Genomic DNA, 415,312 nt, shown 5'->3' with positions numbered 1-415,312 from the left:
GCATCGAATACCTGCTTTGATTTCTACAAAAGAAACACTGTTAGTATATTCTGTTCACCTTCATCCTAATCCCAACAACTAAAGGTGTTATAAGTAGTGAGGAAGAAGCTTAACTAAGGTACGTCAAGTGCAGCCTCCAGCATAAATCACCAGCACCTTCCAATTTCTTGAGTTAAGCCCTTCCATCGGGCGCAGGTGATGGTTGGGAGACAAGCTTTTTAAAGCTTCAGAGGTATGAAAAGAGCTAAACACCAGGAAACATCTATCAAAACACAAAGGAAGTGACAAATTACTTTATAATATGCAGAAAAATGTGCATTTGAATGATTATCTTTGAAGGCATTTTGTGGGGGGGGGGGGGAAATAACACATTTATAGATGTTCTACAGGAGGATGGGTGACTGCTTTATTCATCTATTAAATTTTCCCAGAAAAGGAAACTTTAGGGACTCTAAAGATGCTTGCAAATCACACTTATAACTCCTCTCTTCATCCTACTGGCTTCCTTTGGATTTTTGCTCTCAATAAAGCATAATTCTTATGGTTACATCCATCACCTGTGTTGAGTCTCTACTGTGAATTTTTGTTGTTGTTTTGTTTTTAAAGCATTCTTCTTTATGGGCTCTTCTTTTACACCCCACAGAGAGAGTTAAGTGTTTTCTAGCTGTCTGTGTTCTTATATCCCTTGCATTCAATCCAGTTTTGTAAATCCAAATTACAGCTCTTCCCTACCTCTTACAGAAGGAGATGTGCCTCTCAGGAGTCCTTGTTGGAGGGCCTACAAGGCCATTTAACACTATGTGTCAGTGCTAGTTGCCAGCAAAGGATTAGACCAAAGGTCTCTAAAGGGGGATGGAGAGAGCACCTAGAATATTTATTTATGGATTGACAATGCCACCCTCACTCGGTCCATTCAGCCAGTTGTCATCAGTGATATGCCAAGGGTCTTGGGAAGAGTGGAGATTCCACAATCAAGCTGTAGTGTCTTTTATAGCCTAACCCTGGGAGTAACATACCATGTGCTATAATTTATTGGTTACACAAACCAACTCTGGGACAATGTGGGAGAAGAATAAACATTGGATGTGAATACCAGCGGGGTTATCTTGGAGGCTGGCTGGCGCAGGCAGAAATACAATGATATGCTACTCTGCATTTCTTCCCTACTCCACATTCAGTGACATCACCTGGATTGCTTGAAATTGAGACTGACAATGACCCTCATTCTCATTCACTCTATTTCATAGAATTGTGAAATATTGCCATTTGTATGTTTACAGTAACACAGTTTTACAGATTATGTGGTTTAGCTTTAATCCACCAAATGAAGAAGTATTAATAGCTTTAAAATATTCCTGCAGAGAGACCATGAATTCAATTGAACACTGACAATGCAAGCACAAAGAAAGAGCAAGAAATTGATAAAGCTGACACTTTTCCTTCTCACGGCTTGAGCTCTAGTTCAACCACATTACAGGTGAAATCAGTGATAATCTAATAGCGCTGACACATTTCTCTTGCTTAAAAAATTTGTTTCCATGAAAAGAAAAAGTTTTATAACACAAATAAATGAACTAAAATCTATTTTTAAGTCCTGTGTATTTTTCCCTTAATAATTTAATGGCCATATTAATAAAGCAGTATATGTATATAATGTAAAACTGTCAACATTTTGTGATTGTAAACTCAAAGAATTTTTGCTGACAGCTATATGCAACAAAAAAAAATTTTAGCAACCACTGGGTAAAAGTCAATGTGCTGGAATTGCCTCACATAGGCCAATGAGAGCTGATTGTTAAATTTTCAGGGTTCTTTTTTTATGCTATCTATTAAATACAATTATTAAAATTTTGATTATATAAAATTTACAGAGACATGAATTATGTTAAAAACAAAAGTTAATAAATATCAAAACTTAACACTTCCTAATTATCTTACTACTATTATTTTACCATCATCTATGCTCTTGAAGTTATATACATCTATTTCATCTGTATAGTGGTGTATTAATTATCTACTATTAGCTTACCAGGATTCTAAGTTAGGAATCTGAGAGCAGCTTAGATGGGCATTTCTGGCTCAGGGTTTTTCACGAGACTATAGGCAAGATGACCTTTGGGGCTGCAGCCATCTCCTGGCCTAACTAGAGCTGGAGGATTTGCTTCTAAGAATGTTAACTCACATGACTTTTGGCTGGAGGCCTCAGTTCCTGCTACATGAGCTTCTTAATCAGGCTGCTTACAACAGGACAGCTAGCCTCAAAGTGAGTGATGAGACAGCAAGAAGGAGGAAAAGGGGGGCAGTAAGAGGAAGAGAGAGAGAGAATGAGAAGCTGTAGTGTCTTTTATAGCCTAACCCTGGGAGTAACATACCATGTGCTATAATTTATTGGTTACACAAACCAACTCTGGGACAATGTGGGAGAAGAATAAACATTGGATGTGAATACCAGCGGGGTTATCTTGGAGGCTGGCTGGCGCAGGCAGAAATACAATGATATGCTACTCTGCATTTCTTCCCTACTCCACATTCAGTGACATCACCTGGATTGCTTGAAATTGGCCATGGTAGTGGTATTTTACTGCAGAAATCAGCAAATGGTACAAAGATCAAGTGGTTGCTGTTTCTTTGCATGTTATTTTGTTTTGCCTGGAGAACCACTGTTGAACACTTCCCAACACCTCCCAGATCAGAGTACACCACCACATTGCACTATCCATGCTGTGTTTACAAGGTAATGGGGGTGGGTACCCATTGGTTTGAGCATGTGGTAGGGAGGATTAGCTGTCAATTGGTTGGGATGAGATGGGAGTTAAAGAGGGCTTTCCTAGTAGCTCAGACGGTAAAGCATCTGCCTGCAATGCAAGAGACCTGGGTTCGATCCCTGGGTTGGGAAGATCCTCTGGAGAAGGAAATGGCAATCCACTCCAGTATTCTTGCCTGGAGAATTTCATGGGCAGAGGAACCTGGCAGGCCACAGTCCATGGGGTTGCAAAGAGTCGGACACAACTGAGTGACTAATGCACACAGGAGTTAAAGAACCAAGGCAGAAGCGACAAACCAAGGTGGAGGTGGTAGGAGGTGGGATCAAGTGAGGGGCTGGTACCTCAGTGGTTCTGACGGACAGCATGGCAGCCTTCAGATTGCACATGCTTATTCTAAATTTTACCGTAAAGAGAGAAAAGACTAGACACCAAGTCTGACATGGTGAGGACCCAAGGCTCTTACTTCACAGGGAGTTGACAGACTGTATCTGAATTTTGACCTTGAGCTCATTTCAGTGCCCTATTCTGAGACTGACAGGAGTGATTTAAGATTGGGCAGTCGGGCTTCGCTGATGGCTCAAAGGTTAAAGCGTCTGCCTGCAATGCAGGAGACCTGGGTTTGATCCCTAGGTCAGCAAGATCCCCTGGAGAAGGAAATGGTAACCCACTCCAGTATTTTTGCCTGGAGAATCCCATGGATGGAGGAGCCTGGTGGGCTATAGTCCACGGGGTCGCAAAGTGTCAGACACGACTGAGTGACTTCACTCACTCACTAACTCACTCACTCACTCACTCACTCAAGAATCTAAACAAGTGGTTAAAGAAACAAGGAGAGAAGCATGGCAGAGGGGCATTGAACGATGGGAATGGTCTCCTGGATAATGAAAGGTTCTTGTACAAAAGAGTGGCAGGACAAGGACTTTGGAACCTAACAGTTGTGGGTGGTTTTATTTTTACTATGTTAAAATATACACAACACAAAATTGACCACTTTAGCCATTTTCATTTGTACAATTAAACAGCACTAAGTATTTCCGCAATGTTGAGCAAGCATTACCATTATCCATTTTCAGAAAGTTTTCATCATCCCAAACAGAAATTTGTACCCTCTAGACAATAACTTTTGTCTAACAGATGTTCAATCTTTTTATGCTTTTTATATTGCTTTTATTTTTTTCCCTTAATTCTTTCAATGCCTGGACATTAAGCATTAAATATGGTGTTATCAAATTATTAGCCAGTGTTACTGAGCCCAATGTGGATTAAAATGTTTTAAGCTCAAATAAAACAAGGCATTAACCTACTTTGTATAACTGCTGATAAGTTGAAATTTTACAGATCAGTGAAAGAGTGAGTTAATCAATTTAACTGCAAAAGTGGAGGACAACTGGATGTAACCAGCCCAACAATAAAGACCAATTAGTTCAAATGTCCTCTGAACACAGAGATCAGATGGGCTGAAACGATAGTCAGAGTTGTGTCTTTTAGAACTGGGCCATCTAGCCGTGTAAGAACCCGGATGCTTTACCCTCATTTGTATAACCCAGGTTTGATGGCTAGACCTATTTCATTTTCAATCTTAGGAATCATACTAAAGTACTATGCGAGGAGGGATGGGAGGGCAGGTGGGCAGGAGAATGAGATATAATATCCCTCTCAGTTCAGTATTATCCTTGGTACTTCCTCACTTTTGAATTTTACCGTAAGAAGTCCCTTAGACAAGTATTCAAGAGCAGTTAATTTATTCTGGAGAAGCAGACTCCTTAAGGGAGCAGGGAGCTGAGACAGGGACAGGAAAGCAGCCAATGAAGGGGCATTACTAGGGAGACTCCCACTTGAGATACTGCAGAGTAATCCCATAAGAAGCTCTGGTAAATTGCATAGACCAGAGGTCCCTAACCTGCGGGATCTAATGCCGGATGATCTGAGATGGAACTTCTGTAATAATAATAGAAATAAATTGCACAATAAATGTAATGTGCTTGAATCATCCTTAAACTACTGCCCTCCCCATCCGTGGAAAAATTGTCTTCCACGAAATCAGTCCCTGATGCCAAAAGAGGTTGGGGACTGCTGGCCCAGAGCACAAATCTGCATCATCCAAGCCCGGGGTTGAAGGAGATGGGAAATTGAATGGGAGAAAAAATATTCTTTCCCTCTACCATGTTGAGTTCTTAGCTGAGACCTCACTAATACAAGACAGATGAGCAAGAGAAAAACAAACAGAAATTCATTCACCTTACACCTCCTACATACACAAGAGACACTGGGGAAAAAATGATTACCTCTCCAAGTGTCTTAGAATTGGGCTTGAATACCATCTTAATTGGGCAAGAGGAGGGTAAATGATTTTTAGGAAAGGTAAGAGGATCCTTAGAAGACTATGTGTGATAGTTTATGACACATTTGTCTGCAGTTGGTGTTGACTTCTAGCTTCATCTCCTGAGATGAGTCAGTCTTCCCCAGTTGATAAGATGCTTGGGGAAGGAATTCATGACACTTGAGTTTCTTTTGGAGGATCTGTCTTTAGGCAGATAAGTGACATTTTCTTTAGGCAGATAAGCAAAGTTTGGAGACACCTCTCCTTGCATTTGCTATTTTTCAAGTACCTACAACTAAAAAAAAAATCAATATACCAGTGCAGTATATTTTGCTGTGGCCTGTCCTGAAATCACACAGTCATGTCCTGGACTGGGTAGTCTGCTTTTCTCCAGTATTTAGGCACCAGTTCCCTACAGTCACCCAATACTTTGGCCACCTGATGCGAAGAACTGACTCACTGGAAAAGACCCTGATGCTGGGAAAGATTGAAGGTGGAAGGAGAAGGGGATGACAGAGGATGAAATAGCTGGATGGCATCACTGACTTGATGGACATGAGCTTGAGCAAGCTCTGGCTGTTGATGATGGACAGGGAAGCCTGGCGTGCTGCAGTCCACAGGGTTGCAAACAGTCGGACACAATTGAGCAACTGAACTGAACTCCCAACGGTCACTGTTTGAGGGCTGTTCTCAGGGGTCAATTACAAAAATAGCGTGAAGTGTAAGTCCGCATTTGAATGAACATAAGAATTTGGAGAGGCAGACCAAAGCCTGTAAAACATGATCAACAGTTATAATTTCATTCTTGAAATCAAGAATTTTACTCAAGAGTTACTCTTAAGTTACTGGAAAGCATTTTCACCGTGGGATTGTTATCTAGCTTTATGTTTTCAGTTAAAATTTCTCTGGCTGCTGTGTGAAGGATAAATCATAGAACAATAGTTATACAGGGAAACCAACTAGAAGCTATTTAAAATAACTGGGGGACTTCCCTAGTGGTCCAATGGTTGAGACTCCATGCTTCCAATGCAGGAGGGGGTGTGGGTTTGATCCCTGCATGGGGGAAGCTAAGGTCCCACATGCCGTGCAGTGTGGTCCCCCCAAAAAAGGGGGGCATTAAATGAGTAACTGGGGCAGTAGATGATGGGGGCCCAGGTTAGGGGGAGGGCAGCAGATATTGAGAGAAGCGGTGTGATTCAAGATGTTTTGAATCAAAAGTATTGTAAGTAAAGAGTGAGAAGAAGAGAAAAGTCAATGGTAGCTCAGGTTTTTGACATGAACAATTAGGAGACTGGCAGTGCTAATTCGAGAAAGACTGGAGAGGCCCACATCTGGAGGTGAAAATCAGGAATTCTGTTTCTAACATGTTATGTTTGAGATGTCAGTCAGTTAGACATACAAGTGAAGTTGTTAAATAGGCAGCTGGAGCTAGATTTTAAAGTCTGACATTTGAGATACAAATTTAGGCCATGTAACATCAATTTAGGGGTCAAAAAACAAAGATAACCTTTAAAGCCAAGAGATCAAACTTGCAAAGTTTTAAAATAGTTGCAGAAGGCATTCTTACCCCTGTGCCAAATGACTTGTTTGCCCCTCCAGGCCCTCTCCTCCTCTCTCTACCCCCCTTTCTGCCTCAAGGCGCTTGATATGCACGTACGCAGCCATCAGTGTGGACTCACTGACCCCTGGCTCCTGGCTGAGCTCCACCCGAGGGGAGCGCCCTTCCTCCACGCCCAGGAGATGAGAGGGAGGAAAGATGAACAAGGGCCTTTGCTTGCCTGTTTATGCAGTGACCTCAGCCAAAGGCCACTGCTTCGTCTCTTAGGGTGGCTTCCTCTGTAACTGAGCGAGACCCTATGGGGCCTTCCCAGGGCAGGCCCTTCCCTCATACTTTGCTTTAGCTCCTCTCTAAAGTGCCTGGATAACAGTAACTAATGGGCATTTCCTGAGTTGTTTCACAGATGTGAAAACCCTGCAGCAAATGGAAGATATTAACTACTTGGTGACCATGAGCACACAGCCTCCAGACCTCCTGGAGTGTGCGTTAATCGCTTCAGTCATGTCCGACTCTTGTAACCCTATGGACTGTAGCCCACCAGGCTCCTTTGCCCATGGAATTCTCCAGGCAAGAACACTGGAGTGGGTTGCCATGCCCTCCTCCAGGGGATTTTCCTGACTCAGGAATCAAACCCTAAGGACTGATAATATTAACTCTTGTGACACCACCCTGTTACTTCACCATCAACCAATCAAAGAATTGTGCAGGAACCGGTCACATACCTTGCAACCTGCTTCCCTCACCTGGGAAATCCTTGGGGGAGTGTGAGGTTTGAGGGGTAGGTACATGAACCACCTGTCTTCTTGGTTGGCCCCACGATAAAAATTTCTCTGCTCCAAATTCTGCCATTTACATTTGTTTGGCCTTATGTGCATCAGGCACATGAAATTGTCTTCACTAGCCTTTGTTTTTCTTTTAGGTTGTCCTAGGAGCCTGGTAGGCTGCAGTCCATGGGGTCCCGAAGAGTCAGACACGACTCAACGACTTCACTTTCACACATTGGAGAAGGAAATGGCAACCCACTCCAGTGTTCTTGCCTGGAGAATCCCTGGGATGGAGGAGCCTGGTGGGCTGCTGTCTATGGGGTCTCACAGAGTCAGACACGACTGAAGCGACTTGGCGGCAGCAGCAGGTCTTTGTTACTCTAGTTGCAGTAAGCGGGGGCTACTCCCTAGAGCAGGCTTCTCACTGTGGTGGCTTCTCTTGTGATGGAGGACAGGCTTTAGGGCACACAGGCTCAGTAGTGGGGCTCCAGAGCATGGCCTCACTAGTTGCAGCCCTTGGACTCAGTTGCCCCTGCTGCATGTGGGATCTTCGCGGACCAGGGATCCAAGTGTCTCTTGCATGGCAAGGCAGATTCTTAACTACTGGACCACCCAGGAAATCCACACTAGCATGTTTAACTTTCCGTTCTGGATCCTAGCTACTTTCCCTATATTCCCTCTTAGGCCGGGAGCTGGAGTGATAACAGCTCTGCTATAGCCTCTGGCATCTTGAATACCCCATGGTTCACACATCTAATTCATACCTTGGTAAATAGCCTATATATCTACACCAAATGTTCTCCAAACTATAATGTTTAGTATGCCATGTTTCGTCTTGGGGCCTTAAATAAATATACCTCCTTTCTCCTCTCCAAAATCACCCCCAAAACAAGAATGAGACCTGTGAACAGAAGCATAAATTCCCTCTTGTCCTGTATAACCTCACATCATACCCCATCAAGATGGAAAATTGCATGAGGAATGAGAAATGATTTTGTAAAGCATAGGAAACTCAAGAATTAGAAGCACCAGGCTCTTTGGAAGCAGGGGTGAGGCAAAGGGATTAACACAGAGAAGATGGTGTTGCAGGCTGTCTAGGAACACACATCTTCTTCACTTCTGTCCCCACTTCTACTTCAAATCTACTTCTACTCTCACCCACTCCTGCAGGAGATAAGAAATTTATTATCTGGAGAAATTAAGCCAGAGAGGGTCCCAATCGGAGCAGGAGGGAAGTGGTACCAAGAAGAATATTTCCAGGAAATAAAAATTAGAATGGATCAATTTCCTGACAAGTTTGACTCTGAAGAAAATTCTTTGCAGTGGCATTTTCCATTTCTCTGTTAGTGTACAGGAAAGCTTAACTCTACCTTCAAAGAATATTAAGCAAATGAAAAACGAGTGTATTTTTAACTCTAGGTAAAGCAAAAATTTGCCCAAGAAAATAAATTTAATTTTGGCACAACTGTTGGCTCAGCAGAGAACAATATTTATATACACATTATACTGAAAACAGATTTTATATGTAACTATTGGGAAGAAAAGGAGGTTTCTAGCAACTTAAAATGCACAGAGCTCATGACCCAGAAATTCTACTTAAAATAACTTATATTGTATATTTGCACATATTCAAGGATACTTGTAATAATGTTGCTTGAAACAGCAAAAGGTTGATGACAACCTAAAGGGTATTAGTGTTAAATTGATAGTATTCCAAACAACCATATACTATTCAACCACCAACACTGTTTGTATTGTAATAAATGCTGGAGACTTCCCTTGTGGCTCAGCTGGTAAAGAATCCACCTGCAATGCAGGAGACCTGGGTTCGATCCCTGGGTTGGGAAGATCCCCTGGAGAAGGGAAAGGCTACCCACTCTAGTATTCTGGCCTAGAAAATTCCATGGACTGTATAGTCCATGGATTGGCAAAGAGTCGGACATGGCTGAGCTACTTTCACTTTCCCTTTCAAATGCTGGAGAGGACGTGGAGAAAAAGGAACACTCCTACATTGTTGGTAGAAATGTAAATTGGTGCAGCCACTATGGAAAACAGGATAGAGGTTCCTTAAAAAACTAAAAATACAGTTGCCATATACTCCAGCAATCCCACACCTCGGTACATATCTGGACAAAACTATAATTCAAAAAGATACATGCATGCCATGTTTGGCCAAGACATGAAACAACTTAAATGTCCATCCACAGATGAATGGATAAAGAAGATGTGGTGTATATATACAATGGAATGCTACTCAGTCATGAAAAGTGAAAGTGAAATCGCTCAGTCTCTCAGCCTTGTCCAACTATTTGCAACTCCAAGGACTGTAGCCCACCAGGCTCCTCCATCCATGGAATTTTCCAGGCAAGAGTACTGGAGTGGGTTGCCACTTCCTTCTCCAGGGGATCTTCCTGACTCAGGGTCTCCTGCATTGCAGGCAGACGCTTTTACCATCTGAGCCACCAGGGAAACTCAGTCATAAAAAAGAATGAAATAATGCCATTTGCAGCAATATGGGTGAAACCAGAGATGATCATAAGTGAAGTCAGTCAGAAAAAGAAAGATAAATATCATATGATATCACTTATACGTGGAATAAAAAATGTGTTACAAATGAACTTATCTGTGAAACAGAAACAGACTCATAGACATACAGAAGGGTGAGAGAAGGGTGGATTGGGAGTTTGTGATTAGTAGATGCAACTATTATAAAGAGAATGAATAAACATCTAGGCCTTACTCCATAGCACAAGGACCTATGGAGTTCCTGTGATAAACCATAATGGAAAAGGATATGAAAAAGAAGGTATATGTATTTATGTATAACTGAATCACGTTGCTGTACAGCAGAAATGAACACAACAATGTAAATCAACTATACTTCAATAAAATAAATTTTAAAAAACAGTTATCTTTCTTCAAAGTTTGGTAGAACTTGTCTCTAAATTGTCTGGAACTGAGCCTTTTAAAGGATAGATCTTTGATTACTTATTCACTTACTTTTATAGTTACTGAATTGTTCAGTTCTCTGTCTCTTATTTCTCCTTAAACTAATATATAAATTTATTTTTTTCTAGAAAACCATCCATTTCACCTATATTTTCAAACATAATGTCATGAAATTTACATAATATTTTATAATTAAAAAACTACTGCCAGACGTTTAGTGTATTTGCATTCTTTTTTCTAAGGTTTATTATTTTTATTCTTTCTCATTTATCTTTGTAAGAATTGCCAAAGATGTTTATTTTACTGTTCTTTAAAAAACAATCCATTTTTGTTTATGTTGATCAAACCCACCATATTTATATTGTTTCATCAATTTCTGCTTTAATTTTTATAATACTTACCCTTTACTTCTGTGGTTTTTTGAATCGTTCTTGTGATGAATTACTAGTTCATTTATTTTTAGTCTTTTTTATTTTTTAATAAGTGTATTCAAGGCTATAAAGTTTCTTTGGTGATACTTCACAGGTTTTGATATATAGGGCTGCTGTGCCCATTCATTTGTCAATCTTTCGTAATTTTGGCATTGATTTCCTTCTTAAGCCAAGAATTATTATAAGGGTCTTCTAAATATCCAAGTTGTATTTTAGGGTAATTGAATTTCCTTTTTTAACACAGGGAGAGGCTCAACAATGTGAATATACTTAACACTAATGAATTAGACACTTAAAAATAGTTAAGATGGTATATTTTATGTTATGTGTATTTTATAATAATTAAACATTGTAATGCAAAAAGAAAAACATAAGTAGATTTCTGGGTGTGCTGACTGTAATCATCAGACTTGTAATCACAAGTCTTAAAAATAGAAGAGAAGGCAAAAGACCAAGAGAAATGGCACTGTTGAAGTATTTGACCCATCCTTGCTGACTTTGAAGATGGAACAAGGGGTCATGAGCTGAGAGATACAGTAGCCTGTAGAAGCTGGAACAGGCCAGGAAATAGATTTTCTCTTAGAGCCTCCAAGAAAGGAATGCAGCCCTGTTGACACTTGAATTTTTTTTAGCCCAGACCCATTTTGGATTTCTAATCTCCAGAATTGAATTATAATAAATTTGTATTGCTTTCAGCCTCCCAAAATCATGTAAAAGAATATTAAAAAAAAATTCAACTGAACAGATTTTAAGAGAGGCTATAATTATGCTAATTCCAATGAACTTTTATTAGCAACTGTTAAATAAGCCCTCAAGTTAATATGAGATACTACATTAGTATTAGCCTCTTTTTATATTTGACATAAAAGTAATCCTAATCTTTTCTATTGATATAAAAGTAATCTAAGCATAGAGAGATGAATGGCCAGGCATATAAGCCATAGGGAAATTCTTCCCGTAAAATGCTCAATAATTTGTTATCCCCTGGCTACCCCTTTGCACAACCATAGTGCTGACAGCACCAACTAAGGCAGAAAGAAGGTAAATTCCAAGACCTCAGGATCTCAGTGGTGGACAAGGGGGTCAGTCAGTCAGTATGTGTGCTAAGTCATGTCCAACTCTTAGTGACCTCATGGACTACAGTCCACCAGGCTCCTGTCCATGGGATCTTTCAGGCAAGAATACTGGAGTGGGTTGCCATTTCCTTCTCCAGGGGATCTTCCTGACCCAGGGATCAAACCCACATCTCCTGTGTCTCCTGTATTGCAGGCAGATTCTTTACCCGCTGAGCCATCAGGGAAGCCAAGGATAAGGGAGTAGGACCTCCTAGGTCAGGGCCACTTCCACCATCCTGATGAACTCTCTCCAGAAGCCACTCTACACAGCTAGAATTGGAACACCAACCGCACCTCCCACCACCACCCCCCACCAGCACCCAGGCCCAAAGAGTAGAGCCTAGGAAATATTAACCTGAAACACTACCAAAACCTTCTTCTGCAACATTTAGAGCAGTAGTAAGAGAGGAAGCCCAGCAGTGGGAGAGAAAGGCCATACCTCACCAGGCTCTTGGCCCTCTCCAGGGCTTAAGGGACTTTCATTCCAAGAAATGTGTACAGAGCATTTGCCACCGAGTCCCAGATGTGTTCCACCTGCTTATCCTCTGAACTTTAGATTGCATTAGAAGAGCTAACATTTGCTTGTTTGGAAGGGGGCTGAGCCTCTTCTCCACCCTTCTCCCTGGCCATTTGAGAAAGGTCTGAGAGTCAGAATGATTTTAATAAATGGAGACAGAACCCCATTTGGCCAATACTATTTTCATCAGTCTTTCATTTCTTTATATTTTAAAGACAGAATTCAAAGTGATTTTCAGATTTGGTGCAATTCCTCTATCTTTGATTCTCAAGTTTGTAAATTAATGAAGGATATTCTGGCTTGCAAGGTGGGAAAACTGAGTCAGGGAGTTGGGGAATGATGCAGTCCAAGTTACCCAAGATTAGAAAAAGAAATTTTTTTGGCGGGGAGAGGTAAATTGGGAATTTGGGATATACACTGCTATATATAAAACAGATAACAAGGACCTGTTGTAGAGTATAGGGACCTATATTCAATACCTTGTAATAACTAATAGGGGAAGAGAATCTGAAAAAGAATATAAATCTGTAACTGGATCAGTTTGCTGAATACCCAAAGCATTGTAAATCAACTATGTTTTGTGTTTGCTCATGCTCAGTCATGTCTGACTCTTTGTGACCCCATGGACTGTAGCCCAGCAGCCTCCTTCATCCAAGGGATTCTCCAGGCAAGAATACTGGAGTGGGTTACCATTTCCTCCTCCAGGGAATCATCCTGACCCAGGGATCAAACCTGCGTCTCCTGCATTGCAGGCAGATTCTTTACCACTGAGCCACCTGAGAAGCTATGTATTTCAATTAAAAAAAAAAAGAAAAAAAAAGAAAAAGGGGAATTTGAGAATCTGACCACACAATGAGTTGATGAAACTCATCTAGAAGCTTTCCACTTTTCTCCCTTTTGCCCTCAATGATCTCTTGGCATCTCAGAATGATTATTCCCTAGACGTAGTCTATAGCTGTCTTTCCACAAGGCAGAAAATGAAGGTGAAGATGGACTCCATATGTTTCGAGTTGAAGTAATAATTTCTTTGCCACCCTGCCCCTCATCAAATCATGCAAATAATTTTTGCAGTCCTTGAGTCATGAAGAAAGTTTAAAATCCCATTTAAGCCATTTGCATTTTTTGATGTTAAAATGCTCTTCCACATGTGAATTCTAAAGGCAAAAATATTTGCACACAATCATTTTTATTAGGACTTTTACAACATATAATCTTTACAAACTACTTTCTTATGCAATCTTCCTCAGAAAGCAGTTCACTTAAGAAGGCAGTTTCTGAAAGTTGTCAGTTGCTAAGAAGTTACTAAGGAAAATCATTTATGTGCAAAATAAAATATCAATCACACAGTTATAACATGGAGTGAGGTCTCAAATAAAAGAAAATAAAGTGCAAAGATGTAAAGGCACTCAAGCAAAGAGAGATCTAGAAATAGAATTAATTACTAAAAGTTTTTTTTCTGAAGTGCTAAAATGCCTTATCTGGTTGCAATCACCTCCTTTCCCTGCTCCATGAAAAGAATTGATGTGAAGAGCTGAAACTTATAAGGAACTGCTTCAACAAAAGCTGTGAGAAAGGAGTCATTGAAACAATTCTTTTAACAAACAGTCAGTAGTTGACAGAAGCTACAAAAGAACTATTTGCTCTAAGTCAATAAAATTATGGATCTGATCCCTCTGACATATTATATGACTTTAAACAAGAATTAAAGAGAAATTACCAAGATATTAAAAAATCAAGTCTTGGGAAAACACACTATGCTATGAATGATCACGGTTAGAATTCCTAAGAAATGAACTGAGTTTTGCCACCTAGCTGGGTTTTTCCCGACTATTACCCAGAGAATAGTGCATCTGAAGCAAAGGGAACCAGAGATAGAATGCTAGTGCTTACTAATATCCATGCCCTTCCTTTTCTACATAAACATACTAGGAGACCACATTCACATTCTCAATGCACATTTAGGGGAGACCTCTGGATTGAATTTAGCCCTGGACTTATATGGTCACTGCTATGACAGCCTGTAAAAACTCTCAAACCTCTCATGTACTATATACACCACATTCTCCATCTTCCTTCATTTCTTTGCTGGATACAGGGTTTTCCACAGAGTGGAAGGTGACAGAACCACAAAATGTATGTAGTCTGGATTCCTGAAACTCTGTGTGGAAATCTGCTATCCATTTGGATTTGGGATATGAACAAGAAACAAATCTTTTATCGAGCTAACCATCTGAGGTTTGGAGGTTATTTGTTATGGCAGATAGGCTACATTGATTAATACAATACTTATTAAAATTATAGGATCCTTACAAGACAAGGGTGTCCATTTTTGCCACTATTATTCAACATAGTTCTGGAAGTCCTAGCTACAGCAATAAGAGAAGAAAAAGAAATAAAAAGAATCCAGATCAGAAAAGAAGAAGTAAAACTCTTACTGTTTGCAGATGACATGATACTGTACATAGAAAACCCTAAAGATAGTATCAGAAAATTACTAGAGCTAAACAGTGAATTTTGCAAAGTTGCAGGATACAAAATCAGTACACAGAAATCACTTGCATTTCTGTACACTAACAATGAAAACTCAGAAAGAACAATTAAGGAAGCAATCCCATTCACCCTTGCAACAAAAAGAATTAAATATCTAGGAATAAACTTACCTAAGGAGACAAAAGAACTGTACACAGAAAATTATAAGATGCTAATGAAAGAAATCAAAGATGACATAAACAGATGGAGAGATATTCCATGTTCCTGAGTAGGAAGAATCAATATTGTGAAAATGACTATATTATTAGATGCAATCTACAGATTCAATGCCATCCCTATCAAATTACCAATGGCATTTTTCATAGAACTAGAACAAAAAAATTTCACAATTCATATGGAAACACAAAAGACCCTGAATAGCCAAAGCAGTCTTGAGAAAGAAGAATGGAGCTGGAGGAATCAAGCTTCCTGACTTCAGATTATACTACAAAGCTACAGTCAACAAGACAGTATGGCACTGGCACAAAAACAGAAATACAGACCAATGGAACAGATAGAAAGCCCAGAAATAAATCCATGCACCTATGGGTACCTTAGTTTTGACAAAGGAGGCAAGAAAATACAATGGGGCAAAGATAGCCTCTTCAATAAATGGTGCTGGGAAAACTGGACACCTACATGTAAAAGAATGAAATTAGAACACTTCCTAACACCATACACAAAGATAAATGCAAAATGGATTAAAGACCTACATGCAAGACAAGAAACTATAAAACTCTTAGAGGAAAACATAGGCAGAACACTCTATGACATAAATTAAAGCAAGATCCTCTGTGACCCACCTGCTAGAGTAATGGAAATAAAAACAAAAATAAACAAGTGGGCCTGATTAAACTCAAAAGCTTTTGCACAGCAAAGGAAACTATAAGTAAGGTGAAAAGAAAACCTTCAGCATGGGAGAAAATAAAAGCAAATGAGACAACTGACAAAGGATTAATTTCCAAAATATATAAGCAGCTCATACAACTCAATGCCAGAAAAACAAACAACCCAGTCAAAAAGTGGGGGAAAGACCTAATCAGACATTTCTCCAAAGAAGACATACAGATGGCTAACAAACACATGAAAAGATGCTCAACATTGCTCATTATTAGAGAAATGCAAATTAAAACCACAATGAGATATCACCTCACACTGGTCAGAATGGCCCTTATCAAAAAGTCTACAAACAATAAATGCTGGAAAGGGTGTGGAGAAAAGGGAACACTCTTGCACTGTTGGTGGGAAAATAAATTGATATTGTCACTATGGAAAATTGTATGGCGATTCCTTGAAAAACCAGGAATAAAAGCACCATATGACCCAGCAATCCCACTCCTAGGCATATACGCTGAGGAAACCAAAATTGAAAGAGACACACATGTATCCCATTGTTCACTGCAGCACTATTTACAATAGCTAGAACATGGAAGCAACCTAGATGTCTAGCAACAGATGAATGGATAAAGAAGTTGTGGTATATATACACAATGGAATATTACTCAGCCATAAAAAGGAATGCATTTGAGTCAGTTCTAATGAGGTGGATGAAACTAGAACCTATCATACAGAGTGAAGTGAGTCAGAAAGAGAAAGATAAATACTGTTTTCTAACACATATATATGGAATCTAGAAAAATGGTACTGAAGAATTTATTTACAGGGCAACAATGGAGAAACATAGAGAACAGACTTATGGACATGGGGAGAGGGGAGGAGAGAATGAGATGTATGGAAAGAGTAACTTGGAAACTTACATTACCATATGTGAAATAGATAACCAACAGGAATTTGCTGTGTGGCTCAGGAAACTCAAACAGGGGCTCTGTATCAACCTAGAGGGGTGGGATGTGGAGGGAGGTGGGAGGGAGTTTCAAAAGGGAGGGGATATATGTATACCTATGGCTGACTCCGGGAGTTGTTGATGGACAGGGAGGCCTTGCGTGCTGCAGTTCATGGGCTCGCAGAGTTGGACACGACTGAGCGACTGAACTGAACTGAACTGATGGCTGATTCATGTAGAGATTTGACAGAAAACAGCAAAATTCTGTAAAGCAATTATCCTTCAATAAAAAATAAATTAATTAAAAAAAATTTACAGTAACCTTGTTCCATTTCAAGTTATATTGAACTGGAAACTCTCGGAATAGGATTCAGGAACCTGAAACTTCTAACAAATTCTCCAAATGATTCCATGCACACTAAGTTTAAGAAGCAATGATTTAGACTTTGAGTTCTTTGAAAGTCATCCATATATATCAAAATGAAACCTTTCTTGAAGGTAATAAGTTTGACTGTTCAAAAGAGTTTTAAATTTGTTAGTATGGAACAATGCATTTGAAACAAGGTTAATCTTGTTTTCAACATCACTCAAGTTTAAATTATGTAGGTCAGGGTGTGCAACATTTATTCAACAAGTATTTATCAAGCACCCACTTTGTGCCAGGTACTATACTAGATTCTGGGAATACATGATCAACAAAATAGTCACATTCCCTGTTTTCACAGAGCCTCCTGTGGTATGGATATGGGTATGGATAACTATGGCATGTAGTGATAAGTGGAAATACCTGGTGCTCTGGGAGCAAATAGGAAAAGAATTGAACCCATGTGGGCTGGAATCAGGGATAACATCACAACTTAAGTATGAAAGACGACCAGGAAGTAGCCTGATAGAAGGGAAGAAGAAAGACGAGGCTAAAACATTGTGCCAAGTAGGCAAACAGCACGCACTAAGATCAAAAGGTGAGACAGAGCATACAACATAACGTTAGGGATGCGTCTGAGGAGAGTTGGGGCCAGAGAACCAAGTATGACCAGGGAGGGAGGTGGGAATCAAGTTAAGGAACCTGGAAATGATATTGATGGAAATGAGGGGCCATTGAAGAGGTCTACAAGGAAATGAACTTTATCACAGTTGCTTAAAATGCTTAAAATTCTCCACCAGCAAATGGTGGAGAATGGATTATTTGGGCCAAGACTAGAGGAAACCCATTAAAAGATGGTTTGTATGTGTTGAAGAATCTAGGTGATAAGTTAACTAATTAATCTGTTCATTGAATTTATGTTTATTGAGCCCTATGCAAGGGAATTAGGATATAATGGTGACAAAGTAGATATGATTTCTGTCTTTATGAACTTTAAAATTTGGAGAAAGAGAGAAACAGACACATTCACAGAAAGACTGAGTTTGAATATTTAATGAAAAGATGATAGTGGCTGAGAATAGCCACAGGAGAGGTGGAAAGAAGTGCTGGTAATTGACAAAATGCAGGAGTGGAGGAAGAAGTCTAATAGGATGCTCTGGCATGAATGGATGCCACCATTCATTGAGATAAAGAATAAAAGTATAAGAGTAAGTTAAAAGAGAGAATGTGTTCAATTTTGGACTAACACTACCTGATCTCAAGACTTACTATAAAGATACTGTGATCAAGACAGTGAGATATTTGCATAAAGCTAGATCAGTACAGCAATGGAACAAATTAGAGAAGTCAGATACAGATGCACACATATATGGCCAACTAATTTTCAACAAAGACACAAAAGCAATTCAGTGGAGTTAAAGATAGTCTTTTCAACAAATGATTCTGTAACAACTGGACAACTATGTGCAAAAAAAGTTTGATTCATACCTTATGCCAAATTAAAAAAAAAAACTCTGAATGGATTTTAGATGTAACTATAAAGCTAAAAACTGTAAAACTTCCAGAAGAAAATATTTGTGACTTTAGACAGAGATTTATTAATACAATACCAAAAATATAAACCATAAAAGGAAAAAAAGGATATTAAGAAACAGTTGTATCAAAATATTCAAATGGGCAAAAGATTTGAGAAGTCACTTCAGCAAAGAAGATATACAGATGACAATTAATCACATGAAAAAGTGCTCAATGTCACTAGCCATTAAAAGATACAAATTAAAATTACAAGTGAGATACCACAACATACCCATTAGAATGACTAGAATTATAGACTGATCATACGAAGTGTTGGAGAGAATGTGGAGTAACTGGCGTTCTCACTCACTACATACACTGCTGGTGGGAATGTAGAATGGAACATCTACTCTAAGAAATAGTTGGTGGTCCCTTAAAAATTAAGCACACACCTACATAGTTAGGGAGTTTGGGATTGACACAGCTATATTTAAAATGGATAACCAATAGAGGCCTACTGTATAGCACAGGGAACTCTGCTCAATGTTATGTTGCAGCCTGGATAGGAGGAGAATTTGGGGGAGAATGGAAATATATATATATGTATGGCTGAGTCCCCTTTGCTGTTCATTTGAAACTATCACAACACTGTTAACTGGCTATACTCCAATACGAAATTAAAAGGTTAAAAAAGAAGCATACACCTACCATATGACCCAGCCATTGATTTCTGGGTACTTACTGAAGAAAAATGAAAACATGTGTCTGTACAAAGACATACACAAATGTAATATATAGCAGATTTATTTGTAATAACCCCAAATTGCAAACCTGAATGTTCATTAGGTGACCGACCAAACAAATGGTAGTGTATCTACACAATGGAATACAACTCAGCAACAAAAAGGAATTCACTGTTGATACATGAAATGACGGTGATGAATCATAATTATTATGATAATTGAAAAAAAGCCAAGAAAAAAGGAGTATGCTATATGGTTTTATTTATTCACAATTCTACAAAATCCAAACGAATCTACAGTGACACAAGGCAGATTACTAGTTGCATGGCAGTTGACAGGGAGTGGAGGAAGGGGCTAGAAGGAGAGATTACAAAGGAGTACAGTGAAATCTTAGGAGGCGACAGATGTGTTTATTATTTTGATTGTGGCAACAGTTTCATGAGTGTAGACATATGTAAAAGTTTTTCAAACTGTATACTTAAAATATGTCTAGTTTATTGTATACCAATTATAACTCAATAAAATTATCAAAACACTTTAACAAATAAAACTATATGGGTGGGCCTCATCCAATTCATTGAAGGCCTGAATAGAATAAAAGGATTAGTAAGAAAGAGTTCTCTCTCTGCTTGACTGTCTTTAAGCTGGAATATCAGTTTTCTCTTGCCTTTAAATTTGAACTCAGACTGAAGCTTGAACCATTGACTCTCCTGATCTCTCTGGCTTGGGACTACAGATCTTGGACCTTTCAGCCTCCATAATTACAAGAGGCTAATTCCTTAAGTGAATCTCAATCTCTCTCTGTCTCTGTCTCTCTCTCTCTATATATATATAAAGTATATGAGATACATAATTCTATGTAATATAGATGTCTCTCTATATAATCATATATAATTCTTTAGACATAGAGGATATATATATTTAGAGAGAATTGTATATAATTAATTATATATATAATTCTACATAGAATACAGCACATAGAATACACACCTATATTCTCTAGAGGACTCAGACAGAAACAGAGAAGGTGGGCAGCTCGATCAGTCAAGGAATGCTGTCTGGCCAGGTGGTTGAAAGGGAAAACAATGGGACAAGAGAGTTGAAGAAAGATAAATCAGGGGAACAGAGGTGAAGAGTGTGGGGAAAATTAAAGGGTCAGGGAAGTAGACAGGTCACAGTTGTAAATGAACAGATAAAGGGGAATAATGGATAGATAAAGTAGTTGCCAGGAGGAGAACTTTAAAATGAAAGCTTTCAGACAAAAACTATGTGATATCACTTATATGTGGAATCTAAAAAATACAATACACTACTGAATATAACAAAAAAGTAGCAGACCCACAGATATAGAGAATAAACTAGTGGTTACTAGTGGGGGCTTCTCATGTGGCTCAGATGGTAAAGAACCTGCCTGCCAATGCAGGAGAGCCAGGTTCAATCCCTGAGTCAGGAAGATTCCCTGGAAAAGGGAATGGCTAGCCACTCCAGGATTCTTGCCTGGAGAACTCCATGGACAGAGGAACCTGCCGGGCTACAGTCCATGCGGTTGTAAAGAGTCAGACATGACTGAACAACTAACATTAACACTTACCAGTGGGGAGGGGGGAGGAAGGACAATATGGGAGTTGCAGGGAGGGAGGTACAAACCATTGGGTATAAGATAAGCTCAAGGGTATAGTGTACAACATGAGGAATATAGACAATATTTTGTAGTAACTACAAAAGAGCAATGTTTAAAAATTATATAAAATTTTTAAAGATCATAAAATAAAACAAAAGCTTTCAGAAACAGAGACATGCTTGACGATGACAAGATGGAGCGATGCTACCTTGGAAATAAATGGCTGAGAAAGTGTTGTGCATGCTAAGTCACTTCAGTTGTGTTTGACTTATTGGTGGTGCTAGTGGTAAAGTGCTAGTAGTTATGTATGGATGTGCGAGTTGGACGGTAAGAAAGCTGAGCACCAAAAAATTGATGCTTTTGAACTGTGGTGTTGGAGAAGACTCTTGAGAGTCCCCTGGACTGCAAGGAGATCCAACCAGTCCATCCTAAAGGAGATCAGTCCTGGGTGTTCACTGGAAGGATTGATGTTGAAGCTGAAATTCCAATACTTTGGCCACCTCATGCGAAGAGTTGACTCATTGGAAAAGACCCTAATGCTGGGAAGGACTTGGGGCAGGAGGAGAGGGGACAACAGAGGATAAGATGGTTGGATGGCATCACCGACTCAATGGACATGGATTTGGGTAGACTCCAGGAGTTGGTGATGGACAGGGAGGCCTGGCGTGCTGCAATTCATGGGGTCGCAAAGAGTTGGACACGACTGAGTGACTGAACTGAACTGAGTGGTAAAGAATCCAGCTGCCAATGCAGGAGACCTAAGAGATGAGAGTTCAGTCCCTGGGTTGGGAAGATCCCCTGGAGGAGGATATAACAACCCACCCCAGTATTCTTCCCTGGAGAATCCCATGGACAGAGGAGCCTGGCAGGCTGTGGTCCATAGGAGTGCAAAGAGAAAACGCGAAGGTGATTTTTATTGGTCTTGAGTGAACCCAGGAATTGACTGATCAGGGTTTTGAGTCACCTGTGTATTCTTGGTGAGAGGAAGATTCACAAGAGTTCAGGCATGTGTTGCTAACTGATGTCAGCACCTCCTACGTGCAGGTTCTGCTATTGTAAGTGATGCAATTATCTCTGGAGAAATTGTACTCCTGAACATAGAAAATGATCGTGGAAAATATCATACCTGAAATATTCAGAACAGAAAAACAGTGTCTTTACTGTTCTAGATGTTGCAGCCCCTCTTTGGTCCTTTTCCAGTATTTTTAGCCGTGCAAGCTAAAGGATTTAGAAAGTCTCATTAGGAAACCTCCTTTCCTGTGATCGATTTCTCCTAATCCCTCACCTGGCAACTCTGCTTTAGCACAGCAACTTGACGAGTTGTGATTGGATGTGTTCAATGAAATGAGGGCATTGGATTAGATCAGTGAGAGCTTCTGAACCTTTTCTTTGATTGTTGACCTCTTTGGAAGTTTGATGGAAATATAACTCCTTTCTCCAGAAAAACAAATGTTTACACACATCTATACAATTCTGCATTAAATGTAAAGGCAGTTCACAGACTGTCACTTAATACACACCCTGACTTTGCTTATTGTGGCTATCTTTTCAGTTCTACAATATTATGATTATAATTATACTACAAAATCAGTTGGCTCATTGCCCACCACCCCCCACCCAGAAAAAAATATTAACCTTATTGCCATCCTTTCGCCTAGCTATCTTTGTGTAATTGGTGATGTCTAGAGCTACCAATACACATTTCTCTCTGATTGTGGCCTGATATTTCTTTGCTAGTATGACCCTTCCCTGTCAGAGCACCTGAAAGTCCTGTTATTCACTCCAACAGATTTTATTTAAAAAGGATCAATCTCTTTGGTTGAAACAGCTGAGACTGATACCTTGTTTGTTGACTGGCAACAGCCCAACCCCACAGCTGAAGTGGTGGAAGGACACAAGAGACACTCACCATCCAGCCAGTTCTTTCTGAACTGGGAATTACAAGCCTGAGAGGAGGGGGGGTTGGCACAGAGGATGGGACAGAGGACTGATGGGCTGATGACAGGGGCTCTGCTGAACACATTTGTGCTGGTGGTCTCAAGAGGGCTTAGACATGACAAAACTAGGAATAGTCCATGGAGCGAAATGAAGCAAGAGAAAAGAAAAAAAAAATCCTCCTAAACAAGCAAGGAAGCAACAGACATACACCATTATAAATAATCATGTCTAGAGATCTCCATAATTTTTCATTATTCTTATATTAAAATCAATCACTGAGATGGTATCTTTCTCTTTCAGTTAACAGGTTATTAACTGTTTGTCCAAAGCAGTAGTAGGAGATCTCAGTAACTAGAGTGGATGCAAATTCAAATCCATTTTAGAAAATAAGTGTGCTCTATAGATTAGATTATTTCATCCTGCTCTACCTTTTGGGCAGAAAGTTACCTTTATTCTGTTTCTACCTATGCCTTCTTTTTTCCTGTGGCAATTCATTCTCTCTCTAACTATAAGCTATCAAATTTCTAGAGTAGTGGTGATATGCTGATAAAAATTATGTACAATTTATCTACATATTACTTTGATTTTATCTACTGCCCAAAAGATTTCAAGTGATTTATAAAAAAGACTAAGATACTAGAATACCACTAAACCATGGCAAGGGAATAAAAGCCAAGCAACATGTGGATTACAGCTGTGTCATAAAAATTTAGGCTAAGAAAAACTACCGCAAGATTCCTAAACAGTTCTGAGCTCCCTGGAAGTTAAGGTAAGAAATATAATGACAGGAAGTCTTTGCTACATATTAAATTAAATATGCCGACCTAAAAAGGATTTCCTATAATCAAAATACATGGGACTCTGCTCAATGTTAGGTGCCAGCCTGGATGGGGTGGGGGGGGTTTGGGGGAGAATGGTTATATGTATATGTATGGCTGAGTCCCTTCACTGATCCCCTGAACTATCACAACATTATTCATTGGCAATCTCTTGCTGTCTCTCAGTTGCTCAGTCATGTCTAACTCTTTATGGCCCTATGGATTGTAGCCCACCAGGCTCCTCTGTCCATGGGATTTACCAGGCAAGAATAATTGCCTCTACCCCAATATAAAATGTTTTTGGTGTAAAACAAGCTACCCAACAGAGTAAGAAAAAAAAAAGAAATACAATGACAGGAAGTCTTCACTATATATTAAATATACCAACATAAAAAAGATTTCCTATAATCAAATTCCAAAATGAATTTATCTGTCATGGAGATATTCAACTAATATGATAAATTTAAATATCTTCAATTTTATTTGTGATATAGGAACATTTTTATATGGTAAGTTCTCAGTATATCCTTGATATGTACCAGATGTTAAATCATAGATTTGTTAAGGTTTCCTCAGAAGTAGTTTAAAGAAGTTTATCATAGGAGTGTACTAGTTTTTAACCTGGCTTGAGAATAAAACTTAGGCCAGAGGAGAATTTAGGCTAGAGGAATACTTCTTTTTAGGTATGCTCCTTAGAAAACTCTTTTTAATTATCGGTTGTCTCAGGTGGGTAATTAACAATGAATGGCAGGTAACTTTAGACCTAAAGCATAGATCTTCTAAATTTTTTTTTTAATACTTATTTATTTCAGTTGCACTGTCTTAGTTGCAGCACGTGGGATCTTTAGTTGTGGCCTGTGGGATCTAGTGGACTGACCAGAGCTAGAACCTGGGCCCCCTGCACTAGGAGAGCAGATTCTTAGCCACTGGACAAACAAGGAAGTCCCTCCACGTTGTTAATATAAGATTCAGGAGCTACATGTATCTGATGTGCTGATGACAAGGCTGAAGTTTTACTATGAAAACTAAGAAGCTTGACTGATATTCTTGCCTAGATAGAAGGTCTTTCCATTTGTAGCCTGGGTAGGGTTCAGGTGTATATGCAAACAGCGCCAAAATTTTTCTCAGGTAACAGCTTTGGATAGCTAAAATATCTTCTGGTAACTAAATGTTCTTTAGTCTGGAGCATGTATAACTATGGTGGCTATTTTGAAATTGGCACAATTAATTTAAGGCTTTTCTTTTTGATAAGAGTCAATGAGATTGTTTGCCTGAGGATAATTGCTAAAGAGACACCACCCTTATGGCAGAAATTGAAGAGGAACTAAAAAGCCTCTTGATGAAAGTGAGAGAGGAGAGTGAAAAAGTTGGCTTAAAGCTCAACATTCAGAAAACTAAGATCATGGCATCTGGTCCCATCATCTCATACGAAATAGATGGGGAGACAGTGGAAACAGTGTCAGACTTTATTTTTGGGGGCTCCAAAATCACTGCAGATGGTGATTGCAGCCATGAAATTAAAAGATGCTTACTCCTTGGAAGGAAAGTTATAACCAACCTACACAGCATATTAAAAAGCAGAGACATTACTTTGCTAACAACGGTCCATCTAGTCAAGGCTATGGTTTTTCCAGTGGTCATGTATGGATGTGAGAGTTGGACTGTGAAGAAAGCTGAGCACCAAAGAATTGATGCTTTTGAATTGTGGTGTTGGAGGAGACTCTTGAGAGTCCCTTGGACTGCAAGGAGATCCAACCAGTCCATCCTAAAGGACATCAGTCCTGGGTGTTCATTGGAAGGACTGATGTTGAAGCTGAAACTCCAATACTTTGGCCACCTCATGCAAAGAGTTGACTCATTGGAAAAGACCCTGATGCTGGGAGGGATTGGGGGCAGGAGGAGAAGGGGACAACAGAGGATGAGATGGCTGGATGGCATCACCGGCTCGATGGACATGAGTTTGGGTAAACTCCGGGAGTTGGTGATGGTCAGGGAGGCCTGGCGTATTGTGATTCATGGGGTCACAAACAGTTGGACACGACTGAGCAACTGAACTGAACTGAACTGAAGATTATGCCAACACCAAAGAAAAGGATGCTTATATTCCTGTTTGCTATGGGAAGAGAGAATGCAACCAGCTTATCTAAAAGGTATGTAAGGAATGAGTTAAAAGGTATATATTGGTATGAGTTCCAAGGAATGGGAAGGAGTAATATAGTTGCTACTAAAAAGGAATGAGATCTCCCATTTCTGCTCCTCAAAACTCACTTAAGGGTGCTGTTGAAGTGAGATAGAGTAGAATCAGATTTATATTATTTGTTTCAGTTCACAAGCTATCAGAAGCAAAAGATGTCAACCTGGTTGTTAGAGCAAGAAGAAATTTGCATTATAGTTTTCCATTTTATACCACACAAATAAAAATATTTCCTTTAGAGTCAAAGTTCACTCAAGTATCTTATCCTATGATTTAGTATTTGAGAATAAAGAATTCTTTTGTTCTATATCGAGTATTTGCTCTCTGTGAATGTGATTATCTTACGAGTCAGTGAATAGTCAGGGAGGGTGGAGGTTCTAAAAAGAATACAGTGATGAAAGACACTTCTTTGAGTTCCAGGATTTGAAAAACAAATCTAACCAATGTTGACAGTGTGCAAGGAACAGAGGAGTATAATCAATATAACCATCTGAACCTGAGGTTCAAATAAACAAAAAAACAGCAACACAAAATATCTGGGTCTTAAAATAGACTATAAGTCAAAATTGGCTACAAGAGAGATATAAGGTCATTTCATGATGATAAAGGGGTCAATTCATCAAGAGGATATAACAATTATAAATATATTTAATACATTCACCCTACACTGGAGCACCTTAACATATTAAGCAAATACTAACAGATCTGAAGGGAGAAATAGACAACAAATCAATAACAGAGGGGGCTTTAATACCCCATTTTCAACAATGGATAGATCATCCAGATAGGAAATCAATAAAGAAACATTGGACTGAAACTATACATTAGACCAAATGGACCTAACAGTATGCATTTTACCCTTATTGTATATTTCAATTTGGACTGGCCACATTTCAAGGGCTCAATAGCCATATGTAGCTAATAGCTACCATATTGGACACTTCAGCTTCAGCCTGTATAATTACCTCTTTTGTAAAATAGAAATAATAACCTGCCTCTGAAGGTTGTCTTAAGCATTACATGAGATAATTTATCTAAAAATATTCCTGAAAAAACAGAATGAGTATGGCAGCGTGAATAATGGATAGCCCAAAAAATTGTCCTAATTCCTGGAAGCTGTGAATATGTGACCTTGTATAGCAAAGGGACCACTGAAGAAGTGATTAAGTCGAGGATCTTGAGAAGGGGAGATTATCTTGTATGATCTGGATGGGCCTGATATAGTCTCAAGTGTTCTTTGTAAGAGCTCTGGAGGCAGGAGATCAGAGTGAGCAGTGGGAGATGTGATGACAGAAGCAAGAAATTGGAGTGATTTGAGGAAGGCACCTTGAGCCAAGCAGAGTAGGCGGCCTCTACAGGCTTAAAACGACAAGGAAATGATCCTCCACTCAGAGCTTCTTGGGCAACCAACCCTGCAAACCCCTTGACTCTGGCTCAACAAAACTGATTTTGGACTTCTGACCTCCAAAACTTTAAGATAATAGGTTGATATTGTTCTAGGCCACCAAATCCGGAGTAATTTTGTTACAGCAGCAATATGAAACAAATACAATGGACAGTGTAAGTAAAGTGTATTGCTGTCACTACGTGTTAAACATGTCATCATGTAAAAGACCATTTTAGACTTGGCAACAAATGGAGCTTAACCGTGGGTAGTGAAGGGGGGTGGATTCAGTTGGTTGTTGGCCACTGCCAGATGGAGCGGTAATTCCCCACCCTTATCCTCATCTATTTGCGTTCAGAAACAAGAGGAAATAGTGCCACTTCTTTGGGGGAAACATATTAGACCCTCTCTCCTTCCCTCTGAGTATGAAAGACATAAAGTACTTGTGGTATATGGTCCTCCAGCCTAGGGCCAGACTGCAGAACATTTGGGTCACTGAGAGAAGGCACCACAAAAAAGGAGGAGATCTGGGCTGGTGGCTGACTTAGCATGAGTGGTTTGGCTGTCCAAAGACAGTGCTGGTTTGGAGCAGAACTTGTGGGCTCACCCAGCCTTCCCAGCACCTGAGACCTCCAAGGTGAAACAGCTTTAAACTCAAAGAGCTGTACCCCTCTGACACCCAGGGAGTCATGTGGCTGGCTGCCTCTCCTGGAATTCCAGGAGCCTGATGTCAGGGTACAGAGATGAGACTCAAGGCCAGCAGGAGACCCAGCAGGTCCCACTGCTGCTGACTCTCTAGTTGGCCTCCAGGGTGAATGAATTCCCCCTCTCCTGGATGCTACCACAGTCAAGCTCCCAGGGGGCCTCCTGGGAGAAACCATGGGGGGCTTAGGTCTGGCAAGTGGCATTCAGCAGTATTGTAATCTCGGGTCTTAACAAAAAAGGAAGCGTCTTACTTTTTGCCATAAGATTGTGGATTTTGGATATGTGGGTTAGTTGGGGAGCTTATACAGTGACAATGGTACCTAAAATGACAACATTTCCAGGGGAGACTGTTTTTTTGTCTTACCAAGGAAGATTCATTTGGGACTTCCCTGGTGGTCCAGTGGTTAAGACTTTGCCCTCCAGTGTAGGGGTTGTGGTTTCAGTCCCTTGTTGGGGAGATAAGATCTTACATGGCTCCTGGCCAAAAATCCAAAGCATAAAATTCAATAAAGACTTTAAAAATGGTCCACATAAAAAAGTCTTTAAAGGGAAAAGAAAGGGGAGGACTTCTCTGGTGGTCCAGTGGTTAAAGAATCTGCCTGCCAATGCAGGGGACACTGGTTTGATCCCTCGTTGGGGAAGATCCCACATACCTTGAGGCAAATAAACCCATGCGCCACAATTACTGAGCCCATACTCTAGAGTTCACGAGCTGCAACTACTGAGCCCACATACTCCAGAGTCTGTGCTCTGCAACAAGAGAAGCCGCTGCAATGAAAAGCCTTTGTGCCCTAACTAGAGAAAGCCCACGCACAGCAATGAAGACCCAATGCAGCCAAAATAATGTCTTTAAAAATTAAATGAAAAATTAAAAAAGAGAAATTCACTTGAGCAGACCACCTCAAGTATATTTAGGGGAGAGGGGCTGCAGCGTGAGAAAGGTGGCAAGGCTGCTTACGGACAGTACTACTTAGGATAAGGGCTTGTCTCTGAGAAGGAAGGGGCAGCGGCGAAGTGGACAGAGAAGCAAGACAACTCCAGAAGGGAAACACAGACAGGGAAGAGGTGTCTTTGCTCAAGGATTGTAGCGCAGGATGGTAAACTGGCCTCTTATCGTGGGCTGTCACCACCATCCCAACGTCTTCTCCCTGGCGCTTAAGTTTTTGGTGTTCATTGATTATTTAAAGTATCAGGTGAACTTCAAGAGTGAAATCCTGGGGCTTTCTGCCAGTAAGCCTAGGGGAACATTTTGCGGTAGGGCAAATCATAATAGAGAAAGCAAAAGGACTGTGAACATCTTTGCACCATAAATTTGTGGAGCAGTGACACAATTGATGCAAATAATACTTCTCGAAGCATTCGGCTCACAGTGGGATAGTCAGTGATACCATTTCACTCTCGCTCAGACATTGCTCTGTCTTGCTGTCTAAGACCACAAACAGGGTCATCTTAGGAGAAAAGGCTAGGAAATGCGCATAGAAGAACCCTTTTACTGCCATTTCGCGCAAACAGGACTCCACACAAAAATCACTGGCTTCGTCTGATATTTGCCAAATTTCTACATAAATAACCATTACCTGAATCCCTAGCAGCTGGGAAAGAAATCAGGTTTAACAGGTTCAGACTGATAAGGTGGTCAACCCAGCTGACTTTGTTTTGAAACAAGATTAGATCCCCTTCCAGGAGCTGTGAGACTGTAAATATGTGCTAAACGTGGCACGGAGAGCCTGTTAGACACAGCTCCGGGCGTCACAAAGGTGTGAGCAGAAAGAAATTTCCTCAGCACACAACTATAGAACATTTTAACACCCTCTGTCTCTGTGGATGAAATGCTGTCATCCTGTTTGGTCTAAAACCTCTCTGTGTTCTTCTTTAATATTCAGTTTTATTCAGAGAAAATGATACACAGTCAGAGGAAGCTCTCGCCAGAAGAGGTCAGGATGGAAAAATTAAGTGCTCCAGGCTGCTGACGCTCTTATTAAGGAGACAAAATGTATGCAGATGAAGACAAAGACAAGCTTTAAGACAAGGGAGAATGCTTACAGCAGGTTGGTAAAGAGACTCGAAAATCTTTTCTGATAGGAAAATGACCGTGGTGGAGCTTCCATGTCGCCAACCTGGGGTTATAAATCTTTCTGTGCAGCAGCTCTGAGTTTAGTCCAGGACTCCTGGTGCAGTTAGGGAAGCTCTGAATATATCCATTTGTGTAAAATGAAGCGAAAGAAGATTAAGTAACTGGAGGAAGAATGTGAGGGAAGGAGAAGGGAATTGGTCACAGACAAGGCCTAAAGGAGGGTTTCCATCTCTGACATGATGTGATGTGATGTAAGTCACTCAGTGGTGTCTGACTCTTTGTGACCCCATGGACTATAGCCTGCCAGTCTCCTCTGTCCATGGGATTTTCCAGGCAAGAATACTAATGTGGTAAAGTGTCCTCCAGCTCTTCGCTGATATTCAGGGTTAACAATCCAAAGCAGCCACAGATTAACCAAGTTAGGGAAGGAGCTCTGCCACCTGGTTCTTGTGACCTAGCTGGTGGGTGCTTTCCACCCCTGTGCCCTGGCTTGGAGCAAAACAACTTGGCTGGTGTTGTGATCCAGGAGTGGAGGTAGAGGCTGCGACATTGAGCATACACCATCAGGGCCACTTGTAATTCAGGTGGTCAAGTCACAAGTTTCAGGGACAAAGCTGAAGATGTCTGTTAGCAATGGAACAGTCAGGAAAGACGTAAGGCTCAAAGAGTATATTGTGTAGAGAATACGGCCAAGTGTGTCTTGGTGCTAGTGACAAGTGTGGGACATGGAAATAATTCTTTGTTCAAGTGTGACATGATGCAACCCATCCTCAGACAACTTAGGTTTCAGGTTCCTTAAAACTTTCGGCACAGTCTCTCAGTAAGAGCTAGATGCTATATTAGGTTGGTTGATGGGCTGAGACCCATCAATTTCAATATCCCCTGATTAGAGCAAAATCGTTGAGAGTCTCCTCTGACTGATGGGCCATTTTTTCTCTCTTCCATCATCACAGCATGTTGACTATGTGCTTGCCATAATTAACTAACTTAATGTTAATAGAAAACTTCAATGATGTATATCAGTCCTCAAACTCACTGAGATCTTAGGAGGAAAAATGAGAGAGACTAATTTTTTTTTCTTGCTTAACACAATCCCCGGGGGAAATCAGAAGCTGAGGAAATTTCCAGCGACGAAATTAAAAACTATTCCCTCAGTGGATTAAGTCAAATAATAGGGAACAATAATGGCTGTAATTTAACTGAAGGGACATTTTAGTGTCATTTCAGAGTAGACAATGCTGGAACACAATTGGCCTTCAATAAGAAGGAAAAAAGAAACAGAGGGATTGAGAAATGAGGGATGAATGTCATGGGGTGGTAGAAATGGGACATGGGAAAAAGGATTACTAACTCGAGTGTAGCTCTGATTTTTTAGGAACCTAATGCAAAGACTAAAATGTATATATATGGGTATGTTGGAAAAGTACCTACTAGCTTATAAAAACTTTGCCATGTCAATAGTTACACTGATATAGAACTAAAAATCAAGTCAGTCAGTCAGTTCAGTCACTCAGTCATGTCCAACTCTTGTGACCCCATGGACTGCAGCACACCAGGCTTCCCTGTCCATCACCAACTCCCAGGGTTTGCTCACTCATGTCTATCAAGTTGTGATGCCATCCAACCATCTCATCCTCTGTCATCTCCTTCTCCTCTTGCCTTCAATCCTCCCCAGCATCCAGGTCTTTTCTAAAGAGTCAGTTCTTCACATCAGGTGTCCAAAGTATTGGAGTTTCAGCTTCAGCATCAGTCCTCCCAATGAATATTCAGGACTGATTTCCTTTAGTGTGGACTGCTTGGATCTCCTTGCAATCCAAGGGACTCTCAAGAGTCTTCTCCAACACCACAATTCAAAAGCATCAATTCTTCGGCTCTCAGCTTTCTTTATAGGCCAACTCTCACATCCACACATGACTACTGGAAAAACCATAGCTTTGACTAAGTGGACCTTTATTTGCAAAGTAATATCTCTGCTTTGTAATACGCTGTCTAGGTTGGTCACAGCTTTTCTTTCAAGGAGCAAGTGTCTTTTAATTTCATGACTGCAGTCACCATCTGCAGTGATTTTGGAGCCCAAAAATATAAAGTCTCTCACTGTTTCCATTGTTTTCCCATCTATTTGCCATGAAGTAATGGGACCGGATGCCATGATCTTAGTTTCTTGAATGTTGAGTTTTAAGCCAGCTTTTAAGCTTTCCTCTTTCGCTTTCATCAAGAGGCTCTGTAGTTCTAGGATCATATAAATATTTTATTACAGTGGGAGGAGTCTTCCAATATTGCTTTCAACTTCCCAAATGGCACTAGTGGTAAAGAACTCGCCTGCCAACACAGGAGACATAAGAGACACGGGTTCGATCCCTGGGTAGGAAGACACCTGGAGGAGAGCATGGCAACCCACTCCAGTATTCTTGCCTGGAAAATCCCATTGACAGAGGAGCCTGAAGAGCTACAGTCCATGGGATCGCAAAGAGCTGGGCACGACGGAATCAACTTAACATGTGCACGCATGATACTAATACTTAGGTCCATCTGCAATGGGAATAAGTAAGGCTTATTTTAGTCAGGTAAAGATAAAACCTACAAGGAAAAGTGTTCTTCTGAAACTCTTTGATCAAAAACAAGAAAACTATGGTATCCCATATTCTCCACCGTTAAAAAACACAAATACAGTTTTTTTTTTTTCATTTATTTTTATTAGTTGGAGGCTAATTACTTTACAATATTGTAGTCGGTTTTGTCATACATTGACATGACTCAGCCATGGATTTACATGTATTCCCCATCCCGATCCCCCCTCCAAATACAGTTTTAAATTAGAAAATTCAGTTGTGGAAATCAGGGCTCACCTAAGACCCTTTCTGCTGATTAAAGATGACTACAACACTTAAGAAACTTATCCTTCCAATTTGCGTTTGTATATGTTGAATAATGTTGACAGCTGATTGGTCCCAGTCCATAGTATTTTAGTTTGGGGCTCAGGGTTAGGATTAGGTACACCTTCATCACTCTGCCAGAAATTCTAAGTGAAGGATGTGACCTTATTCCATAGGTATTAATCAAAACCCAATTATATATAAAATAATGATTGATGGCAATCTCAACTACCTCTCTTGAACTTGAGGAAGAGTAGTGAAGATAATGTAAAAATGGAATATAAAGAATATTGGCCCAAAGGAAAGGGAAAGTAGGAAGAAGGAAAAAAATGGGAAGAAAGAGGTGATCACAGCTAACAGAAGTCAATTTAAAAAACGATATTGAAATCACAAATAAATGAACTTTGAAAGTATTGAAAAAACTAAAAGAAATTCCAAGAAAAATCATTGATTAAATGGCCAGAGTAGGAGATGGCTAGTGTGACACCAACAGAAACATATCCCCCAGAGAGGCAAAGTTCTTGCTTCTCAAACACCAAGTCTTATGTCCAAAACTATTTATCATTCCTCCCTCCAGGGCTGTCAGCCACATCTTCTGTATAATACAGGCTCTGCCCTCCAGAGTGTAGGGACCTGAACACTCAAACTGGGAAAGGAGTGACTCCCAGGGCTCATTCAGCCCAACATGCTTCCACAAACCCATGAGGTTCAGAAGGAGCTTCCGGTTTTCTTTCCCAGCAGCACCTTTCTCTTGCCAGTTCTGTGGTATATATCCTTAGACACAATCTCTCTCTCCTTTTATGAACCACATCTCTTTCTCTTGCTTCCTCTTTCTCTTAATTTTTAAAAAACATATATTATTAATATATTTAGCTGCACTGGGTCTTAGTTGCAGCTTGTGGGATCTAATTCCCTGACCAGGGGTCGAACCCAGACCCCTGCATTGGGAGCTAGGAGTCTTAGCCACTGGACCACCACAGAAGCCCCTCTCGCTTAATTTTTAAGGGTTTATATTTTATCATGTCTTAGGTGATTAGCTGTGGATTATAATTTGAGTATAAAGAAAGAAGTCAAGCTATTTTGGTAGTTGTTGCAAGTGACAGACATCTAACTCAAACTGACCTTAGCACAAAAAGAACTTGGTTCTCCTGATGCAAAGTACAGACCTTCAGGTATGGCTGGATCCAGGGGCTTAAAAGACATCAAATACTTAGAACTCAGTTTTCTTCTTCTTTCTCGTCTACATTAACATCATTTTCCAGAAGCTGTTCCCCATATGGGAGCTAGAAGTATATGCAAGAGTTTATCTTTCTCAATAATCCCAGTAAAAATCCCAGTATTAAATTGCATACCCATCACTGAACTAGCCAGTATCATCAGCAAATGGAAAATGACTGGCCATGCTTAGGTCACATGCAAATTTCTGGACCTGTTGTAGGGGGTCAGTTCCACAGAACGACACAGGCTGGAAGTGGTGAAGGAAAAGGGGAAGGAGTTTGAGGAAGGCACAAGCAGTCAATGTCCACTATCTATTCTTTCTCTTTCTGTTTCTCTCCATTCCTAGAAATGTCACAAGGTCTTTTTCTGCCCTTTTTAGGAACCTCTTCTCCTTCCAATCAGAAAATGAATTTCTTAGCTATGTATCAAATTAAGCAGTGTTTTCCTCATCCTCTGTCCCCCTTTTCCTTCTCCCAGAGCTTTCAAACTGAGTGGAAATATCTGAGCACCAACCCCCACCTGCCGCCCCCCCGACCCCCAAGCCTTTGCTGTCTGTTTTCAAGTCTCTGTAAATGACTTGCCTCTGCTCAGATAATTTTCTCTTTTCTGAAACCTCTGCTTTCCTTCAAATCATCTCACACCATTCTGTTGCCTGGTCCCAGGCCCCACAATGCTTCCTTTTGCCCAACTCTGTCAGCATCTTTGAACTCCCAGGCCTAAAGGGCTTTTAGCCTGCCAAATCACGTTGACCTTAACATATCATAACACAACTATTTGTTAAACTATTGACCAAAAAGAAATAGTGTTTTTAAAATCCACAGGAAATGAGGGTTGGTGGGTAATTGACTATAACAAATGGTGGTTAAAAACTGAAAAATTAATACATGTGGGTAAATGTTTGGAATTATTTTGTGCTGAATTGATGCTTTTGAACTGTGATGTTGAAGAAGACTCTTGAGCGTCCCTTGGACAACCAGGAGATCTAGCCAGTCAATCCTAAAGGAAATCAGTCCTGAATATTCATCGGAGGGACTGATGCTGAATCTGAAACTCCAATACTTTGGCCACCTGATGCGAAGAGCTGACTCATTTGAAAATACCCTGATGCTGGGAAAGATTGAAGGTGGGAGGAGAAGGGGATGACAGAGGATGAGATGGTTGGATGAGATGACCGACCCAATGGACATGAGTTTGAGTAGACTCTGGGAGTTGGTGATGGACAGGGAAGCCTGGCGTGCTGCGGTCCATGGGGCTGCAAAGAGTCGGACACAACTGAGTGATGGAACTGAACTGATTTTGCTTTGAGATCCAGGAGTTAGTAATTTGGTGGTGTGATAAGTATCCAGGGTGTTTATAGAGAAAATGCTGAATTTAGAGGCTGGGCTTTCCCTCACAACATATATAATGCTAAGGTTGCAAATTCAAATGTCTACAGAAGCCTGACAGGTTGACATAAATGAGAACAGAATGGATCTCAGATAGAGAGTGATGGGGATAATTAGGTGAAGTGAAACATCCACTCTTCTAACAGTGGTGTGTAGTGGTTCAGAGCATAGATTCGAGGACCAGATAATCTGAGTTCAAATCCAGGCTCCACCATTTCTCACCTATGTGATCATGTTCTGAATATCTGACTTATCCTCTCCATGCCTCAGTTTCCTAATCTGTAAGATGGACATTTTGGTTGTTTCCATCATTTGTGTATTGTAAATAAGGTTGCAGTGAACATTGATGCATAAGATGCATAAGTAGTCTGCATCCCTGTTTCCAATTCTTCTGGGTACAGACCTAGGAGCAGAACTGCCAGATCATACGGCAATTCTATGATTAACTTTTGGAAGAACCGCCAAACCATTTTCCACAGCTGCTGCACCATTTTACATTCTCATCGGTAATGGGAGTGGGTTACAATTTCTCTAAGCATATGTTCTTTAACTGAATTTCTGCCATTAATGGGCACACTCCACATCTGTGCGCCCTTACTTCTTCACATCTCACATTTCTGGGACAGCGGATGCAACCGAGGCAGCTTAGCTCAGGTCAGGGCACCCATGTATCAGCAGACCATGGAGGGAGGGGGTGGGATCATGTGACATAGATGTACTCACACGGGGGAGGTATTGTATGAACTAAACAGTCAACCCAGGATGTCTGTACAATACTCAGTTTCCTCTCTTCTGAAACGGGGATAATAATACTTAATACTGCGTACCTGTGAGGATTAAATAAGATAATACACATCAGGTTTTTAGTTATCACCTAGCACTCAATGACAGAAGGATAGCAGCAGTGTCTGAGAGTGGGGACAAGGGTGCTTTGTGGGCAAGCTCAGCTATTCTCTGTCAAGTGTCAAGTACACCCAGCTTTCCTCTTACAGAGGAAAAACCCTCTGTTGCAGATTTATAAGTCTTGAATTTATCCAAAGCAATTTTCAAACCTATTTCTATTTTCAACCTATATCGCCTTCAGGGGCGGCATGCTTCAATTCTTTACTACCTGCTTTATCAAGTAGTAGTTTTGTTGTTTTTGTCTGAAAATCACCCCTTCCAAGCTCTTGAGACAGCTTCTTGGTTCTGCCTTAGTGGCCCCCAAGACCTTCCCCACAAGGGCCTGTTCACATGTCTGAATCCAAGTGAACGGGAACATTTGCCCAGGCCCTTGGCTTTCTTCCAAGATGCCTTCCAAATCACCTGCACAGATAAGCTGATAGCTTTTTTTGCCTTATGAAAGTGTCAGAGTAACATCATTTCCTCACAGCGTTCGAGTAAGCTGCTGCGTACAAGAAGGACAGAGCTGAGACGCTGAATGGCTGCTCAGCGGGTGGGTGCCACCACCGGCTGTCTGCCCTTTCCCGTTACTTGTCACCCAGCACAGGTGATGCAAACTCATGCCTCAGTGACATAACGAATCACCTTCCCTGCCTGTGGAGTTACTGTGATCACAACCAAAATTCAGGAATGCAAGAATCTACTGATTTAGAATTTAGTGAATATATGCACTTTTTACCCACTGTGATTAACTTTTATGATTAAAGGTACAAGTAGGGACATCTGAGAAGAGATTTTTCTCTTTATAAAACTGCAGAGAGGGCCTTCTTTGGTCGCTCAGAGGTAAAGGATCCCCCTGCCAATGCAGGAGACCTAGGTTTGAGCCCTGGTCCGGGAAGATCCCACATGCCTTGGACCAGCTAAGCCCCTGCACCACAACTACTGAGCTTGTGCCTTAGAGCTCATGAGCCGTAACTACTGAAGCCCGCATGCCCTAGGGCCTGGGCTCCTCAACAAGAGAAGCCACGGCAATGTGAAGCTTGCTCACCACAACTGGAGAGTAGCCTCCGCTCACCACAACTGAAGATGAGCCCGTGCAGCAATGAAGACCCAGCACAGCCAAAGATAAATAAATAAATAAAATTACATACATATCTACATAAACTACAGAGATCCGACTCATGTTCTCCCTTGGGCTTCACCAACTGAGTTAATCACGTTAACCCAAACTGAGAATTACTACTGTGGTGTGATCCATGTGTGACAACTGTGTATCTTCCCCACATACAGTCCCCTCCCAATTATCTGCACAAATGCCGGGGTGCGGTGGTGCAGATAATTCAAAACAGGGAACAGTCCAAATGCCATTTCTGCTTGGCTTGAGAATACATTATGCAAATTTGTACAGCAAATTTACTTTCCTTATTACATTTTGCTTGGATTCATATTAAAAAATTGTTTGCATTCTCTATGAGGTGTGTGTGTGTGTGTGTGTGTGTGTGTGTGTGTGTTGTGTAGGGGGAAGTAGTAGGAATGGGAACCCTGGAGTTCAAGAGAATCATAAAACCTTGGCACTCAAAGAAGCCGTACACATCATAATGCAACTTCCTCCTTCGTTTATTTCAAAGAGGCAACCAAGGCCCAGAGACGTTATGTGACTTATGTGAGACCCCAAAGTAACCTGGTGGCAAACCAGGAACTGGACTTAGCTTTCTGACTTATTCCCTTACTCCAAGGGAAGCCTGACTGAGTATTCTGGTCTTGTCCAGACAAGCCCAAACACTCACATGATCCTAGCTCTTCCAAAGGGCAAAACCATCTGCATTCTCATTTCTGGACAGAGTCGTTATTTCCGACTCTTTGCAATCCCATGGACTGTAGCCCACCAGGCTCCTCTGTCCATGGGATTCTCCAGGCAAGAATACTAGACTGGGTTGCCATTCTCTTGTCCAGGAGATCTTCCCGACCCAGGGATCAAACCTTCATGTCCTAAACTGGCAGGCAGATTCTTTACCACTGAGCCACTAGGGAAGCCCTTCTGGAAACAAAACTTTCTAAAGAAGTCTGGATCAGGAGGCTCCACTTCCATGCAGACTAGATAAACACCTGTTCTCCCAAGGCAGTTAATAGCCCTGGTGGCCACTGAGCCTTCTTAGTTCCTGCTGTTGAGATGTGAACAGCGTGGCATCAGCCAAAAGCTCTCAAGGAAGACCACCTGTCTCCTGTGCCACTTGGGAATTGCTGGGAGGCCACAGACACTGAAATTAGCAGATCTCTACCTCGGGGAGTGTGGTGAGGGAGAACAAACCAAGCACTGTGCTTTGAATCATGACTCCAGCGGCGTACACCAGCCTGATGGGTAACTTGGGGCTTGGCTGCCAGTGAGTTAAGCTGACCTTGAAATAACAGCTACAGAGAAAACACGAAGCAGAGAGGCAGCGTTTCACCTCTGGCTAACCTCCCCAAGAAGTACAGCAGTGAGGTTGGAGGAGAGACATTCTATAAGATCAGCCAGCAAGCATCGGTTCAGGTGCCTCTGGGGAGGTGGGCGGCTGCAGGGGATGGTGATGAGCTGTGCTGGATTGCACACGGCAGTGAATCGATGTCCAGAGACTGGTGTCTGTTCCAAGGGTTATTATCAGCTAGTGGCTCTTTGTGGTTTGGAGTGGACAGACTGGCAGTGGTTCCTTGAGCTTTCTCCTATGTGGGCAGCTGTTTTTACTGCTTTGGGTTCTCTTGGAGCAATTGAGCAGGAGGCACTGGAGGTGCTCAGAGGCCAGCATGGCCATGGAGGCTGGCTTCCAGTGGGAATAGAACCCAAAGATGGAGGAGAGGCTCTGGTAGGGACACAGGCAAGGTCAGCTTGGGCTTCCAATCTGGCAAGTCAGATCTCTCAGTACCACTTGTCAGTCCTGTACGCTTTTATTTTCTGCCAAAAATGGAGACAAATACCTACCTTTGAATGCAGAATAATGTCTGAAGCTACTTACTGGGTGTTTCTTCCTTTTAATTAAAAGAAGTTCTTCCTTTTAATCAAAGATGGATTCCATTAATGTTTTCTTAATTCTTTCTGGGCAAAGCCTTTTTCTCTATTCATTAGCAACATCTGCTTTGAATTGCTAGAGTTATCAATAACAGCAATGTTATTAACACAATAGATTACTAACAATAATATACAATAATATTATAACTTTAATTTATGAAATGTTAACATTGATGGAATCGCTTGTGTAGAATTTCCCATTTTCTCACAATGGCCATGTGAAGTCATTAAGAGCATTTGATTACTCCAGGGCTTCAGCGAGGTACCCTGGCTTATCCAAGGCACAGGAGAGTGGAACCCAGGTCTTATTCTTTTCCAGGTTCTATGGTTTTTTCCTTTGACCCAATAAGTAGCTTCTGCATTCAAAGGTAATACCAAATACCTGGAGGGAAGATTAAATGACTTATGATAAGATGACATGAAAGCTACAACCTCAGCCCCATTGGTGGGCAGAATGCTCAGGGCATAGTGGGCAGAGCAATGCCACAATACATGCACTGCCCAGAATTACACCCGCCACTTTGACTGAGGACCTGCCAGTACCAGCTCAGAGAGGACACAGAATAGGTAGTCGCCTATGTAGGGTATTTGAGGATCATTAGAAAGAGTTGGAAATGCAAATTTGTAGGCCTTATCCAGACCCACTGAATCAGAAATTTGGGTGGACAAAGCAATCTATTTTAATAGATCCGTCAGGTAAGTTTGAGGCACACTCAAGTTCAACAGCGAGTGGCTTAGGCCAGAAATCAGCAATTTTTTTCCAAAAAGGACCAGATAATAAATATTTTAGGCTTTGGAAACCACACACAATCTCTGTCCAGATTATTCAAGTCTGCCATTGTAGAGCAGCCACAGGGAATATGTAAATGAATGGATAAGGCTATGCTCTAGTAAAACTTTATTTAGACTAATAAGGGCTCACTTGGTGAATGGCATTAATGCACACCATTGTGAGGATACGTAGAGAATAAATTCCTGTAAGGAGCAAGGGTTTTTAAGGTGTAAAGTGCTATTTTATACAACTTTAAGAAGCCTAATTTATTTCTATTCTCTAATGACTCATTTCTAATATCAGGTACCTAGCTTTTTCAGTACTACAAGGATATCTAAATGTGGTATTATCCTTTTAAAAACAAACATATATATATATATTAATATTTTATATATAATTAATATAAATTAAATATAAATTATTATAAATTAATATGTTATATATTTATAACATATAATAATATATAATAAATATATATTAATATTATATATTTAATTAATATATATATATATATATATATGTAATGTATGTCAGTCCATGGGGTCAGCAGTCCACAGGGTCTCAAAGAGTCAGACACAACCAGGTGATGGACCAACAATGTGTATGTAATAATTCTCACCTTTTTTAGTGTCCATGTCTATGAGTTTCATATGTCTATGAAAACAAATGCATAGTTTTTCAACACCCAGAACAGTCAAAATATAGACTTATTCCACCACCTCAAAAAAAAATTCTCTCTGAGGATTTTCCTGGTGGTCCACTGGTTAAGAATCCAGCTACCAATGCAGGGCACATGGGTTCGATCCCTGCTTCGGGAAGATCCCACATGCTGTGGAGCAACTGAGCCTGTGTGCCACAAGTTCTGAGCCCGAGAGCTGCAACTACTAAGCCCACATGCTGTAGAGTCTGCTCTGCAACAAATGAAGCCACCACAGTGAGAAGCCTGTGTACCGCAGCAGAGTGGCTCCCCACTCACTGCAGCTAGAGAAACTCCGTGCAGTAATGAAGACCCACTGCAGCCAAAAGTTAATTAACTAATTTAAAAAAATATCCCTGAGCACCTTTAGTCAACCCCACACTCTACCTCCAGCTCCTGGCCACCATGGACCTGTTTACTGTCCCTGTAGTTTTTACCTTTTTCAGAATGACACATAAAACAGAATCATACCTGATCTAATCTTGTGGTTCTGGCTACTTTCCCTTAGCATAAAGATTTATCCATGTTGTAGCACATATCAGAAGTTAGTTCTCTCTTATTACTGAGCAGTATTCTTTAAGAAATTAACTTAGGCCAAGCTCAGAGGTGAGCTTCCCTGGAGGCTCAGTGGTAAAGAATTCGCCTACCAATGCTTGAGATGTGGATTCAATTCTGGGTCAGGAAGATCCCCTGGAGAAGGAAATGGCAACCTACTCCAGTATTCTTGCCTGGGAAATCCCATGGACAGAGGAGTCTGGCCGGCTACAGTCCACGGGGTCACAAAACAGTTGGACATGACTTAGCGACAAAACAACAAAAGCTCAGAGGTAGGTTCTAAACATACAAAGATGTTTCTTTTCTGCTCCAAAGCCAATGGAGTTAGTGTAAGAGGAGAAATAAACTTGTGCAGAAAGTTTCTGTCTTGTCCTTTAGCATGCCGATTGCATGGTTTTCTCCTCCAAGTAGCTTGTTTCCTTTGAAGTTTTTAATAAGCGCCTTTTAAGACTAGGTGTCATTTTCAAGATCACCTAATATGATCTAGTTATTATTTTTAAACAAATGTTTACTTTTTATTTAATTATCACAGGTGGATAATTTTTAAAAATCAATTAGTGCTAAAAGACGTAACCAAAAACCACAATCTTCTGCCCCACCATTTCCTGACACCCCACAGGCCAAGTCCTCCACTTTCAATCCTTTTGTTTCTTCTGGTTTTAATCTTCATGTTTCTTTGTATTTCTAAATCATTTGCTTACACTAATTCACCACTATTTGTATCTCTAGGTAATTTTTTGGGGATATTCAGTAATCCCAGAGAAGAATACTACAATTTATTTTCTTTGGGTAGACAGTAGTGAAGGAAGGAGGAGGCCAAGGCAATAAGGCTGGTTCCCAGTGCCCCAGCAGCTGAACGTGGAGTAGGAGATGGGTTTCACTGTCTGTTTAGCTTCTTTTTTAGCCTAGTGCCTATTCCAGGCCTTCCACTAGGCTGGTGTCCCTGAGTTTGAAGGCGCACGCCATGTGCTCAATCGCTTCAGTCATGTCTGACTCTTTGCAACCCCACGGACTATATAGCCTGCCAGGCTCCTCTGTCCACGTGATTTCCCAGGCTAGAATACTGGAGTGGGTTGCCATGCCCTCCTCCAGGGGATCCTCCCTACCCAGCGATCAAACACGTCTGTGTGTTCTGCATTGCAGGCAGATTGTTTACTGTTGAGCCCCTGGGGTCCAGGTAAAGTGAGAAACAGCTCACCTGGCTCTTCTGGATGGGATGCGGTTTTGAGGGGTTCTCTCTGCTCCTTAGAAAGATTTTTAATCAATTGCTCTTGTTTAGCCCCTCCCTGACTCCTATTTTCTGTGATATTGTCTTAAAAATCCTATCAGTAACCAACTACCCAGGCTTTGTCCACTCTGCTGCACCATTTAAACTCCTTCATTCATTTTCATATATTATTGTTTGTAGTTATAAATACTTCCTAATTTCATGGACTGCGGAGTTTATGTTTTGTTTCTCATCATCCTCGTTGGTTGTGGCTGAGGAGAGAGGCAGAAAAACTTTATTCTGCTACCTTAAAATTGGAAATCTCTGATAGCACATTTTCATTTTGATGGATATTCTCAAATCGTCCTCCATAGAGTTTGCACCAATTTATATAAAACTATGTAAAAGTGTCCCTTCCCTATCTTTACCATCTTAATAAGTTAACTTTTTAATCTCAGTCAATCTTAGTGAAAAATGGAGGTGGCACAATTTTAACAATATATTTTGCAAAGGGCACTGAGACCTCATTCATCCTAAATATAGTTATTCAGTAAATCCATGCCCTTGCATATGGATGTTTGTAGATAAATTACTATAAATACCTCTTTGGAAAATATCTCAAAGTTTCACTTTTCTGACAGGGGAGTGCCAGTAGGGTGTCTACTATCAGTGCCAGGAGAGTTGTATTTATTTATGAGAATTTGCACATGAGTGGGCTGGATTATATATAATAAAGGGCTCAGGATGTGGAATCTTAAGAGTCTGTGCCATCATTCTCTAGTTTGTCTTCTCGGAATTTCCTCCAGGGAGGCAAGTAAAGGTGATGGAGAGGTGATGGGAAAATTATCCTATATTATGTTTTCTCCTCAGGCTCCTGCCTTCTTAGCTCTTAGTTTTACACAGAATGTGTCCTCTAAGCTGTTCAAGGTGGTACAGAGTCTCTTTGACAGTGAACATCTCCCAAAGAGCACAAGAGCCCAGCTGTTAGACACCAGGCTAAAGGGAGAAATTTGACACAGAAGCTAATACAAATCTCTGGACTACCATCCCCTCCGGGTGGTGGAAAGCGCTGCTCAGAAGAGAAAGACCTCACTAAGAAGTTATCTATCTTCACGTCTGAGAAATGAGAGGGGATGGGATTTTCCTTTTAATGGCCAATGAGGGTCCTTGTCTATCTAGAAGTATAGAGATAAAATCACAAAGACACAAGTAGAAGGTATACAGGAAAGATTTGCCACGGTGCAGCAGAAAGAGTACGCAAGACTGTGGAAGCACTTCTCCAGTATACGGAAGCCCTGCTTCTTTTTCCTTTGTGGACATTTTATGGCAACTTTTATACCTAATGCCCAAGCTTGTATCCATGGCTACACTGGGGATGTCATCTGGGACCAGGGATGGGGTTAAGGGGGTTAAAGAGGGTTCCCTTTGAGCGTGGCAGATACCTACACAAACATCATGACATTGTCTCTTACTTTTTGCGTGTTACTTTTGTTTTGTTTGAGCCTTATGACCATATCTTACCTTCTAAAGGTTACTCTCCTCAAAGATTTAAATGGGTCTTTAATGTTCTGAAAAATTAAAAGAACAAACACACAATAAGGCTGGCCTCTTTTAAAGGTGATTTATGGTTCTGAATCTACTTCACTGAATTTCATCACCCTCATAAAAAGGCAAAATGGAAATAAACTTCTATCTTCCTTGGCATTAGATACAAGAACACATTTTCTGGCAAACTGTTCTAGGCAGGCTAAAGACAGGAATGTCTGCCTTATATTTCAGTGAAGTTTCTAAGCATGACTTTTAGTTTTCTAGTGAATGCCTAACACTTGTGGGTCTCCAATGCCGTACTGTATTTCTACCTTATTTAAGAGACACCCAGCAATTTCATCAGTAAGGTTTTTTTTGTTGTTGTTGTCACTTGACGAAGGAACAATACGCTGACAGACTAAGCCCACAATAGCTTCCATCAATCAAGCACTTTGGGAAATCAGAAATGACAATGAAACCCACTGCATTAAATAACCCATGGTGCTGGGAATTAATCAGAAATCTGGTGTTGTTGAAAATAAATGAGTTTTTAATAAATTAGATTTGAGAATTACTGACAAGCTATGGACTATGAGTATGTGAAGAGGCGGCTTCAGATTCATTGGGAAATCCATACGGGGTAATGGTTGCTAAAGGAGACGTTAAAATATGCTCTTTCCCCTGGGAACAAGGGAGAGGAGGTTACCCAGATATGTGCCAACTGTCTTCTCCATTCTTACCTTGGCCAGGCCGGGACCTCACTTGAGGCTCTTAGCTTCTCTGAGTTGACTTTGATAACCAACCATTAAAAAAAAATTGCCCTACTTATGCTCTCACTCTCTCCATCTGCTTTTCATCTTAGATTTAAATTACCTGAAGTTTTAAATTATTTAAAATATGGTGACAGTCAATTTCATAATTAAATTCATCCATTTAGTTAGTTTGGAAGACATTCAATTAACAGTCTACAATAGCCAGCAAGACCTGCTCTGCTAAACCCTAACATCAATTAGATTTCATTTAAGACAACGTACCAATGAGTTATGGAGCACCTACTATGTGCAAGATGCTGGGCTATGCATTAGGAATACAAAATTGCCAAAGCTTTCTCAAGGATCTTAGAAACTTATGGACAAACTAGATCTGAATACAAAGCAAGATGTCCTGAGTGCTCAGATAAAGTTACAAATTGCTATAGAATAGCAGAAGAGGTGGAGAAGGCAATGGCACCCCACTCCAGTACTCTTGCCTGGAAAATCCCATGGACAGAGGAGCCTGGTGGGCTGCAGTCCATGGGGTCGCTAGGAGTCGGACACGACTGAGCGACTTCACCTTCCCTTTTCACTTTCATGCATTGGAGAAGGAAATGGCAACCCACTCCAGTGTTCTTGCCTGGAGAATACCAGGGACGGGAGCCTGGTGGGCTGCTGTCTATGGGGCCACACAGAGTTGGACACGACTGAAGCGACTTAGCAGCAGCAGCAGAAGAGGGGCAGGAAATTCTACCTTGAGGTGTTTGGGGAAGACTTCACAGATAAGGAAGCATTTGAAGTGGATGGTGGAGGACTAATCTAATCACAGTAGATGAAGGAAGGGTTAATAGCATTCTGAGCGGATGGAACATTATGAAGAAGCACTATGGTGGTGTCTTGGCAGTAGAGGATAAATATAGCTAACAACACTGCATTATGTACTTGAAATTTGCTAAGAGGGTAGATCTTAAGTGTTTCTGTGCTGTGCTCAATTGTGTCTTGGAGAAGGAAATGGCAACCCGCTCCAGTGTTCTTGCCTGGAGAATCCCTGGGACGGAGGAGCCTGGTGGGCTGCCGTCTATGGGGCCGCACAGAGTTGGACACGACTGAAGTGACTTCGCAGCAGCAGCAGCAGTCGTGTCTGACTCTTTGCAACCCTTTGGACTGTAGCCCACCAGGCTCCTCTGTCCATGGGATTTTCCAGGCGAGAATACTGAGGTGGTTTGCTATTTCTCCCTCCAGTGTATCTTCCCAGTCCAGAGACTGAACCCATGTCTTCTGCATCTCCTGCACTGCAGGTGGATTCTTTACCAGTGAGCTATTGGGAAAGTCCCTAAGTGTTTTTACCATCCACAGAAATAAAGAAAAGCAAAAGTGAAATATGTGAAGTGATGGATATGTTAATTAGCTTAGTCATAACTATTATTTCAGAATGTATGGGCATATCCAAACATCAAGCTGTATATATTAAATAGATACAATTTTTATTTGTCAATTATATGTAAATAAGGACTTCCCTGGTGGCTCAGAGGGTAAGGAGTCTGCCTGCAATGCAGGAGACCTGGGTTCAATCCCTGGGTCAGGAAGATCCCCTGGAGAAGGAAATGGCAACCCACTCCAGTATTCTTGCCTGGGAGAACCTATGGACAGGGAAGCCTGGCAGGCTACAGTCCACGGGGTTGCAAAGAATTGGAAGTGACTGAGCGACTTCACTTCACTTCATATGTAAGTAAAGAAGGTGTAGGACACTTTTGAAAATTGTAATTCATTCATTCATTTGTCCAACAAGCATTGAATGCCTAGTCTAGCATAACTACTGTATAAGGTAGTTGAAGTGTAAATTTAAGGCAGGAATGTAGTAGTGATGAGGTAAAGGAAAAGTTTGGGACACAGTTTGAAGGACCAAGAGTCCATATGAAATGTCTAGTTTTATTTTGTTTAATATTGTCTTCATAAGCAGGGTTATACTGAGTTAATTTTTCTGTCACTTTATTTTTTTACACTTGCTGTGTCTTGAAGTTACTTCCATGTCCATATCTGCAAGACTGTCTTTATTTTTTTTCTATTTCTGTATCATATGTAGACATGAACTATAATTTATTCAACCGTTTTCCTCATTGATGAATAATACTTAGGTTGGGGAAAAATATCTTAAAGTATTTTCTTTCCTGAAGAGAAATCAGCCCAAATACCATTACTATGTTATAGAAATTTTTAAAGGAAGATATATTAGAACCAAGACTGGATAATACAGTCAACCAATCAATATATGCAAAGGACTCTATCAGAGTCCTGGAGAAGGGAACGGTGACCCACTCTAGAATTCTTGCCTGGAAAATCCCATGGACAGAGGAGCCTGGTGGGATACAGTCCATGGGGTCACAAAGGAGTTGGGCACAACTTAGTGACTAAACAACAACTATCAGAGTCATGTCAGGAAGTAGTGCATTCAAACCAGGTAAATGAGAAGAGTTTTCCAAAGTCTGATAAAGTTAATGACACTTAATAATGGTACTATTTACAAAAGTGTAGGCATGATTTAAGGACGCTAACAAAGGATGGTGTTATACCCCACAGGCTAACATCACTAAACTGTCACCACCTCAAGACCAGACTGGTAAGGAGGGGGCATGGTTAGTAGAACCAAAGGCAAGTAACTGCAGAGAGAGATAGCCAGCTCCTCATTGCCAGGCGAAGAGTGATCCCTGACATAAGACACCTTGATCTTACTTTGCTGCTAATCTTATCTTATGCCTGGGTCTCCCATTGGCCAAACTCTTATGCAACCAGAGGGCAAGACAATGCAGTCCAGCAAGGTCAGCCTCTGGGTCACAAAGCAGGATGAAAAAGGATAGGGTGAGAATCTGAACGTGCATTGAGAAAAATCTCTAGTACACAGACCAATTAGGAGTTATCAAAAATTTGGTACTAGGGCTTCCCTGGTGGTTCAGCAGCTAAGAATACGCTTGCCAATGCAGGTTCAATCTCTGGATCCGGGAAGATCCCACATGCCGCCGAGCAACCAAGCCCCTGTGCCACAACTACTGAGCCTATACCCTAGAGCCTGGGAGCCACAAGAAGAGAAGCCACAGCAATGAGAAGCCCGTCACTGCAACAAAGAGTAGTCCCTGCTCACCGCAACCTAAGAAAAGCCTGCATGGAGCAACAAAGACCCAGCATGCCGTAAAGAAAGAAATCTTTTTTTAAAATTTTGTATTAAAAGAGTTAGAAAAGGGTTACAGTGGTTAAAACTATGTGCTTCCACTGAAGGAGGCACAGGGGTTGCCAGTTCAATCCCTGGTCAGGGGACTAAGATCCCTGATGCCTCGAGGTGCAGCCAAAAATTAAAAAAAAATAAAAGTTAAAATATAAGATTGTTGGGCTGCACTCAGCAAGCCGGCACTTGCCCAGCTTTAAGACCAAAGAAAGCCCAAAGTCAGCAATGGAAACATTAACGGTTTAATAGCTAGGGAGAACATACACATCTGAAGCAAGGTCCTGAAGAGACACCCCACATGTTGCTACGGTGGGCAGAACTGCACGTGGCAGCTGTCTTCACTCTTGGATTGGGGGGGTGGGTGGTTTCTAGCATAGATTGATATCAGGTGGGCTCATTAGTTACCAGGGAAACCAGCAGAGGGGGCACCACCCTCTTGATTAGAACAATGGACAGCTGGGGCCTGGGGCAAGTATGTAGGAAGGCCAGTCACGTGAGTAGGGTGTTGGTGAGGCAGGCGCTGGTCTGGCAGGGGATATAGAGAGCGCAGGAGAGCAGCCATCTTGACTGGCCAGACCATACAAAGATGGAGAGTTTTCAATGGGAGTTCTAGGATAAGTACTTGTCGGGGAAGAAATTAAATACTTTTGAGGGTTGAAAGCAGGACTTCTCGGGAATTCCCTGGTAGTCCAGTGGTTAGGACTCCATGCTTCCGGTCCAGGTTTGATCTCTGATCAGAGAACTAAGATTCTGCAAGCTGTGCGGCCAAACAAACAAAATAGGACTTCTAGGACATTCTATAGTCTACCTGAGTAGTATCCCACAAAACAGGACTTCTGAACCTATCATCTTTGTTCTTGACTTTTCTCCTGAGTTCCAGACTGATTTTGGGTGATTGCTGGGCAGGATTTTTGTGTCAAACTGAGTATGTCTCATTCACTCCTCTCCAAACCTGTCCCTGAACTCAGCCCTCTTTAACTCCTCTCTCTGTCCCCTGATCGTGCACTTAGATCTATTTATCTCACCATATTATATGACCTATCACTTTAAGTTTCTTCCTCAGCTAGATCACTGGGTCACTGAACTCAAAACGTGTATGTGGCTCCGTCTTACCCTCCATAACGTCCTGTGTGGAGCTTGTCAACCTCCATCTTGGGGAGAACTAGGAACTTTCTCTCCTAAAGCAGGTCTCTTCCATGGGACTCACCCTAGTTTGTATGATCTTGAAAGGGTTAGCCACTCCGTCTTGTCTGACCCCATGGACTGTAGCCCACCAGGCTCCTCTGTCCATGGGATTCTCCAGGCAAGAATACTGGAGTCGGTAGCCCTTCTCCAGGGAATCTTCCCAACCCAGGGATCAAACATGGGTCTCCTGCCCTGCAAGCAGACTTGTTACCATCTGAGCCACCAAGGAAGCCCAAATGGAATTCTAGTATGATCTTAGTTATTCCTTAGTTATTCCCAAACCATTAGCCATTTCCTCATGATATTATTTGAGGGCAGGGGCCATGCTTAATTGTGTTGATCTGTCTCCTGGTGTTCTGTTTTCTGAGGAAAGAACACTCAATAGGAGATGAGTGGCAGCTATTTCTGTTTTTGCTCTCATTGTTAATTTTGTCTGGAGTGAACTGTGGCCCAGCTTGGGCACCATCTAAGCCTACTAGACAAACATCAATGAAAGAACTAAGTTTGGAAGAGTTATATTAAAGATAGATGCCTGTTGTGTCAGGGCTCCCAACTGGGAAAATTGCTTCAGCCATCGTTTAACTGCTTTGGAGCCTTACATGAATATGCAAGGAGGAAAAAAAAAAACCAGATCACAGGCTGGCTTGGTGATTAGGCATTAACAATCAAAGTTTGGATAGAAGAAGTCTTCAAGTTCTGCAGGCATCAAGAAAAATTTCAAAATTGTTATCATCTCATTGAAATGGCTATTACATGAGACTGAAAAATTTATGATTGTAACTATCCCTTCGTGGGGCTTTTTTACACTCATTTGAAAAGAGGAATGAGAGCTGATAAAGAATTGCAACTTCCTCACAAGCCAGAAGGTTTAATGCAGAATTAAGGATATTGCAACCTTGTAGCTGAAATAATAGAAAATTGAATTATTCTTTCCACATTAAATGCATATATTCCTGAGTGTTCCTGCCAAAATACACTTTGTTTTCACATGGGGGCGTTAAACAAAGCTGTGGGCTCGACTAAAACTGCTTAGAAGGGAATTAAAAAACATCAGAATGAAGAAGCGCTTTCGATGTATGGTTATATCAGCCCTAAATTGTATCACAGCTGCTTCTGGCACCATTAGATGGAACACTGGGTAATTTATAGAAGTCATTTTTAACAATTTGATTGTTGGTATATATCTGCTGAATTGATTGGTTGCGGAGACAGATCTTTATTTTTACAATAGCAATAACATCCTTTGCAGATTACTGCTCAATTTATTCCTGATGCTAACATTACCAAGCAGCGCCTATCAATTTATATTGGAAAAATATGTTCTTATTTCTTAATTATCTGTTTAATTGTAGGGAGACTAGAGTCCCGTGACGCCCTGGTTTGCCAGCACTGGGGAGCTTGCCAGAGTCTCTGAGCCTTGCTGTTTGGCTTCTAGAGAGCTCTTGCCACCTCGTGATATTAACCACCTTTACCCCTGTGTATAAGGAGGCGCTTGTGCCCTGAATCACAGCCGGCAAGCAGCCCTGCTCTTCTGCTCCCCAGACGAAGTCTCCAGAAGCTGGCAAATGGCTTCTCCATTGACCTACTTTCCTGTTGCTCTGCTCTCACCAGCTGTCGCTGTCAGGGGTCCTGGTGATGACCCCCTCCATCAGGCCACCCTTGGGCACCGTGGGCTTCTCTGGAGAGAAGTTGATGGGAGGGCAGGACTGCCCACATTTTGTGACAGCTCTCTGGAAAAAATTATAGGCCTCATTTCTGACCAGTAGATTCAGAATGGCAAAACCTGGAAATTATACACATTTAACCAGTCTCCTCTTCACCCCAGCTGCCACCATCACTACATAGAAAAATAAGTCTGTATAATAGATGTGTATTAGAAAGTAACTGCTGTAATTAAGTCATAGCATTCATGTTTGCACACTCTTTGTGAAATTTCTTTTATTTTTCAATTATTTTTATTATGGTAAAATACATGTAACATAAAAGTTACCATTTTAATCATTTTTAACTGTTCAGTGATGTAAAGTACATTCACATTGTTCTACAGTCATCGCCACCATCCACTGCCAGAACTTTTCTTCACGAACTGAAGCTCAACACCCATTAAACAGTGTTCAGGCTAACCCCAGTAATTCTTCATTTCCCCTCCCCTCAGCCCCTGACAGGGCTTCCCAGGTGTTGCAAGGGTTAAGAATCTGCCTGCCAATGCAGGACACACAAGAGGTGCAGGTTCGATCCCTGGATCAGGAAGATCCCCTGGTAGAGGAAATGGAAACCCACTCCAGAATTCTTGCCTGGGAAATCCCATGGACAGAGGAGTCTGGTGGGCTACAGTCCATGGGGTTGCAAAGAGTCAGATGCGACTGAGCACGCAGCCCCTGACAACCAGCAGCCTACTTTGGTTAGATTCTATGAATCTGATCACTCTAGGGACCTTGTGTAAGTGGAATCATACAATACCTACCCTTTTGTGTCTGGCTGTTTTCGTTTAACACAATATCTTCGAGTTTCAGCCACGTTGTAGCACATATCAAAATTTTGTTCCTTTTTAAGGCTGTATAATATTCCAGTGTGAAATAGCACATAAAACACTGACCAGCTTACACTGGTTTTGCCTCCTTAAATAGTCTGTTGATTCAATCAAAACTTGAGTTATTTGATAGACAGCACTGTGCATGTGCAAGACATGTGCGGCCTGTCTCCAGGCCAACCCTGGAACTCAGAATCTTCAGTCAATGAAATGAAGAAAATAGAAATGCTGCCACCAGAGCCCTTTACAAAGTAAGAAGTCCTTTGATGAGGAAGAGCTGACTTATAGGACCCTGTGTAGACTTCAGTCACTGATTCAAGACTAGTCAATCAGCTTCCAAGTTTGAAATTCCCCAAACCTCTTAAATTTCGCTCAAAACTCTGGATTCAGGAAACAGATTTGAGTTCTGCATCCTTGCCAGTGGACCTCACAATAAAGCTCTTTCTTTTCTCAAAAGACAGTGCTGTAATATTGAGTTCTATGCATGTTGGGCAGCAAATATTTGATCAGTAACAATTGTTTGGATGGGCCATATTTTGTTTACCTGTTCATTTATTATCAGTGGACATGTGGATTGTTTCCCACCTTTTGGCTGTTGTAATTTTGTGTAGTGGTATGCTTCAGTTCCTTTCTCTTCATATTTTCTGTATCTACTAGAGGTTTTTTTTCTTTGTGCTTGCCATGAGATTTACATAAAACATCTTATAACATTCCAAATTGGCTATTGTGAATAATGCTACTGTGACTGTGGGTGCACAAATATCTGAGTCCCTGCTTTCATTTCGTTTGGTTTTTGCCTACTGTTTAGTTGCACTGCTCATCTCCTTCACCATGTGACTCTACCCCAACTTCCATCTCCCTGTGATTAAGAGTTCCTGCCTATTGCTTTTACTGTGACTACTTGGATTCCACCCTTTCTCATCATCTGCCCTCCCTGAGTCCGTTTTCAGCTCATAGACTCCAGTTTCTTTCCCAAGTCCCCCTTTCACCATCAGCCTTCAATGTAAGAGGCAGAAGCCTAGGGCTGGACTCCAAGAGGAGGGATACTGCCATCTTTTCTCACTGATGCCCAATAGTCCTAAGCCTCCCATAGCTACAAGGAATACTTTCTGACTTCTAACCAGCAGCCATCATGAATATGTGGGAAGATCACCCCTGATGTGGGGATTCTGGCAGAAGATAAAAACTGAGCACAAGCCCCACAGTCAAAAGAACCTGATGATGATCTCAGCAGCTTTGGACTCTAACATCAGTGTGGCAGGAGGAAACAGTCTTGGTCCCAACTGGGATCCCAAGCTCAGGTAAAGAGAGTCCTCTCTCTGGCAAGGGGGATAGTTTACTTGGCTGGCTAGCAGCTTTTTCACCTTTTAACCACACCTTTTCTAAATCACTTTGATTTTTATTCATGTCTTGCTTCTCACACTGTTCGTTGAACCCAGGGTAGACAAGGCGCGATTGGGGAAGATGGAAAAACACTCGAGGAGCCATAGGAACTGCAGACATTTTCTCTGGGCAACAGCAACCCAGGGTCCTCAGGTAGGACTTATACACTTGTACAGAACAAAAGTAACTTGGGGCCAAGTGGGTACAATGGGATGTGCATGCTCAGTGCTACAAGTGAACTCAACTGTTATATAACCATGCAAGTTCAGCAAAATCGTTGTTTACAGAACACAGGGTGAGAGGGCGAGGAGTTGAGTGGGAGAGCCTGGCTAATGCCATTTTGTTAATTTCTCCACATTCTTTGTTAGTTTCCCCACAATTCTTTTCATCACTATGGTCATCATTATTTCAGATCACTACCATTTGTTGTATGCTTACTTACTAGATACAGGCACATAATAAGAAATTTACTTGAACTTTTTCTCTTTCTATAATATATTTTTAACAAACTCCCTAATACTCTGGAGTCAGACTGCCAAGTTTAAATCCCCCTTACTAATGGCTTGAACCTCATTCAGTTTCCTCATGCAAGAGAAGATGATGGTATGCACCTTAAAGAGCTGTGAGAATTAAATGAGACTAATTAATGGAAATCATATACAATCATATGTAGCACATAGTTAAGGTTAGTATTTCTTCCTCTTAAAGATCAAGAAACCAAGGCAGAGCAGGTTAAGAAATTTGCCCAGGTCCACACATTCTAGGTCTGTTGATTCTGAGGTGGTATGTTCATAATATTCATCAGGTTTATAGATGCTTATTCTGTTCCTCATGGAAGGGGAAATAGAAAAAGCTGTATATATATAAAGCCTTTTATATGTAAATCACAAATATGTACCCACTTGAAGATATCATGTTAACTAGCCTACCTCTCCTTCAAGTTGCAAAGAATAGATAACAGAGTTAAATAAAATTTCTGCCTCTAATTTTTACTGACCTAAGGCAAATATCTAAAAGGCTGATATATTGATAATATCTTTCATGTACAAACACACATAAAGCATGGATTCCTTATCTCACCCTCTGTTAAATATCTATTCTCAACATTCCCAGTCTTTAGAAAGCAGACTATTAATCCTTTCTCCTATCTTGTCACCCTCATCACTCTCCACAAATTGGTACACAAGAGATAGTGAATGTAGATAGCAGTTCAGAGCTGGAAATATCTCTACAGGTATTCCTTATGCTGAAAGCTGCCCATTCTCTAAGAGGAAGGAGCAGGTGGGTCTCGCTCAAGTGCATTTCCAAGTCATTAGAGTAATGCCCTTTAAAAATCTGAACCATTTCAAAATTACTTCAATAGACTTATTCTATGTTGGGGAGCTGTGGTTAATATCAATTTGTTATTTACAAGTGGGTATGACCCATGTGATCCTATGAAGGTTAATATGGCAAATTCTGAATGTAGATAGTTTTAAAATGAAGCATCTTTCTGCTTCAATTATGGATGCATCTCTGGACATAGATATCAATTCATCTTTGAAAGATAATACCGTATAATTAGGAAATTACAGAATGGAGGTGAACTTCTCTTCTTTGGAGGTACATGTCTAGATTTTATGGAAACTTTTCTTGCAGAAAACAAGGTGTTAGACTAGAAAATGATATGTAAAATTTCTTTCAACGGCCACATTTTCTGATTCTATAGGAGAGAGACTGAGTCAGGGAAAAGATTATGTCAAGGTCAAGAATTGGTAAATATTTTTCTGTAAAGGGTAAGTAGTAAATATGTTTGGTTTGCAGACCATAAGGTCTCTATCACAACTACTCAGGTCTGCCATCATAGCAGGAAAGCAACCATAGACACAAGTGAATGGTCCTGGTTGTGTTCCAATAAATCATTTACAAAAATAGTTGTAGGTTAGTTTGGTCTATGGGCCGTCATTGGTCAGGCCCTGGGACTATTTAGATTCTTTTCTGGGCATATCATATACAGTATCTCAATCACTCAGACTACTGACTATCAAGGCAGAGTCTAGTTATATGCTAGGTTGGCCAAAAAGGTCATCTGGGTTTTTGTAAGATGGTATTAAAAAAAAAAAACCTGAATGAACTTTTTGGCCAACCCAATATATGAACACAGATAAGGAAAATTTTCCATGCATCCAGTGTGTGCACTAAGTCGCTTTAGTTGTGTCCAGCTGTTTGTGACACTATGGACTATAGCCCACCAGGCTCCTCTGTCCATGGGATTCTCCAGGCAAGAATGCCAGAGTGGGTTGCCATGACCTCTTCCAGGGGATCTTCCTGACCCAGGGATCGAACCCAGATCCCCTGTGGCTCCTGCAATGCAGGCAGATTCTTTACCCCTGAGCCACCAGGGAAGCCCCATACATCCAGTATGGAACAATAAAAAAAAGGCTGACCTCAGATTTTTCTACACGAGTATTAAATGTTGGAAGAAAAGTAAAGGAGGAACATCATCAGAGTTCTAAGAGAAAGAGTGACCTGTGAACTTGACATTATTCAAGAAGACTTCAAGTAAAAACTACACATGAAATAAAGAATACAGAGACATGGGCACTTGTGAAAAAACTGTAGATTACAAAATTTCACATAGAGGTAAATAAAGAAGTCAAGAATGGGCTTTCTATGATAAAAATGTTGTGAGCATTAAATACATTTGAATATAGTCAAATTTTGAACCAAAGTGAATTTCAAACAACTGTGGGAATTATGCACAGAAATTAGAGTGAAAGTTTCAAGTGTGGATAAAGGAACAACACAGCTAACACAAATCAGAAAGTGGGCAGAGAGTTGAAAGAAATTACGGGTGCTGATGTCTAAAACAGAAAAATGTAATGACTTTAGCCTCCTAATATGTTTCACATTCTCTTTTTAGCTTTGGAGGGATCTTTTAGAAAATTGTTTCTATTGTACTAAAGGAAATATTTATTTGAAGTTCAACAGTTCTGTTTTACATCTACTAAATTAAAGTAAAATTAAGTTTAATTCTTAAAGTAGCATCTATAGCATGAACTCATTTTTTAAAATGCATTTCTATTTTTCTAGTTTCTGGTTTCATATTTGCAATTTTTCCTTTATTATTTTTAATTGGAGGATAATTGTTTTGCAAAGTTGTGTTGTATGGTTTCTGCCATACAACAGCATGAATTAGCCTCCAGTCAGTTCAGTTGCTCAGTCGTGTCCGACTCTGTGACCCCATGGACTGCAGCCCACGAGGCCTCCCTGTCCATCCCCAACAACCCAGAGCTTCCTCAAGCTCATGTCCATTGAGTCCGTGATGCCAGCCAGCCATCTCATCCTCTGTTGTCATTTTAGCCTTAAGTATACATGTATCCCCTCCCCTTTGAACCTCCCTGCCATCCTAGTTTCATATTGCATTTTTAAAAGGTGCTGTGGATAACAAACTATTTGGTTGTGTCACCCTAAGTAAAAATAGAATTTCAGGGTAAAGGGATTTGAGTACTTTGTAAGTTTCTAATACTTATCAAATATTCATATTAATTTCATTTATATCATGTGCAAGTAAGATTTTACAAAAGGGAGTGATTTTCTTAAAGAAAAAATAACAGAAAAGAGGAACATGTTAATAGTAATTAATATGTGGTTTTGATAGAAAATATTGATTTCTCTTTGTTCATTTACAAATATTAAAACAATTTTAAAGAAACCAGTATGGATTTGTAAGACATAGGATATATTGTTATAGAAGCCATAAAGAGAACATTTTTTAAAAGGAGAGAATGGTCAACAGTGTCAATTCCAAAAAAAAAAAAAAGAGTAACATTAGGACAAACATTCGCAACAGGAAAGTTATAGTTGACCTTAATGAAAAACAATTTCAAGGGAGAGGTAGAAGCAGAAACCAGAAATAAATGTGTGTAGAATGAATGAAAAATGAAAAAGTGAAGACTTCAAGGTTAGGCAACTCTTTCCAAAATAATTCATTATTTCAGTGTCCTCTTGGGATAGATGCAATTTCCTCTCTGGAGAAATGGAAGTTCATGCTCTTTACATATGGCTGGTAATTATAGACCCAGTATTTGAACCCAAGTCTACCTGACTCCCAAGCCTATTAGCTCTGGGTATGCCATGATTGGTTTGAAGTTCAAGTTAGAAGATGGAAGGTGTGATTAGAAAACAAGTGACAAGGATTCCTTTTGAGGTGCATGTCCAGCCCCCAGTTCCCACTCCTGAGAACTACCTATACACCTAGGAATGGATGATGGCAGCTATGGACTTACTGCCTGGCCACACAGAGTGGACTAAGTGGACAATCAGTGAACAATACTTATTGGACAGGAGTAGACCAAACACGAGCCTAAATCTTCTGGGAATTTTTATTGGCACTACAAGATACTAGTACTTTATTCAGACAGTCAGCTGAACTTTTTTCAGACAGTCATTTTCATTCTTGAGGAGAATTAGAATGGGCTGAGGTGGCCATATTTGTCCATGTGCACATGCAAAGGCAAAGAAAGCTGAGTAAGAGAGACAGACCAAACAGGACAGAGGTCCAGGGAGGGACTGGGGGGCAGGGGAGGGGAGTCATTCTGTGAGGAAAGTGAAGGTGAGAGGCCAGTTGGCAAGAGAGAGGGACTGAGTGAGGTAGAAGAGGAGCTGCTTTGGTTCAGATGACTTTCCAGTTCTCGTTCTGGAAAGTTCTAGCTGCACTTTTTGTGGGGGCAAGTGGGGTGTGCCACACAACTTGCTAGATCTTAATTCCCCAACCAGGGACTGAACCCGGGCCAAGTTCAGACTGAACCTGTGAAAATGCTGAGCCCTAATGCTGGTCTGCCAGTGAATTCCCTGAACTTCCTTTAATTGAGCGGGTTTTGAGTGAGTTCATTATTGCCAATGAAATAGTCTTGAAGAAGGCTGGAAGGTAAGAATTTGTTTACATCAAGGGAAGAGCACAAAGAATTGATGCTTTTGAACTGTGGTGTTGCAGAAGACTCTGGAGAGTCCCTTGGATTGTAAGGAGATCCACTCAGTCCATCCTGAAGGACATCTGTCCAGAATATTCATTGGAAGGACTGATACTGAAGCTGAAGCTCCAATACTTTGGCCACCTAATGCAAAGAAATGACTTATTGGAAAAGACCCTGATGCTGGGAAAGATTGAAGGCAGGAGAAGGGGACGACAGAGGATGAGATGGTTGGATGGCATCACCGACTCGATGGACATGAGTTTGGGTAAACTCCAGGAGTTGGAGATGGACAGAGAAGCCTTGCGTGCTGCAGTCCATGGGGTCACAAAGAGTTGGACATGACTGAGCAACTGAACTGAACTTAACTGAAGGGAAGACTGACAGAGGTATGCAAACTAAAGCATTACCTGATATCACCCTGCCCCTAGGCCGGCTACTTATCAGCAAGTCATTGGGTGTCTCCTTATCCACTGGCAGTTTCCGATTCTACTTAATAAAGGAGTGTCCTAAGTAATACAGCTTTGACCCCTCTTCCCAGGTGCTTTCCTCCCCCTCTGACTGGGTCAAGGAAACCTCAGAGTATGAATGTTTTAAAAAGGGTATACTAGGAAGCATCTGTAATCTAAAGGCATCTGTGGGCTCTTGAAGCCCTCCTGAAATGGCAGAGACTCCTCCTTTCAACAGGGAACCTGTGAGGATTCCCATCCTGCTGTGACAAATGACAGCCTGAGTCTTACTCCAGTGCATCTGGGTCTTTGAGGGCTGTACCCTCCCAAGCTCCCTTACTGCTCCTTGGGTTGGGTTTGGAGAACATAGGGTTTCCATGACTACCAGATCTCAGTCTCTCAGGCAGCAAGCATCTGGAAGAAGAGACCATAGGATTCTGGTGTCAAATCTTTATAGTGAAGAACTGGCTTTACGGACCCAGGTCATTCATTCAGTCATCACCCACCCTCACAGTGCTCCTGAACAGTCACATGTAACTAATGGATGGGTTAGAAGAATAATGAAAACAAGATCCTAAGTTTAAACTGTAAGAAAGTCATTTAGTATTATTCCAGTTTGAGGTGACAGCTCTTTATTTTTAATTAATTTATTTTTTAATTGAAGGATAATTGCTTTCCAGAATTGTGTTGGTTTCTGCCAAACATCAACATGGATCAGCCATAGGTATACATACGTCCCCTCCCTTTTGAACCTCTCTCCCGCCTCCCTCCCCATCCCACCCCTTTATGTTGTTACAGAGCCCTGGTTTGAGTTCCCTGAGCTATACAGCAAATTCCCATTGGCTGTCTATGTTACATATGGTGATGTAAGTTTCCATATTGCTCTCTTCGTACATCCCACCCTCTGCTTCCTCCCTCACTCCCTGTGTCCATAAGTCTGTTCTCTAGAGGTGACAGCTGTTAATCCAGTTATGTTGTTGTTGTTTGGTTGCTCAGGCGTGTCCGACTCTTGCAACCCCATGGGCTGTAGCCTGCCAGGATCCTCTGTCCGTGGGATTTCCCCGGCAAGAATACTGGAGTGGGTTGCCATTTCCCTCTCCAGGGGCAATCTTCCCAACCCAGGAATCGAACCCACATCACCTGCATTGGCAGGTGGATTTTTTACCACTGAGCCACCTGGAAGCCCAATCCAGTCGTATGCTTCCTAGACATCCTGACGCTAATACATCAGCATTCAATTATTCAGCAGCATACATATTTGAAGATCTCCTTACAGGGCATGACCCACCCCACAGTAGATGGGAAGCACCATCCTCTTCTCAAGAGCTTGGAAGACTCTCATTTGTCTGATCTTCTCTCATAAGGACCCAGCGGTGTGGAGTCTTCCAGCGGAGAATTGTTAATTCAGCGTCGTAAATGAACTCCAGCTCTCAGATGGAGGGCAACACAGATGCTCTCCCCTGATGCATTTTATACTCTCGCTGCATGAGATCTCATCCTCTGAGTAACGAGCATCTAGTGTCCAAACCGATGTGTGCAACTTGACCGATGTAGATGTAAGTGCTACGATGCATTACAAAGTGCTGCCTGTCACTCTAGGTTGTGTTCGCCTCCATCACGGCTTAGGCTTACGGGCTGCTGCCTAACGGGATGTGGCAAGCTGGGTGATGTATGACGCGATGGTACGTGTCCAGCCTGCAGAGCAGTGTGTTCTCAGTGGGAGCAGCCCGTCACAACAAAAAGCCCTGCTCGCCCCTGATCCTACATCTGTTGGTGGGCTGAGGGAGCTGGCTCGTGAGGGTAATGGACTCTCTCAACACCTCACACACTGGCGTGAAGTTGCATTTTTACCCAGTTGGATCAGTAAATGCTTTCAGAAAGTGAAGTCCATCAGCCTCACTCTAAAGCCACCTCGGGGAAGGGATGAGCCTGGGATTACATGTCTGTGGTTAGAAACCAGGCAGGCTCGATATTTTGGCCTTTGCTTTGATGCGTGAGGGCAGATTCCCCGGTAAGTCTCCTAGGTTGTTGCCAGGAATGTGCGTTTGGCTCTGAATACGATCAAGCAAATCACTGATATCAAAGTGTCGATACAAGGCTCCTGTTTGCCTAGAGGTCTCTGTTTTGTAAATTGGAAAAAGGCATCGCTTTTTCTACCAGGTGCCTGAATAATACCCTGCACCTTCTGACAATAGCCATGAGATCAGCCCTCAATCAGCTCTAGGTCACTGGAGAGGATCTCTAGCCAGCATCATCCCTGAAGACTTCCTGAGTTAGGCTGCCCTGGTGTCTTACTCATCATCATTGCTTCTTGGATATGACTGTCTCCAGGCAGGGCTACTTTAGAGAAAACTTACACGGAAAGAAAAGATGGTTAAAATCACAAGCTGTTCAGAACACTTGCTCCCTGAGGGCAGAATCAAAGCCTGACAATACAATTCACCATAGTGAAGAGAAATTTGTGGGCTCTCACCAAATGCAAATCACAATTCATAAACCAGGTGTTGGTGTGTATAAATAACTGGCTTTCCTAATTATGAAAGTAACATCTATTGAAGAAAAATAGGAAAGTTTTAATACAAAAAGTATGAAGTAGAAAATGAAAATCATTCATAATCTTACCACTCAGAGATAATAGCTATTAATGTTTTGGTATATTTTCCCCCAACTTTTGTAGTAGACTTGCAGGTACATTTAAAAAATTCTTGAGAGGGCTTCCCTGGTGACTCAATGGTAAAGAATCCACCTGCCAATGCAGGAGACATGGATTTGGTTCCTGATCTGGGGTACACATGCTGCAGAGCAACTAAGCCTATGCCACAACTTCTGAGCCCATGCGCTAGAGCCTGAGAGCTACAACTACTGAGGCCCTTGCTCTGCAACAAGAGAAGCCACTGAAATGAGAAGCCCTCACACCCTAACTAGAGAAAAGCCCACACAGCAACGAAGACCCAGCACAGCCAAAAAATAAATTAAAAATAAAATTTTAAAAAGTTCTTGAGGATTATATATAAAATACATATTGGTATATATAATTATATAATGATTATATTATGTATTCTAATTATATAATATATAACATATTATTGTATACAAATATACAATATAATTTGTGCACTTCTTTTTTCCACTTAATTATAACACTATCAACATTTCCCTATGATTTACTTTTGTACATTACTAGCACAGGAATTATTAGATCACAGGGACATTTCTAGGTCATGTGATACATGGTGTCAAATTCAAGACTATTGTCTGGCTTTGAAATCTTAACAACCTGGCGGGCCAGTGTAGAGCAGTCCACCGCCTTCCCCTGGGAAGGTCCCAGATTCATTACTGGGAGCAGCCCACGGTGGCTGGAGGCTGAAAGTGCTGTTTCCATCACATTCACCGAGTCGCTGGAACAATAAATATGTCTACCCCCAAGGCTCAGTTTCCACTTTGATGAGATGAACTTAAAAGTGACTCATCTAAGATTCCACAGACCTCGCTGAGCAGAGAGCCAGACACCCAGGATGGGCCCCCAGACTTCCTCATATACTCGCTACCATTCCTGAACTTTCCCCAGAAGCAGGTTTTTTTCCCATACTCAGTTGTACAGACTGGGGAAGGAGGTCTCGGTGAGTGGAGAGTCTTTTTTTTTTTTTTTTTTTTAGTTTATTTATGTATTTTAGTTTTGGCTGCTCTGGGTCTTCGTTGCTAGGCACAGGCTTTCTCTAGGTGTGGAGAGTGGGGGCCACTCTCTAGCTGCAGTGCTCAGGCTTCTCGTGGTGGTGGCTTCTCTTGTTGCTGAGCACGGCTCTAGGGTGCATGGGACTCAGTAATTTGGTGCATGGACTGTAGGGCACAGGCTCAATAGTTGTGGGGAAGGGGTTTAGTTGCTCCATGGCATGTGGAATCTTCCTGGACCAGGGGTCAAGCCTGTGTCCCCTACACCAACAGGTAAATCCACTGTACTGCTAGGGAAGTCCGAGGGGAGAGTCTTGAAGAGGAGCGAGGGAGCTGAGTGACTGAGGGAAAATGTTCCAGAAGCCTCATGCTCTGCTCCATTTCCTAAAGTCTTCCTCAATTCCCGAAACTTTTCACAAGAGAAGTTGGGAATAAAACATAAACTTTTTCATGAAACTTGTCCAAGGCAGTCGCAACTAGGCAAATGCAGTTAAATTGTTGTTTTTGTTCGGTCGCCAAGTTGTGTGACTCCACGGACTGCAGCAAGCCAGGCTCCCCTGTCCTTCACTGTCTCCTGGAGTTTGCTCAAACTCATGTCCGTTGAGTCAGTGACGCTTTCTAACCATCTCATCCTCTGCTGCCTCCTCCTCCTCCTGCCTTCAATCTTTCCCAGCGTTAGGGTCTTTTCTAAGGAGTTGGTTCTTCGTACCAGGTGGCCAAAGTACAGGAGCTTCAGCTTTAGCATCCGTCGTTAAATTAATTAAACAAATTAAGATGGAATACAAGAAAATATTCAGTCTCACTAGTCACATTTCAAGTGCTCAATCGCACAAGTGTCTGTATAGAGCCTTTCTATGGCTCTAGAAAGTTTTATGGATGGTGCTGCTCTAAACAGTCCTCAGACAGAGTAGGCTAAATGCATATCCCTGGGGTTCTAGAGCCTCTGCCAGGACTTCATCAGGGGAGACATTTCTTTAAAGACTCTCATTTTCTTTTCAAAGCTCATGTGAATCTTTCATTCTATAATATAAAGCACACACATTTGCTTTAATATGAAAAATGAGTTTAAACACTGAACATTGAATACGACTGATAAACCACGAAGGCATTTAATTTATGCTGTGGTTTTGCATATTGCAGCTGGGGGAACGCAGGTTTTTTTTTTTTTTTTTTTTCCTGATGGTGATGGTTTAAGAATTAAAATTAGAAAAAAATTTTTAAAATTATGCTTAAAAATACAATGCTTAAAAGTTACTTTCCATCTATAGTTATTAAAACATATTGGCCTGTGTTGTACAATACAATATTGAGTCTATCTTACACTCAATAGTTTGTACCTCTGACTCCCTAAATGCTCTATTGCCTCCCCCATCCCTCACAAGTAACCCCTGTGTTCTGTATATTTGTGAGTCTGCTTCTCTTTTGTTCATTCACTAGTTTGTTGTACTTATTTTGATTCCACATGTAAGTGATATCATCCAGTATTTGTTTTTCTCTGTCTGACTTATTTCACTCAGCATAATGCCTGGAGGAACAGAACTTTGGGGGCACTTAGGATGTGGCGGTCTTCGGCCTGCCACCAGTGAGCCTGCAGAAGACAGGGGGCCATCGCAATAAAGTGATTTGTAATTAAACTCTGAGAGTGACACCTGTGCCGATCTCTCCCAGAACCTCCCTTCACGCCCAGTAAGATACCATGACACACAGCGAACAAGCAGGCTCATCTCAGAAGGTCTCTTGCATTTTTTAACTATGCTGTGACAACCTGGCTGGATGAGTAGATAACAGATTGAACTGGTTGACCAGATAACAGTCTCCTTGCCTGATCACTAGCATTCCGTCCTAGGATGCTGTTTGCAGAGAGAACCATAAGCTCAGTGTCAAAGTTTGGTTGTCTTAGGCCAGGGGTTTTCAAAATCACTTGGCGGGGGGTGGAATTCCCTGGTGGTCCAGTGGTTAGGACTCACCACTTTCACTGTCAAAGACCTGGGTTCCATTCCCAGTCAGGGATTTAAGATCCTGAAAGCCATGTGGTGCAGTCAAAACAGAACAGTACAAAAATCACTTGGAGGGCTTCCCTCAGGGCTCAGTGGTAAAGAATCTGCCTGCTAATGCATGAGACACAGGTTCCATCCTTCATTCAGGAAGATCCCACATGCTGTGGAGCAACTAAACCCATACACCACAACTATTGAGCCTGTTCTCTAGAGCCCGGAAGTTGCAATTGCTGAGCCCATGTGCCCCAACTACTGAAGCCCACAAGCCCTAGAGCCCATGCTCTGCAACAAGAGAGGCCACCACAGTGATAAGCCTGCGCACTGCAACTACAGAGTGTCCCCTGCTCATCAGAACTAGAGAAAAGGAGCAACGAAGACCCAGCACAGCCAAAAATAAAAATTATAAATAAATAACTGATGTTATTTTGAAAAATCACTTGGAGAGGTTATTAAACTTGTAAGTTCCCTGTTATAAAGGGCCTTGAGTAATTATATTGCATGTTGTCCCTTAATAACAATATTTATTGAGCACATACTATGTTTTTGGCCTGGTAGCAGGCAATGGAAATACAAGGCAAATGATCATCAATTTCTAGCATCCTAAGATTAGTAGATTCTAATCCTAAGATTAGAATCCTCTAAAGGATATATTGTCCACACCGAAGCCTTAAGTGTCTTCAGTTATAAACAACAGACTGACCTCACTTCTGAAGCTTAAGTTCAGTTCCTTTGTCAAAGCTTTGGTCTGTATTTTTTCCAAGGTAATTCTTTCATCTAACAAAGGCTGTATAATGATTTCCAACAAAGAAGATGTTCAGAATAATATGAAGAAAAATAAAAATTGGTACAGAGCATGGAGGCGACCTGTGTTGGGAATTCATGGCCTCTCTGCAGTTCTAAAGGCTTTGAGGGAATTAGATCAAATATCTGTGTAGCTTTCTGTTTTAGAATCTAAAACATCAAAATTTGTACATTGTTCAAATTCTTCATTCTGTGGTTGAGGCTTACTTTTTCTTTGTGCTCAGAAGAAATGGAGATGGTGAATATTCATCCTTGAAAAAAATTGCTTCTCAGAGTTTCAAAGGTCTTTATTCATATATTATGCAGATTTACCACCCAGTCTACTAAATCATCTTTTTTCCTCACCTTCCCCTCAGGTGCCATTTTCCAACTCGAATCATTATTTGTTTCTGGAACTCTTCCAATTTACCCAGGCCCACTTCAGGGTAAATACGCTGCACAAAATAAGGTGCCAACCCGCATTACAGAGTTGGATTCAACCAAAACTACCCCAAGGCCATTCAATTTCAGCTGGCCCATTGGTTTTTCTCTATCCTGGAGCCTAACACCTGTTTTTCTGTTATTGTCCCCTTTGATCCAACCCCTCTATCAAGATTCTCAGAATTCAACTGTTGCAAATATATCATACATAGGAATTGTTATTGCAAATATTTGTTTCAATTAATTAGCAATGGTCCTATGATGAAGCCTGCTTGCATTTTTCTTTTGTAACCATGTGGTAGCTCTAGCCCCAGGGTGATGCACAGCCCAGCAACACTCCTTAACGATCTTCTTAATTACACAGTTGGGGTAACCATTCTGTCTAAAAAATCTGCTTCATAATTACAAAATCACCAGCCCAGCCAGCCGTGTTGACCCATCAATCCCTCGCATTCCACTGTGTCCTTAAATTGTGCTCTGTCTTCTCTCCAAATGACAGGGGAACTTTGGGTACTGGTGCCTGTGGGGTGCAGCTGCTCCCGTAATAAATGTCTCTGCCTCTCTCTGCCCAGGGCTGCTCCACCGCTGGGCTTCTTCCGCTACCTCCTGCCACGTTTTCCTCGGCAATAGCCTCAAAAATACAAAGGAATTCATCCCCTCTTTTGAATCCATCTACAAAAATCTAGTTGCAATAATTTAGCATAAGCCTGAAAAAGGAATGATGGCCCCTCGGGTGGCCTGGCTTGGTTTCATGGATGCAGAAGCTCTTGTCAAAATTGCTACTTCACTTGTTCCTGTTTACTAACCAGGATTGTGTCGTCAGGTCCAAAATCATCATGTGTCCCTCTGTTGTGCTGTGTGTTGTGTTGAGCTCTGATGCTGTGGATGTGTTGGTCTCCTCCATTGTTCTAGGAGTTCTGGCATGTAGTACCTTGTGCAATCACTGGCCCATAGACAGGCTCCATGCATCTCTGTGGTTAAGGATTGGCAAATGAAAAACTTGGCAAGTTCTTAATTTCTCTATGTCACATCTTTTCACTTTGAAGACGCCTACAGGTAAACTTGTCCTGACTGTAGTGTATATGGGAAAACCTTTGGACCCAAGGTAACACATGTGCATCTTGAGAGTCTGGTTAGTGGAACTCCTTTTGGATATCCCAGAACTACTCTTTGGCTTTATAATGGGAATTCCTAGCATCTTTGGTATCCTCAACATGCTATTCTCTTATTTCATCCAAGGAATTATTACCTTCCTATACTGCAAAAATATTGCTTGTCTAGGGGCCCTTTGGGAATTGGTGGCCCCAAGAGCCATGGCATGGTGGATTCTGAGATCTTGTGCCCCAGACACCACTACTTCTTATGGAAACCCTGCCTTTTAGATCAGTGGAGGTTGGCTAGGAGTTTTACTTCACGTTGTGTGTGACATGGTTTGAATTCAAAGGGAAGGTTTAGAGCAACAGGACCCCTCATTCGTTGCTGGTGGGAATTCAAAGTAATACAGTCACTTTGAAAGACAATTTGGCACTTTCTTGCAAACCTACACAGAGTCTTTCCATACAATCCAGGAATCGTGTTCCTGGGTGTTTACCCAGTTGATTTGAAAAGGTGTGTTCACACGAAAACTTGCATGTGAATGTTTAGAGCAGCTGTATTCCTAATAGTCAAAAACTGGAAGGAATTAAGATGTCCTTCTCGAGGTAAATGGATAAACTGTGGTTCTTCCATATTGCAGAGTATCAGTCAGGAATTTTTAAAAAATGAGCTATCGAGCTGCCAAAACGCGTGATGGACCTTGAAACTCCTAAGTGAAAGAAGCCAGTCAAGAAGGCCACACATTGTTTGATTTCAATTTCATACCTTCCTGGAAAAGGCTAAACTATATAGCCAGTAAAACGATCAGTGGTTTCCAGGGGCTCAGGTGAAAGAGGGGTGGGGGGGATGAATAGATGAGACACAGGGGGTTTTTAAGGCAGTGAAATTATTCTGTCTGATTCTATTGATATAATAGATACATGACATTATGCGTTTGTCAAAACCTGTAGAACTTTGTATAGCACAAAGATTGAAGCTTAATGTTTGTAAATTTTAAAAACTGTTTAGAGGGTTGAAGGGTTGTAGGAGGAAATGCAGTTTATGACAAGGAACCTAAATGGGAAATGGTGCTGACCTAAGTATTAATAACATTGGAGATTTGTGAGTCTGTAAGATTGAAGTTGAAAAGCAGTACCTGTGAGCACAGTTTTCCCCTACATGATAAGAAATATGTATTTGGCCGCCATTCCAATTTCTGACAGAGAACTCAGAAAACTCTTAGAATTTTGTGAGTGGTAGAGTGGGGAGGACGTCTTCTCTAATTCATGATATGCCCCGTTTGCCCATGCCTGAGTTTATGCTCACAAGGTGATTTCTTGGAGGATGGGAGCTGGTTGCCAGAGAAACCAACTATGTAATTAGAGATTTGGAATTTTCAGCCCTACCTGCCCTCTGCCCTCCAGGTCTCCCACACTGCAGGTGGATTCTCTACCAGCTGAGCTGAATCCTCCAGAGAAGAAAGAGAGGCTAAAGATGGAGTTAATCATCAATGGCCAATGATTTAATCAATCATGCATACATCATGAAACCTCCATAAAACCCCTAAACTATGGAGTTTGGACAGCTTCCAGGTTGGCGAACACATGGAGGTGCTGGGAGACTGACAGCCAGAGGGCGCATTAAAGCTCCATGGTTCTTCCCTTCACCTTACCCTGTGTGTCTCTTCCCTTTGGTTCCTCCTGAGTTGTATCCTTTATAGCAATCTAATAAAGTAAGTTCAGGGTTTCTCTGAGTTCTGAAGCCATTAAAGCAAATTATAGAACCAAGGAGAGAGAACCTCCTATTTGTAGCCAAGTCAGACAGGAGCGCCGATGACCTGTGGACCCACTGCTTGTGAATGGCATCTGAAATGGGGGTGGGTGCAGTCTTGTGGGACTAGGCCGTTAACCTCATAGGATCTTAGCTAACTCCAGGTGGTTAGTGTCAGAATTGCTTAATACGATGAAACCCCCAGATATTTGGCATCAGAAATGTTCTGTGGATAGAGGAAATTGTTATTCTTTCAGCAAGAAAAGCCTGGAGAGTCTTATAGTGCCAGAAAGTAAGACTATGCATGCGCGCATGCACACACACACACACACACACACACACACATGCATACACACAAATCAAAACCCATTGATGAAGATAGGTCAAAGGGGCACAAAAACCAATTGGGAAGCTCCCTATGGCCAAAGCTGAGACAGTGTGAGCAACAGAATAGATAAAACTGTATTGGATTATAACCCAAAGTAGAAAATAAGTATCCATGATTCATACTGATACAATAAGTGATTGAATAAAATAAATGGGGGAGAAACCGGATAGCTCCCATGCAAAAGAATTCCAAATCATTTATGTAGATACTTCACCTTCAACGAAAGGGAGCAGAATTCCCCTATTTTGGGGTATCACACATAGTAATTTCCTTCCAAAGAGAAGAGGACCGAAAGGAAAGAAAAATACAGCGTAGAAAACTAACAAAGACACTGCCTCAGCCAGTGATCAAGGTCAACATAATAGTCATAAATCATGTTGATAGTATGTATTGTTGATATGATAAAAATGGTGCTTACTTCTGCAGATTTCTTTCCCATAGCCTATAACCCCAGTTGTATCATGAGAAAAACATCCAATTCCAATAGAGTGACATCCTACAAAATACCTGATCAGAAATCCTCAAAAATGTCAAGGTCATCAAAAACAAAGACAGTGTGAGAAACTGTCACAGCCAAAATGAGCCTAAGGAAACATGACTGAATGTAATGTGATATGCTGGATGGGAAACTGGGTCAGAAAAAGGCATTAGAGAAAAACTAAGGAAATCTGAGAAAACTATGGACTTTAATTAATAGTATTTGTGTATCAATATTGGTTCATTAATCATAACAGTTGTATCACAATAATTTGAGGTGTTAACACTGGGGAAACTGGATGCAGGGTGTATGGAAACTTCGTATTACCTTTTCCATTGTTCTCTAACTCCAGTGCAGGGGACGCAGGTTCAATCCCACATGCCTCGGAGCAACTAAGTCCTCCCACCGCATCTAATGAACCCACATGCTCTGGAGCTGGTGCTCCACAACCAGAGAAGCTCACACACCACAATGAAGACTCAGCGCAGCTAAAATAGATACATAAATTAAGTAGTCACTAAAAACATAATAAAAATAAAAAGGTGGGACAGGCTCTGTGGTCATCAGGGCTACCATCCTGGCCCCTTTCTCTTTTGCTTCCACTTTCTGGGAAGTTTACAGCCCCCCTGCTTTGCCCTCCTTTACTTTGAAAAGAATGGCAGGGTGAGGGTGGCTATACTGTTTGCCCCTCCTATCCACTCATCACGCTTTCTCTGTATCTCCAGAAGTTGCCCATATGAATTGTACCAACTGGGCTCCCTTGCCCTCTGCCTTCTGTTGGGTTCTGCGGGTGCAAATTACAGGCAGGAGGTGATAAAGTGGAAGGAGAGGGAAGCTGGGCCATTTTTTCCCCTGGTGGCCCTACTCCTTGGCTGTGGGTTGGTGGTGACCGTGCTGCGCTATCTAAAGCCAGATCTCTGTCTGGGTGCCCCTCTCAAAACCTCTATCTAAGTTTCCCTAACCAGTCCCTCTTCTTGCTCCTTTATCCCTGGGCTGGTAACTGATGCTATTGATATCCACATATTCTACTATCACCTATTGGTTCATTTTAACCCAGCTCATACCTTTGTAAAAAGACCCATTCATTAAACTCATCCCAATTTCCCCACTTGAATGGGCCGCCTATCCTGCCCTGATCCTAGTGATATTCAGAACTCTGGGCCCTGATTCCCACCAATGCTCCCTTACATGCTGGGTCCACTCTCTGATGCCCTGCAATTCCACCAGCGTATAGCCTATACGTTCCTGTCGACTGAAAAAAAAAAGCACAGGATGAGAGTTGTGAGTTGTTTTATTTGGGGGCCAAATGAGGACCATAGGCCAGGAAACAGCATTTCAGATAGCTCTAAAAACTGCTCCAAACAGGTAAAGGGGAAGGTCAGTGATATATACAATTTTAGTGAAGGAGTGGGTACGTACAGTTGAGCATACATTTTGGCAGAGTCTTGCTACTAGTCAGGAGGAGCAGATGTCACTGTTAATGATTTTAGTGTTTTCCTAGATACACGGAGATATAAGAATCATGAAATCTTCTCCTGAAAATTTCTATCTGAAGACATTTTCTGCCAGTTTTTCCCAGAGCACAGAGTGCCTCATTCCTGATCTTCATCCTGAACTCTTTTCAGGGGTTGTTGAAGGTCAGCAGCTGCAGTAGCTCATGATTTAATCCTTACAGAGGTAGATGGCAAGTGCCAATTTGTAGTTGGCACTTCTCTAGGAGAATATGAGAAACTTGCATCTTTTGGTGCTCTGAAGCCCACCTAACTGCCCAAGGCATGCCAGCCAAGTAGATACAGGAGGATAAGAGATGTACTTAATCTCTCAACATAAACTAATGGTGAGTAACCATCTCCCTACTTACCAGGGTCTCCATTTGAAAAATGGAAGCATTGCCACAGGCCTACCTCATTTCTCTCTGTAAGAATTGCTAGTGATAACAAAAGTGAAGTCATTAGTAAACCCAAAGAAACATACAGTAACATTTTGGTAATCTTTTCTGCTCATTATAAAAGTAATATATCTTCTACAGTGTTAAATTTCTTACAGTAAGCATGTCTTCCTGCATTACTAATGTAATTAAGAGACTATAAAAAGATAAAAATAAAAATAATATATGTTTATTTTCAAAAATGTGAAAACTGTTCTTAAAATTTAAAGGAGAAAATAAAAATGACCCACAATGCTGGCATGTTGAAAGAACATGAGAATTCTCAGTTCAAATACTGGATCCATCATTTTGTCTGCAACCTTGAATAAGTCACTGAGCTCCTCTGAGTCTCATTTGTCACAACTATGAAAGAGAGACACTAAGACCTCCCTGGCAGGATTGTGGCAAGAATTAGGGGTGATATAAGCATTGTCTGTAGCATTGTGCCTCATGAAGAGTATTCATGAATAAGGACAGCCCTGGGTTTGAATATCTGGCCTTGATAGTTACAAACACTTTGACCTTGGGAAAGTTAGCTAACCTGTAAGTCTGTGAAACAGGGGATAAAATGATAACTATATCCATGGGGTCGCAAAGAGTCGGACATGACTGAGTGACTGAACTGAACTGACTGATTGCCAACAAAGGTCTGTCTAGGCAAAGCTATGGTTTTTCCAGTGGTCATGTGTGGATGTGAGAGTTGGACTATAAAGAAAGCTGAGCGCTGAAGAATTGATGTTTTTGAACTACTGTGTTGGAGAAAACTCTTGAGAGTCCCTTGGACTGCAAGGAGATCCAACCAGTCCATCCTAAAGGAAATCAGTCCTGAATATTCATTGGAAGGACTGATACTGAAGCTGAAACTCCAATCCTTTGGCCACCTGATGCGAACAACTGACTCACTGGAAAAGACCCTGATGCTGGGAAAGATTGAAGGCAGGAGGAGATAGGGGACGACAGAGGATGAGATGGTTGGATGGTGTCACCGACTTAATGGACTTGAGTTTGAGCAAGCTCCGGGAATTGGTGATGTATAGGGAAGCCTGGCATGCTACTGTCCATGGGGTTGCAGAGTCGGACACGACTGAGCAACTGAACTGACTGTCTGACTGAGGATGAAACAAGATAATTCACAAAAAACTTGTGAGTAGTCCATGGCCAGTGAATGCATTTCAGGTCAGTCTTCATCTTCATTATTATTATCTTTATATCTTTATCATCAACAACAACGGTCACCAGCTTAGAAAATGAAACTAAATCTGAAGAGACACCTTCCTCCAAGGTCTGGTCTTTCAAATGGGGTTTTTACATATTGAAATAAGACCTGGAAGTGGGAGGGGAAGGGAGCAGTTGGGCCCATTCCTTATCCCCAAAGTTTCACCTTCAGAGATGTATTTCTTTAGTCCAGGGATAATGCAACAGGGATTATATAGGTGCACATGGGTCACTGAGCTTTTAAAAGGACTGCTCCCTAAGGGAAAGATACCTGGGACACTTCCCATTCCTACGTTCTCAGACCTATGGAACCTGGCAAGAATAAACAGTAGCAGTAACCTTACATGGAAGGGGCAACAAGGAATTTCATGTAAAAGCAAGGAGAGAAATGGGGGTGAAAGGTGGAAAAGAAGGGTGATAGAGGGGAGATGTTAGGTGAGACTATCTTTTCTAATTTGTCTCAGTGATGGGGATAGGTTTGCCAGCTTTTTGTTTATTTACACTTGTTTGCTAAAGAATCCTATATATTGTTTCCTATGAGCCAGGCAATTTTCTAAGCTCTTTACAGTCATTAAATTGATAGAAAAATACCAATTTACAAGTATAATCACTTGATTATATGTAGGCCTAGGAGTCTCTGACCCTTTTGAAAGCAGAAAGCAGACCCTGTTTTCTTTCAAGCCCCTCTTTTTTCTTGGGGTCAGTGAGACAGCAGTTGTGCAGCCAACTACACACCATGTGTTCATTAATTCTTTCAAGAAAGATTTGCTAAGTACCTGTTCAAGTCAGGGAAATAGCTCACACTGACCTCTTGGAGCTTATATTCCAGTGGAAAGAGACAGACAACAAACAATTGGTTATAAATAATTATTCTAGGGAGCCCAGAATTGCAGAATGAAAAAGTGATCCTTCTGAGAGCAGCTTTTGATAGATGTGTGTGTTAGTCGCTCAGTCATGTCCGACTCTTCGCGATCTCATGAACTTTAGCCCACCAGGTTCCTCTGTCCGTGAAATTCTCCAGGCAAGACTACTAGAGTGGGTTGCCATTCCCTTCTCCAGGAGATCTTCCCAATCCAGGAATTGAACCTGGGTCTCCTGGATTGCAGGCAGATTCTTTAGCATCTGAGCCACTAAAAATCAGAGGACCTGGCTTTGGAGAAGAGGATTATGTGGGGACATGTCAATTAAAGGAAGACTCAGCTGGGGTGATGAGAGTTTGGGGCTGTTGGTCACATCCCATCTTCGCCTGGGGTCAGCCCAAGAGCACCAGCTAAAGACTGCAGGGCTTTGTCATCTTCAGGAAAACAGGCTCTTTCTGACCTCACCATGTTTCTCTGGGAGTTCTTGGGATGCGGCTTGTGTGTCTGCACAGTCTACAAGAATCAGGATAGTGTTGAGTCCAAAGGCTGGATGGTTTGGGGACTTCCTTATCTCTTTATCTCCTGGGGGGACAGTTTCAACAAACTGGAGGGGGACTGAGGATAATAAATTTTCTTAGGAAAATTATCTTAAAGTTCAGTTTGCTAAATCAGCCTCCTGATCTTATCGATGGTGGGTGCTTGTTCTGGCCACAGAACCAGAAGGTGATAAATCCCTCAGGCTGAGTCCGCAGGTGGTTATCCTGACTGAGGATAGAATCCATGCGGGAAGTCATCTTACGGATGGGCTTCTATGATACCGAGCTGGTAATGCTGCTTGATCAGATCACGAACATTATTCTACCCTGGTCTATGTGTCATTCCCATCACAATGATTTCACGTGGTTGAAATTTTCCTCTTCTCCTGGTGAGAGTTGCAGAAACACCTGTTACCTATGTTCCTCAGTGCTTTCAACATCCAAATTCCCTGGCTTACTGGGTCCAAGTGTTGCTGGGAAATTGGGGGAACAAGGCTGGGGATGGAGGTTTTGTGATGCAGCCAATTAATACAAACCCATGTAATGTAAGTGCTTCTCAGAGAGCCTTTTGTGCTGAGGAGAGGGGCATAAAACTGGGGGAGTTTCTTGCCTTTGGGGAGACTTCACAGCAGGTGGGACATGAGGTTAAGTAAGTGAATTTTTTTAGGAAGCAGTGTAAGGGCTGGCATTGGCCTCGTTTATTGATTGATGTACCCAGTAAGTGCTGAGCACATTCTGTGAGCCGGGAACTGTGTAAAACACAGAGAAACGGCTGTGTGGCCAGTCATTCCCTCTCTCGAGGATCTAGGGCAGTGCTGGCCAAATCTGCCACTGCTTGATTTTGTCCAGGCCAAGGGCTAAGATTATCTTTACAGTTTTTTAAATTGAACTATAGTTGATTTACAAGACTGTTTTAGTTTCAGGTGTATAGCAAAGTGATTCAGTTTTTAATGTACAGCTGGTAAAGAATCTGCCTGCAATGCGGGAGACCTGGGTTCGAACCCTGGGTTGGGAAGATCCCCTGGAGAAGGGAACGGCTATCCACTCCAGTATTCTGGCCTGGAGAATTCCATGGACTGTATAGTTTATGGGGTTGCAAAGAGTCGGACATGACAGAGCAACTTTCACTTTCACTTTAATATATGTGTAATATTATGTATAACACATACTTATAATAACATATAACACATGTGTATTAATATATACTGTATATTAATATATTATATAACATATATTCATTCTTCTTTAGGCCCACAGTAGGTTGGGGAGGGCAAACTGTTTTACTGAGTGCTTTACTTGAGTGCACTGATTCAAAGGCTCTTTTTATCCAGAAATACCTTAGCAGACACACCCAGAAATGATGTTCAGCCATTTCTCGGCCCTCTGTGACCAGTCAGGTTGACACAGACAATTAACCATCAGTTTCTGACTGATCCTGGTAAGCTGATTATCTCTGGAGACTAGAAAATGCCTTTTCTAATTCATACATTTGTGATGAGGACGAAATATGTTTCAAACTTTGCCATATAAATCTGACATTATTACTGGTGGCTCAGCGGTCATGAATCTGCCTGCAATACAGGAGATTTGGGTTCGATTCCTGGGTTGGGAAGGTCACCTGGAAAAGGAAATGGCAACCCACTCCAGTCTTCTTTCCTGGTAAATCCCATGGAAAAAGGAGACTGGCAAGCTACAGTCCATGGGGTCGTAAAAGAGTTGAACACGACTTAGTGACTAAGCAACAATTATTGTTATTATTTCCTATTTGTCAGAGGCCCCTTCTCATTTCTTCTGTAACACAGGTGACTTTTCAGAGATTGTTAGTTGCCTACTGATAGCTTCCAAATATCTGATCTGTGCGCATTTAGTGCTTCCCAGCGGGGGAAGTCTGCCAGAACAGGGGGGTTCTTTTGGCCCCAGGGTGTGTCTTATTACCCACTGGGTACACTGACATTTTCTAACCTCTTTGTTGATCAAAGCTTCCACTTCCAAGCACTAAGGAACTGTAAGCAACTGTGAAAACCTGTAGAAAGGTTCCTGTCTCTGACAAACAGACCAAACTTTGACCAGGACTTTTCTTTGAAATTTTAAAAAAATAATAAAGAAGCAGTGGGACCTTCCTGAGCCCCGGCTCACCTTGTCTCCTGGAAAAAAAAAAAAAGACTACGTTTAGGTGACAGATGATAAACCTCTTCATGTTATAGGTATCTTGCCTTCCTGGGGCCATTGGAAAAGCACTTTTCATATTTCCAAGCAGTTGATCTTTGATTGTGTTTGCTGCTTGTGCAATATCTGGGGAGGAAAAAAAATATCCTGTTGCTTTTAAATCTATGCAAAGTATTTCACCTTGGTAGAAGACAGTTTTCGTAAAAAGGAGAAATGAGCAGGGAGAGTGAGAGGGGAGAAGAGGAGAGTGGGGAGAGATGGAGCGCGAAGTGAGGCATCTTAGGATGCCATCCGTACCCTGTGCTGTCAAAGAAGAGGCAGGCACAGAGAGAAATGATAGCAGGAGGGGATCATCAACATCTGGAATTCACTGCTTATCACGTCTTGGTTCAGTCTAGGTGAAACTGTTATGAAAAGATCTATTCCGCTTAAATCCATTCATTTTCACAACAGTGGATAGAAGCACCAAGTATAACCAATTCCATTTTGCGGATACGGGAAGTGAGTACCTAGTGTTCTATGACAGAGGGGCTGGAGAGGGAATCTAGAAACATCCATTCCCTGGGCCAGCTCTGGCTTGCCACAGCCTGGTTCCCAGGGGTCCTTTGCTGTCCTTCCTTTGCCACTTCATCCTTTACTTATAACAGCATTTCCTTCTCTAAAGTAATTAGAAGCTCTAGTTCTAAGGTTCTGCCATTTGGAGAAAGAATGATTTTTTAAAGCTGAAACTCTCAAATTCTGGAGTCAATCTCTCGAGCTTTCCCTCTGGTTTTTAACACAAAAGGGCAGAAATGCTCACTGTTCTTAAAGACAAGATAAATCAAAAGCAAGAGTTAAGCCCACAATTACCCATCTGTCATAGAAAAGATTTTCCCACCACTGCTGTATTTGGAATTTGCAGTCAGCAACATGTGTCATGTCAGTTGCTTCCCATTGTTTTCAAGCTCCCTATTTTTGAGAATTTGACAACCTAACAAATATGTTTTCCCCCAATCACAAAAGTCGGTTTGATATCCTTGTTTTCCCTTAATAGATAAAGGTCCTAAGACAAAAATGGCAAATGGCTTTCCTTGTGGTCTTATCAAAGTCAGTGGAGGAGTCAGCATCTGGAATTATAACTCTGGAACTCCTTCTAGGAAGGCTGACTAGCTAACATGCACAGTCCAATCCTGGACCGACTAGACTGTAGCAAGACAAAGAAGGGGGACTTTCCTGGTGGTCCAGTGGCTAAGACTCTGAGCTCCCAGTTCAGAGGACCTGGGTTTGAATCCTTGTCAGGGAACTAGATCCCACATGCCACATCTAAGAGTTCTCATGCTGCAACTAAAGATCCTACATGCCGCAATGAAGATCGAAGGTTTGGCACACTGCAACTAAGACCCGATGCAGTCAAATAAATAAATATAAATATTTTAAAAATACAGTGAATAATGAACTAGAGAAACTCATTCACTGGGATATATGAGTATTATATCACAGCATTTATCCATAGCCACATGCTTTCCAACAATGAATAGATATTACACAAGGAAGAAGAACCCAGCCCTCTCAGAACCTCTAGTTCCTCCAGCACCTCTAGACGGTCCTTGGATAAGAAGCACGTTACATTCATTCAACAGGTTCTGGAAGGTAGAAGACGGAAACTGAGAGATGGAAGTGCAAATCTTGCTGCTGGCAGCTGTACAGTGCCTAAGCCTGAAACAGAAGAGACATTCATTAGTCCTGGCTATCCCAGACACAGCTTCAACTGTTGCTTCCACAAGGAAAGGACTTGATTCAGAGTAAGGTGTTGTCCCCATCGTCTCTAAAGAACCTGTGCTTACAGAATTCAGATTGGTTGAATTCAAAGCTGCCTTGGTAATCTAGTAAGAAGCAAAGGCAATGTCAACAAGATTTCAATTATGTTATGAGATTGAGCTGTGCTGGGCCACCGTACTCCTCTAACTCTATCGAAGTCTGGGCTACTTGAGGTTTCTGAGCTGGCTGCTCTGGCTGCCTTCTACTCAGAGTGACTGGAGCCTGGATTCCAGTAGCAATGTTACAGATGCTCATGAAATGGGATGACCAACTCCACAGAGAGACAGTCTTACCACCCTCAGCCTGTGGCTATCTTTTCCCAGTTCTGCTCTCTGGCACTTACAGCTTTATCTATGTGAGGACACCTGGGAGTGGAAGGAAGTTCCTGTCTCAGAAAGCTCAAGTAAGATGGTTATGGTTGAAGAAGATCCAAATTAAACCCAGTCTGGAGAGCTGACCTGCTGTTTTCCATGATGACCTTTCAAGTCATGAGTAACTAGAGTCAAGTCCGTCATTGAAACTGAACCCAGCAACAGGCCTGATCTACTTGGATTATCTTAGCTTCAAAAGGTAAGTTCCTGTATTGTATCCCTGGACAGAACCTTCCCATTCATCCTTTCAACAGACATCTTTGTGGACCCATTCTAGATCACACATTGCATTAGAAACTGCAGATACAAAAAGACTAATAAATGGACCTTTCTCTTGAGGACATTTTGGTGGGTTTTACAGTACTATTTCCAGGAACCACTGTCAACCAGAGTATTGGAAGGGGCAAAACCAGGGTACAGTAGAAAGGATAATTGGGGACCAATCTCAAGGCCAAATGACCTTGACTACCTGATATAAACTCTAGTGTTTCTGCTGGGACAAAAGCCATGCTCTGAACCTTATAATTTTTCTTTTTTAATTGGAGGATAATTGTTTTATAATGTGTTGGTTTCTTCCATACAACAACACGAGTCACCTGTAAGTATAACACATATCCCCTCCTTCTTGAGCCTCCCTGCCACCCTGCTGCCCTCATCCCACCCCTCTAGGTTGTCACAGAGCACCAGGTTGAGCTCCCTGTTACACAACTTTGCTGTGTGGGAAGTTACACAGCGACTTCCCACTGGCTACCTGTGTTACACGTGGTAATGTGTATGTTTCAATGCTACTCTCTTAGTTTGTCCCACCCTCTCCTTCCCCAGTTGTGTCCACAAGTCTGTTCTCTATGTAAACCTTAGGCTTTTTTGACTGAGGCTTTGATGTGCTATCTCGCACTTAGGAAACTCCCACCTAGTGTGGGGCTCTGATAAGGTTGGACTTCTTAAACCTTGATAATGCCATTTTTTCTACCATTAAGCATCTCAACATCTTAGTAACTTCTGCTGATATGGCTCATCCAGTGGGCTAGGCATGCTTAGTCACTCAGTTGTGTCCAACTCTTGGACACACACACACAACACACACACAACTCCAACTCCAACTCTTGGTTGGTCCAGTTGCAGACCAACCCCAGGCTCCTCTGTCCATGGGGATTCTCCAGGCAAGAATACTGGAGTGGGTTGCCATGTCCTCCTCCAGGGCATCGTCCCAACCCAGGGATTGAACCCAGATCTCCTGCATTGCAGGTGGATTCTTTACCATTTGAGCCACCAGGGAAGTCCAGACTCCCACTTATTTATGCCATCTCAGACTAAATCTGAATTTGCTATTACCCTTTGGTCTTGTGAATTTGCTTCCTTCCTTCCTTCCTTCCTTTCTCCCTCCTCACTGGGCTACCATCCCATGAGGACCACCCAGACAGTAAAGTGAACATGTCAACCCCAGCCCTACCTATTTGTGGCTTTTTCCCTCTCACCTTGTCCTGCAGCGGAGAACCCAGCATGGCTTTCGGACAAAATCCAGTTGCTAGGATGCTGTCTTGATGAAACCTTTACCAAGGAAGACCTCATTCTTAGAGTCATCCTCACCATGCCCCCTCCCTTTTTCTCCTACCACAGAGTCCTATGTGTGTCTGGGGGAGGACAGCAGTCTGAAATATGCCACCACTTTTGGCCCCTAGATGTGAGGATGTTTCCAGACCCAAGTGGAAGGTAGAGTTGACCCCAATGATCAGTCTTGAGAACTTCCTTTGACCATCTCCTCCAGATCATTGTTTAGATCACCTTCAACATAAGAGTTAAACCAGCACTTGGGGAGTGACAGACCTGGGTTCTAATGCCAACTCTGCCTTCCACTGTAACATTTTCTTTTTTTGCCAGATGGCACGTGGAATCTTAGTTCCCTGACCAGGGATTGAACCTGCACCCCTTTGCACAGGGAGCATGGAGTCTTAACCACTGGACTATCAGGGAAGTCTCTCTTCTGTGAGATTTAATGCTTTATTTAACTCTCTAAGCCTCAGCTTCTCTGCCTGGAAAACAGGCTAATCCTCTCTCAAAGGATTGTCAGAATATTTAAATGAGATGGTGTATTCACAGGCACAGTGCTCAGTAAGAGTTCAAAACATGGCAACTATTATTCTTTTCTACCATGACGGTTATTGTTTCTAAGGCTTTGCCCTAACTAGAATCTGAAAAGAGATTCATCCCCATACTTCCCCACAAATCCAGGAATTAGCCATGTCACACTGCCTTTTCCCTCCCAACTCCTGTCAAATTATGCAATACAAAACAATTTGCGATTAAAGTGATGAATTGACTGTTAACAGCTAAATATTTAATGTCAAGATAAGGCCATTTAAAACCCATAAAAATCAGGCAATAAATCTAAAGAGTGTGGTGGAGAAATGTTATATTAACTTAGATTTTGCAGTACCTTCATATTGTCTTATATCAGACGTTTGCCAATCGGAAATCACACAGCACATTTACTGCATAAATTTATGAACATGTTTCCAGTATCCTCATCCATTTTCTCTGTATTATTTTCTCTTGGCATTTATAGCAACTTCAGTTTGCCACCACACAAGGATACATGATTTTTAAAAATTTCCTTCCAGGTTTGGCCCTTGTTTAGTGGAGTGCATTTATGACCAGCTCACTTTTCTTCCATCACTCTTAAAAAAATCAGGGTTTTGTTTTTTTTTTTCCCCTAAGTATAAGTGATCAAATCTAAGACAGGACTGGAAAGGAGCTAGACCCCAGGGATGAGATGCTCTCGCTTCCCATCTCTGCCAATAATTCACTCTCAGAACCCAGGTTGCTAATTTTAATGTATTCTACTGAAGTTGCTGTGAGTGTAATAATACTTGCCACAAAGCAATCCCCCAGAGATACAGAGGGAGTTAATGAAGTAATAACAAGTGATGCATTCGCTGAGTGTGTGTTACTGTGCTCAGTTGTGTCTGACTCTTTGCAACTCCTTGGACTGTAACCCACCAGGCTTCTCTGTCCATGGAATTGGTGTGGGTAGCCATTCCCTTCTCCAGGAGATCTTCCCAACCCAGGGATCAAACCCAGGTCTCCTTCATTGCAGGAGGATTCTTTACCATCTGAGCCACCAGGGAAGCTAAAATGGTTATAAGTGAATGTGAATCAACTGAGAGTTTCTGGGTCTTTCCCTGTGTTGTCTTCACTTTCAGGAATGCTTAATTCTCTTCTTCTCTTCCTATCCACAGGGATGCCTTATACAGCTACAAAGGTTGTGTACTGCACACTTCTGGGAACCCCATTCACACAGACCACCATGTAATCAGCTGTTCATATCCTCATGGCTCACCGCTGGGAGGCCTTTCCTGATCCCTTCAGGCCTCATGGCTCTCTTTCTCAGTGGACACTCAACGATGCAACAAGAGGTGCCTCAGAGAGGTGCCACTGACCCCAATATAATCAGAGGACCATATTCCATCAGAGCACCTAAGAAGAGCTCCCAAGAGAGATCCAAGAAGGGCGCTTTAACCCCTCAGTGAAGCTGGCTGCCACAGAAAGCCACAGCAAGAGGTCCTGGGGCAAGGAGGACTCAGCCTTTGCCATAAGGAAACCAAAATGGGTGTTCAGATACAATCAGCTCTTTCATCTGAAGTGAGATCAGCTGATGGGCCAGTCTGAGGTCTCACTAAGCATCTCAGGATACTACTGCCACAAGCCCCTAAGAGCTAGAATAGAGCAGGCACGTGCACTTCTTTCAGCCTCTACTTCGATCCCTGAGAGCCATCAGAACTGGGTAGTTGAGCTGCAACTAAATCTCACCTGGCTTCAAAGAGGAGCCCAGAACCCCTCTATTAATATCATTCAGGCCCCCAGTCCAGCTCCTGCTGCAGACCATGACCTGACCAGTTGGCCAAGTCTTGAAGCCTGGCTGGTACCCCTCCCCATCACTTCTGTGTCTACTCTCCAGGGCCACGAGGCAGCTCAGGAGCAGGCAGCTGTACTGAGTTTGACAGCTGTCACATGGTCCCTCGGACATGTGTTGAACATGGTACCTGACCACTTCAGCGTGGAGGATGCTGGCCGAGTTGCACTGATCTTTCTATCCCCAGGGACCAGCACAGTGATAAATACACAGTGAGTATTCAAAAAAGCATTTGTTAATACTGCCTTGCATGTAAAATGAGCAGTTTTAAATTTCCTAAAGTAATAAAAAGAGCATAGCTCTAGTGTCATCTATTTTTTATTATCTCGTGTTTACATGTCTCTGGTTAGTAACCCAAACACGTTTCCATGGTGAATGTGGCAGGACTATGTGATTACGGGCTGGAAACTTTCTCTTTGTTTTGAAAAAGCTATGTGATTACCAGAACTATAACTTTATCTCCCTTTGTAAATTATTTCTATTATTTTGTTGCTCACTTGTCACTGCCAGCAGCCTCCTAGAATTGGCTTCCCCTGCCATGTAGTTGACTGTTTACTGAAACATTCTTAGAAATGTTTAAAGAGAACTAGGACAGGAAGTTCCTAAAGGACAGAATCAGAAAAAGAGGGATAACATTTCTGTGGGACTATATGACTTCATTTAATTCTTACAATCCCATTCTATATGAGAAAAACTAAGTCTCAGAGTGGTAAGTCACTATGTGAGATAGGGCAAGTCTTTCAAAGGTGAATTTGATTTAAATCCAGATATATCCTCCTCTAGGACTCGTGCATGCTTTTTTCACATGTGGTACTTCAGAAGAAGTTGGGTCAGAGGATAACTTCACCATGAAAATATCAAACATCAAGGAAGTAGGTGAGAAAATGTATATTCTACACAGATCGCTTGTTTGATGATGAAGGAAGGCAAAAATTGATAACATTCCTGCAGTATCTGGGCTTGATTGAATCCAAGAGAAGGGCAAGGATCATATCACTCTCATTTACCATTGTCTCCCCACTGGTTAACACAATGCTTGCCTCCAAATTTGTGCTGAATGTGTCAAGTAAATTTCTTACATCTGACATGAGGATTTCTTACAATTAGATCTCAGTAAGAATAGTCAAATACACCTTTATTGGTTTTAGCTACTATGCTTTCAGACTGTTTTATGAACATAAAATCAGTGGTGCCTCATAGCTTACCCTTAAAACTTTCCTAGGTGTCAACTGAGAAAAGTGATTTGGAGATGTTTGGTTTGGAATCAGGGATCATCCAATGTGACAGTCACAAGCTACATGTGACTAATTTTAAATAACCTTGAATAAAATTAAAAATTCAGTTCCTGAATTGACCCAAGTACCTTTCACACCTCAAAGCCATGTATGGGTAGTGGCTACCACATTGGATAGGGCAATTAGAGAACATTTTCATGGTTACAGAAAATTCTATTGTCAGTAATGGCAGAGAGCACAACCTTTGGCATCAGGCAGACTGAGGCTGAATCCTAGTCACACTATTCAGTAGTTGTGTAACCATGGACAAGTAATTCACTGACATCAGTAAAAGGGAAATAACAGTAGTATCTGCTTCAGCCTAGGTCTCCAGAAAATACAGCCTAAAACAGAGGCCTGTTGCACAAATATTTTACTGGGGAGTGTCACGCAGAGAACAGGAGGAAAGGATGGGATAAGGGGGCGAGTGAAGAAGGAACAGAGAGTGAGCCAGTTGCCGATGTATGTTTGAATGGGTCCCAGCTATAAGCAAACAGCAACTTGATTTTTGCAAGACTTCTGGAAAAGACATATAATGTGCAACTCAGATTCACTTGTCTGGGGAATGGAGAGGGTGGGAAACATTTACCTGTTGGCTCTCACCCTCTTTGCTTCCCTCATTGGAGGTGATACAGATATTCATCTCAGAACAGTCTAAGCTTCTGTTGCCTTGTCCTTGCCAGGCAGTGATCACTGAAATCCTCACCATCACTAAGATGCCCCCACTGAATCCCTGGGTTGCGGTCTTGGTCCTCCTTACTTGAGCTGTATAGCAGTAGCTCCCTTGGCAATCTGAGTCAATCCCCCTTGCCAGTATAAAGGCTCCTTTCTTAGTCTCCTTGTCCTTCAGCATGTGGATCCCAGTGCCATCAGGTGTAAGTTCGATGACTGAGTCCACTGGTGCCAGCCTCCTCCCCACGGCTGTGTAGTCTAGCTATGGGGGAAATAGCACCGTGTAACTTCCTTTGGCTCAATGCACAAACTATAACCGGGAGCAAAATGTCACAACTCAGCAGGGTGTTAGTCCTGAGATGGAGCCTTATTGGGCCTGACACTCCTCAATAGAGTATTCTCTTAGAAGGGTTGCTTCTGAATAAGGGGACACGTGGTCACACCAGAGAATCCAGTGGTGCTGTAGCCATCATTGCACCTGTTTTCCATAACAAAGGACCTTTTCTACTAAGGCAATGTAGTACTTTATTCTATGTTAATACATCAAGCATTCTGTAGATCAATAACAGTGACTCTGGTGGAGACACTGTGGGCTGAAAGGCAAACACCTATGTGGAGGAAGTGTCAATTCTGTGAAGGGCAAATTTCTGCTCCCTCTGGGTTAGTAGGATGTGATATAATCAACCTGACACCAAATGTCTGGGTGGTGACCTTGAGGAATGGTGCCATATCAAGGACACAAACAATGGTCATTGTTTGCAGATGGGAAGTTTAACGTTCAGACTTGGTGAAGGCAGACCCATGCACAGTCTCCATTCCTGCCACCAAGGTTATTCTGTTTCTAGACTCATTGTCTGCCTGGCTGGAGTGGCTTAGCAGGAGACTGGCTGACAACGTAGGATGAGTGAACCTATCTATTCACCTGACTGTTGAAAGCCTCTTCTGCAAGGAATGTTCTCTGTTGGACATCAGTGAGAAACACAAAGATCTATACACTTTCTCTTTATCCCTAGGGGTCCATCCACATGTCTTTTCCCCAGACTTCTCTTCCAGTTTCATTCCTTTCAAGTCCCTGACCAATCGTCCTGAGCATTCACCACTCCCTAGGAATCTGTGTTTAACGATACCTCAGGCCACCTCTCCTCCCATAGAACATGGAACAATTAAGTATACTATTGATCACTGCTCTGGCTACTAAGAAAATTTCCCTTTACCACTGGACTTATAAAATCCACTTTTGGAAGAAATCCAGCACTAATATATAATGCCAATCCATCTGTGAAGTAAATTCTTCCTTCATCTATCATTTAGGTATAAGGACACCCTCCTCCCACTCCATAAAGGCATTAGTACGACCTGAGGGGCAAATGCTATGCAACATGGGTAGAATGGGAGCCGGGCCAACTAATCACAAAATTTGCTTGTGCATTGTGGACCTGCTCTGATAGGATTTTGAATGTATGCATTATATGAACTGACTCTATGACTTGGAAGTTTTGGTAAAAGTGAGCTCAGAACGCTCAGTTTGGATTTCAGAGCCATTTGGCAGCCCAGGTATTAATCTCTGCTAGAGCCCAGTAGAACACCACAAACTATTGCTGAAAAGGAGAACAATTCTCTGATTCAGAAGGAGGGTCTTGCTCCAGAAGCCTGCTTTCAGCCTCATGCAGGGTTTGCCAGAATCTTCGCCTGGCATTCTTACCCACCAGGGATCTCCCTGGCACTACTCAATCTGCTGGGTCATTTGGCCCAAGCGACAGGGCAGTTTGTCACAGTGTCCAGACTTATTTCTGCATTGTTTTTGTGTTCCAGATCCTATTTGAAAATGGAAGCCTTTCTGACCACCTGAGAAATTGGTCAGAATAGTATTTTCAAGTGCAGGTCATGCTGGGGCCAAAATCCAAAAAGGTTCATCAAACACTGTTCCTCCTTCCTAATGATAGGATGTGTAAGATACAAAAACTTGTCCTCTACCTTAGACCAAATATCCATGGTCATCCCAGATTTGACGGACTTCTAAAAATTCTTATCACTAAGTACGTATTACAGGAAACATATAGAGGAACATGCCAAAAGATGCTACATGGATGACATTAACCAAATCAAACATGTAGGGAAAATGACCCAGTTTCTTTAGCAAATCAATTGCAAAGGAAAAAACCAGAAAGATAGAAGAGGAACTGATAGTTAGAGGAGACTTTAAAAACATATTAACTATTTGCAATGTGTAGGGTTTTTTCTATATTTAGTCAAACAACCAACTTAAAACATTTTTGTGACATGTGAAATGTGTCTGATTGTGAAAAATGTGAAAAATGACTGATAATTTGATGGTATTAAGGAATTATTAAGTATTTTTAGATGCAAACATGTTATTGTAATTATGTTGAAAAGAAGTCTTTTAGAAGTACTGTATATATGGAAGGTTTATGAATGAAAGGATATAATATCTGGGATTTGTTTCAAAATAATATGAAAAAAAAATAATATGGAAGGGGAAAAATGAATGAAGTTACAGTTGAAACAAAATTATCTAAGAGTTGATAATTATTGAAGCTAAATGAGGATACATGGTGGTTTGTTGTATTATTCTGTCTAATACTGTACATTGGCCAAAATATTCATTTGGGTGTTTCTGTAACAGCTTATGGAAAACACAAAAGACCTTTTTGGCCAACCCAATACATGTGTGCAATTTTCTATGACAAAATTTTAAAAATATTTTTAATTTACAATTTTAAGAATCATTAGTAAGTAATTATATTGCCAGTGCCTGCAACCTAAGTCTTTGTAAAATTTGTCTCCATGCACTGGTTCACTTATAAGAGTGTCTGGGATGTTTGCCATCCCATTCTCATCAGATCCCCTTAGCATGATGGTATTGATGTCCTGGTGGAATCTCAGAACAATCAAGTCCCTGCAGACTCTACTAGGGCAGAGGCTAGAAAAGTCAGCATAGCCCTCAGGCAAGACACTGAATGCACTTCTGTCCTTCTCGTGTAAAATTAAACTGATTCTGATCCTTCCTTTACAGCTCTGGATGGGGAAAAAGGCGTCTGCCAGATCAGTGGGCAAATATCAAGAGTTAGGGGCTGGGATGATCTGTTTGGGGCTTCCTAGGTGGCACAGTGGGAAAGAATCCATCTGCCAATGCAAAAGACGCAAGAGACACAGGTTTGATTCCTGGGTTGGAAAAATGCTCTTGAGTAGGAAATGGCAACCTGCTCCAATATTCTTATCTGGAAAATTCCATGGACAGACAAGCCTGGCAGGTTATAGGGGCTTCCCTAGTGGCTCAGATGGTAAAAAATTTGCCTGCAATGCAGGAGACCCAGGTTCAATCCTGGGAGTGGGTAGATCCCCTAGAGAAGGGGATCTACCCACTCCAGTATTCTTGCCTGGAAAATTCCATGGACAGAAGAGCCTGGCAGGCTATAATATAGTCCATGGGGTCGCAAAGAGTCAGACATTCTAAGTGCACACACACACACACACTCACACACAAACATACACATACATACGATCTGTTTAGTGAGGCAACCACAGATGGCACAGCAGCTAGTTTGAGGCTACCACCTGGTTAACGCTGACGATCGTCATCCACCATGTTCTATCCTGGATTTTCTCTTTTTGTTTTACAGCATTCAGATAGGTGAAGTGAATGGGAACATTATAGGAACCACTACTCCTGCCTCTTTTAAGTCTGTGATGGTAGCACTAATCTCACAATTTCCTCTGAGATCTATTGATGCTTTACTGTCCTGGCCAGAAAGGTGGGGCAGGAGGGCAGTGACAAGAATTGCCACCCTGTGTTTCGTATCACTAGTGGCTTATATTATAGAGGTCAGAGAATTAACAAGAGGATTCTGCCAACTTCTGAATACATCCATTCCAAGGACATATTCAGGGTCTTTCTCATAGCAACCCATGCTGAGTGTAAGCAGAGAGGCCCCAGGGCAGAAAGCATGAGATTGAGGGCAGGTATCACCAGGTTTTGTCTTTATGAAGCTGGTTGGACTTTGTGAAGCACTGGTCACCAAGCACTGGCTAGATTAACCGATAAGTGAGGCTCAGAGGATTTGAAGAGGTGTACGGGGAAAGCCCTCCCTGGAGGAGGAAAGGGCAGCCCACTCCAGTATCCTTGCCTGGAGAGAATCCCATGGACAGAGGAGCCTGGAGGGCTACAGACCACAGGGTCGCAGAGAGTCAGACATGACTGAAGTGACTGGGCATGCGCAGGGAGAGTCCTATACAGTCAAATCCGTGTCAAAGTATTATTGGGAGGATTAAATGAGAAAACCATGTAGCGCTGCATTGCACATCACATACTTAAGTACTCAAAAACTGTTAGCTACTCTGTCATTACTGTCATTATAATTATTATTATTTCTCTGAGGAATAGACCTTTTATTTAGGGAAAGAGCAAGGTGCAGAAAGCTTAGATTATTATACTACTACCTCCTATCATCTCTGGGATGCTTTTCTTAAGAATTCATTTGCTTACTTGGCGCCATAAGGCATGCAAGCGTAATTAAAACTAGAGTAGCAATTGCCATTTTACCTCTTCCACCAGAATCTTTCTGGTAATAACAAGTTATTTTTTTCAGCTATCTTCCCTCCCATTATTAATTAGTTTTTTACTCAGTAGTATGCTACTGAGTACTCCTCATTCTTTAAATTCTCTTTTTGGAGGCCTGTTGTGATTTCATTATGGCACCTGGATTCTGAGCTATCCTCATTCTGAGTTTTACTGACTATATTATCAGGTTCATAAAACTTGCTTCCATGAAGTGGAAAATCCTAGAAATTTTCAAACTAGTCCAGAGGGGAAACATGAGGCAAATAAAAAGTTATCTATTTAAAAGACAGCAAGAACTTCCCTGGTGGCTCAGTGGTAGAGAATCCCCCTGCCGGTGCAGGAGACACGGGTTCGATCCCTGATCTGGGAGGATACCACATGCTGTGGAACACCTTAATTCCACGAGCCACAGCTCCTGAGCCCATACTCTAGAGCCTGGGAGCCATAAGTATTGAGCCCATGTGCCACAACTACTGAAGGCTTCGTGCACCAGAGCACATGATCCACAAGAAGAGAAGCCACTGCAATGAGGGGCCTGCACACCACAACTAGAGTGTCGCCCCTGCTTGCCCAAGGAGCAATGAAGACCTAGCACAGCCAAAAATAGATAAATAAGTAAATAAAATTATAAAAGAACCCAAAATGGCAAATAAGGAAAAAATAAGTATGAGTAGAGAAGAATGGATGTAGGAAATATGATGTAGGAAATATGGATGTGATGTAGGAAATATGATGTAGGAAATATGGATGTGATGGTAGATATAAACCTGAAAGTCAGTAATTGCTTAATAAAAATGGACTAATGCTTTAGTTGAAACACAACAATTTTCAGGCTAGATTTAAAAGATCCAAGTACCTGCTATTTACATCTAAAATATGAAGCCATAGAATGATATAGATAAGATATGGGAAAATATAAGATGTGTAAAGATACATAAAGTATAGAAAGTTAATGGATATAACATATGCTTCCAGCCAAGATGGAATGACAGGAATCAAATTTAATTTCCTACCTGAAACAAGAAAGTATCACAATAAAGTGAGTCACATGAACTTTTAGTTTCCCAGTGCATATAAAATTATGCTTACACTATACTGTAGTCTGTTAAGTGTGCAATAGCATTGTCTAAAAAATAATGTATATATTTTAATTTAAAAATATTTGATTGTGGGGTACTCTTTTGCCCCCTTCTGATGCCTATGTCAGAAGCTTTCTCTATCTCCTTTGTACTTTAATAAAACTTTATTACACAAAAGCTCTGAGCGATCCAGCCTCGTCTCTGGCCCCAGATTGAATTCGTCTCCTCCAGAGGCCAAGAATCCCGGCGTCGTATCGTTCAGCAACAACCTTTCACCTTGGGGGCTCATCCAGGATCCTTAAGGACAAGATGGGCCTGATAATCTATGTGAGCCTACTTCTGCTCACTCAGAAATCCTGAGTCTACCGTTTGATCCTCGAGACAATGCCTTCCTGTCCTGGGCTCACTCCTATGCTGCATTCCACAGTTGGTCTAACTGCTGTGACTGCGGAGCACTCCCCTCTTCATCAGTGGAAGGCTTCCCGTGGTGGACATCTCCACTTCAAGGAAAAGACTTTCTCCGAGTCTGCGAATACCTTCGAACAAGATGATTGGGGCCATGGATACTCCTGAAGCCTCAATTGCCTCACTTTGGGAGACGTTAACTAGTTCCCCATGCTGGAAAACTATCTTAATTAAAATAATTCTGACTGAAAATAAATAAATAAATAAAAATATTTGATTGTTAAATAATTTCAACCATCAGAGTTGTACTCTTTTAGCAATATTGACATAAAAGATCACTTATCACAGATCACCATAACAAATATAGTAATACTGAAAAAGCCTGAAGTATTGTAAGCATTACCAAAATGTGACACAGAGACCAAAGTGAGCAAATGCTATTGGGAATAGGGTGCCAATACACTTGTTTGACATAGGGTTGCCACACACTTTCAATTTGCAAAATTGAATGCACTATATACAAAGTGCAATAAAGTGAAATGCAGTAAAACAAGGTATGCCTGTATATAAAATTCTAGAAAAAGCCAACTATAGTGACAGGAAAAAGGCCAGTGACTGCCTGGAAACTGGTTGGGGAGATCTTAAGGAATATCAGGGGGAAGAGGAGGGAGTACAAGGAAACTTTTGAGGGTGAGTCATTATTTTAATGTGCAAAATTAGACCAGGTAAATACTAACTGACATAAATATAGTTTAGCCATATGAATAATGGGTAAAATAGTAAAAAATAGTATTGTTAGTGATTATATAATCACTTTAAATTAAAATATCTTGCTAATATTGTCTCAAAATATGTAAAGCAAAAATGGACAAACCTAAAAAGACAAATAGATAAATCCACAATCTTAGCAAGAGATTGTAACCACCTCTCAGACAAAAATCACAGTAAGAAGATGGAAGACTAGAAAAATGAACATTTTAACTGATAAACTTTGCCTAAAGCACCCAACAACACAGTAAAGAACATCTTTAGATGATTATGCTTTTTAAGGACCTAGAGAAGATGTGTGAAACTGACCACGTGCTAGGAAAAAAAGAAGTCACCACTCACTTCCAAGTACTGAGATCATATAAAATAGTGCGGCAGATTGGGGTCTCCAGAAGCATACCCCACCCTAAGGACAAGGGACCTGGGAAATTTATACACCAACTCCTAGCAGTCATTGGCTGAAGGCTGCTTACTGTGTTCGAGGGTGGAGAGGTATTGATTACCAGCACTTCTTGTCTGGGTTGTAAGAGCCAGAGAAAGCTTCAAGCAAAGAAAGGCAGGACAGGCCGGAGGAGGTGGGATTAATGCCCACTAAAGTGGGAAAGCAAGAGGGTAGGGCAGAGCACGGATTATATTTGGTAAAGGGGTGGGTTGGGGACAGTGGATAAGCAACACATGAAGGCCCTTTCCAAAGATATCCCAACTCTTGACTTCTATTCTCCTTAATAAATTTGCCTTCTCTTATATTGCCTGAGGATGGGTGATATACCAATACTGGCCAAAATGTTTTCTCTTTCCCCTTTTTGTTCTATGTCAATGGCCTCTCACCACAATTTAGAAGGTAAGGTGTTTTGCACCTATAGTCATAAATTGGGCTACTTCCCTGGTGGAGCAGTGAATAAAAATCTGCCTGCTAATGCAGGGGGCATGGGTTCAATCCCTGGATCCGGGAAGATCCCACACACTGCGGAGCAGCTAAGCCTGTAAGCCACAACTACTGAAGCCCACATTCCTAGAACCTGTGTTCCACGACAAGAGAAGCCACCGAAATGAGAAGCCTGCGCGCCAAAAGGAAGAGTAGTCCCTGCTCAACGCAACTAGAGAAAGCTCATGCAAAAGCAACGAAGACCCAGCGAAGCCAAAAATAAATTAATAAAAAAAATCATAAGTTGGGGAGCCTAATCCAAGATTCTGACATAGGAAGAGTCCCATGTTTGGGTCCCATTACAAATCTTTACAGTTCTTCACTCTGCCCTGTATTCTTTGGAGGTTAACTCGGGCAAATCTCTTTGGAGCTCAGAATCCCATTAAAACCTATATATGCTGACAGGTAGGTGTTAATTATAAAAGAGGGAATAGGAGTTTAAACATTTTTGGAAAGTCCTGGAGCAATTAGTGATATTTGAAGCATATGGCACAAGTTCTTTTGTTATTTCTCAAAGGGTGAAACAAATTTTAGTGAGAAAGGAAATCTCCTAAATGCTGGAGTTGATCATAGCTCTGTGTTCTGTAAGACAACCATCTGTGCAGCTGCTCTCTTGCCCCCGGAAGCTCAAGTCCTACACGTCATCCTCCCACTTACCCACATAAGTAGTACAGAGAAACTTTTCATCACAAGTCCAGCACCCGAAAGTTGGAGCGATCATTTTCACAATCTGTTCAGACATCAACAGACCAGAGCAACCCCATCCTCCAGAACTTCTGGGCAAAAATAAAACTGCCACCTCTGACAGAGAGCTCAAGCAACTCACATCCAAAGTCTCCCAGCTGTAGCTCTTGACGTTGGGCAGTTGAATTTCTGCAGTGTCTTTAGATACACCCTTTCTATTCCCATTTCCTTCTTAGATGAGGATTCCATCTGGTTTATCTAAACTACAGTTTTCTGGAAGATTTTCTTGCCTCCCACCGCTGTCTACCCTGTGTGATCTATAGCCAGGATAAGCCACTTAAAATATCACTTTCTATCATTTTATTCTCTTCTGCAGTATCTACTCTGGCTCTCATTTTTCTCCAAGGCCACATCCTGACTTTAAAAGTTCAATCCTTCTTTTCTTTTTTTTTTTTAAATTAAATCAATCATTATTTACTTTTTAGACACACCATGCAGCATGCAGGGTCTTAGTTCCCCAGCCAGGGACTGAATCCATGCCCCCTGCAGTGGAAGTGCAGAGACTTAACCACTGAACCACCAGGTAAGTCCTTGATCCTTCTTTATCAGTCTGAAGTACCTTTTCCCTAACTCCCAGTGTATATGCTTGCCCTCCCTTATCTGATCTGTTGCCCAAACTCAGGATGCATTTCTTTCTCTCACACTACATACACTCTTCCTACTTCATTCCTCTCTACAGCTAACATATCCAAATATCCCTAAATGAGATTGTATGAGTAGAAGAATCTCATGTTCCACTTGACACAGTCAATCTTTACACGTGAGTCCCTACAAACTTTATCCATTAAAATTTTGGGTCCCTTGGTCATGTGAAGCTCTCCATTTCAGAGGAATGGACAGAAAGGGAAACTGATTTCCAACTTTGATCAACAAGATCTTCCAAACAAATCAATCTATTAATAAGAGGCCCCCTTCTGTCACTCTTTCATTCCATTTATTTTTTTCATAGCATTTAGCATAATGTGAAATTACCTTATTTGTGTACTTATTGTGTACCTTCCCTACTAGATGTGAGCTCCACTAGATCAGTGCTGGTCTTGTTCAACACTTTATCCCCAGCACCCATGCTTGGCATAGAGCAGGGGCTTAAGAAAAAGTAGTTGAATGAATGAATGAATCTGTTTCATGACTACTATTATGTGCATGCTCAGTCATGTCTGACTCTTTTGAGACCCCATTGCCTGCCAGGCAAGAATATTGGAGTGGTTTGCCATTTCCTTCTCCAGGGGACCTTCCAGACCCAGGGATCAAACTCAAGTCTCTTGCATCTCCTGCACTGACAGGTGGATTCTTTATCGCTATGCCACTTGGGAAGTGGGAAGGCTCCTATTTCATGAAGCCCTCTCTTAGGAGGTTAGTTAGTATTGATTTCTCACTTTCCTGATTGCTAACTCAGTACTTTGCATTCGCCCTTTTAGTTATATCTAGTGTGGCAGCTTACTAAACTTTCCAGAACTTGTTTTACACATGTATCTCTTATTTCTCCACCTAGATATATTGCTTCTTGGTAAGAATTTAGTTTGGTAAAAGAAAAAAAATGAAGAAAGAATTTAAGCTTGGTGATTGAGATCACTGGTTTTGGAATATTCAGAACTAAATTTTGATTCCATTAATTAGCTGGGTGACTTTGGATAAGTTACTCAATCTTTCTGAACTGGGACAAGGTAAAAACAGTACTTTCCTCCAAGGACTGGTGGAAGGAATCAATGAGAAATCCTATGCTAAAGGGCTTGTTACAGTGCCTTGGAGATAGTAAATCCTCATTAAATATCAGATACTTTTAATTAACAAAATACATACAGAAAATATAATCTATACTTAAATACATTATATTTTAAAAATATAATATATGGTTTAATATATATTATAAAGTACATTATTAAAAACATAGTGTATTTTTTCAAAAAGAAAATAATATAACAACCATGTGCTCATCACGTGAATTAAAAATTGTTAACGTTTCATCATCTTTTCAGATATTTTTAAATAAAAGAAATAATACATTATAAATAAACATAAATATGTCTCCAGTGCAAAGTGTCACTATAACTATGATTATGATGTCTACCCGGAAGTGCTCCTTGAGTGTAACAGTCATGTCATATATTTTTTCTGTTCCTACCTTCTTCTTTTCCAGCCCTTCTGGAACAGATGATAGGTATAGATGCTCCAGGAATATTTGCTGAATTAAATTAAATAAATAAATTATTCACTCTGTAGAGATCTGATTTAAACAGGATAAGAGGCTTTTTGATTCTCAGAGCCAGGAAACATCTGCAGTGTTTCTAGATCATGTGTAAAAGATTTTATTATGTTTATCAACCTTGTGACAAAGCTGGATTTATTGTCCCTCCCTGTAACATCTCAGAGAAAGGATACAACTTAAAAAGGAACCAAAGAGGAGGATGGGCCTCACATTCCACTCTTTACAAGCAGCATCCAGCCAGCTAATAGGAGTTAGAAGGGCTTCTAACATGGAAGAGATGATTAAGAAGACACTAGTGCATTCAAGGAAGTCTCCTTTTGTGAGCCAAATCAGAGATCACAGGATTTTGGGTTGCTGGGTATAGCCAAGCTAAGCAGCCACACTGAACGAACCAGCATCAGAGCAGGAATTAGAAGACACAGGCCAGCTGTCCCCAATTCGCCTCCTAACAAGTCCCTTGGCCTCCTTACAGCTCAGGCTTCTTATCTTCCTAGTGAATTGGTCCAAATGGTTGAGCTCTCAGGTCCTCCCTGTAAATTCTAAATAGCGTGATATTCTGAGTCCAGGGTGCTTCTGAGCAGCCTGGCTCCCTCGGACTTTCAAGTTGTATCGTTATCTATTTCCAAGTAACAGGATATCCCAAAACCTAGTGGCTGGAAAGCAAACACGTGTTGCCTCGTGGTTTGTGTGTTGGGTATCCCAGCATGTCTTAGCTCAGGCTCTCTCACAAAGTGACAGGAAAGGTGCCATCAGAGGCTGCAGTTAGTTCGGGGATGGACAGAGGGAGATTCTGAGTCCAAGTCCAATCTGCTGCCTGCTGGCTGGTCTTAGACCCTCGCTGGCTGGCAGTGGAGACAGGGATTCCTTGCCGTGTAGGCTTCTCCACGGGGCTGCTGGAAACCAGGCAGCTGGTTTCATTGGTGGTGGAGGGGAGTCAGGGGAGGGGCGGGGGGAGGCAAAGGAGGAGGAGAAAAGAGGGGGAGGGAGTACCTAAGACAGAAGCTATCATCTTTTTTCTAAATTAGTCTCAGAATTGTTGCAGGAAGGGGAACTCTTCCAGTGCACGGAAGCAGGCTCTTGTTTAACACTCAGAAATGAATTGTCCAAGGAGACACACATGCTGATAAAGTAAGAGACTTTATTGGGAAGGGGCACCTGAGTGGAGAGCAGGAGGGTAAAACCCAGGAGGACTGCTCTGCCACATGGCTCCCAGTCTGGAGTTTTATGGTGATGGGCTTAGGTTTTGGGTTGTCTCTAGCCAGTAACTCTGACTTAGGGTCCTTCCTGGTGGTGCACACGTTGCTCAGCCAAGATGGATGCCAGTGAAAAGGATTCTGGGAGGTGGTAGGACATGTGGTGTCTCCTTTTGACCTTTCCTGGACACTTTTGGTTGGTGGTGGTTTGTTAGTTCCATGTTCCTTACCAGGACCTTCTGTTGTAAAATAACTCATGCAAATGGTTACTATGGTGGCCACGGTGGGTGATTTCAGTCAGTGTGTTTCTCCTAACAGAATGACATTCTTTCATTTCTGTCCTCTTCTCATTAGAAGGGAGCAAATAAATCCAACTCATGCTCGATGGATTTTGTTATTACAAAAGTATAATTACAAAATGTAATTACAAAAGTCGTGAGAAGCAGAAGGTGGAGATCACTGGAGCCATCTCAGAGGATGCATACCATAACATGAAAATGGAAACAAGATCAGATGGAGACCCAGAGAGGACCAGGAGGAATTTACCTGGTAGGGCCAGTAGGGCCGGACACAGATAGGGTGACCAACTCATGCTGGTTTGTTTGAGACTTTCTTATTTTTATCACACAAGTCCTGCATCCCAGGAAACCCTCCGTCCCTGGTGCATCAGTTGGTCACCATATGGCTGTTCTGACAATGGCTAGTTTTCCATGCCCTGTTGGTATAGAGGAGTTGCTATCACAGTTGTTATTCAGTTGCTCAGTTGTGTCCAGCTCTTTGTGACCCTATGGACTGCAACATGCCAGGCTTCCCTGTCCTTCACTCTCTCCTGGAGCTTGCTCAGACTCATGTCCATTGAGTCGGTGATGCCATCCAACCATCTCATCCTCTGTCGTCCCCTTCTCCTCCTGCCCTCAGTCTCTCCCAGCATCAGGGTCTTTTCCAATGAGTTGGCTCTTCTAATCATGTGGCCAAAGTATTGGAACTTCAGCTTTGCCATCAGTCCTTCCAACAAATATTCAGGGTTGATTTCCTTTAGGATTGACTGGTTTGATCTCTTTGCTGTCCAAGGGATTCTCAAGAGTCTTCTCCAACAACACAGCTCAAAAGCATCAATTCTTTGGCACTCAGCCTTCTTTATGGTCCAACTCTTACATCCATACATGACTACTGGAAAAACCATAGCTTTGACTAGATGAACCAGTATCTCCATGCAGACAGAGCCAATAGCATCCAGGGGAGAGGGTCTACACTGAAATGGGCCATGTGTGACTCTCCATAATGAGAGACGTGTTCCTCATTTGGCAGCTTGTGCCTTCCCTGGGAAGACCTCCTTGCTGAATGGTATACAGTTTATTGTGTCACTCAGGGCATTGTTGCTAATGCCACTTTGGCTGGCACTGGGGCTGGTGAATATTGGCATGTCATGCTGAAGCAAGGGCACCATGCCATCATGACAGATGGATTCGTGTGCTGGCATGTTGTGGAATCAACAGGTCCATCAGGTATGAAAGAGACAGACAAGAAGGGAGTTTCAGAAAGTCAGAGCAGAGACAGAAGCCCAGGAGACTCAGGGATATTGTCAAGGCAGTGCTAAGAGCTTTGAAATTTTTTGAAAATGAAATGAAGTCGACCAATGTCCTTTGAAAGACTTTGCAAAAGATTTTGGCATCAAAGAAAAGTTCCACCCACTCTTGTTTTTCAGTTTTTTCTCTCTCTTAGTGGCAACAAATGCCCAGATGGAAGATCATATCCTTCCCACCACAATTTATGATCACAATAGATTGGAGCAAAACAGAGAAAGAGAAAGAGGAAGAGAAAATCCTGGATCTAATTAGACTTTCAATCCCGCCTCTGCTTTGCCTATTTATTTGTGCCTGTGTGGCTAAATCGGATGTCAAGTTAATAGAAAAATTATTTGGTGAAATATCTTTTAAGAAATGCTTTTGCTAAAAATTATAAAAGATGTCTCATACATTATTACCATTTTTTAAACCTGAGAATCATCCGCATTCTACTAGGATGTAATTCAACTTACCATTGTGACTATAATTCCCTGCATTTTCCTTAGAAAGCTTGGAAAATACACTCTCAGTGAAGAGAAATAATACCAGGAATAGAAAAGGAATGATGGTTCATTTCAATGCAGTGTATCTCTTAGTAGTAAGAAAGGCAGGGAGAAAGGGCTAATAAGGGAAGCACTGCACTAGATGGATGTGGATGTCCTAATGGTTCTAGCAGCTCAGCTGTTTGGAGGTTGTATCTGGCTTTCTTTGGGCCACTATGGGGAAACGAGACAAACGTACAGACAGAAACCCCTAGAAGTTGTGAGACTGGGAAGGAAATCACAGATCTTAGCCAGGATATTGCCATTTCACGGGGTCTGTTCATTATTCTTTCTCCCACTTTCTCATCTAGAATCTCACCTTACAGAGGAGGCAGGAGAGGTGTTTTTCACTTCACTTCATCTAGGAGGAAAGGGGTGAAGGGATTTCCTCCACACACCTGAACTCCCAACCAGTATCTTACCCTTGGACCCGGGAGTCTCACTAGACGTGATCCCTGTGTGTGTATGCTCAGTCATATCCAACTCTTTATGACCCCATGGACTGTAGCCTGCCAGGCTCCTCTGTCCATGGAATTTTCCAGGCAGGAATACTGGAGTGGACTGCCATTCCCTTCTCCAGGGGATCTTCCCGACTCAGGGATGGAACACATGTCTGTTATGAGCTGAATCACGTATCAATTGGTGCTTAAGGAACCCATGTCTCAGTACTTAACAACCATTAAATAACCCCCTTCACATAATGTTACAAAGGTAAAAATGTTATTTTCTTTTTTATCCTCAATAGATTTTAATGTAATTTTTGACAAAATGCACAATTCAATAGAAATAACATTGATTTAGAGTCAGAAAACTAAGGTATAAGTCTAATACCACTATCCAATCATTATTGGGCTATTTTTCTTATTGAGGTACAATAGATGTATAACATTATATTTGTTTCAAAAAAATAAACAAAAAAAACAGTATATTTGTTTCAGATGAACAACATAATGATTTGATATCTGTATATATTGCAAAATAATCACCAAAAAACATCTAGTATCATACAAAGATGCAAAACTTTTATTTTCTTGTGATGAGAATTTTCAAGACCTACTCTCTTAGCAACTTTCAGATATCTGGTCCAGTATTAACAACTATGGGCTTCCCAAGTGGCTCCGTGGTAAAGGATCTGCCTGCCAATGCAGGAGACACAGGTTTTGATCCCCAAGTCAGGAAGATCCCCTGGAAAAGGAAATGGCCTCCCACTCCAGTATTCTTGCCTGAGAAATCCTGTAGACAGAGGAGCCTGGTGGGCTTCAGTCCATGGGGTCTCAAAGAGTTGGACATGACTGAATACACATGCAATGTGACGCATTATTAACTGTAGTCACCATGTTGTAAATCACATCCCCATGACTGTTTTCTTTCAAACTAAAAGTTTGTATCTTTTGACTCCCCCAAATGTCATTTTCCAATCTCCCTCTTTTCTAAGAAAGATGAATGCCAAGGAAGTTCTTTTGTGAGGATGCAAAGAGAAGCTCTAAACGATTCTAAGGGGAAAGGGAGCTGCAGAGATGAGGATGCTGAACTCAAAGTAGCTGAAAATGAAAGTTGCTCAGTCGAGTCTGACTCTTTGTGACCCCATGTACTATACAGTCCATGGACTTCTCCAGGAAAGAATACTGGAATGGATAGCCTTTCCCTTCTCCATGGGAACTTCCCAACCCAGGGATCGAATCCAGGTCTCCCACATTGCAGGAGGGTTCTTTACCAGCTCAGCCAGAAGCCCAAGGATACTGGAGTGGGTAGCCTATCCCTTCTCCAGTGGATTTTCCCAACCCAGGAATCGAACTGGGGTCTTCTGCATTGCAGGCAGATTCTTTACCAACTGAGCTATCGGGGAATGGGAAAAGCAGGCCCCTGGGTCCTGAAACGAAATTAGGAGGATCTTGATAAAAATGTTGCTGAGTAACTGTAATATAGCTCTCCCTCTGTCTTATTACAAAATCTATTAAAATGTGTGCAACTTTCCAGTGCTTTTGGAATTTGAGTTCTTATACATGGACTTGTTTGCGCTATTTGGGAGATGGGGAGGATACAGAAAAGTGCTGAGATGACCCCAGCAGAGCACTGAGAGTGCGTGCAGACACTGCCCACACAGAGGAGGTCACCCTCGGTCACCCTGGCTAGAACTAGAGCAGCTCAGTGGCTTGACACTTAGGGTCAGAAAAGATGCCACAGAGTTACAGACAAGCTCAGGAAATAAGGGTGTTTATTTATTTATTTATTTATTTTTAAAATATTTATTTACTTGGCTGCACCAGGTCTTGGTTACAGCGTGCAGGATCTAGTTCCCTGACCAGGGATCAAACCTGGGCCTTCTACATTGGAATCAAGGAGTCTTGGCCACTGGACCATTATGGAAATCCCCATTTATTTATTTCAGAGAGTCACTGAGAGTGAAGAACACCCTTGGATACTCTAGCTGAGGAGTAGAAATAAACAGCACAGCATTCTGGAAGTTTGTTATTGGGTTGTCTTCTCCTGATGGACCCTAGATGGAGAACAGCATATCAGGAACAAAACAGCTTGGGGCTTCCTGGGTGGTCCAGTGGCTAAGACCTGGAAAATAAATAAGTAAAAAATAGTAACATATTATTAAATATTAATATATTTAATGTTGATTAACATCATAATAAATATTTAATATTATTAAATATTAAAATAAATATTAAACAAAGAACAGAATAGCTTATCAAGAGCCCCTCCAATCCAGGCTGTGCTGTGCTATGCTTAGTCACTCAGTCGTGTCCAACTCTTCGCGACCCCATGGACTGTAGCCTGCCAAGCTGCTCTATCCATGGGGATTTTCCAGGCAAGAATACTGGAGTGGGTTGCTATGCCCTCCTCCAGGGGATCTTCCTAACCCAGGGATCGAACCCGGGTCTCCCGCGTTGCAGGCAGATTCTTTACCATCTGAGCCACCAGGGAAGCCCCCAGTCTAGCCTAACTTTCCCTGTATCTTCTATTCCTCTTCCTGATGACACATTAGTTGCATGAAAGGGTATGATGAAAACTTGCCTCTACCCATTCAATTATTTATTTGGCCACCCCTGGCCCAGAATCCTATTGAACTCACACTTTGATCACTAAAGCTTAAAAACACCAGATGGTATCAACCTGTACTTTAAAATCAAGCAACTCAAACATATTAGCAGCAGAAGCTTGCAATAAGTCTTTGCAACAATTTCTTACTGAGAAAATAACCTTTCGTGGTGGCTGGCAATTAATCAATTTGCTATTCCGTGTGTGATTCCAAGGTGCCTATGCATTCCATAGGCTGGTAGCACTCTATGTTTTTTCAGAGTAAGAGTTCTCTGCCAGTCCTAAGCCGCATGTGAACCAGCACAGAAGGGGTGATGCTCAAGACAGAGGATGGTGCTCAGCATTGGGACGGGACTCATCCTACCACCCCTCCCGCCATGGCCTGAGTAGCAGAGGAAAGATGGGCTTCCACATGCCAATGAAACATCTGTGTCTACTGCAGTAAAACTCTGCACTCATTCTCTCTGCTTTTGGACTCATTGCAGGAATCTCATTATGAACTCATTTTGTCTCTCCGGGGAGCAAGCTGATGGAAGACACTGTTAAAATTGTATTTCAGTGTCTTGAACCCATTTAAAGCAGACTGCTGGGAGGTTATTATCATTGGAAGTGGAAACAATGCTAACCATAATAATATTTTAACTGAGCACTCAAATCACAAATATTTATGGGATAAGTATGATATCTACCTAGCACTATTGGAGCTTCAAAGCAGCTTGGTACCTTGCCCCTATCTCAAGAAATTTACATCATAGATGGAAGACCTGATGTACTTTAAAATATTTCTAGTTAGAGTTGGGCTGTGTACTGGAGAGATTCAGCCCAGAGTCACTGAAGACCTGGATTTTAGCTTCGGCCTCACCCTTTATGGGGGCTTCCCAAGTAGCTCAAATGGCAAAGAAACTGCCTGCAATGCCAGAGACCTCGGTTCAATCCCTGAGTCAGGAAGATCCCCTGGAGAAGGGCGTGGCAACCCACTGCAGGATTCTTGCCTGGAGAACCCCATGGACAGAGAAGCCTGCTGGGCTACAGTCCATGGGGTTTCAAAGAGTCAGACATGACTAAGTGACTAACACGCATACCACCATTTATTCCCTTTATAACATAGAGCAAGCCCTGTGGGCCTCAGTAGCCTAATAAGTTTATCCTGTATTATAGATTAACTAAACAGTTATTGAGCATGTATGTATCAGGCATCAAACTGGGCTTATAGAAATAAAATAATCCACACTTGAATGGGAGCAGCAGAAAATTCAATTGAAAATTACAGTATTCTATTCAAGGTAATACAATAGAGATTCATTTTTTCAATCTTTCATGTATTCACTTAGCACCTAACATGTGCTATATCTTTTTTAGGTGTTTGAGACACAACAGTGAACAAAATGGACAATTTTGTTTCCTACTTTCAGGGAGCTTAGTAGGGAGGAGACAGAAAATAAGTAATCACAAGGAAAAATAAAAGATAAATTGTATGTCAGAAGCTATTGTTTGAGGAAGATAAGATAAAAGGAGAGTAAACGGGATTATAAGTGGAGAGAGGATGACGTGAGGAGAGCAGAGAAGGTGATTTCTAAGCAAAATTCTGAAGAAGATGAAGGAGTTAATCACATCAAGAGCTGGGGAAAGAGTATGCTAGATAGAAGGTCCAGCCAATGCAAGGTCTTATGATAAGGAGACTGGGGTACTGAGGGATGGTGGGGAGGCCAGCATGGCTGGGGCAGGTGAGGAGGTGAGGACTGAGAGGTGTGTGTTTGGTAAGGCAGACTTATCAATACTTGTGGGACCCTGGAAAGATGGATACTGGCTCTTAACTGTGAAGTGGGGAGCATTGGGAGGGTTCAGAGTAGAGGAGGTTAAGCTCTCATTAATGGAGCGAATGGCAGACATCTCCACAACCCCAGGGAGTTTGAACCATAACCTAAAGGTAGTGAAGTATCATAAGGACTGGACTGACATTTGCTATTTAAATTTTACCTTTTTTTTTTAATTAAAAAAAAAACATTTTTTGGCTGCACCGCATGGCGTGTGAGATCTTAGTTCCACAACCAGGGAATGAACTCTCCCTCCCTGGATTGGAAGCACAGAACCTTAACCACTGGACCGCTGGGGAAGTCCTGCTATTTGAATTTTTGAGGTTACTTCTGACAACTGTGGGGAGAATGGGTTGGAGCATGAAGACTGGAGGGATAAAGAGAAACATTTTCCCCAGGTTTGTTGAATATAATTGACACGTAACATTGTGTAAGTTTAAAATGTACAGGGTGTTGATTCAGTTCAGTTCAGTTCAGTCGCTCAATCATGTCCAACTCTTTGCGACCCCATGGACTGAAGCATGCCATGCCTCCCTGTCCATCACCAACTCCCAGAGTTTACTCAAACTCGTGTCCATTGAGTTGGTGATGCCATCCAACCATCTCATCTTCTGTCATCCCCTTCTCCTCCTGCCCTAAATCTTTCCCAGCATCAAGGTCTTTTCAAAGGAGTCAGTTCTTCGAATCAGGTGGCCAAATTGGAGTTTCAGCTTCAGCATCAGTCCTTCCAATGAATATTCAGGACTGATTTCCTTTAGGATCTGATTTCCTTTAGGTTGGATCTCGTTTCAGTCCAAGGGACTCTCAAGAGTCTTCTCCAACACCACAGTTCAAAAGCGTCAATTCTTCAGTGCTCAGCCTTCTTTATGGTCCAACTCTCAGGGTGTTGATTGGATGCACTTATATATTGCAAAATGATGACAACTATAGATTAGCTAACACCTCCATCACATCTCATAATAACCAATGTTTTGTTTTTTCTTTTCCTGTGGTAAGAACATTTAAGATCTATTCTCTTACCACGGGGTTGCGAAGAGTTGGACATGACTTAGTGGCTGAACAACAACAACTCTTAGCAACTTGGTTTTCCCAGGTGACACTAGTGGTAAAGAATCCGCCTGCCAATGTAGGAGATACAAGAGGTGCGGGTTTGATCTCTGGGTCGGAAAAATCTCCTAGAGTAGGAAGTGGCAACATACTCCGGTGTTCTTGCCTGGAAAATTCTATGGACAGAGGAGACTGGCAGGCAGAAGGGCCCAGAGAGATACTGTCCATGGGCCCACAGAGTGAGACATGACTGAGCACTCTTAGCAACTTTCAAGTACATAATACAGTGTTATTATTAACTACAATCACAGTGTTGTACAATAGGTCTAGCGAACTTCATCTTAGAACTGGAAACTTGTTGCCTTTGACCATCATCTCCCCATTTTCCTCGCACCCTACCCCCCTGCCCCTGGTAACCACTCCTCTACCCTCTGTTTAAAAGGAGCCTCTTTTAAAAAGCAAGAGATGTTGAAATTAAGATGATATTAGAGATAGAGAGGGAAAACCAAATCAAAATGTCTTAATGAATCAAGAAGACTTTATGACTAATCGTATTTAGAGAGAAAGGGACAGGGTGGTGATTGGGTTTCAGGCTTAGGCAAACTGGATGGGTGGTGGTATGGATCTATAAGAGCAAGAATACACAGTTTAGGCCCAGGTAGGGTGGATGGGATAAGAGAAGACGTATTCCATTTCAGACTTGTTGAGCGTGAGGTGACTGTGGGCCGTTGCAAGGGAGATATTCAGAAGGTGGTCATGATGGACATCATAGGGCTTGTCAATATCTGCCTCTAATCTCCTTTCAGGCTCCCGGAAGCCTGAACTTCCAGTCCCCTTGCCTTTGGGCAGAGCTGTGTGATTTGTTCTGACTGCTGAGTTGTGCAGGCAAGTGGTGTGTGCCATTTTGGCATTATTTATATATCCATCCAGCACTTCTTGGACCTCCACGGCATGCCAGGTACTGTGCTCGCAGAAGTGAGTAAAACAGAATGAGTGTTTGCTTTTATGGATCTGATTGTCTAGTTTGGGGACATAGACTGACAAAACATTTTTTTCACCCCACGTTATTTCTGAAACCGCACCACATAACTGATGGTATGTCATGCTAAATTTGCCATATATTTTCTTCTGAGTAGCATGTGAAATAATAGTAGGTCTTATAATTGACGATATCTTAAATATGATGAAATATGGGTATAGGTCATATTAATCACTATAATGTAAAAAAAATGACTATTGATTTAACCAAAAGTTCTGACACATGATGATGGTGTGTCATGGGGTGAATGATAGCAGAAGCGGTGTAAATGAGCTAAATTCTCCTTTGTTATTGTGGGTCATCAACAGATAATGTGTAAAATATAAATAACAGGATATACATGTTATTTAAAACATTAAGATAAACACTCAAGGAATTAGAAGAATCAAGGAAAACTGGAGTGGACAAGGATTCGGACAGGGGGCTACTGTTACCAGCAAAAGCCTACCTTTTTGCTTTCAGCCATGTGGTATATTTCTTTGATTAAAATACAGAGTTTTTTTTTTACTGTGCTACAAGGGTTTACAGGATCTTAGTTCCCCAACCAGGGCTTGAGCCCAGGCCACAACAGTGAAAGCCCTGAGTCCTAACCACTAGTATCATGCATGCACGTGTGCTAAGTTGCTTTCAGTCGTGTCCTACTCTTTGTGACCCTATGGACCATAGCCCACCAGGCTCCACAGCCCCTGGGCTTCTCCAGGCATGAATACTGGAGTGGATTGCCAATGCCTTCCTTCAGGGGATCTTCCCAACCCAAGGATTGAACCTGCATCTGTTATGCCTCCTGCTTTGGCAGGAGAGTTCTTTACCACTAGCGCTAGCTGGGAAGCCCCTTCTGAACCTTAGCGGCCCTCTTTAAGAAGCCCAGGGATGGATGTGAAGTAGTTTTTGTGACTCCACTTTGCTCCTCTCATTTCTGCTTTATTTCAGGAGGTCTGGGAGAATATAGGGCTTGTGGAAGGTCACACTAGAAATTAAAACTGACTCAGTGGTAAGACAATAAATTCCATAGCTATGAGGTCTTGAATTATGATGTTAAGACTTTTGGCCTTCAAGGCGCATGCTCTGCTAGCATGGTTATTCACCCTAGTCGAGTGAAGCCAGGGCTGGAGTGGGGATTTCAGAGGAAATGTCCTATGTGATTCTTTCAGCAATGACTGTTTAGTTAAACAGGACTTGTGCCTCTTTTACTTCAACATTACAAACATGCTTTAATAAAACAGAGGATGATGTTTCAGAAAAAAACATATTAATTCACCTCTTCCATGATGAATTTTATATTTCCTGTTCACATATTTCAAAGCTCAGGATCCTTAAGCCGCTTTTAGTGAATGAACATTACGTGTTCCATGTAATTAGATTCTGATTTAGATTCTACATACCAACTGGCCTAACATCTTGCATTCTTAAACTTATTCTTACCTCCAGACTGGACCTTGTGGAAATTTAGGAAAAAGGAAAATTGAGTGTTCATAAAGTCATTGCATAGGGCTTCCCTGGTGGCTCAGCAGTAAAGAATTTGCCTGCTAAGGCAGGAGATGCAGGTTTGATCCTTGGGTCAGGAAGATCACCTGAAGAAGGAAATGACAACCCACCCCAGGATTCTTGCTTGGGAAATTCCATGGACAGAGGAGCCTGGAGGGCTACAGTCCAAGGGGTCTCAAAGAGTGGGACACAACTTAGCGAGTGAACAACAATAACGACAAAGTCATTATGTACATTAGGGAAATGGTACTGAAAAGCAAAGTGGTGGGGGAATACCAAATTCTAGACAGTTTCTATCAGTGGAAGGCAGGAAGCCCACCATGGTGATATTAACATTAGAACAGCAGTGAGGCCTTAGATCTTTGCATCAGAATTGCTGGGGATACCTATAAAAAAGGCAGATGCCTGAGGCCCCACCCCAAACCTAATGTGAATGACTGTCTCTTGGGGTGGAGCCAAGGTATTTATACTTTTAAGAAGTATCCAGGTGATTCCCCATGCTTTAGTGCTTAGAATTTCCACCTGAATTGGAAAGCCATCAGACTAAGTAGAACTCTCTCTTTGGCACCCAACAGAACTCTCTCTAACCTGGCACTTCATAGGCACTTCAGTTTCGAGGCTGCTTTGGAGAACTCAACTTTTGTAGGGGCAGATAAAGAAATTAGCAATGCAATTGTGATGTATTCTTCATAACACAGCCCCTTTGTAGAAAGAGGGCAAGAAATGCTTTGCATGAAGATAACATTTTTCAAGAGAATGTACTATTTGATCACGAAATCCCCACCTCAAGTTTCAAAGGATACAATAAATGAATGGACTGAGAGGACTTAAAAGCGTCTTTCTTTGAAAAGTGTATTGAAAGTATTGCTTGAGTGTTCAGACTTACTGCTAGCCAGCATCACAAGATTTTGTGTATAAAAAGGTATTACAGAATAGCTCCGGCTCAGAGCAGTGCCAAGTCAAAGAAACATTCATGATGAAAATACTGTCTGTTTGCTGAGGTTACCCCGCTGATTTCCTGCTGAGGTGAGCTCCCAGCTGTCAAGGTCAGAACCCAGGGCCAGAAGGAGGAAAACAGGAGTGAGCAACTCTCTCTCTCCCTTATCTCCAATGTGAGCTACTACTGGTTGTTCTAGAGGAAAGTTTCTTTTGTTTGCCTGTTGTGGGGTGTTATAATTTCTAGCTCAGACTGAGCACACTTTCAGCAGTCCAAATTCTCTTTGGATAAATTCCAGCTAGCAGGAAAAGAAAGCTTCCGGTTAACTTTTCTTTCTTAAGAAGTTAACACTTTTTTACAGTCTTGAGTGAGTTTTTACAATATTGTTTCTGTTTTATGTTTTGGGTTTTTGGCCAAGACACATGGGATCTTAGTTCCTTGACCAGGGATTGAACATGTCCCCCCTGCATTGGAAGGCGAAGTCTTAGCCACTAGACTGCCAGGGAAGTCCCTGGCTAACTTTATTTGATTCTGTCACTTCTGGCCCACTCTAGGAACTTGGTTTCTGCATACGGTACAATTTTCACTCACTGGCAGTAACTTTAGTTACATATGGAGTGGGCAAGGCTCTCCCAGGTCAAAGAACACTTTCATGTTCATAGATCTCTCTTTCACACTGGAGTCAAGTTGTTTTACTGAGAAGACTTTCTGGTCTGAGAGGGAGCTCAATGTCATGGGAATGAATAAAGAAGAAAAAATCAATTGCTTTGCCTTTGTTTATTTAGCAAATTCAATTTATAATTACAATGTATTATTTTCTAGTGCCACATTTCATCCATGAGGTTAGCAGTACCCATTTTATTTTATTTTTTATTAAACTTTTAATTTTGTATTGAGTTATAGCTGATTAATGGGCTTCCCTGGTGGCTTAGACAGTAAAGAATCTGCCTGCAATGTGGGAGACCCGGATTCAATCCCTGTGTTGGGAAGATCCCCTGGAGAGGGGAATGGCAACCCACTCCAGTATTCTTGCCTAAAGAATTCCAAGGACAGAGGAGCCTGGCAAGCTACAGTCCACGGGGTCGCAAAGAGTTGGACATGACTGAGCAACTAACACACACACACACACACACAGAGCCAGTTAACAATGTTATGATAGTTTCAGGTGAACAACGAAGGGACTCAGCCATTTGTATACATGTACCCACACTCCCCAAACTTCACTTCCAGCCAGGCTGCCACATACCATTGAGCTGAGTTCCCTATGCTATATAATAGGTCCTGGTTAAGTATCCACTTTAAAATTTCCAACTTCTACTGTTCCTGGGTCCGGATCACAGCTTCAATCTTTATTTTCCTCCAACATCTCCAGCTACTCCTGACCTTGTCCAGCTATCTCCCAAAATCAAGCCAGTGGCTGCAGGGAAAACTGACCAGTGCTTGTCAGTCATTCTATGGAAAATTATCCCCATCTTGGGATCAAAAGCTGAGAGTACATACGTACTGAGGATGGTATGAAGTTTAATTCTGTAAGATAACTCCATATCCATGTTCAAATGTAAGAAACATTATGTGTGCTTAGGTTTGACATTTGTTAATAATCCCAGGATCCCCATGGCCCACAGGAGTCCTGAAGATTGACAGCCAGAATTGCCCCTGTGTGGAAAAGGGGAAGAAGCCTATGGGAATGTCCTGTCACTGTCCCTTTCTCCACAAAGAGGCCAAGCACCCCGGAAACAGGGCAGGGGCATGGCAGGATATGTCCTTTCATCTTCTCACCTTGGAGTCCAAAAGCAAGTCATTTCCTTAGTTACTGGTTGGTGGGTTAGTTTCAGACTTTTAGAAATTATAAAAAAATGTTTATAATCTTTTCAAATAATATCAAAGTATGTGCACCAAAAAGCTAACCTCCCGTTCACCACCTCACATCCCATACTCTTTCTCAAAAGTAACCAACCCAGTAAGTTTGTTGGTGGACATCAATTTGTGGTTTTCTGTACACTGATAGCCTACATATCGAGCATTATATTTGTATCAGTACTTTTTACAAAGCTTCCTGAGTTGAGGAAGACACTGATATTTTCCAATTCTTTTCATACTTCCAATAACAGAGATGAACAACTATTCAAACATTTCTTTATAACACTAATAACTCTAAGTGAAAATTCCATCAAACTTTCTATAGCAGTTGCTGGGCTGTCAGTGACCAAAATTTGAGATGTGACACGTGGAAACATTTACATCATCATCCAGAAACAATCCTTTTCAGGACAAAGAGGTGGATACTTTTAGGGTTCTTCACAAGCCACAAGTGTTTCCACTATTCCTGGTAAAGAGAAACAAATACCTGGAAATATATTATTATTAACATTATATTGTTAGTTGGGAAAAGAGGTGACAAGAGAATATATTCTTATGTCATTTTGGGGGAGGAAAGTTTTTGTTATCTCTAAGACATAAACCAAAATATGATTTTTCACTTTGCTTCTTATATTCTGTGAACTGTCTAGATAGCTTACAGGGACCATGTACTAACTTTTCATTGTGTGGTGGGGAAAGGATGAAAGTAGAAGGTGCCCTCAGGTGCCTGAAATCCTTCTGGAACCCGGAGGTTAGCTGGATCCTGTGCAGTCCTAGAGGCCTGAGCAGGATGGCTTTGAATTCCGAATCCATCACCTCAAGGGGTCCCTGGGCTCCTGCTCTAACTCCTCCCTCCAGCGCTGTGTCCCCAGGTTGGCTTTATCTGCCCCATGGCAGATAAAGTGGGCCTTTATCTGCCCACTCAAGCAGCCCCCAGCCTCCACACTACTTTCTAAGCACCTGTGCTTACAACGATGTTTAGTAGGCTTGGGTGGACTTTTCTGAAAGCTTCAAAGTTCACCGAGAGGGTCACATAACAGAACGTCGGGGTTTTGACATCAGTCCTCCATCTCTGACTACGGTCTTTCTTCCCTCAGTCCTAACCCCTGTCTATTCCCTTTCCCTTCCTTCCCCCTGCCCGGCGCCACCTTCCTCCATTTGGGAGCAAAAAGGTCTGTTCTTGTCTTACACAATGTATGGTTTCAGCCTTCTCTGAAATCTTGACTTTAGCCAACCTGAATGTCTGTGGAATTTGTCTACATCAAGGGGTGAAATTTTTTTCCAACCAAAGTATTTTTCTTCCTGTGGGAATAAGTTTTCTACCAGCAGTTAAAAAAAAAAAAAAATATATATATATATATATATGTATATATATATATATATATTTCATTTTGTTAACTATTCTTAGGTATCCAAATCCTACTTTAGAATTGAAAGATTAGGTAATAATTTCAACTTTCTGTTCGGTTTTGATCAGAACTCCTAGTGGAATATGAACTAATCTACTCATATTTCCCCTAAATCACTCTCTAGTTATATACTAGCAGTTATTAAAGGGTGATCTACTTGAGACAGCTGGGGGGTGGATAGGAGGAGTCCTTGGGGACCTGGTAATAGAATGACCCCATGACCGGGGGGCTGGCCCATCTGCAAAGACCATTTCTGAGGTATTGCCAGCTGGCAAGAGACATTCTTGGGCATGGTATGCCCAGTCCTGCTCGGGTCACTGTTGTCTCAAGGGCTTCTGAGAAGGTCAGACTCACCAGGCTCAGTCAGTGGTCAGGTACCAGGGCTGGAAACACGCAATGGGATGAGGTGGGTGATATGCAGGGGTGGAGTGCACAGAGGCAAGTCTCCATCCCAAAGTAAACGGGTAGGAATAAAGCAGGGAAGTTCAGTTCCTGGGTACCAGGCAGAGTCCAGGGACAAGCTCCAGTCCTGAGGGAGACTGAGTCACTTGGCGGGGTAAGCGGTTAAGTATGATGAGGATGGAGGTGTGCAGGAGCCCAGCTGTTCAGAAACAAGGCCAGTGTGGGGAGGTGGTCATAGTCACAGGGAGCATCCTTAGGGGAACCAAGATTTAGATGGGCCTGGAAGAGACTGACTTGGTGACAAAGGAGTCTCATAGCCTTTTCAGGCCCCTGGATTCCAGATCTAGGGAAGTAACCATTCCAGTTACTGTGACTCTTACAACAAAATTACCCTCTAACTGTATGGCCTAAAGCTATACAATGTTCATTTTATTCACTAATCTGTCATTTGGGCAAGGCTCAGCAGTGGTGATTTGCCATGGTGACTCAGACGGTAAAGCATCTGCCTGCAATGCGGGAGGCCCAGTTTCAATCCCTCGGTCAGGAAGATCCCCTGGAGAATGGAGTGGCTACCCACTCCAGTGTTCTTGCCTGGAGAATTCCATGGACAGAGGAGCCTGCTGGGCTACAGTTCATGGGGTCGCAAAGAGTCAGACACGACCGAGCGACTAATACTTTCAGCAGTGGAAATTCATCTCTGCTCTATTCAGCATAAGCTGGGAACATCGGAAGTCTCATTCACTCCCATGTCTGGCGGGTGATGCTATTAACAGCTGGAAGCTTGGAACTTAGTTGGGACAGTCAGCGGGAACAACCTCACCTGGACTCTCCACGTAACCTGTGCTTCTACACAGGATGGGGGCTGTGTTCCAGGGACTGGCATCTCAGGAAAGAGACAGTCAAGGAGAAATGATGTGGCTTTCGATGACCAATGCTCAGAAATCCCTCTAGCATCTCTTCTGCTGTAATTCACTAAGGCTGAGCGAAGTCCCATCCAGGTTCAAGGGGAGAGGGAACAGACCCTCCTTCTTTGTAGGGAGTATCTAAGTGCTGGGGCGGGGGAAAGGCACATGGGAATATAAATACTGGAAACAATGCCGTGGCCATCTTTGGAAAATTTGATTGGTGACAGTCACAATATAAAATCAGTGCTGTTGGCACTTGGCACACTTCCTGTCCCAGCCAGCGGGGCTCTGGTACCAGAGTCCATTTTAACCTGGGAGGAGAGAGAGACTGGGGGTGGCAGAGGGCGAGAACTGGGTGTCAGCACCCCATCCCAGCTCTGACAGGCAGGACAAGGCAGCGTGGAAGAAATGAAGTAAAAGAAGGGGGATGTTGGCAAGTATTCTTCTTTCTCTTGTTCATGGCTACAGTGACCGAACTATTGTGATAGGAGAAAGCTGGCTTCGCTGGCAGCGATTTTGTTTCTAATTGAATCCTTCTCCGGAAACACACAGGCAGCACCATCTCGAAGATGGTACCAGTACAAAACTGATAAGGTTCATCACACGGCTCGAGATTAACTATAAATTCCTAATGGATTGAGGTAAGACGCGTCTCCACTCCACAGCAGACAAAGAGGCAAACACAATGATCCATGAAAGAAACAGAGACGCTGCCTGAGGGAAATGAGCCTTTCTATGTCCCCTTCCTCACCGTGTGTTTTTGTAGCTGTACCTTCAGACTTGCAGATGGCTGCTGGAGGTTTACTGATGGTTTCTTTCAGGGATCATTAAAAGTGATTTGTGCGATGGCCAGGCTTGTGTTTTCCATGCTCAGTTTACAGCATGTAACTTGGGAAGCGGTGTCTGGAGGACTGCTTCCCCATCCAGGAAGGATTCTACTGCAGGAAGACAAACAGGGCTTCAACAGTCCTTTGTGGTTGATGACGCGGGGCTTGAGCGGGAGGAAGTGGCTCCTGGGGACTCAGGGTGAGGGTGGGGTGAGGGGCAGGCACTTGCTGCCTCTCTTCCCTCCCTTCAGGCTTTCCTGTGAAGGGGGCCGTGGAAACAGAGCCTACACTCTGGCCCCAGAGAGCGAAATTAATGCTGCATGCAGAAGAGATGACCAGGCTGCACCAGAAGCCTGCTGCATACGTCCCTTCATTCCATTGCTCCAATAAGCTTGCTTCCCCATGTCCCTCCTGGCCCCCTCTTCCTTCTTAGGAGATGTTTCTGTTTACAAATGGACAGCACCTTTGGACTTGGAGACACATGTATACCGACTCACTTACCTTGGATGCAGATCAGCACATCAAGCATCAAGCTTGAGTATATTGACCGTCATGAAATTTCTTCCTGGCTTACTTCTGCTCTTCCTATTTCTCCTCCTGTTAGTTTTATAATCATATAAAAGATAATTAAAAACAGAGAAGATGATTTTCAAGAGATATAAGGAGAGGATAAAAGAAGGATTATAAGAGGCAATAAAATGGTTGGAACAAAGTATTAGAAAGACTCAGATAACAGCAATTATAAAAAATTGAGAACAAATTTGAAAGATTAATAACTAAAAATAGATATAAAATGACTCAAAGTAAAAATTTTAATTAGCAATATAAGCCAAAATTACAATTAGTGTTATAAAGTAAAATTATAATTAACTATGCTTTTTAAAGAATGATAATGAAAAAGCAGAGATAAACAGTATCAAATTAAAAACTATAATTAATTAATACGTTAGAAATGATGAGTATACCAGTAGAAAAATAGGCAAAGAACATGGATTCACATGTGAAGAAATGCAGATATTAACATGTTTGTGTGAAAATGTTCAATCTTACTAGCAATAAGATATATGCAAAGTAAAATTATGAGCTATTGATTTTTACAAACTGTTGGTAACAGTTTGAAAAATGATGATGTTCAGTGTAGTAAAAGATACAGGAAAAAACCAGTTCACATACTACAAGTAGAACTATAAATTGTTTAAGCCTATAGGGGTTGGTAAGACATGTGAGAACCTTGAAAACATACATCTTTTTTCTTTCAATTTTTTAAAAATTGTGGTGAAAATAGAACTACCATATGACCTAGTTATTCCACTCCGGGGTATACATCTGAAAAAACCAAAAACGTGATTTTGAAAAGACATATGCATCCCAATATTAGTAGCAGTGGCGTTATTGACAATTGACAGGAAGTGGAAGCAACTTAAGTGTCCATCAACAGCTGCATGGATAAAGAAGATCTGGTATACATATATATATACATGTATATACACAATGGAATACTACTGAGCCCTAAAAAGGATAAAACTGTGCCATTTTCAGCAACATGGATGGATTTGGAGGGTAATATGTTAAGTGAATAAGTCAGACAGAGAAAGACAAATACAGTATGATATCAATTATATGTGGAATCTACAAAATACAAGACTAGTGAATATAACAAAAAAGAAGCAGAATCACAGCTGTAGAGAACAAGCTAGAGAAAGGAAGAGGGTCTATACAGGGGTGGGGACTAAGAGGTACAAGCTATTAGGCAGAAAATAAGCTACAAGGATATATTGTACAATACAGAGAATATAGCCAATATTTTATAACAGTTATAAATGAAATATGGGCTCCCCAGGTGGCGCTAGTGGTAAAGAATCTGCCTGCCAATGCAGGAGATGCAGGTTCGATCCCTGGGTTGGGAAGATCCCCTGGAGAAGGAAATGGCAACCCAGTCTAGTATTTTTGCCTAGGAAACCCCATGGACAGAGGAGTCTGGCGGGGTCCTTCAGTCCATGGGGTCTCCAAGAGGTCACAAAAAGAGCTGGACATGACTTAGTGACTAAACAACAAGATATGTATAACATACAGTTTAGCCATTTTTAAGTATATGGTTCAGTGGTCTTAATTGAGTCCATTCATATCACTGTGCAGTCGTCATCACCATCCATCTCCAGAATTCATTTCATCTTGAAAAACTAAATTTTAAACCCACGAATCACTAGTTCCCATTTTACCTTCCCCCAGCCCCTGGTAACCACAATTCTACCTTCTGACTCTATGAATTTCACCAATCTACGTACCTCATAAAAGTGGAATCCTATAATATTTTCTTTTTATAATTACTTAATTATTTGGCCATGCCATGTGGCATGTGGGATCTTAGTTCCCTGATCAGGGTGCATGCTCTTGCCCACTAATTTCATTGCTAGGATTTTAAGGACTTTAAGGATTAAGGAAAATAAGGGTTTAAAATTAAGAATTCCAAAATAAAATCAATCTAAGTAATTTATCTAAAACTTGCAAGCAAAATATAATATTTAGGACTTGGAAATATAGTTAATAAGATATTTTAAATCAAGCAAAATAAATTTGACACTAACAGAATAATACAAAAATCACCATTTATTGAGGCCCCAGTCAATGCCAGATGCTGTCTGTGATAGACATTTTACATACATTAACTAAAGGAACATAATAAGGCAAAAGATTTTCTTTTTTAAAGGAATCAGTGGATAATGAGAGGAAAAAGGCAGAGACTGAGAATATTCCAGATTTCTAGTCATTCAGTCTAGTACTTTGCCACCAGCTTTTGCTCTCCCTCATGAGAAATTGCCCTCAAGGGCATAAAGTGCCAAGTTCTGATGCCCAATACGAGATATTGCAGTGGCTGCTGGAACTGGGGCAACCATGATTAAATGGTTGTTGAGGTCACTTCCGCTTGAAAATCCTGTGATTCCCAATGAAAGAATCACATTGTCTATACTCTTGTTCCAGACTGAGGGGTGAGATACACTGTTCTTTGGAAGATGTGAGTAGAACAGAGTTTCCATGAAGTTAAGATGCTCACGAAGTACCCTCCTTGGGCTTCTGTCTGAGCTGGGGCAAAGGTGGAAGGAAACAGGACCACACTCGCAGGTGAGGACCACTTTGTGGAATATTTACTTAGAGGCCTTTCTACACCATCAGCATCAATAAACAGGCCTGTCTCTGCCTACCCAACATCACAGCAGAAGTGCTCATGTAACCTTGATGTGCTTCGAGCATTTGTTATTCGGAAGTAAAGAGGCTAACAGCCTGCATTTCAGAAATCTCTCAAGATCCATGACAGGCAGATAGTGTTAAAGGGTTAGGAGAATGTCCCTGGGCTCTCAAATAAAAATGGTTTGAGAATTCATCAAGGCCAGAGGAGCCATTCAGGAGAGATGACAGATGGTATGTTTGTACCTGTTTAAGGATTAGAGATGAGAAATGAGCCTCTTCTGACTTGGGCTGTGTTTGTCAGAGATGATCACTCTAAATCCGGCACAAAGGAAATCGAAGGGACCTGGGATCCTTGCTGGGCTTGAGAGTAGACAAGACAGGAGCTAGGGTGGGCTGGTCGCTCATTCCCTGGGCCAACCTTTCCCCACTCACTAGCATCCCTCTTTCAAGCCCAGATACCAGTCCTCATTATTTCAGCCAGTATATTCTGATGAATGTAGGATGAAGAGAAAAAACACAAAAAAGAAAAAAAAAAAAAAGGTATGTGTGTCAGAGAATTGTCCTTTAGAAACCAGCTATAAATTTGTTGAGACTCTACTCTAAAATAATCTCTATGCCAGAGATACCAGGAAATCTTGGCGCACTTTGCCAAGTTATAGCCCATGTGTAGAATTTATTTTAACTATATGTATGTCTGTTAAGCAGATTGCTCACTGGAGTCTATGACACAGTGTAGCACAGCATATCTAATATTGCAAACAAGAAATTAATAGCAAAAGGTACTATTAAGACTCATGATTTTACTAGATGCATGGGTAGTGTAAGAATCAGTTTTTCTTCAACAGTGATGGGGTACTAAATGGAGAACAGGTGATCTGAGTCCTTACTTCTGATACCTTCAAAGATACAGAGAAATGTTGTTATGCTGTATTTGTGAATGCCTTGTCATTATTGCTGACTTGTTTCCTGCTATTTCAGGAAAACTTCAAGTGTGCTGCCCCAAATTCTTGTGTTCAGTATATATCACATAAGCACATTCAAGCCCCCCTCTCCCCACATACATACCGAAAACTACTATTTTAGGGTTTCACTGTTTTTAGGTGATTCTACATTCAGCGTTTGGTGGTGAAAGCTTAAGGCTGATGTCTTGTTATGTCTTGTTGGATAAGTTGGTCCATATTTTCAGAATGTCCTTATATTGATTGTGCTACATAAGAAGCCCTTTTCAGGGATTTTAATTAGTTTGCTATAACAATGGGAACTCTATGTCCCAGATTTTCTAGGATGATCCTGATATCAAGGACTGATTTAATTGTCTCTATAAGTGTACAAATATTAGAGCATGTGTGTCAATTTTTAGCTCAGAAAACATGATGGTTATATCTATATTCTATTTCAGCACAGGTCATAGAATCTGAGTGCTCTTCTGTGTAGCTCAAATGCTATTCAGAAGAGCTGGTCAAAGGTTATGATGAACAACGCATGGACTATTTTTTCTAGCTGGGGAACAGGACAGGTCTTTTCTTCCTGATAGTTCATCATGTCAGTTCATGTTCTTTCTGTTTTTACTCTTCCTTTTCATTCATCTCTTTCTCTATATTTCATCTCATCTCTATACTCCCAACCAGTATATTAGGACAGTAAAGTGATGTGCAAAGTCAAGTGGTAGAAGAGGGACAGCCTGGATTTCACCTTCTGCAACTTTTTCTTTAAAGTTGGGTTGGAAAAAAACAAAGTATATAATGCAAACTTCCTTCCTTCTGGAATTTTGTTTGTTAGAGTAATTTGGAAGTCTAGGTGGATTTTTTTTTTGCCACTTTATTTAATTTTTAATTGAAGGATAATTGCTTTACAGAATCTTGTGATTTTCTGTCAAACATCAACAAGAATCAGCCATAGGTAGACACATGTCACCCCCCTCCCAAGGCTCCCTCGTGTCTCCCTTCTCGATAGTCAGAGAGCCTGTTTATGTTCCCCGAGTCATATAGCAATTTCACATCGGCTCTCTATTTTACATATGGTATTGTAAGTTACTCTGTCTTGAATTAAGTTACTCCATGTTACTCTCTTAAGTTACACCATGTTACTCTCTCCATACATCTCACCCTCTCCCTCTAGGTGGATTTTTTTCAGGGGACAGGGGACATTAGGGATGACTGAAATTTTGACAGCAGACCTATTTACTGGTTTGTTTATTTGCAACATTAATTCTAAAGGTTCAACATTGTGGGAGAATAAGAAATCACTCAGGATGAAGGCAATATGGCTTCACCAAGCTAAGGTTGGTGAAGAATCACATTTCTGCTCACTTCTCCACTCAGCATCCAAATAACCTGTGTATATCCAATGTTTTTACTTAGAGTGCTGGTTTCATGGCCTGAGACTGAAGGAAATATTATGTTATGTTATTGTAGATATTCGAGTAGGTCTCATGTGATTAGGGATGTTCCTTGGTAAAATGTCCCAGAACCTAGGAAACTAGGAATAGTTGGGCCTGAAGAAGACTGGGAGCTTTGATTGATCCAGTCATTACAAAACCTGCAGTTGGAAGGCTTTTCTGAATCCCAGGTAATCCTAGAAGCTTCTGGACTTGTGGGTCTTTAATACAGTACTCTGTTACTAAGCTAAGTATTTTTTTTGTTTCTTTCTGGCAGTGCATGCAACCTGCAGGATCTTAGTTCCTCAGCCAGGACTTGAACCCATGCCCTCTGCAGTGGAAGGGAGTAGTCTTAACCACTGGATCACTAGGGAAGTCCCTTCTATCACATTTGAGTAGCTTATATTCTTTAACAGCTTTATTGATATATAATTCACATATTATAATGATCATCCACTTTAAGTGTGCAGTTCAATGAATGTTAAGTATATTTATGAATTTGTACAAGGATCACTAAAATCTGATTAAAGAATATTTTTATTACTTCCAAAAAAGAAATTTTGCACCAACCAGAAGTCACACCTTTGACAGGTATAATCTATTTCATTTTTAATAGATTTGCCTATTCTATACATTTCATTTAAATACAATCATACAACCTCAGATATGCAGATGACACCACCCTTATGGCAGAAAGTGAAGAACTAAAGAGCCTCTTGATGAAAGTGAAAGAGAAGAGTGAGAAAGTTGGCTTAAAGCTCAACAGTCAGAAAACTAAGATTATGGCATCCAGTCCCATCACTTCATGGCAAATAGATGGAGAAACAGTGGAAACAGTGGCAGACTTTGTTTTTTTGGGCTCCAAAATCACTGCAGATGGTGACTACAGCCAAGAAATTAAAAGACACTTACTCCTTGGAAGAAAAGTTGTGACCAACCTAGACAGCATATTAAAAAGCAGAGACATTACTTTGCCAACAAAGGTCCACCTAGTCAAAGCTATGGTTTATCCAGTGGTCATGTGTGGATGTGAGAGTTGGACTATAAGGAAAGCTGAGTACCAAAGAATTGATGCTTTTGAACTGTGGTGTTGGAGAAGACTCTTGAGAGTCCCTTGGACTGCAAGGAGATCTAATCAGTCCATCCTAAAGGAAATCAGTCCTGAATATTCATTGGAAGGACTGATGTTGAAGCTGAAACTCCAATACTTTGGTCACCTGATGTGAAGAACTGACTCATTGGAAAAGACCCTGATCCTGGGAAAGATTGAAGGCAGAAGAAGGGGACAACAGAGGATGAGATGGCTGGATGGTATCACTGACTCAATGGGCATGAGTTTGAGTAGACTCCAGGAGTTGGTGATGGACAGGGAGGCCTGGCATACTACAGTCCATGGGATAGCAAAGAGTTGGACATGACTGAGTGACTGAACTGAACTGAACTGAACTGAGAATCATACAGTATGTATGTTAGGGGCTTCCCTGGTAAAGGTGATAAAGAATCTGCCTGCAATGCGGGACACCTGGGTTCAATCCCTGGGTTGGGAAGATCGCCTGGGCGAAGGAAATGGCGATCCACTCCAGTATTCTTGCCTGGAGAATTCCACGGACAGAGGAGCTTGGTGGGCTACAGTCCAAGGGGTTGCAAAGAACTGGACACAACTGAGTGACTAACACACATAAAGTATGTGGTCTTTTGTGTTTATCTTTCACTTGGCATAATGTTTTTGAGGCTCTTGCATACCGTAGCATATGCCACTACTTCGTTCCTTTTTGTTGCTGTATAATATTCCATTGTCTGTGTGTACAACATTTTATTTACCCAGTCATTAGTTAATGAACATTTGATTTGTTTTTTATGCTATTATAAATGAAATTGTTTTCTTAATTTGACTGTTAATTGCTGGTGTATAGAAATATAATTGATTCTTGTATGTTGACCCTCTTTCCTATAAGCTTGCTGAACTTTTAAAAAATGTTTCAGTGGATTTTTTTAATTTTTCTGTTTATCATTATCTATAAATACAGTTGTACTTATTTTCCAGTAAGGATGCCTTTTATTCTCCCTATAATTTTTGCTTCCACCTATCTTAGTTAGCCTCATGGTTCTAACTCAGTATCACACCTTCTTTCTTTGCTATCTTTCTCTTTGCTCTGAATTTTCACGTTTAAATAGAGGGGAAAAAGGAAAAAAAGATACAGAGAATCTGCTTATCTCAAATGTTAGCTATCATTTTTTTCTTGGGCAAAGTTTTCCATTGTATCTCATAACTCTCTGGCTAATAAATGCTGCCTTTGGGTCAGATGATCACTAATAAGGTATAGCCAGAGAGAAAGGCAGAACACAGCTTCTGCATAGCTGGAGACATTTTCTTTAAGGGACTGTGTGTGTGGCCTGACTTTGAAATTGATACAGACAGAATACTATTGCTACAGTAGGTATTGTTCCAAGATAAGATGCATATAAAGAAAGTGAAAAGTGAAGTTGCTCAGTCATGTCTGACTCTTGTGACCCTTGTAGCCTGACAGGCTCCTCTGTCCATGGGATTTTCCAGGCAAGAATACTGGAGTGAGTTGCCATTTCCTTCTCCAGGGAATCTTCCCGACGCAGGGATTGAACCCAGGTCTCCTGCATTGCAGGTAGACTCTTCACTGTCTGAGCCACCAGGGAAGCCCCAAAATGCATATATATATTTTTAATTCAGAGGATTTCTTTGTGATGTTGATTGGAATGGATTATTAATTCTAGTATTTTAATTAATTAACGTTGAGTTATAACTGACATACAACATTATATTATTTTCGGGGATATAATGTAATGCTTCAGTACTTGTCTGTATTGTGAAATGATCAGCACAGGGAAGTCTAGCTAAGGCTTTTTCCTTGTGATGAAGACTTTCAAAATACACCAAAATTTAATATGCTGTGTTGTTTATCTGAAGTGTTTTTAGATTGCATTATAAGACTACTTATTTAAAAATTTATTTTCTTCTTTTTGGTCACGCCCTGAGGCTTGCAGGATCTTAATTCTCTGACCAGGGATCTAACCTGGGCCCTGACAGTGAAAGTGCTGCATTCTAACCACTGGACCACCAGAGAATTCCCCTTATTTAACATTTTAAAGAGATAAATATATTCAAGATAACTAGTTTTCCTTGGTCTCTTTACTACCTCCAAGAAACCCTTTCTTTGTAATTAGTGAAGAAAGCTGAGCACCGAAAAATTGATGCTTTTGAACTGTGGTGTTGGAGAAGACTCTTGAGAGTCCCTTGGACTGCAAGGAGACCCAACCAGTCCATCCTGAAGGAGATCAGTCCTGGATGCTCATTGGAAGGGCTGATGCTGAGGCTGAAACTCCAGTACTTTGGCCACCTCATGCGAAGAGTTGACTCGTTGGAAAAGACCCTGATGCTGGGAGGGATTGGGGGCAGGGGCAGAAGGGGGCGACAGAGGATGAGATGGCTGGATGGCATTACCGACTCGATGGGCATGAGTTTGAGTAAACTCCGGGAGTTTGTGATGGACAGAGAGGCCTGGTGTGCTGTGATTCATGGGGTTGCAAAGAGTTGGACACGACTGAGCGACTGAACTGAAATGAACTGTTGAATAAAATGATGACACGTCATAAATTCAATACTCTGCTGCTGACCAGGGATACAGGGATGAAAAAGATACAGTCTTTACCCTAAGACTTTATTGTAATAAATCAGCACATAATTGAAACTCAAAAATAGTATTGCATTTTTATGTGTACCTTTGAAACAAGCTTGGATTTTTCCAGTAGTCATGTATGAATGTGGGAGTTGGACCATAAAGAAAGCTGAGCGCTGAAGAATTGATGCTTTTGAACTGTGGTGCTGGAGCAGACCCTTGGACTGCAAGGAGATCAAACCAGTCAATCCTAAAGGAGATCAGTCCTGAATATTTATTGGGAGGACTGATGCTGAAGCTGAAACTCCAATACTTTGGCCACCTGATGCAAAAGACCCTGATGCTGGGAAAGGTTGAAGGTGGGAGGAGAAGGGGACGACAGAGGGTGAGATGGTTGGATGGCATTACCAACTCAATGGACATGAGTTTTAGTCTGCCTACAATGCAGGAGACCTGGGTTCAATCCCTGGGTCAGAAAGATCCCCTGGAGAAGGCAATGGCAGCCCACCCCAGTACTCTTGCCTGGAAAATCCCATGGATGGAGAAGCCTGGTAGGCTACAGTCCATGGGGTCACAAAGAGTCAGACACGACTGAGCGACTTCCCTTTCCTTGAGTAAACTCAGGGAGATCATGATGGACAGAGATGCCTGGTGTGCTGCAGTCCATGGGGTCGCAAAGAGTCTGACGTGACTGAGTGACTGAACTGAACTGAACTTGAAAGAAGAGGATGTCATGCTGTGTTGTGACTGGCTGCCTTTAATGTTGAAAGAGACTACCTGAATCACTAATCTAATTTCTAAAGAGAAGATATGCACTTCTGTAAGACTAAGGTCATATGGGTAAACTTAAACATGTCATAGAATATTTTCAAAAAATAAATTTTAAATATGTATTTAGGTAACATAAACATTATTTATGTGTCCTGTAGAGGTGAAATACTGATCTAGAAACTTTCCAAAGGAAAACGCCTCAACTTTGTCAGATATAGTTTTAATTACTCCACTAATTTATATTAATACTGTCTTTGACAATCACTTTTTTCTGCCTGATCCTATTATGGTATAACTAGCTTATCTAATTGAAGTGGAGGGAGACAAAAGTGAACTCTGCAAGCTTGATGCAAATAGTTTTCTCTGTTTTCTTGTATGCAGATTTGGAAACCATAATATTTAAAAGTTTACTTTTCATAAAAAAGAAATAACTAGTTTACAAAATAAAGCCGTAGGTCAAATGCGGTGGTGTACTTTGTTTTGTTTTGTTTTGCCTGGTTAAGACTAAAATAAAGAACATTTTGCCTCATGTATTTGTGTATAGGAAAATAGGAAAGGCTCTATTAGGAGAGTGCAGATCCCTCATTAAACCGTGAGTTCCCTCCCGAAAGAGATTGTATCTTTTAACTTGGTAGCCTAAACTTTAAGGATATCTTTAAGGATAGAATACTACCCTTAGAGCGTGCTTTCAAAGTTCCTCCAGTTACACGCCTTTTCTGCAGCCAAGACTACAACTCCCAGAAGGCCATACTCCTCTGGAACTCAAAATATGAAGGCGAGAAAAGTCCCAGAACCCATCGCACCAGATCGAGAATACAATTCCCACTATACCCAGGGGCTCCGGAAACCTTGTCAAATACCACCTGTTGTCATAGCATCCGGGTCTGCGCTAACCAATCCGAGAGCTCTTGCCTTAGAGAGGCGGGCCATTCGTATCTTTGACCAATTGGAGCCAAGTGTTGTTGTGTCACGTGACCGGAGGAGGCGGGAGCTCAGGACCGGCGCCTTCTCCTTGCCTTTTGGGGTCGTGGCCTTGCTCCCGCTGTGCAAGGCAGGAGCCTGGCCCCGTCCACGCACGTGTGTGCCCGTGGGACCTGTGGTGTCTGTGCGTCCGTGCTAGGTCTCTGCCGGGTCAGAAGCAGAAGCCATGGGCGGGACGGCCAGCACTCGCCGGGTCACCTTCGAGGCGGACGAGAATGAGAACATCACCGTGGTGAAGGGCATCCGGGTGAGTGACAGTGGGCGGGCGGAGGGCCAGCATTCAGACTCGAACCCCGTATCTCTGGCCTTTCCAGGTTCTGCTCGGCCTGCTTTTCCCCACTTCTTCCGCCAAAGTGTTGTTCGGCCCAAAGCTGAGTTCCTTGCAAAGAAGGTTGAAGTTTCTCAAGACTTGGGACATCTGTTCAGAGATATTTCCTGCTGTGTGCCAAATGCTGAGCGCTGTGCTTGGGGACTGGGGGATGACAGGTTTAGTTAGACCTTCTAAGGGCTCAAAGACCAGTTTAGACTGTACTGCTTAGTAGTCCTGGGGCCTTATTTGAAAGCCTTGCCTCACTGTACCCACCTATGAAATGGGTTTGTCTTCTCCTGGATTCAGAATTCAAACCCTGCTTTTGCCCTGCCCACGTGACCTCTCTCAGGATGAACTTGGCGTTTTAAGGAACACTTTATGTACTGTCTGTCGTTGAGTACTCTTCCACTGACAAGCCCCCATTCCCCCAACACCCACCCACCCACACCTTAGACTTTCCTGCCCTGCTTCAGGTGACTTTTGGCTTCTCCACTTTCACTTGACATCTGTCTTTCCCAGACTCCTCCTCTTGTGGCCTGTTTGGACTAGGCCCAGTGGCTTCTATACTAACGTCTGCCGCCCTCACAGGACTTGAGATAGGTTTCCAAGTTTTCAAATCATGAGGAGTAGTACAGTTTATTCTGACTGAGACGTTGGAGAAAAATTTTAAATGCCCCCAGCGCATGCTTCATGCATAAACTGAAATCTTGATTTTTCTCTAGGGTGTCGGTATACCAGCACTCACTTCATCAACACGCCCTCCACCGCACCTGAATTAGCAGCCTCACGTTTTTGGAAGTATAATGACTGAACCTAGTAGATAAAGCATTTTGACCCCAGAAAGTTTTATACTGTTTTCCTTCCTCTGTACTACACAACCAGCATAAGCAAATGTGTAAATTCTTTTTAGCATTGATTATGAGGAATTAAAACTTCTTAAATATTTGAAATGTTGAAAAACATTTACTTTGCAACTGTTACCTTGAAGAATTTGTTAAAGTTTTCTTTATGAAAACAGACTGTTGAGCTCAACTTTCGGTCTGTGGCCAGCATTTCCTTGCATTAATGAATGGTGGTACCGCATTTTGTAATAAGATGTCTGAGGCAGCATTCTTTGCATTGTTGAGGTTTAGTTGGTACTCTTTAAAATAAAAATTTCTGTAGGCTCTGAGTTTTATGTGGAAACTTGATTAATTTTGCCTTCAGAGGCTTTGAGTGTTATACACCAGAGGGTGAAAAAGAAAAGTAAGAAGAAAAATAAGTTTGGTTGAGAAGGCAATTGGCTAGAAAAAATGTATAAATCCATGTTCTCATGCTTTAGTACAGGCACAGAGATGGCAGCAAACAAAATTAAAAGAGAATTGGGTTACAGCACAGAGATTCATGTCAAGTATTAGACAAGGTTAAATATGTTAAGTGTGAAGAAAGTTTGAGGTTAGATTAAATGGAGAGATTGTCTTAAAGCCCCTTTTAAAAAAAATGTTATAGGAAAAGAAGCTATGTCCTTTGACCATTCAATTTGGTGGAAATATTCTTTTATTATACGGTTATAATTCAAGCACATACCATGCTTCCTGTGACCTCTGTGCTTTGATTTTTCTTCAGTTTATACCCTTCACCTGGATTGCCCTTGCAGCGTTCTCCCTGTTGCTTCAGATTCTTTTTCAAGGGCAGTTTTCTATCTCTGAGCTTCAGTTTTCTCACTTGCAAAGTGATGGGGCTTGAGTACACCTGTAACCTCTGATCTGTTCTAATTCTGAAATTTTGTGCGTCTAGCAGCACTATGAGTTTCTTATAGCCATACTCAGCCTCCTGCACTTTCTTCTAAAAATAGCGTGCTGTTGAATTGTTGAGTACTTAGGTATCATTCTGATTTCTTTGAGGTCATGGTCAAAAGAACATCAGTTAGTTGTTAAACAGACCTCAGTTAAGTTAATTAGGCATTTTCTAGTCTGCATTCTTGGACAGGTCACTTCCCTGATTATATTGCCTTATCCCTAAAGGGGAGTATCATCTCTTGACTGTGGTAAGAAGATGAAGTATTTAAAGCACATTGTAGATTTTTAATAAAAGGTAGCTGTTATTACAATGATAGGGTTCCTTCTACATCTCATGTTCTGAGACTCTTTGAAAGTCTGCAGTGGTAAGAGCATGTGCTTTGGAACCAGGCGAACCTTAGCGTGGTGCCGGCTGTGCTTTTCATTAGCTGTGTGCAGCGTGCTTGTAATACTTACGTATCCAGACACTGCTTTTGAGAATTTGACGTGATGTATGTAAGCGTCACTGGTGGCTCAGACAGGAGACCCAGGTTCAACCCCTGGGTTGTAAGATCCTTTGGAGAAGAGGATGGTAACCCACTCTAGTATTCTTGGCTGGAGAATCCCATGGACAGAGGAACCTGGTGGGCTACAGTCCATGGGGTCACAAAGAGTCGGACACGACTGAAGGGCTAAGCATGCATGTAAGCATCTGGCAGGGTCTGGTACTTTGAGGGTGTTCACTACTCACATGAGTAGTAACTGTTTTTAGAGCTGGTCAAGGAGATGGATGTGTAACCTTACATGAACTGAATAATAATCAATAGATAAAAATAAGAGCATATTGTGTTCCCACAGGTGTAGCTAAAGGGATATGGACTGGGGAATGAACTCCTGGGTTCTACAACTGATTGCCTGTATGATTTTTCATCTATGTGTTTTCTAGATGTTTTTAAGCTGATCTTTATATATATATATATATATATATTTTTTTTTTTTTTAGCTTGCAGCACTTCTTATTTCCCATGAGAGAGCCTTTGTTTTAGCTCAGTTGATTGAAACATGGTGCTTATGAGGCCCAGACTTCAGTATTGAATTGCAGATAGGGTTAGTTCAGCTTGGCTGCAGAAAGCGTTCCAGATTTTCCCAATTGACCAACATGCTTTTACTCATAAGAATAAGAGTTTGCCACGTATACACACTACTGTATGTAAAATAAATAATAAGAACCTATTGTATAACACAGGAAACTATACTCAATATTCTGTAATGGCCTGTGCGGGCAAAGAATCTAAGAGAGAAACAAGAGTGGATCTGTGTCTCTGATTCACTGTGCTGTACGGCAGAAACTAACACGACATAAATCAGCTGCACTCCAGTAGGAATTTTTAACAGAATGTGTTCCCCTAAACACTGTAATTACTACATGTGTTTCTCTCCAGTGGTGTTGGGCTTTACCAAATCTTCTCCACTTTAGACACCTTTTGTTAGTTTCTCACTAAGAGAATAACTTCTGTTTCCTTGATACTTTTCCCTTACTTCTGTGCACACCACTTTTCCACATTTTCTTTTGGACCACTGTGACCATATCACCTGTAGTCACCCTTTTTCATAACAATAAAACTTTAATTTTTTAAATAAAGAGTGTGCCGACAGTGCAGCAGACTTAGTCGCTGCTGGAAAACCAATTTTGTGCTGCACTGATAAGGATAGTAATTTCATCTTCATTTATCTTAATATACGAGGAGTCATATTGAGTAAGCAGACATAAGGCTTTTAGTAACTAGGCTGCATTTATTAATAGGTCATGTTTTTCCAGATTTTCCTTGCTGAGGTCCTCATCAGCTGGTGATTAAAGGACCTACCTAAAATGTTAAGTTTGCAGTGTCTTCTCACCCATCATGTGTTATTTTCACTGGATTTGTAGGGTCCTGGTTTTTTCTTTCCCTTAATTCGCAGCCGTCAACAACTCCCCGTCCCCCTCTTTCATAAAATAACCTGTATTCTTACACCTGACTCCAGCTTTGAATCTGAACTCATGGATTGGATGAAAGGCCACCCTTTTGCCTTGCCCTTCTTTCCAAGTCTAAAATAAATTTCTTGTGATCGCAAGACCAATCATTTTGATTACTCATATTGCATGTGCTTAATAGGATTTTTCTGAGCACCTGCTGAGCCTGCTTGGAAAATGTGCCTTCCACTCAATCTTGCACAAGTTTATCTCAAACATCAAAGCTGTGAGTGAACTCTTCCAGAGCAAATGTCAATTTCAATAAGTATCATTTTCAGAGTAATATTTATCATGCTTCCCAGGCATAAACTAATCTCTGCTACTTGCCTTGAAGTTGCAAGCTGAAATTCACAGGAGCCAGTTACAGTAGCAGGGATGCTTATGTGGAACACAGCTCGTGCTTTGGGAGGTCTTAGCAGTTAAGAGCCCCTACATGAAGAGATTAGTTCATATGGGATGTGGTTAAGGATCCTGGAGAGGGTCCATTAACAGAGCCTGCAAGTCCTGTCCATCACTGGGAATGTTGAGGAATGTTATCGGGTAAATGAATGGCCCCTTTCCGTGTTAGGTTCCGTGAATCTCTTGGGTATATATTACCATGCTAAGCTTTCTAGGATTTTATACAAAGAGGAGAAGTTCATGATTTCCACTGATAACAAAGGCAAAGAATATGAGTGATGAACTACAGACATGAGCTGGAAGTTACATTTTATATATATGTGTTTGTAGTATGGAATATATTCCCCCTTAAGTAAGTATTTAGGAGTCATTTCTTTCAAATACTAGTGGCAGTTTTTGAAGTCTTTTTACCATTACACGATGGAACCTAATTTTTTATTTTTTTGGCATGTGGGATCTTAGTTCCCTGACCAGGGATTGAACCTGTGCCCTCGGCGTTGGGAGCACCGAGTTCTAACCACCTGACTACCAGGGACTAGGTTCCGTGAATCTCTTGGGTATATATTACCATGCTAAGCTTTCTAGGATTTTATACAAAGAGGAGAAGTTCATGATTTCCACTGATAACAAAGGCAAAGAATATGAGTGATGAACTACAGACATGAGCTGGAAGTTACATTTTATATATATGTGTTTGTAGTATGGAATATATTCCCCCTTAAGTAAGTATTTAGGAGTCATTTCTTTCAAATACTAGTGGCAGTTTTTGAAGTCTTAAAATGGTAGTTGAAAAGAAAATGATCTATGCTGCATGGAAAGAGGACGAAGTGAGAAAAATGAGTCTGAGTCTTTTAATCAGTTTGATAAGAAGCACCTGGAAGAAGTTGAGAAAAACTATTATGGAGCTGTGGGTCAGATTCATTTGTCTCATGTGGTACCTATCTTGACGTCTTAGGGGCAACTGAAAGGGAGTTCTCCCCCTTTTCTCTGTTCCTTGGAAATAGAAATACTTGATCTTTGTCTCAGTCTCTTGTTTCTGAGAAAATACTAGATTCTGGGTTGATGAGTGGTGTGTTCTGATTTTAGATAAGACCAATGAAGGTGGGTGGAAAGAGATCAGTGGGAAGACTATAGAAGATGACCTACATCTTTTCCTCTCCTGTGGGGCACATGTTGGTGTGGGGAGTAGTATGGACCATGACTTGGCAAGCCTTGTTTACTTAACTACGTCTTCAGAAGCAGACGAATAGGGCAGATAAGTCAGTGAACTGAATTCAACTCTGTTGGCAGGCCCCATTCTTTTGGTTCTCACTAATCGTAGAACCCGGGTCTCCAGCCCTGCAGGCAGATTCTTTACCATCTGAGCCACCAGGGAAGCCCCCGGAGTAGAACAGGGATTCTTAACTTCCAGTTCTCAGACTACTGTAAATCTCTAGGCTATGGACTCTGCCCATAATAATGCAATAAGCAGAAAACTAATCCATAGACTTCTGAATCCATGGACCTCGGGGCATAATTATAGCATTAATGTGGGTGGGTGGGTGAGGGGTTTATGTCACTCTTCTTTGCCACAAATAATTTCTGTAAATTGCACTTGGTATTTGCCTTGATGGAGAGTCCAGCAATGTCTGGAATAGTATAGCAGGTATGGATAGCAAGTATAGCAGGTATGGATATTTAAACAGGAAAAAGCTTTTCTAAAAGAGGTACCCTATCTAAGGAAAGATGCTTCCTGAAGAAGTTGCTGCTTATACAGAGGCAGCTTGTCCAGCTCTTGCGGAAGTTTACGTTTTACCTTTGACCCCTTTTGGGGTCAGTTTTGCATCACAGAGAAGAGTTGTTTTCTAGCTGCAGATTGTATAACAGGCTGGGATCTCTAAACCTTGTCAGCTGCTTCGCAAGTGAGTCCCCCAGTTAACAGAGATCAGGTGAGTTCGAGGCCTGAACTCATTACTGAAGCTGGGGTGTCAGCTCAGCGGGTGTCAATTTCAAATACAAAGGGTAGCCTGGCTATTGCCTTCTATCAGCATAGTTGTGACCAGACTGGGGAGACTGTAGATCAGGCTTGGAGAAAGCAGAGATGCAACCGTAGGCTGCCATGGGTGCGCCTTTGGAAAGACCTGAGAAGACATGTATGAGTCAGTCTAAGAACACACACACAAAAAGAGTTGACTCTCAAGGCAACCTTACAACATGTTTATCAACTTAAAAAACGAATTGTGTACCCTTGAATGACATAAATTTACTGAAGTATGACCAAAGACCTTATTGGGAAATGCTTTGAATTGATTGAATTTGACATTAAGTAGCAAGTTTTGAGGCATCAGATAAACCACATAAATAAAAAGTTAACAATGAAATAAGAAGTAATGTTTAGGTTGAAAGAGACATTGTACTTTTAATGCAAAGAGCATAGATAGGGATAAGTGGGCACCTTATTCTCAGACCAGGACTCATGCGGGTCTTGTCTTCACGCCCCACATAGAGAACGGTCTCCGTATGAACTCGGTGCCGCTGATGAGAGTGAACCGGGAAAAACAGGCTGTTGAGGTCCCGGTGGCCGGAGCTGTGTTAGTAATAACTCTGTCAGATCTTTGCGTTGCATCTTGGAATCCTTCCTCCTCCGTAACTCTGGGGGTAGGTGTTACTTTCCCAGTTTCCAGATGAGGAAAGGGAGGCCCATAGAGGGGTTATATAGCTAGTAGGTGACCAGTGCGTCTTCCTTGTATTCTGGGCCAGCGTTTTGTAAGGTATAAAATCATATGTCAAATTAGCTTATGTATATTAGCTTTCAACACATAAAATATATTACATATGTAACATAGTAGATGTATTATAGGATTATATATAGTAATATGATATATAAAACATACATAATACATTACAGCATACTCTGTTAATATGGTATGTTATATATTATGTATTAGTACATTATCTTATATATTGAGTAAACTTTAAATTATATATCAGTAAAAACAGCTTTAAGATTCCAAAACTTAATAAGCCTCGTTTTATTTCCTCATGAGGAGGTGATACATGTTGTGTGGGATAAGGAGTGTATTGTTTAGTGGCAGGGAAAGCACTGGAGAGAGAGTGGGTTGACTGGTTGCCGTCCTGATGCTGCCAGTAGCTGGATATCACTTAGAGTCTCTCTTTTTCTCACCTGTGAATTGAGGGGACTGGGGACAGTCTTAAGGAGTTCTTCCTATTATGTGGCTCAGCTTTGCAGATGAGTTGTGGCAGCAGTCTCCGTGGCTGTCAGTTGATAGAGAAGCTGAGTCCGCTGGCGCTCTGCTTCCTAACTTCTGCTTCTCTCCCGAGAAAGGAGTCATGGTTTCTCCTTCAAAGGTCACAGCTTTTGAGCTGTCGACTTTCCCTTTGCTGTCTCACCTCCATTCTGCTTTGGGTCCTGAGATATAAGTAACTGTTCAGCTACAAACCCATTTCGTTCTTTGATGTTTCCCAAGGGCCTCAGTTAGTGCTCGGCCTGGTCAGCCTTGTGGGGTAACTCAGTAACACATAGGAGCGCACAGTTTTGCAGAAAGGCAAATGCTTGTTCTGTCACTGGAGCATTGGACATTTGTGCAAGGTACCCGTGGGGCACAAGAAGGGTCCTGTTGGATAGGCAGAGTTGAAATGGAATGACTTTAGGATGTTTTGAGCTGATGTTTGAAAGGCAGCTCTCTCCCGAGGTGTGAAGGCATTGTAGGCAAAAATAAAGGCAAGGAGATGGCAGCGAGTGGCCAGTGTGGGTAGGGAACAGGTTATGAAGTGTTGAGGGAAAAGCCTTGGAAGTTGCGGTTGGAGAAATGAGGCCATAACCAAAAGAAGAGGAAGTCTTGAATGCTATGCAAAAGAATTTGGCCTTTCTTATCAACAGAGGTAGCTGTTGAAGGACTTGAGGTGAGAATTACCATAATCATTTGTATTTTAGGAGGAATATTGATGATGCCATGAATTAGGGCAGGGGAAATGGGATGGGAGGAGGGACGACAAATTGAGGAGGTCACAGCTGAGAGACTGAGGCAGAGAGAAGGGTCGAGAACTCCTGAGTTTTGATTAAGGAAGCGGGGTGAAGGTGGGGTCATGAATGAGATAAGGAAAGCAAGAGGACACAGAGGTTTTTTTGGCAAATGTGAATTCAGCTTGGGACATGTTGGGTTTGCGGTGCTTGTGGTCTGTCCCAGGAGAGGTGTCCATTAGGCAACTCAATGTTTAGGTCTGCCTTTTGGGATACAGGTCTTGGACTGGAGATAATTGGGTTTAGAATTCATTAATTAATCAAGAGCAGTTATTAATAAAACATCAGGGGAGTGAATGAGAGTACCACCAAGAGCACATGGAGTGAGAAGAAATCAAGGCAAAGAACAGAATGTGGAGCCCTCTAGCATATAAGGGTGGGCAGGGGAGGACTTCCCAGGTGGCTCAGTGGTAAGAATCCACCTGCTAAGCAGGAGATGTGGGTTCCATCCCTGCGTCGGGAAAATTCCCCTGGAGAAGGAAATTACAACCCACTCCAGTATCCTTGCTTGGGAGATACCATGGATAGAGGAGCCTGGTGGGCTGCAGTCCGTGGGGTCGCAAAGAATCAGACATGACTTAGCGACTAAACACCACCACCAGGGAGGGGGAAGCCTGCAAAAGAGGTGAGACTCACCAGAGTCCTAGGACCAGCAGGGAGGGGGTGGGGGTGGAGGATGGGTTTCTGGAAGACGGGAGTGATGCTAAAGGGAAATCATATAAATTAGGTGCTTTGTAAATAGAAAAGATATTTATATAAATATCTAGCTCAGTTGTGGTCGACTCTTTGCTACCCCATAGACTGTAGTCCACCAGGCTCCTCTGTCCATGGGATTCTCCAGGCAAGAATAGGAGAGTAGGTTACCATGCCCCCACCTTCAGGGCATCTTCCCAACCCAGGGATTGAGCCCACTTGTGTCTCCTGCATTGGCAGGTGGATTCTTTACCACTGGTGCCACCTGGGAAGCCTGTATAAATATAGGAGGTTATTTATTTGGTCAGTGGTGACTTTTGCCTGAACACTTTCTCTGCTGTATTGGGTTACAAGTCAGTCAGTGGAGTGTTAAGGAAGTCGAAACTGGAAGTAGGTCCCTGAGGATGTAGTGGGGCGGGGAGGGGGTTGTTTCTCCCCGTTACTTGACCTGTAAACCTTTTTGGTGATTTCTGCTTCACCCTCATCTAGTCAGACACTGAGTCTGGCAGTGAAGGGGATGTCTGAGTGTGACCTTGTTTCTCAGACTTCCTGGATTAGAATCCTGGCTTCGTTATTGACAACCTGTAAGATCCAGCACAAGTTACTTCATCTGGCTTTGCTCCAGTCTCCTCACATATATACTGTGGACATAATAACAGTGTCTCACAGGATTGTGAAGGGTTACATGAGTCAAATACTTATTTTACCATCAGTGCCTGGCACCTAATAAGCACTCAGTGAAGGTTAACTTTTTTTTTTTAAAACAACTTTATTGTGGTATAATTTACATATAATAAAGCTCACCTGTTTTCTGTGTATAGCACTTTCTGATAAATTTACAGAATTGTGCAACCATCACTACTTTCCAGGTTTGGAACATTCTCATCACCCCAATAAAATCTCTCATGCCCATTTCCAGTTAATCTCCATTCTCATTCCAGCCTTAGGCAACCGTGTACCTAAGATATTTTCCATCTGTATAGAGTCCCCTTTTCTGAGCATTTCAGGTAAATAGAATTATACAGTATGTGGCCTTTTGTGCCTGGTTTCCTTAATTGTTTTTTAGGTCTGTCCTCATTGTAGCTTATTTTAGAACGTCACTTCTTTTTATTGATGAATTCTACTCTATTGTATGGACGTGTAATGTTTTGTTTACCCATTCACCAGGAGATGGATGTTGTTTCCACTTTTGCTGTTATGAATAGTGCTGCTCTGCACATTCCTGGGCGAGCCTTTGTGTGGACATATGCTTAATAGCTTCTTAATTGGTCCTTTAGCCTCCTTCAGGGGTCCTCCTGCTCCTGTTCTCATCCCCCTCCAATCTGTTCTTCACACTGTAGCTAGAGTGATCTTTCTAAAATGTAAGTCTTATTGTGTCATTACCCTGCTTAAAATCCTTCAGTAGTGCCTCGCTGCCCTCAGAATCAAGTTCAACCCCCTGACTTGAAGGATTTATTTACTAAGAGTCTTCAACATCCAGAATCTTATTTCCCTTTCCACCTTCTGTTTCACTGAGACCCCTCCTCAACTTCCTGCTTCAGCCATTCTTTTCTTCATCCCTGTTGTTTCATTTGTTTAACCGTTCACTGATGAACCAGGCTTACTGAGGCTCTGGGGTATAACACTGGACAGGACAGCCAAATCCATGCTTTCCTGGGGCTTTGTTTCTCGTGAGCAAGACAGGCAATAAACAGGAAAGGATCAGATAGTGGTAAGTGCTGTGAAACGAGTGAAAATCCCTCTGTCCTGTCCGACTCTTTGCGACCCCATGGACTATACAGTCCATGGAATTCTCCAGGCCAGAATACTAGAGTGGGTAGTCTTTCCCTTCTCCAGGGGATCTTCCCAACCCATGGATCGAACCCAGGTCTCCCACATTGCAGGCAGATTCTTTATTAGCTGAGCCACAAGGGAAACCTGATAAGAAAATAATAAAAGGATGATATGATACCTAGGGGTTAGAGGTGCTGATGACTCAAATCTCGTGGCCTGAGTATTCCTCGTTGCCTCCGTCCTATTGCCAGCTGCCTGTTTCGTATTGCCACTTGCTGTTAAGCCCTGTTGTTTAGTGGTAGCTTCCTGTGGTACCCTCTTCTTTCTTTTTAAAGCATTTATTTTTGGCTGCGCTGAGTCTTTGTTGGTGCGCACAGGCTTTCTCTAGTTGCAGTGCTCGGACTTCTCGTTGCGGTGGCTTCTCCTGTAGATGAGCACAGGCTCTAGGGCATGCGGGCTTCATTGGTTCTGGCTTCTGGGCTCTGGAGCATGGGCTTAGTAGTTGTTACCAGTTGTGGCACATGGGCTTAGTTGCCCTGTGGCTTGTGGAATCTTCCCAGACCAGGGATCGAACCCATGTCCCCTGCATTGGCAGGTGGATCTTAACCACTGGACCACCAGGGAAATCCTAATACCCTCTGCTTATAGTACTCTTATGTCCTACTCCTTCTGTTCCTAAGTACTATTCATCCTTCTTAACCTCCTGCCCAGCCGCACTCCCAAAGCCTGGCTAGATGCCCTGCCCATCTTGCCCATGGTGCTGTCTGTCCTTCCGTTACAGGCCAACTGACTTAAGTAACATCCTTCACATTTTATTTAAATGCATGGTGGTCATCTGTTTCTTCTTCTCTTTAAGCAACTTGATGACTTAGAATGCCTGAAGTCTAGCCTGGTTCCCGGCACAGAGTTGGTGCATAAAGAAATCTACTGAAAGAGGGATTGTTTGTGGTTAGCCGGGAGGGAGGGAGGGAGGGACACTGTTTCTTTTGGGACTGGAGGGAAGGAAGGCACTAAGGCCTGCTGCAAGTGTAAATTAATTTGGAGGATGAGGGAGGAAAGTTGGAGGAGTTCTGATGGCTTACGTTTTCTCAGAGATTACAATTTAGTGCACAGTATAGAATGAGGGAAAGTGTTATTTTTAATGAGCAATGAGCAATGCATTAGAAGAAATAAAGAAGTAGTGCTGTGGGGTGCATCTTAACATCTTAAAACTCTTCTTGGTTTTAGTTTCACAGCGATCAGATTTAGTCTTAATTTCTTCAGGCCATTCGTTACACATATTGCCATGGATGACTGGCTTACTTGGATGCTATTGTACTGTTTTCTTTCTTGTTCTCTTATAATTGATTTTATTTTGATGTTGCTCTTTTCAGCTTTCGGAAAATGTGATTGATCGTATGAAGGAAACCTCTCCATCTGGCCCGAAGTCTCAGCGGTATTCTGGTACTTACGGTGCCTCAGGTATTTCAGAGTTTGAATTTCTGAGTTCTTAGTAGAAAAACTTTAAGTGGTGAAAGTTCACTTGATAGTCAAGTTCTCCCGCACTTCTGTCCTTTGTTACTTAGATGCTTTTTACAGGAGAATCGTCTTCCTTTGGTATTCATGGGGAACTGGTTCTGGGACCCTCTTGAATACCGTAGTCCACGGATGCTCAAGTCCCTTCCATACGACGGGTAGTATTTGCCTATGATCTATGTACATCCTCCCATAATATTGATTGTTTAAATCTTGTCTAGATTATTTATGATACCTAATACACTGTAAATGCCATAGAAATAATTGCCTGCTTGACAAATTCAGGTTTTGGGTTTTTGGGTTTTCTGGAATTGCTTTTTTCCTTCTCCCTGAATAATTTCAGTCTGTGGTTGGTGGAATCTGTGGATGCGGAACTTGGAGTTATGGAAGGCCAACTGTGTTACTAGTTAGTATTGGGGTTTCTTTTAAAATGCTTTGATGTAAGGTAGAATGAATCTACTTTCAAATAGTGTTTGGAAATTTTTTTTTTCTCTTCCAGCTCCTGGATCCTCTATTAGGCTTTGGAAGGTTATTTCCTAGCTTTTTGTGTAAAATGAATGATGTATAAAGGGTATTAGAGGTTTGGGAGTAAATATTTATTAAAAAAATTGAACTTAGAAAATACTGATTTATTGTTTCCAGATGGTGAAGTTATCTCTAATGATTTTACTTTGTAATGGATTTCTTCATGTTTATAAGCAGTTTATTCCTTCAGAGTCTTAATTATTGATGAAAATATGTTAAATGAAATCCATAGAGGATTATTGTCTCATTTTATCTGTGGATCCTGGAGGATAAGAGATTGTTTTTCTTTCCTCTCTCCTACCCGCATCCATTGATTTATCCACCTAATACTTACTGAGCACCTGCTATGTGTCTGGCACTGTTCTTGTTGCTACCAAATTTGATGGATGGACATGCTGTGTTTTGGTGAAATGACAGTGAGAAAGTAGTTGAGATGATTCATTGTGAACTAAATGAGAATTTTCATTATTTATTAGAAAGGACTATTGGGTGGTAAATCTAGCTGCAGACTGAAATACCTTGAGAAAGATGAGCTCCTGCACAAATGCCTCACTTGGCAGCATTTATGACCCTCCTACTAATCATTAAATTGATAACCACAAGAACTTCTGGTGTGTTTAGAGCAGAAAGTGCCAAAATGAATAAGAAATAGTTCTTGTCCTTTTGAAACTTCTTGTTTGGTAGGAACATTAAGAAGGGTTCATAGTTCATGAAGGTTAAATAGTAAGTGGCCACTCCCTCTGCCAGAAACCCTTTCTTTGACTTCTGGGCCACACTCTTGGTTTTCCTTCTACCTTACTTGGATTCTCTAAAAGTTGGCTTAAAACTCAACATTCAGAAAACTAAGATCATGGCATCTGGTCCCATCATTTCATGGGAAATTGATGGGGAAACAGTGGATACAGTGACAGACTTAATTTTTTTGGGCTCCAAAATCATTGCAGATGGTGACTGCAGCCATGAAATTAAAAGACGCTTACTCCTTGGAAGAAAAGTTATGACTAACCTAGATAGCATATTAAAAAGCAGAGATATTACTTTGCCAACAAAGGTCCTTCTTGTCAAAGGTATGGTTTTTTCAGTAGTCATGTATGGATGTAAGAGTTGGACTATAAAAAAAAGCTGTGCGCTGGAGAGTTGATGCTTTTGATCTGTGGTGTTGGAGAAGGTTCTTGAGAGTCCCGTGGACTGCAAGGAGATCCAATCAGTCCATCCTAAAGGAAATCAGTCCTGAGTATTCATTGGAAGGACTGATGCTAAAGCTGAAACTCCAATACTTTGGTCACCTGATGTGAAGAACTGACTCATTGGAAAAGACCCTGATGCTGGGAAAGATTGAAGTGGATGACAGAGGATGAGATGGTTGGATGGCATCACCTACTTAATGGACATGAGTTTGAGTAGACTCCTGGGGTTGGTGATGGACAGGGAGGCCTGGTGTGCTGGTCCACGGGGTCGCAAAGTGTTGGACACGACTGAGCGACTTAACTGAACTACTTACCTTCTCATTCTAGTCTTTGCCGATTTCCACTAACGTCATCAAATTGCATACCTTTTGAATCATTATGTACTTGCCTCTCAAAATTCTGTCTCCAGCCCTGACCTCTCCCTGAAACTGCTGTCTCAGATAACTGCCTTCTTCAGATTGCCCCTTAGATTTCTCCAACTTAACACATCCAAAACAGACCTTTCTGTTCTTCAGAGTTGCTTCTCCTCTTTATCTTTTCCGGGTAAAGGGCACTGGGATTGACCCTTGTTTCCTCTTTTTTTTTTTTGTTCTTGTATTAGACCATTAGCTGGTCTTATCAGCTCCATCTCCAAAATTGGTTTGGAGATGGTCTTCACACATGCATCTTCACTGCTGCATCTCCAGTTGAAATAACCACCATCTCTTGTCTTTCGATGAAGCCTCTTAGCTGGATCCCCACTTCCACTGTTGTCCTCCCTCTGTGCTGTACCATGCACAAGACGCCTCAGCAACCTTTAAAAAAATAAATCAGCTCATGTCACATCCCAGTGGTGAATCTCCACTTACTTACAATATAATTTGAATTGCTTTTGGCTTCTGAGGTAGACCATGACTGATCCCTTTCTGCTTTTCCAAAATCATCTTTTGATGCATGGGGATTTTTAAAAATTGGAATTTGATCTAAAATATGCTTTGTTCTTGGTTGATTTCTTTTTTACCTACTGTGTTAAGGAAATAGGATGATGATACACGCTAATAATGAAGTAGTGAAAGAGAACATTTAAGTAATGTTTACTGTGTGCCAGGTACTGTGTTAAATCCTTTGTGTCTTTCTTATGTAATCTGTATAACCCTATGCTGCTGCCGCTGCCGCCAAGTCGCTTCAGTTGTGTCCGACTCTGTGCGACCCCACACGGCAGCCCACCAGGCTCCCCCGTCCCTGGGGTTCTCCAGGCGAGAATACAAGGAAAATGGTTGGTTGCCATTTCTGTTTGACTCCAGAGCAAATGCTGTAAAGCACTGTTTTATTGTTAATTTGAATGAAGCCTTGCTTCATATGTAAAAAGGATGTGAGAGAAACCAGGGAAAGAGGTGCTTTTTAGTGATGTTCTGCTAGAGTTTAAGAGTTAAGTTCTTTTTCTAATGGATGGTTTTTCTGGCTTTTCCCTATGTTGGCTCTCTTCACAGTGAGTTGAATGAGAAGGAAGTGTTTTCCTTCTTGGCTTGGTTTCTTAAACTGGTACTTTGAGAGAATGGGTGAAGGTGGAAAGACTGTCCATCAGTGCTCATGGCGTGGCCTTGCGGAGCATCACACTGACTTTGTGATGAGTTCTGGCTGTGCTGAGGGATCCATCCCATCCCATTTCTCTGTTTGATGTGCCTGATGAACTCGTTGGTCCATGACCAGCCTGGGCACTGAAAGCTCTTTGAATGATACCTTGTGTTTTGTTGGTTGGGCTAGAACTACACTCTCTCAGTGGTAGCCATTTGTCACATGTGGTTATTCATATTTAAAGTAAAGCCAATTAAAATGAAGTAAAATAAAGATTTCATCTCTTCTCTCTCACTAGTGACCTTTCGGTTCTCGGTGGCTAGTGGCGCCATGTTGGACAGTGCAGGCATAGGACATTTTCATCATTGCAGAAAGTTCTCTTGCACAGCTTTAGAATTTTCACGCTTCATTAGATGATTTTAATGATGCGGTGACTGAGATGTGGAGCTAGATGGCTCTTTGTGTTTGTGAATCTAGTTTCCTGCATTTTCTACATCCCAGCTTCCCCAGGACTGCAGGCAAACAGATGCTTTAGGAAATATATCAGGGAATACTGCCTTCACCTCAGTCTTTAGCACAGCTTCCTAACTTGTGCGTTGTGAGTGTATTGGAGGAATTGATTTCTTAGACTCAGAGAGGTTGGTGAACATGTGCGTACCCTCGTATTGTCACACACTTGAAGCTTTTTCTGTCTGCACCTTGATGTCTGCACCTTGATGTGAAAAAAGCTCAGCAAGGCTAATAGTGTCAACTCTTTGAGACTATTTCCCTTACCCATGCCAACCTAACCCAAGAAAAGAACTAAGATTTGACATAGTTTTAAAAAAATATTGCCTTTAGGTTCAGAATGCAATTAGACTATGATTGTGCAAATTAGTAAAGATATATTCTTCTTAAAATTTAAAGAATATGTTTATAAAAGTAAGTAGCCTCAAAGTTTATATTCTCTTTCTCATTTGGGGTTTTAGTTCATACCCAATAATAGATTTCTTAAGATTTATAATTTAGATGTGTTATGAAATAATTTTTCAAGTCTACAAAAATAATATTGATAAAAATGTCACCAGCTTTTTCTGCATTTTTCAGTGTCAAGTAAATTATATACTAAATGTGAGTTGAATTTTTAATGTTTGTTAAAATGCTTTCTTCCTTGCAGGACTATTAATTTATACCAGCCCTCTAGGCTATTCATATGTGTGAATATAGGACAGAGTTGATGGTCTGAGAACGCTAGGATTTCTGTGTATAGGAACTAAAATTGGTTGTGAACATAGTTTTGAGAGTATAATTTATGCTGTTAAGAAAGTGATTTCCTCTAAAGACTTTACTGAAACTATTTTTTGCCCAACCTTGAACCAGATCAATGACTCGTTGCAGTAAATATTTGCATGTAAAGCTGTTCAGGCAAAATAATATACTGTGTGACACACAGCAGATTGTAATGCCACTTTAATAAATGAACATGCTCTAAAGAACTTAACTGTGTCCTTGCTGCCTCAAATTCTCTGCTGTGTTATGTGCTATCTCAACTACATTGGCTTTTTTTCATACCAGGGGAAATTATTTTTTTCAGACTGACGTAAAGGGATTGTTGTTCGGTTGCTAAGTCATGTCTGACTTAAAGGGTTACCTTTTCATGAACATGTTGCATTTTTTGGTTTTAAAGATCAATGTTGGATATTGATCTTTTTTCCTTTCCTCCTTGATCCTTTAGTTTTTCTGGCTTATAGGGAGGTCAGACCTCTCATGTTTGATCCCACCTAATACTGAGGAAGCTCTGTCCCCAAGTCAGTATGGAAAAAAAACAGGCAGGAATGATACTAGGAGGCTCTTTGTTGGTTTCCTAAGCTGCTAGCAACCAGATGAAAAGGATGAATCTGGGCACAAAGACAAAGGAGCTCACTTTTATTATTATCCTCATTGTGCAAGGTTCTCTGTACCTTTCTTGTCATTGGGAAGAATAAGAAAGATTTGCTGATTTGCTTTAAGTGTATAACTGAGATCACTAAGTATTTGGCAGCCATAACAAATCACAGGAAACCAATTTAAGCAGGAAATAGCACAGCCCAAACGAAACAGCCAATTTAGGGAAACAGATTTGTCTATACGTTCTATGTATTTTTCTCCCAGCATCTGGCCCTCCTAGTTCTTTTTAAACAGCCCTTTAAGGCTCATTTAGACCTAGTATTGTAGGGAGAGTTCACAGTAACAAGCTGCACTTACTCCTTTGACTTGAGCTACAAGAACTGGAGGGGATTGCAATGTCTCGGTTTCCAGCTTTTAGCATGTGAAAGTTTGTTGATGCCAGTGTCTTGACACTCTACTGTTTTGTTGTTGTTTTTTAACATATCCAATAACACTTCATAAAAGGAAGAGATGTATACACTATTGATTTAAAGCTATGATTTAAGTCAAGCTCTTTAGTCAATATATTCTGCTCTTAAAAAGAAATCCATAAACATCTACATATAATGGATGGTTGAATTCCATTAGTCAACAGGTATTAGCAGGGAGGTGATCTTTGACTTTGAGGAACTGTTAGTTTCGTCAAATAATAAGTACTAATGTAGTACCCTTCACCTGCTCAGTTAAGATTTTGGAGTAGGTGAATGAATATGTAAGTGAGATAGAATAGATAAAAGGTCTAGGAAGTGCTTTAGGACTTCAGAGAAATAAGATCAGGAGCTAGGGTGGCAGACCATCCAGGGAAGTGGACTTGAGTCAGACTCTGAGGGTAAGAGGGGTCGGGATATTGGTGCTGAAGGTGCAGATCAAGAGTTCAGACCAGATAAGAGCTTCCAGTGGGGGTTCTCATGGGTGGGAAGGTTGGGGGAACTTAAGGAGTTTAATCTTATCCTATAGGGTCTAGTGGCTACCGAGCTGCTTCATTTAATTTTAAGATGCAAGTTTAGGAAATTGCATTAATTTCTACTTTTCAAGTATACTCAGTCATTAATAACATTTTTATGCCTAAAAGTGCAGTGCTGATTTTCTCCTTGATATTTTTATATTCAACAAAGAAATCTAAATGGTAAGAACGTGTTTTCTACCATAGCACTAAATGAACCCAGTTTCATTTTCTTGAAAAAATAAGCAGCCTCATAAGCATTTTTCTTTGTCCTTAGCTGACCTTATAGCAAAAAAAATAAATAAATAAAATAAATAAATAAAGACTGTTCAGCTACTTGAGGCTGTGGGAGGTAAAACAGAAACCATGTGAGCTGGGAACATGAAATGGTACAAGTGGAAAATGTAGAACGTGAGTTGGAAATCGGAGACAGGGAAGACAGCAGCTGTGTGGTCGAGGTGGAAGTGACGAAGGCAGAGGAGGGTTTGGGTGGAGTTGGTGACTGAGACCAGGTGGCTGTCTAGTGGCAGACTCACACTTCTGTCCTTTCTCCCCTGGTCCAGGGTGCTTTCCCCCGTGCCACTGGATTCATCACCGTGTTGTATGTATTTTAAGAAACCAGCACAAATATAAGCACTCTATTTTGAAATTGAGACATGAGCATTGTTATTGTTGAGTTGCTCAGTCGTGCCCAACTCTTTGTGACCCCATGAACTGCAGCACACCAGGCTTCCCTGTCAGTCACCATCTTCTGGAGTTTGCCCAAACTCATGTCCATTGAGTCGGTGATGCCATCCAACCTTCTTGCCCTCTGTCGTCCCCTTCTCTTCCTGCTCTCAGTCTTTCCTGGCATCAGGGTCTTTTCCCATGAGTTGGCTTTTCACATCAGGTGGACCAAGTATTGAAGCTTCAGCTTCAGCATCAGTCCTTCCAATGAATATTCAAGGTTGATTTCCTTTAGGATTGACTGGTTTGACCTCTTTGCAGTCCAAAGGGTTCTCAAGAGTCCTCTCCAAGATGCGAGTATAGAAAACTTTAAAAAAGGTATAACAGATCACTGACAGTGTAGTGTATATTCCATGGTATTTTGGGGTGGTTGAAAGGGGAGTTGGACAGAAAAGCCAAAGCTGTAGCAGAAGAAAGAAATTTTAGAGAGAAGCTTAGTAGGTCCTGAAATATCAGTGAGTCACACCTTCCCGTGGTTCTTCTGTGACTTGGAACTTCTGCCCTTTGATTTCTTAGTTAACCAACTGACCATTGACTGCTTTTATTAAATCCTCAGAGGCCCCTACTATATTTTTACTGTGGCATAATTTACTTTGCACTAGTTCTTCTAAATGGCTTGAAATCGAGTGGGCCAGAAATTCCTTATCTGTTCCTGCATGACTAGAAATAAGCAGCTCTTTTGTTAACGTGTGTTGCATTCTGTAGATTAGAGATGTAGTTATGACATGCAGTCACAGAACTCAGGAGCTGGAAGGACGTAACCTTAGTGACCTGGGGAAAAAGACACTGTTTTTGAACCTCTTTTTTTTTTTTCTGCAGTGGGTTTTGGACACTAAAGGGATAGTTTGTTGCATTTTTTGATAGAACAAGTGTTGTTATTGGGTATAACAGTCAAGTGAATCATTAATATCACTCATAATAGTAAATAATAATCATAAACCACAAGAGAAAACAACTGTAAACTGTTTTATAATTATACCTCAGGGTTTATGAAAGAAAATATCAGACCTTTGTTGTATAAGCAGCTTGAAGGAATTTTAAAGTATAGGGCATATAATATGTAAAATCACTTTTTAATTTAAATTTAATATGCCAGGGGTAAAATAAACACTAGGTTAATAGTATTTTTGCCTTTCTTGGAATTTGATAGACTTTGAGGGTGTCATTTAGATGGCTCAGATTTCTTCAGACAAATTGCCCGAGAGAATTTGAAATCATACTGCAAGCAGAGGTGTTCAGAATTAATTCACAACCCTTCCTTGTGTCAACTGAATTAGTAGACTGTTGTTGATGACAATGTTTTTCCTCATAAGAAAACATTTTAGAAAAGTAAGCTCTGACCCGGCATTTCATTTCTTCCTTTTCCCCTTTCCTGTCTCCCTGGTTTGTTCAGAATTGCCTGGCCAGTGCTGTGTATTAGGCCCGGTTCGTGCTAGCAGGGAACAGTAAGTGCTTTTAAGTCCTCTTTTTAGACCTGATCTGCCCCCCAGAGCTACTTGACACTTTGGGTTGACAGCTGTCACTGTACTTGAGTGTTTCTTGAAAAGTGTTGGGAACCCACGTGAATCATTATGGTGAGGCTCTTCAGAATTTTTCACAGAATTGCTCTGGGATGCTTAAAACAATATTCTGGTTGTGCGTGTCCTGGTTCCCTTGACTGAGTGGTTAATCGAAATACGGGTTTTAATTAGCCAGTGTCAAATAATTGGAGTTTGAAATTACAGGGTGGTAACGATAACTGTCTCCTTACTTAAAGGCTGGATGTGGTTAGAACATCTTGCAGATTGTATCATTGGTAGCTGAATAGTTGCTGAAAGCCCCTGTGCATCGACATTGTTGGCGGGACTTAACTTATTTACCTTTATGTTTTTGCTGGTTCACCCCCATTGTTGCTCTTGTCCTGCAGGGGACACCACAGGCCTTGCTCTGCATGTGGTGAGTAGCAGTAGAACCTTGCTCTGCATTTTCTTTTCATGCTTTCAGTTTCTCCCATCCCTGGTTTCATTGCCCTAGCCTGGCCACCAGTCCCTCTTCTCCTCCCATGTTCTTTTTTTTTTTTTTTTTAAAAAAGTTCAGTTTTATTGATCTTACTCTTCCTGCACAGATGGGCACTAGAAACTACTTTTTTTTAAAAATTATTTTTATTAGTTGGAGGCTAATTACTTTACAATATTGTAGTGGTTTTTGCCATACATTGACATGAATCAGCCATGGATTTACATGTGTTCCCCATCCTGAACCCCCCTCCCACCTCCCTCCCCATCCCATCCCTCTGGGTCATCCCAGTGCACCAGCCCTGAGCACTTGTCTCATGCATCCAACCTGGATGGCGATCTGTTTCACACTTGATAATATATATGTTTCAATGCTATTCTCTCAGATCATCCCACCCTCGCCTTCTCCCATAGAGTCCAAAAGTCTGTTCTATACATCTGTGTCTCTTTTTCTGTCTTGCATATAGGGTTATCGTTACCATCTTTTTAAATCCCATATATATGCGTTAGTATACTGTATTGGTTTTTATCTTTCTGGCTTACTTCACTCCGTATAATGGGCTCCAGTTTCATCCATCTCATTAGAACTGATTCAAATGTATTCTTTTTAATGACTGAGTAATATTCCATTGTATATATGTACCATAGCTTCCTTATCCATTCATCTGCTGATGGGCATCTAGGTTGCTTCCATGTCCTGGCTATTATAAACAGTGCTGTGATGAACATTGGGGTACATGTGTCTCTTTCAGTTCTGGTTTCCTTGGTGTGTATGCCCAGGAGTGGGATTGCTGGATCATATGGCAGTTCTATTTCCAGATTTTTAAGGAATCTCCACACTCTTCTCCATAGTGGCTGTACTAGTTTGCATTCCCACTAACAGTGTAAGAGGGTTCCCTTTTCTCCGCACCCTCTCCAGCATTTATTGCTTGTAGACTTTTGGATAGCAGCCATTCTGACTGGCGTGTAATGGTACTTCATTGTGGTTTTGATTTGTGTTTCTCTGATAATGAGTGATGTTGAGCATCTTTTCATGTGTTTGTTAGCCATCTGTATGTCTTCTTTGGAGAAATGTCTGTTTAGTTCTTTGGCCCATTTTTTGATTGGGTCATTTATTTTTCTGGAATTGAGCTTCAGGAGTTGCTTGTATATTTTTGAGATTAATCCTTTGTTGCTTCGTTTGCTATTATTTTCTCCCATTCTGAAGGCTGTCTTTTCACTTTGCTTATAGTTTCCTTTGTTGTGCAAAAGCTTTTAAGTTTAATTAGGTCCCATTTGTTTATTTTTGCTTTTATTTCCAGTATTCTGGGAGGTGGGTCATAGAGGATCCTGCTGTGATTCATGTAAGAGAGTGTTTTGCCTATGTTCTCCTCTAGGAGTTTTATAGTTTTCTGGTCTTACATTTAGATCTTTAATCCATTTTGAGTTTATTTTTGTGTATGGTGTCAGAAAGTGTTCTAGTTTGATTGTTTTACAAGTGGTTGACCAGTTTTCCCAGCACCACTTGTTAAAGAGGTTGTCTTTTTTCCATTGTATAGTCTTGCCTCCGTTGTCAAAGATAAGGTGTCCATAGGTATGTGGATTTATCTCTGGCCTTTCTATTCTGTTCTGTTGATTTGTATTTCTGCCTTTGTGCCAGTACCATACTGTCTTGATGACTGTGGCTTTGTAGTAGAGCCTGAAATCAGGCAGGTTGATTCCTCCAGTTCCATTCTTCTTTCTCAAGGTTGCTTTGGCTGTTTGAGGTTTTTTGTATTTCCATACAAATTGTGAAATTATTTGTTCTAGTTCTGTGAAGAATACCGTTGGTAGCTTGATAGGGATTGCATTGAATCTATAGATTGCTTTGGGTAGTATACTCATTTTCACAATGTTGATTCTTCCAATGTATGAACATGGTATATTTCTCTATCTATTTGTGTCCTCTTTGATTTCTTTCATCAGTGTTTTATAGTTTTCTATATATAAGTCTTTTGTTTCTTTAGGTAGATATACTCCTAAGTATTTTATTCTTTTTGTTGCAATGGTGAATGCTAAGCATCTCTTGCTTGGGATCCTGCCCTTCAGTCTCACATTCCCCAGTCTGTTCCCACTGCAACCCTAGGAATCTTTCCAAAATATAAAACCAATCATGTCATTCCTCTGTTTAAAACAGTAGAAATTCCCCCTTCCTCTTAGGTGAAGTCTAGGTCTCTTTTATGTAACCAACAAGGTTCTGCACAATCCTTCTCCACTTTGATGTCCTGCATCATCTCCCAGACTTGCCCATGTCTCTCTCTAGCCATAGGGCAGTTGTTGAGTCCTTGAACTTGTCCTTTTTGGTCTTTCTCTGTGTTGTCTTTTCTGTCTCACTGCTGTTCCTTCAACTGTCTACCCTAGCCCACCGTGTCTGCTCCCTGTCTTATCTGCTCACTCTTTCTCATTGTTCAGGTCCCTGCCTAGAAATCACTTCGAAAGTTTTTCTGACTCCAGGTCTGGCTTCCCGTGGCGTCGCCCAGCATCCTGGGTGTACTGTTCTGTCGCAGCCCTTGGCACATGGTGCTGCGATCCACTAACCTCTCTCCCTCGGATCCACAGCTCTTATTTACTCATTTGTCCTCTTGGGACCTCCTTTTATGATATTTTTTTTCTGCACTCTGACTTATTTGATGTTGATCTCTCCTTGCTAAGGTGAAAAGCAGTTAAAGGCCAGTCTCTGCTGTAGGTAAACATTGCGTTTTGAGGAAGTGTGGGACAAAAGAAAATCTCAGAGAGTTCAGGGGGTTTCTTTTCCTTCAAAAGCTCCTCTTCACCATCTCTTCTTCCATTTGGCTGTATCTCCATTATCAATTATCATAACTCTCTTCTTTTGAAAGGATGAACTCTCTGCCCTCATTCACTTCCTCAAGGCCCTGGGACAAGCTTTTTGATAGCTGGGTTTTGGTGTCTGAAAATTCAGGTATGTTGAGGATTAGTTTGGCTTCTGGTTGAGGATTGGTCTTCCCTGGTGGCTCAGATGGTAAAGAATCTGCCTGCGATGCAGGAGACTTGGGTTCATTCCCTGAGTTGGAAAGGTCCCCTGGAGAAGGAAATGACAGCCCACTCCAGTATTCTTGCGTGGGAAATCCCATTGACAGAGGACCCTGGTGGGCTGTAGTCCACGGGATTGCAGAGTCAAACTCGACTGAGCGACTAACGCTTCTTTGAGGATTGAAAAGAAGACCCACTGCTTGGATCCCATTAGGCCAGCAGAGGAGGACCAGGGATCTGGCTCCCCTGTATGTCCAAGCACATAAATAGTTAAGCTCTAAGGACAAAAGAAAAACTAAGAATGTCTTAGCTCATATGGGCATTTACCTGGTGCATCCTATTTTCTCCTTATCACCCTGTGCTACAGTGACAATAATTCATAGAACTCTTATCAGATTTGCTTCACATCTTAAATCCTTCAGATGTAATTAGTTCTGCTGTTGACATAATGGTCATCTCATGACTTTAAAAAAATAAGATAAAATATTGATTGCTGTCTGTCATTTTCGAAGATGAACCAGAGGAATGATATGAAAATAAATTGCTATAATCAGGATAGACTGTTTTAAATAAAAATTATTAAAACAGTATTTGAGATTGACAGTTTTACCAAAAACATTTCTATTGTTCTACTAATGCAACCAGCTCAGTTATGGATTCTGACTATTGTCCTATAATTATTCAAAGAAATTAATTTAACAAAATATAATTATTTTGACAAAACACCTCTAACAGTCCTCAATTAATTTTCTTTCTTATAACTTTCTGCTTTCACTTTTAGCAAGAAGAGATGACTTTGACTCTTGTGTACCATGTGCACTCTTATAGACTTATAAGGCCAGTTAAATCTGTTCTCTGGTATGGCCAAGCAGCTTTTGTTTAATTTTATGGATCAACATAGATACCTACTGGGCATAGTGTGTTTTTAAATAACATGTTGATTTCTTTGGGAATTTTGTGAGATTGAGCTCATAGACTACTTTGGTGACATCTTTATACAACTTTTCTAAAAAGATTGCTTTCATTTTTTTTTTTCCAGAAACCTTTTAGAGTGACTATTTCAAGATTATGGGATGTTGTAACCCTCTTCTCATGATTATTCTTTGACCTTTGACATATTTTATTAGTTTTTTAATAAAAAAATCTTTAAGAAAAACATGGATTGTATAATGAAGAAATAATATTTTATCAGGCTTGGTAAACATACAAACGATAAATTACTTCCTCTAGTTCTTTTTTTCTTGTCTTGTTAAACATTATACCTTTGCTGACTTGACCATTGTTTCATTATTTCAGGTTCATCTTTTTGCAGAAATGATGTTTGCAAAAACAACAAAGTGAAACTTTAAAAAACAGTACTTTTTTAAGTTGCTCGTTTTTTTTTCCCCTTATTGTTGCTTATAGGACTTTGATCTGTAACATTTAAAGGTCACATTATATTTTGATTGAGAACTACCTTCTCTTCAGCCAGGTAAAGTTCTTTCCTTTGAACAGTGCTGAGGCCTCTGTAGTACTCAGGCCTGCAGTGTTTCTTCTAATGTACCTCAGGAGGCATGTTTGTACTGGACAAGCCAGACCTGGGATGGAGGCTGCAAAGGGTGACTGAAGTCACCACCTCTGCTTAGCTTGGCTGGCAGTGATGTCATGTGACCGTGTGCTTTCATCAATGGGGCTCTGAAGGAGATGGACCCCAGTTTCTTCAAGTAAGGCTGTAGCTGAGTTACCTCTGAATAGAAGCATGTGCGCACACACACGTACACGCATAGTGTGTGTTTAGTGTTTGAAGAGCTTTTGGCACTTAATAGTTGTGTCATCTTGTGTTAAGTTATTTTAGATTCCTGCTGGATAAGCTAGAGAGACTAATTTCATATGGTTGTCATGGAGACTAAATGAGATAATGTACCAGTGCTGAAATATATTAGCAGATAATCAATAAATGTCCCCTTCTTTTTCTTATACTTTAACAAAGCATCCAGGGCTCTTACTTCACTGCCCGCTATCACTTACTGCCAACCTTTCTGTCTACTTCTGTGCCCTTATTCCAGCAAACAGTTAGTGCTGGCTGTGTGCCTGACACCTTACTCAGTGCTAAGATTTCAGAGATGAACAGAACAGAGCCATGTAGATGAGTTGTAATAGAGATACACTTGTATCATAAAGAATGGCTTAAGGACTAGCTATCTGGGGAGGTCCCGGTAGACTTCATGGAAGAGGTGATGATATTTGAGCTGAATAGTGAAGGATGAGGAGGAGTTCACCAATCAGACATGATGGGATTGATGGTGGGGGATGATGGAAAGGAGGAAGGCCATTTCTTGGAGAAGAAATGGTGGGTGGAGCAGTTAGGATCATAAAGGGCTTAGTGATTTCTAGGAATTATAACTAGTTATATTTATTTGGAATGCAGGTACCGAGTGGGAGATCAGAGTAAATATAAATGGAATAACAGAGCTAAGGGCTGTGGGTTTGCTTCTGTACAAAGTGCCTCCATCCCTGTGTTGTCATACTTGATTTAACTATTTGTGTGTGTGTATGATCAACTCAAAGGTTGCTTATCAGAACTTTTCTTGATCTCATTTATGTTGTCTTCCTCTGAACTCACATGGCAGTCAGTATTTTCTACATTTAAAAAAAAGTTGTTTATAGCTATGTTAGCATCTTTATTTTGCGGTAAGCTTTGTGAGGGCAGAATTCATACTGAAAATCTGCCAGGCCTCATTGTGACCCGTGTAGTGTCTGTCTCACCTGTAGAAGGTGTTCAAGAAACACCTGAAGATGGAATGAGTGAGTGGAAGGAGCCATGAGCATCAGCATGTCAGCTTCTTCAAAACACTTTTGACCTCAAGACACTGTGTTCAGTGAAAGAAGCTGGTCTCAAAAGACCCTGTAGTATCTGATCCTGTTTTTATGAAGTGTCCAATATAAGCAAATCTATGGAGGCAGAAAGTATTGGGTTAGTGGTTGCCTAGGGCTGAGGGTGTTGAGGTGCGGTTGGGGAATACAGATGACTGCTTCTGGTGGCTCAACTCTGCAAGTCTATTAAGGCGCACTGAACTGTACACCCTATATGGGTGAATTTTATGGTATGTAAGTTTTCTTTGAGTAAGGCTGTTAAAAGGCACTTAAAATCTTGTCATGTTTGTAAGAAGCATCTTCGAATGCATATTTTCTCTGTTCCTGTGTTTGCGGCACTCACTTAGGGACTTGCATGATGATATTTATTCTGTTTTAAAATTTTGACGTGGCTCAGTAGAATGGAGGTGAAGAAGAGCTTTGGAAATTCATACCCCTTTCTGAGACACTGGGGAGTGTGAGCCTGGACCTCTGCTGAGCCTGTGCTGGGTGATCTCGTTCCCTGGTCAGAGGAGCACGGCAGTCACTCAGTTTAGTATCAGCAGAGTGGCATTGTTGGATGTATTTGAACAGTGGATTTTTATTTTCAAGTTTCTGAAGAAGTCTGTCTTTAGGGAATTACACACCACGTTGTCTTAATAACAAGAAACGCAACATTTGCTGAAGAAGAAGAGATAGTGCTGTTTTTCTGTTGCCTTTGGAATAAGAGAAGGAGATACAGTTAGTTTTTCAGCCAATTGATCTTGTTTTTCTCTTTAACAGGTACTTCATTTTAAAAAGCTGTTTTATACTAATGCATTTAGGAAGCTATACATATTAATATAACATGTTCCCTTAGATAAATTGTATCATGTGGTTTTCTTTTTTCTCCCACATTGTAGGAACTAGTAGTTTCTGTGTTGATGAAACAGCAGGGAGCACCTATCTGGTGTGCCCATTCATGCAAAATTTAGCCCTCTTGAAAATGAACAAAGATCATAACCAGAAGGTATTCATCATGCAATCTATCCAAAAGAAATCATGAATGAAATCATCATCAAATAACTTAAAGTTATTTCCTGACACTGTATCACCAAGTGTAATTTAGGACATTTGCCATTATTATGTGTGCATTTTTCTTTTTTGTATGATTGCCAACTGTCTTTAAAAATGGGGTGCTTCAGATTATTGTTTTGGGGAGGCTGATCTGATCTACTTGACCTTGATTTCACTTGAGTAGTGGCCGTGGGTGGTTCTTCATCATAGATCTGATTGTTACTTGGGTTTCTTCAGCGCCTCTATGAAGCAAAAGCACTGCATTTGATGTCTCTTCACTTAGCTTTGCAACTAGCAGAATGTTACCAGGTGCTTTGGCCCGAGGCTGGATCATACATCTTAAATGGGAGGGCTTAGTAGGGCTGAGAGAGCAGAGTCAGAATTTGGTGGGAGATTTTTCAGTAGGCCCCCTGCCCCTCCTGTGTGTCACTCAAGAGGTAGCTCAGACACCTACCTATTTAGTAAACGCTCAGGCTGTGTTTTGGTGGAAGGAGCAAGTATGTTGATAGATCTCGAAGACTGGCTAGGCACCGGTCTCAGCCCTGCCCCTTACTGTGTATATCACTTGAGGGCAATGTGTTGAACCTCAGCTTTCCTCAATTCTTGGCAATGCCCAAAAGTGATAGGGCTTTACATGTTATAGCCACTGCTCTTTCTTGGGCCATTCCCGGTTATTGAGCAAAGAAACTCAAAATGCGTTTTCTCGAAGAAAGAATGAGTGCAGCTGAAAATAATGTTTTTATAAAATAATTCTTCAGGCTTGTAATGGAGTCTTGGGTTAACTTGGAAACCCAAATACCATTTCACTTTTAATGATGAATTTACAATGAGCTTTGCCACCACAAAGTTGTCGGCACCTTCACATAGCTCGAAATCAAGGTTTCTTTATGCCTTGTGAATGGGCTGAAATGGCTCACTTTCGTTTCCAATATTTGAGTTCATATATGGTCTGTATGTTGTTCTCATTGAAACAGGCAGCAAACAAATATTTGTCTATACATATACACGCAGATTGTGTGTATGCAAATAACGTGTTAACCACAGAGACGTTAGTATAGACATGTTAACAGTTTAATTAGTAGTCACTGAAGATTCCTTGTAGTACACGTAAACTTATATCAGAGAGAAACTGTTCCCTCTGCTGTTGTGCCCAAGGCTGGTGTGGCTGGACAGTGAAATGAAGGGATTGTCACAAATTTACTTTTTTAATAGCCTATATAATTTTGGTTGGCTTTTGTTTATCTGACTTTTCAAGTTGATAGTGGTGGCTTTTTTTTTGTTTTTCTCTATTTCAGAGTAATTGCTCTTGCATTTCTCCCCATTAAACTCTTAAGTAGGAGGGAGAATTTAGCACAGGGACACAGCACTAATTTCATGCTGTGTCAGGCCATTTTTCAGGGAGGGTCAGAGCCTGCAAAAGTCCGTTGTTGCCGCGTCAGGTAGAGGCAGTGTGGTCCAGGAGGGGAGCTCATGCTTTGGGACCCATCCCAGTCCTGAATCACCGCAGGCCAGTAAGAGCATTTCCTCGTCTCTACGATTGGGTACTGATTGTTGTTGTTCAGTCGTTAAGTCGTGTCCGACTGTTTGTGACACCATGGACTGCAGCTTGCCAGGGTTCGCTGTCCTTCACTGTCTCCTGGGGTTTGCTGAGACTCATGTCCATTGAGTCGATGATGCTGTCTAACCATCTCATCCTCTGCCTCCTCCTTCTGCTTTTGCCTTCAGTCTTTCGCTGTATCAGGGTCTTTTCCAATGAGTTGGCTCTTTGCATGAGATTGGCCAAAGTGTTGCAGCTTCGGCTTAAGCATCAGTCCTTCCAATGAATATGCAGGGTTGATTTCCTTTAGGATTGAGTACTAATTACCAGAGGGGTAACCTGAAGCTTAGAACATTGCTTAATAAATAGAGACTGCTTAAATTCATGTGTTATTGACTTGCTGGTTGGAAATAACTTCTATCTCAGCCTTATTGGCAACTAGCCATATTACCTTGTACAAATTTATCTCTCTGAGCCTTAATGTTCTTATCTGTCAAATGGTGGAATGGACTCTTATCTCCTATATTCCTTGGATAGCTTGTGAGCTTTTTTGATAAGAACCATTTCATTCATCTTTGTATACCAGCACTATAAGGTGGGCAAAACATTTTGTGATTAGTGATTAAGTTTGATATTTTCCCACTGAAGTCATAGTTATATAGTTATAATATGTAATTACAATTATGGTTTTATTTGTGTATGCCTATGAACATTTATAAGTAGAAATTATATCATTTTTTGAAGTTTGTCTCCAAACAATCTGAAATATACTTTTATCTCTAAAAGTATATAACATATATAAATGTATGTGTGTGTATGTTTACCATACATGTTTACACAGTTCTGGTGTACCAAAATTTAAAATTAGGTAAAAATACGTTAACGTGAACAACGTATAAGGAAATGCATTCTTAAAGGTCTCTTGCTTTAAAATAGTTTATTTATGTTTCATTATTTGGATATGATACTCAGAATTACTTGGCCAATAACAAAACAATGTTGTTGGCAGTGTCTGGGTTTAAAAAAAAAAAAACACTCTAGAGAATTAGGGAATAATAGTAATTAAAAGGGTACCATCAAGATTAGTAGGTCTAAATTTAGCATCCCAGCTGTGTTTTGGTTTGTAGGGGGTATGAATGCTATGCTGTCTCCCCCAGTGGTTTGCCTTCTGTGTTAGGAGCTAGGAGCATGCTGCAGCGCAGGTAGAGATACTGCCTTCTAAAGTGCGGCCTCAAGAAGTGGCTGCCTGATTGTTGCAGGGCCCAGCTGGCTGGCCTGCAAGAACCTTGTCAGTGTCTGGAGCAGTTGAAAGCTGGCCAGTGTAATGTCATTGGGCTTTCTGGCTTGGCTGTGGTATTTTTTGGCACAAGTTCGTAACCACTGGCCCACCAGAGAATTCCCTTGTGGTCGTTTTCTGAAGGAGCTTTCTGAGCACAGAGCACATCTCTGTCCTCTGTGCTGGGAATTCTGTGTTCTCTTGAACTGACGTGCTGTGTGCTCAGTCACTTAGTCGTGTCTGACTCTTTGTGACCCCGTGGACTGCAGCCCGCCAGGCTCCTCTGTCTGTGGGATTCTCCAGGCAAGAAGACTGGGGTGGGTTGCCCTACCCTTCTCCAGAGGATCTTCTGACCCAGGGATTGAACCTGTGTCTCTTGAACCTAAGATGCCAGTAATTATAAGATATACCATTGTTTTATGTTTCACTGATAAATAACCTTGACAGTTAAGCTGTGATAAAATGCTTTCTTATTCTTTGGGAACATTCATTTTGCATTTATTGGAAGAACGTAGATTAGAAAGGAAAATTGAGGGAAAATGACTTGGTTATGATATTCTTCAATTTTATTCATGTTCAGAGTCTTAGTTTTTGAATTACTTTCCAACTCCCAGTCATGTTGGTGTATTTCCACAAAGTGTGGAAGTACAAACTCTATGTCTTTAAAAGTGCTAGTGATGGGGCATTTCTCACAAGAGGGTTTTACTCTCTGCTCTGGAGTTTTCTCCCAAGCTGCTGACATTCTTGCTCCATGTTTTGATGCAATTGCTTTCTTGATCATACATAGATAATGTCATGAACTATGTGATGACTGCTGCTTGGCCCACCAGCAACAGTAAGATGCCATTGATAGCAGAGCTGTTGGAATGTGAATAATTGTGCTTCTTAGAGTCAGTGGACTACGTTGATGGGCTCCTACAGCATCGGTAGTAGTGGTGGGGAAGGGACTTGCACTGAGGAGTCAGTATTAGTAGTGGAGGGGTGGAAGATGGGGTGTTTTGCTTTATTCTAAGTGATTAGCGGGTGAAGATACTTATTCTCCAATCATTTTTATGTACAGTTTTCTTTTCTCTCTCATGGAGAATCCTAATAGAGTTTAATCTTAACCTGAAAAGATAGACCTGTTTCTTCTGCCTGTCCTACTGAAGTGTTTTGCAAAAATCAAACTTTGATGATTCAAACATCATAGCAATGTGTTAACTATAAGGGATACAAAGACAAGAGAGGCTTGTTGCTCTTGAGGTATTGACAATTAAATGGGAATAAACTCAAAGCAGAGTCTTGTGGATCTCATGTTGGGTGACAGTGCATTTACTGTGCTTCATATACTGAAGTAAGCGTAAGTAGGCTTCTAGTTGTTTTTTTCTTTTGCTTTGTTTCCCTCTAAAAACATGGAAGACTACTGTAATAGAGCATATAAATCGAATGGAAAAAAATAAAGTAGGATAAAATTGCCAGGCACTCCTCTCCCTGGATTTATTAAGTTTAAATCTGCCTTCAGTTGAGTTCAGTCGCTCAGCTGTGTCCGACTCTTTGCGACCCCATGAACCGCAGCACGCCAGGCCTTCCTGTCCATCACCAACTTCCAGAGTCTACCGAAACCCATGTCCATTGACTCAGTGATGCCATCCAACCATCTCATCCTCTGTCGTCCCATTCTCCTCCTGCCCTCAATTTTTCCCAGCATCGGGGTCTTTTCAAATGAGTCAGCTCTTCGCATCAGGTGGGCAAAGTATTGGAGTTTCAGCTTCAACATCAGTCCCTCCAATGAACACCCAGGATTGATCTCCTTTAGGATGGATTGGTTGGATCTCCTTGCAGTCCAAGGGACTCTCAAGAGTCTTCTCCAACACCACAGTTGAAAAGCATCAATTCTTTGGTACTCAGCTTTCTTTATAGTCCAATTCTCACATCCATACATGACTACTGGAAAAAGTATAGCCTTGACTAGATGGACTTTTGTTGACAAAGTAATGTCTCTGCTTTTTAATATGCTGTCTAGGTTGGTCATAACTTTGCTTGTAAGGAGCAAACGTCTTTTAATTTCATGGCTGCAGTCACCATCTCCAGTGATTTTGGAGCCAAAAATATAAAGTCAACCACTGTTTCCACTGTTTCCCCATCTATTTGCCATGAAGTGATGGGACCAGATGCCATGATCTTAGTTTTCTGAATGTTGAGCTTTAAGCCAACTTTTTCAGTCTCCTCTTTCACTTTCATCAAGAGACTCTTTAGTTCTTCACTTTCTGCCATAAGGGTGGTATCATCTGCATATCTGAGGTTATTGATATTTCTCCCAGCAATCTTGATTCCAGCTTGTGCTTCCTCCAGCCCAGCATTTCTCATGATGTATTCTGCATATAAGTTAAATAAGCAGGGTGACAATATACAACCTTGACATACTCTTTTTCCTATTTGGAACCAGTCTGTTGATCCATGTCCAGTTCTAACTGTGGCTTTCTGACTTGCATGTGGGTTTCTCAGGAGGCATGTCAGGTGGTCTGGTATTCCCATCTGTTGAAGAATTTTCCACAGTTTGCTGTGATCCACACAGTCAAAGGCTTTGGCATATTTCTGGCAATAAAGCAGAAATAGATATTTTTCTGGAACTCTCTTGCTTTTTTGATGATCCAGCAGATGTTGGCAATTTGATCTCTGGTTCCTCTGCCTTTCCTAAAACCAGCTTGAACATCTGGAAGTTCACGGTTCACGTATTGCTGAGGTCTGGCTTGGAGAATTTCGAGCATTACTTTGCTAGCATGTGAGATGAGTGCAATTCTGCGGCAGTTTGAGCGTTCTTTGGTATTGCCTTTCTTTGGGATTGGAATGAAAACTGACCTTTTGTAGTCCTGTGGCCACTGCCAAGTTTTCCAAATTTGCTGGCATATTGAGTGCAGCACTTTCACAGCATCATCTTTTAGGATTTGAAATAGCTCAACTGGAATTCTATCACCTTTCGTAAATTAAAGAAATACTGTCACTGAATGTATATCCTCCTGGGTTGGATCTGAATCACGTGTTTTGTTTTTTGTTTTCTTTAAAAGATGTATGGACGATTGGAGAATAGTATAAGACGTATAGATTGTAGTATTGTATGTATATGACTGTTATTTCCTAATTTTGATCTTCATACAGTAGTTATAGAACAGATTGTTCTCTTGTTTTAGAAAGCTCCCTGAAATATTTAGGGATAAAAGTTATCATGTCTGCAATGTACTATCACATTTTTCAGAAGAAACTATCATGCGTGTGTGTCTGTGGAGAAAGGAGGAGACAGTGATCAAATATATCTGATAACATGTCAGTTGTGAAATGTGGGTGAAGGGTACATGTGGATTTTTTGTAGTGTCCTTGCAACTCTTTTGTAAGTTTGAAGTGATTACAAAAAATAAGAAGATTGAGAAGCTATTGCTAAAATATTAGATGTATAGTAGTTTATTTCAGCACATTTATTTTATGTGACTTTAGAGAAGGTATAGGCATATTTCCAAAAAAACTCCACTCCTGGCAGTCACTTGCAAAATGTCCTCACTCTGGTCCCTGCTTTCAGACATCCTGAGTTGCTCTGTCACTCTGTGGGGGAAAATATATATATACACACACACACACATGCACACACACGTGTATATATATATATATATATATATATATATATATTTTGAGGCCAGTTTGGGAACATTTACGCATAGGCTTTTGTATTGTTGTTGTTGTCTAACTACTTTGTCATTGCAGTGTCTGAGAGGTTTTAAATGATTTTAGGTGGAACAGTTTCCTACACTTATTTTTTGATAGTAAGTTCCTGATGATACATGAATATAGATTTTGATGATTTAATTAAGGAGGGAGATTTCCTATTTTTAACTTTCTAAACTAACCCCTTGTGATTCTAGCTGTCCTCTTGCGTCTCTCCCTTGCCCTATTTATCACAAACCCTCCCCCCTAAAAAGAATTGGGTCAGATTTGTCTTTAAAATCAGTACAATCCTGCCTCTTCAAGAAGTCTCCCCTGATAATTCCCACTGAACTCTAATCACTTTTTAACCAGCCTTTACTCCACTCAGTTATTTTATTGTTTTGTGTTGTCTTAATGATGAATTGACCAATGATATCTTAAGTCATGTCCGACTCTTGCAATCCCATAGACTGTAGCCTGCCAGGCTCCTCTGTCCATGGGATTCTCCAGGCAGGAATGCTGGAGTGGGTTGCCATTGCCTTCTCCAGGGGATCTTCCTGACCCAGGGATCGAATTCAGGTCTTCTGCATTACAGGCAGATTCTTTACCCACTGAGCTATGAGACTATTGCTTTGTAGTCAGAAATGGTAACCCACTCCAGTATTCTTGCCTGGAGAATCCCATGGATGGAGGAGCCTGGTAGGCTACAGTTCACAGGGTCGCAAAGAGTTGGACACGACTGAGCGACTTCACTTTCACTTTCGAAGGTGTGTGTACAGACTCTTTTCACTGCCCAGTGTTGGAATACTGGCAGGTACTAATTACTTTCTGTTTTCCCTCTGAATTTATCCCCACAGCTCATGGCTGCTATCCTGATAAGGTGGTTATTCACTAACTGATTCTATCCAAGTGGATGCCTCTTACTAGATCCAAAATAAAGCTTTGATGTTTGACCTTTGGGATTATCTGTGTCTCTCCTCTCTTCCTTTTAACTTCCAGAATCTAAGGGTTAAAGGTTTTCTTGTTTGCATGCATTAGTTGAGATAGTATTTTCACAATTTATCCATTTCATTTGCTATTTTAAATTCAGACATCAGAAATAAACTGATTTAAAACAAAAAAACCCTGTGATTAGATCTGTGATTGTTAAAATGTGTAAAACATATTTGAACAAAAAGGCATTTCAGCATAATTTATAAGTGTGCTATACTCTGGTAAAGATAAAATGATGAGAATAATTTTTGGTTGAGGATAAACCATATTTGCATCTTAAATATAACTGGTAACATTTCTCTTAATTCAACTCAGGTAAAGTAACTCTTTTAAAGTAACTTTCTCAAGTGACAAAAATTTAGATGATCATGTGAAATAATGAGCTGTGGCTGTCTGTTTGGTTCTTGTCTTAATTGTTGCTTGCCTTTTCTGGTTTGTCTTTCAGATACTACCCGAGGACAAGGTGTTTTAATAGGGTTTGGATTAAAAACTGTCACATGTCCCCTTTGACCTTTGTTTTTTCTCTGAAAATTTTAAAATCCTTTACAGACATTGTACTGGCCTAGATATGCTGCTAACTCTGGCATCTTTATTGTGATCTGGCATCATGTAAAATTTGATTTATGGTTTTTCACACATTCTCACGTCCCAGCTGCCCTCAAAAGTAAGCGCAAGTGAGAAAACAGCCTCTGAGAGTTTACTGACTTACTTTAGGCCACAGACAGCAACACTGGGGTTTAGGTTTCTGTCTTCGCTGCAAATCTGTGTACTCTACTGCCTCAGAAGCCCTTAACCTTTTTTGTGCTAGATTTGACATTTTGGTGAAGCCTGTGGGTTCATCCTCAGAGTAATTTTTTTTTTTTTTGAATGCACAAAATATATACCATTACAAAGGAAATCAATTATAACAACATTTTCAAAAAAAACCCCAAGTTTGTAACATGGTAATATGCTTACTTATTTGCACATTAAATAAAAAGATCTGACGTTGGGTATATTGTATTTTGAGGTTCTGAAACGATTGTAATCTTACAAAAATACATACTATCTTTTGATGACAAGGTCACACGTACTGAGGCTAATACTACCTGATTTTAGGCCATCATTCATAATCGGAGGAAATGCTTGTGTTCATTTGTGTGCTATGTGCAGTCTCTCTGTCATGTCCAGCTCTTTGCGATCCCATGGGCTGTAGCCCATTAGGCTCCTCTGTCTATGGAATTTTCCAGGCAAGAATACTGGAGTGGGTTGCCATTTCCTCCTCCAGGGGATCTTCCTGACCCAGGGATTGAACCTGTCTCTGTGTTTCCGTGTTTCCTGTGTTTCTCTGTGTTTTCTCTGTGTTTCCTGCATTGGCAGGCAGATTCTTTACCATTAGTAAAAATGAAGATGCTTTTTTTCCCTTATCCGAGTTTACAAACTTGTTGCATTCTGAAGGTAAGAATTGCTTTAGACCACACTGTCTTTCATGCCAGGGTACATTTTGTTACCTGCTGGTCTTGGCACTTACTAGGCATTAATAAAGGTTGAAAAAACTTTGCAAAACCCAAAATATATGCTAATGATATAAGGCCTTTTAAAAAAGGGAAGAATGATTAAGACATATGTTGAGAGCCTCTTGAGGGTAAGAATTAAAGTTCACTTTAATTTGAGATGGTTCAGTTCAGTACAGTTCAGTCGCTCAGTCGTGTCCGACTCTTTGTGACACCATGAATCGTAGCACGTCAGGCCTCCCTGTCCATCACAAACTCCCAGAGTTTACTCAAACTCATCTCCATTGAGTTGGTGATGCCATCCAGCCATCTCATCCTCTGTCGTCCCCTTCTCCTCCTGCCCCCAATCCCTCCCAGCATCAGGGTCTTTTCCAATGAGTCAGCTCTTCACATGAGGTGGCCAAAGTGCTGGAGTTTCAGCTTCAGCATCAGTCCTTCCAGTGAACACCCAGGACTGGTCTCCTTTAGGATGGACTGGTTGGATCTCAAGAGTCTTCTCCAGCACCACAGTTGAAAAGCATCAATTTTTCGGCGTTCAGCTTTCTTCACAGTCCAACTCTCACATCCATACATGACTACTGGAAAAACTATAGCCTTGACTAGACGGACCTTTGTTGGCAAAGTAATGTCTCTGCTTTTTAATATGCTATCTAGGTTGGCCATAACTTTCCTTCCAAGGAGTAAGCGTCTTTTAATTTCATGGCTGCAGTCACCATCTCCAGTGATTTTGGAGCCCCCAAAAATAAAGTCTGACACTGTCTCCACTGTCTCCCCATCTATTTGCCATGAAGTGATGGGACCAGATGCCATGATCTTAGTTTTCTGAATGTAGAGCTTCAAGCCAACTTTTTCAGTCTCCTCTTTGACTTTCATCAAGAGGCTTTTTAGTTCCTCTTCACTTTCTGCCATAAGGGTGGTGTCTTCTGCATATCTGAGATTATTGATATTTCTCCTGGCAATCTTGATTCCAGCTTGTGCTTCCTCCAGCCCAGCGTTTCTCATGATGTACTCTGCATATAAGTTAAATGAGCAGGGTGACAATATACAGCCTTGATGTACTCCTTTTCCTATTTGGAACCAGTCTGTTGTTCCATGTCCATTTCTAACTGTCGCTTCCTGACCTGCATACAGGTGTCTCAAGAGGCAGGTCAGATGGTCTGGTATGCCAATCTCTGAGAATTTTCCACAGTTGATTGTGATCCACACAGTCAAAGTGTGTGGATCACAATCAACTGTGGAAAAATGAGATGGTTAGAACTTACTTATTTAAATATAATTGTTAATATTTTGTTCCTTAGGATTCTAGTCAGTTCTCTGCCTCTCTTTCCCCTAAAGGTAAAAAGAAAAGAAAGGGATTATGGTATTTTGTTCATTAAAAAGCTTTATCCTTCTGTATCTCAGCTCCTTTTGGGCAGTTTGTTTTAATGAGGGTGACTGACTGTCATGGAGAGTATAGGTGAGCTCTCCAACCGTGAGGACTGGTATGCAGGGCACAGACGGAGCCTGAAATAGGATGTTTAAGAGCGCTGAAATGGCATGGCTCTCCTGCGTGTTATGTAAGCCTGAAAAGGTTTATTTTGTGGCTTTTTACCTGGGTGAATCTGCACCTCTTTATCAGTTGTCAGACGCGACAGCTTAAGTGTACTGTAGTTGCTTCTGTCCTTACCTGAAATATAACTCCACTAGTTCTTTTGTTAGTTAAATAGGAGATAACCACTTAAAAACATTTTATTTCCTCCCTTAGGTGAGGAATAGGCAGGCTGTTTTTTCTTAACTGTTCAAGGCCCCTCTGTCTGACTCCGTGTGTAGCTCCAGAGACCCTGAGTAACTTGGATGGTGTTGACAGGGAAGGCTTCAGGTGCTAGGGAGAAACCCTTTAGCACTTTTACCATCAGTGGAGTTGTAGCCCCCAGTATACACGAAGTCCATGGCTGAGCTCTCCCCAGTCCAGCCTTGTGGTCAGAGCTGTGAACTCGGGGCACTGTCTGACGCAGCCCAGCTCCTGGGTCCCATCTCCTCTCAAGGAGGATGCTGTCAAACAAGTATGCACTTCTCTCAGCTTTCTTGGTTCTGTCTCCCAACTCAGCCCTGCAAGAACACCTACTGAACTTCTCTTCTGCCATATGCATTTTTTCCCTCCACTCTTCCTGACCTCTAGTTTGTTATTTTTCTAATCATTACCAACCCTTAGAATCAAAAACGTTTTGTACTTGATGCAGGTAGTTTGCAAAAGCTTTTAGCCTGAAATTTTATAAGATTTTTGCTTACAGTAGGGTTGGAGCATACTGTTATCTCCTGATTATCTGAGAACAAATCATTTAAAATTTGGCATGTTAGTTGAATGGTACGTTTTTTTTGTTTTAGTAGCTCCTCTTTTTTAATGACATTTTTTGGTAGAACTGTCCTTCTTCCCCCATTAATTTTTGTTTTGCTGCATCCCATTAGGAAACTTTCTGAAATCCACAACATAGGTGTTTATCCAGTTACTAGGAAAGTTTGAAAGAATCCATGTTTGCTTAGGTTTTTATTTGGTACCATTTTAAAAGTGTTTCCCAAGTGGGGACTTGAATAACAGTGTTTGGAAGAGCATGTTGCTGCTAAAAGCTCTAATGGAGGCTATTTTAAATTCTCTTAATAAATCCAGCAATTAAACAATTATTAAATTTTTTTTTTGCATGTCTAATGAATTTTGTGATAGTCAGTGGAGATAAAGCAAAAGGGCTTCAGTTCCTGAATTGCTTTATCACACAGTTGGGTTACAACATACGTATATTCCTACCTGCCATGGTGATTAGACGTTTATGTAGTTTAAAATTTTTATTCATACTCATGTAGTATTTAATTTATGGTCTATAGTGGATTATTGGCTAAAGTCTAGAAACATCCAGGACTCTATTGATGAAAAGCAGGTTAATGAACATAAAAATGATGATGGTTCTGAAAATTAGCTTCAGGATGCTTTCCACTACATTAGTAAGCTGTGTTCATTTGATATAAATCCTCATATAGCACATTGAGGTGCACCTATATTTTAGTACTTAATGGTAAAAAGAGAAAAACATGGTGATTATCCAGTTTTGTTTTTAATTTATTGGGAATAAAAACTGTTCCCTCACCACCCACCCCCTCCACAAGGTATTCACCTTTACAGATAGCACTCTGAACTCCTCTGTCTTGTCTTGTTATTTAGAAGTAAAACACAGAAAGTCTAAAATTAAACCACTTAGTTCACTTAAGTATAACATGCAAGAGTTCTGAACATTAGATCATGAAAACAGTCTTTGTTTATTTTTGATATTATATTTAAAAATACTTTATGTGCTAAGTTAATTCAGTCATGTCCAACTCTTTGTGACCCTGTGGACTGTAGCCTGCCAGGCTGCTCTGTCCATAGGATTCTCCAGGCAAGAGTACTAGAGTGGGTTGCTATTCCCCCCTCCAGGGGATCTTCCCGACCCAGGGATCGAACCTGCATCTCTTACGTCTCCTGCATTAGCCGGCCGGTTCTTTACCACTAGTGCCATCTGAGGAACCCCTAAAAATACTGGTGATCCTCAAACCAAACATAATATAGTATCATTTTTGAAAATATTTTTGTATAACAGAAGATTGAGATAAGTTGAATTTTACTTTGATATATTGTAAATGTTATAAAAATATTAACAGTCAACCTTATCATGATCTTAATAATGTTAGTGATTTATGAGCACATGTTTTAAACTTAAATCTCTTTATCATGTGACATGCACATTATGTCTTTAAAAAAAATTTCCGTGGGTTTCTTAAGATTGTGTTGGATTGGCCAAAAAGTTCATTTGGGTTTTTTTGTAAGATGTTAAAAACAGGAATGACCTTTTTGGTCAACCCAATACTATTGTGAGAGGATCTGCCCTTCCTAAAGTGTTGAGAAATGCAATTTGTCCATTGGAATGTGCAGTAGGGAGAAACGCTTTGGGAAAAGAAAGGAAACATCTTGCCAGTGAGGAGAATGTATGAAAACGTGTACATGCTGGCATAGACTGAGTTCAGCTTTGAACGGTTTCAGTAGTATATTGGCCCTAGTTATAATAGGGCTTGTTCCCTGTATTACTGCATTTTTGATGATAACGAGTATCACCTGACAGGGATGCCAAGATCCCTGCTTCTTGCTGGGTTAAGGATGATTTTAGTAAAAGCGGTTTCGCTACTAGGAGACTCCTTCAAGGGTGTTCCCTTGTTGTTGAGCCCTTGAAGTTCTGTCCTGAACTGCAGGAATGTTTAGAGTAATTGTGGATACTAAAAGGGAAACCCAAGATTGAGAGAATCTTAGGAAAATAGAGAAATACTACTGCAGTGTGAATAAGAGAAGCATTTTTAAGATGATAAAAGTACAAGTATTGCTCATTAAAAACAAAAAAAAGATGTGTTTCAACCAAGCTTGCTGTTAAGTGAATATGTTTAAGTGGATTATAGTTCTCATTTATTTTAATACATCTTTTATAAAATTGGACATGCTATATTGAAAAAAATGGGCCCCTGGATATAATTTGCATTTCTTAAGAATGTAGCAAATCTGTCATAGCATGCTTTAAAATAATTATTTTCTTACAGAATTTTAACACTAATGCTAAGAACATTACCAGCAGCTTTGATGTATTAATATTTCACCTAACTTATGCCCAAGCAGACTGTTTTAGACCTAAACTAATGTTTACTTTTCAACTGTTAGTTGAAATTCTCTTAGGGATTGTTAGCATATCAAAGTGAGTATCGAAGTAGTGTAGTTGTTTGTTCTGGGACTTAGGAATTTCTGAAGTTTAATAGCAGAGTGTAGAGTAGTGGAAGTGAAGTTCCTAAGTGGGACACCCAGGACAGGATGCTCACATTGAGTTTTGTACTAATGTGGAAGAGGCGGAGGTGGGATGAATGAACTCGTGACTTAATCCTTTCATTTCAGGTTTAAATTCTGATTTTAGTGAATTTGCAATAAAAGAGAATCTAAGGGAAAAAAGGGGGATTAAGTAGGATTTATGTTGTATGCCACCATCCATTGGATCATCGAAAAAGCAAGAGAGTTCCAGAAAAGCATCTGTTTCTGCTTTATTGACAATGCCAAAGCCTTTGTGTGGATCATAGAAAGCTGTGGAAAATTCTTCAAGAGACAGGAATACCAGACCACCTGACCTGCCTCCTGAGAAATCTGTATGCAGGTCAGGAAGCCACAGTTAGAACTGGACATGGAGCAACAGACTGGTTCCAAACAGGAAAAAGAGTATGTCAAGGTTGTATATTGTCACCCTGATTATTTAACTTATATGCAGAATACATCATGAGAAACGCTGGGCTGGAGGAAGCACAAGCTGGAATCAAGATTGCCAGGAGAAATATCAATAATCTCAGATATGCAGATGACACCACCCTTATGGCAGAAAGTGAAGAACTAGAGTCTCTTGATGAAAGTGAAAGAGGAGACTGAAAAAGTTGGCTTAAAGCTCAACATTCAGAAAACTAAGATCATGGCATCTGGTCCCATCACTTCATGGCAAGTTGATGGGGAAACAGTGGAAAGAGTGACAAACTTTATTTTTTGGGGGCTCCAAAATCACTGCAGATTGTGACTGCAGCCATGAAATTAAAAGACACTTGCTCCTTACAAGCAAAGTTATGACCAACCTAGACAGCATATTAAAAAGCAGAGACATTACTTTGCCAACAAAGGTCCATCTAGTCAAGCCTATGGTTTTTCCAGTAGTCATGTATGGATGTGAGAGTTGGACTATAGAGAAAGCTGAACGCTGAAGAATTCATGTTTTTGATCTGTAGTGTTGGAGAAGAGTCTTGAGAGTCCCTTGGACTGCAAGGAGATCCAACCAGTCAATCCTAAAGATCAGTCCTGGGTGTTCATTGGAGGGACTGATGTTGAAGCTGAAACTCCAATACTTTGGCCACCTGATGCGAAGAGCTGACTCATATGAAAAGACCCTGATGCTGGGAATAATTGAAGGCGGGAGGAGAATGGGACGACACAGGATGAGATGGTTGGATGGCATCACCGACTCAATGGAGATGAGTTTGAGTAAACCCTGGGAGTTGGTGATGGACAGGCAGGCCTGGCGTGCTATAGTCCATGGGGTCATGAGTGAGCGACTGAACTGAACTGATGTTTCCTTACTGCTGTCGTGTAGAATGCTGTATGAGAAGAGAGAAGGAAAAAATTTGAGAGTGTTGTTTCAAGTAGTCAGATTCTCAACAAACTTTGAGATAGCTGCAACATTTTCTCATGAAGGTTTAGCTTGCTGGAAAGGTGGTGGAAAGTTTGTGAATTAGTAGGTTGTATGATTTTGTTAGATGGATTGAACAGGCAGTAGATGGAAGGATGGAACCTCAACGAATTCCTGGGGTAGAAAATGAGTAATCTATCAGTTGCAGGCTATTTAAAATTTGAGGATTATTTGTATGATGTTCTGGGTGAAGTAGGTTTATGGGAGTGAAAGAGTAATCTGATGAGGTAGTGGTGTATGTCTGAAGGTAATATGATGCTCACAACATGTTTTTTACGAGGTTACTTTTATTATACCCGCTTTGTAGGTGGGGAGACTGAGTCACAGGAAGGCTTATGACTAAGGATGCAAAATAACAGATGGCAGAGAAGGGTTTTAGATCGAGGCAGTGTGATTCCAGAGCTGACATTCTTTTCTAAAGCGATTAAATAACTTGTTTAACTGACTTGCCCCGATTTGAACAAAGCACCTCATTGATTTTCCAGTTTTCTCTTACTACACATATTTTGGATGAGGAGACTTTCCTGGGGCAAGTATAGACTTCTGCCTTCAAGGTTCTTCCACCTCTTTCAAGTATGCTCAGTATAGCTAATTTTTTAGCTTCTTAAGTGTTCATGTTTTTAAGGCTATCTTTGATTCTTCTAGGTGTGAGAAAAGTTAAATTAGAACTTTGAGGTTTTTTTTTTTTTTTTTTCTTTTTAAATTCTGAAAGTATGCTAAGACATTTACAGAAGACTTGGAAAATGCAGAATAAAGTTACATAGAGTTCCACTAAATATATTACAATTTTTCTTATGTAGATAGAGAGTTTTAGCTGGAGTTTCAATACCAAACTAACTCTCAAAAATTAATAGAATGGATAGAAAAGTTGAAGGATATAGTAGATCTGAAAAGCACCATGAACCAATTCAGTATAATTAAGGTTTATATAGTTTTCACACACAACAGCAGGCTACAAATTCTATTCAAGTTCCCATAGAGAGCTTTGAATTTTTGCCATTTTTTATCAGAATATTTGGGTAGAAGAGAGGTTCTGCTGTCTAACGGAGACTCCAAGTAACAGTGGCTTAAAAAGTTAGAATTGTACTTTTCCCTTGTATAACATTTCGGATAATTTCATGACTCCTTAAGTTGGGGACCCAGGCCCCTTCTGTCGTATTGCTCTGCATCCCTAAGCTGTTTCCCTTGACCATATGGTCCACGAAGGCTCCCAGCTGTCCTCTAGCCCGGGCCATGGGGAATAACTTCAAAGCCATACACACCGCATCCAGTCACGTATTATTAGCCAGGACATAGTCATGAGACTACGTGACTGCAAGCCAGGCTGGACAATGTTGTCTTTATTCTGATCAGCCATGTGCCCAACCACGCATTGCCTGTATGGCAGTCTGTGCTGGGTTAAGTCTTTCATCATTTTCTTTGTATTCCCAGGTGAGAGTGGAAAAGGGTAGTTTGTGTTGAAAATGTTGGTAACCTTGAGATGGACGTTCTTGCCAAAATAAAATTGAGTTATGTTGGAATATTTTGTTTCACTTTCTCACGTTTGAATTCCTGTTTGGATTTTAGTTACCCATTTATCAGCAGGATGAAAAACTGAAAAGACATAATATTTTCAGTTGATACCCAGATTGCATAAACAGCATCTGAGGATTTCTTTACTACTACAAGGATTGAATAATTTAGTCTAATTTTCTTTTAGACCCAAATAAAGAAGATGAAAGTCAAGATAAAGCTATACTATCTGTTATAGAGTGCTGTCATTTGTCTTTGCTACCCTGTCTTGAAAGCTTTGTGAAAAGAGATAGTTTTGATATTTGTTATTGAGATACAATTCCCACAAAGAGGTGTTTAAAACCTGTTCATCTTAGCCAGTGATTACAGTGTGTGCACGTACTAAAGCAACTTTAAAAAAATGAAAATTTGGTACATTGAGTAATAGCTTCTACCAGAGATGCTTCAGGCGTGGAACCCCAATGAGAAGTTGTCAGATTCCATTTTAAGGAAACAGGGCTATATTTTGATATGTATTTCCTACTAAGTATAAATCAGATCAGCAAGCAAAGAACATTAAATGCTTTAATTTGCTGGTGGCAACAAAGGGTGTAATGATAGATACAATATAGTTAAAATTTATAGTTGATGTTTTTTTTTTTCTTTTGGCCTATGCCTATGTGGAATAAAGTAAATAGATCTCTATGTCTGTTTCACAGCCCAAATGGACAATTTCTAGAGTGATTTTCTAGAACATCCCCAAATAGAGTGACATTTTGTAGCAGTGACTGCTTACCTGTGGGAAGTGTATCTCCATGAAGCTTCACCCTCATTATGTTGTGGGATATTTGTTGCTGATGTAGAAAATCCTATCAGTGGTTCTTTCATTCCTTTTATCTGACTTAACCTCAGCTGATTGCTTAAGTCACTGACTAAGGATTTTTCATCAGCTGCCTTTGGTAACATACATCGTTCATCGTACTAGGGGCACCGGTATTATCAATTGAAAAGTCTGAATGGAAGGCAAAAAATTAAATGCTACATTAAAAACTGAAGTGAAAAGAGAATATTTTGGCTAAGATTTCCTCCATATTCTCCATACATTTAATATGGCCACCGAGTCTTTTTTCCTGACACTTTGAATCGTCATTTTCAACCCGGAAGAATTCTTCGTCAAGCAGCCCTTGCCATGTGGTGTGCTTCCAGACAGTGTAATAAGAAAAACTGTGTTAGAAATAAGACTTTATTATCATAGTGGTGTGTGACTGTATTTTCTTTGAGTAATTTGCCTTTTAAGAATGGGGTGTAGGCAGGATGGCTGTGAGGTAAAAGGAGAAAATGAAAATCAATTTTGCTATCTTGAATCTTGGGGTGTTGTTTTTGGACACTTTAATCCCAGTCAGCTCTCCTTTGGTGTATAGAAAGTGGTTTGAACTTCTGTTAGCTGAGCTGATATAATTTGTACAGTGGATGTTCATGATTGAAATAATAGTTTTTGTAAAAACTGGAATTTTTTCCCTTGTTTATTCATGCCTCATTTAAAATGGTTATGAATATAAAAATGTGCTTTTGGTAAAAAATACTATTAAGTATAAAGAGAGAAAAATGATCCATTCTCCACAAATTCAAAGATAACCATCATCATTTTGTATATATCATTCCAGGCCGTATATGTGTATATATTTCTTATGCTTTTTTCAGAGCTGGACATATACAAAACAAAATGAAGAGCAACAGTATTTTCAGTTTAGTATCTTGTCCTTTTCAGTCACTTGTGAGACTGTTTTCCTGGGATTAATATTCTTTATTACTTGCTTTTTAATATTAGCTTAGTATTTTGTTATATGGCTGTTCTGTTTTAACTGTTTTACCATTTTCCTATTTTTGCATGTGTAATTTGGTTCCTTTTTTCATTATTTTATGTGTAAAAGATATATTACTCTTCCTTGTTGTTTAAGTCTTTCTCATTGCCATCAGCCTTCATGCTTCTAAGAGGAAGATTTAATAGTCATTTAAACTGGCCATGAAAATGAATTTTTAGACAATCCTTGATCAGCATCAATTTTACCTTACCCTTTAGTCTCCTCTTCATTCATCATAATCTGTGACTTTAGTAATGTTCAAAGACAATGAAAGAGATTCAAATTCATTCTTGTTACTGTCAGATCAAATTAATTTACAATAAATATGTGAACCTTGGAGATCAGAAGCTAAAATACTTATGTAATTGGACCTGGACATCAAGCTAGATCCTAAATCCTCTTGAAAGATACACCACAAATTCTTCTGTTACATACTCTTTTGCTGTGGGTTTTAAAAATTGTAAATCCTAGCATGTTGACATTCTGAAGGATATATGGCTTAAAATAGCCTCTCACAAAATATAGTATTGGCTCAATGAAATGTTATATAGCGTCAGTCAGGATTTTTAAAATGAAATGCCGGTGGTTCTTCAGTTGAGGGGAGTTTCATTCTGTTTTCATAATGAGTTCATTTTGGACTTAAAATACCTCCTCAGTCCATTTCATCTTCAAGAGAAACTTCGTTGGTAGTTTTACAGATAAGAATTTAAGTCACAGAGAATAGAGTCAGGAATAGAACACAGGTCTCTTTAAACCTGATTCTTTAATTAAAATTGTTTTGTTTTGAAATCTGCTTTTATGTCCTTTAAGAGAAATCAAATATAACATGCTTTTGTATTTCACAGTCCTACGGTGTATGCACAGATACACATAAGCACACCTTCGGCCCATGGTTATAATTATAAAATGAAAGCCTTTCATTTTCATGTGTGGCAGGTTGTACCATTATGATCATTTTATGGCCGTGTTTCAGATGCATATCAACTTAAATCTGAACATTTTATACTATCTTGTAAAAGATATTTTTATATTATATGTGAATAATGTCATAAAATTCCTTACCGTAAAATTCTCTATAAATTATATAACTGAGATCAAATACGTTAAAGTCATTTATAAGTGATGAAACACACAGCAAAGTCTTATTAATTTGGGTTCATTTAGTTTACAGTTTGTTGTGAAATTAGAGAAGATTTATGTTTACTCATATGAAACGAGGTCAGGGTAAGTGATGGCGTAGATAGTGAGGGAGGGTTTGGTAAGAAAATTCCAAGGGGAAATCTCAGATTACTTAGCACATTATTTTATGTAGTCATTGTGAACCTTGGACGTTACTATTTACAGAGGATAAGTTGCTATTCTAATTATTAGTTTCATTAAAATAGTTCCTAGGGACCTCTGCCTGGTAACAGTTAAAATAGTTAAAAATAACATGAATGTGTATCTTTTAAAGTATCATATGTTTAGATTGTACCCTTTCTGCTTTCCTACCATTTATTCTATATAATTTCGTATTATATGCTGTAGTAAAAGCTAATTTATTTTTGGTGTTTATAGAGAAATTATTCCTTATTAAATCCTTCAGTTCCTTAATTTCAAAATGGAATCTCTGTGAATTATTAGAAGTTAATTTAGAGTGAATAACTTTAAATCCTTTTCTCATTTTCTTTGACTATAAAATTATAGCCTTATTGAACTGTTTGTTCAATATTAATTCTGATATTGTCACCTATGAAAGATATAATTTTAATTGGCCAAGAGCTATCTGATGTAGATAGTTTTGATGGGAAGTGTGTCAGCTTGAAATAAATCTATGCTTGAGAAATTTACTCTTAAAGACATTAATCTGAAAATGTCTGTGAATGCCTAATGCATCTGAATAGTTTGGGTAGGTGGATATCACCTTGTATCTGTGTGCGTTCTTAAGATACCATAACAGTGAGCTGGGGTCTTGAGGCTGTAATTTGTAGTCACTTTTCATTTCCATTGGATTCTTTTTTTTTTTTTTTTTTTCCCCCACGACCCAAAGGGCTGACTTTATTTCACCAACAACATCTTGTTTCTCTTCTGGCTCCGGGAAAAGCGGAACTGTTTGAGCAGACACCCCAGCAGAGTCAAGACCGTGCCCACGAGCATCATCACGCTCAGCCCCTTAAGGACAGAGTTGGCTTTTTCTTTCTGGGTCTCCTTTGCCTCTGGTTGTTGTTCAGACTTTCCTGGGCTTAGAAACTTCAGTGGATCCACATTGCTCTGGGAGTTGAATTGAGCAGTTGAGCTCTTGCTGCACGAAGCACCTGTAAGTGGCCGGCTGGAAGACGCGCAGCCAGCTGCCACCGTTGGAGGTGTCCATGATGGTGCTGACGCTCTTGCCGGAGAGCTGGTCCTTCCAGGTCAGGGAGAGGTTGTTCGCTTCCCAGAATACGGGCCCAGGATGATGAGCTCTGCGTAGGCCTCGTTGTTCCCCTGGAGGTCCTGGGCCGAGACCTCGGAGCAGTAGTACACGCCGCTGTCCCCCCAGGCAGTCTGGTCAAAGGTCAGGTCAACATTTCCTGTGATGGTGATCCTTCGGCCCTGATAGTAGTCTCCCAGGGTCACAGCATTGCCCTGCTTGATGGCCACAACCCTGATGGTGCGTGCGCTGTCCTGGCACTCCACGTAGGGGTTGTAGCCTGGGTTACCAGCCGCCAGCTGGGCGTTGAGCTGGTTATCAACACTGGCTGGAGAGAAGGCATCAGCAATGCGGTCCCGGCAGAAAGACTTGTACTTCCAGATCACGATGGGCACTGTGGTGGTCGCGGTCGACTGGTAGGTGCAAGGCAGGGTCACGGGTTGGAATAGGCTCACTACGTGGTAGGGGTCTGACACAGTCACCTGGATGGCGCTGGTGGGGGCTGTGCAGAAGGTGCTCATAAAAGCCACCCGAAGACGACCGCACCCCAGCTCAGGGCACGCGGGCAGGACTCCAGTCCCCCGGAGAACTGGCGGGCCAAAGGTGCCATCGCTGCCGTCTGGGCGCGTCGCGCCCGCCTTCCATTGGATTCTTAATGAAGTCCTTGTCCTTATTACATGACATATTTTGAGGCACCAAGAGAGGGGAAAAAAAAGACAGTTGGATGATTTCGCATAACGTGGTTTTGGATACCCTAGGGAACAGCAGGAGCCTGACGGGTTACAGTTCATGAAGTCACAACGAGTTGACGCGACTAAGTGAACCACACCCGCACACCCACACACCAACTGCCCCCTCCCGATCAAGGTGAGTGGGACTGGGCAGATGTGGCTTTGGTGAGTATGGAGAGAGAGGAAGCTGGTAGTATTTGGGCACCTCAAAGGCAGAGGTCACGTGGGAGGAAGGCGCTTTGCTGTCATCACCAGATTTTCATCTGTGTTTGAAAAGTCCGTGTTACTGGAAGTGCTTTTTTTGTCATTATCACTGGTCATACAGACTGTAAAGTAGCTAGTTTCCCATGTTTATCTTTTATCAGGGTGAACATTTTGGCCCAATCTATGACAGTGTTTTTCAGCGGTGGGGCAGTGCTGCATCCAGAGAGGCATTTTAGAGATCTGTGGGGGAGCCACTGGTGTTTCATGGGGAGATGGGGACAGGGGTCTAGACAGCTTGCAGTGCCTCAGGGAGCTCCGTCCCTTGAAAAACTGTCCTGTGTCCTCGATTTCAGAATGTCCCATCAGGAATTCTTGCAGCTGAAAACCTGCCCACCCAGCCCAGAACGAACAGAAGGCGTGTGGTTTTGTATAGTGTTAAGATACTCTGAATTTTCTGGGGATGCAACTGCTCTTGTCACAGTAACCATAGCTATTGCATATGTGGTGGTTTAACAGAAGCTCAAGAGTCAGCCTGTTTTATTGTATCTAGTGTAGACATGAGGGCCGATTCCCTGGTGGTTCAGTGGTGAAGAACCTGCCTGCCAATGCAGGAGATGCAGGTTCGATCCCTGAGTTTGGAAGATCCCCTGGAGAAGGAACTGGCTGCCCATCCCTCTAGTATTCTTGCCTGGGAAATCCCATGGACAGAGGAGCCTGGCAGGCTACAGTTTGTGTCCGACTCTGATTAAACAGCAGCAGCAAGTGCAGGCTTGAGCATTTACATACTGAAATGCTGTTATTCTTTATAAATTAATTTCTCTCTCTTTTTTTAATGTTACACTTAGGGTATTATATTGATTAAAAACCTTGTGTTTGTATTATCTGTTCATTTTCAGCATAGTAGAGGGAGTGTTACAAAATATTTTATTTTGTATTTCATTCTATCAGGGTGAAATCCACTGGTCTGAGCAAGGACCTTTTATGTCATCCCAGGTGTTCTAAACCACTTACATCCTAAGCCTTAAGCACATGATATAACTACTTCTGAAAGACAAAAGTGTTCAACAGCCTTTCTCTGTGTAACACTAGTATGAAGGAAATTTGTGGATCTTTAGGAATATAATCATAATAAATGTCATGAAGGAAATTTGTGGATCTTTAGGAATATAATCATAATAAATGTTTGTACTATTCTGTTGAGTTGAACTTGACTGTAGATGATTTTACTTTTAGGAAAAAGATTAAGTACATTCTTGTGTTTAAAAGCTAGGATAGTGCCTTTGTTCTTGAAATTCTTGTGCACAGTCTTGTCTCTTAAAGACGGTGAAGTCATTGGTGATCAGTGATTTCACAGAGCTTCCACAGTGCTTCACAGAGAATTATATTTGGTTTATTAGACATTGCAGCCACCTATGACTGCGTTGAAATAGGGTTTTCTGAACAACTAGGTGGATATTCATTGGATGAAGGAAAAAAAATAACAGGGCTATAGATAAAAGTGGGGCTGACCTAATTTTCACAGTGTGAATTAAATAAAAAAATACGAAGCTCAGGGTATTGCACTATAGTTTAATGAAAAATATTATACCAATATGTATTATGCTGCCTCACAGTTTTAATATATTTGAACTACCATAAATAAAATATGAATCAGGTATGGGCGTAAAATCTCAATTGCTTTATTTAAAACTTCCCAGGAGAGGCTGTTGTTCTGCAGTGGTTAGCTCATGGGTTAAGTAGGTCCTTTTTGGCATCTCACCCTTAATGGACTATAAATGAAGCCACTGAAGCCCAGAGGTCTGACTCTGATCTGCCTACTGTTTTTGCTGCCTAGTGGTGGGCCAATATCTAGAAATAGGACTCTAGGTTTTTTTTTTTTTTTTTCCCCCTTCTTATAGAAAGGGCTGTCATTGGGTCAGAACTTTTATTTTCATTCAGAAGAAGAAAAGTCTTGAGGTTGGAGTTAGTTGACATTTCCCAGGGCTGTAGGTGGATTAGAAGATTCTGTTTTTAGACTTTTGCTTTCCTTGGGCTTTGATTACATGCAGAGATACATTTAAAGTCTTCCTTGGAAAATAGTGCTGGCCAGAGTTTGAAGTACTAAATATTTTAGTTGAGTTTAGGAATTTTAGTAGTAGTAATGGATTTTTGGCTAAAATACCATTTTTATCACTAGTAGGAAGAAGGAAGAATGATTTATGACTTGATATTTTGACTTTCTATTTACCAAAGCAAATTACTTAGGTTAGGACATTAGTCTTGGGTAAAGCCCTTTAGCACATGAAAGTAGGCTTGTCCACTGTTTCAGTGTTCTAAACTGTATGCTTAGAGAAATGTGCTGTGAGCCTTGCTTGCATCAGCATGGTAATTAGGAAGGAGGACTGGAATATGATATATCAGTGTGAACTGGTCCATGCTACTGTACAACCAGATCTTTGTGAGTAATGTATACATTATAGTCTCTAAATTACTTTTGAGCAGCGACCACTAGCATTCATCAGTCTTTTATAATTTAGTTGCAGATTATTGATTATGACTGCCCTTCAAACACGCACAGGTCTCCACCAATTGCAAAAATCATCTTTTATTTATAATTTTTCCACCTCGTTCCTTTTTGTTTCATTTCTAAACTTGGTGAAGAGAGGCCTGTAATTGCTGCCTCCTCCCACTGGTTCCTGATGCCCGGACCACCTGATTTCCATGCACTCCATGGGACGGTGGGTCATTGCAACCCGCGCTGCCAAGTCTTCCTCCTGTGCCCGGGATAGACATGAAATCACTGAGGCTGGACTAGGCCGTGGAGTCCTGCACACCGCGCCCCCGGCCGCTGCTGCCAGCTGATCGGAATTGGCACGAGTCGAAATCTGTTTCACTCTTTCTGCACAGGGTACTTTGGTTCATATCTTGCTTTTCCCATTCCATTTCTTCTTGGTCCCTAGTGATGTTCTTTCACGCCTCTTCTTCATCTGATGAATTTTTAACGCCTATTCTTTAGCCTTCTACTCTTTTTATACATTTTCTTTTTTTTTCCAGGAAAATGCACTGATCTCAGATCTGTAACAGTCATTCCCAAATCAGCATTTCCAGCCAAGTCTCAAATCAAATCTGAATTTCAGGTTCAAATGTCTAATTACCTGCCATTCCATGTGGTGATTCTACCATTACTTTCAATTGAGTATGTCTGACACGAAACTCATTATCTGTCTTCATTTAATTGACCATCATGAGTGTTGGTTTTCTGGCATCTGGGTGCACCTTTGACTTTCTTTGTTGTTCATCTCTCAGTCACAGATGATCGGTTTTTCGCATCGAAGTCCTTATATCTTAGAATCCATGCTTATGGCCAGTGTCCGAGTTCAGGTCCTCATCAGCTTACGCCAGCACTACGCAGGCTGTAGTGAGCACCTCAGATCTGGTGGGCTTGTTAGCACACAGATTGCTGGGTCCCACCTCCACGGCTTCTGATGTATAGTTCTGGGGTGCATCTGAATTTGCGTCTCTTAACAGGTTCCCGGTGATGCTGCCGGGGGACGGGGGCAGAGAGAATGAAGCTGCGTTTTGAGACCCACTCATTGCTTTACATTTTCCCCATCCAGTTTATCTGCAAATCTCTGTGAGATTAGACTTCCTATAACACCCCATTTCATTGCATTGTTTTCATTTTTAAACATGTTTATGATACCCTCCTTCTTAACATTTCTTATCCAAGCTCCTGCCTAGTTTCCAAGACTCCTCACAAATGAGCATAAATTACCCTTCATTTTTTTTTTTTCTTACAAACAAGCTTTAATGGTTTCCTTTCCATTTGTCTAGTCTTATGTCCTTGCTTTGGTCCCGCTTCCTTCGTGAACCACTCCATGACTACACCCCCACCTTTGTAAGTTTCATTAATACTAAACCCCCACAGCACAATTTTACTCATTCAGACTCGTATCTCCTTAATGGTAGGAACCATATATCTTCATCTCCTACAAAGCCTAGCATAGGATTAAATCATTGTGGATTTACTACCTAGTGAATTGATTGATTTCTCTAGTTTGTATATTCCTTGAGGCTGCTTGATTTGGGAGAAAACAATTAAGCAAAAATAACTTCATATACTTAAGCATTAAACCTTACAGATAGTACAACAAGCTTATGATGAATATCCATCCGTCTCTCCTTTGTAAATAATACACTGTTGGTAGTGGTGGCCCAGGAGTGATGAGTGTTATCACTGGTGATGGTGTTAGTGGCAGAGTTGGAGAGTTGGGGAGAAGCCACTTGTTTTTGAATGTCTTTTGGCAGTCCACACTTTTTCCTTAGATAACATGTGATTTCGCAGAGTGTGTTCTTAGTTTTTTCTGAATCATCCCTAAGTTACCTGAAAAGTTGGGGGCTTGCTTCCCCTAATGACTGATGCTGACTCCACAGGTCAAGCAGTTAACATGTTTATTGAGCAGCTGCTGTGTGCCTAGCAGAGTCTGCACAATATTGCTGTCTCTCTCCCTGCCCTTCCTTCCCTCCTCTGTGTTTCTCGTTTGTCTGTAAAGCACAGAGGATGTTTTTGCTAGTTTTCAGGGTGAGTATTTGCTAGACAGTTGTCCCAAATGGAGTGGAATGTCACTTCAGAGGAACAGTGGGCAGTATATGTTGTCATTGATAGACCTCTTGTTCTTTCACCTTCCAGTTATTGGGCTTTTCGGGGAAATGGAGGCTCAAGCACGAATTTGGTCCTGTCAGGCTGTCATTTAACACAGCTGTGTTAAGGGGAAGGCTCTTGGAGAGTTTCTAGTTTGGGTTCTCATTTTAAGAGGAGACAGCGTTGGCCTAAAGCAATGACGCGTTTTTGAACAAAGTCACAAAAACGCATTATGACAAAGCCAGGCTAGATGGGAACCGCCTTTACATCCAGCTTGGTCCTCTCTGTGTGTTATGGATCTTTATGGAGAAGCCTTTGAAAATGGTCACACTCAGGACTGTTGGAGAGAAACAGAAAAAGGTTTGGGTGGTTTTAGTACTTCATTTGGGGTTGGAGATTTAATGCTGCTGAATTTATAGTTTTATCCCCAGTGAACAAAATACATCCATTTGTGAAACAAAAAAATTAAGCTATGCATCAAAAAGCAATATCCAGAGGTAATTATTATTTTTTAATTTAAATTATAGATCTTATTTTCCTAGAGGCTGTGTGAGATTTTGCAACTATTATTCAGGATATTAAGACATGAAATACTAAGTGTATCTGATTCTCAGTACTGGTTTATGAATTGTCTCCTTAAAAATGTGGAGACTGTAGAATATGAGTGATGAGCCCGTCTGCTGCTATGCAGCGTCCGCAGCCCGTATTGAGGTTTGTTCTCACATAGAACGGAACATGGAGCTGGTTTCCAGGAGTGCTTGTTGTAAGGCAGACAATAAAAGGAACATTATTTGCATATCATGCCATTCAAATTAGAAATTTACGGAAGCATATAAATCCTCATGGAGCAATAATACTGCAAAATAAGCCATTAACTTGATGCGGTTGATGTTTAGGTTGCCAAACTCTTTGTAACACTGTACCTTCTGATTCGATATTTATGGTTATGAAAGTGCAGTTAAGGATTTTCCTTCCAACATCGTCATTAGCTTTGATCTATCAGTGGCCTCAGTTACCCTGTCAGGTATCTAGACAAATGGCATTTTTTGAAGTCAGTCCTAGGTTACATTACCCTTAAGGTGATGGTGAATGTTACTGTCAGCTGAGTATCATCATACTTAACAGTCCGTGTGTGTGTGTGTGTTTAAATCAGGTTTGTCTGCTAACTAGATGTGCCACAAATGGATAATGGCACACTGTTACATGTTTCTTTCTAACCCCGGAGATTTATTGTAGCCATCTTTTGACTCTTCTAATCAAACCCTGTACCTTTTATAAGATAAGGAGCATGACAAGATTTATCCTGCAACCCATGCTGTGACTCATTTACTCCTGATACACTCTGTGTTGTATTTCATTGATTGCATGGATGCTTCCATTATTATTTTTTTAAACAATCAGTGCTCTTTTTGTATTAATGAATTTATTGAAGTAATAAGATTAATGGATATTTCTGTGGAGCTGAAAATTTAATTTGGCTGTACTTTATGGTGTTAGCTTTGGCTCAGCTATCTCAATCCTGGCAGAGTCAGTGTTTATCTAAAATCTGCTGCTTGTGTTATGCAATTACATACATTTATTTCCTTCTGAGAGTAGATCACCATAGTTCTCTTTGGTGTTTTTAAACTAGCACATGAAAATAATAGGCTTTATAAAATTGGATATGATACATATCAGTAAATAGTAAGACCAGAAATAGAAATGGAATAAAGGAAAAATCCCAAAGGACCTGACATTTCTCTAAGAGGCAAGCCATAATTTTTATTAAATAACTTATGGAGATTGTTTCAGAAATACTGTAATTGGGGAGGGAATTACAATGTAAGGATTATGTTAAGAAAATGAAGAAAAGGGAAAGTCATAGTGGAAAAAGTTGCAAAAGGAAATTGGTATGTCCCTTGAGATCCGGGGAATCTGTGTAAGTCAAATCATGGTTGTATTTTCAGTCTTTTGTTTTCATGACATAAGCCATTGTGTCATGGCTTGATGAGCCATTCATAATGGGCTTTGTCTTTTGGAGTCATTTCTGTTCATCATTCAGGGAACTATCTTAAATATATTTATAGTGTTCCATCTCCTCTACCCCATCCCTCTCTATCCTACATTTAACCAGTTTCTGAAAACAGAGAATTAGGACATTGTCATGCAACATAAAAGACAGGTGAAGTGTAGGAAATTAATGCTACTCTTTCTCTCAGAATTAAGACCATGGTATTCACAGTTCCAGAGAATACTAAGAATCAAGTAGTATAAGATTAGGAGTTTGTTATTTGATCCCCAAGTTAGAAATTCTTAGAATTTCCTAAGAGTTTAATTTAGTAATTTAGAATGTGGCTAAGAGGGACAAAAATTTGCTAGGTGGTCAGTAAAGAAGAATCATTGGAGTAACCAAAACATTTTCTTCTTTAGAATGCTGTTTACCTAAAGCAAGCATACATTTGAGTTGTTTTTAATTCAGATACTTCTTACTTTCAATAGTAGTTTCAAATAAAGGGTTTAGGGCAGACTTGCTGTCACCAAGCAGTTTGAATGCTTGACTTTTCCTCACGTATTTTGTGGTCATTGTCATATCATGTATAACTAATTGACCAAATGCCAGTCTTTGTGTTTATTAAGATACATTTGCCATTGAGAAAAAAATTAAAGTGGTTTCTGAGAACATTTTATCAAGTCCATGGGTTACAAGTATGTGAAGAAAACATCCTTTTGTCTTAATACATTTAAAAAGGAAAGTGAGAAATGCATGTGAAAGCTTTGGAACCCTACTTATTGAGTCTGAACTAGTTTTGCAGATTTGCCTGGCAAATCTGATGTATATGGTTTGAAAATTTCTCATTTTTACTTTTTCTCATTTCACAAACTTTGCCAGTCCCCAAAGATCTGCTTGGAAACTCACTGTGCTAATAGGCAAAGTTGGCCTTTCCTGTGCTTCTGTTAAAGTAGTCCATCCTGAAACACTGACCTTTTGGTTTAATAACAGTTTTATTTGAGAAAATGTTTAGATCCTGAAGCTGAAAAGAGTGTTTTTAGAAAGGCCATTTTAAATAGTGGTCTCCAAATGGTATATCTGTTTTCCCTCATGCACTTTGGACCTATCTACCTAGAAGAAATGTATTGTTGCTTTCTGTATTCTATTGATTTAAAAACAAATAACATGAAACTTAGATTTGCTCAAAACCCATTACCACACCAGTTTATTTTCCTGCCTGGGCTTTGAATTGCTATTTTAGATTTTAAACTTTATGCTTGGTCATGTTTTATCTTTTGTTATTTTAAATTCTCCATTGTAGCTAAAGTAATTACTTTTTCAGCTGTGACCTTGGACTTGGGACCCAAAAGGTGTGTGTGTGTGTTTCTTTTCCAGGAATAGCTATGGCATTAAAGAGACAGCTGTGCTTTGACTGACCAGAAGTGATGGGAACTAGCGGGTCCCTTGGGCGTGTCTTCTTCAGTGGCTTCGAGAGCAGAGAGCATCCCTGTCCTTTGCATCTCTGATACTTCGTCCTCTCACCTTTTTTCCTCCACTTGTGGCCTACCTAGGTGATTGCACCACTTTCTCCGTCTATTTACCACCTCATCCCATGGCAGGTGACTTGGCAGGCATGAGAGGCAGGAGAGTGTAGAAAAGGAAGACAAGCCTTCTGCACTTCCTTTTCTGCAGTCTCTCTTGGCATGGCTGGCTTCCCAGCCCCCCACCTGGCCACCATTTGGAAATGGAGTCCTCATCGTTCTCTTTGAGGTTTATCACAGCATCGTGAAAAACTCACTGCTGATCTTGGCTTTTCCCCTGGTAGGAAGCCCCTATGTGAGAGGCATTCATGGTTGTTGTTCACCTGCTAAGTCATGTCTGACTCTTTGTGACCCCACGAACTGCAGCCTGCTAGGCTCCTCTGTCCTCCACTATCTCCCAGACTTAGCTCGAGTTCATGTCCGTTGAATCGGTGATGCTATTTCACCGTCTCAGGCTCTGCTACTCCCTTGTCATTTTGCTTTCAATCTTTCCCAGCATCAGGGTCTTTTCTAGTGAGTCAGTTCTTCACGTCAGGTAGCCACAGTATTGGAGCTTCAGCATCAGTCCTTCCAGTGAATATTCAGGGTTGATTTCCTTTAGGATTGACTGGTTTGATCTCCTTGCAGTCCAAGGGACTCTCTCAAGAGTCTTCTCCAGCACCGCAAGTCAAAACCATCACTTCTTTGGCGCTTAGCCTTCTTAAGATCGAACTCTCACACCCATCCATGACTACTGTGAGCACCATAGCTTTGACTGTACAGACATACAGTACACTGTGAGGACATGTTGGATCAGCTCCCTTAGAAGATTGATCTCACTGCTTCATGCTTAGACCTGGTATACCAAGGTCTTACCAAAGCCTCATTCTGTTGAGTGAAATTCAAATGAATTGTGATCAAGAATTTGATTGAATTTTGCCTGAGAAAAATTTTGCTGTGATAATTTGATTATCCTGGCAGATCTGTGTGATTTTGCACATAGTCTGACTGTGCATTGACCCAAACTGATATACTACACTTTAGAGTATAGTTTCATCGGGTAGTACTAACTGGGTTAAATATGTGTCTCAATTTTTGCTACTAATAGAGCTACCAGCTGTGAACAACTGGAAAAACTGTGTCACATTGTTTTGCTTGGTGACAAGAAGGCAAGGAAGCCGTGAAAACCATCACCTTGTGGCGGGCATAGCCTGGAACTTCACAGCCAGCTGATACCTGTGTAACCTACCTGGTCTTATTTTTGGATGAGGAAATCAAAACTCAGCTAGGTTAGCTGATTGACCTAAAAGCCTAACTGATAAAAAGACAAAGTCTATCCAGACTCCTTGAGGAGCCATTACTGTCTGTAATTTCTCTGCTGGGTTTTGTATTGTTTAAACTTTTAGTGCTGGAAAAGAAAAAAAAAAATCTTAACGATTTGCCTGAATCAAACAATTCCTTTTTTAGTTTTTTAAAAGGTTTTTGTTTAGGGTGACTTTTTCAAAGCAGAGACTTGTCTCACGCTTTAGACTACCAAGAAGAAGAATGGCAAACAGCAGAATAGTGTGTGTGTATATATACATGTCTATATATATACGTATATATATTCAGTTCTAATGGAGAATATCTGTTTGAGAGCAACTTCTTGAGAAAACTGTCCAGAGAGGCTAGTAACTTTCCCAGGGTCCCCCAGGTTGCTGATGGGCAAACTGGGATCAAACCTTAGCTAGTCCTTACATCTTTCTCTGGTTCCTTGGCCATCATTCTTTTTATATTGTATTCTTTTTTCAGCTTTATTGAGAGACATTTAACATATTTTACTATTCAGTCACTAAAGTGTATAGTTCAGTAATTTTTAGTATTTTCAGATTGTGCAACCATCTTACAGTCTAGTTTAGAACATGTTCAATACCCCCAAAGAAATCCTATACCCTTAGCTGTCACTCTCCATTTCCCCACTTCCCTGCCCCAGACCTACTTCCTGCGTCTGCAGGTTTGCCTTTTCTAGACATTTCATATCAATGGACATGTGCAATATGTGACCTTTTGTGTCTGACTTCTTTCACTTAGCATTTTTTCAAGATTTATTCATGTAGCATGTATTAGTACTTCATAACTATTTATGATTGAATAATATCACACTGAATGGATATACTACATTTGTTTATCCATCAGTTGATGAGCATTTAGATTGTCTTCACTTTTGAGATATTATGAATAATGCTGCCATAAATATTCATCTACAAGTTTTTGTGTAGACATGTTTTCAGTTCTCTTGGTTATATATGGTATCTAACAGTGGAATTGCTGGGTAATATGGTAACTGTGTAGCTTTTTGAGAAGCTGCCAAACTTTTTGTACTGACTGCATCATTTTACATTCCCACTAGCAGTGTATTAATGTGCAGGTTTCAATTTCTTCACATTCTCACTAACCCTTGTTGATTGTCTTTTTGATTATGTTTGAATTGGTAAATCATTGTGGCTTTGGTTTGCATTTCCCTAATGATGAATACTGTTGAGTGATTTTTCATGCAATTATTGGCCATTTGTGTATCTTCTTTAGAGAAATACCTGTTTATGTCCTTTGCCCATTTTTAATTATGTTGCCATTTTATTGTTCAATTCTGTTGTAAGTGTTTTTATATTCTGGATACAAGCACCTCAACAGCTATATGATTTGCCAGTATTTTTCCTCATTCTGTGGGTTGTTTTTTCACCTTCTTGATGATGTCCTTTGATGTTGCTATTTTCTGATAGTCTACAATTAAGAGAAAACATCCTTAAAACCTTTCATATATCTTCTTTTCTTGCTGTTACCCAGTGTCAGCTAAATTTTTTGCATATTTCCTGAGGCAAGGTTGTTATAATGTCAAGATTATCAAATAAAATGTCTCAAAGAGCAGAGACAGTACTGTCTAGTTTCCCCTCTAATAGGCTCAACAAGTTGAAATGCTGGGTAAGGTCCTGTGTGTACTGCTAGAGTTTAAATGTTTCTGGTGCTTTCTTGCTCATAATTTTGGGTAGTGGGTTTTGGGTAGTGAAGAGGAAATAGTCCTTGCTTATTTCTTAGGGAGGGCTCTTAAAGAGCATATAAAATTTGTCAATTTATTTGCTGTCATAGTTGTAAGACTCATAAAACATATTATACAAAATCTTCTAATTGGAAAGACCAGCTGTTTCAAGTCAAGTCACCAGGTACTTAGAGAGCTCCAGCTGTGATCTCAGCATTGTTCTGTGTCTCTCTCTCTTCAGTTGTTGGAACTTGAATTTGAAGGACATGTTTTCCAAAAATATGGTTTTAACATTTTCATGAGTCAGTAAATTCCCTTTTATAAATCATGAAAAAATGAATGTAACCACAAATGTCTTTATTTCTCTAATAAGTGATTTTAAAAAATGTTCAGTTATCAAAGTGGGAATGTTTTGATGTCATTTTCCTCTCTGAATCCCTTCCTTACAACCTCTCCTCCTCCTCTATGCAGTTGTCAGACTTCAGTGGTAGGACATCATTTTAAAGAATTTGCACTTAATGGCTCAGTCCCCACTGGGCAGTAAGCAGCTCCTTGAGTTTATTATAACTTTTGGCAGGTGTGGAGATTTCTAGGTCACCAGAGAACTCTTGATTAAATTACTCCTGAAGTGCACTAATTGGTCTTTTCCACAGTGCTTAGGTGGTTCCAAGGAGATACTGACCAGCTGGCAGAACTTTGCCTATTAAGATCTAGTCTCAATTTTGTCTTCCTGAGTATTCTCATGCTTTTGTTTAAAGAAGTCACTTATTTTATCTTTTTCCCCTCTTTGTTGATTTTAGTTTCTGATGAAGAATTGAAAAGAAGAGTGGCTGAGGAACTGGCTTTGGAACAGGCCAAGAAAGACTCTGAAAATCAGAAACGGTGAGTTTCATGGTGTTTGAGACAGATTTTGGTGGACCTGTCATAATTATGAAATGCTTTTGGAGAGGAGTGATTATAATGAGACTCATCATTGATGTCTAGCTCAACTTTAGAATGTGCTGAACATAAATGGATGTGGCTCTTTTTGGTTTTGGATTGTGCTTGTAAAAGCCCTAGGTTATCCCTTTTCCAGACTCAGTTGTAAGTCACCATTTTATCTCTTGTATTGTTCTCAGTTGCTTGAATAAGTGAGCCCTGGTTTTTCAGTATGTGAGAAATAGTTCTTAAGGATTCTTCTGGCATTTCTCAAGCTAGATTCTTTTAATGAATGTGTTTTTGATAGAAAATTACATTATCTACTGCGTATTGCCAGTATCTGATGGATCATTGAAAAAGCACGAGAGTTCCAGAAAAACCTACTTCTGCTTTATTGACTACTCCAAAGCCTTTGACTGTGTGGATCACAACAAACTGTGGGAAATTATTCAAGAGATGGGGGTACCAGACCTCCTTCCTTGCCTCCTGAGAAATCTGTGTGCAGGTCAAGAAACAACATTTAGGACCAGACATGGAACAACAGACTGGTTCCAAATCGGGGAAGGAGTACATCAGAGCCATATATTGTCACCCTGTTTGTTTAACTTATATGCAGAGCATATCATGCGAAATGCTAGACTGGATGAAGGACAAACTGGAATCAAGATTGCTGGGAGAAATATCAATAACCTCAGATATGCAGATGACACCACCCTTGTGGCAGAAAGCAAAGAACTAAAGAGCCTCTTAATGAAAGTGAAAGAGGAGAGTGAAAAAGCTGGCTGAAAACTCAGCATTCAACAAACGAAGATCATGGCATTCAGTCCCATCACTTCATGGAAAATAGATGGGGAAACAATGGAAACAGTGTCAGACTTTATTTTTTTGGGCTCCAAAATCACTGGAGATGGTGACTGCAGCCGTGAAATTAAAAGACACTTGCTTCTTGGAAGAAAAGCTATGACCAATCTAGACAGCATATTAAAAAGCAGAGACATTACTTTGTCAACAAAGGTTTGTCTAGTCAAAGCTATGGTTTTTCCAGTAATCATGTATGCATGTGAGAGTTGGACCATAAAGAAAGCTGAGTGCAGAAGAACTGATGCTTTTGAACTGTGGTGTTGGAGAAGACTCTTGAGAGTCCCTTGGACTGCAAGGAAATCCAACCAGTCCATCCTAAAGGAAATCAGTCCTGAATATTCATTGAAAGGACTGATGTTGAAGCTGAAACTCCAATACTTGGGTCACCTGATGCAAAGAGCTGACTCATTTGAAAAGACTCTGATGCTGGGAAGGATAGAAGACGAGAGGAGAAGGAGATGACAGAGGATGAGTTGGTTGAATGGTCACCCACTTGATGGACATGAGTTTCAGCAAGCTCCAGGAGTTGGTGATGGACAGGGAGACCTGGTGTGCTGCAGTCCATGGGGTCTCGAAGAGTCAGACACAACTAAATGACTGAACTGAACTATGGGTATTAAGGTTAACAGTATTGTAGTTAATAATGAATGTCATAGATAGTACCCATGTTAATAAATAGTATTAATTAGTAATCAGTTCAGTTCAACATACTCACTTATAAATTCAAAGACTTTACAGATGTGTGAGGTTGAAAAAACAAAATCCTCCATAATTTCATTCTGTTGAAATAACCACATTTCATTCCTCTAGACTTTCTTCTGTGTACATACTTCTATGTTATTGTCGTCTTTAGTACTACTTCTACTAGCGGTAGCAGCTAAAAGAGTTCTTTAAAGTTTTTATAATAAAGAACTGGAAGCAATCCAAGTGCCCATCATGGGAGACTAGATGAATGAATTATGGCACATACCCACAATGGAATATTAGATACTCAAGTAGATCTTGCATTCTGAGCCAAAAAGGTGTTGAAAAGCTATAAACTGAACACAATATTTGAAGCAACGTAGATAGTTTTCTGTGGGTAAAGCAGCGCCATGGACTGTAGCCAGACTCCTCTGTCCATAGGATTTCTCCAGGCAGGAATACTGGAGTGGGTTGCCATTTCCTTTCTCCAGGGGATCTTCGCAACCCAGGGATAAATCTGCATCTCTTGCATTGGCTGTGGATTCTTTACCTCTGAGCCACCAGGGAAGCCCTGGGGTAAAAGTTGTACTTTTTAAAGAGTTAAAGTATAGTTGCTTATTCATAAAAATATGTGATTACATTTTAATACACAGTAGTCAATTGCTTCCCTTCTGTGCTATTTCTGAAATTTGCATGTGGCACAAAGCATTATTATTATATGATCATGTGAATATCTTCCACATGCACAATGACTACCACCAGTAGATGGTTTGTGAGATTTTGTGTGTGTGTGTGTGTGTGTGTGTGTGTATGTGTGTGTGTGTTTTAGACTGTTTCACTAGTTTGCTTGAAGAGAGCTAAATGTAAAGAATCTTTGAATTGGTAAATCTAGTCTTCATTGGCTATAGGGGGTGGTGGTTTAGTCACTAAGTTGTGTCTGATTCTTGCGACCTCATGGACTGTAGCCTGCCAGGCTCCTCTGTCCATGGGATTCTCTAGGCAAGAATACTGGAGTGGGTTGCCATTGCCTTCTCCAGGGAATCTTCCCAACCCAGGAATCACACCGGGTCTCCTGCATTGGAGGCAGATTCTTTACTGACTGAGCTACAAGGGAAGCCCTATAAGACCTTCAGCATATAATTTAACCTCATTGGCCCTTAAATATTTCATATCTAAAGTGAGGAGTTTATGAAATATTTTGTAATATTTCTTCTCTTTTGATGGAGTGCTTGGTACGCTAGGTCCAATTTGCCTGAAATGTCTGGAACAGGATGTGAGTTTTAGTTTATACCACCATTTTCTCAGGAAATAGCGAAGACTCACTGGCTTAGGCTTTTAAAAATCAAGATGTAATTAGTACTGCTAAAAGGGTGTACACATATTTCAATAGTTTCCTATGCAGCACTTTTTAATTATTTAATTGGGGTTCGGTTGATGGAGTATATAATTAGACAGTGAAGTTTTTCAGACCATTTTCTTTAAGAAGCAGAGAAAATCAGCATATTTTGGTAGAATTCCTTGTCTTTGAAATTTTGTTATTTTTAATTGAATTTTATTTTAATAAGTTTTTGGGTTAGACCTTCATATTTACTTTGCTTACATTTTTCATATAGAAGTTTTTTGTCTTCTTTTCTTCTGCCATGGTACCGGCTGTTATTACAATTCTAACTGTGGTGGTTTTTTTCCCGCCTCTGTTAACTTAGCTCCCATCTGCTCTCCCTGTTCTGTGAAAGGTAAAGGGCAGATGAGGTGGATAAAAGGTGCCAGTGAGAGCCGGTTTCATCTCTCTTGTGGACTAGGGTTGGCAGCTTAGCTGTAACCTGGGACAAATGACTATTGATAAAGAATTTATTTTCTGTCACTTTTAAGGAGAGTAGAGGGTGGTACAGCATTTTTTTTCCCCCTCTCTCTTTTAACAAAATGTTTTGTTTGAAATCTTCTTCATGAAAACTTCCAGCTGTCAAATCTTGGCAAAAAGTGTGTGTTTATCTGTATAATAGTTCTTATAAGAGTCAATAGCTATTATTTTCTTTCTTTTATCAACCAGAGAAGAAACTTCAGAAAAAGCATTAAGAAGGTTTTCAGTGTCATCTTTTAAAAGCAACTTTTTCGAGAAGCACAGAACTTATAAATTATTGTAACTGTTGCCTTAATTGAATGAAGTCTTGAGAATGGTTCCTTGTGCCTTTGGATTGTCACTTGCACATCCTTGGCTTACCATGTCTTCTGTTTTCACCCCAAATGCATGCATAACTATAGTTTCTGAGCGCTTAAGTCTGGGACAGTCTGGGACATAGACACAATCCAACATATGCAGAAAGGACTTTGGAAATTATTTCCATTGTGATCTTTTTCTTTGTAGGATATTAATCATCTTTAGCTTTTTTATTATGGACAGTTTAAAGCACCTTCAAAAACAGAAGAGTACAGTGAGTCCCCATGACACTGTTTCAACAATTCTTGTTTCATCTGTATCCTCTTCACTCTACCTATGTGGTGAGTGGTATGGAGAAGCACTAATATTTTTAATAAGTTGGTGAATTTCGTGGCAGGGAACTACTCTGAAATATCTTCTGTCAGCCTAGTGTCATTTCAGTTAGGTTTTTTATTTTGGTTGAAAGACTGGAACTTAACTCTGGCCAACTTGGGAAGCAAGGACATTTTTAGAAGCATATTAAATAGTTCAAAAGAATCAAAAGGAAAACTAGAGAACCACTAGGTAGGGAAGAACTGGGTACTACTTAAAGCTTTACACAGTGGGGAAGAAGTAATTCCCCTGGATGATGGTTCCATGATAAAGGGGAAAGGATGGTGTGTGGCTGAATTTCATTGAGTGGAAGATGCTGTTAATTTTTAAGAAGCATTGTATTTGGTGTACCCCTAAGAAAAAAATAGTTGCAGATAATAGCATAGTAGTTTCTCTCTTAGACTTTTCTTATTGAAAGAGCTCATTACGGTTGACTTTGAGTTTTTAAAAAGCTATCACTTGTGTGTTCATAAAAGGAAAATGTAAGGAAAATAAATAGGTTAAGGCAGTGTTGTCAACTAGGGGAGATTTTGGTTTCCAGGGGATATGTGGAAATGTCTGAAGATGTTTTTGTCTGTCACAGCTAGTTAGGTCTTACTGGCATCTAGTGGGTAGAGGCCAGGGATGCTGCTAAACATTCTGTAATGCACAGGCTACTCCCCCAAAACTCACAAAAACACACAAGAATTATCTGGCCCAGAATGTCAGTAGTGCTGAGTGAGAAACCCAAGGTTAAGTAAGGGATTCTCAAAACTTGTTCACTTTGGTCTAATTCTTCTAAATCGCTCTGTGGCTCGGGGTCTTGATGTCTGTATTTTTCCACACAGTGTCATATTCTGTGCCATCAGAACCTTGACGACGACAACAGCCTCCTGCTGTTGTTCCTGGGATTTTTCCAGGCTGCTGAAAACCAGTTTTTGCAAATTTTGATGCTTCTGCGCAAGCTATGACAACTGCTCAGGACGACTGGCAGAATGCAAGTGTGAGGTGCTTCCAGGCATGTGGAGACTGGACAGATGGGATCCTAGAGCTGTATTTCATCAGGACCGTCTGCAAACACTCTAGACCCTAACCTCTGTTAGGTTGGAAATGATTTCTTGAGTGTCAGCCTCATCTCCTACCTAATGCAGAAACCCTTTCACAGCATCTCTGACTGGTCATGCCACACACATTTAGAACTCATTGAGAATCATTTACACTGAAGGTATTTTACTAGGAGATTTAAAATGTACGGGAGTCCTTAAAGTTTCCAGTTCCTTACTTTTAATTTATTTAGAGAATTGTATTTTAAAAAGGTTTAGTTTTGGCTGTGCTGGTTTTCCTTGCTGTGCTGGGTCTAGTTGAGGTGACCAGGGCCACTCTCCGGTTGCAGTGCACGGGCTTCTCATCGCAGTGACTTCTCCCGTGGCGCACGGGCTCTGGGGCACTTGGACTTCAGTCACTGGCACGTGGGCTCAGTAGTGGCAGCTCCTCGGCTCTGGAGCACAGGCTCAATAGTTGTGGTGCACAGGCTTAGTTAGCCCGAGGCATGTGGGAACGTCCCCAGCCAGGGATCAAGCTGGTGTTGCCTGCATTGCAAAGCAGATTATTAACCACTGGACCACCAGAAAAGCCCTGTTTATTTTTAAATTGAAGACTAGTTGATTTATATTAATTTATGCTATACAGCAAAGTGATTCAGTTACATACGTATATATACACATTCTTTTTTATATTTGTTTCCATTTTGGTTTATCACAGGGTATTGAATATAGTTCCCTGTGCTGTACAGTCAGACCTTGTTTATCTTAAGTCTCCACTTCTTTAATAGGAAGATACAGCCTAATTAAAAGTTGCTTTCGAGGAAAAGGTTTCTACTAGGGTCACAGTGATGACACAGCTGATTATGAGCACGCTGTATATGTTTTATTCTCATTTGTAAAGCACATTTACATGTGGAATCTCAATTCATCTTAGATCTGATTCTGTTTTATGAGAATGTTGAGTGATTTGATGCCCTCCAGAATCACTGACATAAATTTAGTGCACACACTAAAATCACTGGGTCTAATCTGGAATCATGGTTTTGCTTGTGAAAACACCTAATGGATGGAATAGTTGCTTGGTGTATTGGGAGTCAAGAGCAAATTAAGTGCCCATGTCAGCAGCTTGTTCTTCTGTGATACTCTATGTATTTTGGATTATAGCTGACCATATTGTGTTGCAGCTAGAGCAGGCCAATATAGCAAGGATTCAGTGTGCTACAGTTTGAGTATAGACTTTTAAAATGTGATTTACTTCTCTGCTTTGCCCTACCTCCAAAAGTCAGTCTCTGACAGCAAGAAGAATGTGACTGCTTCTGACCTCTGACCTTTGGTATTTGAATTTCACCTCTGTACCTATGAAGATAAGTAAAAGTTGCCTTCATTTTAATAACCTTTTTCAAGAAATCAAGAAGAAAGGGACTAGCTACTTGATGTAACTAGCTGTATATCCACCATTTTTAGATGGATGTTAGTTGAGATTTTACCCCAGTTTTAATTACTTGAGAAATTAAATGCCATTTTCCAGTCATCAACACATACTACACAGCTGTTATTATGAAATTACATACCTCCAACCTGCAAGTAATCTCTAGGTATATAGTAATTAAAAAGTAAAGCAACTTTCAGGGAGTAAATTCTGTTGATTGCTAATATTTATCAATGGCTTTTATCATAAAAATATGGTTTTTAAGGGACCTGAAAAGATGAGTTAGCAGTCACAGGCAGTGAATCTCACTTCTGATTTATAGGTATTTGCTAAGAAAGTGATTACAGTTTGTACACTGTTGTGATGTGAACAGATTTCCCAGTGTCTGGCTCCAGTAGGGGCAGTGGACAGTTGGTTGGCTTTATCTGCAAACTGTTTCTTTATGTGCTCTGACATTTATGAGATCCTTCTATAATATAAAAATCCCAGTATATTAGATTAATTTTTTTATTAACCTCATTAAAGCTTTTTTTTTTTAATGTATGTTGTGTTGCTTTTCTATTCCACTCTGCTTAAATATAAAGACCTAGCTCACTCTGAATGAAATAGATCACATCCTAGCCACCCAGTACTTTTCACTGGGGGATGACTGAAAGTGCTGTGTAAGTACTAGGTATTTGAAATCTTTAGCCATCTGCTACTTTTATCTTTATTTTTTCCCAAGTGTCACTTTTCTATTTTTAATAGAGACAACTGCTTTCTATAACCAACAATTACAGAAGGTTGGATTATCCAGTCTATGTTTTATTCACATCTCTTTATGTCTTTTTCCAAATACAGTTTTCTTTCCTATTGATGTTATGCTGTTGTAGACTCCTCCTCTGAATTCTGTTTGAGAATCTGTTTTTTTACATGTAGGAATATTAAACCTGGAAAACCAGAATCAATCAAGCATGCCCCAGAAATCTGTAACCTTTTTTTTTTTTTATTGGATGTAATAGCAGCCGTGATATTCAACCACTTCTTGTTCAGATGTTTCTTTTGACAGTAATTGCAGTGTTTTCTCTCATGAAGCAAGTGTTTGAAGTAATTTGTGCCAGAGTGGGTTTCTGCATTTGGAAATTTCTAGGAACTGGTTTTTGAGTGTCCTGTAGTCGTAGTAGTTCTTTCTGAAGTTTCCCCGTTACCCAGAACAGTCTTAGGAGAGTAGGGGTGGTAATGTACTCTGTAAAACATTTATTATTCTTTACATAAACTATTAATGTTTCTTGTCAGTTTACTACCGATTTATGAAAACAGATAACTCAAGTGGACATCTGTAAAGTTTTCAATCAGCAGGGGAAGCCGGTCTTGGGCCGCCTGCCCCACAGCCCTGCACTCTGTTGCTGAGGTGATAGATTTATATTGCCTTTGGTCGTTGCTCATGCTCAGCGGTTCAGTCATGTCTGACCCTGTGACTCTGTTCTGCGGCCCGCCAGGCTCCTCTGTCCATGGGGTTTCCTAGGCAGGAACACTGGAGTGGGTCTGCCATTTCCTATTTCAGGGGATCTTCGCGGATTAGGGATTAGACCCACGTCTCCTGCACTGGCAGGCAGATTCTTTACCACTGAGCCCCCAGGAGAGCCTCCCATTGCCTCTCACCACCCTGTAAATGTTTATTCAGAGGACACCTGAGAGAACTCCGATACAAAGCTGGTCCTGGTGCCATCTGGTTATAGCTAGCACTAGGGGTTTAGAGCTTTCTGTCAGCCGTCTCCCCACTCCTTCCCCCTTCCCAGAGACCTGGGCATCAGAGGGCTTAGAGAAACTTGTGGTGAGGATAATATTCTCTCAGATTGGGACATGTCTTGTGTGAGGAGTAAACTTTTCTCTTTCAAACAGCATTTGTTGGTAGACTCAGTTCAGTTTCCGTTTCAGAAGGTGAGTGGGCAGGCCTGATGTCCACTTCCTTGAGTCCAGAAGTCCGTACTTATGGACAGTGGCCCACGTAGGCTGGGCCTTACCCCTCCGAACCTGCAGTCCCTAGCCGTCTGGGGAACCATCTGCTGAGCCTGCTGGTGATGAATGCCCTGTTAGGAAGGATGGGACCAGGATGAGAGGCAGGTCTGGCGGCTCCCTCTGCAACCGGGGAGAAATACACAGGCTTCTCCCCTTCCTCTTCTGACCTCAACAGCTTTGCCAGTGGAGCCTTGAGCTGAGGAGTGCAGGCAACATAGTTACAGTTCAGATGTCAGTTTTATCTCAACATTATCATATTTCTAACTATTGGCACATTCATGTTTAAGTAATCCCCCCCGTCCCCTTTTCCTAGTTGGAGAAAACTGTTAAAAAAGAGTATCTCATCTTAAGTTTCTGATATATATATATATATTTTTTGAGAGAACCCATATTCTTTTGCATCCCATTCTTATCCAGAGCAGTTGTCATTTGTCTTTGATGAAAACATTCCTCACAGTTTATAGATGACATACATATAGAATACACACTTTGGGGTCACATTATGTTATGAAAACCATTCCAGAGTACAGGACCCATATGTCCAACTAAAATGAAAAAAAAAAAAATTAAAGCAGTAGATGTTGGATTCTTGTATTTCCTGAGCACTTTATATATTTTAACTCACTGCATCCTCACAACATCTCTGTTATCGCTTCTTTATAAGTTGAGGAGAGTGAAAGATAAAGAAGAAATTTACCCAAGGTCATATCTAGTAAGGGTGAGCCTGGGATTTGAACCCAAGTCTCCGTCAAGTTCATGCACTGCACCATCCCGCAGCACTGCGCTGCTGTGTGCACAGGGAATGCTCCTTTTAAAATTTTTCATTTGCAGTTGTGGGAAGAGGTAACAAACATTTACTTGAGCTTTCACCTCTAAACCGTTAGTAAATAAAAGATCTCTTGAAAGTGACCTCGGTTGTGTGCTTCTGGTTATTAGATCTGTGCAGCCGCTCTGGATGGTATTTTTAAAACCTCTTTTATCTTAGTAACAAAATCTTTTGAGAGTTTGTGTTTCAAGTTAATATTCTCTAATCACGTAGGCTATAACTCACTGTTAAATGCTGGTCTGTGTCCACCTTTTCAGTGATTCGAATTTCTTGTTTGCTTAAGATTGGAACACAAGCAAGGGTGAGCTGTCTGGAAGCAGACGGTGGTCTGCCTCGTGAACTTTGGAGGTGAGGGCTGCTTCCGGTCAGTGAGGCACGCAAGTGTCCAGTAGTCAGTGCTCCTCAGAGTTCTCTGGAGCAATCAGGCCCTCCCCCTGTGCAGGAAGCAATAAAGAGGCACAGTGCTTTCTTTAATAGATGGTCATGAAGTATTAGAAAGCATTTTGCATTTCTACTTCTCAATTCATCTTTAGCCTTTTTTTTTTTTTTTAAAGAGGCTTTGCCTCATTCTCTTACTGATACTTTGTTTTCCATTGTGTTGCTTGACATGATGGGTTTTGGTTTGTAGTATTTGTTAACTATTTATTTGCTTTTTGTGTGATAGAGTATTTTGAGAAGTCATCACATTTTTTCAAACTTACATGTTTTTAAATCAATGAAAAAAAATCTAGCTGTTAGGACAGTGCAACTTTGGAACTCAAGTATGGAATTCCTCCACTGAATAATGTACAGCTACACAGGGGCATTTTATTAGTTACTTACCATTTGCAGTTGCTTCCTTACACATACACTGGGTAATTCCTCTAGGCGGAAACCATTTCACTTGGAAATTTTCTCAAGTTATTCCATTAAAATGATTTTAGTGTGATTTTTGGCATCAAGAATAAGGTATAAAAGTAGACTTTAGCCATTTAAGTGTTTCAATTAATGATTTAAATTTGAATTTCTTCACAACTTCTTAGAATGAATCTCTTAAATTCTTTATTTCCTAGTACCATTCTGATAATGATTATGGGAGTAACACAAAAATCCATTAAAAATTCATAGATTACAGTTTCGCTTTCCAGGTTGATAGATTAAAACCAAACCAAATCAAAGCAAAACCAAAAAAAGTCACTTGAGACCACTAATTTAATATGGGAAATGTCTATTAGTCTAAAAACTATTACCCAACAGTTTCTGTAGTTTTTATTATTGCTACAGAATGTGGTAGGTTTGACTTAGGAAGGTCACTCATTCCTCAAACTACTAAATACGTGGATAATGTTGATTTATTTAAAATAATTACAAAGAAATATATATCAAAGAAATTCAGAAAACATACATGCATCAAAAGTTAGTCATGTTTACCCCGTTCTCCATTACTCTGCTCTTCCCCCCTCCCCAGAATTCACACATTATACCCTAAGGGAAATATATTCTTATATAATTTGCTTTTTTTTAAACCAGATGAGATTGCAGTAGTAATGTTGTTGGACTTGTTTTTTTTTCCACCACCCCATCATGTCCTCTTCATATATGTAACATAATGAGATCTTGAATAGACTTAAAAATCTGATGATATGCACCACTTAAGAAGACTTTTACCTGAGAAGTAATACTAACAGCAGTAACATTTAATAATAAGTAGTAGTATTAGCTAACAGTTTTTGTACACTTCCTTTGTTCCCGGCACTGGTCTGAGCACTTTGCACGTAATGATCATTTAATCCTCACAAGATCCCTGTGTGGCCGTTTCCATTCTGCTGGTACCCTCACTTCATAGGTGAGGCGGCTGCTTCTACTGACATAACCCAGAAAGCAGAGGAGTTGGGACGTGAACCTTAGCACTCCGGAACCTGAAACCACTCTCATCATCCCTCTGCTTGGTTACATCTCACAGGCCAACTTGTTTTCTGGTCCAACAGGGATGCTTCCTATTACATATTAGTCTGAACACTCTGAGGCTTTTTTGATGTGGTTTACTGAAGATGTGTGTTTCTCAGGTTTTAGTACAGTCAGTTTTGCCTTGATTGTGGAGCTCATTAAATAAAGAATTTAGTTATGAAAAGAATTCACAAGGGACTTTCAAAGTTTTTTTTTTTAATTCACATGATGATATTTTGAAATAAAACTGTCAAAATACTGTCAAATAGTGGGTGAAAGTTAATATTTCTGTGGATTTTGCCATAAAGTGTTGGAAATTGTATATTTCTTTATGAAAATACCTGTCAGTTGTACAATTTGGTTTCTATAGACTTAGAGAAAAGGAGTCCAAGCCATTGTCCAAGTGCGTTTCTGTAACTTAGCTTGTCTGTGCAGCTCCGGTAGGTTTGGCTTAGAAAACACTTCCATCAAACTACTGAAAACTTGGACGTTAGTCTGACAGACCGAGAGTACTGTCAGAAATTTGGTTACTTATTATTCTGTCTCCTTCCTTCTTGCCTTCATGTCTCTGCTTTTAAAGTATACTGCAGATTCATTCCTCTCACCATTTCCATGCCTACTTAGTCTAAGCCATAGGTTCTCAACTGAGGGGCATTTTGCCCCCTCCTCCCAACCCCACCTCCATGGGCCATTTGGCCACATCTGGAGATCTTTAAGGTTGTCACCACTGGGAGGAGCTGTTGGTATCTATCTCATGGGTAGTGTCCAGGGATGGTATTAAACATCTTGCAACGCAGGACAGTCCCCCACAATGAAGAATGGTTTGGTCCACATGTCAGTAGTGCTTGGTTGAGAAGCCCTGGACTGTCATTATCACTTCTCACTTGAGCTGTTACAAAGTCTCGGTACCAGGACCCAGTCCTGTCCCCCAGATCCTCCTCTCCAGAAAGCAGTGCTCATGTGCTTTAAAAGATGCATTCTTAACCACAGCAGTTTATTTGCTCAAAATCCTTTTTAATGGCTTTTCTTTAGATTTAGCAGAAAATCCAGATCTTCCCCCTGATCTTCTGGTCCTCCTCTGCCCTTTCTATTTATACCCTCGGGCCTCATCTCTTACCACCTCCCCACTGAACATTTTAGCTATAGCAGTTGCCACACCTGTTTGTTCTTGTGTTCGCCTCTTTCCCTAGAATGCTTGTGTTTTGCATGGCTGACTCCCTCTCACTATTTAGGGCTCTTCTCCAATAACCCCACAGAAGGGCTTTCACTGCCTGCTTTCTGCAGTCATCGTCTCTTCCTGTCCTCACTCTAGCTGTCCTTTTCTCTGCCTTGTTTCTTCAGAGCACTCTATCTGTTTACTGTCTCTCTCCTCCACTGTGAGGGCAAAACTCATTGTCATATAGTAAGTGTCAACAAGAAAGCATCACTAAATTACAGCAGTGCTTTATGGTTGTGGTGAACAGATTAAAATGGGATAGACTCTGTTCAAAAGGGAAAAAGAGGCAGGAGCATCATCACAGGGCTACAGCCAGCCACCACTGAATGACTGCCTCCTATTTACCAGGCGCTGTTTTGGTACAGGTGTATTACATTCACTTGGAACTCACCAGCAGCCTTCTGAGGTTCGCCTTACATTTTAGGCAGTGGCCTTTAAGGTGATGCCCCTCACATTCCCCCTGGACCCCACGATGAGTGACCCGTCTCCTCCACACCGGACTGGAAAGACTCAGTTGTGTAGCTGTGCTGTCTATGGGTTTATTTTACAATCAGGACACCGCTAGGAGAGGCTAAATCCCTTGCCCAAGGCTGTGTTACTGACAGAAGCCAGCCTCAGAATTTAAGCCCAGTTCTCTATTACTCTAAGCCCAAGCCTCTTTGCCAACACTTTTCCAGGTTTTCTTGGTTCTTAGGGGACATCTTCAGTTCACATCTCCTGTTCTAGCAGGCTGAGATGGTGTCCATTTTTTGAGACTGGGACTGCATTTTTAACTCCGGTGGAGACAATTTCTTTGGTTTCCAGTGACTCAGGCAAAAGTAACCTGTTTTTCTATCTTGTCCTGGGACAGGGAGCAATTTCTTTGGCTTCTGATGACTTGGGGCAAAAATAATTACTTTTCTCTCTTGTCCTGAGACATGTCCTCAATGAACATGAATTTGAGCAAACTCCAGGAGATAGTGAAGGACAGGGAAGCTTGGAGTGCTGTAGTCCATGGGGTCACAAAGAGTCAGACATGACTTAGCGATCAAACAACGACAAACTGAGACAGTTGCTTAGTATTGTCTAAAAGTAAAAAAAATCAAAAGCAAAAACAAAAAACTGACGTTATGAGAATACAATCTAGGCTTTCGACTGTTTTTATTGGCAACCAAAAACATGCATCCAGATTTCTGAGGCTGACCCAGAACATGATTTATCTGTCTTTGAGCCTTGAAGTTTGGGACAGAAGTTGGGAAGCTTGTGGCTCGTCTCTCATGCCCCTCAAGCTCCAGGAACCCTGTTGATGACAGCTGGTTTTCCCTTGCACGTTTGGTGCTTTAAGTTCAAGGGGAACCAGGAGTCACATGGATTTGTATATTGAAAATTTGCATCCATTTCGTGGTATGATGAGAGTTTTTGACTGAAACCGGAACTGAACTGCTTTCCTTGGCTTTCCCGCCTCCCAGGAATCCATGCTTGCTCGGGGCAACCGGGGGAGGTAGAAGCCCAGGGTGGCCTGTGATGGCAGATTATTCTGAGTTGCAGCATTCCTATTATGTTTTGTGAGTTGAATATTGCTTTGTGCTTCATGCTTTCTTGTATCTATCCCTCCCACTCCCTTCAAAAAAAAATTTTTTTTTTTGGTGAGTTTTTTTTTTTCTTCTTCATTTTCTATCAGCTTGTCATAGGATGACACACACTCGGCAAACTCAGCCTCAGACAGCGTTTCACAGACAAGAACAACACCTTCACCAGTCAGGAAACAAAGTGAGAGAAAAATGAAGAACAATATTAGAAAAGAACCCTTTGGGAAGCTGCACAAAAATGTTATATTAAAATCGATCCCAGGGCTTGACCTTTTGTGGTAGTGTATATTTTAAAGCCTTCTATTGATTCTCTTTTAATAACATGTTTATTCTAGTTTACTGACAGAAGCCTAGGGAGAATACAAAAAGAAAAGAGCAAATTCTTTATTATGATGGTCATTTAAATTTGTCCTGGGCGTTTTTATGTCTGACTAGTGTTATCTTTTTATGTATTTAACATATATCATTCTTTCTCAGTATGAGACTGAGAGATATTATGAAGGTGGGAATGTGATTTTTTAATTTACTTTTATTGAAAATGTGCTCAGTCTGCTGTTACACATGTGTGCCCTTCCACCCTCCGAATTAGAATTTGTTGCTTTTCTGATGTGTGTTGAAGACAGAAGAGTCTTCATTTTGATTTTTTTTTTTTTTTTCTAATCCTGAAAGCCATCAGTAATCTAAACAACCACGTCTGGGAACGTTTGGTGACAGTTCTGCACATAAAAACAGTTGTGTTTTACTGTGTAACTAATGGCAAAATGTTGAAGAACAGGAAAATCTCCGTACCCGACCCTTTTGATCACTCAGTTTTGTCATTTCAAATTCAGAAATATTCATCGCTTTGCATGATGGGGGGCTCTTTGTACTTCACATAGGAAGTCAGTTCTCTTAAGAGTGTCGTCCAGTCATGAATGATGGCACTGTCCCCTCATCCCTTCCAGTTTTCATCCATTAGGGGAAAAAAAAAAAAGAGAATTCATTTTCTTACCCCATCAGATGATTTTTTCCCAACATACAGATTTCAGAGGTACCCAGAGCAGCAGGCAGGACTTGAAAGATACACCTGGAAAGGTTATTCTGTAAATGGCAAATTGAGTGAGATTCTGCCTGTAGAACATCAAGTTAATAGGCTTGGGGAGAAATGGGATGCTTGGATCTAATTCACGGCTCTAATATAATAGTCCTGTTGTTTATGGGACATCTGATATCACATGTTGAGAAGCCAGACAGCAATTCCAGGAAGGCTGTAATGAATTAGAGGACATTTTGAAAGGGCAAGTAAATTAATCAAGAAGCTAAAGGAAGATTGGGAGATATGGATTGTAGCATTGCAGGGAGCGGGCTCCGCAGAGGGTACAGCTCGAGGTCCCTAAGGGCGTCCAGAGTTACTGCTTCTCGGCCTTGGAGTCTTTTAAGTGCTGCAGGGTCTGGTGCTGGCAGCCTCGGGACAGCCACCTTCTTGAGGTCCCTCAGGCACTTCATGAGGGGAATTGTTTCTGAGCATGGACGCTGCCTCGACTACTTATATAATCTGTCTCTGCTTTTTTCTCGTACCTTGTCCCACAGTTGATTTTTTATTGTAGCCTGGCCTGCTTTTCTGTGTTCTGACATTACCTCACCCACAGTATCTTCCTAGGACCTAAGAATATCTATGGATAAAAGCAAAAGTCACAAGGCACATGATAGTAATAAGTATTTCTTCTAATTACAAAGATAAATACACTATATAGAAAATTAGAGATTTGCAACTAAACAAAGCGAAAATGGCCACAGTCACTAATTCACACACAACTGTTGTAAATGTTTTGGTATACAGGCGTACATAGGAAGGGGGAGAATAACAGAAGTGGTGTCATACTATCCCTATTTTTTGAGCTGCTTTGTTTTTATCATTAAGATGTATCATGGATATATTCTGTCAATAGGTAATTTCATGGTAGTTCACTGTAAGACATTGAGGCTTCCAAATAAATGGTTCAGAATGGCTCACTATCATGAACACACTGCTTTGAATATACCTGTTATTAAATTTACACATACCCAGTATTATTTCCTTGGGGTAAATTTTTACCAAGTGGAATTACTAGGTCAAAGGTTGTACAGAATATTATTGTTGTCAAATTACTTTCAAGAAATTGTGCAAGTGAGCTCACTACCAATATGAGTCTCTGCTTTTGTCTTCTTGTTCCAGATATTGGGACTATAATAATAAAACAGGTGATAGTTTTGCATTATGCCCACATGACCATGCCTTGTCATATCTGTTTATTCAGCTAGTATTTTCATTAATTTTAGTAGTGGTTAGTGGGATAGAGTGTCTAGTCTTTTTGTTCCTGATGGATTGCCAAGAGAGTTCAGGCACCTAGTAAATACTTGTCAGATCATTTTGGATTATTGTTAAGGCACCATCTAAGGTGCTAGGGTACCTTCCAAGGTACTAGGCGTTAGGGCTTAACATATGAATTTGGGAGGGACTGATTTAATCCATAACAGGTTGACTAGACTGATTGATAGATACATGTATGTGAGTTGATGGGTATGGTGGTGGTCTTCCTCAGTAGGAAATAAATTCTCCTATTAATTTTTTGAAGTGTCTTCTAGGTCCAAAATTCTGAGTGGTGATTTTGTAATGAAAACCATTTTCCTCAGGATTTTTTCAGTGATTGTGGCTTGAAGTAGAAAAACGTTAAGGCTGGGATTTAATTGATTTCTGAAAATAATGTCATATGTCTCTATCAATCTGTTTTTAGCTAAGTAGGTATGTTTGTAGTAATAAAACAAATAGGCCAAAGAGTAGCCTCTTAAAAGTGGCAGATAACTTGGGGCAGCATCTTGAGTTGAAGCACTGAGCCTCCACAGGTGTAAAACAGAAGACTGTCTACATTTGAACTTGACAACTAACTATCAATTATAGTGGCTTCTCATGGCAAGGAAGGCAGTGAAACTGGTCTTTACAGCCACTAGACTCTGACCAAACGATGTCCCCTCCGTTGTTAAATTTTTGAGCTATATGAGTGTTTAACTAGCTTTGTGTGTCTCACACGGATAAAAATAAAAACTGCATGGTGTTATATGCTGTTCTTAATTTTGCTTTTTAAAAATAATGCTTAATTTTTTGTTTCCATTGAAATGACCCAAACTCAGAGAGGTTAATTTACCATTTGAAGCCCTTCTATTTTTTTTTTTTTTTTTTTTTGAAGCCAGCAGTTCTCTATTTTAGGAGCATGTTTGCTAATTCTGTACTCCTTTAGCCCTGTAGATGTAGAAATTTTAAGAATTGGCAATAATGAGAGTTTCAGGTTTTAACAGTCTTTTGTAAATCTTGTTGCATATTGTCTTTGAAACATTTATCTTACTTGAGAATCTGCTTTCTGAGGATTATCTTAGTTAATTTGAAAACAAGATCCTTAATGCTTTTAGGATTAATTTTTTTCAAAAGCTTTCTGAATTGGTCTCATTGGTTACTTATTTTTTTCACCCCTTTCTCAGACATGTATATACTGTAGCTTGTAGAAATACGAATGTGTGTTTTATTTTTCAGTGACTTAGCCATTTCATTTCATCCTGGAAACCATTATGAAACTTAGAACAGTGTCACTCATTTTCATTTTTATTCTTGTGCAATCACTATTTAAATGAATGTAAGTTAATATCATTGCAACATTTACTGCCAGTGTGATTGTATTGTGTATGAAGAGTTCAGGAGATGTCATTATTATGTGACATGTAATGGAAGAGCAGTTTTAATGAGGGTTCTATAGATAGTTGAAAATAAAAAAAATATAATTGTGTCCCTATTTAAATAGTACTCCCATTCTGAGTTAATTCTATTAAAACAAGCTAAAAATGATTTAGAAATTATTGTAGCGTCTAGTAGTCTTATATGAGTGGTCTTTGTTTTGATAGTGCTCACCTTCATCCAGGTTATCTCTATACAAAGTATGTTTTTTGTGAACTGTTATATATACTATGAGTGAAATTATTCTGATAGCAGGAAAGCGTAATTATCATGGATTTCTACCATTATACTAATTACAAATCGACCTAAATTATGAGGGGAAAAAAGTAAGGACCAAGCATTGTCTTTGGATAGAGATCTGATCTGAGTGCCGGCTTTCCCGCACAGCAGTGAGCTGTGATCCCGAGTAGGTGACTCACCCTTTCACACCTAGTCTTCTTGTGATATTGGGTTAGTAGGAATACTTACCTGATGAGCTTGTTTTTAAATGAAGAGGAAATAAGACAGCGTATATAGAATGCCTGGCACACATTAAACTTTCAATAGAAAATGCTTATTCTTACAGAGGACTCCTTTCTGTCTTTGAACTGAAGAGCTGCAGAGCATGATGTGTGGTCTCAGAGGTCAGACTACTTGGCTTTAATTCCAGCTTTACAGGTTACTAGTTTGGAGGCCACATAGTAATGGCTTAACTTCTTCAAGGGTCAGTTTACTCATCTGTTAGATGGAGGACAGTAATGACACCTACCATGGGTTATCGTCAGGGTTATTTTGAGGATGAAATGGGATATTCTGTGTAAACTTCTTAGCATAGCCCAGTGACTTACACAGAATCATAGCAAATGCTCTGTAAATGTGATTGTCTATCTGATCCATCCATCACATACATTTCAGGGAATTATTCTCTAGTTGTATAGCGTTTTCTTCAAATGCCCTTTCTTTTTCTTTTTTTTTCTCTTTAAATTACTTTATTCAAGAAGGTGGGGAGGACAGACGGTGGGGGGCACTGAGCTGAGCCCTGAGTCCCTCAAATGCCCTTTCTTATTTCTTCTTGCCTTTATTCTTACTAAGAAGTATAGAAAATGTTTATGTTGGTGAAAATACAGGAAAGATAAGCTAAAGGAGGCTATATGAATTTATTCTCTTTTGCATGAGCCATTGATTATCTTTTTTCAAGAGTGTGCCCAGGAATGGGGCTTCCTCTGTGGCTCAGTGGGTTAAGAATCTGCCTGCAATGCAGGAGACACAGGAGGCGCAGTTTTGATCCCTGGGTTGGGAAGATCCCCTGGATAAGGAAATTGCAGCCCGCTCCAGTGTTCTTGCCTGGAGAATCCCATGGACTGAGGAGCCTGTCAGACTATAGTCCAAAGGGTCGCAAAGAGTTGGGTATGACTGAGCAACTGCACACGCATGCATGTACGCCCGAAGTGATAAGTGGGAGAAATGAGAACTATTTTATTCTTCTCAGAGCAACAAGTGATTTAAAAAAGTCAATGTAGCTTTTAGTTTGAAAAATATTCTTTCGGGTAATATGATTTCTAAAATTGATGATTTTCCTTATGTATTGATGCCTTACACTTTTTTTTTTGTTTGCTCGGAAAATTGTTTTCAAGGGCTGGGAGATATAAAGTCCATGGGTCTCCATTGTTGGAATGTTGCAGTGTTAACGTGTGGCGGAAAAGGATGCAGTTGTCTATAGTTTTTTAAAGATATCCTGAGAAGAGAGCCAGTTGATTAGCTGTAGCCACTTCTGCTAATGTGTCAATAGTTAAAACCCTGAAATGAAGACAGTCAGGGGCATTGCACATGAAATATATATGTACCAAGAAAGTAAATAGCATACAAGGGTTGGATAGAGATCTTAGAAATCAGTAGTGAGGCGGTAGCTTGCCATGAGCTGAGAACTGATAAGAGTTTTCTTTTATTTATTATTTATTTATTATTTGTTGCTTTGAAATTTAGGAAGAAAAATACCTAACTTATGCCTTGATAGGCCTTTTGAAACTTTTTGTAGCCCTGTACAGTTAAGCACTTGAAGTGTGGTTGGTCCAAATTGTCAGCTGCTCTAAATATAAAATGTCCACCAGATTTCAAAGACTCAGTATGAAAAAAATATGAAATATCTCTTTAATAATTTGTATTGATTACACATGGCAGTGATAATATTTTGGATATATTGGGCTAAATCAGATGAATTTTTAAAATGAGTTTGACCTGGTTCTTTTTATTTTTTTTATGTGACTTTTAGAAAATTTAAAACTGCATTTTTAGTTTGCATTCTCATAGTCAGTGCTGCTCTAACATGTTTTATTTAAATGTAGTTTACGTAAAATGTTAATATCACAAGGGAAAAAAGCTAAACCCAGTACCCCATCTCACTCCCCAGTGGTAACCATTATTAACAGTTTCTTGTGTATTCTTCCTATCATTTTCCTAAGGATTCTGTTCTGCCCTTAAATACATTGTAAACTAGAGAATAATTGTAAAAGCTGATGCATCGATAACTTAATATTTTTTTTGGATTGGAGTATGTAAAAATTGCCAAGTGAATACCTGCTTTTTTATCTCAGTTATTAACACTTGACAAAAGTCTAATTACTCAACCTATGCGCCCTTAAAGAGACACCATCTTACCTGCAGGAGCATCAGGACTGATGCTTAGGAGAAATTAATTAATTTTCTTTGAATTGTAGCATCAATTCTTTTAAATGGTTTAAACAGAAAAAAATGGACTCTGTGGCAGTGGTGGTAATTAAGATCTTACAGTGAACTAAGACTATGTATCATTGGCAAGTTTTTCAAGTTTTCTACAGTACACATTTGAAAACAGTTTTACTTCTTTTTGAAATAATTTTTGATATAGTTCCAGATCTGGTAAAAATGGAATAAAGTGAACTTAGTAGTATTATTTAGATGTTATGACATAAAGGAAGGGATGTTACTATGGTTGATGGTAGAATCACTGATTTTTTTTTTTTTTGACATAACGCTTTGTACTCTGAGCACATAATACATACTCAATAGATACTTTAATTAACGATAAGAACATGTTATATCAAATTGGTTAATACAGCATTGAAGTATCACTGATACTTTTTTTCCCCCAAATAAAGATACCTTATAAACTATCGAAATAAGACATTACATGGAAGTTTAGGATGAGAAACTATTTCAGCCATATATTTGTGTTGATTCTTCTATTATTTTGTGCTTATTTTCCTCCTTTATTGTAGAAACTAAAGGAGGCCACATAGAAATTTCTGTTGCTTGTTCTTTGTGTTCCCACCACCGTGGCGATCATGTCAGTGAAGGCCTTTCCCAAACCATTGCAGGTGCTTGGTAAATGCTACCCAGGTTTTTCTTTGTTTACTCGCATTACTATGAATGCTTTTCGTTTGACTTAGTGCTTACCAATATCATTTAATTTGATTCTGTAACAGTTGTGTGACAGAGGGTGTGACTGTGCCCATCTTCCTGTGAGAAAACCGGCAGATTAGAGAGGTTATATTGAGAAATCAGTATGTGGCAGAGTCGATTCTTAACCTCCTGATTAGTGACTTGGCTGTTGTGAACTGTGTATGCCGATGAATGTGGGATATTAAGCATTATTTACATCCTTTGACTGGGGTTTTGTAACAGTAACATTCCAGTAAGGAGTGCTTTACAGTTCTTTCTTCACAGTGCTGAGGTTTTGAGTATTGCTTAACTGATTTCAGTAAATCCTGCTCTTGTTCTTTTTATGCTCATCTGTAAGACATAGTATTGTTTGCAAATGAGGCAAGTCCTATAGTGGGTGTGGATTATCCATTCATTGGATTAGATGGACACATTGAACCAGCTTCAGCTTCCCTGAAATTTTTTAGATTAGCAATTTCTCTTTATATATATAAAAGATAAGGAGATAAGTTATTATTGATCTGAACTTGCTATGAACAGTCGAATTGACATGTTGATGCAACTGGTAGACTTGGTTCCTCAGTGTATTTGAATGTAGACCATGCAGTGCTGTTTTTACACTAACTCTCCTTATTTTTTCCCTATACCTCTTGGCACAGACATGTGAGTTCCTAGTAATTTAAAAATTCTGGTGAATGACACTTGATAGATGGTGTGATATTGTGAATACTGATAAGCTCTAGAAATTCAGTTGGCAAAGCATCAGTTTCACACCTGAGACCTCAGCTCAAAGTTTAGGTTAAAGGTTTGCCTGGAGTCCGTAGTCTTTTTCGCAGGTCCCCAGATACATCCAGTGATTCCAAACCACATTTTTCTTCTGCATCAAATCCAGGCAGCACTCTGAATCATTAAATATTAAACCTTATATTCAAGAACATTATTCACTCATTAATATTGCATTGCGGCCTAAACTGCATTGTTCAAAACATTTTAGGATGTTATGCAAGTCTGTCAAAATACATTAACGAACTTAGTCATGTTGAACTAAGCAAAAAATGACAAACTGTTTGCACCACAAACGTGTTGTCGTTGAATTTTTGTACAGTGTAAGCATTTTACATTGGGATATTTGGATATCACTGTAAAGATAAAATGGATTGCGGTAGAAGCCAGATGGGATGAATATTCATGTTGCATGTAACATCTGCTATATATCTTAATGAAATTTATAGTTATCCCTGAAATTTTTCTTCCTTGACAGTATTTATTTATCTTCAAAATTGTTCTAACTAGGAGTTGAGTACAATTTAGTACAGTTCTTGCTGCTTATAAAACTGCGGTATCTGCTTCAGGGGCCATTTTTCACATCTCCACGGTGGCTATCATCTCTGCAGAATAGACACTGGAGAGGCCTCCTGCGCACCGTGGAGTGACTGGGAAGCTTCTGATTCCCAGCTGAGGGTGAGAGAGTGATGGAGTTCAAGCTTTGGTCTCTGACAGAATTTGTTGTGGATCACCAGGAACACGTCTGGTTTCTCACTGCTTTTCACAATCCTGTTAGTTACAGTGAGAATCCATAAAATTCTTCCCAGGAAGGAAAATGATAGACACATTTTGTCTAATATGCTAAAATTGTCCCTTCTTAATAAAAAAGAAAAGAAATCCTTTTTTCTGGTACAAGAAGAAAGTTAAAATAGCAGAAGTTATGAAAATACGCAATTGCTGAGGAGATACTTTTTTTTTTTTTGGTGCTGTGGCGACAACATAGCTTATGAGGTTTATCAGAAGTATGGTTGTCTTGATTATATTATGCATTAGTGATTATTGGCATTTGATGGGTTAGAATTTAATGAGGAAGACCAGTAAGAGGGAAGGTTGATGTTACAGCCTTGATGACCTTGATTTTTTTTTTTTTTGGAATGAGGGATGGATGGATTTTCCTGTGATAATGTGGATCAGAATCTGTGTAAGTAGCCAGTGGGCTCATCCTGAACACCCACAGCTGTTATTTCAAAAATGAGAGGAATGGGTGTTGTGAGGTAAATAATGAAGGTGGCATAGCGAATTCCTGCTGGCTAGGAGTTAAATTATTCATTTTGTTGGTTTAGCTAACATGGTTCATGCTGCGTGGGATTGGAACACTATGTCAGTGATGAATATTGCATAATTAAAAAGCCTCAGTTCCTCAGGCCTGTAATATAGTTGAAATTTAGAAATGGTTGTTAACACCGTGAAAGTATTTTTTTCCTTTGTGTGGGTCGGTGCGGTTTACCTGCCATTTCGAAGTTTTTATGTTGTTAAACATGGGTGTAACGATTAGCTGTAGTTAATATTGCTCCCACGCCATTGTGTTTCCCTTCTTGATCGTCTGCCCCATAGTCAATGGTCCATTTCAAAAAGCCTGGTGAGCACACGTCCTCCTCACTCCAACACCAAGCTTCCTTTCCCTTCTCACTTAGAATTACACTGTGGATTAGTGAAGGGGTTTGGGAGGATCCCACTTTTGTAACTACTAACTTGGGGCACTGCCTAGGCACTCGGACCTTTGCAAAGCAGCTTAAGACAGTAATTTATTACCTTCTCAGCCTTAGTAACTGAAGGGCAAAACACCATCACAAACCTCTGATTTTTTCAGTGTTATTTAATATACATGGTGTTTTGCGCTCACACTCAGTGTGACTGTAATCTTTAGTTTATGCTTCTTCACTTGTGTAATTTTATACGTGGGTCGGTACCTGTGGAATAGCTCTGTAGCAGTATTTCTTGACCTCAGGAGTCTGTGGATGGAAAAAGAAAAGCGTGGAAGCGCTTTCTGGATAGTCTGATAGCCAACTCGTCACCTGTGTTCGTAGTTATAGCTGCATCAGGGCCAGTAGATTGTGTCCTCCATAGATGGGTGGAAGAAGGAAGGGCTTTGTTAAGGGAGGGAGGAAAAACTAAACACATGTGTTAATATTTGGATCAGAACATGGAATGTTTTACTTTGAGGGGCTTTGGCTGAATGTTCTAGTTCACATAGTCAGGACCATGTAGTATAGTGACTTGCACATGGTTTCTGGAATTACAAGGTAGAAAACAATTACCACCCCATATTTTGAGCAGTTTATTGAACTTCTTTTGGTTTTGGTTTCTTCAGTTCTGAAAGGTGATGACAACGACTCTCTGGAATTTTTTTGTTAGGATTAAATGAAATAATATATGTAAAACTCCTGTTAAAATCCTTGGCATAAGGAGGTACTCCATAAATGATAGCTGTTATTAGTTGAATGTAACACATTTTCCCCTTTGAATGACATAAGTTGTATCTAAAGTCTTCCCTATTAAAAGTAACAAATCAAATGGAACAGACAAAAGGTCAGTCTAGACAAAGCTATAGTTTTTCCAGTCGTCATGTATGGATGAGAGAGTTGGACTATAAAGAAAGTTGAGCGCCGAAGAATTGATGCTTTTGAACTGTGGTGTTGGAGAAGACTCTTGAGAGTCCCTTGGACTGCAAGGAGATCAAACCAGTCCATCCTAAAGGAGATCAGTCCTGGGTGTTCATTGGAAGGACTGATGCTGAAGCTCAAACTTCAATACTTGGGCCCCCTGATGTGAAGAGTTGACTCATTGGAAAAGACTCTGATGCTGGGAAAGATTGAAGGCGGGAGGAGAAGGGGACGACAGAGGATGAGATGGTTGGGTGGCATCATTGACTCGATGGACATGAGTGAGCAAACCCTGGGAGTTGGTGATGGATAGGGAAGCCTGGTGTGCTGCAATTCATGGTGTCTCAAAGAGTTGGACATGACTGAGCGACTGGACTGAAATGGAACAGAAAGAGAAAGGCCCACATGAGTCTGAATGCTTTTCTTGGAGTAAAGAGGAACTGAGTTCTGGCTGGTTCCGCATGAGCCAGGCCTCTCTGTTCTGCTGTGTCTCCTGCAGCGCGAGTCCTTGTCCTCACACTAGGGTCTGCACAACATTCCTGAAAAGTGATTTTTAATGCGTTTTGATTTTGTGCAACTCCATTTGTTTCTTTTATTTTTGTCATTGATGTGCGTTCTGAATGGTACTTCTTACTTTTTAAAGTATGTCTGTGCTTTAACTTGCGAGTCAGAGATGGGAAAATGGCAAGTAAGGAAATGAACAGGAGTTACCCTAAGATGACAGTAGGTAACATCACACAGAATTTCACTTCATTTGCTCTTTTGATATGTGTTTCTGCCGTCTCATTTTGTGTTTAAGGTGAAAATTAAAGTAAAACGAAATCCAATGTATTGCATAGTGTGGCTTTCAGATCAATGTGTTTCTATTCGAATTTATTTTTTCTTCAGCATGATTTCGTAGGGAGTGCTAGAAATAAAACACCTGCCAAGGAATGAATTTTTAGCTGATGAATAGTGTCAGAGCGGCGTGAACATGGATCGTGTTGTCTGGGGACAGCACAGTGTGGGGTGGGCGTGGGGGGTGCGGAGGCTGTCTGTAGTACTTCCTGTGTGGGCCAGGGTGACTTTAAACGGAGAGGTGAGCCTGGTCTCACGGAGAAAGCCCCTTCAACTCTTCATATTTGTTTTGAGGTTGTAGAGTAGTTGAAGTAAAAAGCATGGGGCGGTCTTCATTCAAAAGTGGGACTGATAGAGGTTCTTTCTGCAAGCCTGTGTTTGACTGGCTAACAGTAACAATTGTGGCTGTGCTCGGTGATACAAAATTTGACTGTTTATCCTTTTGTTGGAGTGGGTTTCAAATAGTGTTTTGGGAACAAAATTGCTTTTGCAGCACATGCCCTTTGGAGGTGGGTTGTCCCCCGTTTCACATGCAACTTCATTTGCTCTTCGGCTTTCCAAAGAGGATGTCCTTTTTCTCTCAGCTAGATTGCCCTTTATGACAATTGGCCAAGTGTTTCACCAGCATTATAGAATAGGTGCTTGCCGTGGAGATTAATCTTGAACTTACTGCTGTGTAATACTTAATCAAAGCAATACTCTGTGATATAGGTGGTTTCTCTTCTCTCCACTGATTCTCCAAGACCTGTCCTTCAGTTATACCTGATGATTATCAGTGAGCTGCAAAACTGGGCCGTGTTGTCTTGCCCCATGTAAAATTGCTCTTATTTGATTGTTTTGGTGTTAGTAGTTTCTACCCTGTATATATCTAGAAAGACTACATAGTGCTTGCAGTACAGGGGACTGTGTTTCTTTATCAGTTCAGTTGCTCAGTTGTGTCCGACTCTTTGCAACCCCATGGACTACAGCACGCCAGGCTTCCCTGTCCATCACCAACTCCCGAAGCCTGCTCAGTCTCATGTCCATCGAGTCAGTGATGCCATCCAATCATCTCATTCTCTCTTGTCCCCTTCTCCTCCCTCCTTTAATCTTTCCCAGCATCAGGGTCTTTTCCAATGAATTGGTTCTTTGCATCAGGTGGCCAAAGTATTGGAGTTTCAGCTTCAGCATCGGTCCTTCCAATGAATATTCAGGACTGTTTCTTTATAGGAACAAGGTTTTTTGTTTTTGTTTTTGTTTTTTTGAGGAAAGTACAGCTTATAGTGAAGACACAATATAAGGAGATGGTTTCCATAAGAATTAATGTACAGTGCCCAAGATGGCCCCATCCAGCATTTTCAATCCCTTCCCTCTGCCCTAAAATGCTTTAAGTAGTAACCCTTTAATGTGAGGAAAAAAAGTTGGATGGAAATGTAAAAGGTGGATAGGCTTCTAGGGAGGAGTTGGAGGCTTGAAAGCATCTCCATTGTCTGCTGCTTTTTCTTAGTAGAGCATCTGATGAATGGGTGTGAGCCAGGAGGTTAGTTCTGGCCCAGCACACGGGTCACCAGTGTTGGCCCCAGTCTGTCCGAATGTTCCTGAGAGAACCTGATTTCTCTGCCCCTGTTGACTGCTGTGAATGGGTAGAGGGTGGGAGACAGGAACAGAGAGACTTTCTCTTGGTTCCCTTGACAGGGGACTGAGCAGGCACCCCTGCTTAACATAGTTCAGAGCTCTGGTGAGTAGGAGATGAAGAGAAGCAGCAGGCTGGGAGAAAGGCTCTCAAAAAAGGTGCTTCTGGCAAGAACTGTTGACATATTTGGTGCTTTTGGCGTTTGTAGCACCGGTGACTATTACCGCTTAGTTGATAACATGCACTGATTTTAAGGTCTTGATTTCATGGATATTGAAGGATGGTGGGGGGAATAACCCCGTATATTTGATTAAATAGACTAAATTCTAGATGGAAATAAAGGGAAGTGGGAGAGAGGAGCAGTGATAATTAAATGATATAAAAACATTTCGCTGGACTGAAGAAAGATTGGAGGCTGCACATTGAGAGGCCTTTATTCTGGGAGGGATTGATGAGAAAAGATGCACACCTGGTCAGACTGCTGAAATTTCTGAGCTCTAAGGATAAAGAGAAAATCTTATAAGCTTCCTGACAGAAAGAACCACTAATTTGTAAAGGAAATGGGATCAGTCCGGGTTTAGGCTTTTCTTTGCCAAACTGGAAGCTAGAAGGCAGAATGACACCTAGGGATTCCTGAGAAAGGACAGAGAGCCCCAAATTCTGTGTTGAGCTCTCATTCACCTGCCAGGGTGAGAAAGAGACCTGTAGATATGCAAGGATTTGGAGAACTTATTAATGTAAACAACTAGGAATCAGAATCCACTAAGGAGACAAAACTCATCGGTTACTTTGACGGAGAGAATTTAATGCAAGAATTGTTAATGAGGCATTCAGGAGCTGAAAAGGCAAAACAGCCACAACAAAGCAACTCATAGGCAGTGCTGTTAATAGAAATATATTGTGAGCCATCTATGTAATTATAATTTTTCTAGTAGCCACAAAAGAAATAATTCTAAGATTTTGTTTTCCCTAGTATATCCAAGATGTTCTCATTTTAACATATAATCAATATAAAATATGTTAGTGGGACATATCACATTCTTATTTCCATACTCAGTATTAATCCAGTATGTATTTTATATTGACAGCACATCTCAGATGTGCTTGGACAGATTTCGTGGGCTTGGTAGCCATGTGTGGCTAATGTTGGCGATATTTGACAGTGCAGCTCTGAGCTGTCCCAGAGGTAACACTGGCAGGAAGTTAGGAGTTAAAACACTGACTCTGGGTGGAGGGGCTCTGTGGAGCTGCAGCCCAGGGAAGGGGAGACCAGTGGGTCTGATTTCTGAGGACCCTCCAGGTAGGCAGGGCTGGCGTTTCCAGAGTGAGGTGCAGGAAGGTTGCTTTTGCAGGTGTGAGCAGCCTGCAAACTGGATTGAACTGCTGCTGCAGGAACAAGTGCTGCTGCTGGCGTGAAGCATTGAGGCCTGAGCGATGCGGAAAGGCGTAGACGGCAAACTGGAGAGTTCCTTTTCCCTCCACCAGCCTGCGGGCTCCCTCTGGCGCCCTCTATTGGCAGAACCTAACAGGGACCCAGCTGCAAAGCAGGCATAGGGTTTAGAGACTCCCGGCTCCCACTTCACAATGTAGGGGCGTGTGAAACTGAGTCATAGCTAAAAACCTGACATGCTGGTCCATCTTAGGAAGATTCTTAAAGAATTTGAACCAGATTACAAACTAATTAGAACAGAGATCTTAACTAGGGAGAGGTGGAGAGGAGTAACGGCACCTGTGAGAATCCATCTTTTCTATCGATACATGGATGATCGAGTGGGAACATCTGATAAAGCTACTAATAAGGGTTTTTGAAAATGAAGAAAAATTCTTAACGGGAAAACTAAGAATTGCATGAATTTAAAAGCACTGAACTCTTAGCTAAGAGTTGGAGTTGAGAGTCACAGCATTCAAATGATTTCATCTTACTGACTTTGCAGAGGGTGGTGGTTGAGAAAATAGTAGGAATTTTGTTTTTAAACAATAGTAGGGGGAAGTGTTTGTGAATGTTCAGAAAGAGAATGATTACTACTCAAAGAAGAATACCAAAGATCTTTTTTGGGAGGGGAAGAACGTGTATAGTAACTTGATATAACTGGGAAAACAAGGAAAGGGGAAAAACAAATAAGAGCAAAGTAAGATTAATGCTAGATAAAATATAAGATGAAAGAAATAAAGTTAAGTGTATCAGTTTCTTACTATTAATAATTGCGACTGGTCACAGTTGCCCCCTTAAAGATCAAGGGTGCCAGATTATTTTAAAACACACATACACATACCAAGAGCTATGTATTATTTGACATACAAGTAAAGCAAAGTTATTTGTTTAATCTTAATAAAAGTTAAAAAATTACTGGATTGGTAAAGCTGTACCAAGCAAAAGAAATATGAGAAAAGGTACAAATGAAGGTTGTCAGCCCTAAACAGAACAAAAAGGCACAATTATGTATTGATAACAAGCCAGATTTTAAAGACAACAGTTATTAACCTTTATGAATTAATCAAATTAGCAGCTCAACATGGGAATCAAAAATGATTAAAAATTCAAAGACTACTTGATTTAAAAAATAATAAAAAGATGTTCTGTAATTATTCTTTCTTTAAAAATGTTTACTCTGGGATTGATGGTGGTATTTGCTAAGCTTTAACTTTAAAACATCTACCATGAAGTGTTGGAGTGAGTTAGGCAGTATGTGTATCTTTGTATGTTTGGAGGGTGAGAAGTTGCAGTTGGGTTTAAGCTTGAAAGTCCTTTGAATTAGAAAAGAGGAAAAGTATTGATTCTTTCGCTTACAAATCGTAGAAAGGAGAACAGTGATATCTTCTCTCTCTCTGACCAAAAGTTTACCAAGACTTACTGACTTAACAAGGCCAATTTCAAAATATGTGTTCTGGTGAAAATGTGTTTTTTTTTTTTTTTTTTTTTTAACAAAAAGCAAATGTAAGTACAGAAAACTGTTAAAGGCTTGATGTATCTTTTACATATGTAAGGATGTGTACTAAGTCTCACAGGTCACTTGAACCAGGAATGTTGTCCTAGTTTTCTGTCTTCAGGAGGACATCTCACGTTGTTATCTGTCCCAGGCTCAAGCCCATCTGGGATGAGGCCAATGCTTAAGTTGATGTCTTGTCCACCTGGGCCCATTAGAGGGATTTGCCCCAGAGATACCTGTGTGGACTTCTGGTTCCTTTTTCCTAGGAAGACTCTGTGGTTCTCCTCAACATGTTAGTAAATGAACAACTGCAGCACCCATCCAATACATGTTCTCAAGGGAGGGGATGTAGGTACTTTGAAAACAAGTCTTCAATAGTAACAGGTCATGCATGGGCATTCCCTGCTACAACTTTTATACAACAGTTTATTTAAAGCTCTGCTGACCAAGCACAATTCAGTATATGTGCTGCTCCCACCATTGTTCACTTGTATTTTGAATATTATAACAATTGGTATATACTCTCTAAGATAAAAAGACGATTATTGTAGCTTAAGATGCCTCTAAATATTTTGTTTAAGCCAGGTAAGAAAGAGGCCACAGATTCTTCCAGTAGATACAAGTCAAGGGCACTTTGGGGTGTTGTGTAACTTCCTCAGGGAAATTTAATTGTGAATTCCTGAGGGAGGGGTATATGGGCCTTGGATATGGTGGCATTAACTTGTGAACTAAAACCAGAATTCTGGTTTAAAAATTCTAGTTTAAAAACATACAGATCTGTTTTTCAGTGCAGTAAGAGAATGTATTTGATAAGCAAATGGTCCCAGAAAATCCAGGGTAGGTAGAACTTGTTTTCAAGTGAGACTTGAAATAGGGGCTCGAGGTACAAAGTAGTATGCCATGTGTGAACAAGAGGTGATTGTCTCAAATGAGATGAGAACCATTTAGGTTTATAACTATGGGTAAATCCCCCATATTAGCTGTAGGCTTGCAGTTAGAGGCTGAGTTAACTTCAGGATCATTTTGAAAGCCATGCAGGAAAATGCCCAGATTGTGGCTACATTTTAGTATGCTTTGAAACAAAAACACTTTAAAAAAAATCTTCTTGTGTATAAAGCAAGGAAACTTTGTTAAATTCTGAATGACATTTTAAGTGATATTTGCATAGAAACATAGATGACCAAGATAAACATCCTCTAGGTTGTATTCAGAACCAAGTCTTAATGCTGGTTAGGTAATACTGATTGACTGTAGGTCTGCCAGATTGCAGTCAATCAGTTTTCCAAGACAGTGCCATTTCTTGCTAAATTACCATTATATGAAGAGTACCTGTGTTCCGTTGTATTAAACTAGGCTCATCCTCTGTTAATTTCTTTCAACAGTGCTTATTGAATGCCTGCCAAGAGCCAGGCACTGTGGAGTGTCCGAGTTGTGGTGCATACGACAAAGCTCTCCCCCTGTCCCCTGGCTTAATATGTATACACACACACATACATTCTAATAGTGTATATGTATTATGTGTGTGCGTCCATGGGTGTATCTGCTATAAGAATGCAGGCTCTGAAATCAGCCTGCCTGGCTGCACCTCTCTCACGGGCTTTGTGACCCCGAGTAGATTATTCCATAAGTCCTGTAAAGCCTTATTGTTACAAAACTTCTCTGTGCCTCAGCTTCCTCATCTGAAATAGAGTAAAACAGTTTTGATAGGGGTGCCGGTGAGGATTGTAAATGAGTTACACCCGTCAAGTGCTTAGACCTGTTCGTGGTACAAAGCAAGCATTAATAAATGCTGACTCTTTATCTGTTACACACACAGACATTACATATTTAGTATATATACACATAGGACATGGCCATATTAATGTACATTCATTCTCATGTGTTTATTTCAGAATCACAGTGCATGTATATTTCCTTCTAGGATTTGAAATCATTTGAGCTGAGAAATATTAAGCTTGCTATGTACTTTTATTTTGGTAAAGTCTTATTAATAGAAAGCTGTATACTTGTTTTGTCATTATTTTTAATAGTCTTAATAATTAGTTCGTTGGATTACCAGCTCAGCTTTTCTGTTTAAAAGATGAGTAGTAAACAGTATTTTGAATGCTAGTTCAGCATGTTCTGACAAAGTATGATGCATTAAAATAAAATTCATCATTAGCATTAAAACTGACCTTTGTGGTCGTAGTCGCTCATTTTTCTCTTCTAGTGTTTCAAACAGTCTAAGTCAAGTACTTTGCAGTACTATCCAGATATTCAGTGTATAATGGTCATAGTTCAGTTTTAGATAAATCATTTCCTCAAGTCACTTTATCTGGAACAGTCTCAGTTTCCCATTTATTCTCACCCATTATCTGAGGTTCTCATCAGCTTTCTTTCAGTAATATAATGGCCTTATATATTAAATTATAAAGTGATTTTCTAAGCTAGAATTGTGTAGCATTTCTTATGTGTCAACCTACATGAAGATAAATCTGAGTATTTGTGAATTGCCAAATGAGCAGTGCCCAGGTTCAGAGAAACATTTAGGGCCATTGAAAGCCAAACCCACTTTGGGAAAGGGCTGGTAATAATTTTGACTCTGGCAAACTCTGACTTGAGGTAATGAAAACACATTAAAAAAGGAGCTTCTTTTAAAATAATTATGATTAATGTGGCTTGTAAAAACTGTCCTTATAGGACCACAAAGGTGAGTAACGTAATGGAAGCTGATTCCTGTTGGTGGCGGTGGCGTTGCCAGATGTGTTACTCTTCAGGTTTAAGAACCATGGCTTTGGAAATCAGATCAAGTCATTTCATGTCTCCTGTGTGCTTTTCTACATCTCAATTTTTCTCATATATATGTTTTTAAATAGTAATGCCTCCTTCATAGACAACAACAAAGTTGAATCTATAAAACATGCCTAGCTAAAGTTATCTTTAAAAATACTCCTCCCATTTTCTTAAAACCTTTAGGTTCTTTGAAATAAAATAATATTGGTCAGTTTTTACACAAACTGAAATACATAAATTTTATATATCAAGATATCTATGAGAACTGAACATATGTGAGTAAATTATTGTTATTTTTTCCACTCAAATGACGCATGTAATGTTCATTATAAGAGATTTGGCTCATTTTTAGAAATTCATTTTTCTGGTGTATCTTACATCTCTCACCTGGTTGAGAATATATTGAGAACAAGAGCTCAGTTGCTAGGGTGTGAGGTGTAAGGACAGAGCTGACTGGTATTTGTTTCATTAAGCTTAGGCAAGCTATCCAATTACTTAATGCAAATAAGAAAAGTTTACACTAAACTCCTACTTCTTTGCTTAAAACTCTAGAGAATTTAAATGAGGAGAGATATGTATTTAAAAGAAGGAAATTTAAATGAAACTTAAATCAAGGGCTTAATGTAGAATAATATTAGACCAGGAGATCTGAAATAATCAGTGGGAAATGCCAGTAAATAAAAAAGAGAATGTATTCTCCAAGATACTTGGTATGTTTAGTTTTATTTTGAGATTATTCTTAAATCTTTGGAAACCCAAGTTAATGATTTATTTTATCTCATACCTGCCTCCTCCCCCCTTTTTTTTAAACAACAGGTACCTTGGTGGCCCAGGAACCTTGGGCTATATAAAGCTCAGCCTTCAAAATTTAAAGCTAAGAAAACTGATGTTTATTAGATTGTACGATTAAACTGCCTATAGGTAGTGAGGATTGGTTCTGGGTTCTACTGCCAGACTTCTTAAAGATACAAAATTCTGGTCAGGAAACTGTCACTGCACAGACCTTTCTTTTTTTCATTTTATTTTCAGACATTCCTTTAGAATAAACTATTTGAGAATTTGAACAGGTCTATTTGTAAGAAAATGAAAGTGACTGTAAGAATAAGGAGAATTTCTTTTTGGTCAGTTTGTGCCACCCCCAGTGTCTCTTCAACCAAGAGTCAAATATAACTAGGTGTTGGTAGTTTAGAGGCTCTGAAATGTTACGAGATGTAAAACAGCCTTCTTCTTTAGGTTGGTGTGGTCCAGGATCATCCCACTTGTGACGCTTGACATCACAGTGGCTTGGCCCTTGTAGGGCTCTGTTTGTGTCTAGTTTCACAAGTCCCCCAGTCTTCTATTTTCTGCAGCTTGTTTTCCATTTTCCAGTGAGTCGGAAACACGCCACTCATTCATTCATGCATATACTCGAGTATTTTGTGAGCACTTGTGGTGTGGGGCTGGCACTGTTTAGCACTGGGTATGTAGCAGTGGAAAAAGGCAAACCAGATCCTTGCCCTTACTGGAAACAAGGAAAGGAACATGTGCAAGGAGGGGGCTACTGGGGTCATTAGAGTCTATGTACTTGTTAAGGGGGCTTGATCATAAAAATAAAGCAGAACTTTGGAGAACTGGGGGGAAAAAGGTGGAGAGGACCAAGTGATACGTAGTTATGGTGTATTTAATGAATGTGGAGATTTCCTTCTTTTCAGAAGATAACTGCTGCTTCACTGCTGCTTCTGTATTCCTGATCCCATAGTGGGTACTATTGTTATTACTGCTACTTACCTAATGCATTGAGTGCTTATTGTACTCACAGGCTTTGTACTAAGTGCTTTTGTATATAGAATCCTGTAAGGTGAGTGTTAACACCAGTCTGTTTTACTCATGAGAATAACAGGACCAGGGAGGTTAACTACACTCAGCTAGTAAATGGTAGAGCCTTGGTTTAGACTCAGGATCTGTATTAGATGTTGCAAGCTGAATAATCTTTATTTTTTTATTATAACATGGAAGACTTTTGTGCTTATGTTATTGCTTCATTTTTCATTAACATGCCAAACTTTATATTTCCAAAGTTGAGCTACTTTTAACTCCATTTATAATTAAAACTTAGGCCATATGCAAGTAAACTCAGAAAAAATGTTGTTTTAAAGTGAACAATACTTTAAAATTTGATATACCAAATATGGAAGATTTGGGAAGCTTTAGTTATGTAGAACTCACTTTATGTCCAAGAACTAATAATTAAAAATGTGAATTTTATACTAGTTTTATGTATGTATATAAAGTGCCTAGCACAGTGTTCGCATATAGTAGGTGATCTGTAAATTATAGTAGTTTTTTAGTTTCCACCTCACTTGTAATATAAGTAATGCCTTTTACTTACAAGTGACAGGCTGGTAGAAATGCTTTTTGTGCCTTGTTTTCTAATCTGGTACAGTAACTTCAGCAGTTGTCAGCATGCTGTCCTTATGTGGACCACTTTGTTTCCATGTTGCTCTCCTTTTATATAACTCCAGGATTTATTTGGGTAAAAGTATATTGGCCTCTGTTATTTACCTTTATTCAAGACATAAATTTACACAGGTTTAATTTTTAGGGGGAAAAGCATTATCACTTTGGAATGTATTTTACAAGCTGATTTTATCTGTTAGAATTGATTTGTGAGAATTTCAGCGTATCAAGGTGATATAACAATTTAAAACTAGTAACCAAAAGTTTTCTTTTCAAGAATCCTTTTTAAAACTGAAATTTGATAGACTGGTATTGAGTTCAATTTGGTGCTCATCATTCCCACTTACAAAGTAGATTGCACTCAGAATTTCACTTATACCAACATACCAATTTTACTTTTTCTTTTTATAGCATTGCTTATAACTTCAGGGATATGTTGGTATAGAGCGGTTTTTCTCTCCAAGAAGAAAAGGCAATCAAAATCTTTGTCCATGAGATTAGCCTAAAATGTACTCTCCCTCAGTGATTACTGAATACCTTTATGGGCCCAGGCACACCTTTGTCATGCACAGGAGAGAGGTTGTTGTGAATTGCAGCTTAGTATGATCTAATTGTGTGATGAGGTTACTGATAGACCTCACGCAGTCAGATGCTTCATTGGTAGAACTAGCGTTGGTTGGGAATCCTGGGAGGTGAGGTTCCACTGTCTTACTTTGCTGGACCACATGTGCAGTGTTAACATTTAGTTTGGAGCTCAGGGACAAATTGGAGTCATCCCACAAGTGAGGAACCCTGCTCCTGTGGCCATTTTTGCAGATGAAGATTGTTGGGAAATGAGAGATCGACTGGGAGGAAAGATCTTCTAACAGTGTTTTTATTTCCTGCGGTAACGTCAGGTCCATGAGATCGGGGACTGGTCCTTTTCAGTACCCTGTCATCAGTGCCTCATGCAGGGCCTCGTATAGAGTCAATAAATAGCGGAGTCAGTTTTGATGGGAGGATGATGGTTACCTTCAAATATTTGTCTTATAGATGGCTTGTTAATTAGATGTATTACTTCTCTCTCCAGAGGGCAGATGGAGTCACCAGGGGTAGAATATTTAGTTGGGCAGATTTCAATTTGACATGAGAAGAACTTAGTAAAACTAATTTAGCAGTTAGATTGATTAGCCTCTTGGTATATTTGAATTTTCTTCTTTTAAATGCTTGGATAAAGGCTGCATGAGGATTTATTAGGAAATATACCTGCTATTGATAAATACTAGGCCAAGATGACTTCAGCTGCTGACCCTAGGGCTGTTTCTATCTTTTCATTTAACACATTAAACACATGATGTCAACTATTAAAATCTTTTTTTTTTCCTAAGTTAGAACTTTGTTGTCTTTTCAGACTGAAGCAAAGCAAAGAACTGGATGCAGAGAAGGCTTTTGCCAACGAGCAGTTGACCAGAGCTATCCTTCGTGAGAGGATATCAAATGAGGAGGAGCGTGCGAAGGCGAAGCACCTGGTGAGCATGAACGATTTGGTCAGAAGGTCTCGTCTGCAAGGAAACCACTGATGTTTGGGAAAAGCTTGCCAGCTTCCAGTGTGGATGGTATTCATGTTCTCTTTGCTGAGATTTTCTTTATCTTTGCCTTTTACAAGTGGCTGACAATTTGTTGAGATTAACCACCAAGGACTCTAAGGCAGGTGTAATGAGGGTTATTGAAGAAAAGACCAGCACAGAGACACAGGCGTCTTGCCTGAGGGATGTTGTTTGCTTGTTCCCACTGGTTGGTTTCGGTTTCATTTATTTGAAACCTCTGGGGTGAGAGCCTACCTTGGTCCTCTTCTTGCTGGCAGCCACCAGATGCTAGCTGGGCAGACTCCAGCAGAGGTGAGTAAGGTTGCATCCATCACTTTCTGGACTTCAGAAAGGGGAACCATTTTTTATAAGAAAGGAAATAATTTTTTCAAAGAAAATACTTTTTTAGAAATTTAAAGATTACATAAATATGTTTAAAAATGACTATTTGTAGCAGAAAATTTAAGAGGCACCCATAAAGCTATCACTCTCATGTAACCATGGTTTACCCCGAGGTGTTTCCCTCGAGACAATTTCTATTCCTAGGTCTGCTACCTATTGAAGACTTTGGATAGTGCCATACATAGTGTTTACATCATGAACATACTCTTTATATCACCAAAATGTGGTTTTTAATGGCTGAACAGTAGTGTCTTCTGCAGGCAACATGATTGGTTGAACATCTTCCTGTTGTTAAATAAAATTGGAGCTGTTCTGGGTGAAGCCTGGGGTCCTGACTGCTCAGTGCTCACTTTAGCCTTCCTAGAAACCCTCATGTCATTTCCCTATCTTCTCAGTGGAATATGGTTGGGAACTCACTGGAGAGAGAAATGTAACCATATAGTGGAGAGCTGGGGATGTAAGACGCAGGGGATGTCCCTAGTCCAGCAGGCAACGGGGGATTGTTACCAGTTTGTAAGAAAAGACTCAGTCTCTGTTCTCTTCTGTTCTTTCTCTTGGTCCTTTCTTTGAGAGGCTAACCTACGACCAGTTGCCAATGGAGAAAATAGGAAGCCAGTGTGTACTGAATCCATTTCTTCAGTGACTCATTCAGGATCCAGGCTACATGGGCAGGCAGTAAACCAGAACAGGGGTGATGGACTAAGAGAGGAATGTCTAGGGTCTGGCCAGCGCCTCTGTGAGGACACACACGTTGAGTGGAACTGAGGCCTAGAGACGTGGAAGGAAAGTCATTTGTTGTGAATGGGGGATAATTTCAGAATTAAAAGTGTTAGGGGTTGAGTAATTTAATTATGACATCTGCTGTGCTCCTGAGTTTGAGGGTTTTGGGGGGAAGTTGAAAACATGTCAGGCCCATGCGTTAAGGGTCATTCCCATGAATGTTACAGCCTCCCAATTGGAAGGCCAGGGATGGAGAGGAGAGAGTTTAACAGTGCTTGTGGTGGAGGGTGGTGGGTTGGCGGGTGGGGAGCAAGCTTCAGGGTTTCTAGTGGGCAGAGGACCCCTTGGTTCTTATTTTTATTTGTGTCCCAGCTTTTTCCTCTCCTCTCTGAAGCATTCTTTTCTCTACTTCTCTTGGTCTGAATTTGAACTACCTTGTTCTTTAAGTTCAGGGAGATAAGCAAGATTAAGATTAAAAAAAAAAACTCATTAAACACACATGCACATGAGAAGGCATAAAAAGAGAGTTTTCACAAGAAATCTGAAAGTATAAAAAATTTTCTTAATTCACAGTAACTAGAATATTATGTACTGTAGTTGGGTTGGAGCAGTGTATCTTCAGCACATTTTTTCCTTGTATCTTATAAATCCTCTCTATTTCCTATCTATGTATTTTTGTTTTTAGGTTAAGCATAAGAAATCGGCATTATATATTCTATTTTGCAGGTCTCTACTTTATTGATTCTGGAGTCATATGGTATGGGTGGCAAATTACTGACAACTCCTTAACTTCAGCATCTGTCATAAATTGGCCAAACAGAGCCCTCAAAGCACGTTGGGACTAAAAGTAGAATTTATGCAATAGTATTATAGATGATCCAGAGGATCTTGTTCTGGCTTGAGGATTCTCAGATACTTAAGTGTAGCTCTTGGCCACAACACCGTAGCTGCCTACAGCAGTTTAGGTACCTGGTGACTCCCAACTTATTTACCACGTTATCACCTTTACTGTTGTTATTCATTATTATAGGAGACATGCATATTTGTTGGGTAAAGATCAGGAAATAAATACAAAAACAGTAAAATCAATTAGATTACCATTATCCAGAGATACTTACTATTAACTTTCTGGTTTATTGTTTTATATTCCTTTTCACATTGCACTGAGACTGTATAAAACATTTATATTAATATGTATATTTGTATTTCTCTCTACTATATGTATATACTACATATAGTAGTATATGTAGTTTTATGTAACTCTTACAGTAACTTTGATATTGAAAAAAATTTAGACTATTTAAGGCCTTTCTATACCAATAAATATGTATTTGCATGATTACTTTTAATGGTTGAGTGTATTTCACTGAATTTTCATCTGATTATTAAAATAATACAGGGATAAACATTCAAAGTTACTAAGGGATCATCTTATGTGTTAGGATGGCTGCCGTTAAGAAAAAACAGATACCAGTAAGGTATCTCAGGGAGCTGCTCAATGTTTTGTGGAGGCCTGGATGGAATGGAAATTTAGGGGAGAGTGGATACATGTATGTGTATGGCTGAGTCCCATCCCTGTTCAGCTGAAACTGTCACAACATTGTTAATTGGCCCTACCCAATACAAAATAAAAGTTTTCTTTTTCTTTTAAAAAAAGACAGTAACAAGTATTGGCAAGGATGATAAAATGGTACAATCACTTTGGAAAATAGTATGGTGGTTCCTCAAGAAAAGTAAAACTAGAATCATCATATGATTCAGCATTCCACTCTTCTGGCATGCGTGCATGCCCAATCCCTCAGTCATGTCTGACTGTGTGCAATCCCATGGACTGTCCTTGGGATCTCCAGGCAAGAACACTGGAGTGGCTTGCCATTTCCTCCTCCAAGGGATCTTCCCCACCCAGGGATGGAGCCTGCATTTCCTGTGGCTCCTGCATTGGCAGAATTTTTTTTTTTTTTACTGCTTGGGCCATCTGGGAGGCCCCACTCTTCTGGTTCTTTATCCAAAAGAACTAAAAGCAGGACATCAAAGAGATATTTGTATATCCGTGTCCATTGCAACATTATTCATAATAGCCAAGAGGTGGAAGAAATCTATGTGTTCCTCAGTAGCTTAATGCATAAACAAAATTGTCATACATGTACGATGGCGTGTTATTCAGCCTTTAGAAGGAGGGAAATTCTAACGTATCATGCGATTTAGATGAACCTCGAGGACATTATGCTTAGTGAAATAAACCAGTCACAGGAAGGTAAATACTGTGTGATTCCGATTGTGTGCAGCATCTAGTGTAGTCACATTCAGAGACAGAAGGCAGCAGGGTGGTTTCAAGGGGCTGAGTGGAAGGAGGAGTGGCGAGCTTTCTAATGGGTCTGGAGTCTTAGTTTTGCAGGATGGAAAGAGTTGTGGAGCTTGGTTTGGCAGCAGTCTGAATGCACTTTACACTCTGAAGCTATACACTTCTATTTATTTATTTCATAAATAAAAGCTATTACTATTATTATTAATAAAAGCTATACATTTATTAAGCTGATAAGTTTTAGATTATATTTTACCATAGTTACACCTTATGAAAATGGTGTAGCGGAAATGCGTAAGGAAATAGCTTTGCCGCGTGTATGGTTCATGCTCAGGGGTGTGAAGTTCCTTCTGCCCCTCAGCCCCCGCCTGCCATGTACACAGAGTCTGCATCTCCCCATCCGGTAGGACGCGTGCTGGGGAACATGCCTTCAAGTCTGTATCGTCCATCGGTGCCTCGATCCCCGAGCCGTGGCAGTGGGCATCCTCAGAACCCGTGACTCCTGTTGAGAGTCACCCAGGACCATTAGCGTCGTTCTGCTGAGTGCTGGACCCCCCACGGCTGTCATTCTCAACCCCAGTGTGTGGGACTCTTTTGAGTGATGGCCAAACGTTGGTGTCTTCCTCTTTATTTAGAACCCAAATATTGCAGCCAGCAAGAGAGTAAAGGTTGGATTTCACACATTGGAAGGAATTGGAAAGCTGTCTTTCAGTAGAACTAGGAGGAAGGATAAAAATCCCAAACTGACGCCGTGTTGGTGCTGTGAATAAAACTCCTCTTCCCCCTCCCCATCCTGCGCCCACACACAGTTGACATTTAGATCGCTGTCTTCCTTAGATGCGAGTCCAGGCGGATTCTTCCCACAGTTGTTGTAGCAGCTAGCTTTATTGAAGCTCTTCGAAAGGCACAGTCATGATGGCCCTGTTGTTGAAGTTTTAAAATAGGATCAGATGAAAACTTTCCTTTTTGAAAGGATTGCGTTAGCTGGAGAAGCCACGGGTCCTGCTTTTGATTCAAGAAGAGCATACCAGTCCCTAACCTTACCTCTCATGGATAGGTACCAGCACTTTCATCAGCTGATTCTACCCAGGAGTTTTGGAAAAGAACTTCACTGATAATTTTATCTGCTTGAAAACGTTAACTAAAATTCACGTGAAAGGACTGTTGCTTAGGAGCAGGAAAGCAACTCTAAAGAAAGACTGATTAAAAGGACTAAGCTGGGAAACCTGTAAAGTTAATGTGACTTGACATTTGTGTGTCTCTGAGATCCCGTATATCTAAACCTAATATTTGCTGTGTCATTCACTTTTTTTTTAAATTAAAGAATAAGGACCTTGCATTTACATTTTTGTAAAATGCCAGTTAACATTTTGTTTCACTCCTCCTTTCTGTTGTATTAAACTGTGCTGGTTTGACATTATTCATTTCTTTTTACAACCACAGAACTGTAGTATTTTCTTGTTTCTTTTTGAGTCTAAACTTGAAAAGAAGCCACAATTTACTTAAGGAAATAGTTGCTTAAATATTTTGGAGCTTATAAAGCTGAATGTGAAAGAGTTTCCTTCATTTTTTGGGCAGATGTTTTATTGAGTGCTTACTATATGAAAAACGTGGTGCTGGATACTGAGGCTGTACGAATGAAAAAGACAAAATCCGTAAGGAATTCACACTGCAATGTGGGAGACAGATACATGAAAAATAATGTTAAAAAGTGCCAAGTCCGTGATAGAGCCTTGCTACTTATATCCTTATGAGAATTCTCACTTCAGTGAAAGCAGAGACTGACTTTGTTTTAACCATTTTGTATCTGCGTTCATTCGTTCACACACATTTGAGAGCCTAATACATACTGGAGCCTGGCAAAGAGTAGAGAGTCAATAAATGCTTGCCATTTCATAAGTGAAGAATTGAGTCTACTCAGGTTGTGGAAATGGGAGGAGAGGAAGTGGGGAAGATGAGAAAAGATTTCCTAGAGAAGTGATGCCAGAGTGGAATGTTGGAGTAGGAATCACCTGTGTGGTTGGAGGAGTAGGGATGGTCCAGCCTAGAGTATTGCAGGTAAAGCATGGAAGCCTGGGGACACTGGAACCCCACAGGAGCTAATGAGTGGGAAGTAAAGGGTGGGGAGTGTTGAGGCATGAGGCAGAAGAAGGTGGCAGAGCTAAAATCACTAGGCACACGTATGCAATCCAGAGAACCCTGGACTATATACATGCAAAGGTTTGAAGTGCAGTGGTTAGATGGGCATTTTGATAGCTCTATAGTGAAGGGTGCAGGATGGACTAGAGGAGATCATTCTTTCTGTGGTCCCAGCCATCACAGGTTTATGGAACCCCTGGTGTGTGCTAGGTGATATCAGTTGCTGGGGGTGCAAAGATAGATTAGATTTGATCACTTTTCCTGAGTCTGCCTTCTTCAGTCAAGTATAAGCTGAGTGGGGAAGGTCATTCCTAGTTTGGATTTTTTTTTTTTCCTCATAGTAAAATTTTTGAATTTGCAAAACCTTGTAGTGTTTAGAAAAAAATTAAAATTAAAAAAAATTAAAAGAAAAAATTAGGGTAAGTGAATGCATAAATTTAGTTTTTGCAAATTTAAGCTACTGTTTTACCAAAATGTCACTTTTTATCCCCAGTTTCCCTTTTGTCTGAAATGCACCAGTGAAGCAATCAAGAAGAATTGATTAATTTTGTGCTCTGTGCTTTTCACTTCTGTGTTTTGTTTGTGCTTCAAACTGTGACAGTTGAAATTTTGTGGTTAAGGAGAAAAAGGTTTTGAATTTGGGGTTGGGGGAAAATTACTAAAGGAAGTAGATAAGAATACTGCTGCTGCCCAAGTATATAAGTGAGGGTCTTCCCAAGAGTAGAGGTTACCATTGGGGTTGTAATTTTGAAATGATCAACATGGTTCATGCTCAAAAGTTCTGTGTTGAAGAAAGGTAAGAGTGATCACTTGGGGCTTTTAGTATCATTAAAATTAACCAGGTGAATGAAGCTGCAATGTAGTAGCGGTTATCCTGGATTCTTTTGTTGGACACTTAATCCTTTCAAAAAAAATCTTTGGTCTTTTTTTGGGGTGCAGTTTAGTACTTCAGTTATAATCTCTATTAACACACTGCCTCTGATTATATATGCCCTGGGCTGGTTTTTCTTGCTATAGACACAAATCCCCAATTGTTCTGACATGCATGGAGTATTAGTTTGCTTTGAAGGCCAACAATGAAGTTAATGACTTTGAGCTTTCACTTTTGAGGACTATTTAAATACTGAATTTCTGTTCTGTGTCAGAAATTTAAGCCATTTAGGCATAAGATAATTTCCTCGATGTTATTAGTGAGAGTGGGACGTAGGATATGTCTGCAGGCCCATTTCTTCCTGTCTCTCCCTCAGTTCCTATCTGACCAGGAAATGTAGAGGGCAGCAGCCCTCAGAACAGGTGGGAGCAGAGGTGTGCACCATCAGTTTGCCTCCTGTGTAAATGTTTGAATTCAGCAGGCCTTTCTAGTTCCCAGGACAAAGCCGCCGCCGTATCCCATCTTCTCCCATCATGTGCTTTGTTATCTTGTGTGGTCTTTGCCGCCTGTGTGTGTTAAAGCAACACACTATTGTCAGCTGAAACGCATACAGCCCTGTGAAGAAATTATTAGGAAGAGATTTTTAGTCAGATATTCCATGGAGTGCCAGGCCAGCTCTTGGTACATTTTTTTTTTTCCACAGTAATAGAGAAAGAGAAATAAGTTTTGACTCAGTATGCCAGCCTCATCTTTACGTTAAGAGCCCAGAAAGAATAGGACTGCTATTGCAGATTTCAGCATTGCGTGTGTGTGTGTGTGTGTGTGTGTGTGCGCGTGTGCACGTGTGCGTGTGTGCACTCAGTTATGCCTGACTCTTTGCAACTCCATGGACTGTAGCCCGCCAGGCTCCTCTGTCCATGGGATTTTCCAGATAAGAATACTGGAGTGTCTTAACCAGATGAATGTATTTCTCAAATGTATGTGGTCAGACCCTTTACTCATCAGGATTTGCAGGAATACGTAGGCTCTTAACATTACCATCTAGTCCGAGAGAAGCCTGTTGTCATACTGAGCAGATACTGGGTGTCCTGGAGGAGAGAATGGCTGCACATTCTTCTGAAAGTGGAGATTAAATCTCACTGTCATGGCTGGCGAGTCTGTCCAGTGAACACCATGTAGAGGTGACTGCAGTTTGCTGGTGTTGCATTTTTTCCCCCAAGGAACTATTATAGTTTGTGTGACCTGTTGACAGAGGGATTAGAGAGGATCTGAGGATAATGTGGTTGATGTTCTTGCCAACAAGTAGTTGTATTTAAAGACAGCTATGAGGAGCAACTCTGCTTAAAAGGTGCTGTCATATTGTCATTCTAAATGCACTTTACAAATTCATCAAGTTGCTTGCACACTGGTTGGCTCAGGGCAACTCCTGTTGAGTGGTGTCATACGTGGTCACCCTGCCATAAATAACTTATTGACAGCCCATCAGTTGGGTCATTACGGGTGTCAAGGTGAGGTATGGAGAGCATTGAGTAAAAATCCATAGGTAACTGAGGTGCAAAGGGTTGGTTATAATTCCATCTCTTTATAATGCCCTGGCATTTATTGTTAACTTATTTGCTTCACTGCCTGGTCCGAGATGAACTGTCATTAGAGCCTTGGAATGTTATTAAACTGATATCATAATCTCTTTTCCTACTGAAGAGGCTGAGAAATACAGCCCTCAGTGTTTGCTTTAACCTGTGACAGATTAAAAGTTGAACAGAAGCATAATGAAGTCCATCAATCCTTCCAAATCCCAAAGAGAAGTGTTTTGCACATTATGTTTTGAATGAGACTCTAAGGCCAGTGGGCTCTGTTTTGTTCAGAAGCATCCTTTTCAGCTTGTCTCCCTGGCAAGCCTGAGGGCTGTCAGTTGTCATAGAGCCGTGGAGAACTGCTTTCAACCTGTGGTACTTGGACCTCTGGTTTAGTGAATTCAGTAGTAAATTGAAGAGCAGTAATGTTTACTAGGTGACATACCACGTGCAGTGAGGTCTGCTCTGTTTTTGCGTACTGACATTAAGTTCTTCACAATGCTGAACACTCTTGAGTCACTGTGTATTTACTTCCTTTATATATTCCTGCGTTTATTGCTTGTATATGATTCCTGAATGGGACTGAGTTATGTTCTTTCTGTGTTTTGAACTGTGCCCTGCTTTGGTGGGTAGGAGGGTTGATTTTTATGTAGCCTGGGGTTATTCCCTTCACCATAAAGACATTCAGCATTTTGTTCCAGTGTGGCTCTCTCCACAATTTTCTTTACTAACTATATTTTAAGGATGACTTCTCCTGAAAATACCAAGGGGCAGAATTACCAAATGAAGTAAGGCCTCCATTCTCTAGAGAGCAGGAATCTGTTTACAAACCTGCAGTATTTATTACATACCTCATTTAGCTCATTCATCATTTTAATAGAAAAATGAGTCATTTTAGATGATTCTGAAATAATTCGAGGTAAGCTACATAGCCCCAGGCAGAATATGATTTCCTCAGCCACCAAGCTGTTTAAAAAAAAAAGGAATGATCAGCACCAATAATTTATGATTACTTTGGTAAACTTATCAGATGTCTTCATTGTCATAGAAATTTGTTGAGATGAAAAGTTTAGAGGAGTTTTCTAGCAAACTTCTGCCAGTTCTTCCATCTTTCATGACAAATGGCTGCAAGGTTCTGTACTTAGCGGTGTGTTTAAATACTCTCTGCCTGTTTAAAACACTGACTGTAAAGTTAATCCCAGGTTTGTGTTTAATATTCTCCTGATAAGAAAGAGCGCAAGTCAGTGTCACAGGGCCAGTTTTATTGGAGATTATTATAAACCTATTTGAGTACATTTCTGTTCAGGCATTAAGCATTGATCCTTTTCTTTTCCTTAACCTATCTGATTCTCAGGAACACAGCTAGCTGATGGCCTGGAACCATAACTCTGAAACCAAAGTGAGTCACAAAGTATTTCTAGATTGCGCCATAATGCTCACGGCCTTTGTTAATAAATCAGCACCACAGCAGAAACAGTTGGTACTTGTTTCTCGTGTTCTTTGTTTGACCAGGAGCTTTCAAGTTCAGCATTTTATTTGGTGTTAATAAATACTTGATAGTAGTAGGACAGCTAATCATTCCTGTTTCTAAGGGATTGTAAACCTAAAGTTTGCACAGCGTAACAGCCAGGGCTGCAGATTGGCCCTCCGCTGCCTCAGTGATCTTATTTGGGGCACAGTTGAGCAAATTTAGTTATTATTACTTTTTTTTTTTTTTTTTGGTGTGAGGGGGACCTTCACTGGTAGCTCAAACAGTAAAGACTCTGCCTGCAATACAGAAGACCTGGGTGGGATCCCTGGGTTGGGAGGATCCCCTGGAGGAGGAGATGGCAACCCAGTCCAGCCTTCTTGCCAGCCTGAATATGTTCTTGGCCTGAAGTGAGTTGGACTCACCGTATTGGCATTGGTCCCTCTGTAGAGAGGGTGAGAGGACTTTGAGGGACAGGCACACAGACAAAGAAGAAATTACCACAGACATAAACGAAAACAGGCATCCAGAAACCACACGTATGATGAGCACACACAGGACTGAAAACATCACAATGTGATGGGCCTACTCATCAGAGAGGCCGGCCCATGGCCACTCATAAGGCTGGTGTGCCCCTGCCTAGTGAAATGAATAGCATGCTCATAATCCTGACGCTATCAGGGGTTGATAATCTGTTTAAGAGCACCTGAATGTAGTAATACACATTGCATCTAAAGTTTCCATCTAGGCCATTGTGAATTGAAAAAGTTTCTCAGTATTCCAGAAAAATTCTGACCTGTGAATCTCTGCACTGCAAAGGATACTGGTTAAATGAAGTGTTTTTGTGTACTTTATTATAGAGTCTTTTTTGAGTGGGCTTATTTTTAAAAAATGTTTGCTATACTCTATTCTGTTTTGGTCAGGGAGTGGTTGATAGAGATACTAAAGGACTTGGTTTGTAGCATTTATTCATTCCTTTGCCCTCAGAAGAACATCAATATATAAAGGCAGAAACTTCCTTTTTGTTGTTGTTGTTGTTAACTTTTTATTTGCAAGGGAGATGAAAGACAATTTGATTATTTTTCTGCTTTGGGTAATAATGATGCATTAGCCTGGCAGGATGATTCTTGAGGAGACTAGACATAGAGTTGCTGCAGTAGATAAATTTTAAGAGTCAGTGTAATATATGTTAACAGTGTTTACGTCACTCATGCAGTGGATTCACTCTTGTGTTTTGTGTTTTCACTGAACTTTAGCAAAGTTGAGAATGAAGATATTCCACAGGTTTTTCTTGTAAAGTCTATACACGCGCACATATGTGCAAGCGCACATACACATTTTCAGAACCGTTGGAGCATGGGATACAAATGTTGTGCCAATTTGCCCCCTTAGTATTTCTATACCTTAAAAATTAGTATTTCTTATGTAACCAAGACAGTTGTCAGAATCAAAAAGTTTAACATTGATGTAGTGTTTTATTTTTAACCAAAATTTCAATAATGTTCCTTATAGCAAATTTTCCTCCTGGAAAAGGGTATATTCTTGGGCCATATATTCCATTTATGTAGTTATCATGTCTTAAAACATATTTAACGTGATTTGTGAGTAATAGGATCTAGACAGATACTTTGTTAACCTGAGTTAATGAATTCTTGCTGTCATTGCTAGAGTTTTAGAAAGACTAAAGTAGAATGGATGAAAAGAGGTAAAGAATTTCATGCAGACATATGGATTGGTGTTCTGTGTTGTGGGTGAAGGAACAATTGTATTGGATATTTTCTTTTATGAACCGAAACTAAAACAACTTAAATGCTTTCACTGAGATCTGTGTAGATTCTGTGTCTTTGAAATGTAGCAGGCATCCAAGTTGTATCATTAAAAATTATTAGAGAGTAATCTGTTTTCCTACTTCTCTGGAGAGTTTTTTGAAGAGTAATTTTATCTGAAATAGCCTTCTCTCCACACCCCACCACCAGCACCACCCCCCAGGTACCGTTCCATGTAATTTTAGGCAAATTGCTTTTTTTTCTTTATGCCCTTTGTTCCATCTGTTTAAAACGAGGACAAGGTTGTGAATGTACTTTTCTTTCAAGTCTGTTACCTTGATGAATAAATATATAAATACAGGAGTTCTTAGAGAATGCAAAGTTCTGTATACTTATAAATTGACTTTTCATAAAGTAATTTTGTTTTATGAATAGGTTACTAATTCCAAGAGTCACATCTATTTTAATTTTCTATAGTTATTAAAAACAGTCCATTTGAAAAAAAGAAAAATAGTTAAAGTTGAAAGCCTCTATTTCCTTGGTTAAATTGGATTTTTGTCGTTGAAAACTCACTCTGATTAGTAGAAGTGACTTAGTTGTAGGCACCGTATAAATGCTGTTAGCAGTTCCTGTATATTGAAAGGATCAACATGAGAGAGTCCTTTTGTTGGATATGAGAAGGTGGGATCTTTTTGCTAGTACGTGTTTATTGGCTTACAATGAAAATTCAGACTTTGTTAGCAAAGTAAAGTAATTAAAATACATATATATACAGTATTAAATTAAAAGGCACAGAAGTCGATCTACTTTATGCCTTTAAAAAAAGACTATTAAATGCCTTAAATTTATGTATTATAGTGGATTAAGCCCTTCTGTTCCCTAAGATCAAGGCTTCATCTTTTCAAATGCTTACTTTATTTTCCATTTATTTCCTATTTACTTTGTAACTCACTAAAAGTCATTTGTTATTTTTTAATATGACTATCATATCTCTACCTCGCCCTTGCCTGACATAATTTTTCTTCCTTTCCTAACACCTCCTACCCCATTTTAAATTTCCTGCCCATGGACGGTGGCGTTTTTGGAATGTTCCCGTCATCCCCTGTCATGCATGGGGATCAGGAGAATGTCTTGGTGCTTCAAATTTTTCTTTTAAACTCCCTGAGGAACTCAGTGTATTATAAAGAAACTGGCTCAGTTCCAACCCCGAAGGCATCAAAAAGAACAAGTTCTAAATAATACCCTCCTGTAGGGTGCAGCATGTTTTCACCGTGTATCCCCATCTTGGAGATCACCATTTCCAAGATATATCTGTAGCTCCGCATATGCTCCGTGTGTATGTTGTAACATTGCTACCCCCCGCCCTTCGTCTCCTCTCTTCTCTGAGTTTATTTTTTTCTTTTCTGCGAGCCTTGGGAACATGTCCATAGGCCCATAGAGTGACACAACAAAAGCAGACTCTTGAAGTAGTCAGGTTTTGTCCTTGTCAATGACATGGGACAAATGCATGCGGTGGATTAAAATATGTTCACCCTGACAGAAATCTTTTAACATGAAGCGAAAATGCCTCCCGTCAGTTCCGATCGCAGCAAAGGTTACGCTGCTGCCAGCGAAGGTGGCTTGCCAAGAATGCCAGCTTCTCAAGCTCTGTTCTGGAGATACATTTGTTACTTGAGTCTCAGCTTTGGGTTGGTTATAATCTTGTCTTGGCATGCTTTGTTTCCCGAATACATCAGTTTTCAGTTCCTTTGGCTTTTTCTCAGGATTTATGAAGAGGGGAGGGTGGATTTAGCATTTTGTCTGGCGAGTAGCAAAGCCTGTTTGAGTTCCCTAATCAATAATTGTAAAATAACTTGAAATTGATCCATGCCTGCTGTAAATCCATCCTTGCATTTCTATTAATGTCTGTCATCCTAGAGAAGCTGTGCAATAGACATTCCTGTCCCCATGTCACTGAAGGTGGGACATGAGCAAGTAACAGGCTGCTGTGTATTAAGGGGATGTTCTGAAGGTGTCCACAGTTTGATACAAGGCTCTGGGAGCTGTTTCCTAGATTTGTAGTGTAGACGTTGCAAGAGGCTGAAAAAGGTTTGTCGTGTGTGTAACCTAGTTGGGGGTGGTGGGGCTTAGTACTTGTCCCTTGTGTAGACAGAGCAGTGACGTGATGTTGTTGCCAGGTTATGCCTGTCCCAAAGTACACTTTACAGTGATTTGACATCACCTCAGCCTTGTCTTGGTTGATCTGGAATTCTCATTTCCCTCCCTTTCTCACTAAGGGGGAGAAGTGCTGGACGTTCAGTTTGACCACTGCTGATAGACATGTCTGTTACCTGGGCACAAAGGATGCTAGTTGGTATTTGGGGAAGAGGACCACACCTCCTCCTCCTCTCCAGTTTCCATGATGAGGTAGTGAGTCCCATTGCCACTGTGTCATCATGGAGGTTTTATAAAACCTGAGAGTTTTCACTGGACAGGGAGGGCAGGGAGGTCTGATCTGAATTTGTATTAATGCAGGGAGAGTCTTCTTTCACTAACTTAGAAACGGTGGCGAAAAAGTTGTCTTAAATAAAGTTCAGAACATACTCTGAGTGACTCCAGAACAAGACTTGCCTGTCACTGATTGAATATATTAACACGTCTAAAGAAAGAATATGTCAATCTTGGTTTTTTTTTTTTTTTTTTCAGTCTAAAGTTTTAAAAAGATTATTTAATATCATGGGACTTGTTTACAATGTGAAGTGCAGTAGATAAAAATCAGCATGCTCTTTATTATTTGTGTATCTGCAAGGATAGAAAGCTTGGTATAGGTTTGTGGGGTTTTTTTTAATTTTCTTTTTCCTTATATATGTTTCAGACATTTTCTGATTTAACTGATTCTCTTGAATACGTTTTAGTTTATTTACTTATGTATAGCACAAAATACATATCTTCAGTAATTACTTAGTACTTTTTATATAGAGAAGGAAAGATTTATGAAGTTTTATGTATAGAAGGAAAGAAATGATTTGCAAAGACAAGCAATTCTCGAGTCCGTCCCAGCGCAGCCCTGGTCTAGCAGTTGTCTGGCCCTGGTGGACGCTGGCCTCTTGTGCAGGTCCTTAACGGTAGCTGTCTCAGTTTCGTTCCAGGATGCTTTCAGGTCATGAAATTCATCAAGTAACCCTCTGAATTTGATTTGGCTTCCAATGGCCTGCAGAAGGCACTCATCTTGGCGGGAGGTCCCGCATGCCTCTTCTTGGCAGGTGTAGTTCTTATTTTAAAGTGATAATTTGGCCTTTGAGTTGATTTGGAAGTCTCGAAACTTCGGGGCCTGTTAGCAAACGAGGCTTCAAAATGTGCAATACTAAGTTCAGGAAACTAGCTAATTCTTCACTGGGGCCTTTTGACAGGTGGCTCGAAGCTGTGTTCAGTCACGGTGCCGATGCCATGTGCCAGGTTGGGCCTCTCTTCTCCCAGATGTCATTGAATAAAGGGAACCCGAGAAGCATGCGCTCTGGAGGGCATGCCTCTTGACATGGGAGCCTGACGCTCATAGTGCTGCGGCCATTCCTTAGTCCTGCTCAGAGCCCGCTCTTGGGGTTCAAGCGCCTTTGTCTCGTCCTTTCTCAGAGACCAGTCAGCTGTGGTGTAAATGCAGACGCAGTCATCTCTTGTGATCACTGTAACTTCCTGGTAGAAATTGAGGAGGCAGTAGAAATCCTCCTGCCTAGCGACCCCCTCTTCTAGGGGGAAGAGCAGGGCCCGGGGCTGTCAGGGACAGAGTGATGGAGTGAGGACCAGCACTTAAATCTCTCTCTAGGATGATTTTCTTCTTTAGTGATTCTTTTTCAGATAGGCTCCCAGGATTGCAGGCCAGAGAACAAAAAGGTCAGGAATCTTACAAACTTGGGCTGGCTGGAAGAATAGAAGCCTCACTGAGGATGGGCAGCTTCCCTGCAGCGTAAGCCAGGCACAGAGGGCATTTGGGATAGACAGCTCTTGAGCAGGGTGAGGCGGACACGTGTTTCTCTGGTATCATCACCTCTGCTTGTCTTTCCTTTATATGCTGCAGTTTTCTCAACTGCCCTTTCTACTATGTGCGTATCTCCTTGCCTAAGAGCCTTAAGTATCTGGGCAGAGATTAATGTTATAGCTTCCTAGAAAATGAAACTGATGCCTCCGCCATAATTTCTCTTAAATAATGGGGGAAGGGCCCATGGTATTAGTCAATTATCATCAAGGCCACTGTTATGACTACTGAGATAGGGAGTAAATGTCCCTGATCTCTTCCTGTTCTTACCTTGAAACAAAGAGGCAGGAATGCAGTCATTGAATACAGTGACTAATGGTCATGGATAGTCCTCATTGTATGATTACGAGATTATGTTGTACTTATGTGGAATTAGAGCAGAGCTCTTATAGTAATTTAAAACATAGCTTGCCCATCACAACCAATGCCCATTAATTTAGCAGGAGTGAACTTCTTCTACTTGCTTTTCCTTCATATGTATACCTATGTGTGTGTGTGTGTGTGTGTGGTATGTATGTGTGTATGTTATTTGCATTTGCATTCAGGTATTATTTATTTAGAACCTGCTATATTCTAGGCACTGGTTTATATACTGGGAATACATCAAAACAAACAATAATGCCTGCCCTAATTGAGTTTACATTAATTAGGAGGAATTGTCTGAAACTATGTCTGAAAAGTTGACAGATGAGGGAGAAAGGGAGTTAATCCTAAGGGAATAGAAATAGTTAATTTAGTATTTGATGCTCTAATTCAACCTCTTGATCTTTTTCTTTTTTTAAAGTAACTTATTCAGGGCATTTTAACTTTTATATTTGAATTGGAAAAATTTTGTATAGTATTTAGTATTTGTATAGTTTAAAAGAATGTTTTCAAAAACTTTGTCATCTCATCCAATTATGAAAAATTTTCCAATTCAAATATAAAAGTTAAAATGCCCTGAATAAGTTACTTTAAAAAAAAATCAAGAGGTTGAATTAGAGCATCAAATACTGGGTTTAGTATTAGGTAAACCTGTATTGGGCTTCCCTTGTAGCTCAGTCAGTAAAGACTCTCCCTGCAGTGCAGGAGAGCCAGGTTCGATCCCTGGGTTGGGAAGATCCCCTGGAGAAGGAAATGGCAACCCACTCCAGTATCCTTGCCTGGAAAATCTCATGGACAGAGGAACCTGGTGAGCTGCAGTCCATGGGGTCGCAAAGAGTCGGGCACGACTGAGCGACTCACGCTTAAACCTGTATTAGGATTCGCCAGAGAAACAGAACTAGTTGAGGGTGTGTGCGTGTACATACATATGTGCCTGTATGCATATAAAGATTGATTTATTTTAAGGAGTCAGCTCATGTGATGCTGCGGGCCGGCAAGTCAAAAACCCAGAGAAAAAGTTGATGTTGGTGGTCTGGAGGCAGAAATTCTTCCTCTGTGGAAGGACCTCAGTCTTCCTTCCTAAGAACTGCCGCTGCCCTTGTGGCTTTCCTGGGCAGGATTTTGTGGCTTGTTGGAGCTCTGCCCTGTGAGCAGTTGGGGCTAGAGCTGGGGGGTCCTCTGGTCTCTGAGCAGGGCAGCATTCTTTTTTTGTTGAGACGCCTGAGGTAGGGCTCAGGTGGCACATATTGGCACTGTCCCTTGCTCTCACCTCCCAGCCAGTTCTCATTAATACTTGTCTCTGGTTGGTTGTCTGCTCATAACTTCTGACCCAGTGACTGCAGAGACTTGGGTTCTCCCAGCTCTAGGTGTTTCCTATACATTCTCTGAGACTGTGGGGCCGGTGAAGAGTGCTAGTACCGTGGCCATGATCTTCCTCTTGAAACAGCAGAGCTGTGTAATAGGATATAGGTGGCGCAGTGTTGCTTGCTTTGATTCATCATTTGAATAGCAGCCCATGGTTAGTAACCATGGCTTTGTGTGCATCCTCTGTGCCTGGTACTGTGTCAGGAGCCAGAGAAACAAGAGTGAACACAGTCTTTGCTCTCAAGAAGCTTACAGTTGGCTGTAATATAGACCACCACTTAGAAAAGAAGCTAGTTAGGCTGACGACACCCATGCCCCACTGTTTGTCTCCTCCTCATGCTGGCCCCCCTGCCCGAATGTCACCCTGTACTTCTCCACCCACTCTTAGCCCCTCATTTAAATTTCACCCTTCATTTCAGAGCCCAGCATAAATGTTGTCGTTGTAAAGCCTTCCTGGTTTCTAACTCAGGAATGATCACAACCTTTCCATAGTTCCAAAACTTTCTGTTCATAGCTTTTTTATGAGTTGGGTGAACCCTATAGTTTATCATCCCAACAGAGAAGGTGAAAGAAGACACCATTAATTAATTCTTTCAGGACAGCACACATAAACTGAGATGTTCCAGGGAAGCCAGGACGTATGGTCACCCCAGCTATGACCCTGTTTGAGTAAAGAATGGTCTGATCAAGCATGTGTTCATTTCCCATTTTATAATGTGATTTCCATTGTAGGGGTGGGAGAGGCCAAGAGGAACCATGTCATTTATGCTTGCCTGTCCACATGGGGATTTATTTACACTCAGTAGGAGCTCAGTAGTGCTTACTGAATATACCATTCTTGTGCTGTTCACAAGAGATGTCAGAAGTGGAGCTGACCTGCTGGAACCTCCTGCAGAGCTGTCAGGAGACAACTTGTGTGAATGGGCAGAGGTGAGGACCCGGGGGACTCGGCTGTGAAGGGGCTCCTTTGGGTGGTCCAGTAGTCTGCATCTTGGGATAATGGCAGTTAGGGCTCATTCAGAACTGCTCTGGTCAACCAGATGGCAAGACTGTTCCGTTAGGTGGAGCATTGACCATAGGGAAGCCCCCGGGAGCAGTCAGGAGGGTAGTTGAGCTGTGGCTCCTGGGCCATTGTGTCAGTGGACAGAGGAACCCAGCTGATGCAGGCTGGTGACAGCACCCTCTTCCTACCTGCTGTGGTTGGTATCCAGTGTTCATTATACCCGACTCCCTCCAGGCAGTGTGTTAAAACTGAACGCATTTGAAAAGGTGATAATCACTTAGGCTGCTGAAGGTTACGCAGAGTAGAGGGCTCTATAAGTTTCTTTCAGAGACTTGGTGTCACTGACAAATTCTTTGATGGAGTCTGGGTGACAGTAGTTCATGGGCTTTTACATATAAATGAAACACTTATTGATAGAGTCCTTTTCACTGGCCAGAGTAGGCAGCTATTGGTAAAATGAAGTGAGGCACTGGATGTCTAATAATACTGAGTTTATTACCACGTGGTTCTAAAATAAATAACTAATGGATTCATTAACTTTTGCTTTACAGATGACTTTGGAGACCTCTTCAGAACACTTCAAAGTTCTCCTTAAAGATGTAGTATTTTGCATCTGTTATCATTGTCCCTTAGTGCCTAGGGGCCAGTGCCTACTGAAAAGGTGGACACTTAGAGTCTTCTTGTACATAATGAGCATTTGGTTTTCTCACAGCCTGTAATTTGTATTGTAGTAGCAAGTTGTTATTACTAACTCTTGAGCCTGGGGTAGTACAACAGTTTTTGTCAGACACCTATGCTCAGCAGACTCTATATGGCATGAGCTGATTGTGTTCCCATCTATGAAAGTGAACTTCTCATCCATCCATTTATGGCTGTCTTGAGTGGTTTCCTTTCTGTAGTTAAAAATCACTTAGGTTGGATACTGCCTCCCTGGAAGCGATTGTTTATTCTTTCTACACTTCCTGTCCTTTGCCTGCTCTTTTTTTTTTTTTTTTTTTTCTTTTTTTTCGGGGGGGCTCATCCGGATCTTTGCCTACTCTTGTACAATCTGTAGATGACTTACAAAGCTGGGAAATTTGCACCAGCCTCCTTTTCTCTATCAACTGTGAGTACAGGTGTCAGAGGAAGAGCTGTGATCCTAGGCCAGAGGTTCCCAAGCTTGACTGGCCACCAAGAGTCCCCTGTCAATATAAGTGCCCAAGTGGACTCAGACTTACAGGGCGGGACCTGGGCACGTGTCTTCTGTGGCTCAGCCCTCATTGTCAACAACTGATGACAGGATGAGAAAAGCAAGGCATCCTCCTGCTCTTACTGTTGCCTGGCAGCAGCCCTGTGGTTGGAACAGCTTTGGTGTCAGCCCAGTGACAGAAAGGCTATTCACTGGTAGGCCAAGGCCTCGGTGCCTATGTACATTTTTACACCTCCGTGTTGCATGATTATAAAATCTGTATTGAACATGTCACGATGTCATAATCTTCCTGTTTTTGTGAGGATTCAAGGAAACCATTCTTACCCTTCTCTCTTGTCCCTTCCCCCTTCATGCCACTTCATTCTTATTTGATCTTTGAGAAAAGAGCCATGGCTTTAGAGTGAGAAGACCTGACTTCTGGACTCTTCAACTAATAAGCTTTTGCCATTCAGCCAGTCCCCTCAGTTTTATCTGGGCTTCAGTTTCCTCAATTCTAGAATCAACATGGTGTTTTCCTTATAGCTTCCTTGGCAGGATCCTGTGAGCTAGTGAGTACACAGTCCCTTTGTAAAAATGTAACGCTATAGGTTTTGATTCCCACAATGGCTAGATCAGTGTTTATCCTTAAAATGAGTCATCAACAAGTATTCTAACAGACTGTAGACAGAAGATACTTTCCAGGTGGCGCTAGTGATAAAGAACCTGCCTGCCAATGCAGGAGACATCAGAGACATGGGTTAGATCCCTGGGTCGGGAAGATCCTCTGGAGAAGAAAATGACAGTGCACTCCTCTATTCTTGCCTGGAGAATCTCACGGACAGAGCAGCCTGCTGGGCTGCAGTCCATAGGATTGCAAAGAGTCACACACGCCTGAAGCAACTTACTTAGCACACACAGTAAATTCTCAGAGTAATGACACATTCACATCCCGTCTTTCTAAACTCTTCTCTTCTCTGCACCATCCTGTGAGGCTGGCAGCTCATTGCTTGGTTCATTCCTGGGAAACTGGCCTTGTTTCCCCTGCAGTGAGTGTCTCATGGTGGAGACCCACCAGTCAGGAAGCACATGGAATTTCTCCTTGGCCTTGTCAGCGGTTTAATTCCAATCACGTTGTTAAAACAATATTTCACTACTTCTGTTTTTCCTAATTATCATGCAGATAAACAGTGGGGATCATGACATTAGAATAAGTGACTGCCTTATGATTTTTGCCTCGGAAAGAGAAACTCTTGCTGCTTTTCTCCCGCCTTGAGCAGCGCAGCAGTAATAAATGAGCAAGTCCAGAGGACTTTATGATAGATAGTTAATGGTGCTGCACCGCAGCCAACAGGCCTGTTTCCACAGCATCTGTCACAATTCAGAGTCATTAGCATACCTTTAATGGTTTCTTTTCAAAATAATTTCTACCAGGGCATTTAGAATACATCAAGGAAAAATATTGAGTTGTGGAGATGAGGAATTTTAAATGTAGACAAATGGTTTTCATTCTCGCAGATGTAATTTTGATAAAATTGAGAAGCCACATAGCAACATACTGTACGGTCTTAACACAATTGACGGTACTTAATGTACTGCCTGGGAATTACTGTTTTCAGACATTTTAAAACAGTTAATTAACAAAAAATTCATTTAATAAAGCTTAATTGAAAAAATGGTAGAGTTTCTTAGCAGGGTTGACCCCACCAGAGGCCCTCTCCTGGCGTGTGTTTGGACTGTCCACTGGTTGCCTTTCGCATTCTGTTTTGCAATCAATCATGGAATCAATGCTTTTCTCATTTTATAAGATGAAAAATGTCTTGTCAGGTGTAAGTCATTTTTACATAATATTGGTAAATACTAGGCTTGTTTATTTATTTAGCTGTGAGGGGGAAGTCTTCAGAGAAGGACATTAAGCCATCTTTTCCCTGAAATGTCAAGGGCAGGTGAGAAGAGATCTTTATTAGATTTTAAAATATGAATGCATTTGCAATGACATATGTCTTTAAAAAGCAATTATTTTCTTTACTTTTTAAATGTGAAAGCCGATGTATATTTTAGGATGTGTACCTTGCTTTATGAATAATAGTTCCTTATATTTATAAAGCACATCTGCTTTAGATCTATTTTCATACTTTTTTCATTCTTTTTTTTAAAAAGTATTTTTTCATACTAAAATGTCTACAAGAGGACTGTGAAGCCACAGGGTGTGTATTACCCCATTTCCCAAAACCACTTTGAGAACCTCTAATAGAAAACTGACACTTCCCTGATGGCTGAGGGTCTTCCCCCTGTGGCTCAGTTGGTAAAGAATCTGCCTGCAATGCAGGAGACCTGGGTTCAGTCCCTGGGTTGGGTAGATCCCCTGGAGAAGGGAAAGGCTGTCTACTCTCGTATTCTGGCCTGGAGAATTCCATGGATTGTATAGTCCAGGGGGTCGTAGAGTCGAACACGACTGAGCGGCTTGCATTTCACTGGTGGCTCAGTCAGTAAAGAATCCGCCTGCAATGTAAGAGACCCAAGTTCTATCCCTGGGTCGGGAAATAGCAATGCACTCCAGTATTCTCGCCTGGAGAATTCCATGGACAGAGAAGCCTGGCAGGCTACAGGCCACAGTATCTTAAGAGTTGGAAACGACTTAGCAACAAAACCACCACCACCACAAGAGGAGGTTGGATATGGTCCAGTTTATACAGCTGATAGTTGGAATGACCAGGGCTTCTGACTTGTGTTTTTTAGGCTCGTTTCTTGAATATTGTTTTGGCTATTCTGTACTCCTCTGGAATGATTTTGTATCTTCACTGATGCAGAAATTTCCACATATCAGTTGGGAGAGACCTTGTTTTTTTCAGTATCCTTTTTTTGGTGCTTAGGAATCAAATAGTTTGGTTTTTTTAAAAGGTCTCAGGACATATTTGATTAAGTCTAGAATCTGAGGTTTTTTAAAATTTATTTGAAGTATTGACACTGTATGAAATCATTTATTCTCGTTGCTGATTATTTTTAATTGGACTAATTAAAATTTGGAGTCAGTTGACTGAATTGGAGAAAGATATTCATTTCCGAGTACATTTCATATATTTTTGCATTCTGTAACAATTGCTGTTGTGTTAAGATATAGACTCATTAAAAGATGGAAGTTGCAGGGTTTTTTTTTTATCCTTTTCATTTATTTATTTATTTTTAAATTTTAATTGGAGGCTAATTACTTTACAGTATTGTGGTGGTTTTGCCATATATTCACATGAATCAGCCATGGGTGTACGTGTGTTCCCCATCCTGACCCTCCCTCCCACCTCCCTCCCCATCCCATCTCTCAGGGTCATCCCAGTGCACCAGCCCTGAGCACCTGCCTCATGCATCGAACCTGGACTGGCACTCTGTTTCACATATGATAACATGCATGTTTCAATTGTATTCTCTCAAATTATCCCACTCTCAGCTTCTCCCACAGAGTCCAACAATCTGTTTTTTACACCTCTGTCTCTTTTGCTGTCTCGAATATAGGGTCATCGTTACCATCATTCTAAATTCCATATATATGCATTAATTTTTAAACTCTATATCAGTATTTGCATATGGTTAGTTCTTATCCATAGGGTCCAGGAAAGCTGATTTTTCACATTCTTGTTTCAGACAACAGGACAGAATCGGGGGAGAAGGGAGATAGGGATGTATCCTTTCTCTTTTAGGATGAGTCCTGGCTTCCCAGGTGGCATTAGTGGAAAAGAATCTACCTGCCAGTGCAGGAGATGCAAAAGACGTGAGTTTGATCCTTGGGTTGGGAAGATCCTCTGGAGAAGGAAATGGCAACCCACTCCAGTATTCTTGCCTGGGAAATCCCGTGGACAGAAGAGCCTGATGGGCTACCGTCCCTCTGTCGTAGAAGAGTCAGACACAGCTGAGCACACATGCCCTCTTGCACTGCAAGGTAACCCTTGCCACCTTTACTTGCAGTCTCTTGGTCACACCTCGGTTACCTGTCCACATCCGGCATCAAGGGAAGCTAGGGAGGGAGGTTTTTCCTCCCTCTAGGATGATAATGAGCTAAACATCATTTATTTAAGCTAAACACCTTATTACAGATAAAGGTGAGACGGGTATTATGAGGGGTTATAAATCTGCCAAAATTGCATGGTTTTCCAAAGTGGTAGTTGAGCTTTCTGATGCAAAGTCAATTTAAAAAATATTTAGATATTTAACATTTCTTGACAACTCCTTTGTAATTATAAATCATATTGACTTTTTGGTTATATATATTCATTTGAAAACACCAGATTCTATTTTTTCCCTGATATTGTGGTGATAAAAAGTTGTCAGTAAAATCTAGAATCTTCAAATAAATTTTGAAAAGGGGTGATGGACCAAATGGAATTCTAATTACTTGATTTCAACACATTTCTCTTTCATCGAATCTTTCAAGAGAAAAGTGAAAAGCAACATTATCCTTCAGAAAATTCTCTCTCAGCATCTAAGCAGCCGTTTTTAATTACAGAAAATGTCGTTAAAATCTGTTTTGCCATTTTAAAGCTTTAGCTGTGAAAAAGTCAATTGTCAGTTGTGTAATGGAGGAAAAAAATCTTACACTGAAAAGCCATTTATGTATTATGTTGAGTAGACACATATGTTATTTGAACATTGGTGGCTGATTTTCCATAGAAAATTTTTCTTCTTGAATTTGTTATTGGTCACATAAACACAAAAGAGTCTCTGTTGTCAACCAATTCATGCCTGTAGAAATATGACTATAATTTAATGAGAACTGTTCAAAAATAAACCAAAATCATGCATGAAGTTCTTCCTTCTAAAGGAGTCTCCTTGGGAAGCCATTGCATTTATTTTCTTAGAAATGCTTTCTCCAGGTTCCTCTTCCTCTCTGTCTTTCCTCCCTTCTTTTCTTTCATTCAAGAATTGCCTTTGAAAGCATATTTCTTTGCATATCCTCCAAAATATGAATCTTCATCAGTTGAGAACAGATTTGATTTTTTGAGAATAGCCAGAAGTCATTTGGAGTCAAGGCTGGTGGGTGATGAAACTGTAATAACATTTTCATTTAGATACAAGGAGTAACTACAAAGTAATGAGACCGATTCTATTGACTTTTTGGAAGGCTGACCAAAAAGGAAGTTCAAAAATAGTACTCTCAGTCTAATGCTTATGTTGGTTAAAAAATGAATCTTATTGTCTGGTAATGATATTAATGAAATTTGTGTATGATTTATTCAGTCATTTATTTCTGTATTTACCCCTAACTCTTTTCTCCAGTGGCTGTGTTTTGTGTCTGCCTGTAGGATCATTGTCAAAGTTTTATTTTATGATGATAGTCTTTTCAGAGTTTGTACTTCTGTCTGTCTGTCATATTTGAAATATAGTAATTGAATTGACATATACAGGAGGAAATCAAACTTTACTCAGTGTTTAATTATATAAATTGGCTACCTGATATTTTTTTTGTTTGGAGTTTAACATTTTAAAATTGGCAATAAGATTTTTATGCTTCCCTTAAACACCATCATCATGTAGATCCATATTATCAAATGCAATGATATTATTATAATTTCATCAAATAAGTATTATATTTAGCACACTAACAACTTACATTGCTTGACAAGTATAACTTACAAAAATAAATTGAGGTGTTCAGCAATTTCACTAAACATTTGAGTCTTTCTGTATCTGTTAAATATAAAGCTTAATGATATTTATCAGACTTTAAAAAATCTGTGATTCTCATTTCTGTTTCTTTTGAACTTGAGCAGTATCTTATTTTTTAAGGCTATAATTTAGAAAGTTTCTATTTTACATTCTTACTGCCATTAGAGTTTTTGTTTTCTTTCCCCAAACTTCTTGTGTGAAGTTTTGAAAGAAGGGAAGTGCTATTGAATTTGCTTTGGAAGACAGGCAGACAGGCAGGAAAGAAAGAAAATAAATTAGTACAAAAGCTGAAAAGGCATGCTTAGATATTAAGAAGTACCTTTTATTTCTGGTTATTTGTGCTACATGGTTTATTTTATTTTTGATGAATAAAGTTAATGCCTTTGACTATTATAATATATAGTAAGTTTAAAGCACTTGTACTGATTAGCCATACATATAAGTAAGTAATCTTATTAGGATATTCTTTTGTCTACTTACTTTAAAAAAGCATATTTTACATAAAAGCAACAATTTTCATTAGATTTTGTAATATTGTAACAGAATGGTATGTCTTATAAATAAATACTCATTAGTTCGTGTTTTGAGAAGGCATAAAAGTTATGCTTGTTCAGCAGAAAGAATGCTAATTCATGAACTTTTTTGGTAAAAGGATGACTGTTAAAACTCAGTGGCTTAGCAAAAGTTTTAGATGGTATAAAAATTACTGTGGATTTGAATGTTGAAAAAAAACAAATAAGAAACAATATATAGAATTTGGATAGTCTCACTAAAGATATTACACTGGGAATTTGTTCATTAATTCATCTGTTCATTTGATAAAATGTCTGTCAGGCTATAATTCAGTAATAAAGATGGAAGTTTGCATTAAAATAGAATCCTATTGCTTGGGAACTCAGTCTGAAATATACTGGTTTTCACTCTGCTTTTATATTTATAAAATAGGAATATAAGACTAATCATTTTGAATCAAAAAATTCCTGGGGTTAAATCTCAATGACCAGTAACAAAAACAGATTGAATATTTGTCATTCTCAGTTGAGTGAAGCCCCAAGTGACACGAGAGTCCAGTGTCAACATGGTCTAGCCTCTCAGCCATTCTAATACAGTCACAGGAAGAGTTCTGTGATGTTCCAGCCCTAGGGTTCTAAAATGGAACAGTTTTTATTCTACAGGTATTGGGCCAGGCACTGTTTTTCACCAATTCAGGTATGTTCAAAGGTATTGAGATGCTCTTGAATGTCTCATGTTCTCTTCCAAAATAGGGGGGGGAAAAAAAGGCCAATTAAAGATTTTAAACTATTCCCCTCTGGTTAACTGAGCATTTCCTATCAAGACCAAATATAGTAATCATCAACTTGATTTTTAAAAAAAATGTTGAATGTAATAATAACGTATCTAGTTTTTAGTTCAGTTTATATTTATTATATGGATGTTTGGATAGTGTGTGCCTGCAGATGGTTCTATTTATCATTTTCTATAAAAATGTTCATATGACCTTTGTAAATCTGCCCTCTGAAGATGATGCCAGTGTTTATTAGTATAATTGCTAACTGATGCTTCTTGGTGCAGATTGTGGTGGTGTTTTCAAACAGTTCAGAAAATCTTATGCACACTTTTTGTGTGTCTCATGCCAGTGGTCTGCATTTTAGTTGATCTTGATTATTTATTTAAGTAGATTGTCTTTTTAAAAAGTTCTTATAAAACAAAATTCTATTAATGTGAGTTGAGTTTGTGTAAATGAGAGTTAAACAAATGTTTGCTTACTCTTTATATTAATGCTATATTTTCAGCTTGATTCTGCTTGTATTTTTGGAGATCTTTCCCCTTTTCTCACTTCCTATATATCACTTTTTTAAAAATTTTTTTATTTTTTTTCCCCTTTATTATTTTTTTTCAGTGGGTTTTGTCATACATTGATATGAATCAGCCATAGATTTACACGTATTCCCCATCCTGATCCCCCCTCCCACCTTCCTCTCCACCCGATTCCTCTGGGTCTTCCCAGTGCACCAGGCCTGAGCACTTGTCTCATGCATCCCACCTGGGCTGGTGGTCTGTTTCACCATAGATAATATACATGCTGTTCTTTCGAAACATCCCACCCTCACCTTCTCCCACAGAGTTCAAAAGTCTGTTCTGTACTTCTGTGTCTCTTTTTCTGTTTTGCATATAGGGTTGTCGTTACCATCTTTCTAAATTCCATATATATGTGTTAGTATGCTGTAATGTTCTTTATCTTTCTGGCTTACTTCACTCTGTATAATAGGCTCCAATTTCATCCATCTCATTAGAACTGGTTCAAATGAATTCTTTTTAACGGCTGAGTAATATTCCATGGTGTATATGTACCACAGCTTCCTTATCCATTCATCTGCTGATGGGCATCTAGGTTGCTTCCATGTCCTGGCTATTATAAACAGTGCTGCGATGAACATTGGGGTGCACGTGTCTCTTTCAGATCTGGTTTCCTCAGTGTGTATGCCCAGAAGTGGGATTGCTGGGTCATATGGCAGTTCTATTTCCAGTTTTTTAAGAAATCTCCACACTGTTTTCCATAGCAGCTGTACTAGTTTGCATTCCCACCAACAGTGTAAGAGGGTTCCCTTTTCTCCACACCCTCTCCAGCATTTATTGCTTGTAGCCTATATATCACTTTTAAAAGTAAAGTCACTTGGGATTATTTAATCACATAGGAGTTACTTTAACTTGTAGTAAAGAACAGAAAATCATTTTAATGCGTGGCAAGCCATTGTTGTGTGTGTGTTTATGTGTGTAGAGTTGGGTATCAGTTCAGTTCAGTTGCTCAGCTGTGTCTGACTCTCTGTGACACCATGGATTGCAGCATGCCAGGCGTCCCTGTCCATCACCAACTCTGGAGCTTGCTGAAACTCATGTCCATTGAGTTGGCGATGCCATCTAACCATCTCATCCTCTGCTGTTCACTTCTCTTCCTACTTTCAATCTTTCAAAACATCAGGGTCCTTTCCAATGAATGAGTCAGTTCTTTGCATCAGGTGGCCAAAGTATTGGAGTTTCAGCTTCAGCATCAGTCCTTCCAGTGAATATTCAGGACTGATTTCCTTTAGGAGGGACTGGTTGGATCTCCTTGCAGTCCAAGGGGCTCTCAAGAGTCTTCTTCAACACCACAGTTCAAAAGCATCAATTCTTCAGTGCTCAGCTTTCTTTATAGTCCACCTCCCACATCCACACATGACTACGGGAAAAACCATAGCCTTGATTAGACGGACCTTTGTTGGCAAAGTAATGTCTCTGCTTTTTAATATGCTGTCTAGATTGGTCATAACTTTTCTTCCAAGGAGTAAGTGTCTTTTAATTTCATGGCTGCAGTCACCATCTGCAGTGATTTTGGAGCCCCCAAAAATAGCCTGTCACTGTTTCTACTGTTTCTCCATCTATTTGCCATGAAGTACTGGGACCGGATGCCATGATCTTCATTTTCTAAATGTTGAGTTTTAAGCCAACTTTTTCACTCTCCTCTTTGACTTGCATCAAGAGGCTCTTTAGTTCTTGTTCACTTTCTGCCATAAAGGGTATGTCATCTGCATATATGAGGTTATTGATATTTCTCCCAGCAGTCTTGATTCCAGCTTGTGCTTCCTCCAGCCCAGCATTTCTCATGATGTACTCTGCATGTAAGTTAAATAAGCAGGGTGACAATATACAGCCTTGACATACTCCTTTCCTTATTTGGAACCAGTCTGTTGATCCATGTCCAGTTCTAACTGTTGCCTCTGACCTGCATATAGGTTTCTCAAGATTTATTTGAATAGGTTTATTTCTGTTTTTTGTGTTTTCAAAATTTTGACAATGGCATTTTTACTCAGTCTTGTATTTATTTTGGCATATGGTATCCCACTATCACACTAGGTTCCTTTAGAAAGTTTTGCCAGTGTTTGTTTTTTACATAAATAATTTATCCATTCTCCTTAGCGGTATCTTGGGTTTTTTTTTTCCTTTAATACCAATTCATGATGTAGAATTAAGGCTGTTTCTGGTACTTGAATTCTGTAGATTTACACTTAAAAAAACATTTGTCAGGGCAGTTCCTCAGCGATTACTATTAATTTTCAAAATTTCTTAACTGATAGAATATCATGTGTAATATAAAGTATAATAACATCTATTCTTCAAAGTGAACATGAGTTTCTTTTTGCTAAGCATTTGAATGCTCAACCCTTTGGTTATTTGTGCATTGCAGTACCTTTATACAGTATTTGGAATGTATGTGTAAATGGACATTTTTGTGCTTCTATGATTACTTTTAATACCAAGTAGTTTATTCTTTAAAGCATCTATTCATGCTTATATCTTATCCTTTCTCCTTATCTCATTGTTTGAGTCCCTTTCTCTCTATTTGCTTTCAAATCCTTTATTACTCTCATATAGCATAGTTGGTTGCTCTGTATCCCTTGCAGCCAATCAGATGCCTAGGGGTAGATAGCACATGTAAGGTGGATTTTGCTATTAATAAATAACATGAGTTTGTTATTTATTGAAGTCAACCTATGGGCTTCATTTGGATTACTCTTCCTGTTTTCATTATGACCAAAGAGAATTACTTGTTTGCTTTTTCAGAGGACATTTATGTCATATGTTTTTCTCTCTTCATGTTTTATGGATGTTGTCATGTAGTATTTTCAAGTCTATAATACTGGTCTAGATCCTATCATATGTTTAGTTCTTTGGTGTATTTCATATAGATATCTTTTAATAAGAAAAAGCACACAGGAGAAACTGTCTAAAAATTCTTATGATGTATAATGGCACAGGATTCAGTGATGTGAAATTACAGTGGCTTCTTCAGTATTTTCAGAGAATTGCAATTATTAACCCTGAGAGTAATTTTCTTTTTTCTTAATGTGTAGTTGGTAGGGAACAGTTCAGTAAATTGATGCTTCTGTCAAAAGTCTAGATGAGTAGGATCCAGGCTCTTTCTGGATGTGATGTTAAGAACCCTGCAACTTTTACTAACTGTGAAAAAAGGAATCTGTTTTATACTTCATTAAACTGTTATCATAAATAATTTACATCAGGCTTCCTCCCATCTGTATCAAGTATGATAAACTAGTCACTGTAGAGATTTTTTTTAAATGAATATAATAGTATTCCTTTCTTCTCCTGCATTTTCCCTCTCCCAGTCTCTCTTCTCGTTGGAAAGAACTGTATGCCCTTGAGTGGTCCCAGCCAGGCCTAGAACTGTGATCAGGATCCACTCAGGACATTTCAGGAAGACAGGTGACTCAGGGTGCTCCCCTGCTCACTGAATACATAGAACTTTGGCCACAGTCAGTCTTCCTGCATCTCAGTTTTCTTCTCTTTCAGCCCAGCATAGGCACTTCCAAGGAGTTTTTGAGAATTCAGAGGTATGTGAAAGTGCTTTGTAAACTGTGTGAACTCTATAAAATGGACCATAAAGAAGGCTGCAGTGAGTGAAGTGCAGGGCGCTCTGTCGTGTCGTACTGGTTGTGACCCCATGGACTGTAGCCTGCCAGGCTCCTCTGTCCATGGAACTCTCCAGGCAGGAATACTGGAGTGGGTAGACATTTTCTTCTCCAGGGGATCTTCCCCATCCAGAGATCGAACCCATGACTCCTGCATTGGCAGGTGGATTCTTTACTACTGAGCCACCAAGGAAGCCCATTAAGGAGAATAGAAGATAAGAAATAAGGAGGTTGTGGTTGAAGACATGGGATGTCAAATTCAAATCTGTCAGTGGAACGGAGCCTGCTGTCCTGTAGCCTAGGAGTAGCTCTAATGGTGAGTGGCTGATGATCTTAGCGGGTGTGTTTTGAAGAGGATAAGGCAAGCCGTGGTTGAGAACTGAAGTGTAGTCATGCTGGGCAGCGGGGAGAGTCTTGGTGGAGCACAGCGGAGGCAGAAGCTGCAGCCATGCTGGGGACTAGCCTTGCATGAATGCTGTAAGGAATGCGGTGCCTTGTTTTAAATTCAGTCTTGAAGAATGACTACGAATCTGAGAATTGTTGCCGCAAGCAGGGACCTTAGCCACTGCTTCTGTTAGATATAGTCACAGATTTGACAACAGAGTTCAAAGAACTGCTGCCCTGCCATAGCCTTTTTGGTATATTTGAACACGCAGATCGTAATGCCCGAGCAGTTAGCATCATGTAAGAATGAATAAGAACAAGCATGCCTTAAAGTAAGGCACCTGTAAGGTTGGGAACCATCAGGTGTAAATAATTTGAGAAGCCATCGAGAAAGTGGCTTCTTTGGTTATACTGGAACTTGGATCTTGGGTGTGGAGTCTGGGGTCTAAGATTTCCCCTGCCCTCTTCTACTAGAAATGGAAACTGACAGGGTGAATACAGCAGTACCTTAGTTGTTCCATTTCTGAGTAATAAGAATAATAGTACTATTTTCTTTTCTCCTTATGCCCCCATTCCTAACTTTACTGACATCCATTGAATATATTTCTTAGCCAGTTTGGTTATTCTGCCATCCCCCCAGTGATCCTTGGAAGATACAGCAAACTCTTGTATGTATGTGTGTGCCAGATCCCTTCAGTTATATCCGACTGTTAGCGACCCTTTAGACTACAGCCCGCCAGACCCCTCTGTCCATGGGATTCTGCAGGCAAGAATACTGGAGTGGGTTACTGTGTCCTGCTCCAGGGAATCTTCCCGACCCAGGGATCGAACCCGTGTCCCTTATGTCTCCTGCATTGGAAGATGGGCTATTTACTACTAGCGCCACCTGGGAATCCTGCAACAAACTCTTAAGCTGAAGTAAGGAATGGGATCTGTGACATTAGAGGTGTCAACATTAATCGTGGGAGAAATGACTGCTAAAAAACATTGAAGGAGGAGACAAAATATAAACAGTAGGGACTGTACTAAATTACTCCAGTGATGAGTATTCCTAATAATGGTCTTAATTCATCTGTAAAAAAAAAAAACCCTAAACTCAGCAGCATGTCACTATGCTTTCCATTTGGTTGCCTATAAAGGAAACAGGGAAGTGAAATACTCAGAGGAAAAATTTTCCTTAAAGATGGCCACAGATGTAATCAGGGATTTAGGATGCATGAAGAGATAAGCCTCAGTTATGTAGAAAATGCACTTAACGTGGAGCAGTTTATTTCCCAGGGATGCCAGATAATTGAGTTACACCTAAAATCTTGACCCATCTAAGACACATGCGTACACGTCTAGTTTCAGTGAGCTGAGAGGTGTTAAATGGTTTGAAAACTGTAATTAAATAGCTGAAATTGTGCTGCAAAATCACTATCAGCATCACCTTATTGTAGTATTTCAGCGTTAAGTGCTAAAATTTAATCCGAGTAGCTGTGACTAATCTAGTCTTTATTTGTAACACATTCAAATTAAGAGGTGTGTGTTCTTGTTCATGTACTTTCTCATTAGCACTAATATTGCTAATGGGAGTGACAAATGTACTATGTTTTTGCCTATCACTTACACCTTTTAGATAGCTAGCTCCTTAGAGAAGGCAATTTTCCATATGATACATTTACGGAGCTTGTGTTTAATAATTTCCTCAAAAGAGAATATGTCCATGGGGACTGTTTATTAGTTGATGGGCTCTGGGGAAAAGAGTTTGAATTAATCGGTTTGAACCATAGAGGAAATTATGATGGCAATTAATATAAATGAGAATATTACACACTCATTCGTTCCTATAGATCTTTCAGGCTCTTTTCCCTTCTTATTTATTATGAGATTTCAAGGTTTTTCCCCCCAGACTCTTGGCTTTGATGCTTGAGTGGCCCATCTTTATTCCTCTCCTCCAAATCCTCCTGGTTGTTCAAAGGACTCCTTAATGTTCAAGAGAGTGACTGAACAGTTCTTAGTCTTTAAAATGATGTAAAGCCATCTTCTTTTCGTGAATATTCAGTAAGGGCTAGTATGTTTGGTTTTTGTATTCTTCCCAACCACCTTAGCAAATACTCTGGGGTTGGTTGATTGGATTTTTCGTGTGAGATGTCCAGAGTGTGATCTCTTCAGGGAATGTTCGCTGCTACCCGGCGTCTGCAGCTCCCATGACACACTCTCCATGCGCACACACACATTTACAATCTGTTCCCCTCCCCCCACTCCATACCCATTATGAACAGTGGTTGTCACATGGATGTACATGCACATACACACTCCCTCATCCGCGTCTCATTCACACTTGCTGCCCTCCTCCCACACCCCATGGAACAGTAGCCAGGCAGTTCTCCCAGCTCCAGCTCCTCTCGGGGCTCCTTCTGTCTTCTCCTCAGGACTCAGAGATCTGAACTTTCTGCCTGGAGAGCCTTCTCCAGACACTCACTGGGGACAGAAGTGTGAGAAGACAGAGGAGGAGCCCTGTCATTCTGGCCTGTAGGCATAGCTTCCTGGTATTCCTGTTTCCGGTCAACATGCATGTTTCCTTAGAGACAGTGTTACAAAGAGTGGTTAGGTTACCTAGGACATTTTCAAGCCTGTACAGTTCAGCTGTATTATGAATTCAGTAACAACTTGTCTAGACAGCTTTGGGACCTAAGACACTGATTTCCCAAAACCAAATTCTAAATGACCTTTGGAAGTAGCCCATTTCCAAATTGTGTACTGTCTATATTTCTGACTCAGATTATTTACTCGCGTCCTGGAAATAGATGAATCAAGTCTGTGGTGTAGCAGAGAAAGAAAGAAAATGTTAGGATCGAGAAATGAGAATGAATCCTTGCTCTTGGTAGTTTTATATTCTTGGGTGTGAGCCCAAATATTTCTGCCTGTTACACAGAGATGATAAATAGTCACAGTAACTTATTTCCCAGAACATTTTAGGAGATAATGTACATTCAGGTGTCTGTAACTTGATAGGAAGGAATGTAAACAAAAGGTACAACTCTTTGATAATTGGAAACAGAAAACAGCTATATTTTGCAGTCTCCAAAATATAAATTTTAAGTTGTTGAAGGAATTTGCTAAGACTTTTTTTTTACTTCTGCCACCTTATAGCATCACTGTTATATTATTTTTAGTAATACAGATTTTTAATGAATTAATTTTCTTAATAGCAATAGGTTAAGCAATACAGTAACAAAATACTTGGATAAGGCAATGTCCTTTGATAGACAAAAGATTCGCCACGTCTCTATATGTAACACAATTCAGAAATAGCGGCCACCATATTAAATCTTAATCAGTAACAATGTTCACTAATTACAGAAGCTGGTTTATCTGCTGGGTAAATTGTTTGTAAACGTTGGATTTTTTTCACTGACATAGCATACTGCCAGCACAGAATAAGCATAAGGTTTGCTGAAAGCTTTCATCAATAGCTTGAAGTAGGCACTGCTGCCTAATATTTCAGTCAGTGTGGAAAGGCAGTTAATGACATTATGAATACGTTTATAATGAAGGCCAATTTCTTCTAAAATGCATATAAGTATTGCTTTACCAGGACTCTCTGAAATATGATTTATTTAATGCATTTCAGCCCCCACAGTATTAAGATATAACTGAGATGAGAAGTAAAAAAAAAAAAAAAAATTGCATGCAGTCAGTATGGTACATGAATCATAGACTAAATTGCTTGTAATTTCAAAGGCACTTAAAGGAATTGTGAAATTTATATAATGCATTCTTATATTTGGAAAAGGTTATAAGAACAATAGTCCAGTTATTTTAGTATTTCCATCCTAAAAGTAGGACTCTTTGAATTGTTATTAAGTGTTTCAGATAGCCATACAGTGAGCAGATCGAAATCTTTCTGTGTCCAGTTCTCATTAAATAATTTTTGTGAGTTTTTCTTATAAACCTCTTATATTTAGCCAAGTAGTTGAGCAGCATATAATTTCTATGAAGGCCATAATCTAGTTTTCACCAACTATATGACCGGATGAATGACAACAACGTAAATGTTGCCAACACGTTTAGAAGGGATTCAGTTAAATGGTACTTGGAGTTTTGATGATTATTGCTTTGAAAAGACTGAAAATCACAGGTCTTGGCTTTATAGTTTAATTACTTGCTTAACAATTGCTAGTGATTCACTGAATCACAAGGCTTCCAAACAAATGAGATCAGTAACTGCTGCCATGCCTGAACAACTCCAATTTTCTTGACAATGGCTACCAAACTATGTTTAGCCTAATATAAACTGTTAGTCTAACAGCAAGCAATAGGAATTTCAAGTGTGCCATTGATGAGAAGCCAGAGGATTGAGCGCCTTACCAGCAGTGACACTTGTGTCAAGCATAACTTGGGCATATTGCATCAAGACCAGTTGGAGAAGCAAATATAATAATTATCCACATCCCATTTTGATACTGGATTCGGTAATAACAAGCGCTGTCCAGCTTTCCAGAGCATCTAATTAGTAATTTGTTCTTAAGAACACAGAATGTGTTTGACTAAAACTAGGAAACAGGGCAAGCTGAAGGTCCTCCATACTTTTATGGGCTGGAGTCAGCAGAACTACTGGTGGCACCTTAAAAGAAGAGCACGCTGTGGGCAGAGATCCAGGTCTCCTGGTGGGAAGGTTTAATTTGTGCCTTTGTTGGCCCGTGCCATGTTCTTCACCGTTGTGAAGAGCGCTGTGGCATTTCCATGAGTACGTCACTCCTCCATCTTGCCCTTTAGCGATGGTAGGATCTTTATTTCAAATGGATTTTTCCAGAGTTAGGTGAGTTCCTCAGTTTTTGTTTATGTAGCTGCCACAGTTTTTGCTCACATGAGAATTATCTTACCCCTCTTCTTTAGTATTTCACCATGGAAATAATGGAAAAGAAACCGGTCAGTCTGTGTTTAAGCAGTGGTAATAGCGCCCAGTGTCTTAACTGGGTGCTTACTCACCGGAGAGTATGCCAAGAACTCCACATACATTATATTAAATTGTTGCAGCATTAGGTGGTAGTATTAGTATCCCTATGATAGTAATAATGGAAGCTTAGAGAAATTAAAAATTTTACCCAGAGTCACTCAGTAGAGAGTTTGGCTCCAGACCCATACTCTAGGCTACTGTGCCATACCACCTCTTTAGTGTAAATATGAACTCTTACTTTAAATGTGAACATGACTTATTCACGTGAGACACTGTATGAAATATGCTCCTTCTTGACGTAGATGGTTATTGTAAAAGTTTTATTTAAATGATGACCCACATTAATGCCTTTTGCATTATGACCTGGTGCACACACGTATGTTAATTGAAACATAAATCATACTGCTTGTGGTTCATCCTACTATTTTCTGCTTTCATATTTTGTATTTTTACTCTCTTCATTTTTCAAAATGCTGGTTGTGACACACCAAGATGATTTCACAGTCCACTGATAGGTAGCAGCCAACAGTTGGAAAATCATAGAGAACCAGTTCTGGCCTTGGGGGTTCACGCTGGTCGGTGGAATCTGTGTTCTGCTGGTTTGACTCTTGCTAAGATGCTGCCTCAGGAACTTACACTTCTAATTTTGTTACTTTTCTAATTTTGTGAGACCTCAAGTAGTTTCGCCAGTAGGCATTTGTGAGTGATTGAATTCTGTGGATGGATTAATACCTTTCCCGAGGCTTCAGAGAGTTTCTCCTTTGCCATTTTATCATGGTCTTTTGGGGGTCCCATGGAGTTTAGATTATAGGCCTTCCAGAGGCCAAATGACCTTCCAGAGGCCGCCTTCCTTTCCTTCTGCAGTGCATGCAGGTTCATTATGGCAGTTGAAGGAAAGTGAAGGAGAAGCAGGTTCTCTCCCCAGTTCTCTCTTCCATTTTGTCTCGTGTTGTGCAGGACCACAGCGTGCTGGGTGGGTTTACAGTAGAGCTGAGAAGACGCAGAATGTCCCTCGTCTTCACCTTTCTGCACCCTTTGTCGGGCAGACCTCCCTAAGCACTGACCAGCAAGCTGGAGGGAGGTTTTTACCCCACTTGTCTTTGCCCTGCATCAGCTGGCAGCACTGGACTGGGGCCACCTAGCACCCTCTGGACCTGAGAGGTCTGTGCCATCTCATGTCATCTGTCCTGGGGTTGGAGTGTATGCTCTGTGCTGGAGGGGAAGGCAGACAGTAAATAGCAAATAGATCCATAAATATGTTTATTTTCCAAATGCAGTAAGTGTATGAGAAACAGAGATGTAGAGTCAGATGCTAGAGAGTTGTGACTACAGCATCTTTTCACTTATTTGAGCCCCACACCCAGGGTGATTGGTTTCCTCAGGACTGTAGAGCCTCTAAAGAGATCCAGAATGTGTGAGTCAGGGCCATGATAAGATTTTCATTTGTGAGAGGCCTGTAACTTGAGAGGACAATGTTGCTAGGGATAGGTCCAAAGATGCTTGTAGAGACATTGATATTATTTGGAAACTTGTTAAAAGTGCCTCTCTGGTCCAGCTTGGACCTGCCGAAGCAGAATCTGCAATTGAACAAGGTCTTGGGGTAAGTCCTTCTGCAAAGTAAAGTATGAGAAGTACTTCTAGAGTAATAGCTCTCAACTCCTGTAGAGTTGGACATGGTAAGTCACTTCCAGTAAGGTGACATGTGACCAAACCTTCAAGGGTGGAAGGTTCAAATCTTCAAGCATTGCCAGGGTGGAAATCATCCTTTACCCCCACTTCGCTCATCTCCGCTGTGCCCACTGAGTGTGTGCTTGCGTGCTCAGTCTCTTCAGTTGTGTCTGACTCTGCGACCCGATGGACTGTAGCCTGCCAGGCTCCCTTGTCCATGGGATTCTCCAGGCAAGAATACTGGAGTAGGTTGCCATTTCCTCCTCCAGTGGATTTTCCTGACCCAGGGATCGAACCCATTTCTCCTGTGACTCCTGCATTGCAGGTGGATTCTTTACCACTGAGCCACCAAGGAAGCCCGCTGTGCCAGTAAGGCTGTGCAAAGCAACCTCTCTTGCCCCTTGACCCCTGTCTCTCCCTCCCTCCCCTCTCCAGGATGGACCACCCATTATTCAGAAGTCCTGCAGGCATGCTCCAGGCCTTGCACGGATATCTCCAGCACCAGGCCTATTCTGTTTCCTTCCACCTGGACACCAGAGCTCTTTTGCTTGTGGTGTCTGTGCCAGGGACTTCCCTCATCCTCCTGTGCTTGAGTGAGTGATACACCTTTGGATTACATGTGATCCCTGGTTCAGCTGTGTTGTGAAAATTCCCAAATTACCTCTGGGAATTTTTGAGAGAGGGACCTACAAATCCAGGTGTGGGCCAAATCAAACTATAGAGCCCTGTAGAAAAAAAAGGTTGGGGGGAAATCTCAATTCTCAGACATAACTTCAAGCCAATGAAATCAGCATCTCAACAGTGTGAGACCTAGCATTTTTTAGGACTCAGCATTTTTTAAAGTTCCCAGGTAATTCCACAGGGCAGCCAAGACTGATACCCTCCACTCTCGAGGAAAAATTTCCTTAAAGTTATTAGAGCTTTAAAATATTTTAGAAGCTACTTATGATAGAAGGGCTTCCCTGCTGACTCAGTTGGTAAAGAATCTGCCTGCAATGCAGGAGATCCAGGTTCGATCCCTGGGTTGGCAAGATCATCTGGAGAAGGGAATGGCAACCCATTGCAGTATTCTTGCTGGAGAATTCCATGGACAGAGGAGCTTGGTGGGCTGCAGTCCATGGGGTCGCAAAGAGTCAGACACAACTCAGTGGCTTTCATTTTCACTTTATGATAGATACTGTCATTTGCACTGTCGATCGTTGGCACATACCCTGTGCAAGTGTGTATACATACAGCATACTGCTTACACCTTTCGAATTGCTTGGTCCTATGTTTGTAAAGCTATGGCAGAACTGACAGCAATAGAACAGAGTTACCAGAGTTGAATTTGAGTCACCACCATAAGACTGACATCAGATCCTGTGGCAAGTATGTTGCAACAGATGTGACTCAATTGGTAAATGAATAATAGCTTCTTTTTTTTTTTTTTTACATTTGAAAAATAACAGTTCCTTTTAAAGTTTAGGACATTTTGGCCTGTCATTGTCATCTGAGACCTGTTAACTAAGGTTTATGAAACTGATCAAGACCTATTCTGAAAGGGACACTATAGTTCCAAACCCTTCCACACTCTGGGAGATTTCTATGTCTACCTTGCTTTTGCTGTAGTTTTTCCAGATGACACAGAGCAGCTTTGAGGGAGTCCCTCAAAGCCAGAAGATGAAATGGAATTAGAGAAGGTATTCTGAAGTAGGAAACAGTGATTAGTTAAAGGGATGACTCAGAGGGAAAGATCTCTAGATCCTTAGATTTTGCAAAGTTTGATAACCTGGGGCAATCAGCTATGGTTTGGAAGAGAAACCCCGGGTGGAAAAATTGAAAGGAGGTCCCTAAAATTTCGTAGGATGGCAGAAAGAGAAATTTTAGCTGAAAAGGTTTGCGTGCTAATTCTTGCTTTGAAATACTGTCCTCCCAGCCCTTTGATACACATCTGTCAGTGATCTATCTGCCTTTGACGCTCAGACTCTGTATGAGCTGGCTTAACCTGAGAATCCTGACTTAAAGGGAACAGCTGGGGTTGGCAGGTTCGGTGGTCGTGCGTGACCGTGATTGGCTCCCAAGTTGCGCTGGCCAATCAGCAGCTCCTTCCGGGATAGAGACCCAGGGCAGCGCCTCTGCTCCTGCTTCCTCTTAGTGTCTGCAGGTCTTTGACAAGTGAACAGTAAAATGTACCGTTTGATTCCAGACTGCCTTGCTGCTTTGCTGTGTCCCTCCTACAGTCTTTTTTTCATGTCACGTTACTTGACGAGCTTTTCACCTCTCTTTCCTGCCCCTGGGTTCCAGTGTTTCTTGGTCCCTCTCACCGAACCTGTGCTCTAATTGGCAAAACTGGAGCCTGGTGGCGGCAGCCCACTCTTTCCGTTTCCTAATTGGTGTCAGGGGCAGCTGGTGAAGCCAAGCCACGCCGGATTGACTGGTAGCTTGGCCGCAGTGACTGTCAAGCTTCCATCTGACCAACAAGTGTACTACGTTTGAAACTAAAAATTAAAATGTTAAATATATCTGACAGTGTTCACAGTGGGTCTGAAATTAAGGAGCACTTTCAGTGTTACCTGAAGGCCCCTTGGCTTTGCAACTCAAAATTTTGTTTTCTTTCTGACTCACAGCTGACTGTTTTCTTGCTTTTATGATGTGTTGTAAAGCTGCATTATACTTCCCACCACCTGCTGCACACAGGGTTTCTTCTTTTTAGAGGTGTTGCAGACATGATGTTAAATGTAAGTGTTTAGGGTGGTGATCAGGGTGGCATTGAAGACACTCTTCTTATGGAACTTAAAATTTACAAGCTTGTTTACATGGGTCAGTGAGAAGGTTTTGTTCTGTTAAAAGTGAATTATAAGAGCAAGAAGGTACAAATTCTTTTTCAAAAGCTATTTTATTTAATTGACATTTATGTTGAAGATATAAGGGGGCATTTAGGCATTTGAGTATAATATAATGGTCGTTTACCCAAATTAATGCCAAAGTTACAGAAGGCTACAACATGCTGCATTTTAAAATCTAGTTTTAATACTTTGATTAGCGTATTATATTCCAGTGTAATAAAACAAAGTAGTCATCTTAAAGGGATCACATATTACCAGTGAGCAAACCTCTTTGATGTTTTTGTCTCGTCTAATTCCTGTAGCCAGTATGAAATAATTTCTAGCAGCATTTCTTTTGTAGAAAGAGGATTTGAGTCGTTCTTTATCGACACACATTGTGTAAAATGTTATACCATCTGACATTTGTTTGCATTATACTGGTTTTCCAAAGAACTGTCACATGCATCATTTTGCTTGGTCCTTTGAATATCCCAAAGTTAAGAAGAAGTATTTTACATTTGATGGCTGAGGGGACTGAGAATCAAAAAGTTCAGTAACTTAATGGAAATCACTCCTGCCACATGTGACTGATTCATGACATGAACCAGCCCTCTTGACTCCAGGTCTGTTGTTTCCCCACAATAACGTGCTGCCCTCTACATGCAGAATTTTAATGCTTTGAAGGTTACAAAGATGATTCCATCTCTCTTGGTCTTAAATGCTCGTTTGGAAGATTGGCAGCATGCACAGATAGAAACACAGAGTGCTAAAGAGCTGAAGGAGTAATTCAAGCTCTAAAAGTGGGGTTGGCCATAGAGGTGATGAGGAGGGGAAGCTGCCATGGTTTCTTAGAAGAATAAATATCCAAACTGGAGCTTTAACAAGGGAGGGGCATAGGGATTTGGAGGGGATTTGGCATCCAGAGTAAGAGAGCAGCTGGAATGAAAAAAGTACAGAGATGGGAGAAGGACTTAGGTTCTTTTTCGGGATGTTGAGTATAGGGATGTGGTGACAACAAGGGTGCTGCATAAAAATGCATGTAATAATGGTTGGCAGACATGGAATGCAGAGAACAGCCAAACTGCCACTCTCATGACCACTCTGGGGACAGATTACAAGGTAGGAGAGAAGAAGGGCGACATCTGTTATGAATGTGGTGCAGCCTTCCTAGGAAGCGGAAGTGGTTTGAAGTAGGGGACTGCTCATTGGCATTCAGAGAAAGATTGTATTTGGTAGACGTTCCTGAGGTCAGAGACAGATTAGAAATAAGGGGGTTTGAAAGGAGAAATGAACTGGGTCACACCATAAAGATTACTCCAGCTTTGAAGACTTGGAGAAGGAAATGGCACCCCACTCCAGTATTCTTGCCTGGAAAATCCCATGGATGGGAAGCCTGGTAGGCTACAGTCCATGGGGTCGCGAAGAGTCTGATACGACTGAGCAACTTCTCTTTTACTTGCACTGAAAGACTGGCAAGAATCACTTTCCAGTGTAATAAACTTCCAATTTAATGAACCAGCAAATCAGCAATTCAAAGAGTATACAATGAGTTAAGGACCCAAGTAACTGGGTGAGCCTTCCTCTTGTCTTATTAGTTCTTCACAGAAGCAGACCCAAGGTTCTGTAGTCATTACCTCCATCACGGAGGAAGCAATCTGCCATGCTAGTGACAGTCAGAACCAGAGCTTCTCTGACTTTCCTTCCTATGGGAAGCTGAGCAAGATCCCCTCTCAGCCCTCAGTCATCTGCTGATGGGACAAGGAGAAAGCTCCCCTGAGTCTGGTCTTGTGCTGTTTCCTGATGTCTCACCGGCTCTGACCTGGGCCAGGGAGTTAAAGGTCACTGCCGTTTGAAGCTCAGTGACAGCTTTTGACTGGGTTGCTGACAAGTGGTGTTTCAGGTTGCTACATTTGAAGGACCTCCAAGGTATCCTTGTGAATCTATTCATTCAGTAAATTGGAAACATAGGTCTGGCACTGGGGCAGGCAAACAAGGGTGGAGAGAGTTCGGGAATCCTTCTCCAAGAGGTGAAGATCTGGGAAGAGGTGAGATCTCCAAGGAATAGAATGGAGGGAAGAGAGAAGAGGGCAGAGACGATTTTGGAAATCCTCACCTAAGAGGCTGGTACTTCCCTGATAACTCAGTTGGTAAAGAGTCCGCCTGCAATGTAGGTTCGATTCCTGGGTCGGAAAGATCCACTGGAGAAGGGATAGGCTACTCACTCTAGTATTCTTGGGCTTCCCTTGTGGCTCAGCTGGTAAAGAATCTGCCTGCAATGTGGGAGACCTGGGTTCGATCCCTGGGTTGGGAAGATCCCCTGGAGAAGGAAAAGGCTACCCACTCCAGTATTCTGGCCTGGAGAGTTCCATGGACTGTATAGTCCATGGGGTCACAAAGAGTCGGACACAATTGAGTGACTTTAACTCACTCAGGAGGGAGGTGGAGGACAGGTGGAGTTGCACTGGAGACTCCATAGGAGCCGTTAGCAGGGCAAGATGAGAACGAGCACCAGGCGCCACCAGAAGAGTTTGACGAGGCGAGGTGGTTGGTCAGAGATGCGTTTCCGGAAAAGGCTGGTGGAGGAACCCCAGTGGGAGGCCACTGAATTGGTGATTATTGATATATAATAATATCATTATTATGATGTTTATACACATATTCAAAAAGTGTGTTGCACTCAGAACCCAGATTTCAGGTGGGGTTTTTTTTCCCATTTATTTTATTAGTTGGAGGCTAATTACTTTACAGTATTGTAGTGGTTTTTGCCTACATTGACATGAATCAGCCATGGATTTACATGTGTTCCCCATCCCTATCACCCCTCCCACCTTCCTCTCCATCCCATCCCTCTGGGTTTTCCCAGTGCACCAGCCCCGAGCACTTGTCTCATGCATCCAACCTGGGCTGGTGATCTCTTTCACCCTTGATAGTATACTTGTTTCAATGCTATTCTCTTAGAACATCCCACCCTCACCTTCTCCCACAGAGTCTAAAAGTCTGTTCTGTACATCTGTGTCTCTTTTTCTGTTTTGCATATAGGGTTATCGTTACCATCTTTTTAAATTCCATATATATGCGTTAGTATACTGTATTGGTCTTTCTGGCTTACTTCACTCTGTATAATGGGCTCCAGTTTCGTCCATCTCATTAGAACTGATTCAAATGAATTCTTTTTTAATGGCTGAGTAATATTCCATTGTGTATATGTACCATAGCTTCCTTATCCATTCGGCTGCTGATGGGCATCTAGGTTGCTTCCATGTCCTGGCTATTGTAAACAGTGTACATTGGGGTACACGTGTCTTTTCAGATCTGGTTTCCTTGGTGTGTATGCCCAGGAGTGGGATTGCTGGGTCATATGGCAGTTCTATTTCCAGATTTTTAAGGAATCTCCACACTCTTCTCCATAGTGGCTGTACTAGTTTGCATTCCCACCAACAGTGTAAGAGGGTTCCCTTTTCTCCACACCCTCTCCAGCATTTATTGCTTGTAGACTTTTGGATAGCAGCCATCTTGACTGGCGTGTAATGGTACCTCATTGAGGTTTTGATTTGCATTTCTCTGATGATGAGTGATGTTGAGCATCTTTTCATGTGTTTGTTAGCCATCTGTATGTCTTCTTTGGAGAAATGTCTGTTTAGTTCTTTGGCCCATTTTTTGATTGGGTAATTTATTTTTCTGGAATTGAGCTTCAGGAGTTGCTTGTATATTTTTGAGATTAATCCTTTGTCTGTTTCTTCATTTGCTATTATTTTCTCCCATTTTGAAGGCTTTCTTTTCACCTTACTTATAGTTTCCTTTGTTGTGCAAAAGCTTTTAAGTTTAATTAGGTCCCATTTGTTTGTTTTTGCTTTTATTTCCAGTATTCTGGGAGGTGGGTCATAGAGGATCCTGCTGTGATTTATATCAGAGAGTGTTTTACGTATGTTCTCCTCTAGGAGTTTTGTAGTTTCTGGTCTTACATTTAGATCTTTAATCCATTTTGAGTTTATTTTTGTGTATGGTGTTAGAAAGTGTTCTAGTTTCATTCTTTTACAGTGGTTGACCAGTTTTCCCAGCACCACTTGTTAAAGAGGTTGTCTTTTTTCCATTGTATATTCTTGCCTCCTTTGTTGAAGATAAGCTGTCCGTAGGTTCGTGGATTTATCTCTGGGCTTTCTATTTTGTTCCATTGATCTATATTTCTGTCTTTGTGCCAGTACCATACTGTCTTGATGACTATGGCTTTGTAGTAGAGTCTGAAGTAAGGCAGGTTGATTCCTCCAGTTCCATTCTTCTTTCTCAAGATTGCTTTGGCTATTTGAGGTTGTTTGTATTTCCATACAAATTGTGAAATTATTTGTTCTAGTTCTGTGAAGAATACTGTTGGTAGCTTGATAGGGATTGCATTGAATCTATAGATTGCTTTGGGTAGTATACTCATTTTCACAATATTGATTCTTCCAATCCATGAACATGGTATATTTCTCCATCTGTTTGTGTCCTCTTTGAATTCTTTCATCAGTGTTTTATAGTTTTCTATGTATAGATCTTTTGTTTCTTTAGGTAGATATACTCCTCTAAGTATTTTATTCTTTTTGTTGCAATGGTGAATGGTATTGTTTCCTTAATTTCTCTTTCTGTTTTCTCATTGTTAGTGTATAGGAATGCAAGGGATTTCTTTGTGTTAATTTTAAATCCTGCAACTTTACTATATTCATTGATTAGCTCTAGTAATTTTCTGGTAGTGTCTTTAGGATTTTCTTTGTAGAGGATCATGTTGTCTGGAAACAGTGAGGGTTTCGTTTCTTCTTTTCCTATCTGGATTCCTTTTATTTCTTTTTCTGCTCTGATTGCCGTGGCCAAAACTTCTAAAACTATGTTGAATAGTAGTGGTGAGAGTGGGCACCCTGGTCTTGTTCCTGATTTTAGGGGAAATGCTTTCAGTTTTTCACCATTGAGGATAATGTTTGCTGTGGGTTTGTCATATATAGCTTTTATTATGTTAAGGTATGTTCCTTCTATTACTGCTTTCTGGAGAGTTTTTATCATAAATGGATGTTGCATTTTTTCAAAGGCTTTTTCTGCATCTATTGAGATAATCGTATGGTTTTTATCTTTCAATTTGTTAATGTGGTGTATTACATTGATTGATTTGTGGATATTAAAGAATCCTTGCATTCCTGGGATAAAGCCCACTTGGTCATGATGTATGACCTTTTTAATATGTTGTTGGATTCTGTTTGGTAGAATTTTGTTAAGGGTTTTAAGGTGGTTAAAGAAGAAAGAAGAAAGGGGATAGCTGAGGCAGTTACTGTTCTTTCAAGATTTTATTCTTTGAAAGAAAGGTGGTAAAGAGTATGTACCTCGAAGAGTCAGCAGAGTTTTTAGGAGTTTTTCTTTAAAGAGATTAATGTGTTTGTGAGTTGAGGGAACAAATTTGATGGCAAGAGAAGGATTAAAAATGCAAAAAAGAGGTGGTAGTAGTTGGGTGGAGCAAAATCTCAGAATTTTGGGAGTTCTGCTTTCAAGGGTAGAATTGAGGGTCTTTGGAAGGTGGGGAGGGATGGGACCCTTTCTCTTCAGGCTAAGAGAAGGAGCAAAGGAGGGGTGATTGTGGAGATTTAAGTGGGAGGGAGGTTTTCTAATGGCCTCCTTTTTCTCAGTCATCGGATTTCCTGACACTCGATGTTCTTCTGTGTAAACACGGAGCCAGCCTGTTCTTTAGGGTGGGGGACAGGGTACCCCAGGGTGACTAAGGTCAGATAATGGAGTTACCAGGCAGGTGCCTCCTGCTCTTCAGATGTTGACACCTCTCACCTGACCTGACTGCCCCCTGCCTGGTGCATCTGTCCCAGCTTTGGCTTTCGCTCAGCTCTGCTGGACTTCTGTCAGTCCTTACCCTTTATTCTTGATTTCATTTCCTTCATGTGGCAGGTCTTCCTTCTTGCCTGACCTGCCCTCCTCCTTAACAGGCCAGCAACTGAGGACCTTAGCCAAGTCTTCCACTGGGACCTGGTTGTGGGGAGTGTGGGTTCTGGGATGTAACTGGTTTCTATGCTAAGAGCAAACAAGACTGAGGTTGCCTTTGGGCTCCTCTTTTAACTGTATCTATCAGTGTATTTGTTACATGAATAAGTGAATGTGTTAGAGGATCCTACAGGATGTGCGGTAGGTTAAGCTACTTCTTGGCAAAGATGAGACCTTGTAAATTAATTAGAATGACGTTTTAAAGATATCTGACAGATTTTGTTTTCCATCAGATTAGTCTTTCTCACTGAAGCATACTTTTGAGTCTTATTTAAGGTTGAGTTCTTCCTGTGCTTATGAAATCTGTTCTGACTTTCTGACAGTAGACATGGACATCCAGTTCCAAGAATAGCCTTAAATTAAAGATTGTCAATTTTAAACAGTTTAATAGATATGTAAGTGATAGCTCTATTTTAAGTGTCTTTCATTTTTTGAAAAATAACACTTGCTTTAGAAATTGAAGCTGTTTTAAACCAGTTGCTTCCTTGTAACTTGGCAACAGCTGTTAACCTATGCTAAATAGTCTGCGCAGGGTTCATCGTTGTAAACTTGGAGGGTCTGAAGTTTGTTACGAATTGGTTATGAATCACCAGCCTTTCTTGTGTTCTGCAGACTTGTGTAGATTGTTTCATGCCTACCTATCTGGACTAGGAGCAGAGCTGGCTGGTGAGAAGTTAGAAATGAATACAGAGGTTCCAGAAACTTGGTTTGTGTGCACAGAAGGTCTCCCATTTTACTTCATTGTGGCTAATGAAGGCAGCTGAGGAAGGGACCAGAGCATCAGTAGTTTGCAGAAAATTATGGTTTTCCATGAAACTACTTGTTGATACTGCCTTTTAGGGAATGAGCTAACATCTGTTTCATAGGCTTGATTATAGTAGGCTCTTAATTTAGTGGTTCTTATTCAGGGTTATTGATTTACATGTAATCTTGTGAAAACATGTTTCAATAACCAGTACTGCCTAAAGTTCTGTCATATTTTGGGTTCTGATCATTGCACCCATATCCATAATATATAAAGTTGCTTGTATAGACAGATCAGTAGAGATTCTTGATAAACAGGATGGACACTGATGTGGTATTAAAACAAAAACACTGAAGTATCAAAGATGCAGATGACAAAATACATTCACATACATCTCATTTGCTTGTCACAGCATCCTTTGAAATTGGCATACTCTGCTTTCAGCCTCTCTGCTATCCATAGTCTCATCCACCCCTGTGACCCTTGCATGTAGTCAAGGCTGTAGTTTTTGGCATGTAACATTTAACCAATCTTTTCTTCCCACTTGCCAACTTCCTGAGGACCTGATGTTCTCTTTCTCAGTGGGCGAGATGGCCATCCCCATCATAAATCCAGCTGTACTCCTTGCTTTCTCTCTCCCCTTTTCCAAATCCTGCTGATTCCATTTCCGCATCACATTCAAACCTGCTGCCACAGACCTTGTCCCAGCCTTCCTGACATTTAGCCTATGTTTCTTCAAGCATACTCCTGAGTGCCTCTGGGTTCCACATTGCCACATTGGGGTGGCTTACCTGCAAGGACACTCTGCTTTGTCACTGCCACATAGGAAATTCTGCAATGGCCTGCCACAGTCTTCAGGTTGAGCAGTAACTTCAGTCTGGCACCAAGGGCCTGTCTCCATCCTCTGCCTGTGCTTGCCTCTGCTGCCTTATCTGAGTACTGCCTTATTTCTAAGTGCATTTTAGACCCTGCTGCCCAGAGCCTCTGGCATGTTGCTCTTCCATGCTGCCATCCCTCCGTGCCTTAATGCCTTAGCCTTAGAATATCCATCTACATCTTTGCCACCTCTTTCTTGAGCCCCATCTTTCAGAAGCACTTTGGTCAGCATTTTGCATCCACTGTGGAGTTTTGTTTTCCTTCCTCTCTGTTCCTGCTCCGCTTCCCCAGGGGACAGAGAAGTCTTAGAAGACAGGTACCTCTGTTTCTCCAGCACCTTGTACCCTATGTGGGACATACACCTTCGCAGAACATTTCCCAAGTATGAGTCTGCTCACATTTTAAATAATTAAATGACTTATTCAGAGGTATAGGGCTAGGTTCAACTAGTAACAGCTCCAGGTCCAAAGTTCTTTTATTGTACTTCTGTATATGCTGTTTTTTTTTTTGGTTTTTTTTTTAAAGTAAGTCGAGATAACGAACCAAACCTTTGGTCTTAGTTGAGTTTTCCTCTTTTTTTTTTTAAGGACAAAAGAAAAGTATTGTTGTTAAAATAGCTTGTTAGTATGGCTGAGTCCTGGTAGGCTCTGCCATAGGTGAAAAATATCAGCCCCAGATCTTTTCAGAAATTTCTATAAATAACACAAACTCAATAAAACCTTCACATTACTATCCTGAGGGTGTAGCCAGGGGAACTGTGTCCCCTGTGAATGATGCATTTAATTAAGTTCAACTTTAATGTTTAACGGCAATAACTAGGCAAATTTATTACTCCCAATATTTATATCTTATAAAGTATTAACTTGTAGCTGGAAAGCAGTAATCATTTTGAAATGAATTCCAGAGTCACAATAATGTGGGGTTAATTCACGAGGTTGGTACTTGCAACTTTGGAGTCTAATCAGGTTCTTTTAAAATTAGTCCCACTTAAAGGAGAAATTGTCTCTTACTCATTTTTTAGAAGATTAGAATCTCTTCCCTTTCTGATGGAGACTGAAATGGTTTTCCCCACCTTCATTTTTCCTACTCTGCTGCTTCCCGCCGCACTCCATTATTGATGTTATTATATCATAAGGATTGTTTTTTGTTTTGAGAATTTTTCTCCTGGAAATTCCCCCACTCTTTTCCACTTTCAAACAGATAAATTCAAAGAAAGAATAACCCTTCTTTCATCCATTATAAATGATTTTTCATTTGAGCATGTCATCTTGCTTTTTGTTACAATGGAGATCAAAGGGATATAGGTTCACCGCTAGTGTTCAGCAGTTCTTTTCAGTTCTGGACCTTAAAGAAATAAGATCTAGTTTAATTTGTAGCAGCTTTAGATCTCTCAGGCATGTGGCACTCAGATGGGTGGCTGTTACTGCATGCTGTGTGTGTGTGTGTTTTAAGACAATGAGGGAACTGGAAATTTGGTACTTCATACGCTTTGCATATCCCGAAGATATAAATCTCAAAGGAATGCATTTGTGTTGAAATAGTACTTGTTTCTATTTAAACTAAGTTGAGAGTCCTTTAAAGATCCCCATTTAAAAATATTCATTCCACAGTTTGAACGCTGGTGTCATAGAAATTTTCAGTGTTCCATTGCTTGGCTTTTTGTTTTAAAAGAGCCTTTTAAAACAACCTTTTTGTTGGTGCAGTGTTGAAGAATCTGACTGCCAGTGCAAGAGACACAAGAGACATGGGTTCAATCCCTGGGTTGGGAAGGTCCCCTGGGGTAGGAAATGGCAACCCACTGCAGTGTTCTTGCCTCAAAGATGCCATGGACAGAAGAGCCTGGCGAGCTACTGTCTGTGCAGTCACAGAGAGTTGGACACGACTGAGCATGCGCATGCACATTACTGTAAGATCATTACTGGGTAATGTTAAACCAAAACTTTACCATTCAGTAGGCTTACCATCTGATCATTCTTAGTCTTCACACCTTCCATATGATGTATTCCTTCTTCACTGAAACCAGGCCTCTTTCTCCCAGTGTCATCACTGTCACCTGATCTCATCCTTTGTGGTCCAAGTCCCATTCTTCTTGCAGTTGCATTGAATATTTACTCTAAGATTTATAAGTCAAATGTTATTTTATGGTTCTGATGAATTGCGTAGTTTATTAGTGTTATCTGCTAAGGATTGCACTACTTTCAGAAATCCAGTACCCACTCATTATTGCATAGAACTAATAAATACTGAACAGGGCATCTATGTATTCTGTGCTTATTTAATTCTGCTCCTTCCCTAGATCAAATTGACCTTCGCCTGTATCCACTTTTCATCTTTGGGTGGCAAAAGCATCTAAATAAAATTTCAGAAGCTAAAGGCCAAAATCATGTTTGGTTGCTGAGTGGGTTCTATCTTCTAGTCTCTCTCCCATTGACAAAGCCTGTTGAAAAAGACTGTTTACTTGAATGTAGAACTTGGGTTCTAATTTTTATTGTACTTTACATGTAGTTTTATGGATGAGAATCTGAAAGAACATAAAATCCTCATTTAGAGTCAGTTTAACAGAACCCGAGATCCCTGTTCCTAAGAATTAAAAAAAAAATTGTATTCAAAGTCAATACTATATTCTGGCTTGTTGCACTTTCAGAAATCTGGCCATTGCATAAATGGAATAACAAAAAAATTTTTTTCTTCTCTATGACTATTTTATATTTATTTTCATCTATGTTTTCTAATTGTGTCAATTCTGACCATATGGAAAAAGTGGGTTTGGAGTATCCAGTCGTGCATAAATCTGCCTATAAATTGATAGCCACATTCTGTTCAACTGTGTTGAAAGATACAAACATATAGACATTTAAAACCTGCTAAAATGTCAACTGAAATGAAAAAGGATTATTAATGTGATTTTTTAAATAATTAAAAAACCAAATGTATTAGCAGATTCCATTGATACATTTGAATTTTTGATGTTATGACATTGTTGTGACAGTGTCTGTTATGACATATGTGGAAAGGTATACGCTTTGTTCTTATTTGAGCAAGATGTTATTCTGATTATTTGGAATTGATATTCTAAGTGGCTCTGTTCATTTTGGTTTTCCTTCTCAACCATTTTGAGATTCTGCCTCATGAGGGAATGAATCACTTTCCACATGAAGCATGCTCAGTCATGTCCAGTGCTTCACAACTCATAACCTAAAGCCACCCCCCCCCCCCCCCCCGGCCGCCCAGGCTCCTTTGTCCATGGGATTTTCCCAGCAAGAATACTGGAACAGGTTGCCATTTGCTTCTCCAGGGGATCTTCCCAACCCAGTGATCGAACCTGCGTCTCCTGATTCTCTCGCATTGGCAGGCAAATTCTTTACTGCTGAGCCACCTGGGAAGCCTCTTCACATGGAGTGAAGTATGAAAGTCTCTCAGTCGTGTCCGACTCTTTGCGACCCCATGGACTATACAGTCCATGGAATTCTCTAGGCCAGAATACTGGAGTGGGTAGCCTTTGCTTTCCCCAGGGGATCTTCCCAACCCAGGGATCAAACCCAACTCTCTTGCATTGCAGGTGGATTCTTTACCAGCTGAGCCACAAGGGAAGCCCCTTCACATGGAGGTTTACTGGTAAATCTATTTAAGGTGTACCTTAGTATGTTTATTCAGGAACACTCAGCACAACCATGGATGGTGTAGGTTTGATGAAGCAAGACCATTTGGCATATTTCCTCACTGACCAACATATGGTATAGAAAAGCAAGAAGTAGGTGCTTTGTGGATAGATTTCCCCATACCTACAGTAAAGGGGAGCTATTTGTAAGTAGCCCTGAATTAATGTTGGGTGTCTCAATTTTGGCTAAAACCCCGAAAGTGAATACAGTTCTGTAAAAATTGATCAGACCACTTGGACTCAAATAATCAGAACCAGGTCTCAATCAGAATAATTTCATGCTTAAGGGAAAAATATGACTTAGACATTTCAAAGTTGTAACAGATATTCGAAGAAGGTTCCAATATATCGTTACCTGCTGGTAAGTTGGAGGGTATTGTTTTTTTCTTTTTTTGGTGTCTGGAGGGAGGGAAACAGATTACAGTGTCACGATATTTTTTTTAACAGTGACCATAATGTGGGCTGTGCGAGGCCCGGCATAGACCGCAGACTCCTGTCTGTGCGTTGGATGCGGGAAGTTCTCTAAAACTCTGTGGCCTTCTCTTTGGTATTTGGGCTTTGGAGGAGATGAACTGAATATTGTTGAGCAGAGGTGCTTGGTGGTGATACTAGTAGTTTTGCTTGGGAGAGGTCACACATAATGTCTCTGACCCGGTTTTTAAGTCAGGTTTGCCGGCCCCTTCTGCCTTCCTGAGGAGACAGCACTTGTGCTTCTCCAGCCTGGTCCCTGTGCTTGTGACGCTGTCTTCATCAGCCTCACGTGCCCGCCCCTTCTCACCTTAAGCAGCTTCCTCCTCTCTGCTCTCCACCCTTCTGTCTACCAAGTTGACAACAGGTTTCCCATTTACTCTGTACATTGTCTTTATCAGCTGACTGAAGCCGATTCAGTCCATACACATCAAGGGGAAAATTCAGGAGGGAGGTGGCATTCCTTTGCCCCTCCCGTTTACAGGTTTCTTCTGACTGGGCGTCCTTGGGCCATTGTTCACTCCTGCTGAACCTTTGTTTCCACATCTGAGCAGAAATGTGGCTTGAAAGGAGGGATTTCTCAAGGCCTTTGAAACTGTAAAATTCCTTGTCTAAAAGTTCTGTGGTCTGTGGGGAAATGAGTCCTCTTACTAACCCAGAGTCATCAGCGTCTGAGACTTGGTGATAAGAAGCCCCATTTAGCTCTTGCCACTGCCTTAGGACCATTTTCGAAAGGAAAAATACATTCAGAATTCCAAACGGTTGCCTTTAGAGTGTTGTCTTTGGAAGATAACTTAGATAAGCCTTTTTTTGTACTTTGTGTTTATATCTGTGTGTCTTATTTTTTTGTTTTGTTTGTAAAAGTCTCCAGCTCTTATTAATTTCAGTTTATTTACCTATAAATTAAGATTCTTGACACCTCCTTCAAGCAAGCATTGGGTTTATTTACTGCTTACGTTTAGGATGAGTCTAATATGCAGAGATGTGTTAGATTATTAATCTTATTACTTTGGCAAAGGACTGTTTCAAAGGGTGAGTACTGAAACTTGCCCTAGTACTTGGAATTTATTTGTTTTTATTACATTTCATAAATGAAATTTCAGAGCCTGGAGGAAAATAGTAGGGTTAGTATATTTCAGGAATACATAATTGGCTTCAATTCTTTGGTAGAGAAGAATTTTATAAAATTAAAGTATCATTATAAGTAAAGTAGCTTTTTGCTTATGTATATATGGAGCCTCAAATCTTTTAAAAATTGGAGTCATAATTTACACAAATGTAATAACATTAAAGCTAAAATATTGCTCAGTTTGTATATATGACTGTTCCCCCCGTCCTTGTTCCACATTTAATGGTGTTCCATGGTTTTTGCTTCTCCATGGTGATTTGTCATGAGAACTGGCTAGTCATAGCTGGGAAACAATTTGCATCCTTGGGAGCCCAGAGGAGGATGTTATTGCTGTTTTAGCTCAAGCAATGCCTGTTTCTGTACTTCTTTTCCAGCCAGTAAATGTGGGTAAGAAAGCATAAGACCAATGTGTTTAGAATTATCTTTACTATAAGCATTCAACAAAGAAGCTAAACTGTAATGGGAAGTATGGTTTGAAAAAGCTGTTTTCATTATAAACTACTTACTGGGCCAGATTTTTATAAAGGTAATCTATGAATAACTTTTTAAAGCCAAGAACATTTAAAAAAAAAATTGGTGCATGAAACAATTACATGAACAGTGATTGCATATCCTTTTAGGGCATAGCAAGCCTGCTATTCAAATCAAAATGCCAACCACTTGCTTTTGGAATGGCTGGACCACTTGGTGGGCGGCCATATTGGACACAAAAGCAACTCGCCTCTGAACCATGCAGGAGCATTCTGTCAGCATCTGGGAACTCCATGACTATATTTGCTTACGTTTTTCATGACAGCAAACAAGTAAACAAACACCAATAAATAAAGAATAAGATAGGAAACAACATCCTCTCTATTTCTGACTCATATTTCTTATGGTTATGAGAGAATGTGTTGCTTTTCCATTTGTGTTTGGTCATTCAGTAAACTAGTGGTCCTGCATCGGAATCATCTGTTCTTCTGCTTTTTCAGAGGATCTGCATGTCAGATCAGCAGCTTCTTTGTACAGCTGTTCGTTTTCTTTCCCTGAGTGTTGGACAGAGTGGTCAGCAGACTTTTTTTCTGTCAAGGGCCAGATGTAGATATTTTAGGCTTTACAGGCCATACAGTTTCTCTTGCAGCTACTTAACTCTGTCCTGGTGCCATGAAAGCAGCTGTGGACTATACATAGGGGAATGAATGGGTTTGTGTTCCAGTAAAATGGGAATTTTGCTTTATTTCCAAAACAGGTGATGTGCAACATTAGGTGCTTGAGCCATAGTTGATTGCCCCCAGTGTTGGAATGATGGTTCCTGCTTTTCATGTGTTCACATATATAACACTGCTCCATGGATTACCTATATTATAAATAAAGGGATAGATAAAGGAGTGATGATTATGGGTGCTTCCAGGGTGCTCACTGTAGCTCTATCCCTTTCTCACTTAAGGCAACATCCCAGAAGTCCCAGGAGTGAATGTAGCTTATCACAGGGATAACCTTGGATCTTCTCTGATTTTGTAACAAGTAAACCAGTCAAAATCCTCAGTACTTCAGTAGTAGAATCAGATTACTCATCAAATTTCCCACACCAGGCTTTCGCCATTGGCCTTTGAGAGTTCTGGTTTGAGAAGTCCAGTTCTTTGGAGCTCTCAGTTGGGGTCTCGTGGAACACAGTTTGTCGGAGTTGAAGCAAGACATCTCTGCTCATCAGTGGTGTCCACATGGCCAGATGGAGCTTCATGTGTACAAAACGCTCTCTTGTGTTGTTCATAGAGGTATGTGAATCAGGTGAGCCAAACAGTTATAGACCTTGTGTTTAATTGTCCTAGATCTTACCCTGTCCCTCCCTCCTGCAAGCTAAAATTGCTACAGACTGATATTGAATACATGTGTCTGCATTTGGGTGACTGGAAAGTTTATTTTACAGATTTCTGGGAGGTGGTTAGAGATCAGCTTGTTTTGGGGTATTATTTGGTCAAAGAAGGGTAAACAGTTCATGTGAGTTCTTGCAAGAACACACCCAAATAGATGGGATTAGAGTTAGGATAACACTTTGGACACTGGTGCGAAGAACTGACTGCGTAGAAAAGACCCTGATGCTGGGAAAGATGGAAGGAGGGAGGAAAAGGGATTGACAGAGGATGAGATGGTTGTATGGCATCACCGACTTGATGGACATGACTTTGAGTAAACTCCGGGAGTTGGTGATGGACAAGGAAGGCTGGCGTGCTGCAGTCCATGGGGTCACAAAGAGTCAGACACGACTGAGCGACTGAACTGAACTGAAATTGCTATTGATGATTCAGATACATGTAGCTCTTACTTGACCTTCTTACAGAATCCGCTTGGTGGACAAAACAGCTTGCACCCCTCACAACATTTGATCTGCAATGTCCATGCCTCATTGGTCCATGCCTACCAGCCTTCTGACATTTCTTATCTGACCAGTTAAGTCAGATGTTCCCCAGGAATCAGTTGTGCTTGTTTGTAAACCTATTCAAGTTAGTTGTTACAGTTATTACATGTCATTTGTTGCTATATGTATGAAAAATAAGACGAGTGATTTGGAAAGACTCGTCCAGGTGACTTACCAAAAACTCGTTTTTGACTTAGGTTGTTGGTGTGGGTGGGAGAACTGTGGGAGAGATGGAGGGAGGCGGCAGAGTTGAGAAGGATCCCACTCACTAACTGCTGTATAAGGATCTTTATGTTCTCACTCACCTTTAAAGAAACCAGTTGAAATTGTAGGTAATGTAATGTGAAGGTTGCAGGGAGCTCACCAGAGCCATGCTCCCAAGGCTCATTCTTGTATCGAGCAATTGGCAAATAATTTAATGTTTTATTACAATTTAATGTATAAAGCACATATGTATCTTTGGCTTTTACTTTGTGTTTTAAATATATTGTTTATTGGTCCTGATTGTATCTGAGTGCTTCCTAAATGTGCCAGAGTTTTGCAGAGTCTTTTACTTATCCTCACCATCGCCTGTTGGAAGAGGGCCTGATTATGATCTTCATTTTAGCAATTGGGAATCCAAAGCTTAGATATCTAATGTAACTTTCCTAAGATCCCTAGGCTAGTAAATGCCACATGTGAGATGCAGTGTCTTTGTCTTTCTCATTATACCATCTCCCTGCCTGCAGCCAACTTGATATTTAAATACAATATGAATTTTTTTGGAATAATGTAGTTGGTAAGATTTTAACTTATTATGAATTGCTAAGCTGATCTTTATTAGAATTAAACCTGGAGGTTGTCACAGGGTGAATCAACTTCAGTTAGTGCAAGAAATACAAGCACAACTTAACTTAAACCTTAACTATATTGTCCTTACATCTTTTCTGCAATCTGTTTTTCTTCTCTGGTTGCAAACATACCTACTTGGAATGAGTATATTTTTTTACATCTTGAAAAATGCTGTTAGGTATATGATTTAAAATGTAATAGGGCAGATATTACTAGCTCTGTGTTTTTAGATGAAGAAACTAAGGTTCATAGAATATAAGTAAACTAAGAGAGATATTTGGAAAACCACTAGGCCATTCAGGTATGACCTAAATCAAATCCCATATGATTAATCATTGGAACTGACAAACAGATTTGAGGGATTAGATCTGATAGAGTGCCTGAAGAACTATTCATGGAGGTTTGTAACATTGCACAGGAGGCGGTGATCAAAACCATCGCCCAAGAAAAAGAAATGCAAAAAAGGCAAAATGGTTGTCTGAGGAGGCCTAACAGATAGCTGAGAAAAGAAGAGAAGCTGAAGGCAAAGCAGAAGAGGAAAGGTATACCCATCTCAATGCAGAGATCTGGAGAATAGCAAGGAAAGATAAGAAAGCCTTTCTCAGTGATCATTGGAAAGAAATGGAGAAAAATGATAGAATGGGAAAGACTAGAGGTCTCTTCAAGATACCAAGGGAACATTTCATGCAAAGATGGGCACAATAAAGGGCGGAAATTGTGTGGACCTAACAGAAGCAAAGGGTATTAAGCAGAGGTGGCAAGAATACACAGAGAAGAACTATACAAAAAGATCTTCATGATCCAGATAACCACGACGGTGTGATCACTCACCTAGAGCCAGACATCCTGGAATGCGAAGTCAAGTGGGCCTTAGGAAGCATCACCATGAACAAAGCTAGTGGAGGTGATGGCATTCCAGTTGAGCTATTTCATATCTTAATTGATGATACTGTGAAAGTGCTGCACTCAATATGCCAGCACATTTGGAAAACTCAGCAGTGGCCATAGGACTGGAAAAGGTCAGTTTTCATTCTAGTCCCAAGAAAGGCAATGCCAAAGAATGTTCAAAATACTGCACAATTGCACTCATCTCACATGGTATCAAAGTAATGCTCAAAATTCTCCAAGCCAGGCTTCAAAAGTACGTGAACCATGAACTTCCAGATGTTCAAGCTGGATTTAGAAAAGGCAGAGGAACCAGAGATCAAATTGGCAACATCCGTTGGGTCATCGAAAGAGCAAGAGAGTTCCAGAAAAATATCTACTGCTTTATTGACTACACCAAAGCCTTTGACTGTGTGCATCACTGAAAAGCAAAGTGGTGGGGAAATGTCAAATTCTACAAGATGACAGTTTCTATCAGTGGAAGGCAGGAAGCCCACCATGGAGATATTGGAGCAGCAGTGGGGGCCTTAGGGCATTGCATCAGAATCACTGGAGATGCCCGTAAAAAGGCAGATGGCTGGAGCTCCACCCCAAACCTAATGAGAATGACCATCTCTGTAAGTGGAGCCAAGATGTTTATACCTTTAAGAAGTATCCTGGGTATTCTCTGCACTTTAATGCTTAAGAACTGCTGCCTGAATTGGAAAGCCATCAGACTAAGTAGAACTCTCTCTTTGGCACCCAACAGTACCTGACACTTCATAGGCACTTCAATTTCAAGGTTGCTTTGGAGAACTAAACTTTTGTAGGGGCAGATAAAGAAATTAGCAATGCAGTTGTGATGACTTCTTCATAACAGGATCACTTTGTAGAAAGAGGGCAGGAAATGCTTAGCATGAAGATAGCATTTTTCTAGAGAATGTACTATTTGATCAGGAAATCCCCACCTCAGGTTTCAAAGGATAAAATAAATGAATGGACTGAGAGAACTTAAAAGTGTCTTTCTTTGAAAGGTGTATGGAAAGTATCACTTGAGTGTTCAGACTTACTGTTAGCCCACATCACAGGATTTTGTATATAAAAAGGTATTACGGAATAGCTCTGGCTCAGAGCAGTGCCAAGTCAAAGAAACATTCATGATGAAAATACTATCTGTTTGCTGAGTTTACCCCACTGATTTCCTGCTGAGGTGAGCTCCCACCATCAGAGCCCAGGACCGGAAGGAGGAAAACAGGAGTGAGCAACTCTCCCCCTTACTTCCAATGTGAGCTACTGTTGGCTGTTCTAGAGGAAAGTTTATTTTGTTTGTTTGTTGTGGGGGGGAGGGGGGAGGTTGTAATTTCTAGCTCAGACTCAGCACACTTTCAGCAGTCCAAATTCTCTTTGGATAAATTCCAGCTAGCAGGAAAAGAGAGCTTCCAGTTAACTTTTTTTTTCTTAAGAAGTGAACACTTTTAAAAAGTCTTCAATGAATTTTTTTTTAACAGTATTGCTTCTGTTTTATGTTTGGGTTTTTTGACCAAGACACGTGGGATTTTAGTTTCTTGACCAGGGATCGAACTTGTCCCCCCTGCATTGGAAGGTGAAGTCAAAGCTGCAATACTGTGGCCACCTGATGTGAAGAGCTGAGTTATTAGAAAAGACCCTGATGCTGGGAAAGATTGAGGGCAGGAGGAGGTGACGACAGAGGATGAGTTGGTTGGATGGGATCACTGATCGATGGACATGAGTTTGAGCAAGCTCCGGCAGATGGTGAAGGACAGGGAAGCCTGGCGTGCTGCAGTCCATGGGGTCACAAAGAGTAGGACATGACTGAGTGACTGAAAAATGATGAGATGGATGTAGAGTTTGAATAACATAAAGCAAAGATCCACATTGCAGTTGAAAAGTTGGATAAAAAGATATTTTCAAAAAAAAAAAAAACAAAAAAAGATATTTTCCTATGTAATACAGATATTTAGTTAGGAGAATGTTGAGGGAGACTACTTTCCCCTAGTATGTGCTGAAGTATTATATGGAGGATTACTACTGGCTCTTTTCTAGCTACATCTGAGTATGAGATTAATTTTTTTTTTTAAGGATTCAATTTCAGCAGGAGGGATTTAGTTGAAAGACAGGAACTAGTTCTGGTAGAAGGAAAAAGTCTATAGAGTAATCTTCTCTGTGGAATTCTATAGAACAGTTTTAAGATTCTGTCCACGTTTAGAATAATAAACTAGCTAACGAAGTGCAAAGTTCTACAGTTATGTATATTGATTTTACTCTTTTTTTTTTTTTTTAACAATAGTGGGATTGTAAACTTGGATGCAGCCTGTAGCATTGGAATAGTCTCAAAGTAAATTATATACTTAGACTTTATTGTAAATAATTTCCTACCATGTTCTTTTCATTCTACAGGGAAAATAAAGAATGGTGGTAGAAAACAGTATATTTAGGCAGACAGAAGCTTTGCAACGAAGTTTCACTTTTATCAGTTTATATCCTTTCCCAGGGAGTGATTTGGTTATTATTCCTAATTCTGCAAAAGAACATTTTAATGGTAGACCCCAGACAGCAGTAAACTTATTAGAATGAAGAATGGAAGAGGAAATGATGGATTTCAGAGTTAGAAGTATCTGAAATTCAGGGATAAGAAGTAATATTCAACTAGATCATTGGGGAATAATTAGAAAAATAGGTCATCAGACAAGAGATTTAGAAATCTTTCAGAGGGAGACTCAGGAATTCACTGGACTGTTACCCATATGTGTTAATTGTGCAGTGTGAGATTCCAGAATGACAGTGCTAAGTTTGGCTTACCAGAGAACATTTTACTTTCTGTGAAAATTTAGTTTTTTATATCTCACCACAAAGCACCAAAGTTTTACATGCGCCAGCTATAATGTATCCTTAGTGCTTTTCATTCCTCATCCTCAAAGAGTAAAAAAAATAGAGAATTAATTAAAAAATTTAGTGAGGCAGCAATATGAGCAACTATTAAGAGAACTAAGAATGTGTTTGCTGAATCAGGATTGGGGAATTTTGAACTTATTTGTAATAGCAAGTAGACTTACAGAAGTAAAAATGAGTCTTACGGTTACCAGGAGGAAAAGGGGGAAGAGATAAATGGGAGATTGGTATTGACATATACACACTACCATATATAGAATAAGTAACTAATAAGGACCCAGGGAGCTTATAGATATATAAATTCTTCTCAATACTCTGTAATTATCTATATGGGAAAAGAATCTGAAGAGTGGATATATGTATACGTACAACTGATTTCACTTTGCTGTATACCAGAAACTTAACACAACATTGTATTTCAACTATACTCCAATAAAACAAACAGAAAAAGGAATAGAGAAGATTTTCTCTAAAATGCCATTAATTATCTGGAGAGAACAAAAAGAAATCCGACCACCAGTAAGGTGGTGGGTATACGATTAATGCTTAGGGATTTTTAGAGTCAGAAATATGAAATACTCAACTTGACCTCTTTTGAACTTTAAAACAAAACAAACAAAACACCCCTGTAACAGGTCACGTACATTTTTAGCTAAGGGCAAGGATTAAAAGTGAGGGAGTCAAAATGAAGAAGAGGAAATGAACAAAGAGAACGAGAGAGACAGAAGTTGTTCCTGGTAAGTGGAGAGATAGATAAGAGAGGGGAAGCCTATGGCAAAAAGTCCAAAAGAAAACACCAGAGGAGAAAGAATGAAACAGCCATGGAGGTTGTCTCCATCTGCCCTCTTCCTGCCAGCTCTGTAGGCTTCCTGGCCATGCTTCCGCCCTGTGAATGGCTCCTCCTGCTTGAAGGTGTGTCAGGGTTGTCCTTTTCCAACCCCGTGTTTACCTGATGTCCGCTCCTCTTCTTCTCAGCTGCGGCTACCTGCTGCTCCTTCTGGGTGAATGTTCCCAAAAGCTTGTGAGAGCTCCCACGTTCTCCAGCTTGTCTGCCCGTCTTCTCCATGCCTTTCTAACTCTTGATTCTTTATGGCCCAGAATCCTCTCTGCTGCCTCGTGGCCTAGTCTGTGGTTGCATCGTAGCCCCTTAATGATTCTCCTTGACCTCTCTTAGTTGTCTGTTAAGTTCGTCTTCAGCTTGAATCACTCTTCCTTCACCCATAGCGTGTCTGACGGCCATATCGTAGTCTAACAAACTGTCGCCAGTTCCAGTGATGGGCAGTGCCTGCCTCTAGAGCACTGCAGGGGGCGGATTGTGTAGCTCCATTCAGACTCAGTGAGTCCAGAGTGTTGATGGCTGAGTCACCTCTGCCAAGGGCACGGCGGTCAGGAATGGCGACACACCTGCGTCCATCTGCCGTCCTGCAGAAGTGTTCTGGATGCGTGCAGTTGTTACGTTCAGAGTGCTAACGGGGGTCAGGTTGGATCAAGAGGAATGGACATAGTAGCTGCCAGCTTAGACCCATTTCTTGGAACAAGTGAGATTGAGAAAATGACCGGAGAAATGAGTAGTATTAAATGAGGAGACAGAACTACAATGGGGAATTCCAGAAACACGCCTTTCTCTGTCAAAGGCATGTGCCTTTCTATGCCTTTTACCTTTCCCTGTCAAAATCCAATCCTTGAAATGCCGGTAATTTCTAAGAATAGAAAGTCAAGGAATAAAGAGTATGCTTTAGCTAAACCTCCCTGTGCCTGTCAGGATGCTGAACTATATAGACATTATGGGAGCCAGGGGAAACGTTAGCACCCAACCGTCCGTCCATCCTTCCATCCATCCATCCATCAAACCTATATCGAACCTCTGTTACATACTTGCCAGTCTCTGGCCATATGGCCATCAGAGGACACATGCTCTGCCCTCAAGGAGTTTAGTCAACACATTTTATTTTCATCTTTATAATATGCTTATGTTATTTCTTGATACAAGTTTTTTTTTAGCAGGTAAACCTGTGTCTGATCATTTTCTCATCCTGCTCCTGCCCTGTGGTGGTTAATATTATGTGTGAGCTTGCCTGGCCTACCAGTTGCCCAGGTAGCTAATAAAATGTTACTTCTGAATGTGTCTTATGAGGGTGTTTCCAAAAGGGGTGAGGACATTTATTTAGTACACTACGAAAGATGTCTGCCCCAACATGGGTGGGTTTTGTACCATCCGCTGGGGTCCTGCATTAAACAAAAAGGTGAAGAAAGTGCAAATTCCCTCTCCTCTTGAGCTGGGACATCCATTTCTCTTGCACTCGAAGGTTCTTGGGCCTGGTTCTTGGGCCTCCAGGACCTAACCAGCACCCTCCCTGTGTTCTCATACCTTTGGCCTGAGACTGCGGGTTACCCCGGCAGCTCCCCTGGTTCTCAGGCCTACTCTACTGACTCTCCCAGTCCTCCAGTTTGCAGACAGCAGATTGTGGGACTTCTCAGCTTTCATAACTGTGTGAGCCAGTTCCAATAATAAATCTCTTCTTTGAGATACATACATGTATGTATATATATCTCCTTGGCTCTGTTTGTCTGGAGAAACCTGACTAACACACCCCTAAGCAGCTGCCCTCTCTGCAGTGCCTCATACATGGGAGTTTCTCCATAGCTGTTGCCAAGTGAATCGTTTACTCTCGGCTGCTTGGGCCCAGGAGAGTTTATAAAAGGGAGTGGTCGGTAGAGCCTTGCATGGCTTTGTAGAGAAGGTGATAGAGGTAGTTGTATAATAATGAAGAAGTGGTTGATTAAAAGCCATCTTGACCATTTATCAGCCATGTAATTTGGCCAGTTCATTTCACTTCTGTGACCCTTGGAGTGCTCTGCTGTAAAATGGGGGTGGTAATTTTGACAGGGTTTGCTTATTTTACTATTTCTGTCTATGCTAGGTGTAGCTTTGAGAACTTAATTTAGTCTTGGTGTTGTTTTTGTTTTTTTAAAATTTTGTTTTATAGAATTTATAGTTTTAGACCTGGTTTTTGCTCATTGCTGCTTTTCTTTTAAATTGTATTTCTTTTTTTTTCTTTTTAATTTTTTTTTTTATTGAAGGATAATTGCTTTACAAAATTTCCTAGTGTTCTGAGAATTAAACATTTGTGGAAGAAGTTTATCAACTCTTTAAGTGTTATGCAGTTATTAGTTTTTATTAATATTTGTCACTAGAAGCTGCTCTCCCCAAACTTCTGACTTCAGACATCTGTGCCTTGGATCTGTCTTCCATTTTATTAAATTGTCTATATAAGCCTAAATGAGGCAGTCTGGCCAAGGCCCAACATCCAGGACAAAGGTTTATGCTCTTGACCAATTTCCTGGGGCATCCTAGCTGTCCATTGAAAAGATTCATCTCTTAATTTAAGGAGAGTCTAGAATTTTAACTTTTAAACCATACCTTAGAAACCAAAGATATTAAAGGATGCCCTTAACATCTGATATTAAAGGACGCCTTTAAAGCATCAGTTGAGAATGGAATATGGGTTACCTTGATTCACATTTTAAAGGTGGCATGCTAAACAACATCTCAGTGAGATACCTGCAGAAATATTAAAATTAAGACATTCTGAAATTCACATCTATGTGAGAGTTATATTATTCTGAGGTTAAGGGTTTTATATACTAGTCTTTTGTTTAGGGCAAAGGACTTACACTTAGTGTCAGACTGTAGCATATTTGAACTTTTTGATGGAAGTGCATTAGTACTGGACATAAGGAAACCTCTCGATTATTTTCCCATGTGATGACAGCATAATTCTCTCAAATACCAGATTTTCAACCATGTACTTACACTGTTGGTCAAAGAAAATAATTCCTATGGTGATTGCAGTTAATAATATAGTATTGTATATTTGAAAGTTGCTAAGAGAGTAGGTCTTAAAGGTTCTCATTACAAGGAAAAAGAATGTTGTAACTAACTGTAATGAAGGATGTTAACTAGACTTATTGTGATTCTTTCACAATAGGTGCAAATATTAAATCATTGTGTTGTATATCTGGAATGAGTATGTCAACTATACCTCAATAAAAAAAAATTCCTAATACCTCATGATATATCCTAATTTTCCTCCTCTTTCATCAGTTATATTTTCCTCTCTTGTTTTAGAATAGTGTGTGACATCTTAAATGTAGAAATATTTCCACATTACAAGGTGTCAGTGGTTATTTCTCGGAGATTGTCCGTGCATGGCCAACAGTATGTGTTGTGTTAATTCTCAAATGTCCCCCCTGCTATGTTGTAGAGCATGATTTGCTCTTTCAGTTTTGTAGTTTGCTCTCCTCTCACTAAAATTTGTACATTTACTTTAGACGATGTTTAGAAAGTGCTGGTGGAAACATAACTGCCATTCAGCACATGTGGGCTTCTATTATTCACACCTGGATCCTTTCAGTCGCCCCCTTAATGGTTCCCCCACTGGCATTCTCCCCTCTTTCTAATCCATCGTATTTACCAAGATTAATCTTCCTAAAATGCTGTGTTCATTGCACTCAAAAACCTTTAGAGGCCCCCTGATGGCCTACAGGATGAAGTCCAGACCTCTTAGCCAGACAATTAAGTCTTCCTGCAGCCCAGTTTCCACTTACTTTCTGGCCCTCTTACTGTAATTCCCTCTTCAACTGATACTCCTGTGGAGGCCTCCTGTCTCCCCTCCTCTGGACCTCTCTTGATTGTCCCCTTTCTTGCTATGGCCTTTGACTCAGTCTCTGCCCGTCTAAATGCTACTCATCCAGTTTTCAAGTTCCAGTCCAGCTGATCAGATCTTTTATTTCCCTTGCAGCATTCACTGTCCTTATCATATATTGTCTTTTATTATGGCTGTTTGTTTATACAACCTGTGGGCTGCTCTCCACCCCACTCTGTAAGTTCCAGAAAAACACAGCATCTATGGACAGGAATGGATTGTTGCTAGTTTTATAACTCTGTATGTAAACTGGAGCTGTAGGACTGTGATTGATGGTCACTGAGTGAGATGCAGCTGGCTCACTCACTCATTGTGCTCTACCATCTAGTGCAGTGGTGCGGGATCTTCATAAAGTAGGTTTCATCGAGTGCTTGTCAAATAAATGAATAGAGACATTAAGTTTATTTTGTTCTTCCCATAGGTGAATTGTGTTAGCATTTAACAGAACACATAAGCGTGTATAGGGTTTGGTTTTTTCAGAATGCCCCAGGCTCATTTATGGATGGTCATGAATTGTGTGTAGTCTGCTTAGGTCATGCTGTATGCTTACAGCATGTAAGCAGTAAGTTGGCGGCCAGGTCTTTCTATCAAACAGATTGGAAAAATTCTCCAAAGTGTTTCAGGAACTCTTTGGAGAATAGATCAATTAACGATTTTGTTGCATTTCATCTCTTGAAGGTTCAGGCTACCTCAGGTGCAGGAAAGCTCCTGCAGGACAAAAGATGGCTTGTTGCAAAGACCAGCTAAACAGTCTTTTTACACACATTCAGCCAGTTGTCAGTTCTTCCTTGATCGTATCATCATTACTGCTTGTATTCATCTGACACCAGAGTGAAAGAATAAAGGCAAAAGATGGGGGGACCTGGGAGGGAATTCCTACAGCGCTTAAACCGGTCTTGTCACGCTGTGGGAGCACCATGTCTGGTTTTAATAATCTCATGTGTCATTTTCAGTTTATTATTAGTAAAATAAAAACCTACTTCTGAGAATTATTTTTATTTTTGAGAAGATTATGGAATGTCACTTATGCTCTTCTTTCAGGAAAGTCGTGGAGGGGGATGTTAACTTGCTAAATGTCATTACACTGCTTGTTTTCAGTTTCAGATTAATAGCAGGTGGTAGCCATTTTTCAAAGCAAACAGGCTGTCTTTTTAGTTTGGTTAGAAGAGAAGCATGGATTCTTTACTGTAGCCCAGAATATTCTGTGCAAGGTGACAAATGGCAGGGATCACAAAATGCTTTAAAAAATAGAAAAGCTGCTAATATTGTAAATTTTTAAAGGACCAAGGCTGAGCTTTCAGCAGACTATTTCTTTACCATACTAAATAAGTTACACATCTTGTTGTTTATGCTTAACATATATATCTATTATTTTCAGTATATTTTCATGCAGCTGTTTTTGACTTGTCAGTAATATCTTTGTCCACTTTGCAGTGCTTATTCCAGATAGTAAACACCGCTAGAAAGGAATTGCATCTTAGAAGCTCCATATATAGCTTTTAATTTAAGATAACCTGTACTCTACTCTTAAATTGTGACTAACTAGCTTTGTCATCTAATGAGAGTAGAGCTGTCCCAGAATTAACCTGAATTTGGGAGGTACATTCCTACTTCAAATGTATATGACTCTTTCTCCTTTTGTCTGAGTGTTTTTTTTCTTTTTTTTTGGTCTGAGTGTTTTTGGTAGCTGCTAAGTACAGCATCAAATGTCTTTCATGGTTGGTCATTAAGATCATCATTTTACGTGTATTTGGTTTAAGAGGCTTTGAGGGTGGGGGTCACTTTCCTCTGAGCTGGCGTCTGATCACTTAGCTTCTCAGTCTGTACTGTTGCTAGGAGCTTTCTAGCATCTGATCAAATGATGGATGAGTGAAAACCATACTCACTGGAGGATGATTGTTAAGCCAGAAAGATAATATATAATTAAAATGATAGCCATAACTGTAAAGCAGACAGGATATCATGTCAAGTAGCTAATAATATTCTGACTTCCCAGCAGGCAAAACCAATAAAAAATCACATGGCTCGTTTTTATTTCTTGGGTCCAAACCTGCAGTGGGGTCTACTTCATGAGCTCTAGTGGGAAGGGTCAGAAATTGTTTTCATGACACAACTCTTCCGGTTGTAAATTTCAGGGAAACTCTTGTCTGCAACTGTTTCCTTAACTATAAAAAGAAATGAATAAGTAAGCAAATAATCAAAGTGGGTATAGTGACTCTTCGTGATGTGATTTCATTGTTGTGTCATGAGGCTTTCCTAATGTGATTATATAGTTTTACGTCTTTAAAAGTGATTCAGGATGTTAAAAATTGTAAGTTGACATTTTGGTTATGTCTATTTTTCAGTTTCTTGTTAACAAGTCTCTGATGAGAGGTGCTCACCGGTGTACCAAGGAATTCTGGAATTTTGATTCCAGAGTTCTCTGCTTTATATGGTCCTTCTATACCAATGTACAAATAAGGGTGAGAACAAAGCTAAGTCTGAGCTAGCTTGGCTCAGTGTATGAGTCAGAAAGAAGTCTGGTTCAGCATGGCCCCTGTGATGGCCAGTAATGGCTGTTTCTTCATCCTTCTGCACCAGCTCCAGGAACTGAAGTGGCTTGTTTACACCCTCTCCTGTCTCCTCTCTTGTCTTTCAGCTGGATGATTTATGCTTTGGGTTCATTCTTTTCTTTCCATTCCCCTCTAGGACTTCATTCCCTTCTTGCTTTGTTCAAGCTTGAGTTTATCACTATTTATTCCTGTGATCTCACCTCTTAACCTCTTTTCCTTGGTCAGTTGAACTGGAGGCTTCATACAGAGGCTAAAGATTCTATGCACGTACCTGTATATTTATTTATACTGAAGTGTAGTTGATTTACAGTATCACATAAATGTCAAGTGTATAGCACAGTGATCCAGTGGTATATACATTCTTTTTCAGATTCTTTTCCCTTACTGGTTATTGCACAATAATGAATATAGTTCCCTATGCTATACAGTAGGTCCTTGTTGATTATCTATACATAGTAGTGTGTGTATTTTAATCTCAGCCTCCAAATTTATCCCTCCTCCCACCCTGCTTTCCTATTTGGTAATCATGACTTTGTTATATATGTCTGTGAGTCTCTTTCTGTTTTGGCAATAAGTTAATCTATGTCTTTTTTTTTTTTTTTTTTCCTCCTTTTAGAGTCCCTGTACAAGTGATATCATATGGTATTTGTCTTTGTCTGACTTACTTCACTTAGTATGTTAATCTCTAGATCCACCCATGACGCTGCAAATAGCATGATTTCATTCTTTTTTTATGGCTGAGAAATATTCCACTGTGTGTATACACCACATCTTTATCCATTCATCTGCCGACTTCATATAGAGGCTGAAGATTTTTTTAAATTCCATCATTAGCTTTGGGGGAAAATGGGATGTCTTGAAGGGCCAGGTATTGCTTCATACTTTCATTACCAGTGACCACTGATAAGGCTATTTTAAAATATAATTTTTATCCTTTTAATACTTTTACAGTTTCATTGTTTCTGGGTGTACAGTGGAGTCACATCTTGCTTAAGAATTTAGTTTTAACACCAGCATGTGAATTTTATTTGCCAGTTATACCTTAATAAAGCTTAAAAAAAATCCACATGTGAAGCCAAGATTCCGTTTGTTCAGATTTTCTCTTGGGAGTCCAGCATTGCTGTCTTTCTTTCATTACTGAGTTAGTAGGTTTCTTTGAGCACTAGATGAAGTGTTGGCTTTCAGTTAAGGACTTTGTGAATGAAAACTCTCTAGAACCCCTAGCATTTCATTCTCTGGAGAGAGTTGGGGCATGTGGAACATGAGACAAGCCGAGTGTAGAGCTGGCCTGGGCTTCTGAAATGGGGGGAGCCTATGCATGAGTTAAACTTTCCTCTTTCTGCTCCTTAACCTGAGTAGTTGGAGTTGCATAAGCTAAGTGTGCATGTGATGTAGTTCCACTGTACTGTCCTCTTTAAAGCCCTGTGAATGAGATGGGGATGCCCAGTTTTCTGAACTTAGTCTTTTGTTGGTAGAAAACGAGAGCGATTGTGATTTGGTTAGCAACAGTGTAGTGAAATTATTTTAGAAAGTGGCCCATTTCACCCTCCATCCTACCTTTTTGAATTGGCCAGGTGGTGGCAGGTTCAAGAAGCAGCACAGTGAATATTGCGGAGTGACAGAGAGCCGGTGAAGTCCCTGTTGCTTCACCAGTAGCTGCAAACCCACCAGTGGTGCCAAGTCAGGCAGAGAGGGGGCTGCGCTGCTGCCGCACAGCGTCTGCCCCTGGCAGCCAGGGGTCATGTCCACATGATTATTTCCAAATGTCGTTTCATATGTGCTTGTAGCATCCTGGCCATTTGGCAGTAGAACATACGCATTTGTGGAATTTCCTCTGGCCTAGCTGTAGAGTAGATTCAAAATGAATAATGGAAGAAATGTTGTGGTAAATGTAATGCATGAAATGCAGATGTTAAGGGCTCTTAGATACTATTTAGCCCATCCCCTTAACTTTGCAAAGAAGAAACCCCCAAAGGCTAACCTGTCCATGATCATGAGTTAGCAGCCATTCTGGAATTAGAACTTGAGTTGTCTGAAGACTGTTCTGTAGCTTTTCCTACCATACAGAATTTCTGGATCGAATTGTATCCCCCAAGTCTATTTGGATTTACTCTGCCTGGCCTGCACAAGTGAAGCCTTTCTAAAGTGAATTGTTACCAAGCAGCAGATAGAACGGCGTTTTTGCTTGCTGGTTTACTTCCTGTTTGAACTGGAAGCCAAAGTTGAAGACCTGCTCAGAGTTCCTTGTTTGTCCTCCTTTATTTTGTGTTAAATGGCAAATCAGGTGATGTGGCTGCCCTGGGGAGTGCACCTGTCAGCTCTTCCTTTATGGGAGAGCCTGCTGCCAGAGTTCAGTTAGCAGAAACCTGGGATCCACTGCAGCGTTGACTGACAGTGCATGGCGTGGATTCTGGAGCTGGGTCTTTCTGCTTGACTCAGAATCCCTTTCGTGGGCAGTCTCTGCTCTGGGGCTCCCCATTGGCTGACTGAGGTTTTCTCAGAGCTGCACTGTTGCTTCCTTCCTTGTCTCCCATCACAGGTGTCAAACCTGCAGCATCATAGAAGACTCTCCCTGTCTTCTTCTGCCCCGTCGCTTTATCCTTCCCCCTAATAAATTTCCTCTACTTCTGATTCTATCTCAGCATCTGCATCCCAGAGGAACTGAACTGTGATAAGCTACATAGGTGGTTTTGAAGACATTAGCAGGCTATTCTCCATTAACTGGTAAAAAGTCTCTTCATGTTGCTGCTGCTGCTGCTAAGTCGCTTCAGTCGTGTCTGACTCTGTGCGACCCCATAGATGGCAGCCCACCAGGCTCCACCGTCCCTGGGATTCTTCAGGCAGGAACACTGGAGCGTGTTGCCATTTCCTTCTCCAATGCATGAAAGTGAAAAGTGAAAGTAAAGTTGCTCAGTCGTGTCTGACTCTTTGTGACCCCATGGACTGCAGCCTACCAGGCTCCTCTGTCCATGGGATTTTCCAGGCAAGAGTACTGGAGTGGGGTGCCATTGCCTTCTCCACTCTTTATGTTGAGTACTGCTGAAATGTGACTACCAGTGTTTGACTGGTCATCTTTACGTTGTCTTCCCTTAAAGTCAAACCAACATGAAATAAGGTTAGATAGTGTTGGTATGTGCACTGCTGCCAAGAGGCAGGGGTCCAAGAACCAACTTTCTCCCTGACCTCAAAGAATTCCCTCTGACACCAGGGACTTTGAAGCCTCTTACTTCCTCTTAAATGAGCTGGATGGTCTCTGGATGTTTTTTTCAGCTCCAAATGTGAAGTAGATTGCAATAGGAGAGATTGACTCTGGCCAATTGGTTTCAATCGTGTGAACATTAAACCAAAATTTAAACTGAAGAGATACAAGTTAATACAAAGAAAAGGAATTCAGAAGTTGTGCAGTAATTGTCTCCATGTTGTTGTCCAATTTATTTGTCAGATCAGTGACACCAAATACCGTGGCACAGATAGTACAGCTTAACTAGCATCTCTGTGTTAGAGTGCCTCTGAGATTTTAATCTCTATGGTAAAACAAGATTATTTGTAAGTGCTTGGAAATGGAAGTATTATTCCCTACAATATGGAATAAGAAGTAGAGACAATTTAATATAATTGTGACTTAGGTTACGAATTCCAAATACCTCCACTGTATCAGCTGTGGTCTGGAGAGAAACCACTCTGCCTTTACATGTAATGGTCACATTCAGTGGCTTATAACACCAATCTGTTCTGCAGCTGAATTTGATAATAAAAGCTCCTTCCTGCTCTCAGTCCTTATAGTCATATAGTTTTATTAAATATGACCCTTTTTAACCACATTTTCCTCTTTGAAATATAATTCTTATCTTTAAAGTTTCTGAGCTTACTAACAATTCTCTGACATAGAGTTCTTATATATTTTGTAGAACTTGGGTTTCTGGAACTTTGTTTTTATGCAGCTGCTGTATCTTAGTTACACATGGTCTTTTGGATCATGCATGTTTGCATTCACTTGGTCCACCATAGTCATAGAGGAGCATAAGCTAGTGTCATTAGAGAAAATAAAAATTACACATCTGAGAACTTTGAAACCCTAGCAGTTCATTTCCCTTTTGCCTCCGCGTTTATTTACTCTTTCTATGTGTTGGGTATCTTGATGTGTGTTCTCTTTTTAAATGGCTGTTTTGAGAGGAGCACGGAATATATGATACTGAGCTGATGAGGTGATATGTTTCAGCACCTTTCATGTTGAGACTTCATGTTGAAATATCACGTTGCTTTGTAATGTGAAACTGTGTAAAATCATAACATGCCTATTCTTAGGAATGCTGTATAAAATATTTAACAACAGGCCTGGCGTTGTCACTTCCCAGGAAGAACAAATGTTAAACCTCCAGCACCAGTGCTCACCAGTTCTGCCTGAACTGAACATTGGTCACATAGATTCAAAATCTTATGTTATATGGACATCGATTCTGTTGTTACAGGGAGCCATACAAAAGATAGAACCTGTTTTGTGCCTTTTCTATGTAATTAAAAAAACGTTGAAACTTCCAGTTTCTTCTCTAACTGGGACATGATTAACTACTTTATATACCTTGCTTTTCTACATTATACCCTTCAGACAACCCTACAACCGAGTTACACTGTGATCAAGTCTCTAGCCCTGTTCTACCATACATGTAGGCATTTACTCAATAGAAATTTATTAGCGAGCAGGTACAGAATGCTTCATTCAACTCACCTGTAGAACTCAACGGAGTCCCAGTTGTCTGTTCTTTTAGGTGCTCTTTGCAGGGATTGTTCACCTGTTGGCCTCAGACAACTAGCAGTCCTTTTAAACCAGTGGTTCTCAACTGGTGCCAGTTTGGCCTTCCTGGAGACAGGGAGCACTGTCTGGGAACGTTTCTGTCTTTCGCAGCTAAAGAGCCAGGGGGCGCTCCTGGCGTCGTGGAGGCCAGATGTGCTGCTAAACATTCTTCAGTGCACAGGACAGCTCTCCACAGCAGGGGGTGATCTGGCCCCAAATGGTGGTAGTGTCGAAGGCGAGACTCTGCCCTAAACCAGTGGCTGGACACAGGACTGTTCAGAGATGAAGCCTGAGGCGCTGTTCCTAAAGTTAGAACTACTGGTCTTATTCTCATAACTCATATTCTCAGAACTTGTTCGCACAACAGATGTAGGAGTATCTTTGTATACGTTCACTAACCTTACATCTTTTTGATAGCTTTCATTTTACCAATAGAACATCTGATGTTTATCATGCTAGTGAACCATTTTCTCTAATAAAATCTCATTTCCAACATAACTAGCGAGGCATCACTGTTGATCAAGATATGGATAGGTGAAGCCCTGGTTGCAGCCATATCTAACGGTTTAAGCTTCCAAATTGTGAAGTTTTTGGTAAGAATACTACCTGTTGATCACTTCTGGATTGTGCATTCTTGACTAATACACCAGCAGCACCGAGTTCAGAGCTTCATCTAAGTAATGTGCACACATACCATCCCACTGAGGGTGCTCTCATACTTTGAAGTAATGTCACATGCTGCGACAGATTTGTTTCCCAGAAGCTGTGTCTACTCACCTCCTACAAACTCTTCCCCTCAGTGCACTTGATTTCATCTTGGCTACCATGTCCTTATGGGAGGAATAAGTCTCTTTTCTTGTCTGAGAAAGTCTGAGGTTGACAATAGGAACAGTGGGTAAGTGAACATGTATAATACAAGACAAAGTCAAAAATATGTGCCCTGAGAGACATGTGGAAAGCTTGATTAGGTGTAAAAGTGTGAGAGGCAGCAAGGGTATGACATGGCAAAAACCACATGAAGGAAGAAGATTCAGAACGTGTTTTAAAACTTGATAGGGGTCTGGACTGGGTCAGTGCATGGTCAGCTGGTGATTTAGCTGAGCTCGAATGGATGTCCTGGTCTCCTGATCCGTCACCAAGTGGGTTTCCAAGTATGTCATAGTCCTGGTAAGTTCTGAGTTACACTGGAAAGCTGAGGAAGTAAATCTGTGATTTAAAAATGTTTTTTTCCCCTCTCTAAAACTGTAGAAGAAAGCTTGTAAAATTGTTTGTGATTTCATCTAGCACTTAATGTCACTGCTTTTGTCAAGTAGCATGATCTGCACAAATGTTATGAGAGAACTACTGGAAAAATTTAAAGCAAAGTACTACTAGGCTGCTTTCTGTTCTAAATGTATGTACCTAACAACCTCCTCACTTCATTGTTAGTTTACTTTTTAATTTGAAAGACCACTTATTCTTTGCCTTTGTTCTTTTCAAGAGAATAGGCAGACACACTCCCAAAAGACAGGGGACACATTCAGTAGTATAGTTGACAATATGACATGTAGAGCAGGGTCCTTTGGGGAAGACAAAACAAACAGAAACAAGTGGATTTAATCAAATCCTGGGAGATTGAGTATGACTTCCAAACTTGGGATCAAGAAGTCTATTGGAAGAATGGTCTTTGTCTTTCATGCCTTGGTCTGTACTCAACTTCCGCCAGCTCTTACTGTGATGGTGAACATAACATTTCAGGCTGGGGTTTGCTTATAGCTTATGTTTAATGCCTCTAAGTAGTCACTGAAAGGTATACTCAAGTTGATAATAGGTTGGTCATTGTTCAGGTTCACTTGCATGAGTTAACCTTTTGGAGGTCACCTGCTGTGGTTTGGAAACCAGGGCTTTGAGTATAACTCTTTGTTTATTAATGCCACTTGACAAAAGCTCAGTGAACCCTATGTAATTTCTCATTTGTAACAAAAGTCTAGTATTCAGCTAATTGAATACATGGCCACTTTAATTATTTTGTTACGGCTAATTGATATTCACAGTGATCATGTTCTACAGTTTCTAAATGTAATATTACTTTATAAGTTTATGGTTCAGCCGCTTCAGATATTTCTGGGTTTTTTTGTCTCTTAGCGTCAGCATGTAGTTTTATTTTCCTGTGTATCATGCTTGATGTAGGGCTAACGTGGAAGAAAGCTCCTTTCTCTGTTCTTACTTGCCTGTGTGAGTTGATAGATGCATAGATTGATTTTTGCCTACCACAGATTGTCCTTATGATTGGGAAAGATTAAATCTTTCCCAGTTTATTATATGTGTGTTTTAGATTTGTTCAGTCGCTCAGTCGTGTCCAACTCTTTGCGACCCCATGGACTGCAGCATGCCAGACTTCCCTGGCCATCACCAACTCCCGGAGTTTACTCAAAACTCATGTCCATCGAGTTGGTGATGCCATCTGACCATCTCAACTTTTGTCGTCCCCTTCTCCTCCCATCTTTCCCAGCATCAGGGCCTTTTCCAGTGAGTCAGTTTTTCACATCAGGTGGCCAAAGTATTGGAGTTTGAGCTTCAGCATCAGTCCTTCCAATGAATATTCAGGACTGATTTCCTTTAGGATAGACTGGTTGGATCTCCTTGCAGTCCAAGGGACTCTCAAGAGTCTTCTCCAAAACCACAGTTCAAAAGCATCAGATTTCTTACAAGATTTAAAATGATAAGAAATGTAGTTATAGGGATTTCCTGTTTAGATTGATTTAGAATTGTTGCGTTTTCTCAGTTTTAGTAATTTCTGTCTTCATAACCTCCTCCCATGGAAAATTGAGCTGATACCTGCTTTGTTTTCTACCTTGAGGTATTGAAATTGAACCCTGGCCTTTAAAGAACTTTGTCATTTAAACTATATGTTTTCCCATAGCACCAGCTCTCCCCTCACACGCCTCGTATGTGATGTGTGAAGCAACAGTACTTGCTCGGAGCTGAGTGATTATGATGTCACTGCATTGCCAGTGCTCTGTGCCCCATTCCTTATCTCAGCCTCCCGGAGCAGCCAGGCCTAAGAGGGCCGAGGTGCCATGCCCAGAACCTGTCACTGTGAAGATTTCTCTAGGAGCATACATGGAAAGGTACATGGAAACTATCTTTATGTCACAGACGGAATCCCAGTATTCACTTCTCTTAACTTACTGTATTGTTTGTTGTTAACAGCTTCAGGTCTCTTCTGAAATGAGGAAAGTCTTTAAGGAAGTACGTACGTGTTGTGTACTTCATTTTGAATCTGGCTACCAGCACCGAGTGCAAACATCAAAATGTTTATGTGTTGGGTTTCTTAAAATTCGATTTCCTTATTTTCTTTCTCTTGTACATGGCACACTCCAGTTTTCCATAATGATCCATTTAGGTGCTTTCTGTCATGTTTTCAAGCCCAATCACATTGTCCAGAATCTAACAGAATCTGAAGACTAATCAACACACGTTACTTCTTGAGAAGGAATAGCGAACCAGAGACAGTGGGGGAAATTTTTTATATCCATCTTTTCCCCTAAGAAACGATCCTCCTGTAACAGTGAATAACGTTGTAACCCTCTTCATTGTCATTTGTTCATTTACAATGATTCCATATCTGTCAGACAGTTCTACGTGGAAGTTTCATTCCCTGCAGTTGGTTTACCGCTTTTTCTTAAGTCGCGTGTGACTCTTCATCCTCGGCAGCTATTAGTTTAGTCAGTGTATCCCAGGCTTATTTAAGTTTCCAGGTTCGTGCTGTGTGACTTTCTCTCCCAGCCTCACATTAACTGTTTCAAAGCAGTGTGCCATTGAGGTGGTGTGGCCGTGTTTCTGGCTCTGTTCTTCTCCCCAGCAGATCTCAGGCTATTGATTCTGTTGACAGTCTAAAGGAAAGACCTAGGATGTCAGCCTGTGGTTGGGTGTTTTCAGGCCTTCGGAGGTGGTTCGTCTTTAGTGTGCCTATCTCAGCTTTTGATGTGTTTCCTTAACAAAATTCCAAGGATTACATCTTACGATGTGGGTGTTTCTGCATATCTTTTATTTAGGTGGTAATCAACCTTTCAAAATTAAATTTGGTGGTTAGTGTGGTCTCTTTTAGGCCGAAGCTGTATAGTTGTGATACTGAATTCTTAATGTTTTCTAAATAGCCATAATAGAATATCTATTACATTTTTTTTCTTAAAAAAGAAATCTCAGTGTGCAGCACTATGTGAACAAAAGCAACATTATTTAGTGTAAATGGTTTAAGAACCATGGTTGGTAATGTCATGCATTGAATGGGGAGATAATCAAGTCCTTATACATTTAGCATTTACTAGGTAAAATAATTTTCCATGCTGTAAATAACTGCTCAAGTTGTTAAATTTGTTTGTTAGTATTAGCCACTTAATTACTCACTCTTTTGTCTTTTGTACCATGTTAGATTTCTATTTGATAATCACAGATAAATGTATGTGATAATAATGTTTAAAGATTTTTGATTAAAGAAATATAACTTTGTTACAGAGATTTTGGAAAATAGAGAATAGTCTAAGAAAACTACCCCGCTGTGCGTATCATATCCACTGTTAACGTCTCAGCATATATTACACTTTTTCTGTGTCTACATAACTAGGTGCTCAGTTTTTCCTGTCCTTCCCTTCTGCCCCCCCCACCCCCATTTCTTAACCAAAATTAGGAATTTAGTGTACCTGGTAATTTGTGACCATTCCCCTCCCCTTAATATTTTGAGTTAAAGAAATCAATTATTCTATTAAAGCAGTATTTTTTAATGGCTCTCAATGTTTGATCATTATGGCCAGACTCAAGTCTTTATAATAAAGAGCCTGTTGTTGGACCATATCTTATATACACACACCTCTGTTGTTCCCAGTTTTTTGTTGCTTTAAATAATGTTGGCAGTGTTTTCTTAGATATAAATTTTTGTGTGCTTTTCTTAGTATTTCTTAAAATTAAATGCCTAGAAGTGAAATTAACTAACTGATAAGCAAATTAACATTAGTAAAGATATATATATATTTAAAAAATTATTTTCATAAATTTTAATATGCTTTATTTGGATTAACTTAAAAATTTTATATTGTTAAATTCACTGTTTTGCGATACAGTGTTGTTTGAGTTTTGACAAATGCATGCACTTGTCTAACTACCATAATCAAGAAGGAGAATTGTTTCCTCACCTCAGAAAATTCCCTCCTTTGTCTTTTGACTACGAAGTGTGTTTATTTTTAATACGGAAAATGTAAGGAAAAAAAATAATTAGAAACCCCTCATAAGCTTATCACCCTGCTATAACCTCTGTTGACATTTTGTTGAATATCCTTCTGTTCTTTTATTTCTTCTTCCCTGCAAAAAAAGAGATCATACTCCCCTTTCTGTTTATAGTCTTTTTCTTTTTTTTACTTAGTATATTTTGAGTATATTTTAATTTAACCGTTAGATCGGTTTTTGTTTCTGTTTCTTTGCAATTCTAATTAATCTTATCGTGAATATCTTTGCATATTGCCATAATTACTTAAGTCCTAAAAGTAGAGTGTTTAGCTCTCAGTGCATATGTAGGGTTTTCAAACTTATTTACATTTTGTCAAACTGATTTTTAAAATGCTTATGCCAATTTATATTCAGACGAACAGTGTCTTGAAGAGAATGTTTTTCATGTATCTTGGGCAGTATTATTTTTATTTTATATTTTTAAATCTGATAGATGAATTATGGAATTTTATTTTAATTTTCATTTTTGATTTCTTGTGGGTTTTTAAAAAATGTGTTATGTACATTTTTGTGCAGATTGCTAGTCTGTGTCACTTGGATGTTTTTCTCTTGACTCTTTGGGGATGGAGAGCTTATTTTTTAAGTGCTTTTTATGTGAGCAATACTAATTTCACTGTTAGGGGTTAGTATTCTTTTCATTTGCTTGTTCATTTTGTTTAATGTTTTTTATTTTATGGAGGTTCTCATAAATCCATCCTTCTGCATTTCCTTTATATTTGGGGGGTATGTGTTGAATTTAGACAGATCTTTCCTCTTTAGATCACATAGCCTTGCATATTTTCTTCACATATAATTTTATCAAAAAATTCTTTCTCCATTGCTGCTACTCCATTACATTATTACTATTCCTCTTATACTCCTGTTAGACTAGTAAGGTTTTTACTGTTATGTCAAGGAGCCATAGATTATGTGCTTGCATATGTGTGTATTTTTTATTTAATCTCATTATTTGGTTTTTAAATTATTCTTATACTTTCAAGAAGCATGAACTTTTTCATTGAAATCTTCTATTCAAACAGAATTTAATAGTACAATAATATTCAAATATGTGCAAAGTTAAGCAAGTCCTCTTATTTTTTTCCCCATTGTCTCCTTTGGCTTGCATTTTAGGTAAATACTGTCCATCTGATTTCTTGGTTGACGTTAGGGGAAAAAGTGTTTCTCCTGGTAAATAACTGTTTCTCTGTTTTTTACATGCCACAGGATATTGAAATCAAAGTAAGTAGCAAAACAATTACCTACAACAAATGTGCAAATGAACTCACCTGAGTTAAGCATGTAGTGACAGTCTCCCTTACACAGGTTGAGCCAGGAGAACCTTGATCGCCTTGCATGGCAAAAGAATGGGAATGCCAAAATATTTATTTTGCTTATTTCTTAAAATTTCTAGTCAGGCTTGTGTTCAACATTCATTGACCAAAAAATATGTTAAAAACTTTTCTAATGTGGGTAATGTAGGGAGGTTTGTTCTCAGAAATAAAGGTTATTTAAATATAATAAAAATAGAAACAGCAGTTTAAAAAATGCAGTTTTCATTGTCCCTCCCCCAGTTTTATTGAGATATGATTGACCTACAGCAGCGTGTGTGAGGTGTACAGCATAACAGTGGTTTGACTTACACACCTCCTGCAGTGATGACCGCAATAAGTTTAGTAAATACCCATCATCTTCATATAGACACAGCATTGAAGAAGTAGAAAAAGATGTTTTCTCTTGTGGTGGGAACTCATAGGATTTACTCTCTTATGATCTTTATAAGGTAGAATAGTATTAATGATCTTATCATGTTGGGCATTACATTCCTAACGTTAATTTATCTTATAACTGGAAATTTTTATCTTTTGACCACTCTCATCTATTTACCCCCCTCTCTCCCCCTCACCTCTGGTAGCTACAAATTTGATCTCTTTTTCTCTGAGTGTTTTCATTTGTTTGTTTTTGAAGTATAATTGACCTGCAGCACTATGTTAGTTCTTGATATACACCATTGTGATCTGATATTTCTGTATATTGGAAAATGGTCATCATGATAAGTCTGGTTGCCATCTGTCACCATGCAGAGATATTACATAGTTATAGACTTACAGACTACATCCCCCAACTGTAGTACATTTCACATTTGTGAATCATTCATTTTGTAACTGAAAGTTTGTATCTCTTATTTACCCTCACTTGTTTTTCTCCTCCCCCAGGTGCCTCCTCTCTGACAGCCACCTGTTTCTTCCCTATATCTATGACTCTGCTTCTGTTTGGCTATATTTGTTCATTTGTTTTGAGTTTTAAATTTCACGTATAGTGAAATCATACAGTATTTGCCCTTCTTTATCTGCCGTTTTACTTACCATAATACCCTCTCAGTCCATCCGCTTTGTCCCAAATGACAAGATTTCAAAGAAATGCATTTTTAATTTAGCTTCAGAAACATCCATAAGAAAGCATTATTTTTTTCAAGGATAAAGATTTTATTGCTTGAGTTTTAATTTCATTAAAAAGATAAATTAGTAGGATAACTAAGAGTTATAAAATTACTTTTATTATTTTACTTTTAATTACTTAAAATTATTCAAATAAAGAATTAGAATGGTTTTTGCCCTTTTGCCAAAGACAACTATGCCATTAAAAAGGAAGTAGACCGATACATTTATTTATATGCTGGTTTCACTGGGTATTTTAAGGGTTCTCGTACGGAAGGTTTATGTAGGGTTCTCGTACGGAAGGTTTATGTACAAAATGTTATATAGGCATTTTTTTATTGCTCAAGAAAGGTTAATAACTCTGTGTCTTTTGCCTGGGATAAAAATCAAAGTTTTATTAAGCAAAATATTAATCCTTGAAATTACTCTTCAAAAGAGAAGTTAAATAAAACTGTCTGTGCTGTAGTCTGACATTATCAGAAACATTTGGACAATGTAGGACACAGCTGTTACAGTTTAAAAAAATACAATGCAGGCCCATTCTTTACATTTAAATACATCAGTCATCATCTTATAAATGTTTTTTCTATAGCAGAGACCTACTAGCCTGCAAAAAATCTTCATCTTTGTATACGTATTTCTAATGCAATTTATACTTAACTTTTGCTTTGCTGTTACTGCTTTTTCTTAATATAGTGTATTTTTCATTTCTTTTTTTAGGCTAAGCAGCTGGAAGAGAAAGATCGGGTGATAAAGAAGCAGGATGCATTCTACAAAGAGCAGCTGGCTAGACTGGAGGAGAGGGTATGACTGTTTCTTGTCAGTGATTCTCTTCTCTTAACCACATCTGCAGTGTTCCCATGGGTGTATTTAAAAATCAATACATTAGACCTGTAACCACTTTTCCTAGTTAAAAAGTGGCCAGGAAGTAAAGAAGCCAACCAGGGCGATCATTCTGGAAGATAATGTCATTTCTACTTTGCTAGTTTTGCGTATTGTTGTGTTACTGGTTCGTTGATAACATTTTACTACTCAGGAACTCCCCCCAGATATTTTCCCCTATATGTTTAGAAGCTGCATTGTCTCCAGGTCAAGCAGTAGAGTGCTATTCTGGGCTCTCCCAAACACTGACTAAACTTGAGCACATTCTTAGAAGCGGAAATGTTTTGAAGGATAAACTGTCTTTGTGAAAGCTCAGTTTCATTGCACTTGTGGCCAAGAAATGAATGTCTTTTTCAAAACTGGTGGACAGAAGCTGAACAGTAGGACTCAGGAGAAGAGTTAGGGTGGAGAGTGGAGGAAGTACCTCTGGTTTCTATGACTATAGATTTCAACAGCCTCGAGGAAATTGAGACTGCAACAGGAGGAGGCAGTGGGCTTAAGATTGGAAATTTGGGAACCCAGTCAGTGCCCCTGTTCAAGGAAATACTTTATTGTCTAGGATAATTTCATACCTAGACCATGAGGTTGCAAAGCTGGTTTTCTCTTTCCTCTGATTGAGACCTCCAAATTTGATTTGAAATAGCATGTTTAGTAAACAAAAAGTAGGTAAACTAAGAAATAGACTGTCAAACTCCATTCAGTATAAATATTTGTATGTTGTCTTCACCTCTCTCTATGTCACTTAACTTAGTACTTCTTGAATGTAGGGACCATTTTCTCAGTGATTCAGCAGATGTGTGTATATGTCAGGCCCTAGTAGTGCCAGAGATAAGCTAATGAAGAAAGTGAGCTAACCTGCTGCCCTTGTGGAGCTTAAATTCATTAAAACCCTGTCAACATGTTGAATGGCAGATTATAATAACATGCAAACAGTGAAGTGGAAAGAGGAGTCCCAGGGCCTAGGAATGTAGGTGTGGGGCTGGGTGGAAGGACCTTTCTAAGAGCTATCTGGGTGTGGGAAGCAGGCCAGGACCAAGCCCTGAAGCAGGGTTGTGCTTGACATGTTTGGAAAGGCTAGATGGCTTGTGAGTTGCTGTCTTCAGTAAGAACTGAAGCAAGAGGGACTTATTAGGTTGATGCAAAGGTAACTGCAGTTTTGGACTGTGAAATTTTAAATCATTATAACTAGGCTGAAATATATCTTTATTAATCAAAATAGGAACCATCGCAATGAACACATTTTTGCCAGAGACAAATGACCCTTGAGGTATGGTTTGCAGAGGACTGATTTAGTGCACAGGTTCTGACACCTGGGGGCTTAGATTCAAGTCCCTGAACTGGCATTACCTGCTGCCTATCTCGGAGTATCATACGTAAACTTTAGGTTTCCTCAGCTCTAAACTGAGGATTTAGTAGTACCTACCTCACTAATTTGTAAAAAGAGATAATTCTCATAAATTAGCTGTAAGACTGCCCAGGACAGAGTAACCGTTCAATCAGTGGTAGCTCTTCTTTTACTTCTATCCCGAGCACTGTTTCTGATGTAATGAGTAAATATTATCTGAATCAAATGAACGAGTGAAAGGTTTTGAGGTGATTAACCAGGAACCTGCTTTTCCCCCACCCAATGATATTTTTCTGTGCCTTCAAGTATTACTGTGCTAGGTATATTTTGACGTTCTCATTGATCACTGTTACATACAAGAAAAGGCACTTATAAATATTCACCCATTTCTCATAAATGACGAATTTCCTAGAGATATTCAGTGATTGGTTTGAGGCACTGAGAGGATGGATTTACTCTTGGCCAATTAAAGATGGCGCTAGTGGTAAAGAACCCTGCTGTCAGTGCAGGAGACATAAGAGAAATGTGTTTGATCCCTGGGTTGGAAAGATCCCTTGGAGAAGGGTGTGGGAATCCACTCCAGTATTCTTGCCTGGAGAATCCCATGGATCAGAGGAGACTGGCCGTCTACAGTCCATGAGGTCGCAGAGTCAGACCACAACTTAGCAACTAAGCCTCCACCACATGTAATACCTCTCACATTCTTAAAAAGTTTATCTCACATCTATGTCAGCTTTGATAAAGCTGGCAAGATTTGCAATGAAACAAGTATTTGAAAAACTTTAAAATGGCTTTGTCAGTGAAGAGTTGATACCTTTGCATGTTGGTTCTAAGAAGGGTGAAATTGGTGTACAGTTAAATTACACTTATTACTCCTCATGAGTTGGAGAAAGGAAGAAATTATCTCAGATGTCTGGGGAACCAGCTGATAGGAATACCAGGGCGGGAGAAAGCTCCATTCACACAATTGAATGGATAAGGAGTGGATAGATAATTGATAAGGAGTGTATTAAAGTAGAATCTAGAGACATCCCAAGCTGTATTACAGAACTGCTTGTGTTTAAAATGCTCAGTAGACTTGGGTTCATATTCTCAAATGACCATAAATTTCTCACTTTAAAAGAAGCAGAATGAGATATTAAAATAACTCTTAGGGATATCATGCTGTAGTTGCATCATGAAATTTGCATCAAGTCAAGGAAAATGAATAGCTGAGTAATAAGATTATGAGTCATCAAAAAGTGATAATGTACAGATGGTTAACAAACACATGAAAAGATGCTCAACATTGCTCATTATTAAAGTAATGCAAATCAAAACTACAATGAGGTATAACCTCACACCGGTCAGAATGGCCCTCATCAAAAAGTCTGCAAACAATAAATGCTGGAGAGGGAGAAAAGGAAACACTCTTGCACTGTTGGTGGGAATGTAAATTGATACAGCCACTATGGAAGGTGGTATGGAGAGTCCTTAAAAAAACTAGGATTTTAAAACCACCATATGACCCAGCAATCCCACTCATAGGCATATACTCTGAGGAAACCAAATTGAAAGAGACACATGTATCCTATTGTTCATTGCAGCACTATTTACAATAGCTAGAACATGGAAGCAGCCTAGATGTCCATTGACAGATGAATGGATAAAGAAGTTGTGGTATATATACACAATGGAATATTACTCAGCCATAAAAAGGAACACATTTGAGTCAGTTCTGTTGAGGTGGATGAACCTAGAACCCTTTATACAAGGTGAAGTGAGTCAGAAAGAGAAAGATAAATACCATATTCTAACACATGTATGCGGAATCTAGAAAAGTGATACTGAAGAACTTACTTACAGGGCTGTAATGGAGAAACAGACATAGAGAATAGACTTATGGACACGGGGAGAGGGGAGGAGAGGGTGAGATGTGTGGAGAGAGTAACATGGAAACTTACATGACCACATGTAAAATAGCTAGCCAGCGGGAATTTGCTGTGTGGCTCAGGAAACTCGAACAGGGGCTCTGTATAAACCTAGAGGGTGGGATGGGGAGGGAGCTGGGAGGGAGGTTCAGAAGGGAGGGGACATATGTGTACCTGTGGCTGATTCATGTTGAGATTTGACAGAAAACAGCAAAATTCTGTAAAGCAATTATCCTTCAATAAAAAATAAATTTTTAAAAAGTGATAATTATACAATTACTGTGGCTGCTAATGTAGCTGATAGGCAGATGGTGTGGTGGTCTTAGAAGTCATCCTGGGAATGACTGTACAAGATTCCATGTCCCCTCTTCATTAATAGACCACCTAGTATTCAGCTGATGCTTTCACCAGTTCATCTAGTTAAAAGAGAGAAAGATAAGTACTTGTATCCACTTTTAAACTTACATTTCTAAACAGGAACCTGGGCTTCATAGTCAGTTAAATGATTCTGCAACTTGTATAATACCACAACCATTTTTCCTTACATTAGCCACTGCTGGATTCCACATTTTGCATCTTTTAACACACGGTGTGCAGAATTTCTAACAGAAATGGTTAGACATTGTACTATTTTCACTATCATCACAAGAAAAATCCTCCTTACAATCTTCTGCATTAAGTTTAGAAAGTGCCTCATCTTTGCACACCTAAATGTCTCTCACATACTCCAAGGTGAAATCCAACTGGAAGAAATTCAACTTAGGTTCTTTTAGGAATGGCAGTAATAAACAAAAATACAATATTACAGAAATGGACAGAAGACACTGAGGTTAAATACCACAGATGTAATTTTATGATTTTCAGTATCTTGCACACAATGGAAAATATTCTTTTTATAAAAAATATTTCTTTCTTTGGCTGCACCGGGCCTTAGCTGTGGCATGCTGGATCTTTGATCTTCACTGCAGCATGTGGGATCCACCGCCCTGACCAGGGATTGAACCCTGGGCCCCCTGCATTGGGAGTGCAGAGCCCTAGCCACTGGACCACCGGAGAAATCCCGGAAATACATATTCTTTAAGGGGTAACAGCTTATATTTTGGAGAAGGCAATGGCAACCCACTCCAGTACTCTTGCCTGGCAAATCCCATGGACGGAGGAGCATGGTAGGCTGCAGTCCATGGGGTTGCTAGGTGTTGGACACGACTGAGCGACTTCACTTTCACTTTTCACTTTCATGCACTGGGGAAGGAAATGGCAGCCACTCCAGTGTTCTTGCCTGGAGAATCCCAGGGACAGAGGAGCCTGCTGGGCTGTCATCTATGGGGTCACACAGAGTTGGACAGGACTGGAGCGACTTAGCAGCAGCAGCAGCTTATATTTGTTAAGCTCTTTCTTACCTCATGTAGGTATGCCCTAACTGAAAAAAAGCTTGAGTATCAATTCCCAGTGGTTGATGTAAGAAGATTGAGAGTATTAATTCCTGATCAGTGATTGATGAAAGGAATCATGGAGCAGCTTTTGAGGAAAATGTTCTTAAATGCCTTTGCCTGCACCTTCGCCAATCCCTGTGGGGCCTCTCTGGTGGCTCAGACAGTAAAGAGTCCACCTGCCAAGCAGGAGACCTGGGTTTGATCCCTGGGTTGGGAAGATCCCCTGGAGAAGGGAATAGCGGGAACCCACTCCAGTCTTCTTGCCTGGAGAACCGCATGGACAGCAGAGGCTGACGGGCTGTAGTCTCTGGGGTTGCAAAGAGTCAGACACGACTGAGCCACTTTCCCTTGCAACTCCCTCAGGTAATTCTCCATAATGCTTTATGTGTTTCTCTTAACGTGCCATGTTTATGCTGATCGTCATTAGTTATCTGTGTTTATCTGGTGAGCACCTTAAGGATAAAATCATTCTCTTATTTCTGTATTTTCCACAACTCACATGCAGTGAGTGAATCTTGCAGTTGCTAAGTTTATGCCATAAGGTTAGATCCAAGCCATTCATGTACAGTTTGTAAGTATTTGCAAAATATTTAGTTTCTTTTTCATTAGTTAAATTAATAATCTAAATCTATCCTTTGAAAATATCAAGTTTAACTTTGAATATCTGGATATGTGTAGCGTCTTCATCATCCTCATAGCTAACAATAAGATCTTTTGAGTATTTATGTTGTGTGGGGCACTTTGCATGGATTGTATCATTTTATTCTCATAAACAACCCTAGGATGCTGTCAACCCTGTTGTTTAGGTGAAGACCCTACAGGTTCAAGTAATTTGCCCGAGAATATACAGACAGAGGGCTTCCCAGGTGGCTCAGCGAGGAAAACACCCATCTGCAGTGATGACGCAGCCGCAGGAGACACAGGTTCAGTCCCTAGATTGGGACGATCCCCTGGAGAATGGCTGCCCACTCCAATATTCTTGCCTGGAGAATCCCCTGGACAGAGGAGCCTGATGGGCTGCTCAGTCCATGCATGAGGTCAGAAAGGGTCAGACAGGACTGAAGCGACAGAGCACATACGCATGCATACAGTCAAAATGTGACCTGAATTTGAACCAGTTCCAACACCTGAGCTGTTCGCCATTGTCCAGTACCATCTTTAATGTTTCTCAGTTCTGCACTTGAGAAGTTGTAACTTAACTCCTTCTGGCTTCTAATACAGTGTTTTAGGTCCTGTTGTTAAAACTTGATCAGTGTTACCATATAACCTGGAAGTGTTTAGCATTCAAAATGCTTAATTCCACCCCACCTTCTCCCCGCGCCCCCCTGCCCACCCCTCCCAGGATTTGGCACTTCCTGGGAAAATTTGACCAAAAGGGCAGCAGCAAGGTCATATTACTTAGCAACTGTGGCATGACACCCCCAAGAATTACTTTAATGTCTAGTTGTGCTGCTTGTACTTTGAAGGAAGGAATTCATAGTAATTCAAGGAGTTTAGAAATGTCTTCGGGGCCTCCTATTCATTCATAGGTTCACAATATTGCCTTGGGATAATCTCATTCCATCTCTAGGATGAAAACAAATTTTCTGTTTTATCAGCTGTTTGATGGTTATTTCATGAAAATCTAAATTTGCCTGCTCCTGAAACATCCCTTGCCTGGGTATTCTTCAGAAGAAGGTATATTTTCCCATAGTCTGTTAGCCCTCTGGAAAGGAATGGAGAGGCAGGACTAAGTCCATGGTATAAAAGGACAGAGTCCAGTTTCCTCCAGGATCTTCTGGGATGAAGGATCCCTCCCTCCCTCTCCCAGGATATCTAGAGCTGTGCATTCTTTGATGATGAGTGTGTCTTGTATGTCTAACTTCTCAATTATAAACTTGAATTGAGTTGCTCTATGTTATCCACTTTGCTCTTGGCGTTCCTAAGAATGGTGGGGTTTGGCACAGCATGAAGAGAGCTATAAAAGCCCTAGTGGCTTGAGTAGCCGAGGGAGATCAGAGAGCTTAGTTGGATATCATTACAGTGTTCAGATCAACAGGGTAGTGCGGTTTGTATTGTTTCCAGTTTGCAGGTTCCTCTGGATTTCAGCAACTATTTGCATACACACTGCCATCAGCCCCATACAATTAAGAAGGAGAGGGAATTGTACAAGCTGAGCAAAAGAGAGTGATGCAAAGAGAATGGTGGAAAATAAATTGTCATTAAGAAGAAAAGTACTTTACTAGTTCGTCACCTGTGGAGAGAGTTGCTAATTAAATTCTAAGGTCATGCTTACATCAAATGAGCAAGTTTTCAAAGCCTTTCACTTACAGTGGGTGGCGTATCTTCTATTGCATCACAGCGTTGGGCTCATGTGTATGATTAATTGGCTGTTTTGATTGCTTGACTTCTTCTTTGTCAATTGGTACCTTCATTTCTGTGTTCCTCTCTGCAAAGCTTGGGGGAGGTGGGAAATGCCATGAATGATGATAAAGAGAAATGACAACAGAACAGATTATTGCCAGCCCTGTGTGCTCCTTATGGAAAGAAATTATTGGTGCTTTTGTACTTTCAGATGAAGTCTGTCATTGTAAAAAGATTTCATTGAGTGGAGCTGGGTTAGCCATTTCAAGGGATTAATACAGGATGGAATTTCAGTCAGACCACTGGCATCTGTGATCCTAAAACATGAAGATTCTTTCTTGAGGGGGGTGTAGGGAGATAACTACTAGACTCAATTTAAGAGATAAAAAAGCCCTTTGATATTCTCCCTCTTAGGTACTTTCTAAACAGTTGTCCATGATCCTAGGTCATATGGGTAGCTCATATACACTGAATTGTGTGTGTGTTTTGGCCAGGCACTGAGATATAGCAAGTTTAACTCAATAGTTAAAAGCATTACTTGGTGGGAGATATTCCTTAGTAGTTTATTCTAGTTTGCACTTGTCAATCTAGAGAGAGATTAGTCCTTTGACACTTGGAAATTTTGTGCTGGCCTCCTCATTCATCTTGAAACCAGGGCAGCTTCTCTAGTTACCAAGAGTTGCAAGAAACAGATAAAGCTCTCTTGTCCAAGAGTTTGTACGTTGAAGGCATAAAAACCAATGTCACTTTAAATTGTATTGCTGTTACAAATGACAGAGATTTCAGTGAAGTGGTTTTTAGCATATACCTTTTGTTACTCGATGAATTTTTTTTTTTAAATCATTAACAAGTATTGATAGTTCAAATAAATGTACTTAGATATTAGCGGTTAGGTAGAGAAATTAATAAGGCTCAGTATCACTATATCTTTTGTTAATATAATTGAAACAGTTATTTATAACTTAGGTTCGGAGACTGAACCCTTCTGCGCTTTTACTGGGCTCCCTAAAGGAAGTTTATTATTGCAGACTTTGTAAAAGTAGCAAGGAGGGTGGACTTTTTTTTTTTTTTTCCTCCCTATTTTGTCCTGTAGGGGCAAGAAAATCGATACAGTGGGGGTCTTATCCTTAATTCATTATTCAACAAGTCCTCCAAACACATTGGCTTTTCTGTTAACCTCTGAGTTTTCTAATGGGAAATGTGCCACGGGTAACCTTGAAATGCTTTTTTAATCTGGCTTTAGGGATGTGAGAGTTACATTTTTTTTTTTCCGGGGTGAGCTGTTAAAAGTGCATCCTGTTAAAATGATCCCTTTAACTGGAGCCAATTTTTCTGTGCCTAACTTTAGAGGAAAGATTTGCAAATCATGGGCTCAGCACTTAATTTGGGGCTCTATTTACCATGTAGGCTGTCAAGAAGTATTAACCTTAAGGTACGATGAGAACGTGGAGTACAAAGCTGTGAGCTCATGACACCAAGTGTACCAGGTATTAAGTAGCATTATCCGTCCTGCTCGCTACAGTAAATAGGATTGCACTATTATGATGTGTCAGGGCTTTCAGAGAAATCAAATTTACAAGACACTAAACTGCCATCCTCTCTGCTGAGCGGCTTTATTCTGGGATCTTGCTTTCATATTAATCCTGTTGGTTAGGAAATACTTGTAGCAATTGTGCATGGAAATTATAATTTAATGATCTCTTCCTTTTCTCTATTCAGAGCTTAGCACGGACCACTGTGCTTTGCAGCGATAGCCCCAGGGCTCTGAGAAAGAGATAATGTGCAGTTCCAGCTTTAAAGTCCAGTATTGCCTTTCTGTGAGTGCTTGTAATGATCATAAGTGCTAAGATGCCAACAATATGGGCTGCATACTTTCTCAGCTCTTCACATCTCCTTTACCTTGTGAGAGGCTGTACAGTAAAATAGATTCTGTTTACCATGACAGTTTTTCAAATGATATGCCACTTGAATGTGTAAAGACAAGGTAGAGAAATGAAGTGTGGTGAAATCTAGGGAAAATTAATTCTGCTTTTAAAGATTCTGTTTGTTCTGTCTGGGGAGGCTCAGTAGGCTGTTTGCTTTGAAAAACAATTAATACCCTCTTTCCTTTCTCTGGGATTTTTTCTTGCTATTGATAAGAATGTTGCAGCCAGGAAGGCATTCTGTGTTTCCTGTGTATTTCCTGTGTATGTGATTGAAAATGAGCTAAATCTCTTGAATTTTCTTTGCATCCAATTTCATCATTAGTGATTGTTTTGCTTCTTGATACTGTGTTTATTTATAAATTTCAAATGCACTCCATTTAGGCAAACCAGCCAGTGCTCATTTCCCTATTTTCCTGACTGAAAAATTAAAATGCATGAATATTAATTCTTTTAAAGGAAATTGCAGGGCTCGTATTGGAAAATGCTCTTCTCAGTTTTATGTCCAGACCATGAGCCAGCTGTGCCACTGTAAGGGATTACATCTCAACACATTAACTTCATTAAGAAGGCTGTATTTGGTCATGAAACATTTGCAGATAATATTATCTCATAACAAAATCAAATAAAAAGTTCCCATATCTTAACTTGGCATGTAAAGCAGATTGGCATGGTAAGGACAACGTGAAATGAAGGGATTTAAATCTAACCTGACCATGGAGACTGAGATAGGAGTTTAACCTTGGTGGTGTTTTTCAGAATTGGGTGGGGGCAGGGTTTGAGGGGATCCTCGACATTCACCATTCATTCAAACACACATTTGTTAATCTCCTCTGGTGAGACAGGCACTGTACGTAGATACAGTGACAAATACAAACAGCGCCAATACCTGTTGGCATCTGCTACAGAGCTTTTGATTGCCACGGTGAATTCATGTAGCCTTTGCTAGGCTTTCTTCCAGAGTGGAACTGTTTTGTGAGGAGATAGCCACTACTTTTGTCCCTTCAAGGTCTAAAGATCAAGGGATTTAGAGAAGAGTTTTGTGGGTTGAAGAGATTCATCAGGTAAATGCTCAGATAAAGACCCAATAAACCAGTTACCTTCAATGGCAGTCTTTGGGAAATAAATGTTAAATATGTAAGTTTCATAAAGACCAGAACTGTTTCTACTTTTTGATCACCATAATAGTGCCTGGCACATAGTAGGTGCTAGATAACTTTTAAAATTAACGTGTTAGTCAGGAAGTGGGATGGGTTCCTTGGCCAAATAATTTTGAAGAATGTTAAGCTTAACTAAGTAGAACAGATTTCTTTACTGTAGTCCTTCTCTGAGTTTATGTACATTCCGAGCTTCCAAGATGAGAATACTGCATGCCATGTTTCAGCATTATACTTGAACCATAAAGTCTCTTTTTCAAGAAACACTCATTAACTTATCCCAGCCCACCATCTGAGATTTTCTGCGCCCTGCATAATGCTACTACTTAGATTTTTTGAGTTCTTTTTGATTTGCACTGTAAAACATAGAGGTCAAGAAGCCATAGAATTTCATTGATAGTGTTCCTAATTTGACGGCTTCTGAGGACCTGCAACCCTCCTGGAATTGCCTGCCTGTATACTGTGTTGTAAAAGAGTGGACAGAGGAGAAAGAGACCCAGGGAGTCTATAGTTCCTCTGGAGGGCTCTGTGTTCTGACTATACTTTTCAGAATCTCTATTCTAGCAGTCTTTGAGAAAGCTATGCCCACAGTAGCTCAGTTTCATCAGGGCCCTCCCGCCACAGGACACAGTTCAGTTCAGTTGCTCAGTTGTGTCCCAACTCTTTGCAACCCCATGGACTGCAGCACACCAGGCTTCCCTGTCCATGACCAAATCCTGAAGCTTGCTCAAACTCATGTCCATCAAGTCGGTGATGCCATCCAACCATCTCATCCTCTGTTGTCCCCTTCTCCTCCTGCCTTCAATCTTTCCCAGCAGGATGCAGAGCCATGCCCATTAACCCAAGAGTCGTACATCCTCATATGAAGAATCGGGCACATAGAATGCCCCCAAGGATCAGGTTCCCCATAGAAGTTTTCTTCTTTTCTCATTAAATCAAGTAGAGTAATTGGATTTCATAAATATTGAATTACCACCAAGGATCTTTAACCTACAAGTGTGTGCCAAGACCCAGAGCTGGAGGAATAAGGAACAACATTTTCCCTCCCTTCATGACCTCAAGTTTTCTGTGCCCTTTTGGAAAGACTTTGGAAGCAGTAAGATCTGCGTGCCATGATCAGAAAAATCGTGTAGTCTTTGTGTCCTCTTAAGTTCAACACTCCTTCTCTGTAGTCTCATTCGCCTTCACACAAGAATCCAGGGAGGATAGTGTGGCCACAGCACTGCCCCCTCACAACTTGTAGTTTCACACCAGATCTCTGCTAGCAATGCCTGGCACATGGTAGGTGTTTGACAGATCTTTGCTGAGTAAACAAATAAAGGAGCTTTCAACAGGTAAAAGGCTTCAATCTCCAGACTGGCCCAGGTACCCTAGATATGCGTCTTCCAGATGACTTAATGGGCACCTCATGCCAAGCTACACCTTATCCTGCAGGTTCGCAGAGATTCAGACCTGGGTCCTTCTGCTCCAGCCATGCCAGCTACTAATATTAATACAACAGGCTATCTTACTTCCGTTCACTTCAGTTCAGTCGCTCAGTCGTGTCCGACTCTTTGCGACCCCATGAATTGCAGCACGCCAGGCCTCCCTGTCCATCACGAACTCCTGGAGTTTACTCAAACTCATGCCCATCGAGTCGGTGATGCCATCCAGCCATCTCATCCTCTGTCGTCCCCTTCTCCTTCTGCTCCCAGTCCCTCCCAGAATCAGGGTCTTTTCCAGTGAGTCAGCTCTTCGCATGAGGTGGCCAAAGTATTGGAGTTTCAGCTTCAACATCAGTCCTTCCAATGAACACCCAAGACTGATCTCCTTTAGGATGGACTGGTTGGATCTCCTTGCAGTCCAAGGGACTCTCAAGAGTCTTCTCCAACACCATAGTTCAAAAGCATCAATTCTTTGGCACTCAGCTTTCTTCACAGTCCAACTCTCACATCCATACATGACCACTGGAAAAACCATAGCCTTGACCAGACGCACCTTTGTTGGCAAAGTAATGTCTCTGCTTTTTAATATGCTATCTAGGTTGGTCATAACTTTCCTTCCAAGGAGTAAGCGTCTTTTAATTTCATGGCTGCAGTCACCATCTGCAGTGATTTTGGAGCCCCAAAACATAAAGTCTGACACTGTTTCCACTGTCTCCCCGTCTATTTCCCATGAAGTGATGAGACCAGATGCCATGATCTTAGTTTGCTGAATGTTGAGCTTTAAGCCAACTTTTTCACTCTCCTCTTTCACTTTCATCAAGAGGCTTTTTAGTTCCTCTTCACTTTCTGCCATAAGGGTGGTGTCATCTGCATATCTGAGGTTATTGATATTTCTCCCGGCAATCTTGATTCCAGCTTGGGCTTCCTCCAGCCCAGCGTTTCTCATGATGTACTCTGCATATAAGTTAAATAAGCAGGGTGACAATATACAGCTTTGACATACTCCTTTTCCTGTTTGGAACCAGTCTGTTGTTCCATGTCCAGTTCTAACTGTTGCTTCCTGACCTGCATACAGTTTCTCAAGAGGCAGGTCAGGTGGTCTGGTATTCCCATCTCTTTCAGAATTTTCCACAGTTTATTGTGATCCACACAGTCGAAGGCTTTGGCGTAGTCAATAAAACAGAAATAGATGTTTTTCTCTTGCTTTTTCGATGATCCAGCGGATGTTGACAATTTGATCTCTGGTTCCCCTGTCTTTTCTAAAACCAGCTTGAACATCTGGAAGTTCATGGTTCACATATTGCTGAAGCCTGGCTTGGAGAATTTTGAGCATTACTTTACTAGCGTGTGAGATGAGTGCAATTGTGTGGTAGTTTGAGCATTCTTTGGGATTGCCTTTCTTTGGGATTAGAATGAAAACTGACCTTTGCCAGTCCTGTGGTCACTGCTGAGTTTTCCAAATTTGCTGCCATATTGAGTGCAGCACTTTCACTGCATCATCTTTCAGAATTTGAAATAGCTCAGCTGGAATTCCATCACATCCACTAGCTTTGTTTGAAGTGTTGCTTTCTAAGACCCACCTCACTTCACATTCCAGGATGTCTGGCTCTAGGTGAGTGATCACACCATTGTGATTATCTGGGTCATGAAGATCTTTTTTGTACAGTTCTTATGTGTATTCTTGCCACCTCTTCTTAATATCTTCTAGTCATACCATTTCTGTCCTTTATCGAACCCATCTTTGCATGAAATGTTCCCTTGGTATCTCTAATTTTCTGGAAGAGATCTCTAGTCTTTCCCATTCTATTGTTTTCCTCTATTTCTTTGCATTTACCACTGAGGAAGGTTTTCTTATCTCTCCTTGCTATTCTTTGGAACTCTGCATTCAAATGGGAATATCTTTCCTTCTCTCCTGTGCTTTTCACTTCTCTTCTTTTCACAGCTATTTGTAAGGCCTCCTCAGACAACTATTTTGCCTTTTTGCATTTCTTTTCCAGGGGGATGGTCTTGATCCCTGTCTCCTGTACAATGTCACGAACTTCCGTCCATAGTTCATCAGGCTCTATCAGATCTAGTCCCTTAAATCTATTTCTCACATCTACTGTATAGTCAGAAGGGATTTGTTTTAGGTCATACCTGAATGGTCTAGTGGTTTTCCCTACTTTCTTCAATTTAAGTCTGAATTTGGCAGTAAGGAGCTCATGATTTGAGCCACAGTCAGCTCCCGGTCTTGTTTTTGCTGATTGAATAGAGCTTCTACATCTTCGGCTGCAAAGAATATAATCAATCTGATTTCGGTGTTGACCATCTGGTGATGTCTATGTGTAGAGTCTTTTCTTGTGTTGTTGGAAGAGGGTGTTTTCTATGACCAGCGTGTTCTCTTGGCAAAACTCTATTAGCCTTTGCCCTGCTTCATTCTGTACTCCAAGGCCAAATTTGCCTGTTACTCCAGGTGTTTCTTGACTTCATACTTTTGCATTCCAGTCCCGTATAATGAGAAGGACATCTTTTTTGGGTGTTAGTTCTAAAAGGTCTTGTAGGTCTTCATAGAACCGTTCAGCTTCTTCAGCGTTACTGGTTGGGGCATAGACTTGGATTACTGTGATATTGAATGGTTTGCCTTGGAAATGAACAGAGATGATTCTGTTGCTTTTGAGATTGCGTCCAAGTGCTGCATTTTGAACTCTTGTTGACCATGATCGCTACTCCATTTCTTCTAAGGGATTCCTGCCCACAGTAGTAGATATAATGGTCATCTGAGTTAAATTCACCCATTCCAGTCCATTTTAGTTCGCTGATTCCTAGAATGTCAACATTCACTCATGCCATCTCCTGTTGGACCACTTCCAATTTGCCTTGATTCATGGACCTAACATTCCAGGTTCCTATGCAATATTGCTCTTTACAGCCTCAGACCTTGCTTCTATCACCAGTTACATCCACAACTGGATATTGTTTTTGCTTTGGCTCTATCCCTTCATTCTTTCTGGAGTTATTTCTTCACTGATCTCCAGTAGCATATTGGGCACCTACCGACCTGGGGAGTTCCTCTTTCAGTATCCTATCAATTTGCCTTTTCCTGCTGTTCATGGGGTTCTCAAGGCAAGAATTCTGAAGTGGTTTGCTGTTCCCTTCTTCAGTGGACCACGTTCTGTCAGAGCTCTCCACCATGACCTGTCCATCTTGGATGGCCCCACACGGCATAGCTTAGTTTCATTGAGTTAGACACGACTGTGGTCCTGTGATCAGATTGGCTTGTTTTCTGTGATTATGGTTTTAGTGTGTCTGCCCTCTGATGCCCTCTCGCAGCACCTACCGTCTTACTTGGGTTTCTCTTACCTTGGACGTTGGGTATCTCTTCACGGCTGCTCCAGCAAAGCGCAGCCGCTGCTCCTTAACTTGGACGAGGGGTATCTTGTCACGGCCGCCCCTCCTGACCTTGAACGTGGAGTAGCTCCTCTCCGCGCTCGCACAGCAGCCGCTCCTTGGAGGTGGGGTTGCTCCTCTCGGCTGCCGCCCCTGACCTCGGGCGTGGGGTAGCTCCTCTCGGGTGCCCCTATCTTACTTACATAAAATTAAACAGTGCAGATGCCACTATTTGGGCAAACTTTTAAAGTAAATTAAATCAGATTGCCTAGGTGATGTTCTCATTGATTACTTTTCTGTGACTTGAGGCTGGGGTAATCCATTTTATCCACAAAACCTGCCCTAAATAGAATCCCAACTTCATGAGTTATCCCCAAACTTGGCTTTTGGTAAAAATGTTCATGAGTACTTTGCACTCTGGTCATCCTTGCAGTTCCAAGGCTATTGGCCAAGAAATATAGTATCATTAGAATCAGCATCATATTAAAACAGCTACCACCTATTTGGGCTTCCCTGGTGGCTTGGACGGTAAAGAATCTGTCTGCAATGCAGGAGTCCTGTGTTTGATCCCTGGGTTGGGAATATCCTCTGGAAAAGGGAATGGCAACCCACTCTAGTATTCTTGCATGGAGAATTCCATGGACGGAGGAGCCTGGCAGGCTACAGTCCATGGGGTCACAAAGAGTTGGACGCAACTAAGCGACTCTCTCCTTTCACCATCTATTGAGGGATTATTATAAGCTGGGAAGTACAGAAAATGATTTAAAAATCATTTAACTCTAGGACAGACCTCCAGGGAAAGGTGTTTTCTTCCTTCACCACCTAACTAGTTACTGATTTTGTTCTTTGGGCTCAGAGACATCAAGTAACTTGCGCTAATGTTGCCCAGCCAGTGCAGCCAGGCCTCTATCTCCTCATTGACCACCTCTCCTTCTGTGTGACCCGTGAGCGACTGTGAGACTCCATTAGGCTTTCTGGCCTCAACATCTATTACTCAATTCCACTCCCCGAGACTTTAAGAAGAATTTTGGTGGAAGTGGGCATGACAGTTCTTGTTTAGAACCAGTAGAGTCAAGTAACAGGTTCTCAGCCTTGTTTCCCTTAGCAGCATTTGTACTTGACTTCTTTTATAAGCTAAGCACCAGAAGTCTTACATAATCACGGATCATATTCTACAGTAAAGTAATAGTGATAAAACATGATTGGATATTGGATACAGTGAGTATGGCTTTAGTGCACAGACTAAACTGATGGAGATGCTATCAATAAGGAAATAGTACAGGATCTGTGGATTGGGCCTTATCCCCTGATGGGACGGATGGAAAAGATGAAGGACTTGGAAATACTGTGGTGGGGGGCAGTGGGGGGAGGAGAAATAGCCGGAAATCAAAAGGACAGGCTAGATTAGCCAAGGTGATGATGCTGAGACCTAGTTGACCATGAGAGAAGCGGGTGGAGGGTTCAAGAATGATCTGGTAACTCCCACTTCCACTTGGGCACTCTTGCCTTCACTATCTTCCTTTGCAGTGGCCCACTTTGCAAAATTGCTTCCAGTAGATCTCTCACAGAACCCTTGGAACTCTGTGTCCATGGCAGTCCTGCCCATTTTGCCTGCCGTTTGGATTGTGACCATATGGAAATTTGGAGTATGAACTTCCTGCAAAGTTAGATTATAGTCATACAAATATGTATCTACTGTTAATTTCCTTTCTCTAGTTTAGGGCCAAAGATGTTGCTCCTATCTTAGAGCTATTTGAACTTCAACTCAGGGGCTTCCCTAGACTCTGCCACAGAATTAACTCACGCAATTAAATCAATGTCAGAAATACACCACTCAGTCAGCTACCCTTAAGCCAGCCATTCCTGCGTTTAATCTCCATGATAGTTTTCCCTCTACAGCTTCAGTATGGTTCATCCCCTGTCTAGGGGATGCTGACCACCTGCTCTGTGCCCAGTTATCATGCAGAGTAGGTCCTGTGATACACAGAGTGGCTAAATCAGGCACAGTTTACCTCTGCTGTCTCATCCCTCCTCCTTGCCTGCTAGTTCTTCTTAATATTGTTTCTAGAACTTAATCATAATGTCATCTCTACCTTACCTAGACTGACTATAAATGATGTGAGGTGGAGAGTGTAAATAGAAGTGTGAGGGAAGAGTAGTTCAAGGTTGAGGGTTAAGATCCTTGGGTAGGCAGTCCATGTACTGTGAAGATATGTGTTTCTGTTTATCTATCATTAAGACAAAAGTGTTACTAGAACTACAGTGAATGTTTCTATAGTTCCAGAAAAATAATACATAATAAATTGTAAGCTGTCTAGTCTCTCATGATGTACTTGCTCTAGATTGTAGAAATTTTGGCAGACATTCCTAGAACTATTTGTTAAAATTCAATAGCATGTAATTAAAGACAGAGACTGCCATTTCTCTGTTGGGTACATTAAAAAATTATATTATATATCATTTGGATTTGACCCTGAACTCCATTCCCAAAAGAATAATGCCAGAAAGACAAAAGGGTAAGTATTTTAGTCTTAACTAGAGGCACAAGTTACATAAAGTAACTACATTTACAGAACTGTCAATTATACCCTAGCTATTTAAGAGTAATTATGCAAAAGATAGCTTCTGAATGAATATTACTTTACACATCGCCAAATGGAAACAGTGATTCTGATGAAGTTCTGGGTTTTCAGCCTTGCCAGGCAACAGAATGAGATTGCTAATGTTTTAAGCCTGGGCTGACGATTAAAACCAATATTAATACAACAACCTGGATACTATGTTAATGAAATGGAATATTTTATAGGCACATAAAAGTTTACTGCTTCTTGGAACTTTAATATTCTTCTAGCACAGAAGTGTGTTTTTTTGGTTTTGTTTTCAGACAAGGAAACAGAAATCTAGAGGTTTAAAAATTGGTTTTATGTACTTAGGGAAAGGAGTGGTGGCATTGTTTACCGAGTCATTATTATTGTCTCATCAAGTAGGTTCTAACTTAGTGGATGAGGATTTGTTTACTTAGGTTCCTAGAACTGATTTGTGTTGGGGTGGCCTTGTAGATATTGCAGAGGTGACTGAAATATAATGAATACTTGGAAACCGTTCCTTAGGTTTTATGAAACTTAATCAAACAGACAATAAAAGTTTCTCTAGCTTTGTTGATATCATGGTACAAAGCAGGCATGCAATAGTTTAAAAATTATTTGCTATACCTAACAAAATAAATTTTTACTAGAACTTACCTGGTTTGTTCTATCGGAAGAAGGGACAGCTAAGTTGCTAATTTGTTCCAGTTGCTAATTTTCATCTACCTACAAATGCTTGTCTTTTGGTCATTGCCTGAGATATTTAAGAATAACCCCAGACCTCAAGAATGTAGGGAGATGAGCTTGGATGATTCCAGAATGCATTGAAGTTTTGGGATCCCTCCACCAAAAGACCTCAAGGTAAATATAATGGTATCAAAGACAGGTGAATATAGATTCACTTCTACTTACTGGTTCTTTGTCCTTGGAAGCACCCTGCAACCTCTTTGACCCTCAGAGTCCTCATCTATAAGTGGCTTTCAAAACATGTTTCCTGAGGGTGTGGAGAGGAACTGAAACGTTGCATGTGAATTTATATGAATATTAAATTAGGATAGCACTAGGTATCATCATCATTAGTTTCCATCGTCTAGGAGATTGATAATTATATGTTGTTTGAGGTAACTTGTTGGGGGGAAAAACCCTAGAAAAAAATAGCTATTATTTTGTCATGCTGAAATGTTAACTTGAATTTTGCCAGAAGGAATGGAATCATTGGCTCAATTGTGGAACTATTGCGTAAAATAGATAAAAAATTTTTAAAAGCTACAATTTAGGTCTACATTATCTTTTGGATTTTCAGATCTCTTTAATGTACTTCATTTTATCAGGTAAAAAGGGATTTCTCTTGCATGTATTTCTATTCAAATTTGGCTGCCCTTGTGTGAGAGAGAGAGTAATCTGGATACTTGAGTGTCCTTCTGTACTTAGGCTTTTCTGCCATCCTCCATCTTTTGAGAGAGGCTGGTGTGAATCTTTGTCCATTCAGTTGAATCTTTAAGTTTTCCGGGTTAAAAATGGCTTAGTTATGAAACCCTAGGATATTGTAATGTTGCAGTCGAGTGACTGAAGACTGGGTACACAAAGGCCCAGAGGTCAGGCCCAGAGACTGCAGTGGTGACCTCTGGGGCACTGTCTTTAGGGCAGTTCCTGGGGGGTGGGAGTTGAGGGCCAGAGGAGACTGCAGTGGTGACCTCTGGGGCACTGTCTTTGGGGCAGTTACTGGGGGATGGAAGCTGAGGGCCAGAGGGGACTGCAGTGGTGACCTCTGGGGCACCGTCTTTGGGGCAGTTACCAGGGCATGGGAGCTGAGGGCCAGAGGGGACTGCCGTGGTGACCTCTGGGGCACCGTCTTTGGGGCATCTCCTGGGGGATGGGAGCTGAGGGCCAGAGGGGACTGCCGTGGTGACCTCTGGGGCACCGTCTTTGGGGCAGTTACCGGGGCATGGGAGCTGAGGGCCAGAGGGGACTGTAGACTCTGGGAGAAATTCTGCACAGCTCATGTCTAGGTTGGTTCTTGTTGTTTAGTGTTCGCTTTTCATTTTAATCTTCTGTTGACAGTCTCTGACTTTGGATATTAATGGAGAACAAGGATTTACCTCTTCACTGTGACTTTCGGGTCAGTCTTGCAGAGTTTCTTACTTTAGTGTTGTTTATTTTTTTAAAACCCTCTTCCTATTATCCATTAAAATGGGATGGATGGCAAGGAGGATAAAGCATGAATGAGGACAGGTCACAGGGTAGTGATGGGACAAGACTAAGGAGATGTGAGGCAAGGAATCACAGAGGGGCGATCGCTTGATAGACATTGCTCTTCTCTGGGTGGACTCCACAGTTAAGAACATTATAACCCTCATTATAAGGGTCTTCTCTTGAAAAATGAGGCTTATGTTTTGCATTGTATTCCTGAGAGGCAGAAACCATCTCTGATGGGGTCCATAGCTTCAGGAAAATGCTAAGGGTATGTTGATATCAGTATTATAGATTTCATTTCTACAGAAATAATGCACTAGGTCAGGTGTAATTCCAGCATGTCTCATCATTTTGTGGTTATAGGAGGATCTATGAAACACACTTACCAAAAAGCAAAATCACTAAAATCCTTTTAATTATGAAATGAAGAGCCTCACAATATTGTTGGCCAGCTCAGAAAACAACCACAATATAAATACAACACTAATAGAAAACAAATACCTAATAATACAATACAAAATAAATACAATACAAAACAAATGCAACACAAAACAACAGTAACACCTAGTGTTATCATCTTAAAAGTGTACCTTTTTTGACTAGATTCCTCAAGAGGCCTTTTGAGATTTGAGAGTTTTCATAAAACTTAATTACTAAGACTTCAGTCTAAAAAACAAAATCATCAACCAGTAACCTTTCAAAAAGATTTATCTGTATAAACCGCTGATATCTTTCTCATGTAAATACATTTTCATTTATTTCCCACAACTTCCTGTTCTCTTTACTGCTTCTGTCTAAAAAAACAAACCAAAAACCCAGTTAATATTGGTTAGTCCCTAAATTATGCAGTTGTTATGTTTTTAATCCCTTGAATCATAGTATATTTTAATGACTAAAGTATCCAGTTATTATAAATTATGAGCATTATAAGGATTAAAAGCCTAGTTTCTTAATTGTGGGTAAATGTCTTTTTATTGAAATATGTGCATATATAAAGATAAAGGCATAAGTAGCTATTGTAAATTGTTTTTTCTTGCTCATTTTCTGTGTGGTACAAAACATGGTAAAATACCTGCTAACTCACCACTCTGAACACCCACACTGCAGTTAAAAAAAGTTCTCATAGCCTATTTTATATAATATACCTTCTGGATCATCCCATTATCCAAAGAAAACCATTTTTCTTTTGAGAAAATTGCAGCTCTTAAAGTTTATCCATATACCAAACAAGATGTTGGTAGATATTCTTTATGCTTTATAGTTCTCATTATTTCTTTATCCTAAAATCAGTGGTGGCAATAAAATATTATATGTTTGTAGTAAGTATTTTTAAGAAGCTGAAATACTGACTTTTATATAATGTATTTCTAGCAATAACTTATCTGTGAACATTTTAAGGGGGAGGTGAACATTTTAAGGGGGAGGGGAACATTTTAAGAGGGAGGGAAATGTTTGTTGATTTCAGTTAACAAGGGAAATAAAAATTCTAAAATATTTGTTTTCATAAACCCACCTTGTATGTTCCTCAGTTCATTTTCTTGCTCTCAGAGTGACTGTCCTTTCAATTTCTTGGTCTGTCTATGATTTAAAATACTTTTAGATAGTCTACTTGGATTTTTGGAAACGTTTAAAAAGTAATTATTACTTTAAAAATATTTTTATTAATTATGAAAACAAGCAATTTAGTACCCTTCTTACTAACAATTGAGAACTTCTGGCAAATGTTTTCTTTGTCACTACTAGCGGTTCCTCAGGCTCAGTCATTCATTTGATATTTATTTAGAGTGAACTTTGTGGAAGGCTCCATTTTAGGCTCTGCGGATTTAACAGCGGAAAACAGAAAATAAAAAAATTCTGTTTTCATAAAGTTTCAGTCAGTTCAGTCACTCAGTCATGTCCGACTCTGCGACCCCATGGACTGCAGCACGCTAGGCCTCCCTGTCCGTCACCAGCTCCCGGAGTCTACTCAGACTCACGTCCGTCGTATCAGTGATGCCATCTCACCCTCTGCCATCCCCTTCTCCTCCCGCCTTCAATCTTTCCCAGCATCAGGGTCTTTTCCAATAAAGTTTAGTGCTCTGTTAGTATGAGACACTCAGTAATGAATATATTTTACGTCAAGTAGTGATGTGCTCTGTGAAGAAAAATAACTCATAGTAAGGAGAGAAAATGACAGTGTGTGGAGGGGTGGAGATGCTGTTTCACGCAGGGAGGGCTCTGATCAGGTGCCACTTGGGCAGGGACTGAGCGCCAGGCTGAGCCATGCATTTGGGGAAGAAGAGCCGTCTGGCAGGTACTGTTGAACAGCCGTTGCCCAATCTCTTGTCTTGATTCCATGCCATTTATTGCTCTGGTGTATTCTTCACTATCTTTTCAGAAAGTGCCAGGTTTGCTTTTCAAGTACCACAGTATCGGTCTTGCCAAGCCTCGCAGACGGTGCTTATTTTGGTCTGTACTTTGTTAGCAGATCATTTCTATGTTGAGTTCAAATGGCACTCTGATTTCAAGAGTGATTCTCATCCTTGTTTTGCTAGAGGAACAGTAAACAGGCACTATGGATTGGGTAGATGAATATTGAAGTATTTTTAAAAATGCCTTATCAAGTGAAAATGTGCCCAAGGCTCCCATGACCTTGTACTCCTCTTTTAAGCCTCCCCTGACTCCCCAGTTCAAGTCAGCATGAATAATCCTGCCTAGCTCTTTAAAAGGCAAAATGGCGGCTTTTATCATGAGCTCACCATTTGCCAGCACTCTGCTATGCACTTTACATGTGTTATTTCATTTAACCTTTCCAGCTGTTCAAGATGGTTATCCTCATTTTACAGATGAGAGTGAGGCAGAGTAATGGTGTATACTTTATCCAGTGTCACAACAGAGTAAGGGGTAGAGCCAGGATTTAAACCCTGGATGTCTAAGCCCACATTCTCACCCTCTGCCTAGGAAGGACTCCTGGGAGATTGGAGTTGGGATGGGATTGAATTAGACACAGAGGTTGCTTTGACTCAGGCTGTCCCTTCCAAAGCTAGACATATGTGTTATAATGTTAGTTCAGCAAAAAGTAACTCCTGTCACCACGTTTAGCTTGTCCACAAAGTGGACAGATCTTCTTTAACCATCTCCACGTTCCTTTTCCTCTGTTCATTGAGCCAAACTTCAAAGGCCTAATAGCTACTTTTTGCACCTGTCATCTTTGAGTCTCTATTTTGGGGTGGTTTTTTCTTTTTCTCCTCTCACTTTGCTTCTCTACTTTTAGGTTCCTGTCACTCCCTGCCCTCTGCCCTGCCCCAGCCCACCACTGCCCCTTACCTCCTTCCCATCATTAAAACAGAGAAAGGTTGGACTCCCCAAAGGTTTCTCTACTGTGGACAGGCTGCTGAAGCTGCAGCAGTTGAGCACCATTGTAAAAGTTAAAGGGACTCCTCTGGAGCTTTGGGACACATATTCATTTCTCATTCTTAGCACAAGTGACCGCTCTCTTTTTTTCCCCCTCCCTATAAATTTTTCTCAAGACACTCAGTTATATGATTTGCTTTCCATTACTTTTGGCATAATTTTATTTTAAGTGTTATTTTTGTGCCATAACCCTCTTTATCTGAAAAATTCATTTAAAATGTCTGTCTTAGCATTTCTGACTACAGACAATGAAGTTTTAATGACAGACTTATATGGTTGAATACATCTTTGTAATTAATAGAGATATTTAGAGATATTGCTGACACTATTTGAAAATAGTGTTTGTTCTGAGCAGGATGAGCTGCAAGATAATATGAGAGTTTTCAGAACCTTTATGTTATTTTTTAAAAGTCTTTCAGTTAGTTGAGTCATTACTGTATGAAATTGATGGTTATCATATTGCCACTCATCTTTTGAAATGGAAATCTTTCTCAGTATGGTCAGATAGTACCAGAATCAAGAGAAAATAAGCTTTTCTTTGATTCCAACTTGTAATACGTTTCCGCTGTGCCTTGCCTTCCTCCTTTTATCAATGCACATTGACTAGTAGGTGCTAAGATTCATGAACATGGTTCCCTTTTCTTAAGGAGCCAGTAAACCATAGCAGGTATGTAAATACAAGGATTATTTCTCTCTTCTCTAGTTTGTTACCTATGAGAAGCGTTTGAAAGAATTTATCTTCATGAGATTAAGGGTGTCTTCAGAAAGACTTTTACTTGGATAAAGTAAGTGATGAAACGAAATGGAAAAATTTTATTTATCATCCCATGTTGTATCACAGATCTGGTCCATAGGAATTGTTAACCTGCGACTCACCTCTGTATTGTTTTTTATCTGAGTTGGTTATGTAGAAGATAAGGCAGATGAAGGAAACTATAGCAGCTAGGTCATAATAACTAAGGTATAATGTTTATTTTTTAATGACACGTCCTCTGGCTTTAGGTTGACATTAACTGTCCTGGGCGGGAGCACAGGAATTAGTCTTTGGAAAGCTGTATTTGCTGTTTCACACGTTTCTAAGGTTTGGTTGGACATTTAAGGAAACTTTTAGTGAAGTTATCGAGTACATCACTGCATCACTTTCTTCCGTTGAGTTTGCCAACTGTGAGTAACGCACTCATGGTTACAAATGAGGATCTCTTCCAGGTGGTAACCTGAGGCTCCACAGTAATGACTTAACTCTGATTCTTGTTGAACTAAAGGTCAGTGCACAGTATAGTATAGCTGCTCAGGGTGCTACCAGGTCAGATTTAAGAGCTGTTTAGGGGGAAAAAATGCCTTTATGAACACCAGGCTAAGAGATGTTACTAATTTGTAAAGATAATATACTTGCTAGTGTTTGTATTCTTTCTTAACCCCAGAATGATTCGATGGGACTTGAGCAATATTACTATCAGGAAAGCTGGAGTTGTCTAGTACATAAACCCTAAGTGTACAAAAGACTAAATACCGATTTTTCTTTATATTATTCCTGCTGGCACAGTACTAGGCTCTTTGTGCTTTTTTGAACTGAGAGCTAAGCCCCAGAGCTTGCTATGAGAGAGCCGAGCGATCCGGGCAGGACTGGGGTAGGCGAGCCGCCTGAGGGGTTGTGTCTGAGGCTGGCAGCCTCAGCAGAGAGCTCCGTCACAGTATTGCTACTGCTTTGTCACGAAAGAAAGGTGTATAGCAAGTGTTGGTTCAAGGGAAGTGAAGCCAGAGAGGAAATAAGAAAGAACTGGAAAAGAATTGAAGACGGCTCTACCCTAAATGAGCCCCAGTATCCGGATTGGAATAACCTGCATCTCAGCATGGACAATGCAGGCAGGGTGCTGGCCCTGCCATGGAGTGGCAGCCTCCGAGGACAGTAAGGTATCCTGGAGCACCACACCCAGTGGTCTTTGGACTGAGTTGAGGTTGTCAAGCTTCTTGGTGACTTCCCCTTCCTTCAGCTCTGATCCTGTCAACATCCTAACTTTGAAAGCAAGGACCCCAAGACCCAGAGAGGTTGAGTGGCTTGCCCAAGGTCACAAGCAATCAGGTCACCCTTGGGGAGTGACCCCTGTCAAGCAGAAGTTTCAGTTCTAAAATCAGCTGCTCTGTGGGATATGCCCGTCTCCTGGCTGCCATCAGTACTTTAGGCAGAAGGAGAGTGATCGCTTGACAGGAATGTTGCAAAGAAGATTCTTACAAAAGGATTCCATGACCTGTAAGGTCCCTTACAGCTTTAAATTCTATTATTCGAGCTCCGTTTTCACTGGTTTAAGCAGACTGTCTTCCCTCTCTAGCTCCCTAACTTCTTGCAGAAATTGATCTTCAAGAGCATTTTGTTACATTTTCCATTTAAAATAAAAATTAGCCTTGCATCTCAGGTACTTCACAGTGTATTGAGCCACATGTATCATTCCTTTGGAGTATTCCTTCACCAGCCAATGCCTACAGTTTTAGTAACATGTGAAGTGGTAGTTTGATGAAATAACATTCTGGCTTCTTTCTCAGTAAACCAAAAGCTCTAGAAAGCTTCGTGTCACAGAGAGACCTTCATTTTCCCAGCTGTCAACCTGACTGATATTTTAATTTTTCTGCCCTGTAGAAAACTTCAGTCTCTTATCCAATAGATAAATGAGCGAACCCCCCCCCCCCCCCCCAGGAAATGCAGCAGAATGTTTCTGTTTGCCAATGCAATAAATGCAGAAGCTAATAAATGTCTCCTTCCATCAGGAGGAGGCGTGTAATGAGTAAATGATGAGAAAAAGAATTCAGGGAAACAAATGATCCGTCCAATCTAAGATGACAAACAATTTCTTAATAACTTGTCCTCTGGTCGGAGAGAGGGCTTTCACCAGGCAAAGAGAATGCCTGTTGAAACCAAGCCCAGCACACGGCCATTTACATCTGGCTGCTGATGGATTTAGTCTGGTTCCATTTGGGTCACACTGAGCAATAAGCTGCAATTCAAACTCAGCCTCGTTATGGGTGACATTCTTTGCTAGGTAATTTCTGTGAATGTGTGCTAGGAAAAGGGATCATTTCCGGGCCAAATTCGCATTTCTTACCCCCGATTACATTTATATTTTGCATTTGTCTTTTTTAGTAAAGATCCAGTCTCTTTCCCTTGAGATGTGTTCAGAGCACAGGGGTGTCTCAAGAACTTCTTTCCTGTGGGCTGAGTATGCTATTCTTCATAACACTTTTGTGAACCTCAAGTCTGAATCCCCAAAGTCTGCCTTTATGGAAGCCAGTGGAAGACTGTATGCTTTGTCTCCCGGGGATGGCTGATCCTTGCTTAGGGGTCTAGTTTGGAAGGACTTGTAGGAGACAGAAGGCACAGTGTGACTAAGGCGGAGTCAGTGAGATCGGCTTTGGAAGAAGAGGAGTTGCAATCTACAGTGAAGATGTGAGAGAGAGAGAGAGAGATTCCATGCCAGACCAAAAAAAAAAAAAAAAATTTGATGAAATGCATTTTATTATCACCCCTTTGTGGGATCTTTCTAAGAATGTTTCTCAGAAAATTGTGTGGAAAAGATTGGCTACCAAATACCAGCAGTTTTCAGGGACAGATTTTCATGAATATTTCTAGAAGAAGACTATCAGATTGCCTTACTGGGTCTTCTGTAATTATCTTTTCTTCCCCATTCCACCACTCCCCCACCTTTTTTTTTTTTTTTAAATACAAATAAGACATTCTGGTATGTTTTAGTACCACATGAATGAATACATTTGTGCAGTTGAGGAGTGAAGCTTTTAAGTAGTAGTAGGGTTTAGGGCCACAATGCAGGAAAATGTTAATGAATCATCAGATAAAGGCTGGAAAGAGGTGATAGCGCAGGGCCCTTGGTGTACTTGGCAGCGTATGAAATGTACCTTAGACATTCAGGAATCCTGCACAGGACTTTGTAAGGGAGAGCATTATACCTGAAAGCTAAGATTTCTCGGTGTGCTTCTATTCACATGCATATTTCTATGCCACGTCTTTCAAAAGGCCTTTCCTTTGAAACACAAAAGATAAACATGTCTTTGAAATGGATAGGTGATCTCTTTGCCACTTTTGAAATCTTTCTCCATTTCATAGCTGAGATTTTTTTTAACCCTAAAATTAAGACCGACTTTTCTGTTCACCTGGGTAGCTTTTTACTCATTGCTGGACTCGAGACAACCATTGTCACAGTCTGAGTCTGGGCACAAAATCAATGAAAGGAAATTAAACCTTGAGATAGATGTTCCATCTGCATAGGATCATATTTTTGCTTGAGTCTCTTCAGTTCATTGTTGTGTGACTGTTAAATAAATACAATACCTTCATGCTCAAAGGAAACCATGAATTTGCAAATACTTACAGAGTACCATTTATTGCTTAGTGTTGAAAATAGTACAGTATTTTATAATCTCAAGCCCTAGATTTGGAGCATGAGACACCTGGCCTGATTTGGTTATAGCACTTATACCTATGGGCCAATAAGCACATGTGTAATTTTGGTTACGCATGCCATTCCTAACAGGTAAAATGAAGACAGTAGCCTCTAACTTTACTTCCTCCTTGACTGTTTTTTTTTAATGTAATCAATTGAGATAAATGACTGCTTCCTAGTCATATTTGCTGATGGGAGAGTCCAAGTCTCCACCAGCCTGCCAATAGTTTTAACTCTTGCTTTGATGGGACTGTGTTCTCTTGTAAACATGGAATCTTTAGATCATCTGCTTTTCTTGGGATTTTCTTCATATAAATATCACATCCCTCTGGATTATGAGGACTGGAGTCATGTAACTAATTAAAAATTGTTTTTTTAGATGTTTCCCTTAGCTATTAATACCTTGCTCTTAGGAGACGGTTGTCGGTAAATATTTAGTGAATTAAAAAATGAACATAGACTCAACTTAACAAATGACAGAAGAATTTCAGAGACAGCAGGAGCTTTCAGTTCAGTTCAGCCATTCAGTTGTGTCTGGCTCTTTGCGACCCCATGGACTGTAGCACGTCAGGCTTCCCTGTCCGTCACCAACTCCCGGAGCCTACTCAAACTCATGTCCATCGTGCCGGTGATGCCAGCCAACCATCTCATCCTCTGTCGTCCCCTTCTCCTCCCGCCTTCAATCTTTCCCAGCATCAGGGTCTTTTCCAGTGAGTTGGTTCTTTGCATCAGGTAGCCAAAGTATTGGGGTTTCAGCTTCAGCATCAGTCCTTCCAATGAATATTCAGGACTGATTTCCTTTAGGGTTGACTGGTTGGATCTCCTTGCAGTCCTTACCTTCATAATGTAAAAGCTTTTCCCTCTTTAAAAAATTAATATATATTAGCTCATCTGTATTAGCCTTGAGGGTGTATATATTTGTAGTTTGTGAAAATACCAGGGTTTTAGTTTGTGTTTTTTGTTTTAGAGGAGAACTGGTACAGTTTGGAACATTATAAGAAACAGTTGTGTGACTGTCCTTATTTTTAAATCTTTTCACCAAGGACTAAATCTTAAAGAAATGTAAATATTTCTTTTCCTTCAAGAGAAAAAGAGAAAAAGCATAGCCTAAAAACAACTCCATCCTTCCGTTGGATGGGTCATCTGTTACTTATTTTAGCTGTCCTCTGTGACAACTTGCATATTTAAGTTGCTTTTCATTTTCCAGTATTATAAACTCTGTGATGAAAATTCTTTTCACTACATTTTTATACACACCTATGATTGCTTCAGATATTTCTAGAAATGAAACTGCATCAAAGGCATTTGAGACATGTTGCTATAAATTGTACTAATTCATACTCTCACTAGTAAATTATTAGTGGAACCCATTTCCACATATACTCATCAAAGGAAGACAGCCAGTCTGATAAGTATACAGTAATGAAATGATTTTATCAATCTTTGTCTCACAAATTTTTCTATGACCTACCAAATGCTGCTTTCAGGAAAGTGTATGTACCCAATACCTGTGCCCTAGACCTTTTTTTCAATCAGGAGATACTGAAGAATGGCATGTCTCTCCAGTAAGTTTTAAATAAAATTATTTTTAAAGTTTTGGCATTGATTGGATTTCACATAGTTTTCCTCCTGGGCATTTGAGAATGCACAGTGCCAGGGACAAGAGTAGATCCACATGTGAGAAGGCGTGGTGGGTGGCAGTCCCACGCCCCTTACCAGCCTTAAGCCAAAGTTCTGTTGAATGTAGGCCTTCAGTGGACGGGCTTCCCTGTGTGCAGTTTAGGGGTGAGCATCGTAGCTTTTAATGAGTGCATCCCAAAGATGACACACGTGACTTTCAAAGCCTCCTATGAAAGTATCTTTGAAACTTAAGAGGGCTTTGCCACATCTCCATCTTCACAGCCCCTCTCACTAAGGCTTTGAGCTCATAACCCTGCTGAGGTCAGTCAGTTTTTCATCATCTAATTCACTTGGAGAGATGTGCTCAGTCTGGGATGCCGAGCTTGGTTGAGGCGCTCTTCCTGTCCGTGAGCTGCTTAGTTTTGGTAGTGTTGGAAAGGTATTACCTTCGAACAAATAGTTGTGATTCAATTTGGGGCTGGTGCTGAGGAGAAACCAACTCTATTATGTCTGTGACGGAGTTCAAAGGTTTGCTCAATTTTCAGGAAAGTTTTTCTTAATTAGATTTTCTGGCTTGGTATGAATTACTGGTGTTGGCCTCTATGATATTTTAAAAACTCAAGTTCTAGGCAAAAGTGGGAAGAAGGCAGGTTGTCTTGGCCTCTCCACCTTCTTCTGTCACAATCCTGTTCTCCCCTGACACGTCTCCTTCCTCTCAAGGATTCAGTGGTTACTCTTACACACTTAACTTTTGCCTTCGAAAGCACTAGTCCTATTTAGTTATGAGTCCCTTTTAGGGAGTTAACTGATGATGAGCTAAAGGGTAATAAATGGTTTAGCCTTGAATTTCTTAACCTGGATTCTGAGGAAATCATCTCAGAAGGTCTTCAAGTCTCTATGAGAATCTTCCAAGTTTGTTTTCTGTGCTGTGATTTCTGTGATTCTTTCTATGATTAATGCAATCATATTTTCAGTCAGTAGGATGGACCCTTCACTTCTGAGGAATCCTAGGTTGAATGACAGAACCTACTGCCTCCTGTGGCATTAGCGTTAGAACACAGAACTCTTGGAAGCAAAAAGGACTAACAACCTGAAGACAGTTATCGTTGTGTACTACAATGGATTCGCTGTTCGCGTGTCTCTCCCCCCTGGCCTTTAAAGATGTCTTCACCCTCCCACCTCCTGGGCCTGGTTCAGGTTCCTTCTTCAGTAAGCTCTTCTGAACGAATGGATTTTAGGCTAGCCTGTCAGAGGGCTGGAAAAGGAGGAGAAATGGGTGAGAAAGATCCTCCAGGGGAGCATCTGTTGTATACCCTTTAGATCCTTAATATAGCATCATGAGGAAGGCAGAATGAAACAGCTGAAGATAATGCAGCTTGTGTATCTGCCTGCTTCTCTGCAGTAAGGATTACTGTTCACAGGTTTCCTTTTAGCCCACGGTTTTCAAGAGGGCACTGTGTGCGTGCCTGTGTGTGTGCTGGAGCAAGTGCAGGAGAGTTTGCATGTTAGAGTTACAGAGTCCCCTTCTGTGGGAGACAGACCAGCTTGGGGTGAGGTGGAGTGCATGGTGAGCTAGGTTGGTAATACAAATGTGATGCCTTCTGAATACAGCCATCCAGTGTGTGTGCTTTTAAATGTGCATAAGGCGCTGAGCCCTACACAGGTAAGACTGTCGACCCTGAGGATGACTGTGTCACGTTCCTCAGCCCCTGAGCACAAGAGCTTCCTGTGCTGGTCACATACAGTGATTTCTGAGTTTCTGTCTGGGTCTTGCAAGACATCATGGGACAGCCCTTACAATGACTGTGAACTTGCTCTGTCTCACTGCTGTCGAAGAGCAGCGGGCCACCCAGCTGTGTCAAGAGCAGAAAGGCCTTGGGTGTAACTGAGAAGTCTGAAAGGTAAGAATAGAAGGCCGGATACTGTTTTATTTCAGGTAGAAGAGCTGAAACCATAGGCCGATTTAAGACCTTTTATTGACCTTGTCGTATAAGGGGAAAATGTCAAGAAAAATGAACACCTTATAGATAAGGTAAATGGGAGATCTCCATATAAGCAGGGTTAATGGGAGCTGTGGGTGGGAGAGGGACAGGCAGTCACTTTGCAAAAGTGGTAGATCTGCCTTATTTTTAAAGGGATCAGAATAAAGTTTTGCAAGTGAAAGAATTCTGATAAGAAGCTTGAATTCTGACAGGAAAAGCTAATGATATTAAAAGGAAATTAAAGCACAAACCGACTTAAGAACTGAATATCAAGGATAGTTTGGTACTTGAGAGAAATCAGGGTTTTAGAAACTCATTCGAAAAACAACTTCTTAGAAATAAATAAAAGATTACACTATATGTGGTCTGGTAGCACTGTGATTCTTTATTAATTATACATTTATTTGTGTGATTTTTAAATTTATGTCTTTCTTCTCCAGTATGCCATAATAAGCTCCATAGAAGTAGGGCCAAGTATCTTGTTTGTTCACCATCACATTACAAATTCCTGGCCTAGTTTCTGGCACAGACCTTCAGTATTTGTAGAATGAAGACATGAACAAATGATAGGAAACTTGGAATGCCAAATGAGTGTTTGGTGCGTATGTTGAAATTGCTCAGATGAAGAAACTGAGGCGTGGGATAAAATAGCATAACTAATATAGCTTGAGTATTATTGCAAGGCTGTCAATGAATGTAGGATTTCTATTCTAATTTAAAAAAAAAAAACTAAATCAAGGGGAAAAAACCCTCAGATTGTAATTAGTGATGTTTCTAAAGTGCCTGGAATAAAAGTAGAAATGCCAGAAGCAGCTCTGTTTCTTTATATGAGAAATGGTAAAGATGGAATGAAAAGGTAATTACAGAAACTGTGTATTAATTTTGCCAGGGTGCCCAGGAGACAGTGTGGTTTCCATGAAATGTAGCTTCTTTAGAGATGGTTAAGATTTGATGCTAGAGTTAAGCATCGCTTTAAAATTTTTAATTCTTTCTGTTGTGTGTCAGGAAAGGAGAGAGGCAGAAGGAAACAAATTTCTGACAAGTGGATGTAGAGGATTCCACAAAGGAAAGGAAAAAGATGCTCCTACTGGGTCATTACATTTGACTGTATTACAGTTATTCATGAGGTGTGCAAAAAGCAAATATACCAAGGTATAAAGAACATGTATTCCTCATTCCTTTGACTCTATCATAAAAATGAAATTGCTTAAATTAGGAAGTTTTTTTGTTTTGGACCCCCCCCCCCCGCCCCCTTTATTTAATGAAAGTCTAAATGTGAGCGGTCCCAGGACTGGAATGGTAGTTTGAGTGTCGTCAGAGCCCCCGGCATTTATCGTTTCACTCCTGCATCCTAGTATAGAATTTCCCTCTTTAAGGTCAGCTCACTGCAGGATGGCTGCTGGGGCTCTGGCCATCACATCTATACTGCATACTAGAAGAAAGAAAAGGGGCAAAATGACTGAGAAGATTCCCTGTCAGCTGAGGTCAGCTCTCTTTAAGCAGCCTACCTGGAAGTCCCACGCAACAACTCTGTTTTTGGCTCAGCCTAAATAGAAGCAAACTGGAAATTTTAGTTGAGTTGACCATATATTTAGCTTCAAATGGAGTTATGTAAGGAGGAAGGAGAGATGTTCGGTAAGCTACTGCTCATAGCCTTTTTCTTCCACAGGGAATCTTCATTTGTCTTTGCCATGGAACTTAATAGGGATTTTGAGTCATTGCATGCTAAGTCCCTTCATTTGTGTGTGAATCTTTGTGTCTCCATGAACTGTAGCTCACCAGGCTCTTCTGTCCAGAGGATTCTCCAGGCAATACTGGAGTGGGTGCATGTCCTCCCCAAGGGGATCTTCACCACCCAGGGATCAAACCCACATCTCTTACAGCTCCTGCATTGGCAGACGGGTTCTTTACCATAAGCACCACCTGGAAAGCCCTTGAATCATTAGGAACTGCTTAGTAAATCAGTAGTTTATTGTTGATCACCAGTAATAAGGATTTGAAAAAAGTAAGGCTGAGAAAAGTTAAGATATACTTGTAGATGCACACAGATGGTTATAAGCAAATATTTAGGGATGCTCAGGACAAATACCTAGTCTTGTAAAGTTTATTGCTTACACAAAACATTACTCAGTGTTTGAAAAACAGAGAGTAAGTTCACATCCATCTACTTGATGATCATTCTTCAGGTTCATGCATAGTTGTATAGGTCAGTTAATGGGGATCTAGGTTCTGATGGATAGGCCAGGGAGCCAGGGCCTGTTGGCAGGAGTTGTATTGTGATGGAGAATCCCTGTCTTCCACAAGGAGAAGCCACGCTTTCTGGCCTGCCAAGTACTGAACTTACATTGTTCCACTGATGCAGTCACCCCGAAAGATAAGGTCCTCATCTTTGTGTTTAAAACCAAGACTTGGTTTAAATAACCCAAACCATTCCTTGGTGTGCCTTTTAGAAACAGAATACTGAATCTGATATTCTGTGTGTTTGAGCCAGTGTTTGCAGTTTGCAGACTGTGTCTTGTCGACAGAATTCTCCTGAGCCCCAGGGGTTTCGGGGGACAGAAAAGAGTAAAAGGAGAATGTCTCGGAACAATGGAATCAAGACCATGGGTCTGAGAGGTGGAAGGTTCTTCAAGATGCCAACTACTCTATTCGAGGGCCACTTTTCTCACCAAGAATTGTCAGATCCCTTGCTCTGTCCTCCTGCCCACCTGTAAAAGACTTCAGCCTGTTCAGGAACACAGGGAAGGCAGAACTCAAACCTGCCAGTAGGCTGCCTTACAGAAGGTTTGTCAGGAGGAATACCGAAACCACTTGATCAACTGAAGTTGTTTTAGACAGTGATTTAAAAAATAAAAATTCTATAGCTCTTAAAATTGTTGTGGTGGAGAACAATCAGTCTCTGTGATCCTATATAATTCTGTAGAAAGACAGGATGGTTGAGGAAGCATGAACTCTTTCTGGAGTATAGGTACAGCATATAACTGGACAGTAAATGACCGTCTCAGGGTTTCTGGGCCAGGAATTATAGCCACACTGCATTTGCCCCCAGATGCTTAACTTTCGTACTAGGGGAAGTATAGTTACCTGCAGCCAACTGATTACAGATTATAATAGTTTCTGGTTGAGTGTTAATAACAAACTGTAAATAAGTCAGTTCTGAATCCATCTACTTAACAGTAGGAATGCTCTTATTGACACTGTCAGTAGGAAGGCTTCTTCTATTGGTTTGTGTAAACACTAGACGTTTGTTTGAAATAGCTAGCCAGATAGAGTAATCTTTGTGTTTGGGTGGGTACGAGAGGGATGGAGACCAACAGTTGTTGGTGGTAATTATAGATCAACTTAGAAAGCGGAGACCCACACTTGCAGTCAGTCTGCTCACATCCAAGGTCAGACTTGTTCCATCTCTCGTCTACTCTTCTAGGTAATCAGAGTCGCCACCATCTGAATGGACGGTGCATAGGAGTGTCCATCTCCTCTGGGAAACATTGTCAGACCACCAGAATTTAAATTGGACCTTAGTATGCAGTTTTGGGTGGCATTTTATAAAAGAACTGACAAGAGCTAGTTAACAGATTTTTCTTGTGACCATTTTGATTTGTTCTTTTCTCATATGATACAGATAATGATCATATTAGTAATAATGGAACCGAAATAAGTTTCTGAACCTGAGAAAATATTACAAGAATATACCATGTGCATGTTTTCTTTTGATTGAGTTTAGAATTTGAAAAGATGCTTTTCGAATCGAGCAATAATGTGTTTCTGTGCACGTGCATTTTAAAATACACTTCAAAAGGGAAACTTTGCAAATGGAAAATGGCAGCATCTCACACATTCAGAAACTTGGGCCACAGCCAGCCCAGAGAAACATGGGGATGATGCCCACGCTTATTGATGGCCGTTTCCTTCTTACAACTGTCTAAAAAACTTTGGGCATCAGAATGCCAAATGGGTAAATCTCCCCATACCCCAAAGTAGAACTTGCAGGGAGACTGGAGAGAAATATTAGAATACTTGTATCTGAAGATCCACCACACTGTTTTGTGCCTGGTTTTGTGCTGTTCCTTCAGCTGTCTGTGGCAGGTATGATAAATTGGCTCAATAAGCACCAATTCCAAACGCCCCCCTTCTCTTTCTTTACTCCAGAAGTGAGAAAACAAAATTACTTAATTTCCCAGCTGCTTTCGCAGCCAAGATTGTGCATGATGTATAATTCTGGCCAAAGAGATATGAGTGGAAGTCTCTGGTGAGGCCTTCTCTTATAACCTTCCTCAGGACGTGGGCATGCTCACCGGAGGTGTGATTGCCGTCTTGAGACCATGGGGACAAAAGCCAAGTGCTCAGGGTGGCTGGGAAAGGAATACTTCACGGTGTCCTTGGCACTTGCATCAGCCCTGGGTTTCTAACATCTGAACTTCTTATTGCATGAGAAACATGACCTCCTTACTCGTTCAAGCTACTATTTGTAGCTTAAACTACTATTGTATTGATACTGCAGTTGAACTCAATCCTTAGCAATATTTATTCCCCTTTTACATAGCAGAGCACACTAAGGTGTTTGTCAGTTTGTAGGAGATACATAATGAATGTAGTAGTGCACCTTCTCCATGTTCTGATATTTATTTTAGACCTGTCTCTATCCCATTCTGTTTTAAATAGGAGCAAAAGTTGGAATTCACTTTAGGATGAATAGGTCACTCTTAACATTGTTTTAGTAAGTTTTGTGTGTCATGTAAACTGAGTGCTCTAAGTATAATGATAAACGGGACAAGATTCCTGCTTTCATGGACCTTGTGGGCTAACTGGAAAGACAACAGGTGAACATACATTGTTGGTACATGGTGGCAGGTGCTTTGATCAAAGTCTGTGATGCTGTGAGAACACAGAGAAATCTTTGTGACTCAAAACAGTCACCGTTTATTTACCTCATGATTCTACATGTTTGTCACCAGTCTGGGCTTCTATCAGCTGGACAAGTCTTTTCAGCTTGTCCAGGCTCACTCTCGCTGAGTTGGCTGCAGTTTGGCTAGTCAAGGATGGACTCAGCGGGGAAGACTTGTAATCTTTCCTTCTCCAGCAGGCTGTTGCTGTTCAGTCACTAAGTTGGGTCTGACTCTTTGCGACCCCGTGGACTGCAGCACGCCAGGCTTCCCTGTCCTCCACTGTCTCCCAGAGTTTGCTCAAGTTCATGTCCGTTGAGTCAGTGATACTACCTAACCATCTCATCCTCCGTCATCCCCTTCTCCACCTGCCTTCAGTCTACCCAGAATCAGGGTCTTTTCCAAAGAGTCGGCTCTTCCCATCAGGTGGCCAAAGTATTGGAGCCCCAGCTTCAGCATCAGTCCTTCCAATGAATATTCAAGGTTGATTTCCTTTCGGATTCACTGGTTTGGTCTGCCTGCAGTCCAAGAGACTCTCAAGAGTCTTCTCCAACAACACAGTTCAAAAGCATCAATTCTCCTGCACTCAGCCCTCTCCATGGGCCAACTCTCACATCCATACATGACTACTGGAAAAACTCTTTGTCCAACAGTCTAATTTGGGTTTGTTGATGTGACATCTGGGCAGGGTTCCAAGAGCGAGTCTTGGGTTGGGAACTGGCACTTCATCACTTCTGTCAAATTCTGTTGGCCAGAGCAGGTCACAAGCACAGCCCAGATTGAGTGGTAGAAAAATAGATTTCACCCTTTCATGATGAGGGAAGCTAGAAAGTGTCACTAAAGGACATGAATATAGAAAAGAGTCAAGAATTGTGTGACCATGTTGGCAGTCTGCCACAGGGCTCTGAGGAAGCCGAGGGGAGGAGAACAATAAAGGATTTATCTCAAATTTTTAAGATTCAAGATAGTAGGATGCTCCTTTTTATTAGCTCTTAATAAAAGGTGATACCATCAGCTACCATATAGTAATGTGTATATGTTAATCCCAAGCTCCTAATTTATCTTACTTCCCCACCCCCATTATCCCTTTTGATAACTGTAAGTGTTCTTTGTCTGAGTCTGTTTCTGCCTTGGAAATATCAGTAAGTTCATTTGTATCATTTTTTAAAAATATTCCATATGTAAGTGATATCGTGTGATATTTGTCTTTCTCTGTCTGACTTCACTTAATATAATAATCTCTTGGTCCATCGGTGTTGCTACAAATGGTATTTCATTCCTTTTTATGGCTGAATAACAGGCCATTTGTATATATGTATATACACATGCTAAGTCACCTCAGTCATGTCTGACTCTTTGTGACCCTGTGGACTGTAGCCTGCCAGGCCCCTGTGTTCATGGGATTCCCCAGGCAAGAATACTGGAATGCGTTGCCAGGCCTTCCCCCAGGGAATGTTCCCAACCCAGTGATCAACCCGCATCTCTTATGTCTCCTGCATTGGCAAATGGGTTCTTTACCACTAGCACAAACTGGAAAGCACACGCATATACCCTTACATCTTCCTTATCCTTTCATCTGTTGCTGGACATTTAGGTTGCTTCTGGTCGTGCTAAGTCACCCAGTTGTGTCCGGCTCTTTGCGTCCCCATGGACTGTAGCCCGCCAGGCTCCTCCGTCCATGGTATTCTCCAGGCAGGAATACTGGAGTGGGTTGCCATTTCCTCCTCCAGGGCGTCTTCCCAATCCAGGGATTGAACCCGCATCTCTTGAGTCTCCTGAATTGGCAGGTGGGTTCTTTACCACGAGAGCCACCTGGGAGGGCGCTTTCATGTCTTGGCTATTGTAGATAGTGCTGCCGTGATCATCGGGCTGAATGTATCTTTTCGAATAAGTCTTTTCTCTCAATTTATGTCAAGGAGTGGGATTACTGGATCATATGTTGGCTCTATTTTTAGTTTTTTAAGGAACCTCCATACTGTTCTCCATCGTGGCTTCAACAATTTTCATTCCCGCCCACAGTGTAGGGAGGGTTTCTTTTTCTTCATACTCTCTCCAGCATTTATTTTTTGTAGACTTAAGTTTTATGTATGTATTTTATTTTTTTTGCTAGATTTTGCATTTTTAAAAAAAAGGATGTTGAAGAAAAATGTCAAGGCCACTGATAGAAGTTCTTTCTCTCACTGCCTGAACTGTTCCTATTTTTTTTTTTAATTTTTTGTTTTATATTGAAATACAGTTCATTATCAACAAAGTTGTGTTAGTTTCAGGTGTAGAGCAAGTGATGAAGTTATACATGTATCTGTTAATTTTTTCAAATTCTTTTTTTTTTTTTTATTTTCCCATTCAGGTTATTAGGGAGTATTGAGCAGAGTCTTCAAAGAGCTTTATATGACTTATCATCTTTAATCCCCCAAGGGGTCCTGGCACTCTTTATTATTACCCTCCCCACTTCACAGATGGGAGACAGCTCTTGAGTTTTATTCCATAGCCGTGGAGCCGTGACTTGTCAGTCTGTCTCCAAAGTGTGTGCCCTTCACCACCTCACGATTCTGTTAAGAATCTTATGTGCAGAGTGCCATGGACAGCATATTCATGTGTTTTAAATGAAACATTTTAAGAGTTATGTTCAGTGGAGCATTCCATCTCCTAACTCTGTTTGTTGCCTCTGTATTTAGTAACTGGTCCCTGGTGCCTGAGATTGGAAGATGTTTTGATATAGAAAGTGAAAATGCCTTTTGTTTCCAGTGATCCAGTGATGTCTTGTCCTCCAATATAGGTGACAGAATCCCAGATCTCAAATGATGTTATCTTGGAGATAATTCATCTCCTCCAAACTCCTTTCACTTATCCTTGACCCAAAAATATAAACCTTTATCAGGTTTTTGATAGTGCTAAGACATCTGAAAGATACTGTCATTCTACTTTGAATTTATAAGATCTACCTTCTCAAAGAGAATCTTGGTGGAAAACATGTTTTAATCTTGTATCAAATAAGAATTCATGGTTTAAAGGTAGACACTAATAAATTAGACCTTGAATATTTGATTTAAATCATATTTACCTGCCACAAATCCATATTACCACTGGACAAATCATGTCAAGTATTTTTCCTATCATTGATGGGGCAGGAAAGTATGCAGCTTGAATATGAATGCAGAATTTTTGAATTTTAGGTTGTAAGGACCTCACAGGTATAGAAACAATGTGGCCATGTCCCAAGCAGTGATCAGGTCACAGGCACCTCTCTCTGCTTCTTTTTTTGGGGTCTCCAACAAAGTGAGTTATCAGGATGACATTAAAGTGATAGTAATTTACAATGAGTAAACAAAAAAGAGCGGCAGATACGACCTGGGGCCATCTCAAGACAACAGAGAGAACGAAAGCAGCCCTCCTGAATATTATGGCGCTTCTACTGCTTGTGAGTACGGTTCAGAGGAGGAGCGCTGTGGCGGCGGAGGCCGTGAGGCAGAGCTCTTGGGCAGTTTCAGGTCCATCGGTGACTTGTGGACGGGCCTAGCAGCATCTCTTGTTTTGCAGCACCTTTGTAAATGTTCTAGTTCTGTTGGGACTTCCCTGGGGATCGAGACTGTGGTGGTTAAGATTCTGTGTGCTTCCCCTGCAGAGGGCATGGCTTCTTCTTCTTCTTTTTTTTTTTTCCCCATTTATTTTTATTAGTGAGGGCATGGCTTCTACCCCTGGTTGGGGAGCTAAGATACCACATGCAGTGCAGCCAAAACAGTTCAGTTGTGGAAAGTAATTTTGCCATATTCTTCCAAAACGCTGATTTATTTTTCACTTTGAGTGGCACGCTGAGTAGTAGGTTTTTTATTTTCCTTTCATTGTTCTATAAACCCAGTGGTGTCCCAAGTTGGTGTGTGCTCAGAATCACTTGAGATGCTTGCTAAGCTTGCAGCCTTCTGCACCCCGTCCCCGGAGATTCAGGGTGTGACCGGGGGAGTCTGCGGTTTCACAAGCTCCGCCTATGGCTCTGAAACAGTTGGTCCCAATTCCTGTCCTTAGAAAACCTGCATCTGGAGCTCAGACATCCCCCGAAAGGGACATCTGAAACCACTCATAGGCCCCTTCTCCCTTTTTCCCAATCCTTGTATAAGCCCATTTGGCTCGTTCTCCCAGCAGTGAATGTTCACCTCTTTACAATGATAAGGACTGGCCTGTGTTGGCAGGAGTCTGGGCCCTCTCAGGTACTCACAGTGAATAGGGGTGGAGAGCACACTCTGCCTGACTCAGGTCTGATCCTCCCCCAACCCCCACATAGTTCCTTCTTTGCCTCCTGTCCCTTGTTTCATAACCAGGTTGTAGGGAATCTTATGCTTTCCTGGAGCTCCCTACCCTTAGAAGATAAGGCTTTTTCTGTGAAGATACTGTTTTCACTATTGAGTAAGAGTAATTGAAGATTGTCGTTATATCAATGAGGTCTAACTATGCAATAATGTCATTTAAAAATTAACACATCATTCAGTTCAGTTCAGTCATTCAGTCATGTCCGGCTCTTTGCGACCCCGTAGACTGCAGCATACCAGGCTTCCCTGTCCATCACCAGCTCCCGGAGCTTATGCAAACTCAACGTCCATTGAGTCAGTGATGCCATCCAACCATCTCATACTCTGTCGTCCCCTTCTCCTTCTGCCTTCAATCTTTCCCAGCATCAGGTGGCCAAAGTATTGGCACTTCAGCTTTAGCATCAGTCCTTCCAATGAGTTTTCAGTACTGATTTCCTTTAGGATTGACACATTATCAGAACACCACAAAAATCCTTGCTGCAGACAATGGTTGTGAAAAACAAAAACAACTGATGGCAAAGTTTAAGGTGAAACATAGTATTTACATAATGTCAAGCAATCTCCTATAAGATATTGATTACAACAGGAAAAATAGTAGCTTTCCTATGGAGAAACTCTTACCTTAATCAAGTAGTCAAGATCAAGCACCAGTAAAAACATCTTTAATGTAACGTAACCCTGGATGCAGTGCATGGAGATGGGCACATCACTACTGTGGTATCCTTCCCTATAATGTGGGAGAGTGTCGGTCCCACCATGAGAAAACATCCAACAGGCCCAAATTGCATGCCATTATACAAAACATCTGACCAGTGTTCTTTGGGAGTGTTGAGGTCATCAAAGGCAAAGCAAGACTGAGGAACTGTCACAGATTAGAGGAGACAAGAAAGCTGTGACAGCTAAATGCAGCCCAGGATCCGGGGCTAGATCCTATGAGAAATAAAGTCTAATTCAGATGCCGCAAGTCTCTAGTGCTGTAACATTTGTTACCTTACCAGTTTTCACAATTGTACTGTGATCATCTAAAGTGTTGACATGAAGGTAAGCTGAGTGAAGTATATGCAGGAACCCTCTTCTATTTTTGCCCCCTTTTCTATAAGTCTGAAATGATTACATAAGAAAGAGTTGGGAAAAAAAAGAACTTTTATTTTGTAATGTATGAACACTCTACAATAGCTTAGCATTCAGCCACTCTCTTCAGCATGTATCCCCCACACATATTTTTATGTTTTAGCTCTACTGAGTCATTTGTTGTTGATTAGCTCCTTTGGGGAGTGAGGGGGAGTAACACAATTTTTGTGTGTATTACAAAATATTTATGACCAGTGTAACAACTGGCTGTGTACCCACCCCCCCAATTTTTAAAAATATGACAGTGCAGTGAAGTCCCCCGCATTGCATTGTTTTATGACATTCTGCCCCTCTCATCCTCTTTTACCACCCACACATAACTGCCACCACTTACAGTTAATCAATAGAGCTTACTGTTTACCAATCATATTTCAGTGTTTTGCCCTTTTCCAAACTGACATAAATTGCATTGTGCTGTATCATATCTACAACTTGCTTTTTTGGCCCCACTTTTTGTCTGATTCATTCTTTTTCATCACTGTATAGATTTCCAGCTTATGAATACACAATACATATTTGTCTTTTCTCCTGCTGGCAGACATATTGGGAGTATTTTTGGTTTGGGGTTTTGTTTTCTGCATGGTCATTCATTTTAAGAAGTATTTCCTCAGGTCAAAAGAGATCTCTACTTTTTCTGAACTCCAGTAACACTGTCCATCACTTTTAGCTTAGCATTTGTGACCTTTCAGTACAATTCTTTTTCTTTTCTCCTGTAGCAGGTAGAAAGCTTCTTGAGGATCTAATTCTTCAAGATGGACTTTATTGGAAAAATAAGAATTTAATTTTGTTGACTGAACAAGTAAATACTTAATGAATTAAACATGGTCTGCAAACAGATGTTGGGCATATTTGTGTTTATTTTCTTAGTTGTTGTATGGTGTTGCCTCTTGGGGACTTTTCTTGTTAGATTTACGCAGTGTCAGAAAGTGGTCACTGAGTTTGAAATATGGAGCATAAATCAGCTTAAAACTTTAAGAAATCATATGCTAGGTTTGCAGGCAACACAGGTACAGGGTGTGTGTGTGTGTGTGAGTGCACGCGCGTTTGTGTGTATTTAACGTTGAAGGAGAAAGTTGGACAAAATTAGCAATTTAATCTGCACTTTGGCATTACAAAGCATAAGGGAGTTTACTAGTTTATATTATGGCAGAACTCTTGCTTTTGTGTATCATTCTGGTTAAAAAGTTAATATTTAATGTTGATAATTTTGAATGTGTACACAGAATGGAATTGCCCAAATTAGTTCTTTGTCTCCAAAATTCTTTTATTTGAATGTTCGTCTTACTCTGTGAAAACACTGAGCAGGTTTTATAGCTCTCTTGCCCACCTTACTTGATTTCTGCAGCAGCTTTGGCAGAGATAAGTCATGCTAGTATCACCCATATTTTACAGGTGAGGAGCACTGGAATGGAAACCGGCAGAGGTTGTTTGCTCAGGGACCCTAAACAGAACCAGAAACCAGATCTTTCCTGGCTCTGTCCAGAGATTCCAGTTTCATTGCATAAACTAAGCAAAAGCATTAGTGAAGACATTTTTATTTTGCTGGCATTTTAATACATGATTCAGTAACATAACGCCCATTTGACAGTTCACCGTAGTAATGCAGGGAGTCCCTCATCACTGTTAGCGGCCCATTATAACTGCCTTTTTACTGCCCTCTTTGTTAGAAGGGTTCTGAGAAAAGCTGCAGCCAAACATTACAAAAGAGCATGTCCTGACTGGTGTGTATTCTAAAGGAAAGAAAAACCTTGTAAGCGGAACTGATCGGAAGGAGTGACACAACTGAAAGTTAAAATATCTGAGGAGACAAATGACTTTTTGATAAAAACCTCTCGGCATATAGACTGGTGGTGGTTCATCACTCACATTGCAATGTTAAAAAAGGCAGAAGCAGTACACTTAGAATATTGTCTTCATGTCAGAAATGCACCTTCGTGCTTGAAAATGATAAAAAATTACAATCGATCCCTACAACTGTTCTGTTCATCTTTATTGATCAGGTGCAAGAAAGATAAATCGCAGCCCAAATAAGATTATAGTAAATGTTAGCATCGTCAGGGACTCTGGGTTGATAGAAAGCCATTCATCATCTCAAATGGTGACCTGTCCATTGCTCCAGCCATCCTGAGCCAGCTGTCTAATCACATACCTATTGATTTCATCTACATCCAGCAAACCTGGATGTGACTGTCATTGGGCAACCCAGATTGTTAAATGCAAAGGGGTCACTGGTGTGAAGAGGATTTCACTTTCATTTTCTCACCAACCAACAATGATGTATTAAAAAATAAACCACCCCAAGTCATGCATGTGAAACCTAAGTGAATAGAGAATGAAGGGACACAATGGACCACTGCATTGCATTGTGTTCTTTTGTACTGCAATGCATTTTGCAGGGTATTTCATGGAGTCTGAAGGCTCATTGGGTCATTTAGGCCACCCCCTGCAGTAAGACAGGTTTCACAGTAGCTAGTCAGAATGGATCGTTTTTAATGTTGCTGCCCCAGGAAATGCATTACTTGGCCCTTACAACTTGATTTATATTGCTTATGTGTTCATTCATGTAATAATGGAAACATTTTTTAATAAAAATTACCTAAATCTGCCCCCTTGTTTTTACTGATTAATTTGTTATAAATGTTGATGCTCTTGTGGTCATATGGAGATGATAGAACAAATTGTACTCTGTAAAGAATCCATCTTGAGGACAAATAGACAGTGTAAAAAGAAATGATCCTTTAATATCCTAGGTGGAACACTGGAATGATAGGAAAATATGGTGTGTGAATTTCATATTTGATCTCAAGTGCTCTTTGGTCTTGCAGTGGTGGATTCCAAATATGGGAGATCAAAATAGTCTTTCAAAACTACATTAGGTATTTTTTCAGGAGGATCAAATATTGATGACTTACATGAATGTTCAGTCTGTGATTACAGTGTGTATGCCAACAGTGGTACTATTATTAAATAGATAACCTTACATGTATTTTAAGTATTCATGTCACCATGCAAGAAATCTTCCTCCTTCTGCTTGAGTGGCAGACACAAGATTTTATGTAGTTTTTGAAATTGTTAAGTCTTGCACACATGTTGTTCTCTTGAATAGTGAAAACTCTGCTATCAATCTTTATCCACAGAGCTCAGAGTTCTACAAAGTTACCACCGAGCAATACCAGAAAGCTGCTGAGGAGGTGGAAGCAAAGTTCAAGTAAGTCTTTAGTAGTCTTATCATTATTTACCCTTCCCGACAAGATGAAAACACACCTTTACCATTCTTTAACATGTTAGCCCTCTGGAATACTTGGTAGTGTGTTTGGACCCATATTGTTATCATGGAATTCCAATGCAAGGGACAGGCTTCTGATGAAAGTGTGTTGCAGCTCCATTTTATGAACTCTGGGGAACTTGAAAGCAATGGTGGTAGTGTTTTCATTTGGAATATTATTTTAGTAGGATACCCCTGATTATGAAGGGGATGTTAAATTGTTGCCTTTAACAGTAGAAACACAGAGATCATTCACTTTCTTATAATAAAATGATGGGCATGTCCACATTTGGGTATCTTTCTCCCATTTAACCTGTTTTCATTTCTTCATGTGTACCTTGAAAACATTTAAATTGCAGATCTTTCCCTTGCCCTTGATTATGAAGACGATGTTAAGTTGCTCCCTGTATTAATCCTTGGGATGATTAAATGAATGTTCTGTAATTGATGGATCAGAGTGTCCCTGACCCATAGCCCTGTACTTTCCCTTTGCTGTCAGTACTCACATTAGGTAAGAAAACATCATTCAGAATTTTCCTGAGTGTATAAATACTTCTGTTGTGTAACCTCTGTTAGTCACATATGTGCAAATTAGTGATGTACAGAAAGGTGTTGTGACAGGTTTAGTCAAAAGATTGTATTAGGCTCTGACCTCCTTCCTTGGCGTGTTTATAAGCATTTGATAAAATGATTAAATCCTAGGGTACAATGTTATTACTTTCTGCCGTAGTGTAATTTGTGTGGTAATGGATATTGGTGTTATTTAAATGTTGATTTAAAAGATTTTTTAGAAAATGTATGATTTAAGGTATATTTAAATAGACAAAACCCTCCAGTCTTCCTTAGTGAATTATCTCTTTAGGAGCAGACAGGAAAGACCTTCTAAAAATGAGCCATAAATCTCACTCTTAAAGGTTAATGTGCTATCTTCAGAATTTAGATATGGAATTGGATAGATTTGATTTTCAAAGACACTCTCCATATGTATTCTTAAAGTTAGGTTCTTATCTTTCCCACGAATGGTAAAGCAGTGTCTTTTAAACCTTTGGTCTCTGTACTTTGAGAACCTTTGACTTGGCACCCCGGGTCTTTCTTCTTTGTAAGATTGAAGCTGTACAGATAAGTAAAATTTTAGATAAATCAGAGGAGATCCATTCTGACCAGGAAGATCTATTTGGTCATAAAGAAGATGGCATTTTAGTTGAGGCTTGAAGAAGAGTATCGAGTAGTCAGGAAGGAAAGGTGTTCAAAAGGAAAACCATGCCCAGGAGTTGGTGGGTGACAAACTAGTTAAGATCAGTGGTTTGTTGCAGAGAGACTAGTGCAAGGTAAAGTGGAAAGGTTATTAGGGGCTTTCATTACCTGCTGAACTAAGAAGTTGATCTTCATTTAGCCGGAAGTCATAGTCTTCCAGGTGGTGCAGCCGTAGTGCATCCGCCTGCCAAGGCAGGAGACTCAAGAGACGCAAGTTCAGTCCCTGGGTCGGGAAGATCCCCCAGAGGAGGAAATGGCAACGCACTCCAGTATTCTTGATTGAGAAATCTCATGGACAGGGGAGCCTGGCCTGTGGGGTTACAGAGAGTCAGACATGATTGAGCACACACACACACACACAGGCTACACACACATTGCAAGGTGTTTGGCCAGGTGAGTACCCTGAGTTCCGTGCTCCTTTAGTAGTAATAAACTGACAGTTAATGTGGGGTTTGATTGGAGGGCTGGAAAAGAAAAATAAAAAGCCAGAAATACCAGATGAGAAGTCTCTGCAAGTGAAAGAAAAGAGATGGATGCAAAAGTCGCTGAGAGATTAGACGTGAATTAGTGATTAATTGGTGTATGGGTTTGCTAGGGCTGCCACAGACTAGTGGCTTAAACAATAGAAGTTTATTTTCTCACAGTCGGGGAGGCTGGAAGTTCAGGGTCAAGGTGTGAGCAGGGTTGGTTTCTCCAGAGGCTTTTCTTCTTGGCTTACACGTGACTCTCTTTCCATAGTCTTGCCTCTCTCCATCTGTGTCCTCATCTCCTTCTCTTATAAATCACATTGGATTAGGGTCTACCCTGATGATTTCATTTCAACTTACCTCTTTAAAAAATCCTCTGTCCCAATTCACTCTCTGAAGCACCAGGCATTAGGATTTCAACATACAAATTTTGGGGGAGATGCATTTCAGCCCACAGCAAACACTTGGATAGAAGGGATACAGGAGAAACAGAAATATGAACTTAGTGTGTTGGAAAGAAAATTGGTGGAAGCTGAATTTCACAAACAAGTCTGATTTTAGATGAAAAGAATATCTCTTCTGAAGCCACACCCAGCTGCCATGTCATGGCCCTGGAAAGCATATAGTCTGGCCTGTACTGGCCTACTGCACAATGAGAGACTGCATGGAGCATAGAGGTAAGTCATGACGACTGACCTTCTCCACGATGGCGTGGATCTGTAGGGTGGACTTGGTTTTAAGCAGAGCCTCAACAGCGTCATCCTCTTTTATCTTCAGACGATGTTGTTCTTGATTAGCTTCTAGTCTCATCCGATGTAGTAGACAGTTTAACCTTTCCCAAAGCAAACTGTGGCCCTTGTACTCAGCTTCTGGGAGTAACGTCTAAACCCTTGGAATTTCCCAAGTGAAAGAAATGTCTTCTTATTCATAATGGGTCCCCTGGGCCATGTGGTATCAGCCCAATGCCAAAGACTGAAGTCAGCCACATGAACAGCCAGGCCAGCTTATGTGACGAGGCCCCGGTGAAACTCTGGGCGCCGAGATGGGGTGAGCATCTCTAGTTGATACTGCACTGCATTTGTCACATACACTGATACCAGGAGGGTTGTGCCTCCTGTGGACAGTGAGAACATTGCATTGAAACCCTCTCAGACTTTGTCCTGTGTTTCTCTTCCTGTGGCTGATTCTCTGTAGCATTTCCCATAATGAGCCATAGTTCTGAGTTTAATAGCTTTAGTGAGTTCTGTGAGTCCTTGTATTGAATTTTCAAAGCTTAGGGTAGTTTGGGAACCTCCTTGAACTTGCAGTTGATACCAGAAGTGAGGACAGTCTTGGGGACCCTGCCCTCAGACCTTGCAGTTTGGCCAAGTCCAGTGCAAACAAAAATTCAGGAATGTCAGGAGCTGGTTCTTCAGAAAGTGGTTTTCTTTATGTCATTTTTCTCAGCTACTTCCTTCTAGGCTGAACTTCCTAGAATATGGTATTTTGATTTGCAGCTTCATGCCAAGGAAATTTGAGAAGGCAATGGCACCCCACTCCAGTACTCTTGCCTGGAAAATCCCATGGACAGAGGAGCCTGGTGGGCTGCGGTCCATGGGGTCATTGAGGGTCGGACACGACTGAGTGACTTCACTTTCACTTTTCACTTTCATGCATTGGAGAAGGAAATGGCACCCCACTCCAGTGTTCTTGCCTGGAGAATCCCAGGGACAGGGGAGCCTGGTGGGCTTCCGTCTATGGGGTTGCACAGAGTCAGACACAACTGAGGTGACTTAGCAGTAGCAGTAGCAGCAGCAGCCAAGGGAATGATAGTGCTTCAGCTATAAGAGATGTTTACCGCCTTTGAAGGCACAGAGGTTCCTCAATGAAATTGTGTTTCTCCTCAGAAACTTGGGGATCTCAGATAATCATGACACCTTCAGTCTTTGGCAAGGCAATGTACTGTATCCTTTCCATTGCCTGATGGAGATGAACTCAGCTGACCCTCCTAGACAGCACACCCTGGAGGACTTTGAGGAGGGTTTCATTAATTTTATCTGATGGAAGGATTCATTTGGGTACATCTTCATTATATGGAGATGAAAGCTTCATAAAATGTAATTTCAAGGGTACTGTTACATGCCTGATGAGGGTGGAGGGCTCCATACAAAATCACAGTAAAGAGAAAGAATAAAGAACACTCAGAGCATTTGAGGCCGCACGTGATGAACACCAGTTACTCCGGTGTATCCTGCAGGACAGCTAATGGAATTATCTTAGGGATGCTTAAATATTAACTCACACTTCAGTCCCTCGCTTTATAGTTTGGCAGCAAACCATGAAAACACTTTAGAGCCAATGGAATCCTGCTCCCCGCTCTACCCCGTTTGTTTTATTAGCACATCATTCATTCATAGTGCTTCTATGAAAGATGCCCTCAGCTGTGTTCTCAATGTATACCTATGAAGGAGACAGGTGGGTCTTACCGGCATGAAACTTAGAAGCACATTGGCAGGAGAGCAGGTGGAAGACAGAATTTTAATAACCCAAAGCTTCCCAAAAAATCCAGAGTGAGTTCTACTGTGATGAGATAATTGCATCCCTAATAACACAAAGTTATTAAAAGTTATTTATCATTTTTTCAGTGGAAATTAAGTAATTTGGGATCAAGAATGTGTGTTTACTTTCATGCAAGAACTTCCCTCCCAGAAAGCTTTAAAATTAGCTATAAAACTGAAATCACTGGGTAAACTCACTGATATGTATATATATACACACACACCTGTACCTAGCTTTTATTCAAAAGGTACACCTTTTCAGCTCAACTGAAATGGTCATTATAAGCACTTCTTACCACCTCTATCACCCTTTGTTATTATCTGTTAAATAGAGCAAATTATGGTGTTAGTTCTGGGTTAGTTTTTTTTCTGTAATACCATGTTGTAGTTCTGTTACTGAAAATTATGTTCAGTAGTCTACCTTATAGGTAATTAAGCAAAATATTATATTAAGTGTTATATTGATAGTGCTTATTAGCACAGACAGGTCTAGCACAAAGTTAGATGCTCAGTAAATATTAGATTTTCTTTTTATTATATCTTATTTTTACATTTATTTTATTGTTATATCCAGCTTGTGTTGTAAAACTCTGCACCATTGGAGAAATTTCTGTATCTAGTTCCAAAATTAGCTATAAAACTGAAATCACTGGGTAAACTCACTGATATGTATATATATACACACACACCTGTACCTAGCTTTTATTCAAAAGGTACACCTTTTCAGCTCAACTGAAATGGTCATTATAAGCACTTCTTACCACCTCTATCACCCTTTGTTATTATCTGTTAAATAGAGCAAATTATGGTGTTAGTTCTGGGTTAGTTTTTTTTCTGTAATACCATGTTGTAGTTCTGTTACTGAAAATTATGTTCAGTAGTCTACCTTATAGGTAATTAAGCAAAATATTATATTAAGTGTTATATTGATAGTGCTTATTAGCACAGACAGGTCTAGCACAAAGTTAGATGCTCAGTAAATATTAGATTTTCTTTTTATTATATCTTATTTTTACATTTATTTTATTGTTATATCCAGCTTGTGTTGTAAAACTCTGCACCATTGGAGAAATTTCTGTATCTAGTTCCAGACAAAATCAAGATGATGTTAAAACCTCCCAGGGACGTCCCTGGCAGTCCAGTGGCTAAGACCCTGCACTTCCACTGTAGGCAGTACAGTCTCCACCCATAGTCTGAGAACTAAGATCCCACATGCCACAGGGCAGGGCCAGAAAATTTTTTAAAAGATAACAAAAGAACAAACACACTGTAGGAACTTGTGGAGGTTTCTGTATTTGTTTTTAGAGAAAACAAAAAACTCCCAAAAGAGTGTTAGAGATCGTAGCCATGGGAAGTTCACCGTCCAGCCAGGAGACAGCATGTAAAGCTCTTAGGACAGGACAGCCCAGTCCGTAGTGTGTCAGAGCTCTCAGGATGTACAGACAGAATAAGGAATGTGCAGACGGCGCTGCAAGGCTCTGTGTTATGGTCAGCATCAGATTCCAGTTGCCTTCAGTGGCTTGTTGTCGATGTACCACACCTACAGAGAGGAAACGTTACCACAGTGTTATGAACACACAAGTTCTTTTTTTTTTTTCCCATTTATTTTTATTAGTTGGAGGCTAATTACTTTACAATATTGTAGTGGTTTTTGCCCTACATTGACATGAATCAGCCATGGATTTACATGTGTTCCCCATCCCGATTCCCCCTCCCACCTCCCTCCCCACCCCATCCCTCTGGGTCTTCCCAGTGCACCAGGCCCGAGCACTTGTCTCATGCATCCAGACTGGGCTCGTGATCTGTTTCACCCTTGATATAATATACATGTTTCGATGCTGTTCTCTCAAAACATCCCACCCTCGCCTTTTCCCAGAGTCCAAAAGTCTGTTCTGTCCATCTGTGTCTCTTTTTCTGTTTTGCATATAGGGTTATTGTTACCATCTTTCTAAATTCCATATATATGCGTTAGTATACTGTATTGGTCTTTATCTTTCTGGCTTACTTCACTCAGTATAATGGGCTCCAGTTTCATCCATCTCATTAGAACTGATTCAAATGAATTCTTTTTAATGGCTGAGTAATATTCCATGGTGTATATGTACCACAGCGTCTTTATCCATTCGTCTGCTGATGGGCATCTAGGTTGCTTCCATGTCCTGGCTATTATAAACAGTGCTGCGATGAACATTGGGGTGCACGTGTCTCTTTCAGATCTGGTTTCCTTGGTGTGTATGCCCAGGAGTGGGATTGCTGGGTCATATGGCAGTTCTGTTTCCAGTTTTTTTTTTTTTTTTTTTTTTTTACCTTATTGAAAAATGGTTTAATAAATAAGGATAATTATTATTAGATAAATAAATGTTAAGACTTTAAATACTAACCCCCTAAAATTTAAAAATACAAATTCAGTAAGACTTTTGCTCTAATACAACAATTTCCCAAAACAAACAGAAAAAGTATCCAGTGTTTTTTCTTATGAAGCTTATTAATAAAAGACAGTATTGGTATGCACATTTAACAACATGCTTTTTTTGCAGGCAGAGGAGACATGGCTATGTCTAACACCGTGGGATCCAATGTCTTTGATATGCTATGCCTAGGTGTTCCATGGTTTATTAAAACTGCATTTATAAATGCATCTGCTCCTATAGAAGTGAACAGTAGAGGACTAACTTACATAACCATCTTTCTCAACATTTCAGTTGTTTTCCTTTTCTTAGCAGTTCACCTCAATGGCTGGAAACTAGACAGAAAGTTGGGAGTAGTCTGTCTGTTACTGTACTTGGGACTTACAACATTATCAGTTCTATATGAACTTGGAATTATTGGGAACAATAAAATAAGGGGCTGTGGTGATTAATGTTAACAGTGTTATGTGGAAAATGTGAATGATGGGGAAGAGCAAAGAAGAAAAATTCCATTTCTTCATTTAACTCAAATAAAAAATATTCTGAACTTCAGGATCTAAAACTTCCTTACAGTAATTTTTTAATCAACAAAAGTAATTTAAAGTCAACCAAAACCATATCCTAATTTGTCTGAGCCCTTTCTTTTCAAGGACAATTACATATCTTAAACAGAAGTTTTGGAAAAAACCATCTATGCTTTACCTTACAATAAGTTGATAAAAACTGGGGACACTTTTAACAAACAAATCCCACTATGCAGAACTGAAAATAACAAAAAAATGGCTTACTTCATTAAAACTAGTATAACCATTCATTTAAACTGAATGACCAGACTTGCTGTCTTAAAACCCCAAACTTGAGATTAACAAAAAAATCACAGTATATTTAACACTATACTGTTAAAAACTGGTGGGAAGTTTTAAAAGTTCATTTTTACAACTTTTTGTAAGCAGACAGTATTACTTAAAAAATGACGTTTACTAGGAGATTCAGCAAAACAGATATAAGAATGTTCCAACCGTGGTTTCAAATTATGCATTATAATCCAAGCGAACGTCAGTTTCTCTGCCACTGATTTTTAGGCCATTCATTATTCTGCAGGCTTTTTCAGCTGATTCTGGGGAGTCAAATCTGACCGTTCCACAGCCTTTTGACTTTCCATTCTCCATTTTTATTTCTGCAAACATTACATGACCACACTGACTGAATTTCTCTTTTAGTTTCTGCCAAGTCAAGTCAAAAGGCAGATTTCTGACAAATATCTGGTTGCCTTTGGAGCCTATTCTGTCTCTCATTCCGCTTCCCATCGGACCCAATAAAAATCCTCGATCCATATCGATGCTTCTCTCCAGTATAGCTCCTATACCTGGTCCCATTCTATCAAAGCTGGAACTCATCCGATCCAGTCCCATCCCCATTCCTCCAGTCACACTGTTCATGCCACCCATTCCACTACCAAGTCTACCAAAGGAATCTCCAGAGCCTCGATTTATTTCAGTATCACCACGTCCAAAATCTCTCTCCATGCTACTAGTCATCGCACCACGGTATAGCTCTCCCATCCGACCAACTCCTCCAAATCCTCCCATGCTATTCATTGCTTCCAGGCCACCAAACCCAATTCCTCCTCCAATTCTATTCATTCCTCCAAAACCTGGACCTTCCATTCCCATACCACTTGGACCTAAATTTCCCATCACACCACCTGTGTTCAACTGGCTGGCACTAATAGGTTGTCCACCTGGACCAAGTCCCATTCCAATGCCTCCAAGACCACGTGGTAACTGTGGTGTTTTACTGTCATGTGAACGGTAGTCTTCATGAGGGACAGACTTGTCATCCATTTTCACATGCATAGGTCTATCAAACAAAAACTGCCCATTGAACATAGAAATAGCTTGATCTGCTTCAATTGCTTGTTCAAAAGTGACTGTGCCCATTCCTCTGCTCTTGCCATCTTTGTCTTCTTTAATATCTGCCCGCTTTACAGTTCCAGCTATGCTGAACACTTCCTTTAGCTTCTTCCAACCAACTTTGAAGTCAAGCTCTTTAATATTCAATGGTCTTCCACTAAGGTCATATTTGTTCATTGTCTCTAGTGCTTTCTTGACAAATTCTTCATCTTTGAATTCAACCACACCACAACCCCTTGATTTTCCTTCCGCATCCTTAAAGAGCTCCACGTATGGAACCTCACCAACTTTCTCTCTCATTCGATCTTTAATAGCTTGCCATTTCATGTCATATGGGATGTTGCTAATAAAAACTCTGTTACGATTTGGACCCTTCTTTTCTCCAGTGCCTGAATTCTTATCTTTTGAATAAGGATGGAATCTATTGGCCTTCTTGTTCCCTGTAGATGTTTCTTTTAATTCAGATTTCTCTTCTTTGACTGATTCATCATTCTCTATTTTAACGCCATTGGAGCTGCTGCTGTGCTGCGGAGGCTGCTTCTCCTGCTCGGGCGGGTGAGGTTCTCGCCGGGGCTCGCCCGGCGGCGCCGAGGGCTGCCGATGCGGGCTGTCGTCGCCAGCGGCCCTAAGCACCTCAGGCTTGTCGGCGTCAGCCATCCCGCCGCTACGGCCTCGCCTCCGCCGCCTGCGCCGAGGGGCTCCGAGCGCGACAATGGCGGCGGCCGGCAAAGCGGTAACGGATCCCGATTTGAAAAGCTGTTTCCAGTTTTTTAAGGAATCTCCACACTGTTCTCCATAGCGGCTGTACTAGTTTGCATTCCCACCAACAATGTAAGAGGGTTCCCTTTTCTCCACACCCTCTCCAGCATTTATTGCTTGTAGACTTTTGGATAGCAGCCATCCTGACTGGCGTGTAATGGTACCTCATTGTGGTTTTGATTTGCATTTCTCTAATAATGAGTGATGTTGAGCATCTTTTCATGTGTTTGTTAGCCATCTGTATGTCTTCTTTGGAAAAATGTTTAGTTCTTTGGCCCATTTTTTGATTGGGTAATTTATTTTTCTGGAATTGAGCTGCAGGAGTTGCTTGTATATTTTTGAGATTAATCCTTTGTCTGTTTCTTCATTTGCTATTATTGTCTCCCATTCCAAGGGCTGTCTTTTCACCTTACTTATAGTTAACACACAGAAATCCCTTGCATTCCTATACACTAACAATGAGAAAACAGAAAGAGAAATTAAGGAAACAATACCATTCACCATTGCAACAAAAAGATTAAAATACTTAGAAGTATATCTACCTAAAGAAACAAAAGACCTATATATAGAAAACTATGAAACACTGATGAAAGAAATCAAAGAGGACACAAACAGATGGAGAAATATACCATGTTCATGGATTGGAAGAATCAGTATTGTCAAAATGACTATACTACCCAAAGCAATCTATAGATTCAGTTCAATCCCTATCAAGCTACCAACGGTATTCTTCACAGAACTAGAACAAATAATTTCACAATTTGTATGGAAATACAAAAAACCTCGAATAGCCAAAGTAATCTTGAGAAAGAAGAATGGAACTGGAGGAATCAACCTGCCTGACTTCAGGCTCTACTACAAGGCCACAGTCATCAAGACAGTATGGTACTGGCACAAAGACAGAAATATAGATCAATGGAACAGAATAGAAAGCCCAGAGATAAATCCACGAACCTATGGACACCTTATCTTCGACAGAGGAGGCAAAGATATACAATGGAGAAAAGACAACCTCTTTAACAAGTGGTTTTGGGAAAACTGGTCAACCACTTTTAAAAGAATGAAACTAGAACATTTTCTAACACCATACACAAAAATAAACTCAAAATGGCTTAAAGATCTAAATGTAAGAACAGAAACTATAAAACTCTTAGAGGAGAACATAGGCAAAACACTCTCCGACATAAATCACAGCAGGATCGTCTATGACCCACCTCCCAGAATTTTGGAAATAAAAGCAAAAATACACAAATGGGACCTAATTAAACTTAAAAGCTTTTGCACAGCACAAGTTGTTCTTAAAATACAGAGACAAACATGAAACAAATGTGTAGAGCAATATCAAAGAAATGTGAGATAGCCTAACGGCAGTGTAAACCTTGGGAAGACAATGTAATAGCAAACAGAAGCATTTCAGAGATGACTGATCTTTCATTCCCATGTTTTCCTTTAGATAATGGACTGGCCAGTTCTACCTTCCATAAAAACGTATATGGCAAGTGACATAGATCTATTGAAAATATTTTTGGACTGATTTCATTAGAGGTGTATCTTTTCAACTTGTCTTCGGTGTCTTTGAAAGATGAAGTACTCGTAAAGGAGTGTGATTCTGTGCGGTTGGATGTGAATGCTGGTAATGCTCCTGTGTGTGCCAGGCGTTAGCAGGGGTTTTCACTTTTATCCTTGAACGAAGTTGTTCAAACCTGACTTATAAATTTAGGCTCATGGAAGAAGCCTGGGTTATCCTTGTAATGTATTAAAAGATTAGTTGCCCCATGGAAGGAGTTTAGGTGATTGTAGAGTATCTGCGGAATGCTTTGCAAAAACTCTTAGAGATAAAATGGCTTTTTTAAGTATTATGTAGTCAAACGTTTGCATTAATGTAAAATTCTTTTCACTTTAAAATGTCCTTGGTTTTGTTAGTGTTTCACTCTGGCCATGCTGTTTAGTTTCTCTTTGGGACATGTGATTTTAATAGCTACACTACGAATGAGTTAGTGAAGCCGAGGATGACATGCCAGTGATATCAGCAGGTGTTTCTCGTGTTCTCTGTAATTACACATGTGGATTATGGACAGTTTTAAGCAACAGTGTTTAAAGATCCTGCTTAATTGGCTGTAAAATAATTAAATAAGGTTTTGACTGGCAAATTTATAATTCTGTTAGATGCATAAGCCAGTGGGCTTGAATGTCAATGTGACTTCAGTTTGGAAGTATTAGATTAATAGAACTAATAGTACTGCAGGTACACAGTTTACTCTGATTAATAGTCCTAAAGCTCTTCTAAAAGTTTTGCCCGGTAAATTTATGTTGCTTACCATTCTGCTTAAACTTTTAATTAAAACCTATTTCCAAAGTTTGAGATGTTTAGCATCGCTGTGCCTCTTGCCATTTTTTCGAAAGTTGAACTCCTATAATTTTTCAGTGATTCCAGCTGCCTCATTGAGAAACTTGCCTTATCAAAAGGATTAAAATTATATACTGTCAGGCATGTATCTGTGTCTGCAGCTGACAGTTTCGCTGCACATCGTCTCTAACACTTATTGATGTCTGCTTATAACCTACTTTCGTGCTGCGTGAATGGCTCTGATATACCAAATGTACATGATAAATGTTTTATCTCTGATTCTCATTGATCAATTTCTAAATGATCAAATGGTTTATCTCAGTAAGACACTAATTCACATTGATCAAATTCTAAATGACCAAGTCAACTTGGTTTCTGCTGAACACAAATTGTATTAAAACAACATTACTTGAACATGCTGGCTCTTCCAAGGCAGGAGTTATGTTACCAGCAGTTACAATATAACTAGAGTTATTGTATTATAAAGATGTCTCCTCCATAATGAAAAGTTTACACAAGAAGAAAAGAATGCAATATTACAGGAAGAACAAGGCTTCAGGCAAGGATTGGGGCTTTTACTAACTAATTAAATTCCACATTTGTATTGGGCCTTCACCCCTCTCCTTTTTTTCTTTTCTTTTTTTTTTTAATTTGAAGGGCTGTGAGCAGGAAATATAGCAGCTGCAGTGATGACATTTTATTCCCTACGATCCTTAGAGTCAAGGAATGCCTTGATTATTTAGTAAGAGACTTAGCATTTGAAGAGGTTAAATTCTAGAAGAAGTAAATATACCTGTACCCCTTGTATGTACACTTGGTTGTAATTGCCTAGTTAGAAGTATAGCATTGTGTGTTGTTTTCGTTTTAAACATCAGCTCACCTCTGTCAACTTCCACAGTGTTTCACGTTCCCACTAGAGTTTGTCTGATAGCAAATACTCACTTGGCTGAAATGTAGTCTTGATTACCTAGAACACCTCACTCCTCAGAAAGGTTATTTGTTACATCTTTGACTTGTGTCTTCCATCTCTAAAATATAAATTTTAACTGCCATTCTCTTTAGGGCATTCAAGCCGAGAAGGTTTTATAAAGTTGAAAAAGAAAAAAAAAGTTATTATTGATCCTCATCTAAAAAATGGACCTAAGTAGTTGTTTTACTTTGATCTAAGACATTGCCTGCCGTGGGTCTGGCAGCTCCTTCTGTCCTTCATCAGGATGTGTGGAGAGGAGCCGGCCACCTCAAGCTAAGAAGCCATGTGTACCATTCTCTTCCCCCACATTCCCCAGCATAGCAGGCTACTTCCAAGGAAAGTGAGACCTGCTTTGGAACACACCAGTATTTGACTATATTTCTTACGATGGGCGTGCAGAATTGCTTAGATTTCTGTGGAAACTAGGTGATTAAGGCCTTTTCCCCCCCCTTTAAGGTTGGATCTCTCCTAATCACATCTGTCTAGTTAGCTAGTTAGTTTTCTTCTTCTTCCTTTAAGTGGGAGCTCTATCCTTAGGCTACATGCTTAATTCTCTAAGGTAACAGAAGATTAAATGCCAAGAAACACGAGCCCCACTTGGGAGCTAGGTTTCCACCTGCATCAGTTGCATACATTTGATTATAATTGCCCATTTAGAAGTACAGGGTTGTTTGTTGTTTTTGTTAAGATAGGACACCATGAAACTCCTGGAAGAGAGCGCAGGCAGAACAGCCCACAGCATAAATTAGCAGCGCTTCCCTAGGTCAGCGTCCCAGGTCAGCGTCCCAAGGCAATAGAAGCAGAAGCAAGCAGAGACAAATGGAACCCAAACTCCCAAGGCCCTGCACAGCAAAGGAAACCACAAACAAAATGGAAAGACACCCCTTAGACTGGGAGAAGACACTCACAAATGATGCAGCCAAAAAGGGCTCAATCTCCAAAACACACAGACAGCTCATTCATTCCAGTCTCAACTCAGTCAGGATGGGCAGAAGACCCAGACAGACAAACCTCTCCAAAGCAGACACCCAGAAGGCTACTGGGCACATGAAAAGACACTCAGCCGGGCCAGCCATCAGAGAAATGTAAATCCACACTGCCGTGAGGCACGTCCTCACACCAGCCAGAATGGCCGTCATCAAAATGTTCACAAATACCAAATTCTGGAGAGATTGCTGAGAAAAGGGATACCGCCGCCCCCTATATGCATGCTGTTGGTGGGAATGCAGACTGGTGCAGCCACCTTAAAAAGCAGGACAGACTGTTGGAGCATTCCTCACAGCATTCTACTCAACCCAGAAGTGTCTGCAGAAGGGGACAGGGCAGGATGGCAAAGTGGATGAATATAGGACTAGAAGATGGAATATAGGAGTCAAAGGCAGGGCAGGGTATAAGCCCTAAGATGGTATTATCTATTTCACAAAACAACAGAAACTGCAGCTGTTTCATGAACATGGACAGTAGGTCTCAAGGTCTAGAGGGTCACGGTGGAAACCCCCTTATCACTTCAATAGTATATGTGAAGGAACCTCAAGCAGTGACACAAGCCAGTGAAACCAGATTGGCCACGTCCTGCATTCATTCTGTGACCTGGAATTCTCTTCCAGGCCTCAGCAGTGGCAACTGGGGCTTGTTTGGGTTACTCCAGGAATCTTTTTTCCTTTAATGCAGTCCATTTATGTGTTGCATGGAAATTATCAAAACCAGTCTTGTTGCAGCCCTTAGGTTAGTGGTCATAAGCTCCTGAATTCATGATTTGTTCTGCGTGAGATCACGAATCATTCTGTTTTTCCCCTACAGGAACATTAGCATTGAACTTTCTGCTTTAATCAATACAATCCATTAAGAATCTAGTGTTACTCTATATGCTTATATGAAATATTAATTGCACACTATTAGTTAGATAAATGAAGATTCTACCAGAATGATAGCTTGTTTCTTTCTTTGTATCATAATATTTAAATGAGAACATTTTATATTCCGAGATCCATGATATTTTAGAATTATTGATCCTTGCTTATTTGAGTAATTAACTACACAGCTCATAGTTTCCTAAAGGTATTTCTAACTGGGATTACTAAGTTTTTTCTTCTTGCTGATTGCAACAAGAGTTCACTTACTTTTTAAAGGATCCGGTTGGAAATAATTTTTTAAAAATTTTACTTTGATGTTTTCAAAGCTGAGAAAAAGTTATTTTGCTTTTTGAGTGCCACTCCGCTACAGGTAGAAAGCAGAGAAGCTTGTAGGGGGGCCAATTAGAGTTAATTACTGTCTGACTGACCGGCCACGTACAGAAAGACTTGTAGGAGGTAGATTTTCAATTCTTTCCTTGTGTCAGATTTTCAAAGTTTAACCATCTAGAGCCTTAAGTATGGTTAAAAATTACATCAAAGAAGTTATCTATGCATAAAAGTAATAGCCGTCAGGATGGTCTCTGGCAATTTGTATAGGCTCAGCCATATGGTGGTATCTACTTGTGTTTCATCAGTCCCTGATTTGGGAAACCTATTCCAAGTACTATCAACCCTTCCTGCTCTCAACTAGATAATTAACCTAGGGTTGCCTACTCACTGTATCTAGGGTAAAACCACAGTATTAACACTGAAACCAGAACTTTCAGGGTACTCATACTTGAACGGGCCTTCCTATTGTTTATGTGAATGTATGATGTCCAGATCATCTCTCTTGGTGTCAATCTATCAAGGATTCCTATTTCTGGCTCTTTGCATTTTTTTCTTAAAATGTATGCAAACAAAATACAAAAATTGATAAATTTGTACTTTATTCATTCAAATGTTCTGCTCATCTTAAGATACCATTTTGAAAATACTAAAAATAGGCAAAAGACTTGAACAGACTCTTCAAAGGACGATATAAGAATGGCCAATTAGCACATGAGAAGTGCTAATAACACCATTAGTTATCAGGGAATTGCAAATTAAAACCACTGGAATGGTAAAAATCAAAAAGATTGACAGTACTAAGTGTCTGAAAGGATGTAAAGAAACCAGAGTTTTCCTGCTTTGCTGGTAGGGGGTATAAAAGAGCAAAATCACTTTGGAAGAAGCTTGACAGTTTCTTATAAATTTAAACATTTATTTGCTCCATGACCTAGAAATTCCAGGTCTAGGTATTTACCCAAGAGCGAAGAAAATACTCTTAGTGGTAAAGAATCTGTCTGCCAGTGCAGGAGACATTGGAGACTCGGGTTTGATCCCTGGGTCAGGAAAATCCCCTGGAGGAGGAAATGACAACCCACTCCAGTATTCTTGCCTGAAGAATTGCATGGACAGAGGAACCTGATGGGCTACAGTCCATGGGGTCACAAAGAGTCGGACACAACCGAGCATGCATGTATGAGAGAGAAAGAAAATATACATCTACAGAAAGATTTGTATATCTGTTCATATCAGGTGTATTCATACTTGTCAAAAATTAGAAACCACTCATATGGTCACCAGTGAAGGACTGGATTAAGAAAGTTGTGGTATACAGTAGAATACTGTTCATCAGTTTTTTAAAAAAGCAAACTGTTAATTCATATAGCAACATAGATGAATCTCAGGAACATGTTAAGCAAAAAGAAGCGGACACAAGGCATCATCCATTATGTGACTCCATTTATGTGAAGTTCAAAAAACAGGAAAGATTGGTCTATGCTGATAGAAATCAGCAAGTAGTTGATGGGGATAGACGGGGACTTGACTGAAAACAGATCCATGTGAACTTCCTGAGATACTGAGAATATTTGTTTTCTGGGTAGTAGTTACCCAGGTGTATTTACAATTTTTGCTGCAATGTGAACACCTAAGATCAGTGCATTTTTTATGTTAATTGTTCTTAAAATATCCTAAATTTCCTAATTTTAATTAGGGAAAAAATGTCCAAAATACTGGAAATATGCTACTTCTAACAGTAATTTGTCCTAGGTAAAATAAGTTTCCTATGTTTAATCACAGTCTTAAAAAACTTGTGATTTCTAATCTTATCCATAATCATATTTGCTTACTAGAATTTGAATACTTTATCGCAAAGTCAGGGCTGTTCGTTCAGTATGTTTGATCTCTATATCTATAGGAGTAAATCTTGCTTTATTTTCTTAAAAATAAGTTTCCCCCCTTATTATTTTACTTTTAAAAAATTTATTGGGTATAGTAGATTTACAGTGTTTCTGTTCACAGCATCCAGCCATCTCATCCTCTGTCGTCCCCTTCTCCTCCTGCCCCCAATCCCTCCCAGCATCAGGGTCTTTTAAAATGAGTCAGCTCTTCACATCAGGTGGCCAAAGTATTGGAGTTTCAGCTTCAACATCAGTCCAATGAACACCCAGGACTGATCTCCTTTACGATGGACTGGTTGGATCTCCTTGCAGTCCAAGGGACTCTCAAGAGTCTTCAACACCACAGTTCAAAAGCATCAATTCTTTGGCACTCAGCTTTCTTCACAGTCCAACTCTCACATCCATACATGACCACTGGGAAAACCATAGCCTTGACTAGACAGACCTTTGTTGGCCAAGTAATGTCTCTGCTTTTTAATATGCTATCCAGGTTGGTCATAACTTTCCTTCCAAGGAGTAAGCGTCTTTTAATTTCATGGCTGCAGTCACCATCTGCAGTGATTTTGGAGTCCCAAAAAATAAAGTCAGCCACTGTTTCCACTGTTGCCCATGTATTTGCCATGAAGTGATGGGACCAGATGCCATGATCTTAGTTTTCTGAATGTTGAGCTTTAAGCCAACTTTTTCACTGTCCTCTTTCACTTTCATCAAGAGGCTTTTTAGTTCCTCTTCACTTTCTGCCATAAGGGTGGTGTCATCTGCATATCTGAGGTTATTGATATTTCTCCCAGAAAACTTGATTCCAGCTTGTGCTTCCTCCAGCCCAGTGTTTCTCATGATGTACTCTGCATATAAGTTAAATAAGCAGGGTGACAATATACAGCCTTGACATACTTCTTTTCCTATTTGGAACCAGTCTGTTGTTCATGTCCAGTTCTAACTGTTGCCTCCTGACCTGCATACAGGTTTCTCAAGAGGCAGGTCAAGTGGTCTGGTATTCCCGTCTCTTTCAGAGTCTTTTGCAGTTTATTGTGATCCACACAGTCAAAGGCTTTGGCATAGTCAATAAAGCAGAAATAGATGTTTTTCTGGAACTCTCTTGCTTTTTCGATGATCCAGCGGATCATCAATTTGATCTCTGGTTCCTCTGCCTTTTCTAAAACCAGCTTGAACATCTGGAAGTTCGCGGTTCACGTATTGCTGAAGCCTGGTTGGAGAATTTTGAGCATTTCTTTACTAGTGTGTGAGATGAGTGCAATTGTGCGGTAGTTTGAGCATTCTTTGGCATTGCCTTTCTTAGGGATTGGAATGAAAACTGACCTTTTCCAGTCCTGTGGCCACTGCTGAGTTTTCCAAATTTGCTGACATATTGAGTGCCTTAATTAGTTATTTATTTTTTATATAGTGATGTGTATATATCATCCCCCCTCCCCCCGCCGTCTTACCCTCTATTAACCATAAGTTTGTTTTCTCTGTCTGTAGCTCTACTTCTGTTTTGTGGATAAACTCATTTGTACAGAGTTTTTAAAAATTCCACATATGTTATTAAATTACATTTGCCTATTATACATATGTGATATATATGCTATATTATATAAAAAGGATTTTTAATGGCAGGATCTGTACATGAAACATTTATATAGTAACTCTGGTACTTTTTAATATTATAATCTTAGGCAGCAATTTGTTCATACTATGTATTGAGTGAGCCCTGGCACAATGCTTGAAAACTTGTAAAAGCTTGCATCTTGGCCCTTCGTACATGTTGAAATGAAAGCACACACGTTCCCATGTGAAAGTGTCGCCAAGCATCCCCCACTTGCTCACATGGCTGCCTTGAGCTATGTAATGTGCTTTCTCAGGCACCGGCCAGCACGTAAATTGCCCCACTCCTTGTGTGAGTGGGTTTGTCCAAATGCTGGTAATCAACTACATCCCTTGAAAATTGATAGATGTGCTCGTTAAGGGGAGTGCTCACTCTTGGCTCCCTTCTCCAGTCACCTTAGCTCCCATTTCTGGATGAGGCTGGCAAGAAATACTGTGCAGTGATACATCTGGCTTTATACTCCTTTTCAAGGACTGAAACCTCCCATTTCAGTATGTTAAACATGCTTTGTAGAGATCTTACAAGCACAAAGATGTCAGCTATTTGCCAATTGCAGTATTAACACAAGAAAGGCTAAGGGCTGCTGTTGTGTGGTGGAGGTTCTTTTTTTTTTTTTTAACGTGCTGCCATCCGGTCTTCATTTTGTTCTCTTGTGCTTCTGAGACTACACAAACACCTATTTATTTGTGAGACAGACCCATCTGTGGAGACTCTGAAGTCCACCACCCCGGCATGGATATAGATTTCCACAAAGCTGCCTGTGTGTGAGGCACGTTCCGTGTGGTTTATGATCAGGAGTCTGAAGGTGCCATACACCTGTTTCTGCTTTTAGGGTGAAAAATGAATTGCCAATTACTGTCGACGTGTGCAGACATGACACTTCATATGCTAGAAGCTTGCTCAGCCTGCTTTATGCTGGGCTCCCCACTATGAAACCGTCAATTCTGAAAAGGGTGTGTTGGCAAGGAGGGGAAGAGGGAAGGGGATCAGTCCTTGATCTGTTCCTGTCTTTTTGTGCTCCTGCAAAGTGGCGGGAGGAAGGTCAGTGCGTCTCACCTCTGTTTCCCCAGCAGAGCTCTTGAACAAGATGAAGTGATCAAAGCCGGACGCCAGCACGTCATCACAGTCTCATTACTTTGCAAGCTGCACGCCCAGATGCTGCTGTTTTCTGCATCAGGCTTCACGGATTTATATGCATAGCACCTCCACTACAGCTCATTTGGTACTACTCACAATTAACCGGTTCTTTTCTTGTCATGATAGAGTTTCTCTGATACAAAAGACCTTAATGTAAAGAGAATGACATCACTAGGTGTAGCCTGCTTCTCTCAGACCTCCTGGTTGGTTGACAAGAAACAGGGATCACATGTTTTGTCACTGCTTTTTCATTTGTGTTTTTGGTGTGGTTAGTAGGGTGTGGGTTTGGAGGTATTTTTGAGGTCTTTGAGATACGAGATTTTCCAGGAGACCGATTTCATCAACTCCCCTATCCTGGGAGTTCTTTTCAATGAGTGGCTTCTGATACCCTGTTTTCATTCGTTTGGTTTCTTCCCCCAGTGAAGAGCTGCTCAGTGACATATATTTGTTTTGAAGGGTAGTAATGTGGCAGCTCATCATCACTGTCAACAACATAGCCATCCGTCAAGGGCCTCTGATGCTCCACGCTCTGTGGGCGCTGGAAATCCAGAATGGATGTCTGAGTCCCTGTCCTCGGAGGTCTGTTACTTGTTGAAATTATGAGTTCTCCTGCAGAAGTGTCAAAACCTGATGCTGGAATTATAACTGTAACAACTGTACCGTTTGTTAGGGCTTCCCTGGTGGGACAGTAGTTAACAGTCTGCCTTGCAGTGCTGGGGACCCAGGTTTGACCCCTGGTGCAGAAAGATCTCACATGGCATGGGGCAACTATGGCATGGGGCAACCAAGCCCATGTGCCACAACTATTAAGCCTGTGCCCTAGGGCCTGCGAACCGCAGCTGCTGAGCCTGCGTGCCACAACTGCTGAAGCCCGAGCGCTCTAGAACCTGTGCTCCGCGGCGAGAGGAGCCAGCACCACGAGAGCCTCGTAGGCCCCGCTGTCTGCAACTAGAGAAAGCCACACACAGCAGGTAAGACCCAGTGCAGCCAAAGAAATAAAAAATAAAATTAAAAAAAAAAAAAACTATTTAAAAAAAAGTTTGTTCAAGAAGATTTGTTGGTATTTAGTACCTTTCAGGTGGTTTTTATAAACTGGAAATACACAGATGAAGAGGCGTGATCCTTGTCCTCAGGACACTGGCAGTAGCCATGAGAAGGCAGAAAGTACGACAGCCACTACAGTGCGTTAAATGCTTATATAAACGCACAGACAAAATTGGGTGGGGATGAGGAGGAGGAGCTGGACTGCAGGGAGGGGGCTTTGTGTTGGCTGGCTCTTCTCATCCTGAGAAAATCTCAAGGTGAGGAAAGGGAGAATGACTTTGCATGAAGAGGGAATCAAATTCTAGAAATGATTAGACTGAATGTGGGGCAGGTATAATGGAGTAGGAGGCTAGAAAGGGAGATTAGAGTCAGACTTCAAAGGACTTAAATGCTGTTTGTTTGGGTTTTTTTTTAAATAATTTAATTTATTTATTTATGGCTGTGCTGGGTCTTCGTTGCTGCAAGGGATTTTCTCTCGTTGAGGCGAGCGGGGACTCCTCTCCCGTCGCGGTGCTGGGCCTGCTCATCGTGGTGGTGTCTCTCACTGTAGAGCATGGGCTCTGGGGCGCTCGGGCTTCAGTGATTGTGGTGCATAGGCTTAGGTGGCAGGTGGGATCTTCCCGGACCAGGGGTTGAACCCATCTCTTCTGCTCTGGCAGGGGGATTCTTTACCAGTGAGCCTCCAGCAGAGCCCTAAATGCTGTGTTTTGAAAGGCGGAGTCATTGGGATGTGAGAACTGAACCAAAAGTTTTACCTACTTGAGAGTATTTGTTTTTTAATTGCTTATGCCTGGTGCCCATAAATCTCATCATTAAGATTATGCCTTTTGAATTGGTCACTTTTTCTAGAAGGAGCCCATCAAATATGCAAATAGTATATTTGGTGCATACATACCTATGTATGTTGTAATAATCATGATTTGCTATTTGCATTAATTACTATTATATATACATGTTAACATGCATTAAAAATAAGCACATATCAGCCTATATTAATTGTCTCTTAGCAAAGTTCAGGGCTTTGAGAGAATGGAACGTAGGAAAAGGTAGTTTTGATTAGAAAGGTGAAGAGGAAAGAGTTCAGGAAAGGTTTGGTTCATAGGATGCTATCTGGAGAAATCTTCGGGCAATTTTGCAGAGAAAGAGCCTTAGGAGATAGAGGGCCACCAAAAGGTACGACACTGGTTCTACATATTAGCCCTGTCCGTGCAGTCTATGATATGAGATCGTTTTTTAACTGAAATGGTATAATGATGGACTTAAATACTCTTAGCCATGATCTCTTTGTCTTCAGTGTTCTGAGAATTCATTTGGTACCAAATTCTGCATGTTTTTGGAAAGAGTACTGTGAGGCAATTGTATATGGTTTTTTCAATTATGGTCCCTGTGGGCCACAAGTCTTGGTTTATGTCTGTAACTCTGCTTACGTGCACCCAGTGTATATAAAATTAGCTCATGGACTGCTATTCCCCTTGAAGATTCCGTTAGTATTATTAAATGAACCTTTTAAGAATTCTTTCTCTTTCCCGTTGCATTTTGTCATCAACTTTTGCCTTGGATATCCTCTCTGGATACTCCAGTTCAGTTCAGTTGCTCAGTTGTGTCCGACTCTTTGCAACCCCATGAATCACAGCACGCTAGGCCTCCCTGTCCATCACCAACACCCAGAGTTTACTCAAACTCATGTCCATCGAGTCAGTGATGCCATCCAGCCATCTCATCCTCTGTCATCCCCTTCTCCTCCTGCCCCCAATCCCTCCCAGCATCAGGGTCTTTTAAAATGAGTCAGTTCCAACGAGGTGGCCAAAGTATTGGAGTTTCAGCTTCAGCATCAGTCCTTCCAATGAACACCCAGGACTGATCTCCTTTAGGATGGACTGATTGGATCTTCTTGCAGTCCAAGGGACTCTCAAGAGTCTTCTCCAACACCACAGTTCAAAAGCATCAATTCTTCGGCACTCAACTTTCTTCAGAGTCCAACTCTCACATCCATACATGACCACTGGGAAAACCATAGCCTTGACTAGACGGACCTTTGTTGGCAGAGTAATATCTTTGCTTTTTAATATGCTATCTAGGTTGGTCATAACTTTACTTCCAAGAAGCAAATATCTTTTAATTTCATGGTTGCAGTCATCATCTGCAGTGATTTTGGAGACCAAAAAATAAAGTCTCTCACTGTTTCCATTGTTTCCCCATCTATTTGCCATGAAGTAATGGGACCAGAAGCCATGATCTTAGTTTTCTGAATGTTGAGCTTTAAGCCAACTTTTTCACTGTCCTCTTTCACTTTCATCAAGAGGCTTTTTAGTTCCTCTTCACTTTCTGCCATAAAGGGTGGTGTCATCTGCATATCTGAGGTTATTGATATTTCTCCCAGAAATCTTGATTCCAGCTTGTGCTTCTTCCAGCCCAGTGCTTCTCATGATGTACTCTGCATATAAGTTAAATAAGCAGGGTGACAATATATACAGCCTTGATGTACTCCTTTTCCTATTTGGAACCAGTCTGTTGTTCCATGTCCAGTTCTAACTGTTGCTTCCTGACCTGCATATAGGTTTCTCAAGAGGCAGGTCAGGTGGTCTGGTATTCCCATCTCTTTCAGAATTTTCCACAGTTTGTTGTGATCCACACAGTCAAAGGCTTTGGCATAGTCAAGAAAGCAGAAATAGATGTTTTTCTGGAACTCTCTTGGCTTTTTCGATGATCCAGCAGATGTTGGCAATTTGATCTCTGGTTCCTCTGCCTTTTCTAAAACCAGCTTGAACATCTGGAAGTTCATGGTTCATCTATTGCTGAAGCCAGGCTTGGAGAATTTTGAGCGTTACTTTACTAGTGTGTGAGATGAGTGCAATTGTGCGGTAGTTTGAGCATTCTTTGGCATTGCCTTTCGTTGAGATTGGAATGAAAACTGACCTTTTCCAGTCCTGTGGCCACTGCTGAGTTTTCCAAATTTGCTGGCATATTGAGTGCAGCACTTTCGCTGGATACTTAGTGTAAGTGAAAAACATGAAATTAATAAATGCTAATGGATTTTTTTAAATTGTCAATAAAGTAGCCTCTACTTTTTTACAAAGCAAATGTAATTTTTTCCTCTTCCTTCTTAATCCTTTAAAAGTAGTGTGTAAAATTGTAGTTTGATATTCATCTTTCCAAGTTTACCTCTATCCACAGAAATAATAAACATAAATGTTTCACTTTTACAAAAAATGAGAATATACCATCTGTTTATTTTACCTTACATTTATTATGGGTATGTCTCTCCTGGTCAACACATGTAAATCTAACTCCTGCTTTTCAGTAGCTGCATAGTATTCCCTGGCCTTATGGTACCATGGTTTATTGAATCCATCTCCTACTGACAGTCACTCAAGATTGTGTCTCAGTAGGGTTTTTTTTTTTTTTTTTAAGGCTGCAGTGAGACACATTTGTACATAAACCCTTAGGAACTGGTACTTTTATTTCTATGACATGGACCGGATTTGAATTATGACCAGTCCTCCTAACTATGTGGCATTGGACTACTTAACCTCTTGGGCTTCTTTTTGCTGATAAAGGAAATGTTTATATAAGACCTTACAGGGTTCATACACGATAACTTACATCCTCATATAAGTTATGAGGATGAAATGCTGGGTACAGAGTAGGTGCTCAGCCCTACCTGGTGCTGATAGCTAGAGATCTACTAGGGTGGGCTTAACAGTTGGCAAGGCCCAGGTTACTTCACTTCAGAGGGTTTATTATTGTGAATCTGTATCCGGCCTCCCAAGCCTGTCTGTCTGTCTGTCTCTGTTTTTTTTTTAAAGAGGGGGAAGCCCATCTTGTGAAAAATTTCAGCCTTCTTGACTTATGCAATTTAAAAATATTACATTTTGGCAGAACCTTTGCCGTTTTTGCTGCTAGTCTGTAATTCCCCAGAGGTGAATTGAGAAGATTAGTGGTAGAACTTTTTCCATTAACTCTGGGAAAAACTACAGAGCAAAAAAATTGTCCTTTGGCAGAAATGTCAATCCATACCTCTTTTGGAGCATTTGGAAACTGAAGCGCTGAGAAGCTGATTTAATAGGAGAATTGAAAACCAAAATGTATACACATCTTCACCTTTTCTAACTGATGACAAGACAAGTGAAAAATATACTCTCAGAACTTGATGATGCAAAGAAAATAGGATCGTTGCTCCAGAAAGTACATTAAGGCTGGATCTTCAAAAGATTTCAAATGCTATGCTCTTCGCCACGTTCTTCAGGAAACTGATCTATTCTTATTAATGTTGCATCTATTTGTACTTCATGCCATAAAATTCCTCCTCTTCTTCTTTTTCTTCTTGATGTGTAGTGCTTAGGAAGTAGGTTTAAGAAAAAAAGAGTGTTTAATATGCTACACAATTTGCTGTAGCAACTACCAAGAAAATGTGCTCATCTTCTCTTGTTTGTGGTTCTTAGCCTTCCTGATTTTTTTAAAATGTATTACAACTTATCTTAATTTTTCAGTTCCATAGTGTCAGTAGAGCTATAATGAAATAGTAAATTTCTGCATGAGCAGAATGTTTCCTGGATATAATCTCGATAGCGATCCTTCACAGTGCAGTAGAGTGGCTCTAGCAAGTTACTTCTCTTGTTTCCTCACCCCACCTTCGTTTTTTACATCTGTAAAAGGTGGTCATCACAGAGATGTTACATAGGAATTAAAGGAGGCCCACTCATGTTCTTGGCACACTCACTCGAAGCAGTCGATAGTTAGCTAATGATTACAGTCATCGATGGTTCAGGTTTCTGTTGAGTGAATTTTGTGTGTGTTTTTAAATTGACACCCATCATATAATCCAATATATATGTTTCCCTAAGGGGTAATCCCCGCATCTGTAAAATTGCCATTGAGAATATACTGTTCCTGTGAAAAGATGTGTTTGAAGACAAATGTTTTCTGTCAAATCATTAACCAACGGTTAGCAACACTACCTAAAATAATAATTATATTTTAACAGGCTAGGAAGTGCATAATTTAGTTAGAAATGCACACAGGAGGCTCTGTCAGGAGAATCGCAGCTATTGTTAGTATATGGTGCCATCCTCATCTAATCACTTGTCACACATTTAGAATATTTATCTCTGCTTGAGATTGTAGGCAATTACAGGTTGACAGTCTATGATAAATAAACAAAATTTTCCATAAAGTTAGTTCTGAAGTCAGTTGCTTGGCATTTGGACCCTAATTTTTCCCAGAAATAAAAATGACACTTATGGATAAGTGTCTAGGTTACTCCTCAAAACTCTATTTAACCCCTGCATGTTTGCAGTGAAGAATGAAAGGCTGGAGGTTTGGTGGCTTGGGGTTGGAAAGAAACCACCGCCGCCCCCCCCCCCAAAAAAAAAAGAGTGCACTTGCCTGTGTGTGTTTCAACTACATTCTAGATTTTTTTTTTTTTTAATTCTAGATTTTAAGAACTAACTTAATCACAAATATAATCTTGTTTCTTTGAACAACTGTTGATCCCTGGAGAGAGTGAAAAGGGACAACATAAGCCTTGAAGAGAACAACTTCCTCCTTATCTCCCAGTCCCTCCAGTAGTTTGCAAAATAATTTTTTTTTTTAAAGCGGTGAGTAGACTCCTATTTTCAAATGAAATCTTGTGTGGGATCCTAACGCTGACAGTATGCTATGTTATTAATATTACTGTAGTTAATAAGCGTACTTGCAACCTTTGCTTATTATCAAGAAAACAATGACACTTTGTTTTCATGAATCCAGCACTTAAACATTAGGAGCTCAGAATGGTGAACTGCAGGTCTCTAGCAGTCTCAGCACCCACATTTATTTATTTGGTTGTGCAGTGTTGTGATAATCCTGATTTGCAGTGATAAGTAGTGGCTACTGATAATAGTTTTTTTTTTTTTTTTTTTAAACAGCTTGCCTTGCAATCTCAAGATACTCTTCCATCAGTCTAATTCATATGACTAAAAAATGAGATAAGTTTCTGCTTCAAAGCTAAATAATTGACAGTATCTAATAAATCATTATTTAGAAGTTGGGACTAACATCCCAAACTTACAATATTGAAGCATACTGTGAAAATAACCTTTGATACCACCTCAGCCTTTTCTCCCCTCTTTCATGGGCCCCCGAGTTAAATCTGTAAAGCAAGAGAGAGTGCCTTTCCCCATGTGTCTGCAGCTTTGTAACACAGCGTACGTTCACCTTTTCCTCCTCATCAGCCATCCACTGGCCAAGACCGGTCTCACACGTCAGTGTCTCTGAAACATTCCTTGACACGTCCCTTCTTCCCACTCCCAGCTCCCAAACGCAGGTCACATTTGCTCCCTCTGTGTACAGGTGACTTGAGCCCTCATTGCAGCCCACTGTGGATCATAGTCGCCTGTGTACCTATCTCCCTTCTGGAATGAGAGCCTCTGGATGCCCGAGCTGCCTCTTGGCCGTCTTTGTGGTGGTAGTACTCTTAAACACATGTCCAATTAATATCACTATTGTTATTACTAAATGGAATTAAAACTCTTATAAAACTTTTTCCTGCTTTTCAACTTCTACCTTTGGGATGTTTTCACTCTAGAAGGGCTTTTGAATTTACAGTAGGGGAAACTGGTATCTAAAAGGCTAAGTGAGAATTATAGACTTCTGGGAATTTGAAGGGTCCGTTACCAAGGTTGTGTATCCGGTTACAGTGTGTGAATCTCATTTGTAGTTGAAATGAAACCTTCTTGAGGTTGGGGATTGTATTTGTTATTTTGTTTGTAGATCTCCACCAGTACCTCGCACATATTCTGTACTCAGTAAATACAGGCTGAAATAAATTCACTCAGCAAATTAGGGGACTGTGGCTATGTGATGTCTCTGTGTCTAGCTAATAGTTTGATTTATCCAGCTATTGCTGGTCTTTATTTATAGGCTGTGCGTACAGGGCTGATTTTTGTCGGACATTAACTGATTGCCAGAATTTATCTCCAGAACCTGCCTTAGCGAAGGCAAGTGCTCCTCTTTGCCGTATCAATAGGGTACTTAAGAGCAAAATTAAAAATATAATGAAATATTGTTTATTGGATTAAAGTCTGTCCTTCCTTCAGTTTAGATTTCTGTATAAGACAAATTTTTGTTAGGGAAGGATTATTGATATGTGAAAACTTTTGACCTTTGCTGTTTCCAAGGGCTATTTTTCCCTTCTGTTAATGTAGACATATTTATATATTTTTCCAAAACCAAAATATAACTAATTAATATTTTCTACTTGAATTTGACAGCATGACATCTTCAAGTCAGGTAGCTCTCTACCACAAAAGCCAGTTAAACACTTCATATAACAAGTTACCTCCTTAGAAAAGCTAGCTTACCTGCCTCCCCCCGTGAGGTCTCTATATACAGTGTGCTATATACAGTTGAATACAGACTCAACAGTACACACTTTCTGAGCAAGGACCGATGGAACTACGGCAGAGAGGAGAAAACTCTGTACTTGAAGGCAAGGATAAGAGAAGCCATTTCTTTTCTTGGCTCAATTAAGACCGTACTGATTGTCAAGTCCCATTAACCTGGTGGGTCACTACCTGCATGTATTAGCAGCAGCCCCACTGTAACGTGTAGCAGTCTTGCCACGTCATGGACACATTTATGAAGATGGATAACAGCGAAGGTTCAGTGTTAACTTTTATTGTCAGGCAGGCTGTACACGAAACCGTCTGGTATTGGCTTTTGCTTTGATTTATGAGAAGGTTGCCACATGAAGAAGACATCACGTCAAACAGCGCTGCTAGCAGCAGGATGATTAGATGCAGTTGTAAGTGTAGCAAATAATTACTGATAGATTCATCATCCTCCCTTGCCTGTTCCGTACTTTGGATGGGTGGATCCTCTTAGCAGTACAGTACCTTCCCCTTCCCAAAGGAGTGGGTCCCTCACTTGCTCCCACCTGGGTTAGCGAGTTTCTCCAGAGGTTTCCTCTGAACAGTAGCTAGCATTGTGATGCTGCTCGTCTGAGAAGGGATCGTTAAGTAGTCGACTTGACGGTCCCCTCATCCGGCCTCATCCAGCCTTGAGAGCAGCAAGTAATTACCTATTGGTTTTGCCTGAGGGCACACATGCGTACACTCTCCCACACAAACCCTGGAGATGGAAGGACTCTGAAAATCTGGCTCTTGAATATCTGCAACAGCTCCAAGGAGTAGCAGGTGGTTCTTCTGGAAAATGGCACCTCTAGCTTCTTGCTCAATAGGACTTTTGTCCCCAAGGAGAATAGTCATTGCTTTGCCTCGGCTTTTTAGTTTCAATGCACATTGGTTTGGTGGAGTGTCTTTTATGCTGTAAAAACTTTCCTTCCCTTTGAAATCTTTGTTTGGTCTCTGTAGTTCCAGTTGCGTCTTAATATGCAAGAAAAGCAGCTGTGTTTTCCTTTAAGCAAATATAATTGTAGGGGAAGGCGTCTCTGTTTATCCCATGGACAACCACATTATGGGTAATGCCAAAAAAAAACAAGGAAAGAAAGAAAAAGCTTGGGACCCCAGAGACATGACGTAGGTCTTTTCAACTCTCTGTAAAGCAGAGGAGTGCTGCCCTTTGTGTGGCCACTGCCTGCAACCAGCACTTTCTTGAGAGCCAGCAGCTGTGGGGAGCTAGAGACAAACACGTGCACAGGAGAAATCTCTACCGTTCTTTCCTCACAAGAATAGATGGGGGTGGCCCTGGTAGCTCTTCTGGTCTGTGTCCCTAGTTTTCAGACAGCCACATTTCTGAATTTTATGTATTTATTTTTGGCTGCGGTGGGTACTTATTACTATGTGCAGGCTTTCTGTAGCTGTGGGGAGCGGGGACTACTCTAGTTGCTATGCTGGGGTTCTTCATTGTGGTGGCTTCTCTTGTTGCGGAGCATGGGCTTAGTTGCCCCACAGCATGTGGGATCCTCCTAGACCAGGGATTGAACTCGTGTCCCCTCCGTTGGCAGGTGGGTTCTTAAGCACTGGATCACCAGGGAGGTCCCCCAAATTTCTAATCATAGTTGAACCTACCTCCATTTCAATACTCCAGATTATTTTGAGATTTGTGTGTGCCATTTATCAAATTAAATTGTGGCATGGTAGAGCCATCCTCTAATCTTCTATTAACTTCTTTACCCAGGGAGATCCTTTGTGCAAGTGTGGGAAGTGGTCTTCTTTCAAGTGGTAGAATGAAAGTGTCCAGGCAGAGGCAGACATGAGTGATCCTTGGAAGCAGAAGGTGGCCCAGGCCCAAGCAGGTTGCGTCTAATAGCTTCTGCTGCCTGGAAGGCTCTGTACCTGGAATGGCTCAAAGTGATCAGGCAGGCCCCTGCCATAAAGCAGGACGCACAGCAGCAGCTGGGGAGAGTCACACTTGGCCCCCTGCTACAGGCGGTAGGCAGGAGGCAGTGCCCAGGAATTCCGCTCTCTGAGGAGGGGAGCCAAATTATGAAGGCTGGATGTGAGATGGTGTCATTAAGGGCTTCCTGGAAAGAGAGAGCAATTAAACTCAAAGCCAAATGAACGACTGTGCTAATATATAGGGAATGCTTGTCGCTCATGTCCGACTCTTTGTAGCCTCTCCAGGCAAGAATGCTGGAGTGGGTAGCCTTTCCCTTCTCCAGGGGATCTTCCCAACTCGGGGAATGAACCCAGGTCTCCTGTATGGCGGGCAGATTCTTTACCATATGAGCCAGTTCCAGATTCTTTACAGTTTCACTTTCAATATATAGGGAAGGTAGTCCTTAAAATGCTCGTGCAGGCTCCAGTGACTGTCATGAAACTTTCTTTTAAGCACATACTTTTATAAAAGGTGAATGCTGAACCCGAACCTCATGCCAGCTTTAAAAGCAGACATAGTTAAGATCAAGGCTTAGACTTGAATAGGGGCCTACTCTTGTGCTCCCCACTCTTTTTCTCCAGGAAGTAAAGAAATAGACTGCTAAGCCCAGATAACTTTTCCTGGCTTTGCGTGCCTTTTGGAGGATGTGAAATGAGTCAGAAAGGTGTATTGTCTGGTCTCTTCCTCACTTTCAGAAGCCTTGGATTTTGTACAGCAAAGTGCTGGTTGGAAGAAAGCCAGGCTTCCAGTGAGAATCAACCTCACACAGTTCTCAGCCTTAGCTGCAGGACCACAAGGATGTGTAGAACTGAAAGAGTCAAACCCAAGGCTAAGGCTGGAGCTCCACGGAGATCTGGAGTGCCCTGATTGATTGGTCATGTCTGTCGTTGGCATGCGCATTGAGAGAGTTGCTTTTTTTTCCTTTGATTTGCTACCTCTGCTTTAGAAGCCTATATAAAAATCTTTGTTTACCTCCCTTAATTGATAGCGCCTCCCCCAAAACAGGAAGGATAGAGAAAGGAAGAAGGAAGAAAGGCTGTATAGTGCAATTTTAATATCTTTCTCTTTTCACCTTTTACCTATCAGCAGGTTTGGGGAAATGAAATAACCACAAGACAGGACTTTTATGTTTTGTTACCTCTTGTCCTAACATAGCTTCTAGTAGGAAGGCCGATTTCTTTTTCCTTACTTCAGGCCACCAGAGCACCAGTGGGACCATGACTGGCATTTGCTGGGACTTAAAAACTAATTTAGGATTGAAAATACTGTTGGCAAAATGTCTTTAATGTGCAGTCGTATCTGCTGTTTTCTTTGTAATGAGTAAGAGAATATATTAACATTGCACTTTGGTTAGCATTTGTAATACATGCAGCGATATTAACCTTCAGTGCATTTCTGAAATAGTGTCTCATGGGCAGAAGCCTTAGTTTACAAGCAGGGAAATAAGACTGCACTCAAATGACCTCTTTCCTAAATACCCAAAGTAGTAAAACTCCATCTGTTAAACGATTCTTCCTTCAGTCTAAATACTGGTGCTTATAGCTAATATTGGAGACTGACGACTGATAAAAATTAATTGTATTTGGTAGAAATTAATATTATAGTTGATTTACCATTGTTTTGAAAAGTTTTAATGAAAGCATTTAATACTTCATTTTATCATGTGTGGTTGTGATAAAAATCACCTCATCAGTTCATGCAGTTCTGATAACCACACCAATCACGTGTGTGTGCGCCTAGTCACTCAATTGTATCTGACTCTTGGGACCCCATGGACTGTAGCCTGCTAGGCTCCTCTGTCCGTGGGATCTTCCAGGCAAGAATATTATTCAGACCTTAAACCGAAATTACAGTCCTGAGCAGCACGTCAAGATCTTCCTCTCTTAAGACTCTTCTTTCCTAACTGAAACAAGTTGCCAGGCAGAAACAGCGAGTTTTTGGGCCATTTACATTAATCAAATTAGGCAGATATGTTTAAAATGTCTACTTCGTGATATGCTGTATAGCCACAGCTATTATTTACTTCTTACCATGATAGGAGATGAAACATATAGTGAAACTCAAAAGTTTACAAGCTTTTACATCATCTTAGTCACTTGCAGTTAACTTCTGAGCGGTAATCAATCCACACATATCTATTGTGGTTTTATTATGTGCAAGGTCCCAGGTTCTCATATCCTTCACAACGGCTACTCACCAGGTACTAGGGAGACCATCTTTAATTTCTCGTCAGTGTTACAGAAAAGAAAATCCTTTGATGCCAAGCTTTCCCCCAGTCCCCACTGTGGCCTGGGCTGCGGGGCCATCACAGTCAATGCTGTCCTTGCCAGTCTCTTTCACACCATCTGAAAATGAAATTATCCTTGGTCCTCTCACATTTCTCCCTGCTCCTGAACGCCCATTGGTGGTTAACGTTTTAGAGGGTGGAGCTCGGGGGAACATCTCACAGCATGAAGGAGCTGAAAAGTTAGCCGACATTTTTAATTAACATTGGCACTTCTGGGCCTCCTGCTGAGGACTGCCAGCCTGACTTTACAAAATGACATTTATGACGTGAAGGATATAGAAACTCACGGAAAGCGGCTGAAAACCAGTTTCTGGTCTGTTTGAATACTGGTTTAATGGCAGTTGAACTTCAGCTGTGTGGTGTTGATTATTCTTGAAATGTCCAGCTTGTTTTAGACAGGACTTTGCTGCCACTAAAGGAAATTAAAGCAGTTTGCTGTCGATTCCGTTGAGTTCCCCCTCAGTACCTAGTCACAGGCAGCAGCCCTGCCACCAGCAGTGGGTGAATCTGTGCCAAGTGTAATTACTCCAAGTACAATTTCATTTATTCATAGCGAAGGCTGTTGCTCCCTGTGAGAACACAGTTGAGAGAAGAAAAGATGTATAGGTTTATGTTAATTATACTTCCCATGCTGGAGGTTTGATTTTAACATGAGTGTGACTTTTTAATCCCTTTATCCGAAACACAGGCAGGAACCTTGTTTGCCACCATCTGAACTGTTTGTGGGCACCTTCAAGTTACATGAACGGTCACCAACTCTCACATGAATTGTGTTCTAAAACTTGGTTTTTATTTATTTATTTATTTTTATTAAAAACTTTATTTAAAAACTTGGTTTTTAAGTTTGAAAATGGAAACCCATTTTCCTTTAGAAATAAGGTCGTAGCTAAGAGGTTCCCAGAGCAACCTACCAAAGTTTGTCTCTTGAGATAATAATAACAGATAATAGCAGCCACTGTTACTTTGTTAAAATGCTTACCACCTGGCAGGCATTATATTGAGAGCACATGCATTATCTTACTAATGTTTACAACAGTCTTAAAGGGTAAGAGCTCACGAAGAAGTTGCCCATTAGAGAGATTAAGCAAGTTGCACCAGCTTCCAGAGCAAGAGAAAGTTTGGATGTAGGGGTTTTAGGTACCGGATTCTGTGCTAACCGTCACAGTAAATGGTGCACGTATAAGCCGTGACTGTATTGTGGAAGCTAACTTTGAACATACTACTTTATTAGAAAAAAGCTTATCTTGATTCCACTTGGGATGTTAGGAACACTCGCTTCCCCAGTGTACTAGTTTGGACCTAGTTCCTCACACGTCCCTCTCATGCCTGCACATTCACCCGGCCTAACTCAGTGGTGAGGAGAAGTGGAAAGGGTGCCCCGGCCACCCTGTAGTGATGGGCCTGGGCAGCCGATGGTGTTTGCCAAATGCTGTGCCAGGCCCTGGAGATAACGTGGAGACTAGACAGACAGGAGCCCTGCCTTCTTGGTGCTCACAGACTAGTGGCAGAAATGGCCAGTCTCCCAAATAGCGCGACAGTCACAGCTGTGCTCAGTGCTGTCGGATGCCGTGAGAGCATGTGATGGGGGAATCCACCGTGAAGGGTCAGAGATGACCTCTTTCAGGCAAAGACAGTAGGTGTTGGGGGGGCTTTAAGGACGGTCATTTAACCAGCAAGATCAGCGTGTGTTAAGGCCCCAAGGAGGGAGCTTAGCTCCTTTGGGGTTCTGAAAGGAAGCCTGCAGGAAAGAGGAGTGGAGAGAGATGAGATTGGGGTTGGGGGGAACCATGTCCTACTTGGCCCTAATTAGTATTGTGAATTTTATCCCAAGAGCAGTAGGAAGTGTTTGAAAGATTAGCATTGTAACCTGTAAGTTACAAGATTCATTTAGAAAGGGGCACTCCAGTTGTTGTGTTCATAATGAATTGCAGCAGAAGTGAGGCTGGAGGACTTAGAATAGAAACCAGCAGAAAACTACTTAAATGAGATTTTTTAAAATATTGCTGGTGGTGGTGGTGACTTGATCTAGAATAATGATGATGGAGAGAAAGAGGTCGATTTCAGATCTACTCTAGAAGTTTAATTGATAAGACTTAATGACAGATTGGATATTGGGAATGAGAGAAGGGGAGGTATCAAGGTGACTCCCTGATTTGAGAAGAGCAATCGACTGAGATGGGGAAGAAGGAGCAAATTGGGGGTAGAAGAAGGAATTGTTTGATTTTAAAAATGTGGCACATATAAAATCTTCAGTGTGAATAGCAGGAGGCAGTCACCTATAGGAAGGCAGGACTGGAGATACAGAATTTGACAGCTGTTAGCACATCAGTGGCATTTAGGCCATGGGAATGGTTGAGGTCATGGTGGAGAGAGTATATAGAGAGAAGAGCAGAGAAACTCCCACATCTAGAGATCAGTTAGAAGAGCTGGAAGAGAAACAAGGAAGGAAATGTAGTGTTTACAGAAGCTGAAAGCCCCTTTCACGAGGGGAGAATAATTTACTCAAGCAAGTTCATGCCAGTTGGTCCTACAAAACATCTACTAAGAATGGTTGGATTTGGTCACTCGGATATGGATAGAAGCGAGTGGGTGGAAGGTAGGAAGTCGAGGTGGCTGTCATAAGAATAGTGTTTGCTAGAGTTGGGTTTCCCTGTTATGGGTGACTGTTTAGATTTAAATTAAGTAAGATAAAAAGTTTTACCTTTGATGCATTAGTCACCTTTCAGGTGCTCAGTAGCAGTACGTGACCTTGACCAGTGTGTTGGGCTGCATAGACGTAACCGTTTCCCTCACTGCAGGGAGTTCTCAGATTAGCACTCTTCTGGAGAAGGTGGGCCTGGAGGAGGCGATGGCACCCCACTCCAGTCCTCTTGCCTGGAAAATCCCATGTACGGAGGAGCCTGGTAGGCTGCAGTCCACGGGGTCGCCAACAGTCAAACACGACTGAGCGACTTCACTTTCACTTCTCACTTTCATGCATTGGAGAAGGAAATGGCAACCCACTCCAGTGTTCTTGCCTGGAGAATCCCAGGGACGGGGAAGCCTGGTGGGCTGCCCTCTATGGGGTCGCACAGAGTCGGACACGAGTGAAGCGACTTAGCAGCAGCAGCAGAGAAGGTGGACAAGCTCGTGTAAATGATACAGTAAGGAAAGAAATGGTTATCAGAGAGGCATCCTTTCTCCAAAGTAACCGTAGAAAAGGTGGAGATCCAGATTTTCTGGTGGGACAGTGAGGGAGTTATCTCTTGGTTTCTGTTTTTTTTTTTTTTTAATTTTTTTTTTTTGTTTGTTTCTGTTTTTCGTAATGAAAACTAGAAATATGGTCAGGAGTGAAGAGTGAATGGAAATGGAATAAAATAGTCATTGGAAGGGGACAAGAGTGAATTTACCACAGAACTATAGAAACATGGGAGGCAGAAATTAGTGGCTAGCTATGAATTTACCTTGGTTATATGATTTCCCTCCAGAAACATTCACTGTGAGAGGTGCATTAAAGGACAGTCATATGGCAGACGTTCAGAGACAGGAGCTGCGTGCGAAGGCTTAGATTAATACTGCTGAATTGGAACCCTTGGGGAGATGTAAAACTAATAGGGCTCAGCATGGGGAATCCAGTCCAGGACATGAATTGAGAAATGCATTGTTTGGTCCTGCAGCAACACATCATTTTCCCTTTACATAGGAACCATTGAGATTCCGCCTCTGAAATGCTCGCGTGTGAGGCACATCATAATCATTTGAAGAATTTGTGTGCAGGAGGTGGTTGTTTTCTCTACTTTCATGGTTAGTCTTGTTAATTTCAGTCTCCACAGCAGCAGCTGAGAATGTTAAGCCAATTTGCTAAATCTTACCTGTCCTCAGAAAAATGCCAAAATCTGTTTATGTAGCACAAGGGGTTGAGATTGGGGGATGTGTTACAGCATCAATACCGAGCACTTTAATCAGAACCGAAAAAAGAAATGTTTGAACTTTTAAACTAAAGAGTAATTGTGTGGGTGTTCTGTAGATGCACATGTAGTTCCCTGTGATTATACATCCCATATACACTCTTCACTTTTATCTGTTATAAAATTCTTCAGTGGTGTACCCCTCATATGAAGAAATATTAGCTCTTTGAATTCATAATATATTGTCTTCCAAAAATTGGTCAGTAGTGTTACCATAGATTAGTTGTTCTTAATGACAGAGATCAAACATAGTCTGAGTAACCCACCTTCTAAGTTCTTTTCTCTACCAGTTACCTTGAACATACCTATTTCCCTTCCCAAATGCAAAGAATTTCCCCCCTCCCCCATTCCAGGGCCTTTCAGAGACTTAAGAGATTAATATTTATAATACTCTCCAAGTTTCAAAGATGTAAGGCACTAGGTACAAAATCATGTTGTTTGAGCACTTTAAAAAAAAAAAAAGCCTCAGTGTTCAAACCCTTTGAAATTGGATTTAGTTCCTATGGAAACTTATCACTTGTAGATAGTGCCCTCACCCACGGGTGAAAAATAAAATCAATTCAGAGAATGATTTTATAATTTTATAACATGGCTTGGGAAGTAGACATTAGGGATATGTGGAGTTGTGCTCTTTGGCTATTATACTGGTTCATATTAGATTGTGTTGGAAGACAGCCTTGCATATGTCACCATCTGTCTTTCACTTTGAGGCCAGAATAGGTATGTAGTGGTTTAGTAGAAGTTTCAGTGGATTCCCTTTCTTCTAATAACATGAGTAGTAGCTGGTGAGAAGGCAAGGGAGATGAGACATTTAAAAAATAAAATTAGTTACTGGAGGGGAGGGAGATGGAAGAGTCCTAATTGCCCCTTAAGAAAGATGGGCATTTGCAGGTTATGTATTTAATAGAACTAATGTTGATGAGCTCAAAATGTGGGCAGCTGAGGGCAGACTATTTGGAGGCTGATAATAACAGTAGTCTAGGTATGAACCATAGCTTAACCTAGGGTGATGTAGGGGGAACCAAGGAAGGGTTGAAAGTGAAAGACTTTTCCAAGAAAGAACTAGCAATCTCAGTGACTTCTTCAGTAGGACATATTCAACCAGAACAAAAGAGCCAAAATCGAATGCATGATGCTGAGCTAACATTACTGCGGTTGATGGAAAATGGAAGGAAGATGTTGTCTGGATAAGAAAATGGAAATCAAAGAAATTGGCCATATCCAGTTGTTGCGTAGTCTAGGGGTCTTCAAGATAGAAGGGATATGAGGACCATCAGATCTTGTCCCTAGCTTCAGAGGGGTAGGATTGCTATCTGTATTTTACAAAGAACTGAAACCCCGAGAAACCTAAGATCATGGAGTTTCTAACTGACGGAGAGAAACTAGAAAACCCTTTTCATCACACACAGAGCAAAAGGAGAGAACCCCCAGAGGGAAGAATAACTTCCACAGGAGAAGAACGGCAGGGACAAAGACCTGAGCTCTGGAAATGGCTCCGCTTTACACGAGAGAAGGATGTTGGGAGAGAGAAGGGACCAGGTTCTCTGACAGACAAGTGTCTCACAGATAGAGAAATCTATAGGCTTTTCGAACACTCAGTGATACATGTTATTCCCGATGGCTCACCCTGTGATTTAAAATAATGAGGCAGTTTCTCTGTCTCATTTCTCACAGGGTTTCTGAGATTGAATCAGAAGGGCTTGTGCCAAAGGCTGACGTATCTGAAGGCATTTCCAGGTTTGCACTCCCATCTCAGCTCTTCCGTCACCAGCACTTGCTGATGCCTTTAGAAGGAGAATCCTTCTTCTCATGGATTCTTCCCTTTCTTCCAATGGATTTCTTCCCTTACTCATATGAGTTGCCATTGCTGTCAGATGATTCATGTAGCTTTTGAGATTTCCTACCGAAAGATTTCCCTTCCACTCCTCCATCTCATCAACCCCGCTTTTAATATTCCTTACTGTGGACTTCAGCTTTAACCAAGAGGTCTGTTCTCCTTAATCATACCCATGTCTTCCCTCCTTTCTGCTTTCTTGCCTTTCTTCTTAAAGACTCACATCGGGGACTTTCCTGGTGGTCCAGTAGCTAAGACTCTGTGCTTCTGGTGCAGAGGGCCCAGGTTTGATCCCTGGTGGGAAACTCAATCCTACATCCTGCAACTAAGACCTGGTGCAGTCAAATAAATAAATAAAGACTGTTGAATCAAAACCCTCCCCTTTTCACACAACCTTCCCTTCCACCCAACTTTTGAGTAGTTCACTTCTGCTAATTACTTTACTTTCTGGAAATTCCTTTATTGCTTACAGAGCATGTCCTTGCTGAAAGTGTTTATGGCTTTCTGATCTGTATGTAAATTTCCATATGGATCTTTAAAAAAAAAAATTTAAAAGTCCATTAGTGACATCACTGCCTCCAGGCTTTCTTCTCTTCTTCCACAGCCTTTGCTTCTTCCCCTTTTCTGTTTGGAGCGCCTTTCTGTCCTATCTCACTGCCTGGGCCTTTCTTGTTCTTTACGACTACCGAGTTCTTTCATCTGAGACCTTTTCCAGTCATCTCCAGCCAGCTGTGCTCCTTCCTTTCATATTTTTACTGTTCTCAGATGTGCCCCATAAAAGCAGCTCATAGGATGAGTGTATGTCTCTCTCTCACACACAGACAGACACACACATGTGTGCGCACGCGCACACACACACACACGCACACACATAAGCCTGGTATAGAACAAACACTCCATAAAGGATATTAAACTAACCTAATCCCACTGCCTTCATCTCTTTACTGCCCATTTTCTTATTTACCAATTTCCTGCTGTCTGACTTCTGTCTTATGCCCTATAGTGAAATTATTTCTCTAAATTGCTGGGGATTGAATTCCACGGCGTTTTACCAGTCTGTATTCTTTGTGCCTTTCTCCTCTTTGATGAAGCTCTGGTTTCCCAGCGTTGTGGTGCTGTGTCATACTGGTTCTTCCCTCCACTCCCAGTTCTCTGACTGCCCCATCTTCCTTCCCTGTCACCTCCCCGCTCCCCAACAGGGCTGCTGCCCAGGGCTCAGCTGTCCCTCCTGCCGTCTCTCTCCACACTCCCTGCCTTTCCTTGCTGGGAAGGCCCAGTCCGTGATGGTGGCCCTGTTCCCAGTGCCGAGCTCCAGCTCCACACTCTAGATCTTGGTGGGTCGTTTCCACTTGGGAGCAACATCACTTGAGCACGTTCATTCTTTAAATCCCCAGGCCTAAGCCATGTGTGTATTGCCCTTCTTTATGTCTACATCTATCAGTTACCACATCCTTGCTTCCCAGTGCCTCTGTTCCTGCCTGTCTTTATAGCTGGACACAGCTCTACTGGCCTCCCAGCCTGGATGGTTCCCACTTCCATCCATCTGATTTATTCACATCCGGTCAGCTTTCTAAGAGAGCACCTTTGTAACTTTATTCTCTTATTTAGAAAGGTTAGTGGCTTATCTTCCCCTGCAGAGCAGAATCTAAGCATCTTCTGCCTTGTCAGAAGACCATCCACATCCCAGTGCCTCCCTTTTCAGCACCGCCTCTCACCTCTGCCGGCCTCCCTGCAACCTGATCCCCTGGACGTGCCCAGCTTGACTGAGACCTGGGCCTTGTCAGTCACATGGAGCCTCTTACATGTCCTCTTGCCTCTTGCCATGTTACCCTTCATTGAGGGTAAGACTTTCAAGACCACATCTCCTCTCCTCCATGGACTCCGTAGATTACCCTCAGCTACCTCCTCGGAACAGCTGTAGCACTTCCTGATGTACACCCCCTCCCTGGACCCACCATACTGCCTGCTCTTACCCGTGAGCTTTATGAGGGTGTTTCTTTTACAGATATGAGTATTTCTCCCTCCTTGTGTTTCTACACACCTTTACCTCCCCCTTCACTATGTGTTCACCTCTGTGATGTCCAGGTGGCGTTTTTCTGCCTGGCCACTTCCTGGAGGTTTGCTGGCATGGCCTAGGGTGTCCTCTTTGGGGTTTCCCTCTTGGCAAGGGTAGACCCTCAGCCTCCGCCCCTTCAGATCGTCACCAGGACAGGAAACATACAGGAGGCCCAGCTCTAGCCCTCTTTCCACTCCTCATTATTAGCACTCTGACACTTCTGGGGCTTTCCTGATAGCTCAGTTGATAAAGAATCCACCTGCAGTACAGGAGACCCTGCTTCGATTCCTGGGTCAGGAAGGTCCCCTGGAGAAGGGCTAGGCTACCCACTCCAGTATTCTTGCGCTTCCCCTGTGCTCAGCTGGTAAAGAGTCCGCCTGCAATGCGGGAGACCTGGGTTTGATCACTGGGTTGAGATGATCTCCTGGAGAAGGGAAAGGCAACCCACTCCAGTACTCTGGCCTGGAGAATTCCATGGACTGTATAGTCCGTGGTGTCTCGCAAAAAGTCGGACATGACTGAGTGACTTTCACTTAAGGCAGATCAGTACGGATAATTTTTTCCTTTACTTGTCACTGCAATAAATACATTTGCAGTTCTTTCAGTTAAAGAGAGTCAGACACATTCCTCTCTGGGTGTACCTAGTATGTGGATCTTTCAAAATGTTAGTGGAAAGAAGAGTATCACCTAATGTAATATAACACGCTATCTCATTACAGACTTAAAATTTTATCTTAACCCAGTTTTTTAGACTGTGTCACAGTCATTGAGATATGTGACAGTTTTGAAATGTTTTAAACTGTTCTTGAGTTTTCTTAGTAGTAAAAGCACTCTCTCAGATTTGATCACCGCAGGGAAGAGGTAAGGGTACTGGCATGTAGTTTTATGCTTGGGTGACTCAAATGGAATTTCACCAAACATCTCACCCCCCAGTCACTCCTCAGCTGAGAAAGGAGCATAGACAGTTCATCCCAGAGGGTAACTCTTTTTGAAAAATTATAGGTGCCTAAAAATAGGGGCTTAACATGGAAAGTGTGTGCTTGACCATATTTCTGCACAAGCTGCAGGTACCACACTGCTCAACTGGAAGATGCTCTTGATTCTATGCTACTACAATAGTTAGATTGCATTGATGAAAATGATATAATAAGTCCTATGAAATAAATATTGCTCCAGATATGGAAGGATTATCTCTGGAAGGTTGTGTCTGGTGTTCTGTCAAACTTGATCTTGGCATGTCTTCATTTCAAGTGTCCTCTTTCAGGAAAACCTGCTAGATTTCAGGACTGGTGCCCTCCCGTTGGCTCTACAGGGGACAGCCATGTCGGCTGTATCCAGCTCTTCCTCTCCTAAGCCTGAGGACTTGAGCAGGAAGGATGCGTGGTGAACCCTTCCAGAATTTGGAAACAAATGCCTGTTTGTTCCAGGCCTGTAGGCTGGAACTTGCAGCCTCTCCCTTCCCTTGTCCTTCCTCATGGATGGGTTAGCTGCTCAGCCTGTCCCTCTGCTCTCTCTCCATCTGGACTGATATGGCCCATAATGCCTTCCCTTTCTTCTCCAGGAGTCACCTCAGATTCTGGAAGGTTCCTTAGCGTCCCAGTATCTTAGCGTTCTACCTTCCCCATCTTATTCCAGCTCCTCCTATCTCCCTCCTGCCTCCAGATCTGGGCCTTGATCTAGGACCAGTTTCTCCAGTTTTCTCCTTCCTGGCCATATGAAGTAGTAAAGCAATGGAGTGGTTGCAGAAGTGTTAGTCACTCAGTCATGCCTGACTCTTTGCAGCCCCGTGGACTGCAGCCCACCAGGCTCCCCTGTCCATGGGATTCTCCAGGCGAGGACACTGGAGTGGGTTCCCATTTCCTTCTCTGTGGTTGCAGAAGGCAGTCCCTAAGTAGGGAATATGATGGAGACTGAGTAATTCTGAAAGTTACCACCACAGCCCTCCTACCAAGACGAAGCAACCAGAAACCTGTCTCAACATTTGTTTATTGTTGACAGATCTGAAACTGGGCTCCTGGCCTCTGGTTATTTCCAGGGGATCCCCTACTTGACTCAGAATTCGTAAGCTGTTACTGTGTGTGGCTACTCCCAGCTCTCCAAACCATCTGCTGGCAGATGTCATGAACATAAGCACTAAAGTTTGCTCTCAGAGAAAGCAGAGGCATCCAGAAGGCTTGGAGTCACCAGACTGTGGGTGTATTCACCCATGGTCTGAGGAGGTCTGTTCTCTCCATCTTGGGGCCTGTCTCTATATTCCAGGTACTATGGACAGGTCTTCCTGCTGGCTTGAAAGTTACTTCAAGAGAATCCTCAGGCCAGTGCTCACTTGCTGTTCACTGGTAATGGATGTCCACTTGTCTGGAACATTGTATGTTCAGTTTCTGTTCTGCTCAGAGTCAGAGTTCTGTTTAGCACTTTGCTTACAACTTATCGTTCTCATTATAAGACTGTACACTTCTGTCTCCTGTGCCGCCAACCACCGCCGCTCCCCGCCCCCAGTTTGGGAGTCAGTGGAAGGCAAGGAGCACATCTTATTCAGCACCTACCATGGTGAATGGCATGTAATGTATCCTTGATAAATGTGGCTTAATGTTTGTTGGAGTAACTGAGTAGACAAAGAGATGAAAGAACTAGCTCCCATATTTTCCATCCTTAGCCCAATTTCAGTGAACATTCTAAAGTAGCAGGATCGGGGAAATGGAAATAACTCACAAAACCTCCTAGGTAAAATAACTTAATGTCATTTAAAATTTTGTTGGTATGAATGCAGTGGGCTCCCTAGGTGGCACAGTTGGTAAAGAATCCGCCTGCCAATTCTGGAGATGTAAGAAACACTGGTTTGATCTCTGGGTTGAGAAGACCCCCTGGAGAAGGAAATGGCAACCCACTCCAGTATTCTTGCCTGGGAAATACCATGGACAGAGGAGACTGGTGAGGTACAATCCATGGGGTCCCAAAGAGTCAGACATGACTGAACATATACATACACACACACACACATGAGTTCAGAGTACTATATAGATGCATGTATTTAAAATAAAAGAAATCCAAGGGCAGTGCATTGTGTATGTTCAATATTAACATTTTCTCAGTTGTCTAATTAAAATTATTTTATAAAGTCAGATTTGCCACGTTTTAATCAAAATAAAATCATGAGAATGGTGATGATCATGGTCTGGTGCTTTTCCTGGCCTTAAAGCCTTATTGAGATATTTAAAATAAAAGTCATTTGGTGTGTGTTAAGATGACTTGGTCTCATTTACACACTGATGAAGCCTTTGGAGGTTCAGATTTAACATTTGGTCCTGGACGTGTCTTCATTCTACAGCTTGTAGGTCTTTTGATGGGGCAGAGAAAATTTTTTTGATGAGGTGATAGACAAACATCATAGCTAGTGTTCATTTTGTAAAATAAATAATTTTAAAAATCTTTTTATTTTGCTTTTTAAGATTTTATAGCAAAATGTATATGAAGACAAACTGAAGCAGAGAAAGCAAGCAGCTTTTGGAGATGTTAAGCTGCTTTCAAACTATAATTGTGGAAATTTGATTACAGCTCAGATAGAAACATCATTAATAAAGATGGTTAGCAGTTATTAAGAATGTCAGAAAAGCTTGAAATTGAGTTGTTTTTCAGATCTTGCATTGTTAGAAAGAGGCTGTTTACATTTTATTCTGAAAACCATTGTAATTTAAAGTAAAATTAAAAATGAAAAAACTTAATAGGAGATAATGAATACATTTGAGAGAAATACTTCCTTTATATTACATTTATGATAGCTTTATGACACATGATAAGAGAGATTAGTAAATTACTAAATATTGGCAAGATGCTTGGCAGTTTTACTTTTGTGTTGTGAAAGAAAAGCAGAAAGACCCTGGACTTAGCAATCTAGTGAAACATTATTAGCATGGAATTACAGGTTTTTTTTCGCATTGTGCTGCAGAAGTTAGAGCTCAACATTTCACTCCCTGGATGTGTCATGTACCTGCTTTTAATGTAATAGGTAATCGTTTAATGAGGCCACCAGATCCCACGAAGGATGCATCGTTGCTACCCTGACAGCCATTCTCGTATCCACCCTGCACTTAGAATGGTTTTTGTGTTCCTGAGAGCTTCAGAAATTGTGCCTGCTCACTTTTATATGACTTCTTGAGCCTTCTGAGTGGCGTGAGGAGGGCTATCTCCATATTTTTTTCCCTTCTCTGAAATTACCTCATTATCCTTGTGGTTTATATTAGAACTGAAAAGATGGGTAAGTAGTTTCCTTGAAATAGAAAGCTCAGACCCACATCAAAGAAGTTTCTAAGACATGAAAGTAGGAAAGGCAGCAGCCAAATCAACAGATAGCTCTAAAACAGATAACCAAGTAGAAACGTATTATACCAGAGCCTTAAGAAGAGAGTTCTGAATACGGCTTGTTTATCTCAACTTCATTTTTACCAAAGTATCTTAATTTCTCTTTGACCAGTTAATTCCCAAGTTACAGGAAACTCTTTGAAGGAAATGATCAGAAACAGTAGTGATAATTTTTGTCCATCACCATGATATTTTAAGAACTTAGCCTTCACTGGGGACCCCCCCCCAACCCCCGCCGAAGTTTCTACAATGGATCTGTCATTGTTATAAGAAAAAATACTTGAATGTTATTTTCTAAGCTACCTTTTCAATGAATATTAGTGTTAAACATTAGCAAAAAAAAATTGATATGTTACTGGCTAGAGAATACCTATCAGAGTGCTTCTTTGCTGGTGTTCTTTATCCAGATATTTGGTCTCTAATTCTGCCATTGGATGCTATGAGTGAGGTCCTTGGCCTGAAGTGCCACCATGGGGTGAAGTGGGGTGGGGATGGGAAGGGCCTAGCCCCAGCTTCTCGTGCTGGTGAGAAAGAGGGAAGAGACAGGGAACAGACTGGGAGTAGACCAGAGTACAGAAGGGACAAAAGGGGTAGAGAGACAGGTGTACAAGTGGTGGGATCCATCAGAAGTCCCCAGTAATTTCAGATTCACTTAACTGGATTTTTTTTTTTTTTTTGAGTAATATATATTTCCATGTGTCAACTGTATTCTGCCAATTCCTTTTTGGTATGTTTCTGGATAACTAACTGTTCTCTCTCTCACTTCTTTATTTATAGTTTTGAGTTCTCCAAATATTTCATCTTTCTCTTTTGTTGTTCACTATTTTTGTTAATCTTTTCATACCAACAAATTAAATTGTTTAAGTGTCTCTTGCAGCTAAGATTTAATTTTCCTTCTTGGGTATCTTGAAATTCTGCCTTGTGTTATTTTTACCTAATAGTGGCTTTTTCCATCAGCAGGAATGGAAGCAGTCAATAAAAATCAGTTGCTGACTCAATGACTCTACAGAGGGTTTACTATAATGCATATTGGAAATGACTTTCAAACCCTTTTCCTGAATGGAAGGTGCCATGCTTGGGTTTTATGGCCTTCTAATGTTAGACAGTAATCTCATTTAGCATTTTCCCAACGTGAAAACAGTGCATTAGGGCAGTATAACAAGCATTGCAGATCAATACAGAGACAGAGCTTTGCCCTTACAGATTAATCCAAGCAAAATATACCAGAGTCTAGTCCAGGAACTGGAAGATAATTACACTGCTTCCCATCCTCTCTTTCCCCCATTCTGCCATCTAATCATCAATACAGGCTGACATGTATACAGAAAGGATTTCAGAAAATGTCTAATTTGCATGTGCGCACACACACACACTCACACAGACCTAACTACCATACAGGAAATCAAGGGCCCTGGAAGTGAGTAGTATTGATTTCTGGTGATAAAAGTATGTTTTGACACCTTGCAAATCATAAATAACTCATGGACTTTAACTTGCAGGACTAATAGCTAAACCCAAGATAAATGCTTACTTATACCTTAAATAATCCCATTCTAAGGAGCCCATAGTATTTGATGAATGAATCCTATTGTGAGTAGTCTTTTTAGAAGGGGATAAAACTCTAGCATCTTCCTGTGATGAGCAGTATGTGGCAGCTCATTCTTTTCGGTCTTTTACTGCATATTAATGGGGAGGGGCAGCCTATCTGGTCGGGTGCTTCTAGCCTTCTCTCCCATCTCTTCTCCTGCTTTAAATCCAAGGTATATGGAGGGATGTTGGTCCTCAACACTGGGATAGAATGTAACCCTGCTTGCTCTTCAGCTGTTAGAAGCATTAGTCGTACACATGCTTGTCTCGGCTCACCTGATGCTTAATCCTGTTTTATTATTTGTTCAGATGTGTGTCTTGCTATAATCAGTCAGTCGTGTCTGTGCTTCTACCCTTTGAAGCACAGCTGACTCCTCTTAGATACTGATGTTCATGGTAGGGGATTAGGGAAATCCGTGTCCAGAGACATTCACAGACATCTGAACTTGAGAATCTTAAAGCTAAGATGGGATTGGACTTAAATTCTGTTCTTGGGTATTTGGCAAAACAGTAAGGTAATGAATGGAAAAGTACAATGTTATCTCCCTGTCTTCTTTTTCAGAGGGTAGTAAGAAGTAAATTCCCTTAGGGACCAGTAACGTGGTTTGCATTTCAGTTTTCTATTCTAACTCTCTCTCTCTCTCTCTCTCTCTCTCTCTCTCTGTCTATATATATATAAGCTTAGTGTTGGATAAAGTAATGAGAAGACAAATCTTCACCCAGGGGTTTCCTTATTGATGAGAAATATTTCTCCTGTGTTCTCTAGGGGTATTTTAGAACCCATCAAATTTAAAATAATGCTATTTTCAAGATTACTATGGAAATAACAAATTTAAATTTCGAGAAAAGAACTGGTAAGAAAGGCTAGAACCTTTTGTATTAAACAAACTGATTTAAAAAAAAAAAACTCCCTAGATTAAAGTGATAATATATATATGTTTTTCTGTGTGTTTATTCCTTATAATACAAGTTCCTCTACCATTTTTACAAGAGTATTTCAGTTTTGTTTGTATAATCCATTTGGTATATTTTATTATTACCATTTTTCAAGTGTATATTGTCAGCTTTTTGGAAGCATTTATGTTAGTACTGCATATTCACTGAAAGCACTCTAAAGTCTTGAGGTTTGTAAGTGTAATTAGTAAAACTTTAGCTCAGGAAATGAAAAAAAATTTCTGTCCACTCATTTGTATTCTGCACAGTTTATTGCATGCCTTCTATAAGAAGGATCCATGGCAATAGCTGAGATCACAGAGAAACTAAGATGCAGGCAGTCCCTGCCTGGGTTTTGCATGCTAGTAAATCACAGCCGACTGTAGTGCAGTCAGTGTTAAGCACACAGTGAAAGAAGTTAATACAGGCGAGAGGGTCATCATAAAGGGAATGATAGACTCTACTGTGGATGGAGAGAGCTAGTGAAAGCCATATAGAGGTTATACTTCAGTACTTAGCTCAAGGTTTGAAGATGGGTAGGTGTTTTCCTAGAGAAGAAAAAGGCAACCGACTCCAGTATTCTTGCCTAGAGAATCCCATGGACAGAGGAGCCTGGCAGGCTACAGTCCATGGGATTGTGAGAGTTGGACTTGACTTGGCAACTAAACCAGGTGTTTTCCAGATGCGTAGAAAAGGGTGAGGCTTGGGTGCAGAGCATTTCCAAAATCAAGAGCAATGGAGCAAAGACATGGAGGGATGTGGAAGAACCAAACCCTGAATGTGGTCTGGTCAGGCTGCAGCTTGTATGGGGTGGGGACTGAGGCAAAAACATAGGCAGGAACCTGGTCCCAAAGGACCTGCCTATTGACCATGTATGTATTTCATTTGGAAAGCAGATGCTGTCTAGACTTCCTGTGAGAAGGAACCTTTTGGGAGGGTAGGAGTGGAGGGTGAAAGCTAAGAGAGAGAGACCAGAGATTTGTGGCTTGAATCCAGGATATAAATGATTAAGAATTAATGTAACAACAGTGAGGATGGAGAAAGGACTGGGCTGCAGGATCTCCAGCTCTGTGACCCACCGGAGGTGGGGGCGGAAGAGAACATCAGGCTCCCAGGTTGCCGACCCGGCTGCCTGGGCTGCAGAGTAACTGGCCCCATTCACGTGGTCGCATTTTGGGTTGGATAGGAGTGCTGCTCTGTCCAGAGAGACTCATGAGGGTGTCAGTTAATAGAATGAATTTCATGGTAGTCACTTATCTTGTGGAATATCTTTCTTAAAAGGTCAAAGAAAATTATTTCTCTTAAAGTTTTTTTTAATTATTATTTTTTCATTTGCAACATTTATATATTGATGCTTTACATATTTTTTAGCCTTGATCTTCATTCAAGTTGAAGCCCATTTGTCTCAGTGGTGCCTTTTTTTGTTTCCAGGCGGTATGAGTATCACCCCATCTGTGCTGATCTGCAGGCCCAAATTCTCCAGTGTTACCGCCAGAACACCCAGCAGACCCTCAGCTGCTCAGCTCTGGCCAGCCAGTACATGCGCTGCGTCAATCAGGCCAAACAGGTGGGTGTACGAACCAAGCTACCGGGGGCACCAGAGGAATAGAAAGACTGCCATCCAGGGCACTGGGAAGGCCTTGGTAGGTTAGCATGTGTGACAAGCTCTGTGCGGTCACGAGTTGATTAAGCTTTCATCCAGGTGGTGGTAGGAAGAGTCCATAATCTCCTTGTGTTCCACCTGCAGAAAAAAGAAAAGATTTTACTTAAATAATACTTTTTCTAGTTGCCCTGAACTTTTGTCCTCTACACTGTAATTGTGTCCTTAAGGTCATTGCCCCATATTCTGGGCCAGTAGTCAAAGCCAGCAAAGAGGAAGGATACGCATTAAGGGGCCAACAGCTTCAAGTTCATAAACATGTAGTAGTCATGCCGAGGGCCTGGTTTAAAAAAACAAAAGGCAGACACAGAATAGAAACAACCCCTCCACACTCCCCACCCCCCAAACGCAAGCACCTGTCAGTTTTCTGCCAGCTGGTAGAGCCCACTCAGTTGGGCGGGGAAAGAGAGGCCAGAGATGGACTTAGGAAGCAGTTCCCATTGCTTCTGTGTTCCATAGCCACATTCTTCTGATCTTTCATAGCAGAATAATGGATGATCACAGGACGTGTGTTCTCCCTAATTTATGTACTTTAGAAAGCCAATGATAAACCCTGAAGCAAATTAACAATTCTGGCAGGTCACATAATTGCCTATCATTTAACTGATTTAACAGTTGGATATAGGTGGTCCTGAGAGATGAAAATTGTTGGAAACCGTGGTTCTTTCTGCTGACAAACTCCCTAGAGTTGACCTTGTAACCCAACTAAATCTAGTGTTTGAGTTGCACAGCATGCCTTCCCTAAGTCTAATTTGCTGTAGTTATAATAATGCCAGTTAGTATAAATTTCTAACATGCTGGAAACATGGGAGGGTCAGTATTGTCTGGATAGCTGGAAAATAACAGCAAAACTAGTGGAAAAAACTGGAACCAAGATTTATTAAAAGCCTGTGTTGTCTTTAAAGACCTTGTGGCTTGAGGCTTTTATCTGTTTCACTTCTGTGGCACTTGTCTGACTGTCCATAGTGTGCCAGAAATTCCTTTCTTTCAAGGTTTTTAGTAGAAGTAATGTTGCCAGTGCTCAGTTAGTTCATTTTATTTATCAAAAATAGCTTCTGATATGCTCTTAACAGCCTCCAACCAGCTATATCAATACTGACTAAAGCACATGGAACCTGTAAGTTGGATTCATGGATTTTTCTAGCTTGATGTAGGTGCTGTATCAAGGTGAGGGTGGTAGTCCGTGCACAGAACGGCGGGGACAAAGTGTGTATTTCAACACCGGCGTCTTGTAACACAGGTGCCCATGTCCACAATGTGATCTGTAGCATCACTGAAGCAGCGCCTGCAATGGCGTCCAGAGTATTGACTCCGTCCTGATTGTCTGGGTTGTGTTGAAGTGTCTATACACCACCTGGTGAGATCAGTAGCCTACATTCATAGAGTAAAACAAAATTAACTTGTGACAAATCAAATGTACCATATGGTACAGCAGAGAGTTTGAACTGGGCAAATCTGGGTTTGTATCCAAGCCCTGTTTTTTAACCAGCTCTGTAGCCCTGAGCCTTGTGAAGTGAGGTCTTATCATTTACAGTGTTGTGAGGATTCCATTTCTATAGAATATTCAGCGAGTCTAAGTTTTTTCCCTTCTTGCCTCAATTGTGCCAAAACCAACTTAGACAAATTGGCCAAAACAGCAGATCACTACTAGTGATTCCCAAGGGGACCTCCAGTCCTCCCTACCCCCTCTCATCTGCAGTCTAATAAAATGCTATTTTCAGTGAGTGTGTTTCTGGTGCCTATTGTTTTTGCAGCTGTTATATCCAAGTATTAGAATTGGCACATATAACACTAGGTAGTATTAAAATGATATGTCCACAAAACGTTTTAAACCTAAGATGAGCGGCATTGAAATGGGAAGTAACCAGGAAACAGTAACACCCTGTATGTCTATAGATTTAGATTTCAAGGTCATTTCACATCCATCCTCTTATTTGTTTTTTTATGACAACTTGAGATGTAAATAGAGATGGTTTTATTTTCACCATTTTACAGTTGAGAGAATTGAGACCCAGGGAAGTCATGATAGTAAATTTAACAACTAGACCAAGATAGAGCTTGCCATAAAACAACAAATTTAAAAATAAATAGTGTTTGGCTTTTGAGTTGGGTGTGTGAAGAGACATCCAGTATCTACGAACTCAGAAATAAAGTGGTGAGGGAAGGACAATAACGATGGAAGTGAAAGGGGAAAACCTGAAGATTGAATGAAGTCGTCTTTGAGACGGAAAGTAACAAATAGAGAGGAGTGGGATTATGAAGACTAAGACCAAAGGTGCAGTTTAGCGCTGTCCTGTTTTAAGACCATGCCAGAATGGCCAGAGGGGGCTACATCAGTATTTCCTGAGCAGTCACTTTTCCGCTAACACCATGTTTTCCCATGTGTGTGAAGTTAGCCCAACTTTGTGACCCCAGTTCTGCCCCTGTCGTTAGAGACTTTGGTCAGAATACATGGTCCTGATCCTTCATTTGTTGTTACAGTTCCTGACCAGTCAACACCCCTTCTCATGTTTCCTTGTTAACTCCAAAGAACAAGTTGAACATGCTAAGATACTAAACATAACAGCAACCCATTAGGTCATGTTGTCCATTTCCTGCTCAGTACAAGAGTTTTCCCCTTGGAATACTTCCAGTAGTCAAATCCACTCCACTTTTAAATGACTCATAAGATTGGGCTTTCACTGTTTCCCTTGGGGCATTGTTCTCTAGACTAATAGATTTCACTGATAAGAAAATTTCCGGATATTCCTTAGCCTTACTTTTCGTTTCTTATTCATCCATTTAATTCGCATCAGTCTTTCTTTAGCTAGTCTTAAACAATTCCTCACGGTCAACACGAGACATTTTAGACCATTACTTCCAATGTATTAAGTTATATTTTCTTCATAATGGTAAAGAGATATTAAATTGCTGTAATTATTACTACTAAGACTTAAAAGCTACTGGCTAGCTTTATGAGATACAGCATTTAAAAATATAGGTGGACATTGATTGATAGACTTATGTGTCTTTAATTTCTCTTATCTGCCTAGCTTCATAGCTTTTTTTTTTTTTAAGCCTTATAACCTTCTATAAACTCATCAAGATTGAATTACCTGTTCTTACCGGCAAAGCCTGATTCGCATTCAGTCTTGCTTTCATGTACCTCACAGGAGAATGGGAGGGAGGGAGCAGCGGGAAGCCAATAATACTGGCCCACTAGTGGGCCAAAATGTGCCCAAGTTCTGCTTACAAAGGGGATGTGTAGAAAGAGCCTGCTCCCCAGGCTGCACGGCCCTGCTCCCTGGGACCCCCTTCATTGCCCCTCAGTTTGTTTGCAGAGTGTAGCTGCTTTGCAGGTAGCAGTTCTAAGCTTTCCAGCTCTTTCCCAGCCCTGCTGCTATTAACAGAAAGGTACAGAAGCTGGCTAGATTCTTGAGCATCCTGTGCTCGCCAGAGCGGGGAGTTTATGGGGACTGCTGGAACACTCCAATCTAGTCACAGTGACCTGGGCTTCGGTTTCTCCTTCGGTAAATTAAGGATTTGAACTCAGTGATCCACAAAGGCCTCCTAGCTGTTACGTATTCCACGTCTGAGAGCAAGCGGCAGACCGCACAAGCGCCCAGGTTCCTGAGCCCCTTCACAGTAAGAGACATGAGCTCTTTGGCACAAGCAGTGTCTCTGCTTTGGTGACCCCCAGCATTTGTGCCTCTACTTCTTAGACTTTGCTGTCAGCCTTGAGCTTCCCCCTCTGGAAGGAGAGCCACGCTTCTGATTGGTCTGCGTGTTGCCTGATCCTTCATTAAAGTGGGTACTCCTAGCAGCCCCAAGGAAGCCAGGGTGGCAGAATGAACTGGGAGGGGTGAAAAGAGTCTCACAGTTTCTCCCAAGTCAGTGGAGTGAACAGTGGTGCTCTCTGCGCTGCCTGGCAGAATAGAGCCCCCGGACTAGTAAGCTGAAGTGGAGAAAGCAGGCCACATCCCTCAGCCGGCTCCAGGCTTCTCTGTCCTGGACTGGCTTCCACCCTGTGCCCCACAGACCGTGGGTGGTAAGGGATTATGGAAATAGAGCAGGAAGCCGGCTCTGGAGAGCCAAGGAAAGACCAGACTAGAAATAAAGGCCAGACCCAGGAGAGGCCCATGGGACAGAGGTGAGCAAGGAGGCTGGAGTCAGATGATGGAGGCTAGACAGAACTCCTGAACTGGAGCCAAGGTTTAAATCAACAAGTGGGTAGTGGAGCAGTGACCAGGCTTGCAGCTCAGCTACAGGAAGGACTGAAATGAGGACATCTTATCAGTGAGTCAGCCCTGCCTTCACTTAGGCCTATGTGCTCAGCCCTGCTCTCATTTGGGCCTGTGTGCTTCTGCTGACTTCTTTGAGGAGATCAGAAGGTTATTTGACCCAATAAATGATCCTAATATGAAGTGACTCCTTTCCAAGACTAGTGTACCTGATTCTCTGTTTTGAAAATATAAGCAGCACCTCCAGGCTGTGATTGTCCTCCAAGATCAGTGCCTGTAGAGGAATTTGCCGTGGCACGATGTGTCGGTGTTCTTGAGAACAGTGTATTTTATCTTCCCTTGTACTTGGATTTACACTAGATCAGGGATCGAGGACATACATGCCTGTCATTTGAGTATGAACAGCACCTGAAAGGTAGCTTTCACTTTAGAAATCAGAATTCTTGAAAGAAAAACCTAGTGTTCAGAGCAAGCTGTGTTTTATCGTTGTTTTAAGATGAGCTATAAATTATATGCAAATGGTTTCATAGACTCAAGCTGTTAGAGCTCGAAGGACATAGAAATCACATAACCTAATCACATCTCATCACTTGGAAAAATTAGCATCCAAAGAGTTTCAGGGGTCTGTAGATGGGGCAGAGTCCACAGCAGAATGGCTTGATGCCAGACTCAGTACGCTCTTCCCTGTAATGTCAGATCACAGACACGGATGATCAGATTCACCAGAGGAATGTCTTTAAAATACACATGCCTGGTCCATCCCCAAGAATCTCAGGTGGGACCTGAACATCTGAATTCCCAACAGATTCCTCATGCGTCCATGGAGTCTGAGAACCACAGCTCTAGAGCCCCATTGGCCTGAACCGTGTGAGAGGTCTTTAGCCTCAGAGATCTTGCCAAGTCTGACTCCCCACTCTCAGGAGAGGCAGAGCTGCCAGTCACAGCCTCCTGGGTCTGAGCCACCTGCAGAAGTCTCATCAGATTGACTAGTTCCGTTCTCAGCCTCAGCAATAAATCAGATGTCTTAGACAGAGGGCAGGAGCCCCTGACAAATAAGTTCTGCTCTCCCATCCTCTTGCCCCCACTGCAGCTGTGCATGTGTGCTAAGTCGCTTCAGTTGTATCCGATTCTTTGTGACCCCGTGGACTATAGCCCACCAGGCTCCTCTGTCCCTTGGATTCTCCAAGCAGGAATACTGGGGTGGGTTGCCATGCCCTCCTCTAGGGGATCGTCCTGACCCAGGGATGAAATCCAAGTCTTGTTATGTCACCTGCATTGGCAGGCGGGTTCTTTACCACCTGGGAAGCCATTGCAGCTTTAAGTGCTGCCAAATGAGGAACCACACCCGGTTTTCCTGGGCGGGAGGGAGGAGAGAGGTGCCAGGCGAGGTAACAGTCCCCTGGCCAGCTCACACTTGTGACTGGACCCTTCCTTGGCTGTGCTGCTCCCAGGCACCCGCTCCCCTCCCCTGACTCAAATCAGAGACCCGTCTCCTTAGGCCGTTGCTTCCAATGCACACACATGTCCACCTTCAGGGAGCACCAAGATAAACTAGAAGGGTTCACCTTCTGAGAAGGCTTAAAAGGGAGACTGCTCTTATTGTGTCTGAAGGCTTGTTTGTCATCACCACCTAATGACGTTTCTTGGAGCTTCCCTCATAGCTCAGTTTTTAAAGAATCCGCCTGCAATGCAGGAGGCCCCACTTCGATTCCTGGGTCGGGAAGATCCTCTGGAGAAGGGATAGGCTACCCACTCCAGGATTCTTGGGCTTCGCTTGTGGCTCAGCTGATAAAGAATCTGCCTGCAATGCAGGAGATCTGCATTCGATCCCTGGGTTGGGAAGATCCCCTGGAGAAGGGAAAGGCTACACACTCTAGTACTGTGGCCTGGAGAATCCCAGGGACTGTATAGTCCTTGGGGTTTCAAAGAGTCAGACATGACTGAGCGACTTTCATTCACTCACAATGACGTTTCTTAATCACCTAGTGGGCCACTTATCCTCAGGGGGACGCACGGGCGTTGAGGAGAGCATTCCCATCCTTCCATGGGACCCCCCTTCAGATTTGGAGTCACATCAAAGCAAATGAAATTCCAAAGTTTAGATTTCTTACTCCAGCCTCTTCTGTCACAGGAGTCCTTTTCTAAAGCACCTTCTGAGAGTAATAGTTGCTTTATGACATTTTCTTTAAAAAAAAAAAAAAAAAATCTGGTTTTAATAGAAGAAATAGTACTGTGGTAATAGACTCTTATTTTTCTTAATAGGCACTTCTTTTCTAGTGTTTATGCTTCAAGAGTTAGAGTGCAGTATGTTAGTGTTTTGTCTGTTATTACAGCAAGTTGTATAAACAGTTAATTACTTGTAACTTAATTTGAATATCACACAGAGAGCATTTGTCATAAGAAGAGATGAAACTAGACCCAGGCATAAAAAATTTAACCTGCGTTTCCTCCAAGAAGGAAGAATAAAGAACAGCACTTGCTGGGGGGAAGAGACAGATACTGAAAACAAAATAAGTTAGCTAATCGGATTTTCAGGTGGCCAGGAGTAGTACTTGGCACACAGACGAGGCACACTTTGTGCTTCTCATAAATCGAATTGATTGATAACTTTCCCTTACTTCTCACAGTCTTTTCCTCCTGTCTTTGTCACTCCCCGTTCCTCCTCGGAGCTCCATTCTCTTCCACTTCCCACTTTTCCTGTCCCTCTTTAGTGAAAACTCAGGGTTGTCAGGACACATGTCTGTTTCCAGGTAAACCTTTCCCTGGTAAACCTGCCTTCTTCCATAACCCAGCTTTACTAGGTCTTTTGAAATCCTGGTGAGATTCTGGGTAAGCTCAGAGAGACAAGCACTTTGAGTGGTTTTTTGTTTTTTGTTTTTTTTCCTGCACTGTTTTTTTTTTTGCTGCGCATGAATCGGGCTTCTCATTGCAGCGGCTTCTCTTGTTGCGGAGCACTGGCTCCAGGGCGCTCGGGCTCAGCTGTGGTGGCACACAGGCCCACTTGCCCAGCAGCATGTGGAATCTACCCAGACCAGGGATCGAACCTTGTCCCCTGCATTGGCAGGTGAATTCCTAACCACTGGGCCACCAGGAAAGTCTGGTATCTTTTTTTTTTTTTTTTAATAAAGACCAGGAACACTATTTTTATTGTCATGATAGTTGTGAGTAACCCAGGGTTACTGTAATTCCTCTTACATATATGGAGAGGACCAGTAGTTGACACACTGCCAGTGATGTTCCGCCCCTCCAAGAAAGCAGTTGATGAGATCACTATGTAACTAAAATATTTGAGGAAGACCTTTAAGATCATCTTAATCAATGGAAGTGACATGCAACCTCTTGTCCCCAGGGGCCCTGCTCCTGTCTGACAGGGTGCATTGCTAGCTTCTTCCTCAATCAGAGAAACTTAGGAAAAGAGCTATGCGGGTGCCTGAACCAGTCTCTCCTTTGGGTAATTTACCCAGCTGTTGATAAAGGCGTTTCCGCAGGCCCCACTACGTGAATGATGAGCAAATGCCAGGAATTTCTTTCTCCACATTAAGATTAAGTGTTAGCAGTTGCTTAAATGAAGGAAGCAATTTTTTATAACTTGCAAATCTTCTCCCTCATTCTTTGGGGGAATTTCCTATGTTAATTTATGCAGTGTTAAATTTATGCAGAGTTGAAATTCAGCCCAACAGCAGCGACTTACAGTACCTATACTGGAAGCTGACTGATATGGACCCTCTCAGGCCTCAGGAGCCCTCCAGCCAGAGGTCCTTGTTCCTGGATTGGGACAGGTTTTTATTGCATACTTGTGATACAATAAAAACACGAAATGTTTTTACCAATTTGTTCATTGAAAAAAATTTCAACTTGACATTGTGTTTGTGAATGTCTCTGACAGAAATGAGGTGGTCTTGTACCACCTCCACCACCCATTGGTGGCAGCTGAGTGCAGTTTGACAACATGTGTATAGACCAGCCCTGGAAGACACAGCCTCACCCCCTGTGTCTTCAGGACTTGCCTGGGAATCAGGTGAACTGCCGTGCTCTCTTTGAGGATGCAGTTTTTAATACACATAGCAAGGTATTTTGTGACTGTGGTTACTTCTTTTGTGTTTTATATTTGTTCAAAAATGTTCTTTTAGTGTCTTCCTGGTAAACTGGCCCATGATCCTCATACCATTCGAGGCGCAACTTGTCTCTCTTAAGAGAGTCTGACATTCTTAGCATTATGTGACCGGGCTGAAAAATTACCCTTCTGTGTTCAGTCAGGGTTACAGGGAGGAGAACAGTAAAAAGGTTCCCTAGACTCTTGCCAGTACTTTTAGCAGTTGCTTTCGATTATATTGTGGTCACTGTGGGTCATTTTGTAACACTGGAAAAAAGGTACGTGGTCACATGACTATTGCTACCACTGTGAGACCTGAATCTAGAATGAGGCATAGCCATGTGGTTTTGAGCAGGCAGGTAACAGATTATAACCTGCAAAGTGATCATTTTCTTTAGTAACTAAATGCCCTTACATAACCTCAGTGTAGATCTCTTTACACTGACTTCCGTTTTGTATTAATAAATGATGTTGTGGCAAGGTTGTCTGTACATCTGGAGTTTATAGAGGTTCCGGCGTCTATAGTTGGAGAGACTTTCACAGATCAAGTCACAAGGGTGTGAGGATAAATGATAACTGTGGCATTGCCTGGTCTGTCTTACATGGTAAGTGCTTGATTTTTAAGCTTTCAAACAAATACAGAGCTCATACTTGAGTGATGGGTCTGAGAGAAGCCTCACGTTCTGGTGTTAATTCTACAAGACGATTCTCTGTTGAGTGAAGTCTTCCACTTGATCTGCTTTGTCTTTCCAGTTTTCTCTAGACGCATCTAGCTCTTCTGATTCACTTCCTTCTTGACTGCATCATTGTCTTTTCTGACCATTTCTATATGAGTCCTCTACACACTGCTTTTATATCTTTCGTGCCCGGTGGACATTGGCTTCTTAGAAACCTGTCATCATGGACACTTCAGGATAACCTTTAGGGTATGCTCTTCACCCTGTGCTCCTTTGACCCAGGATGCTTATTTGTCCTCCTTTTCCTTTTCATCCCCTTTATTTCAGTCTCCTTTCTTCATCTCTATCCTTAAATCTTTATCTCTAAAGACCTTTGAGCTCTTTCCCAAGCCCACAACTTCCCTCTGGACCTTTCCTTCTGGGATGTTGCATCATCGTCCCAGACTCAAAATTAGAGTCGTCTTCCTTATTCCCAAAATGACTCCTCCCGCTGACTTCCCTGTATCTTTTGGTCACACCACCTTTCTCCCTGTCACTGAGGAGCCTTCATGCCTAAGGTCTCGTCATTGCTTCCCACCCCCCTTCTATTGTCTTTTTATCACTATTTCTTGTTACCACCCTAGCTTTATTTCTAAACTGTCTCCTCCTGGTTTTCCTGCCTCCACACACTTCTCCACTGAAGCCTTTGTGCTAAGGATGTCAGGGTAACCTTCTTAAATGACATTTTCCTGTCCAAAAAAAAACAAAAAAATTTGTTGGATTCCCAGGTTTTTTCAGTGGCCAACAAGGATGAATCCCAGCCTAACATTCACAGGGGGCCCTTTTTATACTCTTTTCCTTGGTACATCCTGAGTGTCTGTCCTTTCCTCTAGCTGGGCCTGTCTCTCCTCCATTCTTCATCCTATGCATAATGGGTTTGTCCCCTCCTCTTGAGTCTTTACCAGTTCTTCCCTGCCTCATCCCTCCCCGTCTGCAGTCCTTCTGTCTGTATATTCTGTCCATAGTGGAAGTTCCATCTGAGGCACCTTCCTTGATCACTCCAGCTGCAAAGAGTTATCCACTTTTGAAATAGGCAGTGCCACTCTGCTTTTGAACTAATACCTTCTCTGGAAGAGTACACAAAAAACTGGGAAATAGGAGAAAGGGAAAAAATGGCTTTGTCTTATGTTTTCTTTTGTTCTTGAATCTTATACTGTGTACATGTGTCATTTATTCAGTAAAATAAAATTTTAACTTATTTAGCATATTATTTTTTAAAACAGCAAGTTATTACTCTTTTTTTTTAAGTTATTACTCTTTATTATGCCTCTTTCCTCATATCACCTAACTCAGTATAATGAGTACCTAGTAGGAGCTTGGTTAAGAAGTTGGGTATGTGAATAAGTGGCTGGAAGTGTGAGGGATGGAAGGAAGACAGCATGAACAAATCAGAGGCAATCTTGGGCCTGACCCAGACTCTTCTTCTTCAGTAATTTCAAAACTAAAGAGGAAAGGATCACTTTTGTCTTCTTAAAGTGTCCTAAAAAATAGAGACACTTTATCTCTAGCCCCAGCTAGTTAAAGTTTTAATCTGATCATTAAAAATTTTTGTTCATTTGTTTAGGATTTTGTATATAGAAAATCCTGAAAACCTAACCAAGAAAACTGTTAGAATTGATCAACAAATTCAATAAAGCTGCAGAGTACAAAATTAAAGAAATCAGTAGTGTTTCTATACAAAACAGTACATTTTCTTAAAAAGAAATTGATCCCATCTATCCCTTGTAGCCCAGCTGGTAAACAATCCACCTGCAATATGGGAGACCTGGGTTCGATCCCTGGGTTGGGAAGATCCCCTAGAGAAGGGAAAGGCTACCCACTCCAGTATTCTGGCTTGGAGAATTCCATGGACTGTATAGTCCATGAGGTCACAAAGAGTCAGACACGACTGAGCGACTTTCACTTCACTTCATTGTAACATTAAAAAAACAATAAAATGCTTGGGAGTATTTTTAACCAAGGAGATCAGAGATCTCTCCTCTGAGAGCTATAAGACATTGATGAAAGGAATCAAAGAAGATACAAATAAATAGAAAGGTATTCATTAATTGGAAGAATTAATGCTTCTAAAATGGCAGTACTAACAAATGTCATCTATAGATTTTTTTCAGTCCCTATCAAGATTTCAATGCTTTTATATATAGGAAATATATAAATAGGAAAAAAAGAAAAAAAAAAACTTCTAAAATTTTTTGGAACCACAATAGACCATGAATAGTCAAAGGAATCCTGAGAAAGAAGAGCAAAGCAGGAGGTGTCATATGTCCTGATCTCAAACTGTACTCTGGATCTATAATAATTAAAACAGTGTGGTGCTATCTATGGTATAGACACATAGACCAGTGAAACAGAATTGAGAGCCCAGAATTAAACCCAAGCACATACAATCAAATAATGTTTGACAAGGGAGCCAAGAATATTCAATGGAGAAAGTCTCTTCAATAAATGGTACTGGGAAAATTGGATATTCATGTGTCAAGGAATAAAAACTATAGACCCCTATCATATACCACTCACAAAAATTAACTCAAAATTGATTAAAGACTGAAGTAAAAGAAAACATAGGATAAAAAGCTCCATAACATCAGTGGTAATTAGTTTTTGGAAATTGTACCTAAAGTACAAGCAACAAAATAAACAAGTGCGACTACATCAAACTAAAAAGCTTGTGTACAACAAAAGAAAAGTGAAAAAACAACCTAGAGAATGGAAAAAAATATTTGCAAACCCTGTTTCTGATTAGGGGTTAATGTCCAAAATAATATAAAGAATTCATGCAACTCAGTAGCAAAGAAAAAGATCCAATTAAAAAATGGACAAAGGATCTTAATAAACATTTTTTCAAAGATATATGAATGGCCAACAGATATATGAAAAGATATTCAATATCACTAGCCATCAGGAAAATGCAGATTAAAATTACAATGAGATATTACTTCATACCTGTTAGAATGGCCATCATCAAAGAAACAGGAGATAACAAATACTGCATAAATGTGGAGAAAAGGTCACCCTTGTGCACTGTTGGTGGGATTATTAAATTGGTGTAGTAACTATGGAAAACAGTATGGAGGATAGTAAGAAAATTAAAAGTAGAACTGTTATATCATCCAGCAATTCCACTTCCGGGAGTATATCCAAAGGAAAAAAACCACTAACTTGAAAAATACATCTGCACTCCCATGTTCATAGTGGGATTATTTACAATGGTCAAAACATGGAAACAATCTGTTTCTATCAGTAGATGAATGGATAAAGAAGTTGTGGTACAGTGGAATATTATCCAGCTATTAAAAAAAAACCCAAGGAAATCCTACTATTTGCTGCAACGTGGGTGGATGTTGAAGGCATTATGCTAAGTGTAATAGATTTGACAGAGAAAGACAAGTCTGTATGATCTCACTTTTATGTCATATCTATAAGAAGCAAAAAACAAAACACCAAGCTTATAGAAAAAGACAAATTACAAGACATGGCAGGTGTTGTGGGGATGTGGTGTGGTGGAGGTATTGGAGGAGGGTGGTCAGAGGCACAAACTTGCAGTTATAAGATAAATAAGTACTAGAAATGAGTTACACTGCATTATGAAATAGGAAAGTTGTTAAGAAAGTGAATCTTAGAGTTCTTGGTACAAGGATAATTTGTGTCTTTTATTTTTATTGTATCTGTATTAGATAATGGACATTAACTAAACCTATTGTGACAATCATTTCAGAACATATGTAAATCAAACCATAATGCTGTATACCTTAAACCTTATACAGTGATGCGTGTCAATTAATTCTCAATAAAGCTGGGGAAAAAAGAATTCTTCCTGTGTACTGTTCCTCACACCCACCCACACAGATAACTAAATAGAATGTAGGGGCCATTTATGAAATGTGGGAGTACTTACTTAGATGTGTGTAGCTCCACCCAGCATTGTGAGTTCATGAATAGGTGCACCCTGCCTTGAGTGAGCAGTTTAAGGGACAAGATCTTGACTTTAACTGAGAGTTGCCCTCTCTGCCCCACCCCACTGCCCTTGCCCCCTTGGCAATAGCTTTCTCCCAGTCCATGCCACCAGAAAGCTCCCACACATCCCCAAATGTCCAAGGTAGTGAGACAGCTCCCCCCGTACCCTTAATCTCACAGGCCAGGCCGAGTTCACCCTTAGGGTTCAGTTGGATATGGTGGGGGGAGGGCTTATTTGGAGATTATTTGTGATTCAGTAGTGGTGTTCATTAGAAGTAGTCATATTTCGAGGCTAGAAAGCATATGCCTTCCTATACACGTTTTTGAGGTGGATCTTTGAAAAGCAACACAAACAGTACTTTGTACTTCCTGCCCATTTCTGGTCCCCTCCTTCTGGTGGTAAATCTTACGTTTTCTCTTTCTCTTGCAGAGCATGCTTGAGAAGGGAGGATAAAATCAACTTTTAGAAGAAGGAAAATTCCTTCAACGTTAATTCCAGAGGTGGAACATTTTTTTTTTTTTCCCTAGTAAGAAAGCAACCCATTTAAAGAGAAGATCATTACAGAGAAACATCGGAGAGCAAGTTCAGCAGAAGCGTATCACGGTTTGATCAGCAGCAGTTTGCAAAGCCAAGGCCTAGATCAGGGATCATCCGCCAAGGACACGGCGCGGTGTTAATAAACCCCATTTATGATGATTACAAAGAAAGGCAGCCCTCTCCACCGTGTGTACTTTCAATTCAACTTCCCCTTCTAACCAGGCTCCATCATTTGGTGAACCTGGGCTCCCACAGAGCCGGGGCTTGGAATCAAGGGCTGAGGTCCCTGGAGTGGGGAGAAGAAAAGGCCAGATTCCCTCCATCTCCGGCCAGCAGTGTTGGCAGAATTGGCTCCACTGTGGCATGTCAGGATTCTCCCTTTTCCTTTTCTGCCTTGACTGTCTAAAAGCTACTTTATTTTAACTTATTATGGTGATCATGTAAGAAGACAAAAAGAAAATGTACCTCTCTTACTGGAATAATGTTTCTGATTACAAGTGAAATAAGGCATTTTTTTTTATAAACATAAAGGCAGCCTGGCTTCTGCAACCTCTCCTCTATCATGAATACCAACATCTTTACTTCACTCACTATCAATAATAAATATATTTTCTGACAAAGACTGTCATAGTCTGGGGCCTTGTGTGTGTGTTGTTGTTGTTGTTATTTTTTCTTTTTTTGTTGGGTTAAGTGGTTATCCTTATGGAAATTGAGTTGATTTATAATGTTATTAATTTGCATTTGTGTGGTACCTTTCCTCTAAAAAGCTCCAACACATTTTGCAGAACCTCAGACAGGCAAAAGAGGGTTATAATTTGCTTCCCGGGTAGGTAGGATTCAATAAGATCTTTACAAATTGCATGAACCTTCCTTTCTTTGAGTCATCCTGCCTGGGGCAAGCACTAGTTCCTGGGTTAGGCACTTCTGACCCTGCAATACTAGAAAAATGTTAAAAGGAAAAAGAAAAACAAATTAACCCTGAGAGCTTCTTCTCTTTCTGATTTTATCAAAACTTCCTGATTTTAACTCTCACTTTTCTACCAGCGAATTGGTGTTTCTGCACTGGAAGTTGGAAATGAGCATCCATGCCGAATGGAAAGGTCTTTCTGGAAAATGAAGAAGGGAAAACCAGTGCTCTGTGATGTCATCTAAACATCTGTTGACAGTAGACGGGCTCCGGAGTCAGGTGCATCTGTGTTCAGATTGTGGCTCTGCTGCCTACCACCTGGGGGACCTAGCTCAGCTGCCCCACCAGACTAAGCCTCAGATTCCTCAACTGTTAATCAAGGGGAAAGGCAGGAACCTGCTTTGTAGGCTTATGGGGAAGAGTCAAGATGCTTTCCACATCCATTCAGTCAGGTCCATTGTTGTTGGATATGTGATGATAATAAAACGTATTTGGAGTTGGGGGCATGGAAAGAACATCCACACACCTTTTGGAGACAGTTGGGATGCATCTCACATGTCAGGAAAATTTCAGCCAGCCCCCCTTAAGTGTCAGCGTGGCTTCTCATGCATCTGAATTCCCAGGTTGGCTCTATTTGTTTGGCATCTTCGTGGACACACCCATAAACCTGATGTTGATTCTGAGTGACATTGGGGACACTCCTCAAATCATTATTGAAAGGCTCTGTGACTCTTGTTTAATGAAACTTTTCTTTTTGTTAAATGATGCAAAAGAAGCTGCATTCATTTCAGCGTGAATGAAGGAAGCCTTGGTAACTTGAGCAGCGGCACATTCTGTCAGGAAGGCATCCAGGTAGCTGCCTGGGAGAAATAATAGGTACACATAAACAAATGTGTACACGGTGACTTGCTGCAGTGTTTGCAAATCAGCTAACTCACAAATTCCCTCCTATACTGCTTTGTTTTGCAATTTAGAGCCAAGAACTTGGCACATCCCAGGCTGCCAGTCTTGTTGGCTGGCAGAGAGATACAGCACAGAAGAGTCAGGCACTTCACGCTGGTTAAATCCATGAAAACAGGAGGTGGCTTGTCAGGGCATCTCTCTCCCAGCACCATTATTAACTTCTCGTCCAGATAAGCAAGGTGCATGCAAGAGGGAAAGACCACACTTCAGGAGAAATAAAAGGTGAAATGATGCCTTTTCCTGCACCTTGGAGCGCCCCCTGTGAATTGTATCACAGCTTTGCCCAGGTCAGCTGTTAACCTCAAAGACAGCTGTTTGGGAAGAATGTTGTGATCTGTGTCAGGCTCATGGGAGCGACACATTCCAATCAGTATCTTCATTAAGGAGAACATACCTTGAACCACAACAATTTGGCTCATGAAGCCAAGAAGAATAAAGTATCTTGAAAGCTGGTCAGATGTTATCACACTAAACTAATGTCTGGTGAACTTCTAGAAGACAGCAGGGTCTGATCAGCATCAAGTCCTGCCTTTGGAAAGTCAATAACATTACAGAAAATGTGCCAATGTGCAATGGTTTAAAATATTGACTGACCGTTATTAATAGTGAATGTGGACTGCTAAAAGTCAGGCGCTGGTGGCCTGCTCATCCACCAGTGAGACTCCTCTCCATAGCAGCTCTAAGCCGCTGGTGTTTTGCTTCTAACTGAAAAAGCAGCCAAACATCCGCTTAGGAGTCCAGGCTTAGGAGTCAAGAATCTTGGCTTGACATCTTTCAGGCTAAGACACGGACAGGGAATTAAAGGGAGGGGATAAGGCCATACTGTCCGTAAGAGAGAACACTGGCTCTTGGCGATCCAAGCTGTTCTCAGCTTGACATCTTTCAGCCCACAGGTATAATTGCTTTCACCAGAAACCTGCAGGATAATTCTCTTTCCCCCGTTTCTGTGAGTTGTAGAAGCTGACCCTTTGAAGATACAAGAATTAGAGCAGTTGAACAATTCAAAGAGTAGCAATGACTTACTGTGATGGTTCTGTTTTGAGTTACAATTCTTGATAAGCTAATACTTTAAATGAACAAGTTAATGTATATTTCTTTGTCATGGCTCCCCTATGTTTACATCTATTTCTCAGCTTCCCCCTAATTTAGTCGTTCCATCTTTATCTCCTTCTCTAGACTCTTCCGTGTATTTAAACTTTTCTCACCATTGTTAGCCTTCCAGGCCCACCTCCTGACACATTCGCCATTATCTTGGGTACAGAATCCTAAGCTGTTGGTCTGAGTTCTGTGCTCTGACCCATTGGATCGAGTCACTTCCCCTCTGGTTTCTCTGTTTCTTTGATTCTTTTCCATTACAACAAGTGATTTTATTTCTTCCCATGCCTTGCAGCATGTGGGATCTTAGTTCCCTGACCAGGGATCAAACCCATGCCCCCTGCATTGGGAGCTTGGAATTTTAGCCACTGGACCATCAGGGAAGTCCCTGTAACAAGTGATTTTTGATACTTCCCTTTCTTCCCCAGCCGCCTAGTTCTAGTAATATATTTAGAACTTACTATCTTCATGACCCAGATAATCACAATGGTGTGATCACTCACCTAGAGCCAGACATCCTGGAATGTGAAGTTAAGTGGGCCTTAGAAAGCATCACTACAAACAAAGCTAGTGGATGTGATGGAATTCCAGTTGAGCTATTTCACATCCTGAAAGATGATGCTGTGAAAGTGCTGCACTCAATATGCCAGCAAATTTGGAAAACTCAGCAGTGGCCCCAGGACTGGAAAAGGTCAGTTTTCATTCCAGTCCCTAAGAAAGGCAATGCCAAAGAATGCTCAAACTACCGCGCAATTGCACTCATCTCACACGCTAGTAAAGTAATGCTCAAAATTCTCCAAGCCAGGCTTCAGCAATACGTGAACCATGACTTTCCAGATGTTCAAGCTGGTTTTAGAAAAGGCAGAGGAACCAGAGATCAAATTGCCAATATCTGCTGGATCATCAAAAAAGCAAGAGAGTTATAGAAAAACATCTATTTCTGCTTTCTTGACTATGCCAAAGCCTTCAACTGTGTGGATCACAATAAACTGTGGAAAATGCTGAAGGAGATGGGAATACCAGACCACCTGACCTGCCTCTTGAGAAACCTGTGTGCAGGTCAGGAAGCAACAGTTAGAACTGGACATAGACCAACAGACTGGTTCCAAATAGGAAAAGGAGTACATCAAGGCTGTATATTGTCACCCTGCTTATTTAACTTCTATGCAGAGTACATCATGACAAATTCTGGGCTGGAAGAAGCACAAGCTGGAATCAAGATTGCCGGGAGAAATATCAATAACCTCAGATATGCAGATGACACCACCCTTATGGCAGAAAGTGAAGAACTAAAGAGTCTCTTGAAAGTGAAAGAGTAGAGTGAAAAATTTGGCTTAAAGCTCAACATTCAGAAAACTAAGATCATGGCATCTGGTCCCACCACTTCATGGCAAATACATGGAAACAGTGGCTGACTTTATTTTTTTGGCTCCAAAAATCACTGCAGATGGTGACTGCAGCCATGAAATTAAAAGACGTTTGCTCCTTACAAGGAAAGTTATGACCAACCTAGACAGCATATTAAAAAGCATAGACATTACTTTGTCAACAAAAGTCCATCTAGTCAAGGCTATACTTTTTCCAGTGGTCGTGTGTGGATGTGAGAGTTGGACTATAAAGAAAGCTGAGCGCCAAAGAATTGATGCTTTTGAACTGTGGTGTTGGAGAAGACTCTTGAGAGTCCCTTGGACTGCAGGGAGATCCAACCAGTCCATCCTAAAGGAGATCAATCCTGGGTGTTCATTGGAGGGACTGATGTTCAAGCTGAAACTCCAATACTTTGGCCACCTGATGCTAAGAACTGACTCATTTGAAAAGACCCTGATGCTGGGAAAGATTGACAGCAGGAGGAGAATGGGACGACAGAGGATGAGATGGTTGGATGGCATCACCGACTCGATGGACATGGGTTTGGGTGGGCTCCAGCAGTTGGTGAGGCCTGGCGTGCTGTGATGATTCATGGGGTCGCAAAGAGTCGGACACGACTGAGTGACTGAACTAACTATCATTTAGTCTTTTAAAATTTTAGTTCTTAGTTTATAAACAGGGCAAATAGAACTTTTAAATTCTTGGGGTTGGGGGAAGCCCTAAATTTGTATTTAGTTCTCTGTGGCCATTGATTTTATTTTTTCTTATAGTTTATGATCTGCATTAGAGAAATGGTTTCTCATCATTTGCCCCAAGGCATTTAACCAGGGGGCAGCTGTGTCCATTCTGAAATGTTGCCTTAAGAACTTGTTCTCTTTTTGTGCCAATGAAACCCATAATACAGACCACCCCCAGAAAAAGAGCCTGTTATGCTGTTGCTGTTAACGTGCATTTGTCTGAACAACACACAGGCTGGTTAATTCAGGTCCATCATTTATTTTA

General features: G+C 40.8%; 3 protein-coding genes across 3 annotated transcripts; 1 reads left to right on the top strand and 2 right to left on the bottom strand.

Moving 5' to 3' along the window:
• The first annotated feature begins 123,776 nt into the window (after positions 1–123,776).
• CHCHD3 (coiled-coil-helix-coiled-coil-helix domain containing 3) lies at positions 123,777–410,600 on the top strand. Its single transcript, XM_061165830.1, has 8 exons — positions 123,777–124,030; positions 136,121–136,208; positions 185,825–185,906; positions 222,540–222,657; positions 303,111–303,194; positions 347,846–347,916; positions 396,228–396,363; positions 409,870–410,600. Exons 1-8 carry the CDS (start codon positions 123,950–123,952, stop codon positions 409,891–409,893), a joined length of 684 nt encoding a protein of 227 aa, XP_061021813.1. The 5' UTR covers positions 123,777–123,949; the 3' UTR covers positions 409,894–410,600.
• Positions 172,600–177,474, bottom strand: LOC133072709 (lipolysis-stimulated lipoprotein receptor-like). Its single transcript, XM_061166274.1, has 2 exons — positions 177,278–177,474; positions 172,600–173,635 (listed from the first exon to the last, which is right to left on the bottom strand). The coding sequence occupies exons 1-2, from the start codon at positions 177,472–177,474 to the stop codon at positions 172,969–172,971; spliced, it is 864 nt and encodes a 287-aa protein (XP_061022257.1). The 3' UTR covers positions 172,600–172,968.
• On the bottom strand, positions 354,946–357,238 carry LOC133072497 (myelin expression factor 2-like). The gene has a single exon (XM_061165825.1). It carries the CDS (start codon positions 357,207–357,209, stop codon positions 355,671–355,673), a length of 1,539 nt encoding a protein of 512 aa, XP_061021808.1. The 5' UTR covers positions 357,210–357,238; the 3' UTR covers positions 354,946–355,670.
• Positions 410,601–415,312: the final 4,712 nt, after the last annotated feature.

This window comes from Dama dama, chromosome 18, assembly GCF_033118175.1.
Source record: "Dama dama isolate Ldn47 chromosome 18, ASM3311817v1, whole genome shotgun sequence".
NCBI lineage: Eukaryota > Metazoa > Chordata > Mammalia > Artiodactyla > Cervidae > Dama > Dama dama.
This window is presented reverse-complemented; position numbering and strand designations above follow the sequence as displayed.

Excerpts from the sequence above, each read along its gene's own strand:
- CHCHD3 (XM_061165830.1), top strand. The coding sequence starts at position 123,950 with ATGGGCGGGACGGCCAGCACTCGCCGGGTCACCTTCGAGGCGGACGAG. Across the intron at positions 185,907-222,539 it reads GACTCTGAAAATCAGAAACG|ACTGAAGCAAAGCAAAGAAC; the intron begins GTGAGTTTCATG and ends TTGTCTTTTCAG. Across the intron at positions 396,364-409,869 it reads GCGTCAATCAGGCCAAACAG|AGCATGCTTGAGAAGGGAGG; the intron begins GTGGGTGTACGA and ends TTTCTCTTGCAG.
- LOC133072709 (XM_061166274.1), bottom strand. The coding sequence starts at position 177,474 with ATGAGTGGGTCTCAAAACGCAGCTTCATTCTCTCTGCCCCCGTCCCCC. Across the intron at positions 173,636-177,277 it reads ACAGCCTGCGTAGTGCTGGC|GACAAGGACTTCATTAAGAA; the intron begins GTAAGCTGATGA and ends TCATGTAATAAG.
- LOC133072497 (XM_061165825.1), bottom strand. The coding sequence starts at position 357,209 with ATGGCTGACGCCGACAAGCCTGAGGTGCTTAGGGCCGCTGGCGACGAC.